Consider the following 576,716-nt stretch of genomic DNA (forward strand, 5'->3'; position numbering starts at 1 on the left):
TGAGTTTTGTGGCACCTGTGGTCTCTACCCACCACATGTCAGTAGCACACAGCCCCTCTCTCCACCCCCAGTGGTGACAACCCAAAATGTCTCCACTTTGCCAAATGTCCTCTAGGGTCAGAACCTCCCCAGATTGAGAACCAGTGGTTTAAGAGGACTGTCTCTTCATGCAAAGATGTTTCTCTAAAAAAATGTTATGAGAAATGTTATCGGCTCAATACGTCTATAAGTTTTTCTCAGAGATTAGAATACAGAACAGATGCCCTCCATTTCTGGAACAGACGTGGTGTTTCTGATATGCTCTTCCTTTCAGATTCGTCACTTTTGTTCACAGTCTTTGGAGGTGCTGTCAGTGTGAGGGCCAGAGTCACAGTGGGCGCTTAAGTGAACCCATGGCCCGCTGGGTCTTAGCGAGCCTCAGGGTGATGAGGGCGCTACAGACACTTGAGGCTTGTCCTGCAAGGGTTTCCAAACTGAGTTCTAGCTCTCAAATTGTTTAGACGTTTCCCCTTAGAATCCTTCCTTCACTTGGCCTTCAAGTGCCACTTTTCCTTATTCCTAGAGGGGCACGGAGAAGCACGTTTTCTGTAACCCAGTCTTGATCATTTGCTGGGAACAAATAACTCTTAGGTGGAAACAGAAGGATGATGGATCTTCGTTAGTTGTAGCCTGACCACCAGACTTGGTTGCTTCACTTAGGCCACTGTGTGTAACACATCTGCTCCACACCCTGATGTGCTTGACCTGCCCACACAACTCAAAACCCTTAAACAAACAAAAAGGTACGCTTGGGGGATGGTCAGAGGCTTGCAGGACATGTGTGTGCGTCGTGGGAGGAGACAGTGCTGACGTGGTTCTTTGTTACGTGGCTCCCAGCTGTCTTCTGAAGCAGAAGACACACAGCATGCCTCCTTCACGCCGTGCATAGTCTGTGCACGCTCCCGTATGCTACACAAGCAAGGGGCGGAGTGACAATAGATACTTTGAGTTTAAAAACTGTTATTTTAGCAGCTTTGAGATTTTTTTACTTTTCCCAAGTATTTTTTTCTTTTTTAAATTGAGGTATAGTTGATTTACAATGTTGTGTTAGTTTCAGGTGTGCAGCAAAGTGATTCATATGTGTATATACATATATTCTTTTTCCGTTTATTTTCCACTATAGGTTATTACAAGATATTGAATATAGTTCTCTGTGCTATACAGTAAGTCCTTGTTTTATCTATTTTATTATTATTTTTCGCTGTGTTGGGTCTTCGTTGCTGCACGCGGGCTTTCTCTAGTTGCGGCGAGCGGGGGCTACTCTTCGTTGCGGTGCGCAGGCTTCTCATTGCCATGGGCTCTCGTTGCGGAGCACGGGCTCTAGGCGTGCGGGCTTCAGTAGTTGTGGCTCACGGGCTCTAAAGCGCAGGCTCAGTAGTTGTGGCGCACGGGCTTAGTTGCTCTTGCCAGACCAGGGCTTGGAATCTGTGTCGCCTGCGTTGGCAGGCGGATTCTTAACCACTGCGCCACCAGGGATGCCCTGTTTTATATATAGTAGTGTGTATCCGTTAACCCCAAACTCCTAACTTACCCCGCCCCCCACTTTACCCTTTGTTAACCATAAGTTTGTTTTCTATGTGAATCTATTTGTTTTGTAAATAAGTTCATTTGTATCACTTTTTTAGATTCCACATATGTGATGTCATATAATTTGTCTGTCTCTGACTTCACTTAGTATGATAATCTCTAGGTCCATCCATGTTGCTGCAAACGGCATTATTTCATTCTTTCTTATTGCTGAGTAATATTCCATTGTATATATGTACCACATCTTCTTTGTATATTCATCTGTTGATGGACACTTACTTCCATATCGTGGCTATTATAAATAGTGCTGCTATGAACATTGGGGTGCATATATCTTTTCGGATTAGTTTTTGTCTTTTTGGATATATGACCAGGAGTGGGATTGCACGATTATATGGCAACCCTGTTTTTATTTAAGGACCCTCCATACTGTTCTCCATAGTGGCTGCACCGATTTACATTCCCACCAACGGTGTAGGAGAGTTCCCTTTTCTCCACACCCTCTCCAGCATTTATTGTTTGTAGATTTTTTGATGATGGCCATTCTGACTGGTGTGAGGTGATACCTCATTGTAGTTTTGATTTGCATTTCTCTAATCATTAGCGATGTTGAGCATCTTTTCATGCATCTGTTGGCCATCTGTATATCTTCTTTGGAGAAATGTCTATTTAGGTCTTCTGCCCATTTTTTGATTGGGTTGTTTTTTTGATATTGAGCTGTATGAGCTGTTTGTATATCTTGGAAATTAAGCTTTTGTTGATCACATTGTTTGTAAATATTTTCTCCCATTTCATAGGTTTTCATTTTTGTTTATGGTTTCCTTTGCTGTGCAAAAGCTTGTAAGTTTGATTAGGTCCCATTTATTTTTGCTTTTATTTCTTTTGCCTTGGAAGACTGACCTAAGAAAACATTGTTACAATTAATGTCAGAGAATGTTTTGCCTATGTTCTCTTCTAGGAATTTTGTGGTGTCATGTCTTATATTTAAGTCTTTAAGCCATTTTTGAGTTTATTTTTGAGTATGGTGTGAGGGAGTGTTCTAACTTCATTGATTTACATGCAGCTGTCCAGCTTTCCCAACACCACTTGCTGAAGAGTCTTTCTTTTCTACGTTATGTGTTTTTGCCTCCTTTGTTGAAGATTAATTGGCCGTAGGTGTGTGGGTTTAATTCTGGGCTCTCTATTCTGTTCCATTGATCCATATGTCTGTTTTTGTGCCAATACGATGCTCTGTTGATTACTGTAGCTTTGTAGTATTGTCTGGAGTCTGGGAGGGTTATGCCTCCAGCTTTGTTCTTTTTCCTTAGTATTGCTTTGGCAATTCTGGGTCTTTTGTGGTTCCATATAAATTTTAGGATTATTCTAGTTCTGTAAAACAATGTCATGGTAATTTGATAGAGATTGCATTAAATCTGTAGATTGCTTTGCGTAGTAAGGCCATTTTAATAATATTCTTCCAGTCTAAGAGCATGGGATGTATTTCCATTTCTTTGAATAATCTTCAGTTTCCTTTATCAGTGTTTTATAGTTCTCAGCATATGTCTTTCACCTCCTTGGTCAGGTTCATTCCTAGGTATTTGTGGGGGTTTTTTTGGACAGAGTTTTAAAAGGAGTTTTTAAAAACTTTCTCTTTCTGATATTTCATTGTTCTCCAAGTATTACCATTAGCCTAAGTCACAACCACTACTATTTCTATGGGGAAAAACATAGACAAAAATCTCCTTCTCTCATATTTGGCCTACTAGGAGATGAAAAAATTGACACCTAGCACAAGAAAATCTGCATGGCCATTTTTAATTAAATATGTTCTATTTAATAATGGAGAAAGTTTATGAATCAAATCATTAAGGTTTTTTTCTGTTGATGTAAAAAAGAATATGAGAATTCATGTTCTCCTTTATTTGGGAAGAAATATCTAAGTGGGAAACTGCATGTAGAATTTTAATTAATATGTGCTGACAGGGAGATCAGCTCAGTGCTTTGTGACCACCTAGAGGGGTGGGATAGGGAGGGTGGGAGGGAGACGCAAGAGGGAGGAGAAATGGGGATATATTTATACGTATAGCTGATTCACTTCGTTATAAAGCAGAAACTAACACACCATTGTAAAGCAGTTATACTCAAAGATGTTAAAAAAAGAAATGTGCTGAAATACAAAGTATTTTAAAGAACTTCTGTAACAAGATGGCAGATAGTAAGATTTATTTTAATTTTTCAATCTGCAAAAAAACCCCCCAAAACAAAAAACCAAACTATACTCATATATACACACACACACACACACACACACACACACACACACACATATGTATATATATATATATAGTGTCAACATTTTCAGAGCACTTACATTAGGAAACATTGTGTTTCTCCTCACCATATGACAATACTGTATATGCCACAGTAAAATTTACAAAACAATCGCATCAGCAATCACACAAACGTCATGATTTTCATGTCAAAACACAAGAAAAAATAGACATCTTCCCGGCACTTTGTTTGCAGCCCCACAGAGAGGTTCCCACAAATGCTGTTAGAAACTTCAGCTTTTAAAACCTAACAGCGGCTATTAGAGAAGTCATATCCTTTCCAGATCAAACTTAATGAGAATTTCGCCCTTTTAAAATAGCAACCAATGGTTTATTAATGGGTACGGTGAAGTTTACCCACCAAAGGATGTGTAAAAAATTGCATGAAAGTAAAAATAAATAAAGCTGTTGTAAATCAGCCTTGTTTACACTATAGTTCAGAACAGAACACTAACACATAAAACCATCATTAAAGTTTTATAAAGTAATTATTTATATTCAAATTACAGCTATTCAACAAATCTAATGAAAACAAACTGATTTGGTAAAGGTTCAGACGTTCACACTCCAGCAGTGTCAGTTCACAAGGACGCTCCAGCTGCGATGGGCAGTAGTGATGACATATCGCTGTTCTGACATAAGGCACTAGATCTCAATATGCCACACACTCGCCTTATGTCATATTACCTGTTAGATACCAGTGAATTCTTTAAAATGAAAAATAATAGAAATTCAGGACACAGTGCACTTTAATGACATACAGCATCTGAAATCTTTCAGACAACGGTCTGAAAAGAGTCTTTTAATGCAAGCTCGCATCTTCAAACACAAAATCTTTCTTTTTTATGCTTAGTTTCAACATCACTGGAAAAAACACCCATCACTAAACCCTGATACACATTCTCAGCCATTGGACTCTGTTCTATCGCAGTCAGTGTTCATGAGGCAAAGCGTGACCCAGCATCTTTGTTCAAGTTCTCCTGCAAGGGCTCCTCCACTCACGGTTGTCATTCGGTTTCTGTCTCCTTCTGCTTGGCACCTATTAGGAGATGGGAAAGGAAAGTTTCAAAGCCATATAAAAATACGTTGCAGCTGTGCACGTCCTATATGAGCGCAGTGGTGGTTCTCTGCCTGGTGGCACCTACCCGCACCTGCAGAGCCTTAGGAGACGTGGGGAATGAGCAGGTGAGCTCCAGGCTCCCCATCCCCACCTGCCATCACTGCAGCATGCTTTTAATCCATTTTGCATATCGTAATTCTAGCACTCTTTTTTTTTTTTTTTTTCCTTCTGGCCATGCCACAAGACTTGAGGGATCTTAGTTCCCGGACCAGAGATTGAACTTGGGCCACGGCAGTGAAAGCACGAAGTCCTAACCACTGGACCATCAGGGAATTCCCTGCATATCATAATTCTAAATATGCAAGGTTTAATTTGGAAAAGAAGAGGGTTCTGCTGCTAAAAGTTTTTAAAAGAAATATGTATTTAAGTTTTAGCGAAGGTGCAAAGTATTTCTGTTGTACATACTTATAAAAATCTAAAAGCATTAAACATGCTTACAGTAACTGCACATAAAACCTATTCTCAGCTTGCCAGGATATTTTGAAATGGGTTGGGAGGGGGAGCTGCCATTTTTTTCATTACAACAGATTCTGTATTTTCTCATCAGACACTAGAAGACACTCAACTTTGAAAGAGATCAACACTCTATAAAAATAAGGGGCTAAAATTGTAGCTACTGCCATCAGGCTGTTTACTCACTAGCTGCACATGTGGACACTTAGGTTTGTCTGGATAGTCTGAATTAAGTTGGACAGTGAACTACTGCTAAAAACTTTTTAAAAAAGAGAAGATGTTATTATATCAAATCAGTATCCTTAATAGGGAATTGTGTCCATTATCTGGTGAAAAGAATAACCACCGGTACCTTTTATTCACATAATAGTAGATTCTTTTAAAAAGCATCTCTTACTGATTATTCCACAAACATCCACTCAGCAGGGCTTGTCCAGGTACGGGGTTTGTCCTGGATATGGGGCTTGTCCCGGGTGTGGGGTCTGACGGCGCACAGCGTTCACACACGGCTGTGGTTTCAATCAGAGTATCTCTGGAGGGCCACTAGGCCCGTGTCAGGCTGCTCATCCTATAGCTGAAGGGAGGGACGGAGGCTGCACAGGTGAGCAGCAAGCTGGCCCACACTCACACAGCTCCGAGGGGACAGCGGGGTTGGGCTGCCCAGGCTGGACCTCTAGTCTGATGCTCGCACCACACGGTCACCCGAGTATGCTAGCATCTGATCTGATGGGGGCGCTCCCTCTCTTCCAAGACAGCGCCGCTCCCGGTGTTCACCGGTAATCCAGTTATTAGGAATACAGGGGATTTTCCTAAATGAACAGCGTTATACACACCGTGCTACAAAGAATTCTAATTCGACTATCCCTGTCTTTACAGTATTTATTTCTGTGGTAACAAACATTCCAAATCCAGCCGTGGAACACGTTTCCTCCTTGCATTTTCATTCATGCTGACTTGCATTAGTAATTTAGAATTTTTGAAATATCAAATTTGGATGGAAATTTAAACTCATCCAGGCGAACATTCTCATTCTTATGGTTTGTGACACCAAGACATAGAGAGGATAAAGAATTGCTTACTCTGAATTGGTAATGCACAAAGAATCTTGGCCACGGGGACAGAAGCGAGTTGACATTTGGCCTGACTCAGCCCAGCAAGCTGTGTGCCTTGGCCCAGGGCCAGCTGACTAGAAAAGGGGCGTCTTTTTCTGAAGGTGCCAAGTTACGTGCCTGTGGGGATGAGCCTGCCTGGAGATGAGTCCTTTTCCTAACATGCACAGAGGAGCTGCACAGCTGACCCTTGAACAACACTGGGGCGCTACCCACAACTTATCCTTTGTATCCACGATTCCCCTCCATATCCGCAGTTCGGTGTCTGTGGATTCAACCAACCATGGACTGTGTAGCACTGCAGTATCTACTATGAAAAAAATTCACGTATAAGTGGACCCATGTTGTTCAAGGGTCAACTGTATATAAATGCAATCACACTCTTTGCATTGGTCCTGCTTCCTTGCTCTGTTTCGTCTGTGGGGTTCATCCACTGTCCGATACAGCTATGTGTGTTCACCATCAATGCATTCCACTAATGGACAGAATGCAGTCTGTCCGTTCTTCTGCTCAAAGATATTTGGGTTATTTCCAGTTTGAGGTTATTACAAGTAATGCTGTGAACAGTCTCACATCTTTTAGTCCTTTTCTCATGACTACAGAGATTATCATGAGCCATAAAAAAAACAAAAATGAAATCGTGCCATTTTTGACAACATGGATGGATCTTTCACTTATTTCTAAGTGAAGTAAATCAAGACAGAGAAAGATAAATACCATATGGTTTCATTCATATGTGGAATCTAAAAAGACCCAAGCCAAAACTGATGAACAAAGACAACAGAAGAACGTGGAGAACACAGCAGTGGTTACCAGAAGGGAAGGGGGTGGGGGTGGCTGCAGTGGGTGAGAGGCTCAGCTGTATGGTGGTGGATGATAGCTGGTCTTGGGGGGTGATCACTCTGTAGTGTGCACACATGTTGAACTCGAACGCTGTACTAAAACTTATGTAATGATTAAAAAGAGGTTACCATGAGTTTCAGGTTCTCACGTATCTGACATTTGAAAATAACTACAACAAGCCCCGTGTCTAGAGTTTCTGACTCAGCAGACATGGGCTGGGCCCCACCTGTGCGTTTCTAACAATGTCCAGCTGCTGCTCCTCTACAGCCTGCTGGGAGTCACCGCCCCCCTACCCCCGGAATCACGCCCCTGTCCTTCTCACTTAATCAGTGCGATCTGTTTCTCGCTGGTGATGGGGATTCCTTTTCAGGTGGGTATCTCCAGGCTATAGGCCAACTGTAAAAACTAGTCTTAGCCAGTGTGATTGATTTCTGAACTAAAGAAAAATCAATACCCTAGTAAAGGCACATGTTAATGTTTAACTTCTAAGAGTTCAAAGGGCACATGGTTTAGTCTCCTGTCTTGGCCTTGATCTGTGAGGCCTGAGGCTGGGTTGTCTGTACTTCGTGTGGGTGGGGAGGGGAAGTGGAGGGCTGGTGGTTTTAGGACCCCTTCAGCCATTAAACGATTAAACTGTGTGACACAGGAGAAACACCAAAGGCCCCTCCCTCCCCCTGCCTCACGGCTCCCTGACTGTGACCTGAGGGTTTGCTTAGAGTTAATCTGGCAGAAAATGAGTTTAGTCACCAATGTTTGGCAGTTAACGTAATTTCCATACACTATTAATGGAAAAAAGTTTGCGTAGGTCAAACTTTTATATACTACTAGTAAGCTTTTTTTTTTCTTTTTGAAGGGTAGATGGTTTCAATACTTAGGTCCCAAAGAATTTCCCCCGATTTCCAGTTAGTAGTCCTAAACATAAAGCAAAACTGAGGAGATCTTCACTTTTTAATGGGCAAGGTTATGACGATCATGGCAACGAATCCTCGATTACTTAAGCACTTCTGGGTGTCGGGATGCTCTTAAGTCAGAATACTTTCTATAAGCTTTTCAAAACCACAAAGAAAATGAAAATGGTTTACAAAGTACTGCACAGAAAGGTGAGGCTGGCAGGTGGGCGAGGGAGGGCTTGCTGCCCCGCATCCCCGCCCCTGCCCCGGCTCCCTGCGCACTTACAGTAAAGGTCAGACACTGGCATTTATACCTGCAGGGGTGAGTATCAGGGCTTGCAGAATATCCGACAGGGAAATAATACCCACGATACTGTCTGTTTCGTTTACTACCACCAGCCGATGGACCTGCAGACAAGAGGAAAGGAGGCCACGTGTGAAAGTTGAAATAAGTAAAGGTTTAAAATGGACGTTAGAAAAAAAGTCTTTCATGTGCTATACAATGAACAGATCCCACAAATGAGAGAAAGTAACAGTGCACAGAGCCATGCAATGGCCTTGGCTCTGTTAAAATGCAATGCTGATTTGCTTGACTACTTTTAAGAAAAATTAGCCAGATATGTCCTGCTGAGTTTTCTATTTTCAAAATATTAATATATGAAAGATAAATTCAAAACATGAAGTATCACAATAGCTGCTTCATGTGGCTCTAATCTCTAAAACGGTTTTTAATTTTTAAAAGTTGTATCTCGGTTTCTATTAACTATCAGATAACTGTTTTTACCTGGGAGAGAAGTCCAAATAAGCAGTGAAACTAAATAAAAGGTCACTGCTCTTAGATTATATTTTCCCTTTTCTCTATGAAGTTCATATATTAAGAATAACAGAGGATGATCAACTATAATCAAGTGAAATAAATTACATTCACATCTTGTTTTCCACTTGAGAGTCTTTTATAAGTGAGTGGACAATGTTCTGAGGTATTACTATAGCAAAGTGTCCTTAAAACAGGAAAGGAGGGAGAGAGCATCACGCTTCTCTGATTTAAAAGCTTTAGAATTTAGGCTTGAGGCAACCACATGCCAGTCGGTTACCCTGGAGATCCTCTTCTCCACACTGAACAGTTAAAACCCACTGGTACAGAATGGGTGGCACAGGAGGGAGATGGGAGGAGTGGGGAAATAATTTTTTTTTTTTTTTTTTTTTTTTTGCGATACGCGGGCCTCCCACTGTGCGGCCTCTCCCGTTGCGGAGCACAGGCTCCGGACGCGCAGGCCCAGCGGCCACGGCTCACGGGCCCAGCCACTCCGCGGCACGTGGGATCCTCCCAGACCGGGGCACGAACCCGCGTCCCCTGCATCGGCAGGCGGACTCCCAACCACTGCGCCACCAGGGAAGCCCGGGAAATCATTTTTATAGTTTGTCTCTAATGATACTGTGCCGACATCATAGCTTGCTTTTAGATTAAAAGAGAAATCACTTTGTCATCTTTCTCATGCTAATCAACATAAATATCTTTCAAAAGCTTCTCTAGAAAAAGTTATGTTCTTCAATCAACCTTGTGATATAACACAATTAATTATCTATTAACTTTAATCATAAGTTGATTTACATCTAGGGCCAGAGAATGCTATATATTCTATACTAGACACATTTTGTTGTTAACATTTAATAATGATAAATAACTATCTTTTGAACTACTAAAGGTCAAGGGGAAACCATTTCACTTAGAATTAGTTCTGCCAGACAGAAATGACCACCAAAAATATTATCATCTGTTGCTGAGTCTAAACTTATGAATGTTTCTTTTCTAAAAGCTAGTGTGATATTTGTCATATAAATAAACCAAATCATCGCTGATACTGTATACCCTTCTCCTAACAAAATATGTTGAAGCTGGGAATTCCCTGGTGGTCCACTGGTTAGGATTCTGTGCTTTCACTGCTGAGGGCCTGGGTTCAGTCCCTGGTTGGGGAACTAAGATCCCACAAGCTGCTCAGTGCAGCCACAAATATACTATATATATATATAAAATATGTGTGTATATGTGTGTGTGTGTATATATATATGTGTGTATATATGTATGTATGTATGTGTATATATGTGTATGTATGCGTATATGTGTATGCATATGTGTATATGTATGTATGTGTGCGTGTATATGTGTGCGTATATGTGTGTGTGTGTGTATATATATATATACATGTTGAAGCTAAAAACTGGTTTGTCCCCCAACAAGGAGTCATACGGTGAAAAAAATTAATGATGAAAAAAGTCAAGGTGGGTAACTTGAGAAAACTTTAATTACACCTGTATTTCCCTCAGTAACCTATTTTCATATTAAAGTTTGTGCTGCTTACCAGATGGACTTCCAGGACAAGCCAATCACTTTCTTCTCCTACCTGACAGTAGCACGCGCTCAAACAGAGGTCTTGGGAACACGAAGGCGTGCTGGCGTTCTCCACAGAAACAGCCGTGTTAATACTGAGGTGCGAGTCTTTCTAGTCTCTTTTCTATGCACGTGCACTTATGTTAACAGGAAGCATCACACTATATATAGTAACTGGTCTTTCTCTTAGCAATATATCATTTTTCCATATCAACAGTATTCTCCTTAAACATGATTTTTAATGGTTATAAAGGATTCCATCAGATGGATGTGGTCCATTGTCCTTAAAATTAGGCAGGAATGTCTTACCTATTTCTGCTTATGATCTTCAAAAGGCATATACAAAAGAACAATAAAAACCTTAGATGTATTCCTAAGTCAGTTAGAACCCTCTGGAAAACTAGTAATGGATGTTAAATTCAAGTAGAAAAGACTTCGTGTTGAGACTAGTGAAACAGGGTAAAAGCCATGGCAGCTGAAGCTTGGGGAGTCAGCTCTGCTAAGGACGGAGCAGGGTGTCTAACTTAAAAAAAAAAGATCAGAATACCTTTTATTGACTGACTTGTTAAGACCACATAATTACACATTTTTAGCTTTAAATTCATCAATACTCTAATGAAACTTAAAGCTCTTGGGACTTCTGTTTTCTCAAGTATGTTTTAAAACCATGAAAGTATCTTTATTTGATTCAGCTATGTCAGGACTTATAAATGAAATTCAATTCAGTGAACATTCACAGATGACCTACTATGTGCCAAGACATGTGCTAGGTTCTGGAGCAGGGAGACTGTGTCACGGGACTGGACTGGAAGGCTGCCTCACGGGCTGGTCCTGTGACTCAGAATTCCTGGGGCACTGTTTCCTAGTTAGGTGCTCATGGCAGACGGGGAGGTGGGGAGGGACCTGGATGCAGCCACTTTACCTCGGCTCTCACTATTCTGTCCACGATGGTCTCCAGTACTTCCAACTTACTGCACTTCACTACGCCTTCGAAATACTGTGACCGGTGCTGCAGGGCCTGGGTCACTGTGATGTCTAGGTTGTTGTATGTTTTTTCAGCAGCAAGGTTCTATAATGAAGTAACAGTGAGTTATATCCTTCATTTCAATTCACATTTAATGACCAAAGTTAGTTCAAAGCAGCCTGTTCCTTAAAAACATTAATGTTTATCATAACTTAGTACCACTGTACCAGCTTATGACATGCCATCAGTACTGTTATTTCATCATCTTATCAATAATCATTTAAAGCTTATAAGGTGTACCTTTATTATGAAGCAACCATTTAAAACGGTTAAATTCTGACTGTATGTCCTACAGAAGATTCCCCTATCCTTACCCTATAGGTTCTTTTTTTTTTTAAATTGAAGTATAGTTGATTTACAATGTAGTGTTAGTTGCTGGTGTACAGCAAAGTGACTTATTTATATATATATATATTTATTATAGGTTACTATAAGATATTGAATATAGTTCCCTGTGCTATACAGTAGGGCCTTGTTGTTTATTTTATATACAGTTTGTATCTGTTAGTCCTAAACTCCTAATTTATCCCCCCACTTTTACCCTATGTTCCCTGAATGAACAGTGTTTTGAGAGGTGGAGTAACACCTGCAAAGGGTAAGAAGTCCCCAGGGCTAGGGAACAAGGCTTTTGCTAGAAAGGCTTTGCGGGGGTGATCACGGAGTGAAGCCCTGCAGATCGGAATGGCTGCTCAAGGTTCTGATTAACCTTACAGGGTCCCACCCAACCAAATTCAAATAAGCCTATTTTTTTGGTGTCTGTTATATTAAACAGAATAAGATGAAACAAAAGGGTCTGAGACAGCTACAAAAGAATACTTAATGCTATGGTCAATATTAAGGCAAAAAAATGGTATGCAGGTTTGGGGCTATCAAAGTTTCAGTTCCCTTTCTTAGAAATGATGTAAAACTCTAAGGAAATGAATTTAAATGAATGGGGGAAAAGTATCGAGTGGAAGGATGTAGGACCAAAATCAATCTAGTAAATTTAAACCAGGGAATAAAAAACAGAACTTTACATAATGCCATTTGCTGTCCTCTTCAGAACAGTTGTTCCCAATTAGCAAGTAGTGGGATGTGGGTGACCAGGAATCCACCTGCGCACTAAGCACATGCCTGTTGGCAGAATGAATCAATGTCTCTGGTATAGAAACATGACTATTTAACACATACACATGCTGTAGTAACGGATAAGTGACTCATGTACTGAAAAGACAAAGAATTATAAAATGCTACTAATATGGAAAGGTACAGTCTCCCAGGACTGAACCAGGAAGAGTCAGAAAATATGAACAGACCAATCACAAGCATTGAAATTGAAACTGTAATTAAAAACCCACAAACAAAAGGCCAGGACCTGATGGCTTCACAGGTGAATTCTATCAGACATTTAGAAAACAGCTAACACCTATCCTTTAGAAACTGTTCCAGAAAATTGCAGAGGAAGGAAAACTCCCAAACTCATTCTATGAGGCCACCATCACCCTAATACCAAAACCAGACAAAGATACCACTAAAAAAGAAAATTACTGGCCAATATCACTGATGAACATAGAAGCAAAATCCTCAACAAAATACTAGCAATTTGAATCCAACAATACATTAAAAGGATCATACACCATGATCAAGGATTTCTCAGAATCCACAAATCAATCAGTGTGATACACCATATCAACAAATTGAAGAATAAAAACCTAAAAGCTTTTGACAAAATTTAACACCGATTTATGATAAAAACTCTCCAGAAAGTGGGCATAGAGGGAACCTACCTCAACATAGTAAAGGCCATATATGACAAACCTACAGCTAGCATCATACTCAAGGGTGAAAAGCTGAAAGCATTTCTTCTAAGATCAGGAACAAGACAAGGATGCCCACTCTCACCACTTTTATTCAACACAGTTTTGGAAGTCCTAGCTATGGAAGAGAAGAAGAAGAAATAAAAGGAATCCAAATCACTGTTTGCAGATGACATGATAGTATACACAGAAAATTCTAAAGACGCTACCAGAAAACTATAGAGCTCATCAATGAATTTGGTAAAGTTGCAGGCTACAAAATTAATACACAGACACCTGCTGCATTTCTACACACTAACAATGAAAGATCAGAAAGAGAAATTCAAGAAACAATCCCATTTACCACTGCATCAAAAAGAATAAAATACCTAGGAATAAACCTACCTAAGGAGACAAAAGACCTGTACTCCAAAAACTATAAGATGCCGATGAAAGAAGCTGGAGAAGACACAAACAGATGGAAAGATATACCATGTTCTTGGAATGGAATAAATATTGTCAAAATGACTATACTACCCAAGGCAGTCTACAGATTCAGTGCAATCCCTATCATATTACCAATGGAATTTTTCACAGAACTGGAACAAAAAAAACCTTAAAATTTGTATGGAGATACAAAAGACCCCAAATAGCCAAAGCAATCTTGAGAAAGAAAAATGGAGCTGGAGAAATCAGGCTCCCTGACTTCAGACTATACTACAAAGCTGTAGTCATCAAAACAGTATGGTAGTGGCACAAAAACAGAACTGTAGATCAATGGAACAGGATAGAAAGCCCAGAAATGAACCCACGCACCTATGGTTAATTAACCTAAGACAAAGGAGGCAAGACTATACAGTGGTGGAAAGGCAGTCTCTTCAACAAATGGTACTGGGAAAACTGGATAGCTACATGTAAAAAAATGAAATTAGATCATTCTTTAACACCATACACAAAAATAAGCTCAAAATGGATTAAAAACCTAAATGTGAGACCAGACACTATAAAACTCTTAGAGGAAAACATAGGCAGAACACTCTCTGACATAAATTGCAGCAATATGTTTTCCCATCCGTCTCCCAGAATAATGGAAATAAAAACAAAAATAAACAAATGGGACCTAATTAAAGTCAAAAGCTTTTGCACAGCAAAGGAAACCATAAAACGAAAAGACAACCCACAGATTGGAAGAAAATGTTTTCAAATGATGAGACCAACAAGGGATTTAGTCTCCAAAATTTACAAACAGCTCATGTGGCTTAATATCAAAACAAACAACCCAATCAAAAAATGGGCATAAGGGGCTTCCCTGGTGACGCAGTGGTTGAGAGTCCACCTGCCGATGCAGGGGACACGGGTTCGTGCCCCGGTCCGGGAAGACCCCACATGCCATGGAGTGGCTGGGCCCATGAGCCATGGCTGCTGAGCCTGCGCGTCCGGAGCCTGTGCTCTGCAACCGGAGAGGCCACAACAGTGAGAGGCCCGCGTACAGCCAAAAAAAAAAAAAAAAAAAAAGCATAAGACCCAAACAGACATTTTTCCAAGGAAGACATACAGATGGGCAAAGAGGCACATGGAAAAGATGGTCACCATCGCTAATGATTAGAGAAATACAAATCAAAACTAAAATGAGGCATCACCTCACACCAGTCAGAATGGCCATCATCAAAAAATCCGCAAACAGTAAATGCTGGAGAGGGTGTGGAGAGAAGGGAACCCTCCTACACTGTTGGTGGGAATGTAAATTGGTGCAGCCACTATGGAGAACAGTATGGAGGGTCCTTAAAAAACTAAAAATAGAGCTACCATACAACCCTGCAATCCCACTCCTGGGCATATATCCGGAGAAAAACATGGTCCAAAAGGATACATGCACCCCAACGTTCATTGCAGCACTGTTTACAATAGCCAAGACATGGAAGCAACCTAAATGTCCATCGACAGAGGAATGGATAAAGAAGACGTGGTACATACATACAATGGAATATTTCTCAGCCATAAAAAAGAATCAAATAATGCCATTGCAGCAACATGGATGGACCTAGAGATTGTCATGCTGAGTGAAGTAAGTCAGAGAAAGAGAAATATCGGATGATACCGCTTATATGGGGAATCTAAAAAGAAATGATACAAATGAATGTATTTTCAAAACAAACGGACTCACAGACTTAGAGAATGAACTTATGGTTACGGGGCAGGGGCAAGGTGGAGGGAAGGGATAGTTAGGGATTTGGGGATTGACAAGTACACACTGTTATATTTGAAAAGGATAACCAACAAGGACCTACTGTATAGCAGAGGGAACTCTGCTCAATGTTATGTGGCAGCCTGGATGGGAGGAGAGTCTGGGGGAGAATGGATACATGTATATGTATGGCCAAGTCACTTTGCTGTGCATCTGAAGCTGTCACAACATTGTTAATCGGCTATATTCCAATATAAAATAAAAAGTTAAAAAAATAAAATGCTACTAATATGTTATTCACTGCTAAACCAATGAATATTAAAAGTACAATTACTGTTGGGGAGTCTATGGAATTCTCTGATAAGGTCCTCATCCTCAAAGAAGCTAGGAATTGTTAAAATAGGAAAAGTCACAAAAAACAGACTAATGAATATGCTTTAAATGCATTCTAGATGACAGGTTTAACAAAATTAAAAATACTTACAATTACATCAAATTTGGAATAAATATCTACAACTTTTCCTAAAAATAAAAATGTATGTTAGAATAATATCTTAGAAACAAAAAACAGCATTTAATATCAATCTTAACTAGATATTTACTAAGAATTAAATATTGCTAAACAAAATAAACCTGACTATTTTAAAAGGGACATGAAATCATATCTTAATGGAAAATGTGAAAATAAGCCAGTATAAAATTCTTATTCTCCTGAGTACTCCTTGGTCTAAGTTTTCATTTCCCCACTTATCTGATATGCCAGGTCATTTAACAGTAGTTTTACCCTAAGGAGATAAACCGTTGTTTCTGTTCAACTGGTATGGCTCAGCACACAGACCTGACTCGTCCACAACAGGCAAGGCTGACACTCGTCTTTCCACGAAGACGTTCAAGGCTTTAATGATGGGAGTGTCTGGGTGTATGAAGGCGATGTTGTGGTAGGTCCCGATTCCGAGTGCACCCAGGTTCTGCTTCATGAAAGCAGGCTTTGGCATATCAGACATCTAGACAGGAAGACGGGCACAGATGCTCTAGAGCCAGAGCAGACCTTTTCAGTGTTCACATGTCCACATTCGATGAAAAACTATGTGCAACAAATTAGTCTTTTCTAACAATCCACCCGGATATCTGAATTAACATGAAAATGTTACATACAAGAACTGTGTCTTTTGTTCAAACCAGCTTATATGTTTATGCTTATTTAACTACTTAGTAAAAATACTGCAAAGCACTAACACTGTAACATTTTCTCCTTCTTTTCACCCACTGGAAAACCGGACAGGAGGGAACGACAGGTCTATTTGGAAATTAAGACCCATCAGCCACCGAGAATCTTCTTAAATTATTCATGTTAAATTCATTGTCCTGCTGTCATCATTAGGTAATGTTTATTAAGAACCCACACATTGCCAAACCCAAAGCGTCTGATGGTGGCTGTCTGAGCTGCTAAGCTAGTTCCCACACCATCCCACCTCTACACCCTGAATTCTCCATTGGAGGACTCCAATTTTTGTCTACTAGGAACAAGAACAAGCCAACTGAACAGAATTAAAAGAACATTTAAAAGTTAACTTTTCTTTTCACGGGCTGTTTTAAAGGAGGAGGGAGAAGTCAGAAGAGAGAAGTCTAGGATCATGTTTGACTAAAACAAAATAAGGTCTATGGTTTCAAAAATCCACCTTTTATAAAGGGTACAGTTGATTCCATCCTCCTGGTGTACCTTATAATTATCAGGAAAAGATGAACAATTAGAAGAAACAAAATGTTCAAGTCAAAGAGTTCATCAATATTCAAATCATGAGAATCCTAGAAATTTAGAGAGAAAAAAAGAAAGACCTATTAGGTCATCTAGCCCATCTCGATGCAGGATAAACCCCTGTTCAGCTGCACACTTAGGCTGACTGTCAAATGTCTCTAAGGGCAACGCTACTTTTTTCTCGGAACATGATCTCAAGGCAGTAAAAATCAGGTTCTGGAGTTTATTTAAAATTCTGCATTTTTATCTGAAAATCCCTAGCTGAATATTCTAACAGCATGATTCTAATTACCATATTGGCCCAAATATAAGGCAGTACTGGCAGAGGCCACCTCCTCTACTTGTTGTAGAGGAGAAGATGCCAAAGGCCTGTCTCAGGCTGTGCCTCCCCGTCGGCAGCGTGGCCACGGAAACGCTAAGGGCCTCTGGGCGCCGTCGGCCCTGTGAGCCAGGCGCCCTGAGCCCGAGGATCTAAGCCGCCTCTGGACACGGACAGACGGAGCAGTTAGAAGGAGGGCTGCTCCACCACCACCACCGGCAACCGTGGCAAAGCTACGCAACCTTGCTGAATGTTATCGCTTCCAAATCAGATGAATAAAAATACCTACCTGAGAGGGTGGTGGCTAGGATTAGCTTTATCATGTGAAGTGCCTGACACAGCGTAATGCTTAACACTGTTTAGCTCCTCTCATGATTAGTACTGTTTTAAAATGGCGACTCTAAGGGGTACGTGGGCTAAGAGCCTGGTACAGCCCCGCCCTGGGTCCTGGGCCCTGGGTCCTGTTAAAGCTCAGTGCCAAGGCGACTGCATGCGTTCAGCCCACGGCAGACAGGAAGTCTGACCAACAATGTCCCCGCCTCCTTAATTCTTCTTCCCTAGACTGCCTCTTTACCAAACTTCATGCTTTTTTGTAAATCACTCTTCTCCTTCCTACATTCTTTCTTAGTGTTTATTTAAACATGATAACTGCTACATTTACACAGACTTAAAATATAGGGCTGGTTTGATGGACAAGGCATTTCTCCCCATCACTTAAACCCTCTGGGCTGCTGTCGGAGCAGCCTGGGCTCCTTCACGCCACACTGGAATGCTGCTTTATTTCCTAATTTGAAGCTGTGGAGAAGACAGGAAAGCTAACTTGACGTAGATTTTTAATGTCTACTAAATTCTTTTAAAAAAATGATTCTTAATATGATCTCTTCTGAACTATGAATGAGGCCCCTTACTGGTTCTAGCTGACCAATTACTTATAACCTCAACTTCAGTGCATGTAATTAAAAGGAAAAAATTGAAGCCCTCCTGTGAACACTCCGGCCCTTCTGAGCCTCTTTTTAATACTGCCGACCGAAGAGGTTCTGAGTTTTGGATGATTAGGAAGCCATCTCATTTCCGATGCAGTTGAGAAAACCTACAGACAATATAGCCCTGATTTGGACCAACATGGTATTATGTTGTCAAAATTTTATTTGCTTTGGGCTTTTCTATCACTGCTGCAGTAAATAATAAGACCATCCTGGGGCCAGGACTTCTGAGCATGTCCCCAACCATGACACCAGTAAAGCATCATAAGGCAGTCTGGCTCAAGCTATCTTGGGTAAGTAGTTCCTTAATCAGACTGACTCGCGAACTGCTTTGCTTCTTCTCATTTTAGGTGATAAAATATTCTCACTTAAATAGAGAATTCCAAGTGTTTTTATTTGCACTGAAAGGTGATTACTTTTTAACTGGAATCAACTTTGAGAATGTACAGTTCAAATAGTAGTGAGTTGAGAAACTGAAGTTTAGAAATGGAGACCTCAAAACTAACGATTTCTTCTATGAGGGTAACAGGAGCCAATTTACTTGAAATAAATTAAAGTAGATGCAGCTATGTCTTTAGAAACACTAAAAACTACTTACAAAAAGCTGGAGGAACTTGAGGATTCTTTTGTGGGTAAGTATATAAAGTGCATTCCCACTGATAGGGTCAATAACTGGCAATCTGTGGATTTTATTTTTGATCAACGAGTGTACAGCATCGAAGAGGCTGCGGGAAAAGCCATTACAGTTGTTAGGAGGCTTTAAAGAAGAATTAGAAAACTTTGGACCACCCCTGCTTTAAACGTACTTTGTGTCTTTAAATTACAATATTAAAAGGTTGACGGACCTAAAACAGCGTTCTAGAAAAGTTTTAAACTGGAGATCTCAGCAAAATTTTCGATTTTCCGTAATCTGTTCATAAGCCTCAAATCCAAGTGTGGGCTACAAAAATCTCTAGGAGAGCAGTTTTTTAGTAGCAGGTTTGATGCTTTTATTTGAGAAATGACAGAAGCTAACCCCTCGGGAAGCTAATGGACGACCCTGGCAACAGAGGGCACTGTGGCCGGGGGCCCCCTGCACTGGCCGCTTCTGTGCTCAGCCTGCCCACTGCTGGCTGCTCCAGCCTCTCCTGTGACTGCCGACGAGGAGGTGTGCTGGGTGGAGCTGTTTTTTAGGACTTGGAAATAAAATAATAAAAATCAATATTCCACTTTTGCTCACTAGTGCACTAGTTTTAAGAATGCTTTTATTTCTGAAAATGTATCCGAGCTGTCCCAGAAGGCTTGGGTCAACACTTGTGGGCAGCCCCATCCTCTGACCACCTCTGGACCAGTGCCTAAGGAGACTGATTTTTCAACTTCAGTGCACGTTGGGACCCCTGGGGGAGTTGTTTTAATGCACATTCCAGGGCACTAAAACCGTCCAAAGACTGACTGGGAGAAGAGCCCAGAAATCTGCAGCTTTAATGAGCTCCCTAGTGGGTTTCTGCTGCAGGTGATCTGGACTTTCAAACTGCTCAGTATGACCATCTTCCTAGTTCATTCTCAGTCCTTTGGACCAACAATGGCTGTGATTTCTACTGTCTCTGAGTTTACTGAATTTAATATTAAGGAGGCTGGCCCCTATCTAGATTAAAACAAAAAAAATCTATCACCCATGGTAACAAAACAGATGAATCTGAATGAATGGAATGTTTTCAAAGGAGAAAAACTTGACAAGTTTACCTTGCATCTGGAGATATATTCACTAAAGGCTTAAACGTTTCTTGTAAATAAAGCTCTGTATTTATAGAAAGAAAATATGTAATTAGTAACGTATTTGCTGTTTGTAATTATTACATAAATTAAAATACCCTTCAATTTACAGGTAATAATTAGAAGGATTAAAAACCCAAATCGAATTAATTTACTGAACACTATTGTGTTACTTATAGTCATGGCTATTATTAAACAACTTCCAAACTGTTTCAGGATGTTGCCTTTGTGGAAAAGTTAAGTATTTAAAAACAGTATTACAATAGATGTTGTAAAAATCAGAAGAAAAGTCAAGAAATCTGATAAAAGAGCAATACCAGCAGAGGTCACTAGAATGTTACCAAGTCACTATCACCCTCAACAAAGGAAGACTATGAAATCCTTTAAAACTAATTTTCACAAGTTAAAAGGTAAAAGTTATAACAAACTTTGTTCTTTAAATGTTATTAAGTTTTATTTTCGACACCAAAGCTTGATCTACTGTATCTGGGGATCTTTCTAGTATGCAGACATTATCTTTGTAAAGATAAACTGTAATTTGCTTTACTGAGGTTTCTACACAGAAGGCATTCAAGAAAATCTCAACATTATTATTATTATTATTATTACTACCAAATACCATGTAATATCAAAATGTAAATACACTTAAACCTTGGTCTGACATTACTTATACAATAGAATTTATTACAAAGTATCTGTCTTGGTGTTAAAATATATATATTCACTGCATGATAGGCAGTGCTAAAATGTGGATCCCATGTTGACTGACTTTGGTCTGACTTGATAAAGCTATCATCAATCAAATACATCGTTCAATGAAACCTCTAAATCATATGGGATTAAAGGAGGCCCAGCTCTCTTTAGAGCATCCTAATGGATGTTCAGATCTCGCAGCCAGTCACAGGGGTGCTTGTCACACCAAGCAGATAACGGGAACACAAAGCTAAACCTCAGGTTTAAATGAAAAAGTTTCCTTGAGTTGAGTTGGCCCCTCAGTGTCTAATGCAGGCTTCTCCCCGAACACCCTACAGAGGCTTCTTCCTCAGGGATCCCCATCACAGGCTCCCATCGAGGATATTCTTACTGGTTGGTCCTTTGCCCCCTCTGTACCAACCCAGCAGGCTGGGTCTCATTAAGACTGAACAATTTCACAATCATGAAATTACAATTTAAAAAGTGGCTCCATTTCAGAAAAGGGTATTGTGATTATAAAGGGTGAATTTCAATACTGCAAACGAAAGCAAGCAATCTTGAAGTTATTTTCGTGTGATTTTATCCAAATCATCTAGTTTAAGTTTCACTTGTTCTACTTGTCTCCATAATTTGTAAAGAAATAATAATAATGTAAAGAAATAATGATTGAATTTAAATAGGAACAGATCCTTGCTTTTGTTAATTTCAGGCATTCCTTTGGTGCATTTTCTATACAAAGGCGAAGATTTGGAAGGTAATACTTAGAGGCGAATGGTGGCTCGACTGGGGGCCAGAGACTCGGGCACTAGTTACTATATCCCATCTATATCCCAGCCTTAGTCTAAAGACTTGTTATAGGTTCTCTATACATGTGTACTAAACAGAGTGGGTAATATTTATAGTAGTATGGCATACTATCAAAATTAATATAGAAAGAAATGTCTTAATGTAGTCAGTTATTAAGCAGAGAGAAGAGGACCTGTGAAATTAAAACATTTTATACATATGTAGAACATGTTTTTCCTCATATTAAAAGGTTTTTAACACTCAACAGTGCTTACCCCTCCATGTTTCAATCTTATGTTCCTCTAATTCATAAATCTGTACCTAGAAATAAGAAAAACTCTTATTTACAAATGTTAACACACACAACATAAGGGAAAAGAAAGAAATTACTATTTCATAACTACTGCTGAGTCCCATAATTCAGCAGATGGAAACAATCAAGATAATTCAGAAATATTAGAATATAAATGAGAGACAAAAAGTGCTCTACCTTTCATTGAAGACAAATGCTTTATAAATTTAAAACATAAGCCAACAATATTTTCATTAATTTAATTTGAAAATTTCGGATACACTTAAATTTTAGAACACCCCCCCCACACACACACACGCACATATACACACATTCCTTCTTTCTGAGGATACGTAAGATTTTTAGCATCTCTAATTTTTTTTTTTTTTTTTTTTTTTGCGGTACGCGGGCCTCTCACTGTCGTGGCCTCTCCCGTTGCGGAGCACAGGCTCCGGACACGCAGGCTCCGAGGCCATGGCTCACAGGCCCAGCCACTCCGCGGCATGTGGGATCTTCCCGGACCGGGGCATGAACCCGTGTCCCCTGCATCGGCAGGCAGACTCTCAACCACTGCGCCACCAGGGAAGCCCAGCATCTCTAATTTTAAAAGGGCAGTTGGTTAAATCATGTGCTAATTAAGTTGCTGGATCAGGTTATGCCTGGACCACATGGGTGTCTTCACAAAGGTAGAGAGGGCGTTGAGTCTGGAGAGCCTGGAGGCTGGGCAGTGGGTACAGCACTTAGTCACCTGGAGTCGTCAAGCACTCACATCACTGCATCTTGGCTGCCGCTTTTGGTCAAAGTACTTAAGGTCTCTGAATCTGTTTCCCTTCCTAAACAGCTGGAGAGAAGGCCCTCCACATTCAGCTTCTGTGAGGACCATGTGTTTGTGAGCCTGAGGCGGAGGGCCTCCCCACCTGCTGCAGCCTCCACTGCGGCTCAGCTTAAGAAAGTCACTCTGCCTCCTGCAGTGTTGCACTGGGACTCCTGGGGGCCCTGCAGTAGGAAAACCTGGCCTCTTCCTGAAGCTTCTTGAAGCTTAAAATCCACTTGGCAACATTAAGACAGTCCGATACTGAAATGCTACCAACAACTGGCAAGAAACCACCAACAAGAAGGCGTACATATCAGAGCATACTCTAAAAGGCTTATTTAGTGCAGGGATGCAGGGAGAGTAGGGATGAGCAGAGGTCAGAGGTCAGGCAAGGAAAACTTCAGGAGGTAGATTTCAGCCAGGCTCTGCATGATGAATGGACTTTACATAAAAGAAGATAAACTCGTAAGGGCCTGGAGAGGAAAAGGACTTCCTCACGTTCCCGAAACACAGAAAGGAGACGGTGCTGGGGGACAGGAGCGAGGAGTCTGGGGACTGATGACCCGAGGTGGGCTCCGTGTCTGGGAGAGAAAGCCAGGCCAGCACTGATGGGTTTAAGCAGTGGGACGACGTGACAGCACCAGAGCCAGACGCAAAACCAAGTGTCAGGACAGTTAGGTCTCGAACGGTGACTGTGGGAGTGTAGGGGCAACTGAAAGGAAGAACCAAAAGGTTTAGAGAATAATAAAACAGGGGAACTAGAGACGAATGACTAAGTGAGAACCCGCGCCCCGCCCCCCCCCCCCCCCCCCCCCATTTTGGTGCCAGGTGACTGAACAACATCCACGACAGAGAAAAAGCCTAACTGAGGAAGACGAGGCTCTGGTTTTCACAGCTGAAAGTAGAACCATCCTGGTCTACGTCTCACTTAGGCGGTTCTGAGGTGATGCCCGTGCTCTGCCTGCACACCCGCCTCGGAGCTTTAGCTACGGTCACCAGCATGGCCATGACTCAGCTAACACGGGGGTCCCTTAGGTACTGGGGGTGGTCGGCGCTGGCAAGATGGGAAGGTGGGGTGTGTGTGTGTGTGCGCTGGCAAGATGGGAAGGTGGGGTGTGGGTGGGTGGGTGGGTGTGTGTGTGTCTGTCGGTCCGGGAAGATCCCACATGCCGCGGAGCGGCTGCGCCCGTGAGCCATGGCCGCTGAGCCTGCGCGTCCGGAGCCTGTGCTCCGCAACGGGAGAGGCCACAACAGTGAGAGGCCCATTTACTGCAAAAAAGAGAAAAAAAAAAAAAAGAAAGAACCTCAGATACCCCCATGACAGCCTTCCTCGACCTTGGCGCTACTGACACTTTAGGCTGGATGCTTCTGATGTAGGGCCGTCCTGGGCACTGTAGGACATTTAGCAGCATCCCTGGCCTCTGCCCGCTAGACGCCAGTAGAACTGCCCCACCCTTCCGCCAGCTATGATAAAAAATGTCTCTAGATGTTGTCAAATGTCCCCTGGGAGGCAACGTCACTCCCAGCTGAGAAACACTGCCCTGCAACTAATCAGAATACAGTATGAAAAGTGCTGTGTGGGTAGTTAATGGGGGCGCTGAAATAGTGACTAATTCTGCTCCAGGGAGATGGCACAGGGCTCTCCATCACTGAGGCAGTTCTCCAGGAGGATTCTGAAAGACCTGAATTTCAACTGCAAGGACCAAGGACCTGAAGGAGAACGTGCACGTGGAGGAAGTGGACTCAGATTTCCAAAGAAGAGAAGCCGCAGGGAGACGAGCAGAGGGGTCAGGAGGGAGAAAAGAGAGAACTGAGTGGGCAGGAGAGGAGAAACAAGACGTGCCACCACGGCAGGCTCTGTAGGTGGCAGGGAAGAAGCAACCACCGCTCAAGCACAGAATTTAATAGTTAAAAAAAAGGTAGGGCTTCCCTGGTGGCGCAGTGGTTGAGAGTCCGCCTGCCGATGCAGGGGACACGGGTTCGGGCCCCGGTCCGGGAAGATCCCACATGCCACGGAGCGGCTGGGCCCGTGAGCCACGGCCGCTGACCTGCGCGTCCGGAGCCTGTGCTCCGCAACGGGAGAGGCCACAGTAGTGAGAGGCCCGCGTACCGCAGAAAAAAAAAAAAAAGAAATCAGGTATGTCATGTGAAATAAATATGGAATACTTATGAAGTCTTTGGTAAAACTTCCTTCTAAGAGTATGTCTTAAGCAGAAGCTTATTTTTCCATTTTGTGTAGGAATTTAATTATTGGGCAATACTGACCATTACATGTAAAAACAGTATTAACTGGATTGCCTTTTACCTATTAGATACCCAAAACAGTACTAGATAAAGAAAGTATACAATTCTGTCCTTCTCCAACCTTGCCAAAAAAAAAAACAAACAAAAAAAACACCAACTCAAAAAAACCAACAAAAACCAAACACCAAACAAGCTGGTAGAATCACAAAAATCACAGTGTTAGATAAAGGCCATGTGTAGTTTTCAAACTATGCTCTTGTAAAACAGTTGGACCAGGAACCAGGGATCTGCCACTAAAATTAGCCAGTAGCAGTCTTTTCTTAAGTGGCAGAAAAATGTCAAAACTGAACTTCTCCAATTTTAATTTTTACTTCTTTAGAAGCACAGAGTCCGTGTATTTCTTTTATAAAATTTCAGGGGTAACTGCATAAGGCCCGGGAGTCAGGCCTGTGTTGTTCTCATCTCCACTGTGGGCTTCACCGGGCACAGCCACCCCTGGTCTGGAAGGGTGCGAGGGGCCTCCTTCATTCACGGGTCCAGGCAGATCTCAACACTACGGCATGCCCATAATGCCGTTAAAGAGCAGAAATATAATGGAACGTATAGACTATCCAGGCAATAAATAAGCACACAGAATCCCACTAACCTGAGGACTCCTGAAAGCTGAAGAAAGAGGCTATTGCCTTTCATACTTCCTGAGACTACCTCCTTAAGCTTCAAATATCAGACTGATTTACACTGAGGTTTCCTGCACATTATACATATTTGGAAAAATCAACCACCAGCACCACCAAGCCGGTACCAAAAAAGAAAAACACAAAATCTTAAAAACACACACACACACACACACACACAGAGCTCTAAACACGTACAGAGAAATATATAGCTCCACTTACTCGACATAAAGATTTCTGGCACTTACCATGGGTGACTTATAGTATCTATGAAGTATATTAATGAAATCTGTAATTGTTAGCATTCCTGGAAGAAAGAATTACATATTAAATGTAAAACTATGAAAACATTAAAGAAAAATTTCAGATGATAAGCAAACCTGGAGTATTTATTTACTAGACAGCCTTAAAGACTACCAGCACAGCTTAATCTATTATTTAAAACTGTTAATCTGTTAATTATCTACACCACGCTAAGATATACAAATTTAGCTGAAATTAAACCTGATAGTAATTAATGGAGTTAATCACAGTAGTTGGCAATTCACCAAGAGAAAACTTTCTGAATGTTATTAAACATCACAAAAGACTTGTGGCTACATGTAAATAATTTAGGATACTTTAAAATAAGATAAAGTATCCCATAAGCTCTAGAAACATGACACTTTTGGTAGCACTTGGATTGTTTTCTGAGAATCCTCCTAAAAACAGTGCCTTTCACAGGCACAATTTACGAAGGGCCCACTGTGTGCCGGACACCAGGACTACAGAGATGAAGGCGTGAACCTCTCCCCTGAGGCAGCTGCAGCCCGAGGGGCGGCGGACACCGAGTGCCATTTCCGAATGATGCGATGCCTCCTAAGAGGGACGACACCCATTGTCCACTGTGATTCATAAGATGAGAAAATTATGGAGCTTAAATACTGTGAGTTACGTGGTATTTTTAATAGCGTAACAATGCTTTAATAGCGTAACAACGCTTTTTACCAATCACGTTTCCATCGTTTCATCTGCTGTGTCAGAAAAGTGCTCACCGGGGAGGGAGCGGGGATGGCCCGCGGCAGGACCGCAAGCGGAGGGACCGATAGGGAGGGGTCGGGCCTCAGCCTGGGACCAGGGGACCGGCAAGGGCACCGAGGAGGCTTCAGAGCCAAAACGGCGCTGAATCCAAAGAAACTCCACACAGGTGCATAAATGTTTTGAATTCACTCGCAGTCCCACCGCACAGGATGTAAAAGCAAGGCTGTCCTTCGATTGGTAACATGTCTACTAGGCTGCACTCCAAACCAGCACTTCTTGAGCTAACTCAGGCTTTCAGATCCCCGGCCCCTGCCACTTACCTACAAAACTTTGTCTTTTACTCTCCCACAGAGGCGCTGCTCGGACACCGTTGGCTACTAGGGCAAAGAAGGCCTTTTTAACCTAAGACCAATGAGAGAGACAGCACGCATTTTTAGTCTATATATATGCAGGGAGAAAAATACCTTCCACTGAAACACTCAACCAAATCTTACCAGTTAAAAATAACTGAATTTATTAACATTAGCAATATGCTTTTGTATTATATTGAAAGGTATATAGAGATTATTTTTTCAAACTGAAACAATGCAATCAGAGAGACTTTATGTAATTAAAACCACACAGAAGAATTAAACTTCAAAGGTTTGTTTTTTTCGGGCCACGCCACACAGCTTGCGGGCTCTTACTTCCCCAACCGGGGACTGAACCCGGGCCCTCGGCAGTGAAAGCGCCGACTCCTAACCACTGGACCTCCAGGGAATTCCCCAAACTTCCGAGTTTGCTCTTTCCTATATGTGGTTATTAGTTCATTCAGAAATACTGAAGTTCTATCAAAGTACTTGAAATGAAAATTTGTTTTTCATATGTTCAATAACAAAACAACAAGCATTCCCCCTTCATTTCCCTGAGGTTGAGAAAGAGAAGGAATGAAAGATGTAATATATTCCTACTTTTGTATCTTCTTGAGACAGACATTCACTGTGTGCCTATTATGGGCTGGGCCCTGTTCAGAGTAGTTCACATACGGTGTCTCCCGGAGCCCTCGGGACAAACACCCTCCGGGACACCGTGACATGCAGCAGGGGTGATGATTTATTAAAAGCCAAAAGCTCAATGCTGAAAATGACCTCTAAATACAGACAGCAAATAACATATGGAAAATGGTTCAATTTTACTGATAATCAAAAAAATGAAAATTAAAGCAAATTTAAAGTACCATTTATGGCTGCTGAATAAGCCAGTATGTTTCCGTTATAGCGCCCGACACAAGTGCAGTTGTAAAACCACTGGTGGCTCCATGAATTGTTAGAATAGTTTTTGAGCCACAGCTCGTATCAAGAATCACAAGAATATTCATACTGTTTGTGTACTAGCTTTTCCTCTGTTGAATTACTTACTCATACAGAAATTTTAGGAGTGGGATTCCTGAATCAGAGATGTTCAATTATGTGGCATTATTTCTAACACTGAAAACTGGAGAAAGATCTGCCTCCAACAAAACTTGCTAAATGTTGGTATACCAGTGAGAAAAAAGCATCAAATAGTATAACTGTGAAGATTACGTTGAAGTAAAAAAAAAAAAAGGTTTACGGCAGTGAAAATGCAGACTATAAAATTATGCATTATATAAAACCTGTATTTACACAGAAAAGATCAAAGAGAAACAAGCAAAAAAATTAAACTTCTATATTATGGAGCTGAGGCAGTGGAAGTGTATCTCTTAAAAATTTTTTTTATTCTGGGGTACAGTTTATCTTTTTTACTAAGAAAGAAAAAGGTTATTTTCTCACCCACTATACTCCGAAACCCCTTGTTAACTTAATAGTGAAAAGAGAGGATTTTAGGAAACTAGAGCTTCAAGTCAGAGTAGAAGTAATAACTCGGCACCTGTTTCTGCCTTTACTGTGACTCATTTTGCCTCTATCTAGAATGACTTATGCAGGTGCCTGGTTCACCTGCACAAGGGCAGAAGGACGGCTGCTGGGTGAGGGGGATTTTCATTAGTCATTTTCCACACTTGTCTTAGCCGAGTCCAGCACTGTCCTGAGTACGGCAGGGACTCCATCAATCTGTTGAACAAACTGGCAGGAAACTAGGAAGAGGAGGTGAGCAGAGCCAACCCAAGGGCACGAGAGCCATACAGTAACTAAATGGCATCCACAAACGGGTAAAATGGTTTCTGAACCACAGCTTGTATCAAGAATCACAAAAATATTCACACTGTTTGTGTAACTAAATGGCATTCAGGGACGGTGTGCCGGTGTGAATGGTCTATTTCTACCTTGACGATGCTCTGGGAATCCTTGACTGTGGGCCTAGAAAATATTATAAAAGAATATGGGGGAAAGTCATGGATGAACGGATTCTGAAACACATTAAATATCTGCTTAGCTTGTTTTTCTAACTGGCTGGAGTAGGCAGGGAGTGGGGGCACTTTTAAAACCACAAACTGCTTACTGTTTCCTCCAAAATAACAGATTTAGCAGAGAAAACCAGTATTAAAATCATTCATCAGGATCATTCACGTAACCCTAAGTGACCACAGCTGTTGAAAAGCCACTCCGGAAAGTTCTGGTTTGGCCATGATGAAGTAGCTGAAAACAACCGCACGAGTTGGACAAAACATACAAATCCCCGTTAGAAAGCACTGGCGGGCAGCACGCAGGCAGGATTCAGGGAACTACAATTCTTGAGAGAAAAGAAAGATATGAACTGAGCTACAAAATTCTGGAATTTTTCCAAAGGCATTTTCCAAATCATGTTCAAATAGGCGACTTTCAATAGAAAATCTGAATCTATCAAAAGCATCAGATAGAACCCAGGCAGGAAAAATACAAAGAAAACCACACCCAGCACATCATAGGTAAGAGGCTAAAAATCAAAAGCAAAGAGAAAACCAGCCAGAGGGAAGAGAGACATTAACTTCCAAAGGAGCAGCAATCAGACTGATGGCAACACAACAGAAGCAGGGCCTAACTTTAACACTCAATGTAATGACTGTTCTTTCAGGAACAGAGAAAATCCTGCTTCCCCACAATAACTTCTCTTACCTGCTACCTACAAGCTCTTAAACAGCCCCTAAATGCTCCAAGTTAGTTACTAAAGGGGCTTCAAGGCCTCTGCACACAAAAACACAAGGAAATGCCCGCACAGCACTGACTCTCTCAGGTACACAAGACGGACAGGCCAGGGACGCAGAGGGTGGGGTGGTGATGTGTGCCGACCTCAGGTCATCCTGAGGATACACTGCTGATGTCACGTGAGGGAAAAACCCAGGGAAGCAGCCGTCCAGCGGCAAAGGGGACATGAAGAGTTCAAGGTGAAAAGTGCCTTCACTTCTGCACAAGAAGGTATTAATAAAACAACCAGATGCTAAGGAAAGTACTTGGAGTGAAGCAAAAAAGCCTCCTAGTGGCTTCAGTGGGCGAAGCTGCAGGACCAACCGGACAGACTGACTTTTCGTCAGCTCAGGTCCTTAACCCTCTCTGAGCCTCAACATTCTTAGCTACAAGATGGGGCTAACAGATAGCGCTTTCCTCACAAGGGCATGTTTTTTTTGTTTTTGTTCTTTTCATTTTTTGGCCACGCCGCACGGCTCGCAGGATCTCAGTTCCCTGACCAGGGGCTGAACCCGGGCGCTCGGCAGTGGAAGTGCTGAATCCTAACCACTAGGCCACCAGGGAACTCCCGCAAGTGCGTGGACTAACCAGACTTGCTATGAAGAGCTGAAAAGAATAAGAGCTTTAATTTTCCACTCTCTACTGGCAGACCAGAAGCAGAGAATGAGTTAGTTTTAATTTCAGCCACACAAACTGTTGACAGGTCCACACGTCATGGAGGGAGTCACAATTCCACCCTCCAGAGACCCGACAGAACTCCCTAAAGTGGACAAGACGTGCTCACAGCACCTTAGCGGGGGACGTCTCAGCGTCCCCAGATCAGCAGCCCTGCCTGCTGCTGTGGTTTGACTGCAGCCTCTGCAGGGACGAAACCTTCTAAACTTGGCTTTCTCAGCACCACGTGCACGGAGTGTTTGAGGGGCAATTTAAAACCCCGCTCAGGAAACTCCTCGATTACAGAAGGCACAGTGTGTCACCAGCGAACCATCAACAGGCTGAAAGAGGACTGGCGCAGTCTACTTCTAAGGGAAAAACTCTAGGGGCCTTGAGTGCCTCTGAAAATTTCTTTCAACTGATAACGCAATTTGCTCAAACTGTTACCAATTAAAAATTTTATATTTTAATAGGATTTTCTTTTTTCTTTTTTTATAAATTTATTTATTTACTTTTGGCTGCACTGGGTCTTTGTTGCTGAGCACGGGCTTTCTCTAGTTGCGGCGAGTGGGGGCTACTCTTCGTTGCGGTGCGTGGGCTTTTCACTGCGGTGGCCTCTCTTGTTGCGGAGCATGGGCTCTAGGTGCACAGGCTTCAGTAGTTGTGGCTCATGGGCTCTAGAGAGCAGGCTCAGTAGTTGTGGCACACGGGCTTAGTTGCTCCACAGCATGTGGGACCTTCCCAGACCAGGGCTCGAACCCATGTCCCCTGCATTGGCAGGCAGATTCCTAACCACTGCACCACCAGGGAAGCCCTTAATAGGATTTTCAAACAACCAAATGTGATAATCAGCTAAGTAGAGAGGAAAATAAAAGTCTAATATAAAAATGATTTTTTTGCGGTACGCGGGCCTCTCACTGTTGTGGCCTCTCCCGTTGCGGAGCACAGGCTCAGGGGCCATGGCTCACGGGCCCAGCTGCTCCGCGGCATGTGGGATCTTCCCGGACCGGGGCCCGAACCCGTGTCCCCTGCATCGGCAGGCGGACTCTCAACCACTGCGCCACCAGGGAAGCCCTATAAAAATGATTTTTGAAAAGGGTAAGCCGGCCCTAGTCGCGCTAAGAGATTCTGGCAATCTAAATGCCAAGTAGCACATCTGTGTTCCCCCAAAATGGGAATCTGATTCCTCTAATGCTTCCCTGCTTTCCATACACAGTTTCACCCTGATTCTCAATAATTAAATTAATTGTGGGGCTTTTAAAATTAATGCTGATGCATAGCTAAAGCTCTTTAAAACTGTTCACTGCAGTTTACTAAGTTTTTACATCAGAGCTCGTCAAATGGATTTCACAACACCTGACGGCGTCTCCCCTGAGCAAGGATGGGCCCAGCTTCTCAGGTTTGGTCTCCAAGACCCTCTGCGATGCAGCCCCAGCCTGACCCCTACGGTCCAGCAGACTCCTCAGTCCGTGAACTTATCTTCCGTTGTTTTGGCTGTGTCACAATGTTCCTTCTACTTCAAATGGACTTACCTTCTGCTCCACCTGTTAAAGCCCAGCTTGCCTGTAACTTCTAAGTCCTCAACACAACCTACCCACGTCATGCGCGGCCGAGTCGGATCCCTCCTCTACTCCCGCAGGACCTCATGTATCTCCTTCCTGGAGTTTCCCTCGTGGCTCCCTAGGTTTAAACGTGGCAGAGAAACATCTCTGGCATCTCTTCCTCTTGAAAAGTTATTCTCAAACTACAGGGAGTATAAACTGGAAGGAGAATGAGCGAGGAGATGCCAGGACGAGAAGCGGGTGGAGCACGGTTCACGCTGACCAAGAGGAGGAACCTCGTGGGGAGGGGCGGGGAGAGGAGCCCACTGATCCCCCCGACCTGGAAGACCCACGACTGGAGGCTCCGATGCTTGGGCGGGGGCAGGGCTGAAAACAAACAGGAAGATTGTTTCAAATCAGGTCATGACCAAAGCCACCCGCCATCACCATCAAAGGATTATTTTCCTGGAGAAACTGCTTCAGAAATGAACTACACAGAGATGAACATTTGGGAGCTTCCAATGAAAAAGACGGTGGCCCAACACTCTTCAGTGAGACCCCCCCAGGCAGAAGCTCCCCTGTGATCACCCCCCAGCTGTCGGTGCTCACTCTTAATTACGAGCCACTCGACACAACCTTGAACGTTGCAGCTGCACAACTTCTAGTTTTGAATACGTCTCACTGGATGGGTTAAGAACAAAGAAGCTTCTAAGAAGTAGAACAGAAAAGTAATGAGAGAAGGAGACAGGATAAGAATATTAAAGGATCAATTCAGGGGGCCCAAGATCTCCGACTGAAGTTCCAGAAGAAAGGAAACAGCAGGAAGAGAATCTCGGAACGAACAGCACAGTGAACACGGACCGAGTGACACGTGTGTCAGGTCCAAAGGCCCATCGGGTGCCTGGCTCACAGTGGAAAAGACCACAACCAGGCGCCCGGCGTGGAAGCACCAGAGATAGAGAGAAAACCCCAAAAGCTTCCGAGGGGGAAAACCGCACATTAAAAAGATGGAGATTAAAGAAGAGAAAAACCACGACAGCTGTCTCTTCAGCGACACTGGCAGCTAAAAGCAATGGGACGCCTTCGAAATTCTCAACCGACCTCAGTAGCTAACTCTCATGCATCTTTTCCTGGGACGTGTACGGACAGCGTTTGCACCCCCCGACCCCCCTGACGTTTGCACCCCCTGATGGAGCTGGAGAGCGTTCGACGAGGCCACAGGGTTGGGATTAGTGTCCGTATGAGAAAGACCAGAGCTCTCGTGCGCTCCAGGCAGCTGTCTGCAAGCCAGGAAGAGAGGCCTCGCCAGGAACTGACGCCACCGGCACTTGGTCTTGGACTCTCAGCCTCCAGGGCTGGGGGAGAAATTCCTGTGAAGCCTGCCAGCCTGCGGGGTTTTGTTATGCAGCCCGAGTGCACTAGGGCCGGAAGCTCCTGGAGAAAGTGCTCCGCCAAAACAGAGAGAATAAAGCAGGAAAGCAGAAAAGCATGTGTTCAAAAATCAGGAGAGGGTGGAGGCAATTCCCACCATGAACCCGTGAAAGTCTCAGGTGACGGTGACGGGCAAGAAGACGCAGAGCCGCAGGCGTGGCTCCAAGTAGGGCTGGAAATGTGTGGGCCAAGTCCGGCTGCACAGGAAATCCTACTGAGAAGTCAGCCGGTGGGAAAAGCCTTAGGTGTTCAAAGAAAATAAAAAACGGAAGAATTCTAAGCTCCAGGAACAACACTGAACTGTACAAATAGGAAATGTAACCACGTAAACCACTGGGCCCAGTGACACAGTCAAATGAATGAAAGCACCCCGGTACTGAGATGGTGACACCGGGTGTGACGGGAGGAAGGAAGCCACACAAGGAACAAAGAACCCAGCTACCGAATTAGGGAGGAAAACGTGTCTAAAACTGACGAATCAAGGTAATGTGGCAGTGAACGCCAGATTTAACAGCTGAACTGTCGGTTCTGGGGAGTATGACGACAAGGGCGTAAGGAACAGGGACTGCTGTTTTCAGGTAAGCTCTTCTCGGGAGTATGACGACAAGGGCGTAAGGAACAGGGACTGCTGTTTTCAGGTAAGCTCTTCTCGTACCACTTTTAAACTGCGTGACGCTTAAAACCACGGCCCGTGCTTCTGGGTTAGCAGTCTGCTGGCTGTCGGCATCAGCAGGTCCCGCCCCGCGTGAGCCTGATGGGGGCGGGGCCGCGTCAGGTCGCCCTCACGCCGCCACAGTTCTGAACCCCCAGCCTTATGCTCTTCTGCGACGCGCTCTAATTCCCACTGCTCTGGGTGGCAGGTACTTTCATTAGGCCTAGGAATAATTCAGCTTACGGAGGACTCTTTCTGGATATGGGTTATTATTCGCTCTCTCTCCTGGTTTCAAGTCATCTGTCGATCAGAGGATGCGGTCAACAAAGTCGGTATTCAAGTCATTGTTCCAGAGGCTGCCGAGCTTAGAGTGAAAGAATCTCAAGGCGCCCCAGCAGTGTCTCACCCAGAAAGCAGAGCCTGGCTCGCACGTGGTTTATTTGAGAACGTGGTCCCGGGGGCAGGAGTGACACAGGCTAGCAGGGGAGCCAGTGTCAGTGTGTGAAGGGTGGTGGAGCTGGCCGCAGGACAGGGGCCTGGCAGGGGCTCCACGGCACTGGGATCGTCCTCCCCGAGCGAGCGTGCGAGGCAGGGGCGTTTCCCCACCTGCTCATCCCCGCTGGTTACCGAAGCGGGGGTGCCGCCCACCACGCCTGCAGGGCTGGCTGCAGTAGCAGGTGGCCCGGCCCGCGAGAGGCGTCCAGTACAGCTAGAGACCTCGCTCCAGGCAGACTGCGATTTCACTGACGTTCCCCTAAGGTCCGTAAGCCAGCAGTTCACTGAGCTGCCAAGATACACTTCTGCATCTTCTCCATCAGGACAGGGCACGAGGCTCTGTCAACCGTCAAGATGAAACCCAGATTCGCCTTTCACGGTATTACCACATCTACGAACAGTCCCAAAAGGAAATCGGGTTCATCTCCCCGACTTTCTGGGGTCGGTTCGTGATAGGTTTCCAGAGATTACTACTTTTATTACTTTATGAATAATTCATTCAAACCCCTTACCTGGGAATGACACCACATTTCCCACCGTTTTCTGAGGACTCTTTTTCCTCTCACCTGGAACCTCAGGCGTCAGGCCTCAGACCTGTTCTCCACCATTCTTCCACTCCCACTGAGAGCCTGCATCCTGGCAGTCTGCATCCTGACTAAACTAGGGATCAGAAAGCAAACAGGCACCTCCTACCGTCCACACCTATCCTGGGCTGTAAGATCTTCTAATCACCATTCACTGTACTTTTTCCGTTTTGAAGATCATTTTCCTTGATAATGAAAAAGCACAAAACGGGCTGAAGAGTTTCCCTTCCTCTTTATCAGCACCTGCAGCATGAATCTTGAGCAACAGAGCGAACCCTTATCTTTCTTGCTTCTAAAGCAGGTGAGCACCTGCTTCCCGCTTGTGGATCTCGAGTCTAACCCCAATTAAGAGGACCCTGGGCAGCCCCCTCCTAGTCATGCCCTTCTTCAACTTACTTATATGCTCGTCTTTCTATATTTTCTACATGTTCTTCTAAACACCCGTGTTTGGCAAACAGCCACTTATTTGGACACTTGCCTGTATTCTCTTTCATTGGCACTATTAAAATCGTATCAATTGGAATGATTTGAACAATAAAACAAAGTAATAGTGGATTATAACCCAATGGAATATATATATATATATATATATATATATATGTATATCTCCATAAACGTATGCCGACACAAATGACTGAATAAATAAGTTAAAGGAAGGAACACATGTCCTTTGCAGAAGAATTCCAACTATCTTGCGTAGCCCTCAACTCCCCACTCCTTACGTGTGGGCGGTGCAGAGTGACCTTCTCCTAAAGAGGACAGTATGGAAAAGAGAAACTTTACAGTAAAGAAGCCTGATAGACATACCGCAGCCAGGTGACTGCGGTTAAGATCGACAGCGGTAAGCAGTAAGCAGGTCTGATATGACGTGAGGAGCACTTTACCTCTGTGGTCTTCCTTCCAAAGCCCATAATCCAAGTCTGGTCATGAGGAAAAAACAGCCAACAAATTCCATTTGGGGGCAGCCTGCAGCACACCTGGCCAGCTCCTCAAAACTGTCAAGGTTCCCAAAAGCCAGGAAGTCTGAGAAACTGTCACAGCAAAGGGGAGCCTAAGGGGACGTGACGACTAAATGTTAACAGTAACCTGGATGGGATCCTCGAGCAGAAAAATGACATCAGGAAAGACACAGGGAAATCTAAACAAACTATGAACTTCAGGCAATAACTACGTATCAATACTGGTTCGTTAACTGTGACAAATGTGACCATACTAACGTAAGATGGCAAGAATGGAGCGAACTGGGTGTGGGGTATATGGGAACGATCTGTACTATCTTCACAACTCTTCTATCAATCTAAAAAAGTTTATTAAAAACGTTGTTAGTAGAATGTTGCTAGAAACGCACATTCCCTCACACTGCCATCGTGAGGGAAGACCCATGATTCCCAGTGCTCCCGTCGCTGCCCAGTCCTGGAAGTGATGATTCCACTGTGCAATTCTATTTACTCTGGAGCCTTCCATACCTCCTGAGAAGTTACCATTTAGAACCTGAAGGCACTAAACCATACCTATCAGTACTATCTGCGCTGCCAGACTTCTTCGGAAGGGATGGTATGTGTTCTCTACTCCGCCATTTACTAAATTACTGTCTCTCAGCCCCAAACCCTCCCTTCTGACTCTGCTTCGTGACACTGGGGCCCTGTGGACCACATCTCAAGTCTGCCATGGGCTCTACTGCAGCCTGACAGGAGGGAGGCCAGTGAGGACTGGAGGGCTGGGCTGAAGACGGGCTGCTTCACCTGACGACCACCTGTACTGGCGCGCGAGGGCGGACACAACAGAGCCCCATGAACTAGGGGCACAAACAACAGAGACTGATCGTCTCACAGTCCTGGAGGCTGGACGTCTGAGATCAGGGTGTCAGCAGGCTTGGTTCCTTTTCTGTGCAGAAAGATCTGTTCTAGGCTTCTCACCTGGCCGCTGGTGGTGTGCAGGCACGCCCTGACTCCCCTGGGCTTGCACACGCGTCACACTGATTTCTGCCTTCATTGTCACCGGTACTCTCCCCGTATGCAGGATTCTGTGTACATATGTCCCCTTTGTATAATGACGCCAATCACGGTGGACTATGGGACCGACGCCTTCGTGACTAATTACCTCTTAGTGGCCCTACGTCCAGGTAAGGTCATGTTCCGCAGCGCCTGGAGGTTAGGACACAGGAGTGTGGGGAGAGGGCCCGGCCCGGCGCACGTCCCTACCTGGGGGCTTCCCGCCTGCCGGCCGCTCCACCTGCTTCCCTCCTGCAGCAGCAGCGGCTGAGTCCCGCCTGAGCGGCCTCCCCACGCTCTCCCCCCACCGCCTGCCGCCAAGGCACAGCCCCAGCCAGAGGCGGCCCCTCGGAAGGCGCCACAGGCTCTTCCTTACCTCCACGATGCCCCAGAGCAGCGGTTTTCGAGCCGCAGAGCGCTAGAACCAGAACTGCTGGAAGGACTCGGTAAGACACGACCACTGGGCCTCACCATGACTTTCGGTTTAGTGGGTCTGAGGTGGCCTGATGGTCTGTCTGTGTGTCCCGGAATTTCCTAGTGATGCTACAGCTGCAGGTCTGAGAACGCTGCCTCAGAGGTCAGTACTTACCCTGTCAGTGACCCAGTTGACTTACGTCCAATTACCACTGGTTTATGTTAGTTTTCTGTTCAACGGCTGCTATGGCTTCTGCGTCCTGACTGGACCCTGACTGATACAGAAGCGCACGCACCAGGCAGGGTTCTGGGGACAGAGGGTTTGGGACCGGGCGCATGTCTTTGGGCCTGAACACAGTGCTGAGCTCTGGGTCAGCGGGGACTCAGATCCCCAGCGACCCCGGGCAGGCAGCGGCATCGAGAGGGAACAAGCATCACCTGTGACCGTGGTGTCCCTGCCCAACTCTGCAGCCGCCAGAGGAGAGCAGGGGCCAGGGGCTGCTGCACTAGCTATCACTGCAGCGAAAGGAACATGGGATCTGGTGTGGGCAGAGTCCTGCCAGAGGATGGGGCTCACACACCGCGGAAAGGACAAGCTCCGACTGGGGACTCTCGGTCACCGAGAACCTGGCAGCCTCTATGGCAGCCCTAAAAAGCCCTTCTCTTGTAGCTACCAGGCTGACCTTTCCCAAATCCAACACAAAATGTAATTCTGCGGGACTCGGAGAGTCACCACCCCGAACTCAGTCTCCCTGGTCTCTGACGTGAAAGCCGGGGCACTGGTTTGGAAGGAGTGCAGGAGGAGCCCTGGAACCCAGCACAGCCACAGGGCTGGACTCGGACGAAGCAGAGATTCCTGAATGCCAGAGCGACTCCGAGCCTCCCTTGGCAGTGGAAACGGCCGGCTGCGTGGTGTCAGAATGGCCTTTCTTTGCCTGGAAGCCCAGCAGCAAGTGTTCCTGGGCAGACGCCTTGCACGGGGTCGCTCGTTCTCCATTCCCCAGACAACCACAGCTGCCTCTGCGGCCCCGAGACCTGTGACTGGGGACAGACTCCAGCCTGACCCCGAGAGGGGGCCTCACACATGGAAACAACGATAAAGCTCCGCTATTTCATATCTGCAGAAACCTGGGAAGTAAGTGTGGGAATAGCTTCTAATAATATTAGACCAAGGAGAGGGAACTGAACACTGAATATGGTAGGGTTTATTGACACAGGTGGATTTACCAGAAATGTGGATTTAATGTTTAGTGCATGCCACTGGGAACGGCTCTGAAGCTTTCTGAGTTGACTGCCTTGAAATGCAGGGCATTGCTGAGTGCATGTTTGAGAAGGCCGAGATGCCAGAACTTCGGAGGCCTAACGAGGAAGAGTGAACCCACAGGCTCAGGGAGATTTCAGCACATGCGGCCTGCACAGCCAGCCCTCAGCTACCTTCCCCCAAAGGGCCCCGAGGTCACAGCCTCCCCAGGTTTCTGAGAAATGTCTGCGTGCGGGGACCCCTACCCCCTGAGAAGCTGCGTGCTGGCTGCGCTCTGCAGGGGGCAGCACCATGACGGCCTCACTGATGCCAGTGTGGTGGCAGGTCCTGAGGGAGCAGGGCAGGCTCGTGGCCAGGGGTGAGAATGTTCTGATTCGCAGACGGTTTGGTCGTGGCTACCCAGTTACAGCATCCCTAGAAGTGAGACAGATGCATGGTCCTCTAAAGTGTTGCCTGATCTACGTAACAAGAGAAATTCTCAGTCCAGGGGCCAAAACCCCAACCTGAGTCACCAACACGGAGTCTTGTCCTCTCACCGTTTGCAGACCTGAGCCGCTCTCAGACCCAGAGCCCCGTTCTGAGGGGCGCGGGGTCCCCCGAGGACAGTGCCCCGCCCAGGACGTGCCGTTCCTCCTGTCCCACTTCCTAGGATGACTGAGCACTGGGGAAAAGGAGACGCAGACTTTCCAGGGTGACCGGATGCTGGCTCTGAGTGGACGCTGATTCCTAGAACCCCAAATGCCACCATGGTCACTGGTCAAAGGCGGGGCTTACGGTCAGTCAGGTGACAGACGGAGTCGCAGCCAAGGTCAAGCACAAGGAGCTCACGGGGCTGCAGGCCACACCGTGGTTACCCGCTCAGTCCTGAGCATGTCATTGGGATCCCTACAGTGGCTCTCAGACCCACGCGGCGAGGGATATCGTGCCGAGGAGGCCCAGGGAGGACGCCCCTGAAGCTACCAGATTGGCAAGCCAAGCACAGCAGAGCATCCCTGGGGAAGTGCGCAGATGGAGAGGCTGGCCGTCACACCCCAGGGAAGCTGCCCGTCTGGCTGGGACCGCATCTCCCAGAGTGACTGGATTCCTGTAACTCCAGACGCAGCATCGCAGGGCCCTGCAGCCGTCAGCCGCGCACGCTTTTTCCCTCTACCAACGTACAAGGACCCCGAGAAGCAGTCTGCCTTGACGTTGCATGGCACGCTCGCATACCCTCACCTCTGGCTCTGTGACTGCACGCAGTCTGCAGAGATGCTGACCACCCCACAGGCCTCACGTCCCACGGTCCCGTGACATCGATGACACAGTGCTGACGGGTCTGATGGGCAGGAAGTGGCAATGCTTCAGACGCCTCGGTGTGACATCAGCCAGCCAGCCAGTGAGGGAGGCCACGGCCTGGAGCGTCGGAGAGACCCCCATGCCACTCAGGCTGCTGCCCGCACCCCTGCCACCCTTGGCAGGTCTCCGCAAGCGGCACACACTGTGTCTGAGCGCTGCTCTGACACGGTCAGAGTGAGTCTTCACAGGGGCCCAGAGCAAGACACAGCTCTGCGGCAGGGCAGGCCCCTCGTCCACCCGGGCCTGGGGCCCCCCGCAAGGCCGAGCTGGGGACGCCGAATGAGGCCCCCATCAGGCACCAGCAGGAGATTCACTGGGTTTTTGGAACAAACAAACAAAAAGCAAAAAGCCATGCCTTCGTCTGCAGGTAATTCTTTTCCTCTTGAGAAACAGTTCCTGGCTGACTACGGGGCCCTGGTCGGGAAGGAACAACTCGGCTGAGATGCCGAGTGACCGTGCAAGCCGAGCGGGCGGCGTCCGCCCCGTCCAGCCTGAGCACCGGGCACCCCGCGACACTGGGTGAGGGAGCCGGTGGGAGTTGGGCATCACCCCCTCCCTCAGTCACACCGCAGTTGGGGCTCCGGACGACCACCGATGCCGAGGGAGAACCAGGCGGGCCAAGGGGGAGGGACGCGACTCTAGGACGTGCACTGGGCTCCGGGGCACCAGGACCAAGGCGCCGTCTCTCACACTGACGCGAGACTGAGCGACAGGACCCTGGGGCGCGTCACAGCCCCGCCTGCGGGAGGCCCACAGGCCTCACAGAGGCCGAGCTAGAGGCTGAGGGCGCGGCCGCCTGGGGCGAGCGGCCCTTCTCTCCCTCTCTTCTCCACTGTCTGCGACCCCGTTTTCAGTCCACCTGTGAACAGCTGACTCTGGTTCCCAGACCAGCTGTGTCTCTGATACTCTGGGCCCTCAGGGTAACTTGGTCAGAATGTAAGTGTTGCTCTGCAACCTGCTTTTTTTTAACTTAAAAATGAATACATTAGGGGATGTCCCCGGTGGCGCAGTGGATAAGAATCCACCTGCCAATGCAGGGGACATGGGTTCGAGCCCTGGTCCAGGAAGACCTCACATGCCGCAGAGCAACTAAGCCTGTGCGCCACAACTACTGAGCCCACGCTCTAGAGCCCGCGAGCCACAACTACTGAGCCCACGTGTCGCAACTACTGAAGTCCACGCGCCTAGAGCCCGTGCTCTGCAGCAAGAGAAGCCACCGCAATGAGAAGCCCGCGCACCACAACGAAGAGTAGCCCCCACTCGCGGCAACTAGAGAAAGCCCGCGCACAGCAACGAAGACCCAACACAGCCAAAAATAAATAAAAAATTAAATCTTCAAAAAAAAACAAACACATTCTCCACAAACGTCTTTTCCGCCCTCCTCGGTGGCTCCATGCTGTCCCATCACACGCGCACACAGGGAGCCGTCTAGGCCACGACCCCACCCAGAGGACGGTCACCTGGTCTCGGGGACGGGCTGTGTCTCCCCTGCTCGCTTCCCTCGTTCTCGAGACACGTCCACGACCACCACTGCTGTCTGTGTCTAGACAACAGTCGAGTCAGCCCTTTCAAACACATCTTTAACTTTGCTGTAACCAGTGCCAACCCCCCCATTTCCATGGTAACCAATTTTAGCTCCTTTAAAGCTTAGAGCCTCAAGGATTCGTGACTTCCAGGAGACAGGCACATGCAGCTTCTACTAATTAGGGAAGTGAGAGTCACTGGATTAGTGACCTCCGATGATCCATAAAGCATCACATTTTTCATGTCTTACTCACTCTGGCTAAATTCTAAATTCAGAAAAGAGTTAATTTTACAACACGGGAAAAGCTGAACAGGAGTGAAAGCAGGTGCAGGGCGTACGCGCTGTCATGTGCTTTTCTGTTGGTGGAAAGCGACGGTCAGGACTTTGGAGGGTGGAGCGAGGGTGAGACGGGCTGGTCTACTTCTTTATTTGGGGAATTCAGAATTCTCGTTACTTTACTATTGAAGTCTGTAGTTACCGTGGTACAGAGTATTTCCTGTAACACTGCACCTGGATGCCTCTCTGTCCTCTTTGTGTCAAAGAATCAGAGTTGTAGAAGGGACCTTGAAGGTTACCTGGTCCGAAGTGAATTTAGCAAAGTCATAGGATTTTAGGCCAATTTATAAAAAAAAAAAAAATTGTAAAATAAAATTAAGAACTAAGCCATGTCTACATTCTTGAGAATCCTGTGCGGCTGAGACCGAATGCAGGCAAAGGAGCTCCCAGAGCCCAGGCGTCCTCAAGGAAGAGCCACAGGGCGGGCCGCTGGGGGCGCCAGCAGAGCAGGCGGGGGAGGCCTGGGGAGAGGGCCCCGAGCGCTGGGACGAGCTGGCAGGGCCAGGGCACACATCTCCCAGGGCAGCCCTGGACGAGGCTGAAAGAGGCCAGGGTGAACTCGCATAGGCACCTTACCCGCTGGGGTTCCCCTGAGGGATCAGCAGAGGCTGCCCTCCCTGGCCTTTGCCCCTTCCCCTTCTCCCCCAGTCCCCCAGGGGCTCCCCTGGCAGGACGCCCAATTAAAGCGCCCACGGCCCATGAATTCCTGGCTCAGCCTCTACTTTTGGGGAACCCAGGTGAACACAATCCTGCTTGGTAAAGATTGATGTGTAAATCTATACACCAAATGCACACACGTATACCTGTGTATGCACACGTATTTTATTACACCGGATGTACTCTGGTCGTCGCATTGAACTGAGTATTTGGGACTTTTCACGTCTGACTGTAAGTCATACTGGTATAAAACGAGTTACAACAAGCATAATTTTCATACCAAAATAATCAGGTTCAAATTTTCTGCTGAAAGAGATCAGCAGAGTTTTCTCTTAGGAGATTACCCACCTGAGCGATGCTTTCTTTTGAACCAGTATTATTTCAACTTCACTGTTCTACTAAATAGCTCAGGCCTTCAGGACGAGCCGAGGGAGGAGGTGCAGCTAGCGGTTAAGGGCTTGGGGCCGGCACGCATCACACAGACCCGAGCGCCAATTCCAGGCCCCGTCACTCACCAGCTCTGTGGGCTGAGTTCTTAAATGCTAGAATGTGAGCAAACTCTAGATAATGAGCTTCCTTATCCGTAAAACAGCACATTCCCCAGAAGGCTGCCATGACGACTGACAACTCAGACAGAACCTCAGCACAGGACCTGACGTGCAGAAAGGACTGGACACTGTCTGCGGGTCCTGCTGGATTTAACTTACCCGACAAAGCAGGCACCAAATAATATACCCCAGATTCAGGGAAACTGGGCACACTCACTTGTAACGTGGTATCAAAGACCACAAGCTTGGAGCTGGTTGGAACGATGTCGTAACACTTGTGTGACCTCATGAATCGCATGTAAACACCACTTTCTGAGTCTTCTGCTAAAAAGGAAAGAAAAAAAAGGCAAACATCAGTAACAGTAAAGAACTTCCTCTATCAGATTAAGAGTATGCAGGGCTTCCCTGGTGGCGCAGTGGTTGGGAGTCCGCCTGCCGATGCAGGGGACGCGGGTTCTAGCTCCGGTCCGGGAGGATCCCACATGCCGCAGAGGCCGCTGAGCCTGCGCTCCGCGGCAGGAGGGGCCACAACAGTGAGAGGCCCGCGTACCGCATAAAAAAATTACAAAAAAAGAGTATGCATGAAAAATCTACTGCTAACAGACAATGGAAAATAAGAAGTGTTTTCCCTGTAAGAGCGAGAAGCTCATGGTGATCAACACTGCTGTCCTCACTAGTACAAGAAGGCAAGAAAAAAAATGAAGGCTACGGATATAAAAGGAAAAAGCAAAACTGTCTTTATTGGCAGACTCTATGATTTTCTACACAGAAAACACCAAAGAATCTACAAAAAAGTTCCCAGATCTAAAAAAAGGGTTTAGCAAGGTCAGAGAATGCAGTTAGCAAAAAACAACAACAAAAAAACATGCCACTGTATTTCTATATACTAGCAAGGAATAACTGGAAATTTAAAAAATCTGAAGGCATCATTTATATAAACATGAAATGGAAATAAGGATCTACACAAGGAGACAAGGAGCCCTGAAAACAGCAACGATGTGAACAAATGCACATAAAGTATCTTTATTATTTAAATTTCTGTAGAAGTTAATTGACAGTTGGCAAAACGAATGACAAGGTACTGTGACCCCAAAGCTGTGCCCGTAGCTGGACAATGGCCCACTGCCCACTGCCCGGGAGGACCTCACTCCTATCTCCTGGTTCACTCAAGGAATATATCTCCAAGAGACCTCTTTGACAATGCCACTAAGCCCACACCCATCTGTTCATTTGGGGAAGATTCAGATTACCTGGGAAATATCCCAGAAGAAAAAAATTACTATATTGTACATACTAATTAGCAAGAGGAGTGTTAAACAGCGTGACGCTAACCAAGTTCCTTGACTGCGGAAAGGACCCCTGTTATTCTATTTCCTACTGTGGTAAACAGGCGGTATATGCTGACTGGTTTGCCAATTTCATGATAAACTATGTGAACCACTCCCAAACCTCTATTTTCATTTCTGACCTCTCTTCAGGGTACTGTAACTCATAGTTCATAATCCCATCACTTCATGGGCTTCTCAGATATCTCCCCTTCTGCTCGTGGAATAAAGTCAGACAACTCAGGCTGGCATTCACGAACCTCCGTGGTCTGGCTTCTCCGTGGCCTCATTTCCCTACTTCCTGTTCTCGGGTCCAGGCACACAGCTCCCTGCTAATAAGCTCCCTACCGTCCTTAATCTCACTTTCTGGCATTTGTTCCTTCTGCTGTAATTTAAACTCCCTTCTCCACTTTTTTCTCGTCCAATTTCAACCCAACCTCAAATGCCATCTTCTCCATAAAAGCAGTGAACATCTGAGCGCTCATTTCTGTGCTGTAACTCCAGGTACTACAGGAAACGACCTCATTTAATTGATGTCACGACCTTGAAGGGTGTGCCTCGATTTCTTTACGTATGAGCTGACTGAGCAACGGGCCTGAAATCAGCAAGTTAGGCAGTGACTGGAGTGGGATTTGAATCCGTGCCCACGACTCCAACCCTCTCCTCATGGAAACTCTGCCGCTTAGTCTCCCCATGAACGCACGGGCCCAACAGACACCTGTGAAGCTACTGTCTGCGGGGCACTGTCCCAGTGTCGAGACACGAGGGGACACAGCAGACACACCTCTGTCCTCCCAGCTCACCGGATGGCAGAACGAGGGCACTGGGATGTGAGCCACGCGACAGGTGAGGTGCTGGATGGCTCAAGGTCACCAGGCAGGAGCCGACCCTGAGTCAGGAGGGTAAGGAGGGAAGTCTGCAGCGACTTCTTCCCCTGAATACGCACGTTCTACCTGTACTTCTCATCAGTCGTCGCTTTATGTCTCATTCATGGGATCTGCACAGCTCTGATAACCTTTTTCCTCCTGGATGATAATTTCTTTGAATGGTCAGGATCTTACTCATTTACTGTGCTTATTAATTTCGTCGATAGATACCGACTTACTGCATACGGTCTCAGTGTGGGTTCTCCCAAAGCTGACCCCGAGACCAGGGGAAGTGAGACGGAAGGAAAGAGTCAAAAAAGGGAGCTCCAGGAAGCAGGTCACAGCTCTGTGCAGAGTGGCAGCTGCTGGGGACCCCGGAGAGGCCGCGCATGGACCTCAGAACTGCCTCCTAGTCAGGAGCACCCCGCCCTCTTTGGTGAGGGGTCACCCTGGGGCATGACCTCTGACATTCCTGCCCTGCGCCCACAAGCCCAGCTGCCAGAGAACACCCTCGGTCGGAGCTGTTCAAATAGGAGAACCTGGATGCAGGCGAGGCGCCCACAGCCATCTGCTCCCAACAGCTTCCACGGTGCTGGAGGCTGGGGGTCCCTGGGGACCCAACACACATGCCGCTGCCTTGCAGGTACTACAAGCCAGTGCGGGGGAGGCATTAACCGTCACTACACCGTCATGAGTGCGACCACAGGACAAGGCCGGGCTTATGAACCAGGTAAGTGGCCGTCGGTGAGCGGACAGATGGACGGATGGAATCTGAGTCAGCGTGCTTCCGTTTCTCTCAAAACGTTCATCTCCCGGAAAATAGGAGTCTTGCACAGGAAAGAACTGGAACGCAGGACGTTCACACGACAGCCACACGCAAAGTCCCGGTCCTTCTCTGCCATCACTGCTCCCGCACTGCCAAGGAGGACGACTACCAGGCTGCTAATGAGTCGTTTCCTCGAAGCCTATTCAGAGGGGATCCGTGCAGACACAAGGCTCAAAGGACCAGTGCAGGCAAGCCCACGCGTAACTAACATTTAACTTACAAAGTGTACAAAGTGCTGGTCAAATCCATTCTCCTAAAATGCAAATGAAGGACATCAAGGGGGAAACTATAATAAAATGTAACACTCCATCTCCCAGAACAGAACCCTTACAAGACAGTTTGTCTGTTAATTAAATCAAGAATTTTCATAGGGAGGGTGGGAGGGAGGGAGACGCAAGAGGGAAGACATATGGGAACATATGTATATGTATAACTGATTCACTTTGTTATAAAGCAGAAACTAACACACCATTGTAAAGCAATTATACCCCAATAAAGATGTTAAAAAAAAAAAGAATTTTCATAAAAGGAGTGCACATTTTATAGATGTTAACATCACAACACGAGTATCTGAAATAAAATCTTAAAATACTATGGAAAGAAATATTCGAACTTTTAGAATTTTTAAAACACTGTAAGCTTTGTGTTAAACATATTTTGGGGTAACATCTTAATTCGTCTGTTAATTTTTAAAAATATCTAAATAAACATTTTATTTTGAATAGCTTTAGATTTATATAGAGAAGCTGTGAAGACACAGCAGTTCCTTATACACCCCATACCGGATTTCCCCTAAAGATAACATCTGACGTTCCTCCGGCACATCTGTCACAACCAACGAACCATCACTGACACATTACTAAAAAGTTCACACTTTAATAGGGTTGCCTTAGTTTTCCCCTAACATCCTTCTTCTGTCCCAGGACCCCATCCAGGACAGCACATTTAGTCATCATGCTCCGTAGCCTGCCCTAGGCAGTGATGGCTTCTCAGACATTCCTTGTGTTTGATGACCTTGAGTACTTGACCTTGAGACCTTGACCAGGAGTACTGGTCAGGCATTCTGTAGAATGGCCCTCATTCCGGATTTGTATGATGTTTTTCTCATGATCTCAGTTTTGGGCTTTGTGTGTTTTAGCAGGAAGACCAGAAGGCGAGGTGCCTTTGCATCCCACTGTACCTAGGGCACCTGCTGTCAACACACCTCATCACCTGGGTCACCTGGCCCAGGCAGGATCTGTCGGGTCTCTCCCCTACAGGGACTCTTCCCCCTCTTCCCACACTGCAGTCTTGGCAGGGAAGTCACGGTCCACCTCCCTGAGGGCAAAGCATCTGCACGAATTACAGTAAATCCCCTACACGTGAACCTTCAAGTTGTGAACTTTCAAAGAGGTGAATGTGCCTTCGCATGTCCAATCACAAAAGTCAGTTCACGTGTCTGGCGTACACTGTCATGAGCGCGCATCTTCGACAAGTGGTTGTGCTCTTGCACACTTTACTGTGCAGGACTGTATAGAGTACAGGAGTACAGCATCTTTATGTCAAGCCCAGGGTGTCCGGAAGCAAGCGTAAAAGCAGTGGTGAGGTAGCCAGTGCCGCTAAGAAGCGCCAAGCGATAACGATGGAAACAAATGTGAAAATAATTGAGAGAGTGGAGTGAGGTGAAAAGATGGTAGACGCCGCTCGTTCTTATAAAATGAGTCGTTCAACCAATGGCACGATTCTGAAGAACAAGGACGAGATCATGGAACATGTAAAGTCTGCTGTGCAGACAGTGATATCGAAGAAGCGTGGAAAATTGGTGGAGGAGATGGAGAAACGTCTCAGTGTGCGGATGCAGGACCAGCATTAGTGTTGAGTCCCGCTCAGCTTAATGCTGATTCAAGAGAAAGCTACAAGCCTTTATGAAGGTTTGAAGAAGAAACACGGCGAAGAATCAGAGGGCGCATCTTTTAATGCCAGCCACGGCTGGCTTCATCGGTTCAAGACTGGAGCCAACTTCACAACGTAAAAGTAAGCGGCAAGGCAGCGAGCGCAGATACGGTAGCTGCCCAGGAATTTCCTGAAACGCTTCAAGAAATTATTGATGAAGGCGCGTATTTACCTGAGCAGGTGTTTAATGTGGACGAGACAGGACTGTACTGGAAAAGGATGCCAGACCAAAGTTACCTCAGCAAGGAGGGAAAGTTGATGCCAGGCTATAGAGCAGCAAAGGACAGGCTAACTCTGTTGTGTGGTGGCAGTGTTTCCGGTGATATGAAGCGAAGCCTCTCTTAGTTTATCATTCAGAGAACCCAAGGGCCCTCAGAAACAGCCAAGGGCTCTCTTCCTATTGTGTGGAAGAGTTACCCCAAGGCCTGGGTTACACAGGCCGTTTTCCAGGACTGGTTTTTCCACCACTTTATCCCGGAGGTAGAGAAGTACTGCTTGGAGAAGAACGTCCCATTCCACGTTCTTTTGTCGCTCTACAATGCTCCGGGCGACCCCCCGTGCATGGATGACTTGCATCCCAACGTCAAAGTAGTGCACCTGCCACCGAATACTACGTCGCTCATCCAACCTATGGGCCAGGGAGTTAGAGCGACTTTCAAGAAATATTGTTTATGTCACACTTTTCGTCAGGGAGTAAAGGCGACTGACAAATCAGGAACAGCCCTGCGACAATCTCTGCGACATCTACAGGCCATAAAAAAAAATTGACTTTGCTTGGCATGAGGTTACGGCCGTCACCGTGAATGGGGTTTGGAAGAACCTTTCCCCACAGTTTGTTCATGATTTTCGTGGATTTGAGAAGGTGGATGAAGAGTCCAAAGAGGTCTTCAGCAACTTAGAGACCCTCAGTGAGAAGCTGGAGCCAGATCTGCAAGAGGACGACATCACTGAACTCCTTGCTGTGCAACGTGAGGAGCCTACGAATGAAGACCTGATGGAACTGCAGGCCCAGAGAAAGGACGAAGAGAGACAAGAGGAAGACGTAACTGAAGAACCAAAGAGATTCACGACGCAGGCAATGGCAAGGGGGTTCTCTGCATTTGAGGAGGCGCTGCTAGTGTTGGAGGCACGGGACCTTAACGTACAACGAACGCTACACGAAGGCTGCAGCAGCCGTTCAGCAATCCAGTGCCACCGTGTCATCTATGATAAGAAAAAAAGAGCTGCTACCCAGACACGGCTGGATCGTGTTTTCAGCTGGGTAGATAGAACTGAATCCAGCAAGGAACTGGACCCTGTGCCGTCAGCGTCGGGCGTGAGTGACATGGCAGCTGGCCCTCCGCCTCCTGTTGCTGACGACCTTTCAGCTCTACCGTCTCCCACCTCCTCCCCCTCCTCCAGTCAGTAACTCTTCTTGCCTGTCACTCGATGCCAGCCCCTGGATGCCAGCTGTTGTCCTGTACTACTGTACTTTTCACGGTACTGTACTGTAAGATTAAAAATGTTCTTTATTTTTTGTGTTTGTTTTTAATGTATTAGTAGTGTGAAAAGTATTCCAAACCTATTACAGTACAGCACTATATAGCCGATTGTGTTAGTTGGGCATCTAGGCTGACTTTGTTGGGCTTAGAACAAATTTAGACTTACGAATGCACTCTTGGAACGGAACTCGTTTGTATGTAGGGAACTTACTGTACTTGGAACATTTCTGTAGAGGAGAGGTGTCTGTCGGTCTGTCTGTCTCAGTATGGACTCACGGTATCTACCCCGTACTCTGAGTCACAATCCGACAACCATGTCAGGATCAGTGCTCCAGCCGGCAGGGTCCACCCGATGACGGGGTGTGTGGGGCACGGCCCACGTTCTCCTGGGTCCGCTGGGGCTGTGACTCCCCGCCAGGCCCCCCAGGACTTCCCTGCTCACACCTGCAGCCCCCAGGCCAGCAGGGCGTGGAGAGCTGGGCCCTCTGTTCCCTCTGGAGCATCACCAGCCCCCAGGTGGTGACATGTGTGCCCTCACCACTAGCGGCTTACATCTGTGTGGTACGTCTGTTACAGTTATTCAATTGCCTTAGTTTCTCTCCCTCCAGGACAGCACCTCACATGCAGCCCTGTCTCCTTGGGCTCCTCTTGGCAGTGACAGCTCTTCACACCTTGGTTTGATGGTCTCGGTAGTTCTGGGGAGCACTGGGCAGATACTCTGGAGGATGCCCTTCGACTGGAATTTGATGTTTTTCCTCATGATTAGCCTGGGGTTCTCAGTTTTGAGGTGGATCTGTAACACTATCTTTTTTTAATGTAAAAAACTTGACCCAGAAAGCAAAATGACACTAAAATGTATTTTGGTTCATGATAAGGCTAGATTATTACTGATGCAATAACATCAATAACGAAAGTGTCAGCATTTAAAGTCAGGAGAATAAAGTAAAATACCATAAAAATGTCATTGCTGGGCTTCCCTGGTGGCACAGTGGTTGAGAGTCCGCCTGCCGATGCAGGGGACGCGGGTTCGTGCCCCGGTCCGGGAAGATCCCACATGCCGTGGAGCAGCTGGGCCCGTGAGCCATGGCCGCTGGGCCTGCACGTCCGGAGCCTGTGCTCCGCAACGGGAGAGGCCACAGCAGTGAGAGGCCCGCGTACCGCAAAAAAAAAAAAAAAAAAGCCATTGCTTCTCTACATTTGGTAAAACTTGTTGATGAGAGCACCATTTGTATTATTTAACTATGATGAAGTCCAAACTGTACCTGAAGGAAGAAACGCATTGAAACAGAAAATAAGAGTATCTGGAGTTAAACCAAAAAGGAAAAACACCCCCAAAAAACCAAAACCATTCAACAATAACAGGTTGTTTGGAATAAGTTATTAAAATTCCTGAGAAGGCAAGTTCAAGCTCTCGTTATTCAAAAGGTAACTGGGGCTCAGAAAGTATCGCCGTGTCCCACTGTTGGGTTATTTTATCCGTCCCCGGGGAGAAGTGTAACTGCAGAGTGTCACGCTGGCACCTGAGCCACTGGTCTATGAAAGCCACCCGCCGTGGAATGACGTTACGCCGTCCAGTCACACGCTAACCCAGCATCAGCCCAGGGAGCTACTGAAGAGTGCTACTGGGAAGGAGAAAGTATACGTTAAAGTGTTTACTCTGTGAAGGTCAACAGAACAACCTGGGAAACGCAACGTCTCAGTTTACGTGCAGACAGCTGTGCGCTCTAACCAGGAAGGCATGGCCGAGTGTTTCTCTCCCTGCAAGCAGATCTGCTCACACACCACCCTTGACAAGTCCTCACCGCAGCACAGCACCTCACACGCCGCGGCCCCGAGGAGTTTCACACCCTGGGATCCCGTGGACACTTCCTTTTCAAAGGCAGCTTCTGAACTCCGGGCCCGTGTCCTCGTGCCTGTCTCTACTGGGCGCACGGCCCAGGTGGCCACTGGACTCCTACCTGCCTTTCTGTGTGGGCTGAATGGTGGCCCCCACAAGATACGTCCACCTGGAACGTCAGAACGCGGCCTTATTTGGAACAAGGGTCTTTGGAGACGAGGTCACCCTGGATTATCAGGTTGGGCCCGAAATCCGATTACCAGTGTCCTTACAGATGAGAGCGGACACAGACACAGGAGAAGTCGATGGAGGCAGAGATCGGAGTGATGCGGCCACGAGCCACGGGACGCCCGGGAGCACGAGCAACCACCGGAAGCCGGGACGGAGGCCTGGGACAGAGTCTCCCTGGAGCCTCCAGACGGGACCCGCCCTGCGGAGCCCCTGAGCTCGGATGTCTGGCCTCCCGAGTGTGGGAGAATAAAGTTCCGCTGTTCCGAGCCACGGGGTTTGTGGCACTTTGTCATGGCGGCCTCAGGAGCCTCCTCCGCCTTCCAAGTTCAGTTCGCGGGCCCCCTGCACCTTCCCTAAAGGCCCTCAAGGCACCCGCACCCCTCCACTGTGAACACCCCCGCGAGTGCTCTGTGAGCGACGCCCTTTCGGAGCCCTGATGTGCCTGTGCCAAAGCTATGGACCTGCTTTAGGCGGAGGCTTCTGAGGCAGCAGACGGCCCCCAGCAAGCTCCTCACGGGCGTCAGGACGAGCTCATGCCTGCCACATTGTACGTCACTGAAGGACGCGGCCATGAAAGGCAGGGGCCATGGTAACGACTCGATCCCCATCTTAGAGAGCTGAGCGTGCAAGGACGAGAGGCGTTCTAAAGCAAAATTTACACATCGCCCAAATGTCACTAAAAACACCCCAACCAAAAAACACTAACTCCTTATTTCCAATCCTGTAATTTTAACTTAACGTAAGACACTTCATTGTAATTCCACAAAGAAAAAGGTTATCAATAGGTTATAGTTATTTTAAAATTTGTCTTTTATGCTTTGTTCTATACTTAGAAACATAAGTTTACTATATTCATATAGTATCTTTTCTATTTAGAAAACCATTTAAAATAGTTAAGCAAGAAATAAGCGAAAAGGGGAATATGGAAGTTAAAAGCATATGGAAAAGATTAAACTCTCATATACATCCGTTTTCTTAAAGTGCTTAGAAACATGAATACTAACAAAGTCAAAGCTTAAATATAATTGTACAGGACTTACAAGGTAGCAGAATAAATGAAGTGCATTAGATTTTTTTCCCTTTCCATGCTTTGTGCATTCGGTTCTGTGTGTGCTGGGGGCAAAAGTGTCCACTGAAGAGGGACATGCCTATGCGCTGCTAGATAAGGGGGCAAACAGTTACTAAGAAAGAAGGAAAAGCGTAGGTAAGTAAAGGCACAAAGCTTCCCCAATTAGATAATAGCTCAAAGTTAGCCGCAATAAATGTCTAAGGAATGTCACAGACCCGACAAGGCTGTGACCTTGAAATGACAGTGAGCCCCATCCATTTTACAATGGCGTTGGGTTTAGTTCTGTGAACCACAGCCAGTGTTGCCTCTTTTTCAGGAAACAGAACCCAATTACTGCACTAAGCCGGAGCAACAGAGAGGACCAAGGTTAACGCACAGGGATCCAGCCCCCAGCGCCAGCAGGCCAGTGGGGTAAGGAACACCTTGATGACAGGGATGCCAGGGACAACACGCGGCCACCCCAGCCCACTTCTTTCTGTAAAATGTTTTCTTTTTTTCCTGTGGTAAAAGTCACATAATGTAAAATGGACTTAAACCAACTACCGTATCTATGGTTACTATGGTGACCACATTTAACAGCACAGTTCAGCGGCACTAAGTACAGTCACATTGTCGTGCAACTCGCACCATCATCCACCTCCCGGATTTTCCACCTTCCTAAACGGAAACTCTGTCCCCGTGAAACACTAACTCCCCATTCCCCCCCCACCTGCCCACCTCCCCGGCCCCTGGCATCTACCAGTGCACTTGCCGACTCTATGATTTGACTATTCTAGGTACCTCGTGTAAGTGGAATCAAACGGTACGCGTCTGCGCCTAATGCTCATTGGAATGCATTTCTAAGGTTAACTTAATACACGTCCTGTGAACAGGCTGTACCTTCTTTCTCCCCCCGTGCTATACAGCAGGCCCTCACCAGCCATCCACCTCATACACAGCAGTGTACAGATGTCAGTCCCCACTTCTGTCCAACACGCTTTCAGCAATTTAAAGGAGTCTCCTTCTCCCTCTAGCTTAATAAGGATTTTGTAAAAGCAACATATGTTGAATTTTATCAGTTGCTATTTCAGTATCTACTTAGATGACCAGAGGTTTCTCTCCTTTAATCTGCTGACATTAACTCCTCGGTGGACTTCTTAACAAACTGCAGCCCTGCATTTCTGGGACAAAACCTTGTTTGGTCACGTGAGACGGCACGGCTCATCCTGCTGACGTTTTTGCAGGAGTCCTGCCCGTATGTTAAATGCCAGGTTCATCATTTGTTTTCTGCTTTGCGCGCTATCCTCTGGTTCTGACGTCAGGATCGAGCGAGCTTCACAGAAGGAGCTGGGAAGCCGCCATCTTTCCCTAAGCCCTAAAGTTAATTCAGATGACCTAGGCCTTAACTGTTTCTTGAAGGTTTTACAGAATCTACCCATCAACAGGCTGAATACCAGGCCTCTAATGCAGGGGCAGAGGAAGGGCGAGGACCTTTCATTACTTAAAAAACCCCCAAAGCCTTTATTGGGATAATTCACATCCACACACTTCACCCATTTAAAGTGTACAGTTCAATTAATTACTTTTTAATTTCTTCTACGGTGACTGATGAAAGGGATAGTTAACCAAGAAAATACGAACTTGTAAAATTTACTCAAAAGTGATTGAAAAGATTTTTAAATATAGATATAGTTTGACATATTCAGATTTCTTTTCAAGTTATTTTCTAAATCTCTGCATTTATAATTAAGAAGCCCCTCTTATTTCTAATACTTTGCGTTTTCACTCATTTTTTTCTTTGAACAGACTTGACACAGGTTTATCCACTGAACTGGTCTTTTCCAAGAATTAAGCTTGTGCTCTTGTGGAGCAAGGCTACTCTCTGATTTGCTGTCATTTCAGTAGCATTTTTGGGGGATGAGAGAGAGATGAACGCATTCAGCAAACCGTGTTGACTCACAACGTGGCAGCCCAGCTCAGTGCACCAGGCAGGTGCACTGAAGGCTGGCTTGTCACTGTGTCCCCACCAGCGTGCTGCAGTTTTGACATCTGGACACCATGCAGTTCGGACGCATCCTGACTCATTGCAGTTACCAGCGCTTAAACAGATGTCCGTAAATGCACGCACATCTTTGGGGTTTAGCAATACAACGGATCTTTCTGCGGTGGGGCCCTGGCTGCCTCTAGTACAGCACACTATCGTTCTTACAACATGGGTAAGTGCTGTTCAAATCAGAATACGAAAGATGATCTGCAGAGTAAGGCACTAACAATATACGATTCCCTGAGAAGCTCACAGGCCTGGGTCCTTTCCTCAGGTACATCAGGGAGCAGGCCAGTCTTCTCCAATGGGGACTCTAGGACTTTGAGGCTCCAGGGGGAGCGAGTGCAGGAGACAGAACAGGGCAGATCTAGACCAAACCTGTACGAGAACTGTCATCACCTTCTGTGTGACGCTGAGCAAATTCCTGCATCCCCTGGGCCTGAATCTCTTCGTTCGTCAGATGGGGATAACACCATCTTTCTTGCAGAGTGATTCTGAGGAATGGGGATAAATAAACTCAAACATTCAATCACAAATGCTGTCCACTGGGTGGTAGGGACGACATTCACACGGGGAAGAGTCCGACGGTGCAGACACCGAAGCCATCACCAGCCAGATGGCTGTCGCTGGATGATGCACTAATGGTGGCTTGATTTTGAAATTTACGCTCAGTTGCCTTTTTGGTCCTTTCTAGGGTCATCATCATAGTTACACCTGTAGAGACTGCACTACACAGCAGGTACTCAAGTGACTGTTACATTCAGGTTACTTAATGCACGTATAATCCTATTAGCTAGGAGCTATTATTGTTTCCTACTCACACTTGAAGAAACTGAAGCTTGAAATAACTTGCCTAAGGTCTCACAGCTATTAAGTAGAAGAAATGGGACTCCAATCTGGGTCTGACTCATGCTCTTAATTACACGACACTAATTATATATGCAGCTTAAGGGGGGACATGCCACACGTGTAAGCCTCAAACCTACAGGAGCCACTGTGAAAAGAGCCCAACAAAGGTAAAAATCACACGTGAGAACGTGGACGCGGACATCCCCGAGGAGGTCTTCATGAAACAACTACGCCTTCCATGGTATGTGGTCTAAAATAACAATTTATTGGTAGCAACTTACTGTTAGAAACAAATGATTGAAGTACGACCTAAGATAAAATAAATCAGGTTATTAACAAAGTTCAGAAACCTCAGTGATGTGACATAAACTCAGATACATAGGAAATAGCTCAAAGTGGGACAGAAGCGACAAAGTAAAAGATTTAAAAGTGACTAAAATTTGACCGAAAGGTTCCCAAATTAGTTTCCTCCCCAAAATGACTCTCCTTTTAGTATCCGAGTTAAGCCGGACTTCATTCCCCCTAATATCAGTGCAAGTGCGATCACAGCCTCAAAAGAAAGATCTAAAAGACTTTCTCCTCAGGCACCAGGTTACGCAAGCAAGTCATCACGTCTCTATCCGCCGTTACTGCCTCTGAGTTGTTCAGCCGCGGGACACAGTCTATTTTGACCTCACGCTTAGGAGGAGAAGCCTCGGTGCATCTGGGAGGTATATGTGGGTCATCTTACAGCTACCTTGTCACTGCTCTTTGATTAGCACGCATAAACTTGGCAAGTGGATTTCCTCTCGTTGCCTTATTTCTTTATAAGAAACAACATTAACCACTGAAGTACACTGAGCCCACGTGCCAGAGTGAAAGGTAAAGCTCCAAAAACTACACGTGTTCACGTATGCGACAAACACTTACTGAAACGAGGTCTCGGTCATCATCATATCTTTGAGACCTGGCAATAGTTAAGTTTTCAGTCCCCATGCTCACAAGAGCTTCCACAATGGCAGAGAAACATGAATAAATGCCTTTCACCTTAACAGCCCCATCAACCATGAGGGATCATGAGATAATATGTGAAGGCCTGTCTGGGGCTTCCAGAAAGGCAATTTTCCCGAGGAAGTGACACGTAGGCTGAAACCTGAAGAAAACTAGCAGGTGGCCAAGAGGACAGGGAAGAACAATCCAGGGAGAGGGAACAGCCTGTGCAAAGTCCAGCAGGCACGGAGGAACGAGGCCAGGAGGAGGGAGGTGCATGGTGAGGTGGGCAGATGGAAGGAGGAGGTAAGTCTGGGCTCCAGCCTAAAGGCAAAGGAAAGTCAGAGCAGGCTTTTAAGCCCGGAAGTGACACGATCAGATACATGTTTTTAAAACTATCTCTAATTGCAGCATGTAAAGTTGATTGGAGGGGGCGAGAGTAGATGCTGGAGAGACTAGGCTGTTTAATAGTCAATAGAAAGGTGACGACGGCGGAGACAGGTAGGTATTCAGGAGGTGAAAGCGAGAGGACCGACCGCTTGGGTGTGGGAGAGTGAGAGAGCCATAGCTCAACGTCATTCTTGTTAAAAAAACAAAACAAAAAAACAGGTGAACGTGGTAGCACTTACTGAATTAGGTTGGGGGGGAAAAAAGAGGCGCGAGGGAGAAGCAGGGGCACAGACCAGAGAGACGGTGCGATGACTCAGGCAGAGACATCCAATAGGCAACCAAATACTCAGAAGGGAGATCTGGCTGCAGATATCTCTTTGGGCATCATCAGTTATTAAAGCATCGTGGTAATTAAACACTGGGCAACAGGCAGGTGGTAACCGAAGCCATGGAAGTGAGGGAGATTGCCTGGGGGAGGGCCCAGGAGGAGAAGACAAGTAGCTTGGGGAAGAGCCAGGGGCGAGCCCCATAGCTAACGTTCAAACGCATGGCTTGTGAATTAGCCCTCACTCCACCTGCTACTACAAAACAAAACAAAACGGAAAGGAAAAAGGGTAAGAGCCTTCAAGGAAACAACGAGCGGGCAGGTTTGAGGAGCGCGCCAGGAGTGCTCCGCGGGAGGAGGGAGCAGAGGCCACCCCTGGTGACGCCTACGAAGAGTGCAAAACGGGAAGACGATTAAGTGTCCACTGGAGTTTGCAAAATGGAGCCGCCAGTGACCAACTCAGGGAATTTGGGTGGAGCGGTGGATATGCGCTGAAGAAGGAATGGGAAGCAAGGAAATGCAAAGAGGGTTTCCAGATAAGGGATTATTTCATGTCAGTCACGAAGACGGGCTCAGAGCCTGGGCTGCAAGTCTAAAGCCTGTGTTTGCAACCTGGCGACCCCACCTTCCCAGATATGTCCTCCCCCGCCCCACGGTCACTTATTTGACCCCTCTTAATCTCCTACTCTATAAACAGAGAAGATAAAAATATTTACCCCTTAAGAGTTGTTTTGAGGATTAGATGGGATAAACGTAAAGGATTTCTAACAGTGCCTCCATATACTTAACATACGCCGGTTACTATAATCATAGAAAAAGGACAAAAATTCTTCCAGTTTCTTCAAATAAATTCCAAATGCTTTGCGGTGGCAAAATTTTCCCACTTTAAAATTCACAGGTAAAATGCAAAGTCACAGGGGTCCTGGCATAACAACTTTGCAAGGGCTCTGCCCACCCCACGCAGAGCTGTAGGGTGGAAACACCCCGGCCATGGAGCAGACAGTCTGACTCGCTGGCCTGGACTCCTGCCAGCCGCCTGCTGGGGCTGCTGAGGGCTCACCAATGAGCAGGCAGAACCAGTCCTGAGTGGGAAGGTCGTGGAGGTCCCTTCATCATCGTGGACATGACTCAGCGCGGCCCTGCTTCCTGATGACTTGAGAAGCCCGGTGGCAGGTCCCACTTACGGATCCTCAAACCCCGCCGCGCACTCCCCTCTTGGTTAAAACAGTCAGGGGTCTTAACGTTTCAGGTAACAAAACCTCCGCAGCCTATAAAACAACTACTCTGTCTTATCAAATCTAAGATACCATCAAATGTGAAGCCTGACTTTAAAATGTGAACCTAAAGTCTGTGAAAATGGCAAACTTTCAAACACGGGGTCAGCCGGAGCAGAAAACGTTTAATTGTAAACATTTCATAAAGCTGTAAGTATGTTTATAAACAAGAAACAATAAACCTCTTCTCTAAGGTAAGTATGCAGGCTCAGCAGGGAAGGAAAGAGTCTGGAAGATAGATTATCAGAGCCTCTAATACTACGAGATGATCGGCCAGCAACCAAGCTGCCATCACAAACCTTGTCACCACTAGAGGTCAGCACCCCTCACAGGACAGTCAATCAGCCAAGTGGACCCAGCTGAGCCTCACTTATCAAAGCTAAGTGATAAGGGGACACTTTAAAAGGTTCCACAAATTCACAGGAAGACATTCTCCCTTAAGTAAGTTAGGGCAGTGTTTCTCAAACTTGTTTTCATTATCCGCCCCCCCCAGCCCTTCTATACATTCCCCCCTCAACTGTCCTACCCCCATGAAACTTTAATACCACAGATACATTGTATATCCATTCGGGGGCCCTTTGGAGAGCCAGAAACCACTGTAATAGCTAAGATTTTTTGTCCCCCAACAAGAACCAATCTTTGCTCACTTCAGGGCAATATCCCCCAGTTGAGAAGGAACAAGTTACAGTGAATGCACGTTTTTGGTTTATTGTAGAGTGGTTGCCGGTCGCTTTAGGTCATATTTTCAAGCTGGAAGGAAAAGTACAAGTTCACCAATGCTGGGCTTTGGTCTACCGAGAAAACCCACAATGACAACAGAACAAGCAAGCAACGCCCCAAGAGAGAAGGATTATTCAAGAATACAGCTACTTCATTACAGAACTGGGCCTACGATTCCAAGATCCTTGACTGAAAAATAATGCTTTCCCCTCGCTTGTACTTCTGCCCCCACTTCTTCCCTATTTTTGATCGTGCAGACTAGCTTGACCAATCTTGCTAGGAAAATAAGTTTGGAGGCAAGTTCTGAAAAGCTTATCCTTTGGGAAATGCCTTGCAGGTGAGGAAGGAACAGCTTGGACAGAAAGGACCGCCTGGACTGAAGGAAGCGGGCAGGTGGTGAGGGGAGAGGGGACAGGTGACTGGGAAGAAGCGACTTGCTGAAAGCCCGAAGAAACCGGAGAGTCTGCGACAGCTGGAATGACAAGAAGGCGGCGATAACGCAGGTGGTTCCCAGGGGCCGTAAAGTTCTTGAGGTAGTGCCAGAATTACAGAGTTATTAATCATGAATAAGTTTCTGAATACTCATCGACTTGAGAAGGCACTCACGGGCTGCGTTTAGGTGCTTAAGAAGGTGCTGGGCCCTGTGGTTAAATAAGTTCAAGACGGTTAATCTTGATAAAAACAAACAGGTGTGGCTGATATAATTAAACACTCGAAACGCAAACACATAAAGTGACTGCTATGGGCTGGCACTGCTCGCATCACTTTGCAGATACCGAATCATTTCATCCTCCCATCGTTCCCACAAAGGAAACATAAACACTGAATGTAGTCACTGAGATACCAAAACGCCACTGAGCACCGACGACGAAGTGCCGCCGTATCGCCTGCTGGGAAGAGAAAGATGGATTATGGAGAAGCACAGAAGGGCTTTAGGGAGCGGCCTGGGAGAGGGTGAGACTTGGGTTGAGCCGTGATGTAGGAAGGTTGGCAGGTGGAAAAAGGGAGCAAGAGAAGGTCTTACCCTCCAAAGGATGTAAACCCTCAGGCACGGAGACCATGAAGGGTCACAGAACAGGGGTCTGGCTAACTCTGCTTGTGGGCCAAACCTGGCCTCTTTCTGTAAATAAAGTTTGACTGGAACGCAGCCCTGCCGCTTGGACCGCGTTGCTGCTTTGCTGCTGCACGGGCAGGCTGAGCAGTCTTGACAGGGACGGAGACCGAGACCATCTGGCCCTCTACAGAAAAAGTTTGCCCGTGCCCGTTCTAGAGCCTCATTATTCAGCGCAGGGTCTGTGAAGCAGCAGCAGCAGCAGCACTTGGGAGCTGAGCAGAAATGCAGACTCCCAGGTTCCACCCCAGACCCACAGAACTAGACTCTGCCTTTTAAAAAGCTCTCTGGCAGGGCTTATGCACAGAAAGCTCTCTGATCATTGGTGTGTACGGCCGGGATGAGGCGGTGAGGCTGCAGATGAAGAGAAGCCTGCACGTATTCTATACACAGACCCAGGAAAGTGGTAAAGATTTTCCCGTAAAGGAGTGGTGCTGTCAATTCACGCTCTGGAAAGGTCCCTCTGTCAGGGTGCGATGGTAGGAAGAAGTGGGTGGGCACTTGGTGTCAGAACCCAGGCAAAGGAGGACCTGGACAACACATGGGAGACAGAGGCACCATTTCTTCTTTCGTCCCAGAAGCAAATGAACGTTTTAAGAGATTACGCCAACTTCACTAATGCCTCTCTAACGAACAGAGTATTTGTTAGAATTTATTAGGAAATAGGCAAAGACTTGGTAACAAAAATATTAGCAATCACGTGTTTCCATGTATACCAACTACATCCCCATCTAAGGAAAGCGTCCAGATCGCAACGCACAAATGATGACACCGAGTGAATAAGAAGGAAGCTGGAAGATTAAATGAGGACCTGTTCAACAGCTAGGTATCAATATTATGTAGGCTGCTAACACATCAGCTCACAGGATACTATTTAAAGGTGTAACGTCCTACTGTTAGGACGCATTGTTCCCCCGAATAAATGTAAGATTCTGCTTGATAGTCAGTTTTTCCGTATTTTGGATGAATAAGCAATCTAAAGTTCAAAAGGAACAAAGCAGCACTTTAGACAACCACGCCAACACTACCCCTTCAGGCTTGGCTAACAGCTTCCAAGCAACTGCTCTTTAACATTGTGCCTCCTTAAGAATCTGGAAAAATCTGACAGGGTCATTTGTGGGATTCAGTACGCTTTAGAGTAACGACAGCAACATCGATAAAAACAGATGGGTGAAAACGGGAAATTCCTTGTCTCAGACGCTTAGGTTTAGTATTTTATACTCATTCCCTTGGCAGAAACAATGCAAAAGAAATAAGGCATAGAGATATTTCTCAAATATCTGCTTTGAGAAATGCAATATAATTGAATTAATAAATCTCAAGTAAGGAAAAAAACTCCATCAAGCCTGCACTGAGAAAAATCTCTATGGACGATTCATTAATAAAAAGCTTAAAAAGTCCACGAGTTCAGTACAATGGTAGATGGCACTTAAACAGTAACAGTAACTAACATGTACTAAGTGCTTACTGTGGATTTACATTGTACTAAATACCATTACATGGATTATCTCATTTAATCCTCAAAACACCCCCGATATTAGCTCCACCTTATGAATGGGAAAACTAAGGCACAGGGAGGTTAAGTAACTTGTCCAAGGTCACACAGCTTAATAAGAAGGTAAGATACGGTCTGAAGCTGGGCCTATGCTCCAAACCATAACTATGGCACCTCTCCAATAGCATCTGCTCTCTACTTTCCTTTGCCCCCCTGTGAATCTGCAAAATGATTAAATGCAATGGAGTCTCATTGTTACTGAAATCAGGGACAAAGAAAACTCTATGATTTAGATATTCAGAGTCTTAACGAAAGGGGGGGCACACCATACTGCCCCGTGGACAGCGCCCCAAGTTTGACCTGCAATATAATAAAATCACGGAATAATGAGGTGGATTCGACTGAACACGCTGGACTATTTGTCAGTAGGACAGAGTGCAAATTAAGCCCTAGTCAAATTCTGCAATGTGTCATGTAACTGCTTGTTAATAATAAATATGGCGGCAGACTTTTAATGATCATTACTATGAACACGTTATCTTCTGGCTAACATGTCTGTGAAATGCGGGAACTCTAAAACATAAAATAAACGTAGGCACCGGCCTGATGCTGTCGGCTTAACGTTCTCACAGTGGTTGCGCTTATTTAAGGAACTGCCTGACTGTAAATAAACAGAAGCATTAAAGTAAAGTTGGCAGAGGGCACAGCATCCACATGGCACATGCTTTGTTCCAGGGGCTTTATTCCATCAATACTCTTGGAAAAAAGAGAACTCACTAAACGAATAACGGAAAAACACAAGATAGTGTGGAGGTCTTTTAAATTCCTCACATTGTCAAGCATCTTATACAAAGTTCTCTTTAGACTTTGAACTCATCATATCTCATTTTCAATACTAATTCTGCCAAAGAACAAGCTCATCCCCTTCAAATTTTAACAGTTTCAACATAAGATCCAGGTGAAAGCTCATCACAGTCCCACGTTAAATATTCATTTTGCCAAAGAACAAACTCATCCCCCCACATTTCAACAGCTTCAAAATAAGATCCAGGTAAGAAGAAGAAAACGGGGCAGGAAAAGGAAAAATACCGAGTGAGCGAAGAGAAGACAGGAACGATGGAATGACAGGATCACCTGAACTCAAAACCAATTCGCTAAGCCGCCACCGCTTTTCCTATTGAACTTTCCCTATCAAGACAAGAAGACACACCCTGCTGGTGGTATTTTCACAAGTACAGATAAGGGAACCACTGTGTGTTATTTAAAGGTACGGACCATAGGCATAATCTGGGGGTTACCCCTACATGTATGGTGGCATTACAAACAATTACTACTGCACGTCACCTTGCTCTCATTCCAGTTCGGCTTGTAAGGACAAAAGGACCGACCATCCGTGTGGATGGCCGGGTTGCGGGCTCCCCTTAGAACCCAGCAAGATTTCGCCACCGAAAGGCACCCGCGGCCACTGCAGACACGCTCTGCCGGCTCCGCGTCTCCACCGCCAGCCCCCGCAGGGCGCGCCGCCCGAAGCCGGACGGGCGGTGGGCGGCTGGGTCCCGCGGCCTCCGGGGCGTGAACCCCGTCTGTCCCCGCGCCCCGGCCCCTCCGGGCCCCCGGCGTAGACACGGAAGCGCGTTCCAGCGGGGGGCACTCACCTTCTTCTTCCAACTCGAATTTCTCCAGCATGCCGGCTTCCGCGGGTCCCGGGGCCGCCGCCAGCGCCGCCTGAGGAGGAGCAGGACAGGGATCAGCATGCGCTCGGCCGCGCTCGTCCCCGGCCGCGCGGGCGGGGGCGCGGGGACGCGGGGGGGTGGCGCGCGGGGGCGGAGGGCGGGGGTGCCGGGGATACTGGGGCGCGGCGCAGGCCGCGGGGGGCCGGAGGGCCGGGGGGGCGGCGGTGGTGCGAACGCGGGGGGCGGGGCCGAGGGGCGAGCGGCCGGGGGGCGGGTGCAGGCCGGCGAGCGGTTGGGGGCGCGGGGGCGGGACGAGGGGGACTGGGGGGAGGCGCAGGGAGGCGGGCGGGGAGCGTGGGGGGGGGCGGGGGCACGGAGGCGGTCTCTGCGGCTCCGCGGAGCGCTCCGGCCTAGCTCCGCGCCGGGTCGCTGGGAGGAGGGGCCTCCCGGGCGGCTGGCGGGGCGGGGGGCGGCGCGGCGCGGCCCGGCCCGCCCGCACTGCACAGAACGGGCGGTGCGGCCCAGCCTCCGGCCCACCCCCGCCCCAAGCCGCAGGTGGCGCGGGCCGCGGCCTAACCTGCCGCCCTCCCCGAGTGGAACGGCCCGCTCCCGGCCTCCCCCTGGCGCCTCGCGCGTTGGTATGGACCGGCGAGATGGAACCGTGGGACTAGGACCCCGAGGAGCCAGGGGCTGGCTCGCTCGAGGGCGGCCGGGGCGCCCTTCTGGCCGCATCCCTCCTTCCCGCCAGGGCCGCCGACCGGCCATTAGCAGAGGCCCGTTTTCTCATCCTTGCCTCGTCCTCCCATCCCACCGCTCACATCCGCTCACCTTCCCCCGCCACCCACGGCAGCGCGTCCCTGCAGGTTTAACCTGCGCAGGTGTGGTCTCGGCCAGCCCGGGGGGTGGGGCACGAGGGGAGCGCTGCCAGGTGGGGGCGGGGTGGGCGGAGCGACGTGCCAGGGAGAGGGGAATGGAGGCTGCAGGACCCCAGGGGGAGAGGACCCCAAAGGCGGGGGTCGGGGTGGAGGGGAGTGGGTGAGGGAGTGATTGCTTGCTTTTCTTTATAAAGTTTAGACTAAATTGCCCATCCCTTTCGCCTAATAAAAATTTTGTTCTGTGGAATATACGTACTGTAGATGCACTGTGTCGCTATCAGTTTTACCCACCATGGAACTCTTTAACGTGCTTCCTCTCTTCATAGCCCATTCTCTTCTTTGGGGAGCCACTGCCAGAAGCACATACAAATCTAAATCTGGCCCTGGCCACTCCTGTCACCCTGGATCTGGGTATCTGAGACTCTCCAATCGCCAACTCAGGTTGGCAGGCAGCGAGGCTGGCAGCCGAGAGCTTCCTGGAAGAGCAGGGTAACCAGAGAGGGGACAGGCACCCCGTTCCGTGAGGCTCTCCTGTGTTACAGGCAATGACTGCCCCAGGTGCAGGGGGCCCTTAGCTCACTGCAGAGTGCAAGGGCCCTGATAAAGAGATTAGCTCCCCAGCGCTGATTAAGGCTGTGAAGTCCCGCCCCCACCAAAGGAACTTGGTTCTGTCACTCTTGCAAGCCTAGCCTGGAGGAGGAAGTACTTAAATTTCCTTTATGCTTTCTTTCTGCTCTGTCATCTCAGTTGGGCCAATACCCAAGTCGTTTTTTTTCAGTCACGCCATGTGGCATGAGGGATCTTAGTTCCCCAACCAGGGGTCAAACCCATGCCCCCTACATTGGGAGCATGGAGTCTTAACCAATGGGTCACCAGGGAAGTCCTGCCAATCCCTAAGTCTTAATCTTTGCCTTAAAAAATGTGGGGGGAGGAAAAGAAGACAGAACTAATTTTGTAAGACATGGTGGTAAAAATGCTCAGCTGTGTCATGCTTAGCAGCAAAAGACTGAATGCTTTCTCTCTTAAGTTCAGGAACAAGGCAAAGATGTGTGCTTTCACACTGTTCGTAATCAACACAGTACTAGAAGTTCTAGCCACTGCAACAAGGGAAGAAAAAAAAATTAAAGGCATACAAATTGCAAAGGAAGAAATAAAACCATCCCTATTTGCAGATGACATGGTTGTCTTCATAGAAAGTCCCAAGGAATCTACTAGATAAACAAACAAACAAATCCCAAAACACCAAAACTAGGACTAATTAGTGCAGCCAAGGTTACAGGATACAAGATCAACACACAAAAATCAATCACGTTCAACACACAAAAATCAATCACATTTGTGCTAACAATGTTCATGCTAACAAGGAACACGTGGAAACTGATATTAAAAACAATATTATTTATGATGACCACAAAGAAAATTAAATACTTAGGTATTCACTTAAGAGAACATGTACAGGGCTTCCCTGGTGGTGCAGTGGTTAAGAATCCACCTGCCAATGCAGGGGACATGGGTTCGAGCCCTGGTCCGGGAAGATCCCACATGCTGCGGAGCAACTAAGCCCGTGTGCCACAACTACTGAACCTGTGCTCTAGAGCCCATGAGCCACAACTACTGAGCCCACGTACCTCAACTGCTGAGGTCTGTGGGGCTGGAGCCTGTGCTCCACAACAGGAGAAGCCACTGCAATGAGAAGCCCGGGCACCGCAGCAAAGAGCAGCCCCTGCTCGCCGCAACTAGAGAAAGCCTGCGTGCAGCAACAAAGACCCAGTGCAGCCAAAAATAAATAAATAAAATAAAAACTCAACAGGAGAAAAAGAAAACAACCCAATCAGAACATGGGCAAAAGATATGGAGGCATTTCACTGAAACAGATAGAAAGACGGCAAAATAAGCGCATGAAAACATGTCCAACATCATTAGCCATTAGGGAAACGCAAATCAAAACCACAATAAGCTATCACTACACCCCTATTAGAATGGCCAAAATAAAAACAGTGACCACACCAAATGCCAGTGAGGATACAGAGAAACAGAATCACTTGTGCATTGCTGTGGGGATGCAAAATCATACCACCGCTCTGGGAAACAATTTTGCAGTTTCTTATGAATCTAAGCTCCCAACTGCCATATGACACATCAGTGGCGCTCTTGGGCACTTATCCCAGGGAAAACGAAACATGTTCACACAAAAACCTATGTATGGGGCTGGTGGGGGGAGACCTTCAACATGGTGGAGGAATAAGACATGGAGATCACCTTCCTCACCACAAATACATCAAAAATACATCTACATGTGGAACAACTCCTAAAGAACACCTACTGAATGCTGGCAGAATACCTCAGACTTCTCAAAAGGCAAGAAACTCCCCACGTACCTGGCCGTGTGGCTGACATGGTCTTGGTGCTCCAGCTGGGTGTCAGGCCTGAGCCTCTGACGTGGGAGAGCCGAGTTTAGGACGCTGGTACACCAGAGAACTCCCGGCCCAACGTAATATCAATCGGTGAAGAGTTCTCCCAGAGATCTCTGTCTCAACGCTAAGACCCAGGTCCACTCAACGACCAGCAAGCACCAGTGCTGGACACCCCATGCCAAGCAACTAGCAAGACAGGAACACAACCCCACCCATTAGCAGAGAGAGGCTGCCTAAAATCATAATAAGTTCACAGACACCCCAAAACACACCACCAGACGCAGTCCTGCCCATCAGAAAGACAAGATCCAGCCTCATCCACCAGACCCCTCCACCAGGAAGCCTACACAGCCCTCTGAACCAACCCTACCCACTGGGGGAAGACACCAAAAACAATGGGAACTACGAACCTGCAGCCTGTGAAAAGGAGACCCCAAACACAGTAAGTTAAGCAAAATGAGAAGACAGAGAAATACACAGCAGGTGAAGGAGCAAGGTAAAAACCCACCACACGAAACAAATGAAGAGGAAATAGGCAGTCTACCTGAAATGGAATTCAGAGTAATGATAGTAAAGATGATCCAAAATCTTGGAAACAGAATGATGAAAATACAAGAAACATTTAACAAGGACCTAGAAGAACTAAAGAGCAAACTAACAATGATGAACAACACAATAAATGAAATTAAAAATTCTCTAAAAGGAATCAATAGCAGAATAACTGAGGCAGAAGAACGGATAAGTGACCTGGAAGATAAAGTAGTGGAAATAATTACTGCAGAGCAGAAAAAAGAAAAAAGAATGAAAAGAATTGAGGACAGCCTCAGAGACCTCTGGGACAACATTAAATGCACCAACATTCGAATTATAGGGGTCCCAGAAGAAGAAGAGAAAAAAAAAGGGACTGAGAAAATATTTGAAGAGATTATAGTTGAAAACTTCCCTAATACGGGAAAGGAAATAGTCAAGTAGTCCAGGAAGCACAGAGAGTCCCATACAGGATAAATCCAAGGAGAAACATGCCAAGACACATATTAATCAAACTATCAAAAATTAAATACAAATAAAAAATATTAAAAGCAGCAAGGAAAAAACAACAAATAACATACAAGGGAATCCCCATAAGGTTAATAGCTGATCTTTCAGCAGAAACTCTGCAAGCCAGAAGGGCGTGGCAGTACATATTTAAAGTGATGAAAGGGAAAAACCTACAACCAAGATTACTCTACCCAGCAAGGATCTCATTCAGATTCTACAGAGAAATTAAAACCTTCACGGACAAGCAAAAGCTAAGAGAATTCAGCACCACCAAACCAGCTTTACAACAAATGATAAAGGAACTTCTCTAGGCAGGAAACACAAGAGAAGGAAAAGACCTACAATAACAAACCCCAAACAATTAAGAAAATGGTAATAGAAACATACATATTGATAATTACCTTAAATATAAATGGATTAAATGCTCCAACCAAAAGACACAGACTGGATGAATGGATACAAAAACAAGACCTGTATATATGCCGTCTACAAGAGACCCACTTCAGAGCTGGGGACACATACAGACTGAAAGTGAGGGGATGGAAAAAGATATTCCATGCAAATGGAAATCAAAAGAAAGCTGGAGTAGCAATACTCATATCAGACAAAATAGACTTTAAAATAAAGACTATTACAAGAGAAAAGAAAGACACTACAGAAGGATCAAGGGATCAATCCAAGAAGAAGATATAAAAATTGTAAATATTTATGCACCCAACATAGGAGCACCTCAATACATAAGGCAAATGCTAACAGCCATAAAAGGGGAAATTGACAATAACACAATAATAGTAGGGGACTTAAACACCCCACTTTCACCAACGGACAGATCATCCAAAATGAAAATAAATAAGGAAACACAAGCTTTAAATGATACACTAAACAAGCTGGACTTAACTGATATTTATAGGACATTCCATCCAAAAATAACAGAATACACTTTCTTCCCAAGTGCTCATAGAACATTATCCAGGATAGATCATATCTTGGGTCATGAGTCAAGCCTTGGTAAATTTAAGAAAACTGAAATCGTATCAAGTATCTTTTCTGACCACAACGCTATGAGACTAGATATGAATTACAGGAAAAAATCTGTAAAAAATATAAACACATGGAGGCTAAACAATACACTACTTAATAACCAAGAGATCACTGAAGAAATCAAAGAGGAAATTAAAAAATACCTAGAAACAAATGACAATGAAAACACGACGACCCAAAGCCTATGGGATGCAGCAAAAGCAGTTCTAAGAGGGAAGTTTATAGCAATACAATCCTACCTTAAGAAACAAGAAACATCTCAAAGTAACAACCTAACCTTACACCTAAAGCAATTAGAGAAAAAAGAACAAAAAACCCCCAAAGTTAGCAGAAGGAAAGAAATCATAAAGATCAGATCAGAAATAAATGAAAAATAAATGAAGGAAATGATAGCAAAGATCAATAAAACTAAAAGCTGGTTCTTTGAGAAGATAAAATTGATAAACCATTAGCCAGACTCATCAAGAAAAAAAGGGAGAAGACTCAAATCAATAGAATTAGAAATGAAAAAAGGGGAAGTAACAACTGTCACTGCAGAAATACAAAGGATCATGAGAGATTATTACAAGCAACTATATGCCAATAAAATGGACAACCTGGAAGAAATGGACAAATTCTTAGAAATGCACAACCTTCCGAGACAGAACCAGGAAGAAACAGAAAATATGAACAGACCAATCACAAGCACTGAAATTGAAACTCTGATTAAAAATCTTCCAACAAACAAAACCCCAGGACCAGATGGCTTCACAGGCGAATTCTATCAAACATTTAGAGAAGGGCTAACACCTATGCTTCTCAAACTCTTCCAAAATATAGCAGAGGGAGGAACACTCCCAAAATCATTCTATGAGGCCACCATCACCCTGATACCAAAACCAGACAAAGATGTCACAAAAAAAGAAAACTACAGACCAATATCACTGATGAACATAGATGCAAAAATCCTCAGCAAAATACTAGCAAACAGAATCCAACAGCACATTAAAAGGATCATACACCATGATCAAGTGGGACTTATCCCAGGAATGCAAGGATTCTTCAATATACGCAAATCAATCAATGTGATACACCATATTAACAAACTGAAGGAGAAAAACCATATGATCATCTCAATAGATACAGAGAAAGCTTTTGATATAGTTCAACACCCATTTATGATAAAAACCCTCCAGAAAGTAGGCATAGAGGGAACTTACCTCAACATAATAAAGGCCATATATGACAAACCCAAAGCCAACATCGTCCTCAAAGGTGAAAAACTGAAACCACTTCCACTAAGATCAGGAACAAGACAAGGTTGACAACTCTCACCACTATTATTCAACATAGTTTTGGAAGTTTTAGCCACAGCAATCAGAGAAGAAAACGAAATAAAAGGAATCCAAATCAGAAAAGAAGAAGTAAAGCTGTCACTGTTTGCAGATGACATGATACTGTAAACTACTAGAGCTAATCAATGAATTTGGTGAAGTATCAGGATACAAAATTAATGCACAGAAATCTCTTGCATTCCTATACACTAATGATGAAAAATCTGAAATAGAAATTAAGGAAACACTCCCATTTACCACTGCAACAAAAAGAATAAAATACCTAGGAATAAAACTACCTAAGGAGACAGAAGACCAGTATGCAGAAAACTATAAGACATTGATGGAAGAAATTAAAGATGATACCAACAGATGGAGAGATATACCACGTTCTTGGATTGGAAGAATCAATATTGTGAAAATGACTATACTACCGAAAGCAATCTACAGATTCAATGCAATCCCTATCAAACTACCAATGGCATTTTTCACAGAACTTGAACAAAAAATTTCACAATTTGTATGGAAACACAAAAGACCCTGAATTGCCAAAGCAATCTTGAGAAACACAAATGGAGCTGGAGGAATCAGGCTCCCTGACTTCAGACTATACTACAAAGCTACAGTAATCAAGACAGTATGGTACTGGCACCAAAACAGAAATATAGATCAATGGAACAGGATAGAAAGCCCAGAGATAAACCCACACAGATATGGTCACCTTATCTTTGGTAAAGGAGGCAAGAATATACAGTGGAGAAAAGACAGCCTCTTCAGTAAGTGGTGCTGGGAAAACTGGACAGCTACATGTAAAAGAATGAAATTAGAACACTTCCTAACACCATACACAAAAATAAACTCAAAATGGATTAAAGACCTAAATGTAAGGCCAGACACTATAAAACTCTTAGAGGAAAACATAGGCAGAACACTCTATGGCATAAATCACAGCATGACCCTTTTTGACCCACCTCCTAGAGAAATGGAAATAAAAACAAAAATAAACAAATGGGCCCTAATGAAACTTAAAAGCTTTTGCACAGCAAAGGAAACCATAAAGAAGACAAAAAGACAACCCTCAGGATGGGAGAAAATATTTGCAAATGAAGCAACTGACAAAGGATTAATCTCCAAAATATACAAGCAGCTCATGCAGCTCAATATCAAAAAAACAAAGAGGACTTCCCTGGTGGAGCAGTGGTTGGGAATCCTCATGTCAGTGTGGGGGACACGGGTTCAAGCTGTGGTCTGGGAAGATCCCACATGCTGCGGGGCGGCTGGGCCCATGCGGCACAGCTACTGAGCCTGCGCTCTGGAGCCCGCTAGCCACAATGACTGAGCCCACATGCCACAACTACTGAAGCCCGTGCACCTAGAGCCTGTGCTCCGCAACAAGAGAAGCCACCGCAGTGAGAAGCCGGCGCACCATAAAGAAAAGAAGCTCCCGCTCGCCACAACTAGAGAAAGCCCACGTGCAGCAACAAAGACCCAACGCAGCCAAAGATAAATAAATGAATTTAAGACAGACAAACAAACAAACAACCCAATCCAAAAATGGGCAGAAGACCTAAACAGACATTTCTACAAAGAAGATATACAGATTGCCAACAAACACATGAAAGGATGCTCAACATCACTAATCATTAGAGAAATGCAAATCAAAACTACAATGAGGTATCACCTCACACCAGTTAGAATGGGCATCATCAGAAAATCTACAAACAAGAAATGCTGGAGAGGGTGTGGAGAAAAGGGAACCCTCTTGCACTGTTGGTGGGAATGTAAATTGATACAGCCACTATGGAGAACAGTATGGAGGGTCCTTAAAAAGCTAAAAATAGAACTACCATACAACCCAGCAATCCCACTACTGGGCATATACCCTGAGAAAACCATAATTCAAAAAGAGTCATGTCCCACAATGTTCATTGCAGCTCTATTTACAATAGCCAGGACATGGAAGCAACCTAAGTGTCCATCGACAGATGACTGGATAAAGAAGATGTAGCACATATATACAATGGAATATTACTCAGCCATAAAAAGAAAAGAAATTGAGTTATTTGTAGTGAGGTGGATGGACCTAGAGTCTGTCATACACAGTGAAGTAAGTCAGAAAGAGAAAAACAAATACCGTATGCTAACACATATATATGGAATCTAACAAAGAAAAAAATGGTTCTGAAGAACCTAGGGGCAGGACAGGAATAGAGACGCAGATGTAGAGAATGGACTTGAGGACACAGGGAGGAGAAAGGGTAGGCTGGGACGAAGTGAGAGAGTGGCATGGATGTATATACACTACCAAACGTAAAACAGATAGCTAGTGGGAAGCAGCCGCATAGCACAGGGAGATCAGCTCGGTGCTTGTGACCACCTAGAGGGGTGGGATAGAGAGGGTGGGAGGGAGACGCAAGAGGTAGGGGATATGGGGATATATGTACACGTACAGCTGATTCACTTTGTTATAGCAGAAACGAACACACCACTGTAAAGCAATTATACTCCAATAAAGATGTTAAAAACAAAAACAAAACCAAAAACCTATGTATGAATGTTCACATCAGCTTCATTTGTAACAGCCCAAACTGGAAATAACAGATGTCATTCAACAAACAATGTTACATCTATACTGTGGAATACTACTCAGCAGTAAAAAGCAACAAGCTATTGATACATACAACCACGTGCATGAATGTCCGGGGAAGTATGCTGAGTGAAAAAAGCCAATCCCTGACGGTTATATACGGTATGATTCCATTTTAGAGAACATTCTTGAAATGAAAAAAATTATAGAAGTGGAGAACAGATTAGTGGATGCTAGGGGTCAGGGATGCGGGTGGGGGAACAGAAGTACCTGTGGCTATAAAAGGGCAACATGAGGGACCCTTGTGGTGATGGATCTGTTCTGTATCTTGACTGTTTCAAAGTCAATACTGTTTGTGTTATCATACTATATTTTCCCCCATGAGTCAAGCCAAGCTGATTTAATTCTGTGGAGGAAACGACAACTGGGGCTCATTTAGAAAAAAAATCTTTATTGAGATACAATTCACATAACATAAAATATGACTTTCAGTATACACACAGGGTTGTGTAACCATCTGTGTTTACAGCATTTTCATTATCCCAAAGACAAGCCCCATACCCATTACCAGTCACTGCCTATTACTCCCTTAACCCCCATGCTCACTCGTAGGCAACCACTAATCTATTTTCTGTCTCTATAGATTTGCCTCTTCTGGACATTTCATATAAATGGAATCATACAGTATGTGGTCTTTCATCTCTGGCTTCTTTCACTCAGCATAATGTATTCAAGGTTCATCCATGTTGTAACATTTATTCGCACTTAATTTCTTTTTCTTGCTGAAAAACATTCCATTGTATGGGTATACCACATTTTATTTATCCATTTATCAGCTGACGGCTGCTTGGGTAATTTTCACTTCGGGGCTATTGTGAATATGAATATTGCTGCTATAAACATTCATGTACAAGGGTTTGTGTGGAAGTACGTTTTCATTTCTGTTAGGTATAGATCCGGGAATGGAATTTCTGGGTCATATGGTAACTCTCTATGTTAAACATTTAGAGAAACCGTCAAACTGTTTTCCACAGTGACTGCACCTTTTTACATTTTCACCAGCGATGTACGAAGGTTCCAATTTCTCCTGTACTGTAGTTTTGCAAGATGTTACCATGGAGGGAACTAGGTGAAGGGCACGCAGGATTGCTGTATTATCTCTAAAAACTTCATGTGAACCCACAATGATCTCGAAATACAAAGTCTAATTAAAAAGAAGTTTGGTAGTACACAGTGGAAGTGTCGATCCTCCTAATGTTGGAAAAGTCTACACTTGAATTTCCTGCAGTAAATTTGGCACACTTTAAAAAAGAAATCCCTCGTTGATATTTATTAGGAGCACCATCTATTCCACTGTAATGCTGATGCGTTGTTTCTTGGGAGGCAGAAACGGGCAGCCAGCGGGAGTATGTATTTCTGGAGGCTGTGAACTCTGCAAAAGTGGTCCTCAGACCAAAATGTCCTGCACCTATTACTGTCCACGCTGGTAGAGAATAGAAATGGAAACAAATTAACGTGATTCTCTTAATTTTACTCACTTGATGATGGGTGTACAGAAGTAGACTAAAATAAAAACGTCTCTAGTGAGACTGAATTTATTTCCACGGGTTGTTTTCACTTCGTAAAACATCTCATGCTTTCTTCCTTAGAAAGGAGCGTAGTCACAGGACACCAGAAAGAGGCAGATGACACTGTTCTATGACACACGAAGTCAACTTCAGGGACCTAAAGCCCTGCGAAGCTTTCCAGACATGCACAGAAATGTCGACAGGCTGAAATGAGTGATGGATTGGTTTGTACCAATAATTTGAAGCTGGTGGCCATCGGTTGCCTTTTCACGGTGATGTTCTCTTCAAGTCTCAACAGACTTACACGCCAGAGTTAATTTTAGCTATTCCAGGCAGGCAGGGAAGCCAGGAGAGGAGGAAAGCAGAGAGGAAGGGCTCAGGCCATGTTCTGCATGCAAAAAGAAGGGGCTTGCACTGCGATGCTACCTCATCTCCCTCGAGAACTAAACTGGCCATATCATGGTAGAGAGCTGCCAGGTTGTCCTTGCTGGACCTTGTGCAGATTCGTGGTATTTCTACCTGTACCCCATCAGCTTCTGCAACCAGTCTGGGATGACCGGACTCCAGGGTGATGGGAGGGAACAGAGTTGAACTTTACTGAAAGAATGCCTGCAATACATGGAGCCATTACAAGTGTGACTTTTTGGTTGGTGAAAAATACTAAATGATTAAGGACTGTCTTACATAATTGTGCCCAGTGTTTTGAATGACTATCAGAAGGGGAAAACATCAGGCTGCGAGCTTAATCATAAAACGACTGCCAGAAAAGCTTTCCTTTATGCAATGAGGTCGGATATGCGTTCACTTTGCCTTTTTTTTGGTTTGTTTTTTTCAATCTTAAATAGCTACTGCAAGAAATCAATCAACCTTAAATACTGGATAAGGAGCTCCTGAATAATTTAGAAGCGTCGATGTTTCCCCCTGCTGTCTTCTGTGAGCTCTGGTTCCATGCAAAGATGTCCTCTGTGCGGTAGCAAAGGTGGGACGGGAAATTCCACCCGTGCGGGCAGGAGATGTGCGTGCACCCTGTCCTACCTCTCGCTCTACTCTCTCTAGCCAGCCTTCACCCCCGTACCTGTGCTGATGGCCTTGAAGCCTCAGCCACAAGCTCAGAGCTCTCCTGCGCTCCAGACTGCTTCCTGCTCATCTCCGTTTGAATTTTCTATGGGCAATTCAAACTCATCCATCGCAAATGGTCCCTGGGTCCTCTTGGTTTATCTCAGTGTCCTTGGACACTGCCCAAGGTGTCTCTGTCTCCACCATACTCCTCAGCTAGGCTTGCTGTTGGAACAGCTCCAGTTTCTCCTGTCTTGCCCTTTTCTAGTCCGTTCCCTACCCTGGAGCCAGAGCTCCTTTTAAACACAGACTTGTTCTTGTTACTCGGTTTAGAACCATCCAGTGACTCTCAGGAACCTTTAGGAATGTCGTGCAAACTCTTCAGCCCCAAGCAGGACCTGATCATTTTATTTCTTCACCTTTGCTTGCTAACCCCCACTGCATCCTCTACACGGGAGCCCTGATGCTTTGTTCCTGGAATATACCCTGCTCACGGCACTAAGAGCTTGAATATTCTGGCCTCCCTTCCTACTTCTGTCACTTGGCTAGGTCCTACTCACTCCTTTAAGATTGAGTCTTTAAGATGAGAAGAAGCAGCGTGGCCAAGAAAAAAGAAAAAAAAAAAAGAAAAATCAGCCCTCACACTCATCAGACGTTTTATCATTTGGTTCTGGTTTTCCCTGGGATCTTAATTTAAGAAAATTTCCATTAAGAATTTTTATTTGAAAAGAGGCGATCTAAAATAAATTCAAGGTTTGCCTGTTAAAAAAAAAAAAAAAAAAGAATGAGTCTTAAAAAGAAGGCTCACCAGGCAGCCTCTCCTGCTTCTTGACCTCTTCTCACAACTTACCTGGTTAATTGCTTCTCTGAACCCACGTGCTTCTCTAAGGCAGTTAACATGGAATTGGGATTTACTCTTCTGTCTCCCCTAAATGCCATAAACTCTTTGAAGCGGCAGAATGACCCTGTTGGATCATCTTTATATTGCCTGTGCCTGACACATAGTAGGTATTGCAGAAATAGTTGAGTGAAATGCATCGTTTGTTATTAGGAAATCAGTTAAAAACATGGTGGGTAAGCAGATAATTTTAACAGCATAAGTGGGTTCAGAGATGATTTCATTCCATTCACTCCTGCTTTTCCTGGACCTCATTTCTATTTAGAAATAATTATACCCACATTCCCTTGAGCGTTGGAGCTGGTATTTTGAAGAAAAAAGGAAGTGACTGTGCTCTTTCAGACTCTCTCTGAGGACTGCAGGCTGTGGACCGCACTTTGCATCCTGGTTTGGACGCTGGCGGAGAGCTTTCCCAGCTCTTGCTGTCACCCTACAATTTTACTTTCTGTTAAGTGAGAACAATGGATCTTTTAAAGTGGTGTCGAAATTTGATAAAAACTCAAAAATATAAGATATTTAACACCACAACTATTAATTCCTCTGATCGATTTTAATCATTATATTTGGGGGAAAGGTTTTGTTCATTTTGATAGTTTTCTACATAACAATTTCAGATAGCATAAAATAAAGCTGGTTCCTTCCTAACATTTATTTATGATTTCCTTTAAAGAGCATTTATTCCACAGGATCTTTTCAGAGAGTATGGCAACCAATTCTACAGTTCAGTGAGTCAGCTGAACTGTTTCAAAGGAGGAGCTCCTGTTTCAAAGGAGGTATCATTAAATAAGAGATGAAGAAAATGGACTTAACCAAAACAAAATTCTTTTTGTCTGGCTTCTGTTAAATTGTCTTCTAAGTTCCAAAAAGTAGACAATGTTAAGATTTTGAAGATAGTCATTCAGCAAATATTTACTATCTGCTATATGCCAGGAACCACAGAAGGTGAGTCATTTAAATATCTGGTGTGATTAGAAATTCACATCAAAGATATGAAGTAGGAACCCTAAACACACAAAGCATTTATTTGTTACTCTTCAAATCCTGGTTCTGTGGAGCTCATCAGTCAGGGTCTAGAATATGTATGTCTCTTGCCTTTCACAAATAAATCCAAATTAGTTTTTATTTTTTGCTAATTGAAATCTTTGATTATCAGGTTTGTGTTTAACACGACTTACTGGGGAGCTAAATACATTTCATTATGTTGACAACTCTTATTATCCCATAATACTGTGCAAATTAAAAAAATAAGTATTGCTCAGCCAGTTCAATTAACTGTTCATAATGACAGTTTAAAGCTGGTTCAATCATGATTTTACACGCTTATTAAGAGTGAAAATAGATGACTATTAAAAATAGCTGAAAAGATAACATGTGTCATAGTGCTTAATGTTTCTGTAACTGTTGCAAAGACCCTGCTACTTCTTCCCCTTGAACGTGAGCTGGACCTAGTGACTTGTTTCTAATAGACAAAACACAGCAAAGGTGATGGGCCATCACTTCCATGATTAGGCTACGTAAGACTGCGGCTTCTCTCATACTAGCAGACTCTCCCCCTTGCTGGCTTTGATGAAGCGAGCTACCATGTTGGAGAGGCCATTTGGCAAGGAACTGAGGCCCTCAGTCCAACAGTCTGCCATCAGCCACATGATCTTGGAAATGGATCCCTCCCCAGTCAGGCCTTCAGATGACATCCCAGCCCTGGCTGATGTCTTGACTGCAGTTTCATAAAAGACCCTGAGGCAGGAGACCCAACTAAGCTGTGCCTGGACGTCTGACCCACAGAAAGTGTGAGATCTTAATACATGCTTTAAGCTGCTAAGTTTGTGGTAATTTGTTACACAGCAATAGATCATACAATGAGTTTTTTTAAATATAGTTAGGATACAAGTTCTTTGTCAGATACATGTATTGTGAACATTTTATCCCATTCTGTGGCTTGTGTTTTCATATTCCTAACCGTATTTTTCAAAGAGCAAAATTTAAAAATTTCAATGAGATCCAGTCCATCCTTTTATGATTCATGCTTTTTGTGTTCTATCTAAGAAACCCTTGCCTCCCCCAAGACTGTGAAGATTTTCTCCAGTGTTTCTTTCTAGAAACTTTATATTTTGACTTTGACATTAGATCTATGATCTGTTTTGGTTTAATTTTTTATAATGTGTGGTAAGGGTTTAGGTTCTCTTTTCCCATGCTGATATCCAGTTGTTCCACAGTGCTTGTTAAAAAGACTTTATTTTCCCCATTGAACTACCTTAGCACCTTCATCTAAAGTCGACTGACCACATCACCATAGCCAAGACGTGGAAACAACCTACATGTGCATCAGCAGATGAATGGATAAAGAAGATGTGGTACATGTATTATAAAATGGAATACTTCTCAGCCATAAAAAAGAATGAAATAATGTCATTTGCAGTAACATGGGTGGACCTAGAGATGATCACACTAAGTGAAGTCAGAGAAAGACAAATATCATACGATATCACTTATATGTGGAGCCTAAAATATGACACAAATAAATTTATCTATGAAACAGAAACAGACTCACAGACATAGAGAACAGACCTGTGGTTGCCAAGGGGGCAGGGAGGGAAGGATTGGGAGTTTGGGATTAGAAGATGCAATCTATTATATATAGGATGGATAAACAACAAGGTCCTACTGTATAGCACAGGGAACTATATATTCAATATCCTGTGACAAACCATAGTGGAAAAGAGTAAGAAAAAGAATATATAAATATAAATAAATATATATATATATATATGTGTATAAACTGAATCGCTTTGCTGTACAGCAGAAATTAACACAACATTGTAAATCAACTATAGTTCAATAAAATAAATAAAAAATAAATCAATTGACCATATATGTGGGGTCTAGGTCTAGACTCTCTATTCTGGTCATTGATCTATTTCTATACTTTCATCATGGCCATCCTGGCTTTTTTTTTTTTTGGCGGTACACGGGCCTCTCGTTGTTGTGGCCTCTCCCGTTGCGGAGCACAGGCTCCGGACGCGCAGGCTCAGCAGCCATGGCTCACGGGCCTAGTCACTCCGCGGCATGTGGGATCTTCCCGGACCGGGGCACGAACCCGCGTCCCCTGCATCGGCAGGCGGACTCTCAACCACTGCGCCACCAGGGAAACCCTCCTGGCTTGATTCTTATAGCTCTGTAGCAAGTCCTGAAATCAGGTAGTGAACATTCTCTAACTTTGTTGTTCATTTAAAAAATTGTTTTGTCTCCTCTAAATCTTTTATTACAGTTTGGGATTTTTTTTTAAAAAAAAAGGCCACTGGAATTTTGGTTGGGATTGTATTTGATCTGTAGGTCAATTTGGGAAGAAGTCACATCTTAACAATATTGAGTCTTCTAGTTCATGATCATATTATATCTTTCTGCTTATTTGTGTCTTTGATTTCTCTCAGCAATCATTTGTAATTTTCAGTGTAGAGGTCTTACATGTCTTTTGTTAAATTTATTCCTAGGTATGTTATGCTTTTTGATGCTCTTGTAAATGAAACTGTTTTTAAAATTTCATTTCCCAATTGTTTGCTGTTAACATAAAGACACAATTGATTTTTGTATATTAACCTTGTATCCTGTGACCTTGATAAATTTACTTGTAAGTTCTAGTGGATGTTTTGCTGATGAGTTAGGATTTTCTACATAAGTAATCATGTGATCTAGTGCCTCTCACTTTTAGTTCTTTACTTTGCAGTTCCCTGATAATGTATAATCTTACCCATATTTAAGTGTTTAGTGTATTATACATACACTCTGATTCTTATCTAAATATATCATTTTATTTGTTTATTCAGAGAAGATGATATTTCTGTTGCTCTGTGTGATATTATGTATGTACCATATATACCCGTATATGTGTAATATTATGTAATGATATGTAATGATCTGTATGAATATATATGGATACATATGTGTATATATTCCCCACCTTAGACTCAATTGTCGGCAGCGTGTAGCCCTCCGTGTGTGGCACGCTGTACTTAACTGTAGTGGATACGATTGGTTGCCTACCTGGCATCCACTCCTCTCCCACCACCTTCCTTTCCAGAATACCCCACTAATTTTGTTGCAGTATATACTGTTTCCTTACACAAGTCGCGATGGTGACAATCTTTCTCAAGCTAGTCCCTTTGGACTGAAGGGAAGGACTTACGGTTGAAGAGGGCCAGCGCCCACGTGCACATGTTCACGTCCCCGCCCGTCCCCTATTCTTGCCACAGACAGCATGTAACCCTGACTGCTGTTGAGGACCAGCCCTCAGAGGAAGCCAGTGCTGAGAGAAAGAGCTTGGGTCCTTGGTGATATCACTGAGCAGGCCTCTATCTCACCTTGCCTGGGGCCTGTCCTACCTCTGGACCTGTAAGATGAGACAACAGATGTCTTTGTCCTTCAACTCGTTTTGAGTTGGGAGTTTTCTGTTACTTCTCAGCCAGAAACATTCTAAGTGATATTTGGTTATTATATTAGATACAGGCCCTGCCGCCAGGAGATGATATTCTAATTCGGTGAAGATTATAGTCTAATTGTGGAAACTGTATTTCTTCATATGTAACTGTAAAAAATTACAAAGTACTTTAAATTAAAAAAACACACAAAACTATAGCAACTGAATCGTGGACACAAATGCTAAGGTACTTGGAGAGAGAGGTCCTACAGAGAAGTACTGAGGCAGATTTTGAAGGAAGCAAGGAAAGGATACAGCATCTCAGAGAATAGCTATGGCAGAGGACAAGCCCTGAAGGTAAAGACGCTTGCAGGACACAGCAGGCAAATGGCATTTAGCTGAGAGTGGAGTGGTTTTTTTTTTTTTTTTTAAATTTTTATTGATATATAGTTGATTTACAATGTTGTGTTACTTTCAGATGCACAGCAAAGTGACTCAGTTATATGTGTGTGTGTGTGTGTGTGTGTGTATGTATTCTTTTTGGATCCTTTTCCATTATAGATTATTACAAGATATGGAGTATAGTTCCTTCTGCTATACAGTAGGTCCTTGTAGAGAGAGGAGTGTCCTGGCAGAGAAGTTAAAGAAAGATTGGTAGAGACCACTGGAAGCTAATGGAATGGAATTAGATTTCAAACGCAGGATATAAGGAGTGAATGTCAATTCCCTCAAACTGTTTCTGGCGATATGAAAAGATTTTAATATCTGTGTAGAGTGGAAAGGGTTGGATATGGGAGGGCCTGGAAGCAGCGAGACTATTTCAGATATCTTTACAACAAATGTAGAAATTAAGCAAGTCTGAGAAGTATCACAGAGGTAAGACTAGTTTGGACTTGGTATTTCAGTGGATTAGGAAATAAACAGAAAGGAGACTGGAATATCAGGGGAAATTGGCAGGATGAGCCTGTTTGAGTTAAGAAGGAGAAATGCCGTGATAAAGCTGTTAGGCCTCAGATGCTGACTGGCTCTCCAAGAAGCGCCTTTCAGGATGTACGTAGGGTAGCTGTGCGTTTGTGGTTCTCGGCAGGAAAGGAGGAGTGGGTGGGCTGACAGAGGTTTTCTGATTCATCAGCTGTGCTTCCCAAACTTCAGTCAGGTGCCATTTTTATGATTTTTGTCACGTCCCCATACAAACTCTACAATTATTGAAATTGACTTAAAAAAAAAAACCTAGGGGCTTCCCTGGTGGGGCAGTGGTTGAGAGTCCGCCTGCCGATGCAGGGGACGTGGGTTCGTGCCCCGATCCGGGAGGATCCCACATGCCGCGGAGCGGCTGGGCCCGTGAGCCATGGCCGCTGAGCCTGCGCGTCCGGAGCCTGTGTTCCGCAACGGGAGAGGCCACAACAGTGAGACGCCCGCGTACCGGAAAAAAGAAAAAAAAGAAAAGAGGGCTTCCCTGGTGGTGCAGTGGTTAAGGATCTGCCTGCCAATGCAGGGCACACGGGTTCGAGCCCTGGTTCGGGAAGATCCCACATGCCGCGGAGCAACTAAGCCCGTGCGCCACAACTACTGAGCCTGTGCGTCTGGAGCCTGTGCTCCGCAACAGGAGAGGCCGTGACAGTGAGAGGCCCGCGCACCGCAATGAAGAGTGGCCCCCGCTCGCCGCAACTGGAGAAAGTCCTCGCACAGAAACGAAGACCTAACACAGCCAAAAATAAATAAATAAATTTAAAAAAAGAACAAAAACTAGTCTTTAGCCAAAATTCCATGAAATCATAGGTTTGGATATTCTTGATATTTTTTTCCTGATTCACAAATATATCGCTGTAAAAATGTTCCTCCTCATACCGCCCTGAAGTCATCTGGCATGCCCCAGTGGCTCACCCTGCACTTTGGGGAAACAGGTCCAGGAGGACAAGAAGAGTCAGCACCAAGAGACAGAGACCCGGGGCTGGAGTTCACAGGGCAAAAGGGGGAGACTCTCAGTGGGAAGACAGGGTCCTCTTATCGAAGCCATAAGGGGAGTCAGCAGGATGAGAGAAACAGCCCCTGGTAACAGCCCCACAAGCACATCTGCTCTACCCGGAACAGGACAAAGTAAGAATGCAAGTCTTTTTTCTTTTTTTCAATTTTACTGAATGTGAGATAAGAATGCAAGTCTAAACCAGCATTTTTAAAACGGTAAACTGTGACCCATTCACGGCTCATGAAAGCAGTTTAATGGGTCAGGACTAACTTAGTTGAAAATGAAATATCATAGAAAAATCACTTTGCATTGCAGGTTGTTGAGGGTAGTTATTGTTTCAAGAAATCCATCTTAATTACATATACGTGTATGTGAGTATGGGGCCAAGATTTTTTATTATAGTTTATGGCCATAGACTAGATAATAAAGAAAGATGTCTATACCTTCTGACACCTCTTGGTTGAAAGATTTAGTCATATGGATGGGACACTAGTTACAGGAAATGTTAAGTTTCTCATTTAACCATGCTCAAATTTCCTTTCACCCGAGAGAAAGTACGCAGTGTCCGGAACTAAGTTTGGCCTGAGGGAAGAATGCTTTCAGCTCATTTATTTTTAAGTTTCAGGTAATACCGTGAAAATGGTATTAGTCTATGCCAAACTGCCTTGACATGTTGGTGGTGATTTTTAAAGGTATATTCAGGTATGTAGATCTGCATATCTGGGAGGAAAATCACAAACACGCACACGTGTGCGTGCACACGCACACACACGGGAGTGGAAAAAAATAATGACGACTTGGTATTTCTACTTTTTTTCCCAAATATCAAAAATTTAAAAGAAAAGTGATAATGGTTTATTATTTTCCTGCTGGGAAGTGGGTGGTTAAGAAAACTTTCCCTCTAGGGGATGGTTTGTGTGTTGAAACTGGGACCAGAAGAGGGGATGAGGTTATGGTCATAACCTTAGGATTCATAACCTTAGGTCATAACCTTAGCATTCCTAAGGATCTGTGGATTATAGCAGAGCCTTACAACAGTCTCAAAGTGTGGTCAGAGGACTCCCGAGGGTCCTGGCCACCTTTTCAGGGAGCCTACAAGATCAAATCATTTCATAGTAACACTAGGGCATCGTCTGATTTTCAGCCACTGCTGCCTGTGCCCCGTACTGTCGGCCCACGGGGAGACCCCAGCATCTGAGCCCACATCAAGACAGTGGCAGACTCAACCAAACTTCTGCTCCTGGGGCAAAAGCCAGCTTCACCTAAGAGTGTCTTTGATGGCGCAGCAAAATGTATTCATTTTATTAAATCTCAACCCTTGAGTACATGTCTTTTTAATATCCTGTGTGATTGAAACAAGAGGTACACATAAAATACTTCTGTTTGCGTGCCAACTTATGACAGTATTCTTGAGCAAAGGCACTTGTGGGACTGAGCTGCCTTTTCAAATAAAACGTTGAAAAATTAAAAAACTGTGGTTGCTCAGACTTGGGTATCTGGCAGATGTTTTTTCCAAACTGAACGAAGTGGATCTGTCACTTCAAGGAAAACAACTGACCGGACTTGTTGCCAATGATAAAATTTGAGTTTTCGAGTTAAAATTAGCATTTTGGAGAAGCTGTACTGCCACAATGAGCGTGACAGCTTCTCAATACTTAGAGACTTCTCCAGGGGAGACGGTAGTGTTATTAATAAATGCAATTTAGCTTTTTGGATATTGTGGAATGACGTGTGCCAACATTTGGACGATCTGCATAAATCATTGACCTGACATTTTCCAGATGACCAATGCAGCATGTTACAAGATCATGCATGGGTTAAAGACCCACTTAAAGTGCAAGACAGAACAGTGGGTTTTCATGTAATAGAATAAACTCTATTAAATAGACTATGAAAATTCATTAATATGGTTTCAGATTCCACGTTGCAACTAACCTTTAAGAAAACACTGCTTGTCAAGAAGACTACCCACAATTTCCTGAAGGGGCTATTAAAACTCTCCTCCCTTTTCCAACTGTGCATCTGTGAGAGGCTGGATCTTCTTCACGTACTTCAACCAAAACGACACATGGTAATAGAACGAATGCAGAAGCAGATATGAGAATCCCACTGTCTTTTAACCCAGACATTAAAAAGATTTGCAATAATGTAAAGCAATGACACTCTTCTCACTACGTTTTGATGAAAAATATATTTATGATACTATGTAATGAGTTTACTATTGATCTTTTGAGATCAATTAAAAACTAAAATTTGCTCAGTCTTAATTTTTAATATGGTAAATAGCCATAGATGAAACCCACAAAATACAAGCCCTTGGGGTCCTCAAGAGTCATGAGCATAAAAGGGTCCTGAGACCAACAAGGCTGAAAACTGCTGAACTGCACGGGAGCAAAGCCCAAAGCTCAGAGACAACTCACAGTCTAGTATGAGTTAAAGGAGCCCCTTCGCCCGCTCCTCTGGGATTAATGACCTGGGATCGTTTGGGTAGGTATTTCTTTCCATGTTTACTGAGAAACACACTTCAATTGTTACAAGAGAAAATCTTAACGATCATCATAGAACCCACCACCGCTACAATCCAAAAATGAAAACACTAATTTGAAAAGATACATGCACCCCAATGTTTATAGCAGCACGATTTACAATAGCCCAGATATGGAAGCAACCTAAGCGTCCATCAACAGACAAATGGATAAAGATGTGGTGCATATATATGTATGTGTGTATACACACACACACACACACACACACACACACACACATATGCAATGGAATACTACTCAGCCATAAAAATAATGAAATTCTGCCATTTACAGCAACATGGATGGACCTGGAGAGTATTATGCTTAGTGAAATAAGTCAGAGAAAGACAAATAGTGTACGATATCACATCTTTATGGAATCGAAAAATAATACAAATGAATGTATATAGCAAAACAGAAACAAACTCACAGATACGGCAAACAAACCAGTGGTTACCGGTGGGGAGAGGGAAGGGGAGAGGGGCAGGCTAGGTGCAGGGGATTAAGAGATACAAACTACTATGTATAAAATGGATAAGCAAGATGAATATATTGTACAGCACAGGAAATTATACCTGTCATCTTGTAACAACTTTTAATGGAGTATAAACCCTAAAAATACTGAATCACAATGCTGTAGAACTGAAACTAACATACTATAGTAAATCAACTGTACTTCAATTAAAAAACGCCCCAAACCCCACACTTATATTACCTTTTATAAGCCAAGAAGTCCTGTACCATTTATCCCAGTCATGTCATAGAAAACTGCCATGAAGTTTGCTTGTTAAAAAAAAAAAGGGGTTTTTGCCTAAATGCTTTTCGACGTATATATAGTTTTAAAGAGCAAGGCATTTTTAGCTATTTCAGTGTTGACTAATACAGCTTGAATCACGTTCAGTCTGAAAACAGGATTAAAATGGTCCTTATAAAATGATAATTAGCAGAACATGCATAATTAGCGGAACATGCATAATTGAATTACTCCCACCTACCAATATGACAAAGCCGCGTAACTTCGGGCTACCAGTATGATCAGACACATCACCTGATCTGTGGGTTTTGTTCTTTTCTTGGAGACATCTTCCCAGGCTCTCCAGGTTCCAGTCAAAATCTGGACCCTCCACACGGTGGTCCCATGGCTACTTCCCTTCCCCATTAGCCTGGGCATCTTTCCTGATGCCCTGGGTCTTACTTTACACCCATGTCATGAAGGACCAGATGCTCCAGTATCTCTCTGAGGAAAAAGTACATGGGGAGGTAATTTTGGGGGAACTTGCATGTCTGATAATGGCTTTCAATTTGATGTCCTGCCAAATTACTAATTTTGCAATCATTTCCCCTCCGTTTTGAAAGCAGCACCTCATTGCCTGCTAGCTTCTGTTGTTCTGAAGTCTGAAGCCGTTCTGACTCACAATTCTTGTTTTTTAAAGTAAACTTTGCTTGCACCTCCTCTCTGGAAGCTTTTAAGATCCTGTCTTTATCCTTGTCGTTTTTTGAAATTTCATGATGCTGTGTCTTGGTGTAGGTCTTCTTTTCTTCTCCCTGTTTTTTCCTTTCTTTTTGTTTTGGTGAACTTTGTACTGGGCATTAGTCTGGAAACTCAGGCCCTTCACTCACGGGCGAGGAGCTTTTTCTCTTCTGATTCTCATCCTGTCTCCCTGGTTCTTCCCCTCTGGGTTCCTAGTATTTAGAGGGTGAACCTCCTGGACGGATGCTCTCATTTTCTTTCTTTCTTTTTAAAATAAATTTTAATGCTTGTCTTTTGTCAACTTTCTGGGAGATGTGCTCAACTTTACCTTCCAGTGCAGGTATGGATGAATATCTATGCAAATCTATTTGCATATTTTTAGTTTCCTAGAATTCTTGGTCATGGAATACTCCCCCCCTCCCTTTTTCTTTTTATAGCACCCTGCTCTTGTTTCATGGCTGTAGTTTCTTTTACTCCCTTGAATTGCTTCCTCCAAGTTTCTTTTTTTCTGTTTGCTTTTGTCTCTGTCTTTCACAACACAGGGTTTCCTCAAATACGTGGTTTTCCTTGGATGCATGTTTAATTGGGATGCCCTCAAGAGCTAGGTCGAGGGGTCTGTGTGCGTGGATGGGAACCATTGACCGATGGGCTTCACTGTAGCGAAATACAAGTGGCAAGCCAAAGTTGCCATTTCTGCAGGTCTTTCCTCTCAAGACAAATCCATTTTCCTACTTGGGTGGGTGGTCATGGGGACAGCCCGGCGCCAACATTCTGGGAGCAAAGCGGGGCAACGGGGACTTGGGGTGGGGTGCTCATCAGTCTGTATATAGGCCTTTACTTAATCTCTGTTTTCAGAACCCGTACCCCCTGTGCAGGTATTCAGAAAGCAGACTTATCGTCTCATGAGGGCGAGAATATGGGGTGTCTGTACGGTAAATCTCAAACAAACTCACACCCTTGCCTTCAGAGGTCCCTGTGTCTTCAAGCCAGAGTCCCCAAGCCCATGTTTCAGTTGAAGGTGAGTTTTTCAAGAAGAGTAATAATTAAAACTAGAAGGATTCATCAGAAGAAGCCTTTCAATACAGCAGTGAAGGCTTTACGGAAGCAAAAGAAAGCCAATAAAGGGAAGTGGACAGGATCACAAAAGCCACACAGTGTGGCTGTACATAGCATTCAGACGCTTCCGGAAGGTATGAGCTTAACTTATCGAAGACCTTTGCCAACACCTTTTAGTGCCTGGGTGGCTTAGGGGGTTAGTCTTAGTATTCTCTTCTGTTTATAACTCTCCTCAAAAGAATACAACTTGAAAATTAAGTTTTGTTTAGTACTGCTCTCCTCCAGTGGTCCTAAATAGTGTTCAAAGATTTTTATTTATATTTTTAAACAATGATTTACGATTTTTTTTTTTTAAAGCTTTATTATCCCCAGCAGCTCAGACCTTTTCTCCCCCTCCTTCCTTCCCTAACCTTTATCAGCAACTCGTCAAAGTATTATGGTGCCTGCTTTCTGGTTGCTGGTGAAGGCTCTTTGCAGACGAGGTGACACAGGCTTGGGAGCGGTCAGGAGGACAGGGCGGCTCAAACATGACTGACACCGAGGACATGAGGACACATGCAGGATCTTAGGTTTACAAACAGAACAACGATCTAGAGCTGAACAAAGAGAAATTTGCTCCCGGCATCTATACTGTGAAGGGCGGCTCGCTGTGCCTTATGGCTTTTTCCCAAACTTTTCCCGTCCTCTGTCTGACGTCTGGGACAGTGGCAGAGACAGAGAATTGAGACAAGGTGGGGTGTGGGGTGTCAGAGAAGCTCAGGCTGTGTCACTGCTGTTGAATTCACTCTTGAAAAGGAAATTCTTCCCACATTTAAACCTCAGGGGAGTTGCCCAAATTATAGGTATTACTCAGGAAATACGTGAACAGGTAATTATATTTTATTTTTCTCCTTATGTGTTGTTTCCTTTGCATTCTTCAGAAAAGAACAGCAATAGTTATATACTCGTAAAGGGCTCAAAATCCGAGGAGTTAGAGGGCCCCATCTCTGGGCAGCCTTGCCCTGCCACTGGGAGGAATCAGACCCACGAGGACGCTGTCAGGCACCGTTCTTTCCATTTTCCTCTTTAAAATAACCCATGAGACACCAGCTGATTCCTCCTGGGAGGCGTCAGCTGTCCATAAGTCATCACTCCCCACGGCTGCGCCCTCATGCTCCACAGCGAACTGCATGTGCGCAGACTGGCTCGGAGGAGAAGAAACCTACATCTCCTGGACCAGAACCTACTCTGAGAGGCGGGCTAGCAAGGGCCAGGAGTGTACATCCTGGAGCAGGCCACCAGGGCCTAAGCTTGGCTCTCGCACTAGAACATGGTTTTAAACTCCAGCATTGGGACTTCCCTGGCGATCCAGTGGTTAACACTTCGCCTTCCAAAGCAGGGGGTGCAGGTTCATTCCCTGGTCAGGGAGCTAATTTCCCACACGCTTCCAGGCCAAAAAACCAAAACATAAAGCAGAAGCAATATTGTAACAAATTCAATAAAGACTTTAAAAATGGTCCACGTCAGGGCTTCCCTGGTGGCGCAGTGTTTGAGAGTCCGCCTGCCGATGCAGGGGATACGGGTTCATGCCCCGGTCCGGGAAGATCCCACGTGCCGCGGAGCGGCTGGGCCTGTGAGCCATGGCCGCTGAGCCTGCGCGTCCGGAGCCTGTGCTCCGCGTTAGGAGAGGCCACAGTGGTGAGAGGCCCGCGTACCGCAAAAAAAATAAATAAATAAATAAAATTTTAAAAAAGGTCCACATCAGAAAAAAAAATCTTTAAAAAAAAACTCCAGCACCGGCTACACTGTTTGCCAGGCCCGGCCCCAAAGAAAAGCAAGGGGCCCCTGGCTCAATAATTAAGAATTTCAAGACTATGACAACAACAGGGCATTAAACCCAGAATGTGTGACTGCATGGGTCCCACAACCATGAATCTGTCTGTGCCTCAGTGTGCTCATCTGTAAAATGGGGATCACAACTGTACCCGCCTTATAGGGTCGTAAGGAACACGTGCGTTAACTACACATAAAGCACCTATACCAGCATTTAGCAAGAGCTCAAAAATTATCACATCCCCGTACAGCCTGTACTTCAAGTCAGACCATCTCAAACACACTACCCAAATGTGATGAAAATACAGCCTGCCAGTTCTCTGTGATACGCTCAGACACATAAACCCAACTTTATAAAAACAGTCTGACAGGTAAACCGAACTTTATAAATCTGGTTAACAGCAATATGCCAAGGATAATGCGCCTTTCAAGCCCTGGGATTTTTTTCAGTGAATAAACTATAATGACTGAAAACTCAGGCTAAACTTAAAATCTTAGTAGTGCTATATTGTGCTTCATTTTTGCGGTTAAGTTTAAAAAATTATAAGTACATCATTGTTTATCATGACCACAGAGAAATATAAATATGTTGTCTGAGGAACCAAGAAAAATTAGAAATAACCAGAAGTTTAAAACAGAGGATACTACAGAATATGCTGCATGACAATGAGAAAAAAAGCTCATTTCATATGCAAGTATCTTTAGTCCAACAATATATTGAGCTAAGCATAAATCTGTGAAGGATCAGATCCACTTATAAGGATCTGAGTGAACGAATGCCAGTATCTTGGACAGAGTCAACGAGGAACATGTGATAAGATGCTTTTTAACTAACCTACAGCCAGCATCACTAAGCATCTAAAACAGTGTGTGTTATAATCATTCCATCAAAGTCCTTTCTGGTGTAGACAAATAAGGAGCTGGTTTATATTATTTCAACAGCTGCCCTTTTGTATCAAAGGACCAAGCTGGAAATAAGGCACTGACTCTCCTAATAACTGCTGCTAACCTTCTAAGTCAATTCAGAATTTAATTCAACAAGACTGGAGGGGAAGAGAGTGCAATAGAATGAACGGTTATAGAGTTTCTGGTTCCATAATGAGCTGCATAAAGGCCCCGCTTGACTCTTTAAGTGGTGAAGGGATTTGGTGACCCAGCAATCACCCAGGGTCCAAACCAACCTGTTATAGCGCTGTTTGAATGGAAATAAAATTTGACCTTATTCTATGCGCTCAACCAAGTATATTTGTTTGTTTATTTATTTATTTTGCGGTACACGGGCCTCTCACTGTTGTGGCCTCTCCCGTTGCGGAGCACAGGCTCCGGACGCGCAGGCTCAGCGGCCATGGCTCACGGGCCCAGCCGCTCCGCGGCACGTGGGATCTTCCCGGACCGGGGCACGAACCCATGTCCCCTGCATCGGCAGGCGGACTCTCAACCATTGCGCCACCAGGGAAGCCCTCAACCAAGTATATTTGTAAATACAACTTGATCTTCTCGCGTTGGTCTTGGTGGTTTTTTTTTTAAAGCAGTCTCTTTATCTCTAATTTTGTTTTGAATAGACCTTCTTTTACTGTCTGTTTATTTTATCCAGGCAATATACTCCCAGCTCTAGTGCTGTCTCTGCCTTCTCTCTGATTCTCAGAAAAATAAATTAAAAATGGCTTTGCTTTGTTCAGGAGAGGGCGTGATGTGCACGCCCTTCCATTTAAGTCAAGCCAGCAAGCTAAATGCTGATGACATGCTACATGCCTGGAGCCGCTGGCTCTAAAAGCCTTTATATTTGCTTTTACCACCTTATAAAAAGGCAATGGTTGAGTATTTATGCTGACTTTAAGGCTTTCCTCTCACATCACACAGATACCTTAACATAGGGGTCCTTGCGTGGACACTGACTAGGTGTTTACAAACCGAATGAACACGGTGAATGCGGTCTACAGTTTACGCCGAGCGGGAAACAGACTTTTTCTTTAATCGCCTGTTTGTAAGATTGAGCAAGTGGACAGGCGGAGTGAAAACACAGCCCCATCTATGGAACCGTGTCCTGACAGCAGGAAGGAGACGGGGTCTTGAACCACTAAGACCAGGCCTCTATTTTGAAGATCATTTCTTTGATTATTTCAGCATGAAGTGCTGCATACAGCCTCGTGGGGGGCATCCTAGGAAAAATCCTGAATGAATTAAGTAGATATTTTCCACTCGCTATGTTCCAACACATCAAACACAGCTAGTGGGAAATTATTTCTGCAATTCATTCTTACATCCTGGAAAAGAATAAACCGTATTGATATTATGACCCAATTCTAGTGTCATGAAGCATGGGTGTGCACATGAATTGGCATTTGGCGACCCCCCAAACCAGTCTTAATTGCCAGACAAAATGAAAGTGGAAGGTCAGATTCAAGTCCAGGAATGAGGACAGACCTTAAGGTAAAACGTGTTCCTTTCACTGCCCTGCTCACCTGACCCCTCAAACTGGCAGCTGAGTCGTGGGCAGGCAAAAGCTCAAGACCCTTCTGACCTCCAGGTACCAAAGTACGGCATATACTCAGTGTCTTAAAAGAATCTGATCGTTAGTGAGTATACCTATCAAAATTGCACTATTTTGTATCCACATATCAACATGGTGTCTATCCAACGGCTTTGGTATGTTATACACATGCTCCAGGCTCTATGTGATATTTGCTGTTTACCGTATTAGACCTGGCAGTGTGCTTTATAGCTTGAATAGTATAAAGTTAATGCTGTGTAACCACCAAGTTTTATGAACAGGAGACTCAAAAATGACATTCTCCTGACAACCAAAATATATAAATTGAAGACAGGGGCCTGGTTATAATATTAAGTGAAAACCTAAGTTGCTAAACAGTTTATTCCATTGTCTACGTTTCTGATATGTCTATTTCTATATCTGTGTATAAAGGAACAACAAAGGCCAAGCAAAGAACGCGACCCCACAATTTAACCCTCTCGAAGTGGTAGAACTACAGGAAGTTTTTATTCTCCTATCATTAGAGGATTTTTTTTAAATTATCCTAATTGTAGCAAATGACACCTAACATAAAATTTCCCTTCATAACCATTTTTGAGCGCACAGTTCGTAGTGTCAAGTACATTTACATTGTTGTGCAACCGACCTCCAGAACTTTTCATCTTAGAGGAATGCTATTTTTGAGAGAGCATGAAATACTTCTCCAGATGTATCTAATTTTTAAAATTAAAGGCAAAGAAAGTAAGTGGAATGGCTTAATCAGGCTAAACCAGGATCACTGAATAGCCTCACCAAGTTGTGAGTGAACACATTATAAGCGAGGGACTTTTAATTTGCTTTTGAGACAGTGTGTAGAGAGGGAAACATTGGCAGAGCTGTAGAAATCATAGTAGAATCTCCTCCCTGTAGTTCCTTAGAGCAGTGGTCCCCAACTTTTTTGGTACCAGGGACCGGTTTCATGGAAGACAATTTTTCCAGGGATGGGGTGGGGGAGGGGCGGTGGTTCAGGCGGTGATGCGAGCGAGCGATGGGAAGCTGCAGATGGAGCTTCCCCCAGTCGCCAGCTGCTCACCTCCTGCTGTGCCGCCCCGTTCCTAACAGGCCTCGGAGCAGTACCGGGGGCTGGGGAGCCCTGCCTTAGCGGGCTTTTTACTGAACTACTTGCTTCAATTTCTCTTTTTCTGAATAAAATATACATCTGCTTTAATCACACTCAAGATGAGCAGATGTCAGTCTTACTCAGGACTCAAAATAACCTTGGTTTAGGGTTCCACGCTAAGCCTCAAAACTAGTGGAGGGACTTCCCTGGTGATCCAGCGGTTAAGACTCCGCGCTTCCACTGCAGGGGGCGCGGGTTCCATCCCTGGTCGGGGAACTAAGATCCCACATGCAGTGCACCCAGGGAGGCCAAAAAAAAAAAAAAAAGAAACATAGTGGAAAAAATGTTACAACACACACCCCCTTGAAACAGGTTTACTCCAGCTCTGCTGCAGAATTGGGGCGTCATTCATTAACAGGGCAGGCACTCCATTCTCAGAGAGATGCCAAGGAAAGCATCTAAACTTTTCCACCACTCCAGCAGCTAATTTCTACTGAGTCATTAAGGGAACACTATTAGTACTGGTGTTACGGCTGTGTCACTGTTGTACCCACGATACTTCACCAGCTAAAGTTAATGCTTTTCTAAGGGCTGCGAGTTAGGGGACAATCCTGGTTCCGAGCTAAAGGAATTCCCATCTAAATGCAAATCAAGACAAACCCATCTTGAATGCATGATCAGGTACAGTAATTTTTCCACTCTTGAACGGTCAGCCCCTAAAATGCATTTTCAGACAACCCTGTTAGTAAAGTGTCCCTTATAAGATGAAACTATGTTTTCTTCCCGGCACCAGCAGTTATACAGGTAAAGCTGTTTAGTCTTGATGTCTTTGATTTAATAAATGGTAAATGAAATGCACAACGAAGATCATTTTTCTAACCTGTGCTTCTCCACTCCAGACTATATATTCAGGCTCTTGATACCTCTATTTGATGTCCCAAAAGAATCAAAGAAAGTGTGCCCCAAAGAGAACTTGTCTTTCATCCCCAGATCTACTTCCCCTTCCTAATTTGATGACAAGGCCATCCATCCTTTCATGCCAGAAACTGGAGAGTCACCCTAGACCCCTCCTTCCACGTGCCACTTATCCGGGCATCACTGAGGCCAGCCTATTCTGCCTCAGATTCTTTTATAATTGACCCCTTCCTCCAAATCTCCGCTCCAGGGGCCATAATTCAGTGCTTTGTCATCTCTCACTGGATTACTGTACGACTTTCTGGTTGGCTTGCTTATCTTCCCTCCGTGAAGTTCAACCTCCAGCTCATCACTGGAGGCGTCCTTCTATTAAAATGCAAGTCGACCAACGCACTCCTCTGAAAACCACTGCCAGGGTAGCCAGGGAAGTTTACGATGCTCCTCTGTGCTACCTGCCTCAAATGTGCATCCTTTCCTAACTCAAGGAGATTAAGGGGAAGAACAAGGGCCCTTCCACCTAAACTCCTATTATTCCAAACGCCCCCAGTCCAGTCCAAAAGCAGACTGCATCCTGTTGTAACACTCTGAGGGGGAGGAGAATGCAAATCCTTCGGTCCTAGCTCTATAGGCCTATTGGCCAGTTTGCCATCTTTTCGGCCATTCTGATTCCTGGGCCTCTTGCCGGGGGGGGACTAGTGACTAACCCACTTGCCCTCCCCAGTGGGATGTGCCCCATGCACTTGGTGGGGGCAAAGCTCTACAGCCTGTTTCTTGCCTTTTTGAGGACTAGTCTCATTCTGCCACTTTGCACAGGATGTCTTAGCAACTAATCGGGAGGTAGTAAAGGGACAGATTAGTCAGAAGCTGGCATTATTATTTTTTTTTCTGAAAAAAGGTCAGGTAGTAAATATTTTAGGCTTTGAAGGCCACCCAGTCTCTGCTGCAACTACTCACGTCTGCTGTTGTAGCATGAAAGCAGCTAAAGAACACGTATAAATGAATAATTGTGGACACATAGTAATAAAACTTTAATGACAAAAACAATGGGCCAGGTTTGGCCCATGGGCCAGAGTGTGCAAAGCCCTGAATTAGGGATACGGGCTAAGATGCTGAGTCAGCGTGCAATGGATAGGCTGAGAGTCTGGGACGTCTCAAGAGGTAGCGAAAAACCAGAGCAAGAGCATGGGTTTTGGAACCCAACTGCCTTGGTTCAATTCAATTCAATTCAATTCAATTCAATTCAAGCCTAGCTCAGGAGCCCTTGGGTAACTTTACACAGATTATTTCATTTGATCCTTATCACTATCCTGTGTAGTAAACACTATCTTCCTTTCAAACAGAGGCACGGGGAGAGAGGCCTCAAAGGTTCAGGAACTTGTAACTCCTTTCGCCAGCATACGCACATGCGTAAGACACACACGTCTTCAAAAGAAATGCCCTTCTGGATCCCCCTCCAGCTACAGCCCTTGCTCACAGCTCGTCTTCAGGCCAAACTTCTTGCTAAAGTTGTCCACGTTCTCTGTCCATCCTCTGTCATCTCACACCCACTCAGCCACCCTCTGCAAGGTGGCTTCTGCCCCTAGCTTAGAGAACTCGGTGATGACTGAGACACTTTTTTCAGCAGAGATACGTTTGTTACTTATTTAGGTGACGTCCTTCACACCAGCCCAAGCGAGAGAAACAGATGATCGTGATGGATTCTGCCTCCCGGGAGAGATACTATTCGTATATCCTCGCTATTAGTTCCGGCATACATCCCAACTCTGCGTGACACCAACATTTTAACCATTGCTTCTGCCAGGTGAAGGCGGGGTTGCTCCTCCGGGGGGGAATTTCAAGATGAATCCTAAGGTGGCCACTGTCGTGATGGCAGATTTAACGCCACCATCCAAGACAGCAAAAGAATCCACCACTGGAGATTCACATTTTTTTACCCCACACTTGTATCTCCGTGATCACAACACTGCCAAGGGCACGGCCGTGGGACCTGTGAGTCTTTCGAAAGCGATCCCCCATCTGTTAGGTTGTGACCCAAGAGGGAAGAGGTGGGAGGTGCTCCTCCAATGCTTTAGCTCAGGGTTCTGATTCTGCGGGACTTACTTCTTGCTGGGAGACTCTTGAGGGCAGGAATCATCTCAGCCACCTTTGAGTACTCAGTGCCAGGCAAACGATAGGGTCTTGGGAAATAACTGTTGAAGGAATGAGTTCCTTCTTGGGTCCTTGGGGAGGTGACAGAAGCAGGGCATTTATCAAGCGTTAAAAAAATGTTGAGGTAAAAAGACCCAACATCCTCTCCTTGGAGCTCAGCTACCCTGGGGAGCAGGAGAATCCCACAGACCCAGACCACAAGTCCCACAAAAAGACCCAGAAAACGGGCCAAGCTCCCAGCTCCCAGTACATCTCTCTTACTTGGGCTCCGCCTCCTTTCCGCTCATGAAGTCAGGACACCAACACTGCAGGAACACGGGAGGGATGCTAGTGCTAATACCTCTTCTGGACAGCTAGGAGAATTCTCTGCCAGCCTCTCCAACACACAGGCAGCACTTGTCTGAGTTCCAGCTCTCATGATAACCAGTCCCATCTTGAATCAGTTCTCTCTGTAGCTCCTACTCCTTGATACAATGTGAATTTTTTTCAAACTATTTTTAAAGTATCTAATCTGTTGTGAGTAATAGATGATGAAACTGCTAGTCTGCCATTTCTGGGCAGATACTCTTAACGTCAAGACCTTATTAGGTTATATAACCTGATATTTTAAATGGTAGACAGAAATATAAAACAAAGTAGTGCACAGAAAATTTTTAACTATTTCTTAATGTCAAGTGATTTGAAATATTTTTAGATGTTTAAAGGGCTTTTCTGGGATTTGCCTGGTGGCGCAGTGGATAAGACTCCACACTCCCAAGGCAGGGGCCCTGGGTTTGATCCCTGGTCAGGGAACTAGATCCCACATGCATGCTATAACTAAGAGCTTGCATGCCACAACTAAGGAGGCTGTGTGCCGCAACTAAGGAGCCCTGGAGCCACAACTAAGGAGCTCACATGCCGCAATGAAGGAGCCCGCGAGCCGCAACTAAGACCTAGCGCTACCAAATAAATAAATAAATATTTTTAAAAAGGGCTTTTCCATCTTAAAAAAGGGGCTAATTATTCCAAATAGCAATCTTGGAAATTGGTTACTGATTTCTTTCCAAATTTTCATACTAGGAAAACTAGGGATCTTAGAGATTGATTCAGGGACAAGATGGTCAGTTTTTTAAAAGAACCCAAAGTTCCTGAGTTTATTATCTATTCTTGACTCCACTGAATTGTTGCTTCCCCACATACGGGATCAAACAAGTATCAGTTATCTTTTGATACACAGCAGATCACCCCAAAGCTCAGGGGCTTAAGACAACAATTAATACTTTATTATCTGTTATGGACTGAATTGTTTCCCCCCAGCCCCCCAAATTCATATGTTGAAGCCCTAACCCTCAATGGGATTGTATTTGGAGATAGGACCTTTAAAGAAGTAATTAAGGGGACTTCCCTGGTGGTGCAGTGGTTAAGAATCTGCCTGCCAATGCAGGGGACACAGGTTCGAGCCCTGGTCTGGGAAGATCCCACATGCCATGGAGCAACTAAGCCTGTGCACCACAACTACTGAGCCTGCGCTCTAGAGCCCATGAACCACAACTACTGAGCCCACATGCCTAGAGCCTGTGCTCCACAATGCAGAGTAGCCCCCATCTGCCACAACTAGAGAAAGCCCTTGCGCAGCAACGAAGACCCAACGCGGCCAAAAATGAAAAAAAAAAAAAGAGAAAGAAGTAATTAAGATCAAATGAAGTCACAAGGGTGGGGCCCTAATCCAATAGAACTGGTGTCTTTGTAAGAGGAGGAAGAGACACCAGGGATGTGTGTGCTTGGAGGAAAGGCCAGGTGAGGACACAGAGAGATGATGGTCACCTGCACCCAAGGAGAGAGCCCTCAGGAGAAACCAAACCTGTCAACACCTTGATCTCGGACTTCTGGCCCCCAGAACTGTGAGAAATAAATTTCTGTTGTTTAAGTCACCCAGTCTGTGACACTTTGTTACGGCAGCCCCAACGGACTAATACATTCTGTCTTAATGGTTTCTGTGGATCAGTGGTTCATGAGCAGCTTGGCGGGTGGTCCTGGTGCAGGATCTCTTGCCAGGTGTCTAGTTGGGTTTGGGCTGGGGCTGTGGTCTCATCTGAAGGCTTGACTGGGGCTGGATGATCCACTTCCGTGGTGGCTCACTCCTACCGCTGGGATGCTGGTGCTGGTTGTTGGCTTGGGGCTTTAGTTCCTCTCCCCCTGGGCCTAATGAAACCTTTTTCATTCAGTCCCAACCAACCATCCTGAACCTTTTTCTTCAGTTCAATTACATATTAACTATATCATAAGGAGAAATATGATAGCCCTTATTTTCACCCACCAGAATCTTGGTATCATAAATTGGAAGAATAGAGAATAAGTCCATGCATCAGAGGCTGTGATGTACAGTTGACCCTTAACAATGTGAGGGTTGGGGTGCTGACCTTTCACACAGTGGAAAACCCAGTGTAACTTAAGTCAGCTCTACATATACATGGTTCCTCTATATCTGTGGTCATGTATCCAAGGATTCAGCTGACCTCAGACTGTGCAGTACTGCAGTACTTACTGTTGACAAAACTCTGCCTAGAAGTGTACCCATGCAGTTCAAACCTGTGGTGTTCAAGGGTCACCTGTACTACTCTGATCCCCTTTCAACAATGAAGGATTTTACTCCAGCTGTTGGGAATCTGCCAGTTGGTGACCCTCAACTATCAGCTAGGATGGCCCTTGGCTGAAGAGAGCTGCCTTGCCCAGGGTCAAGTCCCTTCTAGGACAGCTGTCATCTAATGACTGGTGATGATGGTATAAAGGTCTGGCTCCTTTGGCCCAACTTGGGGCCGCTCTGAGGAGCTCCCTGTGGTCTGCAGAGGACTTCGTGGAGACTGCACCACACCGCAACTTCTCCCTCTGTCCTTCTTCCCTCCTTCCCTCCTCCCACAGGTGTTGATCCTAAGAGCACTTCCTAATAAACATCCTGCACACTAATATCTACCTTAGATTCTCTACTGATTGGGGAACACAAACTGCAGCAGTCTGCTTAACAGGAAGTTACTCTCGGAGAGGTTAGCCGTCTAAATTAGACTCCTTAAATATAGATAAATGAGCCTCTAGACTCGAGCACATTGTGTGTGCAACTGCAGCCCCAGCTGCTGGAATCAAGTGATAAGACAGGAGGTAGATTTCAAAACTGGCCCGCATCCTCCCCATCTCCCTGCGTCCATGCCCTCTGCAATGTGACTGTCACTTCCATTTCGTTCTGTGGGCCAAAGCAAGTCATAAGCCCAACCCAGACCCAAGGGGAGAGGACACAGATTCTACCCAGGATGGAGGAGCTACAGAGGGGCGGTTCTGAGCCCAGCCTCAAGAAGCCTGGTATGGGGCACCCTGTCTCGTGGAGCCCCGTCACGGTCATGAGAACACGTCCAGGCTGGCCGGTTGCAGGAGGAGAGCACATGGAACAGAGACAAGCTGTTCTGGCTGAGGTCACTCTGGTCCAGCCAGTCCCCAAGTGACCTGCTAAGTGACCACAGATGTGAGAGTTAGCACAGCTGAGCCAAGAAGAATGCCCAACCCAAACTGCTGACCCACAGAAGGGAGAGTTAAGTAAAAGGTTGCTGTCCTGAACTGGGGGGAGGTTTGTTATTCAGCAATAGAAAAACGGATACAGTACCCACCCCTGTTGGTTACAGGAATCAAGCTGGCAAGAGAAGAGGAGAATGGAGACTCCAGGCTGCAACAGGTGTCTTAGGTTCCCTGTGACTAGTTTTGGGGACACCAAGTTGCTACAGGGGCTGCTGCTAATGGCCCAAACATGCAACCTCCTTATAGGACAGTCCTTGGGTGACAGGCCCCATCCCAGCTGCAGGTACATCTCCCTCATCCTGGGCATCCCATAGCTAAGGGCGCCGCCATATGAAGACACAAAAGCCCAGTTTCGGGGGCTTCCCTGGTGGCGCAGAGGTTAAGAATCCGCCTGCTAATACGGGGAACACGGGTTCGAGCCCTGGTCCGGGAAGATCCCACATGCCGCGGAGCAACTAAGCCGGTGTGCCACAACTACTGAGCCTGTGCTCTAGAGCCCACGTGCCACAACTACTGAGCCTATATGCCACAACTACTGAGCCTGCGCTCTAGAGCCCACGAGCCACAACTACTGAAGCCAACGCGCCTAGAGCCCGTGCTCCGCAGCAAGAGATGCCACCGCAATGAGAAGCCCGTGCACCGCAACGAAGAGTAGCCCCGCTCACCGCAACTAGAGAAAGTATGGGCTCAGCAACAAAGACCCAATGCAGCCAAAAATAAATTAAAAAAAAAAAGCCCAGTTTCCTTGCCTCGAGGCAGAGCAAATTCTGGTGCAGTTTACACTCCAGAGCTGCCCTGTTAACAGGCTGAGGCTAAACCTCATGTGAAACCACACCTTTGCTTTGTTTCTTCCCTTCCCTTGGTCCTGAGAGCGTTCTTCTGAGAGCACTCCTAATAAATAAACAAACTTGCATCTGAAACCCCGTCTCAGCCTCTGCTTCTAGGTACTCTGATTGAGGACACAGGTCAAGAGTGAAATTACTAGAAGAAAATGAGGGGGAGACGGGCGTGACTGCTGTAGAAAGGAAATGGGATCAGGACGGATCATTTGAATACCTTCACATCAAGTTTTCGACCCCACGGAAGACGATTCTTTCATTGGTTCCAGACAAATACGCTCACCGTGTGCTCCCACCTCCTAAGGAAACTCACCCGTTTCCTTTACAAGCCCAGATGCAATGCTTGCTTTTCCCCTTCTATCTTTAACTGCTCCCTTCCGACTAACTCGTTCCCTGTCAGTGTTTAAATCCTTATGGGAACAAACCATCACCTCCATTCTTCCAGCTACAGCCCCATCTCTTCCCCCTCGAAGTCAGGATTCTGGAAAGAGTCATCTACACTAGAGACCTCCACATCTTCACCTCTTAATCATTCACCCCGCATCACACGGCTTCTGCTCTTGACCGTGCCCTTGAAAGTATTCCTGCCAAGGCTACTGATGACCTCCGTCCTTACGGTCCATGGCCAGGAACGTCACGATCACGCCCTCCAAATGCGTGAAACACAACGAAATACAGTTCTTGTGCTTCTGTGATACCGTGTTTGCCTGGTTTTCTGCCTACTTTCCAGGCAGTTCAGAATCCCCATCCTTTGTTTGTCCTTCAAATGCCCACGTTCTTCTGGCTTTCTCCTCAACTACCGTACATCTCTCCGGATTATTTCATCTACTATCATGGCATAAATTACCTTCGACATTCTGATGATTTAAAAATCTTAATTTCCAGGGGAGTTCCCTGGTGGCCTAGTGGTTAGGATTCCAGGCTTTCACTGCCGTGGCCTGGGTTCAATCCCCGGTTGGGGAACTGAGATGCTGCAAGCCGCGTGGTGCGGTCAAAAAAATAAATATAAACAAACAAACAAATTAATTAAAATCTTAATTTTTAGCTCCAGACTCACAAATCCAGTTGCCCTTTGGACACCTCCACTGAATTATCCCACGGGCACCTGTTGTACCAGCACCAGCCAACACACACGTGTGTCCACTTATACACACCCCCATGTGCTCACATACACACAAGCACACGCACACAGCCTGCTTCTCCTTCTCCTCTGTTCCCTATCCCAGCAAGTGCAACTACCACCCATGCAGTTTCCCAAGGCAAAACCTTCGGAATCGTCCTTGATTCTTCTCTTTTCTGCCCTCAACTAATCAATCACTACATCCCCAGCTCCTTTCAATTCGACGTCTTAAACAGCTCTCTACGTTTTAACACCAGCCCCCGTCTTTCCACTGTCAGCTGCCACCAGGCCCAGATCATTTCACACTGCATCTCATCTGAGCCCCTGCTGTACCCAAATCCAATCTAATTTCCACACCCCACCAGAGGGACCATCCTAAAATGCAGAGCTGATTATTGCTCTCTGCTGCTGCTGCAAAAAATGTCCACTTCCTTCCTCTGGGATTGTGTCTTTTTTAAATTAATTAATTAGTTAATTTTTGGCTGTGCTGGGTCTTCGTTGCTGCGCGTGGGTTTTCTCTAGATGCGTGAGGAGGGGCTGCTCTTCATTGCGCTGCGTGGGCTTCTCATTGCAGTGGCTTCTCCTGTTGTGGAGCACAGGCTTTTGGTGCGCGGGCTTTAGTAGTCGCGGCACGCGGGCTCAGTAGTTGTGGCTCGTGGGCTCCAGAGCGCAGGCATAGTAGTTGTGGCTCATGGGCCCTAGAGTGCAGGCTCAGTAGTTGTGGCGCGTGGGCTCAGTAGCTGTGGCATGCAGGCTCAGTAGTCGTGGCTCGCAGGCTCTAGAGAGCAGGCTCAGTAGTTGTGGCGCACGGGCTTAGTTGCTCCGCGGCGTGTGGGATCTTCCCGGATCGGGGCTCGAACCCACGGCCCCTGCGTTGGCAGGCGGATCCCTAACCTCTGCACCACCCGGGAAGCCCTGGGCCTGGCGTTTGTGCTCACACTAGACTGGAGATTTTCTCCCATGAGAACTACACAGGCTCTATCGAATATTCTATTACGACTATTTCCCTGTTTGTGGCCCCCCAATAGACAGGAGCTCCTTCCTTTGTTCAGTGAGTCCTCAGCTATTTATCGAACCCCTCCCCTGCATAATGTGCTGTTAATAAATGGCGAACAAAATGAACACTGTCCCTGCCTCATAAGAGCCGCTTACGTACTTGTCATCCCATCAGCCTTTCCGAGCACAGTGTCTGACACCCAGCGGTTGCTTCATAAATATTTGCTGAGTAAATAAATGATAAAATGAGTGCTGTCTACTAAAGACTAATTCATTACCCTCATCCCCTTTCCAATTTTAGAATAAAATTCATGGGAACAAAGTTTATAAAAGTGATTATAAAAGTGATTTTATAAAAGTGATCCGCTTTTATAAAAGTCAATGTTTACAGAGAGCATCTTTTTATTCCAAAAGGCAGAGATGAATTACATCTAAGTATTTTCAGGCTGATAGACGTCTTTAAGCAGCTCACATTCCTCTATAAAGATTATGCCAGTAACGGAATGCATGAAATCAGCTAAACGCCTAAGGAACTTAGCACATAAGGACAGTCAGCATAATCCAATTAGAAAGAAACACTTAAATGAACTTGAATCCATCACCAGCCCTGCTGCCAAGGGCTGCTGAAAGCAGAGACCTGGGCCAAACTACAGCTGCAGAGGCTGTGACCAACATGCCGAAGAAGCTCCTGGAGGCCTTGTGTGATAAAACTTACACATGATGAAGACCCCTGTCTAATGTCTGTAGCCAGTGGGAACACTGTCTTCCAATTTTGAAACAGATCATTTCAAAACATAAGTGTTTTGGTTTTGATTTTCTGATTTGATTTTTTTTTTTTTTTTTTTTTTTTTTTGCGGTACGCAGGCCTCTCACTGCTGTGGCCTCTCCCGTTGCGGAGCACAGGCTCCGGACGCACAGGCTCAGCGGCCATGGCTCACGGGCCCAGCCACTCCGCGGCATGTGGGATCTTCTCGGACCGGGGCACGAACCCGTGTCCCCTGCATCGGCAGGCGGACTCTCAACCACTGTGCCACCAGGGAAGCCCTCTGATTTGATTTTGATTCTGATTTGATTGTGATTTTCTGAAGCTCAAACTATATAAACATTGCAGTGTTGACTGGATCATTAACAAAAATGCGGTGAAAGGATACAACCGAAAGTGTCTCTAATTCATAATAATTAAAGGATTGCTCAATCAGCATTAATAGTATGTTAGAATAATCAAATATGTATTATGTGAAGGTATAATGGGCATAATGATATATTTTGAGACTACAGAAATTTACTATCATTAACTGCTGTATACAGATGTGTAGGGTTTTCTAAAATTGTATTTATAACCTATATACAGGTAAAACTAAGTGCATTGATTGTTTTGTACCTATGTGCTGCTAAACGGGTCTTAAAATAAATTTTGAATATAGTTTCTAAAATAGACAGCTACCATCCCCTTGTCACTTATTTTACCAAATTGCCTAGAAGCACCTCTTAATAGACTGTACAAGGTGAACTTTGTAAAATGATCATGGACAATAAGGTATATGGAGTCCAACTAACTGTGGCCTCCTAAATTATGAAAAAAACTGTGGTAAAATACACTTAACATAAAATTCATCATTTTAACCATTTTTAAGAGTACAATTCAGTGGCATCAAGTACATTAATATGGTTGTGCGACCATCGCCACCATCATCTTCAGAACTTTTTTCATCTTCCCAAATTGAAACTCTGTCCCCATTAAACACTGACTCCCCATTTCTCCCCATCCAGACCCTGGTGACCACCATTTTGCTTTCTGTCTCTATGAACCTGACGGCTCTAGGGACCTCCTATAAGTGGAATCATACAACGTCTGTCCTTTTAAGACTGGTGTATTTCACTTAGCACAACGTCCTCAAGGTTCATCCACGTTGTAGCGTCCGTCAGGATTTCTTTTCCTTTTCAAGGCTGAATAATATTCCATTGTATGTTTCCATCATGTTTATCCATCCATGACATCTGCACGTTGTTGAAACTTCACGGTGCTATCAGTTCCCCCAGTCTGTCTGTGGAATCGCAGGCTCTGACCAGGGCACAGGGTCCGTGCCCACCGCTGAGTACGGGATACAGCCGAGGACCCCTCCTCCCTGGCCCCAGAACTGCCTCAGAAAGCCTGGAAGGCCCCAGGCTCCCTGGCTTTCACCAAGAGCTTCGTAGTTGTGCGGTATGAACAGTTAAGAATATCACTTTCTAGTCACAGTCGGGGTGGGGGCAGGGCACAGCAGGCAGACCCAGAACGCCCTCTGGATTCTCTCTCACTTAAACTGGGAGAGGCTGTCCCGAGCACAGAACTTCTGCAATCACGGAAAAACCCTGTGTCTGCGTCCGTACCATCACTTCAAATGATCTAAAGTTGAAATGGCCATCTCCTCGTCCATGCAGTGTCTCTTCTTACACGGGGCTAACCTGTCAGTTATCCCTGGTCCACGAGAAGAAGCCAACATTTTGAGACTTGATGCCTCTCGACCAGTCGCTTCCCTCTTGGCTCCCTCCTCCGGTCTCCTCCCTCCTCCCCCAGGGTTTCTGTCCCAGACCTCCTGGCCCACTGGCCTCTCGGCAGGTTTGGCACAAGGTGGAAGGCAGGAAGCAGTGGAGACGCCAGACTTTCTACCCCTCTGCCTCGCATGGCATCTCTGGCCAGTGGCTGCTTCTCCTCTGCGGTTCCAGCTCCTGCCAGGCAGACACACTGGTTCCACCTCCCATCCGATGGGCTCCCAACACATCCCTCCAGCCCGAGGGGAGTAGTGGCTTCCTGCGTGTGATCGTCTTTGGGTTGCGCATCATTCCTTTTTTGGATATATTTGTTCTATTATCTCTATGACCAAGTCTCTTTGCTAAATGCCCGGGAGAACAGAAACCTCTAGGTCTTTTCTCATTCATACCCAAGAACACGGATGACCTTCCTCCTGGACCCTTAGCGGTAAGCGGCCAAGGCCTGCACCTCTCCACGTCTCTAGTGAGTGGTCCTCTGGTCCCCAATCTCTGCCAGATGCCCACCTCCCAGAGACAGCCCCCCGCCCCCAGCTCCTACCCTATGCTACACGTCACACTCCTTCCCACCCCAAGCCATGGCTAATTTTCTTTTCCAGGAGGCCCTCCCCTCCCCTCTCCCCCTTTTTTTTTTTTTAACATCTTTATTGGAGTATAATTGCTTTACAATGGTATGTTAGTTTCAGCTTCACAACAAAATGAATCAGTTATACATATACATATGTTCCCATATCTCTTCCTGCTTGTGTCTCCCTCCCTCCCACCCTCCCTATCCCACCCCTCCAGGCGGTCACAAAGCACCGAGCTGATCTCCCTGTGCTATGCGGCTGCTTCCCACTAGCTATCTACCTTACGTTTGGTAGTGTATGTATGTCCATGCCTCTCTCTCGCTTTGTCACCGTTTACCCTTCCCCCTCCCCATAGCCTCAAGTCCATTCTCTAGTAAGTCTGTATCTTTATTCCTGTTTCACCCCTATCGTATCCCTCTCCCCTTATTTAGACCCTACAATCTCCCAAGGCTTCCTGGCCCTTATCAGACCACAGTATTTTCCCTTTCCCGTCCCCTGCAGTGTGGACTATTTGTTTCACTCCAGATGCCCACCCAACCTACTTTCCGCTTTTATTTAACTATTTTATCTGAGTGCTATTCTGTTCCCAGTAAGACTGTAAGCCCTAGAAGGCAGAGACAACACCTTGCATTTTATTCCTCAGCACTTAAAACAATACTCTGCTAAGCTTACACCTAATAAAATAATCATCAGACGAACAAGGAGAAGAGTCACAGTAGGTTCTTTGCATGACAAACACATCTTCTTTCTCCCCAAAGGTAGCAACTGTTATGGTTGGATGGTGTCCCCCAAAAAGCTACGCTGAGGTCCTGACCACTGATACCTGTGAATGCGACCTTATTTGGAAATCAGGTCTTTGCAGAGGTCATCAAGAAGCGGTCGTACTGAGTTAGGTTGGGCCCTCATCCAACACGACTAGTGTTCTCATAAGAGTTTAAAACTGGACACAAACAGAGACAGAGGGAAGACAGCCACGTGAAGATGGAGGTGGAGTGACGCTGCCCCAATCCAAGAAAATCCTGGGGCTACAGGAAGCTGGGAGAGGCCAGGAAATATCCTCCCCCCCTCAGAGATTGCAGAGGGAACGTGGTCCTGCCGAAACCTTGATTGCCCCCTTCCAGCCTCCAGAACCGTGAGACAATAGCCTCCTGTTGTTTTAAGCCCCCCAGTTTGTGCCCCTTTGTTACGGCAGCCGCAGGAAGCTAACACCACAGCTGAATAAAATAGTTACATCCATCTGGATAGACTCTACCGATACGGTCCTCGTGTCCTTGCTGGCACAGGAATGATGTTGAGGGTCTGTGGTAGCCAACACGAACTAGGGGGCGGTGATGGTGGTCCCCACACGTAGGGCCCACGGTGTTGAAATGCAGAGTGTTTAAGCGCTGGTGCTCAGCCAGCTTCTTCCATCCATACCCACGAGTCCCAATCCTCCGAAGGATGCAAAGACACCTGTTTCGCCATCCCACTCTGCTTTGAAAGGTTCACCTTTCCAAGGATGCTTCCCAAGTCAAATGATGTCAGACTTTAAATCTTTAAAATCTAGAATAAAATTTCTACAAGAAACCATTTTTTGGCTTTCCCTATGACTTTTTACTTTAGTAACCCAATCAAGATAAATTCAAAGAAAGCTTTTAATGACTGATTTTTAAAAAGAAGCTAAGAGGGCTTCCGTGGTGGCGCAGTGGTTGAGAGTCCGCCTGCCGACGCAGGGGACGCGGGTTCGTGCCCCGGTCCGGGAAGATCCCACATGCCGCGGAGCGGCTGGGCCCGTGAGCCATGGCCGCTGAGCCTGCGCGACCGGAGCCTGTGCTCCGCAACGGGAGAGGCCACAGCAGTGAGAGGCCCGTGTACCGAAAAAAAAAAAAAAAAAAAGAAGCTAAGAGAGCAAAAAGCTTTTTCTGATCATGTTCCAGATGTTACCATTCATTTGGTTTCCGTTTGCCTACTGTGCCCTCGCCATTTTTTTCTCAGTTTGTGATTCATGATAAAATGTACCAAAAATGTCACAGGAGTGCACAGCTTTAGTTTCAGCTGTGTACAGACTCTGCCCTCCCTCCCATAGCTGGCGGCCCGGCCCCCAGGAGAAGGCCCAGACTTACAGATTTGGAGGGAGAATGGTGTGTTGGCGATGCTGACGGAGGCCTGGCTGAACTCTGGAAGGAGGACGGGCAGAACCTCTGGCCTGTGTCCGGAGGGGAAGAGGAGGCATAGATGCGATTTTCCAGTCGCTCAGGCTCATGCTTATAGGATTCGAGAGGAAACGTGTGCTGCTTGACCACTTGGGTGGGTGTTGATGGAGAGGAAGAGAGGCCTGAAGTTGAGGAGGAAACCACACAGGGCCGTTAGAAATCTGGCTGACACAGGGAAAGGGGCTTCCATCTACAAGGGCCAAAAATCTCAAATGGCAGGAATATAAAAGATCAAATTCTGAATACTGGGGACAAGCTAGTAGACAATGACTTCTAATCCCTTAGAATCAGCTGTGCCCAGAAATCCCCTCGTCATCCGACTTGAGTCGCGGGCAGAGCCGCCTTGCTGTGAAGGGACCGCTCCAACAGTTCAGAAGCTGTCGGGGTGAAAGACTTCTTACACACACACTTCGGAGGCTATTTTCTGCCACTGAGTCCAAGACCATTGGATCTCCCCTCCTCCCCTACAGAGCATGGTGCCAAGAGCACGCGGAGGGGAACCATATTACTCGAGAGGAGACATAAGGAAGTTCATGAAGTATACAGCAGAGACAAAGGTCAGGGTTGCAGACGTCACCTGACAACATACACCGGGGACCAGATGAGACACGCTGTTATTGTCAAAATGTGCCACGTGAAGATGGTCACCGTGAGTGTGCAGCAGTGAGAATCACCATGAAGATGCAGGCCGGGGGCGGCTTGGGGAAGGAAGGAGCCTTGCAGAGTGAAGACTCAGATAGACAGGAACCAGGAGGAAGCGGGTGGGGATCGGTGACCAAGGAACTGCAAGGAGGCTGGGGACAGGACTCTGCCAGGGTGACAGGCCGTCCACTTCGACAGGGCTGGTACAATCCTGGGGGCCTTTCTCACTCACACCTAGCTGATTACACCATAAGATCATTGTTGTGAGCTGAATGGCGTTCCCCCACCCCCAGAGAGATATGTTAAAGTCTTAACCTCCGGTACCTATGAATGTGACCTTATTTGGAAATAAGGTCTTTGCAGATGGAATCAAGCTGAGATTATACTGGAGTAGTTTGGGCTCTTAACTCTATGTGTAGTGTCCTTATAAGAGGCGAAGACACACACACACACACACACACTGACACACACACACACACACACACACACACTGACACACACACACACACACACACACACACTGACACACACACACACACACACACACACACACACACAGAGGAGAAGGCCATGTGATGACAGAGGCAGAAATCAGAGTGACGCCTCTATGCGTCAAGGAACACCAAGCGCTGCTGGCGACCATCAGAAGCTAGAAGAGTGGAGGAAGGTGATCAAAGGGTACAGATGACCAGTTATAAGATAAATAAGTACCAGGGATGTCGTGTACAAAATGACGACTATAGTCAACACTGCTGTACGATATACAGGACAGTTGTTACGAAAGTAAATCCTGAGCGCTCGTCACAGGGAGAAAAGTTCTTTTCCTTTTTCTTTTCTTTTTATTGTTTCTATAGAAATGAGGGATGTTAGCCGACCCACTGTGATCATGATTTCACAATACACGCAAATCAAAGTATCGTGCTGTATGCCTTAAACGTATACAGAGATGCGTATCAATTATTTCTCAACAAAACTGGAAGAAGGCAAAAAGAAGCTAGAAGAGGCAAGGAGGGATTCGATCCAGAGTCTCAGAGAGAGCGTGGCCCTGCTGACACCTTGGTTTCAGACTTCCAGCCTCTGGAACCGTGAGAGAAAAAACCTTCTGTCGTTTTATGCCACCCAGTTTGTGGTACTTTGTTATGGCAGCTCTAGGAAATGAATACAATAACGTTGCCTGATATTGATTTGTTTTCTAAGATCAGACTCTGGATTTGAGTCTGATCTCTCACATTTATAGGTAACTGAATAAAATTTTTATTTTAAATTGGTTATTTAAAAATACTTAATCACGCAAGCCAAAGCAAAGACATCAGTAGACATGGTCCAACGGCCATCCTCTCGTTCTTTCTGACCTTGACAAAGACTGGTCAGCCTACGAGCCACCAGCCTGGGGCTCTTTCTCTGTGCTGCTCTGTGCCACGTTCTCTCATGCCATCGCTGTGCACACCCCCCCCAGAGCGGCCGCCTAACTCACCCCATCTCCCTCCTGCTGACTCTGCGGCCCTAGGAGCCTCCCAGCCCTGAACTCAGCACATTTCGTCTGTACCGAGCGCTACCAGAGTGAACAACGAGCTGCTTCACACCAAACCAAATGTAAAGTATGGAATTCTCTCCCCGCTCCCCGCCCCTCCCCCCGGCCCCCAAACGCATCATCGGCCCAGAGCTGTCCTGGGCCAGGGGCAGGTGCTTGGTCAATGCCAGCCCCCAACAGGCAGAGAAAGAGAAGGGGGCAGGGCCAGGGCTCAAGCTCAGTTGGCACCTTCCCTCCCATATTTCCCAGGCAGACGCATTGGGAGAGCAACCAGGTAAAGGAGTGTCATTTTCCAGGGACCCCTTATCCCACGGAACCACGCCAAGTGGGGATCCCTGCCGCCCGGGCCCCAGGCTGACCTGGGAGGAGCTCCAGGTGAAAGCAGGAGGTAGAATGCTGTCACCACGGCTTTGAAGGTCTCCAGACTTATGACGTGAAAGGCCCCTAAGAGCAAAGGCCCCTAAGTTTCCACCCCAAAGGTCTTGAGAAGCAAGGCCCGTTTGGAGATGGGGCTGGGGGAGTGAGGAGGGGAGGAAGGAGACTGGGGACCCTGAGCAGCTGGAGATCTGATGGTCCAGCAGCTCTGCAGGGGGAGATGCAGGTGCTCTGGCAGGCCGGCCAGGCTGTGGGTGATACCCACGGAGCAGGAGTGAGGCCACGGGCCAGGCTGGGGCGGGCCCGAGCCTCTCAGGGGGCTGTGCCGGATGGGAGAAGGAAGCCCTCGGGCTGCTTTGTTTGTGGACGGACACCTCGCGGGCCTCAGGCCCCAGGGGTGGTGGCGTGGCCTTCACTGGCTCCTGTGACAGCCCGCGTAGGCGCCACGGTCCAGCGGGAAACGTCCTGGTCCCTGCTCCCAACTCTCGCCTGGGCCACTGGACACAGGGGCCCTTCCTGTGCTTTCTTTGGGGTGTTCCCTGCATTCGGGGTTTGTGCTGCAGACCGAACAGAGGGGGAAACAGAGCTGGACTGGGGGGGGCGGCTCTTGGGCTAAAAAGGCTGTGCCACTGACCACATCCTGACCACCCGCAGGGACCCCTCAGGCGGAGCCCCTCGGGGGCCTGAGTTCTTCACATAAAGGACAAGCGGCCCCAGTGATCTCCGCGCCCTCAGCCAGCAGCAACAAGCACCAGGGTGGGGTGGACCCTACTCGGTCTCGCAGGGCTCAGTCTAGACCCGTCCCCATCTGGCAGCGACCCCGCTCCAGGCCCGCGGGGGAATTTTCCGAGGCCAGAGGAAGTCAGTGCCTCTGAGGGGTCATTTCGGCAGCATCTCTCACGACTACAAACACAAGTTCTTCCCCAGCCGTTCTGCTACTGGGCATTCGTGCGTCAGACGTATTCGCGTCAGCGCTAACCAGCCAGTGTCTGGGGTCATCCACCTCCCTGGTGCTTCAGAGCAGAGCTTGAGACACAGGTGCTCATCTGCAGGAAGAGGCTACACAACGCACTGCACGTCCACAGCCTTCTTCCCTACGGAACACGGCAAGCCCCGCCGTCCTTCTCATCTGCCAGACAGAGGGGTAAGTGAAGGACGCAAACCGCAGAGCCGTCTGCATAGGGTTTCACATTTAGGGTTTCACATTTAGGGTTTCACAGACGGGGAAGAACCTGTACACCTGCATCCCACTGTCTGCACTCGCCCAGAGTGTCTGGGAGGATCTGGAAACACGGGCTGCATCTGGTGATGGGAACGACCGGCAGGGAAGAGGATCACGGTGGGCCCTTTGCTATTCTTCAACATGATGCATAATACCACATGAATGATGTATTTGTCATTCAGAAAATCGCTTTTTTCAGCCACTGTTCTGCTGTTGAGGCAAGAGGCCGGCTAACACTGTCTGGAAGCGCCCGCACCCTGATCCTGGCGCCCAGACGGCTCCGACCAGACGGAGGACAGGGCCTGCTCCCCCCCAGGCCCACTCTCCCCCTCAACTCTCCCCATTTCCCCTTCTCTCTGTAGGATGCTGTCCCCCTTAGGACAGTCTTCAGGATGAAGCCTAGTGGCCACTGTGGGGGGACTTTCAGAGCTGGTGGAACTCCTGGCTAGTTCTCGGGACAGAATGTTCGTTTCTCAAGTGCGAAGAATTAAAGAGACTGTGACGAAGTAGCTTGCTACCTAAGACGGCTCCTTAAAGCCCCGACGGCAGCTTCTGTGTCCCCCGGGACTCATCCCACACGAGCACCAGGGCGATCCTGACCCGGTCCCCAGAGAGGGCAAAAGGGACGGCTGGATGCAGAGGACACGCCCTAGACACACTCAGCCTCGGGGAGCTGCCCAGGATAAGGAGAAGATGCCGGGCTTTCCAGCCGGTGATGGGAACAGTCTGTTTCTGGTGGAACCAAATGGAACTATACGTCCCTCAGGGAAGCTCCTCTCATGAAAATCTTTCCAAGTTCAAGAGATGCATCCACCTTTCCACCTGGCCTCCTGCTTCCTCTCTCCTCCCTTCCCAGAGCAGGTGATTCCTGCTGGGAAGCAGGACGATACCCTGGACTATGGGGGCGGGTGGGGGTGGAGGAGGGGACAGGCAAAATGCTGTGTGGATTCGGAATGTGTGTAGCTTCGGGTACGGGGAAAGAACTTTCCTAGAACCAAAAACTCGCCCCCTCTTTGCACTGAAACCTGAAACATCTCTAAGAGGGTGGAGTCTTACGATACCATCTTACTGGTTACAAAGTGCTGGGACACACTCCTAGCAGCTCCCACCCCCCCCACCCCGAGAGAGAGGAAGGGGGCAGGTTTATGACCCCACTTCACAGGTGAAGAAACTGGGGCTTAGAAAAATTACGGATCCATTCACTTGAGGGAGTGAATGGCAGAGGTCACAGCCGGATCCAAATTCTAGACTGTTTTTGCCGTGATTAAACTGGAATATCGTCCAGGGAAGGAACACACAGACTTAGAATCACACTTTGGGTGCGCGACTCACCCTTCCAGAGAGCGTGGTTCCACAGGCCAAGAGGAGGGAAGCGTGGGTGCCTGGAGGGATGCTGGTGTTGCTGAAGGACGGGAGGGGACACTGGAGGGACAGGGGGCTCCCCGCGGTGGCGGGGCAGCGTTGGCGGGGCGAGGATGGGTACCTTCAAAGATGTGTTCTCTTCCGTGCCAGCCAGAAAGAGTAGAGACATTTTCACCAGAGAGGGGACTTCTGCTCACACTTATGCCACTTTACCAGTGGGGGGAAAACTGTCTTATGAAAGGAAAGGGGGCCAGGTAACCACGACATACCTAAATCTTTTTTCTTTTTTTGAATATTGGTGTCACAATAAAGGGAAAAATGGGGTAATGCTGACACAATCCTCCATCACTTTTAACCTACTTTTTTTTGGTTGTTATTTATTTATTTATTTATTTTTGGCTGTGTTGGGTCTTCGTTGCTGCACACGGGCTTTCTCTAGTTGCGGCGAGCGGGGGCTACTCTTCGTTGCGGTGCACGGGCTTCTCATTGCGGTGGCTTCTCTTGCTGTGGAGCACAGGCTCTAGGTGCCCTGGCTTCAGTAGTTGTGGCATGCAGGCTTAGTGGTGCACAGGCTTAGTTGCTCCGCAGCATGTGGGATCTTCCTGGACCAGGGCCTGAACCCGTGTCCCCTGCATTGGCAGGTGGATTCTTAACCACTGCGCCACCAGGGAAGTCCCCCCATTCCTTTTACAGAGACCAATTTCTTTCTTTTTGTTTTTGTTTTACTGCTTTTTTTTTTTTGACTTAAAACAACAATAAATGTTTATTAATTCGCACAGTTTCAGTGTGTCAGGAATCTGGGAGCAGCTTAGTTGGATGGTTTGGGGTTGGAGTCTTCCGTGAGGCCGCAGTCAAGGCTCCAGTCCCAATTTATTTCCTAATTGTAGGATAAACTGCCAAACTCAGTCTCTCAGGAGAACCATGTGTCCGATTGGCCAGCTGCTATGGGCCAGGTCAAGATGCAGCAGACAAGTTCCACCTTTCAGTCTGGCTGGAGGAAACGGGACGAAAGGAAAACCAGCACCAACACCAACAGCAGCGCTCAATGAGCACCAAGAGTGAAATGCCTGTAAGGCCAAAACCAGAGGCGCTCGGAGAAATGGCTGGAGGGGCGGGGACGTCCCACGGACACACCCGGAAGAGCTGGGCCTCAACTCCGGAGAATGAAAAGGGTCCACCTCTGATTAAGACAACTTTCCCATGGGCCCAGACAGCATGGAGCTGTGGCAACAAAACCAAGAAGGACACACAGGTTCCCCTGTCTTGTTCTTCCGAGAAGGCTCTCCCTCCTTCCCCAGCTCCTTGAGGCCTTTGTTAGCGCCTCTGTCAGCCTCTGAGAGTGAACAATGCCTTCGAGTCTCCCGAGGCTGCAGCCAGGGCCCGTGAATAGGCTCAGTGAGCGAACAGAAGCGACTCTGGCAGCCACAGCAGACACCAGGCCAGTGGCTCCAGACACCAGGGAGCCACGAGCTGGTGACTTCACAGGGCCAGGCTGTGCTGGCGTGAGCTACGTCTGGAGAGAAGGGGAGAAAGGAGAACGGCGGTGCCACTGGAAGAAAGCGAACAGGGGCCCGCAGAGCGATGCAGAGGACAGGCCTGCACTTCAGGAGCCTGAAGATCCAGGCCTAGTCTCACCACTAACTAGCCAACCCCGTTTTGTAAAAATAAACCAGGTAGACAAGATGGCCGTGTGGTGTGCACCTGCATGTGCTCCCCCCTCCCTCCCCCCTTCCTTAGGCACCAGCCCTTTTCATGCATGTGAGCACTTGGCTAACAAGGCTGGGTCTGAAATACCAAGAAAGAAAAACCAACATGAAAAAATTCATTTTCCAAGCACCTAAACCCAAGAACTGCTGTGTCTTGTAACAGTGGTTTCAACAGAGATGCTAACAGCGAGTGGATCTTGTCGCCTTTGGGGGGCTGCAGCCGTGCCCCTCAAAGTGAATTTGGAGGTTCTACACACTTGGTAGCCAGTACCTGCTGGGACCAGATGCTGTGGCCCCTCGTTCCCCAAGTGCCCCCCTCCTGATACCTGCAGACCGAGGCATGGGCTCCCGGCACCGTGCCCAGGCCCACTCGATCCTGATCGTGAAGGGGGAGGGGATGGCAGCCAGCAAGTGCTGCCGACCAGAAGCCAAGCAGCCCCCCGACTCCAAGGTCCAATTCCCGCTGCCCCGCCGGGCCCTCCGTCGCCGGCACAAGCCACGCTTCACCACCAAGAGGCCCAACGCCTTCTTTTAGATGCAGGGCCGCCCCGTCCCCAGGTCTGCCCAAATAAAACTCACTGGGAAAACCCGGTGCTCAGAAAAAAAAAGAAAAAGAAAAAGAAAAAATTCATTTTGTTCCTGATCTTAAACGTCCTTGCTGACCATTGTGCCAAGAGCACGGAGTGAGAAGAACAAAGTTTCGATTTACACTGGATGCGGGTTTGCTTACATGAGGCCTTAAAAACAACTAACTACGCATCACAGAGATGGGGGGGGTGGGTACCGTTCCTAACTTTGGAGGGATGGTGACGAGGGTCATGGGAGGATGGTGATACAGACAGCGTGTGTCAAACAAAATGCCCCGGCCAGGGAGAGGCAGGGACCCCTGCTGCTAAGGGACCATGCCACAGAGAGGGACCTTAGGAGGGACGGAAGGCCCCGGGCAGTAGAAGAAAGACAAGCAGGGTGTGCACATGCTGGGGTCCGGTCTGCCCTGTGGAGAGCGGTCCTCGTGTGAAGGTGCACCGCTGACGTCCGTCAGACACCGGTGTGTCCCCACCCAGGGCTGACGCCAATGGGACCAAAGGTGCAGACGCAGCTCCCAGAGCTGGTCAGCAGATCCATTCGAGGGTCGCAACAAGCACCCTGAGGCCTCACCAGCCTCGGCCCAAGCATCCGTTACTCAGGCCCGGAGAGGACGGGGCGAGGACAGGCTGGCCTGAGCCAGGCCCTGTCCAGGAGGAAGGTCTGCAACACTCCAGACACGCCATCGCTGTACAGGTGGAGGCGCCCGTGGATGGGCCCCTGTGCCTCTTTGTGAATTCCCAGACCACAGGCTCGCCACTGTGTCCACCAAGCAGGCCGAATGACGCATGATGCCTGATGGGATGAAATTTAGCCTGGAGCTGCCAACTGACTCAGCAGGGCAGGACGGCCAAGGAGGTGGGGGGAGTAACCCGAGGTGGGAACTCTGGAAGGAAAGGAAATCTCCGCCTCGCTCCTCCCTGCGGTGTCTTTCAGAGTAACCTACAGGAGCCTGGGAAATACAAAGGCAGTGTGAGTCCCGTGTCTAAACAGGAAGCTGCATTATCAGGAAATTCGGGCCCGAACCTGAGACCCTGGCGAATCCTGGGCACAGGCTTGACCTGAGGTCTGAGGCTCGCAGGTAGGTTTCTAGGTCCTTCTTGATTTGAAGGAACCACCCATGTCCGGTGGCAGCTGGACTTTCAGGGGCTTGAACTCTACTCGAGGGGAAACCAGACTTCTCCGGCCCCCGTGGGCTGGGGTCTCCCTGGGTGCCAACAGAAGCAGGCACTCTCCTTTGCCCAGGAGGGCGGTTGGACCGCCCACCCCGGGCACGGCTCGCATGTGGCCTGGGTCTGTCCCAGCCCAGTGGTGGTCTGCTCTGAGGCTCTGGGCAGAGTGCCCCTGAAGAGTCCCCATAACTTTTCCACTGAACTTTGGATAACTTTCTGCCTCTGTTTCCCACGGGAAGGCTTGGCTCAAGACCCTTGGTCTGGGCAGTCCCCCGTCTCCATCCCCGGAGTCTGACCCAACATGCTGGGCAGGACGTCTGAGTCACCCGGTCAGCTGAGAGGCTCTCGGCCCACGGTTCTCAAACCCGGGCAGCTCGGAGAATACACAGTCTCAGGTCCTAAGGATTCTGTTGAGTGGGTCTGGGAACCTGCATTTCTGAAGTTCCCCAGGTGATACAGGTGGCCAGACAAGTTTGGAACCATTCATTCCATCCAACCTCCTCATTTTACAGATAAGAGACTTCTGAAGTAACTCTAGTTCCCATTCTTCGTGGCCCGTGGAATGAGGCCTCAGCCCTCTCTCTCTCACAGCTCCCTTCTTTGCGAGCAAATTCTCTTCTTTCTGAGTTCCAAGCCCCCTGCCTGGCCTCTGATGGAAACTATTCTTCCTGCAGCCCAGGCCAGTCTCACGCAGAGACTCCCTTGAATTACGTCTCGTCCCAAGGGCCCCCGCTCCTTTCTAGCTGGCTGCTTTGAAACCTTGCTCCAGACACTCCAGAATCACCCATTTCCTAGAAGATGCTCTCCTGGTGTCCTCTCTACCCCATCCACTCCACCAGGGCCCCTCTCTCAGGGGTAGAGTTTTTGGACTCTTCTCCAGAAATGGGCCTGGATAACTTTATACCCAATGGCTTTGACTCTGGCCATACCTGAGCTTACTCTCAGTTCATATATTAATTTGGAATAAGGTTCGGGGCTGCAAGTTTTGCTTATAGACTCTAAGAGTCTGTTTTACAATCTTCTATAATTGAAACTATCCGGAATCTGTTGGAGACGGAAGTCATTTTGGAGTCCGTCAAAGCACGATGGCAACGTGGTAGGTGAAAAATTCTTTCTTCTAAGAAAACAAACTCTTTTAGGACATTTTCTAAGGTTCTTATTCTCCTCGAAGGAATGCAGGAAACGCTGCAGTTTCACAGGGCTTTGTACACCCAACAGCATTCTGGACCTAGTTATTCAGTAGCTGGCCCCAGCATGTCGATGTTCGCATGGGTAAACCGGCAAAAGAAAACGAAACAGAAACAGTGGTGGGGGGAACGTCGTGGGCATTCACAGGGGTGACTGTGGATCAGTTCCAGCAGTCTGGTCCAGCCTCTGGTGTCTGCCTGCCCTTTAGAAGAGCCGTACCCTTTTCATGCTCCTCTGGAGGCCCGAGTTCTGCTTCGTGGCCCCCAAATGTAACCCTAGCTACTTCACTACAGCAAAAGATAAGAGCATATGTGCCTTTTGATGTGGAACCTCAAAGGCAATCCTTGGCAAATGGACGAGAAAAAAAAAACAACAACAACCCTCAGTGGCTTTGTAAGAGGGAGAGATCCTAGAACAATCGGTTCCCATATAAAGCAGCTTCTAAAAAACAATTTGCTAAGGATTTGACAATGTAAGGGAAATAGCTACGCCAGTGCCCTCTGATGCTGGTCTCCGTGGAATCACAAAGGTAAGAGGCAGCCTCTGGTGCCACACAGGTTAATTCAGCCAAATGTGACAGAGTCAGCCTGGCTCCCACCAAGTGAATCGGAGCGGTGGAAACAGTGGTGGGTCACCTTAGTGGACAAATGTTTCACGACCTCATTTTACAGTGGCGGAAACGCAGGCCCCGGGAGATGGTGTGTCAGGCCCGCGGGCGACAGCTAGGACGGAAGCTGGACCATGCACGGCAATGACACGGGTCTTCAGACACCCAGGCGGGCACCTTCCCTGAGCTCCGAGAGGGTTCAGACTCCGATTCACCAGCATGAGTGTCAGGGCAGGAGACCGTCTGTGTAGGTGAGAGGAAAGAGTGCACGTTCCCATGGGGGCACGGCAGGTGCATGGGCTCAGAGCTGGGAGGGTGGCACTCGGGGTACCCACACCACTGCATGCAGGCTCCTCTCCCTGTGCCCGCCAGCCACCCCAAATACGCCCACAGGCTGCACAGGGTGGAGGGGGTAGTGGCCAGCCCTGACTCAGACATGCTGGGTTTGGGAGAGGGGGAGGGCAGTCTGTCCTCAGTCAGTGTGGTGACTGTCATTTCCTGACAGCACATAAGGGAAGGACAGTAACTCAGCAGGAGGCCATGGAGTTTCATACTCGCTGGCTGGTGCCCAGGTGCCCGGGGGCAGGGGAAAGGCTTTCTGACACTGGCCACAGATGGGGCCCGAATATTTCTGGGCAGGAGCCTTCCTCGTGCCCTGCGCTGCTCAGATGCGCCCTTAGGTCAGGACTAGCTTCTATGCGAGTTCAGACAAGTCTCTCTGGCCTTGATCTCTCTGAGATGCCTGTTTATAAAACAGCATCGTCCAGGCAAACTGTCCTGGCAAAGCCAGGCTGCCGGTACTCGCTGTGGTGTGAATCGCGGGATCTGGTTTGAGGCTACACTTGGAATTGGCCCTGCTGAGACGGGACTACAGTTCTGTACAGGGAGGGGGAAGACCGGGCCTCTCCAAGAGTCAGCAGAGCCTCTGCCTGAAAACGCGTCCGTGCTGACCAGGGGCTCTGAGGCGGGCCTCCCTTCCCTGTGCCTGGGACACCAACGCTCCGTGGCTGTCCCTGCTCTGTCTCCAGCCCCTCTTGGAATTCCTGGTTGTTCACTGCCCATCACCTGTTTACTATTCCAGCTGACGGGGAAACCTGCCACTCGGAAGCTCCCAGGGTGGACTTTTTAAAATCTGAAATTGTACCTTGAGTTATTTCTACACTCTCTGCAATTTGTATGTTGGAACCACTCAGAACCCTTGATGCTAGCTCCCCCGGCGCAGACTGCGGGCGCCCCCGGCTCGTGGAGCGCGGTCCCTCCTGCCGTGCTTGGTGGCCCCCCTCTGGGTGGCTTCTGGGCTGTTTAGCCTCCCCACTTCTCCATGCTGGACTCAGTAAGGGGGAGGATGGGCCATGGGGACCTAGGAAGGGCTCCGAGCCCCGTCCCCTCCCCGAGGTGTGTGCGGTCATTTCCAGATGTGCAGCCCCCAGGGCGTCTGGAACGCACCTCCCTACCAGGACTGATGGCCTGTGGGCCCAGGAGCGGTTTGCAAACCACCACTTTGGAAAGCCTCGTTCTGCCCAGCAGGCAGAGGAGGCTGAGGCCTGGAGCCGGGGAGCCGGCTTGTGGGTGAGTGTGATGCCCGCTCTGGCCTCCCGCTGGGCGCCCAGCAGGCCAGGTGGCTGCCGGCCAGAGCAGGCATCCCTCCCCTCCCCTTCCCTCCCCTCCGCGGGGTGCTGGCGGCGGCCGCTGCCTCGGGACTCCAACGAGGGCTCTCCTATGGCTCTGTTGACTCAACACACCACCTGACACCACCCGCCAGGCCTTCTGGGTGTGAGAAGCCGGTGAGATGGGTGGCGGGTATGTGTGAGACCAGGGTGGCCTCCAGCAGGGCTGGCATCCAGGCCGAGCCTCTGCCACCGGTGCTGTTTCTGTGGGGCTGCTCTGAGCTCCCAGCTCTTCTCATCTGCCTCACGGAGAGAGGGGCTGAGAGCACCCCGCAACCCCCAGGGATGAATGGGTAGACTCTCCTCGGAGGAGGAAGAAGGGGAGGAGAGAAAGCTGCTGACAGAAGGGAACCAAGCGTCTCAGGATGGAAACACACGTCCTGGCTGCGTCCGTCTAAAGATAACCCAGAACCTCAAACAACAACCACACGAGAACAGCTCTGGGAGCTCAGGACCTTCTAAAAGATCACAGCCTCGTTCCTGCACTTGCCCTGCTAACAACTCCACCAGAGGGAACTGGAAAAGGGACCGTCTTTCCGGGGAGCCTAGAATTCCTCACCTTCCCGAGGCCGACCTACGATAACCACCACCATCAGAGCTTGTCTCACGGATGGGGAGAAGGCAGCCCCTATGCGCAGGTGCCCTTCCAAGTACCTCACCTGCTCGATCCATCTCTTTGATGCCCCAGGCTCCCCTTTCTCCAGGTCATTTTTACCTGAAAGGCGCCACCCCTGTGAATCGTGGCCAACCAGCTCAAGGCTGGCGGGAGAGCAGTTACTACACACGCCACGAGAAGGGGGCCACGGAGGGTGCAGGGAAGAGACGCAAGCGCAGGGCCGGGTCCCCGGCCTCAGTGGTACCCAGTTAGCACGCTCTGCCTCCACGTCATCTTCTCTCTGGCTTTCTAGAATCGGTGTGTGAGAACTGAGGTCCCCATGCTACGCTTGGGGAAGCGGGTTTTCCCCCACTGATCATCTGATTCAGTCCACAGCTGCAGCATCTGCTGGCTAGGTTCCTCTTTTGTAAAGCCTTCACTGGTTTCCGGAGTTTTTTATTCTTCCTTTTTGGGTACCGTGCACCTTCTGACATTATAAAGTTACAGTATGCTGTAGTCCCATCTTTACAGACCTCATGTCCTCCACTGACCGTGAGCTTATCTGTCACCGTGCCCCCCGCATGCACGGTGCCTGGCGCGCAGACCCGCCTCAGTAAATATTCGCGGGACTTAACGCGGCACCTCCTTTGTTCAACAAACTGCTCGACAAAAGCACAGTCCATAACAGAACAAATGAATACATCGGATTCAACAACACTTAGAACTTAAGCTCTTTAAAAGATATCGTTAAAGAAAGGAAAAACGACAAGTGACAGGGAGAAAAATACTTGCGAAACCCATATGTGATAAAGGACTTGTATCCGGAATATATAAACAACTCTCAAAACTCCATAATAAGAGAACAAATAATTCAATTAAAAAGAAAAGTGGACAGAAGATTAAATAGATACTTCACCAAAGAGGATATACAGATGAAAGGCACACTAAAAGATACTCAACATCATTGATCACCAGGAATCTGCACATTCAAACTGCAATGAGCTACCCCTACACACCTCTCAGACTAGCTGAGAATGTTCTTAAAAACTGACCGTACTTAGCGCTAGGGAGGATGTGGCGCAACAGGAACTCTCATACGTCGCTGGTGGGAATGCAAAACGGTGCAGCCAGTTTGGGAAGTAGTTTGAGTTTCCTATGAAGTTAAACATACATTTACCGTATAACCTGGCAATCCCACTCATAAGGGAAATGAAAACTTTTATTCACACAAAAGCCTGATGCAAACGTTTATAGTGGCTTTATTCATAGTTTGAAAATGGAAACCACCCAAATGTCCTTCAACTGGTGAATTAATAAACAAACTGGTGCATCCGTACCATGGAACACTACTCGGTAATAACAGGGAGGGAACCACTGATACGTGCAACAACGTGGGCCATTCACAGACGCATTTTGCTAACTGAGAGAAGCCAGCCCCCAAAGCCTATATACTGGAGTTTTTCATTTATATGACATTCTGGGAAAAGCAAAATTATAGGGTAGGGAAAAATTATAGGCTGCCAGGGGTTGAGAATGGAGGAGGGGAGAAGTGGACTGTAAAGGGGCCTGAGGGAACATTTGGGGGTGATGGAATTGTTCCCTGTCTTGATGGTGGTGGTGATTCTATAATTATATATGTTTCTCAAAACTCACAGAGCCGTACACTAAAAAGGGCGAATTTTACTGTGTGTAAACTCTACACCCATAAACCCGATCGTTCATGAAAGTTCTCTAACATGAGTTTGACGGGCTGTCTGTGTGGTCCAGGCTAATGGGGCGGGGGGCACCTGGGACCAACTCCTGTGGGCCTTGAAGGATGAAGGGTGGGCTCTGAGGGATAGTCCTGAGGTTTTCAACAGAAGCACCACCTTGGCCCAAGACCTGCTCGATTAAAAAGAGCAGCTGGAAACCCTTCCCTCTGGCCTGAAGGTCATCTCAGGAGACAGGCTGGAGCCACCCCTGCTGAGCAGGGGAAAGAGTGAGGTGTTGGCTCTGGTGCCCTCCAGGCTGCCGGGAAGGCAGGGCAGTGGGAGAGAACTGGAAGGTCAGAGCCGGCAGGAGAGGCAGGTGTCACATTCCACGCCTCGCCCAGGGCAGCACTGCGGCCCCAACAAGTGACGTCTTCTTCCCGGGGCTCCTGGTAGGACTGAGCTCCCAGAAAAGCCCAGGGCCAGTGCAGGAGGCCCCGGGGCTCTTCTCCTAGGGCCACACGGGGGTTCCAGAGCAAAGACGCAAGGGCGAGGCCCTCGCCAGGTGGCTGCTGGCCCAGAGCAGCTTCTGCAGGACTGAAAACGCCCACCTCTCCTCCCAGGCTCCCGTCTCTCCCGCGAGCCGCCCTTTGCCTGCTCTGTCCACACAGCCCCTCCAGGCCTGCAGAGGGTCCCGTGCATCTGCACACCTTCAGGGCTTACCTTATTATTTCTTTCTGCTTCTAAAAATGGTGGTTTGGTTTTGTTTAGACACCTGTATGCCAAGTACGTGAATACTTATGAACAGCTGACAAATACGTTAGTAGAACTTTCTGAAAAAGATAATTTGTTGATCAGAACGCTCTAACCTTTCTTAAAGTTATTTTTAATTGTGGTAAAATACACAGGACATAAAATCTACCATCTGAACCCTTTTTAAAAGTGTTCAATTCAGTGGCATTAAATACATCCACATTGTTGTGTAACCATCACCACCACCATCCAGGCTCATAACCTTTTTTTTTTCTTTTTTTTTTTTATTGGCTGCACCGAAAGGCATGCGGGACCTTAGTTCCCCGACCACAGATCGAACCTGCGCCCCCTGCAGTGGGAGTGCGGACTCTTAACCACTTTCTCGTCTCCCAGAACTGAAACTCTGTCCCCATGAAACACTGTCTCCCTGCTCCACTCCCCGGGCCTGACACCCACCATCTACTTTCCGTTTCTGTGAATGTGATTCCTCTAGTCCCTCGTACAAGTGGGATCACCTAGCGCTTGTCCTTTCTTGCTGGTTTCTTTCACTGAGCGTAATGCTCTCAGGGTTCTTCCATGTCATCGCAGCGGTCAGAATTTATTCCTTTTTAAGGCTGAATAAGATTCTGGTGCATGGCCAGACCCAGAGTGCTTTCTTTTCAAAGTCCCTCCCAGCTTTGCTATTGCTTTGTTATTGCTCTGTTTCTCCTTCTAGGTCTCAGACGGCCCTTTCCTGTGGTGGCAGCAGCCTCCTTGTAGCCCCATAGCCCGGCTTCCACGCACCCCTCACGCAGGATGCGAAGGGCCCGGAACAGGGGGTCAGGGTGTGTGATGCACACACCATCCCTAAAGACCCTGTGGGGACGTCCCCACTGTCCCTGCTGTCAGAATCTGCCTGTCTTAACCCACGCGAGGGCTGTCCCTTCTTCCAGGCCCTGGGTGCATGTGAGGCCCTGCCATGGTCACAGGACCAGGAATGGGTCATCAGGCTGGCAGTGGGGGGGAGGCCAGGGAGGCGCCAGACGGTCCTGGCCTCCTGCAGCCAAGCTTCCGAGGTGCTAGCTGGGCAGCCCTGCCAAGGTCATGTGACGTTTACATGACACCCGCTGAGGCTGCTGCGGTGACATAACCGGGGGAGGGAGGCTGGGGGGTGTGTCCCCTGGGCACGGAGCCTGCAGCTGCGCCCAGTCCCATGGCTCCGTGCTGTGTAATTAAAGCACTGGTCACCTGTTCTTCCATGTCACGGCTTACCCTGCGCCCTCTGACGTGACCACGGAGTCATGAGGACCGTCCCCTTCGGTGCTCTTCTGCCTTCCTTTCCCCGAGAAAGCCATCTGAGAAAACACCTGCCAGCTTCCTGGGGAGGATAAGGCAGATGCCCCAGTGTGAATTAGTCGAGCGACTCCCAGCGAGGACAAGCCCTTCCCGGCAGGCGTGGGGTACAGGCCCTTCTGTGGGTTCGCGCATGAACGTGTTCACGCGGGGCTCTGAGGGCCAGCATCGAGCTGGACGCTGTGCCGGGGGCTTTGAATGCACTGATGGGAAACACAGCCCCAGCCCTCTTTCAACTCGTTCCGCAAAAGCTTCAGCGCAAGCTCCAGCCCTGTTGCCCGTAAGGCTGCTCCTGTGTAACCTGAGGCTCAGTTTAGCCCTCAGTGGAATGGACGGATCAAACCTGAACTCTTTTTTTTTTTTTTTTTTTTTTGCGGTACGCGAGCCTCCCACGTGTGGCCTCTCCCGTCGCGGAGCACAGGCTCCGGACGCGCAGGCTCAGTGGCCATGGCTCCCGGGCCCAGCCGCTCCGCGGCACGTGGGATCTTCCCGGACCGGGGCACGAACCCGCGTCCCCGGCAACGGCAGGCGGACCCCCAACCACTGCACCACCAGGGAAGCCCCAAACGTGAACTCTCGAATGGGATACCTCCGCTGGGAACAGGCTAGCTTAGCTCCCAAAGCGTGCTGGAAGCTGTTCTCTCCATGGTGGCCGGAGCGGAACCTGCAAGCCTGGGCTCTGGCCTAGCCCTCAGCCCAGCATGCAGACCTTCAGAGCAGACCCACATGGAGGCTTCGGTCCGCTGGACACAGATGGAAACCACAGGCATTGCAGCCACCAGCCTCAACAGAGTCGGGGGTTCATCTGGCGGAGGAGGTGGACCCCACCCTGTGCACACTCGACGCCAGCCCTTCAGGGGCCGGAGGGCGTGGGCTTGATGTCGGCACCAGGGCCCAGCCTGGCCTGCTAGAGTCCCCAGCGCGCCCCTGAAAGCCCAGGAGTCTGGTCTCATATCAAGGTTTCCTCCCAGCCCCTGACAGGACTGCCAGGGGCTCTACAGGCCTTTGTTCTCTTTCAGTCCCCAAATTCCCCCTCCCCCACCCCTCCCCTCCCCCCTCCCCCTCCCCCCTCCCCCCTCCTCCTCTTCCCCTTGCTCTTTACCATTCAGAGTGTGGCTCTGACAAGCCTCAGACACAGCTAATGGTGCTTTCAGAGAAAACTACATCCTGCCTGGGGCCTCCTCAGTGCCACGTGTGGTAACCTGCAGGGTCAGAGAGGCAGCAGGGTCCCCCCGCCGGGCTCTGGGACAGCATGATGCTGTGGGACCTTATGTGGACGTGGCCAAGTGGCTGCTCTGGTGACCTGGGCAGGTGGGGACGCGGGGGGCTTTGGGGGGACAAGGCGAGGCCTTCTTCACTGCCGCGGTCACTGGTCTGCAGGCCGGGCCTCCTGCCGGGCGTCATACAGCTCTGAATGTCATCATTCCTCCTCTGACTCAGAACAAGCATGTCTTTTTCCTGCCTAAGTACTGAAAACCATCACCCCCAGTTACGAAAGGTTACAAAAGGCTTCCCCTCGACCGCCCACCCATCAGCGTCAAACTTTAAAAAAATGCAGGGTCTTAGGTTTTAAACCCCCAGTCGGAAAAGCAGGTTGCAGATCCTGGTGCGGTCAGGGCTGGAAAAAACCTCCCTCTCCTTTCAAGTCAGCGAGAAGTGAACACGGCTGGGAGGAAAGGCTGGGCGAAGGGGCAGCCAAAGGGGAAGGGAAGAGGCAGGAGCAGGCCGCTCCGAGCCAAGCTCGCTAGTCCTCCGGCCGCAGAGGGCCCGAGAGCCGCCCAGCTCGGTGCCCAGCCGTGGAGCGCGGTGAGCGGCCCATCCAGGGCAGCCTTCTTCTCTAGGCCTGCTGGAGCCCCGGCTGGCTGCCCCCTGCAGGCCCAGCCCCTCCCTCTGGGCTCCAGATTCTTGGTGAGAGAGAAGAAAAAGGCACCTGCCCTCGGGGAGCTGCCGGATGCAAGAGGGGCCGTGGGGCAGGCGGTCCATCACATCTGGGTCAGTGGGACCCAAACAAGTCCAGGCACTGCCCCCACCCCCAACATTAGCAAAGCAAGGACCGGACCCAGGGGACAGGCGGGCCAAGGCAGGTGTCGGGTCCTGACGGGTCAGAACCTCAGAGCCACCGAAGTAGCACCAAACTGGACGCCCTCTCTGCCTGGCCTTTCCACCTCCAAGACACAAAGGCCCAGGGGCACCAGGATAGAGAAGGCGGGGTGCAAAGGGAGGCGAACCCAAGCGAATTCCTGTGTCTGAGGGAGAAGGCCTCTGATGTCTGGAGCTTGGCCTCTCCCCTACCTGCCCCGGGCACCCAGAGATGCAGTCTGTGTCCCTGGGAAAACCCACTTCTGTGGAAGGTCCTGTAGCCGGTCACACTCTAGTGCAATGACTACCAAGCTTAAATGGTAGAGTTTCAGTTAGAAGGAAACACCCTCCAAGTCAGCAGCCTTCCCAGCAACCCTGAGCAGTACCCCTAAACACGCTGATGATGTTTGCGGCCACCCCTTTTTCTCTGACCCTGATCCCCTCCTCCCCCTCGGGCCGAACTGTCCCCCCTTGATAGCTGGGGTGTCAGCTGTGAAAAGCTCACCCTCGTTTTAGGAGGAGGCAGCTGAGGAGCCAAATGAACAGTTATCACGAGGGCACAGCTGCAGTGAAGACCTCTGGGCAGAGGTCCTGCCTGGTGACTAGAGAAAATCCCCCACGAAGCTTGCTTTCCTCCCTTGGGCGAGGCTGCTGCTGGAGGAGTCCCAGCAGATCTTAGGGAGACTGGCCTGGGTGCTGACGGTCAAGGTTACGGCCTCAGCCCCCTGCTGAGAAAGAGGAGGTAGGGTTACCACGAGGAACCTGGGGGTGCCTCAGATTCACTGGGGTTGAGGCGGGGGAGAAACATTTCCCTTTCATTGTCCCGGCAGCCTCTAGCATGAAGGAGGCCGGTATGAAGAGCTTCCCCCCTTCCCGCTGCAGATGTTTATTTTTCAGTTAAGACACGGCAAAGGGGCCTTTCAGGGTATTCCTGCTTTGAAATAATCCATCAATGAGATGGTTAAGTACTCACTGGGCACCTACTGCACAGCGAAGTGTCTGGACGGGGATAAAAAGGTGTGAGCCAGAGAGCCTGTGCTTGGGATAATGGGTCGGGCTGCGGAGACAGAAAGAAATGTACAAGCCCATTAAAGCCCCAGGGCAAGAATATGATTAAGTATGCATAAATCCTTTTCGGAAAAAGAAAAGGTATTCATAAATAAATGAAAGTAAGATAAGATAAGGAGGCTGGTACACAGCAGAGCAAACGCAGCAGTGCTGTAGGCGCGGTGAGGGCGTGGCTCTTGGACGAGGCTCTTGGACGAGGCTCTTAGACGAGGCTGGTCTTTGCCAACGATGACGATTAGATAAATTGGGGGAGGTGGGGGGAGGGAAGCAAGAGGGTGGTGAAGGGGGATAGTGGTCGGCTGCCATCATCTGTCACAAAGTACTGCCCGCAAACTGCAAAAACAGGAAGCCCCAGAAGGAGATTGCCATGCCTGCCGATAGTCTGCTGCATCCGAGATGCACAGAAGAGTCCCACTGATACCTTACAATGCAGTTCGGAGCGACGTGGCCTCTGTCTTAATATTTAGTAGGAAAGAGGTCATTGAATAAGTCATTGCAAAATATTTTCTTTCCCCCAAAGGAGAATGGGAGGGGACTTTTAGCAGCCCTCTCTCTGGCACCCCAATCTTTTAAACTGAGTGAATTAAGCATCGTCAAGGGTAGGCTCAGTTCTGGGTGCTGGAGACAATGGGCACAAGAGGAGTGTCCCCGTCCTCGTGGAGCTTGGATTTTGAGACCCTGGCTCGGTATGTGGGTCTGAGGACAGCAGCTGGCATCGCCCCTCAGAGCGCCGGCTCATGGCATCCTCCTCGGTCAGGGATTAGTCAGGCCCCTTCCCCTCTCCCCTCGGGGGCTGCTGCCCAGGGAAGAAGCCTCACTGGAGCCAGCAGGTGACACCTGCTGGAGCGGTCGCTGGGCCAAGGGTGGCTCTGAACCGAAATGCAGAATTATCCAAATTCTCCCTCCAGAGTCTGCAGCTGGGCTGCCCAGGAGCCGGTCACTAGCCACGGGTGGATGTTTACATTTAAAATTAAATAAAGTCAAATGTTCAGTTCCTCATTGCTGCTACGGGTTGAGCTGTGTCCCCCAAAAGGATACGTTGAAGTTCTAAGCCCCCAAAACCTGTGACTGTGACCTTATGGGGACCCTGTGGTCTTTATAGAGATAATCAAGTTAAAATGAGGTCATTAGGCTGGGCCCTAATCCAATATGACTGGTGTCCTTATAGGAAGGGGGAAATCTGGATACAGATACGCAGGGGAGGATGCCACGTGAGGATGGAGGTGGAGATGGGAATGAGGCAGTGCAAGCCAAGGAACACCAACAAGTGCCAGACGTTGGGACACAGGCCTGGAAGATTCTCCCTCAGAGCCCATAAGAGAAGCCGACCTTCTGACACCTTGATTTTAGACTTCCAGCCTCCAGAACCGTGAGAGACAAACTCCCGTTGCTTTAAGCCACCCGGTTTGTGGTGCTTTGTTACGGCAACCCCAGGAACAGGTGCACTGTCCATACTTGTGGCGGCCAGTGGCTACCATACTGGACAGCACAGACACAGAACACTTCATTTTGCACAAAGTTCTACTGGACAGTGTTGTTCTACAACATGCCTTTGTCATAAGAAAGACACAATGATTAACAGTTCAATTTTCAGAAAAAGCCAACTTTTGTTGGGTTAGCCCGATCTCGTCTTCCACATTCCCAACATCCCTGGTCCCTGTCCTTCAAGAGGGAGGGAGACCACTCCCCCTCCCGCACTGTCAAAGGGAAATCCAAAGGCACTCATTGGCTCTCCTCCCTGATGTGAGAAAGTAGACCTTGACATTTCAGCCAGAGTCTTCATCACTGCTGACAGGGGACAGGCTGGGGTGCAGGTCCACCCTGAACCCGAGAACCAGATCCACACAACGAGCCCATTCCTGAAGGCTCGCCAGTTGCGTTCCCATCTGCTCGTCTAACTTATCTCTTACGTAGGTTTGATTTCTCTCCTCATCCGCTAGTAAGCCCATCAAGGGCACGGCATATCCATTCTGTGCACAGACAAATGCAACTCTGAACTTTAACAATCACCTGCTAATAACTTAGTCCTCAGGATGGAGCATTCACAGTCCCAAGAACCCCAAGTTAAAATATCCAAATGATTTGTAAGACAGTAGCATGAATTAATTGTGATCGTGTGAAGGATGAGCGATGTGATTGGGGGGGTGGGATGATGGTAAGCGGGGGAGACCAGAGACCAGAGGTATCCTGGGAGGGCCTCAAGTTCAGGACTGCAGATGAGCCCCCAAGGCCAGAAGCTGGAGGTTACAGCCGGAGAACTGGAACAAAGTAAAGCGGATGTCCAGCTGCCAATGGCACAGTTTTGCCTCCAAGCATCCTTACGCGTCCTTGGCACCGCTCATTTCTCCCTGGATCTGTTTTCTCCCTCCAGTGAAGCATGCACCAGTTTGCCCAAAGAGAAAGGGAACCCTAGGCAGAAAGACCCCCGCCCACCCTGCCCTCCCTTCCAGTCTCTCACAATCGCTGAGAGCAGCTCAACCTTCTTTAATGCCATTTCAAGTTCTTTGACTCACTCATCAGTGGGTACCAGAGGCACAGAAGGGAAAGGGAAAAAGTGGCTCTTCTCTGCCATGATGAATAACCCTCTGCAGCTGCTCTAAGCAAGAAAATCTGTTTGCAGAACTCCCCCGCTGCTTCTCCGGTGTGTTTCCAACTTATTTTACCAATGGGCAAATAAATCAGTGTTCTCAACCCGCTAGCATCTGGACCAGCCTGGACAGCAGCAATTCTGCTCCCAAGCTCCAGCCCCAGGAGTTGACAGCTCCCCCACTCTCCTCCATCTGTATTACTGATGAAATGAACTCGATAGCATTCCTCCTCTCATATCACCTTGCTACTCGTGGTTTTAAAAAACGTTTTTGGGACTTCCCTGGTGGCACAGTGGTTAAGAATCTGCCTGCCAATGCAGGGGACACGGGTTCGAGCCCTGGTCCGGGAAGATCCCACATGCCACGGAGCAACTAAGCCCGTGCGCCACAACTACTGAGCCTGCGTGCCACAACTACTGAAGCCCGCGCACCTAGAGGCTGTGCTCTGGAACAAGAGAAGCCACCACAATGAGAAGCCCACGCACCACAGCGAAGAGTGGCCCCCGCTCGCCACAACTAGAGAAAGCCCACATGCAGCAACGAAGACCCAACGCAGCCAAAACTAACTAACTAACTAACTAACTAACTACGACTGGAAGAATTTGCACAAAGTGAGTGCATCCGTGGAAGCAGCTCTCAGTTAAGGAACAGAATGGCACCAGGTCCCAGAAGCCCCTCAGAGGCACCACCCACCGCTGAAGATAATCATGATTCTAACATCATATACGAGTCTTGCCTGTTTCGTGTTTCATATTCTTTTACGTCAGGCTCCTCTTGCTCGTATTATCTGTGAGGTTTACCATACTTGCTGCACGTGGCTGTAGACTGTTTCTTCACGTTGCTACAGAACGTTCCATCATGTGAGCTCACTGCAGTGTATTTATGATTTCGACTGCTGTGGGCATCTGGGGAGTTTCTCCATTGGGACTATTACAGACGATGCCATCTGAACGTCCATGCACGTGTTCACAAAAGGCAGGCACACTTTCTCTGGAGGGTGCTGCTTGCCTTTATCTGAGGCTTGTATTCAGCAGAAAAATCTCACAGGAGAGGAAAAGAGGGGAGGAGACTAGCACTGGAGCACTTGTGGAACCCCTGCATTATTGTGCTGGGCTACACGTCTCGTCTAAGGGAGCCCAGCAAGGTATTTATCCCTCTGTGGATGCCAAGGCTTGGGGGTGCAGGGAGGGATGTAGGAGTAAGGCTGCGGAGTGGTGGGGACCAGGTTTTGAACCCAAGTCTGACCAACCCCCGAACCTAGGACTCAGCGGACACAGCACGTCCAGTTAGTACTCAACAGTCCTATCCCTGGCAGCCTCAGCAACAGGAAACAAAGAACCCTGAGCTGAACGAGGGTTTTTTTTTTTTTTTTTGAGTATCAGATACTATCTACTGTAAGATACACCACTGAATTGACCAGCCAAATGCCAAACTCATTTCTAATGATGAGCAGGTTAATGAGAATTTCTCAAGGTTCTGATAAAACGTAAAGGCAACTGGGATGTACTTTCAGCTGCCCCGAGCAGAGGCCCCAGGCGTCTGAAATACATGATGAAATGTTCTCTTATCAAGCTGCTGGTATCAGAGTCCAAGCAGGATGTCAGGTTTCCTTCTCATTCCTGCTGATAAGAGAAGGGCCCAAATGATTGCGTTTGTTCCCTTTTCTCAGTCTGGTCATAAAACACACACACACACACACACACACACACACAGATGTACAAGAATCAGAAGTTAATCCTGCTGGTAAAGTTGTTGTCGAGCACTAAGCCCCAAACAGGATTAGTCCAGCAGACTGAACACAGAGCACATCCCCTGCCAACACCGTCCATCACGCAGCGCTGGCCCTGGGGACCGTCGGGTGCGTTCCCGCTGCAGCCGAGCTGTGCCCGACAGACACTCCTTAGGGAGACGGGCGGTGAGGGGGCTGGGTCGGTGCACACGGGTACCTAATACGATGCTATGAATACACGAAAGGTGGTCTGGCGGCTTTATCGCGCTGCGCCGTGACCTCCCTGGCTGAGGCCGTGTCTCTCTGTCCGGCAGGGATGGAGGGGGACGTTGTCCCCGACTCCTAAGCTCGGCCGACCTGGGAGTCTGACTTAGGAGGCACGTGTCCCCGTCAGGCCAGCTCTTGATGTGCCTTCTTACGTAAGGGGACGTGGCACAAGGCTGTGCCCAGCAGCTGAGCAGCTGCAGGCCCAGGAAGGGAAAGCGGGACTTTGCAGAGAGAAGCGGGTGTGAGAGTCAGTGCAGTCAGTGTTTACAAGGGCCCAGAGAGAAACCAATCCTGTGGTCCAAAAGATCAGCTCCCTGAGGCCCTCCGGGGGCTTCTAAGACTTTGGGTGAACGTCCACCTCTGTCTGAGCGCCCAGGCTCTGGGGCCCATCCCGGGTTAAAGCAAGGGCCGCAGGTCTGCCTGCTCTCCTGGGGCATGCTCTAAGTCAGCTTCAGGCCCGCAGGGGTCTCAGGGACGGGGCTGGCCTCCAACGCCACCTCTCCTATTGCCTCTTTACTGGACAGCTGCACACACCAGCTTAGGGCTGTGCCCCCTGACTGCCAGGATCAGGGCCGCTGGAGGGAGGACTTCAGGCTTGGAGTCTGGGTCTCCTGAGCCCTGCCGGTCAGGGTAAAGATGAAACAACGTCTGTGGAACTGCCCTGTCAGGCAGGTCAGAAACAGACGGCATCTTGCCTTGGAGTGGAAGGTGCAATACCAAACTATTTAGCCAGTGTCAGTGTGACCCGGGGCTGCAGCTCCCCATCAGAGGGAAAACCAGCCCAAATGGGTTTGGATCTGACAAGGGGAGCCCTTGCTCACAGGCAGCTTCAACCACCAAGCCGTGTCAAAGGCCCCATTTCTCCAAGCCAATTAAGGCCTTCCCAATGACGCCCAGGGACACAAATGACAGAGCAAACTACAAAGCACTGAAAATGACCTATGCCATCAGTGGGGGACCAGGGACAGGGCGTGACTTAGCCATCTCCCCGGCAGTCACACCCTGGGCCCCCTACCTTCCTGCAGCCCCAGCTGTGACGGCGGGTTGTGACGCCACGGGGTGCCTGGTGCAGCCGGAGTCCTTGGGCTTGTGTGGCGCACTTGCTCTTGCCACAAGGCTGCCAGCTGGCCTGTCCTAGCCGGTGTCCTGGCTGCAGTGTATGAGAGGGGCCCCCCCGGGACGCTGGAGGGAAGCTGTCTGCGGGAGACCCAGGCCAGTGCAGGCTGAGCCTCGGCCACCCACAGTGAGTGTGCGGGGTGGGGGTGGGGGGTTGCTGCCTGGACGGTCAGGGATGCGTGTCCTAGGAAGATGCGATTAGAATGCTTTAGTGGAAGGGCAAGCATCAGTTCCTTTGAAAACTCACGGATGAGGAAGAGCATGTCCCCAGCCCTTGTGTTAAGTGGCTATTCTGTATCAGGCATTGTTTGGGGCGATCTACAAACAGTAGCTGATTGAATCTCACCACACCCCTTGAGGGAGGCTTTGTGGCCCCTGAGAGATGAGGAAGTACCGGGAGATCACATGACTTTCCCGAGGCACCAAGCTGGGGAGAGTCAGAGCTGCGGTGAACTCATGCCGTCTGGCCCCAGAGTCCGGGCTCTGAGCCCCTGGCCTCTCTGCCTCTTGGCCCCGGGGCACCAAAGGAGAAACCAAGGCTTCCTTGTGGGAGGGAATGAGTAGTTAGAGGTGAGGGAGCCGGAAAACCTGTTCACGGCCCTGGACCTGGAAGTCAGGCTCCCCCCTTGCACTGCCTTTATCCAGTGAGATCCTCCAAATATCTCCTTCACTAGCACCCCCAGGCCATGAAACAGGTCCTGAAAGGGTCAGAGCATCGTCCCAGGAGGGACACTGATAAACTGTAAAGGTGGGTCCAGGAGGACACCAAGGGGAAAACGGGGGCCAGAGCGTGTGCAACCGCCAGCGATCTGCTTCGCTCAGATGCACCCTGGAAGGCAAACTGGTTTTATAATGTCATTGGCGGAAGCCTTCCCCACTTGCTTCCAAGATATGCATTCACAAGAAAGATGCAAACCTGCCTGGCGGGAGCGTTAGCTGCGGCAGCGACAGCAGCTCAGGCCGATGTCCCTGCAGGCTGCCTCCAGAACATGCTCTGGCTTTGTTTATACTGCTCAGACCTGACCCTGAGGCCACTGTGGTTCCCCCGGCCGCTGGGCCAGGACCGCAAGGAGAAGGGCGCTTGAATACACACTCCAGAGGTGTCTACCTACAGGGAGGATGCGGCTGTCAGGCCCAACCCTGCCTCTGCCTCAGGATACGCGCGAACAAGGTCCCTGCCACCTGCAGCCGCCCCGGGAGCTCCAGCCCTGCAAGCACTCCGTTTCACCAGGTGAAACTCAGGGAGGGACCAAGAGTTGTTCACTCACCCAGAACGCCGAGCGTCGGTCAGAGGACAGCTCACGCACCTGGGTAAAAACAGGGTCATGTCCCTGGAACCCAGTCCCCCTCTCTCAGACTCTGCCCAGGCAGAGGGGGCTTTGTCCGGGGAGTAACAGCAGTGTCTGCTCGACCCTGATGGGGCCATCCTTGGGGGTCGTCGGTAGGCATCGCGGGGCAGCGTAGCGGGGGTAGTGCCGCTGCCACGTTTCCAGGGTCCTTCATCCTGACCAGCGGCTGGAGAAGCCCTCGCTGCTCTGCGGGACCATTGAGTGACCTTCTGAGAAACTCACTCGTGCTTCCCCTGCTCGCGCGCCAGCCTCCCGAGGATCCCCAAGGCTGGAGGAGGTGGAGGGCTGATGCGGCCGTTGCCTCGGGGGGAGAGCAGCGGAAACACAAAGGCCAAATGCTCTCTTCTCGGTGGGGATGCTGAGAGGTGAACAGCACAGGAGCACCCCACCCAACCCTGCCAGCCTGTGCCCTGGGAGCCCGAGGGCTGGGTCGGGCCCTGGAAGAGGTTCCCGAGCCCCCGCGGTGGGAAATGCAGGGCACACAGAGGACCAAGCACCTGACCAGGAGCCAGGTTAGACAAGGCCAGCCAGTGACCCAGGCCCAGGGCAACACAGGGCTCCAGGCGGGCTGGCCAGGGGGTAATGCAAAGCCCAGGCTCAGGGCAGCAGTGGCCCAAGGGCACAGGAGGCCCCGACAGTGAACGGGGTCATATTAAGCAAGAAAACTCTCACCACACCCTAAACGGGTGGGGAAAGGGCGTGGAGGGAGAATGTACAGAGCGTGGCCTTGGCGAGGCCCCACAGACACCTGGGACGTGACTCCCGCCATCACCCGTCACAGAGCACGGAGCTGCCTCCACTGTAAAGTTGGGATACCACGGTAGGAAGAGATGGAGTTATTCACTCAAGGTCACTGGGCTGAGCTGGACTTGAACCCAGGACTGCCTGGCTCCAGAGCTCAAATTGCTTTTCTCCTCATGCTCTCCATGTAGCCAACTACCGTCCAACATTGTGAAGGGAAAGCAGGATGAATGTTCTTTTTTTTTTTTTAAAGACAGGCCTAATTAATGAGCTCAGAATTCTAGTAACTACTGGCCTCTAGGCTTACCCTCAGCAGAACTGTTCATGAGGTGCTCCGTTACCTCTGTGTCTTCCTACCACAATCTGAGGCTGGCGGGTGGGAGGTGCCCGCTGGCCTGACTCAGGAGATGGTTCCCAGGGCTGCCGGCTGCAGGAGGGGAGCCCGGGGGAAATCAGGCTCCTGTCACCAAAAATGGGACTTGGGTCAACCACACGCTCAGCTGGTGTCCAACTGCCAGCAGAAGGTGTGCCAAGGTTCTCCTACCTCAATCTTTATCTTTTGGGGAGGTTTACACACAGCTTGATGATTCAGAGAAGAAAAATGCTGTACCCTGCAAATCCGCTCCACTTGCGTTTACATTTTCCATCACTCATCTGGGTACAGGGTATTTTCAGCAGATTCCCAAAAGCAAACTGTATTTATGGGCTGCCCTTGTGTTCAGGCCACGGGGGAGGGGGAGCAAGCTGCTTTGGGTGTTCCCTCTACAAACACTCTCCGCCCTGCTGAACAGACCTTCCTCTGGCGCTGAAGAGGTTTCCAATTTCTCCTTTCTGTGGCCGGATATTTAAATCAAGGCAGGATAACAAAATATGTTGAACCTGGAGAAGGAAGACTCAAGTGCAGAAATCCCAGAAGGATTGGGGGTGGGGTGTCAGTGAAGAAAGAGTTCTGAATCTGACATTTCAGAAACCAGATAGGCTAGTTTGCAAATCTACATGCCTTAAACTGTCTTCTGGGAGTGGAGAGAATCGCGGACTTTCTTGCCTTTTGCTCAGATCCCTCCCTTACCAAGGCAGCCTTGATCCTTTAATTCTGGTCTCTCAGGACACATCTCTGGCTTGCAAGCCAGACTGTGAATTAGCAGTTTTTTAAAGGACGCGTTGCCAGGTCTCTTGCATGTGTGCAGTTCAGTTTTTTTTTTACTTTTTGGTATGAAAATTTAAACCCATTGACAAGTAGAACAGAATCATGACATTCCACTTTCCCATCACCCACTGTCAACAACTACCAACTCATGAAGACGGTATGTAAGTGTCGTCACTCCAACACCTGCATTGGAATTACTTAGAAGTCTTGTCAAAAATGCAAACTCCTGGGACTTCCCTGGTGGTGTGGCGGTTAAGAATCCGCCTGCAATGCAGGGGACACGGGTTCGAGCTCTGGTCCGGGAAGATCCCACATGCTGCAGAGCAACTAAGCCCGTGCGCCACAACTACTGAGCCTGAACTCTAGAGCCCGCGTGCCACAACTACGCCACAACTACTGAAGCCCGTGCGCCTAGAGCCCGTGCTCCACAAGAGAAGCCACCACAATGAGAAGCCTGTGCACTGCAAGGACGAGTAGCCCCCTCTCGCTGCAACTAGAGAAAGCCTGAGCGCAGCAACGAAGACACAATGCAGCCCAAAATAAATAAATAAATTTATTTAAAAAAATGCAAACTCCTGGACCCCACCCCAGACCAAGTATATCGCAGTTTAGGGGGTCAAGTTCAAGAATCTGTACTTTTCCCCATCTGTCCCCTAGAGGATTCTCATTGACAGAGAAGGGTTTACCGGGGTGGGTAGAGAATCCTGGCCTTGGGTCCCTGCTCTGCCATTTACTACCCGAGTAACTTGAATAAGTCTCTTTTTTCTCAGTTCGTGTCTCCATCTGAATATAGATATTAGAGTGGCGTTGTGCGGAGTAAAGAAGACAGTGTAAGAAAAGTGCCTGACATACAGTAAATGCTCATTAAACACCCAATGCTGTTATTAACATTCTTCGCTTATGTTTGGCTTCCAAGCGCCAAGGAAAATGGACACCAAGATGGAGATTTTGCAAGGGCTTCCAAGGGAGAGCTTCATCCAAATCCATGAGCCCAGCCATGTCTTGGGGCCAAGGTAGAGCCATATGCATGTCTGTTTAGGGCCACTGACCAACAGAGAAACAAACACCATACAAGCCAGGTTGATATTAACCCCCAGGGGTCAGACGTGACACTAAACCCACGGTTCCCTTGTCCTTTAACTCAGAGATCGCAGGAAGATACGTGTGGAAGCGTTTACTGTTAGACGTTGAGTACGTTTGCCAAGGGAATGGATAGAGACCTTCGTCTGGTAAGAATGCCATGTCATTCCAGCCCCCTTTGTGTGCCAGGGCATTCATTAGAGAAGCAGGGGGCTGGGCAGAGCAAGCCCACCTTGTCCAGATGGGGACTGAACCCACCAGCCCTGGTCTCATCAGCTCAGGGCTCACACCACCAGAGCCCACCAAGCACAACCTGAATGCAGCCCAGTCCTGCACATAACAGGTGCATAATAATCACTTAACAAAGGCAGATGGGGGGGCGTGTTTCCCATTATGCTGATGTGGAAACTGAGGCTTAGGCATCACCAAGACTCTAATGTGGCTCCACAGAAATTCATTTTGCGAGGCACAGAGATTAATAAAATTTTATCAATTAGTTGTATGAATTCCTCTAAGGAAAACAGTTTCTAAACGCTTCAGAACACATGTAGATCTGAGGCAAGCAACTGACTCAAAGATGTGCACTTCTATGGGGCAGGTGAGGGCACATACCGAGCCGGGTGGGGTTCGGGGTGTGGGGAGGGACAGTGGTTACACCTTTAGCCTCTGTAACCTTTTCTAGAAATAAGTGTTGGCAGTAAGCAAGAGCAGCAGTGACTTGCCCCGTAAGAATCTGGGGAAACAAAAGAAGGAACGAGGTTGCCCTGTTGTCACCTGCAGGGAGACAGAAATAAGAGTTTACTCTAATTTAATAAGAAGAACCTTTTTGGAGAAACTCCAAGAGAAGAGAATAGTGGGAAAACGGTCATCCAAGGGCACAGAGCAGGAAGCTACAAACACCGTTCCACACACGGTCTACGGGAAGGGTGGCCGGGCTTCGGCCCCGTTCCAGATCGTCCTCGCAATCCCCCTGCAGCTGTTGGACTGGTTCCCTGTGTCGCCCAGCTGGTAGAGCGCTGGTGTACATATGCTGGTCCACACACGTGCCCATTATCTGTGCCACGGAGGTGAGAAAACCTTAGCTCTGGGTAGTTTTTATGAACCAAGAAATAGATCTGTTCTCGGTGTGCTGAAAATAGTGGGGTGTTTTTTTTAGCCTACAAAGCTAATCACCCATCCTGAGACTTGGTGTCTTACCAAGAAGTATGACCACATGGGCGATGTCTCCTGGCAGCTGGTCCCAACCTTTCTGGAGACCTCCCTCAAGTGCACTGTCCTGATGTTGTGAGGGCTTTGTCAGTTCTCCTGCCCACCCAGCATCTGTCAAATCTTCGCTATGCTTGGGCTCTAGAATGGGAGAGGGGCTCAAAAACTCACTTTCCCAGCCCCCCAGGGGCTGCGATGGCAAGCCCCCATGGGACCTAGACTGCTGGGTGGACGTCCTGGGCCAGACTCAGCACCTGCTGCACAGAAGTAGGTGCAGAGCAGGGTCCCCTGGTTTCCAGAGGTGGGCGGCTGTCTCAGTCTGCTTGGGCTGCCACAACACAGCACCACAGACTGCGTGGAGTAAACAACAGAAATTTATTCTCCCACTTTCCTGAGGCTGGGAAGTCCAAGATCAAGGTACCAACATGGTCAAGTTCTGCTGAGAGAAATCTCTCTCTCTTCCTCTTGTTATAAGGCCACCAATCCTATGGGATTAGGTTTCCCTGCTCGGACCTCATTTAACCTTAATTATCTCCTAAAAGCCTTATCTTCAAATACAGTTACATTAAAGGTTAGAGCTTCAACATATGAAGTTGGAGCGGGGTGGGGGGCACAATTCAGTCCATAGCAGTGCAAAAGTCCTGCTGGCATGTGCAGGGCCTGGCACGGGGTCGTGGTGTCCACGTCCAGCGCTGTGTGGGAGTCCAGTGTCCTTGCTCTGGACTTTGGGCATGTCTTGGGAATCCCCAGCCTGGTTCTGTGCATCCTGGGGGTTCTGTGAGCTCCTCAATACCCTTTAATACATCTTGGGGGGTCCACTTAAACAAGCTAGAACTCATTTCTAGGCCTGTGGCTAGGAGCTCCAACTGACACCAGACCCAGTGGGACCCCCTTCCATGGAGTCCAAGGCTGACTTCCCAGGGGGATTTTCCAGTTCTCGTTCACCAGATCTGAGCGCGGGCTGGCTCAGATCCCCCACCCCTTTCTGTTTAAGAACTCGCGTCCTCTCTCTTTTCCGCATCAGCCTCGTGAGTCTGAAAGGGCTGCCTGTTGCCCTCTGCCTTCGCAGCTCAGAGCTCCGAGCCTGCCAGGTGACCAGGGGTTTCTCAATCACAGCGGATTCCTGCTCTCTCCCTCAACAACTAGTCCCGGAGGCCCTGTTAGGCATAAGGCCCTGAAACTTGGGAAATGCAGGGTACGGAGGGAAGTGCCTGAAATGTCGCCCCTGCCCACCGTTGCCCAGAGACCACGTGTATCTTCTGAGGAGCTGAGCGATGCAAGCAGAGTCAGTGCCAGACGGCAAAGCTCCCCAGGCCGGAGAGAACCCTGCAGCCCGTCCCCAGGCTCGGCCCGGCCCAGCGCCTTGCATGAGCTGCCACGTTGGGCAGGAAGATGCACCGCTCAGGCCTCCTGCTGGAGAGCACACCCCTCGCTCCCCTCCGCCCCGAGGCCGTGCTCCCGGCCACGGCCACGGCCACGACTGGTGTGGAGCGAGGGCAGGCTGATCCTGCGGGAGGGGACATGGCGCTTGAAGCAGCAATGCCTGTCTACCTGGCCGGAGCCTCTTCTGAAATGGGCAGCTGTCTGGGGCTCTCACTACCCATCCTCCCGTCCCCTCGGTCCCCAGTGTCGGAGCTGCGTCCAGCCCAGGGCTGTCCCTGCCCGCCCCTGCTTCCTCCCTTTATCCTTCCTGGGAGGTCACTCAACGCTGAATTCCACCCTGACATCTGCCCCTCACAGCACACCAAGGCTCCACTTCCTACTCGGGTTCTGTTATTGTTCAAGCCTGTCTGAGTTAGGCTTTCTGTCGCTTGTAGCCCACGCGTGTCCTAAGCAGGAGATTCTGTCTAATAGACCGACACCACGGGCCTTCCGGAGTGAGGCGATGGTGCTGGCCGAGGAGTCTGGTCTGCAGGAGCTAAAGCTGTGTGTGTGTGTCCTTTCTGCTATTTGTGGAAAACAATTTTCTTAAAATAGGTAACTCAGAACAGACCTTGACACCCTGAAGTCGCACATTCAGAGTGTCTGCTTTTAAAACAAAGTTCTGTCAAGCTCTAGGAGATGTGCACTGGTAAGAAAGGTCCAGGAACCCGGTCCAGAGAAGAACAAAGGTGACAGAGACCAGCAGAGAAGGGCAGAGGGAGATAGAGGGGGCCCCGGCACTGTCTCTCCTGGTGAGGCAGGGCTTGTGGACCCAGGGCTCACTCCCGAGCCACCTGTGATTCCAGGGCACCTGTAGCAGACAGTCCCCCGTGTGGACAGGGCCCCCCTGAAGCCACCAGTGCCCATCCAGTCCACAGCTGAGCCCAGCCCTGAAGCACAGAGGTGTTAACACCCCCAGGGGTGATCTTCAGCCGGCCTGGACCCACCTGGTAACCTTGGTAATGCACTTATGCGGCCCCTCCCTCTTCCTCCTCCCTCCCTGCTTGCTGGGGTCACCTTCCGAATTAAAAGCCTGCCTCCAGTCTCGGTCCCTGTTTTCCAGAGTAAGAGAAGTGGTATCTGGTTTTTATTGTTCTGGGCATGGGATCCAATCATTAAAGGAACACAACTGGAAACATACCACACCAGGCACGTGAACTGGGTGGAGAACGAACAGCCTACAGAGTGTCTGGAAGATGCCCAGGTCGTTAAAGTGTTCGGGCAGGGGTGGCAGCCTAGGCGGGCATGTGTCCCTGTGTGCCCACAGGACGGGGCCCTCACCACCCCCGGGTCCGCCCATTCCCAGTCCCCTTCCCGGGCTCCCTGTGCCCCCCGCCCCGTCCCTGCTGGGAGCAGTATGGAGCCCTAGACGCTGCCCTGTCCCACCTCACACCCAAGCAGCACCCCTCCTGCAGAGCTGCCATCTCTCGGATTGGCCCGCTCCCCTCTCCACGGCTCAGAAATGCCCCCTTCCTGCCCCCTCCGCCCTCTCATCTCTTTCGGGATCTGCCTTCCATTTAGGACTGAGCTCCAACCGAAGAAAGGGCCGGCACCAGAGGCCAGCGGAGAGACGCTGTGTGGCCATGTGGCTGGGGGTGACCTTGGACCTGTTTCCCGAGAGCACTCCCTTCCGTCCGGGGACCCAGGGTGACCGCCAGCTCCCGCAGGAGCGGTGCTGCCACCATGCTGCACGCTCCACGTCCCGCCGGCTGCTGGCACCATGACCATAGGGGGGCATCCAGAACCTTCTGCCCTGGAGGCCTGGGCACAGCAGGGTGGGCGTCTCTAAGCTCCAAGTACAAGTGGAGTTTGTGTGGGGTGGACAGACATGCAGCATTCACCACCACGGGCCGGTGCCCCCTCACACATCTATAAGCGATGGTGTTTCCTTTCAATTGCTCTCGTAGATGTTGTCCGGCCCAACCTTTCCCCTGTGGCTCCTGTCCCCCTGGTCTCCACGGCAACCCTGTACAAACACCACACATACCTCGGCTCTGAATTCTTCCCCTCCTCTGCCAACCAGCCCTGTGCCCTTCAGGGCCCAGCTCACAGGCCACCTCCCCCTTGCAGCCTCCCCTGACTACTCCTTCCCAGCTGTTGTCCTCACAGAATTCCTCCAGCGCTGGCTGGAGCACTTGGTGGGGAGCTGGCTGCTGTGTCCTGCACGTTAATATTACCTACGTTGCAAAATCCTGGGGGCACATCTCCTACGGTTAGGCCTAGTGCCTGGAGCACAGCAAGCTTTTAATACCTATTTTTATTAGTTGGTTATCTCTTGTGTCCCCCAGATTCTGATATAACCAGTGTGAACTCAGATCTGACCAAGACAGCAGAGCAAAGATGTCTCCCCCTCACTTCGCTGCCGTTTAATACTCTGGTTTCCCTGGCGCCCTTCCTCCTGTGGAGCTAAGTTCAGGGACATTAGCTGGTCATACCCCAACCTTGATCGGTCCCACCCTGTCAGCTGGCCTTGGGGAAAGAATGAAAGGTTTGAAAACCATGATGCTGAGTGAAAGAAGGCAGTCACTAAGGCCACGTAGAGAACGGTTCCCTGAAACGACAAGAACAGGCAAATCCATGGAGACAGAAAAGACATTTGTGGTCGCTCAGGGCTGCGGGAGTGGGTGATGGCTAAGGGGTACAGGGTTTCCTCGTGGGGTGCTGAAAATGTTCTAAGATGGACTGCGGTGCTAGACGCGTGACTGTGAATATAGACAGTCCCCTGCCTTACGATGGTTTGATTGACGATTTTTTGACTTTATGATGGTGTGAAAGCGATACGAATTCAGCAAAAACTGTACTTCAAAGTTTGAATTTTGCTCTTTTCCTGGGCAGTGATACGCGGTCCGATCCTCTGTGGTGATGCAGGGCGGCAGCCGCAGCTCCCAGGCAGCCCCGGGATCACCCGGGGAAACCGTGACAGACAGACAGCCGCTCTGGACCCAGAAGGCCACGCTGCTTTTCACCTTCAGTACAGTGTCCAGTAAATTACACAAGCTAGTCAACACTTTATCATAAGATAGGCTTTGTGTTAGAGGGCTTTGCCCACCTGTAGGCTCATGCGAGCGCCCTGAGGGCATTTAAGGTGGGCTGGGCTAAGCTGCGACGGGCGGTAAGTTAGGGGTATTAAATGCATTTCGACTTTTGATATTTTCAACTTAAGGTGTGTTTATGGAAGAGTCATACACTAAAAACCATTGAATCGTACACTTTAAATGAATGAGTTATGTGGTACGTGAATTATATCTCAAATTATATATATGTGTGTGTGTGTGTACACACACACACACACACACACACACACACACACACACACATACATTTTTTTTAGAGTGGAAACTTTGGGCATCAGGCCCGGTGGGACACGTGAAGGGGAGGCCAGGTGGGGCTGAGTGGCCTGAGGTCTCAGGGGGACACTGAGATGAAGGATGTAACCAGAGGGGCCATGGGATCTCGTTGGTGTACAGTCATATTCCATGGAACAGAGTAGAAATATTGAAACCTCCAGAGTTCCTCAAGTTCCTTGAACCCGAGCTGGAGGACAAAGGATGTGGATCCAGAGCAGGGTGCATTTCCTAGAGCCCTTCATTTATTTCTTCCACAAACGGTTTGCGGGAGGGTCTCAGGGCTGAAGACGTGGAGGCCTTGCAGGCGAGCGGGGGTGGGGGCACAGAGGAGGGCGCTGGTGACGAGGACACCTTACAGTAAACCCTCTTACAGGAGCACCATAGGTGGCCTGGAGGCACGCAAAGGGTGGAGGAGGGGGGCAGGAGGGGTCAGGAGACGTCCCAAGGGGGGTGGAGTGACTCAGGCAGAATCACCTGGGTGCTGCCCACACCCCCGAGCATGTAGACGGGGGCAGAGCAGTGGGGGCGGCCAGCAGCATGGGTTAAAGTACAGTGGACGACGCGGGCGAGGGCTGAGCCAGCCGACTCTGGGTTGTGGAGCTTTCCAGCAGCCCTCGGCTTCCATCGCCTTCGGGAAAATCACAGGGAGCCGTGATAGCAGCTACCGTTGCGAGGATGCCATCAGGCTGCAGTGTGCTTGGCGGTGGGCAGGTGGGCGGCCTCCTGCGCCTGCCCTTGACATTGGCGGCACTGCCTGGGCGCGCTTCAGCTCATGGTGTTTTGGGGACTGTGGTGTTTCCAGTAAAAATCAAGAGACAGAATCCCTGCCCCTACCTCCTTTGTTGGGGGGCACCACGCAGATCTGTGGGGCAACACGTGTGGAAATATTTTAGTAGCCCAAGGAGCTATCACGGGGCAGGGAGGGGCATCTCTGCTGGGATACCCGGAAACTCGTGGATCAAGGAGAGGGGTGGGCTCCGAATCAATGCATGGTGTCCTCACGCCCACACGTTTGCCCCTATTCTAGCACCAAGGTTATCTATCCCGTCGCTCAGTTCTGAAACCACCACACAACAAAGATCAAAAGGCTTTGATCACAGTGTGTGGTGAGATGGCGGGGAACATCCTCTTTTAGAGAGTATACACTGTACAACCTCCGTGGAGGGCGATTCCGCAAAAGCGGTCACACTAGGAATACATGTGCTCTTTGACCTGACGATTTTACTCCTAGGAGTTTCTATCACAGATACATTTACACACATGCACACACAACTATGTACAGCAGTATCTGTTGCAGCATTTTTTTTACAGCAAAGGATGGAGAGCAGCTCCACTGATGGAGGGCTGGCTCGGTACACAGTGGAGCAACGTACAGCCACAGAAAGGAACAGGGCACCTCCCGATGTGCCACCAGGAAGTGACTGCCAGCATGCCAAGGGGTTCAAAACCAAGTTGTAGAACAGGAGGACGGTATGATACAAAAACATAAAAAGCTTGTCAGTGCATAGACTGTCTCTGAACTGTTGCCTCTGCGCAGAGAAACTGGGAGGCTGTGGTCCAGCGGGGGAGAATGCTTACTTTTTACCATTACCTTTTTTATACTTTTTGAATGTTTACACATGCACGCACGAGCATTACCTATTCAACTGCATACGTATTTCAACAAAACAATATTATTCTAGGGATTGACGTTGATCTGGGAACTCCCGGTATATTTAGCTACTTGGTGTTGTGCAAATAATTTGAGCCCCAGGTGCCTCATTTGCAAAACAGGTGCAACGATGCTGCACCCACTTGAGAGCAGGAGGCTGGGATGAGGGCCTTTCAGATTCCTTCTGCTCTGACATCTATAATCCCCTGTGGGTGTAGCACAAAGACTGTGTATCCCGGCCAGGGGCACCCCGCGACTGTCCTTCGCATGAGTCCTCTCGGAGTAAAGCTAAATGCTGCTCCCTACATGTGGCTTGCGGGGCCTGGAAGACCTGCGCTGGGTGGGGCTGCAAAGGTGGTAGGACTGTTTGAAAATTCCTCCTTCTTCTGCTCCACCCTGACCAGTCTTTCCCTCCCCAGACACCAGGGCTCCTTTCCTGCCCTGGGCATCACACCTGCCTAGGACAAGCATCTATTCCCAGTCACTTGTAGCCTCTCCCTGCCGGCGGCCCGGGGGAGGTAGAATTCGTCCGTTCTCCTGAAACCAGCAAGGTTCTGGTGGAGAGGGACAGACGCTCTCGGGGTTCTGTGCTGGCGAGGGTGGGGGACGGAGAGTGGGCACCTTGGGTCCCCCGTCAGCCAGCAGCTCAACACCAGTCCCGGCTCATGCGCTGTCACATCATCCGGCACTTTCTTATTCTGGACGTGCTGCTAACACACACCCAACCCGATTAGATAGACACGGGCTGCAGGTTCTGATTACAGGACATTCCTCACTTCCCCAAATGCCTTTGAACCCTGTAACCAGCTCCCACTTCTCAGCCTCTAACAGCCCTGGCCCCATCTCCTCCCTTCTCCCCCCTCCCCCCCCTCAGGTCTCAGCCTCCAGAAATGGGGAAACTGAGGTCTGCAGACGGGAGACTTTCGCCCTCCACCCAGGGAGCTGGAGAAATTCTCTGCTGGAGTCACCAGCCCCGTCTCCTTCCCTAAGCTCCTGCCGGGACGGGGGCACCGCAGCAACACTCTGGGTCTCCGGAGGTTGGTGTCAGCTCAGAGTCAGTGTACACTCATCTCTGAAGAGTCTAATTATTACCTTTTTGCCAATGCATTCACCCTGGTAAAGGCCACAGGCAGCTTCAGGGAAGGCTGGGAGAAAGGTTAGTAGTGGACAGTTTCGGCAGTATCCTGGGGTCCTTTCTCAAGGCGACCCGCCCTCCCCTTCGTTCGAGGGGCTCTGCGTTTGTAAACTGGCTCAAACCTCGTGATTAACTGAGGGGCCGTGATGCTCTGATTCGAGTTAGGCTTTGGTTCACTTGAACTGGAACTCGTCATTGATTTTCAAGTAAGAATTGAGGCCTCCATCTACCTCACCTCCAGGACCGCCGTGATCAACCAGCCATCGGTCTGCCGGAGTCGGCCCGTTTATACTGCTGCTTTGACACTGCTGTCCCTCGCGGTAACCACGCCCGTCTCGTCTCCGGGGATTAAGTGTTGCCACACGGCCCTGCCGCCCAGGATCCAGCGATCCCCGCTGCGTTTAGGATTCCCAGAGCAGTGGCTGCGGTTCCCACTGTCATCTCTGACCTCGGATGAGAGCGACCACAGAGCTGATCAAGGAGCGTCCCTCACAAACTGTTGGTCACCATCTTGGTGACAGGGGTGTGTCCTCTGGACCATCCCAGGTGTGTGTGTGTGAGAGAGAGAGAGAGAGAGCAGGACTTATATGGGAATCTAGGCCAACTTTCCAATCTCCCTAAGCCTTTGGAGACCTTCCTCTATAGGGTCCATGTTTCAGCCAACCCAACCAAATAAAACTGTTGGCCTTTCTGGCCCCAAAGCCCTTTTTTTTTTTTTTTTTTTTTGCAGTACGCGGGCCTCTCACTGTTGTGGTCTCTCCCGTTGCAGAGCACAGGCTCCGGACGCTCAGGCTCAGCGGCCATGGCTCATGGGCCCAGCCGCTCCGCGGCATGTGGGATCTTCCCGGACCGGGGCACGAACCCGCGTCCCCTGCATCGGCAGGCGGACTCTCAACCACTGCGCCACCAGGAAAGCCCCCAGAGCCCTTCTTAATCATCTTGGCAAGCCCAGGAGGGTCTCCACAGCGAGTCAGCTCTGCCCTGCTCCTGCGGACACTGCACCCGAGCAAGAGGTGACCCCCCCCGTGGGCTGTGCTGTTCGGAGTCCCTGGCCCAGGAAAACCCTCCAGACCCCTCAGGTGGCAGGGCTGGCCCTCACCGACTCGTGAAGAAGGCCAGGCATGTCTCCAAGGCCCGCTGCCTCCTCCTGGAAGCCCTCCCGGCTTCTCTACCATCTCTTCTAAGAACTTCTAAGAGGTCTGGTGCCCTCAGACCACCTCCCCGGCCCAGTATCCAGACACATTTCCTAACCCCAAGTAACTACTCCTCACTCATCACCACTGCTCTGTGTGACAAGCTAACTCCTGCTCAGGTGTTGGTGCTGATTTGCGCAGGCTGAAGAGGCACAGAGGCCTCTGGGAGGGACGATGTAACAGAGCATGATGCCAGGACCTAAAGCTTGAGAAAATCAGACGAGGGCCCTTGGGGGTGCTTGCTGTCCCTCAATCACGCTGCAGGTGTCCTCCTCCACAGACCCCCTCGGGGGGCCGACACCCAGCAGCACCTCAGAGGAGGCCCCTAGACCCTCAGCACCTCTTCATCACACAGCAGGGGAGGCATGAGGCCCTCTCTGTTGTGGGTGCACACACAGCCCCGGGAGGGCCCGGCAGCAGTGGGGCCGCTCATTTCACCCCACGTGAAGCGAGCGCGTGAGTCTGGTCCAGCATGAGAAGAACGGGGCCCATCACTGCCCATGTAGGCGGACAGAGACCAGGGCCACGACAGATGGATGCGTAAGCGAACGCGGCAGCTACGTACCAATGGAATATTATTCAGTCTTAAAACGGAGGGACGTTCTGACACGTGCTACACCAGTCACGAGAGTACAAATACGGTACGATCCGCTTACATGAGCTTATAGAACAGTCAAATGCACAGAGACAGCGTGTAGAATGGTGGGAGCTGGGAGAGGGGGATGGGGAGCTGTGGTGTAACTGGGGACAGAGTCTCAGCTTTACAAGACGAGAAAATTCTGGAGGTGGATGGCGGCGACGGCTGCACAACAACGCGAATGTGCTTAATGTCACTGAACCAGACACTTAAAGATGGTTAAAACGGCACGTTTTATGTTATGGATGTTTTATGACAATAAGAAAAATGAAAAAAACAAAAAAAGGAGTGGGTATATATCACTGACTGCCATCGTGTGTGGCTCCCGGGCAGCGAGAGTTCCACTGGAGCAGAGGGGAGGTCTCCCTAGGAACGGCCACATCCAAGGCTCCCTAATGCCCCTGCCTGCCCTTGGCCGGGGCACAGGAGGCCACTTCCTGCACTATTGGTCCCGACCACTCCATGTTTCAAGCTCATTTCTCATTCTCACCCACATCTGTGTTCTAATCCAGCCAGAATTTCGCAGCCAGGACCTCAGAGAGAGTCTCAGTAAATCTCCCATCCTGTGTTTAAAAACTCACCCTCAGCTGGAACACCCCTGGCGATAACAACCGACACTGCTGAGCGCTGTGTGGGGGGCAGGGTGCTCTGGGTGTCACCCTGAGTCTTCACAGCCGCCTATGAGGATGGCCGCCCCACTAGGTGACAGAGTGGAGCTGGCTTCGGCCCCGCCCTGTCCACACCAGGTACCTCTCCCAGAGCAGTCACCTCCAAAGCCTGAGCATGGTACAGGTACACTAACTAATGCAAAGGTATTCGTGTGCTGTGCGCGCTCGTCGTCATGGGGGCTCTCCCCAGCTTTCAAACATTTTGAAATGCTCTTTTACTCCTTTCATGATTTTAAAAACGCAAGAAAATGCTTTACAAGGAAATGCACGTATTTTCTTGGGGCGAAATATTGCTTTTCCCATGGAGTTGAGTCCCGTGTTCCTGTGGGATGAGAACAAGGAAGTCCGTCTTCACTAGGACAGTCCTTCAAATATCTGCAGACTGTTCCCACCCGTCCCAAGTTCACTCCTGCCCACGCCAACATTTCCAGTTCTTTCAACTCTTTCTCATAGGACAGGATTTCGAGTTCTCATACCAGCCTACTAATTAAGTCCTTGACCTTGAAAAATATTTACAATCCCAGAGAAGAATTAAGATTTAAGATTAAGGAACTGAATAAAGCCTAAGTGAAATGACTTTATAATTAAAGATTAAATTCTGCAGTTCAGCCTATAAAGGAGAAGACAGATGAGGTGAGAGCAGGGGAGATGCCAGCGTCCCAGGAGCCTGGAGGATGCCACTGGGATGGACTTGACACCCACCCCAGCCCTTTCTGCTCTTAGGTGGGCGGTGGAAGAGGCCCCAAGAGCTACATCGCTGGACCTTGAAATCTGTCTGGGGACCCGCAGCTGAGCGGACAGGCCCTCCCCAACTTTGATTTTCTTTGATTTTTCTTCCCAGGGATGAAGAGGATCTATTTTTAGTGGTGTAAGTGAGGAGTTGCTATAGCGACAGCTGGTGGTTACAAACCAGGTCCTGCCACAGTTCCCAGTCATCAATAAACCCCAAACGCTGAGCCCCAGGACGAAAGCAGCCTTAGAGAACAGAACTCCTCCCCAGTCCACTGGGCCCCCACCTGCCCTGTCTTCACCGTGTGCAATTAACAGGCTGAGCCTGAGTCCTTGCTAGTGGGGAAGCGGGGCAGGACATGGGGCCCTGGGCACTACCCTTCAGAGAGGATCCTGGGGGGCCTCCTGGGGAGGCTACGTCTCAATTACCAGGTGAGGAAAAACACCTGCATTTGTGCAGAGCTGGATGTGGGCAGAGAAGTCTGGTCGTGCAGCTCGAGGCACTGGGTTAGGAGCACGGGGAAGGGAAACGAAGCCACGGCTCCTGCTAACAGACTAGCCCGGGAAGCGGGGCACACGCGTTGGCTAACGCTGTCGTATCCACCAAGGCTGCGCGTATGCCTGCCCTTCTACCGCAGACCTAGTGCGTGTCTAACAGAAACGCATGAGGATTCACAAGAACGTTCACAGCAGCACCGAGAACTGTCAGAGCCCCAGACTGGAGACCCGCCAGTGCCTGCCCGCAGGTGGGCGATGGAGGAGGCGTGGTCTATGCAGAGGACAGAGCAACAACCCAGCAGTGAAGTGAATGAACTTCAGCCACAGCACGGGCTGGGTTGCATCTCATAACGTTCAGGTGAAAGAAGCCAGACAGAGACACATTTCGTACGGACCCATCACACAAAGTTCAAAACCAGACAACGCTCATCTTGCGGGGGGAGGGACCGAGGGGACCTGGGAGAGGCTTCTGGGGTGCTGGTGATGTTGTCTCTTAATCTGCACGTTTTACTCGAGTATGTTCAAATCGTGCAAATTTACCTCCTACGATTTGTACGTGTTTCTGTAAGCGTCTGCCGTAGCAACATTTACAGGAACAAGGTTTTACAGGTTAGTACTGCATTGTTAGTCAAGAATCAACAAGGTGGTGTCAAAGGTGCTTGGTGCTGGAGGAATTCGAGGTAGATCTGTGTGTGGTGAGCAGTGACCCTCTGGCAGGAGTGGACCCGCCCGTGTGGCTGCAGTGAGTCCAGAGGCAGAAGCGCCCGGATGGGGGCATCAGGACGGGTGGGTTCCAAGTGCTCTACCCCTGCCACCGGGGCCCCGCTGGGGGTGACCCTGGAGAAGGGAGGCTGGACCCTGCCGTAGCGGGAGACCCCTGAGAAGGGAAACCCTGGAAGGGCTGCGGAGGGGAGGGTAATCCCCCCAGGCTCAGCGTACTCCAGGGTGACTCATCCCCGTGTGCCAGCCGGAAGGCACAGCGCTCTCTCTCTCTGTGGCGCTGTCTGGGCACCTCCTCAGGGTCATGGCCAGAGCTGCTCAGAGGCTGCCTCTAGGCTGGGCCACTTCCGTTGTCCCTTTCGATCAGCTCTCACTATTCTGTGACCAGCTGTGTCACCCAGAAATGAGAAGCAGGGAGGACAGAGGGGACTTCTGACTCACCCTCCCCGAGTCATGGCCAGTGGGGGCAGCAGCGGGTGGGGACAGAGAAGAACGGCAGAGAAGGGGATACTCTGATGTCACTGCAGGAGAGGAGGGGTGCGTAGCGGTCCACCCCACGCACCTTCAGCAGCAGGAGGGCCCGTGACACGAGACCCGCACTGCTTGGAGGTGGCTGAGATGCTAGACGCCCACCTCTTCTTGGGCAGGTTGCCATGGTAACCACCACGTCTCCTGGCCTCTCTGGGTCTCAGCTGCTCACCACCACCTTTTACTCTACCTGCCCTAATAGGATTATTGAACATGAACTGTGAGGAAGCCACACAAGGGACATCATCACGGATAGCTCACAGTGATGTCCCCAGCACCCAGGCCAGGGCCCGGGCACTCCCCGCTTGGCCCTGCTCTCCCCCCCAGACTCCTCTCAGGTCTGGTTCTGCAGGCCAGCGACCCGGGCCCACACCTGGCTGGCACCGGGAGACACCTGCCCGCCAGACATTAGGCTCAGAGCCACAGGGCTGCCCATAGGCGAGTGGGGGGCTGCCTCGGGTCTCGACACGCCTGCAGCCCTGGGGAGGCTGGGGGAGGCTTCAGCTGAGGCCCTGGAGGGCTCTGCTCTCGAAGGACAAGCTCCCCTCTGTGAAGCCTCCAGCTCACCAGTTCCCTCCCTGAACCCCCTCCTAACAGGATGCTCCCCGCTCACACCCCCAGGAGCCCCAGGTCTTGGCTCACCCTCCAGCCTGGCATTCTAGGTCTTCTAAAATCTGGTCCCATCTTCTCTTTCTAGACTTTTCCTTGACTGCCCCGCCCCCGTGTCTCCACCCATCCGGCCTCACCCCTGGGTCCAGAGCAGACGCCACCCCAACTCGCACGGGAGCCCCAGAGCATTCAGCCCCAGCGCCTGTCCTGGGGGCCCCTCTCCAGGTCGGTGTCCCTCACCACAGCCTACACGCAAGCACTGAGGCGCCTCCTGTGTCTTCACATCATTCTCAGCACCAGCCTGGCGCACGTGAAATAAATACACGTATCAGACGGGTGAACCTGCGGGAGTCTGGCTTATCCAAAGATGTGCACCAGAGACAACTTCATAAAAAGGAACGTCAAGGCCCAGGTGGCCCGGGGGGATCATTTAAAAATGCACAGAAAGAGCGAATCACTATTCTGTGTACCAGGAATTAACACAGTATTGTAGGCAATGATACTTCAAAACCAAACAAACAAACACGCTCACAGAAAAAGAGATCAGAGTTTTGGTTACCAGAAGTGGGGCTGGGGAGTGAGAGGGGGGAATTGGATGAAGGTGGTCGAAAGGTACACACTTCCAGTTATAAGATAAATAAGTGCTAGGGATGTGATGTACATATAATTACCACTGCTAGATGTTATACTTGAGAGTTGTTAAGTGAGTGATCCTAAGAGTTTTTAATCACAAGGGAAAATTTTTTTTCCTTTTTCTTTTATTTTGTATCTATATCAGATGATGGGTGTTCATTAAACTTATTGTGGTAATTTCATGACGTCTGGGAGTCAAATCATTATGCTGTCCACCTTGAACTTATAAAGTGCTGTATGTCAATTGTACCTCAATAAAACTGGAAGAAAAAAAGTCTACGATTAACTGTAATATATTTTTTTAAAAGCCCTGTTGGTACAGAGTCCAGATTTCACAGTCTACTCCCAAGCTCTCCACAGTGGCCCCAAAGGATGGGTGTGAAGTTCTCCTTTGCACCTTCAGCTGAAATAACACATCCACCTCTCTCTGCAGTGGGATCGTCTCAAACTAAGTCATATTTTAAAATCCACAGACAAGGACGGGGCAATCCGAAGAAATGACCTGTTTGTATAAGGCATCCACAGACCTAATATTTTTTAGTCTAAATTTAGAATATCAGAGTTTCCTTAAAGAGCGTCTGCTTGCAGTATAGTGAGCACACAGCTCTAGGGAATATGGAGCTGGACAAAGGCCAGTGGGATGACCTCAGAAACAGGGCCGTCATCTCGGTCTGGGCAGCCCTCGCCCGCCTGTGCCTCGGTATCTTTGGTCCGAAGGAGCCACGCCTACACACGGGAGAAGCTCACAGGTCACTTGCTCAGTCCTCAAGTAACTACCGAGTGCCCGGTACGGATCCAGCTGCATGGTAGGCTATATCAGTTGGGGTTAAGTTTGTCCTTATTTAACAGAAAAATCCAAAATAACAGTGGCTTAAGCAAGAAAGAGGTTTATTCTTCTATCACACCAAGGATGTCTGAAAGACAGGCAGTCCAGAGCTACTACGGCAGCTTCACAATGTTAACCCAGGCTCCTGTCTTTATTCTCCACTAACTCATTCTGTGTCTTTCATCCTCAGTGGTCACCTTCTGATCCAAGATGGCTGCTAGGGCTCCAACCATCATATCTACGTTCAAGGCAGGGGAAAGGTAAAAGGAATGAAGGGGGATTCACTGCTCCCCCTTTTAAGAGTCTTTCCCATAAGTGTAAACAACATTCCCACATAGAGCTCACCGAAGAACTTTGTCACATGCCGTATTAAGCCATGTGCATTGCCACAAAATGAAACGGAGGTCCTGTTATTGAGGAACATGGGAAAAAGGAACAAGAGTAACAAGAGATCTGTCACGGAACTTCCCTGGTGGTCCAGTGGCTAAGACTCCGGGCTCCCAATGCAGAGGGCCTGGATTCAATCCCTGGTCAGGGAAGTAGATCTCGTGTGCCGCAACTAAGAGTTCGCGTGCCGCAACTAAAGATCCCACGTGCCATAACGAAGATCCTGTGTGCTGCAACTAAGATCCGGCCAAATAAGCAAATAAATTAAAAAAAAAAAGAGAGAGAGAGAGAGATCTGTCACAAGCAGAGAGAATGAGACAGTCTCCATGCCTGAGGAGTTTAATAAGACAGCCGAGCCAGATTAATTCGGCTCTGTGTTGAGTTACTGTTTTATTCAAACATAAGTGAGACTGAGGCAGGTCTTGGAGAGCCCAGGAAAGATTCCCTAGAGAACATCTCCAGGGCAGTGGACCTAGAGGAGAAGGTGGCAGGAAAAGCAGAGTTGGTGTGATTCGCTTTATCTTCTGAAGACAACCGTGGACCCAGAAGGGCCCTTCTCAGCCACGTGACCCAGAGAAGCCTGGAATGAAGGCAAACTCCTCAAGGGCCGCTGTTAGCTGGGCGCTTGGCGCTCCCAGGAAGCAGAGGTGGATTAGGGGCTGCCAGAGCTGCACGGCAGAAGCTCCAGAAGAGATCCGCTGTGCGTTGTTTGGGAGAAAATCTGCTTTTCTAGGGTGGAACCGTTCCCTTCCCTGTGCTGCCGACAGACCGGCCGCTCATCAGGCAGATCCTGCAAACGTGGACCTGCCTCCGGTGACGGCCACACTGATCTCAGCAGGGGCGGTCCGCTGGGGAGTGATGGCCATCACCTTCCCCGAATGTCTGTGAGGGATGCTGAGCTGCGTGGTACCCACTGAGGATGACCTTCCAGGTGCCAGAGACACCCCTGAATCCCCCCGGGCTCTGGGAACCCCTTTACGTCCCTCCATGTGCCAGGCCCGGCCTGCCCCGGACCTTTGCACACTGCTTCTCCCGTCTGGACCCCTTCTGCTCCCCTCTCCTCCCCTCGCCTCCCCGCTGGGTGCCGATCTCACTTTCTAGAGCCTGCTCTTGTCTGGAGCAGCCTTCCTGCACAGCGAAATCCATCCTTCTGACAGCATCTCGACTTACTCTTTAATATTTCATCGTACATTAATTACTATTTATGCGTATTTGCTCAGCATCTATACAGCTCACCACTGTCCCCTGCAGCTAGACCCACACCCCAAGGTAGGAGCTTAATAGATGTGTTCAGTGAATACGTTAACAGAGAGCCACGGGGATGGAGCAGCAGGTGGGAACCACGAGAATCGTGATGTGCACGTCTGATGCCGAGGCCGGTGCAGAACCAGGAGAAAAGACAGACAGGACAGGGCTGAGGGGCCAGACCCGGGGAAGTCAGGACGGCGAGCGGAGCTCTGCTCCAAGGAAACCCTGACGTGGAGCGACCCGTGCGCCTCCTGAGGGCCCACAGGTGATGCCGTATCCCCAGCGGGCCCTTATGTTGGTCTGGCCACACCTTCCCATCACCTTATTTATCCAGAAATTAAGCCACAATTAGGCAACTCCCAGACTCCATGTAAAAGTGGCTTAAAGCATCCCCGGCCACGTGTGTTTTCAGAACCCACTCCTCACACGTCCACCGGCCACACTAAGAGCGGGCACGTGGTTGGTTCGTGGAATAGGGCTGATGACCAATGGGGTGAAGGCGGCCCCCACGGGCTGGTGTGCCATCACTCACAGGCATTTTCTGAGGCCTGGAGATGGGGTGGAGGACCGGAAGGAGACCCGTCGGGCACAGACAGCCCTTCACCTTGCTCCTCAGATGCCTGAGCTGCTGGGCACGTCAGGCCCAGGAGTCCAGGGCATCTGGATTTGGGGGCACCAGCCCCTCCTCCCCTCTGTGCTGGAGACTGGACTCTCAAGGCAGGCAGATCGCTACCCAGTGGAGTTGCAAACACTTAGAAGTTAAAGCCAACTGCCACGACATGGAAGTAACATAAATGTCCATCAACAGAGGACTGGATAAAGACGATGTGGCGCGCGCACACACACACACACACACACACACACACACTGGAATATTACTCAGACATTAAAAAGAATGAAATAATGCCATTTGCATCAACATGAGTGGACCCAGAGATGATCAAACTGAGTGAAGTAAGTCAGAGCAAGAAAGACAATATCATATGATATCGCTTAATGTGGAATCTAAAAAAGGGTACAAATGAATTTATCTATAAAACAAATAGAGGCACAGATGTAGAAAAACACGGTTACACGGGGGTGGGGGGGGAGGGATAAACTGGAAGATCGGGACTGACACACACACACTACTATATATACAATAGATAACTAATAAGGACTTACTGTAGAGCACAGGGAACTCTACTCAATACTCTGTAATGACCTATATGGGAAAAGAATCTAAAAAGAGTGGATACGTGTATATGTATAACTGATTCACTTTGCTGTCCACCTGAAACTCACACACACTGTAAATCAACTCTATTCCAATTAAAAAAAAAAAAAAGTTACAAAAGTGAGAACCAAGGGAGCAGCATCTTGTATCGACGGCATGTTCTCATTTTCTGTAGTCTTGACGCTCTGGCACGTGGGGCCTCGCTGACTGGGGAGAGCCCGCCATTGCCAGGGTGAGCCGGTGCTCACAGGGAGTGGCCTTTCATCTGCAAACAAACCAGTCCACAGCCCATACTGGGGAGCACCCTGTCAGCTGGTTCTTACAGAGTCCAGAGGTACTATCCCCCTGCCTGACCATCCCAGGGCCAGGTACTAGACAACTAGGGACCCCAGCGCCTGCTGAAATTCAAACTAGCCCATCCTCCACCTGCTTGCTCTGACTGACCTTGCCTTTCCCATGGAGACCACAGTAAAGGTTCCTGGGAGAGGATGAATCCGGAAGTGCTTCACTGAGACTTTCCCGGGAAGCCCCTTGCCTGCTCTCCCCTCTCTCCTTCTGTCCCTGATGGATCCTGGGGCTTCCCTGCGGGGCTGCCGTGCCTGCCAGCGTCCTCTTGGGAACTGGGAGTAACCAGCTGCCTGTTGTGTGGCGTCCTCTCCTGATCTGTCGGCCTCACCTCGCCTGAATAACAATAAAACCTACATTTAAAGATACACTTCCCACTAATATGGATAAAATGGATAACTACTAAGAACCTGCTGTATAAAAAAATAAATTAAATTAAATTAAAAAAAAATACACCTCCCCAACATCTATACCTGGCCTTTTCTTTTTCTTTCTTTGCTCTGTACTGGCAGACATGAAACGCCTTCCCAATATATATACACAGTGGATCATTTGTCAACAGAATTGCTGCAAGGAAAAGCACGCATTTGACTCTAACAGAGGATTTCTCAGAAACCCTCGCAGAAGCGCACACACATCTGAATGATCTCCCAAGGCCTCCCCTCTCCTGAGTGCCGAGCACAGAGGGAGACAAGCGCCCCCAGGCCTGAGGATTCAGCAGTCAGGGTCTCGTCCTCTGCTTCTTTCGGCCTCGGGTCCCCAGCAAAGCTGAACGTCTCTAGGAGGAAAGGTCTTGGCTTTGGTATTCGGATTACAGACGTGAAAGCCACAGGAAGGCTGAATGCAGGCTAGCTGAGCGCCCGCGGTTTGATCACTCATTTGCTGTGCATTTGTGAAATCACGAGTATTAGCTGATTCTCGTTCCCTCTCTCAGCAAAGCATTTTAGTTATATCTGAGTCACCAAAACTCTCCCTGAATCTGCCTTGAGCCACGTCCACCTCTTCATCTCAGCAGCGCCCTTGGCCCTGGAGCCCCAGGTGCGCGCCGCGCCTCCACCCTGGGTTCACTGCAGGCCCACCCACACTGCAGCACGTGGCTCCGGGGTGCCAATCACCCTGGACTCCACAGGCCGTGCACAGGTCTGATTGGGGGCCTCCCTGGGAGGGGACACGCTCCCTCCTGGGGGTTACACCCTGGACCACCGCCACGATCAGGAGTCACCTGCAGAGGCCAGCAGTGCCAGGGCCACGGGCCGCAGCAGTACCCGAAGCATCTTGGCACTCGGGTTCTCCAGAGGATTCGGACCGCGCACATCTTCCTTCTCAATCATTGAAGACAAATTATGACCTGAGGACAGAATGCACCTTCTCCTTAAATGCCCCAGGTTCTCAATCTGGTCTGGACGCTGGAAGCCCCAGCTGATGCCTTCTTGGGTGCCGAGGTCCCTGGGCCCTTAGGCCCACCCTCGTCCAGGTCCTGCTGGGAGGGTCTGGGTGACGAGCGGCAGTGACGACCCCAGCCAGGCTTTCCGGCCCTGAGGCGTCTCCATTACTTTCCAGGGTCACTATGCGAGGTCCACCCCCTCTCACCAATCTTCTTTCTCCCTTATTTCTCTATCATTCCACCAGGCTCTGCGATCGTGTCCTACCGTCTTCAGACACGTTCAGACATCCTCAGTCCTGGTATCACAGACACACCGTGTCCGGGGTCAAGGCTCTCTGTCCGGAACCGGGATCCCCCCAGGGAAAGCAGCTCCCCAAACCACGCTTCCTGCTGGCAGCCCGCGAGCACTCGCTTCACTCACCGTTTCCACCACCATCGGGCCACCTTGTGGCGAGAACGGTCCTCGTCTGTCCTGCTGGGGGCAGGACGGGGAAGAAGGGACCCGAGAGCCACAGCCCGGCTGCCTGGCTGCCTGCCTGCCAGGTGGTGACCGGCTGACTCGCCGGTGATCCAGGGCGTCCTCCGGGAGAGGATGAATCCGGAAGTGCTTAACTGAGACTTTCCCGGGAAGCCCTTGCCTGGGCCCCTCCTTCCACCTGTCATCTACCGGGGGCTGGTCCAGGACCCGCCGCGCAGCGTTTGGTGGCGGCCGCACAGAGGAAAACAGGGCAGAGGAACGATGAGCTCCTCGAGCTCGGCTGAGGACGGGATGGACGCGGGGTGGGGAGCCGGGCCTCATTCGATTTCTAGCCCGGATGACCGCTCCTCCTAGGAGCACCGGTGAACGCTCTGCTCTGACCCCAAGTGCTTCTGCCTCTGACGCTATGGACTCTGAGATCCCCACTCCTTGCAAACGAGGTGCTGCCTCTCCAGAGTTTTCTGCGTGGGCACAGAGAGAATGGGAGCCGGGGTTGGCGGCTCTGGGTAGGCACGGGGCCTGCGGAGGGGGTGGGGCACGGGCTCCAGTCCCAGCGCTGCCCTCGCGATGCTGTGGCCCTGGGCAAGTCTCCAGCCCCCAGAGCCCAGCAGTGCTCTTCTCGAGACCCCCACGGGCTTCATCTCACGCCCTGTGCCCACGAGACGGTGCGTAAACCAGCCTCTGTGCCTGTCCTCCCGCTGAGTGTTTTGCTCTGCTTCCTGGCCAGACACACTGGGCCCTTGGCGCTCCTGGACCACCCCAGGGGTCTCCCTCCGCAGGGCCTGAGCCTCCCATCTGTCTGGAAGGACCTACCACAGAGGTCTGCATGGCCCACCCCTCCTGTCACTCAAGCCCTCCGCCCAGCCGGCCAACCTCTCGTCCCGCCTCTTCCTCACTGGGCTCACCACCGCCCGGCGTCGCAAACGAAAACCCGCTTGGCTGTCGAACAAGCCAGACACAGAGGAGGAATACCGGGTGATTCCACGCGTACGAGGAACCTGGAGCAGTTAGTTGGTCCACAGAGGCAGGAAGTTGGGGGGGCGGGGCTGGGGGGCAGACAGAACGGACAGTTGCTGTTCAACGGGTGCGGAGGTTCGGCTGGGGACGCTGGACAATTCTGGAGATGCAGGTGGTGACGGCTGCTCTGCAGTGTGAATGTACTGCACGCCAGTGAGCTGTACACTTAAAAGTAAGATGGTAAATCTTACGTTCTGCCTATTTCACCACAATTTAGAAAACCACCTCAGTGGTTTGCCCTGGGAGGGCAGACTGGTGTCTGTGCCCGCAGTGCTGGCACAGAGCAGCTCAGACACTGGTGGGACTGGCAGAGTGTTTCTCATTGCTGAGTCTGAAGATGGGTACCATTACTCCATTCTCCCTATTTCTCCGTATGCTTGAAATTTTCCATCATAAAAAGCTAAATACATATATTCAAACGAGTGACTGAATGAATACTGGGATCTCTCAAGTCCACCCCAATCTGGACACCAGGAGCCGGGCAGGCAGGTGGCATCTAGAAGCAGCACGGAGACCATGAAGGGCCGGGCAGGGAGCAGAGGACCCCGGGGTGGGGGACACAGTGCGGTAGGCAGGACGGACAACAGCCTTGCCCGCTGCTTAAGGCAAAGAACGAGCCACGCTTGCCCCAGTGGCACAGCCAACCGAGGGCTCCGCTGGCATCAACAGGGGACAACAGACTGGGACAGGCAGTGCTGGGGTGACGGGTGACGCTGGGCGGGAGGAACTCTGGGGTTTTGCTCCAGAAGTGGTTGTGCATTCATCCCCAGGATGAGGCTCCACGCAAAACAAGATTCGCCACAGGCTCTGGTCTCCAGTGTCACCTGGACCCCGGCAGCTTGGGGAGAGAGCGCCACCGTCCTGACACACCCGCTGGCTTCCCGGCTCTAGCGCCGGCCCTCAGAAGGGATCTCTTAAGACTCCAGGTAGCTTTTGTTTAATTACTCGCCTCCAACTGCAAAGGGCAGAAAAGCTGCTACAGTCAATTCTGTTATCTGATTAGCAAAATCCTTTCCTAATCTTCCTTTTACATTTTTATTACTATTGCCACGTGCTCTCTGTTCACATAATCTGGATCTCTGTTGACCCAAGAGGCTGAAAGGAAAGGCGTAAGTTCAGATCGTCACTGGTCTACCCCACGGCGCACATTCACCTGCGGTGGGACGTGCTTTTCTTAGCTTTGGAGGGGGAGCTGGGCGGGCGCTAAGCTCTGGGGCTGAAAGGGACAAGCTCTTCGTGAATCAGAACTTTCCAGGGCATTTTATCACAAGTGTTCAAGGTTCCAGCCAGAGCCACTACTTCCAAACAAAAATGCCAGCCGCAAGCAAACATAAGTGGGCTCAGTAATTGCCGATCTGCCAGGCCTTGGTTCCCTCTCGTGGAGGTTCTGGCTGCTCAAGTGGCTACAGGGACAGCTGTGTGTGTGTGTGTGCGTGTGCGTGTGCGTGTGCGTGCACATGCGTGAGGAATGGCTCCACCTTGAACTGGAGCAGAGGATACAGGGAGTGGTTCCCGGAAAAAACTGACGGGGCCACAGAAGAGGCCAAAGAGCACGTGGAATCATGCCGACGACCTACGTTCGCTTGTTTTGGGGAAGATGGAGAATGAGTAAAAGACAGACATTCTTACAACCCTCATGGAAGCTTTCTTAGGGGGAAGAAGAGGCCTTCTCTGAAATACTTCTGGCTACAGGAATAACTGCAGGAAGGAGAGAGAGATACTGGAAGGGAATTAGAAAAAAAAAAAACCCAAAAAACTCAAACAATGCTGCTGGAGAACCAGGAATAACCTTGGAGTGACCCCGTTTCAATCCATTCCATAGCCAGCGATTCTGTAGTGAGAGCCTGTGATGCTTGGAGGTGTCGGGGTCAGAAGGACGGATGGAATGCTGCTTTGGGGACATGGTCCCTGTCCTGGTCCCGGAGGTCACCGAATAGGCAATGGGGATGGTTTTAGAGAGGGATGGTTATACGGGTCTTGCCGGTGGGGAAGGTGTAGGTGGCAGGCTGGGACTGGGAGGATGCTCGGTCCACAGTCTCAGGCTTTCTTCACTCGGCGTATCCATGGCCAGCACTGACTGAGGAGCCGGCACCTGCCATCTGCCCCTGCTCTGGACTGCTCTCCCACTGGGATCCCCACAAAAGGAAAATCAGGATACTTGGGCTGCTTCCCAAATCCCAGAGGAAGGTTCTGGAAGCAGCTCTGATTTTTCTGACCCTGCGGTCAGAGCTGGGCATTTGCATGTGAGCACTTGTGAAACCTGGTCGACATGCAAATATTATTTTTGATTTCAGAAGCAGAGGAGACAGGATGACGGTCAGATTTTAAACACAAGGGGAGAAACCACTGGCGAAGAACAGGCTTTTAACGATGGGCCCACCTGTGCCCATCAGCAAAAACAGACTTTCAGTTAAATAACAGGTTTGGATTTAATTCTATAGTAAATGAATGTTTATTACTTTATCATTTAAAAGAGTCTCCTTTTAAAACCACATCTAATTAAGTCCAGGGAGTCCGTCATCCCCCACCCAGTCAGGCCAGCATCGTGTTCCTCCAGAAATTCACCTCTGCACGCAATGCGATTAGATATTACTCTCTAGTTCCTTCACAAGCAAACTCCCTGAATTCCAGGGCTGCTGTCTCCTTTGCTTGTCTTCCCCGGGGTCATCACCATCACACTAGGTCCACTAGAGGCTTCCAGAAGTAATTCCAGAAGTAGTCGGCAAGTTTTATATTTACCTTTTTCTTTTCTTACTACAGGCATTACCTTGGAGATCGTGCACGTTCGGTTTCCAACCCACTGCAATCAAGCGAGTATCGCAAAAAAGGGAACCACGCGAAGTTTTTCAGTTCCCCAGTGCATAGAAGAGTAATGTTTCCACTATAATGTAGCCTACTCAGTGTGCAATAAAATAGCATTATGTCTAAAAAACAATGTACATCCCTTAATTAAAAATACTTTATTGCTAAAAAAATGCTAATCATCATCTGACCACACAGGGTTGCCACAAACCTTCAATTTGTAAAAAAAAAAACGCAATGAAATGAGGTATGCCTGTATTCTAGTTTTCACATACTGCCCAGATGTTTTGTCAAAGCCATTTCCCTACTACACATAACGAGTATTTTTTTGCCAGGTACCATGTCGCATTCTACTCGAGGGACACAATCCACTGCACCCGACAACTTTCCCCATCTTTGCTCCCACCGGGCTGTGTGAGCAGGGCCCTGTTATTCCGTCTTACAACTGAGTGTTTAGGAATATCCCATGTCATACAAGCAGTAGTGTCCAGGGCAGGTGAACTCCGATTCTTAAGGCTTACCACCTCACTTTGGGTGCGCAGGCCCCAGCCAGGCCCCCGGGAAGCTCCGAATGCTTTGGAATCTCCCTGCCTGACTCCAGCCAGGGAAAGGCACCCCCCCCCCCGCCACCGCAAACCCACAGGTCACTGGAAATACTGAGTTGCAGGCGCTTCATCCCACATTCCAGCCACACAGGTCCCAACCCCCTGTACTGGGAGAAGCTGTAGAAGGTCCCAGAAGCCAGGGAGACCACAGAGCAGGCTTCTCTCCCAGGGGATGCAAATCAGGCAGGCGGTCTTCCCCCCCCCAGTTAACCCTTGACCTGCCTGATTACACACCTATGGGGCAAAGGGGGGCAGAGGAACTCCTTCTCCCTGACCCCCAGCACTAGTTTTCTCTATACACGCACATTTCATTCTTAACAGCTGCAAATAACAGTTCCAATCCATTCTTACTTTTCCCCAGGCCTCTGGTTTTGCCTAAATGAATGACAGTCCAATTGATCACTAACCTCATTAGGGCAAGTTAGAGAAAACAGCCTCAGGAAAAGCACCGTTGGGCAGTTCATGAGCAGCAGGGCCGTCCATAAGGACACACTTATCAATCTGTCTCTCTGGCTACTGCCCTGCAATTACATCCTCACGCAGCTGTCACTTAGGAGGCTGTGCGCACGCGCACGCGCGCGCACACGCACGCACACACACACACACACACACACACACACACACGCCCGGGGGACCCGCAGAGAACTGGGCAAAGGGCAGTGTCCTACCAAAAAGGCCATGGGGCTCCGACTGCCGCCGCGCGGTGCTGCGGTTTGGGTCCTTGTGTTTCTTGTTCCCCCTGAGGCTGCCGAACCGCTTCATGAGGATCTGTGGCCACAGGAGCGGGGACAGGTGAGCATGCCAGGACGCGCTGGAGCGGCGTCAGCCTCAGGTGGCCAGGGGCCAGGAGAGGCGCTGCATCAGCCGGCAGGTGTGGGCCCCGAGAGCTCAGAGATGCTGCGCGCGCTCAAGCCCCAGCCCGGGAGGCCAGGCGTCCCGGCCGGGGTCTCCAGCAAACGCAGGAGGGGCCACCCTCGGGGCCAGCAGCCGTGGGACAGGCCAGGCGGTCCCACCGCAGGGCTTCCTCCCCGAGGGACACTCGGCTGTCTTCACCTCTGCACCTCCAGCCCCGCAGCCAGAGCGGCTGCTGCCCTTAAGTAGGCAAGAAGCTCCTGGAAGCACACGCAGGGCCTCACCGTGGGTCTGTTTATGTCATTAAGGTCTGCCACGCACTCAGACGCTCAGGGCTTTTTCCTCCTTAAAATTAAAAAGGGGGGGAAGACGAAATAGGCGAAAGGAGGGCAGGCCTGCCGGTCATGTGCAGGTCTGCAGATGTCTCTTTAAAAAGACTGTAAAAGGAAACTAGCCCGTCCAGACAATTCTTGGCACCAATTGGCCAGAGCACATTCCCATCATGACATGACATCACACAACTATTTTGATTCATGTGTTCCAGGGCTCCCCGGGGTCAGCAGGCTCCGGCTGCTTCTTGCCGGAGAAGCCACAGGTCCCTGGGCTGGAAGTCGCTGGATCGACTTCAGCTCGTGGCTCCTTGAGGTGAAAGACGCAAGACCACCTTTAAGGAGGGGACATGGGGTCCCCTGGAATTCAACGGGAGGATCTTGAGCCCTGGACTTGCTAAGAATTGCAGAATGACAGAACCCAAAGAGATTTTAGAGGGGATCAAATCCAACCCCCTTTCGGTGACAGATGGGGAAACTGAGGCTCAGGAAGGGGGTGTGACTTGCCCAAAGTCTTGTAACTAGTGGCCGAACCAGGACTGGAATTCTAACCTCCTTGAATCCTAAGCCAAACCCCTGATCTAATAAAAGAAAAACCTTCTAGTATGTATGTGTTTTGCAACTAAAAACAAAATTAAAAAAAAAAAAGATACGGGAGAAAAATTTCAATTTCTTTTGCTGATATCTTCACTAGACTAAAGGGAAGTTACGGAAATCCGCTACTAATTGGCTTTGTGACCTTGAGAAAGTTACTCCTGGTCTCCGGCCCCAGTTTCCCCTCTAAACCAAGACGAGACCTGCTCATATTAGGATTTCGTCTCCTTCCAGAAGTCTGAATGCCTAATGGCCATTTGCCATGACTTTTCTTTCTGCTGGGACTGATGGAGATCCAGTGATCAAATCTTTGTAGGCAGGATGCATGAACAAACAAAGGAAATGTGTCATGCCCTCAAGGAATTTGAAAACGACTTGGAAAGAGAAAGATAAACTGCTCTACTAATACTAACTACATAAAATAGCGGTATGTGACCAATGGCCAGTGGCCAGCATGGACAAGTGTCATCAGCACAGGTGGACGGAGAGGCAATCGCATGGTCCTGCTTGGAAAGGAGAGCTTGAGTTGGCCTTGAGTGTTGGCAGGTCCAGAGAAAAGGAGAGAGGCCAGGCCACCACCCACTGAGCCTGTGGATGAACCCAGTTTTCCAAAACAAGTCACAAAACCCACCTCCACTTGGGTCCTCCAGTATACTAGTGGATTATATCTGTGTGACAAGTGGTAGGCCAGGAACTTCCCTGGTGGCGCAGTGGATAAGACTCCGCGCTCCCAAGGCAGGGGGCCCGGGTTCGATCCCTGATCGGGGGAACTAGATCCCACACGCACGCCGCAACTAAGAGTTCACGTGCCATGACTAAGGAGCCGGCATATCACAACTAAGGCCTGGTGAAACCAAAAAAAAAAAAAAAAGGTAGCCCAAATTTCCTGTGATTAAGCTCTGAAAAAGTCTAAGAAGGTAGGTGTTGGACTTTCATATTTAGAATTCCTCTTTTTAAAAAATCAGTTCAGCTCTTAACAGAAATGGAAATATTCTCCTGATTTAAAAATAAAGTAAAACAAAGCAGAACTTCCTTAGGAAACATCGCGAAACAAGGATTCCAGTAAGAAAGGACCATGTTCGATTAAAAGGAAAATGAAAGGCTTTGTCTAAGCCGACGCAAGATTCTTGGACTTTATGATAAAGTAGGAAGAAAGGATAACATTTCAAAGTCCAGCGACTAAAAGAGAATGAGTTTAAATTCGTGTGGGAAATAAACAGCAACTCGGGCATGTCTGATGGTGCTGTACACAGTTTCTACGGCTGTTCACTCATCAAGTACTTATTAAACCTCTACCAAATGTGCAGGAGAGTTGTTGATGGAGGGGATTAGTGCTATGAATAATTCAAAGACATTCTTGTCCTCTAAGAACTATATTGTAATTAGGAAAGTAAGAGATCCCATTTGTGTCGTGCCTACCATATGCCAGGTGAAGTGCTGGTCACCTCACAATTATGATTTTATTTCATCCTTCCCACAAACCTGGGGGGCAGGTATTATTAACACCATTTTATTTAAAGTTGAATAACTCTCTGCGGGGCTGGAGTTCACTGCCGCTGCCCAGCTGTGGGCTCCACACGCTAAGGATTCATTCAACAGGAACATTCAGTGCCTTCGTAGAGGGGAGTAAGGACGTGGCAGCTCAGGCAGGGTGAAGAAAAGAACTACCTAGGTCATTTGGGGTCACTGTTCTGTTACTGAGATGGTAACAGGATATTCTGAAAGGACACGGTGGAGGTGGCCTGATGGAGCAAAACGTCGTTTTGGGCGCAGAGCAGTTCTCTGTCCCACAGGGTGGATCCTGGGAAGATTTGGATGGAAGGAGGTGAGGTTAAGTGCAGCTCTAAGACAAGCTGCGAGACGACATGATGACCTTAACGGTGGACACAAGGCTCCAAAGAGACACCGACGTGTGCTTTTGACCTCACTCAAAATGTTCTTCCCGGGGTCAGCTTCACCCAAGAGCAGAGAAGAAGGCTATAGGTGACAGTGGACTTCAGGAGTGGAGACGCAGCTGCGTGTGGGAAATCCTGAACAGGTACCCCGCTGGGGGGTGGGGCAGGGAGAGGTAGGACTGATTCGTAGGGTCTGCCACTTTCTGTGGTGCAAACACTCCAACCTTGGTCCATTTCAGGGCACCAACGTGGCACAGATGGGCTTGCCAAGTTCCCAGGCATTTTACAATCGGCCCTCTTACCACTGGGTCTCTCTGTTCAATTCACACATGCCTGAAATTCCTTAACTTGGGACAACGCCTTTGTACCACTGAGATGCGTGCAGGTGCACGGGGCAAGGCGACACTCATGTTGCAGGCTGAGTGACTGAGGACACTTCCTTCAGCGCGTCTGACCAACGGGCTGGGGGCAGTGGCCGCTCTCAGGAGGACTAACCACCCCTTCTTCGCGGCTTCTACCAGCTGATGGTCCCAAATGAACAAGAGGTGAAACTCCTTCACACAGCTATGATTCAGCTGGCAGGAATACGTCCTCATGGAATGCTTTCCACACTTGGGGATTTTTTTTTTTTTTTTAAGGGAAGAGCTGAAAAAGAAGGAACTAGTGGCTTCCAAGATGGAGTGGTGTTTTAAAATGTATTTCTGGAGCCTGCTTTACAGATCACTCTCCTGGCGGCCGCTACACCCGGAAGCCTGGAATAGGTAGTGGGGGCAGCAGAAGCCTTTATGTCTTAGCACTTTTCCCCAGGCTGAGGGAACAAGGCTTCCCAGATCACTGCCTCGACACTAGGTCTACAGGATCTGCGGAGGGGCGGAATTTTAGGGAACTCCAATTGCATTTCGTTTTTGTTCTTCTTCTGGGTTTTCAACTATAAGACCACCCTGGAGAACTCGAAAAATGAAATGGTATTGAAGAATACTTCCTGGAGACACTGTATGCTGTGAGCTTGTTTCATTTTGTGTTTCTTTTCTCCCCAGCCAGACGGAAAGCTCCCTGACAGCGGGGACCTGACCTGATGGGAGAAACACAATCAGTACTTTCTGAACGACTCCTTAGAGGTGGTTCACAAGCAGGCAGGTAGGCCAGACGTGGGCCGTGCTCTGCGCTCTCTGGTTACCTTGGGGGCAGCATATCCTGTCCCTGACCGTCCAGGAGCCCAGGAATGCTGTGCTAATGGCTCCCCTGCCCTCCATCAGCCAAAGCTTTGCACTGACCCTACGGGGTATCTTCTGGGCTCAGGCCCACAGCATGACGATGGGGAATAGGTCCAGGTACCCGATCTTTCGGATTTTACCAGGTGTGTTGGCCTCTGCACATCTGGATACTACATCCTGGTCAAGAGCCAGGTGTGGAGGTGATTGTCTATGAGATGGGCCTGCCGGGGGTGCGCGAGGGGGGGGAAGCAGGGGTGCTGAGGGGGCTGCAGACAGGTGTCCGCTCACCGCTGCTTCAGATGCAAGAACGGAACGGCCCACTGCCTCTGGGTGGCGTGCTGCATTTCTCCCTGAGGCCCTGGTGACCCCAGATGCGGGTAAACCAGTTCAACCGTTGGCAGCTGTCGGGTGGTGATCCGGAGGCCTGTTCTCACAGCACGGGGTGGGGGACAGGCACTGAGCCAGGAGGCTATCGCTGGCTTCCTGCTAGACCCCCGGACTTGTCATCTGTCCGTGCGGACATCACAGTTGATGCCCAGCATCTGTTGGTCCCTCTACCCACCCCGCCCCCAGCATGTGCAGCAGGAGGCCCTGATGGCCGAGGACCCAGTGGCCGTGGAGATAGGCCCACTGTCCTCCCATCAGAAGCCCAGGCTGGGCGGCCCACGAAACACCCCAAGGAGCAATCCTCCTTGAAGTCCACCCCATCTCTGGATTTCCAGTTTTCATATAATAATAAAAGTAATAGTAATGAAAAAATGTAAAGGCCCAAACCTCCCTTGTCACGGAAGCCTCTTTGAGTGCTAGGTTATGCGCTGCTGCAAAGAATCTCACCAAGATGGTGACCAGAGGCCTGGATGAGAGAGAAGCGGCTGAGACCCAGTGCAGACCTTCCCCACTTCTCACCCCCGGCTCCAGACACACCCCTCAACTGCGCCCCCGCGTCCAGGGCTGCCGGCCTGAGGAGGCGGAACCAGGCGGCAGAGCAGGGCTGGCGGCAGGAGGGTGCATCCCGGTGGAGACCAGGGCCTTCCGTGTGTACTGAGTTTCCAGGCTCTTCCCAAAGCACTTTCCTTGGTTCATCTCAACCAGGCTGTGAGGTAGGGAGGCCAGCCCTCACTATTCAGTTTAAGAAGCAAAAGCAACGGAGGTTCAGAGAAGCAAAACGATTTGCCCAAGATCCCCCGGGAGCCAGTGGCGGGGCTGCGCTGGCAGCCCGGGTCGGCCGGTCCCCCATCCAGTGGCATTTAGGACCCCAGGCTGCCTCTTCTGGGTTGGGATGTTGGAAAAGGAAATGAAGACACATCCACTGCAAATGCACTCAGTCCCCTTTACAGATCATGTGACGGTACCTGAACAGCACCAGACCCCTGAAAGGCCGCGAGCCAAACAAAACCCCATTATGTAAGAGGCCTGGGGGGCGGTGCTCGGAGCAGAGGGGGGCTGCGCGCCCGCCAGCGCAGATTTGCTGGTGCTCTCCTGCTGGTTGCAAAATACCGTGTTGGATTTCATGGAAAGTTCTAAAGGTCACCGTGGCACTTGACTCTGAGTGAGATCATGTGTCACCTCCTTGGGGCTTCCTTTCCTCTTCCCCAGAGCTGTTTATGAGGCCGTGGCTCTGAGGATGACAGTCCCCAACCGACTCAGGACCCACACCCCTCCTCCACACCAGCGGCCCCCTTCCAGGTCATGCACGCCTCCTGGCTCCCTCGGGAACGCCAGTGACAGGCGCTTTGAGTGACAAGAGGGTGATTTTTTGGGCAAAGATGAACCACCTCGGCTTGAAGAGTTCAACTCATACCGGTGACATCTAAACCCAGTGACAACAGGGGTATCTTAATTTTCAAAATACAGGAAAGTACAGAAAAAGCGAAAACCAATGGCAATAATTATTTCTAGCACGCCAAAGGGCAGCACCCCAAAAGTATGGAATGCCCAGCTATCCCTGAAATCTTCAGGGGCATCACGTGCCCCATGGAAGGACCCAGTGGTAACCTCATTTAATCTCTTCTCGTGGGCCCTGCAGTCCCTGGGGTCTCTCGCCAGGCCAAGGGCTCTGAAGGTGACAAAGACAAGAGCTGATGAGATCTGCTCCCGACTCTAGCTTTCAGGTGGCCCCAGGGGGAACCCCAGACTCAAGGCCACAGAGCAAGGGCTTTCAAACACTAGATTCCAAAGGGTCTAGAGGCTGAGCGTCTGGCTTTTCTGTTTACTTCTCCCTCTAAGTTATGTCTTAGAAAGGCCAGAGGGCCAGATGGATGTGCAAAACCCTTGGCAAGGGTGAAGACCCGTGAACTCACAGACTTGGCGGGAAGCCCGAGTGTGGTCCACTTGGGCCCTCATCTCCCGGGCAACCAAGCACCGTCTCCATTTTCTGGAATCCAGGGCTCCCAGGAGAACCCCAACTACTTTGGCAGTTTCATCATTTGGAAACCACCAGCCTGAGTTGAAAGGTGCCTGTGATCTGTTCCTTTTGAATGGTGAGATATATTCTCCAACAAGATGACGCCCTGAAAGGTTTAAAAGACTTGAGTCGGACACAGCACCTCAAAGCGATATACAGGTTCAGTTATCGGCATGCGATTCTGAGCTATGTCGTTTACTCTTCCACATTTCTCCCATCGAAGAGCTCATAACACAGCCTGAGCCCGTTTTACAGAGGTTTTTGGGAATCAAACAAGATAAATTAGGAAAAATACCCTGTCAGCTGCAGAGCGTCTTACACACAGACGGCATCATCGGGACCTTAAAGCAGCCCGGAGAGGGCCCCGTGTGCCTCAGAGGGCATCACCTGGAGAGCCCAGTTCTGAAGCTGCCTCCCCTCCCCCGGCGGCTGGGGCGGGGCTTTCTGCCTGGGCCCTGCATCGGGCAGAGGGCGGGGCACTTGGACTTGAACTGGGAGAACCGCGTGTTGGCAGCTCCTCTTCCAGGTCTCGACTGAGTCGGAGGTACTGGGACAGAACCCCGCTCTTGAGCCCAAACGCTCAAAGCCCAAGCACTGCATTTCTCGAATGAAGAGCCCAGGGACTTTCCTCCTAACCGTTTACTCTTTTCAACCACACACACAAAGAACCCCGGCATCTTAGCAGCAAACTTTGAGGGAGGAGAGCCTGGGTGCTATTCAAGGCAAAACACTGCTGCAGACCACGCAGCCGGTACTCGGAAGGAGGCTCGCAGTAGGAGAGACCACTCCCAAGTCCTTCCGTCTCTGAGTCTACAAACAATCTTCACATCTCAGCGGTGGCTGGATGCCCATCATAGGGCAATCTGGTAAGGACCCTAGATCGTCTATAAAGAGTGAAATTATACTTAGTATCTCTTGAATAAGAAAACTGCAAAATGTCTGACACACCTAACACTTGAAAAGATGCGTGTTTGGGTGCTTAAAAGCTTACGTTTCTGATATCTGGAAAGTTAACTTCTGTAGCCGGTTCATTTCCTGAGGCTGACGAAACATAATAAAGATATTCTATAATTCAGATCGTTTGCTAATTCAGATTGGCTTTATCCCAAAGGAATCAGCTGTTACCATACTCACTGACATCACTCACCTCAAATTCTGCGTAAGGCACCATTTGCCATGGGGGCGATACTGTCCCTAAGAGGGTGAAAATGGGTTCCTGGGGGCGGGAGGGAACATCTTCTTTTTATATATATAAAGCACAGATACATACGGCACATAAATAGTATGTGGTATTTGTGTTTTGTTAACATTGTAAGGGGGGGATTAAAGAATGCCTAAAAAGACCCTGTAGGAGATGATCAAAAGAAAAGGTTGATGGATTTTTAAAAAAAGGAGAACGGAGGGAAATTGAGGAAGATGTGGGGAGTGAGTACTGTGATAAGACCACATGCAAGGTTTATCCCTGACAAGTTGTACAATAGTTGAAGAGCTACATAATGTAAAGAAGTCCCTTTTGGGTTTTGGAGGAGTGGGGCAGGGACCTTTCAGTACTGGATCGTTTTGTATTGCTTGATTTTTTTTTTTTTAACCACGTGATTGAACTACTTCACTGAAAACCAAAATGTAAAAGGGAGAAAACAAAACACAAACAACAAAAACGCTAGTAAATGGTGATTAGTGTCTACAGTAGAAAAAAATCAGCAAAGCACATTCTCAATTGCTAAACTGCTTTAGCAAATGCTTAAAAAAAAAAGTCGAGGAACACTGTTGGCACTAGCAGCCCCTCCCCCACGCCACCGGCTCTCATTTTATCCCAACCTTCCTTCAGGGACGATCTAAGAGAAGTGGCTGATTCACCAATGTTCTAGAACCCAGCGTCCCGGCCTTTAGGTGACTGGGGGCTGGTCGAGGGTCCTCGGAGGGTCAGAGGGTGAGGAAGAGGGTGAAAGGTTCTCCTCATGGAGAGAGGCCCGTGAGCCAGAAAAGGAGGTCTTTCAGCCGTCTCCTCCGGAGAGAAATGCTGGGAAGACACTAGACTCACTGCAGTCAAGCAGGAGGACTTCCTGAGGGTCAGAAGATGAAACGCAGAAATGGATGTTCCAGTATGGAGGTTCCTTAAAAAACTACAAATAGAACTACCATATGACCCAGCAATCTCACTACTGGGCATATACCCTGATATAGTGTCCATCATCGGATGAATGGATAAAGAAGATGTGGCACATATATACAATGGAATATTACTCAGCCATAAAAAGAAACGAAATTGAGCTATTTGTAATGAGGTGGATAGACCTAGAGTCTGTCATACAGAGTGAAGTAAGTCAGAAAGAGAAAGACGAATACCGTATGCTAACACATATATATGGAATTTAAGAATAAAAAAATGTCATGAAGAACCTAGGGGTAAGACAGGAATAAAGACACAGACCTACTAGAGAATGGACTTGAGGATATGGGGAGGGGGAAGGGTGAGCTGTGACAGGGCGAGAGAGTGGCATGGACATATATACACTACCAAACGTAAAATAGATAGCTAGTGGGAAGCAGCCGCCTAGCACGAGGAGATCAGCTCGGTGCTTTGTGACCACCTAGAGGGGTGGGATAGGGAGGGTGGGAGGGAGGGAGACACAAGAGGGAAGAGAGATGGGGATATATGTATATGTATAACTGATTCACTTTGTTGTAAAGCAGAAACTGACACACCATTGTAAAGCAATTATACTCCAATAAAGATATTAAAAACTCATTCTTTCCCTAAAAAAAAAAAAAAAAAAAAAAAGATGTTCCAGAGAATTTTCTGTCTTTTCTCTCCCCTCCCTAGGGGCTGTTAGACCCTGAGCCAGCCTTTCCTGACGTGGTGGCAGTGAGACAGTCCCCTTGTCCATCGGCCTGTCCTGGTCTCTCATCCTCCCAGGAGAGGTTCATTCCTCGGAACCAGTGACCTGTCCCCATCCTTCATGTCAACAAGTCTGAGTGTCTCCATGGGCCAGGTACTAAGAAGCAGAACATTAAGTATTTGTGGTCATCAAAACCTTGCTGTCATCAAAATTAGACATTTTTGTACATCAAAGGACACTATTAAGGGAGTGAAAAGACAACCCCCAGAAAGAGAGAAAATGTCTGCAAATTATATATCTGATAAGTGCCTAGTATCCAGAATATATAAAGAACTCCTACAACTCAACAACAGAAAAAACAATGCACCTGGGGCTTCCCTGGTGGCGCATTGGTTGAGAGTCCGCCTGCCAATGCAGGGGACACAGGTTCGAGCCCTGGTCTGGGAGGATCCCACATGCCGTGGAGCAACTAGGCCCGTGCACCACAACTACTGAGCCTGCGAGCCACAACTACTGAGCCCGCGCATCTGGAGCCTGTGCTCCGCAACAACAGAGGCCGCGATAGTGAGAGGCCCGCACACCGCGATGAAGAGTGGCCCCCTCTCGCCGCAACTGGAGAAAGCCCTCGCACAGAAACGAAGACCCGACACAGCCGAATAATAAATAAATTAATTAATAAACTCCTACCCCCAACACCTTCTTTAAAAAAAAAAATGCACTTAAAAAACGAATAGACATTTTTCCCGAGAAGACATATATACAAATGGCCGATATGTACATGAAAAGATGCTCAATGTCATTAGGGAACAACAAATCAAAACCATAGTGAGATGCCACGTCACATCCACTAGGATGGCAATAATAATAACAACAACAATGGAAAGTAACAAGTGCTGGAGGGGAGGTGGAGAAATGAAAACCCTCGTACGTTGCTGGTGGGAGGGTAAAATGGCGCATCCACCGTGGAAACCAGTTTCACCATTCCTCATTAAGTTAAACAGAGGATTACCAGATGACCCAGCAATTCCACTCCTAGGTATCTACCCAAAAGAACTGAAGACAGGTGTTCAAACAAAAACCGTGTACACGTGAATGTCCACAGCAGTACTACTTACAGTAGCCAAAAGGTGGAAACAACCCAGATGTCTACCAACAGATGAATGGATAAACAAAACCTGGTCTATCCATGCAATGGACTATTATTCAGCCACAAAACGGAACGAGGTACTGACACATGCTACAACGTGGGTAAATCTTCAAAATGATATGCTGGGTGAGAGAAGTAAGACACAGAAGGCCACGTTTTGTATGATTCCATTTATATGAAAAGTCCAGAACAGGCAAATCTATAGAGACAGAAAGCAGATGAGCCAGGAGCTGGGTGGACAGTGACAGCTACTGGTATGAGGTTTCTGTTTGGGGTGATGAAAACGTTCTGGAACACGAGTTAAATTAAGCCATAACAGATACTAGAGGAAAATATAGGTGAATCCTACAAGCTGGGTTTAGGGACAGGCTGTCTACTGATGCCTAAGTGCTCACTGTACTGTTGAAGGACCATCTCCATGTCTCTTGAGAATTGTCTATTCATGTCTTTTGCCATATATCACCTCAAAGATATCATTTTTTACAGCTAATACTCCACTGTGTGGATACACCTTCTTTATCTAATCCAACTACTCGCCTGTACGTAAGCGTATTTCTAGTACGTCTGCCAAGAAGGCTTAGAAGCCATGACATCTCCGTTGCAATGAGCACACTTTGGATCTTATTTCTAAATACTTTTCACCACTGAAAGTAACAAGGGCTCTTTGGAGAAATGGCTGATTCAGGGACTGTGGCAGGGAAAGCACAAGATGAGGCGGGACGGTTTTGCTGCACCAGAAAATAAGAAGTGCTTACAGCATGCTGGGGGCAGACATGGGACACAGGGGCCAGCCTGAAGGGGCTCCTGCTGGCCAACAGGACAATTGGAGCATCAAAACATGAAAATGACAGACTGAAACCTGCTGAATAAAATATGAACCCATGAGTATGTACCTACGTACATACATAAGGAGAAAAGGAAAATTTCTTCCTTAGTAGAAATTCCAACCAATCAACGTAGAATTAGTGATAATATCAGAAAATCACCTTGGCAACCACCGTTGTAATAATTCAGGAAGAATAAATGACTGATGCTAAAACTAGCAAGTGAAAGCTTGATGAGAAAGAAGGTATTTAAATGATTCTAAATGTAGCTCCCCATGAAATATTTATCGCTTATAAAGGGAAAAGTAATAACTTTCCTAACTGGGACAGACACCTCCCTTAACCAAGCAATCAGTTAGTGTCATCCAGAATGGGTCAGCGTGACATCAAGTGCTCCCCGCTGTGATGCCAGGACAGGACGCCAGACGCACGGCCCTCCTGCCCAACCAGCTGACCTGAATCGAATCCCGAGGAAACGTCAGATGAGCCCAGAGTGAAGGACGGTCTACACAGTAACTGGCCTGTGCAGTCTTGAAAAATGTCACAAAGACAGGATTGAAGGCGGCTCCAGATCAAGAGGGACCGAGGAGAAAGGACCACCAAACACAGCACGTGATGGGGGCTTCCTGTTCCAAAAATGTCACTGAGACACTTTGTGAACCGAGAATAAAGTCTGCAGCTCAGTGAACATGGTTGTGTTAATGTTAATTTCCCGGTTTTGATAATTAAACCGCAGTGAGGAGAATGTCCCTGTTTTTATGAAATGTGCACTGAAGTACTTAGGGGTCAGGGGACATTATGACTGCAACTTCTTCCCGATGGTTCAGATTTCATATAAACACACACAAATGTATGTGTACTGAGAAGGGGGGGTGAACATAAGCAAATGTGGTAACAAAATGTTAACACTGGGGCATCTGGATGAAAGGTATGTGAGAATTCTTTGTACTATCTTTGCAACTTTTATGTAAGTTTGAAATTGTCAAACTGAAATCTTATTTTTAAAGAGGAATTAAGAAGTGGTCCAAGCAAGAATGCAGCGTTTGCTAGGACCTCCTTTTACTGCGTCCTGTGGTAGAATCATCGCCCAAGCAGCCCTTAGAGGACTAGAGAGCTCTACAATTTGCTGAGGGAAAGGAGATGTTTTTCCGCGGCTTCTCCCAAATAATAAGAATAATTGCTGACCCCTGCAGCCCGGCCCAGCCTGGGCCCACATCGGCTCCTTTGGGGGCGTCTGCGCGGTGGCCAGCAGAGGGCACTCTCCCCGGGGACCACACTGGGTGCCAGGCCACATACCTCTGCAATGTGCTGGCTGAACTTTTCAGGAAACTTGGAGGCCACACATACTTTTCCTTTCTTTGCGGGCAGGCAAGATGAGTCACGTTTTTCTGAAGTCTGCGCAGCCCCAGGATTCAGACCTGACCAGCTGCCCGGACGCAGAGGGCTCCGGCCTGGGCTGGGGAGTGCAGGGCCCAGCGCCCTCAGCCTCAGGACCAGGAGGCGGAGCACGGGCAAGGAGGGAGCACCTCCCTCAACCAGGCACAGGGCAGAACGCACACGACTCTGGATCGCATGACATCTGGGGACAGACCCAGGGCCGCTGGTACAAGTGGCCTCGAGCAGCCCCAGCGGCCCGCGTCCTCTCCCACCTCACGGGCTGCCTCACCCCGAGCCCAGAACCCGCCCTCCAGCCCCGAGCACCCGTCCGTCGGTTCAACCACTCTGTCCTGCCTTCCCTCAAACGGCCACTGACCGCGGGACGTCGGGGCGGGAACTGAGGGCAGGGGCAACGCCTGCGCGGCCGCCTGCGACAGGAGTTGGTGCAGCCAGAGGCACGCAGGAGATGGAAACTGGTGGGATGCAATTCAGAGATGCTCTTGGGACCAACATCCACAACCAGGGAAGGGGAAGGAGTCGGCCAGGGGCGAAGGTGAGGGGCCACACAGACCCGGCGAGCGCCCTACAGAAAGCTCGGGAGCGGGGACAGCCCTGGGAGCCGTCGGGAGTGGGGTTAGGGGCCGGTCCTTTACAGCTGCTCACGGACAAGCTGCGGGGCGCAGGCCGGCTCAGGAAGGGCCACGGCACTACGACAGGTGCCTCTGTTAGTGGCACGGTCAGCAGCTCGGGGACCGAGCCCCTCACTCCTGAGGGGCTCTGCAGGCAGCACGGCATCCGTCACTAAGGTGTTCGGAGCAGAGGGCCTGGAGGTGGGGCGAGTTTGGCGTCTTCCAGGACCAGGCGGGCAGGAGGCTGGTGGTCATGAGAGGCTGCGGTCAGAGCCAGCCAAGGGCCAGAGCGTGGAGGCGTGGCGAGACTTCAGATTTTAACTTGAGCATGTTGGGGAGGCACTGAAGGGTCGAAGAGGGGACAAGATGGCCAGATTTGTTCAAACAGAGGCCAATCCTGTGGGCCACCTGTTTGTTTTTTTTTAAAAAAAATATATTTATTTATTTTTGGCTGCGTTGCGTCTTCGTTGCTGCACGTGGGCTTTCTTGTTTTTAGTCGCAGCGAGCGGAGGCTCCTTTTCGTTGCGGTGCACAGGCCTCTCATTAAGGTGGCTTCTCTTGTTCCGGAGCACGGGCTCTAGGCGCGGGGTCTTCAGTAGTTGTGGCACGCAGGCTCAGTAGTTGTGGTGCACGGGCTTAGGTGCTCCGCGGCACGTGGGCTCTTCCCGGACCAGGGCTCGAACCTGTGTCCCCTGCACTGGCAGGTGGATTCTTAACCACTGCGCCACCAGGGAAGCCCCCGGCCACCTGCTTTTATAAATAAAGATTTATTGGAACACAGTTTACATTTGTCTGTGGCTGAGTCGTGGCAGCAGAGACCAGGTGGACCAGAAACCCAAAAACATCTACCACCTGGCCTTCTATAGGAAGAGTTTGTCGACCCTGCTTTAAAAGACCCCTCTCCTTGCATCACCTCCCAGGCAGCACGGTGGCTCCTACGGGGCCCGAGAGCCCTGAGACCTTCCGCAGCTCTCACCTCCACGTTCACAGCATTCAGCTTCTTGGCTGGGTACGCATCTTTTGCACTAGGATAAATGTCTGTGCATCACCTGTATGTGCCCAGAGGCTAGGCCAGGGGGCTTCCAGGCCCCCCAGGCAGGAGCCATAGGCCTCGGGATCCTGCCTGGGTCAGGATTGGCATCCCCATCTCCCCCCATACTGCCCCCCCAAACCTCACACTGGGGTCCCGTGTGAGCCACGCCGTCTCTGCATGTCACTGTGTTCATCAGGGGAGGACAGCCACACAGACCAAGAGTCCCAAAGACACGCTGATTTATAGAAGAAAATGTGCGGAAGGAAAGAAAGTCAGGCCCAGGCCAGAGGACCTGCAAAGGTGGAGAGTGAAAAAGGTGAGCGACATCTGCTGGGGAGAAGCAGGAGGCTGCCTGTCCTAGCACGGGACTGGGCGGGGGGAGAGATTTAGGGGGTTCCCGCGTGTTGTGGGGTGAAACTCCCTGCTGGCCACCCACACGCAGCTTCTAGGAAGCGGTCAGGTCACCTTTTCTCCCCATGCATCTCCTCCACCTCCCCGGCCCCGGGGCCTTCTCTAGAGCACAAGCAGAACGGGCCGTGTGCGGGTATGAAAACGGCACTCAGTGAGCATCGAACACAGGGATCTGCACGTGACAGAATCTGTGGGCTGGGCCGGACGTCAAGGACGTCCTGCTAGAGTCGATTCCTGTAGTGGAGCTGCCCTAAGAGCCTCTGCTTCTGGTGCCCTGAAAGAAGGTTTCCTGTCACCGTGGTGCTGCAGGGGAAGGGGTGCCTGGACGAGTCTGCTCTTGCATCCCAGGCACCAGGGCACATGCATCACCCAGCGGCATTCACGGGGGCTGGCACCTTGCTGTTGGCCCCCATTCCCACGCCTCACCTGCCCCTGCCCTGCTTGGTGCACAGGGGGCTGACTCTGCAGCTGCGGTGCCCGGGCTCCCCTCTCGGCTGGCCTCTGGCTGGGGGGAGGGCCAGGCCTCGCACAGCATCTCTGGCCCCCAATATTGCCAGACAGACAGCTCCCACCGGGACACCCCTGCGTGCCCCCCTCCACCGCCTCCCCCCACCCCCTGCTGCCCTCCTCCTCCTTTCCCACGAGGGACACGGGGGGTCGGCACCAATCCCCGGCTGGCCTCCCACTCTTGCTTGGCTTTTCAGATCCTCCCTCGCCTTTAGAACCGTATCATCACTCAGTTCCATCTGTTTTAAATAGAGTGGCTCCAGCCTGCTGGTCACAGAAACGGCCTCCTTACATGAGAAGACTGGTGTCAGCGTGGAGGTTCTGCAGGGTTACCAGCCTCGAGGTCCAGACCCAAGTGCTGGGGACTAAATCACTGAGTCTGACCTTGCTCTAGACTCCGGGGGACGGGCCCTGTCGAGGCTCACAGGCTGTGCTGTGGCCCCGGTCCGGTTCCGGGGTGAGTAGAGGCAGGAGGTTCTCGCCCCGGGGTTCCCTTGGCATGTGAATTGAAGACTTGGAGGCTCCTAATTAAAATCTTAAAAGCCCAAGTCCATTCCTCCACACACAGTACAAAACCCTTGGCATTTTATGGGAAAGCAGACTTCTATTTGAAAAATAAACTTCAGTTGCTGGGAGAGAAAAGAAGAGCTGTCTGCGATCTAACACAGAGATAGTGTGAAAGGACAGAAGTTTTACAAGTTCAGTAAACCTCGCTGGGAAACTCATTCGCATTTCAAGCAGCTCTCATTACATCCTCTGCTCCAGACCCACAGCCCGGGAGCGGGGGTTTAAAGAACCGAGACGTAAATGACCTAGCCCAGAATCGTAGTCATTCGCGATGGAAGGTTAGTATTTTAATTTAACTACGAACAGAAAATTAAATATACTTGGGGTGTTCAAAGTACACACGACCTCGGTCACGGTTGTGAGTTGGTCTTAGAAACAGTTCAAATGTCTACCGTTCCTCATTCCTCGCGAAGTCCCGACGCCTCTTTCCACCACCCCACTGACTCTCCGTGCCCTGAAGTTCCCAGCCAGACTCTCTCCGCAGGCGTTCCCAGGCCCAACGTGCTGTTTATGACCATCTAGGGTGGTATTTTCCAAAGAGCAGTCACACACCCCACGCCTGCCCCATCGTGCAACCAACTGTGTGGGTCAGATAAAGCGTGCTCTCACAACCAACGAGGGTCGGACTGAAAATAGCACACGTAGGCCAGGGTAAATACTGTTTCATGAGAAATGGCTGGATTACGACATACAATGCATTTCTGACCGTGGGCTGCAGTCAAAGACGTTTCGGGTCACCGCTGCAATGACGCCCCGTGCTGTACGTTGCCCTCGCTGGGCTGCTGCCACTCCCCAGATCCCAGGGTACGTGCAGCACCTTCTCCTCTTGGCCTGTCCTACAGACACCACACGGTCGTGACTGAGAGTAGCCCGTGGTGTCATCATAGTAGGTTGCTGTCCAAGTCAGCGATTTTCAACACTGTTTTTTCCAGTAGGACAAAGATAACGTCCTAGTGCCCAGTGGGGCTGACTTCTGGCAGCTGCTATCACTCGGGGCAGACAGCTGTCCAAGTAGGACAAGATGCCAGTTCTTGCTCAGAGGAGGGTCAGCTAGCAAAATACCACCGTCTCACCCCAGGAGCCAACACCACATGATCCAAAAGAAAGTATCTATCACATCTTTTTTTTTTTTTTTTAGAATCGCTATTAACTTTTACTTTATTTTGGCTGCACCAAGGCATGCGGGATCTTAGCTCCCAGATCAGGGATCGAACCCATGCCCCCTGCAGTGGAAGCTCGGAGTCCTAACCACTGGACCGCCAGGAATTCCCTTGCATCTGGTTTTGATGCTAGAAGCCCCTTCTCATTTATATGCTTATATGCGTCAACTACCCCCAGAGGATGTAGCCCTGAACTTCTATAATGTACATCTTAGTTGGAATACCTTTGCCAGAACCTTCCCTGAGAGTTGGTTTGGGTCTGAGGGTGGCAGGAAAAGGGCACTGCAGCTCTTGGACCAGGAGCCCATGGAGGAAGAGGACAGAAAAAGAAGCTCCAGGGTCCTCGGAATAACCCACCCCTTTCCCACGTGACGCGGGCCAGCCCTTGTCTTGCAGGTGAGGATGGCGTCCATCCTTCATCCAGACCCACGGGCACATCCAGACTCGTTCTCAGCCCAGAGCCGGTGCTCTTCCCAGGCAGGGAGACCATCCAGGGGCCTCGTGCCGCTGAGCTTCTGCCTGGCACTGGGGAGGAAGAGCATGGAGGTCAGCGTGTGAAGAGCCGGACACACGCTTTTCTCAAAGACAGAAGGTGACGGGAGCACGTCACAAGGGGCCACCTACTGGGCAGAAACTTAAAATAAGTTACATCCGAGAGCTCCGGCAGGTCGCTCGAGGCAAGAACAATCAGGCAAGGCTTTCTGGAGAACGCAGGGCCAGAGGAGGTCTCAAAGGAGGTGGGAGACAGACGGTCGTAACTGCTCTCCAGGTCTATTCCAGGGGCGCCGGCTGGTCCCCTACTTCTGTGTCCAGCATCTCTCTCTGTACAGGAGCCAGACTGATCCCTCCCAAGAGCAAGTGATTCCCTCACCAGCACCTTCCGACGGATCACTCAGCGAGACCCTGGGATCCTGTACGCCCCACCCGAGCCCTGTGACCACCCCTCCCTCCCTCTCCCTCCCCACTTGGCTCTAGCCGTGCTAGCTGCTCCCTGAAGGCCTGGAGGCTGCCCGTGCCTCGGGACATCTGCACTGCTCTCCCCTCTGCCGGGCGCGCCCTGCCCCACACCCCTGCCCGGCCACAGCTGGCTCCATCCCGCGCCTGCTCAGATGCCTCCGAAGCAGCTTTCCTGACGGTCCTACGTGAAAGCGCACCCCTCCAACCCTCATCCCTTCGCCTTCGTTTTTCTCGGAGCCGCACAGCGGTTCTGTCTCTCATCGGCTCCCCTCCCCCCCCAGCAGAATGCAGTCCCACAAGGGCAGGGACTCAGCAGTTCGAGGCTGTGTTCCCAGTACCCAGGATCACAGCAGGCTCCCATTAAGCGCCCACTAGACGAATATTCCCCCCTTTAAAAGGCTGCGTCAGGCTGGTCGGGGTGAGGCCCGACCGCCTGCTCCGTAGTCCAGGGCACTGAAGGTGAACATGGAGACCCGGGCAGGGACAGCTGGTCCTGCCTTGCCCCCGGGCAGGCTCAGCACGTGGGGCTATATCGCCCTCTAGTGGTCACTCGGCAGCAAAGCCAGAGAAGCCCCCGGAGTTTCGAGGGGCCTGTTTCCAGGGCCCGGGGGACGCAGAGCTGCGCGCTCACCCGCACACCTTCCTGTGGGAAATCAGATTCAAAGAAACATTCAGAATAGAAGGGTGAAAGGGGGACACATATCAACTCGTCTTGAATGTGGGAGAGATTTAACGCGGACATCCTGCCTCTGCTCTGTGGTTCCCGGTGGACCAGCTGCCCCAGGACTTTGCACAGAGTGGGGACGGCCACCCCTTCAGAGCCTCAAGTCGTCGAAGGCTAGGTGGCAGCTTTTCGAAAGTAAGCAAACAAACAAAAAAGAAACCAGGTGGAAGGAGCCGTACAGAGAAAACACAGAAAAATTGAATTTACAGGAGGCAGGACTCAGACCTAAGACCTCGCCCAAAGGTGGCCTGATAACCTTGCTTATTTACTTGGTCGAGGGAGAACGGGACTGGCATACATCATGAGGCTTTTAGCTCATCTGCACTTTGCATTTCCTCCCCACAGACTCCTCCTCTGGCTCAGTCGTGGTCACTTAACAGAGAAGACTCCCTGGCCGCTGCCCCGCCCCAGACCGCCCTGCCCCCATCTGTCCCTTTACCTGCTCCGTTTCCCCTGATAGCACGGGGGTGAGGGGACTAAAGTCTGTCTGCGCTCCAGTCCTCCCCCCACCCAGCCCTGGGTCTGGAATATTCCAGATTAGTTCTTCCAGTGTTGCCTTAATCGCGCCATCCGAAGGAACTTCACCTCTGTCACCAAGGAGACGTGTAAATTAGTTAGGATGTTTTAGCGGCATTATAACAGAAACAGAAACATATAACTTAAAAGAGACTAAACTACCAGGACGTTTATTACCTAAAATAACGAGCTCCGTGATGCCAGCTCCATGAAGATTACCTTCCCACCTGTCTGCCCCGCCGTCCTCTGTGTTGGCCCCGGTCACAAGATGGACCATGTGGCCTGGAAACCACGGCCTCACACCGCAGACAGAGGAAGGAGGGGGATCAGTCCTCCGGCGGCACCTCTTTTTGTTGAAGGGGAGGCACCTTTTCTCTGATCCCTCGCAGAGCTCCTCTTGTGTTTTGCTGGCTCCCCCTGAGCCCCGTGAAGTGGAAGCCAGGCATGTCCCCAAACGGGGAAGGGGCCTTAGGTCATCTGTAACTCGTGCCCAGGGGCTGGGCCCTGGGTGAAGCCAGGTTCTGTCATGAAGAAAGAGGGGGAGTGGCTGCCGGGCAGCCGTCAGAGCCTCCTGGTGAGGGACAGACTGTGCACACAGATCCGTGTAATGAACTTGGGGAAGGAAAGCCAAGGGACGGGGTTTGGGGGCAGAAGAGGAAAAAGGAGGTCGCTGCACACGGCAGCCGAGGGCCGCACGGCCACCCGGCCACCCGTCTGCCTCTCCTGAGCTGAAGACGACCTTTGCACCCGGCAGGAGACACTCCTAAGGATGGGCCCAGAGGATGCAGGGCTCAGGTACCTGACAGCACTGACACAGCGGAGCACCGCGCTCTAAAACACACACCTATGCGTAGGGACCAGCCAGGCGCAGAAAGATGGTGCTGGTAGCTCCCCAGGGCCCCGCACAGGAGCCACTACTGAGAGCTAACTCAGGGAGGTCAGAGGGCAGGTCAGCTCTTCTCAGGAGCAAACTCCAGGGCGTCCTCGGGAAAGGGGTGAGTCCAGCTTTGCTGAGCACCCACTGCGTTCGGGGCAGAGCAGCTCCCACGTGTCCATTCGCTACTGAGCTCTGGGACGTAGAGCAAGTCCCTCCCTGCCCGGGGACAAACAGCTGCCTTGCGGGGAGGCCGGAGGCCAACGCCGGTTCTGGGCTTGCAGAGCGGACCTGAGCCCCACCTCCGAGCCCCCGGAAACCTGTGGGAGCCGCAGGGAAGGCACGACACCTGGGCTTTACGGCACACAGGAGACTGAGATGCATACGAGTCCCCGAGCCCTCCAGAGAGGCCGGAGGGCTGACTCGGGGGATGGCTGTTCTGGGGGGTTCAGATGGCCTCGTTGGGGCCATGAGGACAGATGGGACGTGTCCCCCCGGAGCAAAACCCCAGCAGTAGAGTGGAGAACAGAAGCCATCACAGAGGTGGACACCAGCTCATGCCCCTGCCCCGTCACACCTGCCCGCGCATCATCTCTGCTCCACCTACAAATGCGCCCAGGTCTCTCCTACCTTGAAGCAACAAGGCAACGCCTTAGCTTCCATTTAGCTCTGTCCACCCGCCTCTGTCGGGATGGGCCCACTTCTGCCACAGTGAGGAACGAGCCTTGGGTCCTCCGTGGTGGGACCTCAACAGGGACTGTGCTCGCAGCACAGCCCCCCCACGCGGAAGGCAGCAGGCCCGGCCGCCTTCCCTACGAGGCCCCAGATCCGGCTGCTGGGCCGGATCTGCACCTGCACCTGCACCACCTCGGCTTTCTCTGCCTCTTGCCTCCAGCCCTCAGCTGCCGACGAAAGACCTCTGATCTGCCCGGAACCGTCTTAGGCAGGAGCCCTGAACTCTCACTGCCTTTGGTGGACACCTCATCACGTGGTCCCAGAGCAGCCTCAGGGAGGGGCTGGGAGAGGCAGGGAGCCCAGGCTGTGGACGAGCTCGGAGGTCCCGCCACACGCTTCTTGCTTCCTTCCCTTCTGCCCAAGCGCTGTGAAAGAAGGCCAGTCTCTCTGACTCCCGCCCGGCCTCCCACTCAGGCCTCAGCCCCTAATTACGGCTTCTTTCCCTTCCCGGCTACCCGACCTGCTCTCTCGAAAATCACCAATGATTTCGAGGTCAAATGTCGAGGAACTGGCAGCAGCTGGACGGCCTCACAGCCGGCCTTCTCTCCCCATCTGGGAAGAGTGGGGGGCATCTGAGCCACACGGCACCCTCCCTCACTGACTGTACTCTTGCGATGGATGACAGATCACAGGCCAAGCTTGCTCCGTGGATCTCAGCCTCCCGTCTGTTAAACGGCATCACTTTCCCATGGAAGGTCCCTGTACCGGTTTCCTGCTGCCTGTACCAGGGCACCACAAACCAGGTACATCAAAAACGGGTTCCCTCACGGTCTGAAATCGAGGTGTTAGCAGGGCCGTGCCCCTTCCTTGCCTCTTCCTGCTTCTGGTGGCTGCTGGCAACCCTTGGGTCGCAGACCCATCACTCCGGTCTCTACCTCTGTCGTCACGTGATGCTCTCCCTGTGTGTCTCTGTGTTCCCATCACCATCTTCTCATAAAGCACCAGTCATAATGGGTTAGGCGCCCACCCTACTCTAGTGTGACTTTATCTTAACTAATTACACCATCGATGAGTTCATTTTCAGATAAGGTCACAATCAGAGATGCTGGGGGGTAGGACTTCAACATATCTTTGTTGAGGGGACACAATTAAACCCATAACAGTTATTAGAAGGATTAAATGAAACTTGTGTCTTTAAAATCCACCTAACGTTGTCTGAAATCAGTTCTTTGTCTTGCTTAGTTCCCCCAACAAGCCCTGGCCTGATAACTTTCCTTGAATTCCTACATGACCCCTGCATTCCTGACCCGCTAACTTGAAGCTGACTACGACCTTGTGGGCTGGGATCAGGTGCCTTCCTAACATTGGAGGACGATTCTTTCCATAATGGTCTGAGTGTCTGATGCGTGCAGAGCCTACGGGCAGCCAATGCACCTGCAGGAACCGTACCGAACGGCAATTTCACACTCAACTTCATCTCCTTCTGTGACGCCACGTGAGTAGCAGTACGACGGCAAACCCAAACGGAGCACCCAGCCTACACCAACATCTTCTGGAAAGAAGAGAGATTCTGTCATCACCTCTCATACAAGCTCAGCGGAGGGTGGGGAAGCGGCGGGCTGAACCCCGGAAGGCTTTGTTCTCGAATATCACTCATGCAAACAACAGCATGTGTCAAAATCCATCTCCTTTTTCTGGGGGTGGGAAGGAGCTCGCAGGAAAGCTCTCGTCAACAGCAGACCTTCTGGAGGAAGTGATGGTGGGTGGGACACTGGGAGGGGGGAGGGGGGAGGGGGGAAGTGAGGCCCACACGAAACACACTTTCCAGAAAACCGTCTCCTCCTCCCAGTGTCAGGAATTTTCACCCTTTGGGTGGTTTGCATTTGATTCTCTTCTAAGCCAGGTCTCTGCGGGTTGTCTGAGGGCAGCGTCGGAGCAGCTGCAGCCCAGATGCTCGCTAACCCCCACCTGTAGCATCCCAGGACCAGGAGCGCAGCCGAGCCTCTGCTGGACACAGACTCTGAGATGAAACAGTCACAGGGGAAGGAGAGGGCCCAGGATTTCCCTGAGAACCTCAGGCTGACCAGAGAGCCGGTGGACTGGCTTAGAATAGCCAGCGTTTGGCCAGTGGTGCCCCAGGGCGGCCGGGCCTGTTAGAGAGATGGAAAAGCTCCTGCATTGGGTGGGTGAGAGCCACGGCCAGAGACCTCCTGCCCCTCCTGAGACGTCCAGCAAGACGGTTACCCTGAAAGGTAACCCACAGGACAAGGTGCCTCTAGTGCTGAAGCCGGGACCTCCCTCTGTCCCCAGGGGTCTGGTGATGGGCCTTATTTTGAGTATCATCAGGTTAGACAGCCACGGAGGAGAAGGGACAGACCTGCGTGGGCACTGACGCCTCAGTGTGTTCTGCAAGTCAGGGGTCAACGGAGCCACACTGGGATGGGCAGGGTGTCCTGCAGTCCTCTGTGGCCTGACTCTAACCACTGGGACGCAGAGGGAGAAAAAGAGGAAGAGGATCTAAGTTGAAAACATATTCTCTATTAAAGTGTTTCGCCCTCCACACTACACTAGGAGTCGAAGCAGAAAAACCACTAAGTGTCTCCAAACCTCACCGTGTGGTTGGCGAGGTCCCGTCGGAAGGACACTGCTTCGGACCGAGGGCAGAGGGAGGTGAGTGAGCCTCTGCGGCCCAAACGGTGAGCTGAGCTGAAGGTGGAGCCCCGATCGGCCTTGGGCACCGTGGTTAAGTCTGTGCCACATCTCCGTCCAGACTCACGGTTGTGCATTTCTACCAACGCGGCTTCATCCTCAACTTCTGACCCCAAACATGACTGGCCCAAAGAGATCTCTTTACAAAGAGAAAATCTGACTTCCAAAGACCAAACCTGCCCGTCACCAAGAGTATTAGAGAATAGATATGGCTGTGAAGGCAGTTCTCAAAGAAGACTTTCAAAACTAAGAGACATTAGTGTTCCTCATCGCGGAAGGAAGAATAAACGGTCCAGAGTTTGCACAGAGATGAGCTTCCTCCCCGTCTTGCCATGCCCGAGGGGCCCAGATTAGGGGGGTCGGGCCCGGTCGTCTTTCGCATCAGCCGTACCCCAGCCCCACTGCACGAATCGCCGCCTGACTGCCTTGTCACGCTTCCAGCGCGCTTCCCGGAAGGAAGCCGCACCCCATACACCTGCAGTCACGCTTCCAGCGCTCTTCCCGGAAGGAAGCCGCACCCCTGCACCTGCGGCTCGTGCGTCCTCGGAGCCCGAGTCACCAGGCTCTCTGATACTCCGCTGCACAGCTAGAAAAGCTTCTTTGGGACTAAGCCAAAACCAGGTCTTCGCTTCCGAGGGTAACGTAAACGCTCCCGAGACAAACATCTCCCTTTGAACAAGATGTGTACCTCTCTGTCCTCCCGAGAGTCTGAACAGCAGCCTGGGAGAGAAAACCGTGACCCTCCCCCGCCCCCCCCGCCCCGGAAGAAGACGGAAATTCTACAAACGTCCGGGAGAAGCTGAAATCTGGGATAAAATGACTAACCTTGAAGGGTTCATCGGGTGAGAGAACTGACGTGTTCTCAATTCCCTGTCGAGCAAGGCTGTACACAGACCCTGTGAACCCTGCCCCGTTCCAGAAGCAGATTCAGGGAAGTCCAAGTTATGTTCTTGAAATGCACAGGCTGCCTCATTGCACAGAGGAAGTAAGGCGCTTTACAAGGAGACACAGGACACACCTGGACGCTCTAGGGTAGCAGCAGACAGAACTGACACCCTGACAGGCCGCCCCTCCGCCATGGGGCACGCGACCTGGGGAGGAGGGTCTCACGTGTACAGACCCCCTGAAACCATCCACCTGGCTGGGCCCACACCCGTGGCCACCCCGTGGCTCCCCTGGCTGCGGCTGGAGGATGATCTGAGCGCTCCCAGGCATTCCTGTGCTGAGTTTATTCCAGGAGACAGCAGGCCCTGCGCCAGCGGAGGCCGGGAGGAAGGTCCCGGGGACCCTGAGCTCAGGGGAGGCCCTCCCGCCTGTGTCCGTGGCTGCTAGAAGGCACTGGGAAAGCACGGACTCCCTGGAAGCACCAAGCAGGACAAGTGCTTGTCTGCCCAGGTACAGGGCTTGTAGGGGCCTGGGCGGGAGGATGGAAGGGGGAATCAGACAGGCCTGTCGGGAGCCACATGGGGTCTGATGCTAACCTTCTCGGGGGGGAAAGGATGAGGCCTGGTGGTGGGCGGATGTCCATGAAAACTAGGAGCAGCTGGAGGGCTGCACGCAGCAGGAATCGGGTGTGAGGTGCGGGCGCCCTCTCGTGTGAAGGTCGGGGGGGGAAACCTCTGCTGGCGGAGCCCCCGACTTTGGCTGGGGAAGGAGCTTTCGTGCCTTTGGTTTTTCTCCTGAGCTTTGCTGCATTGATCCGGCCTGCAGGGATGGGCAATGCCTTGTATTCGGAGCTGGAGGAAGCCTTGCACAGTAGGGCACCGTAGGTAAAAGCGGACACCACGTGGGTTCAAATCCTGGTTCTGCCACTTAGCGGTGCGGCCTTTGCTCAGTGACTTAGCCCCTCTGGGCCTCAGTTTCTGCTCTGATGAAAATGGTCAAAATCTGACGTCATGGAGTTTTTATGCAGATTAAAATAACCATCGATGTTAACACATCAGGGAAACTCCTGTTTTAAGTACAGACTCCTGGAACTCCGGTACGGAGCTCGCCAGTTTAGGCGGCAGGTAACAGGGGGCCTTTTCTTAGTGCTTCCAAGACTTACGCACACAAATGACTTCCCACTCCACCCACTCGGCAGGTGGGTCGCAAAGGAAACGGAATAAACTATTAAGCCGGGACATGAGGGGCCAGGGAAGGTTTGTGGTTACAGGAGGGAAACGAGGTGAAGGACATCTCTTAAGGAAAAGTTAGGAAAGAAGTAGTATGGTGAGAAATAAAGGGCAAAATACGGGTATTTTCAATCACCCCTGGAGCCTCTCTTCTGTTACCATTTCCCTACATCCGGCTCTGATAGAGAGCAGGCAAATACAGGTTATGCAAACAGAGGCAGGGTATCACTGAGCTGGGAGGGATTTGCGCGCCCAGAGAACTGACAAGGATCCTCCTTTCAAATCCTGGAGGACCGGCAGGGGTGGGAGTGGGGAGGTGGTGGGATGGTGGTGTTTGCTGGTAGCTACGCTTTTGCATGAGTCCAAGGAGAGCCTCTGGGCCTGTAGTCTCAACAGAGCGGCTCATCCAGAGAGGCTGTGCTTCCCCGTGGGTGCGTCCCGGCACCCGGAGTAGAAGTCTCCCTGGAGAAAGCGTCCCCCTCACCCACGTGGACCTGCACGGTCACCTTTCTCCTGGAGTCGGTGGCTGCCAGGCTGCAGAACGGCCTCACAGTCGTGCTGAGCCGGACTGGGACGCTGGACGCTGCCGGACGCTGTGCGCAGGCGACGTGATTGTGGCCCGCCTGGCCGTCTCCCAGTTCTGTCTGCAAGGGATGGCCCTCCAGCGCAACCTCCTGGCTTCCTTTGGTTTTGGTTCCAAATTTTATTTCAGCATCTCCTGGAGCTTCATCAACACTCTCACCTTCTGGCCGACCAGCTGGCTTGCTGTCTTCTACCGTGTGAAGGTAGCATCCTTCTCTCACCCCATCTTCTTCTGGCTGAAGTGCAGGATTTCTCGGTCAGTGCCCGGGCTGCTGCTGGGCTCCCTGATCCTGTCTGGTCTGACATCATCAGCAGCCACCGGGAAGTCAATTCTTGTGCAGATGGTTGCCACCCAGGGTTCCCATGGCAACGACACCCTCACGCAATTATCATGCGGTCAGTTCCATTCCTCCTGTTCCTGGTGTCCACCCTCTCGCTCGTGTTCTCGCTGCACCGGCACTTGGGGCAGATGAGGGACCACAGATCCGGCCCGAGTGATCCCAGCACCCGGGCTCACACCGTGGCCCGGAAGTCACTTGCCTTCTTTTTCATCCTATTTCCTGTGCCTGAGAATTGTCCTTGTGAACATCCCAACCCTCCGGAAGCACCGGCACTGGGAAGCGGTGACCTACGCCGGCATCTGTCTGCACGCCAGCATCTTGGTGCACAGCAGCCCCAAGCCGAGAAGGGCCCCAAAGAAGAGGCTTCGGCGAGCCCTGGGCAAGGAGCAGTTTGTATTGAGTTACCGGTATCAATGACCTCTATCACTGGACAAGCCCACGGGTGGCAAGAATGCACAAGGTTTGGGGCTCTGTCCTTCTCTCTCTTCATTTCCTGGTTTTTTGCCTACCCTTCGTACGCCCCCATTAATTCTTTTTCCATCCCTCTCTGTTTCTGCCAACCGTTCCAGTGGTCCTGGTCTCTGGTCTGCGTCCCAAGCCACCTTGGACTAGGATGGTGGTCGCATTTCCTCACAGGCCTTTCTCACTGTCTACACAAGCAGCCCTAATAATATTCTCCCAGCTTCATTTTGGTCCGTTCTCCCTTTACAGAGACCTGTAATGGTTGTCGGCCGTCTCTGTGGTCAACCTAAAGTTTTGTTTCTTTTTAAGTGGTGACGTAGGTTGTCCTCATACCATCACCCCACCATCAACTGGCCTCCTCGTCCCTGCTGCGCTCTCAGAGCCCAGTCTCTCTACTTCAGCTCAGGAAAGCTTCTTTCTGTCTCCCCGCATGCTCTTCCCTGCAGCCTGTGGTCTTTTGGCCCATCTGGAACTTCCTTCTGTCCTCTCTCTGCCGTTCTTTGCCGTCCCCTTCTTTTGCGCCCTGCTTAAGACCAATTCCACCCGTGGAGCCTTTTCAGTTTGGTCCCATGAGAGTCTGAGGGCGTATATGAGTTTTGTGCCGTGACAGGTCCTGTCCTCGATTCTGTGTGTTTGCTGTATGTTGCGTTAAAAGGAATTGTCTGACGTGGAAATGCTTTTAGGTACTGGCCAACAGAAGATGGAGAAAGCAAAAAAAGTAAATTTGCTACAGTTCTCAATTTTGAGAATCTTGCTTTTCCTGTCCGCTCGCCCAGGAAGTGGACCCTGCGTGCGGACACCTAGAGATTGGTCTCCAGGGTAACCTGGGATACAGGTTAGTTAGCAACCCAGAGTGTGTGCAAAAGGGTCCACTGGATGTGGAAAGAGAAGTGTGGCAACTTTAATTTCTCTTTATTTTGATCTCTTCCTTTAAATTAATTTTTTGGGGTGTTTTATGATGTACATAATGTATTCGTAGAGTATTACAAGCACGTAAGTAAAATAAAGGAACGTGCATACGGCAGAGAAAAACAATGCTCGCGTTCGATGCACTTCGAACGTGCATAGCAGACACTGATTATTATCAATGATTAGGGAGCAGAGCTTAGTAACGTGAACTTCAGTCCTTCTTGAGGTCCTGCCTTGCTGACTACGCAAGATTGTTTTTGCTTTTAAAAAGACTTTCATCTTATTATTTGCAGTTCAAGAACATACTGACGTGCACTTCCCTTTCCTCATCTACAAAGGCAAAGTCGTCCTCAATCAAGTTGTAAAAAATCTTGTGGAGATAAGATTTGCTGTTTTCTGGAAGCTTCTACTGCCACATGGTCACGTAAGACTTCTTGGGAACTAGACAAGGTGTAAACATGTTCTGCTTTGTGGGTCACGTGGTCTCGGATAGCTCAACAGCTCAAGTCTGCTGCTACGTGTGAAAACAGCCGCAGGGGAAAGAAACAAGGGCGTGACTGTGTCTCAGTGATTCATGGACACAAATTAATAAAGGATTCAGGCTGGATTTTGTCCCAGGCTGGAGTATGCCGACCACTGTATCAGACGAGGAGGCTGTATAGAAGGTTATTGCTTTGATTGGGGTGGCCGACCCTGATCCCCTAAGGGAATAGGTTTGCTACTAACAGCGGGCCTGGGAGGAGTGTGACGAACACCCCAGAGTCCCCAAGACGTGTCTTGAATCAACACGCCACTGGGCCCGGAGACCAGAGGAAGGCTACAGCCACTCCATACAAGCAGCCCCTCCAAGAGGTAGGGTCCTTCTAGAACAGAGGGCTGGTTTTCCTCCCTGGGCACAGAGCCCCAGCCAGCCTGGGTACTCGCTGGTCCTGGGACCAGACATAGCATCTGGAACTGTAGCCTCCATCCGTATTACCTCTCTTGTTCTTGAAGTGTCTGAAGACTGAATCATCTCCCTTTCCTTTATTTCCCTTTGAAAATGACTGTGCTCAGAATTTCTGTCTTCCCTCTTTCTTTCCCCTCATACTAGAAGGCAGTGTTTACCAAGCTTGAGTGTCACCCGAGGGGTTGGCTGCAGGCGGAACTGATGACAGAACTGACATAGATTCTATGTCATCGTGTAGGCTGAAAGGCACCAGATAGGGACACGGTGCAGACAGTACTGGAGGAGGCATGGGAATTTCATTACTTGAAGATGGAGGACTCCGTCCGTCACGCTGACATCCTTAGTGGTGACGCCTGGACATGATGCTGGGGAAGCAGCAAGGCCTCTAACCCCTGTGTGTAGGGTGACTGGACCGAGTTCAACGAGGGAATCCTCGTAAAAGTGGGAGGCTGTGTCTGCACACACGCTGGGCGGTGGACGAGGAGGGTGTCACGGGCGCCTGCAGAGCTGCCAACTGCGCCTCTTCTCCAGGAACGTCTGCTCGCTTCCCGGGTGGGTTCTTGGTTACTTTGCTTTTGCCGCGTGATCCTGCCTCCCAGCCCCCCAGTAACCAACTGGTTCAGAGATCCCAACTGGGCTAATCAGAGATCCCATAATGAGGAGGCTGGAAAGGTAACTGGAGAGACACGAACACCAGGAATTCTCTGGATGTCCATGAATTCTTGCTGCCAAGCGCCCCAGAACCAGCCTGGCTCCTTCCCTTTCTGAGTCCTGAGCGTTCAGCTCTTCTTTGAATTCTGTAAATACACCCAAATCCTTCCAATAAATTGTCTTCCTTGTTTTAAAAAAAAAGGGGGGGGGGAAGTAAAAGGATGGGGACCAAAAATGGATTCAGAAACCAGGCTAGAAATGTATCCCTTAATGCCCCTCATACACATTTGGTTCTAAGATTTCCAGCAGGCAACGCAGACAGGGAAAATTGGGTCGTTACGTGATCGGTGTCCATCATAGACAAAAACAATCGAGTTGCTCAGAAGCACAGCTATTCTTGGTACCGAGACAGGAAATTTCTCCCAGGGGGCTCGTGTGACAAATGGCGTCTTCACGACATCTTTCCAACGGACACGGCGGGTTTCACAGGCAGCTGCTTACCCAGACCCTCCATACAGGCCGCTGACGTTACCCTCAAGCTCGATCTTGTGAAATCAGCTCTGGGGCAGTGGGAGCAATATGTAGTCTGGGCACGTTGACCCGGGCGTAGATTCAGGCAGGAAAAGCAGATAGACTGTATGCCCTCCACGCCAGCCTCACAGCACGCCCAGTGAAAAAATCAGGTGGCGGCTAGGACCTGAGGGGAGAACCCCGTGGAGTAGAGCACACGCGCCGCCTGGACACAGACTCAGACCTTCCTGCTTCATCAGCGGGCTGGGCAGGGTTGGTTTCCCACGTCCTCGGGGAAGGTCAAGGACCTGGGCTCGGTGATTCAAGGGCAACAGCACGGGCTACTGTCCTGGGTCCAGGACACCCGCTCCCAGACAGCTTCTCTGAAGAAGCCGAGCCCCCGCCCTGACCTAATCAACGCGTCTTTACAAGAAGCCCAGTCACTCCGCTGGTCTTCTTGAGCCCCGCCTACGGCTACCCAGCCAGACAGCAGAGAAGCCTTAACTAGCCACACTTGCTGCACAGCACCTAACAAGACACACCTCTGCAGCTGGGTGCTTTCCAGCACACTGAATGGCCTTTAAAAACACTGACCGGAAAAGGGCAGCACGGACTCCTGCTTCCCGGGAAGCTGAACATCTGGCCCATCTTCAGGACCCAGCATCCCACCTGCTGGCTCCCCCAGACCTCCCAGACCCCATATGTTGGCTGCCCCTTTCTGCCTTCAGAAATGACCCTGGTCCTGGGACTTCCCTGCTGGTCCAGTGGTTAAGACTCTGCGCTTCCACTGCAGGGTGCATGGGTTCCATCCCTGGTCAGGGAACTAAGATCCCGCATGCCGCGCAGCACAGCCAAAAAACCACCAAGAGATGACCCTGGTCTTAACAGAATGACCACCCTACACCCACAAGTCCTGCGCCTCCCCAGCCAGGGACATGAATTGCAGATCTTGGCTTTCAATGTAACCTGGGTCCCCCCCAAAATTCATGTCCTTCCAGGAACCACAGAAAGCGAACTTATTTGGAAATAGGGTCATTGCAGATGTAATTAGTTAGGAGGAGGTCATCCTGAAGTAGCGTGGCCCTCAATCCAAAATGACCGTTGTCTTTAGAAGAGGAGACGCAGAAGCACAAAGACACAGACACAGACAGACACACGGCGGGAGAGGGCCATGTGACAGCGACGGTGACGCAGAGGCTGGCGTGCTGCTTCTACAAGCCAAGGAGCACCCGGGACCGCCAGCAACGCCAGGAGCTAAGAGAAAGGCCTGGAACAGATGCTCCCCTAGACCCTTCGGGGGGACCATGGCCCTGCTGACGTCTTGATTTTGGTTTCTGGCCTCTGGAACTGAGAGAATAAATTTCTGTTGTTCAAGCCACCCAGTTTGGGGTACTTTGTAATGGCTGCCCCAGGAAGTTCATACAACCTAGTTCTGTTGTAAGCGACCCAGGCACAATGCCACCTGTGGGGAAACAGGACACCTGGTGAAGGTCTGGTCTGACATCCCCTCCCCTCTGAGAGGTGGTGTGTGATGGCATATTTGAGAATTGCAGGGTCCCTGTCCAGGAAACTGGGGATGCTCTCTAGGGTGTTGGGATGTCAGTGCTAGGACACACCTCCCTATCTGGCTTCATATCTAAGTTCCTAACTGCACGTCACCCGTACTGTCTGCGTGAGGACCACCTTGTCCTGTGACATTTGTACACTTACACATGAGTTCAGTCATCATGGCGATGCCTTTAGGGGTGCTAGGAACGATACCCCAAACCACCGAAAAAAATGAAAGAAGAAAGCTTCCCACACTTTCCTTACAAGTCACGGAGACTGAAACTGCACTCCGGCTGGCCTTGCAGATAGAGTAATAGCTCCAGCCCACAGGTCCTGCAAATACAACCCGGAAAGAAAGGAGGCGCGATGCCCAAGGGCAAGCTTGTTTTCCAAATCATTGTATTCTTGATAGGAACTTCCTATGTCCTCAGAAAGAGTTGCAAAGAGGAGGGAGATGTACTAAGACACGGGAAAGGTGAAAATAAACTCCATCTACTTTATGGTTTCCCTGGTATATTTCTAGATACGATCAACGGTGCTCAGTGGAGAATGTTTTATCCTTAGATCACAAACACTCGTGAGCCTAAAGAACTCTCTCTGAAACACACATCTGCTTCCCCTGTTTCTGTAGCAAATCAACCCCACCTACCCAGGGCCTGAGACAGAAAAGGTCAGCACGTGCTAGAAACAGGTTCACTCAAATCCCCCAAACGCCAAGCCGTAAGCCCTGGGGGCCGCACACGGCAGATCAGAGAAAGCGCTGGGCCGTCCGGCCCCAGGCGTGGGCCGCTGCTGATTCCCAGAGAAGGCTGGAGGCTAGCGTTCCACGTGGCTGTCCTCACAGCCATACTGCGAGTATCGGGGTATTTACATTAACCCCACAAGCCACGCCATACTGGGTGGATTAGTGCAGGGATAGAGCGACAGGTGGAGACACGTTGCGCTGGAGATAAATCTTTTCCTGGGGGACAGACCAGACGCACACACTCAGCACCATCAGTAACAGCCGCCCGGCCAGCTCTGGTGTCCCTGCAGGTGGCCCCGCGGCCAAGCGGCTGTGAGCAGGCCCCTGGCAGCCCTGCACCCACCTGAACAACAGTCATCAGTGCCTTACTTTTTCTGGAGCGGGAGAAGAACCGGATGCCCCCGGGCGAGGTAGACGGGTTGGAGTTGGGGGAAGATTCTTTGGACGAGGAACGGAAGATTCCGCTGAAGCTCATGCGGCGGGGCGAGCGCGGCGGGGACTCCTGGTAGGAGAACGGGAACACGGTTTTGGGGGAGCCGGGGCTGGTCTTGGGCCTCACGGGAGCAGACACGGGGCTGGAGGGCCGGTGCTGGGGGCCTCTGGAGAAGAAGCCTTTGGAAGGGCTGCCTGAGCCGAAGGGGCTGTCCACCTGCAGACAGACAAGACAGACAGACGGACGGGTGAGGTCACTCAGAGCGTGTCCCCCATGATCCAGCTGCTGCCACGACACCTGGACCGAGAAACAGCCCCACGCTCTTCCCCAGACAGAGGCGGCCCAGGGGAAGGACTGGACCCCGGGACGACCCACCCACAGGCCGGGCCGCAGCATCCAGGAGCCCACTGGCCTCGACCCGGTTCTCTGGAAGGGTCTTCTGGAGGCGGGGGAGGACAGCCATGCAGCCGAGAAGGCTCGAAACACGGCACCTGCCCCCTGCGTCCTATTTGCGGCCCCGTCTCCTGGCCTTCACTCCTGAAGACCTCGTGCCTGTCCTGCTCGAAGTCTGACTACAGATCTGATCTCTCTGATCTGAAAGACAGTGGGCCCAGGGCTCTATCCTGAGGGGACCCTGGCGTGGGAAGTGATGAGGTTTTCACCTCCAAGCAGCTTCGGCGCTGGAGTAACGGGGGTTGCAGGCAGAGGCCGGGAAGAAAGCGAACAAGGCTGCAAAGCTCTGAGGCTCACTTCGGCGACGGCTTGGAACTGTAGTGATGGTTTCAAAACTCACTGGACTCCGTATTTAAGCCAAGGCTCACAGACTCAGGGACTTTCGAACGTGTCCTGCTGGCGGGTGTAGCAGTTGGCGCTCCCACCTGAGTGCCTGGGCCTGACCCGCTCGCCTCTGGGCCACCCTGGAGGTTACGTAGACTCCCTAAGCCTCCGTCTCCTCCTGCGTGAAATGAGGGGCCGTACCTGCCCCTCAGGGCTGTCTGAAGGGGCATCGGGCAGACCTGACGCACAGGAACTGTACTCTGTACATGACCTGCTGCCGTCCCGCGGTTAAGCCTGCAACACAGGAGCCAGAAGGGCCTCGGGGCCCACCCAGCTCTGCAGCAGAAAAGGAAAAAACGACGTGTCCCCTGGGCTCTGGGGCAAGCATGAGACCTGGCAGGGGTCGTGCAGCACACTGAGACCCTGGGCTCCGCACGGCAGGTGACGACCGGTGCACTGCGCACAGGGCAGAGGCAGTCTCCGTGCCTCTATCCACTGGGGTGCCTGCCTGGACCCGGGTCCCCTGTGAGCTCTTCCACCACTAGAGGGAGCCCCCGAGCTGGGCTTGAGGTCCCTTAAAGGAAGTGATGCCCTGTGGGGACCCTCAACCGCACGCCCCCTTCTCCCTGAGACCCTCCACCCTGCGTTAAAGGACCAGTGTGGCCATGGCGGGGAGGGGTGCAGAGGCTAGCCCCGTGCCGGTCCCCTCGCCGAGTGGGAATCTGAGGCAGAGGCCGAGCTTCCCCAGAGCCATATAACTCAGGCTCTCCTCCTTATGGAGAAGTTCAGGGTTTTCTTTTGCTAACCATTTGGTGTGAATAGCATTTAGATTCTCTGCCTCTAGAGTACTGGGTTCAGCCACTACCAACCGGCCTATGGGACTCAGGTCTGCATCCTAAGAGTAATGAACACAGAGCTTTTGGAGCGGTGGGAGGCGTGTGCCTGTGGACGTGGGGGTGGGGCGTAGGGCCAGCAGGCCCAGGGGTGGAGGAAGACCCCACGGCAGGGTGGTACGTGTCAGGGTTCGGGACAAAGATACAGGAGTCTGAATCCCAGCTCAGTTTCCAGCAGTGACAAGTGACCTACGTGTCAGTGTTCTCATGTATCCAATGGGGACACTAGGTCGACTCGCAGGGTCGTCAAGATGACAGGATATACACAAGGGAAGCACCTGCCACACAGGTACACAGCAGGTGTACACAGCAGGTACGTGTACACGATGGTACACAGCAGGTACGTCTGGGAGGTCAGCCCTCACTGTCACGAATTCGCTACAAAGAGACCCTTGGTAGACGTGGAGAGTCGGGGAGGCTGGGCTGATTTACGGAAAGACTCCACGTGGGGTGAGAACCTGACCCTCCTTTGAGGGGGAACCACAGAGCTCTTCAGCACGGGGGCCGGGGGGACACGGTCATTTAGGGCAGACGTTCTAGTGGCCTGTCACCATCACCCTCTGGGTGCCGCTGAGCCCGGAGCTCAGAGAGGGCACTGGCTGGAGGCTGAGGGAAGGCCCCAAAGCTGGTAAGTGGTGGGCGGGACCTCAGGCCCACGGCCTTGACCCTCACACCATTCACCTCCCGAGAAAAGCAGAAACGGCCACGTGAAACGGAAGAGGAGTCAAGGTCAAGCTTGAAGGCAGAGGGAGGGAGTCACAGTAGGAGGCCAGCCCCGCTGCTGCCCCATCCCCTCCACACTGCACAGTGAGCTCTGCCTAGGGAGGAGGGATTGCGGAGCAAAGCTGACGCTCACTGCACGCAGGGAACAAGATGTGGGCAAGGATGGGGTCCCCGCGAGACCCTGGAGAACAGCAGGCAAGACAGGGCTGCCCTGAGAGTGGCCCAGACGGGGAGAGATTTTAGAGGGAGACACTGCCCATCACGGGGCCCTGAAGCAGGGAAGGCGCTGAAAGCCGACGGGCCGTGGACAGGCCGATGGGCAGAGGTGTCCCAGGGTCGGGGGGAGAGAGGAGCTGGAGCCGGGAGGACAGACAGACAGCCACTCACTTGGGCCACCGCGGACGGGTCACCGGGGCAGGTTGAGACAAATGGCAGTCTCGAAGGGCCTGGGTGCCGGTTTGAACCGTACCTGGCGGGCAAGGGGAGCCCTAGGATTCTCCGACTAGGACTGATTCCAATTCCGGGCTCAGAATTGCAGGCCAAAAGGGCCAGGCACTCAGCCATCGGGCTTCAGGAGGGGGCTCCAGAAAGCAGGCCCTCTCCCCACACAGTGGCCAGACAGCGGTGGCTGTGGCCCATCCCGGCCTTGTCCCCCGTGTCTCCCGCCCTGACCCTGGTGAGGGGGTGGTGGCGCTGAGCCCCGGGGTCTGCTTCCTGTAGGTTGGGAGGGGTGGCGTGGGTATCGGCATGATTGCAGCCATTGGGGACAGAGCCCGTGCCTCTTAGCAAGCTGCAGTAAATTGATACCTTGCTAAACGTAAGGGCACGCCTCCCGAGGCGTGAACGTGAACGAAGGGCCCAGAGCCTCCCGAGTGCCTGCCGGCTCTGCAGAGCTACGCGGCGGGCTCTCAGGCCTCCGCAAGCAGAGCTTCCAGGCCCACCTCTGTCTGCCACCGCAGGGAGGGCCGCGGGGGCCAGGGCCAGGCCACCCAGTGCTTGGTCTCAGCCCCGAGGATGCAGGAAAGCGAAGAGGAGGGTTGCACGTGTGAAGGTGAGCGAGGGGTCCGCGGGGCTGGCCTCGACGGTGACTGACAGCTGGGCACAGGGCACCCCTTGGGAGCCTGAGGGAAATGGGTGTGGGCGAAGGGGTTAAAGGTGAAGGGCGCCAGGAAAGGGGGGCCGAGTTGGACAAAACCTCGAGGTGAGGGTCTGTGGAGCCCGACTCAGGCTGGGGAGGTGTGGAGGCTGTGCCTGGGATGCAGGACATGGCCAGTGCCCTCGGGGCCAGTGCGCTAATGGTGTGTGGCTCCGCTCTGAGTCCCTGTGTGCTCCAGACGGAAAGGGGCTGGCGTTCTCAGCAGAGGGAATGGAGGAACAGTGCACACGGCCAGCAGTGGACGAGAGGCCCCGAGCCACGTCTAAGGCCTGGCCTGATGCCACATTCCCGAAGGCTCAGGTAAATGGGTCGTGGGTGCACCCCTTCACGGTGCTCCGAAGTGGGGGGTGTCCTGAGGCCACGCCTGCGTTCCCAGACTGTCCCTGAGCACGTGTCCCGGGCCAGTCACTGCTCTACGTCTGCTCCATCGACGAGCTCACTGTATCCTCATAAGGAAAGGGGAGCACCGCCACGATCCCGGGTTTGCCGATGGGGAGACAGGTTCACAGAGAATATCTTGTCCCGGGTCACACAGAAGGGAAGCTGCCAGGATAAATGAACAAAGGAGCCGGGCTCCCCATCCCAGGATCAAGGGACACAGACAGGAAAACCTGTGGGCATCTGGGCATTCCACAGACTGCCCCAGACCAGGCCATGCTGGCTGACCCAGAGTGACCACAGTGGTGTTGAATGACCCCAGGGACGCTGATGGCACTGACCTACCTCCCAATACTGGCCCGGGAGCTGCACACAGAGCTGTGCAGAGTCAAGGTGACCATGAAGCTCTTGTACCGAGATGTGTTATGTAACAAAGAGCTGCCTCCTCTGGGAACAGGGGAGCCAGGAGAGGGGACAGGTGGGAAGACCAGGCAGCTCCCACATCAACCGATGCTTGGGAAGGCAGGGTTGGCATCGTTGTTGGTTTTTTTTCGGCTGTGCTGCGTGGCTTGTGGGATCTTAGTTCCCCGACCAAGGATCGAATCCGTGCCCTCAGCAGTGAAAGCGCGGAGTCCTAACCACCGGACTGCCAGGGAAGTCCCAGGGTTGGCATCCTTGAGTCCAGAAGACCCATAAAGGGGAGCTCAGCTGTGGCCCCTGCACTGAACTCTGAGTGTACCTAGATGGGAGAGGAGGCCGCCACGTGTCCAGTCCACATTCAGCTTGGCAGTCCCTGAGGATTTTCAGTCCCCTTAGGAGACGGGGGTCTCAGTCACAGGGTACAAAGATGCAGAGATGATCCAGAAAGGGCAGAAAGCCTCCTGTCCGGCCGAGGACACGTCCCTGCATGGCCTGCGCCACTGGCCCCAGGTCAGGGTGTCCAGACGCAGCGCAACGCACACTGGGCTGAGCGCCAAGAAACCCAGACTGAAGCCAGCTCAGTTATTAAGCAGCCCTGTGACTGTGGGAAAGTCTTTCCACCATCCTGAAGTCCAGTTCCTTCATTTAAAACCCAAGTGTAGGTGCTGCATGGGACCCCAGGACCTTTGCACAATCTAGGAAGGAAGTCCCAATAACGTTGGAGATTCCCATTTCCCATCAGCCCGGTGGGATGAGGGACGTGGAGCCTCCAGGGCCAAAGAATTCAGCCTAGCTCTTGTCTCTGCTCTCAGACACTGCCCACGGCAGCCCCTCCCGAAGCCTCAGCCCAGCAGCCGCCCCAGCCGTCTGCCGCACACTCACCGTGACCGCGGGCCACCTGGACCTCCCTTTGCTTGCCACGGCCAACCCACCCACCCCGGGATGCGCACTCCTCGGCTGCCTGCCCTCCACGGCTCCAGCTTCCTCTGGGGGAAAAACTGACCAGCGGGAGAGGGGAGAATGTGGGTTAAAGAGAGGAAAGGGAAAGGGGGAAAGAGGACGAAAGGGAGAGGAACGGGCAGGGAGAAGGGGCTCCCGTCTGCGGGGGAGACAGTTGGTCTCCACATCCCAATTTCACTAACGCTTTCAACCTCCTCTCTTCGCTAATCAGCTCCTCGGGCACTCAGGGTGCTGAGCTCACTATCCATCTTCGGCATCACCTCTGCCCTCTTTGGGGAGTCCCGTGGCCGCGGACGAGCCCAGAGGGAAGAGGAGAGAAGAGAAAGGAGTGAAGCCTGGCAGGTGTGAGGCAGGTGTGAGGCAGCAGCCAGGTGCACGGGTGGGAGCGCAGGTCAGAGCATAGGTGGGAGCACAGGTGGACACGTAGGTGGGAGCACAGGTGGATGTACAGGTGAGAGCACGGAGGGATGTGTCTTGGGCTCGCGCTGAGGGAGTTCTGCCTCAGTGGCACCTCAGGTGAGCCGTGAGAAGCTGTGAGGAAGGTGGCTTACCTTACGAGAAGGATGCTTTTCTGAACTCTCCAGGTCTCCATCCAGGAGCGGCATGGCAAAGGAACTCAGGTCCTAGGACGGAAAGAGAGCACGTGGTCAATGACCTGGACCCTCAGGTGCCCATCTGGCCTCGTCCAGGGCCGCTCCTGGCTCTCCGTGTGTATCACCACCCCCTCCCCGAGACCTCCTCGAATGTCAAGCCCCAGGGAGGACGCGGAGGGCCAACAAGGTGAAAGGAGGGGTGGAGATGTGCTGGCACCCCTCGGAGATCCTGACCCACCTCCAGCTTCCCTTCCCATCCCCCCAGGGGAAGGAGCAGGAAGAAGAGGCTGGGACCGCAGGGCAGAAGGAAGACAGCAAGGGAGGAAAAGCAGAAAAGGGGGAGGGCAGAGCCCACCACAGCGCTCAGGACTTCATTTCATGACGCGAATGTGGCCCAAGAAGTGTGTCCTCCTGGAAAGATGGCAGGGCCGCATGGGAGGGCTGGCCGCTGGGGCAAAGCGGTCAGAAAGGCCTGATGACATCGTGGCCCAGAGAGATGGCCATGGGGGGAGCAGCTCGCCAAAGACTCGTGGTGTCTAAAATGAAGTCATCACGTCACCCTCACCCTGCTCCCCTTTCCTCCTGTGTCTTGCCCGGTGGACACCTCCATGCCTGGGCAGGAACCGCACCTGGGCAGTCCTCCACCGGGAGAAGCTGCCTGCATCCCTAACCTTTTGGTTTTTTTCTTTTTTCCTTTTTTATTGTGGTAAAATACATGTACACAAGATTTACCATCTTAACCATTTTAAGTGTACAGTTCAGTGCAGTTAAGCACGTTCACCCTGTTGGGCAACTAACCTCCAGGGCCCTTCCCTTTGCAAACTGAAACTCCATATGCATTTGACAACCACCCCCCAGACCCCTGCCCCAGCCCCTGGCACCCCTGCCCCCATTCTACTTTCTGTCTCTATGAACGTGACAACTCTAGGGACCTCATGTAAGTGGCATCGTACAGTATTTGTCTTTCTGTGACGGGCTTATTTCACTTAGCATAATGTCCTCAGGTTCATCCGTGTTGTAGCGTGTAACAGGATTTCCTTCCTTTTAAAGGCTGAATAATGTTCCATCGTATGGATAGACCACATTTTGTTTATCTGTTCATCCATCATGGGACACAGGGCGCTTCCACACCCTTTGGCTACTGGGAATAATGCTGTTATGAACACAGGTGTTATGGATTGAACTGCGTACCCCTCAGAACTCATAGGTTTGAAGTTCCCACCCCCATTACCTCAGAATGTGACTGTATTTCACGGCTGAGGGCACGGGTTCAATCCCTGGTTGGGGAACTAAGATCCCACAAGCCAGGCAGCGCAGCCGAAAAAAAACCAACAGCGATGCCAACCACGCGTTCCCAGATAGAGAGGGTCTTTGAAGAGGTAATTACGTTAAAATGAGGTCATACGGATGGGCTCTCTAATAAGACTTCAATCCAGCAGCACTAGTGTCCTTATAAGAAGAGGAGATCAGGAAACAGACACAGAAGGAAGACACATGAAGACACAGAGAGAAGATGGCCATCTATGAGCCAAAGAAGGAGTTTCTCAGAAGAAACTCACCCTGCCGACACCCTGACCTTGGACTTCTAGCCTCTACAATTGTGAGAAAATAAACTGCTGTTGTTTAAGCCACCCAGTCTGTGATACTTTGTTATGGCAGCCCTAGCAAACTAATACAGTGGGTGTACAAACATCTCTGCGACCCTGCTTTCATTTCTTTTGGGTATATACCCAGATGTGGAATTGCTGGATCACATAGTAATTTATTTTTAATACTTTTGAGGAACCCCCATACTTTTTCCGTAGCAGCTGCACCATTTTACATTCCCACCAGTGGTACACAAGGGTGCCAATTTCATCCTCACCAACACTTGTTATTATTTTATTTTAGTTTTTGTTTTTTATGGTGACCATCCTAACGGGTATGAGGCAGTATCTCACTGTGGTTTTGATTTGCATTTCCCCAATGATTAATACTGTTGAGCACCTTTTCTTGTGCTTGTTGGCCATCTGTATATCTTTTCTAGAAAAATGTCTCTTCAAGAAGCCCTTTGACTATTTTTTCACCAGCTTGTTTGCTGCTGAGTTGGTAGGAGTTCGTTATATAATCTGGATATTAACCTTTTATCAGATATATGAATTGCAAGTATTTTTTTCCCATTCTGTAGGTCGCCTTTTCACTCTGTGGATTGTGTCCTGTGGTGCACAGAAGTTTTTAATTTTGATGTGGTCCAATTTATCTGTTGATATTTTTATCAATACTTTGTTGCCTGTGCTTTGGTGTCATACCCAAGAAATCATTGCCAAATCCAACATCATGGAGGTTTTCCCCTGTTTTCTTTAAGTTTTACAGTTTAAGCTCTTATATTTAAGTCTTTGATCCATTTTGAGCTACAGAAGTTCCCCCCCCCACCCATCAGCAGTTTTGCCTTCCAACGTTTCAGGTACTTGAGGTCAACCAGGGTCCAAAAGTATTTAATGGAAAATTCCAGGGAATTCCCTGGTGGTCCAGTGGTTAAGACTCCATGTTCCCAATGCAGGGGGCCCGGGTTCGATCCCTGGTCAGGGAATTAAATCCCACATGCATGCCACAACTAAGAGTCCACATGCCGCAGCTAGAAGACCCCGCGTACCGCAGTGAAGATCCTGCATGCGGCAACTAAGAGCTGATGCAGCCAAATAAATAAATAAATAAGGGAGGAAAAAAAAAAAGAAAATTCCAGGGACTTCCCTGGCAGTCCAGTGGTTAAGACTCCGTGCTTCCACTGCAGGGGGCACGGGTTCGTTTCCCGGTTGGGGAACTAAGATCCCACATGCCTCACAGCGTGGCCAAAATAATAATAATAACATAAAATAAAAATTAAAAAAAATTCCAGAAGTAAACAGTTCAAAATTCCAGAAATAAACAATTCATCACAATTTTGTTTTTTGAATTTCGTGCCATTCTGAGTAACTTGATGAAATCTTGCACTGTCCCGCCCTGTCCTGCCTGGGACGTGAATCATCATCCCTTTGTCCAGCGTATATCCACACAGTACATGTGCTACCCCCTCGCCAGTCACTTAGTAGCCGTCTTGGTTATCTGTTTGACTGGTGCGGTACCACAGTGTTTATGCTCACATGAGCCTTATTTTACTTAATAATGGCCCCAAAGTGCAAGAGGAGGGACACTGGCAATTTGGATATTCTCTTACTGAGCCTACTTCATAAATTAAACTTTATCCTAGGTACGTACGTACAGGAAAAATCATAGTATCCACGGTTCAGTTCCATGGTTTTAGGCATCCACTGGGGGTTTTGGAACATATCGCCTGTGGTTAAGGGGAACTACCGTAATTTTTGTATATTGTATAATAAGGTAAGGGTCCAACTTTATTCTTCCACATGTGGATACCCAATTTTCCCAGCACCAAGTATTGCAAAGACTATCTTTTCCCAGTGAATGGTCTTGGCACTTTTGCTGAAAATCATTTGGCCATATACGTACGGAAGAGTTTCTTTCTGGACTCTTTGTTCTATTTCATTGGTCTATATGTCTGTCTTTATGCCAGTACCACACTGTTTTGATGATTGTAACTCTGTAATAAGTTTTGAGCTCAGGGAGTGTGAGACCTCTAACTTTGTACTTTTTTTTTTTTTCAAGATTGTTTTGGTTACTTGGGGTCCCTTGAGAGATCATACAAATTTTAGGATGGATTTTTCTATATCTGCAAAAAAATGCCATTGGGATTTTGATAGGGATTGCATTGAATCTGTAGATGACTTTGGGTAGTATTACCATCTCAATATTAAGTCTCCAATCCATGCACATGGGAGGTCTCTCCATTTATTTGTGTCTTCTTTAATTTCTTTCAGCAACGTTTTGTAGTTTTCTGTGTACCTAATCTTTCTTTTAACCCCTTCCACCCTCCCAACCCCTTTGCTGTGAGGTCCAGGTCTGCACCCTCCTTCGCCCAGCTCTCTTTTGGGTTTCCTAATGGTTCTCCAAATCTTTCAGCTTAGCCTGTTTCAAGCTATCTGCAAACCTCTGCTAGAACAGTGATTCCTAAAACCGTGGCCCCATTATGCTGGCCTCTGCCCTAAAGCCCCAGGGCCTCCACCATAGCCTAGGCAATGGCTCCCACACCTAGTCCACTGGGACTTGCTGGCAATCTCTTACGTAGGCAGATTCCAGACTCAGCCCCTCTGGTGCCGGTTTATTTCAGCATCCCAGGCTGGTTGCACCTTGGGAGTTGGATCCCACCACAGAGTCGACTGGTCTGCGGTGCCGTGCGGGCGTCACGGTGATTCAGCCGGCAGCCCCGGCGGGGAGCCACCAGCTTCCCGTGGGCGATTCACAGTCAGGAGCTCTCAGCCGGGCCCTGCAGGCTCCAATACAGGCCCCGTGGATGTGCCGACCTCTGCAGCCTTATTTCTGATGTGCTCTGCACCCCGTCTCCTCCTTTCAGCAAGAGCCCAGGCAGGATCTTGATAGCTTTTCAAACACAGCTGTGCGCCTGTGGACACGTTGCCTGGAATGCTGTCTCAGCTCCTCAGTTCAAGGTCACCCTTCGCCCACCGTACAACCCCTTCCTCGGAGAACAGACTTCGCTTCACTTGGGTCCCTGTGGGACGGAGCTGGCCATCTCTCTGAAGCTTGGAGCCCTTTCCTCCTGCCCACTTGCCTCCAGCTCCCAGCCCGGAGATCCTGGCTCACAGGGTGAACTCCTACTGTCACGCAAAGCCCAATTCAGATACGATCCCTCAGGCAGGATTCATTCTTCTCTTATCTGTGCTACCACAGTACCTCAGACTACCTTTATTACAGGACTTATTGTGCGATCTTAATACCATTTATCAGGCTACTTCTCTAACTGAACTGTGAACCGGTCAAGGGTGAGGGGAAATCATTCAACTCGCTATTCTGCGCCACAGGCAGCAGGTGTGCAGAAGTGACTGAATCAACTCCTGGACAAAGCAGCCCCTCCCCCGGCAGCACGTGTAGGGGGTGCGCGCCTGTGCTGATGGGCAGGAGGGGCCGCGAACGGGCAGACCCCGCGAGACTGCAGGTCACTAAGGAAGAGGAGGAAACAGGTGTGGACGCTTAGCTCCTATTTTAATGAGTACGTTCCTCTGCGGTTTCAAACAATCATTACCCTCACTTTTGTTCAGCAGAGCAGTTTCTACACACCAAAGCCCTGTTGCACATACTCGATTATTCCTCATGGAACCATCAGGCTCTAGCGACTGAGGCCCTGGCAGTTAAGTGACTCAGGACAAGGCGGTCTTGAAAGAGCCGAGACCAGGATGCGGGTCTCGCTCTCATCCCAGGCTGCCTGGAGCCCTGGGAGGGCCTGCGGCTGGTCCCCTGATGCTCGTCTCGCCCAGAGCGAGACAAGGAGGGCGCCACACAGGCGACCACGGCAGCGCGCGGTGCGTTGTCCTCGGTCAAGCATCCCCACAGAGAAGTCCCTTGGCACCAGTAGTGGACTTTGCTGGAAGGCTCCCCCATCCCACATTCCACGATTCTAATCTCAGCTCTCACCTCCCCGAGCTCACCGGGAAACAGTGCGCACCGTGGAGGCTGGTGTGGGAAAATCTCCGACTGCAGCGGTGACCACGAGACTATTAGCAGGTGGAGTGACGGGGACCTGGCCTCTCAGCTCGGCTGACCTTCCCGAAGGCCAGGCGCCGGGAGCTCACCCTGCTCACGGGGTTTAAACGCCCACCAGAGCTTTGTGCCTCCCTCACTGCTTTGTCCACATCTGGCCATCCTGAATTCTCCCTCCCCACTGGCAGGCATTCAGACCCTCCCTGGTGCTGGGTGGCCAGTTCACTGGGCCACACTGAGGCACCTAGAGACGCTCTGTCCTCTGGGATGGTCCTCAGCTGCACACACTGTATTTTAGACCCTGACCACGTGCTCCGGAGATAAATAGCAGGGTCTCTGGGGAAAGTGCATTTTCAGGATTTGGGCTGATAAAGTCGCCTGTCAGGAAAGCAACAGGACAAAAGAGAAAAGCCCCAGGTTTGAGAAAATTCCCAAGATGCGAGCCAACCTTAATACTCCACCCCTGCCCCTCTTCAGAATTTCAGGCAAAAGCCAAAAGTCTAACTCAAAGAAGTCAGGTCTCAGAAGCAGAGCTGTCATTAATTTGCCATTAGAATGTCCTTAAAACTTCCATTTGTTGCCTCATTTGGTCCTCAGAGGAGCCCATACAAGTAGGAAAGGCAAGTGGTACCACCCCAGTCTATAGATGAAGATACAGAGGGTCAGAGAGGTTAAGCCACTTGCCCAAGGCCAGACAACCAGACAGTAGCAAGCAGGTCCTATAACCCAGGTCCACCCGCTCCCAGCTCAGAGCTCTTTCTATTGAACCACCCCACCGCCTTGGGATGGCTCAGCTCCAGTGACAAAAAACAACCCGGGAGACTCTTCCCTGGTGGCGCAGTGGTTAAGAATCCGCCTGCCAACGCAGGGGACACGGGTCCGAGACCTGGTCCGGGAAGATCCCACATGCCGCGGAGCAACCAAGCCCGTACATCACAACTACTGAGCCCGCGTGCCTACAGCCCGCACGCAGAGCAGCCACCGCAATGAGAAGCCCGCGCACTGCAATGAAGAGTAGCCCCCGCTCGCAGCAACTAGAGAAAGCCCACGTGCAGCAACGAAGACCCAACGCAGCCAAAAAACTGAAAAAAAAAAAAAAAGACTAAAAAAAGCAACTTGGTATTGGAGGCTGTGAAGATACAGGGTTCTTCTATGCAAAGTGAGTCTCCGTGGCACAGTGAGATCACAGGGGAAGAGAACAGATGGAGGAGGGTCTGTACAGTTCTGTGATTCACTACCAAGGCAGCCTGTGATTCTGTCTCTTTAAGGTCTACTTCTTAATGAAAAGTAATTCACCTAATACAACATTGTAAATCAGCTATACTTCAATAGAACAATTTTAAGAAGTATTTCATGCTGATGTTGCAAAGGACAGACAAGTATCAAGCTTCCCCCCGCCAAATTCGATCACCCACATTTTGTGTAGTTTGGGGTCTTACTGACGGCTCACCCACTCCCCGGCCACTTACCCCAACGTTTCTCTATGCTGTTTACAACCAACTGATGTGTGAATTCTCGAGAAATGAGGGCTCTTTTACTCCCGTCTTAGCCTTGACAGTAGGTGTGTATCGGTCAGATATAGTTCTGCCTTTTCAGCATTTCTGATGCTTTGTCTTACAAAACTCCTTTGTTGATGCAGCTGGGCTACCCCAGGAAGAGCCCTGGTGAAAGTGCACACACAGGACAAACAGAAAGGCTGCCAATGTCAGGGGCCATGGCCTGCACCTAAGGGCCAACCAGGCGTTTTAAACATCAGGGTGACCACAGAACATTCCTGTGCAACTACCAGCCGTTAGACTCCTACCGAGGAGGGAACACTTTGAGGACAGTTTCATGTTCCTCCCCTGCTGAGCACACCTGAGCCCAAAGAGTGTCCATCAGCGGCATCTGGGGCTACCTGGGTGCAGACAGCTGACCCACGGTGCTGTCTGGGCGTCGACGAGCCCGCACCCCTCGGGCACATAAGAACACGACCTGTTCACAGAGATAGAGCCGGAAGGCCGGGTTCCAGCCCAGTTCTGTGGTTTCCTATCTGGGGATCTGGGAGATCTCGGGCACGTCTGAATCCAGTTTTCCATCTGTCAGATGACAGGGTTTAACTAGATAATTTCAGAAGATGCCTGTTAGCTCAGACATTCTCTGTTCTTATCTGTTGGGCTAAACAGCAGGTGGGGTCAGGAGCGGTTTAAGGGAGCACTGCTAGGCTGAGAATAAAATGCTTCTCATCTTCTAGGATTTGTCATCAAAACAATTCTCTTCATCTCTCAAACTACCAAGTACTCTCCACTGTTCTCCCAGCTCAGGGCAGAGTCTGCAGACATGGTGTGGGCTCCACCACGGAGGGATGAGGGGGTGCCCCTTGCTTCCCTGGCGATGCTTCTTAGCTGAGCGGGTCGGGACCCAGACACACATCTGGCTTTTCTATCTTAATGTGTGTCTCAATCTGCTTCTTAAGTACTAACCCTCTAGTTTCTCAGGTGATTTCTAAGGTCCCTCAATTTTAAGCACATGGATCGCTAGTACAAATGCCAGGTGCATCCCAGCTCAGCATGATTCCGGAAAGCCGTGAGTGGTGTCCTCAGACTAAGGGTACCTGGCCCCCTGCCCTGCCTGTCCCCCTGACCCCCGTACTCCCTGTCACCAACGTGGGGGGTTGCTCCCACCATCTAACCTCCTCTGCACCCGAGCTGTTGGAATTGTGGTGAAGGCCTTGGTGAGGCCCTCACGTGGGATACTCAAGGGAGGCGTCTCCAGATGGACTGGCTTTTGCTCAATCCCTCAAAACCACCAAACGGGCAATTCTTGGTACTAATGTTGGGGGTAGTGACCAGAGCCATGGTCACTTGGAGCCTTTGAGAACACTCATGTTACATAACGACTCTCAGAAAAATAAGGAACGAACCCAAAATCACTGGAACTCGGCAACAGGGGAGGGACAGGGGACAAATTAGGGAAAAAAGCCTAAACTGAACTCTTGGAGAAGTTCCAGAATTATTTATTTTCCACAGAAGACATCATGGTTTCTGACTGCACTCTGAGAGGCTTCCTGATATAAAAGAGAAAAAACCCCACTATTTTTCACTCCTGCGGCCACCCTCCCACCTCCCCTCACCTGGTGGTCCCAGGATTGATTCACATAGCTGTTTGGGGGCTCCCTCGCTGCCCTGGCCAACGACCCTGGGTCTTTGTGCCCATGTGATGCCTACTGACCAACCGCGGGAGGGAAAGTGCTTTGGCCCCGTGGTGGGCAGGACTTTCTCCCAAGAAAGAAGCCCTGGGCCGTGCAAAAGGCAGAAATCTGGCAGCCTGACCTTCCTTGGTGTTAAGGGAGTATCCTGCCCCACTGCTGTCCCCAATTCCTCACCCAGTGGCCTCTCCAGCTCCACAGCAGCACCAGACAGTAAACTTTTTTCTCAACAACAAGTAGCTTCAGAAGCCCTAGACCAGAGTGGTCAAGAGACTGCATTCTCCCCTCAGCTCTCCCCTGACTCTGGCATGGAGCAAAGCATTTTAGTCTCCAAGGGCCTCAGTTTTTCAATCTGTAAAATGAGGCTATAGTGCCGTCTGTATCACAGGGCAATGTTGTGAAGACCAGATAGGATGATACAAAAGAAGGTCCTTCCCGAAACTACAATGAGGTATCACCTCACACCAGTCAGAATGGCCATCATCAAAAAATCCACAAACAGTAAATGCTGGAGAGGGTGCGGAGAGAAGGGAACCCTCCTGCACTGTTGGTGGGAACGCAAGTTGGTGCAGCCACTATGGAGAACAGTATGGAGATTCCTTAAAAAACTAAAAATAGAACTACCGCATGACCCAGCAATACCACTCCTGGATATATATCTAGAAAAGATGAAAACTCTAATTTGAAAAGATACGTGCACCCTTATGTTCATAGTAGCACTATTTACAATAGCCAAGACATGGAAGCAACCTAAACATCCATCAACAGAGGAATAACTAAAGAAGATGTGGTACATATATGCAGTGGAATATTACTCAGCCATAAAAAAGAATGAAATAATGCCATTTGCAGCTACATGGTTGGACCTACAGATTATCATACTAAGTGGAGTAAATCAAAGACAAATATCATATGATATCACTTATATGTGGAATCTAAAAAATGATACAAATGAACTTATTTACAAAACAGAAACAGACTCACAGACATAGAAAACAAACTTATGGTTACAAAAGGGGGAAGCAGGGGAGGGATAAATTAGGAGTTTAGAATTAATAGATACACACTACTATATGTAAACTAGATAAACAACAAGGACCTACTGTATAGCACAGGGAACTATATTCAGTGTCTTGTAATAACCTATAATGGAAAAGAATCTGAAAAAGAATATATATATATATCTGAATCACTTTGCCACACACCTGAAACACTGTAAAGCAACCGTACTTCAATTTTTAAAAAAGGTTAAAAAAAAAGACAGCCCTTCCCATAGTGTGAGCTCCCACACGGAACTGGGTTGCATCAGGACCACTGTCCAAGACGCGCTCCGGCCTCACCAATCAAGGCCACAGAGAGGCCAAGGGTGTCACCCGGGGCAACCACCGACCTGGGAAGCCAGGGCAGTCTCCCACGCTCCACTTGGGTCTGAAATCAGGTGAGGAGCTTCTGCAAAGACGCTAGCTGCCCCTCCTATAATTAGAGAGCCATCTTTATCCCTTTCCCAAGCAGAAGACAGGCTGGCTAATAACTGGAGCCCGGCAATCCTGAAGCGGGGTTACACAGTGCAGGCTGCTCCCAGAGGCTCTCTTCCTGCTGAAAGGCCGAGGGGCCAGGCCCTGCCCTGTGGGCAGCCTTTGCTTGACCAGAGGTAAATGGAACCTTGGAAGGACCTGTGGCCTCCTGGCTCTACAGCCAAGGATGCTGTGCAGAGGGGAACAGGGACTTGGGCTGTGGGACGCCTGGGGACCCCAATCCACATTCCCAGGGCCCTCCCTCCACACCTTCCCAGCTCAGGCCCCCAAAGCGACCTCTTAAAGGCAAATGTTCCCAGGCCAGGTTGAGTCCAGACCCTGCTAACCACTAAGGACTAGGCCCCAGCCTCCTGTGTTCTTCCAGCCCGAGCTCCTCCCGATAGAGGCAGTGGGAGGGGCAGGCCGGGTGGAGGACGCAGCGGGTCTGGGTCAGCTCACGGTCAGCAGGGAAGGAGGCAAGTGCCTTGGGGGGCCCAGGAGACACAGGTGTGGAGCTGAGCTGCCTGGTCTGCTGCAGCCCCCCCAGAGCCCATCGCAGGCATCTTTTGCGCTCTTGTCACCAAATGTGGCCGGGGTTGCAGGTGCTGCCTCAATCCAGAACAATCCCAGTCTCCACGGGTGGTGTTTTAGGCCAAGCCAGGTGATGGGAGGAGAGTCGTGTTACAGAGGAGAGGGATTTGGGCTCTGATGACCCAGTGCCATCACAGAGCCTGTGATGGTTAATTTCATGTGTCAACGTGGCCAGACCACAGCGCCCAGTGGTTTAATCAGCACTAAGCTAGATGCTGCTGTGAAGGGATCTGTAGGTGAGGTTAGCATCTATCATCAGCAGAGCTTAAGTAAAGGAGATCACCCTCCACGATGCGGCTGGCCTTCCTCCAGTCAGCTGAAGGCCTCAGAGCAAAAACTGAGGTTTCTGAAAGAAGAAGAAATGCTGCCTCAAGGTCTTAGCATCAACTCCCGCCTGAGTTTCCACCTGCTGGCCCGCCCTGTGGATTCAGGATTTGCCAGTTCCCGCCAACACGAGCCAGTTCCTTAAAACAAATCCCTTGATATGTAATATTTATTATCTTAATACTATAATTATATTTATAATATAAATAACATATATCAGTTAATATCCTATTGTGATATATAATATATAATGATACAGCTTAACATAACATGTGTAATATATGTAATATATACAACTGTTACTATTAGTTAATATTTATATTAAGTATACATTGCATATACTTAATATATTAATATATTAATATGTGATAAATATATATTAAGGATATATACATGTGTGTATACTAACGACATACGTGTAGGATGTATGTATGCATATACAGGGATGTGTATCTCTTACTCCTCTTGATTCTGTCTCCGGAACCCTGACTGATGCAGAAACCTAGACCCCTCCCCCTACCACCCTCGAGCTGGTGGGTGCTGACCTTGAGCGAGTCTGGCCGCAGGAAGGTGGCAGTCTGGAGACAGTCAGCTACCCCTGGGGAGGGGAGTGGGGCCCACTCGGTCAGCAGGGGGTCTCTGTACGCACAGAGCCCTGACTTTGTCAAGGACCGCGAAATAAATCCCCAAGGGAGATCGATGGATGAGAGGAAAAGACAGGTGTGAAAGGTCTTCGCTCCCGCAGGTTCAGTAAAAAAACAGGAGACAGCCCCAATAGTCCTATTTTTTACTGTCATGGAAGATTTACAATGTGTAAAGGAGAACAGCAGGTTGGAAACATCCCGAAATCACATTCTAGCGTCATCTGTGGAATGATGAGAATTGTTCTCGCATCGCTTGCTGGGTAAGTGGTGTGTTTCCACCAGGCGTGTGATGATGCTGTGTGGTACCCACCCGCCGTCTCCCTCCACCCACCACAGTCAGCTGACAGCAGGGAGACGCTTATTCACCCAGGGACGCGCTCCTCCACACTGCCGGACGCACGGGCAGGACTCAAACGGGAGTCTTTCCCCACACAAAACCGACACTGGAAAAGGTGCCAAGAAGCTCATTCACACGGAGACATAAATGACTGATGAAAGCCTAGGGTACAGGAAACACTAAGACCTCATGATCAGAGAAGGATGTGCTAATGGGATCTCTCGGGCCACTTGGCCCATCTGAAAGCAAGGACAAACAGAAGTGGCTGTCTGTCAGAGGACAGCCGGCCCTTAATTTCTAGGGCTGTTTTCAACTCTGACATTTCACGATGTTACTAAGACAAACCTTAAGAGAGGGTCTGCAAAGACCAGCGCTGGGCTTCTGGGGAGGGTTATTTATCCGCAAGTAAAACGCCAAATCACCAGCTGAGACTGTGGTAGCCTTGGTGTTGAACCCTCTGTGGGTACCACCCACTGCCCGGCCAGCTGGGTGACTCTGCTGGTCCTCGGGCCTCCCACATGCTAAGTCCTCTCCATGAAGGAAAAAAGCGACCACGAGGGAAAGTGGAGACGCTGCTGGGTGTGCCCCGCGGACCCAAATGGCCCCCGACAGCTGCCTCTCCACCCGCCTGCCCAGCGCCCCACGGGCAGCGGGGGCACAGGGGGAAAATCACATGCTTTGGGTCTGGGCTTCAAGACGAACCGCAGGACAGAAAACTTGAATGAGAATTAAATTGAGCATCCAGGGAACGTGTTTATAAGGTCACAGCACTGCTGGCGGCTCCGAGACACACCCTCCCCCATGCAGGGGGCTCTTATGCAAGACTCAGGGCTTAGAGACCTACTTTCTGCTCTCAACCACCTACCCAATGTGGCTCTGGGATTTGGCCCAGGAGCCAAAGTCCACACAGTTTTCAGCTCAGAATCTGAAGAATACCCCGTGTCCATATTTATAAAACTGTTTATCAAAAGATTCTTCCTAAACATTTCTGCAGGTGCCCATAGCTTCTTCCATTCCTACCTGTGTGTCACCACCTGCTGTGACCACATGTTACAGACTGAAAAGTACAAGGAGTTCAGGGGAAGCAGCAAACACCAGGGACCTGAATAGAACGCAAGGGCTTCTGCACTAAGTAAGCGTAACGAAGAAGGCGCTTTTATTCGCTCTAACTTTCATCCCAGGCTGAACTGGCGGCTCCAGAAGCATTTAGCTTTTCTCACTAACAGTGCCAACCCATCAGTGGGTCATGAAATCGATTTCGTGGATGATACAACCACCCAAATATAAATTAGAATGAGGATGCATCTCATTGTTTCCTAAAATTGTTTCAATTATTCACACATAGACATGAATGAAATATACATGTTACTGCGTTGTGGACAACGAAGTCTGGACCACTGTGCACCACAGGAGCTTTGAAGCAGTGCGGGTAGATTTCAGAGGGGAGCCGACACCCCCTGTCCTTCCAGATGTCACGACAGTGAACAGGGACGAACACCATCTTTTGTCCTCTGTCCTGGCCGAAGCCCTCTGACCTCCCTTTGTACTTTGTGCCCAGAAATACGCACACAGGATGGAGACAGAGAATCACATCTCGTCACTGTCATGGATGGGAGGTAGGCAACTCCTTACCTTCCCCCCGACCCTTTTTTTTTTTTGGCCGCGCTACATGGCTTGCAGGATCCTAGTTCCCCAACCAGGGATGGAATATTTTTTTTTTTTGGCCACACCCTTGGCAGTGAAAGTGCAGAGTCCTAACCAATGGACCGTCAGGGAATTCCCACCTCCCCTTTCCTCCAACCACATCCATCCCTCCCCTGGCCCTCTGAGCAGTGGGCACTGCTGCTCTGACCCACCGTGGGTCCTGCCAACTCTAGCAGTCTCAGGCGACCCCAGACCCAGAACAGCAGTTACAGCCCTGGGGCAACCACCTACCGAGACCCCTCCAGAGTGGGATCTGTCAGCACCTGTGCCCCTCTGGTCCAGGCCTACCGCAGACTCCCTGGTCTCCTGACACCTAAACCAGGGAAATAACGCAGTCACAGGGTGTCGCCGTTGGAAAATGTCAGAGACCTTCCAAATTGATCCCCTTCCATTACAGGTGGGCTCACAGGTTTCCAGAGAGATTTGAGTGAGGTGCTCAACGCCACGTGGTAGAGCCATGACCGAGCCAGAACCAACTCCTGGTCTTGCAACTTCTAGCCAAGTTCTCTATCACACCGTGCTCTCTCTAGTTGACTCTGACCTTCTAGCGTACGTTTCCATTACGTAAGGTGATAACAGCTGTCCTGCAGAGTCATAGTACAGACGGAGCCCCTAGCACGGACCTGGCTGCCCTGCGCACCCAGGTGTCAGTTATTGTATAATTATTATACAAGGTCAGCCATCATCTAATTTCAGTTCTCTTGGTATCTTTGCGTCCAGCGACAGAGCTCTTGTTCCAAGTTGCCCTTTGTCATCCACTGGCTTTGCGTGAATGTGTTACTTCCTGGGATTGCACCACGCTTGTGGTCATGCCCATTAGGGTGAGCAGCTGCTCCGGGAACTTTCGGGAGGGAGCCACAAAAGCCTCAGCGCCCTCCATCTGATGGAAGGCTGGAGGGCCCTCTGCAGAGAAGGGCTCCAGGTGCTGCGTGTCAAAGCCTAACGCAGCAGGTACGTGGAGATCAGCGGCTCCAGGAGATGCTATCTGCCCACTTCCCCTTCCTTCCAGGGCAGGGCCTGCCCGGAGCCCCTCGGGCACACACCAGGCACACGCAGGGCACATGTCGGGGGGCTCCTCGTGGGAACTCAGAGTTCTCGGGTAGAACAGGGGGCACTGGGGGCACACGGCATCCTCCCTCAGAGCCCAGTGGCCACTGAGGGTTCCAGGCACCCCACCTTGGGCCAGAGTTCCCCACAGGGCAGGTTAATGATGACACTCAAAACAGGCAAGTGGCTAGCTCTTTGCAAAATTTATTTTTTGGTCCTTTTTACTAACTTAGCTCCTATTGTTAAAAAAGAAGCTGAATTGAACCTATGCCCTCTCTGAGGCCTGGATACAGATTTCTGTTCCAACCAGCTGTGCTGACTGGAAACTCACATCCCGTCTCTGGTCCTCGGTTTTCTCACCTGAGATAGGAGGTATCTGGGTCTGAATCCTGGAGCTCCTCCAAAGGCCTTCCAGCCCCCAAATTCTATTCTAGGCCATCCCTCCTCCTGGCACCGAGATGGCAGACTCCCTTCCACATGCCGGGTTGAGCCCCAAGGCCATGATGGGTCACACTGCCCCTGTGACCCACCCACCTGGTGGGTGCACCCTGGGGTCAGGCCCAGAGGCGGCAGGACAAACACCTGTAAGTAGCTTCCAGGGGGTGGGGGAGGGACGAACAGGCAAAGCACTGGGAATGTTTAGGGCAGTGAAACTACTCTGATACTGTAATGGTGTATACACGTCACTATACATTTGTCAAAACCCATAAAATGTACAAAACCAAGAATGAGCCCGATATAAACTCTGACTTTCAGTTAATAATAGTGTATTAATCAAGGCTCATCAGTTGTAACAAATGTACCGCTAATAACAGGGGATGCTGGAAGGGAGGGGAAGGAGGTACAAGGGAGCGCTCTGTACTCTCTGCTCAATTGTTCTGTAAATCTAAAACTTCTCAAAAAAAAGTCTATTAATTAAAAAAAAGTAATAGCAGCAAATAGGCAGAGATGGCCTCAGTTCTGTCGGTCAACTGATCGCCCACCACTCTGGGCCTTGATCACCCACCTCCTGTCATTTCTACAGGAGACAGCAGGGAGCCTGCAGTCTAGCTGAGGGGCTGCCCTGGGCTGCCCCAAGAGGCCTGTGGTCATCAGTCCATGTGGGGACAGGAGCTGGAGTGGTCACTTGGTCCTGCATCCATGGCTCTGAGTCCTTCCGGAACGCAGGGGAGCAGGCGTATTGCACACGCCCAGACTCAGGGCCCTGAGGCCGCGGGGATCTCGGGCAGAGAAGATAAACCTGGAGATGGAAGAGCTAGCTGGGGTCAGGCAGCAGCAGGGCCGGGAGGAAGGTCTGCAAACCCACGTCCCCTCTCGCAGGCCGAGCCGTCCAGTGTAGACCCCGGGGCGAGGGCTCTGGCCTTCACGCTCCAGATGGGAGCAGGTGGCAGCCGGGGTCACCGGGCAGCCTCAGGATGTCTGGAGGGCGGGGGACACAAATCCCAGGGCCCGACTGGAGACCCCATGGGCACAGAGTAACTAGCGGCTCCCAGTCGGGGACTCAAGGCCACAGACCACGGCGCTAACGAAACCAAACAAGGAGTTTGCTGAGGTTTTTGTTTTTGTTTTTGCGGCCAACAAACACATTCTATTCAAGAGGCCAGCTCGTTATATAAGGAGGGGAGGGAAGAGAAATGCCGGGTGTGAGGCCAAAGTCACCATAAGCGCAGAAACTTCTAGATCAGCTGCCACCACGGCAGGGAGTCAGGTACACAGCACAGGGATTGTAGCTTTGCTTTTTCGAGGAAGGGGAAAAAGAGCCTGCTTCTCACATCCTAGGGTAAAAGCCATCATCTCTCAGGAAGACCTGGTCCCTGGAGTGTCCTCGTGTGTACCTTGTGTCCCGAGGCCACCTGGGTCTCCCTTCAGGGTGGGACCGGGCTCGAAACACCTCCCTGTGTAACTCCCACCATTTTTCATCTAGTCCCTGCTGGATGGTTTGGGATCTTTATTTCTCACTGAAAAAAGCACGGAAGATTCTGGGTCAGGTCCTGTGGGGACGTTCCTAAGCCAGAGGACCCCTTGGGATTGTCTGTCCCCTGGTATCACCAGCCCTTTCGTTTTCACTCTTGGTCACTTGGTCCTGGAAGCCTCTGGGTCACATATCTCTGCCGTTGGCACCTACAAGGTCTTGGGGACACCCCTTCTTACTTGCAAAACACGGGGCTCCACGTCCCAGGTCCTGTGTCCAAAGCGAGTGGACTCTGACCTTCCAGGACCGCTGTGGGGAGCCGACGTTTCCAAAAGATCTGTCCTAAACTGATCTAGGAGACCAACGCATCCCCAGGGAGGTCCATGAAGAAGAAAGGGAAATCCCACAGGCAGAAGAGAAACCAGAGATGCCAGGCGGGATTCCAGGGGCTCTGCGTGGTCCCCTCTAGTTTGCACACGGCCCCATTTTCATGGTTCAAAGGACACAGTTAGAAGATCATGTGGTCTGGTCCTCTGTTGCCTGTGTGCCTAGCCTGGGGAACAGGGCAGCACTGAGCAGAGACCCTGTTGGCTGAAACCTTCTGTGGTCCCTCCTGCCTGCGGGAGAAGGTACGGCTCTCCTCGCCTGGTGTCCAGGGCACCCAGGCCACAGCCTGGCCTAACATCTGCTTCCTCTTGGTTATTCTGCTGCCTGCACGCGGCCTGGGACACCTGTATCCCTCCCCACCTCCAGACCGGGGCTCACGACCCCCCACAAGTTCAAGGTTATTATACACAAACCATCTTAAAGGTAGCAGTCAGGAAGCCAGCCCTCCTTTATTGCAACAATTTGCAACTTAAAATACTCTGATGGGCTTCCCTGGTGGTGCAGTGGTTAAGAATCTGCCTGCCAATGCAGGAGACACGGGTTCGAGCCCTGGTCCGGGAAGATCCCACATGCCACGGAGCAACGAAGCCCGTGCGCCACAACTACTGAACCTGCGCTCTAGAGCCCGCGAGCCACAACTACTGAGCCCAAGAGCCACAACTACTGAAGCCCGCGCACCTAGAGCCTGTGCTCCGCAACAAGAGAAGCCCCCACAGTGAGAAGCCCGCGCACCTCAACGAAGAGTAGCCCCTGCTCGCCGCAACTAGAGAGAGCCCACACGCAGCAACGAAGACCCAACGCAGCCAGATAAATAAATTAAATAAATAAGTAAATTTATAAAAAAATAACATACGTCGCTGGAATGTAACTGTAAGCCGGTGGCTCTCACAATGGAGCTTTCAAGGGTCCAGTGTCAAGGCCAGCAGGTCGGCTTGCCTCCTCCATCCTGGGGTTTGAGAGGCGCCGGCCGGCGCCACGCTGTCCGGCTGGGACTGACCCGTCCTCTTCACCCACTCATGTCCTCCTCATCCTTCAGAACTAATGCGGGTCTCGTGGATTCATGATGCCTTTGCTGTCAAGTCCGCTGGAAACGATGTCTCACCCCACTACATTTAAAATCAACCCCCTCCAGCACTGTCCATTTGCCGTTTATGCACAAACTTTCTGTCGAGGTTGTGAGCACTCTGTGAGCAACAGCTATGTCATCCAACTAATTTTTTGTGTGCGGACGGAAAAATAAACTCATAGGATTTGAAAGTCAAAACAAAGGGATGTGCAATTGAAAAGCCGGGCCCTTCCACCCTTGTCCCCATCCATGCCACGCCCCCCCACAAAGGGACCACTTCTAGCTGCACATCCAGTTGGGGCTTCTTTACGTGAGCGCAGACGTCAAGTATTTCCCCCCTTTCTAATACAAAGGGCTCCCTGGTATATATTCTGCTCCATTCCTTGTTTATCACTGTGTATGTCCAGGAGATCTTTCAAAGTCGGCACATAGGGTTTTCTGGAATCTGCGGTGTGTTCTGCATGGAACACAATAGCTCCACCACCCCCCGTCTACGTCACAGGCTGCTGCGGTGAAAACTCTGCATGTTCTTCATGTTTCTAGGACCGTGTGATCGCTGCTCAAAGGGCAACGCGGTCACGGCTTCTGACAGACGTTGCCACCTGCCCTCCTTAGGTCTGGGTCATTCTGCTCTGGTGCAGGACAGCATCTGTTTACGCCACAGCCTCACCAACAGACAACGCTGTCAGACCACCGAACATTGGCCGGATGGGTGAGCAATGGCACCCATGTAACCTACGTTTGTGTCTATTCTATTTAATTTTTGACGTAACCTGGAAGCACAGAATAACTACTTGAGTTAGTGAGACTTCTGAGTTCGGTGATAAGAAGTTTATCCCTGGCTCTCCTGGACTCTTCGCTGGGGAAAAAAAAGCTGCCGTGTTAAAAATTCCACCGCCCTGAGACCACCATGCTCTGGGGAAGCTCAAGCTAGCCACGTGGTGAAGCAGCATGGAGAAAGGGATGTGAAACCAACTCAGGAGCCAGACAGGAGCATGAAGAAACCTTGAGAACTCCAGCCCCAGGGGGTGGTTTGTGATATAGCAACAGATGATCAGAAAACTAGGTAATCTTGTGAAATTTAATTTCTCTGTGCCTCAGTTTCCTAATCTACAAAATGGGAGTCACAGGAGTTCCTGCGAAATTATGAGTTAACATTTAAATATGTAAACACAGAATACATCTGAACTAACATATAAAGAGATTATAATAATGCATGACAATTACTTGGGAAATGTTAGCTATTACTTTAAAAGAAATGACTGATTTTTATGGGTAAGGTGCCGTTATTTAGGGGCAAAATATTATTATTGAGCCCAGTGAGTAGACCATAGCATCTTGTCTCTCAGAGCTGTGATTAGGGGAAAGAGCCATATTCAACGGCACCCTGATCGCTGCAAGATGGGTCCCAAACTTACAGGAGAAAGGGCAGTTCAGCCAGGCAAGGTGAAGGGACTCTGAGCCCTTGGTGATGAATTAGGGACACAGAAAGTCCCTGTAAACTGAGAAAGCCTTTGGGGGTGTTCTCCAGGTGTGCCCCTAAATTGCTCAAGTGCTGACTTCATTTACTACAAAAAAAAAAAAAAATCCAAAACCAAAGAAGGTGAGGGCGACGTAGGTCAGTGATTTCTGGTCTAGGATGGGAGACAACAAAAAATGGCCACGGATGCTCCTGCAGCGTTTCTAGTCTTTTGAAAAGTGGAAAGGGAACTGCACACTTGCCCGGGACAGCACATGCAACAAAGACAGTGAGTCTCTGCTTTTAGCTGGCTCTTCATCAACTCTGGTGACACTGATTATCTAAGGCTGATCAGAAGGCTGAGATCAGGAATGACTGAATGCAGAAATTATTTATTAACGCATGCGTGTTAGACAATCTTTCAGAACCGAGGGTGAATGGGAGGAACCAGAAGACGTCTCATGGGGATTTCAAAAATATGTTAGAACCACTGATGTATTTATCCTTTTAAACATCTGTTAAGTAGCCCCTGTGTGTCTGGGGTGGTGCTGGAAGACATTCATAGGGAAGACACAGAGCCACCCTCAGTCTCAAGAGGGGGATGGGTAGGGGACAGGCTGCAGAGGGACCAGAAGGGCCTTTTGTGGGTGATGGAAACGTTCCGTTATCACCATTGGGCTAGTGGTCACGTGACTGCAAACTGATCACAACCCGCCTAACTGTATACTTAAAACTGGCGAATTTTATTGTATGTAGACTACGGGTCAGTAAAGCTGACCAAAAAGTGACGGGTCAACCACCACCCATCCCTATACCATAGGCGAGAAGAAAACAAAACAAGCAATCCACAGAACCCAGGGAAGATGTCCATGTTCCTAATTCTGGAATACTGAATATGCTTTTTCAAGCAGTGGGAGTAGAATTTCCAGGAAGCAGCTGTGCTGTGTGTTACAGACCGGTTACATACTTTATTTTCTAGCTAAAATCCTCCAGTTTCAACTGCCCTCCTGGTGCCAAAGCACCTTGTTACACACATCAGATAGGGCGCAGCTGTCCCGTCTTCCCTTACCGGGGATATGAAAGGCCAGTGTTTCACTTTCCAGAGCCCAGTTTAGACGCACAGTGGCTACAGATCCAGGAGGAAAGATCTGCTGGACACGAAGAGCCCAATTTCTCCCAAAGGTAAATCCCCAAATATGAGACGTCCCAAAGCTACAAAGGTGCTCACATTTCCTATCCAAAGACCCCTTATTCGGATCAAGGCAGTATTTAAATAACCAGGAGACAGAACTCCTTAAACTAACCCTTTCTCTGAGTTGGCAGGTTATTGGATGAGCTCATCTCAGAAGAGGACTCTGAAGGCCTGAGAGAGAAGAGAGAAAACCCGATGGTGTGGCGACAGACAGAAAAAGTGCTTGGGTGAAGCCAGCTTGGGGAGCCCTGCAGGGGTCCCTAGGAGTGGAGAAGGGGATGCCCAAGGACACTCCGGGGCTGAGGCCATGATTCCCCATCCCCTCTCTATAAACTACACTTTTCCCTCCTGCCAAGTAGGAGGTGTAGGGATCACCGAGCGCCAAGAACATGTGGATATTGAAATGTGATGAGGAACAGTGGCCACAGCCAGCTTATCTCAACCGGACATCTTTAGTTACTGGATTCCAGATTTTGTCAGAGTGGCGGCTGCTGAGGTCCTGAAGTACCTCCAGTGTCAGAGCCCGGGTGACGTCACGTTGGCTTCACTGTTAAGTGCATGTTACTGGGCTCCAGTTTTCTGACAGGTAGGATTCCAGATGAGGCATGGCTGGCATCTCTCAGTCAGGACCCTGGATTAACCAGAGTCCCTAGGCATTTGAGATTATTGAAAATATTCTTTGGATTTTTGGGGGGCAATTGCACAATGAGTTCCTTATCTTTCTCCATGAGTGAAATTAGAAAAAACTGATTTGGGGGGAGAAACTGCTAGACTCGGTGCCAGGTTGGACCTTGGGCAAGGTCTAGAATCTTCTTTTTAGATAAATGAGCAGGAGGGGAAAAGGCTGATTCCAACTCACGCACAGAGATTCCTCTCCTGCAAAGCTGGTCTTCAGGGCACAGAAGATGCTGCCGGGAACCTCCATTCAGTGGGTGGGGTGGGACCGCGGCCCCCAGGAGACCCTGGTGCAGGTCGGGGGCCAGGCTTAGAGAAACACTTGCGACTCTGGCTGAAGTCTTTTCTCCTCCCTTAGGAGACAGTGGGGGAATGGTTCCCATCTAGCCAGCAGGGGTTTGGAAGGGAATAGGGGCTGAAATGAGGAGGAGAAAGAGACCAAGGCAGCAGCTGGGGCCCCCTCCTCTCCCAGGCCCCCTCTCCGAGCCTCTCCCGGGGGCGGAGCTGGCCAGCCCCCAAGCCAGGCCCAGCGCCCCCTGTGCAGGCAGCCAGCCTGGAAGAGGAGTGAGTCCTCCGGGGAGAGCTGCCAGGTGGCTGCTAGTGAGACCTCGAGGGGCAGGCGAGGCTGGGAGGGGCATCCTGACCCTACCCCAGGGGATGGAAGCAAGGGGTTCTCGGCCCCAGGCAAGGCACTCCGAGCCCCCCGACTCTACCCCAGGCCAGACTTGGGCGTGTCCCACCCCCGCCCGGGACCCTCCTTCTTCCCGAGTGCCCCCCCACCCCCGATCTGTGGTGGAAGGCCAACTGGAAAGCTCATTTCAAGGCTCTGTGATTTGAGCAGATTGAGTGTGGGATGACTCAGAGTGAATGGGTGGTGACAGATGCCTGTAGCAGAGCTCAGAGCCAGGCCTGGCCCTTCTGGGTAAACGCCTGGCTTGGGACTTGGCTTAGCGTGAAGGGCAAATCCCACCAGGGGCCGGGGGCTCCGGGAATCTGAGCAGAAAATAGGTTCAAAACGGATGAACCCTCAGCCCTGTCCAGCCCCTCCCTACCCGCACCCACCCCCAGATCCGTGCAGTATCAGGAAGCCCCCGGCACGCCGGGCCAGAGTCAGCCTGGCCTCGCTCAGAAGGAGTGGCTGCTGCCCTGCCCCTCTGTTGGAGGTCTCTCCCCGGCACCTGGGTACCGGAAGTTTCCCTTCCACCTCTGCCTTCCTGGCCTTAAAAGCGTATCAGTCCTGCTCTCTGATGAAATGCAGACACTCCCCCGAGAGCACGTCCAGACGCCCCACCAGCTCGGTCTTGACTCTGAGACAGGAAGGCTCACCTGGCCAGTCAAGTGCTCTATCTGGGGAGGAGTTTCCATCATCCAGAGACTCGCCTTTAAGAACTGCCTGTTTCCTGCCAAAGCTGGGTAGGGAAGGGCTAACGGTAATGGCAGTTAAAAAATTATAGCTGATTTTTGGGTAAGTAGAAATCACCCTTCTGATCCTTACAGGTGAAAATACTTCTAGAAATGTCTTCCCACATCTCCCAGCTTTGAGAAGAAGAACGGGGCGGGCAGGATTTAGCCATCGGGTGTCCACGGTTTGCATAAAGCAAAGGAGCGTCCACCTCAACCCGCGCCAGAACGGTAGCGCCAGGTCCTAGGGCCAGATTCACTCCCGTGCGGGAGGAGCCTCTTTGCCCTGATGCATCATACCTCACGTTTTGTCATCTTTTTTCCTTCCCGAGACAGTCCCACACCCGCTATGGTTCATGGAAGAGTCTGCTTGTTGGTCCTGGTTATTTGGAGGGTCGTGCACCACCCCTACCCTAGGTGAGGAGAACATTCTGTCTGTTTCCTTATGACCCCTCCCCTGAACACAGGCCATCCCGGTTCCCCCTTCCACCACGGACGTCTCAGACCACCCCAAATGCCCACAAGTGTCGGCCCCAATTTTACTTGCAGCCGTGAAAACTCTGCACGTGACTTAGTCAGTGCAGCTCCCCGTCAAGGAGAATGTCTGTTGTTTGGGTTATTATGAGTCTGCTGAGGTGCCTCCTCTTGTCTCTCCTCTGCCCTCGATTCCATGTCTGATTCTCAATCCAAGAAGCCGTGAGACCCGATCCTGGAAGCCCTGGACCCAGAAGAGAAGTAGGCGTGGGCTGGGAGACAACGCTGAACACTGACTTGCAAGCCCTGGGTGGCCCGGACCCCCCAACCCTCCAGGGGTAGATGCGGTGCTGCCTGTAGCCGGCGGGCCTGCTGTGTCCCGGCCACCTTGCCGGCTTCTGTTCTCTTCTTTACTGGGACCTGCACAGCAAGGCTCTAACTGAGGAGCTGGGCCAGGATCACAGGCATGTGGAAGCCACCCTTAAAAGCAGACATGAGACAGTAAAATGTCAGCACGTACGTTGCCCGCAGAGTAAAGTCAAAACGAAACCCAGGTCTAGGTTTGCTTTTCTCCTACTCTCTCCCCACCTCCCACCACGCTGTATCTTAGGATGAACAGGAGACGCAGATGACCCACCCGAGGGCACAACCTGTCCACACAGGACAGGCAGGCCGGGGGGAGGGACTGGATGTGTCCGTCACCAAGGACAGATGGAGAAGTGGCCAGACTGGAGCCGCAGGGGAACTACATGAACCCAACAGAACCCAGAGCCCTCCAGCCTCGATTTCCTGATGAATAACCCAAGTGAACAGACCCAGGGAACTCAGAAAAGCAGGTCACTTCAAGGTCCTGGTTGGAGAGGTTCCGCTGGGCTCAGCGGGGGAACCCCACAACTGACCGCCACCTAAAGGGAGGGCCTGCTGTTCATTGAGCCTCTATTACGTGCCCGGAACTGGCCCTTGGTCAGCTGGTTTCATCCAACCCAGTGGTTACTGAGTTATTGTTATCTCCATTTTTAGAAGAAAAATCGGGTGCAGAAAGATGAAATAATTTGCCTGGGTCCCCAGCTGGTAAAGAGCAGGACATGGATTCAGACTCAAGTCCAACTCCCAAGCCCAGGGCCCAAGGGCTCTGGGGTTAAAGAGGAAATTGATCACACCCCTCTCATAACTGAAATTTTAGTCATCGAGGCGAGAGCTCTGCAGTCTCTCGTTAAACCGCTTTAGGGCTCTAGGACCTTAAGTCATGCTCTGGGAAAGGAGTCTGGTCCAGGCAGACACAAGGGCTGCAGGAGGGGGGGAAGCTAGAGCCTCCAGCAAGCCACCTGCCTGTGGGTCCTGCCCTGCTTTCCTGAAGTCACCACCCATGATGAGAGCTGAGATGCATGCTTTCATGACCAGACATGGGCCACAGGGTCCATACAGTGCCAGGGGTGGGGGGCAACGGACCACAGGGAGTTATCAATTGAATCAATCTACAAGAACTAAATGAACACAACTTAATACAAAATAATGCAAAACCCAAAAAGAATAGGCATTAAATTATATTAGCCCACGGGCAGCATATGAGGAAGTGCTAAAGGGGTTTGGTAGGAGGGGATGGGCGTCTTGGGATAGGAGAGACTGGAATACATTTTTTTTTTTTCCCCGCCACGTGGCATGTGGGATCTTAGTTCCCCAACCAGGGATCGAACACGTGCCCTCTGCATTGGGACCTATTGGACGGCCAGGGAAGTTCCTGGAATACTTTCAAAGGAAGAATAAGGTTTCTGTCATTTGAAGGAGAGCAGTGAGGGGCTGGAAAAATCCAGAAGGATTCCATTAGTCAACAGCTGGGTTGATATAGTTAATAACACAGTACTGCACATTTGAAAGCTGCTAAGAGAGGAGACCGTAAAAGTTCTCATCACAAGAAAAAAATCCTTTTGTAACTATGATGGTGCTGGATGTTAACTATTGTGATGATCATTTCACATTATATACAAATATTGAATCATCATGCTGTACACCTAAAACTAATATAATGTATGTCAATGATAGCTCAATTTTAAAAAACTGTGTTTGGGACTTCCCTGGTGGCACAGTGGTTAATCCGCCTGCCAATGCAGGGGACGCAGGTTCGAGCCCTGGTCCGGGAAGATCCCACATGCCGCGGAGCAACTAAGCCCGTTGCGCCACAACTACTGAGCCCGCGCGCCGCAACTACTGAAGCCTGCGCGCCTAGAGCCCGTGCTCCGCAACAAGAGAAGCCACCGCAATGAGAAGCCCACACACCGCAGCGAAGAGCAGCCCCTGCTTGCCGCAACTAGAGAAAGCCCGCGCGCAGCCACGGAGACCCAATGCAGCCAAAAATAAATAAATAAAATAAAAACTGTGTCTGCTCCCAAAAACCAAAAATCAGAAACAGCGGAGCCGAAATGAGAACCCAAAATTCACACTTCTGGGATCCCTGGCCGTTCAGCACCATTAATTGATGACGTCAAGACCACGTGTCTTTCTCATCCTGGAATGGCCAGCGCCTGGCACGTAGGACTCAAGAGATTGTTTCACTGAAGATCTGATTTCAATACCAACCTGGGGACCAGCCCTGAAGAGGAGCCCACGGCCTGGGATGAGGTTCCCTCCACCCATCCTCAGTCTCCCAGCCCCCTTCCCCCACTCAACTCCTCAGTAAAGAGGGAGTCAGGCCTCAGGATACCTGGCTTCTCTTCCCAATTCAACGCTTGCGACTTTAGGTGAGGCAAGAAGATTAAGAACCTTAAATATCCTAGATTTTCAGTTATTTTCCCTGAATGAATTTAACCTTTTAACCTTCCGTTTCCTCTTCTGTAAAAAGGAGCTTACACCTGTCTCATAGGCTTAATAGTGGGTAAAAACAAAAGCAAAAACAGAACACCCCACCTTAGACTGATTGAGCCCTTGGAAGTTTCCATGCAAACTGGGGAAGCAGCTAGAGAGGTAAGGAGCCCGGTCCTGAGAGGCCGGGTGACGAGGCCTCCCTGGGCTGTTTTCAGGGCGAGGGGTCACCTGGCTGATAGGTCAGCGGAGCCCACGGAGGCTGGCTCAAGCTCACTGCCTGTGTCTCTCCCACTCCCAGGAAGCTTCATGTGCTGACTCTCCACCCCCTGCCCTCGGCTCCGGCAGGCCTCTTACCTCGTCACACCTGAGAGTCCCCCCACCGTTTATGCTTTGGGGTCTCCCCTGCTCTCGCACGTAAGCCTCCGGCAGAACCCTCTGCTGCACCCCATTGCGCCCCAGGCCCAGGGGGCGCCTGCCGAGTCCCAGCTCCTCTGCGCAGCCCTCTCCCACCTGCCCCCGACCAACCCCAAGGACCTGTCTTTCATCACCTAGAGTCTGCCACGATCCAGGGCTTGATTCCCCACAGCCCGCGAGTCTTGAATCGTCTCATAGTCTCTTTTCTCCCCACTGGACTGTAAATTCAGAAGCAAAGGCTCAAGCTTCATTCTACTATAACCCCACTCCATCCCCACCCATCTCTCCCAATCACCAGGACTCAAATACCAGCAATCGGGGACTCTAAGCTCAAGTTCTCGCCACTCATAACTAGTGCAGCCCCTGGCGTATGGGAGGGGACTGTAGGGGGAAGAAACCCCCAGAGGAAAACCGACGTGGCTTGCTCAAAGCAGCGTGCACCGGTGCCGGTGGAGGTCGAGCCTGGGCCGCGTCTCCAGGTCCAACCTGTCCAGCCCGCAGCTCCACTTGTGGCTCTGCAGACCCGTGCGCCAGTTCAGGCTTCCGGTTCTCAGCCTCCATCCTCCTCCTTCCCGCAGACAACAGACCAGCCTTAGCTCAGTCGTGGGTCAGGACATCTCCCATCCTCTCTTCCTCCCCTTCCTGTCTTTCCCCACCCTCCTCCTGTTTTCTGTTTCTTCAATGTATTTCCCAGAAGTTAAAAGCAACAAGTACGCTTTCGACAGCTCACCCTCCAAGGGCAGGAGACCAGCCAGCGCGAATATGTGGTCCAGGGCCTTCCCAGGAACCACGGGGCCATGCCCAGGGGTCCCTGCAGCATCCCGATCCTTTCCGTTTGGGACAGATTCAATCAGTGATGACTCAGGGAAGGGAGAGGAAAAGCAGGGAACGTCAGACTTGAAGATTTCAGCTAGGGAACTTTCAGGCAGGTGGGGGGACTGTGTGGGGAGACCTCGCACTCAGGTGGGTGGGAGGGGGAGGGGGACTGAACTCGTACGGGGAACACAGATGAATGCGCCCACGCACGTACATGCCACCTTCACGAGTGATTCTCCGAACCACCAAGAAAAAGTTACGTAAGGAGAGAACACACAGCACCTAGGTAGGGAAGGAACATTTGGTTCGGCTTGGAGGTGTTTAATTTAACAAGAGGCTCCCGAGGAACAAAGCGAGGATTCAGCATCCGTCTTGCATACGGCGGAGACAAAGCGTCATGAGAGAACAGAGCTCCCCCCTCCACCCCCCGCCCCCCACCCCGAACGTACAATCACCATGCATGCGGAAATCCAGTTCCGGGAGGTCTGCTTACTCAGCCCCAGGTGGTCCTGGAGGTCTCCTCTTCCCGGGTGCTCATCAGAAGTGCAGGGCTGGGAAACGCTGGCTCACAAGTGATGGGGGAGACACAGCGCCCCCGGCTCTGAAAAATCCTGCTGCCTCGCTCGCTCCAAAGGTCCCCGAGAGAGGGAGGGTTTCCCAGCCCCCTCAGCACAGGCGATTTCTAGGGTTCAGCTGCTCTCCGAGCCGCCGCCGCCGCCGCACGTCTGCAACAGATGGGGACCCGGCTGGGTGTGTTCCAGTCCCCAAAGCAGTGCAACAAGCGATGGCAGCAGCATGGGCTGGCCCGAGACGGCGCAGGCGGCAGCCTTGCTGGCCGGAGCTCACGATGCAGGCAGTGCACGGGCAGATCCCCTCATTGACGGGACTGCAGCAAACTGTCATTACCACCGTGTCGGGGGCTGCCGCGGAGGCAACTCCTTACTACACAGGCAAGGGGGCAGGAGGGAGGGCCCAGCAAGGTCTTTTAAAAAGGCAGCAGGACAAATGCAGGCGGGGGAGGCTGATGATGCCACAGTCGATGGCATCTGAGCTCCGAGTCCTCTGCCAGCGCAGCCCCCTGCACGGTCCCCGTCTCCCTTCAGAGGGAAGCAGCACGATGGCTTCAGAGACCTGGACTCCCTGGGGTTCCCCGCTCTTGGAGTACAGAGAATGCCGCTTTCTCTCTGGCAAGAAGGATGGCTGAGGCCCTTCCCAAACGCTCTGCTAATCAAACTCCCATCTGAAACCCCAGACCCTCAACGCTGACCAGACTACCTGCAAACAAACATCTAGAAGGCAACACCGTCCCTGCCTGTATCAACCCTGTCCTATTTCCTGTAATTCTGATGCTCTGACGTCTGAGGCCTCACTGACCCTGGAGGGATGGCCCTCCCAGGGTTCGCCAATCCCTAGAGAGTAAACTGCTCCCCTGGGAGCATACCTTTCTCATGAAAACCAGCAGATGCAGAGCCCACACCCCCTCACCTCTTCCAACCGGCTCTCACCCCTCCATGGACCAGACAACCAGGGGTGGCCCCTGCGCCCACAGCCCCCAGAGCTGAAGTTATTCAAACTCGCCAATCCTATGCCTGCTCAGCTGCCTCGCCTGCTCCTTCCCACAGAAACCACATCTTCCCCCGCTCTTCATGCCTCCTCACCCACCCTGTGCTTCCCCTGCGTGGCGTGGGAGCCTCATAATCAACTTCTTCCTGGTGGCAGTCACCCTGGTGTCACCTGAAAGACCTCTGGGTCCTCTCAGACCTAAACACGAATATTCTGTGACAGCAGCCCAGGTCCATTTCTCTGAACCTCAGTCCTTCCTCTGAGGAAACAGCCGGAGTGAGACAACACTTGCTCTGTACATCTCCCGGGGCTGCTGTTGGGAAAACGTGTGAGCAAAGCATTTGGACAAAAATAAGCATCGGCTTGGGATGTGAGGGATTATTCTGGAACCAGAGGGCAGTGCTAGCGTAAACTCACGGTTTGGCAAAAAGCTGGCGTCACTTCCGGCGCTCTGGAGTCAGCCCTGCAGCTACCCCCTGGGCGCAGGAACGAGGGGTCCACCGGGGACCCAGCCAATCACAATAGTTTCTCCAGCTGGTTCTGGAACTCGCCTTGCTGGGTTAGCGGGGCTTGTTTTGTTTTCTGAGTGCTTTATTCCAAAGCAATACAAACACGCTTGAGGCAAAAAGCCTAATTAGTTTTGCCTGGAATGGCTGGCCGTGCCAGGGCAACGGGCTGCCCCGTCCAAAGTGGTCAAAGGTCTGCTGCCCTTAGAGACAAGCGCCTGCGAATGACTTACGGGGTGGGAGTGACTTTCTGCGGTTCTGACCGCCAGCAAGCCCCGGTCTCAGGTACCTGGTACTATTCATTAGAGACGGAGAAGCACAAACCACTGTGCTCTGGCCACCAAGCTACCACCACGAACACGGTCAACGTCTTCTCCTGCATACGTGTTCTCGCTTCCAAAGTCTCCACTGACCCTTGAAGGCTCACAGCTCCTCTTCAGGCTCGGAGCTTTTTCACCTGCTCTCCTGAGAGGGTGGAGGGTCAGCACTCTTGGAGGTAGGACCAGTGGCCCTACCACTGGTCTCAGGGACATTCCTGCCTGTGGCCCATCCCCCCGATTCACCCGCCCCCAATGGATCCTCCTAAACACTGCTTTCCAAACATGACTCTCAGCACCTTCACCAGATCCAAAATGACAAAGCAAAACCAAACTAAACCAGAAACGAAAACACGACTTCCATATCACCTACAGAACAAACCCCAATTCTTCAGGGTGCCGTACCAGGCCCACAAGAGCCAGGCCCACAGCCGTCCAACCTTCCCACCTCATGGGCTTGTGCTCAACTGTCACCCAGGGCTCCCGTGGGTCCCCCTCCCCTCAACAGGCTTCGCAGGCATCTGTAGGTTACGACCCGGCCTTTCTGGTGGAATTGGTTTCTTGAGTGTATTTTTCGTGCTGGCGTTTACATACGCCATCTCAACCTGCACAGTAGGTAACTGGGTAAGATACTATCTATTGTATGAATAAGGAAATTGTAGTTCAGGGAGGCTAAGTCGCCAGGGTTACAGACAAACCAGTTGCAACGCGGGGACTCAATCACAGGTGCATTTCCCTCCAGTTCTGACAGGGTCACACCCCACCCCGTTTTATCTATTTACTTTTGCTTATTTGTATCTCCTGGGTTTTCTGTGGCACAGGCTTATTACTTGTGTAATTAAAAATAAGAGGAGGGCTTCCCTGGTGGCGCAGTGGTTGAGAGTCCACCTGCCGATGCAGGGGACACGGGTTCGTGCCCCGGTCCGGGAAGATCCCACATGCCGTGAAGCGGCTGGGCCCGTGAGCCATGGCCGCTGAGCCTGCGCGTCCGGAGCCTGTGCTCCACGGTGGGAGAGGCCACAGCAGTGAGAGGCCCGCGTACCGCAAAAAAGAAAAAAAAAAAAAAGAGGAATGTGCTCGCACTCTCAAAGGTGGTAATTCCCCTTTTAGGGGCTTGGCCCTAAAGAAAATCCGAACTGCAAACAAACCTTTCTGCACAAAGAGAGTCTGTGGCAATGAGGAGGCCCAGATGCCACCTGAGTGCGCAAGGAGGGGGGAGGTCTTGTCGGGGATGCTCGGACAGAGCCACACGCTGTGCTGTCAGGAAATCACAGCGGCGACGTCAAAGAATTCCAATGACGTGGGAGGTGTGGCAGGAAAATCGCAAACCATGCACAGTATCACCTCGCTCTGTACGTGACACAGAAGACTAGAAACACAGGTCACACGTGACTAAGGGTGCCCCCACCCGGCCCCTGTGCGACAGACCAGGGTTAGAGTCTCAACGGTCCACGAATCTGGCACAAGCCCTTTGCCAAGTCCCGCACCATCCTCAGCCGCGAGCCCCAAACTCAAACGCTGCGTGCCAAGCTCATTCCTGTGACAAGGCGCCACTGCAGGAGGGTAACCACACCCCTCACGGAGCGTCCAGATCAGCCATGGCACCGGGCCTGCGTGTCACACCCGCGAGGCACGTGCAGACTGACAGCAGCTGCTAAGGAAAGCCTTCGTCCTCCTTCCTTTTGGAGGCGGTCGATCCTGTCCACGTACTCAGTCAGCAATCCTGGGGCCACCGGTTCTGTGCATGGGAAAACCAAACAAGAGGCTCCCCCTGGGCCCAGGGTCTGGCTCCGGCTGCACTAGCTGCACTTGTATTTCACTCGGAAGCTGGGCAGTCCGGGAGAGGGGGCGTGGCCTGGCGTTGGCTTGACCATCCACTGGCAACAGCATCCAAGATGTTCCAGGTCAAGCAGGGATGTGGGTGGCTGTGGCACTTGACTTTGGAATCCCGTTTCTACAAACAGCTTGAGGCCAGCGCGCCTGTATCCACTCACTACACAATATGTTAGGGCAGCAGCAGTTTGGTGGCCTCTATGGTATCCCAGTTGGCCAATCAAAAATGGGCAGAAGACCTAAACAGACATTTCTCCAAAGAAGACACAGAGATGGCCAACAGGCACATGAAAAGATGCTCAACATCGCAAATCATTAGAGAAATGCAAATCAGCACTACAATGAGGTACCACCTCACACTGGTCAGAATGGCCATCATCAAAAAGTCTACAAATAATAAGTTCTGGAGAAGGTGTGGAGAAAAGGGAACCCTCCTACACTGTTGGTGGGAATGTAAATTGGTACAGCCACTATGGAGAACAGTATGGAGGTGCCTTAAAAAACTAAAAATGGAGTTACCATAGGATCCAGCAATCGCAGTCCTGGGCATATATCTGGAGAAAACTCTAATTCGAAAAGATACATGCACCCCTTATGTTCATAGCAGCACTATTTACAATAGCCAAGACATGGAAGCAACCGAAATGTCCATCAACCAATGAATGGATAAAGATGTGGTACAGATATACAACGGAATATTACTCAGCCATAAAAAAGAATGAAATAATGCCATTTGCAGCTACATGGATGGACCTAGAGATTATCATACTAAGTGGAGTAAGTAAGACAAATACCATATGATATCACTTATATGTGGAATCTAAAAAATGATACAAATGAACTTTTTTACAAAACAGAGACAGACTCACAGACATAGAAAACAAACTTATGGTTACCAAAGGGGAAAGTGGAGGAGGGAATAAATTGAGAATTTGGGATTAACAGATACATACTCATATATAAAATAGATAAACAACAATAACCTACTGTATAGCACAGGGAAACGATATTCAGTGTCTTGTAAAAGTCTATAATGGAAAGAACCTGAAGAAGAATATACGTATATAAAATGAATCACTTTATTGTATACCTGAAACATTATAAATCAACTATACTTCAGAAAAATAAATAAATAAAATAAAATAAAATATCCCAGTTGGGAATCAACATGCGGAAGAGGACGACTTGGCACGTGGAACATCCTTATTGAAATCTGTGGCAGAGAACATCTTGATCAGCTCAAGAAACGTTAAAGCTTTTCATTGGCAAAATGAGTTGTGTCGAGGAAGGGCTGGCTCAGGAGGACGGCACAGGCTGCAGCAGCCTGGAAAGAAGCGGTTAGAGAATCCAGCCAGCCTGGCAGCACCCCCTGCGGCCCTCGAGGCCGGGATGCCTTCTGTCCTGCACCCCCCACCTCAGGGGACCTGATGCTGAACTCTGCTGTTAGGTCGGCCCGTCCCGCCCCAAGGATACCTCTGGCTTCTGCTCAGAGAGAACCTGCCAAAGGGCAGCAAGTCTTCCTCTGAGCTACAGCAGGTTGCACCTGCCACCTAAAATCATCCGTAGGGGTTTAGCCAACTCTGTTCTGAGATTTCCTTTCAGTGTAACGTATCACCTGGTACTGCGGTTGTCAGGGTAGGGGAGGTGAGGGGATACACGGCCTCATCCACCTCCAGTACTGGAGGCCTCCGATATTTACCAAAGCACCCAGGTGTTTGCTAACGCGCCCAATGGGCTTAGATTCCTTTGCCACCCGGCCACTCACCGGATACCTCCATCCAGGCAGAACTAGCGGTTCTAGAACTCCTGGACCGCAAAGACTTTTGGAATCAGTGGGACCTCATGCCCTGATTTCAATGGAGAGGAATCAGAAACAAACCACCTCCCACCCCAAAGGGTAACAGTCTCTCCATCTTTCCTAGCCACGTCCCGGACCCTCAAAGGTCTTAAGAGACTTACTCCCTGGGGCCCCACGTGTGGAGACTGTTCCCAGGCCACAAGCGCCCCCGAGCCGTGAATGTCGAGCAGGGTCCTTGAGCTCCTCCAAGGAAGCGCGCTGACCATACACACGTGCGTTAGAGCGTTTGCGTTTGGAGCACGTCACCTGCCCAGTTACGGAATTACCACTGCCAAATAACTGACACATATATGAGCTCTAAATCACAGGCGACCAACTGGGCAGTGACTTGCCCGAGGCCACCTGGCCGGGTGCCGAGAGGACCAGGACCCAGGTGATCTTGATTTTGACACCCCCCCCACCCCGCACCTGACAAGGAGGAACCTAGCCCTGCCTGCTGGAAAGCTGGGTTTGTTCACATGGCCTGCAGTGGCCTTTCCCCAACTTCAGTCCAAACAAGCCCAGCTGTGGAAGGTGCAGAGAACTGGGTAGAAGGGGAAGGATTTGCCATTCCTGCCGGCAGCCGAAAAGATGAGGCACACAGAGGAGCACAGATGGATTGGGGGTAAGTAAGCTACACATGCTCAGGTATTTGCTTCTCAAAGCCGACACGGGTCTCTCCTCCTCATAGGGTCTTCTCTGAACCCACTCCAGCCTCAGCCGGCACAAAGACTCCCTCCTCTTATGTACCATGTACCTGCGGTACAATTATCAAACTAATATAATATTGCATATCAACTATACTTCAATAAAAACAAAGAAAAAGAAAAAAAAAAACCAACAAAGCCTCCCTCCCCCACCGGCATGGGTTCCTCTGGCTTCCATCCCGTTAACTTTTAGGCCCCAGCCCGAGGCTCCGGGGACCCCCGCGATTCTGAACACTGCAAGTCTCTACCTGAATGTCTCATCCAGGGTCAATGCCGACCAAGGAGCAGGGTCCTCAGACCTGGGACGCGGGGGCCCCGTCATCCGGGAGGTCAGGGCGCTCATCTTCACGGGAGCAGGGAGGAACTTGGGAAGCCTCCGTTTTCCTCTTTGACTTTGCAGTTAAACACACAGGATGGCCTTGCCCCTTCACAAGGCCCCCTCGGTCTGTGCAGGGTCTCCACCATCCACCACAGATCCTGCTCTATCTCTTGGAGGTCCCTCTCGTAACAACAAATATCCAGGGGTCCCCCAAACATGTACCAGCCTCATGCTGCATTCCTGGGACCCAAGAGATGTAGAAGACAAGACCCCCAACCTCGTGGACTTCAGTCCTGGCTGGGAGGAAGGTTGTGGAGACAAGGAACAAGCAGGCGGAGGGTCAGTGCAGTACCTCCTGCAGTGTAGACGGCAGCCACCATAGCGGTTGTCGGAAGGACGTGGCTGCTTTGGAAGAAAGTTGTAAAAAAAAAAAAAAAGAGCTTCGTGAAAGGATTAAGGTTGAGACTGAGAGTTTGAGACAGAAGAAGGAACAAGTGAATAAAGAGGCACTGGAGGGTCCTTGCATTTGGTAAGGCTCCCCTCTTGGTCCCTGGACATGCTGCCAAGGCTCTGGAAGGTTCCTGGCAACCAGATCTTCCATTGAAGCTGGAAGCCAGGCTTGGTTCAACGACAGCCGAGTGCTGATGGGCTGAGCTGCTTGGCTAGACTCAGGCAGGTGCTCCGGTTCTGAAAGCCTGTGACCTAAAATCACCTCAAAGGCACCGTGGAACAGAAGGCTCTGGGCTGCCCAGGTGGTGGATGGAAGGCCAGGATGGTGCTTAACAAGCCCTAGTCTTCCTGATTTAACTGAAACCAACACAAATCACACTGGGGCACAAAACAATTTTTTTCTCCAGGCTGCCCTCTATAACAGCGGTCCCCAAGCATGTCCTCTCTTAGACAAGCTGGACTCGTCTTCCGGTGCCTTCTAAGAAGGATGCCTTCCCTCGTCCTTTTAAACTGGATGCTGCTTTCCTACAGGCCCCCCGACCCCGCCCGGGCCCCTGCCTGCAGACGTCTCTGTGAAAGATGCAAGAACAGGCAGGTTGTGTATCCAGATTTGTTGGCTACACAGATTCCCTATCAGTCCATCTTTTACTGAAAATTGAATCAACACTAAAACTTAAGCTGAAACCTATAAAATGTTTAACAACTTTAAAAGAAGTCTCTCAGATAATTGTGTATATTCTTCTTTGCTAGTGCATCAAAATTCGACAAGTAGTAGTTTTATTTTTAAATAATTAATTTATTTATTTATTTTTGGCTGCGTTGGGTCTTCATTGCTGCACATGGGTTTTTCTCTAGTTGTGGCGAGTGGGGGCTACTCTTCATTGCGGTGCATGAGCTTCTCATTGTGGTGGCTTCTCTTTGTTGCAGACCACGGGCTCTAGGCGCACGGGCTTCAGTAGTTGTGGCTCCCGGGCTCTAGAGCGCAGGCTCAGTAGTTGTGGCACACGGACTTTGTTGCTCTGCGGCATGTGGGATCTTCCCAGACCAGGGCTTGAACCTGTGTCCCCTGCATTGGCAGGTGGATTCTTAACCACTGCACCACCAGGGAAGGGAAGCCCTCCGACCAGTAGTAGTTTCTTTTTTTTTTTTTTTTAACGTATTTCTGATGAGAAATATTTCTTAGTCTATTCAGTGTATTAATGACCATTCTACTGAGTCATTTTTTTTTTTAACATCTTTATTGGAGTATAATTGCTTTACAATGGTATGTTAGTTTCAGCTTAGTTTCTTAAAGGTTAGTTGCAACGTGGAGTCTGAAAATATGTCAGTGACCCTTTTGTACTGTTTTGCATTGAACTGCATTGGTCTACTTTGCATTTTGAATTCATCTTTTTTCCATGTATGATTCTGTGATGCAGTGCATTGGTTGTTTGGAAAATACTGTTTCACTGAGCTATGCAGAATTTTCAAATGTTGATACATTTTATTATACAATAATTAAAACAAATCATTAATATTATCACTGATCTAATCACTGAATAGAAATATCCTTTTTTAAAGATAAATTTATTTATTTTTTTTGGTTGCATTGGGTCTTTGTTGCTGCACACGGGCTTTCTCTAGTTGTGGCGCCTAGGCTTCTAATTGCGGTGGCTTCTCTTGTTGCGGAGCACAGGCTCTAGGCACGTGGGCTTCAGTAGTTGTGGCACGCCGGCTCAGTAGTTGTGCCTCACAGGTTCTAGAGCTCAGGTTCAGTAGTTGTGGCACAGGGGCTTAGCTGCTCCACAGCATGTGGGATCTTCCCAGACCAGGGCTCGAACCCGTGTCCCCTGCATTGGCAGGCAGACTCTTAACCACTGCACCACCAGGGAAGCCCTAGAAATATCTTTAACGATTGGGAAAATGTCAAATTCACAGTGGTGGATTATGTGTTTACCAAAATTCTAACTTTCACTTGAAAGATTAAATTTATCATTGGCACCAACAAAAAAATAAATAAAAATGAAAAAAGAAGAATGTAATATATAGGTACTCTATAGGTATGTATTATATAAGTACTCCTCCTTGCTGTTACGGGTTGAATTGTGTCCCCACGCCCCAAAAATGCGTGGGAACCCTAACCCCCAGGACTGCTGAACACGACCCTATTTGGAAATAGGGCCTTTACAGAAGTAATCAAGTTAAGGTGAGGGCATTAGGCTGAGCCCTAGTTTAATATGATGGTGTCCTTATAAAAAGGGGGAATTTGAACACAGATGCAGACACGCAGAGAGAGAGAAGATGACCAGCCATGAACCAAGGAGCGAGGCCTGGAACAGACCCTCCCCAGCACGGCCCTGCCCACACCTTGGTTTTAGACCTTTGACCCCAGATCCGGGGGACAGTAAATGTCTTCTGTTCCAAGGCCCCCAGTTTGTGGTGCTTTGTTATGGTAGCCCCAGGAAACGCACCCACTTGCTTTTTCTTTCTTTTTTTAACAGCTCTATCAAGACAGAATTCACATACCATACAATTAACCCATTTAAAGTGCATTAATGAACTGTTTTAGTAATTCACAGACCTACCGTGTAAGCATCAACACAATTTTAGAGCGTTTTCATCACTCCCAAAAGAAACCCCATGTCTACTAGTGGTCACTTCCCACGCCCCTCTCTTCCCCCACTGATCGACTTTCTATATCTGCGGATTTACCCCTTCTGAACACTTCTTATAAACGGAATCATTCACCATGTGGTATTTTGTGACTGGCTTCCTTATCTTCTCAACCAGAATATAACCTAGTTATTTAAACATGAGTCAGCACTGTACCAGGCAGCTGCAAGGGGTGGGGGGATGGAGGGGAAGGGGGGGGAGGGGAGGGAGGAAGGGGAGGGGGATGGAGGGGAGGGCTGGGGACCCACTGGCTTTAGGATCAGAGTTTGAATCTGTCCCTCACTCTCTGGTTCTGTGACCTAAAGTGAGTTACTTAACCTGGCCCAGAGCCCCTCCCTCTGTAAAAGGACTACTGCAGCCTCAGGGCCCTGCGATGACTCAGTGACCATTCATGCGCAGGCCCGGCATGGCTGGCTTTACGGTTAGTCCTGTCCTCATGCCTGGAAGACGAGCTGCCACTTACTAAAGCTGTCATTTAATACAAAGGTGGTGTTGAAGATAGCAGGGCAAGCAGGTCCTGGGGGGCCCTTCCACTGAATTCCCCAAACTGCTGAGCTCTCCTGAGTCCTGATTCCCTCTCTTATCCCTGGGACAAGGACTCAGATAGGACCTGCTCCCTCAGCCTGGGTTTCCAGAACAAACAGGGCGTCACAGCTGCCCGTGATGGACACACAGAGGAGAGAGAAACACACTTCTGCCACTACTCATGGCTGGGATTGGGGTCATCTCTTACCCCAGGGTAACCTGGCCAACAAACAACTTTTTCGGCGTCTACTCTCTGTCTCTATAAAATCTCAGTACAACTTACTGTGATTTATTTATTTATTTATTATTTGTGGCTGTGTTGGGTCTTCGTTTCTGTGCGAGGGCTTTCTCTAGGTGTGGCAAGCGGGGGCCCCTCTTCATCGCGGTGCACGGGCCTCTCACTGTCGCGGCCTCTCTTGTCGCGGAGCACAGGCTCCAGACGCGCAGGCTCAGTAGTTGTGGCTCACGGGTCTAGTTGCTCCGTGGCATGTGGGATCCTCCCAGACCAGGGCTCGAACCCGTATCCCCTGCATTAGCAGGCGGATTCTCAACCACTGCGCCACCAGGGAAGCCCCCAACTTATTGTGATTTAAAAAGTTGTTTACTTGGCTTCCTCGCCCTGCTCTGCTATCTGAATCGATTTGGGTTGACCCGTCCTCTGAGAGTAAGCCCTGAACCCAAACATAACATGGTGCTTTGCTTTTCTTCAACAAATTCATTCCATATTATTCTCTAAGTGTTAACACCTTGTATGTGTTGCATCCTCAATGATATTTTAAGTAAGGTTATGTCGATCTTTCTGTAAATACCCATAACCCTTAATGTCTATGGCAGACACCCCAACGTGGGCCTCCACTTGGCTGGACTTAACAAAGACGTACTGGACACTTACGTACCAGGCACACAGGCAATAAGGACACGAAGAGGGAGGGCAAAGTCCGCCCTCCAAGCCAGTCCTAGTCTAGGGGGAAGAACAAGTTCGAGACGGGATTTTTGCCCGAAAGGCCCAAGCCTGCTGCCTCGGAGAAGGATGTTCCTGCCCTGCCCTCTCTGTGGGCCTCCTCGGGACCTCAGTGCTTTCACTTTCCACCCTCTCCACTGGGGATTTGTGTGGTGTATCCCTAACTTAGAACAGATGGGTTAAGTAAAAGTATACTCAGAACTACAGACACTGGAGCTTCAAATCCTTGTCACCGGTAGCCAGGCCACACTTCCTGTCCCACCTGGGACTCCTGCCCTGCGCTTTCCTGCCTCCAATTGCCTCCAAACAAAAATGAATAACGAAGCAACTAGGAGGTCCTCAGCCAATAGTTAGGGTGACCAACTAGTCTTGGTTTGCCCAGAACTGTCCTGGTTTTAAAACAGAAAGTACCATGTCTCTAGAAACCCCTCAGTCCCAGGCGATCCGGGACAGCCAGTCACCCTAAAAGGTCGGTGACCTCTCCTGCTGCCCCTGCCCCGGGAGATCGTGTGCACATCTGGGCCTCCACCACCCCGGGCTTAGCCTCCCACGCCCTCTTTCTCTGTCTCTCCCCTCCTTCCAGCTCTGTTAATTTCACCCATTTCCTCTTTCCATTTTCCAGCTCTTGGGTAGCTAAGGAAATCCCCTCCCCGCTTTCCCTTCCTCTCTCTTTGTTTCATTTCTAAGGTAAAAATTTACCCTAATCAAAGAAAGCCAAGGATTTGTGTTTATCACGAAAAAGTAATTACTGTAAGTGAAAACAAAACTTTTAAAGTGAAATTAAACCTAAATACCAGAGTTACCACATTCCCAAACATACTGAGGAGGTCAACAAGGCCCCTTTAGAATTTCTATAACGTTCTCCACGTATCTCTTCTTCTTCCTCTAATCGAACCTGCTTTCCATAAAACACCACTTTGGAGATAAACAAAACCCCACTGCAACGCCAGTTAGCCTCCTGCTTTTTCATTACTGTATTCACTCATCCATTTATTCATTCAACAGAATGTTTTCCTAACATCACAAATGTACATCATGGCAGAGACTGTAGCCAGGCAAGGCTATGGTTAGGCCAAAGGCTACCTTCACTGCCCATCAGCCAACAGAAATCAGGATCCGAAACAACTGAAGATGGAAAACTGAAACCAGAGAAAGCAGGTGTGTTGGAGAAAACTACAGTCAAGTTGGGCATTTGGTTCCAAACTTACTGTAGCCCACTGGCTCTCAACCGCAAATGCACATCACCTGGGGAATTAAAAAACAACAGAGGCTTCCCTGGTGGCGCAGTGGTTGAGAGTTCGCCTGCCGATGCAGGGGACACGGGTTCGTGCCCCGGTCCGGGAGGATCCCACATGCCTTGGAGCGGCTGGGCCTGTGAGCCATGGCCACTGAGCCTGCGCGTCCGGAGCCTGTGCTCCGCAACGGGAGAGGCCACAACAGTGAGAGGCCCGCGTACCGCAAAAAAAGAAAAAAAGCCCCAATGCCTGGTCTCAGAGTTTCTCATGTAATTGATTTAGGGTGCAGCTGGGTCCTGGGAGTCTTAAATGACCCTCAGGTGAGTCTAAGGTGCAGTTGAGAACCACTGCTGTAGACCAAGAAGAATAAACCACAATGGGTTACAGACTGCTCGTTTTACAGAAAGAGAAAATAAACCAGTTCCTGGGTAGAAGCACAGCTTTTCCGAACACGCATTTCAACAGAGATATCTTGAGAGGGTCTTAGGTAGAACCTGGGCTGCTGTAGCCTCTTCTGGCACAGCTGCAAACGCCAGCCCCTGCTCGTCCCTGTGGGCAGCCCCAGGGGACCCCAAGGCAGCCAGGCCGGTGCTACGTTTCCTCAGACGCACCTCGGGCTGTGCTGGGTTCCAGGTGTGCAGCAGATGTGATGGACCTGCCTCACCCTACTTCCCTCTCTTTGCATCCTGCCCAGAAAATGCCAGAGTAACGATCCGGTTCAACGTGAGCCTGGGATTTGAGCTCACCTTGGAACAAAGGAGGAATCCCAAGTGGCTTCCGGGGCTCTGGGCACCGCCAATTCCTTCAGCAAGTAGCCATGAGCACCTCCTACCCAGGAGGAGCCCCGGCCCCGGAATGACTGCGACTCCTGTCCACGGGCCTCCATGCTTTTGTCAGGAAGACCTGCATCTCCTTCCCATGGAGCCGTGAGATGGTCCCGAGGGTCCGAGTGGCAGTGTAGGGGTCTTGAGAGGGTGCTGGGATGGACATCCATCCCAGCCAACAAGTGGGGTGGGGCTCTCCTTGAAAGCGGGGCTGACGTTGGATTCATCTGATCTAGTACAGACCCTGAGTAGATGCTCAGAAAAGACCTGCTGAAAGACAGAACGACTCGTCTAATGCATGAAAAAAGAAAATGACCCCCAAAGCCCATCTCACTGAGACGACAATGCTTGAAAATCTGGGAAAGCAAATACCCCCCTTTAAGGGCTTCTGGCTTCATTAAAATATTAATAAGAAACTACCAACATATGAGTCCACTTGGGGTGTTCTGAGGAGTCTTAGATATGACACCAAAAGCACAGGCAACAAAGGAAAACAACAGAACTGGACTTCATCAAAATTAAAAACTTGCCTGTTTCAAAAGACACCACCAAAAAAGTGAAAAGACAACCTACAGAATGGAAGAAAAGTATTTGCAAATCATATAATATCTAATAAGGGACTTGTATCCAGAATATATAAAGAACTCTTAATAATAAAAAAACAACCCGACTTAAAAACAGGCAAAGATACGAATAGATATTTCTCCAAGGAAGCTTTACAAATGTCTAAAAAGCACATGAAAAGATACTTGACAACGTTAGTCATTAGGGAAGTGCAAATCAAAACCACAGTGAGGGCTTCCCTGGTGGTCCAGTGGTTAAGAATCCGCCTGCCAATGCCGGGGACACAGGTTTGAGCCCTGGTCCGGGAAGATCCCACATGCCGCAGAGCAACTAAGCTCGTGTGCCACAACTACTGAGCCTGTGCTCTAGAGCCCGTGGGCCACAACTACAGAAGCATGCGTGCCACAACTACTGAAGCCCGTGCGCCTAGAGCCCGTGCTCTGCAACAAGAGAAGCCACCGCAATGAGAAGCCTGCACACCTCAATGAAGAGAAGCCCCCGCTTGCCGCAACTAGAGAAAGCCTGTGCATGGCAACTAAGACCCAACGCAGCCAAAAAAAAAAAAAAATCCCACAATGAGATGCCATGTCTCACCCACTAGGATGGTTAGAATGAACAGACAGACAGTAATAAGTGTTGGTGAGGATGTGGAGAAGCTGGAACCCTCTTACACTGACTGTGGGAACGTAAGATGGTTATAGCCCAGAGTTACTACATGAGCACCAATTCCATTCCTGGGTATAAACCCAAGAAATGAAAACATACGTCCACACAGAAACTTATACATGAATGTTTATAGCAGCATTACTCCTAATAGCCAAAAGGCAGAAACAACTCAAATGTCCTTTTTTTTTTTTTTTTTTGCGGTACGCGGGCCTCTCACTGTTGTGGCCTCTCCCGTTGCGGAGCACAGGCTCCGGACGCGCAGGCTCAGTGGCCATGGCTCACGGGTCCAGCTGCTCCGTGGCATGTGGGATCTTCCCGGACCGGGGCACGAACCCGTGTCCCCTGCATCGGCAGGCGGACTCTCAACCACTGGGCCACCAGGGAAGCCCTCAAATGTCCTTTAACTGATGAATGGATAAACAAAATGATGTGTATTCATTCATACACTGTAATAGTGTTTAGCCATAAAAGGAAAGAAATATAGATACATACAGTTGGCCCTCGATATCCCCAGCTGCACATTCACAAATTCAACCAGCGGCGGATTAGAAGTATTCGGGAAAAAAAATTCAAGTTCCAGAAAGCAAAACTTGAATTTGTGCATTCATTTACATAGCATTTACGTTGTATCAGGTATTATAAGTATCATCTCTAGTATATGGGAGGACATGCATACGTTACACGCAAATACTACACCATTCTATATAAGGGACTTGAACATCCAAAGATTTTGGTGTCCGAAGGGGATCCTGGAACCAGTCCCCCTGTGGAAACTGAGGGACGACTGTACTAGAACATGGATGAACCTTGAAAACATTATCACAAGTGAAAGAAGCCAGTCCTAAGGACCACGTGTTGTTATGTGATTCCATTTATGTGAAAGTTCAGAAGAGGAAAATCTATAGAGACAGAGTTGTTTTGTGGTTCCTTAACAGCCTTAGGGCTGGGATAGGGGGACGGGGGGAACAGAGAGGAGACAGTTAAAGGGTAAAGAGTTTCTCTCGGGGGAGATGAAAATATTCTAGAACTGACTGTGATGGTGGTGGCGCAAGTCTGTGAATACACTAAAAACCACGGAACTGTACACTTTAAATGGGTAAATTGTTACGTGAATTACGTGTCAATAAAGATTTTTAAAAAGAAAGAGATATAGAGACAGATGTAAAGAACAAACGTATGGATACCAAGGCGGAAAGGGGGCAGTGGGATGAACTGGGAGATTGGGATTAACATATATATGCGACGGATACTCTGTATAACACAGCTAACCAATGAGAACCTACTGTGTAGCACAGGGAACGCGATGCTCTGCGGTGACCTAAATGAGAAGGAAACCCAAAGAAGAGGGGATATATGTATACATCTAGCTGATTCACTTTGCTGTACAGTAAAACTAACACAACGTTGTAAAGTAACTATACTCCAATAAAAATAAAAAGAGAGAGAGAAGGTGTACTAACGGCAACCAAACTACACCACCAGCAACAATGCTGAGACCATCTCTCACCTACCAGAGAGGCAGAAATGAAGAGGCACGCCCGCACCTCTGTCAGCAGGCGCTCCCGCCCACTGCTGCGGGCCGTGGAAGTGGGTACCACCCTCTTGGAGGGAAACCTGGTGACACCTAACAAAAGCACATTTGTGTGCACCTGAGCACGCTAGAGCCACTGCAGACGGCGCACGTGTCTGCATCGGGGCCTGTGTTACGTGCTCAGGCGCCCCCCTCACCCTGGAAACCGTGCTGTCTGCTCGTGCTAGCCGATAACCACCCCCAGCGGCTGGTTCAGTGAAGCCCGAGAAAAGGGCGGCCCGCATATCACCAACTCAGCTGAGGTCCTGGAACCAATCAAGGAGGCACTGAATGAACACACCAACCACAGCCCTCTTCAGGCAGAGGGCAAACGAAAAACAGGAGACCAAAACACGCTTGAAGGACGAAGGGGTTGGGTTGGGAGATGGGCTGGGACTGTGGGAGAGGCACTGAGAGGGTTTTCCTTCCCTTATGGTCAGCGAGCGGATCTCTTCCTTACTTCATCACGTGGATTCTTGCAGGAATGAGTTTTCCAGCAGGGAGAACTGCAAGTGCAAAGGCCCTGAGGCAGCAGCCGTGGCAGAGCACAGTGGCCTTTGTGGCTGAAGTAGTGGATGAGTTGAAAAGGTAGTGAAACCACACTCTTCTGGACCTGGAAGGGCTAGGACTTCAACCCTGAAAATGACGGGGAGCCACCGGAAGGTTCTAGCAGGGGATGACATGATCCTATATATCTTAACACGATCACTCTGGCCACCCTGTTGAGAGCAGACTGTTGGGGTGAAAGGGTGGAAGCTGGGAGACCAGCAAGGAGGCTACTGCTACAGTCCAAGCAAGAGACGGTGGCGGCTGGGGCCAGGTCGAGGCAGTGGAGCTGGTAAGACATGTCTGCACCGCTCCAGTCCAGTACCTTCCCCTCAGGACAGGAGCCCAAGACGAGAGGGTGAGGACCTTGCTCGGCGTAGCTGGTGTCATCATCGCCCACCTCAGTTCTCAGCTCCCTCCCGGTTCAGTGACCACAAAACCCCGTGCGCGGAACTCAGGAGTTTTCTGGTGCCCCCTCTGTTCCCTACACAAGTTTTGATCCCCCATGACCTTCTGGGGACCTTCCTTGATGATGGTGGGACAGTCCTTGGGGACTCTTGTAGTCTCCAACTCTGGTGAGCTGAGTCGAAAACCTCTCTCTTTTACCAGCATGATTCTACCTAACCCCGACATCATGGATACTTTGCAGAGCAGGTGGACAACTTCCAGGGGGCGAGTGCAGGTTTCTGGGGCGCCCCGCCCATCCCACCAGCCAGTACCCCCAGCTAGGTCACTGTCAGAGCCCCATGAGGCTGCCGTCAGTCAGGCCTCCCACACATTCCTTCCGGTCCGGGACCCGGAGCAGATTGAACTTCCACCTTCCCTTTCCTAGGAGTGGATGCAATGAAGCCTGGAGAGCCTGTCTGTGTCGTGCGGTGTCCACAGACAGGAGGACTTCAGGGACCTTTGTGGCTGAAGTAGTTGATGAGTTGAAAAGGTAGCGAAACCTCACTCCTCTGGACTCTTCTGCACCTGGAAGGGCTAGGGCTTCCTAAGCAGCATGAATGGGGAGCAGCAGTGGAACAAGCATCACCTCTACTTCTGGGAACTCAGACATGAGGGTCGGCAGGGACCCTGGAAAGCTCTCCTGAGGCCCAGAAGCGGCGGAGGGGGCGACCAAGGGTCAGCACCGAACGCAGCAGTCCTGTGATTCCAGTGCAGCCCCTTCCCCACGGCCACGTGTTAGCCTCCTGCGACTGCCGTGGCAAAGCACGGCACCCGGTGGCTTCAAGCAACAGAAACGCAGTGAGTCACAGCTCTAAGGGCCAGAAATCCAGGATCAAGGTGTCGGCAGGGTTGCCTCCTTCTGGGGCTCCGAGGGAGAATCTCGTCCAGGCCGCCTCCTAGCCTCTGGTGTTGGCCTGTGGATGCATCGCCCCATCTCTGCTCCCATCTACACACGGCGTCCCCCTGTCTCCAAATTTCCTCTTTTTATAAGGACACAGTCGTATGGGGTTAGGGGCCTTCCCTGCTCCACTGTGGCCTCATCTTGACTAATTCCATCTGCAAAGAGCCTATTTCCAAATAAGACCAAATTCTGAGGTACCGGGGTCAGCACTTCAACACATCTGATTGTTCAGTTCAACCCCTAACAGGAAGCCCTCAGAAAGTTTGTTTACTTTGCCTTCTCTGTCCCCTTCAGAGGCACTTAATAGTATAACACTCAGGTCTAAGTCTGCAAGCCCAGTAACAGTGCCAAAGTCTTGTCTGTAAGATGTTAGAAATGGCATTTCGCACACGTCCTGAGATCGAGCTGCCCTGACCACAGCAGCAGAAGCCAAAATAGATTTAATTCCAGATCCTTCCGTCGGCAGTGGCAGCAGCCACAAAACCTGATGATTGATTAGGTAGTACTTTCGGTCCAGGAGCTGGAGCCCTTTTAAAAATAAATATGAAATGTCCTCAGACCCCACATCTGAGGGGTGGGTGAGGGGATGCCCCCCATACCTCACAGCCACGCGTATTTCTGCTTCGCGACTGCCCGCTAGATAAGGGACATTTCTATGCAGACAGACACCCAAAGTGAAAGGCAGTGAGTCAGCAGAGAAGACAGATGCTTCTCCCCCCCTGGGGCTGAGGTCACCGGAACAGAGTGTGGGAAGCCTGCGGGGTCCACAGGGATGGAAATAAAAGGAGGGCCTGTCACTTGGGATGGCTGGCTTGCCTGTCCCTGCAGCCCCGGCGGGGGGCCCAGCGGGAGTGTGAATCTCCCAGGCCCCTGCCCAGCCCCTTGGGCTCCGAGCTGGGAGGGCGCTGTGCCCTGGCGGTGGACACATCTCTGGGCAGCTGGGCTGGTTTCAGCTGTCAGGGCCTGGGTCAAGTTCCCTTGGGACTATGGGGAGACTCATGCGTTGAGGTGCTGGAAGCTGGATCGTCCCTCAGTGGAAACCCCGCAGGAAGTGAGAGGAGCAGGTTCTTTGATATGAAAGGGCCCAGCTCAGTCCGTCAGCTAAGAGGCCCCCAGGCAAGGTCACCTTGAAATAAGGGCCACTCCACCCAGCAGCCAGCATCTGAGGCGGCTACTTGTTTGAATTAGACTCAAACGTCCCTCCTTTGAGCCCAGCCCTGCCCTGCGCACCCCTCCAGGGCCAGCTCTCATCTCCCCGCGGGAGCACAGGTTAGACAGACAGACGGTGTGACCTAAGGGTAACATCCACGGCTCCCAGCCAGGGCCGCGTGGGAGGACTTCGGGTCAGCCCCCGCCACCCCTGCCGAGTTACAGGAGAGCGTACACCCCTTAGAACTGGGGCTGAGATACCAACTGTCTTTGAATTAAGGAGAAAGTTGTATTTTTTCAAATACTATCACACATGTTTTCAAGTGGCCTTCAGCTCCCTGATGGAGCCAATTCAGGGGTGATGAGAGGGAAAGGAACAAAGTGGGCAGGAAGATATAATTATGGAAGAAGAAGGCGAGGAAAACAAGGCAGCTCCCAGGGAGCGCGTGGCCGACGGTCCCCGGGATGGTACCCAGACGAGGCTCCTGACTGCGTCTGGCATCTGCACCCCAGCTTCTCAGAGCATCCACAGCGCTTCACAACTGAAGCAGGGAGATGGTTAAGAATCATACAGAAGTAGTCCACGTAGAATTAACATATGCAGAAAGCATTAAATATTTTTTTTAACGATGAGAGCCATTTGGAGAAGGGGAGCAACTGTAAAGATGGGAGGAGGGAAGAGAGAAGAAGAGAGTAAATGCGGCTCTTTCTCCCACTCTGTCGGCCGTGAGCTTTTAAGCACTGACACCTTCATCATTTCCCTTGAAGATGCTGCTGACCTATTAAGCGCTATTTCTAGCTAACTTCTCTTTATCCTCCCGCCTTCAGAAGGCCCCCACTGAGCGGGCCTGAGCAGAGAGGAATCTTTCTTTCTCTGTGGTTTTCTCTGGGCTAGCCGAGAGCGGGCGCGGGGGGGGGGGGGGGCGCTAAAGCTGCAAAGCTGACCCGCATGAGACTTTCCCAGGACCAGAGCCCTTGGCTCCCCCCAACCCGCCCTCCAGCTCCTGCAACGGCGCTTAAGGGGCGCTAATGGTACGTCTCCTGGGAAGAGGGAGACCAGAGAAGAGATGTCCATGAGGGCAGGGCTAGAACGGCAAGTACAGAGGGGCCCTGTGAAGGCTTGGGCTGAACCTCACCTGCCGGTTCTCTCTCCCTCCAGGTGGCTCCCCTACTTCCAGAAGCGACAGTCATGACACGCTGAACGCAGACCCAGAGGAGAAGGCTGGAGGCCAACTCCACCTGCACGGTGTCCCGGGCTGGGGTCAGCGGCGCTGAGGCACCTCCCATCTGCACGGGCACGGCTTCCTGGGCCACAGAGGGCCTGGTGTCCCCTGGACTTGGCCACGGCGGCTCTGCCAGGCCCAGCCCCGTGGGCTCTCACCTGTCCCCACAGTGCCCTGGGCCCGAGCAGCCTCAGCCGTCTCCCTGGTCCCGGCAAGCACAGTCCCTGGACATGTCCCACTGGACTTCATTGGAGGCAAGGTCACCAAGAGAAAGCGTGGGTTCTTCCAGTGCCAAGTCTGTAGATGTGCAGCTGCCAGACACATTAATCATGTCATTTCCTAATCTTCTAGGAGGGGAACACGTCGTGCTCAAGCTCCCACCCAGGGCTCTCTGGACCAAAATCTACCTTAAAACTCTACCAAAAAAACCCCTTTTTTAAAGAATCAAACATGTAAGGACTTTTTTCAGTCATGCACCAATTACAGAGACTGACCAGAGAAAAGAAAGAAAATATAAAGAAGAAATCAAAGGATATTCGTAAAGGCAGGAGGCGTGGCAGCGCCATGGGCGGGGACTTCTCAGTTTGCAGCCAAGGAGGCGCTGTCTGCAGCCCTGGGCACAACTCGTGCCCCAGCTCTTTGGGCCGCAGTCTTCCCACCTAGAAAACGACGCTTGTCCACAAACCTGTTCCTTCTCACGTCTCACTCAAGTCTGGCCGCATACGTGCAGGCTCACGAGCCAATACACCAGCGTTTAAACCCCGGACATACACGGGTGCAAAGGATTTCACGTTCGTGCACACACACAGGTGTCTCTACCTGCATGAACATAAGTGTGCAACACCCTGGGTACTTACCAGTTGTGATGGGAGCCCGTGCACACGCGCACACACACACACACACACACACACACACACAGTGCACAGACAGCACGATGGGCCACCTGTCCAGAACCTAAGACAAACCATCAGGTTGGCACAGAAGAGCCAATGGAACCCAGCAGCAGGGCCGTATTTCATTTGGTCAGTTCTGACACTTAGACACACCAGACACCTCACTCTAGTTCTGGGGTTCCTGAAAGGAACCCGGGGGGTGTCGGCGGGGGGCTGCCGACCCTAAGGACCGTGCCGTGGAAGGGTTGTCAAAGTCAGGCTGAGCGATCCTGAGGCTGAGCTGTTGCTATGTTTTTCAACTGTGTTGCCCTGTTGTCATGTTCCCCAGAGTTCAATAAACTATGTCATCAAAAGAAAAAAATCATTTCTGGAGCAGCGCTGAAGTGATATCTTGCTGGTGCGCTTCCAAAGAGAGTGAACAGATTTTTCCTTCTTCCAGATCTGGGATCACAGAGCCTGTCTCTAGCCACAGTGGGGTGGGGCCTCCCGAGAAAGCTGACACTGAACTTGAAACCACTTATAACCAAACAAACTAAAAAAGTAAATTCACTAGGAGTCAGCAGGCTGAAGGTCAGGAGGATCTGGACCCAGTTCAAACACCTGGACTGAAGCCTGCGGGGTTAAGAGCAGATGGAAATTCACCCCTTCACACCTCCATCTGTTGTTGTTGCTGTTGAGTCATGATCAAAGGCGAGGGTGCTCTCAGGGCCGGGCTGGGGAGCCTGAGGAGGGGACAGGAGACTCGGCCCCAGGCAGGCTCACAGTGGCCATGGAGAGGCAGTGGAGGGGCGGCCGTCACCCACACGAGCACTCTAACCTGCAGCCTTGGCCGCACGTCCGGCACCATGGACACAATCATTGGGAAACTTCTCAACAACTCAGACTGCAAGGCCTGGTCCTGGACCTCCCGACTCTTGCTGGGGGGTGCGGGCAGAGGGAGGTCAGGGAAGACGGAGCCCAGAAATCAACCCTTCCACTTCCCCAGGTCTTTCCTAAGAATTTGGGGGGGTGCTGGTCTTACGCTCTGGAGGATGGACAAGCCCAGGGGTGGAGTGGGGCCCTGCTAAAAGGGCAGGTCTGGGAGTTAAGGCAGCACCTCAGAGACCAGCTACTTTGCCTCCCGGTGACCTCTGGGCCTCAGTTTACTTTTCTGTAAAATGGTGAGATTGCACAAGCCCACCCCCCCCCCCCAAACCTCTCCAGCTCTCAGCGCCTGTCATTCTGTGAAGTCAGTGGGCTGGAAGTCAGAGAGGACCTGGGACCTGAAGGAGGGACAGGATGTGGCCAGAGGGGCAAGGAGACTGAGACTAAGAAGGCCTCCCACCTAGGTGAGGCCACCCGACGGCTCAGCGGCTTTTTGACGCCAGCCCTCTCCATCAGTGGATCATAAAGTTATTTCAAGTGGGCCACCACCACCCCTGCAGTTTTTTAAAAATGAAATAGGACAAAAGAGAAAATGCCCCAGCACCTGGCACAAAGCAAGCACCAAACACGTGTAAGTTATTATTATTGTTGTTACCGCCATTGTAGGTCACAGTCTAAAGTTTGAAATACACTTCCCTTTGCTATTGACTGTTTTTCTGCACTAGAATGTGAGCTCCTGAGTTAGGGATTTCTGACAGTTTTGTTCACTGACGATCGGAGCATCTGAAACAGTGCCTGGCTCCAGCTAAACGCTCAGTAAATACCTGTTGTGGAATTCCCTGGCGGTCCAGCGGTTAGGACTTGGTGCTTTCACTGCTGAGCGCTCGGGCTCAATCCCTGGTCAGGGAACTAAGATTCCCGCAAGATGCGCAATGTGGCCAAAAATTAATTAATTAATTACTTTTTAAAAATAAATAAATTAAAAAAATATATCTGTGGGACAAACAAACCGGTCTCGCTCCATGAAACTTTTGTTTCAAATATATGTACTTCCCTCTTGGGTTATATGGCCTAAGTTGGCGGTCTGGCAGGTGAACCCTGAAGCGTCATCTGAGCTCCCCCATAACACGGGGACAGGCACAGTCCCCCAGGGTGCGGTGAAGGACAGCGGCTGGCACAGGAATTGCTGTGTGGTGACAGCAAGCTGATGTCTCTCCGTGCGGGGCTGTGAGAGGCGTTTGCGCCCTCCCTCCTGTCCCCTGGCTGTAACTGTGTCCTTGCCCCACAATTCTCCTTCCTGGCAGCATCACTGCTCCTAACCCCTCACCTGCTGGGATGAAAATGGACCTCTCCTCCTCTGTGAGCGTCTGCTCTTCATCTGTGCCTGCCTTGGCCAGGCCTCAAATCATTTCCTTCTCAGATGACTAAATCGTTAATGGAGACAATGTGTTCTGGACGAATAAGCCGACCAGAACCAAGAGCTGCAAAAGAACTCCGGCGCCTCTTCAACCCCCAACCCAGGGGTTCTGCAACTGTGGGTTGTGTGCCAGCAGTAACGGCAGCAGCCTGGGAGCCCGCTGGGAGAGCAACTGCTCAGACCCACTCAGACCTACTGGACCCGCACTCGGGGGTGAGCCCAGCCTCCAGGTGATGCTCCTGTTTGGGAAGCACCGCCCTCACCTGCCGAGGAAGGACAAAGGTGCGACGGCCCCACCTGGAAACCTGCACCTTGGAAGAGAGGGTCAGGGTCAACTCATGCTTGGGAGACTCTGGAATATTCAGTTACCGGGGTTTAGCAGAGGTGAGAAGGAAATAAAAAAGGAAAGATGGTGAGGGACATTTCAGACTTCTTCCTGCTTCCCTGGCCTTCCTCACAGATGGAGGAGGGGGCCAGTCACCAATCACCAAGGCGGGGGGGCAGGGGCAGTGGGGAGGCATTTGCCAAAACACTGTGGTGGGACAAAAGGACTCACCTAAGAGGTCAGGCTCCTTCCAAAACCCCAAGGGATCCTGCCCTCAGGATGCCCAAGTTCATCTGCTCCTTGGAACCACAAGCACCCCGGAGTCTCTGCTCAGGGCCCCGTCCCTTCACTCTGGGGGCGGATTCTCCCGAGAGCCACATGTGTGGCCACCAGAGCAAAGAAGAGAGCTGTCCTCCGGCCGGAGGACACTAGGGTCTCTGGAGAGAGGCCCCCCAGCTCAGGCACAAAATAGTGAAGCCCATGAGATGGTTTCAGGTGACACCCTGATGGATACCAGTTACCCAGTGTTTACATATCTGTTTTTACCACGGTGGTTTTCCATTTCTGCTAGTCTTAGGGTCTTTCTTTTGAGAATAGGTTTAGGGACTTCCCTGGTGGCACAGTGGTGAACACTCCGAATTCCCAAAGCAGGGGGCCCAGGTTCGATCCCTGGTCAGGGCACTAGATCCCCCGTGCATGCCGCAACTAAGAGTTCGCGTGCCACAACTAAGGAGCCTGCCTGCCGCAACTAAGACCCAGCGCAACCAAATAAATAAATAAATATTTTAAAAAAATAAAATAGATTTAGGTTTAAAAATAGTACTAAGATGGGATGAAAATTGCGCAGGTGTGAACGGCTGCAGTTTTGGACAAGCCTATCCTGAAATGCTGCCTCTCTTTCCCTGAAGGGTAAGTAACTCAGCACAGTAGAGGGAGACGACACTTCAGCCCGTGTATGGATGCACGTGTGTGTGTATATGTACGTGTGTGTACGTGTGTATGTACGTAGGTGTATACGCGTGTATGCGTAACTGAGCATTCTTCCAGTTATCTTTGTAAAATAAATCCTACCCTTATAATCACCACAGGTATCAATAAACAGCATGTTCTGATCCATTTTACATATTTAGACTTTTCCCTAGGTGTTTCCACGACTCATCCATGAGCCATGGTCATAGAAGGAGGAGGGCCCACTGGAGCCCACGGTTGGGAACGGGAGTCAGTTGTTTTGCAAGGGGCTTCGTGTTTTAATGACACAAATGTGAGTCCCCACCTGCTTATTTAATTGTTCTCACCACATGACTCTATTTCTGTTTTGTAAATTAGGTTTTTTGTACCTTTTTTTTTAGATTCCACACATAAGCGATCTCATATGGTATTTGTCTTTCTCTGTCTGACTTACTTCACTCAGTACGACCCAGCAATCCCACTCCTGGGCATATATCTGGAGAAAATTCTAATTCGAAATGATACATGCACCCCAATGTTCACTGCAGCACTATTTACAATAGCCAGGACATGGAAACAACCAAAATGTCCATCGACAGAGGAATGGATAAAGAAGATGTGGTACATGTATACAGTGGAATATCACTCAGCCATAAAAAGGAACAAAATAATGCCATTTGCAGCAACGTGGATGGACCTAGACATTTGCAAAGCAGAAACAGAGTCACAGATATAGAAAACAAACTTACGGTAACCAGGGAGGGAGCAGGGGGGTGGATAGATAGGTAACCAGGGAATTGGAAGACTGGGATTGACATATACACACTACTATATATAAAATCAATAACTAACAAGGACCTCCTGCATAGCACAGGGAACTCTACTGAATACTCTGTAATGACCTATATGGGAAAAGAATCTAAAAAAGAGTAGGTACCTGTATATGTATAACTGATTCACTTTGCTGTACACCTGAAACTAACACGACGTTGTAAATCAACTCTACTCCAATAAAAATTTAAAAAAAAAAATTGTTCTCAGCAAAATCACCAGGGCGCCTAATAATAAAAGTGGGCATGGGGGTAAAAGGTTGGGGAGGGGATTGCTGTGTGCAGAGCAAGGATGCCTGCAAGGAAGAAAGCGGGTTGAAATCGTTATGGAAGATGAAACCCCTGGGACCTTGCAGGAAGACCGTGGCCCTAAGCTGGCACCCCTGGATGTCTAGCGTCACGCGGGGCACACAGCAGCATCAGATGCACTGGGCGGCAGAGCTGGGGCTGGCAGGGATATGCCTCCTTGGCAAAGCACCCCTGGGAGCCCCGGAGCTGCCGGTGGGCCCCCTCTGGCCGCGGTGAGGTAGGCTAACTGGCTGGGGCGAGGAGGCCTGCCGGTGAACACATGAGCCAGGCGAGTCCATCCTCGGTGACTTTCCCTCCCGCCATCAGCTCTGTTCCTTTTTTCAAGCCACACTCTCACCGGGTGGTGGCCTCTGCGGGAGAAGGAACCGATCCCTTAAGGTCCCCCCCCCCACCCCGTGGAGGGCTGTGCTCAGGCTCTGCCTCCGCTGGACCCTTCCCATCTCCATCCCCTGTCCCCGGCCTGGCTCATCCTCTGAAGACTCAGATCGCTTTTTTTCTCCCAAGGTGAGGAGAAGCTGATCTGGTAAATATAAGGGGCAAAGTGCCGAGTGCTCTCCCGCCCGCAGCACCAGGAGGCTGTTTAAATGGCTCTTCACCCTACCCCCCCACCCCCCTGCCCTGCCACGCAATGCTTCCCTCCAATGGATTCCAGGTCAAGAGAAAAGCAGGTGCAGATCGGCATCGCGGTGAGATCAAGATGGGTTGCAGGGGGAGCACCTACAGCCCAGGTCAGGGCTGCTCTCCTGCAGCCAGTTGCCTGCAGCCCCGCGGCCCTCTGCGGGGCCCCAGCTCTCAGAGCCCAGGCCCAGGGACGCAGCTGTGTGCGCCGACCGCCCAGAAGAAAGCCTGGACAAACACCTTACATGCTTTGATCTAGAAATGAGAAAACAAAACGGAGGAAAATAAATAACTTTAAAGAGTCAGTTCGAATTCAGCCTGCACCCCTCGTCCCGTTTGATCTTCATATCCTGTCACAGGTGAGGGAGGGAGGGGGCCACGTCTGTGCAGAGCTGGTCTGGGCAGGCCCAGGGCCCAGGTTTCCTGCTCCCCGCAGGCCCTCTTCCCAGGGGCTTCTTCGGGGAGTTCTGAACAAAAATTAAGAACTGTGTAGGAAGCTCTTTGTGATCTGCGATGGAGACGGGTGTTGATACTGCGCTGGGTGGGGGCGAGGCACACTCCCCACTTGCTGGCTCTCAGGTCTGGAGACAAGCTGCTTAGGGACAGGGTTTCCTGACGAGGCGTCTTCGGGGAAAGTTTCTGACTGCGCAGACTGCTCTCCCACACTGGGCGCCGTGTTGGCAACTGGCAATGTACCGTTTTCCTTCAACTCGGGCCCTCCCGTCCGCGAGAATCCAAGTGATCTCAAGACTTGAGAAGCCTGGTGGGGGGAGCTCATGGTCCAGGCGTTCCAAGCCTCAGTTTCTCCAGGTCTCTGTCTCGGTCTAGACGACCAGAGAGCAAAAGACGGAGGTGAAAACGGACGTGAAACCTTGTTGTATTCATGGTCCGGGGCTGCCCTAACAAAGCCACAAACAGGGTGGCCTCGAGCAACAGAAACGTGTTCTCTCCCAGCTCTGGAGCTGCGAGTCCACAATCAAGGTGTCGGCAGGGCTCCCCGCAAACCTGGGGGTAGAATCCTCCCTCTCCTCTTCCAGCTTCCAGTACTGCTGGCCATCCTTGGCTTCTGGCCACATCACCCCAATCTCTGCCTCATCCTCACGTGGCTTCCCCTCCGTGTGGGTCTCTCTCCTCTTCTCATAAGGACAACAGTCACCCTGGATCAGGGGCTCCCTCACCTTAACTAATTCCATCTGCAACAACCCTCTTTCCAAATGAGGCCACATTCACAGGGGCAAGGACGGGGACATATTTTGGGGGCGGGCAGGATTCAGCCCCTCCCACCTACTATTGCTGAGTGTGTTCTGGTCCGGGGAACCCACTCCAGGCCCATCCCCCAGCACCCTGCCGCTTCCCACAGGATAGTGTAGCTGTTGTAGAGAGGGGCACCGCTGGGCTGCAGGGCGGTGGGCAGGTCCTGGGTGGGCTGTGCCCGTGAGGCTGAGAACCCACGTCACCACCGGAAGGTCTGTCCTGGAGGAAGGGACCAAATTCGCCTGTTTATTTAACTTGCGAAGAAATGATCAGTGAACACATTACTTCATCTTGGAAAGGGCAGAATGGACAGTAGGCCAAAGGTCACTTGTCCTGTGCTCAGAGTCACCTAAAGTGGGGTTTCCCTCCACCTGGAGGCAAGAAGCTGAGGCTTGGAAGCAATCGGCCTGGTCGGGTGCACCAGCCCAAGTGCGCGCTCAGTAAAGGCATCCTAAGCCTGGACTTGAACTCGGGTGGTCGGATTCCAAGACCGTTAAGATGTCCTGCACTCCTTCACCCCCCCACCATCCTGTGCACCCCCAAAAGCCCCTTTCACACACACCCCATCTATCCACCTCGCCTGGTTATCTGCCAGAGGGATGATCAATTTGAGTCAGTGTCTCCTTTGGTGCCAAGAACAGGGAAGATGCGTGAGGTCTGGCCCCTCCCCTCGCAGCTGCTGACAACCTTACAGAATCCTCGGGGAGCTGTCACCATTCAACCTCAGGCCAGGTTCTCAGCCTCCCAAGGGCATGACTTCCACCTGCTTCCACCCCGAGAAGTGAGGGGGGATCAGATCGACTCCAAGTCCCTCCAGGAACGATAGCCAGGAATTTTGTTAAATACTTTATCTTCTCTGAGCTTTCACGTCTGTATTTGAGACCCTTCCCCCAAGACAACCGTCATCCGACAGGTTTCTAACGGCCTCATAGGGAAATATCGAAAAACAAACACACACAAAGCAAAGAAAAAGAAACTTAGCAAATGCCAGAGTTCAGCCTGTTTATGACAATAAATGGTGCCTCTTCCTGTGAAAGGCCAACCCACAGCTTTCCGGAGCCAGAGTGAGTTTTCCTGCTGTCATAACGCACTTGGGCATTTTGCTAAGAACAAGTTCTCCCCGTTTGAGGCCAATGAGTTGGGGCCTCTGGCAAACGAGTCGCTTCTGCTTTTGCCAAGGAGCTTCCCCTTTTCTGGAAAACACTCGTCCCCCTTGCAGTCTTTGCCTTTGCAACGGCAGCTGCTCCTCTGCCTCTGTCTCGGCCCGGCCGGCCCTGAGATGTGCACCACCACAGCTCAGTCGTGGGCGAGTTGTTTTTTTCTGATGTTGATGTTATGTTTCTCTCCAGAGTCCGCTGCAAATGGAAATTTCCGTATTCCCCTGTTCAGCAAAAATTACAGGCTTTTGGTTTCATCATCACTGTCAAACCATTAACCATTAACCCTTGGCACCCCGTGGAGCCCTAAAGGAGACAGGCCTGGAGCACGTTCCTGGGGCTGCCGACGCTGAGAGGTCTCCTGTACCAGAAGGAGCTGGCGTGGATGCTTCTGGAAAAAGGGATGGGAAGCCCTCCTATCCACTGGTCCTCCTCCACACCTCACACCCACAGGTCTTACTCTGCACGGTTCTCTTTTGTGAACTGAGGGCACCTTCAGTCCGGTCACCTCTAACGCACTCCTTCCTCAGACCCCTCTGACCCCAGGGCCGTGGGTATGAGGGGAGCTGGGGCCATGCCTGCCTCCGCATCCGCCCAGGTCAGGGGCTGGCCTCCCCTCTCCTCAGCTGGAGGAGGGGCAGCAGGCACAGCCGCAAGGCAGCTCAGAGGAGCCTTGCACTGGGCCCTCCGTGGGGCAAGACCGAAAAGGGAGGCCGGGCCTCGCCAGTCTCCTGCACCTCTCCTCCCCTGTGTCTCGAAGAACGCCTCCCTCAAAGCGGCTGTCCACAGTAGGGAGTGGACGGATGGCCCAGACCCCGAGCACCCACACGAAGCCTGCAGACTGCAAGGGGGCCGGATCGGACTGAACTGAGGCTCCTGGACTGGAGCCCCAGCCCCAGGGGCGGGAGTGGCTGGAGCCCCCCTCCTCCACTGCGGCTCCCAGGGCCCAGCCCAGTCCCAGGGTACTTGAGACGCACTGCATCATAGGTTATGGGATGCACTAGGGTCGCTGAGGCTTGGCGTCCCCAGAAGCCAGCTCATGGGATAAAGACTCTGTCCTAGGAGTGGAGATGCTGACCCTGGAGATCTGAGGCTCCTGCAGTCAGGCCATCGCCTTAGAAGTGCTACCCCCCCCATAGGAGTATGGGACCAGGAGGGTAGGCGTTGCTCAGATCTCAACCCCCCTTCCCAGGAAGCCAGGGCCCCGGGCTCTCCCTCGGTCCCATCTCAGGGCCCCAGGGGGCCCCAACTCAGCATCAGTGGCCACCAGGAGGTGAGATGTGACGTGAGAAGGGAGGCCTGGCCGTGGCTCAGCGGGTGCCCCGGGAAGGCAGGGGCTCTGAACCATTTGTGCCAGCTCTGAAGTACATTTAATTTCACCCTCAGAGGGTGGGCGGCTGCCTCAAAGGGCTTCCCGAGCTCGGAGCATCTCCAGAATCGCCCTCGGTCACTCCTTCGTGTCTCCATCGCAGAGCTCGCACCGGGGGGGTGATGACATGACTACTTTTTCTCTTCAACTTTTAAAAAATAGGTGATGACTGCAATGAGGCTGACGAGGGCTCCGGCCTGCCGTGCCCTGTGCCCCGGGCCCCACGTCTGGATGAAGGGGACGCAGAGGGCTGCAGCCGGGTTCCAGAAAGAGTCCAGAAAAAGGAAGAGAAACGCTCTGCTTCAGCAACGGGGGAAAAATCAAAATGACAGGGTTGCCAATAAAATAATTCTCGGTTGGAAACTTAACTGTTTAAAAATGGTTCTTATATACATTTTTCTTTTCTTTTTTCTTTTTTTTTTTTTGCGGTACGCGGGCCTCTCACTGTTGTGGCCTCTCCCATTGCGGAGCACAGGCTCTGGACGCGCAGGCTCAGCGGCCATGGCTCACGGGCCCAGCCACTCCGCGGCATGTGGGATCTTCCTGGACCGGGGCACGAACCTGTGTCCCCTGCATTGGCAGGCAGACTCTCAACCACTGCGCCACCAGGGAAGCCCCTTATATACATTTTTTTAAATTTTATTTTTGGCTGCGTTGGGTCTTTGTTGCTGCGCACGGGCTTTCTCTAGTTGCGGCGAGCAGGGGCTACTCTTCATTGCGGTGCCCGGGCTTCTCACCGCGGTGGCTCCTCTTGTTGCGGACGGAGCACAGCCTCTAGGCGTGTGGGCTCAGTAGTTGTGGCTCGCGGGCTCACGGGTTCAGTAGTTGTGGCTCACGGGCTTAGTTGCTCCGTGGCATGTGGGATCCTCCTGGACCAAGGCTCGAAAAAAATGGTGAAATACTGGCTATTTCCTATGGTTTAACCTAATATTATCAACTGCTTTTACCACAGAGGAAACAGGACACAAAAATGAGAAGGGATGAATGTGACTCAAACCAAGATAGTCCCACTCCAAATCCAGGCTCTTCTGCTAAACCACGACACTTCCGGCCCCCAAACCACAGCAGAATCTGGGCCCAGGCCCCGCGACCTGCCTGAGGACACCTGGGTGATTAGCTGCAAACCCAAAGGCGAATCCACTTATCTTTACCCCAGTTCACGTATCATCCTACGATGCCACGCCCACCTTGGATCATAAAGGAGGGTCCTGTCCCCAGGGTCACTGTCACTTATTCCTCTAAAGATCCTATTACAAATGAACCAACAAGGAGCTTGATTCAAGGTGCAGATTCCAGAAAATTAAACTCGGTTCATTCTCCATGTCCTAGTCTGTACCTGCATGTCTGTGTCTACGTGTCTCTCTCTCCACATGCGCGCACGCGCGCGCGCACACACACACACACACACACACACGCACACACACCCTCCTGTGCTCAAGAAGCATGTGTGCCTGGGTGGCTGGAGCCCCCTCCAGGTGGCTGAGGGGGACACGGTCCTCGACCTCCATCAGCGCCTGGAGAGCCCCTGCTCAAAACACAGGCCCCTGTGAGTGCCTGTGTGCGTCCCACCCCTCACGTCACGGACTTATGGAGGCAGAACCATGTGACAACCCTGCAGCCCCCTCCCTGCAAGGGTCAGGCCAGGGGAATCCGGCCGCTGTCAGGGGAGGAAGGACAACCACCCAATGGCTGAGCCCCAGGGCTTCATGGGATCCACGGCGGTTAGGTGAACCCATCTCAGCTTCGAGCTGGGACTAGACTCACCTCTCTTGGTTCCCAGGGCCCAGAGCACATTCTCCTGCCCTCGGTGCACAAGGACCGTCTGTCCTCCTGTCCCACCTCCTGTGATTGCCAAACCACTGCCTCGAGGGAGAGCCAAGAGCACAGAATCCCACGGAGCCAGGGGACGTGCAGGGCACACTGCAAGAAAGGACAGGGTCCCAGCAGGACACGGTCTCTCCGCCCGGCTCGTGATGGCCGTGGGACTCTGCTCCTCCCAGACTGAGGCTGTGCACTGGGGTTCCAGACACCCCCCGTCCACACGCTACCGCTCACACACCCTACGCTCTACGCTCACAATCCACATCCTACGGTCCACACGCACACTGTCCAGACCCCACTGTCCACACCCCACCACACACAGCGCCACTGTCTACACCCCACCGTCCGCACCCTACCGCACACATACCCACGGTCCACAAACCCCACTTTGGGCGGTGGGACGTACTCGCCAAGGAAACAGCCGGAGGATCAGGTGCGTGTGGGACGTGCCATCAGGGAAGAGGGGTGGGAGCAGAAGGGGGGAAGAAGAAGCGGAAGAAATAAAAAGGACTGTGAACGGGCCCAGTTCCCACGCCCCCCCCCCCCCAAATATGGACCAAGGAGATTTGCTTGTTTGCGTAAATAGAATTTATCGGGTCCCAGTGATACTTATTTACACCTGTCTTCATTACCCAAAGGATGCTGCAATGCAGTAAGATGAAAGATATTATTATGAGAAGGAAAACCAGTAGCTACAGAAAACCCAAGCAGGGTGGGCCTGGCGTGAGCTCTACCCAAAACTCAGCCCTCCCACCCTGCAGGCCCCGCTACACGGTTTGCTCTCTCGGGGCTTCTCCAACATTACAGCCAACAAGTAAAGAGGAGACATTTTATAATTCATTCAAGTTTGCTACATGCCAGGTGCTCTGATGTCAGTTAATTCTCTCACCAGCCTCAGGTGGATATTCTCATTGCTATTCTACAAATGAAGCAACTTAGGTTCGGGGATGCCAAGGACACGGTGGGAAACCCAGGTCCCAAAGCCCAGCTCGTCGGAACAATCTTTACAAGGCCGGGTCCTCGGAGCACACACGGGGCACAGGAACGTCCGTCTGCCAGCGAGCGGCGGGCCTCCTAGAGCCGCCAGCTGCTTACCAGGCATTTCTGCCTTCCAGCCCCCGATCCCCTTAGGACTCGGAGGGGGAGTGAGAAGAAATCTTGCAGGGGAAAGAGCATAAATTTGGGAGACAACCACGCTTGCTTCAAACGCTGGCCTTGCTCTCGCCAACTGCATCCTTTGGGCACATTGCTCAGTCTATCTGAGCCTCAGGTTCCCCAACTGTAAAAATGGGGGCAATAACATGAACCAGGCGGAGCTGATGAAGAGTTAAATGATAGAACATGTGACGGAGGCTGTCGTGGTGCTGGGCATACCTAACATACTGTCTGGTGAGCGTACATGTCACGATTCCACTCAAAGGTGACCTCACAGTCTGAGAAGAAGCAGACGAACCTCGAAGCACCAGGGGCAGTGTCCCCACAGGGACTCGGCTGGTGCCTCTTGGCCGGGGCAGTGACCACAGGCAAGGGAACTGGGTCAGAGAGCAGGTTTTTCAAGCCTGGTGAAATCTAGTTCTGAAGAAACAAAACAAAGGATGAGAAGAAATAGAGGGCAGGGAAACAGGAGGAAACAAGAAGCAAAAAAAGAGATGCAAAGGAGGAGACCAAAAAAAAGGAAAACGGACGACGAGAAGCTGTTTGTTTGCAGCCAAGCGTCTTGGGCATCAGTCTACTTCCTTCAGTTTTCCATGAAAGGTGGTCTCTTAGGGATCCAAAGACACTAACCAGCAGAATTTTTGGAAAGCAACATGAGGAAAAAACCCTAAGACCCACCAAGTTTCCATTAGCCAAGGTCTGATCATTGCTGTGAAAGAACGTCTGCTGCAGATGAAGGGTGGTTGAAAGCAGAGGCTGTGCAGGTGGCTAAGTGGGGGCCTGGCCAGAGCCAGGAGGACCAGGGAAGCACGGTGTCACATGCAAATCAACGTGAGGACTCAGAGGAGGGAGAAGCCACTTCCTTTGGCTGGTGACGTTCAGGACCCGTCTTTGCTTGCTGCTGGCTCCCTGCAGACCAGCGAGGTTCACAGAGCTGCGGGTCCGCCCGTCATGGGGCCGCTGTGCCCAAGGTGGAGCTGCAGATGCAAGACCGCAGACTTATGGTCTGCGATCAGCCTGGAACAACAGCTGGAGGGAAATATCCCGCGCCTTCCGTGCGTGTCCTCAGGGGCCACTTTGCCTGCCCGCACCATCTGGCTGCGGGGCACGGTGGTTCTGCACAGGCACTCAGGTGCCAGGTGGCTCGGGCTTGGGAGCCTGGCCTCTGCTGCAAAGGTTTTCCCACCTGGAGAATGGGCATCACCTCACAGGTGGGGCTCAGGTAAGCCACCGCACACACGTGCTTGGGCGTGCCGGCTCGGTGAATATCAGCTCTTTTTATGAGTCACCGTTCCTCTTTCTTCCCCTTCAAGGCTGACCTTGAGAATCGCAAAGACCAGGTGCCACCTCGGTGGAGCAGTGGAGGTGGACACGACTACCTCTTCCAGCACAACTCGGACCTATGTTTCTCATCACTGGGCAGGAAGGGATGGAGGAGACAAAGGGTAGCAGGTGGCCCCGTTCCATGGAGGGTCCTCTTCAGGGATGAGGGCTTGCTCCCGGCTGCCGGCGGTGCTACAGGAAGACGGCGCCCGCTGCCCCCCTTTCAAGGTTTGCCTCGGCCAAAGGCTGCCACCTCGCCCAAGGCCGGGCCGCCCTCGTGGGATGCGTGACTGACCAACCCAGCACAACCTGGGAGTGTGGACCGAGGCCCTGGCTGGGAGGGCACCGCCACTCAGCCCCTCCCCACCCCCCGCTTCCTCCCCTCCTCCCAGGAGTCGACCCCAAAGCTCCCTTGCGTGTGACCACCACCTCCAGTACACGTCACCATCCCCACCCAAGTCTGCTCTTCCAGCAGCCCAGCACAGGACACCTGGTGAGAAGGAGGTTGAAGGTGACACCTCTTGTAGCTTCAAGAAATAAGGAGATTATTTGACATTTGCGTGTATGTGTGTCTGGGAGCCTCCGGCCGTTTCGGAGTCCAAGTATTTTAATGATACCTTCTCGGGATTGGACTAGGTGGTCCTTGGTGGACATTTAAATACCCACGTCCCTCCCAACTTGGAGATTCTAAAGAACCCCTTCCCCTCCCCTTCTCCCCTCTCCTTCCCTGGGAGTGTGGAATGGAGGGGAGATTTAGGGGCACAGAAGTCCTGCCTCCTTGGTGGTGCTGGACCATGACAACGACCGACGCCATTGCTGCTGCGAGACAAGGTGATGTCGTAACTCACTTTGGCCATTCCTGGGAGTCCTGTGACTCGAGAGTTTTCTAAAGATGAGAAGCTTTGGTCTGACCTGCAAAACCGAAGTCACCTCAGTAGAAGCCACCTCGGTAGTGTTTAGGGAGTGCCTGCTGAGTGGGACACGCTGGCTGCTTTAAGGAAAGGTAACGGAACAGAAATTCCACCTGAGGAGTCCAGGGAGTAGAAGAGGAGCCCCACTTAATGCAAGACCAGGGCACAAACGACAGGTCCAGCCCGTCCCGGCCCCCGCCAGCCCAGGGGAGTTTTCAGCTGCTCTCAGACCACAGAAAGCTCGGAGAACCAGCATCCTCTGAGGAGGGGCTGGACGCCGGCCAGTGTCTCTCATGTCGGTCACAGGACAGGATTCAGGAGAAGCAGGCCCCTGAGGCTTCCAGCAGGGCGAGGACACCGGGTGAGGGGCAGTGTTGCTGCACCACCGGGGATGTTGATCCCACTGGTACCAGTGAACACTCATTTGGGACCCAGCAACAAAGTTGGTCCTGAGCTGCACTGGTGGGGGGATGGAGGACGCAGGACGCTGCCCCCAGCGAGACCAAGACGGACACCATCCCGGGCTCCCAGCCTCTCAGCGGGAAGAGCTGTGTGCGGAGGAGGTGTGAGCCTGCTCGCTCCCCTTGGAAACCTATAGTTCTCTAAACAAAAGAAAACAAGGCAGCAGTAGTCAATCTTGATCTTGACCTTGAAGGCGGAGCCAGGCCCTTCTCCAGGATTTTCACCCACGCACCAAGGGAAGCTGCTGGCAGGGCTGGCAGGGCGAGGTCTGCGGGACGGGGGAACAGGTTGCCCCGGGCACCCAAGCTTCGTGTCCAGAAGGGCCGCCGGCCCAGGGCTGTCCTGGCTCCGTCAGAAGCTGAGGGCTTGTGACACTCTGTGCGTCTCTCCTGCGCCTGCTCAGCTGCTAACCCGCGGAGTGGACTCACCTCCCCTAACCTGCGTCCCCACTTGTTCGGCGACCACGCTGGGCAGGCTGGCTGCGTGGGCCTGTGAGACCTGCCAGCCTCCTGCAGAAGGCAGATTCCTTCTCCGGGTCGTGGGAGAAAGATGCCATCTGGGGAAGGAATCCTCCTGTTTCCTTGGGGTCTGTATGAAATCCTCTAGGCCTTTCAAACCAACGCCATCTGACCCTCTTCTGTTCCAGGTAAGGGCGGTGGCCTAACGTAGTGCACCAGGGGGTGCGGCCCCCTCCCTCACCAGCCCAGGGCTCAGCGTGTTGAACGACGCGCCCACTTAGACAGCAGTCATCTCGTGGCAGCAGACGGGGCTCTGAGCTTTGCCCGAGTCAATGAAGCTGGGGGACGTGGGACTGGGATTACGTCCCTCTGCCATGCAGTCCAAGACTCTTTCTATGGTGGCCCCCAGCCCTGCCTGCCGGGACCGATGGCTGGGAGGGGCAGGCAGTGGGTGGGCACCTGCAGTGTCGGCAGGCATCACAAAATCATGGGATGCTAGACCCGGGAGGGCCCTTCCAACCCCTCATGAGGCTCCATCTCCCCCATCAAAGGCTCTCATCCCTCCCTAAATAAGAACTATTAATTAGCAGCCTGAGAGGCGCCCCCAGGCCAGAGAGGCAGGCAGGGGGTACAAGCCAGCACTGTCAGCAGCTTTGGCGGGTGGGGGGGTGCCTGCGGAGCTGGGAGGGCAAAAACACAGGCCGGAAAGTGTTTCCCCTTCGTTCTTTGGGACAGAGATCACTGGCCCTTGCAGAAACGCACTTTATTCCTCCACTTCCACTCCCTGCCTGCGCACCCTCCTCCGTCCCATCCCCCTTCCGTGGCTCTGTCGCTGGCTCTCCCCCCTTCCGCCCTAGCTGCAGCGTGTTCCAGTCCATCCCTGCGCTGTAGGGGGTGAGAAACAGAAGCACAGACTCTACCCAAGAGTGGACCACGGCGCCCAAGGCCTTGACTGTGGAAGGTGGCGTAGGTCCCACCTCATACTGGAACGAGCTGAGGACACAGAGGCACAAAGGGAGCCCAGACCAGACCCCAGCCCCACAAAAGCCCCAACACTCACTCTCTGGAGTTGAGGTGCAAAATCCCCAGGAGAGCCTAAGTGGCAGCTGCCCAAGGGGGTGAGGACAGACACGCATTAACCCCAGAAGGCTACCTGCTCAGCACCATCTCCTGCGCTGTCACATTCCAACGCAGGGGAGCACATGACCCCCCCAGAGCCAGCGACTTCCCTGGGGTCCTGCAGGCCCGAGGCACATGGCGGGGGAGGTGGGAGAGATTGCGGGAGTCCCCAGGGGTGTGCCGCTCCCAGGTGGAGCTTGCCGGTTTCCATGTGCACACCCACCACTCAACTCTCAGCAGCGCCCCCTCCCAAGACTTGGCCTTCAAGTTCCTGGCAAAGGCCACTTCCAACCACAGTGGTTAAAGGCTCTACCTCTCAACCCCTGGGGCTCACACTGGCTTTCACTCTGGGGTCAAGGCTTTAGCCCTTTGGACTACTTCACTGTGAGTAAGGACATCTGCAGAACAAATCTGTAAACGTATTCAGCCAAAGCGCCACAAGGGATAAAGAGGAATTTACACTGAATTTACAATTAAAGAATCACTTGCACTGAAAGGAATAAAATTCTGCTACTGTGGGACCATCCCAGAAACCCTGGAGTGGTACGGGAGCCACAGCTATATTCTCAGGACGGGCTTCCCCACGGGCCCCTTCGTAGTGGAGAGGAAACCAGCACTCCTAGGGTACCACCCTCTTGCTTTCACCCAGGGATCTTATCTCATTCTCCCCCAAGCCCAGTGGGCAAAGTGGGGACTCTGGTCCACATCTTACAGGTGAGGAAACGGAGGCTTGGGAAGCACCAGTAAACTGCCCAAGTGGACAGAGAAGCAATGATGGCATGAGAATCGCAAACTTGAAGTCTGACACCCAAACTCACCTCCCTCCACCACCCCCCCCTTTTACAGAACAGGTGAAAACCCTCATGTTTTCCCTGCTCCCACAAACGATTCTGTTCTCGAGAACCTAGCACAAATGACAGCTAGGTCCAGACTGTCGCCGCAGTGGGTGGATGCTCCCACCTCCTGTGGTTCGAAGGTCGTGAGGCCAAGGGGCTGGTGCCTGGCCTTGGACCCACCCGCCACCCGCTCCCTCCCTGCCTGCTTGGCATCTTTCAGTCCAGGCGCTAGTCCCGTTTCCAGTCAAAGGATTCCTGTGTCATCTAGAATACCTCCTGGCAGATTTATGATGTTCTAACTAGTCAGTTAGCCTGAGCAAAAAGCCCAAATAACTTTCCCAGGTAGGAGGTGGAGGGGAAAAAACAACTAACACAGTAGCGTTCCTGAAAATGACCCTTTCATCGAACCAACAAAACATGGTTTATCTGAAACTTTTCTCTTTCCGTCTTTGACTCCTGTAAGATTTGTAAACAGCTGATTCACCCAGCTTTTTTGGAATTAGTTCGTAGAGTTAACTAAGCACCTGGATTCTCAAAGATTTTTTTCCTTCCCCGCGGTGTTGTTTGTCTTCTGCACTTTCTCTCCATCATTATTGGCATCAACGTGAGGGCTGCTCACATGGGAGATGGTTTCCCTGGGGTTGGGACAGGAAGATATAGAGGCACACCATCCTCCAAGGAGCACATGTTCCAACTAAGGAGACAAGGGTCCGGCCCCCACTCGCCCCATCTGGCACAACTCTGAAGGGCCACCCCAGTTCCAGGGGGTCAGCTGAGGCCAGTTGTGACCACTCCACCATCCAGCTTCTCCCTCTGCCCCAATGGCTTTCTTTCCTTCCCCCACCACTGAAGGACCAAAGCTAGAGGCACAGAATCATTGGCTAAGAATAATTTTTAGGTGAAGGTAACAAAGATCGTCTCAGAGGCAGATCATCATTAAATGAGGAATATAACCAAATATGTCCATTCGACTTTAAGTCATATTTTATTATGGTCATAAACGCAGTGCCCGCACGCCAAGCCTATGGAGCTGTGCTCTGAACCTTCCCTGAAAACGTCGTCACCACGTCTAGAGAAGGAGGGTGTGGATGGAGTGCGGAAGCCAGTGCAAGCCTGGAGCCTGGGTCCGCGCTGAAAGGACTCCACGATGGCTCACCGCTGCCCACAGCTTTGATTTTGAGCCAGTGCAAAACAGAGCTGCTTTGAAATCATTTTCTGATCTAAGCCGAGGTGCAGAGAGCTCTGCAGAGCGCCACGCGGGCCAGGCAGACTGGGCTCCCCGGAAGCCCTCCTCACCTGCGCCACGAATGCCCGCCTACCAGAAAGGGTCTCCTGTCTTCCCAACATTCCCCCGAGAAGAAAACCTGAGTTTTCCTGCCTGCTTTGCCACTGGCCAGTCACGTGACTCTGGAGGCGGCCTCATCTCTGCTCCCGGAGGCCACCATGCAGGCTCCAGGCCACTTCTGCACCTGGCGGGAAGACTCCCGGCCGGGTTCCTCCCTAAACCCAGTTTGGTACTGTGGCCCAGCATTTCTCTGTGTCTTGGAGCCGAGAATATTCTATTACCTGTGTCCTCAGGTCATTTCAGAAATCTCAGAATACACTTAACGAGCGAAGAAGAGTGGTGAAAAGTTACCTCTCCGTTCCCCTGGCACTGGCCTCTCCCCAAGGGCACAGCGGCTCCCCTGATGCGCATCCACCCTCAGTGATGAAAGGGTGGGGGGCCTACCACATGCCAGCCTCGGGAGGACCTGGGCTTCCCCCCCTCGCTCACAGCCCCTCGACGCCCACCCGACCTTGGGACGAAGCAGTGTCCGTACAATCATGGTGCCTGAGCCGAGTGGAGACCCTAGACTGCAATCTTCTCGCTTACAGATATGACGTAGAAAATTACTATCTAGCAACTACGTGATTAACGATAATATGTTACTAAACATAATATCAATTATACGTCAACCTGTTTAAGGTCTTAATATATTATCTACTAGAAAGTAGTATTTAACAATCATAATTAATATGTTGTAATTGTAATACATAATGTAATATATAACATGTAATATATTACATACAATAATATATATCTGTGTATTATGTTATATATAATTATATATATAATATCTATATAATATCTATATATAATATATAATTATATATAACAATATCACATAATTATAATTATATAGTAACAAGATTAATACACTGATTACTATATAATATTAATATTATTATTATATAGTATATGTATTTGAGAAAGATAAATGGGTTTTTTTTAAGATTTTTTTTTTGACGTGGACCATTTTTAGAGTCTTTGTTGAATTTGTTACAATACTGCTTCTGTTTTATGCTTTGGTTTTTTGGCCGCGAGGCATGTGAGATCTTAGCACCCTGACCACGGATCGAACCTGCACCCCCTGCATTGGAAGGCGAAGTCTTAACCACTGGACCGCCAGGGAAGTCCCAGATGTTTGCCGTTTTAAGTCACTGTTTTGGGGGTGTTTGGTAGCAAAAATGAACCGATGTGGTGACTTGTGCCACGGCTCCCCTGGAGACTCTGAGCCTTGTGAAGGTGGGGGCCGTGCCCCTCCCGGTGGCAGTTTTACTCTCAGCCTTGCCTGGCGCTTGGCACACAAAGAAAGGGCTTTTGGCGAATGTCTGGTAACTCAGTAAGAAGAAGCCCCGCAGTCATGAGGACAGCCCCTTACTGTCCTCATGGGACAGAGGACTCAGCACAAGATTTCTTGATTCCTGGTTTGGTGTTCACTCTAATGCTCAGTTATTTAAAAAACAAAAACTGAGAAAGAGCTAGAGAATAAGACCTATGAATATAAAAGGCAGTTTATTTACCTTTGAGATGAGAAGGGCAAATAACAGCCTGCAATGTCCTTCATGCAAAAGGGAGCAAATAAAGACCTGGTTAAGCCCAAGGGCAAACCCCTGGAAGGCAGCTTGCCAGCCCAGGTATTTCGTTCTCCGTGTGCCCATCACGGGGGTGGTGTCTGTCCTGCCCAGCAGTCTTGCCTCCCACCCCAGGCTGCCTGGACCATTCACAGGCATCCAAACCCTGGGGCTGGGGCAGGGCAGAGCAGGGACATCAAAAACCCAACTAAACACCAGAACTTTCTCGGCAAGTTGGATTACAACAGTTGTGAGCTGTGGACGGCCTGAAGTTCTTTCTCTGTGATAAGGATAATAACACCGATAATGACAATAATAGTATCTCACAGGGTCGTTTTGGAGATAAACGGAGACAGCTTACATAAGCACACACCTGGCACCTGGAGCAAGTGCTCCATCAGTATTAGCTAAATCTGAGGACAACGTGCCGTCCCAGAGAGTATCTGATCGTCAGTAATACGGATCGGTCATAGCCACCATGAACAAAACTACCCGTTGAGCAGCGTCTGAATTGCTAGGGTGCTCATTACACAATATCCTGTGGACAAGAATGTGGCCGGGGAACCGCATCGGGATAATCACAGTCCGCAGCTGTGCTGTGCAGGCAGGGAGCCTGTCGTATGAGGTCCCTGGGGCCCCTGTAACACAGTACCGCAAACAAGCCGTGTGTACTTAAAACTACAGAAATTCTCTCACAGTTCTGGAGGCCAGAGCCTGAAATCAAGGTGCTGGCAGGGCCACACTCCCTTGGAAACCTCCAGGGGAGGGTCCTCCCTTGCTTTTTCCAGTCTCTAGTAGCCCCAGGGTTCCTTGGCTTTCGACAACATCACTCCAGTCTCTCCTCTGTCTTCACGTGATCTTCCTTCTGTGTCTCTGTATCCAAATTTCCCACTTTTTATAAGGACGCCAGTCATACTGGTTTAGGGACCCAGCCTAACCTCATGGTAACCTGATGACATCTGCAAAGACCCTGTTTCCAAATAAGGTCACGTTCACAGGTACCAAAGGTTAGGACTTCACCATAGCTTTGGGGGACACAGTTCAGCCCATGACCCTATGCACCTTTGTATCCTCAACACCTAGCACAGTACCTGGGAAACAGCCATAAATGAGCTGACAGGTTTCCCAGTCCCAGCTCTAAAGGTGCCCAACTGTAAACACGGTCCCAGCAACCTAGCTCTCCATTTCTTTACAAACTGAGTAGTTGGGGCCCCACTTCCTAAAATTCCGGCCCTGTCGTGTCCTTACTCCTGCAACCCCAGCACCAGCGGAGGTCACCCCAGTGCCACCTGCGCCTGGCTCTGCACCGAGTCCCCGCCGGGCCCCCGCAGGAGGCTGGCAGGGCTGCACGGCTCCCACAGCTAGGACCCGGCCTCAGCCGCATGGAAAAAAGGCTGGACTCCTGGGGTGACCAAGAGCAAATTGGTCTTTGTTGTACATTCATCAGCAACTTTGCTGCCAGGTCAGAGGATATCAAAACACAGAGGCCCTGGCATGAGCCCCAGAGCCTGGATGATATCTGATTGGTCTGTGACAAGCCATGAGTTGGCAGAGAAGGGCTTCCTGTCAACAGGAAGGAAAGGATGGGGATCAAATTATTTTCAACGTAGGTAGAAGAACAAAGAGATGAGATTTGGGTTAACCATTCCGATGCAGGGCTAAACCAGTCACACGTGAGAAACCTTCCTCCGCTGGAGGGGAAGCCCGGCTGATTAACCCTCAACCATTTCCTCTGGTTCAGCTGCACACACCCTGCAGTGGGGTCTCTAAGAATTCCCTGTGGTTAACCCTTGGGGGTATAGCTTCACTCCCATGTGGCTCTGCCCATCTGACAGCAAGGTCACGGTCAATTGACCAAGCAAATTAAGGACTATTTCAACTCGGCTGCGCAGCACTTCACCGGCCTTTGTCCCAAATTTTAAAGACACTGACCACATTCTGACATTTGGTTCGCTGTCCTGGGATATCAAGACAGGCTGGTTACTGTCTGGAAAGAACTGGGAGTCACAGGCATTCCCATGTACTCATAATCACTGTTCTGGGTCAGAGGGGGGTGGGTGGAGGAGACTGGGGGAAAAGAGGGCTGGATTCTAACCCAGCTCTTCCAAGGGTCTGTGGCCTGTTCGGTGACCTGAGCAGCCCCATAAAAGTGAAATAGTGCCCAGAAATAGACAGCGCTGGCAGTGAGCTGAATATACCAAGACAGGAAAAGCAGAAGAAATTAGACAAGAAACAGCATCATGTAAGAGCACATTTATTTGTCTGGATGGTTTCAGAGGACACAACTGATGTCGAAGTTAAGTGAAGGAAGTGTGAGCAGGTGAAAAGCCCTTGGCAAGTAAGAAGTGCTTCCAAGTCCTTTCCTGAGTCATACTTTGGTCTAAAGGGAAACCCCTGAGTGCAGATCAGCAACAGAATAGTTTTGCTGGGTTTTATTTCGGAAGGGCAGTTCAAAGAAAACAGGCAGGGAAAGATACTTGTGAAGCACTGAGAACCAGAGTTTATGATGTGTGGAAAGATATAACATTGAATACACACTGTACTGGGCTGCTGCTTCTGCTTCTGGAACCTCAGCTAGCGACGTCCTTTTGGTGCAATAATGATCCCGAATGTAAATGGTCGCATTTATCATTAGGCCACTATGCAGTGTTCAGAGCCTGGTTTACACAAGGATCTTGGACCCTCCACAGACAGGTCCTGGGGGAGAGTGGGAACAGGGCAGCAGAGGCTAGACTTGAATAAAGTGTCACCCAACCACGAAACGGGGAACGTACGTGTTCTCAGCTGGGCCATCTGTAAAGTGGGGACAAGAGGATGAGACGGAATCCAGCCTGCATGTACGCCCAAAGTCACTGGACGTGATTCTGCAAATCCACGTGTTTTGAATGTGCTCTGCTTAGATCACTACGTGAGCTGGTCCGCATTGGTCTGTGCATGGTCTGCAGGTAGAGTCTTCAAGGAAGGGGACCCCTAAATCTGTTCTCTGCCTGCCCATCCCCCCCACAGCCCAGCACTGGACTGTGTTTAACTGGCATTCAGCCAGTGTGCAACGCCCACGCTGCAGGAAGCCCACGCACTGTCAGCCGTGCTCTGCGAGCTGCAGAGAGGCATCCAGGCCTCATTTATAAACCCCGGAGCCACAGGAGAGTTCCGGGGGCTCTACCACTGAGTACCTTGACTCCTGAAGGTCCCAGTATCATACTCTGGGCCCTTCTGCAGATTTCTCCTGTAGATATTCAAATGCCACATCAACTTAGACACCTTTTACTAAGGTATAGGTTCCTATTTTCGAGTTAACATTTATTGAGGGTTAATATTATTAGAAAGAGCTATAGGAAGACCATTTCTGCACCTTCGCAAAACTCTTGAAGATACGTACATATATAAAATCTTTGTTTTTTCGTAGAAGGATTCACACAATCACTTCTTTTAAGAATTTAGCACAAGAGGGCTTTCCTGGTGGCGCAGTGGTTGGGAATCCGCCTGCCAGTGCAGGGGACATGGGTTCGAGCCCTGGTCTGGGAAGATGCTATACGCTGCGCAGCAACTAAGAACCTGTGCTAAGGCACCCAAGATGCACCAAACCACTGAAGGGCTAAGTCAAGAAACACTGCAGTGAGGCCTAACAGGCTGCTTCATATTGGGTTACTCAGGCTGGGGGCCTATCTGGACATTCATCTTTATTTGGGAGCCAGAAATATTCCACCTTTGTTTAACAGCAGCCAAGGATCTCTCTTCTCAATGACAGCTGAAAAAGTGCAGATGAGAGACAGATGGATAGATGGACAGACACACGGATACTTAGATGGGTGGATGGACAGATTGATGGAATAACTCACCGGGGCAGAAGAAGGGATCAGTGTTTCCAACTGAGGAAGTTGGAAATCAATTGTTTTTTAAACCCCTGTAGGCATAGGAGTCACCTGGAGAACTTACCAGAAACAAAGAACCACAGATCCCACTCCCCAGAGACTCTGATTCAGCAGCTCTGGGCCGAGACCTAGGATTTTACATTTTAAACAAACACCGGGTGGTTCTGCTTAAGCTGGTCCACGAACTGCACTTTAAAAAACACTGCCCTGTGCCATGCGGCTGCTTCCCACTAGCTATCTACCGTACTGTGACCGACTGGAGGGGTGGGATAGGGAGGGTGGGAGGGAGGGAGACGCAAGAGGGAAGAGATATGGGAACATATGTATATGTACAACTGATTCACTGTTATAAAGCAGAAACTAACACACCATTGTAAAGCAATTATACTCCAATAAAGACGTAAAAAAAAAAAAAAAAGCCAGACACAAAAGAAAAAAAGAAAACAAACACTACCCTAACCCAGCAAATCTCAAGGTGGTACAAACTGACCAAGGTCAAGGCCAAGGTCAAAACTGACACCCCCACTGTGCCACCCGGCATCCCCTTTCTCTTCACCGAGGCTTCAGTCCAGGGTGTTTCCATGGTGTATTCGGCAGTGAGCACTGCTGTCACTGGGTCCTCCAGTCCCTGGGGGCAGAAAGGCAGCTCTCATCCCCACCCACATCCGGGCGATGGCCCCTCCCCCCATGCACTGCCCTAGCAGAGCAGATCTGGTTGGATGGAGGCTACTGGTCACCGGCCCATCGCCAAGGTGAAGGGCGCTGGGCCTCCAGCAGCGTGAGGCCTCCCTCCGGAGACACCACAAGCAAAGGCATCCCTAGTGGCAGGCCCAAGCCAAGCTGTGTCTCCACAACCTTCTGGGACCGGCCAGCTGCCCCTAGCTCTATTTTTAGGTTGTCTCCAGGGACGGTGAAGGATTTCTGGAGCACCTCTCCCAAGAGGCCTGGGGACTTGTGCGTTCTGCCAGCAGTAAATATCGGGCCACGACCTCGGATCGAGTCTGACCCCCTCCAGCTGCCTCTGTCCCCACGGGCTCCTGTGTGGGTCCTTCTCTCCAAAGCCCTCCCTGCCCCCTTGGTCTCCTGCTCTGTCACTGGCTTGTGAAGAGTTCCAGAGACCAACAATACAGTCAACGACCCAGCCAACAGTCATCAACTAAAATATGTCTAAGATACATGAATTTCAGCATTAATAGCGAAAATAAGTTTTCTCGGACAAAAAGGAGGAAAGAACATGCTTACTCCCAGCAACGGCTTCTCTGGCAAAGTGCTAGCAGATCGCCACACACAGCTAGACTTCTAATGAGGTATTTTCTAAAAGCATTCCCACCACCTTGATTATTATTCCCACTTTACAGTAAAGATGAAGGCTGAGGAAAGAGAACCCAGGCGAGGCGCCAACTCACCAGGACTCTGAACACTACGCCCATCTCACTACTTTTAAAGGCCCAGTGCAACCCCAAAGGAACCTGCACTCAGCCTTTCCTCTTCCTTTTCCTCCCCTCCCCTCCCCTCCCCTCCCCTCCCCTCCCCTCCCCTCCCTCCTCTCCCCTCCCCTCCCCTCTCTCCTCTCCCCTCCCCTCCCCTCCTCTCTCTCCTTCTCTTTCCCCTGACAAGATCCGAGATGGTTTCCCATAAAGGTGATCCAAGCTGAGATTAAAATCAAGCAAGGTTACACCCTCCATTAGGCCCAAGGGCCATTCTCCCTACGATAGAATTCAATGAATAAATTACCTTAGTTAGTAACTCCGGGTCTCCACTACCCGCTGTCACCCAAGTCCCTAGTGTACCCCCTAAAATTGACTCCTCTTTTCTGGTGTCTCATGGCACAGCAGGCGCTATTGGTAGGAAGGCAGAGTGAAGATGGTTAAAGACAATCAGAGCCTAGGATGAAGGTTTGCAACGACTTCCCCCAACATCCTTGGTCATGGTTCTGTTCATGCACCAGATATGGGGGTGGAGACAGAGTCCAATCGTGTCCAAAAAGGACACAATCCAATTCAGTAAAAAGACAAGCGCTTGGACACTGGAGGTCCCAGGAGGCCTCACCACTGTGAGTGGCACTGGAGGCCACCGAATGAGCCCACCCACAGGACCGCCAGGCCACAATGTCCTCCAGGAGTCACTCTCTAGAATCCCGACTGTCCTGGCGCATGCTGCCACCAGGCTAGCGAGTTCTCACAAAGCATTGTTTTCATCACCTTTAATTGCTTCTTAGTTTAAATCACCTGCCCGCCCCCCCCGCCCAAAACAGTGAGACAACAACTTAGATTCAGTCATTTATCCCAGGGAGCAGGGCAAGTGAGGCAGGGAAGTCAGAACAACCAGAAAGGGTGCATTATTGATGATCGGACCACCACTGTGGGCAACGGGGGCTGGGCCCTGCTGCGACCCTCTGAGACATCCTACGGAGCCCATGTCAGAACCATCAACCCCAGGGACAGGGAGGCTGGGGAACAGTCCCACCTGCATCCCTCCCTGCCTGAGGGTTGCCCCTTAGGGCATAATCCCAATGCCAGCATTTCCATCCCAGCCTGTACTCAGGCTGAGCAAACTGCCCCTATTCAGGAGGGTTCCTTCAGGAGCAAGAAAGACACAGTGAGGAACTGTGGTGTGGAGCGGAGCTGTCCAGCAAGGCTGTGGAGAACGCCGGGTGGGCTACGGGCACACGGGGCAGGGCACCAACAGCGTCTACTGCAGCTTCTCAGTGGCTTCAGGGGACATCCTCATGCCCGGGCCTACCTTCCAGGGAGGGCAGCCAGAGAAGATACAGGACGCCAGTTAAACTGGGATTTCAGATAACGATGGGTATTTTTTAGTATAAGTTTATCCCAAATGGTGCCTGGCACATTCATATACTAAGAAGTTGTTCATTGTTTAAAATTCTAATTTAACTGGGCATTTAGTTTAGTTTTGTTTTGTTTTCGGTACGCGGGCCTCTCCCTGCTGTGGCCTCTCCGGTTGCGGAGCACAGGCTCCGGACGCGCAGGCTCAGCGGCCGTGGCTCACAGGCCCAGCCGCTCCGCGGCATGTAGGATCTTCCCGGACCGGGGCACGAACCCACATCCCCTGCATCGGCAGGCGGACTCTCAACCACTGCGCCACCAGGGAAGCCCGCATTTAGTATTTTTATTTGCTAAATCATGCAATCCAACCTCAAGGCTCTCCTTGATCTGGCCTTGATGTATTTCTGATTACTCTGATTCTCGAACGCTTTCTTCCATGAAAAGGGGCTCTTCCCTGGAGTTGGAAGCAGTCCTCCAACTCCCCGACTCCATGGGGGTGCTCAAGCTGGTTCCCTGGCAGGGGTAACCCCTGCCATGTCTCTGTCCTGCCTACCGCCTCTGGGTCTAACGTCCCTCTGCACATGTCCATGTACTGCCACCTCTCCCTTCTCTCCCCTCTGAAAGCAGGTACTGCCTGCACTGGTCACCTTGTGCCCTTGGGTCATCTGCTAACATCTGTCTGAATGCTGTATTTTCCCAGCTAGAGTGTAACTCTCACCCAGCCCAGCACAAGGATCAACAGGTAATTACTAGTTGGTTAGTGAGAAGACCCCCTCAGTCCCCCCCCGCAGCAAACGCAAGCCCTGTGAGAGTGGAGAGCCCCTCTCGTTCCCCCCTGGATCTCACCATCAAGCAGCACAGCACACGTGTCGTGGAATAACTGAGTGAACAGAACCTTGTGTAAGGGCTGCATCACCCCAAGAACGTTGTCTAAATCAGCCAAAGACATCACCAGCAGCAGGAGGGCTGGTCGGAGTACTCTGACTATATCGTGGCTTTTCCGCTTTCACAGCCTGGCCGCGCGCTCCCTTTCCGGGTTCTGGATTCCGTCCTACACCACCTCTGGAGAGCACCCCACACATACTCCTATTTGAGACCCTCACCACACGTAAATACGATATGGCCTGGGCACTGGGCAATGTCATTTTCTTTTCTCTCTCTTTTAAATTAGGTGCTCCGATGTAGATGTAATAGCCATGCATTCATGTAACACTTCGTATTAGCAAGAGCTTTCTCAGGGGTTATTTTATTTCAACATCCCTGAAAGGTACGCAAAGCAGAATTATTATCTGTTTGACAAATGGGAGAAGTTGAGGGGTTAAATGGCTCAGCCAAGCGACGACTGCCGAGGGAGGTCAGGAGTACCTGTGTCTAACTTTTTTTTTTTTTTTTTTTTTGCGGTACGCGGGCCTCTCACTGTTGTGGCCTCTCCCGTTGCGGAGCACAGGCTCCGGACGCGCAGGCTCAGCGGCCATGGCTCACGGGCCCAGCCGCTCCGCGGCACGTGGGATCTTCCCGGACCGGGGCACAAACCCGCGTCCCCTGCATCGGCAGGCAGACTCTCAACCACTGCGCCACCAGGGAAGCCCGTGTCTAACTTTTTATTTACAAACATGGCTTAAAATGTCTCACATTAGCAATGTAAACAGGAATATCTCATTTTCATATAGAATGTTTACTCAAAGGAATGCTTATTCCTGCATATTTGGGTCATCCCCCTGGTGGTCGCACAGCAGGCAGGGGTCCAGTCACCTGCTCCCTGAGCTTTCCCCTGCCAGGGAGGGCTGGCCACCCTTCGCCACTTGGGGCTGCTCCCTAAAGTACCCATCAGGTGTCTGGGGCTCCCGGGGCTCCCTACCCTTCCTGGCCAATGTGTGCACACAGGCCTGGGAAGGAGGAACTGCGGTCAACGAACACAGGAGTGAAGTGCCTAAGGAGGTTCGCAGCAGAAAGTGCGTGACCAGCTGCCCTCCCCCAGGCCCCATGCTGCTGTCAGGAAGGATTAGCTTTAAGGAGGTGTCTTTAACAAGTGTCATCGGAGACAGCCCTGGAGGGTGGGACTCACCGCGCACCCCCAACCTGTGCCCAAGAGCCTCATCCGTGATCAAAATTGCATTTTCCATGGAGCCCTCGTGTGTGTGTGTGTGTGTGTGTGTGTGTGTGTGTGTGTGTGTGTGTCTGTACATTTACTTGGTTGGTGAAGGTTGGGGGGTGTGACCCAGTTGGGGGTTTCCTTCCGGTGCAGGTAAGGGCTGCGCCGCACGTCCCCCCACGGGGAGGCTAGGGAAGGCTTTGGGGGCCACGGGCTACCTGGGCAGGCAAAGCGCAGGGTGGGCGCACGACCCCGCCCGCCGCTCCCTCCAGCTGGACAAAGTCAAGCAGCAGACCGATCGATGTCGCCAAAGTCCGGGCCGGCTGCCGGCGTGGCCAGGGCTGAAGTTCGCGAGGGCCCTGCACGCCTTAGGCAGTCCCGAGCCCCCAAGGGCCTGAAAGGTGCTCCCACGGTCAGGCAAAGGGGCCGGCTGCAGAGGAGTCTCCAGCCTCCGGCCCAGAGTCACCCGAGGGAAACTGGGGAGCAGGGAGTGTCCATTTGAGGGCGCAGCTACACAACCAACGCCCCCCTCCCCCGCTGTCCCCACCCACTGCCCCTCCCCTCAGTCTCGGGCTGCGGTGCGCGGCTCCACCTCTCCGGAGCGCAGTCCACACTGTCCTTTTTCAACAAAACAACGCTACGCACCGCCCCTCCGCCCCCGCCCCAGCGCCCGCACCCGGCGGGATCCCGTGCTGCGCACAGCCCGCCCCGCAGCTCCCGCCCCCGCCGCAGACGGTCGCCGCGCCCCGTTCGCACGCGGGTGGGAAGAGAGATGGAGCCCGGGCACAGCGGCCCAGCTCGGCCCTGCGCCTCCACCCTTCCCCAAGCCGCCCGAAGTGACAGGAGGGGCACGCACGGCGCGCGCGGGGCGTCCCGCGTTAACCGCTTCCGCGCCGGGTCGGAGCGACGCGAGGGTGGGGGGCCGGGGACGGCGGGGTGGGACTCACCGGAATGTGCACTCGCAGCGAACGCCGCTTCTGGCTGCTGTTCTTCTTGCCGCTGCTGCCGCCGGGGCTGGAAACATCCTTCTTCTTCTTGGTGTCCATGGCCGCGCTTCCCATAACTTTAACCAGAAGTTAATTCCGGGTGACTCGTTCCTGGAATTCGGTCCTCTCCTTCCCAGTCCGGCCCCAGCCGTCGGCCGCGAGCCGCACGCGCTGTTTACTGTCCTTGCACCCTGAAGACACCGCGTGGGGACTTCCGCGGGGAGGGAAGGTGGAGCTGGGGTGGCGGTCGGCGGGAGCGCCGAGTTCACGTGTCCTCTTCCTCCTACGGGCTCTTCGGATGCGAAATCAAAGCCAAAGGCTGTCCTGGTTCTGGTCTCTCGCCGGGCTACGCGTGGCAGAGGTCTCCCGCTGGGTGACAAAGTTTTCTTCCTTTTGCAAAGCGAAGCAACATTTTCCACCCTCTCGGCTCCTCCCACAGATTCCCAGAGGTAATCAGAAAGGCAGGTGCAATTAAACACGGCAATTTGGGAAGCAGCCCTCCTATGCCTATGCCTAAGTGGAAAATCTGGCGAGAGCCAGACAGTTTGAATGTTTATATGACCCTCCACCGGAGAATAAACCAGCCCGCAGCCTGGAACTAGGTCCGTCCTCCTTTCTGGGCGAGAGGGAGGGAGGGAGGAGGGGAAGAGGAGGTGCAAGCGCTAACACCCTTCGCAACTGGGCTGAAGCTCGACTGCGAGCACGAGTTCTGGCGGCCGCCCTGCCGGCCGGAGGGCGTGCGGGAGCCCCGCGGGGAGCGGAGGGCAGCCGCCCGTTCCGTGCCGCCGCCTCGCCGCGGCCCGGGGGCCCGAGGGGTCAACGAAGGGCCGGGCCTGGCACCGACGCAGGCTCGCGGGGCGGTGGACGGCGGCGTGCCTCGAACAGGAAGTGCGCGGCGTGCGGCGCGCCCTCCCGCTCCGCCCGCCGACCCCCGCCGCCCCCTGCGGCCGCGGCGGCGCGGGACTCGCTCCGAGATGATTCCTGACTCATGCCGTCCCCCAGTGTCTGTTTATGCCTCACCCCCTGAAACACGCACACGCGCCCTGTGCCCCGCAGACCCGGCCGCGGCGGAAGCGCGGGTTTCTGTGGGATGCGCGCTGACCCGCACGTGCTTCTCGGAAAACCGCGGCGCGGGGCCCTCCCCCGCGGCGTGCGGACCTGAATGCGCAATGAGAGCGGGCGGAGTGCGGGTTTTTACCCCCATCCCGCCGTACCCCACCCCACCCGGCTTTGCTTAGGTTCACCAGGGGATCGGCGGTAAGTGTCGGGCGCGGAGTCAGCAACCCGGCGCCGCCGTGAACGCGGGGTTCCTAAGACTGCGGAAGAAAAGGTGGAGGAGAGGGCGGTAAACCCCGCGCGAGTCCCCCACGTGCTGCCACGGTCTCAGCCACCGCGTTGCCCGTCTGGCACCGCCCGTAGCCAAGGGCCGGTGGGGCGTTCTCCCGGGTGGCGGTGCGCCCCCCCACCCGCCGAGGTGGGCCCCAGGATGGCGCGACCCTCACCCCCCAGCCCCCTGCATGCCTGGCTGGGAGTAAGGTGAGTGCTCGGTCGGGAGTCGCCTCCGCTCCTGCTCTAGGTTCTGAGGATAGAGTGGCCCCCAAAGTCACTCGAACAACCTGAATGCTGACGTCAGCGCTGCTGCTCCCCGGAATCGGTGGGGCGGGGAGGCCACCCGAGAAAGAACGGGACACAGGTCGCTTTGGGAACGCCCTGGGGTCTGTGAGGAGGTGGCCTTTACTCCTGTCCAGGTGCGGAGATATGCACAGTTCTCTCCTGGGGAGAAGGGTGAGCCCGCTTTCAGGGCCGCCCCTTAGGCGGTGCCCCCCACCCAGCCAGGAGGAACCCTGGTTCAGCCATCTTCCCTGTTTCCCTCTCCCGTCCGAGTTCCTGCGGTCTGGGTGGTGCCGCGGTTTAGAGGGGTGGGTTTCTGGTGGGTTTGCCTTCCTCCTCCTCCCGGCTTTCCAGTCCAGAATGGAGCCAGACTGAAGACCCTCCTGGTCCCAGAGTAGTGCTTTCTGGACAGAAGGTCGCAGTGCTCTGGAGGGGACCGCACCTGGCTTCAAAAACCCAGTGGCCATCCCTGCCCCACAGGTGTGGCATTTCTTGCTTTGACCTTTTTCTAACTGGCTGCCTGCAGGAGGATTTCAGGAGACTCAGGGAGACTGACTGCATTATTTCACTAAATGCTAGAAACACTGGTTAGAAGGAGAAAAGGGTGGACCTTCAGCCTATGTGACGTGGTATAAAGCCCACCCTTACTCATTCAAAATGACTCCCCAACCGTCATTTAAATTTCATCTCTTCAGTTTGATGTGTTAATCCCTATCACAATGATTACTTGCCAAGGCAACCAAATCACTCCATTTCCTGAGAACGGGTTTGAAAAGGAGAGATGGAGAACCAGGAGGGCAAGTCCGGGAGCCACTGGGAGGCCCCTCCTGGGACGGATTCAGAATGAGGAAGCCGCTGTTGTTTCGCACACTGAACGCTTTGCCTGAGGCCTGTCATGGTTGAAGGGCCTCGTCTAGCGATTGTTAGAATACGTACTTTTGTCAGTTGATTTGAGTAAATATGCCTGATCATTCATTAATAAGATTCATTTGTTTTCTGAGTTTGTTTTGTTGGAGTGCAGACTTTACTGCCTGGGAATCTTAAATCAAAACATTTTACCATATTGCCTGCATTTCAAGAGCCCTCTCCTTTTTGGGGGTTCCACATGTTAATTTTTTTTTTTTTTAATTTGTGTGTTTCTTATAGATGGGGTCAGAAGAAGTTTACCGGCCATTTTTTTTCCTTCTGAAAAAATATTAATACATTGATCATATATCTTCCAAGCAGTGAAGTCTTAGAATGGAGGGGGCACATTGCGTTGGGATGCCCTCCGAAACCCCTTCTCTCCTTCACCTGGCTGCAGAGTTATTTTTTTTTTTAATATTTACTTATCTATTTATTTGGCTGCGCTGGATCTTAGTTGCAGCACGCGGGATCTTTTAGTTGCAGCATGCAAGCTCTTAGTTGCGGCCTGCAGGATCTTGTTCCCTGACCTGGGATCGAACCCGGGCCCCCTGCATTGGAAGCGTGGAGTCTTAACCGCTGGACCACCAGGGAAGTCCCTGCACAGTTAGCGAGTAGCTAAATGTGGCATGCCCAAGCCACAGCATCTCTGTAATGACCCCTGAGGTCTACTGTTTCTGAATGCCCTGACCTATGACTCCCTTTGCAAAACTAATGCAATCAAATATATGCTGAACAAAATAGAAAAATTTTGAATAAAGACAGCGTTACTGAATTTGCCTTTTGCCTCAGGCTCCAATATTGCTCAGCTTAGCACTGTTACCAATCCCGTCTTTATGTAAAATTATGATTTTTTGGGGGGTATAAAATGAAGTTTATAGATATAATTTTTTCCCCCCAAATCAAGCAGAGGCTCTTAGTGGTCACCAAGTATCTATATGATTGTTTACATTTTCCAGTGCCCTGGCAGTTAGGATAGGAATGTGTAATTAATTCTGGCCAATGAAATGCGAGTAGCATTAGTAGTAGTATTTCTGGGTCAAGCAGTGAAGAGTTAGTATGTCTGCCCCATTTCCCTTTTCTCCTCCCACCATGATCTTGGAGACCACATGATCTTGGAGGTCACGTGTTTCAGGTGGCACCCAGTAAGATGGAGGAGGGCAACTCAACTTGAATTGGACTTGATTGAATTGGGTTAAAGCCACTGAGATTTTGATATTTACTTGTTATCACAGCATAGCCTTGCCTATACAAAATATTGCATTGAAATATTATTTATCTTCATGACTGATTTGGGGGCAACTCCTTAACTTTCACACCCAGGGCAAGGGCCTCATTTTGGCTCACCCTAGTGTGGCCCTGTCCTTCTGATTGATGGAAGGATGAGAAGTAGGGTTTAGCCAGGACCGTGGGCTGTCAGGGAACCAGCTTCCACGTTCCAGGAGAATGAGTTCAGTCCTCTCCCGGCACTGCCGCTGATCTGCGGTGTGGCTGTGAGCAATTTTGCCATCTGTAAGAGGAGTGGGATGGCATTTAGAAGATTTCTAAGGCCTCTTTAATGGGGACATGTGTTTTGTCCCGATTGTATCTTGTACCTCTTTGTGTAATTTTACTGCTCTAGGAATCCCTTTTTTAATTGAACCTTTCAAAAGTATCATTTCGCGATGAACTGAGCATTTAAAACAAACAAGCAAACAAAAGACCCCTGGTCCTTCCCCACAGATGGTTTAAGACAGAGGTTCTCAGGGGAAAGGGGTGTTTTGAAGATGTGTCCATTTGGGGCATCATTTGTCTAGGCTCCTCATAGAGTTACTGATATAGGGCACCTACTAGGTGCCATTGCTGGGGTGTTTCAATACATCTGTGGGAGAGGGTGTTATTAACCCTGTTTTATACCACGCATGTGTTGGTGTAATTGCTATACCACCACTAACACCCCAGACTAACATCCCCTGGACATTGGATGTACCCGCCAGGGCTCCTGGTCATCACACTGGTGCACTGTGATGGTGCCAGCTCTTTCCCAGCCAGGGCAGCACTTCATTCAGAGAAGACCATTTAAAATGCTGCACTGAGGACCTACAATCTGGTAGAGAAGTGAAATACACAGGGTACAACAGTCAACATAAATGAAACCCTGGATTAAGAATTTACAGGATGAATTTCACTTAGCCTAGTTTTCTAGATTAACTAGTCCCTACCCACCCACCCCCTTTTTTTTCCCATTTTGTCTATTAATATCCCATATAAATGAAAATGACTCTGGAAACCATGAGTCATCTTAGTAGAGCATTGACAACTTAGAAAGTCTTAGAATTTGTGCTGCGCTCATAGATTTAAAGTCTGCCCTGTAAACTTGGAATGTTACAGTTAGAAGGAATCTTGGCGAACAAGGGTCTGTAGAGAGACATCTGTGTCTGGTGAATTCCTGTATTCAGTGGTGATATGTTCCACTGTCAGGAAGAAGAAAGGAATTAACTTTTTGATTACCTATTACATACCAGACGTTATATTAGGTAGTTCATATTAATTATCTTACCTAATTTCTATTAAAATCCCCTAAGAAAACTCTCCTAGGCATTTTACAGATGAGGGAAACTGAGACTAGCTGTCAGAGTGCTTTGTAATCCATTTAACTTCTGTCCATTGATCTTAATTTGTTGTGTCCTCTGGAATGACATTTAAAAAATGTGGCCCCTCCTTTTGAAAAGCTTTGCACAAGGCTGACAGCATTATTGAGGAACCTCAGTCAGGGTGACCTTGGACAAATGATTGAACATCTTAGCTGCCTTGGTCTCTGTGCCTGTGACATAGAGTTGAGGGGAAAACAGTGGTCTATGTAGTCAGGACACCAGCGACTCAATTCTGTGCAAGAAAGCAACTCTTGGGACAAGGAAACCATGAGGCTTGGACTCGACTCTGTAAACGCTCTGATAGCTCGTGGGCTATCAAGCGAAGAGGGCGTTATCTAATCATGAAAACCAGACTGAGGGTCACATTCCGGTTTTTATCTCCCTTTAAACTTGGCCACTGATTGTGTAACCTTGTGACAGCTTGTGCTCCCTGGTGCAAATGGAACCATGAATACCCATCCATGGGGGGAAGTGGAGGCAGGTGCTCCGGACCAGCACCTCTCCTGACAGCCCTTTCCTGGGTCCCTTTTGATTTTCTGGGTGGGGGGGGGGACCCACGCAAGCCATTTCTCTCTCTGTGTTCCAGATTGCTCTTCACCCATAACACCAGTTGACCACGAGGCAGTCCCTATCATGGAATCTAAGAAGTACTTTGGATTAAGGTAAAGGTAAGCTCTTGTGGCAATACTCTCCCAAGGGCAGACTTGTCATTCCCATCTTTTCTCTGGAGAGTAGCCTGCTGTCTTGATCAGCTCTGTGTCTGCACGCACACCCCGGCAGTTCTAAAGAATGACAGGTTCAGCAGGCAGGGTCTGTGTGGCCACCCAGCACTGGGCAGGGGGAGGGGTCGGTTTGCTGAATAAAAGGATAGGTAATCCCAGCCGTTATGCTCCCTTCCTTGACTGAGGGTGATCAACACAGAAACAGCATTAGTTGGGAGGAAAGTCCTTGGTTCCACCAATGGCTGCTCTGCATAACCTCCCATCCGGGTAATGGGTTTGGGCTCCCTGGGCTGCAGGATTTGACTAGAGGTCTGTGTCTGTTGGTTCTCAACTTAGTTCTGAGCTTTGAACGTGCCAGAAGCAGACAGAGGAACTCTGGGAAATTTGGAACACGTACCACTGTTATCTGACGATGGCTCATGACTGACTTCCTGACCTCTCACCCGTCTATTTCAGACGTGATTAAATATTGCACATTAATTGTAGTAATTTCCCGACGAATAAAATTACTTTGGTTGTTAGACTGGGCCCAAGTTCATATATTGCCGTTCAAACTGAACGTGAACTTGTACGGGAGGGCGCTTACCAGCACCGTCGTTACCATCCCTCTGTGTGATGTCCAGACCTGGCCTTGAGAATACCAGTTACAGAGACTTCCCTGACGGTCCAGTGATTAAGACTCCACGCTTCCACTGCAGGGGGCATGGGTTCGATCCCTGGTCAGGGAACTAAGATCCCGCATGCTGTGTGGTGTGGCCAAAGGGAAAAAAAAGTGCTGAAAGGTATACTTTAAAAAAAAAGAAAAAAAGAAAAAAAAAAAAAAAGAATGCCAGTTACAGCTTTTCAACAAGATTCCAGAAAAAATATATTTACAGTTCCTAGGGATTGGCCACGTTTGGGGAGCAGAGCACCAGGTCATGTCCTGGATTTGTAGGTGTGTACAGACTTGGATCTGCTGACCTCTGAGCCCCATTGAACATGCACAGTTGTCATCCCGGCTCTCAGAGTGTCCCTCCCACGAGGGCCCAGCCACACCCAGAGTTAAACCCATGCTCGACCTTGCTAGCCTCTATTCCCGTCCTTGTACCTTAGCACTTTATACTGTAATTGATAAGTGCCCATTTGGTGCACAGACAGAGCCCACAAGAGGCTCCGTTCAAGGGCTCTGGACGGACAGGCAGTAGGCTCTCAAGGACATAGTGGTTTTTGACAACCCTCCCTGTGCCATGTGGGTCAGAACAGCACTTTGTAAAATGTTCCTAAATATAACTCCTAAGAATTGCATGAGCTCTTGGGAGAGGATGGGGAGAGAGAGATTTTCTGACTAAAATGCTGTGCATCAGCTCATTTTAGTTCATTGCAACACACGCTCCCAAGAGCATCACAGTGCTGGAGGCCTGGCTTGTTTTTCCTCTCCCCGCTCATTGTGGCTCTTTACCCTCTAGGTCAAAAAATAAGGTGTAATTACAGTGTTCATTGTTCTTTGACCAGCCTGAGAGAACATTTTCCTGCCATTGTAGCGTATTCACCCATGGTCCAGGACTTCCCAGCATCTGGTGGAGGTGGGTGCACCAGCTTCTCCCAAAGCCCTGGCATGCAGTGCAGGCTTGGGGCAGTGCGGGCTCACAGCCAAGACTCCAGGGCACACACGCTGAGGCCGACGCATTGTCTGTGACTCTCGTGGTTAGAAGGCCAGGAGAGCAGCTCTTTGTAGCCGAGCTTCAAGGAGACCCTACATCTCCATAGGACAGGATCGCTGGTTCCAAATCTTTTGTTTACCGTTGCAAGTCTAAGAACGGATACAGCTAGAGCATCGTGTTGTTTAATCACTCCTTCACCAGGGACTGATTTTTCAGCCTGTCTGGAGACTTGCTCTTTCTAGTGGGGGTGCTCTTTGGGGGGTCATTGCCTCTGCTCTCAGATGTTTGTTGTCCTGCCTGCTCTGTGTTGCCAGGAACTGCAGTCCCAGGATCTTTGGCCAACTGGTGTCTGGCCAGGTTTGGCCAGTGGGAGACAGTCGGGGAGATGGGGGTCTGGAGGAGTGGAAGAGGAAGGACCCCAGGGATTTCGTCTTCCCTTGTTTCTCCTGGGGCAGCATCTTGCAGTGTTTCTTTCCCCTGTGGCTCCCACTCCACCAGACAGACCCTCCCTCTGCGGGCCCAGCTTCTGCCAGGCCGCCCCGACTAGGGCTCTGACCCTGAACATTTGAGCAGAAATCTGGCGGCTCTGAGGGGCTGAACGAGGTGCAGAGCTGGGGAGGAGGCTGCTAGGAAGGGTCTGGAGGGCAGTGTGGCCAGAGGTGGCAAGAGGACAGGTGGACTAGTGTTTGGGGACTTTTATCTGAGTGAGATGGGATAATGTCAACTAGAAGAAGGACAAGATTGAGTTTGAGTTTTTAAGGGTCAGCCCGGCCGTCACGTGTACAGGTTGTAGAGTGAAAGTAGGGAGCCGGGCAGCATAGTGCGGAGGTATCGCTGCCATTCAAGCCGGAGACGACTGTGGCTCCGACCACGGCGGGAGCGGCAGGGTGGTGAGTAGTTGCTTCCAAATCTATTTTGAAGACAGAATCCCCAGAATTGCGGATAGATTGGATGTGGGGGTCTGAGAGAAAAGAGTGCCCTGTGTGGCTCTGAGGTTTTGGGCCTGAGCAAGTGGAACGATCCCGTCTCCCGGGAGGGGCTGGGAGGTAGAGAGTCTGCTTTTGGCTGTAGTGAATCTGAGATGCCAGACACCTGAGGGAAAATCCCAGAACGACAGGGGAGACATCTGGCTGGAGATATGCATTTGGAAGTCATCGACCAAAGGCTGGCATTTCAAGCCATGAAACGCGAAGAGAGCCAGGTACGAGTGTAGACAGCAAAGAGAAGGTGTCAGGACTGCACCAGTGCCCCCACCCCAGGTAGAGGTTGGGGAGGTAAGGAGGAGTGAGCAAAGGGTCCACGAAGGAGCAGCCGTGAATTAGGAAGACAGCCAGGAGAGGTGGATCCAGAGACCACCAGACGAGTGTCTGGGGAGGGAAGGAGTAGTAGGTGCTCTGTGAGTGACAAGAGTATTCAGGATGACCGCGGGTGCACACGGCTATATTTAAAGTGGATAACCAACAAGGACCTACTGTCTAGCGCCGGGGACCCTGCCCAATATTCTGTAATAACCTAAATGGGAGAAGAATTTGAAAAAGAATAGATACGTGTATATGTATAGCTGAATCACTTTGCTGTACACCGGAAACTAACATGACATTGTAAATCAACTACGCTTCAATTTTTTTAAAAAGTTAAAAAAAAAAAAAAAAGATGACCGTGGGGTTTGGTGACATGGAGCCGCCGGCAGCCTTGACGTGGGCGAGGAGTGGCCGGGGCAGCAGCCCTGTGGAGCGGGTTCACAAGGGACAGGGCAGTGGACGTGGCACAAAGCGGACGGCTGTTCCCGGGAGCTTCGCTTACAGGGGAGCGGAGAAACAGGGCAGTGCAAGAGAGGCATGTGGGTCGGGAGAGGGCTGTCTCATTTTTAAGGAGGGGGATGTTACAGCATGTTCATCTGCCAGTGTCATGACCCTGTCACCGTCAGGGGAAGGAATCGAGGATGCAGCAAAGAGAAGGAGAAACTTCAGTAGCGAAATCCTGGGGCAGGCCGGAGGGGTGAGGCGTGCCAGTAGAGGACAGCCCATCGTGGGACAGGAGGGGCAGAGGGAGCACGCGGGCCTGCGGGCAGGGAGTGGGGTCTTCCTGACCACTTCAGGTTTCCTCAGGGATAGGAAACGATGCCACCAGCGGATGGAGGGAGAGGTGTGGGGGGTTTGAGGAGAGGGGAAAGGTGTGCAGCCTCCCGCAGGAGAGCGGGAGGGTGGCTCGTGCAGACGTTTCCCCCCACAAGTGGGAGAGCGCCGTGTGTGGCTTCTAATTCGGGGACGCGTCTGGAGGATTGTGCGTATCTGCTGACAGGGAGCTGCGCCATCCTTGGGAACGGCCGCATACTATCCCGTTGTATAAACGTTACACGATCTGTCGTGATTATGATTTATTATTTATTACATTAGGTGTACTTGAGCTGTCCCCTCCTGATGGAAATTTAGGCCGCTTCCAGGGCTGGAATGCTCGCACGTACGTCATTTCCCACGTTTGGCGGGGGTCTGAGGGCACGTGCTCAGATGGGAGCTGCGGGGGCAGAGCGTGTGTACCTGGTTCATTTCCATAGGCCAGAAATTGGTCCTTCTCAGAGGTTGAGTGGTCTTCGCTCCCACCACCAGTGTATGCCCACGCCTGTCTGCCCAGGCCCTCTCCAATACGGTATATTTTCTAACTCTGTGGTGAAAATAGTGTCTCGTTGGAGTTTTACTGTGCCTTTTTCGTGTTATGAATGAGGATGAACACGGCTTTGTACATTCGTATTTCCTTCAGGGTTCCCTTTCTGTGATTATCTGTCTGTGCTCTTTGTCCATTCTCCTGCCTTGTCGGTTTGTAGGAACCCTTCATATATATTGCAAAAATTTGCCCCTTGTCAGTACTGTGGATTGCAAACATTTCTTCCCAGTCTATTTATTGACCTTTTGGCTTCATTTATCTTGCCCTTTTTTCATGCAAGATTGGCTCCTTTTTGTATAGTTTGTTCTATCGATTTGTTTTTCTATGGCTACTAGGGTTTTCGGTCATATTTAGGGAAGGGAGGTGGGAGGAGCACGGCCTCTGGAGTCAGACCTGCCTCTGCCACTCCCTGGTGGAGTATCTGCAGGCAACTTTGTAACCACCTCGAAATGCAGGCATTAGAATGCCTGGGGGAGTGTAAGCCCCATGCATGGGAGATGCAAGAGGGGAAGGGAAAGAGCATCGTATTTCTTTTATGGTAGATAGCATCCTATTTCTTTTATGAAGTACATGTCTGTATTTTCTCATAATCAAAATACTGTTCAGTTTGTTTTTTATAGACAAGAAAAAATATTTTACATAAATTGACTCCACTTGAAAAAGGGATGCTTTAGATTGAACCATTATAGTTTCAGATTCAGTCTTTTCCTCAATAAAAACGTTAAAGCCTCAAAAAAAAAAAAAATGTTCCATTCTTTTCTCCATGTCAGTCCCCAAAGCAGGCACATGGCAGTGGCACGGTCAGTGCTGTTTGCTTTCCTGAATTCCTCTGGAAAATTGCAAAAAGTCCATAATTTCCTGGGCACACGCCCTGTAACCCTCTCGAGTCCATCTGGCCTGCCCTCAGAGGTGACGTCCACCCCAGAGGAGAGCTCATTTCCCAGAAGCACTGTTCCAAAGTTGCCATAGGTCCAGGGGCAGCTGAGGGGGTAGAGGCAGCCCCTCTGACTCAGTGTTCTGGTCCCTGCCCACCTGCTCAGCCAATCATAAGCACCCTCTTGGGGGAGTGGTCCTGGGCAGCCAATCAGAGCCCTTCCCTGGGATTCTAACTGGAGCTGACCCCGATTGAAGGACAGTAGCCTGAGAGATTGAACACAGCACTGAGAGAGAAGTAGGATGGGGAGAACATGGAAGCCTTGGTCCCCATTGTCCCTAAGACCAGTTCCTCCTCCCTCTCCCTGTGTCTTTTCTTAAGATACAGCTGGATTTCTGTCTCTTGCGAGGCAAGAGTCCTCACTGACAGACTTCTCACTTTTAATTAACTTAATCTTGTTGTATTGTTTTGGTCCCCCTGTAGGTTATTCTTTGTAGAGCAAGGTGAGGAGAGGAAAAGAGAGGCAGGAAGGGAGGAGGGGAGCAAAGGAAGGCTGTGTAAGCAGCGTTTGTAACTAATACCAGTACCTGTTACTTAGCTGTCACAGCACAACCTCTCTGCCCCTCGGCCACCCCTGACACGTTCCTCGTTGTGGTCAGGTAGCCCTGGCCCTCATGACCTGGGATCTCTCAGAGGGCCTGCAGCCCCAGGGTATATATCCCCAAGCCCATTCTGAATATCTGCAGGAAGGCAAGTCTCGGCAGTTGTAACACTCCAAACAGTGCTTGTGGGTTGCCAGGGCCATTTTCAGAGGCTCAACTCAAGCAGAGGCATTGGGTATTCTTGTTACTATGGGGGTTCAGATGAGGATCTATGATGGGTGTTTATGGAATTGGAGTGTGTAAATCTTCTGTAGGAGGAGAAGTTTTCCCTTTGTAATTGGAGAAAGCCTGATTAAAGTATACTGATGACTGGGATTATTGATGTCCCTTAGTAATTTTTCAAGTTACCTGAGCAAGAAAAAAGTAGTGATTACAGAAGCTAAGACCCAGCACCATCAAGTGTATGCTGGTCATTTGCTTTGACAGGCATAATTCAGTTCTCTTTATTTTTGGTTAAACTTCCGTGGTACTGTAACCAGATACCTCCAGGCTAGGGGATGGACTGAGTAATGAGAAGAAAACAAGGTTGTTGAGCTGATAGAAATGGTCAGATTGCTAGTTCAGAGAATTTCTAAGATCTGATGCAAAAGAACCTACTTTCCTCTGGTTTACTCACATCCTCATTTTTTTTTTTTAATCCTAATATCTCTTTCTGTTTGTAAATTCAGATTCACAAAATGGCTGGTCCTAGGGCTACATGAGATCACAAAATACCCTGCCTTGTATTCCATCACTATTCCACTCTCCTTGAGAGCGAGGTAACAGACACAAATAATGGTATTATAATAGTCCATTGGGAAGCTCTATATTTAGTCTAATGATTTTCCCATGGCTCAAATATTTGGGAACTATTTTTAAAATTAATTTAGGGCCAGTTTGTGAGGTGCAAAGAGCAAAAAGTCTCAATGTGAGTAAACATGATGGCATATTTGTGAAAGTACCAAGCAAAATCCTTAGTATATAGAAGAGGCACAAAGAATCCAGTGGGAATTTCTGCTGCAGGTCAAAGTGAAATTCCTTTATCACAGTCTCTGTCCACATCTCAGTAGCCTGTGAATTTTGCTCTCCCTGACCCTTATTAATGAAAAACGGGATCAGTCTCAGGCGGCATTACTAGCATCCCAGGGATTACTCAGTTCATCTCTCTCTCTCCCTTTCGTACAAAGAAACGGACAACTTCAGAGGCTCCTGTTTCTGTTGGAATCCTTGGGGAGGTAGATGCCAAGACGGGATTAGACACGCAAGAGGTGTAAGGGGGGAAATGCCTGCGAAGGATACAGGGCAACGAGCAGGGGTGGGCGGGGAGAGCCTCAGACCAGGTGTAGGTCTGACACCTGTGGACGGAGGGTGGGAAGGCAGGTTTGGGTGGGAAAAGCCTCAGGCCACACGGTTCTGGGAAAGTCTGACCAGACCAGCTGGGGAGTCTCCAAGCAAAAGTCAGCAGTCAGAGGAAAACTGACCAGCAGGGACGGGCAGCTCTAGAACCCCACATGTTCTGTCACTCCGTGGGGACAGCCTGGGGAAAGCGTGGCCTCGGGACAAACGCAGTGGAGACCCCGAGGTGGGGGGGTCTGGAGCCGTCCATCAGGGGTGCCTCTGGCCCAGGTCCTTTGGAAGGAGAGTTGGGTGTCACCTCCATGGCCACCGCATCCCGCCTTGTACCGCACAAGCTCACCTCTCTGTGCTTGTTTGGGGAGCAGCTGCCCCGTGGTTCCTTGGGCCTCTTGTCTTAGGGGGATGAAGAAGAGGGAGGGTGGGATGACTGTAAGTGCCCCTTGCTACAGCTGGTCTTGGGCCACAGTGGGTTCTTCTTACGGGCTCTGTGACCATAAGCAGGCTGTGTGGATTGAATTGTGGCCCCAGAGAGACATGTTGGAGCCCTATCGCTCAACCCAGACCCTCACTTATGGGCTGTGCCACGCCCCTTAGCACTTAATGATAAACCCTTGTTGGATGCACTTGTATATCTTACCTTGCTCCATAAAAATAGTTTAGGCAGGGCTTCCCTGGTGGCGCAGTGGTTGAGAGTCCGCCTGCCGATGCAGGGGACACGGGTTCGTGCCCCGGTCCGGGAAGATCCCACATGCTGCGGAATGGCTGGGCCCGTGAGCCATGGCCGCTGAGCCTGCGCGTCCGGAGCCTGTGCTCCGCGACGGGAGAGGCCACAACAGTGAGAGGCCCGCGTACCGCAAAAAAAAAAAAAAGATTTTAGGCAACTGCTGCTTCCTATTGTTTGCCGAAAGGTTTATCTGTTGTATTTTTTCAAGACTGACTTAATTTTTTTGGAGTCAACCTCCAACTTCAGAGTCGAGCACACAGCAGGCCTCAACACGCGGTCTTTAGGGCCTGCCTGGAACGGCAGCCAGACCTCCGGGGTGCAGGCCTCGTACAAAACCAGCTGTCTGGGACCCAACTGCATCCATCTCCCAACTCTAGACGGACAGCAACTTTGCCGCGTTCTGTCGTGAATGTCGGGAGTCTCTCTGTCTCAAAGGCCTTGACCGTCTGTGATTTGACCAGCCAGACTAAAGCAAAAACTACAAGAAGACAGTCAGTTGGGGATTTGAGCAGAATTTATACCCACCCAAGCCTCAAGCTCCCCCAGTCCTTTAGCAGCTCTCAGCAGAAAAAGAAAATTAGATTCCAGACCTTGCCACGTGAAAGTTAATGCAGGGAAAAGAGACAGGGGGGACCCGTTCCACATGTAAATTTGCATCAGACGTTACCACAGCTGCATTTATACCCATAAGCTTCCACTTTAATGAGGGCTCAATGTGGCTCATCTCCAGTTGAGGCCACAGAACTAGCGGCCCTCGTGCCACACTGTGAAACCTGGCAGGTCGCGGGGAGAGCTGTGCCCTCGTGGCGCCTGATGGCTGCACGGTGCCTCCCCGAGAACTCATCCCGACCTGTGACGTGTGAGCTGAGTGTGTAAGAATAATCCTTGTCACAGAATCCCGGGGCGTCAGAACCCCGGGGGACTCGGAGGCCCTCTGCTCTAATCACCCCTTTCCAGTGAGGAAGATGCTGAGCCCGCGAGCCCCGGCCCCCTCCGCTGCCGGCCGGCCGTTGACACACTGCCTCGACCCCTCCCCGCAGCAAGCTGGGTCCTGGATTCGAGGCCCCCTGTCCACCCCCACCCTGCCGGCACCGTGGGCCGCCCCTGCCTCAGCTTCCTCGCCCGGACAGTGGGCGTGTGCCCCACCTGGCCCGTTATTCTGAGACCTGAAGGAGGAAGTACATGTAACAGCAGTTTGTAGGGCCTGAAGCCCTCTACTAATATGAGCATCTTATCATCACTGTTAGGTCCCACGCACAGAGAAGCCCGTGGGAGGAAGGACCCACATTCTTGCACGACGATGTCATGCTTTGCTTCTTTGTGCTGCTGGAATGGACATGTCAGGGGCCCGTGGGCAGCAGCAAAGGCCCACGAGCTGACAGCGTGGGAGCAGGTGGGGGGCTCAGCCCGGGGTCCCTGACCCTCTGATCACAGAATCTGCGGCGGACATCGCATCCTGTTGAATGGTGCCAGGCTGGCCTCTCCCCATACGTCTTTGCGGCTCCTCACCAGGGACAGCCCTACGCTTCAGGCAGACCTGGAAGCTGGCTGGCAGGGCCCCTGATACCTGCCTGACCTTCACCTCCTTCCTACCCTTCAGCAATAGGGTGGTCAGCACCCCTTTCCCATGAGGCCACTGCTTATTAGCCCAGGAATGGGGGCCCCCAGCCGTCTCTGTTTCACCATTAGTGGGCTTTGGGGGCAGAGAGTGAAAGCACCCGGGCTCTTGTGCTGTCACCAGCGACCACCTCCCAGCCCAGAGGAAGCTGTGTCTTAAAGGGCTCTGAAAACGTGCCATTTTCTGAAACACAGAGAGAGAAAAAATATCATTTCAGCCAGATGAAGATACCGCCTGCAGAATCGGGAGTGCTGTCTTCAAACAGGCGCACTTGCTCAACCTCAGGAAGCCCAGCGTGAAGACACGTGGCTCCCCGTGGGGTCTCTGGTCTGTCCCCCGTCAGGTTGTCCAGTCACGTTTCTCATCCTTCTTTTAATGGCCGTGTTATATGTGTGCTTTTGTTGTACGTGATCTGATGTTTTTCTTGTAAGTAGAAGACGTGTGGACCGTGCATTTTCTTTATAACTTTGCAGAGATGATCAGAATCCCAGTAGTTAAATGGGGAGGGTTGTAGAGGAGAGAATACAGGCATACCTCGCTTTCTTGTGCTCTGGAACCCACCCTGCAGTATCTCCGAGGTCTGCCTGGGCTGGGGAAACAGACTGTACCTGCACCTTGCTTTTGCCGTCTTCTTACTTTCAGTGATCTCAGAGCTTATACCGTGACGAATGCTCACGAAGTAGTTAATTTTTCTGCCAAGGGCATTTATTGACCGAGTGATTTCCATGTGGCCGGCACATAACATGTTCTCTGAAGGACACGGAGAAGAAAGCACAGGCCCCACCGTCCAAAGAGGAGATCAGCCAGGCTCTTTGGAGAGGCTGCAGCCCGTCCGGAAGTAATTGGCCATTACAGCAGGAGCTGACGTTTATGACGACGATGTGCCTAAGGGGAACCAGGTGCTTGTAGTGACCTCTCACCTCTAACACATTCCTCGGCGAAAGGTCCTGTCACTATTTCACAGCAAAGGAATGAAGACTGCGGGACATTAAATAAGACGGCCACACAGCACCACGTGGCAGAGCCAGGACTTCAGTCGGGGCTGCTGGCCCCAGAGCAGGTGCCCAGACCGTGGCGCTGCAGGGAGAGGGTCACCAGGCTGAGTGGTCGCACTTTCAGTTACTGACCACAAGCTTAAGAGGCCCTTAAAGGTGCTGCCTGGGACCACGGGACACTTCCCTGGTGCCTTCTCTCTCCTTTCACCCTCCTCGAGCCTCCAACACTCCCCTCCGCTCTCACTCCCCCTGATAACCTCTCACCTCTTTCTCCGAAAAAGGGACACTCAGAAGGGAACTCCCACCATGCTGCCCCCGGCGATGACACCCACAGAGGCACACCAGGCCCACTCCCCCCCGTGAAAGACACTCTCTTCTTTTCACCAGACGCCCCGTCCTCTACTCAAGCAATGACTCCCTCCCTTTCCCACTCAGTCAACGTTTCTAGTGCGTTGTTTCTTAACCTTGGCTACAGGTTGCAATCACCTGACAAGCTTTTGAAAAAAGAACAAGGGGCCCCCAAGAGTCTGACCTCATCGGCCTGGAGTCCTACCCAGGCATCGGGAGACCTGAAGCTCCTGGGAATCTGCAGCCCCGCCAGGAATGTGCTTTCCCGGCCGCTCTCACCACCGCCACCTTCCCACCAGGTCCCCCTCCAGCTGCCCGCTTGTCTAACGCCCTTTCCAACCAAGACCCTCCAAAAAGCTGGCTAGCCTTATTGTCCCCCCTTTTCCCCTGATTTTCCTCTTCAGACCCACCTGCAATTGGCTTTGGAGCCAACACTGCCCTGAAGCTCTGGGCTGCCGTGTTTCTGAATCACCTCGGTCCCCAGCCTCATCTTCTTCAGCTCCCGGCAGCACTGACTGTCTCCCTCTTCCTCAAAACACTTCCTTCCTCTGCTGACATCATGCTGTGGCTTTCCTTCTACCTCCATGGCTATTTTTCCTGGTCTCCGTGACTGTCCCTCCTGATCTACTCATGCTGGTGGCCCAAGGCTCCATCCTGGGACCTCCTCTCCCTTGTGTGCTCATCCCGTCTTGTGGCTTTAGAAATCATCGGTTCCCTAATGAGTCCCATCACGATGCCTCTGGTCTGGACCTCTTTCCGTGAACTCCAGACGCACAGATCCAAACGCCTGCCTGACGTCTCCTCTGTGGGTCTCATAGACGCAGGTCTCAAACTGAACACCCCCGAGCGTAAGTCCCCCTCCCGCTCCCTAAGCTGTTCTTCCTCACCGTCTTCCCTTCTCACCACAGCCTTGCCAGCCTTCCTGTTACTCAAGCCAGAAACCGAGCTGTCTCTGCCTGTTTTCTCCATACACACTTCCGAACCCATCAGCAAATCCAGGTGGTCCTACCGTCAGAGCACAGCCAGAACACCCCCTTCTCACCACCTCCTTAGTGTCAGTCTGCTCCAAACTGGATCATCTGTCACCTGGTAACTGGTTTCTACTTCCACCCCCAGCCCCTGTGATCTATTCTCAAAACATCAGTTAGAGTGACCCTCTGCCCAAAACCCCCAGAGTCTCCAATCTCACACACACAAAAGCCCATGGACCCACAGTGACCTACAAGACCTCCATTCCTGTCTGGCCTCATCTCCCACCACTTACTCCCTCCTGACCTTGGTCCAGCCGGCTGTGCGCCCAGCTGTGCTCAACAGGCCAGATGCCCTTGTGCCTCAGGGCCTTTGCACTGGCTACTGTCTGCCTGCAATGTCATTTTTCTTGAAATCCCAGTGATCTAGTTTCCCCTTTCTTCTGGCTCTCTGCTCAAATGCACTCAGTGAGTGCCTCGTAGGCCACCTTTTTTACATTGAAATCCACTTTCTGGGCATGCCACATCTCCCTTCTTTGCTCATTTTTTTCCTTGGCATATGTTCCCTTCCTAATAGACTGCATAGTTTACTTATGTATTGTGTTTATTGTATGCAAACAGACGTTTATTCTGTTCAGTGTCCAGAACCTAGTACAGTGCCTGGCACTTTGTAGATGGTCAATAAGTGTTTGTTGAATGAGTAAATGTGATACAGACCAAGAGCTCTGGGGGAAAAGGAAGGGAGGAAGAAGACCTGGGTTAGGTTCCACACGTATTATTACTAACTTTTAGTGCTGGGAGTGCTTCCCGAAAATCGGAGCTGAGCCTTGAAGGAAGGGTAATAATAGTAATAATAATGATAGTCTTATCATTAATGATAATAATAGTATGGTTGGGATAAACGATAAGACTTGTGAAATTGTGGGAACTGTTTTTTCAGAGCTGTACTCTCAGGTAGAGTGAGGACAGACCCTGGAGAAGCCAGGCCTGAGATAGCATCAGGAAGTCGGGAGGTGAAGTGGGAATATCAGTGACTGGGATTTGAAATTGAGCCAAGGGGCAGGGGCACGGGCTCCTGGGATGTAAATTGTTAGGCCCCTGTCATAAGCCACCTTTGGTAGCAAATTCTCCCCATTTCTTCCCTTGGCCCCAGCAGAGAAGATAGATTTATGCTGGGGGTTCTGACTCTCGTCAGCCTGAGGTGGTTTCTCATGTATGGACCTGTCTTGAAGGGAAATGTTTTGTGGGGGAAGAAACAAAAGATGTGCAGATCGATGGTCAGTGACTGGGCGGTTATTCCCACTCTCAGTAGCGCGGTGGTAATGATGCGTCGCCGTGACAACGGCTCTGTGCCAGGCTAAGCCCGGTTTAAGCCCATGAGATGCAGGCCTGCTGTGTGCACTTTCCAGCCTCAGCCTGAAATGTTGAAACCACAGGTCTTGGTGTCCTGATCCCAAGTAGAAAGCCACAGCACCCCCTTCAGGAACGGGAGGGCACGGGGGTGTATTCCCACCCCGTCTCAAAAACCTAAATACAGCTTGGATTGCCTCCTGTCATCCCTTGCTTCCACCCTCCTGTCTACTCTCCGTACTCTCGCACGTCCACACCACTTGCTTTTGCCAAACTCGCTTACTCATAATTCTCAAAATGCAGCAGGGAGAACAGTGTGTAGGCAAAAAAACAGGAAGGAAACAGCATGGAATGTTCTGGAAACTGCAACAAGTTTGGTTTGGCCTGGAGCATGTGGAGACCTCAGGGTGCGGGTTGTGGACGAAGGACTTCGGGTCCTGCAGACACTGCTGACGTAACTGTCCCTCCCACCGGCTGAGGTTTGGGGCACGTTTCTTAACCATCTAAGCTTGCTTTCCTCATCTGTACGTAGAGGCAATAAATAAATAAATAATAAATAAATAAATCTGTTCTGGGAACCAAGGAAGGTCGAGTGTGTGCACCTGTCTTGCCCAGAAGCAGACAGCGGGTGCTCCAGACACAGTGGAGACAGGGAGGGGGGCTCCCTGGGCTGCACACCGAGGCATTGGGTTTTGTCTGGAGGTGAGGAGTCAGGGAGATCTGAAGCTGGGGAAGAGTTGGTGCTATTAATCCCGTTTTACAGGTGACAAAACTAAGGCACAGAGAGGTTAAGTAATTTGCCCAAGGCTACACAGTTAGTGGGTGGCAGACCTGGATTTAAACCCAAGCTCTTACCCACTATAGTGGTTATTCTTCCTCTAGCTGAACAGAGAGGAAGAGGAACGGCCTGCAAAGGCGATGTCAGGGACCGTGGAAAAGAATTGATTGACATCCAGAGAAAAACTGGACTTGGCTTTGCTTCCACTGTCGTGGTTAAGCTGCTGGCAAGAAAAACTTAAGGGATCAGCACATCATCAGGACGACTTTTGTAACGAGGAGAGCCCATCGCCTTTTCCAAAGCCCGGGCCGCTCCCTGTGCCAAGCGCTTTGTGAAAAGGCCCATCTAAAGCCTGGCCGGGCACCCGGCAGGCTGCAGAGCTTGGAGGAGGGAGGGTGGGTTCACAGCTGTTGTTCCGAGCCCTCTAGTGTAGAGAAGCGGGTAGATCTGGAAGGGAGCAGTCCTGGTGTTGAGACTCAAGACTGCCTGCCCGCTCACACCTGGATAACAGAGAAGTGTGCACAGAAGCCAACCGCAGAGCTCAGGGACCCAGGCTGGAGGCCGAGAGCTCTCAGGAGCCACACAGACTGGGGTGACCAGCTTAGTCAGGGCCCACTACCCGGGTTTCAGCCAGAGGGAATTTTTTTGTTTTAGGAAGAGCCACTTTATTTTTCATTTTATTTATTTATTTTTGGCCGTGCTGCACGGCATGTGAGATCTCAGTTCCCCAACCAGGGGTCGAACCTGCGCCCCCTGCATTGGAAGCACGGAGTCCTAACCACTGGACCTCCAGGGAAGTCCCTTAGCCAGAGAGAATTTAATATAGAGCATCAAAACCAGCACGGTACCCCGCACACCTGCACAGCCGGAACGCCCGCGAAGCCCACCCTGACTCCCTGACTGCTGCCGCCCTTAGGGCTAGCCTCCAATGGAAGGAGAGGTGGTTTGAGGTGATTCTACCAAAATCCCCCAAACCAGGGCCATCTGACTGTCGCTTGGCCATCAAAGGAGGGCTGTTCAGTGAGAGTGGAGCCAATAAGGCCATGCAGCTTCTTCCAGGGTCACCCCAGGAGGCAGAGAATGAGGAGGAGAAACACTCTGACCTCCCTTTGCCTCTGGCCTCTCCTCCTCCTCCAGGGCCTCCGTTGGCCAGGCCAGTGCAGAGTTAGGGCTCAAGGGAACCTGGGAAATGTGGTCGCCACAACTAGGCTTGCACAGAGAGGGCAGGGACGGGCGTGAGCAGTGGTTGAGGGGCATGCCATTCATCCCACCTGGAATAGTCCAGGGTCACCTGGAATAATCTAATTTACATCCGCTCTCCTATTGATGCCACAAACGGTTGCAATTTCCTGGAAGTTTAAATGTCAGTCCTTCTTATGCACTGATAGGTTTGTCTTTCTGACGCACAGCATTTTGTGTTCCACGTGCTCAATGGGACCTGACACCAAAGTCTGGCTACAGAGTCTTCATCTGAACAAAATCCAGACTAATTCTCGGAATAAAGAAAATCCATAGTAAAACAATAATCAAACGTCGCTTCACTTTTATTATGTTCTTTTCCTTAACATAATAAAACATCCCTAACCAAATCACTGGAACAAGAGAAGGATTCTCATTCAATTCTGAATGAACCGAGCATTATAAATCTTGAAAAGGAGACAGGAATTTGTCTGATGATATAATCAGCAACCGAGAAAACAAATTAAAATCGACTGAAAATGCTTAGAACTAGTAACGGGATCCCATGAAGTGAGTGACTGGAAAATACTCAAAACTTAGTGCTTTTCTTAACATAAGAGGAAACCAGCTGGACAACTAAAGGGAAGGAAGACGTGATTTACAAAAATCAGTGTGCAGCTCCTGCATAAAGGAAAGGACAGAACCTCAGTGAGACTTGAAGACATCTCCAGAGCATGGCGGTCACATCGGTGGAAAGGGAGATGCACTGTCATAAAGCCACTGTCACCTCCCGAAGTCCTATATAAAGTGAATAGAATCTAATCGTCACCCCTCACAGGATTTTCAGAAATTGGAATGAGTCCTTTTAAAGTTCCTCCAGAAGAATAAATACAGGAGAAAAGCCATTAATGTTTTGGGGGGATACAATGTGTAATGAGGGGAGACTTTCCTTAGCAGACAGTAGATAATTACACAGTGTAATAGTAAAAACAATGTACTCATGGGTCAATAGGAAGCAGGCAGGTCAATGGAACCCCAAATAATCATGTAGGAGATGATGATTGTGACATAGTCAATCCTGGATGATGATTTATATAATTTATACAACAACGTGGTTGGCAAGGTGCTCTTGTTAAATGACTTCCACAGGCTAGCTCTGCTTCTCCAGTTCCTTCCAAAGTGAGTTACGGGATTGGGAAGGGAGGAGAGAACAGGAAACCTCCGGATCCCAGGAAGATGAAATAGACATCCTGGTGGGAACCCATGCACTTCTCTTTCATTAAAATTAATCTGTGGAAGGACTGCTGGAAAGTCATTATCAGCTCTGTGGGAACAGGGTTCCTGCCTCCTAGAGGGGTCTGTATTTTAATGAACCTGAACCTGCAATGTGGAGAGTCAGTGTTAAAGGATACAGCACACTTTGCAGGGAGGGTCTCTGCCCCTGTGCTCCAGGCTATCCTCTTTGCTTTGCCGTAGTATTTCGAAGACTGTCTCCCAGGGGTATTCCCAGGCCAGATACTACAAATACTACCACAAGTGATATTATAAATCTGAAAAAAAAAGCAACATTTTCAGAAAGAATTTTAAATACACATTTCTGGTAAATTGCCTTGAATATTTCAGGTCTGCTCCGGGGAAACCTGTTGTGAAAGCTTTGAGTAATGAAGGGCCGTCGTTTAGATGATTGTTGAGTGCTTTGCTACTATGAGCTCACTGGCCTCCACGTTTAGCGCTTTAAAAACTGTGGCACCAGGTCCTTCTCTCTTTCAACAGTCATTGAATATCCAACCTTGGGAATTGGATCAGTTATAAAAGTGGGGCATCTTAGCTTTGAAAAGCCTACAGAGATACGTGATATGCAGGCAAATACCTAAGAATCAGGTAAAAAACAATTTTAAGTAGTTGCTGTCTCGAGGAAGTTGGGAGCATTTTTTTTTTTTTAATGTCTTTGTCCAATGACTTTGTAACCGATTTGACCCTTGAAGTTATATTTGCATATAACTATGGTAAAAATAAAAGCTAAGTAGACAGCCCACAGTGCCTCATTTTTCCACTCTGGCCTCCCACCTCCCAGTTTTCGGTTGCCTTATGGGCACTGTCACCAGAGCAGTCCCTGGCTCTTCGCTCTTCTGTCCTGAATTGCCTCCTGACAACAGTGTCCCAGGGACTGAAGGCTGAAGAAAGAGCTCCAGGCTGTTCATCCAAGGATGGAAGACTGCTCCCTGTTCGGCTACTCCCTGTTCAGCCAGTGGGCTCAGTGAAAAAACTATATTGCATCACTAACATGACGAGTAAAAACGGGAACAGGAAGCAGACCTTTAAAGAATTCTAATGCTGGAGTTCGGCATTAGCCATGTGGGTAGGTGAGGAGGTTTTTTAAAGCTGAGCCTTCTCCAAGCTCCTGCAGGTTCATCACATGGGCAGTGATGGCCCCATTTCCCAACCTGGAGACTGTGTGTAAAGATCGGGCTCCTGGAAATCTCCATCCCGTTTAGCTTCCTGTCTCATATTTAGCCAGTAAGAGCCACCTGGTTGTGAGTCCTGACGACAGCAAATCTACGTCAATACCTAACCTCTGGGACTTCCCTGGCGGTGCAGTGGTTAAGAATCCGCCTGCCAATGCAGGGGACATGGGTTCGAGCCCTGGTCCGGGAAGATCCCACATGCCGCGGAGCAACTAAGCCCGTGTGCCAGAACTACTGAGCCTGCGCTCTAGAGCCCGCAAGCCACAACTACTGAGCCCACGTGCCACAACTACTGAAGCCCACGCGCCTAGAGCCCGTGCTCCGCAACAAGAGAAGCCGTCTCAATGAGAAGCCCGTGCACCGCAAGAAGATGGTAATGAAACGCACAGGCTTTGAAGCCAAACTCCCAGAGCCTGGGCTTGGATCTTAGCTCAACTATTTAACTACTCATATGACCGTGAGCAAGTTTCCTGGTATCTTATTCATAAAGCAGAGATAGTAATAGTGCCTCCCTCATAGGGCTGTGGTGAGGAATGAATGAGTTCATTGATGTAAAGCATTTGCAACAGTATCTGGTAAGCGCCCAAAAATGTTAGTTATGATTATTAGTACTAGTCTGTAGCAGGATGAAAGGAAGAGGTGTGGGGGAGGGGGAAGGAGGCGGGGGAGGGGGAAGGAGGCGGGGAAGGAGGAGGAGGCAGGCTGTACCAGGCATGGCTTCTGTTGCCTAGCAACCCCACCCAGCATCAGTGTGTTCCTGTTCCTGTTTCCACATTTTGGAAAGTCTGGTTGTTGCTTCACCTCCTCTGGGAAGGGCAAGATGGTGAATAGAGAAAATCTAAGACCTACCTTTTACCTGGGCACCTACAGGATGGAGAAGGGAACAGGCTTATTTTGTGGTGTTCCAGGGGTTGAAACAGGCCAGTGGGGGAAATATTTGTTCTCAGCAGGATTACGAACTGTCGTAAGGTTTAAGTTGTTCTTGAGGAATGGTGGGTGGTCCCATTCAGTGCTCCCCCACAGCTGCTCCTACCTGCTGGGAAATCAAGTCCTGGCCTGATCTCGACATTTTCTCCCACTCCTGAGAAACAGAATACAGGAAGCAGGGCAGAGAGAAGCCCATGCTACATATAGCCACCAGACTGTTTTTTGTAAATAACATTTTATAATGTGCATTGACAGTGAACTTGTTCCATGTGGTAGGAGGCACTCTGTGTTATCTGATGGTCACGTCAGCCAGGTGATGCAGGTGCTGTCTGTTAGGGAGGCTCATCTCCTTCTCAAATATGTTACTCTCGTTGTAGAAAGCATCGCTGCTGAAAAAACATATAACTCAGTATTCTTGATAAGTCACTTTGTCTTTTTTGTCTAGATACTCCAGGTCTATTCCTTCTTTTTCCTGGAAGTCTGTAATTTTACTAGAATATGCTTTGGTGTTGATCTTTATGGGTCAGTATTCCCAGGTACATTGTGTTCTCCTTGAATACATAATTTTAAATCTTTCTTTAGAAGCATTTTCTTGAATTATAGTTTTTCGTATTTGTTCTGATCCCTTGCTCTGTTTTTCTTCTTCAGGGACTCCTGTTAGTCATGTGCTGGATCTTCGTTGTCTATCTTCAGTACTGTCACAATCTTGAATCTTTATCCTTTTTCGATTTTTAAGTCTTCCCTCCTTTCCCTTCTGTCTTTATTTTTTTTTCATTGTCTGTTGCCTTTATTTATTCTTGTGTTCCTTCAAGTTTAGTCTTCATTTCTAAGATGTTTTTTTCTTCTATTTCTAGTTCTTTTTTATTTCTGTCAACTCCTTTCTGAGATTTTCCAGTTTTGATTTATGTTGTTTTTCATCTTGTATCATTTTCTTAGCATCTTTTAGCTTTTTTAGAATTACCTTTAAAGCTAGCCCCCAAGAGCCCAGCCACATGGTGTGCATGTCATGTATAATCCCCTTCCCTTGAGTGTGGCAGGACCTGGGACTAGGAAGTGATATAAATCCCCGTGATTAGGTTGCATTCCATGGCAAAGATGAGAGTGTTTTTCAGATATAATTAAGATTCCTCATCAGGTGGCTTTAAGTTAATCAAGAGAGAGTATACTAGGTGGGCCTGACCTAAATCAGGAAACTATTTAAATGAGAATCTAGAGGTCAGAGAAATTCAAAGTGGCAGAGACACTCTCCTATTGGCTTGAGAAAGCAAACCTCCATGTTTTGGAGAGAGCCGTGTAGCTGGGAACAGCAGGCGGGACTCTAGAAGCCAGAGATCTTAGCTTTACAACCACAAGGAATTGAATCCTCCCGACAACAGTGAGCTTGGAGAAGGACCCTGAGCCTCAGATTTCAGACCACAGCCCCAGCCAACACCTTGATTCCAGCCTCAGGAGATGCTGAGCGGAGGACCGGCTGTCCTGTGCTTGGGCTCCTGGCCCATGGAAAATGCAGAGTAACCAATATGTTCTAAGCGGCTCATTGTGTGGTGAGTGGCTCTGCACCAATAGGAAACGAGCACCGTGCATTGCAGCACTGCCCCGTTCCATGAGCACGTTTTTTCCTGTGCACTGTTTGTATGGATGTTACTCTACTCCTCTTCTTTTTCTAAATAGTATCTTTGTATGAGTAGATTTGACCTTGATATTTTTCTGCTGTTAATTTTTATATGAAGTTAGTTTTCCTGAACTTTTATAAGAAGGCTTAGTGCTAATAGCTTCTTTTTTTTTTTTTTAACATAACAGAGATCCTTCTGTTGTTTTCATGGGGCAGCCTGCTGAGGACATGTACTGGCTTGGCTCTCAATTATCTGGACGTTCTCTCTTCTTCACTTCTGTTATCACCGTGCTGCTCTATCTTGATTTTACTCCAAGCTGTTTCTCCTCATCGTGGGACCCTATCTGGGAAAGGAGCCCTGGTGGGCCGGTTTCAAGAGTTCACAGAGTTGGACGGATCCAGCCCTTTGAGGTTTTACTGCACGACCCTCACCTTCTCTATTAAAATGGGCTGAACCTCTCCCAGTTTCAGCCACTGTCTGCAGATCGGTCTGCCGGCTTCTACCTGTTGTTGTTACTTCTCTGCATCCTCCCACGCAGATGCTAATACCGTGCAGGCCTTGTGGCGCTCGTGGTTTGTTGCAGCTGCTTGTATTTTGGAGTTTATGGAGACACCCTGGCACCTAATCAGCTGGTAAATGTCATGCAAAGGGTTTTATTTTTTATATCCTGTTGCTCTGCCTGTTGTTACTTGGGGATTTGGGAAGATCCAAAACTGTATTGAAAAACATGTCTCTCCCGGGAATTTTCCTGCAATCTCCTTCCTATAGCCCGAGAAAACCTAACTCCCAGAGCGGTTAACCAGTTTCCTTAAAGTCCCACAGCTGGTGAGTGGGGAGGCCAGCATGTGAACCTGGTGCTAACTTCAGAGCACTTCTTTCTTTCCACTACATTTTGTTTAAAAACTGCTTTTACTATAGCAGTTCCCAGCTTTAAAACCTAACTTGGTTTCCCAGCACCTAAAGCAACCCGTCTAGAGACCTCCAGCATTTGAGGCTCTGCCCTGCCCGTCCAGCCTCATCACCTCTGCTCCCTGAAGCTCAGCCCCACCTCTGGCCCCCAAAGCCCTCTCTGGGGACACCCACTGGGGTGTCCCCATCCTTCTGTCTCCCTCCATGGCAGGCGCCTGGTCTGAGTACGTGCGCGCCTGAGCCACAGCCCCCAATCCCTGCTCCCTTTGGCTGTCATTTGTGTTTCTGGTTTGAAGCATTGGCGCTTTGTAGAGGCCGGTGTGGCTCTCACGTATCCAGAACCTGTGCCTGCGCCGGTCACCTGAAGGTACACCCACTCATCAAGCAAACCAGTAAGACTTGTAAAAATCACCCTCTGTGTGCAAGACCCATGCTAGGAGCTGCAGGGAATCAAAAGAAGCACTGAACCCAAGACACAGTGTGTTGCCTGGCAGACCACTGTTTTATTTACCGTCGAGAAAGAAATGCCCCTGGCAGTTAAACTAGGACACGTGTCGACTGTCACATGTATCCTGATTTCACAGTTGTTAAAATGCCAAAAGAGATGTGCCTGAGAATCGATGAAATACTGTATAATGCGCCATGTCTCCTTTTAAAGAGCTATAATCTTTCTGGGGGGGAAACACACACACACTCATAACAGGAGGTGCTGCCTGCTTGACTCTCAGAGGAGTTGCAGGTGCTTGAGAGGCGAGAAGTGGTTGTTATTGGCTGGATCTTGAAGTACAAGTTGGACCAGTACCATCTGGGTGGAGTTAAGGAGGGCCATTGAGAAGAGAGGAGAGAGAGAAACATAGGCAGAGCAGGTGCGTAAAGGCAGAAGGCTGTCCAAGATGGAGAAATAGGATAAAGTAGGAAAGGCAATCTCACTTCCAGATAATGGTCATTTGTAAAGAGTCTGGAGTTTATTCTTTAAGTGATGGGGAGCCATAGAAAGTTTTAGAGCAGGGAAGGAGCACACCAAGCAGTATTTTGGGAATATTCATTTGGTGGTAACGGGCAGGATATATAGAAGCAATAGGTTGCATGCAGGGAACCCATTACTTCCATATATCCTGTTTCAGAGACCTCAGACGTCCAGGAATGCAGCAAAGAGAAGAGAATAGCCATATGTGGAATGAAAAGGAAGCGACAAAGGGAGACTCGTACAGAAAAATAAACAAGCAGGGCTTGTTCAGGAAGAGGGATGCATCGTGACTATATCCCCAAATTGGGGTGTGGACGGCTGAAGATGCATTGCCAGAGTAAGGGACTCCTGAGGTCCTATTTACTGCCACCAGCCTTCTTGATCAGTACAAAGCCCTGCACTACCTACCTGCTGACGGGGTGCCCACGGCCACTCCTGCCTGAGATCATATTATGGTTGCCACAGTTTCCTCTCCTATAAAGTGGTTTTGGTGATACTGACATCTTTGGTGATACTATAGGAGAGACTAAAAGTACATCCTGTGATTGTAAATATCTAAGACATTTCAGGAACAGCCTCCTTAGGTTTTGCAACCTCCCTGTAAAGCAAGGGCAAGCTTTACTCCAGGTGCATTGAGAAATCAAGTGACCTTTATAAAAAAAAATCACAAAAGTCAGAAGCCAACCTGGGAATAAATCCAGGTTTCTTGATTCGACGTCTGTATCTAAGTGTGTATGTTTGCTGTAGACCTCGCAGCTGTCCATAAAATGGAACAGAGTACTATGTACACATTGAGAACCCTGTAAATTCCAGGTAGTGACCCAGGAGAGAGAGTTTAATTCATGGAGGAGGAGCCCCCTTGTTGAGAGATTCTACACCCGTCCCTGGCGCTGTGGGCGAGGTGTGGGCTGCACGCGCTGGCCACCAGACGTGGCAGTCATGCCCTTGACTGTGTACAGCTCTGGGTTTTATCTTGTTGGTTTTGGAGGCTCTCAGAGGAAGCACTTCTTCTTGAGGTCAAAGTCCAGGGAAAGCACTGTACAAGCAGAGATTTTTTTCCTTCTGTTCTTCAGATGGAACTATATATTCAGAGATAAGTCTGGTTCCATACTGTCTGTTCATAATGGACTTTATCCATCAGTGAACAAATAAATGTGGAGAACCTTCTATCCAACAGACCCCAGGCCCTGGTCTAGTGGGTGGAGATGCCACAGAAACAAAGCTGAGTCTCTGTCCTTAAGAAGCATCATTCCAGCAGAGGGAGAATGGCTGAAGTAAGTAAACAAGTAAAGATCATTTCAGACGTGCCCAGGGTCTATGAAGACGCCATAGCAACGTGGCATCAAGGGGCAGCTTCAGCTGCTGGGGTCAGGCAGCGTGAAGACACCTGAGCAGTGAGGAGGAAGAAGCCAGCAATGCCCTGGGGGAGCAGAACAGGGACAAATCCCCGGGCCCCGAGGGTGGAATGAGCTTAGGCTAGTCAGCAGACAGAGAAAAGACCAGGGGAGGGCGGGAGGTGGCAGCACGGGGCCTGTGGTCCTTCATAAAGGGTTTGCCTTTTACTGCAAGGGTATTGAGAGTGGCCAAATCTGACTTTCTCTGCAGAACGATCACCCCCACAGCTGTATGGGGATGCCCTGTACATGCAGGGTAAGAGCAGAAGCTGGGACACAGGAAGTGGTCCAGGGGAGGGATGACGGTTCACTTGAGTGAAAATGGTTCACCTGAGGGATAATGGTGGCCTGGATTAAGGTTTTTGCGTTAAAGATGGTAGAGCTAAAGATACAAGAAAACAGTGAGATAGGGCTGAGAAACTGCATGGGTTTCATTTACGAAATAGGGGGACTCTTGGGGAGCAGATTTAGGGGTATTCAGTAATTCTCTTTTAACCATGTTAAGTTTGAGGTGCCTTTTGACATCCAGGAGGCGACTCAAGCAGATGGTCAGGTAATAGTCCTGTATGGGACTCTGATACCAGGTTTGGACTGGAGTTAGATGTTTCAGAATCAGCCGGGCAGAGATGGTGGATGGAGTCACGGGACTGGCTAGGACTGCTGAATTGGTTTCCTGTGGCTGCCATAACCAAGTACCACAAGCTGCACGGCTCAAAGCAACAGAAATGTATTCACGTACAGTTCTGGAAGCCAGAAATCTGAAATCAAGGTGTCAGCACAGCCGTGCTCCCTCTGAAAGCTACAAGGGAGGGCCCTTCCTGGCTCTTCGAGCTCCTGGTCAGTTGTTTGCATCATGGGTGTTCCTTGGCTGGCAGCATCACTCCCAACTCCTGCCCTCTCATCACTGGGCATCCTCCCTTGTGTCTGTGTCCAAATCTCCCTCTCCTTATAGGGAAACTAGTCATTGGGTTAGGGCCACCCTCCTCCAGCGTGACCTCATCTGAACTTGAGGACATCTCCAAAGACCCTATTTCCAAATAAGGCCACGTTCACAGGTTCCGGGAGGATGGGAATTTTTGCGGGGACGCTTTTCAACCCAGGACAGTTACCCAGGGAAAGGGTGCAGACAGAGGAGAAACCTGATGGGTACAGAACTTTGGGTCCTGACGCCGCGAGGACGGAGAGGAGAAGGGGCTGCCTGGTGAGGAGGGCGGAGTAGAGCACGGCCAGGGCTGTCCCACGAGTCAGGGGAGGCTCTGTTCCAGGAAAGGAGTGGAGTGATCAACCCCGCCACGCACTGCTCACAGATGGTGGACCGTTTGGCTTTGGAAACATGGAAATAATGGGCAACTTTAAAAGACTCTTTTCAGTGAAATGGTAGGGCAGAAGCACAATTAGATTGGGTTGAAGGCGGCGTGGGGACGGAGCAAGAAGATGGGAATTCCCTGGCAGTCCAGTGGTTAGGACTCAGCGCTTTCACTGCTGTGGGCCCGGGTTCAGTCCCCGGTTGGGGAACTAAGATCCCCATCCCGAAAGCTGCACAGCATGGCCAAACAAAACAAAACAAAACAAACAAAACAAAAAACAGCAAGTAGAGACATCTTTTTTCTGAGACTTGGAAGTGGGGTGCAGAGATGGCGTCAGGGGAGGCTGAAAGGATGTGTGAGGTTGCGTGCAGATGTTTGCGTGAAGATGTTTGTGTGAAGATGGGGGGCAGCCGGGTTCACCTGAGGGGGGAGTTGGCAACGCAGGAGGGAAGGGGTGCCGTCAGGAGTGGGGTCCGTGAGCTCATGAGGGCCCAGCATCCCGTACACTTGGGGAGGGGGGCTTCAGAGGAGCAGGACGGGCCGATCATTGTGACAGGAGGGACCTTTGGGATGTTTTTGGTGCAGGTGCAGAGGGACCTCATGGGACTGGTGTTGGGAAGATGACAAGTTCCCATCTGATGGCCTGTATTTCATCTATCGATTTTGGTGAGAGTGGGGAAGTGGGGGGAGGATAGGGCAGATTTTAGGAGGCACAGCTGTGAAGTGTGACTTAAGAGAGAGGGAAGTGGACACACCAGCAGCGTCCAGCAGTGAGGGTCAGGCTGGTCCAGGGCCCACTGGCAATCGACGTGGAAGGAGTGTGCTCAGCAGTCCCTCCGGTGATGACAGGCAGCGGATGTAGGTGAGGGGTGGCTGGGTTTGATCCTAGTTGGGCTTCAGCAGAAGGAGAAATGAGCAAGGGGGTTGGGGGTTCCCAAAGGAGCAGTTATGGTGAAATCTAGGCCCCTCGAAGCAGGGAAGTAGGAGGATGGGGGTGCCAGGAAGGGGAGAGAGGAGGGCTGCGGACTAGAGGACTCATCTGGGGGGACAGTTGTTGACACAGGAGTACAGGCGAGTGGGCTGTGATAGAAGGTGGTGGCCAGGGGACTTCCCTGGCGTTCCAGTGGTTAGGATTCCGTGCGTTCACTGCCGAGGGCCCGGGTTCAATCCCTGGTGGGGGAACTAAAATCCCAGATCACGCAAGCCAAAAAAAAAAGGTGATGCTCGGTGTGTGTCTGAGATTGACGTTTCAGAAGCGGTAGTGTTTGGCCGTGTGATGGGGTGGCCGACCTGGGGAGGAGCTGAGGGCCGAAGGAACCCGGAGGCCAGGGCAGCCGGCGGGAATCCAGTGGAATCGCGTGAGTGCAAGAAAAATAGGGCTTCCTTGATCTTATTTCCCCCTAAATGGTAGGAAATAAAAGGCAAAGGAAAGGAAGCCCATTGCCAGGACCTGAGGGGCCGGGAACCCAGAGAAAGGGGGTCTGTAGGGAAGTGAGCCTGACATTCAATTCCGCCTTCCTGGCTTCAGGGCGTTTGTAAATCCTGACTGCCCGGCTAGAGGCCCAGAAACCAAGCAGAGAACAGCTGCACAGGGCCGAGCAGACTTGCAAGCAGCTTCACAGAACTGGGAGAGAAAGCTAGTGTCCTGTGACTGCCCTGCAGGACGGCCAGGAAGCCCCCAGGCTCACTTGGAGGACGGGCCAGCGGAAATAGAACATCTCTCTGAAAGTGTGAAATGCAATTTGAGATGAGAATGAGATTAGCCTTGAAGGAGTCAGACTTTAACAGAAGGGAATGGTTAACAGAAACAAGGGTCCCATAATCCATTAACTGTCCTAATATAACCAGTGAGAATTTGCTCCCAGCTTAAAATTTCGGACGCCGGGCCAGCTCTTAATTTGAAGCTGGGAGCAAATTTTCCCTTGTTTTATCTGATCATGAAGCTTGCAATATGAAAACATGTCACAGGATAAGATCTCCTCAGGTGGACCCAGTTAACGCTGGTAGAGCCTAGCTCTGTGGGAGATCCAGGATACCTCGTTAATCCTCACATCGTTTCATTCAGCCTTCAGAACACCCTGCGGGCTTGTTTTTCTCCTCTCTTTTTAGGAACCAGGCCACAGTCTCAGAGGGTGGGTGTGGTTTGGTCCCATTAGAGCAGCTGGTCGGGGTAGAGCTTGGCAAACCCCAGGTCTTCTGACTCAAAGTCTGATGTGTCATGCAGCCTCCGTCAGGCTGGCGTGTGTTCTGCCCTTCATGGTTTAAAGACCGTGGTCCCTGAAAGGATAGAAGCCAGATAAGACTTCAGCGGCTCTGTGTTTTCATCTGTTACATTTCACCATCTGTCCCAGGCAGGGGGCCTCCCACTCCTTCCTGTTTCTCTGAGCACAACTAAAATCTGTTTTGAAAGTGGACCCAGCATCGGCTGTGAGCCTCAGTGCAGGATGGCCTGAGCTCTCTGGACACTGGTTTAGCCTCCGCCCCTCTCTTCTTAGGTCCTGGGTTACGACCAGCCTGGCAGTCATTGAGAACGTGGGTTTGAAGTTAGGCTGACCTGAGTTTGGAACTTGAATCTTGGCAAGGATACCAGCTGTCACCAGCTGTGAGCACCAGGGACTCCCCTTCTCCACGCTCCAGTCTCCGCCCACCCCCCGTTTTCCACACCCCATGTCGCCCTGCCCGTGCCACACCTGGGCTGCTCCTGTGACTTAGTAGCAGTGATGCTGTGTGTTCCAGCGCTGGGCCGGAGAAGACCTGGGCCTCCTCTCTTGTGCTCCCAGGACCTCTGGGCCATCGTGGGAGAAGTCTGCTGCCCATAAGCAAACCCATGTGAAGAAGCCACGTGGAGAGGCCTAGAGAAGAGCCACCCAGGATCCTGGCTCCGCCCGCCCTCCCGAAGGCCCACCGGCCGCTGCCTTGACGGAGGCCGCGTGGAAGTGGACGCCTGGCCGAGTCTAGTCAACCTGCAGGATCACACCAGCTAATTGAACGGCTGTTGTTTCAAGCCTCTGAGAGTTGGATGGTTTGTACACAGCAAAGATCCTTGAACTACTGTTAACTGGGGCAGTGGGAGGGGACTTATATAAGTCTAGTGTTCTGGGAGCTTCTTGCTGGCTCTGAGCCGCCGGGAAGGCGACCCTCTCTTGTTGGACGGGAAGTCCTTCTGCACGGGACCCTGGGAAGGCACACATGGCCTTACCTGTGCTGGGGGGCTGCGGAGGAGGCTCTGCACTGTTCGGCCTGTCCCTGTGCCTCACAGACATGTCTCCCTGCATCGGGACGTTAATTCTCCCACGTCCTGCAGATCTGGGCAAGGGAGGTGGTGACGGGGATGCCTGATCCAGCTCAGCCGGGGCCACTCGAGGAGCAGGGACAGGAGAAGACTGCCCGCGGCTGCTCTGGGCAGATCCACTCTGGGGGGCTTGTAAACGCCAGATGTCTACTTCTTGCAGCTCTGGAGGCTGTGGTGCCCCAGATTGAGGTGCCGGCAGATTTGGTGTCTGGTGAGAGCCCACTTCCTGGCTCACAGACGGCTGTCTTCTCCCCTTGTCCTCACGTGGCAGAGAGGGAGGGGGAGCTCTCTGGGGTCTCTTTACAAGGGTACTGATCCCATGCCTGAGGCTCCACCCTCATGACCTAGTCACCTCCCAAAGCCCCCCGCCCGCAATATCATCACAGTGGGGATAAAGTTAGTACCAGGCAGTATTGGAATCTCCATCCAAAAAGTGTCTAATTTACTACTGCAAGACTCGGTTTCAGCTTATGAATTTGGGGGGGACACAAATGAAGCAGAGCAGGACCCTAGGGTCCTCCCCTGCTCATGCTGTCCACCTGCTTTTTGTCTGTGGAAAAACCTTAGCCGAGGAACAGGTTTAATCAGAGAAGTGAGAAGATACAGAAGCAAAGGAAAACAAATAGGACAAAACAATAATAGTTTAGTCAGTAAGCAGAGTCAAGGACCTTCAGTTCCTCCTCAAGGGCTACAGATAATATTCTGAGCCCTGTCCTGTGAGCTGTCTTGTAGATACTGAAACCCCCACCAGGTGGAAGAAATTAACGTGATGACCAGCCTGTAGCCATGACATAAGCTGCCACAGTTCCGAGAAAACTGGCCTCAAGGAAATGGGAACAAACCGACCCTGGAACTGAAGATTAAATGTACTTAAAACAATCAAGATGACGCTGATCAGACCACCGCAGGGCCAATTGCAAGATGCCTGTCAGAGCCGCCTGCGCTATTTCTGCCCGCAGCCCCCTCCTTCTGCCTATAAAGGCTCTTGCCCCCTGGTTGTCAGTGGGGGCGCGTCGGCCTTTGGACAGGCGTCTGTCCTCCCTGTCCCTGGGTGCCAGTATCCAAAATTCACTTCCCTTACCACCAACCTTGTCTCTTCATTGGCTTTTGAGCGGCGAGCGGCCGGACCCCACTGTCGGTAACACAGTCTACGGCACACCCCAAGGAGGGCATTGGGGTGCTGTTCTCCACGGGGGGACATTGGATAAGATTTGATTAGAAGCCTGTGTCCTGCCCCTGAAATTGTCCCCCAACACACAGGACTTGGGGTAAATCATATTGTCGGCATCTTAAATTATTTTAGAATTGGTATGCTAAAACTCTTGCCGTGATACTTTGCAGTCGAAAGCCGTTTTCATACGAAAAGGGTCACTTTCTTGACTGATGAATCCACTGAAACTTTGATGCCCATGGTGGAGGGAAGGGCTCCTGAGAAGAGGGCCGCAGGAGTCTTAACGGGTAGATAAAGCTTTGCAGCAAGTGAAGCCCAGTGAGGAGCTGCGTCTCTGAGCAAAACGAGGTTTCCTCTCAGTTTGGATACTTTGACCTGAAGACAAAGCGAACGCAACAGTAAGAAACTTCGAGTTATGGCCAGACCGTTCTTGAACTTACACGAATACTTCACTTCCAGCCTTCGCCGCTTTCCTTCAACAACCTGTGCCCACAATACAACTGTCTTTTTCTTTCTGTGGGCATTAATAACCAGTTTGAGTGATTAGTTCCTGCTCCTGATTCCTACAATATTAAATGAGATACCTCTTGAAGGTACAATTCAATATAGCCTCGTGCTAACTCTATTGTTACATGAGCAACAGTTTTACGGTTTGTAATAACATCCCATTTAAATTCTGCCTGGCAGAATTTGGTTAAATACGAGGTCTGACAATCCTGAACCAGCTCTCAAAGGCTTTCAGTTAATAGTGACATTTTGTGCAGTATACTGATACGAGAAAAGCATCCTCCACATTAGTATTAGAGCCAGAAATACTAAAGCAGATTAAACATTAAACCATACCTAAAGCTGCTTTTTTTTTTTTTTTTGCTATTAAACATTAGAGGTCTGGTTTAGCCAAAGAGCATCGTCCCTCACATCAAATTAACGTGGCTTTATATTGTTCTGAGCTTTAGTTTGTAAAGTTGTTTCTCTAATGGAGAAAGTACAGGAGTTCAAACTTCTGTAAACTTAGAGCCCTTTATGTCTGTGTATTCAAAGTGCTGTTATAATGAAGATCATTTGATTCTGTGCTAGAGGTTCTTGGGTGCCTTTGCCCCTTGAATGGAGGCTGTGCACTTCTGAGCTACAGCACCACGAGGGGGTCGGTGTAGGGAAATGCAGACGGTGATGCCCCAGCCGCATGAGCCTGCACCTCTGAACAGCTCTCTCTTCAAGGGCTGAAGGGAGAATGTTTGTGCCACCCGGGCCCATCAGATGCAGGGAGCCGTTTGGACACCGAGATGCCTGGGATTCTTCTGGACGAGGCTTGGATCCAAAGGTCTGGTTGCTGGGCTTGTTGTAATCACCCTCACATCCTGCAGCGTCCTTCCTCGGACTGGCCTGGGAGCTGGGGAAGCGTGTGTCACACGAGAGGACTCAAAGGAGCAAATCCCGCTGAAATTCAAGGCCCAAAGCACTGCTTTTGCCTAAAGAACAAATACGGGGATAGACAGGAAGAACTGGACCACCTCTCCTATTTCCAGTTCTCCTGGCTACCAGGTGTATCGTGCAGATGTGATGCTCATAACACAATGATCTTTTCTCGGGTTCCTGATCAAAGAATCTAACTCCTTCGGTTCTCATTCGTTCATTGGTTCATTCGGCAAGATTCACTGAGCAGCCAGGCTCTCAGCTCCATGGTCCCTGAGGTGAAGGAACACCAGAGCTTTCCCGGGAAGCCGTGGTCCATCGCGGGGTGGGGGGGGGGGGGGCGGGGGGGACTGACAGGAAAAGGCAAACAGAAGCCCGGGAAGGTAGCTGCTGGTGCAGCAACTACAAAAAACACGCCAGCAGCAACAGAGGCCAGAAAGCAAACTCTGGACGTTGGGGAGGCATTACCAAGAAGTATCATTTGACCTAAATCTCCAAGGAGGCGTCAAGACTGGGGGGCGGTCACGGCAGTGGCTGTTCCTGGTTTCTGGTTGCTTATGTCTTGGGTGGAGACCCTGGACACCGCCCCCCCCCCCCCAGTATGAAGCCCATACTTCCAAAGGCAGCCAGACAGGTCCCCCTCTCTGGGCATGTTTTAGAAAACCTCAGTCTGTCTCCTCTGTCCCACCACACTCGCAGTGCTTCCGACCCCAGACACGTAGGGGTTTTTCCGCCGAGCAATTCTCTGCCACACCAGCTAGGTGTCCTACAGTTTAGCTCAGTTCTGATACTAGCCACCCGGAGATAGCGTCAGATCCCACAGCTTCAGGGCCCGGTCCCACAGGATCGTCCCTACCTCAGACAACAGTCTAGGTTCTCACCTGTGTTGCTGGCCCATCAGGGATTCCTATGACCCCTCCACTTTGGGTGCAATTAACTTGCTAGAGCAGCTCACAGAACTCAGAGAAACATTCTGCTTACCAGGTTACCGATTTATGGTGAAAGGACACAGCTCGGGAACAGCCATATGGAAGAGACGCAAAGGGCAAGGTTTATGGGAAGGGATGCAGGGCTGCTGAGCCCTCCGCCACGTGTTCACCAACCTGCAGGCTCTTCAGATGCCACACTTTGGAGATTTTTATGGAGGCTTCATCCCAGAGGCATGATGCATCATTAACTCCATTTCCAGCCTGCCTGCCCTCTCAGGAGGGTGCTCTCAGGGGAGCAGGGGCTGAATATTCCCAACTTCTAATCACTGCTATCACCCAGGGAATTCCAAGGGTTTTAGGAGCTTTGTGTCGGGAACCCAGGGCAGAGACCAATATATACGCGTATTTTCTCTTACCTCACAGGGCAACAGCCTGACGCGTGGGATAAAAGCCAGCTCTCGGGTCATAGTTATTCCATGATTGTGTAATAAAAACCCTTTCCCAGTGGATTGGGCAGGTGGCCGCCTTTTTCTGAGAATTCTGGAGGACTGTGATTTCTCCCTGTGGTAAACTTCCCTTTGAGGACGCTTTGTTCTGCGTCCTAGAAGCTAGGACCTGGCTCAGGGGCGACATCCAAGTCACGGAAGCATGGGTTGCAGAAGCCAGCTTCTGTCTCTTAAGATGAAGATGTGCTAGGTTTTCACTCTTCCTGCAGATGTTCTTTGTTTCTTTTTCTTGTCTCCTCCCTGTTACCCATTCTTCCTCAGGTGTGACCAGTGATTCTGTGCCGCTGGGAACCTTGCCGGGGAAGGTTTGGGCGGCGGGAAGAAAGTTACAATACGCGCTTCGGCACAAAGGCCTTTCTGTCCTTCCCTCTCTACCCTTCGGGCTGCTTGGCGGTTTCTGGGACCCCGCTCACCTGTGACACTTCAACTCGCGAGGTGGTTTCTTGCATCTCTCCCTTGGTTTCTGCTGGTCTTCTCTCCTCTTGGTGTTCAGCTGAACGCTGACCCCTGGGGGCTGTGTTTGGGGGAAGCAGGACCCGTGTGCTTCACCCTGAGCCAGACTCAGGTTCCTGAGTTTGGGGGGAGGGGTGGGGTGAGAGCTCCAGACCGTCCCCTCCTCCCTCCGGAAGGACCCCCTGAGGAGGCGATACACCCCAAATCACACTGCTTTGCGGATCCCACCATGGGGCCACGATGACCCACTGATCTAGTTTAGAACCACCCAGAGCCTTTCCACCCTAAACAGAGGGAATTTCACCCTCTCCAATGTCCCTTCTATTGCATTAATTTTCTTTCCTTATTTTTTTTAAGTTGTGGTAAAATGTACATAACATGAAATTTACCATTTTAACCATATTTAAGTGTGCAGTTCAGTAGCTTTCGGTATATTCACAAGGTTGTACAACCATCACCATCATCATCTGCAGAACGTTTTCATCTCCCTAAACTGAAATTCTGTCCCCATTAAACACTGACTCCCCATTCCTCCTCCACTTCCCACCCAGGCCTTGACACCCTCCATTCTACTTCCTGTCTCTATGAATTTGATGACTCTAGTATCTCATAGAAGTGGAATGACACAGTATTTGTCTTTTTGTGCCTTGCTTATTTCATGCCCTCAGTTTCATCCATGTTGTAGCAGGTACCAGGAATACCCTCCTTTCGGAGGCTGAAAAATATTCCATTTATGCATAGACCGCATTTTGCTTATCCATCATCTATCGACGGACACTTGGCTATAGATTAATTTAACAAACATGTTTTGAGTGCCAATGATGTAGCAGGCAGAACGTTTGCTGCTGGAGATAAGATTGCTATTGAGGTAACTAGGGAGTCCCTGCCCTCCCGGAGGTGAAGAGGCACTAACTAGTAACGGCTAGAAGTAATGGTTTACCAAGATCCCAGTGAAGAGACTATCAATGTATGTATCCTCCACAATGTTTACTAAAACCCTTGGGCACCTGATTGCAAATGAATAAAGTAAGTAGCAGAAATATTAATGGAAAAAACTGCAAGTCATCATACATAGTTTAAATCTTAAAGGGGGTCCTCATAATGGTAAATTTAAATTACAGCTGTAGGACAGCCATGCTCATCACTAGCTGTATTGTTTCTAGCTGCTGTGGTAGAAACAGGTAGATGAGCAGTTCTCCCGTGTTCCCTGGGTAAGCGGCAGGAGTTTCTGGTTTTCTGTGCTGTTCCAGGGGAGCAGACCCCGAGCACCTGGCCACAGGCTCCAGAGGACACTGTGGGCCCCCACGTTTGCCTGCACTGTTATTCCAGTTTCCTCTTGCTGTCGCGTGCTTTTCGCTCTGCAAACATCTCGTTAAATTGTGTTTTTTAAAAACGCCGTTCGCTTTAGGACCGCATCCTGCAATGTGTCTTCTTTACCATGAGTGGTTGCTCTGCAGATTTCTTTCTTTTTTTTTTTTTTTTTTTTTTTGCGGTACGCGGGCCTCTCACTGTTGCGGCCTCTTCCGTTGCGGAGCACAGGCTCCGGACGCGCAGGCTCAGCGGCCATGGCTCACGGCCCCAGCCGCTCCGCGGCACGTGGGATCTTCCCGGACCAGGGCACGAACCCGCGCCCCCTGCATCGGCAGGCGGACTCTCAACCACTGCGCCACCAGGGAAGCCCTCTGCAGGTTTCTGAATGTGTCTTAGACAGAGCCTCGACAGACCCTGGTTTCCGCGGAGTTCCGGCCACGCTCCCCAAGATGCCAGTTGTCTTTATATACATTTCTACATCTGGTCCCTGAATCGTTCTAGGTCTCCCTCTTGTGGGCCATCAATGAAATAAAACAGCAATTGTTTTTAATAGATATGACGAAGAATCTTACGGATTATAAGGAATCGATTTCTGTGAATCCTATGAGTTGAATAGGACCTCTCACTGGTTTTATTACAAAATATTACAAACTTATAAAAAGTGTATAGAGAATAATATAAAAATACCCACACACTAGCTTTATCAAATCTTACCATTTTGCCCCATATTTACTTTAGATCTTTTAAGAAATAAGGTAGATACAGTTGAGGACCCCTCTGTACATCCCTCTCTACATACACACAGAATAAGGTAACCATTATTCTGAATTTGTATTTATTACTCCTGTACACACTTTTATACTTCTCTGCATTATATGTGTGTCAATACAATACAAACAACCAACAAGGACCTCCTGTATAGCACAGGGGACTATGCTCCATATTTTGTAATAACCTACAAGGGAAAAGAGTCTGAAAAAGAATAGATATATATGTATGTATAACCGAATCACTTTGCCGTATACCTGAAACTAACACAACATTGTACATCCACAATTACCTCCATAAAAAAATGAAATTAACTTAAAAAAATACAATACAAATTATTATTTTACTTTTTTTTAGCTTTATGAGGACGTTATGATGCTGGTGGTTTTCTTTTGCCATCTGCTTTTCTCCTATTACGCTGTTGAAGTTTATCTTTGTGGCCCCAGGTCATTCATTCTCTTCTGTATTCTGTCGCTTGTATGAATACCACCATATGTTTACCAATTCTCTTATTCTGAAGTATTCAGATTGTTTGGCGTTTTCCTCACAGCAAACAGTACTGTACCAGAGAGTCTTATACTTGCCTCCTGTATACGTGTGAACCTCTCTTGGGCGCACTGCTGGCTCGTTGTGTTTGGTTTACTTCAGCTTCTCTGCATGTTGCCAAATCGTTCACAAAAGGATTGTACTACTTTTTCTTTTTACCTTTAAAAAAATTTTTTATTGAAATATAAATATATATATATATTCCTTTCAGATTCTTTTCCATTATAGGCTATTACAAGATATTGAATATAGTTCCCTGTGCTATACAGTAGGTCCTTGTTGGTTATCTATTTTATATATAGCAATGTGTGTATTTTAATCCCAAACTTCTAATTTATGCCTCCCCCTCCTCTTCCCCTTTGGTAACCGTTAAGTTGGTTTTCTATGTCTATGAGTCTGTTTCTGTTTTGTAAATAAGTTCATTTGTATCATTTTTTTAGATTCCACCTGTAAGCGATATCATATGTTTGTCTTTCTCTGTCTGACTTACTTCACTTAGTATGATGATCTGTAGGTCCAACCATGTTACTGCAAATGGCATTTTTTCATTCTTTCTTCTTTATCCACTCATCTGTCGATGGACACATTTAGGTTGCTTCCATGTCTTAGCTATTGTAAATAGTGCTGCAGTGAACATTGGGGTGCATGTATCTTTTCGAATTAGAGTTTTTGTGTTTTCTGGATATATGCCCAGGAATGGGACTGCTGGATCATATGGTAGCTCTGTTTTTAGTTTTTTAAGGAACCTCTATACTATTCTCCATAATGGTTGTACCAGTTTACATTCCCACCAACAACGTAGGAGGGTTCGTTTTTCCCGTGCTATAGATTTCAATAATGATGTTCAAGATGCCAGGTAGCCCTCTTCCGCGTTTTGATTCCCAACTGGGATTTCTTTTTTAAATTGAAGTATGGTTGATTCATAATGTTTCAGGTGTACAGCAAAGTGATTCAGTTATATATATATACTGAATATATATATTCTGTTATATATATATATTCAGTTATATATATAATATATATATTATATATATTCAGTTATATATATATATACATACATACACACATATATGTATGTGAAAGTCAACATACATACGAAAGAGTCTATTTACATTAAGGGATAAATAGGGAAAAACAATAAAATGAACAGGTAGTAAGAAGGGAGTGAGAAAAACAAAAATGAAAGGCATCTAGATCCCTAAGACTTCACTGTTAGAAGATGGTATTGGAAAACTTTATTTTTAAAATCACGTATTAGTTTTCCTTTCAATTACTAGGAACCAGTGATCATTTTAGGTCATTGCAGAAAGCCATCTCTGTCTCACCCTCCTCCTGGAGCAGCTGACCTGCATGTCAGTGCGAGAAGGTGGTGCCTGTATCTGACTGGAACCAAGAGAATATAAGGGTCGGGTGGAAGAAAAGAGGAAGGAGGAAACGTATTCTACAGCTCTTCTCTGTTCAGCCCCCAAAGGAGCGATGAATTGCTTCTGTGCTCCCGTGGAGCTGTGTGCACCCTGTAGGTTTGACCTAGTCCTTTGGGGCACATGGCTCTGTGTATTTTCTAATAAAACTTCCCCCTTTTATTCTTAAGTGAGAGAGGGAGTAAAGTAATCCAAAAATCACCAGAGCCTGACATATCTCATACTGGACATCTACTTGAATTAAAGGGAAACAAGTGCTAGGGTGTTTTCTTGCTTTTGTTTTTACTAAGTCAAAAATATGGATTAGAGTGGTTAATGTTTACTTAAAAAGAAAATGACATCCAAAATAGAGCAGTCAAAGCAAACCCGAAGTGAAAGTTAACAAGTGTTACAGGACGTCGACAGGAAGCAGAAAGTGCGGTGTGGAAATGAAACCGCTTTTTAAAAAGCACACGAGGAGCACAGTGGATGAGGGTGATGTTTTCTTAGCAGGAGTCAAAGGATATCAATCACCTTAAGGTACTTTTTCTCCTCAATTTTATTTGTGGTAAAATGCACATAAAAATTTTCCTCTTAGCCGCTTTTAAGTATACAGTTCAGGGGTATAAAATACCATTAGCGTGTGGTACCACCATCAGCACGTCCATCTCTATAACTCTTGTCATCTTGTAAAACTCAACAATTCATTTCCCACTCCCCTCCTCCTTCCCCAGCCCCTGGCAAGCATTCTGCTTTCTCTCTCTATGATTTTGACTATGATTTTGACTATGATTTTGACTCTCTCTATGATATTGATTTTGACTATGATTTTGACTCTCTCTATGATTTTGACTCTCTCTATGATATTGACAGAATGTCCTTCCTTTTCAAGGCTGAATAATATTCCATTGGATGGACATGTCACATTTTGCTTATCCCCTTATCCATCGATGGGCACTTGGGTTACTTCCATGTTTTAGCTATTGTGAATAATGCTGTTTAAAAGTTTATTATTTGGCACGTGAACCAAGCTACCAACATCAAAAGGCTTCAAATAGACTGTTTCTATTAAATAATCAATATTTTGAATAATTGACCTAAGGCCCTAGAGTTTATGTAATTCTCATTTTTAGAGCATCTTTGTCAGGCAGATGTTTTGGGCATCCCAGAACCAAAGTTTTATGTTTTTTGAGTAATTGAAGACAAAACTGATCATTTCACCAAGAGGCCAATGATTAACGTCTACCAAAAGCAATTTTGGTATTACTTATCCAGGGGAACTAGCTTCATTTGGCTAGAGTTGATTTACAGGATTATGTTCATTTCTGCTGTACAGCAGTGTTTTAAATTAATTTTTTCTATTGAAGTAGAGTTGATTTACAGGGTTATGTTAATTCCTGGTGTACAGCAATTTTTAAATTTATTTTTTCCATTGAAGTAGGGTTGATTTACAGGGTTGTGTTAATTTCTGCTCTACAGCGGTTTTTTAATTTATTTTTTCTATTGAAGTAGAGTTGATTCACAGTGTTTTACACCTTGGATTCTTTTTTTATTTTTATAAATTTATTTATATTTATTTTTGGCCACGTCGGGTCTTTGTTGCCGCACGCAGGCTTTCTCTAGTTGCGGCGAGTGAGGGCTACTTTGTTGCGGTGCACGGGCTGCTCATTGTGGTCGCTTCTCTTCTTGCAGAGCACGGGCTCTAGGCACACGGCCTTCAGTATTTGTGGCACTTGGGCTCAGTAGTTGTGGCTCACGAACTCTAGAGCGCAGGCTCAGTAGTTGTGGCGCACAGGCTTAGTTGCTCCGTGACATGCGGGATCTTCCTGGACCAGGGCTCAAACCCATGTCCCCTGCATCAGCAGGTGGATTCTTAACCACCACACCACCAGGGAAGTCCTGCACCTTGGCTTCTTTAGCATCCTTTCCCTGCAGGTGTAGAAGTGGGCGCCCTCCACTTCACATCACACTGCTGTTTCCCAGATTCAGGGCAGGATTCCCAGCTGTGTGCTGGAGTCCAAGATTAATAAGAAATAACCTCTCCACTCCTGGAGCTCACAGGCTGGTAGGAAAGCACCATCGGCAGCTACTACTGGTTTTGCAATAAATGGACAGCAAGCATCCCCGTGATAATAGCTCAACCAAACTTTATGTCAGACCTTTACCCAGTTTCCCTGGAAAGACCGTCCTTCAGTGTTATTACACGGCCCTTCCCTGATTGTTCGCCGGTTCCCCTCTTGTGGATTTTCTTCTAATTACAATGTGCCTAAAAACTCCTCTAGATACTTCACCTACACAGACACCCTGGGCGCTCAACACTACTCTCCCCGCTTAGAGATCAGACAGCTGAGGCTCAGAGAGGTTATATTGGCATTTTTCAAACTGAACGGAATCTCCCGTTGCAGAGCAACAGGCTCCGGACGCGCAGGCTCAGCGGCCATGGCTCACGGGCCCAGCCGCTCCGCGGCATGTGGGATCTTCCCGGACCGGGGCACGAACCCGTGTCCCCTGCATCGGCAGGCGGACTCTCAACCACTGCACCACCAGGGAAGCCCCGGAATCATGTAATTGTTCACTGGCTCTGCAGAGGGCTTCTTAGATGAGGAATTTTTTTTTTCCCTCAAATGAAGCCTTAAGTGGAAGCTAATCAGATAAAGGCAGAGATGTTCTGGTTGAAGGAGGAATACTTTCCAGCCTATGACTCACACCCACTCCGAGGATCCAGAAGCACCCAGGAGAAGCCCCGAGGGACCTAGAGGAGGTCAGAATGTAACCGCTAGCTGGGTGGCCATGGGCTAAGCAAAGACTATTATAGCTTAGAAGTTTCATTTTAATTGGATTTGTTAAGTTTGAGATGCTTAGACAGTGGATAAATATTAGGACTCGGTGGAGAGGTAGGACATGGGGGTATGAATTGGGGTGTCAGTGCACACAAATGGTATTTTCCTCTCTAAGGATCACTGAGGTCATCTGGGACAAAGTGCAAATCAATGGTAATAGAGGATCCAGGACTGAACCCCACAGCGCTCCGATTTTAGAGGCTGAGAAAAAGAAGAAACTCCAGCGAAGAAGAACCAAAGGAGAGTATGCTCAGGCAAGCCAAGTTTAGAGACTGTTTCAAAAAGGAGGAAGTGACCAACCCTGCGGTATCTGCTGAGAGGCCAGTAGATGAGGACATAACAGTGACTACTGGATTTGGCCGGTGTTCGTTGGTGACTTGGATGAGAGTGTTCTAACGAAGTGGTAGGGATAGGAGACTGAGCAGGTCGATTTGGAGAGTGTATAGTTAAGAGTATTATTAGATTAGGCAGGGATAACAGAGCACCCTTGAAGTCTCAGGGGCTTAACCCAAATGTTCATATGTTGCTTAAATTAGGCCTCCTGTGCATCCGGTATCTTGTAACTATACCTTGTGGTATCTACACCCTCCATCTTGTAGCTATGCCATCTAGCAGACTTCAAAGGTCGCTCTTCAGGAAAAGAGCTGGTGGGGGGGGACCTCTTACTTACTCTTAAATCCCCTGGACCACAGCCATCTGGCCAGAACAAGGAGCATGGCCCCTCTAAACTGCTAAGGGCTGTAAGTCTTCCTGCTTGCCCAGGAATGAGAGGAGAGCCAGCCTGGAGACCTCATGTAACTTTTACTGCAGGGAGTAATGGATGTGAGGGATGGAGACAGTGACCATGGAGACCTCTTCCAAGATTTTCCAAGAGAACAGTGGCTGGAAGGGGACAAAGGGTCAAGGAAGGGTATTTGTAAGTTAAAAAAATAAAATTTATACACTTTTAAAGGTTATTCTTCATTTACAGTTATTACAAAATATTGGCTCTAATACCCATGTTGTACAATACATCCTTGAACCTATCTTATTACACCCAGTAGTTTGTACCTCCCACTCCCCCACCCCTATATTGCCCCTCCCACCCCCCACTGGTTACCACTAGTTTGTTCTCTATATCTGTGAGTCTGCTTCTTTTTGGTTATATTCACTAGTTTGCTGTATTTTTTAGATTCCACATATAAGTGATTTCATACAGTATTTGTCTTTCCCCGTATGACTTGTTTCACTTAGCGTAATGCCCTCCAAGTCCATCCATGTTGCTACAAATGGCAATATTGCATTCTTTTTTATGGCTGAGTAGTATTCCATTGTGTGTGTGTGTGTGTGTGTGTGTGTGTGTGTGTGTGTGTGTGTACACACCCATATACCACATCTTCTTTATCCGTTCATCTGTCAATGGACACTTAGGTTGCTTCCAAGTCTTGGCAGTTGTAAATGATGCTGCCGTGAACATTGGGGTGCATGTGTCTTTTTGCATTTCCCACCAACAGCACATAAAGGTCCCCTTTTCTCCACATCCTCACCAACATTTGTTATTTGTGTTCTTTTTGGTGACAGTCTAAAAGATTCAGTGGAGAGGGAGAAACTGGTGATGCAGGAAGATGAGACAAACGTAAGTCTGAGGTCAGCCCTTGAGAAGGCAAGAGGATGGGATTCTGAGCATAACAGTGGGTTTGCCTCCAGGGAGAGCAGGGACATTTTTCCTTTTCTAACAGAGAAAAGGCAGAGAGTATATATACAAATATTGGTGGTTGGTGGAATAGGTGGTAGGGAAAGAAAATGAGGTGTTGAGTTAGCCAAAAAATTCTTTTGGTTTTTCTGTAACATCTTACGGAAAAACCATGAACTTTTTGGCCAACCCAATAGTTCTCATCTGAGTGCTTCTCTGTTCTCTGCCATCACCAGCTGAGAGTGAGGGTAGGAGGGAGGGGAGGCTGGAGGTTTGAGAAGAAAAGTGAAGGTTGGCTTGCTCATTTCTGCCTACTCCCGGTTTATGTGACACAATTCCTAACAGCTCCTGTATGGGGCGCCTCTTCTGCCTCATTCCTTATACTCTTGCCCTCACCACTGTGGAGGTGACTGGTTCTGTGATGATGCCCGACTGATTCATGCTGGTGCACGTGGAAGAGCTCATCTTTGGTCCCTTTTGTCCCCCTTGTCCCCTTAGTGCTGTGAATACCCAACTCAGAATCATGGCAGAGCGAACAAACCTTCACCCACTAGAAACAGGAGGTGGTGGAGAAATACGTCCCCTTTTTCTACTCCTATGGACAATCCTGATGTATGGTTTATAGGTGTTTATTTAATATTTTCTCTCATTCTGTGGGTTGCATTTTCACTCTTAATTGTGTCCTTTGGTACATAAGTTTTTAATTTTGAGGTAGTTCGATTTATCTTTCTTTCATTGCCTGTACTTTGGTGTCATATCCAAGAAATTATCACCAAATCCAATGTCATGAAGCTTTTACCCTGTTCTAAGAGTTTCTATAGTTTTATCTCTCTCTCTCTTTTTTTTTTTTTTGGCCATACCGTGTGCCATGTGGGATCTTAGTTCCCCGACAGGGATCGAACCCGTGGCCCCCTGCAGTGGAAGCGCAACATCTTGACCACTGGACCGCCAGGGAAGTCCTATAGTTTTATCTCTTAACACTTAGGTCTTTGATCCATTCTGAGTGGAAACAACCCAGATGTTTATCAACTGATGACTGGATAAACAAAATGTGGTATTTTCATACAATGGATTATTATTTGAGCATAAAAAGGAATGGAGTACTGACATGTGCTGCAGTGTGGGCGAACCTTGAAAATACGATGCTCAGTGAAAGAAGCCAGATGCGAGAACCACGTGCTGTGTGATTCTGTTTATATGAAAGGTCCAGGATAAGTAAATTCTCAGAGACAGAAAGTAGATAGGTGGTTGATGGAGGATGGAGAGAAGGGGAAATGGGTGTGACTGCCAGGTGTTATGGGGTTTCTTTGAGCTGAGGAAAATGTTCTGAAATTAAATAGTGGTGATGGTCCCACACCTTTGTGAACATACTAAAAAACCTCTGAACTGTTATATTTTAAAAGGGTGAATTCTGTGTTATGTGAATTATATCTTAATAAAAAATAAAAATAAAATAAAATTCTAACTATTGTATGTGCACCTTTCTCAGAAGGAAAGATTTGACTTTATTACAACAAACCAACCAGGCAATGCTTGCAAAACTCCTGTGATAAATTTGTCCAAAACTGGGGCCAACTCACTTTTTTTTCCTTCAGGCTGTGAGGCTATAACATGCACACAGTGGAGGGCACAATGTTCAGTGAACAGCCCAGTGACTGCATATGTAGGCTCTGTGAGGCTTTCACTCAGATCAAGAAGATACGGCGTGTCCGGCCCTATAAAAGGCTCACCCTGGGCCTCTCTCAGAAGCAGGCATTCCCACCCCCTCCCAGAGGTAATCACCACTCTGACCACCATCACTCTGGATTACTTTTCTAGAGCCTCATAGAATTAGGGTTATAGGCTGTGTCTGGCTTCTATCAGTGTCACGTCTGGGCGTTCATCCTGTTGTGTGGCTCTGTGGCTCAGTCATTTCAGTGCTGCTTTGCGTTCTGTTACCTGTAGAAGCACAATTTATCCATTCTCCTGTTGATGGCATTAGGGTTGTTTCCAGTTGGGGGCTACTATGAATAAAAACTTACCTTTTAATATTATTATAAAAGTACAAAAAAGCACCTTCCCTTAGAGCCTGTCTGAAGGAGATTGGAAGTCATGCTTGGAGGTTTATAACTGGCTGTCGTATCTGCCCCAGGAGAGGTGTCAAAACCGCAGCCCACTCCCTTCCTCTCACATACCAGCAGATGGCTGGTCCCAGGCAAAACACTGAGTCAGCCCCCTTCATGGGGGGAGGGTCGGATCTGCTCAGACACGTTAAGAAAGAAGAAATTTTGCGAGCCTTTGGCTGAATTCAGGTACTAATATCTAAAGTTGAGTAATACAGGGTAAGAAATAAAAAGGCAGCCAGTAACTCTTTGGCTTATCTCTGTCTCTTGAGGTATTCTGAAAACTTCTTTGTTTTCTTAAGTTTATTTCAGAAGAGGCAAAAACAAGGCTTGCCCTAGAGAAGGCTAGGATTTTGACTTGCCCAATGCTAGGTTTTTCCTATTTCCTCAGCTGAGGAGAGAGAATTCTAAGACTTTCTGGAAAGACCCTTTGAACTTTGGAATTCCTGGATCCTGCCCGCTGATTGGAGCTCCCGGGCAGGGGCCTCTGGGGCTGGTGAGGAGCTGTGTGATGTCACAGGGCTTTGTGAGTTAGCCTGGGGCCGCCTGTGTTTTGAGCCCTGCCATGCGGGGCAGGGTACCCAGCACAGTCAAGTTATTTGCTCAGAACGCATTCAGGAAGAAATTCCATCTTCCAGATCATTCAGTGTAGACTCCTGCCTAATTCCGCCTATGACTCAGCTTGGAGAATACAACTAGAGAGCAGCCAGTGGTTTTCTCAGTGGTACGTGGCTGGACTCAGTCTGCTGAAAAGTGGGAACAAAGATGGGGGTGCTGTCCTCCCACCTAGAATCAGTGGGAGCAGCGCATCAAATCACGGAACCTTGAATGGGATGCTGGCTCTGGGGATTAGGATTAAGAAGATCAGATTTTTCGGGCTGGGTTCTGCCACCTTAGAGGCTTACTGGGCATCGTAATAACTTTAGTTCTTGAAAATCAGGGCCAATTCTCAGTGTATACCACAAACATACACCCTTTGTACTTCTTAGGATTTATACAAAGAGAACGTATTACTTATTCAAAAAGCAAAATAGAAAAAAAAACTCTTGGTAGTATCATTAAGTCAGAGATCCTGTATGGAGATCGGTATTAAGATTGTTCTTGGAAAGCAAGGGATTACAAATACTGATTATTTGCAGAAAAATTAGTTGTGACATTATCTACAGCGTGGTCATGTTTTCCTGGCTCTAAAAACGAACACTTTAAAACTCAGTGACCGTAAATCCAGATTTATCTTAGGGCTTTGGTTTCTCGGTGTGCGTGTGCACGTGTGTCAGTGACTACCGGCAGCGTTCTTCTTTGCTTTACTGGATTCTTTTCATTAACTCTCAGGTTTTTTTTTTTTTTTGAATGCATTTAAAATTTTGTCTGCTATACATACAAATCATCACTGAAATATTTTTTAACAACTTAATTCTGTATTTTTCTAGCCTATGAGTTTTAGTGAAGGAAATGATTGAACATGGTTTCCTTCTGAGAATACAGAGTCGAAGAGCCAATCACAGAGCTGCGGGATCTATCTCTGGGTAGGAGAAGTTTTCTGCGTTTTGTGGGAGTGTGGGGAGGGTGTTGGGGGCGGGAGGGGGAGAGATGAGGTGCATATTCCAGAGAACTAATGGGAGCTCTGCTTTAAGAAAATGCAAAATAAGACAACTGATATTAGTAAAATAAGAAATTTGGGGGGGAGGGATATTTTTATAAGTGTTCATATCTAAAGAAAATTTTCCCCCAATTTTCTTTTTTTTTTAATTGGTAAGAAAATTTTTATTTTATAATGGAGTAGAGTTGATTTACGGTGTTGTATTAGTTTCAGGTGTGCAGCAAAGTGATTCAGTTAGACATATGCATGTATCTATTCTTTCCCAAATTTTCTTAGTATGGTAGAATCTTTCTAGAGTATGGATTTATTTTATTTTTCAGTAATAATTCTATCATACGAATTCATGTGTATGTTTTGTATAGTAAACTTGGTGGCCTCCCCTCACCTATTTTCTTCTTTCACTAGTTTCTAATTGCTTTTGGGTTTTGGAGAAAATCAAAACAGATGTCTCTCAAAATTTAGACACTAATAGGAAGATGTGGTGGTAATATGTTAAAACAGCTTCATTCTCTTTTCAGTTCTTTTACTCCATCCATTTCCCCTAGTTAGAACTTATCTTCTTCTCTTACACATTCGATACATTTTCTTTGCATAATTAAATATTTCATTTTTAGAGTGTTATTCATTCAGTCAATGAGCCTTTATCGTGCAACCAGGATCTTTGTCAGGACGTTAGATCCTGTGTCCTAGGGGAATGCTCCCATACTGATAAATTCTCCCGAATCCAGCTTTATGTCCCCTCCCTTTACCCAGCATCCTCAGGACTCAGCCCAGGCACAGGCCCCTGACTCCAGTGGGTGGTGATGCCTGGGCCCTGCAGTTCTGGGAGAACAGAGGGGGCCTCACACATTCCCGGCCAAGCTATGTTATGACTTTGTCCTCGTTACTGACCTGGTGGCCAGGAGTGGACTTGAGAGGTGACCCTGAGGGAGGGCAGGTGTTGCCTTTTGAAATGGAGGCCGCTGTGTTATTTTCAAGGAGAGGAGGAGAGCTAGCCTTTCGTGGAGAGGAGGGGCCATTGCTGTGGGTCCAGAGTGTCCGGTGGGTCTGGGGTTTCCGGCGTGTCTCCACCCATACACTCCCATCCCGAAGCTCGGTCTCCCTCCTTTCCTGGGTTGAACACTAGCCAAGGTGAGAATCAACCTTCCCTTCCCTGCAGCTCAGCTGCCCTCATCAAGCCCTGCTTTCTTGCCCTTTGGTTGTAGGGATGAGTCTTTTTATACCCTGCTAAGGAGGCCCTCGGACTCAGATATTTTGCCTTAAATGGGGGACGAATAACCCTCAGCTTTCCATTACTTTTCTCAGTTGCGTCCACAGCCTCAACTACAACCATTCTGATTCCGTGGGACTTGTGGTGACCACTCCCTGCCCTCATCTCTCAAATGTGCCAACCAGAACACTCCTTTCCGCCAGGATTCCACCCCAGGCCACCACGGCAAAGTTTTAGTGAGGAAACTGCTTCATTAAGGGGCTATCAGAATGCTGCCTTTCCACCAGCAGTGGGTCCTCAGGGAAGTCAGCTAAGGGTGACCCAGCCCCTAAACCCCATTTTAGACCATTTCCCAGGACCACTCCTACTACCAACTCTTGTAGTTCGAGTTCCCCAGAAAACGGACTCTGAGGTTTGCATGGAAGCACTTTATTGACGTGGGTTTGGCTTTCCAAAGTGAGGGAAATGGGTCAAGCAGAGGAAGAGGTTGGAGTGTGATGTGGTTGAGGGGCCCCTGCCAGTCCCGTGGGCAACTCTGGGCCGGAGGGGCCTTCAGAGTCATCCCAAAGTGAGACAAGAGGCTTCCACCCATCGACCAGTCTTTAAGCGTGAGTTCCCTCAGGGAGGGGGAACCTTGGGCAAAGCAGCTTGCCTCAGCCAGAGGTCATTCTGGGGCATGGACTTGGCTGTGAGCCTTTGGCAGTAGGGGGAACAGGTGCCCACCACTGCCTAAGGCATTGTATCCAGGTGTGTTCAGGTCTCTTTCTGGTGGTTTGAGGCCGTGGAGCCGTTATGGCCACTGGGTTCTGTTGAGCAGTATGAGTTTCCTACATGAACAAGAGCAGTAAGAACCACAGTGGATATGCAAGCTTGTTCCTACGGAAGGGCCAAGGTCAAAACTGTAGAAGCCAAATTCTTCCCTCGAGTCCGAGAAAGGGTAAAAGTGGGAGATGATGCTAAATGTTCGAGTGCCAGGAAGTCACTTGGGAAGAATTGGAGCATGAGAAGGAAAACCCATGCCAGAGGGACCTGGACCCAGGAGGGACCTGGAGAGCACGAGGCTCGTTTCATTGATTACTTTTCCCAGGAGTCAGGACATCAGGGGACTTAAAGGGACAGGGATGGGAGCATCTATGTTCACGTGTTTGCCAGTATTGATGCTGTTTGATTTATTTTCACATTTTGTTTTCATTTTCAGTCTTTTTTTTAAAATCTTTGCTTCAAAAACGTTTATCAAAGTAATACATACGTATAAAAAATAAAATAAAAACAAAATCTTAAAAGAAAGTCAGCAGGCCCTTCCCAATTCCCACACTGACCCCCACCCCAGTTCAACTCCCTAAAAGCAAGAGACTCTTTAATCTGTTTCTTATGACGGTTACCTTCACATTTTAAATAATATTCTCAGACTTCTCTTTCTTGGTTTATCTATATTATACACCGACTTCATTTTTCTTACATGGCTTCTATGTTTTTTAGCTTATTTTCCAATAAATCTATGTGACTTTTTTTTTTTTTGGTTAATACAGTTATCAGTGTTTACATCTTCATCACTCTATCAATATCGTTCCTTAGTTTTTACCATCATAGAGATCATCTACCTGCACTTCCCCACCCCCAAATAATTCATCAAATCTGACATCCTTTGGACCCATCTCCTTTGTGGGGTAGGGGTGCAGCGCCCGGAGCTCAACACCAGCTTCTGTTCCAATCTCTGCTGGTTGCACCCTAAGCCCACTTCACACCTGCCCTCCGAGACTGCTCTGCGTCTCTCCTGGGTTGAATCCACTACCCTGGGTCCTTGTGCTCTTTGTTTATTCTTTGTCTTGTGGGCACTTACAATCCACACATAGTTTCCCAAAAAGGAAGGCAAGGAGTGTAATTTGTTTTTGAAAACATCTTTATTCTACTCTCAAGCTTTATTAAATTTTGACTAGATATAGAAATCTAGCTGGAATATCATTTAACAGAATTTTGAAGCCATTTCTCTGCAGTTTTTCAGAACCCAACAGTGCTGTTGAGAAATTTGATCTCATTCTGCTTCTCCTTCTTGTATATGTCACCTGTTTCTCCTGCCTCTGGAAGCTTTTAGGATCTTTTTGCATCGATCGCATTGGCCATCCTGTGGGCCCTTTTAGTTCTGGGGGAAATGTTTGTATTATTTATTTGATGCTTTTCTCCTCTTTTCTCTGATCACCTTTTGGAACCCTTTGCACTAGTTGGATGTTATATCGATACTTTGTAGAATGAAATATCACATCTCTCATTTGTTTCCCCTCTCTCTCATTTATTTGTGCTTCCAGAGTATTCCTTTCATGCTATTTAACAACCTTCTGATGATTTTTAATTTTAGCGATCATGCTTTAAGTTTCAGCAGCCTCTTTGTTCTCTAAGTGTTCCTTTTTCAAGCCTGCTTCTCTGGTTTCATAAATGTAATGTCTTCTTAGCTCTCTCTGAACAATCAAAATCAGTGTTTTGATGTTTCGAAAGCTCTCATTTGCTGTTCCCCTTTTCTGGTTCAGTTTGTATTTTCTTTCTTTCTGAAGGCTTCCCTCAAGCACCTCAGCCAGTCCTTGGCGTCTGTACTAGTTTACTAGGGCAACCGCAACGAAGTCCCTTAGACTGGGTGGCTTGAACGATAGACGTTTATTTTCTCACAATTCTGGAACCCAGAAGTATGAGGTCAAGGTGTCAGCAGGGTTGGTGTCTTTTGAAAACTCTCTCCTTGGCTTGCAGACGGCCAGCTTCTCACTGTGTCCTCAAATGGCCTTTCCTCTGTGCCTGCACCCTTGGTGTTTCTTCCCCTTCTTATAAGGACACCAGTCCTATTGGATCAGGGCCCACCCTAATGACCTCATTTAAACTTCATTACTAAAGACCCCGTCTCCAAATACCGTCACGGTGGGAGTTAGGACTTCAACACATGAATTTAGGGAGACACAATTCAGTCCATAACAGCATTCCGTTCCAGCGGAAAAGTGAGACTGTAACACGCTGTCGGGAACCTCTGGGTGTTGGGCTCACCCCCTCCCACAGGTGTCCTGTCTTCACAGTGACACGTGGGGGGTCGGCTGCTTTCTTGGGCACCCCATACGCTTCACTGTGTGGGGGGCTTTTCTCTGGGGCCTGTCTTCTCGTCACAGAATAATTCTCCCCTCTCCTACCTCAGGTTGAGCAGCCTGGCTGCTGGGATCCTGTGCGTGAAGCGGGAAAGAGAGCCAGGTGACTCCCCTGACCTCAGCCTCAAGCTTCCTTCTGTGGAGGCTGAGCCTCTACAGTCCCATTTCTCCAGAGAAGAAATTGCCAGGCTCTTGTCTGACTTTTCTGTGCAGGGAGGGGTGTCCAGAGCCGACTGTTCTGCATGGAAGCATGTGACCTTTTCCAAAGCCTCCCCTCGTGCCCCCGGACAAGCCTGGGCCTCCAAACCCTGAGCTGCCCTGGGGTCTGCTAGGCGTATCTGTCTCAGAGTCCTCGCTCCGCCCACCTGGAGTTGTGACTCCCTCTGTCCTTCCAAGTCATGGTCACACGGCCCATAGTGTGTCTTCCAAACCTGTACTGACATCACCGTGCATTTTCCTCTCTACCACTCTTTTCCCAGGAGAGCTTTCAGCTTCATTTTTGTTCACAGTTGAGTCAGGAGGGAGAGGACACAGACACACGTATTCAATCTATCAACTTTAAAGGAAGCCTCTCAAGACTTTCTTTTTGGATAAATTATGAAATATTTCAAACATAGGAGAAATACAGAGAGGAAGGTCAGGAACACTCTGTGTGCACGTCATCAAGCTTTATCAAACCTCCTCATTTTGCCATGTTTGCTTCAGAACTTTTAAAAAGTAAGCATTAAGGGGAATTCCCTGGCGGTCCAGTGGTTACTACTCCTCACTTTCACTGCCGAGGGCCCAGGTTCAATCCCTGGTCGGGGAACTAAGATCCCACAACCCACGACCAAAATAAAAAGCATTAAGGACACAGTCCGAGCTCTTTATCCTCCTCCTGACGCCCTCCCACACAGAGGTTATCACTATCCTGTATTTTTCCTATATTTGTATAGACCGTGCACACGCATGGTATTTTCCCCTAACATTTGCTACCCTCAAGCGTACGCATAAACAATTGCGCTGCTTTTCGTGTTTTCCAAATTTATATAGGTAACATCATACCCTACTTGTTTTTTGTGCAACATTATGTTTTTTAGATTTTACGATATTAATCCGTGTTGCTCCAGTAGGTTCATTTCCAACGCTGAATGAACAGCCTCAGTTTATCAGTTCTTCTGTTGAGGCAAACTAGAGTTGTATCTACTTTCTACCACAAACATGACTCCAGTAAATGTTCTTGTACGTGTCTCCTGGCGAGAGTCTCTTTGGGGTGTATTTCTAGGGATGGAACTACTTCCACATTCCCTATGTATAGATTCAACCTGCAGAGATTGCAGAGTGGCTGTACCATTTCACAGTCCCATCAGGGGGGTCTGCACTTCTCACTGCCCACTTTCTTTCCACCATGGGATAGTGCATGTTTTTACATTTCTAACATTAGTGTCAAATCAGCGTTTTAAAACAGAGACCTATGCCATCACTCCTAGATGCGTCGAGAAGGTGGAAGGGATGAGAAACCCTTCTTTCACATTGTTTGCTTTAGTTTGATCTCAGGAGTCTGGGTCAATGACTTTAAATGATAGTGTGTGTTTTATAAGCACGTTATACATTTTCATGTTAAGAAATCTGATGAATATCAGTTTTAAGAGTTTTTTTAAAGGATACACTTTCTCGTATCAAAGTATATGATAAGCGCTGATATCAAAATAATCCTGTTTTTAAAACACTGTAAATTGAATTTAAGCCAAGTCGATGATCTCTAAACCATCAAAATAGCTAATACAGCTTCTCTTAAATCCTTCTGGTTTAGGAAATGTTAAAATGGACCTTCAAAAATGCTAGGTTTACAATGAGGAATGTTATAATTCAATGTTTATTCTATGGATCCTTGATACTTGGGATCTGGACAGCCATCTTTAGTATTTATTTTCACCATAATCCTGTGAAGAACCAGGAGAAGAAGATCCAGGAGAAAGGAAATCCATTAATTTGGTCCCTTGGGAAGAAATTGCAAACTAAACATGGCTCAGTGCAAATACCAAGACCTTACCTAAGAGTCAACAGGCCTAATGAAGATGAAACTACAGAACAGAAGTCATTTTTAAAATTAGGTAAGTATTTTGATTTCCTCTGTTATCCATTTTAAGGGGAAAATATACCATAAATTTAATAACTGGGAAGAGTGAGAGAATGTCCCTTTTTAGAGCAATTCAATTTTAAATTATGAAATATTTCTCATATATATTCATATATATCCATACACACACACACACACACACACACACACACACACACACACACAGAGAGAGAGAGAAAATAATAAAACAGGCTCGTATGTATTTACCACCTAAATTTAACAGTTTTTATGTAGTTTGCTGTATCTGTCTCAGATAGCTTCCTGTGTTTCAAAGAAATAAATTTAATAGGTACAGTAAAAACTTCACCCCAATTCTTCCTCCTCCTTAGATATCTTCCTCATTTCTTTTATGTATTTTCTTTAAGAAAAATACAGTATGTCTTTTTAAACATAAATTCATTTATTTATTTATTTAGGCTGCGTTGGGTCTTTGTCGCCTGTTTATGTGCTTCAGCTTTCTCTAGTTGTGGCGAGCGGGGGCTACTCTTCATTGTGGTGCGCAGGCTTCTCATTGCGGTGGCTTCTCTTGTTGCAGAGCACGAGCTCTAGGCACGCGGGCTTCGGTAGTTGTGCCACGTGGGCTCAGTAGCTGTGGCACGTGGGCTGCAGTAGTTGTGGCTCATGGGCTCTAGAGTGCAGGCTCAGTAGTTGTGGCACACGGGCTTAGTTGCTCTGCGGCATGTGGGATCTTCCCGGACCAGGGCTTGAACCCGTGTCCCCTGCATTGGCAGGTAGATTCTTAACCACTGCGCCACCAGGGAAGAGCCATAGTATGTATTTTTAATATATTTGTAGCTATTCTGGAATGAATTGCAATGCCACTATGGGTATTAACATGTAAGTCTTTGTATAAGCATATTTTGTTTCTCTCAGGTAAATACCTAGGTATGGGATGGATGGGTCATATGGTAGCTGTATGCTTAACGGTAAAGAAAATGACAAACCGGTTTCCAAAGGAAGGCTGCCATTTTATATTTCCTTCAGCAGTGGATGAGAATTCCATTTTCTCCAGGTTTGGCCAACACTTGACATGGTCAGATTTTTAGATTTTAACCATTCTAATGGGTGAGTAATGGTATCATTGTGGCCTTAATTTGCATTTCCCCACAACTAAGGATTTTGAACACGTTTTCATGTGCTTAATGGCCCCACGTACATCTCCTTTTGTTAAGTGTCTCTCCAAGTCTTCTGTCCCTTTTTAAATTGGGATGTCTGTCTTCTGATTTCTAAGACTTTTAAAATATATTCTGGTATCAAATCCTTTGATTTGTGAGTTGCAAATATTTTGCACAAGTCCGTGCCTTGTCTTTTCATTCTCTCTTTTTTTTAATTGAGATATAATTGATATATATCATTGTATTCATTTTAGGTGTACAACACAATGATTTTTATATATGTATATATTGCAAAATGGTTACCACAATAAATTTAATTAACATACGTTATCACACATAGTTACCATTTTTTTTCTTGTGATGATAACTTTTTTCTTTTCTTTTTTTACTGTTAATATACAATTTATTCTTATATTCCAAGAGGAGAATGTTTTCTAATTTCTACAGTTGAAAACAAGATTATTTATAATCACATAATTCACCATTATTATTCATTATATTTTCTTTGGAAAGGATAAAAGTTATCTCAGTACTTCAAGAGATAACTTAAGATATACTCTCTTAGCAACTTGCAAGTATATAAAACAGTGTGCTGACTAGAGTCACCATGCTGGGCATCTTCATTCTCCTCTGAGTGGTTTCATTCAAGAAGCAAGATTTTAAATTTCTGTGGTCAATTTATCACATTTTCTTGTGTGATTTATGTTTTTTATGTTTTATCTAAGAAATCTTTGCCTACCTCAAGTTCACAAATATTTCCTTCTATCGTTTTCTTTTATAGAAATTTTTAAATTTTAGGTTTTACATTAACTCCGTTTTGAATTAATTTCTGTGATGCTGTGAGGTAAGGATCATGGTTCATTTTTCCATATGGATCCAACACCATTTGTTGAAAAACTTTCCTTTTGCCATCTTGGTCGCTTTATCAAAAATCAATTGGCCAGGGCTTCCCTGGTGGCACACTGGTTAAGAATCCGCCTGCCAGTGCAGGGGACATACATTCGAACCCTGGTCCGGGAAGATCCCACATGCTGTGGAGTAATTAAGCCATGTGCCACGGCTACTGCGCCTGCACTCTAGAGCCCGTGAGCCACAACTACTGCGCCTGCGTGCCACAACTACTGAAGCCCGTGCGCCTAGAGCCCATGCTCCGCAAAAAGAGAAGCCACTGCAGTGAGAAGTCCGCGCACCGCAACCAAGAGTAGCACCCGCTCGCCGCAACTAGAGAAAGCCCACGCACAGCAAAGAAGACCCAATGCAGCCTAAAATAAATAAACTTATTTTTAAAAAATCAATTGGCCATTTTTGTTGGATCTGTTTCTGAACTCTATTCTCATTCTTTTTAGAAATTGTTTTGGTTACTCTAGGTCTTTTGCTTGTCCGTATATATTTTAGAAACAGCTTGTCAATTTCTACAAAAAAGCCTGCTGGTATTTTGAATGGAATTGAATTGAGTCTATAGATCAGTCTGGGGAGAATTAATATCTTAATAATATTGCTTTACCTGCATCCCACATATTTTAATATGTTGAATTTTCATTTTCATTCCATTCTATGTATTTTTATATTCCCTTTGAGACTTTCTTCTTGGATTATTTGGAAATAGATTGTTTAATTTCCAAGTGTTTTGAATAATGTTCTGTCTTTCTATAATTGACATCCAGTTTGATTCCGCCGTAGTCACAAAATATACGCTATGATTTCGATTCTTTTAGGGTTTTTTTGAGGTTTGTTTTATGATCCAGGATATGGCCTATCTTGGTGAATGCTCCATGGATACTTTGAAAAAAAATGTGTATTCCAGTATTGTTAGGGGAAGTGTTTTATGTATATGTAATCTCAGTCATATCCGGTTGGTTGATTGCATTGTTCAATTCTTATGTGTCTTTGCTGAGTTTTTGGCTAGTAGTTCTGACAACTGCTAAGAGTGGGTGTTGAAGAGCTCATTTATAATCATGGGTCTGTCTGTTTCTCCTTTCAACCCTATGCGTTTTTGTTTCATGTATTTTGAGACTGTTTTTTGGTATGTTTCTATTTAGGATCATCATATATTACTGGTAGGCTGATCTTTTATCAGTATATACTGTCTCTCTTTGTCTCTAGTAATTTTCTTTGTTCTAAAGTCTATTTTATCTGATATTAATGTAGTTAGTCCTGCTTTTAAAATTATTTGCAAGATGTATCTTTTTCTATCCTTTTACTTTCAATCCACCTACATCACATCAAGGGGAGTTTCTTGTAGACAGCATATTGTTAGAACATTTTTTTTTTTTTTTTTTTTTTTTTTTTTTTGCGGTACACGGGCCTCTCACTGTTGTGGCCTCTCCGGTTGTGGAGCACAGGCTCCGGACACGCAGGCTCAGCGGCCATGGCTCACGGGCCCAGCCGCTCCACGGCATGTGGGATCTTCCCAGACCGGGGCACGAACCCGTGTCCCCCGCATTGGCAGGGGGACTCTCAACCACTGCGCCACCAGCGAAGCCCAGAGCATATTTTTTAATGCACTCTGACAGTCTATGTCTTTAACTGATATATTTAGATCATTTGCATTTAATATAATTTTTCATACGTTAAGGTTTAAGTCAGCCATTTTATTATTTTTTTTGTTTGCTTCTTCCATTTCTCATTCTTCTGTTCTCTTTTCTTACCTTATTGTGAGTTACCTGAACATGTTTCAGAATCCCATCTTGATTTACTTCCAGTATTCTTTTAATGTATTGCTTCGTGTAACTCTGTTCGTGGTTGCTCTAGGTATTAACATGATATGTATGTAACTCACTGAGGTCTCCTTGAATCAATGTTTTGCCACTTCCAGTAAAGCGTAAAAAGCAAAGTCCATCAGCATCCTCCATTTTAAAATACGATTGTCTTCAGCATTTCCTCCGTGTACATGGAGCACCACATCAGATGGTGTTGTAGTGTCTGCTCCAATCACTGAATGAGACTTAAGAAACTCACGAGCACAGGCTAGTATATTTTTTACCCTTTTGGATGTTCTTTTTTCTTTTCTGAGGTTGCAACCCTTCATCTGCTATGATTTTCCTTTTTTGATTTACAGAACTTTCTTTTTCGATTCTTTGCGGGTGGGTTTGCTAGTCACAAATTCTTAGTGTTTCTTCATCTGAACGTATCTTTATTTTTCTCATGATTCCCGAAGGATATTTTTGCTGACCTAGGCTTTGCTGATGATAGTTCTTTCTGTTCAGCACTCGAAAATGTTTTCTCACTTCCTTCTGTCCTCCCTGATTCAGACGAGAAATCCACAGACATTCAGATCTCTCCTCTGTGAGTACTGCCTCCTTTCCGTCTGCAGCTTTTGAGGGTTTTCTTTTGTCTGGAGTTTTCAGAAGCTTAATTATGATGTGGCATGGATTTCTTTGGTGTCTCCTACTTGGGAGTTTCCTCAGCCTCTTGAAGCTGTAGATGTCCATCTTTCACCAAATTCGTGAACTTTTCTACTATTATTTTTTAAGAGTACTTTTTCATTCCTCACTCTCCTATCCTTCTGAGACTCCAATAATACGAATATTAGCTCTTTTGTTGTTAGTTCACAGGTCCCTGAGACTCTCTTCACTTTTTTTTTTAGTCTATTTTCTCCATTGCTCAGAGTAGGTGGATTCTGTTATCACTATTCTACTTAATATTAAGCCCATCTAGCGAGTTTTTATTAGATTATTTTTAGTTCTACAATTTCCATTTGGTTCTTTTTTATAACTTCTATTTCTTTGCTGAGATTTCCCCTTTTTCTGTTTCTGAGCATTTTTATGATGGCTGCTTTAGGATCTGAGATCATTCTGACCTCTGATTCATCTTGGTATTGACATCTGTCAATTGTCTTTTCCTATTCAATTTGAGATCTCCCTGGTTCTTTGTACGACAGATTTTTGATTGTATTCTGGGCATTTTGGAGATTATGAAACTCTGGGTCCTGTTTAAGCTTCTTTGTTAGGCCGACCTCTGTTAAGATGCAGCACAAGGACCAGGTGGGTGGGTGTGTTTGCTTCCTTCTGGGCCTGCCGACTCCACCCTGGCAACTGTGGAGCGTGGGCACTGCCATGCTGTGGATGGTGGAGGGGACGTTCAGCAGCCCCGTTGGGGAAATGGGGCGCTGACTTGCATGACATTGTTGTCTCTGAGTTCAGCTCCCCAGTGGGCCTCCCTGATGCCAGGGTCAGGAGATGGGGTAAGCAGAGTATCAACTATCCTGCTTTGCACAACCTGCTGCCATTGAGGGTGGAGGTTCAGCTCTCCCTGGACCCCCATGGATATGAAGGGCAGTGGGTACATGGCGTAGTGACTAGCCTCACCTTGCACCACGTCGTTAAGCCTTGCTGCTGCCAGGTGGGACTGGAGGCTCAGCACGCCACTGACAAGACACTACCTTAGGGAGAATCAGAGCACCACCTGCTTCTACCAGGCAGGCTTCTGGAAGACCAGCTCCCTGCTCAGCCCACCCACACCAGCCAGACAGGTAATCAGAACACTGCCTTCTTCCGCCAGGAAGGGGGATGGAAGGCTAGGTTATGCTCAGGGGAGAGGAGCACGGCCCCTTGCTCCCTTGGAGTAGAGGTGGATGCGCTCCTTGCTCTCCCCATTGGAGCCAACAGGGGGCGGTGTGGTTCTCCCGTTGGTGCTTGATTGGACTAGAGTGGGTGCTGCCAGAGGGTTTCTGTGGTTAGTTGTCCTTCTTCCTGGCCCTGTGGCTGGAGGAACAGGATTATCCTGGCTCTTGTTTTGTCTGTGCCCATTAGTGGTTCCACCTGCAGCCTTCGACAGCCCCCTGTCGGGGATTTACGGGAGGCAACAAAGAAATCAGGAGCCCACCGTGTCCTTGCCCCTGTCCTGGGGCTCCCAGGCAACCTGCCTCCTTACACTCGCCTTTCAGAGCCAAGGAATTTTTAGGTATAAGAAAGAAGACCGAGGGGAAATGGGGTCACTTTTTGATGGGAATCCTCTTTATATCCAGTATAGAACTTATACCAGTTTTGGAAAACACCCTTTGGGCATTGGAAAAGAAAGATTATTCTCTCAAAAACAAAGCACAACATAAAATCTACTAAGGAAACAACTAATCACGTTATTCAAGTTTCTAACATTTTGTCTGATTCAGAGTTGTTCTGAAAAACTTCCATTACCGTTCGTTTGTGGCAACATATATTGATATTTCGAACAATTTTTAAGTATTTTGTTGCAGCGTTATTTGATGTCTACAAGCTCATTACTATTAAACCTTTACTGTGACTTATTGTGAGTATAAAATGACCTTCTGGATTGTCCTTCCCGTGAATTCTATGCTTTAAAAATGATTTTTGACTCCTGTAGTCTTTGACCGTTCTCTCGCTTTTAACCATGTTAGTTCATCTTATTTATCGTTTATGGTTACATTTCGTTTTTTATTACCATCTAAGAGTTTTTATCTTTTAACGGGAAATCTATGCCAACTTCATTTATTGCTATGACTGATAGGTTTGGGTTGTCCTCTGTCATCTTGTATTATTCTCTCAAACAGAGTTTTGGGAGAGGGGCTTCAGCTCCCATTCTCCCACCTTCCCTAGATCCCTCAGTTAATATAATTTCACAGGACAGTTGCAAATCATGATGGGACCAAGGAAGCTGAGCACTTCCTTCTCTGGAGAAACTGAATGACTCTAGAGTAGCTTGTTGTTCATACTTTGCTAAGGAATCTGCTTTGATTTCTGTGAATACTTTGATTTTAACCTTGTCATCTGGGAGTAGTTTCGGTTCCAGGGAAACTACTCTGACATGTTATAAAAGGAGTGAATTCAGGATATGGTTGTTATTGTCCTTTATCAACGTGATGGTAGTAAACCTATACTTATGTGACTAATACCTTTTCTTGCAGGTAAGGATTTTAAGTATTTGGACCCAGAACTTATTCATGGATATTCAAAATATGGATTTAATTCCATTATCAGTAAAAACTTGGGCAACTACAGAGATGTGCCAGACACCAGGAATAAAATGTATGTTCCTCCTGATATATTTTTTTACATATTACATAGTTTCAGATATACAACATAATGATTTGATATTTGTATATGTTGCAAAATGATCATTACAGTAAGTCTAGTTAACATTGGTCCCTATACATAGATACAAAAAAGATTTTTTTCTTGTGATGAGAACTTTTAAGATCTTTCTTAGTAACTTTCAAATATGCAATACAGTATTATTAACTACAGTCACCATGCTATACATTACATCCCTGTGACATTTATTTTATAGCTGGAAGTTTGTACATTTTGACCTCCTTCACCCATTTCACCCACCCCCTGCCTCTGGTGACCACCAATCTGTTCTCTGTATCTTGAACTTGTTTTTTTTTGGGGGGGGGGCGGATTGTGTTTTGTTTGTTTGAGATTCTACATGTGAGAGCATATGGTATTTGTCTTTCTCTGACTTGTTTCACTAGCGTAATGCCCTCAAGATCCATTCATGTTATTGCAAATGGCAAGATTTCCTCCTTTTTTATGGCTGAATTATATATATAGATATAGATGTAGATATATAACATACAGTATAGCTATATAGATATATATTACCTTTTCTTTATTCATCCACCCATGGACACTTAGGTTGCTCCCATGTTTTGGCTTGTAAATAATGCTGTAATGAACATGGGAGTGCATGTATCTTTTTGAGTTAGTGCTTTTGTTTTCTTCAGGTAAATACCCAGAATTGGAATTGCTGGGTCATATGGCAGTTCTATTTTTAATTTTTTGAGGAACTTCCATACTGGTTTTCCATAGTGGCTGCACCAATTTACATTCCTACCAAAGGCGCACAAGGGTTCCCTTTTCTCCACATCCTCACCAACTCTTGTTACTTCTTGTCTTTTTGATAAGAGCCGTTCAAACTGGTGTGAATTGATATCTTATTGTGGTTTTGATTTGCATTTCCCTGATGATTAGTGATGCTGAGCATCTTTTCATGTGCCTGTTGCCCATCTGTATGTCTTCTTCGGAAGAAAATGTCTATTCAGATCCTCTGCCCATTTTTTAATCAGATTGGTTTGTTTTTTTCAATATTGAGTTGTATGAGTTCTTTACATATGTTAGGTATTAACCCCTTATCAGATATATGATTTGCAAATATTTTCTCCCATTCAGTAGGTTGCCTTTTCATTTTGTTGAAGGTTTCCTTTGCTGTGCAGAAGCTTTATAGTTTGATGTAGTCCCACTTATTTATTTTTGCTTTTGTTGCCTTTGCTTTTGGTGTCAGATCCAAATAAATCAAGACTGTTGTTAAGGAGCTTACTGCCTATCTTTTCTTCCAGGAGTTTTATGGTTTTAGGTCTTATATTTGTTTAATTCATTTCTAGTTAAGTTGAGGGTATGGTGTAAGATAGAGGTCCAGTTTCATTTTTTTGCATGCAGCTGTTCAGTTTTTCCAACACCATTTATTAAAGAGACTGTTATTTCCCCATCATATATTCTTGGCTCCTGTGTCGTAAATTAATTGACCATATATGTGTGGGTTTATTTCTGGGCTTTCTACTCTGCTCCATTGATCTATGTGTCTTTTTATGCCAGTACCATACTGTTTTTATTACAATAGCTTTGTAATATAGTTTGAAATCAGAGAGCGTGAGTCCTCCAGCTTTGTTCTTCTTTCTCAAGATTGCTTTGGCTATTTGGGGTCTTTTGTAATTCCACACAAATTCTAGGATTGTTTGTTCTATTTCTGTGAAAAATGCCATTGTAATTTTGATAGGGATTGCATTGAACCTATAGATTGCTTTAGGAAATATGGACTTTTTTTTTTTTTTGTGGTACACGGGCCTCTCACTGTTGTGGCCTCTCCCGTTGCGGAGCACAGGCTCCGGATGTGCAGGCTCAGCGGCCATGGCTCACGGGCCCAGCTGCTCCGCGGCATGTGGGATCCTCCCAGACTGGGGCATGAACCTGTGCGCCTTGCATCGGCAGGCAGACTCTCAACCACTGCGTCACCAGGGAAGCCCTCCATTTCAGCTTTGCCTTACTTTAAAATTCATATTATTATTTTCACTGAACTAGAGAAATACTTGATACAAATCTTTGAAGAATAGATTTTTTGTTGATTGGTTTTCCAATTACATTTATTTCTCAACTTTTAAATTTTGAAATAATTTCAGACTTACAAAATTGTTGCAAAAATATTTCATAGAATTCCTGCCTAGCATTTTCTTAGATTCCCCAAATGTTAACATCGTCCATACCCTCAGAACCAGAACAATAAACAAAACCAGCAAATTAACAATACAATACCATTAGCGAATGTACAGACGGTATTCAAGTTTTTACACTTAACCCACTAGCGTCCTCTTTCTGGAAGGATCTAACCCAGGACTACAGACTGTGTGCAGGGTTCCTGTCCCCTGCGTTTCCTTTCATCTGAAACTCTTCCTAAGTCTTTATCTTCCACGACTGTTGTAGAGATCTAACCATTTATTTTGTAGAATGCTCCTCAATTTGAGTTTGATGTTTCCTTGTGATCAAATCCGGGTCATGCATTTTTGATAGGAATACCATGGAAGGAATGTCATATCCTTCTCAGCACATTGTATTGAAAGGCACACGATGTCTCTTTGTCCCATTACTGGTGAAGTGACTTGTGGTGAAGTTAATTTGATCACTTGATTAAAACGACTGTCAGATTTTCTGCACAGTAAAATTACCATTTATCCTCTTGTAATTAATAAAGGTGCAGATTTCTTTGAAATGTTAATTGTGAAAAACCTGGAAAATATAAAAAAGCATAAAAAGGGAAACTAAAAACACACATGATCCCAGGGATTTTTCTTCTGTCTTAATGCATAAGGTGTCACCTAACTATTTTCCCCCCACTTGACACAGAGAGATCATCACTGTCAGGATATTAGTGTATATCCTTCCAGAATTTATAGACACATACACATATTTATAAGTAGACAGTAAGCATACAATATAATCATATCATTTTAATGAAAATGGGCTTTACTTTTTATATTTTATAATGTGTTTTTTTTTAACTTAACAACATATCGTGGAGAACTTTTTCAAAGCATTACACATAAAATTTGCCTCATTCATTTTAACACTTGAGAGCAGTTATCCATTGTATAAATATACAGTTTCCCCATTAATAGACATCCTGGTTGTTTTTAATTTTTCAACTTCTCAAAAATGATGTAATAAACACTCTTGTACACATATTTTTAGCCCTCATGTTAGTATATATGGAGTAAAGATTTCTGGAATGAGGTTGCTCAGCCATAGGCTCATTTTTCTTCTCTAGAATTTTATACAAATAAAATTTACGCAGCATAATTATTTTGAAATGTAGCCATGTTGTCGCAAGGAGCTCCTTTTATTGCTGAGTAGCGCTCTACTGTACGGATGTGGTACAATTTGTTTATCCATTCATCTGTTGATAGGACAGATTGTTTCCGGTTTTTGTCTATTACAAATAAAGTTGGTATGAATATTCTTAAGACAAGTTTTGCATAACAGATGTTCTTTTTTCTCTTATGTAAATATTTTGCAAGTGGAATGGCTAGATCTTAGGGTGTATGTTTAATTTTTAAAGAAACCGCCGTTTCCCTAAAGTAGTTGTACTATCTTACATTCCCATCAGCAATGAATGAGATTTCCAATTCCTCCACATCTTTGCCAACACTTGGTATGGCCAGTATTTTGAATTTTAGCCATTCTAATAGATGTGTAGTCGGATCTCATTGTGGTTTAATTGGCATTTTCGTGATGTCTAATGATGTTGAGATCTATTTATGTGTTTATTTGCTATCTGTGTATCTTCTTTATTGAAGTTAAATTTTGCCCATTTTAAAATTGGATTGTTTTCTTATTACTGAGTTTTGAGAATTTTTTAGTATATTTTGGTATAAGATCTTTATCATATTGATGATTACATGTATTTTTTCCTAGTCTATGGCTTGTTTTTTCATTCTTTTAACAGTGCCTTTGGAAAAGCAGAAGTTTTTAATTTTGATAGAGTTCAATTGTTTAATTTTATTCTTTTTTTTTTTTTGCGGTACGTGGGCCTCTCACTGCTGTGGCCTCTCCCGTTGCGGAGCACAGGCTCTGGACGCGCAGGCTCAGCGGCCATGGCTCACGGGCCCAGCCGCTCTGTGGTATGTGGGATCTTCCAGGACCGGGGCCCGAACCCGTGTCCCCTGCATCGGCAGGCGGACTCTCAACCACTGCGCCACCAGGGAAGCCCTATTCTATTTTTAAATTTACTTTTGCCTAGCCCAAGATCACAAAGATTTCTCCGTTGGATTTTCTATGTAGATGGGCATGACCTATGCACTTTTACTTCTTCCTTTCTAGTCTGCGTGCTTTTCTTTTTCTTATTGCACTGGCTAAAACCTCTAATATAACGTTGAACAGAAGAGGTGAAATTGGGCAGCCTTGCTGTGCTCTTGCTCTTAACACTCAGCTTTTCATCAGTGAGTATGATGTTATCTTTAGGCTTTTCATAGATGTTCTTTTTCAGGTTTAGGAAGTTCCCTTCTATTCCTAGTTTGCTGAGAATTGTTTCACCAGGCGGCTGTTGAATTGTGTCACATCCTTTTCTGTGTATTGAGATGTGTGTATCTTTAGTTTGTGAAGATGGTAAATTATGTTGATTTTCTAGTGTTAAACAGAGGTTATATTTATGGGCTATTCCCCACTTGGTCATGATGCATTATCCTTTTTATATATTATTGAATTTGATTTGCTGAAATTTTGTTTGGAATTTTATATCAGTGTTCGTGAGGGCTATGAATTTGTATTTGTCCTGACTGTCCTTGTCTGGTTTTGTTTTAGAGTAATGTTGGCCTCGTAGAATGAATTGTGAATTATTCTTTTAGCATTTAATTTTTTTTATTTTTGGCTTCATTGGGTCTTCGTTGCTGCACGTGGGCTTTCTCTAGTTGCGGTGAGCAGGGGCTACTCTTTGTTGTGGTGCGCAGGCTTCTCATTGCTGTGGCTTCTTTTGTTGCGGAGCACGGGCTCTAGGTGCGCGGGCTTCAGTAGTTGTGGCCCGCGGGCTCAGTAGTTGTGGCTCACAGGCTCTAGAGCACAGGCTTGGTAGTTGTGGCGTGCGGGCTTAGTTGCTCTGCGGCATGTGGGATCTTCCCGGACCAGGGCTTGAGCCCATGTCCCCTGCATTGGCAGGCAGATTCTCAACAACTGTGCCACCAGGGAAGCCCCTATCAATTAATTTTAGAGAAACCCATACACATGAGGCTTCTCTTAGGGGTGTAACCACGTCTGACGTGGTTTCAGCCTCCTTCAATATCATTGTCCCGTTCTTCCGAAGGGACTCAGTTTATAGCTTTCTGAAAATGATATACCCAGGACTGAATGTAATCCTAGAGATTGATCTGAGTAGCCTGAGTTCACCCTGGACCACCGTCTCTCTCTAGTTGGAGGCATCCTCTCTCTCTCTGTGTCTCATCTACTTGCTCTTTGGTCACACAGTGATCCTACTGGAATGCAAGCCTTTTAATCCTATCTGTTTCTGTGAGGCGACATTTTCCCACCTGACGTTTTAGGTCACGGGCAGCCCACAGCACTCGCCCCCTTTTCCCATCCTCTCAGGTCTTTTCTTGGTTCTGTCATCTCATATTCTCATTCCTTGAAGCACGAGTCCATTTCCACCCGGTAAGCATGCCTTCTATATCTTCATCTACTCTTGGATAAAAATGTTAACCAGCACAAGGTCTTCTTCTTCCAAGGTGACATCAATCCATAAATATCCTGAAAGTCTGTCCAGGATCCCTGTGGGACTGCCTGCCCAGCACGTCCTTGCCTGGGGTTTCCTACCCACTGCCCCCTTTTCACACGGCGGCAGTGCGTGGAGTGACTTTCTATTTTGACCCCACTATCTGGCCGTGATGGGCACCTAAGCCAAACTGAGCCAGTGAATCCTGTCCTGTGAATTTTGGGGAAGGGGGAAGTCTTAGCAGTTTCTCCTTGGATGCTGGACTGTAGGACACACTGGCGTCAGCCACATTTCCCACTCTGGAGTAAAGGAGGGAAAACAAGCCAGGTTGCAGAGAGAGAATAAGAGTCATGTAATGAGCCTTGTAGAATACTGACTGCAAGGCACTGACCTGAGCATTTTACATATATTAATTCATTGAAACTTCGCAACCTATGAGGTAGGTTGATGTAGTTATTGTTATCATTATAATTATTCCCAGATGTAAAGACAAGAACAGAAATGGAGCATGTCCAGGTGGCTTTCAAGCCTCTGGTTAGAATTGCTCTTGGAGGCTCCAGGTTCCTGTCTGTTGGCTAGGTCCTGTGGGACATTTGGGTCCTTTTACAGTGAATCTCTTTCTTACGCTTAAGCTAGTTCCAGTGGGTTTGTCATTTACAACCAAAATATTTCAAAACACAACCAAATAATATAGCAATCCAAACAATACTTAACAGCTAAAAACGAATATTACTAGAATTCAGGGTCTATTCTTCTCTCAAGTGCACAAAAAAATAGTAAAACATTTTTTGTCAAAGCCTTGGAAGAAATCTAATTACACCATATCCGTTACATTTCTTTGTTGTAATAGACTACACAAATGTAAGAACAGCACATAGGTTTTCTTTGAAGATAGAACAGTAAAGTTAATTTGAAACTTTCAGTGCGTATAAGCTTATTAATTCGTTTTTATGATAGAAACCAAAATATAGGAATAATTTGTGTTTATACTATGTTCAAAACAGAACTAATATTATCAAAGCAGAGTCTCAGGAAAAAGCAATTATTACTGGCATTAAGAAGGGAGGAATGATTTAGAAAATATTAGAACAACATAAAAAGTTTAAAGAAATTTTTGTATCTTAATTTTTGTATTTTAAATGTACTGTCACCTTACTATCATAATCATTGATTAAAGGAATAAAGAGGAAAAAATATGAATAAAGAAAGGTGTTTGAATGAGTCCTCAAAACATCTAAGGCTTTTAGATGAATCGTTTTCTTCCTCTTGCTTATGCCTGCAGGTGTCATAAAAAATGGTACCCATCCAACCTACCTACTGCCAGCATTGTCATTTGTTTCCACAATGAAGAATTTAATGCCTTGTTTCGGACAGTGTCCAGTGTCATGACTCTCACTCCACAGCATATCCTTGAAGAAATTATTTTGGTAGATGACATGAGTGAATTTGGTAAGACAGGACGCTAATCATCTATCTAACCTACTTTGAAGGCAGCGCTATCTCTGTGGCACTTGAGTTATTTTATACAAAGAACATTTTCCGGTGGGTTCTGAGGCAGGCATTTTGGTGCACTCATGGCGATGTGAGAGCCGGCCCCGGTCCTTATGGAGTTGGGCTAATGGAATGGTTAGTGCTTCCATGAGACAAATGTAGGGGCAAGCTGGTCTTTAAAGGTCACGCATGACGTTCAAGAAGTGATATCTAGCAAACTATTACATATAGGATAGATAAACAACAAGGTCCTACTGTATAGCACAGAAAACTATGTTCAATATCCTGTGATAAATCCTAATGGAAAAGAATATGTATACGTATAACTGAATCACTTTGCTGTACAGTAGAAATTAACACAACATTGTAAATCAACTATACTTCAATAAAGTAATTTTTTTTAAAAAAGTGCTCTCTGAACTGAGGCCTGAAGGCTGAGTTGGGCTTATATCGATGGAGAGGAAGGAAAAAGTATTTTAGGCAGAGGAAATGGCATTATAAAGGCCCAGAGGCAAGAGAAAACATAGTGAGTTTGGAATAGTTGTGTATTTGATGTAGATTATGTGTGAGTATAGTGTTAGGAGGGAGGGGGTAGGCCTGAAACCAGAAACGTAAAAAGGCAGCCCCTCTTGAAGGCATTGTTTGAATTTTATTTGGAGAAAATGGGGAACGATTCCAAGGCTTAATGCAGGGAAATGACACAGTCCAGGTACTTTACATGAAAGAATTCTAATCACGCCAACTACACTTAATGGCTTATTCCTCCATGTTCACTGGTTTTAAGGAACTGTGACACTAGAACATTTAGCATCTGAGATTTGCTGTCTATTTTACAACTTAGTTACAAACCTCAGGCAAGCCAGGAGGGCCCAGATTAAGGATAAGCTCTTTGAAGTCTGCAGGTTCCCTGTGAGGTGCATTTCTCATGGAAGCAATGTATCTGTATTGGATAAGTTTTCTACTTAACAGTTTACCTAATCCACCATGAATCTGACCCACTATGGGCCGGGACAGAAAAAGAGGAGGAGAAACAGGAGGAAGAGGAACAGGCAGAGGAAGGAAAGAAGGTGTCCCGGGAGGTTTACCTCGGAGAAATAACTGTAGATGCGTCAACTCAAAAGTGAAAGGGAACTCAAGCTAATGTCAGCTACATTTAGGAGTTCCACTCATTGGCCAGGCACTGTCACGTATGACATTATTTGTGTGAGAGCCACGCAGATCAGAGGGGTCCAGTACTGTTTATTTCTGGTCTTGTGCCTAGGAGGGGATGTGGAGGGACGGCCAGCTTCCTTATCTGACCGGTACCCTGAGCAACACATCTGGCCACGTGTGGGGCAGGAAGGCCCCAGTAAAGCCATGAGCAGGGAGCCGGGTGGGATCTTTGCTGGACTGTGGAGTTCTAACTTCTCACCCAGAAGGACAAGGATCCTGCCATGGAGATGCAATTCCAGGATGACTAGGGAACCTCCCACAGCCTTTCAGATCTATGCCAGGAGTTCAGAGACATACCTGTTTCCTCAGATGTTCTTTAGGCATCAGAGGACTCACTGCTGATGGCTGAGGGATGGTTGGACTGCTGGACCAGACACTCTGCTTCTCCTCCTGGATCCACGGTCACCTGGTTGGTGGTCATTTCACCCACCCCACCAAGGAGCTTAGTCTTGGACCCACACAGACCCTCAAACAGGAAATGGGGTGTTCTGTGTCCTGATGAAGCTCAGGATTGATGTACCCCTGCTTTAATCCACAACGATTTCATGTGGGCCTTAGGAGAACTTTCTTCAACTGTAGCTAGTCTTTTCTAGCTCATAGCAGTTGGTACTGCTGATGGAGTTCCTCAGCTTGGGATAGCAGGGGTCAGGGGCCCAGACACCTGCCCCCATTGAGTTACACGAGAGGCATGTCCAGAGCTGACCTGCTACTGTCCACCTTTCTCATAGTCCTGGTACCTCTCGACTACAAGCCAATGACATGACCATCTTCTGAAGGACCCAAACCCTCCACTTCATGTCAGCAATGACCACTGCAGAACGGCCTTATTTACTCCTAGGTCTGCCGCACAGAGTTCCTCTGGGTCCCGGATGTTGGGAGGGGTTTGCAGACATCTGAGCTGAGACACTGCCCCTACCCTGCAAGCAAAGCTGTGCGGCCTGCAGTCTGCCTCTGAGCAGGGCCCTGGCACTCTTCTTAAAGACAAGGAAAGAGATCCCTCCTTCTGACGAGACTGCAGTGAACCTGCTTCTGTTGCACCCCAGCCTCCTGATCCAGATTCCTAGGACTTAGGAGTTTAAACCTCTGAGGCATCTGTATCCATCTCACCAGAGACTTCATATTAACCTCCAAGTATTGAGTGACCGTTAGGTACCAGGCTCTGTGCTCGGTCGTGGATTTCTTCCTCTCACTGCAGACCTGCAAGGAATATGGTACGTCTGCCTTCTCACAGATGAGGAAACTGAGACTCGAGTGGTGTGATAACCTCCCTGGGAATTATTACAGAGTTAAGAGCACGATTGTTAATAATAAAGTCAAATTGCCCCAAAGAGTCATAACTCATGCTTTTTCTATTAAAATTTTAATAGTGATTTATTAAAATAGAGGTATTTCACTAGAAACACAGAAGGATGTCTGCAGTTGATTTCAATGCTGAATCCCTTTTTGTTCACGTTTTGTTCACATTTTATACATGTTCGTCTGATAAAATTTTCTTTTAAGGTTGGAACATTTATGGAATAGCATAGTTTTTAGGAATCAATCAAAATTGTGGGAAATTGGTTTAATTTCTGTACTTATAGTTTACAATTGTCAAGTGTTGACTTTTTTTCCAGATGATTTGAAAGAGAAACTGGACTATCACCTGGAAATTTTTCGGGGAAAGATTAAATTAATAAGAAACAAAAAGAGAGAGGGACTGATTCGAGCAAGGCTGATTGGAGCATCACGTGCTTCAGGTATGAACATGTCGTTGGGAACATGACCCTGTGTCTGCATCACAGAGATCTTCCTGTCTGTATGGAAATCATCCTCGTGGAGACCCTCCACGTCTCCATATATTTCAGCCATATGAGTCTTTAATCTTCTTTTGACTCTGAAAAGATTCTGCTTCAAAACGTTAATTCGTTATTTCAAATAGAGGATATTCTTTTGCAGGGGTCATAATGTCAGCCTCCTGTCGCAGGATGAGTTCCCCCAGGTACAAACTCTGGGATGGAGTTTTAAATACATGCAGGGAACCCACTGGGGCGCTCTTGGGAACCACATAAGGGGAGCGGAAAGCAAGACTTTATGGGGAGAGTGGGGCTGTGATGCAGCTGCCGACCTATGGGGAACTCTGAAGCTAGGAGGGTGTCAGTTCAGGGCCTCTGGCAGGCAGAGGCCAAGACGAAATGGGAGGCGTGTTTACGGAGAAATGTCTGTGAAGGATAAAGGGGAGAGGGAAAAGCGTGGACCAGAAGCTTCTGGCCTGACACCTGTGGAAAGAGGCAGGGAAAGAAAGGAAGGTTGCAAGCCCTTCAGTCTGCTGCGTGGCTCCCAGAAAGGCTCCCAGGGGCTGGTGGGGAGCCCCAGGGCAAAGACCGCCCATTGGAGGAGTCCTGCATGGGTGCCCCAGTGGCCCAGCTCTTGTTCATCCCCCGCCTGCCCCCCACCCCCGCAGTGTGCTTAGTGATTGGTTGGGAGCCCTGGGAGGGCAGGCCTTGGTGTGTATACTGCAGAAGATCCCAAAGCCTTGGAAGCTGTCAGCCCCACTCCCCCTGGCAGGTTCTCTTGAAGGGAGGTCTGAGCAGCACACTCAGGAGCGGTGCAGAGAGGTCCCACCTGGCCCAGGTAAGGGGACCAGACAGGGACGAGGACACCCTCTGCCCCTCAGGGAGGGGGCATCGCTTTGGACCAGGCAGCCACATCCTCGCCAAGGGCAGTTCCTGGGGAGTGGACTGAGTCCCGAGGGGAATCCGAGCATTCTGACTTTCAAGCTTCCTGGAAACCCAAGTGATCAGAGGGTTGTTTGCAGAATATTAAACTAGGACAAAAGGCGATGGGTAATGTTGAAGGGTCTTTCCTCAGGCCACGTGGCGGTCTGAGGAAATGTCTCTGTTCTTTAGCAAGGCTATTTCCTTATTGAGTAGAAGGCCAAATAAAGGCAAGATCTGATTCTTTTTTTCTGTGTTGGCCTGATTGAGACCTTCTCTCATTTAACTACACAGATAATACGTATTAATTGTCCAAAACGCAACATAAACCACTAAAACTGCATGGCGTGTGTCTTTTCAGAACTTTGGTTTTATGCATTAATATACATATGTGTGTATGTATGTACACACGTGCACACATACACACATGCACACATAGATGTGAGGATTTTTAAATATATGGAATCGTCCTATCTCTCTTGTTCTGAGACTTACTCTTTTAATTTCAATTTAATGTTTTGGAACTTTTCCCATGACGATACTTGAGACTTACCTCAATTTTTCTTTTACTGCATTGTACGGTATTCCATATGGATTCCATAACGGATTGCCATAATTTGTTTAGCCATTTGTCATTTGGTGATCTTTACTTTTTACTATTGCTCAAAAGAAAAGTTGTACGGGCAATTCTTGTACATATACCTTTGTGGGAATGAATGCTTATGCCTCTGGGATAAATTGCTAAAAGTGGAACTGCTGGGCAAAAGGGAATTCTTACTTTATTTTTTTTATTTTTTTATTTTTATTTTTTTATTTTCTTTGCGATACGCGGGCCTCTCACCGCTGCGGCCTCTCCCGTTGCGGAGCACAGGCTCCGGACGCGCAGGCTCAGCGGCCATGGCTCACGGGCCCAGCCGCTCCGCGGCATGTGGGATCTTCCCGGACCGGGACACGAACCCGCGTACCCCGCATCGGCAGGCGGACTCGCAACCACTGCGCCACCAGGGAAGCCTGGAATTCTTACTTTAAATTCTGATGGATGCTGCCAAATTGTCCTTCAGAAGACGGTACCAGTTCACAGTTCCATCCCAGGGTGTAAGAGGGCCCTCTCCCTGAGCCGAGCCGACACTGGATTATTTGTTACCAATCATTCTAGTGTTTGCCAAATTTGGTCAAAAAACGGTATCCTTTATTTTCTTGGCATTTCCTCGATTACTAGCAGCGTGGAGTGTTCTTTCATATTTTTGTAGATTTTTTTATAGATTTTTCTGTGAATTTGGTCTGTTCCTATCCTTTGTCAATTGTTCGACTGGGTTGTCCGTTTGTTACGGATTCGGAGGTGCCTTTATGATAACGAATCCTGTATTATATACACTGAGAATATCACTCCCCAGTCTGTGGCTGACCTTCCCATCTTTGTGGATAGTGTCTTATGTTGAACGGAAGTTCACCAAAAAACCCACTTCCTCTTGGAGAACACAGAGCTACCCTGGGCTTTCCTGACTTCCTTTCAGTAGGAATGGCCTTGTGACTATATTTCAACCACATTTCCTGACCAAGGCTTGTAGGAAGTTGGTTTATCTGCCTCCACACTTTATTCCCCCTTCTGGCTGACTAGGGTGGAGCTGACTGCAGTGACTTTGAAGGGCATGGGTTGAAGATGGAAGAGATCCCATCAGCTTGTGTTCCTGAGTGACCCCGTGGAGGAGAGCTTCCCCTCAATCAGGAACCTGCCTTGGACTACTAAATGAGTAGAAATAAACTTTGACTGCATTTGAGCCATTACAAATTTTGGAGTTTTATTATACTAGCAACTAGCTTTGACTTAATAAAACAATCAGGACTTCCCTGGTGGCACAGTGGTTAAGAATCCGCCTGCCAATGCAGCGAACACAGGTTCGAGCCCTGGTCCAGGAAGATCCCACATTCCACGGAGCAACTAAGCCCATGCGCCACAACTACTGAAGCCCACGTGCCTAGAGCCCGTGCTCCACAACAAGAGAAGGCACTGCAGTGAGAAGCCCGGACACCTCAACGAAGAGTAGCCCCCGCTCGCCGCAACTAGAGAAAGCCCTCGTGCAGCAACGAAGACACAATGCAGGCAAAAAAAAAAATCAGATTTATCAATATTTTTCTTTATGATTTTTGTGTCTTGTTTAAGAGATTCTTCCTTATTCCATGATCATGACGATATTCTACATTTTTTTAAATTTTGCTTTTTTACGTTATATTATTAATCTACCTAGAATTGATTGTTCTGGGAATGGCGTAAGGTAAGAATCTAACGTCATTTATCCTTTATGGCTAACCAGTTATCTCCATGCCATTCATTAAATAGTGCAGTCTTTCTTCATAGATTACAGTGCTACTTCTATCACTTACATCTGTATATTCCTGCATTTAATTCTGGCTTCTCTCTTCTCTCTATTATTGTATTTGTGTATTTCTAAGGCTAATCACACCCTCTCTTGATTAGGATAGCTTGATAAGACGTTTTTATAACTTGCAGGTCAAATATTTCCATGTCATTCTGCAAAATCGTCTTAACTTAGGATCATCCCATTAAGTTCCACAAAAAATCTATTGAGATTTTCACTGGAATTGCATGGAGTTTACAGATTAAAATGGGAGAGAATTTATATCTTTTTGATGATGTCTTCCCATTCATGGACATTTATTCAGATCTACTTTTACATTCTTTCAATAATGTTTTGTCATTTTCTCCATAGATACCATGTGCAAAGATTTATTCCTGTTTATCTTGGTTTCTTGTGTTTTTTAAATTGTGATTTGGGATCTTCCTGTTGCATTTTCTAATTACTGGTATATAGGAAGGAGATACTTAAAAAAAATTTTTTTTTTAATATTTGGCTGCAATGGGTCTTCGTTGCTGCACGCAGGCTTTCTCTAGCTGCAGCGAGCGGGGGCTATTCTTCATTGCGGTGCGCAGGCTTCTCATCGCGGTGGCTTCTCTTGTTCCAGAGCACGGCCTCTAGGTGTGCGGGCTTCAGTAGTTGTGGCACGCAGGCTCAGTAGTTGTGGCACACGGGCTTAGTTGCTCCTCGGCATGTGGGATCTTCCTGGACCAGGGCTCAAACCCGTGTCCCCTGCATTGGCAGGTGGATTCTTAACCACTGCACCACCAGGGAAGTCCCTCTCTTGAATTTTCTGTCAACTGAAAATAGACAATTTTCCCTCTTCCTCTCTAACATTGAATTGAAGTGGAGATAGTAGGTCATCCTTTCCTTATTCCTAACTTTAATGGGAACAATTCTAAATTTTCACTTAAATATTGTATTTACCAATATTAGTTTCCTGGGGCTGCCATAACAAAGTACCACAAACCAGCTGGTTTAAAATAAGAGAAATTTACTGCCTCGCAATTCTTGAGGCCAGAAGTCCAAAATCAAGGTGTCAGCAGGGCCGTGGTCTCTCTGAAAGCTGTAGGGGAGGGTCCTTCCTTGTTTCTCCCAGCTTTCGGTGGTGGCCGTCAGTCGCTGGCTTGCAGCAGCATCCCTCCAGTCCCTGTCCCCTTGGCCACATGGCCCTTCTCCCTGTGTGACCAAGGACACCAGTCATACTGGATTAAGCACCCACCCTACTCTAGTAGTACCTCATCTTAACTAATTACATCTGCAACCCCCTATTTCTAAATAAAATCACATTCTGAGACACTAGGGGTTCAGACTTGAATATGTCTTTTGGGGAGGACATAATTCAACCCGTAACACTGCCATAGAGTTGTGTTTTTTTAAGGAGAAGAAGTCTTATTAATTTTTTAGTTTAGAAATTTTCAAACCCACAGAGCACTTCTATACCCTCATCTAGATTCATTAGATGTTAATATCTTACAACACCCACTCCTTTTATACATAATCTCACTTCCTCTCCATCCCTTCCCCCACACACACACACAGCATCTATGTTCAAAATTAAGAGAGGCTTAGAATTTTCTTTTTTTTTTGGTACTGTTTTCTTACATTGATACTTTGCTTTATTAGACTCATAGAATGAACTGTATGGTTTTTCCTCTTTTTCCTTTTTCTGAATATCTACATAAGACAGATTATGTAGATATTTGGAAAATTACATAAAATTGGCCTATAAACTATCCAGGCACTGGTATCATTTTTGGTTTCCTCTGTAATCCAGGTATTTTTTTAAGTGAATTTTAAAGTTTCCAAACGTAAGGGATTTTTAAAAAAACATTTATTTTATTTATTTGTTTATTTGGCTGCATCGGGTCTTAGTTGCAGCACGCAGGATCTTCGTTGTGCATGTGGGGTTGTTAGTTGCGGCATGTGGGATCTCTTTTAGTTGCAGCATGTGGGAACTAGTTCCCTGACCAGGGGTCAAACCCGGGCCCCCTGCATTGGGAGCGCAGAGTCTTAGCCACTGGACTACGAGGAAGTCCCCAAACATAAGGGATTTTTCTAAATTGTCTTTTAATTGCTGATTACTAGCTTAAGTGTATCATGGTTAGAATTTCTGGTCTGTTGTTTTGTTGCGATCTCCTTTGTGTCTTAAAGCTGGGTCAGAGTTTCAAAACATCTATGTGTATTTGAAAAGAATAAATTTTCTCTTTTTGGCTGTAGGTTTTATATATATCTAATTTTGTTGGTCAGATACACTGTATTCTTATTCATCTAATTTGACTTGACATAAATAGTAATTTTGTCAGTGCTTGCTATATCTATCAGTCTATATTTGCTGCCCCCCACCCCCTGCCCTGTGATGTAGGCTGCCTAGGCTAGGCTTTGCGCCCGGATTAGAAACTGTGCGATCCTGGGATGTGGGCAGGTCAGGCAAGAGCTGGTGACCCGTCATTAATTATTCATGTATGCACTCCTCCAATCAAGGATTTATCTAGCGCCTCCTATGTGCTGTCCATGAACATTTATTCCTTTTTAAAAATTTTTATCAACTCTATTGAGATACAATTTACATAAAATAAAGTGTACCCATTGAACATGGGTAATCGGTTTTCATACGATGCTAACGTGTACTTGCAGGTTTAGAGTTGTGTTAGCTTCCCGAGGAGCTGATAGTCGCATTCTCATGACGTCACTCTATCTCTTGTAGAGGCTTCAGATTCGTTCCCCGCTATTGCTCTGACCTCATCACTTATTCACCTCCCCTTCGCTCTACCCCAGCGGCACTGACCTTCTTGCTGCTCCTCAAACATACCGACTATACTTCTATCTCAGAGGCTTTGCATGTGATTCTCCCCCGCTGGAATGTTGTTCTTCCAGACACCTGCTTGACCTGTTACTTCACTTCGTTCAGTTCTCTGTAAACACATGTCGCCTTATCAGAGAGGCCTTGAGAAATCACCCTGTACAAAACAGCAAGCCCCGGGCTTCCCTGGTGGCGCAGTGGTTGAGAGTCCGCCTGCCGACCCAGGGGACGCGGGTTCGTGCCCCGGTCCGGGAAGATCCCACATGCCACGGAGCGGCTGGGCCCATGAGCCATGGCTGCTGAGCCTGCGTGTCCGGAGCGTGTGCTCCGCAACGGGAGAGGCCACAACAGTGAGAGGCCTGCGTACCGCAAAAAAATATATATATATATATAGCAAGCCCCTATTCCTCTCTGTCATCCTTCCTCTGATGGATTTTTTTTTTTGTAATATTCATGGCTACGTGTCTACTCAACTGTGTGGGTGCTGCTGCCCACGTGATGACTGAAGTTGCCCTTAAATTGCAGTAGCTGAGACTTCCCTGGCGGTCCAGTGGTTAAGACTCCACGCTTCCACTGCAAGGGGCATGGGTTTGATCCCTGGTCGGGGAACTAAGATCCCACAAGCCATGGGGCAGCATAAACAAATAAGTAAATAAATAAATTGCAGTAGCTGAGACAGCTGTGATGAGCCGTGTGCTGTGCCCTCGGGCAGGAAGGAAAATGACAGCAACTGGGGGCATCATTCCATCAGGGAGAATTAGAAGGTGAGGGTTTTGCAAAGTGGAGACAAGGTGAGAAAGAGAATCTATAATCAGATGGCCTGAATCTAAAGGAAAGGGGACTTTGTTTTTTTGCGTGGGAGCAGAAATGTTATGGTTCAGAGGCAGCCATAAGTAGCTGGGAAATGCCGATGTTGCCCTGGACCCAAGGATTCATGCAGTCAGGGAGGAAAAGGAGGAACTTTCTATTAGGAATGTTGCTGGGGAAATAGCATCTTCTAGGGAGAGTCCGGGCTTACATAAGGCAGGAAGGTCCGTAGGAGAATTTTGTGGGAAAAAAAAATTAGTGTAGGGCAATTCACTTTAAATAAGAGAACTGTGGAAAGGGTAAAAGGGTAGTCCACAGTGGAAGAAGAAGTTTGGGGGAATAAATACAGGGCAATCTGGGGGTGAGAATGGAGTATCTTCTACTGAATTGGCCTGGATGGTCAGCCAAGATGGCAGAGCTGGGGTGTAGATTTCAACTGCGGTCCTGAAAGCAAAAGGTTAACAAAATCTAACACGCCGTTGAGAGCTTGCATTGTTGCTTGACATTCACACAGAATGAGATGATTTTGTTGCCTAAATACGGTAGACGGAATAATGCCCTTCCCCAAAGAAGGCGTCCTAATCCCGCAAACCTGTTAATATGTTACCTTATGTGATTAAAGTTAAGGGCCTTGGGATGGGGAATGAGCCTGGATCATCCAGGTGGGCTCACTCTAATCACATGAGCTCTTAAGACTGGAAGACCCTCCAGGCTGTGGGCAGAGGGTCAGAGAGATGTGCGTGATGACTCCATCCACTGTAGTTGGCTTTGAAGATGGATGAAGGGGACCAAGGAATGTGCGTAGTTTCTAGAAGCTGGAAAAGGCTTCTCCCCTAGAGCCTCCGGAAAGGAGGCCAACCCCTTGATTTTTTAGCCCAGGGAGACCTATGTTGGATACCTGACCTACAGAACTGTAAGAGAATATATTTTTGTTGTTTTATGCCACTAAGTTTATGTAAAGAACACTAATATATCTAGAAAGAGACCCCTCTGCAGGTGCTTGACCTTGAGTTGGAGGGTGGTAGTTATCTGACTTCCTGACAGTTCAGCTGCTTCTGGAATTGCAGCTGCTCAGGCTGACCGGGAAGCTTTGCAGGTGGGAGCAGAGGGGCCACATGGTTTTGGGTAGAGGGGCCCTTGAGCAGCTTCTCCAAAGGCAGCCGTGCAGAGGGCAGTGTCTGACTCTCCGCCACAAACATCCAAGGGAGGTGACACAGAGCAATACAAAGAGCACTGGTTTTCGAACCAGAGCCATGGTTTCAAGTTCGGTAGGTGCCAGTTACCAGCTACGGGATCTTGGGCAAGCCACTTCTCCGAGCCTCAGCTTTCCAATCCATGATATGGGAACAAAGATATCTAACTAATGTAATTGTTGGAATGATTGAATGAGGTAATTATGAACACTTTTTTTTTAAGCATTAAACAAATGCTTATTAGAAAGTGATCAGTATAAATAATTAAAACATAAATATTTAATTTACATGCTTCAAAATGGTAAAATACATAAAATAAAACTAGGAGAAATACAGAGCAAAAGTAATGAAAATACAGATCATTCCCAGTGGAAAGTCTCTTGGAGATTTTAGAACTCACCAGCCTTATTTCCCAGTTAGAGAAGCTAATCTCCCTAACAGATCAGAGACTTGTCCCAGGTTACGTAATTCAGGACTCAAGCCCACAAATTCTGGTTTCCATTGCAGTAAACAGTATCATCACACTACCGGGTCATGGAAACATAGCAAGCAAGCAAAAAAAAAAGAGAAATTCAAATAGCCTAGTCACTTAATTGCTTTTAACAAAATCCAAATGGCTATGTTTAACAGATTTATAGTGTGAATGAAATGGAAATGTTTGGATATTGTACAAAAACTGATCAAACACTTAAGCACAAAGAGATTCTCTGTAAATTCCCCCAAACTAGATTTTGCACACCACATTCTTAAACATCAATACAAAAAAAACAAGAGAGAGCAGTAACATAATATGTAGGTTAATAAAAGTGAAAATATGTAAGACCTTAAAAATGATTGCTTTAGAGACCAAACTGAGAATATTTAAAATAAATATAATGAGTTATGTTTAAATGTAAAAATGTAGAAACTAAAGAAAAGCAGAAAATAAAATGAAATAAGAGGAGAAAAAGACCGAAAATATTGAGCAAGATTGATACAGCATTTGTTGTTTTTTAAAAATATGGTAACAAACCTTGCAAAACCACAATCCCTAGAGAAATTGTGCAAATAGATTGCTACAGGAAAGCAGAAAGGAAGCTTCCACTCAGGGAAAGATGAAGAATATATCTCCCAACTTTTAACTTCAGTGAGTAATTCAGTTTTGAACATTCCACAAATATTTTTTTGGAAGGAAGTATGGGAAAGTTCCTTTATCAGGCAGATTGAACCTCATGCCCTTCAGTTATTTCAGATCCTAAGGAGAGAAGTTGGTTTAATCTGGGAAGACAGGGTTTTAGATAAGATACAGATGATTGTATGTAGGTTCTCTCTATAAACAATAAATAGAGCAATCCTTTCTATAACTCCGGAGGCCAACAGAAGTCAAACAACTGCTCCACTTCCTGGCAATAAACTTAAATAAATATTTTGACATTCCCACAAAATATTCTTGTAAGTGTGGGAAGCAGCCAGGAGGGACCCCAGTACCCCTTTGCTCTCATTAAAGCGTGTAAGTTTCCCCCAGAAAATGCCTTAGGATGAGTGAAAAATAATCAAGTTTCATTGAAATGTAGGGGCTAGGTAGCTTGTTCCCACATGCTTTGTAATTTAATTAGTACTCAGAAAAACTCAATATTACTTTACATGTAGTATAATTTTTAATTATTTTGCAATTTATAATACTATATTTGTGGTCTTCCTGGGTCATTCAAATTGTCAAAGTTGAAAATATTTAAATCTTTAAATGCCAAGTGTATGTACGCTATATATGATAAAGAGGACACCGCAAGTTAGTATGGGAGAAAGGCATTTTTGGGGGTTTTGTTGTGGTTCTTTTTTAATGGCCCTCAAACAATTAGTTATTTGAGAAAAATTTTCATCTTCATTTTATACGAGACACCAAATGAATTCTAGCTGGATTAATAATTTTATTTTTAAAAGTCAAACCATTAAGTTGTTATAAGAGAAATTTTTAAACAGAAAAAGAAAACAGATTAATACTTACCCGTTCTACAAAGAAGAAATTTCAAAGCTTAAAACGAATGGACTTGGGGCTTCCCTGGTGGCGCAGTGGTTGAGAGTCCATCTGCCAATGCAGGGGACGCGGGTTCATGCCCCGGTCCGGGAAGATCCCACATGCCGCGGAGCAGCTAGGCCCGTGAGCCATGGCTGCTGAGCCTGCGTGTCCAGAGCCTGTGCTCCGCAACGGGAGTGGCCACAACAGTGAGAGGCCCGCGTAAAGCAAACAAACAAACAAAACCCAATGGACTTACAAGTTCTCATCACAAGAAAAAAAAATTTTTTGTAACTATATATAGTGACAGATTTTAACTAGACTTACTGTGGTGATCATTTTGAAATATATATACAAGTATCAAATCATTACATTGTACAACTGAAATTAATATGTCAATTATACCTTTAAAAAAAAAGGTAAAAACAGCTTACTACACAAAATGAAAAACTGTAAAAAATGATAAAATTAAATAACAATAGGCTGGGGAAATAGTATAACTAAGACAGATAAAAAGTTAATATTCTTACAATGTAAGATGTACATACCAAACCATTAAAAAAAAAACAAACCATGACTCCCATACCTAAATGGTCAAAAGATATAAACATTTCATTTGCAAATGGCTAATCACCTGAAAAAAAGTTCAACCTCACCAGTAAATTTTTAAAAATTAACCAGATATTATTTGTTTATTGAGGTGAGATATATACTTAACATAAGATTGAAATGAACGATTCAGGGATGTTTAGCATAGTCACAATGTTGTCCAACCAGCACCCCATGCAGTTCTGTAATAGTTTCATCACCCCAGAAGGAAACCCCACACCCATTAAGCAGTTTCTTCCCATTTCCCCATATCCCAGCCCCTGGCAACCCACAATCTGCATCCTGCCTCTGGGTTTACTTTTCTGGATATTTCATATTAATGGAATCGTACCTTTTATGTCTGGCTCTTTCACTAGCATAATGTTTTTGAGATTCATCTACATGCGTCAGCACTTCATTTTTTTATGTCTGGATAATATTCCATTGTATGCATAGATACAGTTTGTTTCTCCATTCATCTGTTGGTAGACATTTGGGCTGTTTCCTTCTTTGGGCTATTGTAAGGAGTACTGCTGTGGACATGCATATACATGTATACATTTCAATTCTTTCTATTTTTATTTTATTTATTTAGTTTTTGGCTGCGTTGGGTCTTTGTTGCTGCGCATGGGCTTTCTCTAGTTGCGGCGAGTGGGGGCAACTTTTTTTTTTTAACGTTTTTATTGGAGTATCATTGCTTTACAATTGTGTGTTAGTTTCTGCTTTATAAGAAAGTGAATCAGTTATACATATACATATGTCCCCATATCTCTTCCCTCTTGCGACTACCTCCCTCCCACTGTCCCTATCCCACCCTTCTAGCTGGTCACAAAGCACAGAGCTGATCTCCCTGTGCTATGTGACTGCTTCCCACTAGCTATCTATTTTACATTTGGTAGTGTTTATATGTCCATATATACACTACCACTCTCTCACTTTGAACCAGCTTACCCTTCCCCCTCCCCACGTCCTCAGGTCTATTCTCTGATAGGTCTGCATTGTTATTCCCGTCTTGCCCCTAGGTTCTTCATGATCATTTTTTTTTTTTTTAAGATTCCATATATATGTGTTAGCATACGGTATTTGTTTTTCTCTTTTTGACTTACTTCACTCTGTATGACAGACTCTAGGTCCACCTACCTCACTACAAATAACCCAATTGCGTTTCTTTTTATGGCTGAGTAATATTCCATTGTATATATGTGCCACATCTTCTTTATCCATTCATCTGTCGATGGACACTTAGGATGCTTCCATCTCCTGGCTATTGTAAATAGAGCTGCAGTGAACATTGTGGTACATGACTCTTTTTTTTTTTTTTTTTTTTTTTGTGGTACGCGGGCCTCTCACTGCTGTGGCCTCTCCTGTCGTGGAGCAACAGGCTCCAGACGCACAGGCTCAGTGGCCATGGCCCACGGGCGCAGCCGCTCCGCAGCATGTGGGATCTTCCCGGACCGGGGCACAAACCCGTGCCCCCTGCATCGGCAGGCGGACTCCCAACCCCTGCGCACCAGGGAAACCCTGCGCCACCAGGGAAGCCCTCTTTTTGAATTATGGTTTTCTCAGGGTATATGCCAGTAGTGGGATTGCTGGGTCATATGGTAGTTCTATTTTTAGTTTTTTAAGGAACTTCCATAATGTTCTCCATAGTGGCTGTATCAATTTACATTCCCACCAACAGTGCAAGAGGGTTCCCTTTTCTCCACATCCTCTACAGCATTTATTGTTTGTAGATTTTTTTTTTTTTTTTTTTTTTTGCAGTATGCAGGCCTCTCACTGTTGTGGCCTCTCCCGTTGCGGAGCACAGGCTCCGGACGCGCAGGCTCAGTGGCCATGGCTCACGGGCCCAGCCACTCCGCGGAATGTGGGATCTTCCCAGACCGGGGAAAAAACCCGTGTCCCCTGCGTCAGCAGGCGGACTCTCAACCACTGCGCCACCAGGGAAACCCATGTTTGTAGATTTTTTGATGATGGCCATTCTGACTGGTGTGAGATGATACCGCATTGTAGTTTTGATTTGCATTTCTATAATGATTAATGATGTTGAGCATTCTTTCATGTGTTTGTTGGCAATCTGTATATCTTCTTTGGAGAAATGTCTATTTAGGTCTTCTGCCCATTTTTGGGTTGGGTTGTTTGTTTTTTTGATATTGTGCTCCATGAGCTGCTAGTAAATTTTGGAGATTCATCCTTTGTCAGTTGCTTCATTTGCAAATATTTTCTCCCATTCTGAGGGTTGTCTTTTCATCTTGTTTATGGTTTCCTTTTCTGTGCAAAAGCTTTGAAGTTTCATTAGGTCCCATTTGTTTATTTTCGTTTTTATTTCCATTTCTCTAGGAGGTGGGTCAAAAAGGATCTTGCTGTGATTTCTGGCATAGAGTGTTCTGCGTATGTTTTGATAGTGTCTGGCCTTACGTTTAGGTCTTTAATCCATTTTGAGTTTATTTTTGTGTATGGTGTTAGGAAGTGTTCTAATTTCATTCTTTTACATGTAGCTATCCAGTTTTCCCAGCACCACTTATTGAAGAGGCTGTCCTTTCTCCACTGTATATTCTTGTCTCCTTTATCAAAGATAAGGTGACCATAGGTGTTTGGGGTTATCTCTGGACTTTCTATCCTGATCCATTGATCTATATTTCTGTTTTTGTGCCAGTACCATACTGTCTTGATTACTGTAGCTTTGTAGTATAGTCTGAAATCTGAGAGCCTGATTCCTCCAGCTCCATTTTTCGTTCTCAAGATTGCTTTGGCTATTCGGGGTCTTTTGTGTTTCCATACAAATTGTGAAATTTTTCGTTCTAGTTCTGTGAAAAATGCCATTGGTAGTTTGATAGGGATTGCATTGAATCTGTAGGTTGCTTTGGGTAGTAGAGTCATTTTCACAATGTTGATTCTTCCAATCCAAGAACATGGTGTATCTCTCCATCTATTTGTATCATCTTTAATTTCTTTCATCAGTGTTCTATAGTTTTCTGCATACAGGTCTTTTGTCTTCCTAGGTAGGTTTATTCCTAGATATTTTATTCTTTTTGTTGCAATGGTAAATGGGAGTGTTTTCTTAATTTCACTTTCAGGTTTTTCATCATTAGTGTATAGGAATGCAAGAGATTTCTGTGCATTAATTTTGTATCCTGCTACTTTATCAAATTAATTGATTAGCTCTAGTAGTTTTCTGGTAGCATCTTTAAGTTTCTCTATGTATAGTATCATGTCATCCGCAAACAATGACAGTTTTACTTCTTCTTTTCCAATTTGGATTCCTTTTATTTCCTTTTCTTCTCTGATGGCTGTGGCTAAAACTTCCAAAACTGTGTTGAATAATAGTAGTGAGAGTGGGCAACCTTGTCTTGCTCCTGATCTTAGTGGAAATGCTTTCAGTTTTTCACCATTGAGAATAATGTTGGCTGTGGGTTTGTCATATATGGCCTTTATTATGTTGAGGTAAGTTCCCTCTATGCCTACTTTCTGGAGGGTTTTTATCATAAATCGGTGTTGAACTTTGTCGAAAGCTTTCTCTGCATCTATTGAGATGATCATATGGTTTTTCTCCTTCAATTTGTTAATATGGTGTATCACATTGATTGACTTGCGTATATTGAAGAATCCTTGCATTCCTGGGATAAACTCCACTTAACCATGGTGTGTGATCCTTTTAATGTGCTGCTGGATTCTGTTTGCTAGTCTTTTGTTGAGGATTTTTGCATCTATGTTCATCAGTGATATTGGTCTGTAGTTTTCTTTTTTTCTGATATCTTTGTCTGGTTTTGGTATCAGGGTGATGGTGGCCTCGTAGAATGAGTTTGGGAGTGTTCCTCCCTCTGCTATATTTTGGAAGAGTTTGAGAAGGATAGGTGTTAGCTCTTCTCTAAATGTTTGATAGAATTCGCCTGTGAAGCCATCTGGTCCTGGGCTTTTGTTTGTTGGAAGATTTTTAATCAGAGTTTCAATTTCAGTGCTTGTGATTGGTCTGTTCATATTTTCTATTTCTTCCTGGTTCCGTCTTGGAGGGTTATGCATTTCTAAGAATTTTTCCATTTCTTCCAGGGTGTTCATTTTATTGGCATATAGTTGCTTGTAGTAATCTCTCATGATCCTTTGTATTTCTGCAGTGTCAGTTGTTACTTCCCCTTTTTCATTTCTAATTCTATTGATTTGAGTCTTCTCCCTTTTTTTCTTGATGAGTCTGGCTAATGGTTTATCAATTTTGTTTATCTTCTCAAAGAACCAGCTTTTAGTTTTATTGATCTTTACTATCATTTCCTTCATTTCTTTTTCATTTATTTCTGATCTGATCTTTATGATTTCTTTCCTTCTTCTAACTTTGGGTTGTTTTTGTTCTTCTTTCTCTATTTGCTTTAGGTGTAGGGTTAGGTTGTTTCTTTGAGATGTTTCTTCTTTCTTAAGGTAGGATTGTATTGCTATAAACTTCCCTCTTAGAACTGCTTTTGCTGCATCCTATAGGTTTTGGGTCGTCGTGTTATCATTGTCATTTGTTTCTAGGTATTTTTTGATTTCCTCTTTGATTTCTTCAGTGATCTCTTGGTTATTAAGTAGTGTATTGTTTAGCTTCCATGTGTTTGTATTTTTCACAGATTTTTTTCCTGCAATTGATATCTAGTCTCATAGCCTTGTGGTCAGAAAAGATACTTGATACGATTTCAATTTTCTTAAATTTACCAAGGCTTGACTTGTGACCCAAGATATGATCTATCCTGGAGAATGTTCCATGAGCACTTGAGAAGAAAATGTATTCTGTTGTTTTTGGATGGAATGTCCTATAAATATCAATTAAGTCCATCTTGTTTAATGTATCATTTAAAGCTTGCGTTTCCTTATTTATTTTCATTTTGGATGATCTGTCCGTTGGTTAAAGTGGGGTGTTAAAGTCCCCCACTATGACTGTGTTACTGTCGATTTCCCCTTTTATGGCTGTTAGCATTTGCCTTATGTATTGAGATGCTCCTATGTTGGGTTCGTAAATATTTACAATTGTTATGTCTTCTTCCTGGATTGTTCCCTTGATCATTCTGTAATGTCCTTCTTTGTCTCTTATAATAGTCTTTATTTTAAAGTCTATTTTATCTGATATGAGAATTGCTACTCCAGCTTTCTTTTGAGTTCTATTTGCATGGAATATCTTTTTCCATCTCTTCACTTTCAGTCTGTATGTGTCCCTAGGTCTGAAGTGGGTCTCTTGTAGACAGCATATATACAGGTCTTGTTTATGTATCCATCCAGCCAGTCTATGTCTTTTGGTTGGAGCACTTAATCCATTTACATTTAAGGGAATTATCAATATGTATGTTCCTATTACCATTTTCTTAATTGTTTTCGGTTTGTTATTGTAGGTCTTTTCCTTCTCTTGTGTTTCCTGCCTAGAGAAGTTCCTTTAGCATTTGTTGTAAAGCTGGTTTGGTGGTGCTGAATTCTCTTAGCTTTTGATTGTCTGTAAAGCTTTTAATTTCTCTGTCAAATCTGAATGAGATCCTTGCTGGGTAGAGTAATCTTGGTTGTAGGTTTTTCTCTTTCATCACTTTAAATATGTCCTGCCACTCCCTTCTGGCTTGCAGAGTTTCTGCTGAAAGATCAGCTGTTAACCTTATGGGGATTCCCTTTTATGTTACTTGTTGTTTTTCCCTTGCTGCTTTTAATATTTTTTCTGTGTATTTAATTTTTGATAGTTTCATTAATATGTGTCTCGGCGTATTTCTCCTTGGTTTTATCCTGTATGGGACTCTCTGTGCTTCCGGGACTTGATTAACTATTTCCTTACTCATATTAGGGAAGTTTTCAACTATAATCTCTTCAAATATTTTCTCAGTCCCTCTGTTTTTCTCCTCTTCTTCTGGGACCCCTATAATTTGAATGGTGGTTCAGCATTTAATATTGTCCCAGAGGTCTCTAAGACTGTCCTCAATTCTTTTCATTCTTTTTTCTTTATTCTGCTCTGCAGTAGTCATTTCTACTATTTTATCTTCCAGGTCACTTATCCATTTTTCTGCCTCAGTTATTCTGCTATTGATTCCTTCTAGAGAATTTTTAATTTCATTTATTGTGTTGTTCATCATTGTTTGTTTGCTCTTTAGTTCTTCTAGGTCCTTGTTAAATGTTTCTTGCATTTTCTCTATTCTATTTCCAAGATTTTGGATCACCTTTACTATCATTATTCTGAATTGTTTTTCCAGTAGACTGCCTATTTCCTCTTCATTTGTTAGGTCTGGTGGTTTTTACCTTGTTCCTTCATCTGCTGTGTGTTTCTTTGTCTTCTCATTTTGCTTAACTTACTGTGTTTGGGGTCTCTTTTTCACAGCCTGCAGGTTCGTATTTTCCGTTGTTTTTGGTGTCTGCCCCCAGTGGCTAAGGTTGGTTCAGTGGCTTGTGTAGGCTTCCTGGTGGAGGGGACTAGTGCCTGTGTTCTGGTGGATGAGGCTGGAAATTGTCTTTCTGGTGGGCAGGTCCACGTCTGGTGGTGTGTTTTGGGGTGTCTGTGAACTTATTATGATTTTAGGCAGCCTCTCTGCTAATGGGTGGGGTTGTGTTCCTGTCTTGCTAGTTGTTTGGCATAGGGTGTCCAGCACTATAGCTTGCTGGTCTTGGCATTGAGATGGAGTGGAGCTGGGTCTTGGCATTGAGATGGAGATCTCTGGGAGATTTTTGCCGTTTGATATTACGTGGAGCTGGGAGGTCTCTGGTGAACCAATGTCCTGAACTTGGCTCTCCCACCTCAGAGGCACAGCTCTGACGCCTGGTTGGAGCACCAAGAGCCTTTCATCCACACGGCTCAGAATAAAAGGGAGAACAAAAGAAAGAAAGAAAAAGATTTTTTTTTAAAAAAAAGTTATTAAAATAAAAAACAAAAAATAATTAGTAAAAAATTTTTTTCAAGTAATTAAAAAGAAAGAAAGAAAAACCAAACCAAAAAACAAATCCACCAATGACAACAAGCGCTGAAAACTATACTAAAAAAAGAAAACGGACAGACAGAACCCTAGGACAAATGGTAAAAGCAAAGCTATACAGACAAAATCTCACACAGAAGCATACACATACACACTCACAAAAAGAGGAAAAGGGGAAAAAATAATATTTCTTGCTCCCAAAGTCCACCCCCTCAATTTGGGATGATTCGTTGTCTATTCATGTATTCCACAGATGCAGGTACATCAAGTTGATTGTGGAGCTTTAATCCGCCGCTTCTGAGGCTGCTGGGAGAGATTTCCCTTTCTCTTCTTTGTTCTCACAGCTCCCGGGGCTCAGCTTTGGATTTGGCCCCGCCTCTGCGTGTAGGTCGCTGGAGGGCGTCTGTTCTTCGCTCAGACAGGACGGGGTTAAAGGAGCCGCTGATTCGGGGGCTCTGGCTCACTCGCGGGCGGGGGCGCGGGGGGTGGTAGGGGCATGGAGTGCGGGGCGGGCCTGCGGCGGCAGAGGCCGGCGTGACGTTGCACCAGCCTGAGACGCGCCGTGCGTTCTCCCGGGGAACTTGTCCCTGGATCCCGGGACCCTGGCAGTGGCGGGCTGCACAGGCTCCCCGGAAGAGGGGTGTGGAGAGTGACCTGTGCTCGCACACAGGCTTCTTGGTGGCGGCAGCAGCAGCCTTAGCGTCTCATGCCCGCGTCTGGGGTCCGCGCTTTTAGCCGCGGCTCGCGCCCGTCTCTGGAGCTCCTTTAAGTAGTGCTCTTACTCCCCTCTCCTCGCGCACCAGGAAACAAAGAAGGAAGATAAAGTCTCTTGCCTCTTCGGCAGGTCCAGACCTTTCCCCGGACTCCCTCCGGGCTAGCCGTGGTGCACCAACCCCCCGCAGGCCGCATTCACGCCGCCAACCCCAGCCCTTTCCCTGGGATCCGACAGAAGCCGGCACCTGAGCAGACAAGCCTCTCGGGCTGGTGAGTGCTGGTCGGCACCGATCCTCTGTGCGGGAATCTCTCCGCTTTGCCCTCTGCACCCCTGTCGCTACACTCTCCTCTGTGGCTCCGAACCTTACGCGGGGGCTACTCTTCATTGTGGTGCGTGGGCTTCTCATTGTGGTGGCTTCTTTTGTTGCGGAGCGCAGGCTCTAGGCACGCGGGCTGCGGGCTCAGTAGTTGTGGCGCATAGGCTTAGTTGCTCTGTGGCATGTGTGATCTTCCTGGACCAGGGCTCAAACCCGTGTCCCCTGCATTGTCAGGCGGATTCTTAACCACTGTTCCACCAGGGAAGTCCCTGAATTCTTTTTAATATGTTCCTATTAGTGGAATTTCTGTGTCACATGGTACTTCTTCTTAACTTTTTGAGGAGCTGCCAAACTGTTTTCCGCAGCAGCTGAACCATTTACATTCCCACCAGCAACGTATGAGAGTTCCAATTTTTCCACATCCTCACCAACACTTGTTATTTTCTGTCTTTTTTGTCTTGTTTTAATTCTAGCCATCCTGGTAGATATGAAGTGGTACCTCACTGTGTTTTTAATTTGCATTTCCTTAATGACCAATGATGTTGAGCATCTTTTCTTGTGCTTGTTGGCCATTTATATATCTTCTTTGGAGACACAGATGGTATTTTTCACCTATCAAATTAGCCGACATGATTTTAAAATGTTTGTGTTATGTAATATTATAGAAGCTATTTTAAGTGAAAAATGCAAAGTGTTAATTGAACAGTGTGTGTGCTGCCAACAGTAAAAAAAAAAAAAAACTATATATGTTTAAAAATGGGGCTCTTTTTAGCTCAGTTTTGATTGAGGCATGAAGACAACAGATGTTATATTCCAAAGTGAGTTGTCGGACACAGTACCATAAAGAAATTTCAAAATAGATATCTGAGAAGCAAACTCAGCTACACTGAATCAGATCGTTAGAGTTAGAGATGATTTTTAGAGAAAGCTGCTTGCTAAATCCTGGTGAGAGGAACTTGATGTGAATTTCCTGTGTTGGGGGCTCAGCACATTCTCAGACATCAGTACAACAAAACCAGAAACCTGTTGGGGGTGAAGAGAAATGAATGGTTGTTGGCTTCTCACCTGAGAATCAAAAGGGCAGAAGAAGGGCTGTGGCTAGCTACGGAACCAAGGACATTTGCTTCAGTGTTAGTATCTGTTCTGATGGCAGAGTTTGCTCAGGCAATGGATGTTTGGGTAAGAGAGCAATAAAGGTCATCTTAGATCATGTGCAATGGGGCTATCTAGAAGGATGGACAGATCTCAGCAGAGGAGAAGCTAGAGGTCGAACACAGGACCCTAAGTTGCTGAGGTGGGAGTCTAGACCACCTGGATAGAATGCATTTGCCCAGTTTATGGGAACTGCAGATAAGAGACTACCAAGGATGGGAAGGGGGGTGGTCCTCAAAATCACCGTGCAGCCACACCGTAATAGAAGGAGTCAGCTCAGAGCACCCTGCTCTCTCACCAAGAAAGAACTTCCCTGCCCCATTCACTTGTCTCTTACCCTCCTTTGGCTTTAGTGAGGTCTGAAACCACAGAGGGTAAGCTGGGGAAGGAGACCAGTAAGGAAGAGCTAAGAAGATTTAATGCAAAGGCAAGTGACCCTCCCGCAGGGCCACCTGGTTGGGGGGTGGGTTCTGCATGCAGGCAGGGAAGCTTCGATTGTAACAGGGGCCTGAAAATTCTAATTGCTGAATTGAGACTGTTTTCAACTTCTGCTGTCTAATAAGACTTCTAATTAACCTAAGAGAGCAGAGAAGTCTTGGGGCCTGCTCTGTTTTGTAACCAATGGCAGGGAATGGACCAGTCCTCCCTATAGATTTATTTATTTACTTACTTATTTATTTATGGCTGAGTTGGGTCTTCGTTGCTGTGCGTGGGCTTTTTTCTAGTTGTGGCAAGTGGGGGCTACTCTTCGTTGCGGTGCGCAGGCTTCTCATTGCAGTGGCTTCTCGTTGCGGAGCGCAGGCTCTAGGCATGCGGGCTTCAGTAGTTGTGGCTCGTGGGCTCTAGAGCTCAGGCTCAGTAGTTGTGGCACACTGGCTTAGGTGCTCCACGGCATGTGGGATCTTCCCGGACCGGGGCACAAACCCGTGTCCCCTACATCGGCAGGCGGACTCTCAACCACTGCGCCACCAGGGAAGCCCTTCATGGTATCTATTTAACCACAAAAGTTTTTAGTTTTGATGAAGTCCAGTTTACCTGTTTGTTTGTTTTTTCTTCTGTGGCTTGTATTTTTGGTGTCATACCTAAGAAACCATTACCTAACTCAAGGGTCGTAAAATGTATGCCTGTTTTCTTCTAAGAGTTTTATAGTTTTAGCTCTTACCTTTTGAGGTCTGTTATCCATTTGACTTAATATTTGTGTTTGGTATGAGTTAGGGGGTCCAACTTCATTCTTTTCATGCAGATATCCAGTTGTCTCAGGATATTTATTGAAAAAAATGATTCTTTCCCAATTGAGTTGTCTTGGTACCCTTTTCAGAAATCAATTGACAATAGATGCTTCATTTATTTCGGCACCATTAATTCTATACCTTTGGTCTATAAGTATCTTATGCCAATATTGTTTTGATTATTGTAGCCTTTTAGTAAGTTTTGACAGCAGGAAATCATTCAACTTTGTTCTTCTTTATCAAGATTGTTTTAGCTAATTTGGATCCCTTGCCTTTCCATATGAATTTTAGGATCAATTTCTGTAAAAAGAACCAGTGGGATTTTGATAAGGATTGAATTGCATCTGTAGATTGATTTGGGAGATTATAAAACATTTTAATAATACTAAGTCTTCTGATCTAAACATAGGATGTTTTCATACATTCCTATGATTTTATGTTGGCTACAAGAAAAAGTCTAACCTCTGCCCCTGAGTTTTGAGGTCCCTTCCAATTTGAGACCACCTAATATATTTTAACACACATATTCTTTATTTTGGCCATGCCAGGTTTTCCCATGTTCTCAAAGCAAAATAGACCCTCACTAAAGCTTGAATTCAAGAGGAAAAGTAATTATGCATCTTTGCATCTCAAGCACCAAACTAAGTACCAAGGAAGGTTTCCTTGCAGTAAACATTTGCGACATTGGGTTGATCAATCTAGGCTGAGATAAAATGACATTTTAAAATTGAAGGTCAGCTCAGTTCCATCTGCTTCTTTAGAATCTTCCCCAGACTCCTCTCTAACCCACAGTTCACCAGCTTCTTCTGAGTATCTGTGACACATGATGTCCTGCATTTTTGATATAATATAAAATATGTGTTTCTTGTCTCCTGCCAGTGAAGCTGAAAGCACCTTAATAGCCAAACACATAGTAAATGCTGGACAAATGCTTGTCGCCTTGATTCGGGCTGTCAGGTGTTTCCTACACATGCACTAACACTCGCCTGTTCTTGCCTCCCCAGGGGATGTTCTGGTGTTCCTGGATAGCCACTGCGAAGTGAATAAAGTATGGCTGGAGCCCTTGCTGAATGCCATTGCCAAGGACCCCCGAATGGTGGTGTGTCCACTGATAGATGTCATTGATTATGTGACCCTGGAATACCAGCCCTCTCCTGTTGTCAGGGGAGCTTTCAACTGGTATCTGCAATTTAAATGGGATCATGTTTTCTCTTATGAGATGGATGGACCAGAAGGGCCAACTAGACCTATCCGGTGAGATTTCTTCTGGTAATGGAAAAATAGCACGTAGGTATTGGGAGCAGGGGGAAGCTTTCAGAGATTATGACTTTGATTTCATGAGCTTAATGAAGAGAAATATCTTATTATTTATCTTGTTTCTAAAAGTCTGTAATAATAGAATGTGGTAGGTTTTGTTTCTTTAAGTTTCACTCACTGGGAATGAGCATCTCACCCCAGTTCGGAATACCACCATGGTTAGTATCCCTTTGATTTCAGAGGTCCAGCTTTAAAATGTGGACTTGGTTCTCAGGAACAAGTTACATGTTTATCAATGATCAAAATACTAGCACTGGGCTTCCCTGGTGGTGCAGTGGTTGAGAGTCCGCCTGCCGATGCAGGGGACACGGGTTCGTGCCCCGGTCGGGGAGGATCCCACATGCCGCGGAGCGGCTGGGCCCGTGAGGCTATGGCCCCTGAGCCTGCGCGTCCGGAGCCTGTGCTCCGCAACGGGAGAGGCCACAACAGTGAGAGGCCCGCGTACCGCAAAAAAAGAAAAAAAAAAAACAAAACTAGCACTGTGGATAGCCCAGAAAAAGTCGATGTCTTTGCCAAATTCATGTATAAAATATTTATCCAAGTGCTTCCATCTGTAATTTTATAGGTTGAGATGAATGTGATTTTCCTGGAATATCAGTCTTGGAAAATATATTTCTAAATGTGAGAATAATTTGAATGTTATGACTTCTAACTGCACTTATGAGGTTATTTCTCAAGAGACTTCCTCCAGATCACTCCCCACATTTACTGATAACTTTGACACCAGGCTCACTTCTCCTTTAATGTTAACCTCTTTGTTTTACAAACCACATGAGTCAATTTTCTAACACCATAGCCTAGCAAGTCCTTGATCTTTGCCTCTATTTTAATTTAGCTAGAGCTGTGTGATCTTGAATGAGTTACTTAACCTCTCTGCACCTTATTTCTTTATCTGTAAGTCTGGAGAATAACAGTACTTCACAGGGCTCTTATGAGAATTAAATGACATACATCAAAGCTTAGAACAGTATCTGTCCATAATAAGTACTGTATAAATGTTAGATATTTAATATTATTCCTACAGCCATACACTGGATCTTCACCTTCTAAATTACCACTTATCCCTCTCCTTGGCCACAACCCAGGACCCTCCTGGCTTTTTCCTGCTCTGTTCCCCCCACGCCCACCCTTGGACATCATCAAGATGTCCAGTTCTTTGATTTCTCTTTTTACCCCTCACAGTTTTCTTTCTGCTTCTGTGGTCTAGACTTTCTGATCTATAAATTCTCTTCTCTTCTGCCACATCCCACTGCACTTCTGCCACGATAGCCCTGCAAAGCTCCAACCCTGGTTCAATTCCACCATCTATTTCCGTTGTTCCTTTAAGAGATGTGAATTGATTCTTCTGCACATTGATGGTCTCCAGCCCCATGCTGCCTTGCAATCCTTTTATCCACTCATTCCCAGAAGTGGGTATTCCCATTCCACTTTAGTACTTCCCTTAATCCCAAGAGCTGCCCCTGCCCTGAACCCCTACTCTTAGTAAGCAAACTGACCTCTTAAATCAAGGATGAAATAAAGACTATCTAAGAATTGGGAGGAATGATTGGGAAATCATATAGTATCAATACTTTATGCCAGAACTGTAATGGATTATGCAGCCATTAAGCATGACCACATATGAACACTGTATAGCCATCTTCCAGATCTCCCATTGCCTTCTCTCATCCAGTGATTAACCAGCTCCAGGAGACCCATCCTTTGTGATGATTCTCATATCACATCTGTCCATCTCTCTGACAGTCCTCATGGCCCAAGCCATCACTGCTCTAGGCTTAGACTCTACACCCTAAGGGACAGTCTGGCCTACAGCTCCTCCTCTTCATTCCAGTCTCTCTGTTGCTATGTTAATTTTCTTAAAACCCCACTTTGCACATGTCACCCATCTTGCTTATTGTCTTTCCACTGCCTTTAGGATAACATGCAGATTCCTTCGTATAAGTTCGAATGACTCTTCGTATGACTCATAACTTTGTATGACTCTGATATTCCTCTGCCCCAGCCATCACTTGTTAGATGTTTAGGGCTGCCATGTACAGCTGCACAGGCTGTGCACTGCATATTTCCAGAAGGCACTGTTCACAAAGACTATAGGTAATCAGCATCCCTGGAGTTGTGCATTAAGGCAGCCGTTAGGGGACTTCCCTGGTGGTCCAGTGGTTAAGATGCCGCGCTTCCACTGCAGGGGGCACAGGTTTGATTCCTGGTCGGGGAACTAAGATCCCAGATGCCACATGGTGCGGCCAAAAAAAAAAGAAAAAAAAAGGCAGCGCTTAGCTGGGCCAGTTACCTCTCTCAGCTTCAGTATCTTCATCTGTAAAATGATGATGATAATAATAATACCTACCTCTCTGGATTACTGAGGGCCTTAAATGAGCCAATACTTGTAAAGCACATAACTAAAGGCCTGACACAGAGGAAGGGATCAGTATAAATGGTAGCTATTGTTAATGTTACAGACTTCAGGATGAAAAAGAACAAAGTTATACTTCATTTAAATAAAACTTAATATGTAAAAATCATGATTTACTAAAAAATAAAGCATCAATCTTTTGAGTTCATCTCAAAGTAATCTAAAATGAAGTTACTTTTAGTAAGAAGTAGCTGAAATATTCCACTTACCAAAAAATTGACTTATAATTTTTGTAATATTTCTGTATCTCACATTTTAAGTATTTTTTATGCTGTAAAAATTCAATATGGAAATTGGATTTCTAATAGTCAATTAGAAAAGTAACATTTTGGAACTCTAATACACTGTTAGTATATATACATTTGTAAATGCTTTTTGAAAATTTGGCAATATAAATTAAAAATTTTATAAATATTCTTATTCTTTAATGCAATAATTCTACTTCTTACAATTTATCTTCAAGGAGTTGAGAGATAGGTCCAGAAATATATATTGTATCAATATTTATTTTAGTAAGAAAATCAAAACAACATAAATGTTCAATATTGAAATGGTTAAAAAAGTATATTCATATTTTGTAGAATATTATAGAGTTAAAATTTTTGAAGGCTAGTTAACTAAAAAGGAAAATTCTCACAATATGTTAAATTTTAAAAAATCAGGCCATAAAAAACTTACATCAGTATAATGTGGAATCTAAAATATGATACAAATGAACTTATTTACAAAACAGAAACAGACTCACAGACATAGAAAACAAACTTATGGTTACCAAAGGGGAAAAGTGGGAGAGGAATAAATTAGGAGTTTGGGATTAACATATATACACTACCTTATATAAAACAAATAATCAACAAGGACCTACTGTATAGCACAGGGAACTATATTCAGTATCTTGTAATAACCTATAATGGAAAAGAATTTGAAAAATAATATATATATGTCTATTTGAATCACTTTGCGATACACCAGAAACTAACACAAAATTGTAAATCAACTATACTTCAATTAAAAAAAAATCAGTATAATACCAATTGTGTGATTATATATGTATATATTACATATGGAATATATATTATACATATGATATGTTGTAATACAATTATAATGTATAATAATATATGTAAGAAAAAAATAGGTTGTTTTAAAGAGTTAAAGGAAAAAAATTAATTTTAGGTATTAGCCATGAATTAGCATTCATATCTGAAGATATATTTTTCCCCTACTTACAATAGTTCTAATGACAAAAATAAAAGGTGGGTGAAACTTAGAACAAGCAAGGAAAATCGTGGCCTTAAGCTTCTACCAACGACACTCGTGGCCCCTAGGGAGGGGGACATGCAGGGACCAGCTTCGTCCAGTTACCAGATAGGATGACTCCTAGCAGACTACAGGCATGCTGTTCTCTCTCACATTAAAAAAATAAAATGATTTTATTTTATCAGCCATTTCCCCTTTCCTTTTCTCTCCTTTGTATTAAACCACCTAGAAAGAGTCGTCGGTATCACTCTCTCCAGTTCTGTTAAACTGTTCACTCGACTTTAAGCTCACTGCAGTCAGGCTTGCCCTCCCCACTAGCTTCACACTGTCATGTCCAGTCCTCAGTCCTAGTCTTACGTGACCTGTCAGCCGTGTCCATGCTGCTGGCCTCTCCCTCCTCTTTGACGGGCACTCTTCCCATGGCCTCCAGACCACCAGAGGCCCCAGCTCTCGCTCCTACTTCACCGCTGGTTTATTCCATGCCCTTTGCTGATTCCTCCTCTTCTCCCCGACCTCTCACTGCTGAAGTGCCCAGGGCTCTGTCCTCTTCACCTCCCCTCGCTCACCCATTGCTTCTCATCCACCTTGTTCTGGTGACTCTCAGGCTCCGACCTCTCTCAGAACACCAGACTCCCCTATCCAGCTGCCTACTGGCATCTCCACTTTCATGCTGAACAGACACCTCAGATATGTCCAAAACTGAATCTTCCCACCAAAAACTTCGTTCCACCGTAGCATTCCCCGTCTCAGTGCATGGTAACTCTAGGGGCTTCCCTGGCGGTCCAGCGGTTAGGACTCCACGCTTCCACTGTAGGGGGCACGGGTTCCATCCCTGGTTGGGGAACTAAGATCCCACATGCTGCAGCGCGGTCAAAACAGACAAACAAACAAACAAATCAGTGCCTGGTAACACTATCTTCCAGGTTATCCAGGCCAAACTTCCTCCAACCCTGCACATCCCACCCATAGCAAGTCTGCTGGCTCCATCTTCAAAACCTATACAGAATTCAGCCACATCTCATCTCCTTCATTGCTATACCCTTATCCAAGATGCCATCATCTTCCCCTGGGACCATCACAACAACCTCTAACTAGTCTCCCTACTTCCACCTTTGCTTGTTGATTAACTAATTTATCCCTAACACATCACAGTGGCTTTACATAGACTTTTTGGAACAATGAATGAATGGATCTGTAATTATTTTCAAACTACATAGTTTGGTATTATTGGGCTCTGCTGTTGGCCCACCAAAAAAGATGCTATGTAACATTATGGTTTTCTCAGAAGTAAATAGGACAATTCACTCAATGCCTTTAGAGAGGGAGATCTCTAAATTCCCACTACCCAATTCAATCATCATCGCTGTGGGAAGCTCACGTACTAAAGAAAATTTTCCCCGTCACCAGGACAACGTTTCAGAATAGATTGCTTACAAAATTTGACGAGAGCTAAGTTAAAGCTATTGTTGCCTATTTTGTGGTAGTTGTGACTTTACCTTAGTAATTTTACATGCTTCAATGTATATTAAGATAATTTTGGTGTTAGTTAGTATGGGTGTTTTCTAGTTTTTAACTGTTATCACTAATATTTAATATGGTTTTGGCCAAAATCCATAATGACTGAATTTATGGAATAAATTTAATATTTGTGTGTCCTTTTTAGGTCACCTGCAATGGCTGGAGGAATTTTTGCTATAAATAGGCATTATTTTAATGAAATCGGACAGTACGACAAGGGCATGAATCTCTGGGGAGGAGAAAATTTGGAACTTTCACTAAGGGTAATTAAGACTTTTTGTTTTAAATAGTCACCTTTGTACATAGAAAGTAAAATCTAACTTCAAGTCCTGTAATATGCTGTGGCCACGACACCCTGTTTGCCTGCACAAGCATCTGGCGCCATTCAGGTGTCGCGTGAAGTAAATGATTTACGAGATTCCTCACAGAAATGGAAAACCTTTAACAAGATACCAGATTTTCTTACCTATGCTTTCTCTAATATATGGTATGTCAGAGTAATGTGATATTTTTATGTTTGTGGAATCTCTTTTTTATTATTCTGATTGTCTTGGTATTAGTAGTGTGTTGAAAAAACACAGGATTAGGAGGTAGGGGACTTGGGTGTCACTGAATTTATGGGGTATGTTAAGTCTCAGTTTCTCCATCTGTAAAGTGAGAGGATTTGGTAGAAGATGTCTAATAAGTTTTCTCCTAACTCTTAAATCCTGAGATACCTGCTACAACAGGGATGAAACTTGAAAACACGGTAAGTAAAAGAAGCCAGACATAAAAGACCATATATTTATGAGTCCATTTGTGTGAAATGCCCAGACGAAGCAAATCCATAGAAATAGAAAATAAATTAGTGGTTGCCAGGGGCTGGGGGAGGAGAGTGACTATACTGAAAATCACCGAGTTGTAGCCTTTGAAACGTGGATTCCTGGTGGTGTATAAATTATGTCTCAATAAAAATAATAGATTTAATTTTTTAAAAAATCCTATGATATTGAAACACTAGACCTTAGGGTGAGTCTCAGCCCTACCACTCACTTGCTATATGATCCTTGGCAGGTCATTCATTTTTCTAGTTCTCGGTTTCCTCATCTGTTAAACAGCAATAAGTAAAAATGCCATTCTCAGAATTTTATAAAGATTTAATGTGGGAATTCCCTGGTGATCCAGTGGTAAGGACTCCCTGCTTTCACAGCTGAGGGCCCGGGTTCAGTCCCTGCTAGGGGAACTAAGATCCCGCAAGCCGCATGGTGTGGCCAAAAAAAAAAGAAATTTAATGAAATAATGGGGGTGGAGAATAAGGTACAAAGTAGATATTCCTGGAGAGTCTGAAGAAAATACTAAGCTATTCAAACGTTTATCATATGTTAATCATAGGTAATTTTTTGTATTTGACTGAATTCTAATAGATTTTTATAATGATCATTTTGAACTGTGCATAGAAGTCTGGGCCGTGAGCTCGCCATCATTGCCCTTCACATCCTTTTCTCCCTTTTCTCTGCTTTGTCTCTTTTCCCAACAGAGACAACTGGATGTCGAGAAAACAGCTTCATTTACGGCTAATTTCCTATTCTCTCTGAGCTTTGGTTTCCTTACAAGTAAAATGAAGAAAAAAATTCTCTCTATTACAGGGTTGTTGTAAAGATAAGAGTTTATCGGAGCTGATAAATAAGTGGCAGCCATTATTGTTCCACTTTAATTTTGCTAACTGCTCTTTATACTCTCTGAAATCATCTGCAGCGATTATACTTTGAACTGCGTTTCTCTTAGCATGTATTAAGATGTTCACCAGATTTGCTTTTTGTGTTTTTCCAATTTTTTTCTGCTTTGGATTTTGTCTCCCTCTTCCTTCTTTTGGCTGGCTACTTTCTACATTTTTTTAAGGTTAGTTTAAGCACAGTCTTCTCTCGTAATGCTTCAGATACCTTACTTTGAATATATGACTATCTAGAGCAATATATTTTTCCTTCAAGTCCCTATTTGGCAGTATCCTGTAAGTTTGTTATTTTCATTGCTTTTTTTTTCCCTACTCATTTGTTCCCTTCTGATCCAGGCATTATTTTTATTTATTTATTTATTTATTTTAAAACATTTTTATTATAAAAGTAATACAAATAGAGAAAAACTAAAATATTGAAGAAAGACAAAGTCATGCATTTCCTGCCCTGCCATCCTGTTATAACCAGTTAGTAATTTATTTTGTCATCTTTTTATTATATACTTGGTGTGTTATTTATAGCCATAATCATATGCATTCATACACTTTTGTATCTTGCTTTTTGTTACTAAATATTTTCTCATGTTTTTCAGTATATTCATTATTAATTTTTAATGGATACATAACATACCGTTCATTAGCTATATATGTTTATTGACTATTTCCCCCGACCAGGGATTGGCAAACTATGGCCCTGCATTTGCAAATAAGTTTTATTGGAATACAGCCATATCCATTCATTTACATACTGTCTGTGGTTATTTTTGTCCTACAAACAGCAGAGCTGAGAAGTTGTGAGAAAGCCTATATGACCTGAAAAGCCTAAAATATTTCCTTTCTGACCCTTTCCAGAAAAATTTTGCTCAGCCTTGCCTTAAACTTTTATGTCATTTATAATTTGGACTATTATATGCCCCAAAGTGTCACTTGAAACATCTTTTCCATATAATTGTTTATACTTTAGGCAACTTACTTGGGAGGTATTAACAAAGGTGGAAAACCTGGGTCTACTTAAGAAAGATGTTTTTAAGGTTAACACTGTCCCCTACTATCTCTCTTGTAATATTCTAGCTATGATACAGTACAGGTGGTGGTAATAAGAATGGAAAAAAAGACCCAGTACTCGTGTAGGCAGCAATTCTCTGGTCCCTATTAATCTAGACATTGAATTTTACACTCTGGAGAAGGATATTTTTAGTTTTGATTTAAAGTCAACCAAAGAGGGAAGTAACAGTAATTGCAACATGAAAAAAAGCAGTTGAAAGTATACTTTCTATTGGGGATGAAAAAGCAGACAAAGGAAACTCTCCGGGTGTCAAAGTGTGCGTGAAATGCCACTCCAGGCTAGCTGTCGTGACCCAAAGGCACTGAGAGGGTTGAGTAATGGAAAGAGGTAGCAGCCTCAGCAATGTTCTACCCTTCTGAGCACACCCTAGGCATAAACTTGTGTACAACTATAATTAAACTGTCTCCAGATGAGAAAGTTCTAGAGCAACTGGCCTATATTTTTCAATAAAATTAATTCCTCTATCTGGGAAAGTTTTATTCTTGAAAAGAAAACTTATGGAATGGGCCCAGCTAAGTCAACCCTGACTAGGTCTGAGATGAAAGATGAATCAGGCTGAGGGGTCTCAATCCAATCTTGTGTGAATAGAGCAAGCATCGGGAAGTATAGGTGTCATCTTCTAAGGGAAATATTCTGAGGATCTGGCAGCATAAATCCATCAGTAGGTTTGTAATAGACTATTGTGGAGTCAGACTCCACTATGGTGGAAGTAAAAGACATCGGCAAATCTGGATCACCTTGCAATTTTCGAGATGCCTTCGAGATCTCCCTTATCCTGTTATGGCTGAGGGAAGCACTGACGGGTGTAGGCACCACTGTCTGTAACCCTTGTCCTTCTCAGCACCAAGAAGGCAGATGAGCTGGAGATCTGATAATCCCACACAGTTTACTTCATGTGCCAACTTTTACTCTCCATGAGGTCCAGGTAAACCAATATGCTATATAAACTTGGGTGGCATCTCCTATATCTAATTCCATCATTTCTAAATACTTAGAGTGTGTGCCCATCCAGGCGTCCTTGGGGGCCCATGAGGGGGCGCCGCATGAGGGGGCGCCGCAGCTGTGATCATCGCCCGGGCGCACATCGCTGCAGCCCGCGGTCAGCTGGGACTCACCGCACTCCTCCATACCCTGCCGTCCCAGGCATTATTTTTGTAACAGCCATGCCTCTGGTGCTTTTTATTGATCGGTTGATTATTTCTCATTTTATTGCATTGCTCTCTGAGAATGAAGCATATGAAATAGTCCCCCTTCAGGACCTCGTAATTTAATAAGCACATTCTTGTGTCTGAGAATAGAATCGATTTTGTGAATGATACATATTTAAAAAGTGAGTGTAGAAACGTACACAAGCCTCTTAGATAGCCTCATCCACCAGAGGGCAGACAGCAGAAGCAAGAAGAACTACAATCCTGCAGCCTGTGGAACAAAAACCACATTCACAGAAAGACAGACAAGATGAAAAGGCAGAGGGCTATGTACCAGATGAAGGAACAAGATAAAACCCCAGAAAAACAACTAAATGAAGTGGAGATAGGCAACCTTCCAGAAAAAGAATTCAGAATAATGATAGTGAAGATGATCCGGGACCTTGGAAAAACAATGGAGGCAAAGATCAAGAAGATGCAAGAAATGTTTAACAAAGACCTAGAAGAATTAAAGAACAAACAAACGGAGATGAACAATACAATAACTGAAATGAAAACTACACTAGAAGAAATCAATAGCAGAATAACTGAGGCAGAAGAACGGATAAGTGACCTGAAAGACAGAATGGAATTCACTGCTGCAGAACAGAATAAAGAAAAAAGAATGAAAAGAAATGAAGACAGCCTATGAGACCTCTGGGACAACATTAAACGCAATAACATTCACATTATAGGGGTCCCAGAAGGAGAAGAGAGAGAGAAAGGACCAGAGAAAATATTTGAAGAGATTATAGTCGAAAACTTCCCTAACATGGGAGAGGAAATAGCCACCCAAGTCCAGGAGGCGCAGCGAGTCCCATACAGGATAAACCCAAGGAGAAACATGCCGAGACACATAGTAATCAAACTGGCAAAAATTAAAGGCAAAGAAAAATTATTGAAAGCAGCAAGGGAAAAACAACAAGTAACATACAAGGGAACTCCCATAAGGTTAACAGCTGATTTCTCAGCAGAAACTCTACAAGCCAGAAGGGAGGGGCGTGATATACTTAAAGTGATGAAAGGGAAGAACCTACAACCAAGATTACTCTACCTGGCAAGGGTCTCATTCAGATTTGATGAAGAAATCAAAAGCTTTACAGACAAGCAAAAGCTAAGAGAATTCAGCGCCACCAAACCAGCTCTACAACAAATGCTAAAGGAACTTCTCTAAGTGGGAAACACAAGAGAAAGAAAGGACCTACAAAAACAAACCCAAAACAATTAAGAAAATGGTCAAAGGAGCATACATATCTATAATTACCTTAAACGTGAATGGATTAAATGCTCCAACCAAAAGACACAGGCTTGCTGAATGGATACAAAAACAAGACCCATACATATGCTGTCTACAAGAGACCCACTTCAGACCTAGGGACACATACAGACTGAAAGTGAGGGGATGGAAAAAGATACTCCATGCAAATGGGAATCAAAAGAAAGCTGGAGAGCAATACTCATATCAGATAAAATAGACTTTAATATAAAGAATGTTACAAGAGACAAGGAAGGACACCACATAATGATCAAGGGATCAATCCAAGAAGAAGATATAACAAGTATAAATATATATGCACCCAACATAGGAGCACCTTAATACATAAGGCAACTGCTAACAGCTATAAAAGAGGAAATCGACAGTAACACAATAATAGTGGGGGCCTTTAACACCTCACTTACACCAATGGACAGATCATCCAAAATGAAAAGAAATAAGGAGACAGAAGCTTTAAATGACACAATAGGAAAGATAGATTTAATTGATATTTATAGGACATTCCATCCAAAAACAGCAGATTACACTCTCTTCTCAAGTGTGCATGGAACATTCTCCAGGATAGATCACATCTTGGGTCACAAATCAAGCCTCAGTAAATTTAAGAAAATTGAAATCATATCAAGCATCTTTTCTGACCACAGTGCTATGAGAGTAGAAATCAATTACAGGGAAAAAACCATAAAAAACACAAACACATGGAGGCTAAACAATACGTTACTAAATAACCAAGAGATCACTGAAGAAATCAAAGAGGAAATCAAAAAATACCTAGAGACAAATGACAAAGAAAACACGAGGATCCAAAACCTATGGGATGCAGCAAAAGCAGTTCTAAGAGGGAAGTTTATAGCTATACAAGCCTACCTCAAGAAACAAGAAAAATCTCAAATAAACAATCTAACCTTACACCTAAAGGAACTAGAGAAAGAAGAACAAACAAACCCAAAGTTAGCAGAAGGAAAGAAATCATAAAGATCAGAGCAGAAATAAATGAAATAGAAACAAAGAAAACAATAGCAAAGATCAATAAAACTAAAAGCTGGTTCTTTGAGACGATAAACAAAATTGATAAACCATTAGCCAGACTCATCAAGAAAAAGAGGGAGAGGATTCAAATCAATAAAATTAGAAATGAAAAAGGAGAAGTTACAACAGACACCGCAGAAATACAAAGCATCCTAAGAGACTACTACAAGGAACTCTATGCCAATAAAATGGACAACCTGGAAGAAATGGACAAATTCTTAGAAAGGTATAACCTTCCAAGACTGAACCAGGAAGAAACAGAAAATATGAACAGACCAATCACAAGTAATGAAATTGAAAACGTGATTAAAAATCTTCCAACAAACAAAAGTCCAGGACTGGATGGCTTCACAGGTGAATTCCATCAAACATTTACAGAAGAGCTAACACCCATCCTTCTCAAACTCTTCCAAAAAATTGCAGAGGAAGGAACACTCCCAAACTCATTCTATGGAGGCCACCATCACCCTGATACCAAAACCAGACAAAGATACTACAAAAAAAGAAAATTACAGACCAATATCACTGATGAACATAGATTCAAAAATCCTCAACAAGGGCTTCCCTGGTGGCGCAGTCGTTGAGAGTCCACCTGCTGATGCAGGGGACATGGGTTCGTGCCCCAGTCTGGGAAGATCCCACATGCCACGGAGCAGCTGGGCCTGTGAGCCATGGCCGCTGAGCCTGCGTGTCCAGAGCCTGTGCCCACAACGGGAGAGGCCACAACAGTGAGAGGCCCACATACCGCAAAAAAAAAGAAATCCTCAACAAAATACTAGCAAACACAATCCAACAATACATTAAAAGGATCATACACCATGATCAAGTGGGATTTATTCCAGGGATGCAAGGATTCTTCAATATACACAAATCAATCAATGTGATACACCATATTAACAAACTGAAGAATAAAAACCATATGATCATCTCAATAGATGTAGAAAAAGCTTTTGACAAAATTCAACACCCATTTATGATAAAAACTCTCCAGAAAGTGGGCATGGAGGGAACCTACCTCAACATAATAAAGGCCATATATGACAAACCCACAGCAAACATCATTCTCAATGGTGAAAAACTGAAAGCATTCCCTCTAAGATCAGGAGCAAGACAAGGATGTCCACGCTTACCAATGTTATTCAACATAGTTTTGGAAGTCCCAGCAATGGCAATCAGAGAAGAAAAAGAAATAAAAGGAATACAAGTTGGAAAAGAAGAAGTAAAACTGTCACTGTTTGCAGATGACATGATACTATACATAGAGAATCCTAAAAATGCCACCAGAAAACTACAAGAGCTAATCAATGAATTTGCTAAAGTTGCAGGATACAAAATTAATGCACAGAAATCTCTTGCATTCCTATACACTAATGATGAAAAATCTGAAAGAGAAATTAAGGAAACACTCCCATTCACCATTGCAACAAAAATAAATACCTAGGAATAAACCTATCTAGGGAGACCAAAGACCTGTATGCAGAAAACTATAAGACACTGATGAAAGAAATTAAAGATGATACAAATAGATGGAGAGATATACCATGTTCTTGGATTGGAAGAATCAATATTGTGAAAATGACTCTACTACCCAAAGCAATCTACAGATTCAATGCAATCCCTATCAAATTACCAATGGCATTTATTACGGAACTAGAACAAAAAATCTTAAAATTTGTATGGAGACACAAAAGACCTCAAATAGCCAAAGCAGTCTTGAGGGAAAAAAACGGAGCTGTAGGAATCAGACTCCCTAACTTCAGACTATACTACAAGGCTACAGTAATCAAGACAATATGGTACTGGCACAAAAACAGAAACATAGATCAATGGAACAAGATAGAAAGCCCAGAGATAAACCCACGCACCTATGGTCAACTAATCTATGACAAAGGAGGCAAGGATATACAATGGAGAAAAGACAGCCTCTTCAATAAGTGGTGCTGGGAAAACTAGACAGCTACATGTAAAAGAATGAAATTAGAACACTCCCTAACACCATACACAAAAATAAACTCAAAATGGATTCGAGACCTAAATGTAAGACCAGACACTATAAAACCCTTAGAGGAAAACATAGGAAGAACACTCTTTGACATAAATCACAGCAAGATCTTTTTTGATCCACCTCCTAGAGTAATGGAAATAAAAACAAAAAGAAACAAACAGGACCTAATGAAACTTCAACGCTTTTGCACAGCAAAGGAAACTACAAACAAGACCAAAAGACAACCCTCACAATGGGAATATTTGCAAATAAATCAATGGACAAAGGATTAATCTCCAGAATATATAAACAGCTCATGCAGGTCAATATTAAAGAAACAAACAACCCAATCCAAAAATATGCAGAAGACCTAAATAGACATTTCTCCAAAGAAGACATACAGATGGCCAAGAGGCACATGAAAAGCTGCTCAACATCACTAATTATTAGAGAAATGCAAATCAAAACTACAATGAGGTATCACCTCACACCAGTTAGAATGGGCATCATCAGAAAATCTACAAACAGCAAATGCTGGAGAGGGTGTGGAGAAAAGGGAACCTTCATGCACTGTTGGTGGGAATGTAAATTGATACAGTCACTCTGGAAAACAGTATGGAGGTTCCTTAAAAAACAAAAATTACCATATGATCCAGCAATCTCACTACTGGGCATATACCTAGAGAAAACCACAATTCAAAAAGACACATGCACCCCAATGTTCTTTGCAGCACTATTTACAATAGCCAGGTCATGGAAGCAACCTAAATGCCCATCAACAGACGAGTGGATAAAGAAGATGTGGCACATATATACAATGGAATATTACTCAGCCATAAAAAGGAACGAAATTGGGTCATTTGTTGAGACGTGGATGGATCTAGAGACTGTCATAGAGAGTGAAATAAGTCAGAAAAAGAAAAACAACTATCGTATATTAACGCATATATGTGGAACCTAGAAAAATGGTACAGATGAACTGGTTTGCAGGGCAGAAGTTGAGAGAACAAACGTATGGACACCAAAGGGGGAAAGCTGCGGGGGGTGGGGGTGGGGGTGGGATGAATTGGGGGATTGGGATTGACATGTATACACTGATGTGTATGAAATGGATGACTAATAGGAACCTGCTGTATAAAAAAATAAATAAAATTAAATTTAAAAATTAAATAAAATTAAAAAAAAGAAAATACTAGGTGAATAAACAAAACCAGAAATGCTGAAGTGACACTATTAACATAAAATTGGCATTTAAGATTAAAAGCAATAAACAGAAAATAGATATTATATAATGGTAAAAGGCTAAATACTAAAAGCTTTTAAACAAGTAAAATATTTGCTTTAAGTTTGCTTTTTAACATTTATAATTCTCAAATCCAATCATTTTTCATATAATTTTTTTCTAATAGTTTTATGACATCATTGTTTATATTTAATTCTCTACTACATTTAGACTTTGGTGCATGATAGGAGTTAAAGTTCTGCATTTTTTTCAAGTTGTTAATCAAGTGACAATTATGAAGAGAAAGAAACGGGCATGACACATTTAACAAATTAAATTATCATATATACTTAGGTCTTTCTGTGTTCAACTGATCCATTTGCCAGTTATTGAGCCAATCACGTGCATTGATATTTTCTGTAGCTTTACGATAAAGTCTATGAATTGGTAGAGTGAGTCCCTTGTTCCTCTTCATTTTCAGAATTTTCTAAGTGTAATTTGTTCTTCTCAATCACTTGCAGCAATTTTCAAAATCAATCCCTAAGGTTTTGAATGGTGTTGCATTATATACATAAATGAATTTTAAGACTTTTAAAGGAAATACTAATGAACAATAAATATTTCAGAAAAATACTGACTTCTAATCAAAGAAACAAAATCTTGAGAATTCAAAATTCCACCATTAAAAAAAAATTTTTTTTAATTGAAGTATAGTTGATTGACAATATTTTATTAGTTTGGGGGGTAGAGCATAGTGATTCAGTTTTTCTTTTTCAGATTATATTCCGTTATAGGTTACTACAAGGTATTTGATATAACTCCTTGTGCTATACAGTAAATCCTTGTTGCTTATCTATTTTATATATAGTATAATAGTTCGCATATGTTAGTCGCACACTCCTAATCTGTCCCTCCCCCACTCCTTCTCTCCTTTGGTAACCATAAGTTTGTTTTCTGTCTGTGAATCTGTTTCTGTTTTGCATATACATTCATTTGTATTATTGTTTAGATTCCACATTACAAGTGATATCATACAGTAAAAAAAAAAAAGAAAAAAAAAAGTGAGTGTATTCCTTATCTTGGCTTTACCTTCCCTCCAGACAGCAAATAACAGCAAACTTATTACTCAAGTGCACTCATTATCTTTGCTTCAATATTTTCAGTTACTTGATTCCAAATGGCCCCTTCATATGTTTTAAGTATGCTTGGCTCTCTCTTTTCATAAACAAACATGTAAATTAATAAATAGCTAGGTACTCTCTTGACACCAGCAGCCCTCTCTACCCAAGTAACCTGGTTTTTCCTAAGGGAAGATCAGCTACACCTGCATCTACTTCATTTCTCACTCTTCGTTCCAGTAAATCAGATCCTGGAGGCCCTCAGCATCCTTCCTCTGACATCATTTACGGCACTGTCATCAGTTTCATATTCGTGTCCCTAATGGATGGCTTTTGGTCTTCCGTGTGCTTGAGGTTACTGTAGCATTTGACATGGTACACCAGTCTTTTCCAGAAGTTTTCTTGGGTTTTAGGGCAAAATCCAAGAAAAGCCCCTTGTATCGCTCAGCTGTTCTCAATCTCCTTTACAGGAATTTCTCCTGTGTGTCTCTTAAACATGGGTGCTCCCAAGACTGCTTCCCTTGTCAACCCTCTCTTCTTACCCCACGTGCTCTTCAGGGCTCAGGGCTGACATGTAGCCGCTCTGCACCTGTGAAGCCATGCTTGTTGTTAACTTAGTGCACTCTTTCCTTATCTGATGGGAAAGAACCTCTACTCTGAGCCAGCCGAATACCTCCCACCTGCCGCCCATCACGCCTCCCTTCTCCGCATCTCAGCCTTCCCATGGCCCAGAAACAAAAGTGGTAGCACCCGGCAGGGCAGGGCCACCAGGACCTGTGGCGGCTCCTCTATTCTCTTCGGCCAGCGTCTGTGCTGTCCCCTCGTTAATACTTTTCATAATATACCTACATCAACTCCCATGGCTGTGACTAACACCTGTGTGGTGGTCAGACCCAAATCTCGTTTCAGTTTAGGGCTCTCTTGAGTGTTCTAGTTAAGTTCAGTGTTCAACACAGCCATCGTTTAAGGAGTACCTCCTGCATCAGGCTGTGCCACATGCTGGGCATTCAGAAGACACAGTCTTCATTCATTCATTCATTCACTCCTTCAGCAGTATTTATTGAGAACCTGTCACATGCCAAGCACCGTGATGGGTGCTAAAATACAGTAGCACTCAAGGCAAAAGTGGTTTCGAATGACATAAAGCTTCCATTCTGTCAATATCTGAGGTAGAGTGAGATGAGTAGTTATTTAGTTTTATTTCTGATAAATGCAATGAAGGGGAAATACAGAATACTGTGAGATCATATAAAAGGTGAACCTAGCCTTGTCTTAGGGGAGGTGTGTGTCTGCCTCGGCAGAAATGGCATTTAAGTTGAGATGTAAAGGATAAAAATGTATTTCATTTTCAAGTTCTTATTATGTGTGACATGCACTGCTCTGAAATATTACAGATGTTAGCTCATTTAATCCTCATAATAAACCTGTGAGGTAGGTACCAGCATCATCTCCTGTTTATAACGGGGAAACCGAGGCACAGAGAGGTGTGACTTGTCCAGACTCACAGCAATCATAAGTAGTGTGCTGCAAACCTATCGCTTCCTGCCTTGTATGATCTACTGAACTTCAGATCTTAAGCCCCCCCCCCGCCCCCCAGCTCGGGTTTACCCTGTTTCTAAGTCACTTCTCTCTAAGGCTGGCCATATATCGGAAGCCTCCAATGCCCTGAATTTGTTTTAGTTGACCTGAGCTCAGTGTTACCATTGCTCGTGGAAAATGATGACTCGCTGGGTGCCCACGGAGCTGCAGCTTCACTCCCAACCTCGGAATAGGCCTCATAACCAGGCTCCAGATTAGCATTTCTGTTTCCCTGAGAAAGCAGACAACCTGCGCTGTGTCTGGCCACACTGCCCCAGGGTTCCATCCTGGTGTCCCCCAAGGGGCAAGATACACTCCTGCAGGAACCGGGACCCTGCCCTACCTCACCCTCCAGACTGAGCCTCTTAGACACGGGTGCCAGCTCAGATTCGGCCCAAAGTTGCTGCATCCCTTGGATGCTGGGATTTGAGAGCAAACCACACGCCTGCAGTAGAGAAAGGCTGAAGGCAATTGTCCTGTGTTGACACAGTAGAGGATTCGGCAAGTTGCTCAGCACCCAGCCCCCTGCTCGGACCGTGGCTCCCCACTGCCTCACTGGGTTACTTTTCTTGGCCCATCTGCACAGAATTTCCACCCCTAAGGGGTTTCCCCAAGCCCCTCTTTCTCTGTTCTCTCCACCTTCTCCATAACCTCACCCACATCACATTCCCATGATTAACGGATGCTGATGACGCCAATTCTCGCTCCTTCCCAGTTCCTTCTCCTGAGTCATAAGCTCGGGTGGTCGCAGGGGTGTCCCACAGGTATGCTAGACCCAAATTCCTCCTCCCACGTTCCCTCTATGAGTGGATGACATGCTACCTCTCCCCCACCCCACCAGTTATCTGCACACACGTCCCCCATGGAGAGCCTCCCTGGACTCCACACTCCCTCTCCTGCCCCACGTTGACCTCACCTTATCTGGGCAGTTCTACCTCTAAATCGTCACCTGCCTCTGTTCACTTTCCTCTTTCCCCACCGCCGTAATCCACAGCTACAGCTTTGATGTAATTTCTTCGGGAAGACTTTCTTGACCTTATCTTCCTTACCTGCCCCCCGCACATAGACACACACACCCAAGTCTGGGATCTGTTCCCCTCCTATGCATGCTTCCCCCATGACAGCACTTATTGTGCTGTATCACAGTTGTCTCCTGTCTGTGTGTGCAGGGCAGGCTGTGTAGACAGGCAGCCCGGGTGGTGGCACATGGTACCATGTTTAGAAGAACCCCACACTTGGCTTAAGGCTCTGCTGTTGCCATCTTGAAACTTTTAATAATTTTTGAACCTGAGACCCCATTTTTATTCTGTGCCGGGCCCTGCCAGTTGTGTGTTCCCACCAGCTGTAAGCTCCATGAGGGCAGGGAAAGATCTGACTTGTTCAACATGCGTTCTCAGCACCTGGTACTTTGACTATGTAAAAAGTGGTTGAGAAATATTTGCTGAGTAGTTGAACCACTCAAGAGTCTGAAAGGCCCCACGTGTAAACGATCAGAATAACAGACACCTTGCAGTGGTACCGTGTGCATTCACCGCAGCGACGGGCATAAGGCATCTAACACAGCCTCTGCCACCTAAAGTGCTCCCAGCCAATGTTCGTTCCTCTCTTTTTATGCTACAGCTCTCCCAGAGTTCTAATTTAAAATGGTATCTGGGCAGCAGCCTCTCCTAACTTTCTACTAAGATATGTATTGAGACTGGAAAAGATGAGATCCCCCTAGAAATTAAAATGAATAGTCAGCCTGAATCTGGGAGGCACCCCCATAACTGTGAGGCCAGCAAGACTGACTGAGAAACTCGTACCCTGGCTTTGTTGCATGATGCACCCCTGCTTCCCCTCACAAATGCAGATTACAGACAAAGAGTAAGAAGAGACTCAGTAATGCCCCAGTTTCTGCCCACTGACTTGGAAAGCGGACAGCCTTCCAACCCATATGTGTCAGTGGAGAAGGCCAGTGAGGCTGGACCAGAATGAGTGAGGAGAGAACAGCAAGATGAAGCTGGAGAGGGAGGCAGGGGCAGGACTCAGCAGGACCCTGTAAGGATTTAGATGTGTCTTACGTGCAATGAAATGCCACTGGTATGTTTTAAGCAGGGCAGGGACAGTGGCTGTGGAGGCTGACATAGTGGAGGAATAGCAGGCAGACCAGGAGGTTCTTAAAATAACCTGGACAAAGGGTGACAATGGATGGAACCAGAGCAGTCGCAACGGCAACAGAAAGAACTGGACAGATTCCAGGCATATATACAAGTAGAATGGACAGAACCCAGAGACTGACCAGCTACGTGGTTATCGAGAGAAAGGGGTGTCATGGACAACCCAATGATCAGTCAGCTAATGCCACGATGATGCTTGTTACAAGCGAGCTCAAAACTGGTTGGCTTAGAGCAAGAAGCATCTGCTTTTTTCTTTCCTATGTCTCTGTGTTGGCCAGCATGGCTCTGCCTCGGAATTTACACTGGCAGGGCTGGGCTCTGGGCTCTGAGTTTGGTCAGCTCTGCTCATCATTCTAGTAGCAACTCTGGGCATATTCTTCTCATGTTGATAAGCAAGAATGCAAAAGTCAAGCCAAACCACACAGCGTATTTAAAGCCTCCACAGGCATCGTGTCTGCTCACATTCCATGGGTCAAAGCATGTCAAATGGACAAGCCCAAAGTCAGTGTGTCAGAGAAATATACTCCACCCCTTAGTGAGGGGTGGAGAGTGAGATAATATTGCTGAACAGTATTTCCATCTATCACACCAAGTTTCTGGAATGAGCAACTCAGTGGATGGAGGTCCTATTTACTTAATGAGTAAAACTGGTTAAGAGAAATATGTTCCCTCATGTATCAGTTAGCTTTTGCTGTATAACAAACTGTCCCAAAATACAGTGGCTTAAAACAACAATCAGTCGTAAGTCCTCAAAATTCATTGTATTGCTAAAGTGGTTATTTTGGTCATAGCCAGGATGGCTGGTTTCTACTGGTATTGCTTACACATCTCTGCTCATCGGGAGGCTCAGCTGGTGCTGGCTCATAGGGGATGGCCTCATTTACATATGTGGACGTTGGCCCAATAATAGGTGGAACAGTGGCCATGACCAGGTCATTTGTCTCTCATTGTCAGGCAGGCTGGTGAGGCTCATTCACAGTGAAGTGGTCACAAGGTTCCCAAGAGCAGCAAGAGAAGGCAAGTCCCAAAGCGCTACAAACACTTTTCAGGCATTTGTTCGCATCACGTTTGTTCATGTCCTGTTGACCAATGCAAATCATGAGACCAAGGCCGGATTCAAGAGATGGAGAAATAAACCTCACTTCTTGATGGAATGAAGTACAGTTACATTGCAATTAAGTATGCATGTAAGAATGAAAAGCATTTGTGACCACACTTGCAGTCTACCACACTTCACTGCAACAGAGATACACTCTCATTTACAAAACACGAACTCTAAGCACTCTACAAGTATCAGATTTTCTAATGCTCATAACAATCCCATGACGCAGGTACTGTTATTATTCTCATTTTACAGGTGAGGAAACTGAGACACAAATAGGTTGAGTAACTTCAGTAACTTGCCCCAGATCACACAGCTCATAGGGGATTTGAACCACACTGAGTGGCCCTAGAGTTTGTGCTGTGCACCACTACACTATACTAACTCTTAATGGGATACTCTGCCTTCTTGTCATCCTCTTCCTCCTCCAATAATAATAATAATAATGGAAACTGGGAGCTGGACAGACTACTTCCAGCAGTATATCTGAGAAAGAAAGCTGACCATCACCTAAAGAACAGAGCAAAAGGCACGTCCAGATGGATCATGTTTCCCTTTGAGAATGAATCAAGAAGAAAAGAACAACTTTGTGGGTGCTATGAACACTGGGCTACATTGCAATAGCTTCCCTCAATTTGATTTTTGAGAAAGGTTTTAAATACATTTTTTACTTATATTCCTCCTTTATCACTTTGGTTACTTGACTTTTGTTTTCTATTCTATACTCATAGCCAGATTTCTTTTTTTAATACAGAAACATTTCAAACATGTAAGAATGTACCAATAATAATAGATACTTCTGTATCCATTCTAATTATTAAACAGATATTAATGATTTTCCAAATTTCTTTAAGTTCTCACTTTAAAAAAAGAGAATAAGACATTATAGGTGGCTAGTATCAGCTTTTGCTGCATAACAAAGCACCCCCAAGTGGTAGCTTAAATGAGCAACTATTTAGTTCTCAATTCCAGATGAAAATGAGAGTCAGAGAGGATACGTCTGATCATAAGCATGTGGCAGAGATGATAAAAGAACCTAATTCTTTGGACTTTTGGTCTCAGGGTTTTTCTGCTGAGCCATCCATTTTAGAGAAGGAATTCAATGGATATTTTTCTAGACATTCTGTGGGGACGTTTCTGGGTATTTCTAAAGAACTCTAGAGGTTGGCTGCACCAGTCAGTAGGTCTCATGTTATGTCAGAAGTTCTGCTTTTCCATTTTCTTTAACATAATCCTTTCTGACTATCTGAGTGATATATTTCACCATAATACTTCTGAGTATTGTTTTCAGTGAGTCTTATTCTCCTACTACTGTTCCCTAAATGATTAGGTGAATCCACCTAAGAAAATATCTATAAAACTGGGATATATTACCTTGATCAATTAGAACAGTGGTTCTCAAACTTTAGTGTGCATCAGAATCACCTAAAGAGCTGGTTAAAATACAGATTACTGTGCCCCCAGACCCAGACTTCCTAGTTCTGTAGGTCTGGGTGGGCCCAAGGATCTGCATTTCTAAGTTCCTTAGTGATGCTGATGCTGCTGGTCTGGAGACCATGCAAGAATCACTGAATTAAAGTAAAGAGAAGAGTCATGCAAGTGTACTATACATAAGATTTATGTTACAAGCACATTTTTTGTGGTATTGGTCTTGATCAATAATAATGGTCTTGATCTATAATAATAAAAATCAAAGACTACCAAAATGTCCAACAATACAAGACTTTTAAAGTAACTTCACATAATATCAAATGAAGAAAAGCAGGTTATCTTAATGTTGTGTATCTTTGTATGTACACACACATACTTGGATTAACATTGACTGACAAAGTGTTAAAACAAAAAGTTATTTTTACCTTTTTCTGTGTGCTTTTCTACATTTCTTAGTTTTTCAATGGTCATATTTTGCTTTTGTGTAATAAAAAGTTATTAAAAATAAGCGTTTTAAAGTGTTTTAAGTACAAAAAAGATGAATAACTGAATTCAGCCATGATTGCTATTTCTCTTATCACTTGCTTATATCCAGCAATACTTAATCACCTCAGAAAATGTTACTCTCAGAATATTGTTTGAGAATATCCTAAGATAAAATATCTTGTCAGTCTTCATACATAATCAGTATCAGAACTGGTCATGTATAAGCGAGGCAGGATCACTTGGTATTCGGCGCACTGACTCTAGGGCCAGATTTCCTGAGTTTGAACCTTGTGCTCTGCCACTATATCACTGGGCAAGCTTCTTAACCAATGTATGTGTTAGTTTCTTCATCTGTAAAATAGGGATGATCACAGTACCTACACGATAGGGTTGTCGTGAGGATCAAATGAAATAAGAAACTTAATAAATGTTAGCTACTGTTATTTTTGTTTTAGTTCAGCAGTTGCCTATTACTAGCAAACACTCATTAATCATTAATATGTTTTCTATTTTTCTTATGTCTAGATCTGGATGTGTGGAGGCCAACTCTTTATACTCCCCTGCTCTCGAGTAGGACATATTGATAAGCAACACGTTGCAAACCACACTGGAATTGCAAAAGCCTTGGCGTATAATAATCTCAGACTGGTGCACGTTTGGCTAGATGAATACAAGGTGAAGGATGTGTCCCTGGTTTGGAAAGATGAGTGAGAGTACAGAGAGGGACTGGCTCTAAAGAAGCCTTCTGCTGCTTTCTAGATACCAATTTTTGTACTTTTCCTTAAATTAGGGCAACCTTTCAGCTGTTCACCCACCCATTTTCAGATGCTATTCTTAATTTGTTCATTTTAAGCTGCTACACTTGCACCTTACTCTTTTTTTTTTTAAATCTCTAAGGAAACTCAAGTTTCTCAGAAGTAAATCAACCAACACGAGAAGGCTTTTTTCCCCCCTAGATCTATTTTCCTACCCCAAAGATTGCCCATCTGCGGCAAATACCTCTCTCTGCCCCCATTCCCATGGGCAAATTTTGGATTCTCTTCCTCCACTACCAAGCTCCCAAGTGATGCGGCTGCAGCTGGTCTGGGGACCACACAAGAACCTCTGCTCCTTTTTTCTCTTAACAGTCAAAGATTTTTTTTTTTGCAGTACGCGGGCCTCTCAATGCTGTGGCCTCTCCCGTTGCAGAGCACAGGCTCCGGCCTCCCGGACTGGGGCACGAACCCGTGTCCCCTGCATCGGCAGGCGGACTCTCAACCACCGCGCCACCAGGGAAGCCCACAGTCAAAGATTTTTACATCAAAGCCAGGCCCCTTCATTTGTGCATCTCCCCATGGTTTAAGCCCCTTGCCGGGACCTTTAGAATGCACATACAGAGAACATATAGATGCAGCTTCATTTTAATTTGAAAGTTCAAACAAATTTGGACAGTGACAACAAGACCTCCTTTCAGATACATGGGTAGAAATATGTAAGAATCTCTCTGTGATATTATATGTCCTGGTCTTGATCTAATATTTCTTTATTATTTTAAATTATAAAAGTAATAATACTCAATTTCTTGAGTAATCAGGGCAATATGAATTAAAACCTCAATGAGATATTTCTACATACATGGCAAAACATTTTTAAAGTCTGATAGGACAAGCACAGGAAGTCTCAGACACTGGGTGGGAGTGTTAATTGTTACAAACTCACTTTGGAAAACAGTTTGGCAATATCAAGTAATAAAAGACATGAATATCCCATGATCCAGCACTTCCATCCTGTATATACACTACAGAAAGCATGCTTTTGTGCACCAGAACACATGAACAAGAATGTTTATAAACAGCATTGTTTGTGTTAGCCAAAACTGAATACAACCCAAATATTCATCAGAGATGGAATGAATAAATATGATACGTTTAATGATATAATTCTATATAGCAATGAAAATTAATCAACTTTAAGTATACATACAACAGTATAGGTAAATCTTAAAGATATAATGGTGGACAAAAGCAGCCAAACACAATAGAATATATACTGTATTTTTCCATTTCTATAAAGTTAAAAACAGGTAAAAATCAAACCGTGTAATCTATGTGTGGATAATTAGATATCGATACAAGAAAGAAAAGCAAAGAAATGAAAACATAATCAGGATAGCACTTCAAACTAAGAGAAAGGGGCTTCCCTGGTGGCGCTAGTGATTGAGAGTCCGCCTGCCGATGCAGGGGACACGGGTTCGTGCCCCGGTCCGGGAGGATCCCACATGCCGCGGAGCGGCTGGGCCCGTGAGCCATGGCCGCTGAGCCTGCGCGTCCGGAGCCTGTGCTCCGCGACGGGAGAGACCACAACAGTGAGGCCCGCGTACCGCAAAAAAAAAAACAAAACAAAAACTAAGAGAAAGGATTATGATCAGGAAAGGAAAGGCAAGGGCCTCTGAGATGCTGATTATGTTCTATTTCTTGACTTAGGGTTTCTGGGGTTGATTTTTCAACAATTCACTAAGGTGCACATTTATATTCTATGTGCTTTTTTCGGTATGTTTATTATATTTCCTGATTTTTAAAAAAATATTTTTAAAAAGGTAACGCATACACATTTTTGTCTTACAGTATTGAAAAGCATGAAGTGAAAAGTAAGCTTTCTAAGCCCGTAGTTTCACCCCTCAGAAGCCACCACTAAATTACTGTCTATAGTTTCCTGTTAACATGCACATACACACGAGTATATAACCTTTTCTTTTACCTAACTCGACTTGAGCAGCAATATTTTGTTGTAATTTTTCCATTTATTAGTATAATTTAAAAACATACTTTCAAAGTCTTTTAAAATCAGAGCAGATAAACATGTCATCCTTTTAAATATTTCCTTTGGATGGATCTCTTAAAATTGATTCCATTCATAAATAGCCCCCAGAGATAAACATTCTGATCATCTTGGCTTTTTGTTACTCCTCAATGGTGCCAAAATGAACATCCTTTACATGTATCTCTTTGCACATTTGTGCAGCTATATCTTGAATAAATCTGAAGACATGAACTTGTGGACCATGAGTTAGTGCATCTTAAATCTTGATGAATAATGTCCAAATGGTCCTAAACTATTCCACCCCTAGTTTTAATTAAACTTTGTATTTCTTCTAATCTGATAGGTTAAAAATGATATCTCATTGTTTAAAATTGTATTTCTTTAGTTATGAGAGATTTTAAGCTTTTTTTTTTTTTTTTTTCTGTGACCAGAGGTCACATTTAAATGGTTGACTTGAACACAGTTAGGACTGAGTAGTTTACTGAATTTCATGGGGGATATAGTTACCAAAAGTTCCATCTAATATAAAAAGCATGTAACGTTTGGCATAAAATCAATGGATTGTATGACACAGCATGTTGGGAAGTTGAGTGAATGTCATTAGGCAAAACAGGCTTTGGACAGGGAGATGTTGGCTAAGGTCTTCTCTGCCTTCACTCCAAAACGAGGACACCCTCCCTCAGGTCCATTCTCTGCACCAATCCCCCCTGGGGAACTAGGGGTGGCAAGACATGATGGCAAAGACCTAAAGATCCCTGGGGAGAACCCAACATGGCATGCCCATACTATGCTAATTTGGGTAAGCAAGTTCCTCTCATTCAACAATATTACTATGCTATATACCGGGCACTGGGAATACACAGATGAAAATACAAAGGTTCTGCTTTCAAGGAGGCTTTGGTCTACTTAGAATACCTCTTTTAACATGGCAGAGCTTGAGTCCATTAGACACTCATACTTGGTGCTTCCTTAAATCAAGAACGCAGAAAAGACTAACCAGGTGTGGTGATAATAATGGCCGACACTGACATGACACCTACTATGTGCCAGCCTTAGTCTCCTAAGAGCTTTGCACGTATGAAAGTGTTCAGTCCTCACCACAGTCTCATGAGGGTAGCAGCCAAGGTCACATAGCTAATAAATAGCAGAGCCAGAAATTGAAGCCAGGTTGTCTTCCTCCAGAGTCAATTTGCCCTTAGCCGTCACCAACCCCCATTTCTGAAACCATGGAAGTGTTGATAGGGATTGGGGAGTGAGGGCTTTTGTCCTTGAGTATCATTGAGAGAGTAGGAGAAAGGGGAAACACTACAATAGGCGGCTATGATTCTAGAACTCTTGAGAAGCAGGACTTAGACTTGCTGAGTCCCTCTACGCTACTTTCATCGTGGTCTGTCACAGCACATCCGGTGAATATATGTGGGGTGAGTGAGTCCCAGCTCCTATGTGTGTCTCTGCCCTCCCCATACAGAGGGAAGGTTTTCTGTTGTTGTTTTGTTTTGTTTTAGTTCAGATGAAAATACATACTGCTATGTTAGATATCATGATTTGATTACCAAAGATTTGTCTGGTTTAATGACTCTCTCTTTCCATTTAGGAGCAGGTATTTTTACGAAGACCTAATCTGAAATATCTTGCCTATGGAGATATTAGTGAGCGTGTTGAATTAAGGAAACGATTGGGTTGCAAGTCATTTCAGTGGTATTTGGATACTGTCTTCCCGGAACTGGAGACCTCTTAAGAGAGTCTCATGAAAGGAAAACCAATCATTTTCATGAATAAAGCGTTAAAAATTCCCCTAGTCCTTCAACATGGAGAAGAGAACATGTTTGGAACATCATGAAATTATGTGAACTACAGTAAGAAGTACAACCAGAATGGTCTACAACAGAAGTGCCTTTTCTGCTACTAAATTTCTGGGGTGGCAAGACCTTAAATTAAGCATTAGAAATGCATGTTGTCACACCCTTAAGGCTGTCATAAAATCGATTGAGATAAAGTGTGTTATCTCCAGTTATTTGCCAAGCTCACTTTGTCCTGGTAGACCGTAAGGACTGCTCAACTCTTGGTCAACTCAATTCCTACTCCAGATAGGTGACCTGGGCTGGTGACCTCCCCAGAAAGACATTCTCAGAGAGCCTTGGTTGGTCCATTCAACTGTATTGAGCTCCTTTCTTGCTGCCATTGTGGATTCTGGCCTTGACACATTGCTTGGTTGGGTTCCTGAGTTTCTGATGTCCAGTCACTTGCCTGGGTGTCCTGGTCCAGCTCTCCAGGCCAGCCTCCCTGTTTGTTTCTGTTGGCCCTTCAGTTAACTGGAGACATTCCCTCTTCCCTACTTCTGGTTTTGCCTTTTTCACGTGTGTTCCCTCCTATGGCTCTGGCCTTCAGCTCTCCTGACACTTCTTGGCTTGTGTGCCTTGTTGATAATCTGTGTTCGACATGACTCAAGAAAACTGTTTAGCTGGGATTGGGGAAGAGGTAACTAGGTTCAATATCCATCCTGTGTGGACACACTCCCAGGTGTCTAAAGTACTTCTATCAGGTTAGAGGGATGGCTGTTGCATTCACCCTGGTGAAGGCAGCTAGAAAAGTGAAAAATATATTTAATTCACAAAACGAAGAGAATGAGAAAATGAGGGAAGGAATACATTGAAAGGAGTAAAAAGGAGGAGGCTTAGGATAGAATCACTAAATCATAGCTTCTGCTGGAGAAAATATAAACTAGTTTTTTACAGCAGAAAACGACTTGACTCATCTATTATGCTCATTTAATCAACAACTGAATGGTCATCTCAGGCCAGGTGTCCTTCTAGGTGCTGGGATGCAGCTGACAATGGGGCAGGTAAACATCCCTCCCTTCATGGAGCTTGTGTTCTTTGAAATAATATATACAATGTAAAGAAAAAAGAACCAGTTTATAATGTCATTATACCCATGTATTTGGCAAAGTACTCTATAAAATCTGTTGCTGGAAAGAGATGGGAAAAACCTGTGCCCAAATATTACAGATGGCCAGGGTAACTTGATTGAGCTTTTAAAAGGTCAATCTGGCAGCACAAAGTAATTGCCACGTGATTAGTATATTCTGGGCCCATGTTTATACCTTAGCTGCTCTAGAAAGTAATAAAAAATTGATTGTAATAAACCTATGAATCCATTAAAATTAGAGTAAAATACAAAATAAAATTTCTGCAGCCGAAGGAAAAAAGAGAATTGCAGTATAAATTCAGAGAATCTTCTTGTTTGGTAAGCATAAAGAAGGATGTAAATATCAGCTTTGCCAAAAGAAAAATGTTCTTTTTCTTAGAGCCATGGGCCTAATATTCAGTCTTAGTTTTTTAATGTAATTTAGTTCAGGTCCTAGATAGCATGAGTAAGTCTTAGAAGCGATGTAGAATGTTGCTTAAACAATCTCCTCTAGAATATTGTTTCAGCTGACTCTGGAATAGAAAACAAATCAGAATCAACATCCAAGTACTTGGTGTGATTGAAAGGAAACCCATACTTGCCCGTAGGTGGCAATTACGGTTTTGTATAGAAATTTTAAAATCTGATTTGTATCCTGGAGCTATTTGAGAAAGTATCTGCTCACCTGCTCAAGGCTTTTCACACAACAGTTTTGGGTATGACCAAACACTTGGACAAGCCTTACATTAGCCAGAGAATTCTTTAAGGAAAGCATACTTTCAGGAATTTATCCTAAGACACACCGAGATGAAATAAAAATAAGAGCTAACAATTACTGAGCTCTCACTATGTTTCATACCCCCTGGTAGGTACTCTGCATAGATGATCTCATCTCATCCACACAACTTTACAAGATAGTTCCTATTGTTATTACCATATCATAAAACAGAAAACTAAGTTTAAAACTTGTCCAGGGTTAGCGTTGCCAGATTTAGCAAATAAAAGTACAGCATGCCCTGGTAAACTTGAAGTTTGGATAAACAATAATATCTTGGTAAAGTATATTCCACATATTCTATGGGACATGCTAGTGAATTTTTTTTTATCTGAAATTCAAATTTTAAGCCCCCTATTATTTCCTCTGGCAACTGTATCTAGGGATAGATGAACACAGCCCATAGACTAGCCTATGCCCAGCCTCAAAGACCCCGGGTTTAGGTGCTACACTGCAAAAAGCATATTCATGTCATTCTTTCTAATGGTAAAAAATTGGAGCTAACCCAAAGCTTCAATTTCTGGAATGGTACGACTGTACATTAATTTGGTGGGACAGTATGAACCCATTTAAAATAACAGCTAGAAACAGATCTCCACACCCATCAGAATGGCAAATAAAATGTCTGACACCGTCAAGGGTCGGGTGAAGGTGGAGCAATGGCCGGTCTCCTGCACTGACTGCACCTTAGGACACTGATTTCAGACTTTGATGTGTACATAAATCACCTGGCCACGCGGCAAAACGCATATTTTGATTACTTAAGTACGTCTGGCATGGGGCCTGCCGACTGAAAAAAAATGCATAACCTAAACGTTGAGAATTATGTTTTATTTGTCAGGCAAAACCGAGGACTCAAGCCTGGGACGCAGCCTCTTAGGTAGCTCTGCGGGACTGCTCTGAAGAGGTAAGGTGGGGGAGACAGGATAGATAGGAGTTTTTGCAGCGAAGATCAGATAGTCTGAACATCAAAGGTTACTGTTAAAGAAAATCAATCAAACGCAAGTTAAGGAATTTAGTGCTTTCCTATACATGGGAATTGCAAGAGCCAGGGCGTACTGAGATCATTTCTTTGCTATGCACCCTAACCAACCAGAGCCAGGATCCTGTTCTTCCCCATCCTGAGTGCACCATTTGGGGGTGGCCACAGTGGCTGGGGGCTTGGCAGCGGACAGCCCGTTTCCACCCTGAGTTACCTCCGGGCGGGCGGGCGGGGGCTGTAATGGTGATGGCCCGATGGCTGCAACATCCTTTGCTTACTGATAGGGGGCTGAAGAGTCAAGATTTCTAGCAAGCCCCCCGTGACCCCATGTGCCTTCCTGCGGCTGCTCTGCGGGCGCGCTGTACTTTCCCACCCTTACCACCAACCCGTGAGGTTTTATCACAGTTTCTGCCAAGCCTTGACATTTTAACCTACAGTTCTTTTATCATAAGCGGGGTCGCACATCTTTCAATATGTTTAAGGCATTTGTCTTCAATGAGCCCATTTATGTAAGAGTTAAAAACGCGAAGGCCGCCCGCGACCGACCCCCGAGCCCACCCGCAGGCGCTGGGCCTCAGGAACGTGTGGAGCCCGGGGGCCGCTACGCGCCCGCAGCGGCGGTGACGTCACGCGCGGGGCCGGGGCCGCCCGTCACGTGGCCCCGGCGGGCGCGCGCTCGGGCCGAGGCCGCGGCGCGGGCACTGGGCAAGCGCTGGGGACGCTGGTGTGCCCGCTGCTGCGTTTGCTTGCCGGCAGCTCCGCCCGCTGCGGCGAATGCGGCTCGGACCCGGGCCGTGGCGGGAGCGAAGATGCCACAGCCCGAGTCCCGAAAGGCCGGGGTCCTGCGCTGCCGGCGTCGGGGTGAGTAGCGGATGGCCTGGCGGCGGCGGCGTGTGAGCCTGCGCGGCCTCCGTCCGTCCCCGCAGCGCCTCCGGCGAGCGGCCGCGGCCCGAGCGCCCGGAGAGTCGGAGGCTTCGCCCCGGGCCGCCGCCCTCAGCGGGGTCTCTGGCCGCTGGCCCGGCGTCCGGGAGTGTGTGGGGCGTTGGCAGAGCCGACGCGGCCCTGGAGGCCGGGGGTGGGCCGTGGAGGCGCCTGGCTCGCGGGGGGCGGCCGCGGGCGGCGTGAGAAAGACCCGCTCCCGCGCCCCACGGCGCTTTTTGCTAAAATGCCCCAGAAAATGGTTGCAGAAATTTTCAAAACGTATAGAAACTAGAGCGAATTGAGTAACCCTTCGCTGGTACCCTGCCCTCCGTTTCCACGGTATTCGGGCAGTGTTCACATTTCCTTAAGGGAATTTTTTTTAATTGTTCTTTTAGTGGTTGGTTTGTGCCGCTCAGGATTTGAGCGGGTCCTTGCGTGGCGTTCGGTGGATGAGCATCTTCAGTTTCCCTTTTCTTTGCAAGGTATTTGTTGAAGAAATTGGGTTATTTGTCCTGCACAATTTCCCAGCCTCTTGAAGTACGTGCCGTTTGGATAAATATAAAAATATCAAGTCTCCACCCTCCAATACTGGTAGATTTCACCGTTTGAGTGATATTAATATGCCCATGATGGAAGAGCTGTGTGTGTTTTTATCATCGAAGAGGATTTGGTCCAGCATTCCTTTTTACTTCGTGCTAGGAAAGTGGTTGGTTGGTTGGTTGGTTTTCCAAATGTAAGATGAAATTATAACTTTGAAATGCTTCTCATACTGCTGTGCGCCAATAAAATATTGTGATGCTACTCTCGTCCCCCAAGTAAGAGTTTTAGGCCAGACTTTTTTTTTTTTTAACGACACTCAATTCTTAGCTGTTACCTAGATATCCTAGATATATACCGTATGTTAAGGTCTACTCTGCCTTGAGAAAGATCTAAACCAGAAAACCTCTCTCTACCCTTAATGTTATCAGTAGGGCTTTTCAAATTAAACGTCATGAAACAGTAGTCCACACCGCTCCTGCCTCCTCTTGACAATTTCTGTGCTGTTCTTTGCAATTTGAGTTCTATCTTCACTTTTTTTTTTTTACTCTTTTATTATGGTGGTAAAATACACATACCGTGAAGTTGATTGTTCTAAGCATTTTTAAGTGTACAGCTCAGAGGTACTAAGTACATTCACAGTATTGTGTCACCGTCACCGCTATTTCCAAAAGTTTCTCCCTTACCCTAAACACAAACTCTGAAGCCATTAAGCGTTAACTCCCCATTTCCCCTCCTCCCAGCCCTTTCTGTCTCTGAATTTGCTTATTCTAGAGGCCTCACAGAATTGGAATCGTACAGTATTTGCCCTTTTGTGTTTGGCTTATTTCATCTCATGTGTTCAAGGTTCATCCATGCCGTAGTGTCTCTCAGACTTCATTCTTGGGTATGGCTGGCTAATACTCTGCCGAGTGGCTGTAGCACAGTTTGTTTATCCATTCATCCGTTGATGGACACTAGGTTGTTGCTGTGTTTTGGCTGCTGTGAATAACACTGCTGTGAACATGTGTTTACATGTGTCTGGGTGAGTCTAACTGGCCTCCCTGGCTCTAGATTTTTTTTTTTTTTTTTCCCTCTGTCCCAAACCATTTTACACACTGTTCCTAGAATTTTCTTCCTAAGGTGTATTTGCTTAAAGACATGAGTTAGCTTCCTTTTGCATGCAGAACAAGTTAATTCTCATCCTCAGGGTCACAGCCCCAGCCTGTCCTCATAGAATTAATCACCTTCCACTAGCCTTAACCAGCTGTGTGTATTCATTATAGCCAACCTTCCTACTTGGTATTCCGTTTGGAAAACTAAAAACAAATGTTGCAGTTTCTCAGGACTTCAGCTTTCCGCTTGAGATATTTCAGTTTTTGGCCATTGAAGTCTTAAAGTCAAACTTAAATCTTAACTTCTATAAGGCATTTCCTTCAAGTTTTTCATATAAAATTAATTTGGCCTTTGTACTTATTTGTATATACTGTGGTTTATTTATATCTTTATTATGGAATTTTTTAGAGTTTGCTTTAGGATATACCCAGTTTTTCACTTGATTTATTATTTCTTTAGGATTTTTATTCTTAGAGAAAGTGGGATTACTGACCAAAGTGTATAAAGGTTTTTAAGGCTCCTATGCCATTGTTAAACTGCTTTTTAAAAAGGCCCTGCAATTTATAACTTTCATCACAGATAACTGTATCATTTAACTACATGTACTTCAGTGAGTACTGAAAATGTTGCTAATTTGAGTTAGAAAATAGTACCTTATTTTTATTTGCATGTCTTTACTAATTATTGAGACTGAAGACTTTTTCCTGTGTATTTCCAAGTTCATCCAGGTTGTTTCATTGATCCATACAGCTGACCTCGAACAGCACAGATTTGAACTGCACAGGTCCATTTATACGCAGATTTTTTGGTCAACAGTAAATACTACGGTACAACAAGATCTGTGATTGGTCAGATCCTCTGATATGGAAGGCCTACTGTATAAGCAGATTTTCAACTTCGTGGAGGGTTGTTCTTCCTCCCTGCCGTATTGTTCAAGGGTCAGCTGTAGTTGGAAAAATGCTATATGTAGAGTCCCAGCCCCAGCATTACAGAACAGAACAGAGTTTCTCAAACTTGGCATTGTTGACATTTTGAGCCAGATAATTCTTCATTGCTGGGGACTGTCCTCTGCATTGTAGGATGTTTAGCAGCATCCCTGGCCTCTACCCACCACATGTTAGTAGGATCCCCCAATCTGTGACAACCAAAAATATTTCTGGACATTCCCAAAAGACCCCGGTGGTGTCCCGGCTTTCCCAGACATTGCCAAATATCTCAGGCTCTAGCTGAGAGCCGCTGGAGTATAGAGAGTGGACTTAGAGCTAGGAGACTAACTTCACTGGTACAATTCACCCTTCTGATACTCTGCATCTATACACAGCCTACAACGTGCATTTCCATGTGAACATTCTGTTATCTACAGACTAAATTTTTAAGTTGATCTATGAATCTTCTGTTAAATAATAAAGAGGAAGCAGAAGTGAGGAGAAAATACTTAATATATACAAATACACACAAAACTCATAAGGATAGACTACTAGAATCTGTGTCCATGGACCAAAATTAGTGGAGAACTTAGTCGTGTAAGCACATTATAACCCCTAGAAACCAACATACATACAGAACCCAAAACGGTAGTGTAAAGGTCAAAGGAGCGTTTGTTTGTTGGGTTACATCTACACACACACACATATACATATATACACACACATCCATTTATATATAAACACATTTATATATATACACTTATTTTATATATATTTAAAAGGTTTACTATGGAAAATTTCAGACATGAAGAAAATTAGTAGATTTTAAATAACCTATTAATGCTCAATCCTTTTCCATCTGTAATCCCTGTCACTATGAACTCATGGATATTTATCTTATACTTTGGGTTATAATGCAATACCACTTTATTTTTTGCTCAAATTGTTTTAGCTATGGCCATTGTAAGCTCTTTCAGTTGATTCCACCTGTTCCTTTGACATACCCCCATCATTGTGGGTTTCTTCTTTTTTTTTTTTCTGGTACTTCCTTACTTTCTGGCACTACAAGGTACTTCAGGCTCATCTGGTATATTTCCTTTTCCCGTCCTAGAGTCAGTCATTTCTTCAAGGAGCTTTGGTTCTTTTTATTGGGGAATGCTGTTAGAAACCAAGATTTGGGGGACATCACTGGTGGTGCAGTGATTAAGAATCCGCCTGCCAATTCAGGGGACATGGGTTCGAGCCCTGGTCCAGGAAGATCCCACATGCCGTGGAGCAGCTAAGCCCATGTGCCACAACTACTGAGCCTACACTCTAGGGCCGGCGAGCCACAACTACTGAGCCCACATGCCACAACTACCAAAGCCTGTGCACCTAGAGCCCATGCTCTGCAACAAGAGAAGCCACTGTGATGAGAAGCCCGTGCACCACAAAGAAGAGTAAACCCTGCTCGCTGCAACTAAAGAAAGCCCACACCCAGCAACAAAGACCCAACACAGCCAAAAATAAATAAATAAATAAAATTTATTAAAAAATACCCCAAGATTTGGGCACTAGGTATGCTTGTTGTCACTTAGGGTGTCATTCTTCTAGGCCCTCTCATCTGACAAGCAAGGCAATATATATGTACATATATGGAAATATATGTGTAACCATCTGTATCTAGAGCTAACATGTTAAGCTAAACATGGGTTCATACTCATGTCTTGAACTCGAATCCATTTTAATGCTATAAATTTCCTTCTAATCACTACTTTTGCTGCATCCCACAAATTTTAATAAGCTGTATTTTCATTTTCATTTAGTTCAAAATATTTTAAAATTTCTCTTGAGACTTTAATTTCCAGATATCTGGGTTTTTTTTTTTTTTTTTTAACCTTTCTGTTACTGATTTCTAGTTTAATTCCACTGTGTCTAAGAACATACTTTGTATGGTTTCTGTTCCTTTAAATCTGTTAAAGTGTGTTTTATGGCCCAGAATATGGTCTACATTGGTGAATGTGGGCTAGAGAAGAATATGTTTTCAGCTGTTGTTGGATGGAGTTTTCTTTAAACGTCAGATCAAGTTGATTGATGTGCTGCTCAGGTCATCTATTTCCTTACTGATTTTCTGTCTGCTCGATCTGTCAGTTACTGACAGTGTTGTTGAAGTCTTTAACTATAATAGTGGATTTATCTCCTCTTTTCATTTTTCTCAGGTTTTGCTTCATGTGTTTTGATACCCTCTCATTCGTTAGGTGTAAACAAGTACAAGATTGTTATGTCTTCTTGGAGAATTGCCCTCTTTATTATCACATAATGACCCTCTTTATCCCTAATTACCCAACAAAGTCTGCTTTGTCTGAAGTTAATATAGTTACTTCAGCTTTCTTTTGGTTAGTGTTAGCATGGTGTAGCTTTCCATCCTTTACTTTTAACATATATAAATTTTTATATTTAAAGTTTGTTGCTTGTAGACAACTTATAGTTGGATCTTGTTTTGTCCACTGTGACTCTCTCTCTTTTGATATTGTATTTTTTAGACCATTCACATTTGAAGTGATTATTGATATAGTTGAGTAAATATCTTCCATGTTTGTAACTATTTTGTATTCATTGCTTTTTCCTGTTTCCTTTTAATTGGGCATTCTATATGATTCAACGCTATCTCCTCTCTTAGAATGTATTAGTTTTCTGTTGCTGCTGTAACAAAAGAACACAAACTCAGTGGTGTAAAACAACAATTTCTTTTACAGTTCTGTAGGTCAGAGGTTTGAAATGGGTCTCAGTGGGCTAAGCTCAAGGTGTGGGCAAGGCTATGTTACTTTCTGGAGGCTCTAAGGGAGAATCAATTTCCTTGCCCTTTTAAATTTCTAGAAGCCACCCACAGTCCTTGACTCGAGGCCTTCTTCCTCTATCTTTGAAGCCAGCAGTAGTGGGCCCAGTAGATTGCATCATTCTTATCTCCTCTTTTGTCTCCCTCTTCCATACTTAAGGACTCTGTGATTACCTCCGGCCCACCCGCATAATCCCGAATAATCTCTGTATTTTAAGGTCAGGTGATTAGCAGCCTTATTCTGTCTGCTGCCTTAATCTGCGGATTAGAATGTGGATATTCCTGGGGGGCTACTATTCTGCCTACCACATAGCATATCAATTATACGTACTTAAAAATTTTTTTGGTGATTGCCCTGGAGTTTACAGTATGCATTTTAAATTAGCCTGAATCTGCCTAAAAGTAACACCATATTGCTTGATGTGTCATATAGATGCCTTGTTAATAGCATAATCCCAATTTGTGCTTCCCACCGCTGCGACCTTGCTGTCACTCATTCACTTACCAGTGTGCCATGATCATCTAATACATTGTTACTATTATGACTTTAAACAAATGGTTGTTTTTTAGGTCAGTTAAGAATGAAAAAATGAAGGACTTTATCTTCATTTTATTTATTCCTTCTCTGATGCTCTTCTTTATGTAGATCCAGGTTTCTGACCTGTATCATTTTCCTTCTGCTTGAAGAATTTTTTTTTTCAACATTTCTTGCAGGACAGGTCTACTGGCGATGAATTCCTCAGTTTTTTTGGTCTGAAAAAGCCTTCATTTCTCCTTCACGTTTGAGTTATAATATCGAGGGATATGGAATTCTAAAGTGGTGGTGGGGTTTCTTCCTTACTTCAAATATTTCATTCTGCTCTCTTCTTGCTTGCATGATTTCTGATGAGAAGTCCACTGTAATTCTTACTCTTTCCTCTGTAGTTAAGGTGTTTTTCACTCTCTGTAACTTCTTTGAAGATTTTTTGTCTTGATTTTCTGAATATGGTATACCTACATGAGGGTTTTTGAGGGTATTTAATCTGTTTGGTGTTCTCTCAGCTTCCTGGGGTCTGTCATTAATTTTGGAAAGTTCTTGGCCATTATTTAAAATATTTCTTCTATTTCCTTTTCTTTTTCTTCTCCTTCTGATATTCTAATAATGGGTATATGTTATACTTTCTGGAATTGTCCCACAGTTTTTGGATGTCCTGTTTTTTCCATTCTTTTTCCTCTTTGCATTTCAGTTTGCAGAGTGTCTGTTGACCTATATTCAAGCTCACTGCTTCTTTCTTTGGCTGTATGGAGTTTCTGATGAGCCCGTGGAAAGGGCTTTTACAATGCTCTTGGTTTTTAGCATTTCCTTTTGATTGTTTCTTACAGTTTCCATCTGTTTACATTATCCTTCTGAAAGCGTGCACCTCAGATTGGGACTGGAACCCACATGCTGGGACTCGAATCCAGACTGGGACTTGAACCCACGTGGCCGGGACTCAAACCCAGCCAAAACCCACAGTCTTCCAACTGAGATCACACACCTGGTTTCAGGACTTAATGAAACTGAGGTTATTGATGTCTCATCGCAGAAAGAATTCAGTGAGAGACAAAGTGATAAGTAAGAAGTGGGTTTATTTAGAGAGAAACACACTCCACAGAGTGTGGGCCATCTCAGAAGGTGAGAAAGGCACCAGGGTATGGGAGTGGGTAATTTCATAGGCTAATGAGGGGGAGGAGCATTCCAGCTATTTTAGGAAGAGGTGGGGATTTCCAGGAACTGGGCCACTGCCCACTTTTTGATCCTTATGGTCAGTCTTGGAACTGTCATGGCGCCTGTGGGTGTGTCATTTAGCTTGCTGATGTGAGCATATACTGAGGCTCAAGGTCTAGTGGAAAAAGTCGACTTGTTTGCCATCTTGGACCCATTTGGTTCTAATCAGTTTATGTCATGTCCTTAGGTTATGTCATTCTTTCAGAGGTTGTGCCCTGCCTCCTTCCTGCCTGTTTCACTTCTGTTCTTTGCATGTTGTCTTTTTCCATTAGAGCCCTTAACATATTAATTACAGATATTTCAAAATCTGTCTGATAATCCCCAAATCTGTGTCATCTGCGTCTGGTTCTAATGATTGCTTTGTCTTGTCAGACTGTTTTTTATTATGCCTTGCAGTTTTTAGTTGTTTTTGCTTTTGAAAGACTGACATGTATCAGGTAATAGGAACTAATAGGGGTTTGGCAGTGTTCAATGTTTGCTGTAGCTACAGGTGCCAGAGGCTTCAAATTCTTCTAGTGCCCTTGTTTATATCTGCCCTCTTGACTTTGGGGTTTTCTAAGCACTGTTCCCCAGAGAGAGTCTGTGTCTTGCATCTCTTTCAGCTGTAACCCACCGGTATTTGGAGCCCTGCTGGTGTGATGGTAAAAAGTGTCAGGGAGGGTAAGAGTTCTGCAATCTTCCAATTAAATCTCAGCCTATGTCTGTGACCTTCACAAGTGTTCTCCATTGTTGTAGCTTTTTTCCTCCCTGTAACGTACTCCCTTCCGTAGCTGCAGAGTTCCCAGTCTATTTTCTGGAAGCCTTCACCATTGTTGACTACGTTTCCCCCCTTAGGTTTGGCTGGAAGGCTTGGAGGGGCTGGAGTGGGAGGAATGCTCTTTCCTTCTTTCTTTTTTTTTTTTATAACCAGGTTCTTTATTTTGAATTTCAAAGGTTTAATATTCCATTTATACCCCATTTCTCTTTAATTTCCTTAACTTGCCACACGCCCTTTCCCGTTTTGACATTCTAAATAATTCAAGCTATTTTGTAGAATATGAATAGCACATCTCAAATGCCTTTGATTGGAAGACGTTCAGTTCAGCCAACACTTACTCATCACCTGGGTGCCAAGCCCTGTGTGAGGCACCTGGTCTGCATAGTTCTTCCCTTTATTTTCAGTTGTCAAAGGAGTCACTTCATCTGTGGTGCTTCGATAGGCTAAAGTCAGCATTTGAGGGAAACAGGCAAAGATCAGAGTTTCAAGTCCTTTGAATGAAGTTGTGAGCAGCTGCCATGTAGCAAGTGCTGGCTAGATGCAGAATCTTCCCTCCAGGAACTTCATTCAACTGCCACTTAAAGCACCTTTAACTTTTCAGAGTAAAATGCTGAGGCATGCCTTTTCTTAATCTGGAGAACGCTCTGGCAGTCTTTTCCCCTGGAGCATATGATTTTGTTAGGAAGGAAACTCTGGGCTTGTTTCATGTTTTGCAGTGATTACTCTTCCCCTCCCTGCTGTGGTCACGAGGTCTTCACCTTCACAGTGCAGACATGGTGGGATTCCTGGAGGTAAAGCCCACAAAAGTGTGGACCCCCCCCGCCACCAAAAAAAAAACCCAAAACCAATCTGCATCCCTACAGTTTTTCACTTTCACGCCAGTTCGCTCCTAGTCTCCAGCACCAGTTTACAGCTCCTGCAGCTTCTGCTCCAGGTAAGCAGATCTCAGCTGTGTCTCCAGGTTTTGGTTGGTAGTTTGTCCCCTAACCTTAGTTCTCTGATGGGTTCAAAAGTGTCATTGATTTTCAGTTTGTTCTTGTAAGGATGGAAGTGATGCCTTCTAAGCCCTTTTCATGCTGGAGCTGAAAGCGTGCTTTTTAACTTAGACTTTATGACTTGTTATCATCTTGAGTGAACTACATACATACGTAGGTTCAGGACAGCTGGTGTTGTATCTAGAGTTGATTACGTAGGCTAAATCTGATCCTTCGTATTTATCAGCTGATTAACAATGATTTCAAGCTACACTTCCTGATAGCTTTTGATTTCCTTAGAAAAGCTTATCACTTTGAAATGTCCTTTTTTTGCAAGTATAAAAATATCTTGCAACTCTTCAGAGAAGCTTTTTGTATGCATTATTTTGTACTTTATAGTCAACAAAAGCTATAGAAGCTCAGTCTTTATTAAATTTTCTATTTAGAAATAAAAAATTAGTACATGTAAGAATTTGGCAAATTGTCCCTTATCTGCAGAAACCTGATTCTGTTAGTTTGAGTTCCTCCTGAAGCAAATCCTGAGATATAAATTCAAATCCAAATTGTTTGTGAGTAATCCCAGGACACACCAGTATGGGAATGAGGAAGCAAGAGGGAGGAAAGTCAGCCAGTAAAGGGCATGTTTTTAAACCAGTTTCCGCTGTGGGCAGTTAAAGCTTAATCATGCTGGGGGAACACTGGGAGCTCATGTAGAATTGCAGGTGGAGAGTTACCTGATGGGGAGAGTGGGAAGGAGCTGGCCTATATTACCAGTCCGCTGTTGAGGGCTGCCCTTTGGGAGGGACACATTGCCCCATGTTTGTGGGCCCACCCTGCAGGCGGGCAGATGGGCTCCAGAGGCCGGAGCTGCAGGTGCTGGTAGTTGGAAGTCAGACCTACCTGTGCAGGTTGGTAAGGCTCGAGAGGATGGGCAAATGACTTTGTCTGCTGTACTGATTTCCTACAGCGTGATTCAACAGGATGAGCTAGGGTGGAAATTGATTGTTTGCCAGTTAGAGTTAGCCTTCTAAACCTCTTGAGGTGGTAGATTGCATTCAGAAATGAGTTTTCTGAAAAAGGCCGAAGATTCTGTCACATTATGATTTACTGAGGGTCTCTTTTTGGTAGTACCTAGCCTGTTCACTTTGAAATACAAAAGCAGGGAATTCCCTGGGAGGTCCATTGGTTAGGACTCCATGCTTTCACTGCTGAGGGCCCGGGTTCAGTTGCTGGTTGGGGAACTAAGATCCCATAAGCTGCGTGGTGTGGCCAAAAGAAAATAATTGAAAAAAAATTGAAAAAAACCCCAAAAGCAACAGTTTAGAACATAACCCTTGTGCTTGTGCTTCTGGTAATGGCAGACTGGGTAACTTCATTCAAGCTAGTTGATGCTCCTGAAAAGTCTGAGAATTTACAAAATAGTAAAGAATTACTGGGCTAAGATTTTAGGAGATGATAGAAATCCAGAGAGGTGAACTTCTTGCTTGGGAGGAGAATTACTGATATCTTGAGTCATGTGGGAAACATAAATTTATGTTAAAAAAATCACTGGATGATACATTTTTTAAAGAGTGGCAAATAGGAAATCACTGGTCTGTTCCTTGCCAGGTGGTATTACAAAGTGATTAAGGACACAGGGCAGACATCAGAGCACCGGGATTCAAATCCAGTTTCTCCCCTTAACTAGCTCTGTATGCTTAAAGCACGTTACTTACTTTCTCTAAAATCAAGAGGGGAAAAGATAAGCGTTGTTCTTTCCCTATCTGTTATATTTTACACCGTGGACTAGTATTTTGCTCTATTTTTGTTAGTCTTAATTTGCATATTTGACTAATGTACATAAACCACTTTGTTGGCACTGTATACCCCAAGAGGCTCGTGACGTGCCAGCAGAATAAAACACTCAATAGCCATGGTTGAAGGATAGTCAGCTCCGCTAGTATGTCTTTGGACCCTAGGACAAAGCTGGCTGTAGGAGGCCATGTTGACCATGGATGTATGTTTGCTGTCTGTATTGTGTGTGTTTGGATATTTCAGAACACTTATTTTAGCAACATTTTTTTTTCCTGTTCATTTATTTCATCTTTATCTGATGTACTTTTGGTTTAATCCCCCTTTTTATGGGCAGAAAGGGAACAAGAAATAACAGTTTTATAGTTTGGGGGATTGTGTTTATGTACTCTTCATTTTATGCGCCTCTGTCAGAAGTTGCAGTCTGGAGGCTGGTCAACAGCTTTTGCAGTTCTTGAGTTTGAATTGCTTCAGGTGGGGGACATGCCCCGCCACTTGCCACCACGCTTATGTTTTTTCTCTCTTGCTTCTTTTATCTACTTGGCTTCTGACTACAGATGTACATGTTTTTGCGCAGGCCCTTATGAGGCTGTGGTCACTTTCTCCTTATTTTCTTCCACAGGTCTTAACCAGGGAGAGCTGCTACTTTCTACTTATAGTCAGCCTCTACCAGCCCATATTCACTGACCAAACAGGTGTCCTGAGTTTGGGTATTTTAAGTACTTTGTCATATTGTCTATCCTTTTAGTTTTCTTTTCTTTAGTGTTTAATTAAATTTGCTTCTACCTCCAGTCAGCATTACCATGTGGTTTTCATCTGCATTTGAGGTATAATATATAGACAGTTACATGTATTTATGCTTCTTGATTTTCTTATAGAGAGGAGATTCATAAATATCAGAGGTCAAAGGATTGTTCTCAGGGAGCATATGATGTCTGGAATTTGCTCTGAACCTTTCCTAATTCAGTAATCGCCTTATTTATAATTATGAACTATATTTCCTTCTAGTCTTCAGAGTAGATAAGGAATGAGAAAGAATCATGTGTACTTTTGTGTTGTCATCACCTGGTAATTTCACAGGGTATGTAGGAAGGGCAGTGTTGTAAATCAGTATTTGTCCTTACATGACTACAGCTGAGTTAAAATATCAACGTGTCTCTCTCAAGGAGAAAGCTAACAAATGTTTGCTGTTTGACCCTTTGGAATATAGAGTATACTGATCAGAAAGTAGCTAGAAACTACTGAAAGGTAAATACTTCACATTTAAAGAGAGACATTTTAAACTTCATTAAATGTTATGAAAATTATTTTGTACGGAAGGAAAATGGGGGCTGTCCCGTTCAGTTAAACAGAATTGTCTCATTAGCCTTGTAGTAAAAAAAAAAAAAAAGATGGATATTCAAAGAGGCATGCTAATTTCAGACTAGATAATGTTTTATAGAGAAAAACCAGTTTTTCAAATCATGCTTTTAGAATATTTGTTTAGTGTCCAAATTTTATTCTCAAATTTTTGACAAATTAATGGAATTAAAATATTTCTTTCTTTAAGTATGCTAAAATCCCTTTGCTTCTGAGGTTAAAAGAAAAGGCCATATGTTTCATTTGAAGCCTTCTACTATTTAATCCTCTCCAAATTTGTTCTTATATTTTTAAGTTAGGAAAGGCAATTTTTTCCTAAGAAAATTTTTACCCTGATTATTAAAAAAATACATATTCTTTGTATTTCTTTTTAAATGAAGAAAAATAGAACATTATCCATAATGCTGCTAATCATAATCTATGAAATTTATTTTTCAGTAACTGCAAATAGCAGTATAACATTTTATGGCTAGTGTAGAAAGATTAAAAACAGCTAGTAGAATTTACAGCAAAACAATAGTGGTGAGATTTCAGGGTTTTTTTAATTTTTAACTTTTGGCTCATCTGCACTGTGATGAGAAAAACAACTTTTGAGGAAAACAACTTGTTTTTCTGAGTTGCTGCGTAGGCATTTTACACTATGATAACTCTACTCACACCCGGAGTTTAGACATTCAGATCAGGGCTTGAGTTTAGGGTGCCTGTCCTAAGTTCCCACTTTGCCTTTCCCCAGGGCATCTTTTTATTTTTTTTTGGCTGCGTTGGGTCTTCGTTGCTGTGCACTGGCTTCTCCTTATGCTGGCTTCTCTTGTTGTGGAGCACGGGCTCTAGGCGTGCGGGCTTCAGTAGTTGTGGCACACAGGCTTAGTTGCTCCGTGGCATGTGGGATCTTCCCGGACCAGGGCTCGAACCCGTGCATTGGCAGGCAGATTGTTAACCACTGCGCCACCAGGGAGGTCCCCTCACTCAGCATTTTTAATTCAATACACCAGCTCCGGCTTCTCAACACATGTATTTTCTGATTTTTTAGCATAATAGCAGAACTTAAAGTGTCAATCCCCGGCACCTTACATGGTGTCTGGCATGTAAAGCTCCTACTGTGTTCCCAGTGTTAACCTTTTCTTTAGGATTATTTAATGATTTTCAGAAGAAAAATGTTGGATCATTTAGTACATTTAATAGGCTGTGATTGGAAAATTAATGGAATGATTTTAAGTATCTGTAGAGTGACACTGTAAAATAGGCATTGTCTTAGTGAACTGTTCATAATCTAACCACTTTGTGGAGCGTAACTGAGTAGTCGTGGGTACGCACTGTGTTCTTTGTTACTAGAAGATGACTGTGAAAAGCATCTCAAAATGGGTCTTCTTAGCTTCAACTATTGTGCTATTGAGAAACACCCTTCACTCTGATCTGATAATGATGCAGGAATTTAACTTCAGTGAGATCTCATGAGATTTTAGACCTTTGTGACCTAATGGTTTGCCACAGAGCATTTTTTGTGTAACAGTAGATGCTGATGGTAGCAAAAAAAGCCTTGGTTTTTGAACAGCCACTATGGAAAACAGTGTGGAGGTTCCTCAAAAAATTAAAAATAGAGCCACCATACGATCCAGCAGATCCACTCCTGGGTATTTTTCTGAAGAAAACATAAAACACTAATTTGAAAAGATGTATGCACCCCTGTGTTCATTGCAACATTATTTATAATAGCCAAGAAATGGAAGCAACCTATGTATCCACTGATAGATAAATCGATAAAGAAGATGTGAGATACACACACACACACACACACACACACGCACACACACACACACAATGGAATATTATTCAGCTATTAAAAAACAATGGAACCTTGCTGTTTGTGACAACATGGATGGACCTAGAGGGTATTATGCTAAGTGAAATAAGTCAAAGAAAGATTTCACTTATATGTGGAATCTAAAAAAGAAAACAGGGCTTCCCTGGTGGCGCAGTGGTTGAGAGTCCACCTGCCGATGCAGGGGACGCGGGTTCGTGCCCCGGTCCGGGAAGATCCCACATGCCGCGGAGCGGCTGGGCCCGTGAGCCATGGCCGCTGAGCCTGCGCGTCCGGAGCCTGTGCTCTGCAACGGGAGAGGCCACAACAGTGAGAGGCCAGTATACCGCAAAAAAAAAAAAAAAAAAAAGAAAAAAAAAGAAAACAAACAGACATAAAACAGAAACAGACTCATAGATACAGAAAAACTGGTAATTGCCAGAGAGGATGGGGGGTGGGGGAATGCATGAAATAAGGAAATTAAGAGGTACAGACTTCCAGTTATAAAGTAAATAAGTCACAGGGATGCAATGTACAGCATAAGAAATATAGTCAATAGTGTTGTAATAACTTTGTGATGACAGATGATAACTTATCGTGGTGATCATTTTGTAAGGTATAAAAATACCGAATCACTCTGTTGTATACCTGAGACTAATATAATATTATAAGTCAGTTATAGTTCAGTAAAAAAAAATGACAATGAAACTGTCTGTAAACTGCTTAGCTGTCTTCCTCCTCTCCTCCTCTTCCTTCAGAGTAAACATTGATTTCCCAGGATGTGCTCTGCTTACATATTATACTCTTGTCTAAGATTTCTTGTTGCACAGAATCTAAACAGTGTCCTGTAACTTCTTTTGGAACAGAAATACACCTTAAAAATTATATAGTTATTTGTTAATTGTTAACACTAGATACTGTGCTAAACATAATGGGTTTGGAAAGATGGGAATGATCCTGTCCTTAAGGGGGTTTGCTTATAGTAAGTATAACAATGCTTGTACTATAGGCAAATTGTTCATTGGTATATCTCCAGTCCGCGTATCTGGAAAGGATTCTTCTGTCGTTAACTGTACCTCTCCAGAATCTGAGTGTTGGCGTCTCATTTTCCAACCACAACATTCAGTCTTTCCAGGTCACTCTCTTTGGTAACATAACTCCAGCAATCATTCAGCCACACCGGAATCTGATCATTGGCCCATCCACATTTTTTCATCCTGCTTCATTCTTCCTTATCCTCTCATTTCTCCTTGTCTGGCTTAAATCTGTGGTTTGTCATTCTAATCAGCACATTGCATATACCTTTCCGCATTCTTCTTCTCCTGGACCTCCCTGGCAAAACCCTGACTCTTAGCTTACAAGGCACCTGTTCCTGAGCAGCTCCCAGACCATGGCTAGAGAAAACATGAAACCATACCATCTTGTCTCACTGCAAATTCATGTAAACAGGTGGTTAGTCTTTTAATCATTTGAGTTTTAAAAAATATATTACATTGATATCTAACTGCTGAAGTTTTCGCTTTATTAACTATTTAAGTTTATGATTGAAAGTGTTTGGTTACTAGTTGTTTTGTATTAACTAACCTTAAATATTTGCTTTGACCCTCCTTTTAAAGGTTTTCATGTCTTGGATGTTGAAGCCATGGGTATATAGAAAGAATGGCAAACAGTACGAAGCAAAAAGACTTTATTGTGTAGATGCTGGATTCATTATTTGTTAGCATAGATTAGATTAAATTTTCAGCCTTTTGATTTTTGTTTGGATGTTTTAATTTCTTAAGCAGTTAGGGACCTGTTACTTTATTATATAACAGGCATCTGATTGGTTTCCACTTTTTTTATATTTGGTTGTTAACTTCTTGACCTGTGTCTAAAGGACTTCTGAAGTCTTTTGCTTCTGAAGATTTATGATTAATTATATTTAAAAAATGACCTGATTTTGTAAATTCCTCTCATTTTTATAGGTTCCTTAATTTAGTATAATGATTCACTACATAAAACAATTTCTCTAAAAAAATTACCATAATATGGCTTAAAAAAATAATAATTTTTACCTGATAGAATTGTTGAAAGTTAATACATTTTACAGTTCAGGACAAGGACTCTTGATGTTGAGCTGTTGTGGAGAGGATGAGCTGGGGGTGTTCCGTGAAGAATCTGGACAGAGTTGGCCAAATCTTATGGGTGAGGTCTTCAGGATAAAACTCTTTCATTTTGCCCGTAAGTGCTGGCAGTCAAGAGGTAGCCTAACATCATGCAGTGAACAAAATAGAAAGTAGCCTCCTGTTTTATCACAAAGAGCTTTATTTAATTTGTGAAATTGGACAGTGAGAGCCTGTTGTTTTTTGTACCTTTTCTAATAATAATTATGGCTATTGTCCTGCCCAGTTGTCATACTGTTGTTGACATAAAGTAGTCATGATCTCCACGTGTAGCATTAAGGTATTGCTTGGCTCAAACAGGATAGTAAACATTTGTTTTGAAATCCCGTATTTTACAAGCATATTGATAACCATATTACAGTAATCTTTTCTTTAATTTCAATAAATATTTATTAAATGTTTACTATGTGCCAGATTTTGTTATAAGTTCAGGGGATACTGTAGGAAATAAAACAGACAAAAAACTTGCTCTGATGAAGCCTACATTCTAGCGGGGGGAGATAGATAATAAATAATAAATGTAATGAACAAGGAGTTAATGTAGTATGTAAGAAGGTGGTAAGCTGCATGGAGTAGGGAAGATGGGAAGTGCTGGTGTTTGGCAGTTGAGTTGCAGTTTTAAATATGGTAGTCTAGATGGAACTTTGTTGAGAAGGTAATATTTGAGTAAAGATTCAATAGAGGTGAACTTAGCTGGGGTGAAAAGTATTCTAGGCAGAGGGAAGAACCAACGCATAATCCCTAATACATTTAGCGACGTATAAGGAGACCAGTTTCTAGGATGAAATAAATGAGGAGGGAAGTAGTCGGAGATATAGTCAGACTATTAGGGACTTGTAGGTCATTGTAAGGAACAGATGGTCACAAATACGTTTAATATTATATTTTAAATTTAGACCTAATGAGGAAAAAGTTAACATGTGTTGAATTTGTCCTATATTCTTTCATTCTGTAGATATTTTCCAGCATCTTCTATGTGCCATTTATTGTGGCACTATGCTAAGTGAAGGGAGTACAGTGAGCAAAGAAACAGCCACAAAAGGTAGCCACAGTTTTTATGGAGATTATCTTGGTCCCGTGCAAATCAGTGTTTGTGTGCTAACCATTGTGCCTGATGCTTTACAAATATTATCTTACATAATTCTAAGTATTTCATTTAATTCTAAGTATCTAGTAAGATAGACAGTATTGTTAACTTGGAATACAGTTGATGAAAATGAGGCTAAGAAAACTTGGTAATTTTTCCAAAGTTGCATAGCCAGTATGTGACAGAATGGGATTAGAACTTAATCTTGTCTTTTCATTATCTGTTGTTTGGTTCCCAATCTGTCTCTGCGTCATAGGTAACCTATTAACTGTGGAAGCTTGTTAAAGCTGTAGACCGCTTAGTGCTACCTCCGCAAATTCTTGTTTAGTGCATCTGGCACAGAGCCCCGGGAATCTGCATTTGTAATAAACACTCTAGGGACTCCTGTATTTTGGAACTGTTGCCTTCAATATTATATTTATGGTGGGCATCCTAATCTTGTCCCTGTTTTTAAAGAAAATGACTTCATCATTTCACCATTGAGTATCATTTTTGCTGTAAGATATTTAGAGATGCTCTTGGTCAGATTAAGGATTTCCCTATTCCTAGTTGCTAAGAATTGAGTGTTGAATTTTAATAAGCTCTTTATAACCTCCACTGACCAAATCATATGCATTTTTTCCTTTAATTTTTTTTAAGGTAGATAATAATAGGTTTTCAAATATTGAACCAGCCTGGTATTCCTGAAGTAAATATAACTTGTTCATATGTATTCATTTTTTAAAACATTATTTGTTTCAGTTTTAGTGTTCTCTTTAAGATTTTCATAATCTGTCAGAGATTGTCTTTAATATTCCTTCCTCATACTGTCCCTGTCTTGTTACCAGGATGATAATAGCCTCAGAAAGTGAGACAAGAGCACATTTCCTCTTTTTCTGTTCTTTGGAGGCAGTCGTATGAGACTATTCATCTGTTCCTCAAATGTCTTGATAGAACTCACTTGTAAAACTGTCTAGAAATTTTTTATCTAGAAATGGTTTAATATTCAAAAGGACTAGTACAGCCATCCCAGTTTCCTGATTTTCCAGTCTTAGTTGTGCATTTACATTTTTCTAGGAATTTATCCATTCCACTTAAATTTATGAACAATGCTTTTATTTTTAATCCACATCTATATTTATGCTCTCTTTTTCATTTTTGGTATTATTTATTCCTGCTTTCTCTTTATCTTTTTTTCCTCTCTTTTTTTCTTGATTAGTATTGCCAGTGCTTTGTTAATTTTATTGATCTTTTAAAGAACCAACTTTTGGCTTTGTTATTACCTTGTCTCATTTTCATTTCCTGTTAATTCCTGATGTAACTGTTTTTGTTTCCTTCTTTTACTTTTGTTGGGCTTGTTCTGTTTTTCTGAATTCATTGTTTGTGGTCTGTATTTTCTAACATTAGCATCCCAGGCTATAAATTTAGCTTTTGCTGTATCTCACAAGTTTCAAAAAGTAGCATTTTCAACTATTTAGTTCTAAATAGCTTCTAATTTCCATTTAGACATTTTTTGAGTTTTCTGGTTATCTTTTTGTCAGTGATTGGTTTTCAGCTTAGTTGTCTTGTGATCACAGCATGTGGTCTATAGGATGCAAACTGACCCCAGTTCTTGAGGGCATTTGCTTTTGCTCTACAGCTCTTCCCCAGGTATTTGCAGTACTCACTACTTTATTTCCTTCAGGCCTTGTCTAAATATCACCTTCTCGGTAAGGCCTTCCCTAACCATCTACCTAAAATTTCACATACCCTTTTCTACTTCATATCACTCTTCCCTGCTTTATTTTTTCTCCTTAGCACTTACCACTTTCTAATATTATCCAACATCGTGTTCAAAACTGGGTAGGGAAGGAAGTAAAGTCCTTAAGGGATATGTGGCTGGGGACAGAAACAAAGTATAAGCTTTGAGAGAAGGGAAAGGTTGAGTGCCTGCAGTGAGATTGAAGAGTAACTAATAATAGTAGTGCAGGTGACCCTTGAACAACAGGGGTTTAAAGTGCTTGGGTCCACTTATACGTGGAGTTTTTTCAATAAATAATACAGTTTGCCCTCCGTATTTCACAGGTTTTGAATCTGTGGATTCAGCCAACCGCGGACAGAAATTGCCATCTGTGGTTGGTTGAATCCCTGGGTGTGAAAGCCGTGGATAAAGAGGGCCAGTAAGGGACTTGAGCGTCTGTGGGTTTTGGTATACACGGGGGCTCTGGAAGCCAACCAGGCGGATACCAGGGGACAGATGCTAGTGTGGGTAAGAACAACACAGCTGGGGAGTCAGGACTGTGCTCAGAGAGTGAGGTTTTCATTTAATATTTAAGAGGTTCGTCGATCAGTTGTGGATGATGATAAAATCAAGAGTAGGGGCAGGGTCCCTTAAGTAGAATGTGGGTGAAGGTTGTAGGAGGGACATGAATCAAGACATTTGGAAACTAGGGTTTTGAAGGATTCTGGACATCACCCAACATGGTGGTGGGATTTGGGATAAAGAAGAAGGATGTGAACGAAATGTCAGTGTCCACCTGTCTTCCAGAGCTGCTTGACGGAATAGCCCTTGAATAGCATCGTCTGGCTTCTTGTGATTGGAGAAGGGATTGGCTGACTTTCTCTCTTGGTCCATTCTGCGTTCAGGGTCAAGGAGGCCAGGTTGAACTGGGAAGGCCTGGAGTGGTTTGAGGAAAACAATCTAAATATAAATCTTAGATAGTTGAAGAAGCGATTGGCTCCTCAGATGCACAGTTCTTTATGCCATCAGTGCAGCCTGTGCAGGTAGTCTTGAACTAAAGAATTTCATGGCCTTTTGAGGAATTAGTGCTTTCGTTTTCGATGTTGTTTGTTTGCTTATTTTTTTCCTATCCCCAAGCAAATATTTTAGGAAGTTATAATGCCTGTTTTAGTTGAAATCTAATGTTTCACCTAAATGTTTCTAGTCTGTATTTCTGCAACATTTCTATCGCAAAGTTGCAACTTTTGATTTTTCATTTGTTTTGAATCCTCCATTCAACATTTTCTTCTACTTCCAAGTAAAGTTCTTTTTCTGTGCCTGTCTTTAATTTTAAAAGTGCTAACAGCTGACATGACAGTACTTTCATTGTTACCTGACTTTCCTTTTGTACTGTAGTCATTTCCCTTTGGTATTACTGTAGTGGGAGTTTTTGTTTGTTTGGATGGTGGTGGTGGTGTTTTCTTTCTTTTTTCAGCTTTTGAATTGACAGGTAGTGAAATATATAATAGTTCTTGGTTGGCAGATCGTTAAGAAATTGAGCTATTTACTGTCTTCTGGGCTTACAGCATAACTGTACAAACAAAACAGCTTAATTTTTTTTTAACTTTTATTTTGTTGTTATTAATTTTGTTTATTTATTTTGGCTGCGTTGGGTCTTTGTTGCTGCGCGCAGGCTTTCTCTAGTTGCAGCGGGCGGGGGCTACTCTTCATTGTGGTACCTGGGCTTCTCATTGCGGTGGCTTCTCTTTGTTGCAGAACACGGGTTTTAGGCACACGGGCTTCAGTAGTTGTGGCTCGCGGGCTCTAGAGCACAGGCTCAGTAGTTGTGGCGCACGGGCTTAGTTGCTCCGCAGCATGTGGGATCTTCCCGGACCAGGGCTCAAACCCACGTCCCCTGCATTGGCAGGCAGATTCTTAACCACTGTGCCACCAGGGAAGCCCAAAACAGCTTAATTTTTGAATTGGAGCTTACTGATGTTGATTTGCTTTGTCCTGATTTGGGAGGCATGATAATATTATTTTTTAAATTATTTCATACTATAGAAATAAGAAGTAATGGATAAGTAGTATTGCTTTGTAGATTTCTTCTGTATATACATTACTTAAATAGGGTTTCTCTGCCCTCGTGTTCAGTGAAACTATTTTATATGTGCATTGGGCTCTTTACAAAGAATTCCTCAGGAGGTTGTGTGAGGCCTCCATGAAGACCAGATATTATCAGAAAGCTTAGGAAAAAACTGCTGTTCGATGCCATATTGTTTATAAGACATCATAAGGAGAGGGAAAATATAATTATTTGAACTCTTTCAGTTATAAATTTGAAATGTAACTGTTGAATCTAGAGTGGACGTTAGGGCAGGTTTAATCTTTGGTTGGAAAGTGAATCTATTTTTTCAAGTTGCTTATTTTTAATAACAGATTTTAATATCCTTGGATTAAAAGATTTAGTCTTATAATTTTACAGTTAGAAGGGACCTTAGATGTACTATCATGATGCATGTAGTACTTGTATTTTCCTTATGAAAAGTTAGAACCTGAAAAAAAATTAGCATACTGAAAGCAATCCAGAACAAAGGTGAAGAAGTATCCATTAACATGGGCAAATGAGTAAGTCAGCTATCTTGCTGCCGTTAGTTTTCTGAGTACTAACACGTTGGCTTGTGGTTTTAATTGTTGAATCCCTTTATTTTTTTATTCAGTGCTATCCATATATATATCTTCTTATATTTGGCTGTTGGTTAATGGTATGCATAGGGGTCCTAAGTAAATTGTTTAGAAGTGCTATTTGGTAGGTTGGAAAACTGAACATAAACTTGGTAGTTGATTTAGAAGTGTCTTGTTGTGTCTAACATACTTATCTTTCTCTTTTAGGAAACTGAAAATGGCCCTTCAGCTATGCTAGGTCTATAATGGGAAGTGTCACAGTTCGATATTTCTGTTATGGATGCCTTTTTACATCTGCAGCCTGGACGGTTTTGCTTTTTGTTTATTTCAACTTCAGTGAAGTGACTCAGCCACTTAAGAATGTGCCCATCAAGGGGTCTGGGCCCCATGGACCATTCCCCAAAAAATTTTATCCCCGTTTCACTCGAGGTCCAAGTCAAGTGTTAGAATCACAGTTCAAAGCAAACAAAATTGATGATCTGATAGAGAATCATATTGAAGATCCAGAAAGAGGCAACATGAAATTCTCTTCTGAACTGGGTAAGTGTATTTGATTTTTGCTAGCAGCATGTCAAAGTATTTTCTCATTGGAAGTTTAACTGTTCTTTAAATCATGTATTGTTCAGAGAATTAGAAATGTGACATTTTTTCTGCACTGATTTATTTCATTCATGAACTAGCTGAGGTCGTATGATTTTTGCAGACTCAGTAGGGAGTTATATTCTGTTTTGTCCAGTTCTGACGTCAATATTTTATGAGGACTTGGGAGAAACTAATGAGGTCCAGAATAGGAAAAAAAGAAAAGAAAAGAAAGAATGAAAAATTAAGTGGCTAGAGAGAAAATGGAACCTATGGGGAAGGATTATAATTGCTAGCATTATTTAATAAGGGAAAGTAATGGTTCAAAAGTGACTGTATTTAACATATTTTGAAAGGCAGAGTTAATTAAAACAGAACATAAACCTTTGAGTTTGGAAATAAGTTGAGATTACTTATATCTAATAAGATTTCTACTTATAAGAATTATTCAGGTGCCGGAATATATTTATTAAATACAGGAGTTTATAAAATAGAAACTTTTTTATTCTTCAGAAATTATATTCTGTTCAATTTGGAAGCAAGACTGAATACTGTAATTTTAGAGTCCTGGTTTCAGCAAATTTTATTTTAAGGGGCAAATGAGCCCTTTAAAACTTTGTCTTTAAAACTTAAAAAAGAACTTTGATCTTCATTGACACATCAAATAATAAGTAATTTAAGAGTAAAAGCATATAGTAAGAGATTCTGAGAGATTGAAAGATCCACAGAATATAAAGGAAATGTTAAAACAGATTTCTTTTCACTTCATAGTTTCAAAGAATAAAATCAGTTCCTAGGATTTAATCACTTCCTAATACAGGAGGTTGAACATATTTAAAATTATATGAGGAAATGGAGGCTAATACTTACTTTAGTTTTCATAAAATATACCTTCTAATCTTTTTCAAACAGCCATTTGGACATTTTAAAAGCATTAATGGGAAAATTTCTAGTTTTTTTGTTTATAGTAATTTTTGTAAAACTTTTATAGAGAAGTAACATTGGGTTTACCTTTTTTTTTTTTTTTTTTTTTTTTGGTGGTACGCGGGCCTCTCACTGTTGTGGCCTCTCCCGTTGCGGAGCACAGGCCCCGGACGCACAGGCTCAGCGGCCATGGCTCACGGGCCCAGCCACTCCGCGGCATGTGGGATCTTCCCGGACCAGGGCACGAACCCGTGTCCCCTGCATTGGCAGGCGGACTCTCAACCACTGCGCCACCAGGGAAGCCCTGGGTTTACCATTTTGAATGGACTTTGTTTGCCTGTGAAAGAAGTAGTGAGAGAATTGTAGATATTTGAAGTGACAAACCCAAATTACCTACCTGAAAAACTAAATTCTTTATTAAAGATCACAAAAAATATTATAGCGAATAAATGAATTCAGCAAAGTTACAGGGTACAAGATCAACACACCAAAACCAGTTGTATTTCTGGACACTAGCAATAAACAGTCCAAAAGTAAAATTAAGGGAACAATCCCATTTACAATGGAATCAGAAAGAATAAAGTACTTAAGAATAATATAGCCAAGGAGGTCTAAGATTTGTACACTGAAAACTACACAGCACTATTGAAAGAAATAAAAATAGACCTAAATAAATGGAAAGAGGTTCATGGATGGAATGCTAAATACTGTTAAGATGTCAGTACCACCCAAAGCAACCCACAGATTGAATGTAAATCTTATCAAAATCCCAATGGCCTTTGTTGAAAAGATGGAAAATCTGATTCTACAATTGATAAGGACTTGCAAGGGGCTCTGAATAGCCGGAACAGTCTTGAGCAAGACCAAAGCTGGAGAACACACACTTCTCTATTTCAAAACGTCCTGACAGTGTGATACTGCATAAGAATAGATATGCATCAGTAGATCAAAGGATAGACTGAGAGTCTGAAAATACACTCTGTGACATCTGTGGTCAAGTAGCGTCTATGGCCAGTAATACCTGAGAACAAGTAACGTCTGTGGTCAGTTGATTTTCAGAAAGGGTGCCAAGAGCAGTTAATGTGGGAAGAATGGTCTTTTCAACCAGTGGTGCGGGGACAGGTAGATACCCCCATGCAAAGGAATGAAGTTGAACCCTTACCTCATGTCATATTAAATTAACTCAGAATGGATCAAAGACTGTAAAACCCTAAGAAGAAATCATAGGGATAAATAAGATAATTGGGGAAGCACTGCATTCTGTATTTCATCCCCTCATATCTGGGAATCCATAAAACAATATTCTTTAAAAAAAAAAAGAAACCTGCTCAACTCGAACCTGGGCCCCCGGCAGTGAAAGTGCTGAGCCCTAACCACTGGACCACCAGGGAATTCCCTTACTTGACTTTTAAAATCCAATCTTTTCCTGAATTATTTGACTGTGAAATCTTTTTTTTCTTTTTAACGTCTATTAATGTCCAGTGGAATTAGTTTTCCATGACCAGATTTTCAGAAATGCTGTTACAAGGGAGTCATTCTGCGAGGAGAGGCTAAAGGTTGTATGTGGGAAAGAGGAAGCAAGAGGCGGCTTTATTGTTCCTGGTGAAGGTGAGGTTTCTGGCAATGTTAGAGCAAAGGTGTTAAATTATAATGATCTTGATCAGATCTGTGGAGGACTTTCCTGACAAGAGACTTTATAGAAAGGTTTGTCAGTAGTATAATTTTTTTAGGGGAGGAGTTCATATAAAAACTTGCTGTTAAAAAAAAAAAAATTTTTTTTTTTAGACAAAAATTAACAAAACCAAAAACAACCTTGCATTAATTGGGGCCTGTTGAGGTCCATATGGGTTTCTATAGTCTATTGCTTTTATGGAAAAATCATCATTAAGTCTCTTTTTTTCTTGGTCATAGGTAAGTTTTTCTCTTGAAAGTATTCTTAAGATTATGGCTAGTGAGCAGGTGTCATTTATGGTTAAGGTACACTTGCTTTTTGAGCTAAACTGATAAAAATTTGACCTTAAACCTCAATTTACTTTTTTGAAAATGGAGACAAACTAGATTTGAGAAACATGGCTATTACCTGGTTATAAGAAGTTAAGATCATAATATAACAGTAACTGTAGCATTCCTTTCCAGATTTAATGTACTGACTGTGACGTCACTCTTTTGCAGGTATGATTTTTAATGAACGTGATCAGGAGTTGAGAGACTTGGGGTATCAGAAACATGCCTTCAATATGCTTATTAGTAACCGCTTGGGCTACCATAGAGATGTGCCAGATACAAGGAATGCAGCGTATGTTCCTTATTGGTTTCTGCTAATCACTCTAATAACACAGTGTTTTTAGTGCCAGCATAATAAGCCATGGGGGTGGTGTTAATATTTTGCAATTAGGCCTATTATTCAGGATACTAGAAAACCTAAGACAGATTTTCACTCATACTATGCTTGAAGCCACATGGTCTGAGATTGTACTGACAAAGTTCTAGAGCTTGCTGTGTTTCTTTTGAAATTTAAAATCATGTGGGAAAAAGGAGGGAGGTGCTACCTGCATATAATTAAATAACCTTCCAAGCATAAGTTTATTTTAAATGTTTGTTTATTGGATTCATGGCGAAAAGGAATTAATATCAGTGAAGAATTCTACTCATCATCTCACTTTTCTGTTTTCATTATTTTTGTTTCTTCAAAGGCTTTTCATTCATATGGTCAATCAGTCATTCATTCCACAGATCTGTTTCAGCACCTTTTGTGTTTGCTGGACTCTCTATTAGGCCCTGGAAATAAACAAAATAAGACACAGTCTCTTGGTTCACAGGGCTTAGAGTCTAGCAGGGGAGGTAGATAAAGAAGTGAGTAATTGCAGTTACACAAGAATGAGGGCTGTGATAGGAGTTGGTGAAATGGGGTCCTCTAAACCAGAATGACCAGGGAAGGCTTCATAGAGGGTGATGACTGAGCAGTGATGTAAGGGAAGGTTTTCCCCTATATAGGGAACAGATCGAGGCATAAAATTATACTATTTGTCAAAGGGACTGAAACAGTTCACTTTGCCTGTAGTGGAGGAATGGCAAGAAACTGGAGGTGGGCAGGGCCCAGACGTTGGAAGGCTTTGTATGCCATGCGAAAGAGCATGGAATACCAGATTTTATTGTTTAAGTTAGTGGGGTTTTTTCTTGTGGCTGCTTAAAGCCACTTAATCCTTTTTATCAAATAGTTGCTTACATGGAAGCTCTTCCATTATCCTGATATATATCATAGTTTACTCAAATCTTTTTCTGTTATTGGGCAAAAAATAAAATTTTCAAATACAGAATTTCACATTTCCATTATTTCCTTTTGAAACCTCTTTGAGGAGAAGAAACTGAACATCAGCTTATGAGTACTGCATTAAAAACTCGCAGTGATTTTAGTAAAAACATTTTTATGTACCAAAAAAGAAAAAAAAATTCAAGTTTTTAAAACGACCTAAAAATAAGCAGAGTTGCAGGTACTGGAGGGAGAAATCATTAACAAATGTAAAACTCTTGAATAAGAAAACACATTGTGATGGGGAGGGGGAAGGGTAAGCTGTGACAAAGCGAGAGAGTGGCATGGACATACATACACTACCAAACGTAAAATAGATAGCTAGTGGGAAGCAGCCGCATAGCACAGGGAGATCAGCTCGGTGCTTTGTGACCGGGTGGGATAGGGAAGGTGGGAGGGAAGGAGACGCAAGAGGGAGGAGATATGGGAACATATGTATATGTATAACTGATTCACTTTGTTATAAAGCAGAAACTAGCACACCATTGTAAAGCAATTATACTCCAATAAAGATATAAAAAAAAAAAAGAAAACACGTTATCTTAAATGCTTTTTAAAAACTTGTTAATAATGTAAGGAAGAGGCCGAACAAGGGGACAGTTAATGTTTAGTGAATAATAACCTAAAACATTTGAGCTTTTAAAATGTCAGAATTTTCCCATATTCGTCTTCACAGATGTAAAGACAGGTCTTACCCGACGGATCTGCCAGTCGCTAGTGTTGTTATTTGTTTCTACAACGAAGCCTTTTCTGCCTTGCTCCGGACCGTGCACAGCGTCCTAGACCGCACGCCAGCCCGGCTTCTTCACGAAATTATCCTCGTGGATGATGACAGTGACTTCGGTAAGGACTATTGTAATTGGCAATGTGGGATCTATGCAGTTGTTCACTGTCGTGCTGACCACATCAGCAGAGCTGACCGTTCAGTATTTAGTGGATAGGAGGACCCTCATGCACGCAATTGCAACAGAGCCAACCACAATTAAATGCCTGATTATAGGGTAATTTCAAAGAAACTGCACTGTCTTTGTAATCTGTTTTCAAACTGTGCTACCGAAATTTGGCCCTTGAAATTTTTCCCTTGGCTTACCTTTTTAAAAGAGTATTTTTATTTTGAAATAACTATAGATAGACAGTAAGTTACGAAGAGGTCCTGTGTACCCCTTCACCCAGTTTCCTCCATTGGTTACATCTTACATCATTATAGTACAATATCAAAACCCAGAATTTAACATTGGTATAATATGTGTGTACAGTTATTTGTCATTTTATCCCATGAGTAGATTTCTGTAACCACCACTGCTGTCAAGGTACAGACTGCACTGCTCCATCACCCCTTCAAGGTTGTTATATAAACAGAATCATACAGTATGTGATGTTTTGAGATTGGCTTTTTTAACTAGACATAATGCTTTGGCTTACGTTTATCTCGTCAGTCTGTTATATCAGCCGTCTCTAGATAAGGTGGATTGCATTCTGATAGCTCTTAGATGATCTCTGAAGGCCAGTATTTTATGATTCAGTACATACTTCAGACCCTTATTTAATTCAACATAGACTCTTCCTAAAAGTGATTTCATGTACACACAGCAGGATGGAGGGCTGTCCTCAACCTTGTGAGAGAGGTTGTATCCCCATTTTACAGAGGAGGAAATATTAAGTAATTTGCTCAAGATCCTGTAGCTGTTAAGTGGTAGAGTTGAAATTAGACCCCTGGTCTACATAACTCCAAGCCTTCTGCTATTTTCATTACAGTAACCTGCAGAGATACACTGATAAATTGTATGTCAATTACATATTTTTTCACAACTCGAGGGTTTATTAAGCATCTCTTATATATCAACAACAGAATTGGTATGCAAGTATACTTAAGTATACAAAATGAGGAAATGTACACTGAGACCAATGGGTGCAAAATTCTCAAACCCTGGTAACTATTGAAATCTCATAGGAGAAATAGAAAAAAATTGAATTTCAAAAATGAATGATTAAAAAAACCAAGAATTTGAGTCTGGAGCAAGTAGAAGATTGGCTAAGTAGTATAATTCTAGAATTTATGGTGTTGAATTTTTTTTTTTAAGTAAACCTGTATTTTTCATTTTGTTGGTATTTTTTCTAAAAGGGAAAATTCATGATCATTTACAATGGTTTATATACTAACTATAGAAAGAATTATTTAATTATCTTATATGATCTTTGAAGTTATTATGAAATCTAAAGGTAAATGAGCTAGAATTTAAAAAATATTTAGTGCCCATGGAAGGTGCTAAATTAATAAAAGAATGTATTTACTGCTGCTGTTGTATAATTCTTGGTAGGGAAATAGAAGTTGTTTCTCAACTATTCTGAAATGGAGTAGGACTTAATAAATCACTTAGAAACAAAAGATATTTACATATTTACATATCATTTTGTTTTAAATATGATTTATATGCAGTCAGCCAAACATTCATTCACTCAAGATACTCATTTCAAACATTCTTTATGCAAAGCGTTGTGTTAGTTGCTATGGAAATACAGATAAGTCTATAACTTAAGTAACTATTCCTTTAGGCTAGTGTTCCAACTCTTAACCCTCATTTTTTTCCTTCCAAGATAAGCTATGATCTTCTTTTAAAATGAAGCAGAAGAAGATTCTATATTTGCCTAAAAATTTGTTGTCGCAAGTGCCAGCCACGACTCTAGAGAATCTGCAAAATGTCTGTGCATATGTCTCGTGTGGTTTGAACAGTTGTGCGACTCTTCATTTTCAGACGATGTGAAAGGAGAACTAGATGAATACATCCAAAAATACCTCCCTGGAAAGATTAAAGTAATAAGAAATACAAAACGTGAGGGATTGATTCGAGGAAGAATGATTGGAGCAGCCCACGCAACAGGTAGAACTTCCCGCTGGCCTTTCTTGGTGGGTGTTGAGTGATGAGGGCTCTGAGTCTCCGGCCCTCCTGATCCTGCGTCAGTCTCTGAAAAATGGTGTCTTTAGGGGGCACTGCCAGCAGGAAAGGTGAGGCTTGTTCAGTTTGGGAAAGGCCTTTCCATAACTGCAACCCGGTTGTCCCAAAGCACAGGCTCCAAGGAGGTGAACTCTGGAGTCCTCAGTGGTCTGCCTTTCTGGTTTTTCTTCAGTTACATTATATTGATTCAAATGTATTTCTTTTTACGGTTACCTCTATGGAAGGTTGGTGATCCTAATTTTCATTTATGATCTTGATAAAAATTTTTCCTTTTAAAATACATTTATTTCAGTTAAAACAAATGAATTTGTTTAAAAATATTAGGTATCTAATACTGCAGGTGATGCCTGGATATGGGAAAAATAATCAAGATAATTTTAAAATTTTGGGGGGGCGTTCCCCAGTAGTGAAAAAAATCTCCTACCTTCCCATATACTGCTCTCCTCAAGATAACCAGTCACTGGGGTTTAAGTGGTTGGCACTGCTTCCTGCCACCACCCCTCCTTGTACACCCACTGTCCCATTCGCTGGGTTTAGCTGTGACTTCATTTTTAGAATCTTTCTTCTTCCCTCCTTTCTCTTAAACCTGCAGTGAACAGGAGCAATTAACAAAAAATGAGAAGTAGCTCCCCTCCATCCAGTCTGCAGTCATATGCAGATTGAGTTCAAGGCGAGATTTCTTCTTTAGAGTCTATTTTGACGTATTGAAGGCACGAGATAGAAAATTGTGGGGTATTTGTAGGGAATGGCAAGATTATGTCACAGAACATCGTACTGTTATAGTATATTATTACTGAGAGTTTATTGTTTTTCAGGTAACAATAGTCATTTAGTTTTTGTTTTTGTTTTTGTTTTTTTTTTGTGGTACGCGGGCCTCCCACTGCCGCGGCCCCTCCCGTTGCGCAGCACAGGCTCCGGACACGCGGGCCCAGCGGCCATGGCTCACGGGCCTAGCTGCTCTGCGGCATGCGGGATCTTCCCGGACTGGGGCACGAACCCGCGTCCCCCGCATCGGCAGGCGGAGTCTCAACCACTGCGCCACCAGGGAAGCCCAGTCATGTAGTTTTTTTCTTTATGATCTGTTGGTCCTTGTTCAAATATAGTTTAGGATCTGTCAAAAAATAAGCCAGTTTTTGGGAAATCAATCTCAGGTTCGATGTGACTGTTATTATCTTACTTCATTTAGTTAAATTGTCTTTAATTGAAAAAGTAACATTTTTCGAATTAAAAAAAGCTATTATACATTTCCTCCTCAGAGGAAACTTGATTGAATTGACCTCACTTCACTTGAATAGTGTACAGGTTGAACATTCTGCCTTTCTGTATTAAATGACATCTGGTGAGCTGTATGCTCTTTACATCCTCATAAAGTCCTTCACAGGAGGCCTTGAAGGACATGACTAAGTCACTGTCATCCTGGAGGACTTTCTTGCTGGAGGTATTTCTGCTACTGTTAATTGGAATAGGATGCATCCGGTGCTTTATGAAATTCACGTAAAATCTGTATCAATACATTTCATGGATAAACGTTTGGAAAAATAATAATGCTGTCTGATGATGAGATTCTAAGTTTCTCAGCTGCTCAGAATAACCATTAAGTTATCGAAGAAGTTTGGGATTATCAAAGAAACCCTCACTCACATTTATCAGGAGGAGTTAAAAATGCGTGATAAAGTCTTTACGATTTTAATTTCATTGACTAGAAGAAAAGAGCATCCCGTGGCCGATGAGACTGGGGGGATTAGAAAGGAAGGGTGGGAAATGGAAGAAAAAGAAATGAGTGCGTGGCAGTCAAGTGGTGAATCCAAGGAGAAGGGAGCTGTGTTGCTGACGTGATGAGAGGGCTGCACGCTTCTCTCACTCCTGAGAATCGCTGTGTTGTAGCCAGAATCGATAACTGGGGTCATGTGTCCGAGTCACCAGCGAGAATGAGTTACGTTCTCTAATCTCTGTTTACTAAGGCAGGGAAATACAGACTAAACATAAATATTTCCATTACAATAATTGTACTAAAAGTACGCACAGCTGACCACTGTCATTGCACCACACTCCATACCTGGCTGTCCAGAGAACTGAATTGTTCCTGTGAGATTTTGAATCTTTTTACTGAGAAGAATATGTAAATTTTTTCACAGGTTGTGCATATTGTTTGCATATGTTCTTCAATCATAGCAGTACACTTCAGACAGAATTCCTGGCTAACAGACTTCTGAGTACCGGTTTAATAGTTTGGGCTGGAAGGGTGGCAGTTACCTTTCACGCCTGTAAATGCATCAGCACTTGAACTGGTGGCCATACCTAACTTGAGTGCGGTGCAGCTCTCAGGGCCCCTATTGTTTGCCTCCCCAGGAGAAGTCCTGGTGTTCCTGGACAGCCACTGTGAGGTGAATGTGATGTGGCTGCAGCCCCTGCTGGCTGCCATCCGGGAGGACCGGCAAATGGTGGTGTGCCCGGTGATCGACATCATCAGCGCTGACACGCTGGCCTACAGCTCGTCCCCTGTGGTGCGGGGAGGATTCAACTGGGGGCTGCACTTCAAATGGGACCTCGTTCCCCTTTCTGAGCTCGGAGGAACAGACGGAGCTACTGCACCAATAAAGTAAGATTTCTCCTGTATGTGTGAAAAATTCCCAAAAGAGGAAACATACTCAAAGATAATTCCTTTTTCTTTGCAGGAAGCAAAAGTGTTGGCTTAACTTGTTTGTCCGTTAAAAATTTTTGAGTGCTTACCGCATTTGACGTACTCTGCCAAGTCCCAAGGAAAGATTTATGAATAAGAAATTGTCCAGGCCCTCAAGGATTTATATCTTAGTGAGAAAAGCAGAAGTCAACAATATCCTGGGATAATTGTTGCATAGGATAGCCTGGGAGGACCCCCTGTGCTGTGTTGTTTATATCACATACCATGGTTATTGCATTGGTCGTTAACACATCTTCAGTTCTTTGCTGGTGTGAGTGGTACTGTGAAGAACATTTAATACATAAGCCTTTTCTATAATTAGGATTTTAGGATGGATTCCCACTCGTACAATTACTGAGTCATTGTATGTGAATTATTTTCAATTTTCATCCATATTCTCTCATATTATAAATCTCTTATATGTTATTTCTCCTTATTTTTGTTTTCTTTTAAATTTCTCATGTAGATTTCAGAGACGTTTGTCTGTATTTGTACTTTTTAAAGTTCTTAGACCTACTCTTTCTTTTAAACTTTTTTTTAATACAGCTTTTAAAAAATATTTATTTATTTGGCTGCATTGGGTCTTAGTTGCGGCACGCGGGGTCTTTTCGTTGTGGCGTGCGGGCTCCAGAGCATGTGGGCTCAGTAGTTGCAGCACGCAGGCTCTCTAGTTGTGGCACACAGGCTCCAGAGCGCATGGGCTCAATAGTTGAGGCATGCAGGCTCTCTAGTTGTGGCGCACCGGCTCTAGAGCATGCAGGCTCAGTAGTTGTGGTGTGCGGGCTTAGTTGTCCCATGGCATGTGGGATCTTAGTTCCCCAATCAGGGATCAAACCCACATCCCCTGCACTGGAAGGTGGATTCTTAACCACTGGACTACCAGGGAAGTCCCTTTTTAAAACTTTTTTACTGTAAAAAAATAGCATAGGTAAAAAGTTTATATGTATACATGCATACGATTTAATAAATGATTATAGTGTGAACACTGAAAGTACCACCAAGTCAAGAAATAGCACCCACATGCCCCCTGTATACCCCTCCCTGGTCACAGCCCCTGCCCTTGTCCTTAGAGGTGTCATTACCCTGACCCACTCATCATTTCCCTGCTCTCCTGGAGAGTTGTACCCCCCATGTATGATTTCTAAATGATGTAATGTAGTCCAGTTCCCTGTTCTTGGACTTCATGTAAAGGAAGCCATGGGACTCATCACTGTCTTCTTTTAGTCAGTATTGCTTTAAAAGCCTCTGTGCTGCATTGTATAGTTGATTCATTTTTATTGCTGTATAATATTCTGTTATACTCATGTATCATAACATTTATCCGGTTTACTGTGGGCAGGGCATTTGGGTTGTTTTCAGTCGTTTTTCCACCTTACAAGTAGTGCTGTTGTCAGCATTCTTACTCATGGCTTCTAGCTTACAGGAGTGAAACTGCCCAGTCATAGGCATGCCTGTCTTCACCTTTAGTTGATAACGTTTTCCCCACACCTCAGGCGACTAGAACGCCATTGGCTCCTCAGCTAGCCTTTGGGTGCTTGCCAGCTTCCTTTCATCCGAACCAGACTTGGAGGGGAGGCTGATAGAGAGCTGGGCCAGCTCAGGTGGCTGAGGTGCTCTCCTGGCAGGGTGGGGTTGTCTCCTGTTCTCAGGCTTTGTGAGAGAACCTGTTGCAGTTCTTTGTGAAGTCCGTGAAAAAAGCACACCCAGCTCTCAGTTTTCTTCTAGTCTTCACGTGCTTGTAACCCTTCTTCCTACCAGGGCTTTCCGTGCGGGTCTCTACCCTCTGCTCCCCAGCCTTGCAGGTGGGAGTTAGATGCTGGAGCACATCTCTCAGGAGAGCAGGGCTGCACCTGGGGACTGTCGCTCTATGTTTCTGGGCTCCACGACTTCACGTACTGTGATTGGAGGCAGACAGGAGCACTGACCCCATTTTCAGCTTCCCTTTGCCAGTGCAAGAGAAAGTTCCTTGGACTGTTGCTACATGTGTTCTCATTCGTAGTTACACGGCAGTGGCCAGTTTTTGCCTATTTCATCATCTTCATGGGTATTTGTTTTTCATTGTTTAATTTTTAATATTTTTAATCAAAAACATATATTCACAGTAATAAGTCAAACAGTATAGAACAACTTAGGATGAGAAGTGGCTGGCTCTAACCCTCCCTCCCCATTCTCAGTCCTTCTCCCCAGAGGCAAATTCTTTTAACCACTTTTAGTTTTGGTCTTCCATTTCTTACTTCCTGAACTCTAAATTATATGCATAGTCCTCTTTTCAACATAAAACCAACTATAGGCCTCTCTGTTGGAAAAATGAAGATTTAGCTCATTTACATCACTCCCATGTTCCCTTTATTGTTGTAGGATGAGTTTTTAGTTACTGTATTGGTTACTTTTGATACTTAAAAAAAAAAATCTGTTTCTTGTTCTGACTTTTTTTTTTTTTGTCTGCGTTGGGTCTTTGTTGCTGCACGTGGGCTCTCTCCAGCTGCAACGAGCGGGGGCCACTCCTCGCTGCGGTGCACGGGCTTCTCATTGCGGTGGCTTCTCTTGTTGCAGAGCACGGCCTCTAGGTGCACGGGCTTCAGTAGTTGTGGCATGCAGGCTCAGTAGTTGTGGCACACAGGCTCAGCAGTTGTGGCTTGCAGGCTCCAGAGTAGCAGGCTCAGTAGTTGTGGCGCACGGGCTTAGTTGCTCCGCGTCATGTGGGATCTTCCCGGACCAGGGCTCGAACCCATGTCCCCTGCATTGGCAGGCGGATTCCCAACCACTGCGCCACCAGGGAAGCCCCGTTCTGTTGACTTTCGACGGCATCTTTTGACATTCTTCCTTGAACAGTGAGGCTATGAGCACCGCTTTCTCCTTTTTTTCCACTTTTTCTCCCCTTTCCGCTGTAAGCTGTTTCACTTCTATTATATCAAGGTTGCTAACTTCTTGAGTTGGATATTTAGATTTTTAAAATTTTTAGCCTTTTTTCTTTTCTAATACATGTATTTAAGATGATAAATTTTCTTCTGATCATGGCTTTAGCTGCATCCCACAAACTGTGATATATCATTTTTTATTGTCATTTTTTTTAACATCTTTATTGGGGTATAATTGCTTTACAGTGGTGTGTTAGCTTCTGCTTTATAACAAAGTGAATCAGTTATACATACACATATGTTCCCATAGCTCTTCCCTCCTGCGTCTCCCTCCCTCCCACCCTCCCTATCCCACCCCTCCAGGCGGTCACAAAGCACCGAGCTGATATCCCTGTGCTATGCGGCTGCTTCCCACTAGCCATCTACCTTACGTTTGGTAGTGTATATATGTCCCTGCCTCTCTCTCGCTTTGTCACAGCTCGCCCTTCCCCCTCCCCACATCCTCAAGTCCGTTCTCCGGTAGGTCTGTGTCGTTATTCCTGTCTTACCCCTAGGTTCTTCATGACATTTTTTTTTTCTTAAATTCCATATATATGTGTTAGCATACGGTATTTGTCTTTCTCTTTCTGACTTACTTCACTCTGTATGACAGACTCTAGGTCTATCCACCTCAATACAGATAGCTCAATTTCGTTTCTTTTTATGGCTGAGTAATATTCCATTGTATATATGTGCCACATCTTCTTTATCCATTCATCCGATGGTGGGCACTTAGGTTGTTTCTATCTCCGGGCTATTGTAAATAGAGCTGCAATAAACATTTTGGTACATGACTCTTTTTGAATTATGGTTTTCTCAGGGTATATGCCCAGTAGTGGGATTGCTGGGTCATATGGTAGTTCTATTTGTAGTTTTCTAAGGAACCTTCATACTGTTCTCCATAGTGGCTGTACCAGTTCACAGTCCCACCAGCAGTGCAAGAGTGTTCCCTTTTCTCCACACCCTCTCCAGCATTTATTGTTTCTAGATTCTTTGATGATGGCCATTCTGACTGGTGTGAGATGATATCTCATTGTAGTTTTGATTTGCATTTCCCTAATGATTAATGATGTTGAGCATTCTTTCATGTGTTTGTTGGCAGTCTGTATATCTTTGGAGAAATGTCTATTTAGGTCTTCTGCCCATTTTTGGATTGGGTTGTTTGTTTTTTTGTTATTGAGCTGCATGAGCTGCTTATAAATTTTGGAAATTAATTCTTTGTCAGTTGCTTCATTTGCAAATATTTTCTCCCATTCTGAGGGTTGTCTTTTGGTCTTGTTTATGGTTTCCTTTGCTGTGCAAAAGCTTTGAAGTTTCATTAGGTCCCATTTGTTTATTTTTGTTTTTATTTCCATTTCTCTAGGGGGAGGGTCAAAAAGGATCTTGCTGTGATTTATGTCATAGAGTGTTCTGCCTATGTTTTCCTCTAAGAGTTTGATAGTTTCTGGCCTTACATTTAGGTCTTTAATCCATTTTGAGCTTTTTTTTGTGTATGGTGTTAGGGAGTGATCTAATCCCATACTTTTACATGTACCTGTCCAGTTTTCCCAGCACCACTTATTGAAGAGGCTGTCCTTTCGCCACTGTACATTCCTCCCTCCTTTATCAAAGATAAGGTGACCATATGTGTGTGGGTTTATCTCTGGGCTTTCTATCCTGTTCCATTGATCTTTCTGTTTTTGTGCCAGTACCATACTGTCTTGATTACTGTAGCTTTGTAGTATAGTCTGAAGTCAGGGAGCCTGATTCCTCCAGCTCCGTTTTTCGTTCTCAAGATTGCTTTGGCTATTCGGGGTCTTTTGTGTTTCCATACAAATTGTGAAATTTTTTGTTCTAGTTCTGTGAAAAATGCCATTGGTAGTTTTATAGGGATTGCATTGAATCTGTAGATTGCTTTGGGTAGTAGAGTCATTTTCACAATGTTGATTCTTCCAATCCAAGAACATGGTATATCTCACCATCTATTTGTATCACCTTTAATTTCTTTCATCAATGTCTTATAATTTTCTGCCTACAGGTCTTTTGTCTCCTTTGGTAGGTTTATTCCTAGATATTTTATTCTTTTTGTTGCAGTGGTAAATGGGAGTGTTTTCTTGATTTCACTTTCAGATTTTTCATCATTAGTGTATAGGAATGCCAGAGATTTCTGTGCATTAATTTTGTATCCTGCTACTTTGCCAAATTCATTGATTAGCTCTAGTAGTTTTCTGGAAGCATCTTTAGGATCCTCTGTGTATAGTATCATGTCATCTGCAAACAGTGACAGCTTTACTTCTTCTTTTCCAATTTGGATTCCTTTTATTTCCTTTTCTTCTCTGATTGCTATGGCTAAAACTTCCAAAACTATGTTGAATAAGAGTGGTGGGAGTGGGCAACCTTGTCTTGTTCCTGATCTTAGTGGAAATGCTTTCAGTTTTTCACCATTGAGGACGATGTTGGCTGTGGGTTTGTCATATATGACCTTTATTATGTTGAGGAAAGTTCCCTCTATGCCTACTTTCTGGAGAGTTTTTATCATAAATGGGTGTTGAATTTTGTCGAAAGCTTTCTCTGCATCTATTGAGATGATCATATGGTTTTTATCCTCCAATATGTTAATATGGTGTATCACATTGATTGATTTGCATATATTGAAGAATCCTTGCATTCCTGGAATAAACCCCACTTGATCATGGTGTATGATCCTTTTAATGTGCTGTTGGATTCTGTTTGCTAGTCTTTTGTTGAGGATTTTTGCTTCTATGTTCATCAGTGATATTGGCCTGAGTTTTCTTTCTTTGTGACATCCTTGTCTGGTTTTGGTATCAAGGTGATGGTGGCCTCATAGAATGAATTTGGGAGTGTTCCTCCCTCTGCTATATTTTGGAAGAGTTTGAGAAGGATAGGTGTTAGCTCTTCTCTAAATGTTTGATAGAATTCGCCTGTGAAGCCATCTGGTCCTGGGCTTTTGTTTATTGGAAGATTTTTAATCAGAGTTTCAATTTCAGTGCTTGTGATTGGTCTGTTCATATTTTCTATTTCTTCCTGATTCAGTCTTGGCACGTTGTGCATTTCTAAGAATTTGTCCATTTCTTCCAGGTTGTCCATTTTATTGGCATAGAGTTGCTTGTAGTAATCTCTCATGATCCTTTGTATTTCTGCAGTGTCAGTTGTTACTTCTCCTTTTTCATTTCTAATTCTGTTGATTTGAGTCTTCTCCCTTTTTTTCTTGATGAGTCTGGCTAATGGTTTATCTATTTTGTTTATCTTCTTAAAGAACCAGCTTTTAGTTTTATTGATCTTTGCTATCGTTTCCTTCATTTCTTTTTCATTTTTTTCTGATCTGATTTTTATGATTTCTTTCCTTCTGCTAACTTTGGGGTTTTTTTGTTCTTCTTTCTCTAATTGCTTTAGGTGCAAGGTTAGGTTGTTTATTTGAGGTGTTTCCTGTTTCTTAAGGTGGGCTTGTATTGCTATAAACTTCCCTCTTAGAGCTGCTTTTGCTGCATCCCATAGGTTTTGGGTCGTCGTGTCTCCATTGTCATTTGTTTCTAGGTATTTTTTAATTTCCTCTTTGATTTCTTCAGTGATCACTTCATTATTAAGTAGTGTATTGTTTAGCCTCCATGTGTATTTTTTACAGATCTTTTCCTGTAATTAATATCTAGTCTCATGGTGTTATGGTCAGAAAAGATACTTGATACAATTTCAATTTTCTTAAATTTACCAAGGCTTGATTTGTGACCCAAGATATGATCTATCCTGGAGAATGTTCCATGAACACTTTAGAAAAATGTGTATTCTGTTGTTTTTGGATGGAGTGTCCTATAAATATCAATTAAGTCCATCTTGTTTAATGTATCATTTAAAGCTTGTGTTTCCTTATTTATTTTCATTTTGGATGATCTGTCCATTGGTGAAAGTGGGGTGTTAAAGTCCCCTACTATGAATGTGTTACTGTCGATTTCCCCTTTTATGGCTGTTAGTATTTGCCTTATGTATTGAGGTGCTCCTATGTTGGGTGCATAAATATTTACAGTTGTTATATCTTCTTCTTGGATTGATCCCTTGATCATTATGTAGTGTCCTTCTTTGTCTCTTCTAATAGTCTTTATTTTAAAGTCTATTTTGTCTGATATGAGAATTGCTACTCCAGCTTTCTTTTGGCTTCCATTTGCATGGAATATCTTTTTCCATCCCCTTACTTTCAATCTGTATGTGTCTCTAGGTCTGAAGTGGGTCTCTTGTAGACAGCATATATATGGGTCTTGTTTTTGTATCCATTCAGCCAATCTGTGTCTTTTGGTGGGAGCATTTAGTCCATTTACATTTAAGGTAATTATCGATATGTATGTTCCTATTCCCATTTTCTAAATTGTTTTGTGTTCATTATTGTAGGTCTTTTCCTTCTCTTGTGTTTCTTGCCTAGAGAAGATCCTTGAGCATTTGTTGTAAAGCTGGTTTGGTGGTGCTGAACTCTCTCAGCTTTTGCTTGTCTGTAAAGGTTTTAATTTCTCCATCAAATCTGAATGAGATCCCTTGCTGGGTAGAGTAATCCTGGTTGCAGGTTTTTCTCCTTCATCACTTTCAGTATGTCCTGCCACTCCCTTCTGGCTTGCAGAGTTTCTGCTGAGAGATCAGCTGTTAACCTTATGGGGATTCCCTTGTGTGTTATTTGTTGTTTTTCCCTTGCTGCTTTTAATATGCTTTCTTTCTATTTAATTTTTGACAGTTTGATTAATATGTGTCTTGGTGTATTTCTCCTTGGATTTATCCTGTATGGGACTCTCTGTGCTTCCTGGACTTGATTAACTATTTCCTTTCCCATATTAGGGAAGTTTTCAACTATAATCTCTTCAAATATTTTCTCAGTCCCTTTCTTTTTCTCTTCTTCCTCTGGAACCCCTATAATTCGAATGTTGGTGTGTTTAATGTTGTCCCAGAGGTCCCTGAGACTGTCCTCAGTTCTTTTCATTCTTTTTTCTTTATTCTGCTCTGCAGTAGTTATTTCCACTATTTTATCTTCCAGGTCAGTTATCGGTTCTTCTGCCTCAGTTATTCTGCTATTGATCCCATCTAGAGTATTTTTCATTTCATTTATTGTGTTGTTTATCATTGTTTGTTTCATCTTTAGTTCTTCTAGGTCCTTGTTAAATGTTTCTTGCATTTTGTCTATTGTATTTCCAAGATTTTGGATCATTTTTACTATCATTATTCTGAATTCTTTTTCAGGTAAACTGCCTATTTCCTCTTCATTTGTTAGGTCTGGTGCATTTTTATCTTGCTCCTTCATCTGCTGTGTGTTTTTCTGTCTTCTCATTTTGCTCATCTTACTGTGTTTGGGGTCTCCTTTTTGCAGGCTGCCGGTTCGTAGTTCCGGTTGTTTTTGATGTCTGTCCCCAGTGACTAAGGTTGGTTCAGTGGCTTGTGTAGGCTTCCTGTTGGAGGGGACTAGTGCCTGTGTTCTGGTGGATGAGGCTGGATCTTGTCTTTCTGGTGGGCAGGTCCACGTCTGGTGGTGTGTTTTGGGGTGTCTGTGGACTTATTATGATTTTATGCAGCCTCTCTGCTAATGGGTGGGGTTGTGTTCCTGTTTTGCTAGTTGTTTGGCATAAGGTGTCCAGCACTGTAGCTTGCTGGTCGTTGAGTGAAGCTGGGTGCTGGTGTTGAGATGGAGATCTCTGGGAGATTTTCACCGTTTGATATTATGTGGAGCTGGGAGGTCTCTTGTTGACCAGTGTCCTGAAGTTGGCTCTCCCACCTCAGAGGCACAGCACTGACTCCTGGCTGCAGTACCAAGAGCCTTTCATCCACACAGCTCAGAATAAAAGGGAGAAAAAGTAGAGAGAAAGAATTAGTAGAAGTAAGAAAGAAAAAAGAAAGAAAGAAAGGAAGGAAGGAAGGAAAGGAGGGAAGGAAGAAAGAAAGAAAGAAGAAAAGGAAACAAGGAAAGAAAGGAGGGAGGGAGGAGGGAAGGAAGGAAAAAAGAAAGAAAGAAAGAAGATAAAGTAAAATAAAAAAGTAAAATAAAATAAAGTTATTAAATTAAAAATAATTATTAAAAAAAACGGACGGATAGAACCTTAGGACAAATGGTGGAAGCAAAGCTATACAGACAAAATCTCACACAGAAGCATACACATACACACTCACACAAAGAGGAAAAGGGGAAAAAATCATAAATCTTGCTCTCAAAGCCCACCTCCTCAATTTGGGATAATTTGTTGTCTAAAGGAGGGAGGGAAGGAAGGAAGGAAGGAAAGAGAAAGAAAGGAAAGAAAGGAAGAAAGAAAGAAAGGGAAAGAAAGAAAGGGGATAAAGTAAAATAAAGTTATTAAAATTAATTATTAAGAAAAAAATTTTTTAAAAAAACGAAAACTGACGGATAGAACCCTAGGACAAATGGTGGAAGCAAAACTATACAGACAAGATCTCACACAGAAGCATACACATACACACTCCCGAAAAGGGGAAAAGGGGAAAAAAATCACAAATCTTGCTCTCAAAGTCCACCTCCTTAATTTGGGATGATTGGTTGTCTATTCATGTATTCCACAGATGCAGGTACATCAAGTTGATTGTGGAGCTTTAATCCGCTGCCCCTGAGGCTGCTGGGAGAGATTTCCTTTTCTCTTCTTTGTTCTCACAGCTCCCGGGGCTCAGCTTTGGATTTGGCCCCGCCTCTGCGTGTAGGTCGCTGGAGGGCGCCTGTTTTTTGCTCAGACAGGACGGGGTTAAAGGAGCCGCTGATTCGGGGGCTCTGGCTCACTTAGGCCGGTGGGAGGGAGGGGCACGGAGTGCAGGGCGAGCCTGTGGTAGCAGAGGCCAGTGTGACATTTGTTGCACCAGCCTGAGGCGCGCCGTGCGTTCTCTCGGGGAAGTTGTCCCTGGATCCCGGGAACCTGGCAGTGGCGGGCTGCACAGGCTCCCCGGAAGAGGGGTGTGGAGAGTGACCTGTGCTCGCACACAGGCCCCTTGGTGGCGGCGGCAGCAGCCTTAGCGTCTCCCACCCGTCTCTGGGCTCCGCGCTTTTAGCCACGGCTCGTGCCCATCTCTGGAGCTCCTTTAAGCAGCGCTCTTACTCCCCTCTCCTCGCGCACCAGGAAACAGAGGGAAGAAAAAGTCTCCTGCCTTTTCGGCAGCTCCAGACCTTTTCCTGGACTCCCTCCCGGCCAGCCGTGGCGCACTAACCCTCTGCAGGCTGTGTTCACGCCGCCAACCCCAGTCCTCTCCCTGTGCTCCGACCGAAGCCCGAGCCTCGGCTCCCAGCCCTGCCCGGCCCGGCGGGTGAGCAGACAAGCCTCTCGGGCTGGTGAGTGCTGGTCCACACCAATCCTCTGTGCGGGAATCTCCCCGCTTTGCCCCCCGCGCCCCTGTTGCTGTGCTCTCCTTCGCGGCCCGAAGCTCCCTCCTCCACCACCCGCAGTCTCCGCCCGCGAAGGGGCTTCCTAGTGTGTGGGAACCTTTCCTCCTTCACAGCTCCCTCCCACTGGTGCAGGTGCCGTCCCTATTCTTTCGTCTCTGTTTTTTCTTGTTTTTTCTTTCTTTTGCCCTACCCAGGGACGTGGGGGGTTTCTTGCCTTTTGGGAGGTCTGAGGTCCTCTGCCAGCGTTCAGTGGGTGCTCTGCAGGAGTTGCTCCACGTGTAGGTGTATTTCTGGTGTATTGTATAGCACAGAGGACTCTGCTCAGTACTCTGTAATAACCTCCAAACTCGGAACTCCACACTGCAGAGGCCCTCCTTTCAACGTGCTGCCTCTCCCCTTCTCCGCAGGTCACAAACAGAGGCCCAGGTCACAAGCAGAGGCCTACTGTCATTTATTTCAAAATATTTTCATTGTTATGTCTTCTCTGACCTGTAGGTTATTTAGCAGTGCATTTATTATTTTACAGGCATACGGAAACTTTATAGTCGTTATTTAATCCTAGCTTATACTGTGGTCAGAATTTCTATTTTCTGCAGTTTTTAAGGATGAGATGCTGTATTTGTTGGGTCGTTTATTGTGTTGTTCAAATATTCTATATTTTTATTAATTTTTAATTCACGTGTTGTCAGTTATTGAAAACGGTATATTAATTTCCCACTACAATTGTGTGTCTGTTTCTCCTTGTAGTTCTTTATATATTTTCTTCATATATTTTGAGGCTCTGTTAATAGATGCATGACAGTTTAGAATTATTAAATCTTCTGGTGATGAAACCATTTATCATTATGAATTGTATTTAATTCTGTACTTCTAGAATAGTGTCCCTTTTGCTGTCAGTCTTCCTGTGGTCACATATTTATACGTGTCCCTGTAAGCAGCATGTAGTTGCTTTTGTTTTGTTTTGAAGCCTGTGTGGAAAACTTTGTCTTTTAATTAGGGCTTAGTTGATTACTTACATGTTTGTGTCTATGGTTACAGTGGTACTGTTTGCTTTCTGTCTGTTCTAAGTTCTGTTTTCTCTGCTTTTACGTGCTTTTGGCCTGAATTCCAATTATTCTGTTCCCAGCTGCCACCCATTATTAGACATTATAGTTTCTTACCTACTGTTCTGTTAGTGGTTACCTTAGAAAGTACAGCCTTCATACTTGACCTATCAAAGTGTAATATAAATTGGTATTTTCTCCAAACAATGCAAGGATATCAGAATGTTCATATTCCAGTTATCCCCCTTCAAGTTATATTGCTGAAATGTACACGTGTTTGGGGGTGGTGGTGTGGTGTGTGTTTTTGTACTTTTGGGCCATGCCGCACAGCTTGCAGGATCTTAGTTCCCTACCCAGGGATCCATCCCGGGCCCCCTGCAGTGGAAGCTTGGAGTCCTAACCATTGGACTGCCAGGGAAGTCCCACGTGTGTATTTTTTTTAACCCTACAAGACTTTTTTATGTAACCATTATTCATTTACGTTTACCCACATATTTCCCCTTTTATGTTACTTTTTATCCTTTCTGCATCTGCAAGCTTCCATCTAGGATTTATTTTCATTTTGACTAAAGAACACATTTTAGTATTTCTTTTGGTTGGACCTTCAGGTGATTATTCCTCTCTTTCTGAAAATGTCTTTGTTTCACGCTTTGTGTGTGTGTGTGTGTGTGTGTGTGCGTGCATGCGTGCAGAAGGATTCACATTTATTGGTTCAACTACAGTACCTAACGTTTGCTAAACATGTATTTCACATTAATTGGTCACATTTCCATAGGTTGTCAGTTCACAGAAAAGGGCCCATCCCTTGCCAGATGGCAGGGTAGGAGGTACAGAGGGCCTGGGTAGCAGAGCCCGCCAGCTATCACTTGGTCATGCAGGATTGATGGAGCCAGGTTGGCGGGCAGCCCTTGGCCGGCCCTTTGGGGACAGGGGCTCAGAGATATCCTGTTTACTCCTATACAGGACTGTGGGTAGAGGTGGGCCCCAGGTAGGTAGCCCAGGGGTAGGCTCATGGATGCATGCGCCACCACAGCTCCTGAAGGTGGGGTCATGGGAGGTGGTGTTCTCTGTGCCTTGGATCATCGGAAGGAAATGGAGGCCTCTTCAAGGGGTTGTAGCCCCTGGCTGGACAGGTGGGAAGGACTCCCCAGACATGATACAGACATTACAGCGCAGACGCAAGCCCCTACCGCAGGCTGGGATGGCAACACAGACAGAAACACCAACACCCCAGGGCAGGTGGCGTTTCTTTCCCAACAGAAACGTGGAGACAGAGCAGAAGCAACAGTATTCTTTTCCCACAAGATTCCTCAGAGAGGAACAGACCAGGACGTCACTCAAGAGGTAGTTTTTTTTTTTCCTTTTCATGGAAATTTGAGTCAGCGACATTATCACCTATTGTAAGATATTTCAGAGAAAGAAAACAGTGGTCACCAAAGGGCAAAAATGACCCCTGGCTGGCAGGGCTGGCTCCAGGATTTGGAAGGCCAGCCTCCACCAGTAAGACAGCTTTTTTCTTGGGCTTGAAGCAAGCTCTGGCCTGATTCACAGGCTGCCACTGATTCCTGAGTGGCAGGGGGGCTCAGGGGGGACTGGATTAGGCAGAGGGACCAGGCACCTTGTGAGCTGGTAGAGCCGGGGTCGCTGTGGCTCATGTTGCAGGACAGCCAGAAGTCTTCACGTCTCAAGGGAGCCCAGCTGTGGCCAAAGAGGGAGCCCCAGCGTGTTCTCTGGGGCCCCTGCCTCTGAGGTAACAGTCCAGGTCTGGCTCCCAAGACCAGAAAAGAAGCCGTTGCTTGTGGTAGCCAGGAGAGGGGTTTCTGGGGACCCTGTAATTAAATACACATCCCTGAGTTGTGGCCCTAGAAACCCTTGCCTCAAGGCTAATCAGTTTCCAGCACCTGGTGGAATGATTGCCGTTTCTTATCCTGAGACACAGATAAAACATCATTTCACAGACACTGGACATAGATGCTTCAAGCTGAGGGAAAAGGGAGGAACGATCAACTGCAAAGGCAGAGAGGGGAGGGCAGGGGGACTCTCATGGATCAAGTTGGGGAAAGAGTGGTGGGTTTGTTTACTTTTTTGTTTGATTCACCATTATTTTGAAGACTAATTTTACTTGATGTTCAGTTCTAGACTGGCAGGTATATTCTTTCAGGACTTTGAAGGTATCATTCAAGAACCTTCTGGCTTCCACTGTTTCTGGTGAGAAGCCAACAACTAACTTTTTTTCTTTTGAAGGTAGTAATCTCCCATTGGCTGCTGACTTTTTTTTCTGTCTTTGTCAGAAATGTCCTTCAGATGCATGAATGTGGTTTGTGTATTGATGGCATCTAATTATCCGCCAAATTCTCAGTCTTGTCTCCTATGCTCCAACATATTGAACAGTTAAAGTCTCTGCCTGGTAACTCTGTTATCTGAAACCCCTGCACATCTGTTTCTGTTGTAGATTGTTTCTCTTATTTTTTTCTTTCATGTGATTTATCTTCCTGATTGCCTGGTTATTTGTTAGTCTGCTTGTTTATTTTTGTTTAATGCTGGACATTGTATATGAAAAATTATGGAGGTACGTTCATCCTGGGGCGGTGTTTTCTCCTGCAGAGACTGGCTTCTCTTCTAGGAGGCCGCTCAGAACACTAGACGCCACGCCCCCGGTGCGGTTCGGCCAGTGAGGTCATTGGAAGCCACCTCAGGCTCTGGGGAGCCCGTCCACGTCAGTTTTCAGGAACACAGGGGTTCTCGACTGTGGCAGGACTGGCCTTTAGGGCCAGAGAGCTCTCCGTTGCGGGTGCTGCCCTGTGCGTTGCAGGGTGTTCAGCATATCTGGCCTCTACCCTTCAGATGCCAGTGGCACCCCTCCACCACAGCTGTGACAGCTAAAAATGTCTCGGGGAACCACTGGTCTAACACATGTTTGAGTCCAATTCAAAGTGAGACGTTTGTCTGCTCTCTCCTTGGCAGGCCCTGGAGCCCAGTTTTTAATCCCCGTGGCTCTATGAGACTGTCGAAGGAATTAAATAATTCAGGTGGATTTCTGTCAACAGTAGTTATAATCAATTTTTAAAAGTACTTGTGATACTTAGAAAAGTAGCCTTCATTTGCCTGGGACTGCGATCTAGAAAATTAAGTTATGGGGCCCAGCTCATTCCCTCATAAATCAGACAAAATGTTTCATAATAGTTAATCTAGTTTCTATTAGTAATGTTCTAAAGCTGCTCTGAGTTTTTTAAAACAAGAACGTAGATAATTGACTACAGAATTGATACGATAATTGTTTTCCTTTTCTAGGTCACCTACAATGGCTGGAGGATTGTTTGCCATGAACAGAAACTATTTCAGTGAACTTGGACAGTATGACAGTGGCATGGATATCTGGGGAGGAGAAAATTTAGAAATATCATTTCGGGTAAATTTTTTTTTGCATGCTTGATTATTAACTGTGTGCAAGGAATATAATTTTCATTCATGATCCCATATTTTCTGTAAATTCTCTTTGCCTGTCTTTATTAACAAATTGTCCTTAATGAATACTACTTTACCACAATCTATAATGTGGATAATACCCATTCAAAATATCAAAAGCCTATAAGAAGCCTTGCATTTATTTTGTAAGAATTTAAAAGTGATAGTTGTAATGAATAGTTGGGTATGTATTAAGAAGTCTTCATGTGCATTTAATCTAGAGTTTTGTTCTTTCTTTGTCCATTTGTTAATCTTATTTGATAACCCTAGATATATATAGTTGGGGTCATCAGATTTTCCTGACTGCGCGAGACCATCCTGGTTCATACCTGATCTCCTGGAGAGATTATTAATAGCTCCTCATTTCACTTTCAGGAGTAGCCCAGCTGATAAGATAAATGATATCAACACCTGCGTATAGGTTACTGAACCCTTTATATATACCGTTCCCTCCAGGGGCTAAGGTTGGGCAGATGACAGCTGTGGGTGGGGTCTGTGGCTCAGCTGTGGTGGTAAGACGGTCTTTGGAAAAGGCAGAAAGAGGGCAAGGAAACAATTCAGATTTCTCTCTCTCAGCAGAGGGCCCCACTCCCCGCCTCCCATCTCCCGGTCTGCCTAACAGATCCCCCCCCGTTCAGATACCCTAATACCTTGTGCATATGCCATTTCGTATTTTTGCAAATGTATTTTCCTACTTAATCTTTAGAATTTGAAAGTTGCAAGGTATAATAGATATTATTAGTTCAATCTTTGTAGATAAGGTAATTGAGTCTCATAAAAATTGAAATAACGATATAAAGTAGCTCAGTCAAGGGCAAAATTTAGACCAGAACTAAGATCTGAATCTTAATCTAGAGTTATTCTGTATATTTTATAAAAAAATTTTTTTTTCTAAAAAATGGTGTGTGTATGTTTGTATGTGTTTCATGAGAAAGTACCTGTAGAACTGAGATTAGAGGATTGATGAGTAAGCATTCTTTGTCCCTAAGTCCTGAAGGTCAACTTCCTTGATGTGTTAAAACGACACGTATGGTAAGTACAATTTTAGACACAGGGTAGTAAAAGAATATTGCAATGTTTTAGAGTTTTGTTTCTTTTTAATCGTAAAGACAGATAATTTTTTTAAAATACACACTTTGACTTTATTCTATTTGAATAGTTATATCTAATAAGATAAAACCTCTTGCAAGGTTTCACAAACACCTGTTTCATGAAAATTCGTGCATCAATTTCACAGCACTGTGAGGAACCATTAACACATATTCTGCTTCTGACCAGATCTGGATGTGTGGAGGTAAGCTCTTCATCATCCCTTGCTCTAGAGTTGGACACGTTTTCCGGAAAAGGAGACCATATGGCTCTCCAGAGGGCCAGGACACCATGACACACAACTCCCTGCGGCTGGCACATGTCTGGTTGGATGAGTATAAGGTGAGATTAAATCTCTCACCGAGAAGGATGGATGATAAGGCCAGTAACTCCGTTGGCTTTGGTTGCTTTTCTCTCTTCTCTTCACCCAGTCTTTCACTCATTTTTGTTGAGACTGCTTTTTAAATTTCCCAAGCATCTAGTCTGTGAGAGGTAATATAGTCGCCAGCACCAGAAGAAACTGTGCTTCTCCTCAGTTTCTTTGTCCTCCTGTCCCCTCCTGTGACTCCCACAGAGCCTGGCTCCTCTGCTCACTGGGCTTTGCTCTGACCCAGTCCCCCTGCTTCCCCTGTCAAGACCCTGTGCACATTGTATTCCTTCCCACCTCCTCTTCTGCCATATGCAGCTCTCAGTATTTTCTTTGTAATGGCTTTTTTGAGGTGTGATTCATTTAAACAAAAAAATCTATTATTTTTCATTTTTAAATTCAGGAGCAGTATTTTTCCTTAAGACCTGATCTGAGAACCAGAAGCTATGGAAATATCAGTGAGCGCGTTGAGTTGAGGAAGAAGTTGAATTGTAAATCATTTAAATGGTATTTGGATAATATTTACCCAGAGATGCAGATATCTGGGTCCAATGCCAAACCCCAGCAACCCATTTTTATCAATAGAGGGCCAAAACGCCCCAAAGTCCTCCAACGTGGAAGGGTAAGAAAGTGATCCTAGCAAAATGTTTCATTAAATGTTGTGTGATATAGTAAATGACATTGTAGACGTAAAATATTTAAGGATAGCCCCTGGCTTGCCTTCCATTATGTTCCTTTTAGGAGAACTTCCTCTACTCAGGTGTAAGACCTTAGAAATTTTGATATCTTTCCTGTTTATATTAAGATCCTTTACCTGCCAGTGTTAAAGGGAACATGGCTTCTCTAAGTTATGTGCTGGCTTCCAAGAGGATAGCTATAAATGTGAATATACAAATAAAGGCAATGTGAGTGAGTGTAAAAGTCACTTGTTAGAGACCAGGCCAAAAAGGAAAACAAAGGAGAAATGGGGCAGCTGTATCCTGCTGGCCTCAGCTCTGGAACTGAGTGCAGACAGGAAGGGAAAAAGGGTGGTCAGGGTCTAAGTGGTGGTACCAAGTCAGGTTTTACATCCGACGTCCTGAGCAGTCATCCGAGCTTAGCAGAAACCCATTGATCAACCGCAATTCTTCAGATATTCCCTTTTTGGTTCTTATAAAATTTCTTCAGTTTTATAATAACACTTCAATTTTAGATGTCTAGCCATAAAATCATACCTTTTTCTTGAATCATTTCTTAGAATTTGCTTCCTGAAAGTGTAGATATTTGTAATTGTTGCCCGAATTTCCCTTTTGTTATAAAGAAGGCATCCCTCTCCTGGTTCTTTCACAATGCCAGCAATTCTTAAGTGGCTAGAATTAAGCCTAGAGCCTTCTCCTATCTTGTTGTTCTATCTTATAAAAGTCATCAAGGTGTTTCTTATTATTAGGTGTTTTCTCTTTAAGTAAAAATAGGTACCAGTGTATGTCCATACAGTTGAAATCCCTTACCATTATTATTTTTGCCTTGCATATCTAATCACATTTAATATTTAAACTAATCATTTTACTTAGACTAGATACTCTTTGCTTCTTTTATGTATCTCACCTCTGGCATTCCTATGGCATTTTTAATGTTTGTCTCCAGTTAGGTATGTGTATTTAATTACGTACTGTCTGTCTGTGCCTTTTGTTCTTATTTCCTGAGTTTCATTTTAAGGTATTTTAGTGGAGCGATGGTATTTAATTTCCTTCCTCCCCTATAGTAGATTAGTAAACTTGTATCTTTAGGTAGAATTTCTACTTGACACTGCCTGCATATATTGTTAAAATTGCCTATAACCTTGAAGTCTCTATTGTGATACTCCTATGTGCTAAAGCTAGAATTCAGTAATAAAAAATGCTTATCTTTTTATGACCTTTAGAATCCATACCTCTGGAATAATATTTTCATATTTCCTCTAAAACCTCCTTTTCTAGCATTCTAAGGCATCTTCTGACATTGGTCTTTCTATACCTACCAGCTTGTCAAGAGCAATCTCTTCTTTTACAGCTCTATCACCTCCAGACCCACAAATGTCTGGCAGCCCAGGGCCGCCCAAGTCAGAAAGGAGGCCTAGTAGTGCTTAAGGCATGTGACTACAGTGACCCAAATCAGGTGAGTCAGGCCTCTGGGCTCTCAGCCAGTCCATGGACAGTGTCCTTCAGTGAAGGAAAGGGAAGCTGCTGGCAGTCAGCCTTGAGGAGGGAGGGGCAGACATCAAGATTTTAATCTGACTTTTTAAAAACTATATTGTTTTGGGGTTTTTTGTTTGCTTTTTAAAATTTATTTTAATGAGGCATAGTTGATTTACAATGTTGTGTTAATTTCTACTGTACAGCAAAGTGATTCAGTTATACATATACTTTTCCATTATGGTTTATCACAGGGTATTGAATATAGTTCCCTGTGCTATACAGTATGACCTTGTTGTTTATCCATTCTCTATATAATAGTTTGCATCTGCTAATCCCAAACTCCCAATCTATCCCTCTCCCAACTCCCCTCCCCCTTGGCAGCCGCAAGTCTGTTCTGTGTCTGTTTTGTAGGTACGTTCATTTGTATCATTTTTTTTTAGATACCACAAATAAGTGATACCATATGATATCTGTCTTTCTCTTTCTGACTTCACTTAGTATGATAATCTCTAGGTCCATCCATGTTGCTACAAATGGCATTATTTCATTCTTTTTTATGACTGAGTAGTATCCCATTATATATATGTGCCACATCTTCTTTATCCATTCATTTGTTGATGGACATTTAGGTTGTTTCCATGTCTTGGCTATTGTGAATAGTGCTACTATGAACATTGGGGTGCAACGTATCTTTTCAAATTATGGTTTTCTCCAGATATATGCCCAGGAGTGGGATTGCTGGATCATATGGCAGCTCTATTTTAGTTTTTTGAGGAACTTCCGTACTGTTTTCCATAGTGGTTGCACCAGCTTACATTCCCACCAGCAATGTAGGAGGGTTCCCCTTTTCTCCACACCCTCTCCAGCATTTGTTATTTGTAGACTTTTTAATGATGGCAGTTCTGACCAGTGTGAGGTGGTACCTCATTGTAGTTTTGATGTGCATTTCTCTTATAAGTAGCAACGTTGAGCATCTTTTCATGTGCTTGTTGGCCATCTGTATGTCTTCTTTGGAGAAATGTCTGTTTAGGCCTTGTGCCCATTTTTCGATTGGGTTGTTTCTTTTTGTTGTTGTTGAGTTGTATAAGCTGTTTGTATATTTTGGAAATTAAGCCCTTGTCAGTCACATCATTTGCAAATATTTTCTCCCAGTCTGTAGGCTGTCTTTTCGTTGCTTACAGTTTCCTTTGCTATACAGAAAGCTTGTAAGTTTGATTAGGTCCCATTGTTTATTTTTGCTTTTTTTTTTTTTTTTACCTTGGGAGACTGACCTAAGAAAACATTGGTACAATTAATGTCAGAGAATGTTTTGCCTTTGCCTGTGTTCTCTTTTAGGAGTTTTATGGTATCGTGTCTTGTATTTAAGTCTTGTGTATGGTGTGAAGGTGTGTTCTAACTTCACTGATTTACGTGCGGCTGTCCAGCTTTCCCAGCACCACTTGCTGAAGTTAAGTTGTTTACGCTGGGAATGATTTTAGAGATCATCTATCTAATACTGTTGTGGTCTCCTTTGTACATTTTCCCTACCTCTGGTCATTGTTTGTCATAGTAATATTTTGTTTGTTTAGAGCATTATTTGTACTTTGCAGTTACACAGAATGAATTTGAGTTATATAGAATTAATTGAAAGCTATATGAATTTGTTAGAAATGGCAAAGGACATGCATCTTCTTTCTGGCCCAGAACATTAAATCTGCATTGGATGAATCAGAATATCTTTTGTAGAGTTTTCTGTGAAATTGAGTTTTCCTAACTGATTTTTAGTAGTTCATCAGAGGAAACAGCACAATTTCAATTCATGTCATTCAAATAATTTATTCTCAACTTATGTGTCCTTTCAGCGATATTAAGTGAACCTAAAAATAAGCAGAAAACTTATTGCAAACTGCTTTGTATCTGATAAAATAGCCTAACCTAACATTGGTCTAATCTCCTAGTTGTAGTGCCTCAAGACTGTAATGCTCAGAACATGTCGTAAGTAAGCAAGCTTCATTTACTTACGTTTCCATCTGAGTGGTGGACGGGGTCATTCAAGAATGAAAAGAACACTTGGGCCCTTTTTGGATAGAGTGTGTCCTTTGAAATTTCATAGATCACATCTTATTTCTAGGAGAGTTCATGCACGCTATCTAAGGTGTTAACATACTGGAAAACATGGTTTAAAGAGGGTTTTGTGCCACGTCTGGGTGCGAGAGGTGTCAGTGTTGTAGACATGGAAGTGTTAAATTGTAGTGAGGTTTTGGTGGTTTAGTTTGTGGTAGGATGAGATTGGTGAAATTTGTTCCAGAAACTGCAAGAGGTTTGAGGAGATGGAGTTACACTCTCCTGCCTGTACTATGTTGTGACTGCACAGAATTGCACTTACACCCTAGCCACATGTGGCTGTTGGATTGGTAATTTTTTTTCATTTCCTCAGTCACACGTGGCGCACTCCCAGCGCTCGGAGCCGCGTGTGGAGATTATAAAGCACCAGCGTCTGTGTTTGCTGGGGCTGTCATGGCGCCGATGGGGAGCCTTCTCTTCGTACCAAGAGGCAGCACACATACGTCTTGGGCCTGTAGGTAGAAGCAGTAATGAATAAAATAATTGAGAGGATAGGAGAAAATGTTTTCCTTTTCAATTTAGTGATGGTGCATGTTGGAAAATAAATTTATTCATTGCACTTGGCCATTTCAGCCAGTTTCAGGCCTTTGTTCTTGAAAATAATCTGAGACACCATAAAGACAACTATCCTCAAAGATCATTTGCACGTCTAAGGAGAATCCTGCTTTGGGGCCATCAACGAAATTGTAATCTCAGTGCAAATGTTATTATGAGCACAGTCATCACTGCCCAACACATGAGGGAAATATGAAAATCATAGCCTCATGTGTTTTCTTTGTACAGAAGGCAAACCAGCCCCCTCACTGGGCTCCTTCAGTTCTACACAGTGTGAGAATTAAAAGCGTTGTGTAATTGCGAAATCCTGGAATTGGGGAAGATCTACAATCTTGTGCTCAAATACAGTCAATTAAGTTAATTCAACCACTGCTCACATTTCTTCCTGGAATTGCACCTCACTTTCTCCTGTGTTAATTCACTCCATTTTCAGATAACTAAGCTGGTCTGTTCCTGCTGCAAGAGACCATACAAAATAAATCCCTTCTTCCACAAATGTGTGAAGTGTCGTGCCGTCTGCTTCTCAGAATCTGAAGCAAAACTTGAGGTTTTGATCTTTCATTTTCTTCCTTAGATTTGGATTTATAATGAAGAGCACGAATTGGTTTTAAACAATCTCCTTTGCCTGGATATGTCAGAGACTCGCTCGTCAGACCCCCCACGACTCATGAAATGCCACGGGTCAGGAGGATCCCAGCAGTGGACCTTTGGGGTGAGGAGACAGACAAGGCTGAGGGAGGGAGCACGGCAGAGGGGCTCATGTCCTGCTTACCTTGTAGAAGGTTGTTCTGAGTTTGTAGCATCCCGCAAATAAGTAAGTAATGTGAAATGTTCCACGTCTCTTCTAGATTACTGTCTCTTCTTTACCATATTCTGGCAATAAGTTTTTTAACTTAAAGCAAGTAACTGGTGGTATTTTTTTCTTGCCACCACTTTATTTTCAGAGGAATAATCGGCTGTACCAGGTGTCAGTTGGACAGTGCCTGAGAGCGGTCGATCCACTGAGTCGCAGAGGCTTTGTCGCCATGGCCATCTGTGATGGCTCCTCGTCACAGCAGTGGCATTTGGAAGGTTAGGGTGGACGCTGTGGCTGCAACGGTGATTTGTCATGCTCGTCCTCAACACGGAGACGCCTGGGACCCTAGCAGAGGTGAGACAGCAGCCACAGTAGAGGTCACGGCCCCGAGTGACCATCGGGAGGTGAAGAAGTATGGTTCACCAAGAGGTTCAGGTCATTTCTCAGCTGCTGTTAAGGAATTTCTTACTTACGGTAGGAAACCAGAATGCAGTATTAACTCTCTAAAGAGTCAGGTTTGTATAGAAGGATAAAGCCCAGGAAATTGACATGTCTATTCAAATTTATTTATGCTTCCTTTTAATCCCCTTAAATAATGGAGTGGCGTTTATCTGATCAGGAACTTGTCATGATTTCCTTTCTTAGAAGATTTTGTAGATGACAGTTAATTTTTTTTTAAAATTTCTAATACCATGTTCTAAATAGTTTTAAATAAACTGACTGAATCCACATTACGTTTAACTTCAGAAGGCATCATTTATAAGATTATATTTAAGAGAGTTAACTATTATAAATTATTTTGATGAATTATGGTACTATATACATTTACAATAAAGGATCCTTTTAATTATCTAGGATTTCTTGTCTTCTCTTTCATTTTGTATTGGGGTCTCTGGTCTGAGTTATCCTGTGTATGTGATACATGGTAAGAGAGGCACAGGGATTCGGCTGATGAACCAATAACAGGTAGGTGGCAGCCCTAACCTTAGGGATGTTTCAGTTTCTTAGCTTGAACTGTGTGAGAGTCTGAAGCTGAACGTATGTGAATTTGAATACTTTAAAGTTACCTGTGAAACACCCAGGTAGAGTTGTTAAATAGGTGTTAAAAGTTATTTGGATATAGAGGTCAGGATTTCAGAAGATATATTTCAGTTAGAGATATAAATTTAGGAATCATCTGTATATACTGTAAATGTCCTAATATAAAGTGAGTTTTTTCCCACCAAAATTACATCTCAGAGGAGACATAGTCTCATAGGGTATTTTTTCAGTTATTTTATCTGGACACACAAAGCAGTTTAAGTACCAATTTGAAACATGCTGGAGAATAATATATTCGTATTTATACTAAACATTTTGTCTGTCATTTAACTTTAAAGACCAGATGGTGGTACATATAGGATACAAAAAGCAAGATGATTAAATACAAGAAAATCACATTAAATGTAATTTGATTAAATGTGAATGGGTCCAGTTGACCCCGGCTTGTGTCCGCACGGCCTCACCAAGTGTTGTCAGACGACCTGCGTGAGGGCCCTCAACTCTTGGAAACGAAGTCCAGCCCCCGTGGCACCTTGGAAGCTCCTAAGTTAGGTGGAGATTGGCCAGGATGGCGAAGTAGAAAGACCCTGAACTCACCTGCTCTAATGGGCACACCAAAATTACAACTATTTGCAGAACAACCATTGATGATAAAGACCAGAACCTACCAACCAGAAAAGAGCTACTACAACCAAACAACGAGACAGGTAGGAGGGATGGAGTCGCCACTGCAGTCAAGTCCCATACCCTGGGTGCGTGACCCACAAATGGGAGAATAACTAACTACAATTGTAAAGGTCCTACGAAAGGAGTGTGAAGGGTCCAAACCCCACGTTGAGCTCCCCAGCCCGGGGGTCTCACACTGGGAAGACAAGCTCCAAGAGAGTAGTTGGCTTAAAGGCCAGGGGGCTTGCTTTCAGGAGTCACAGAGGGCTGAGGGAGGTACAGCCGTCACCCTTAAAGGATGCACGCAAAATCTCACATGCTCCGGGAACCCAGGGCAGAAGCAGTAATTTGGAAGGAGCCTGGGTCAGACCTACCTGCTGATCTTGCAGAGTCTCTGGGAGAGGCAGGAGGCAACTGGAGCTCCCCCTGGGGACACAGATGCTGGTGGCAGCCATTTCTGGCAGCTAGTTCTATCGTGGGGACACTGGTGCTGGTAAGCACCATTTTGGAATCCTCCCTCTAGCCTATTAGCCTCAGGACCCAGCCGTGCTCTGGCCCAACAGCCTGCAGGCACTAGTGCTGGCACACTTCAGGCCAAGCAGCTAAGTCTGGGCACAGGCACAGCCCCACTCACCGACAGACAGGCTGCCTTAAGACCCCCTGAGCTGGCTGCCCCTGGACATGGCCCTGCCCACCAGAGGGCCCAGGACTTGGCCCCAACACCAGTGTGCAGGCACAAGACCCAGGAACCTCCAGTCAAAGACCTTGGGCCCCCGTGCCTCCCGTCAACAGGCCTCCTCTAGCCTCAGAACCAGCCTCATCCACCAGCCAAAAGAAAACCAAAGCCCTGCAGCCTGCGGCCCCAGTCCACCTACTAGCAGGTTAGATCCTGACCTGGGACTAGCTGGGCCCTGGCCCTGCAGCCAACTGTCAGGAACTGGCCCTACCCATCAGCAATCTGATACCAGCTGTGGGACTCCTGGGCCCTGGAACCAGACTGCAGGACCTTGCTCCGTCCACCAGTAGGCTGGCACTAACCCCAGGGCCTGGCTTCACCCACCTGTGGGCAGGGAGCAGCCCCAGGGGGTCTGCAGCCGGACACCTCGCGACTCAGCCCTGTCAACCAGCAGCCTCTGCACAAGGCAGGGCCAAGCCTACTAGACTGCCCACAGTAGTCAGCCCACCACAACAGAAGGACCCACACAGCCCTCATAGGGGGAAACCCCAGGGCATACAGCTCTGGTGAGGAGAGGGGAGTGTGCTGCTCACATGGGTATCTCCTACAAAAGGCTCCTTCACCAAGATTGGGAGATGCAACCAACCCACAAGACACATACAAATAGGACATTAGGCAAAAGGAGGTGACAGGGGAACATGTTCCCAACAGAGGACCAAGAAGAACTAAGTGACGTGGAGACAGGCGACCTACCCAAAAAGAGCTGAGGGTAGTGGTCGTAAAGATGATGAAGGAGCTTGGAGAAGAATGGGTGCACAGAGCAAGAAGCTAGAAGCTTTTAACAAAGAGGAAATATAAAGAACAACCTAACATGAGGAATTCAATAACTGAAATGCAAAGTACACTAGAAGGAATTAATAGTAGACTAAATGGGGCTTCCCTGGTGGCGCAGTGGTTGAGAGTCCGCCTGCCAATGCAGGGGACACGGGTTCGTGCCCTGGTCCAGGAAGATCCCACATGCCGCAGAGTGGCTGGGCCCGTGAGCCATGGCCGCTGAGCCTGTGCGTCCGGAGCCTGTGCTCCATAATGGGAGAGGCCACAACGGTGAGAGGCCCGTGTACCGCAAAAACAAAAACAAAAAACAACAACAAAAAAAACAGTAGACTAACTGATACAGAGGAACAATGAGCTGGAAGACAGTGGTGGAAATCACTGGTGCTGAACAGAAAAAAAGAATGAAAAGAAATGAGGACAGTTTGAGAGACCTCTTGGGCATCAACAAATGCACTAATATTCACATTATAGGGGTTCCAGAAGGAGAAAAAAGAGAGAGGCGCTGAGAACATATTTGAAGACACAATAGCCAAAAACTTCCCTAACTTGGGAAAGGAAACAGATATCTCAGTCCAGGAAGCACAGAGAACCCCATACAGGATTAACCCAAGGAGGAATACACCAAGACACATTGTAATTGAGATGGCAGAAATTAAAGAGAAAATATTTAAAGGAGCAAGGGAAAAGCAACAAGTTACTTACAAGGGAGCTCCCATAATATCAGCTGAATTTTCAGCAGAAACACTGCAGGCCAGAAGGGAGAGGCATGGTATATTTAAAGTGATAAAAGGGGAAAACCTACAACCAAGAATACTCTACCCAACAAGGCTCTCATTCAGATTTGATGGAGAAATCAGAAAGTTTTACAGAGAAGCAGAAGCTGAAAGAGTTCAAAAACCAGCTTTACAAGAAATGTTAAAGGAACTTTTCTAAGCGGAAAAGGAAAAGCCACAGCTAGAAACATGAAAATTACGAAACGAAACAGCTCATCAGTGAAGGCAAAGATAAAGGTAGGAAATCATCCATGTACAAAGTTAGGGTTAAAAGACAAAGTTGTAAAATCATTTATATCCACAATAAGCAGTTAAAGAATACACAAAATAATTAGGTGCAGAATACGAAGTCAGAAACAGTAATCATGAGGGGAGGGGAGTACAAATGCAGGATTGTTAACATGCATTTGAAATCGAGAGATCAGTAACTGAAAACATACATACATACATACATACTCATATATACACACATCTCATGGTAGCAACAAACCAGAAGTCTATAATAGATACACAAAAAGGGAAAAGGAATCCAAGCATAACACTAAAGATAGCCATTAAATCACAAGAGACAAAAACAAAAGAAGGAACAAAAAAGACCTACAAAAACAGTATGACAATAAGAATGTACATATTAATGATTACTTTAAATGTAAATGGACTAAATGTTTCAATCAAAAGACACAGAGTGGTTGAATGGATACAAAAACAAGACCTCTACATATGCTGCCTACCAGAGACTAAGTTCAGATCTAAGGACACTCACAGACTGAAAGTGAGGGAATGGAAAAACGTATTCCATGCAAACGGAAGTCAAAGACAGAGTAGCACTACTTACATCAGACAAAATAGACTTTAAAACAAAGACTGTTACAAGAGACAAAGAAGGACATTACATAATGATCAAGGGCTCAGTTCAAGATGATTTAACAATTGTAAACATATATGCACCCAACATAGGAGCACCTAAATACATAATAGCAAATATTAACAGATGTAAAGGGGAAAATCAACAGTAACACAACAATAGTAGGGGACTTTTAACACCCCACTTATATCAATATACAGATAATCCAAACAAAATCAATAAGGAAACATTGGCCTTAAATGACAGATCAGATGGACTTAACAGATTTATATAGAACATTCCATCCAGAAGCAGCAGAATACACATTCATTCTTTCAAGTGCATGGGGAACTTTCTCCGGGATAGATCACATGCTAGGCCACAAACCAAGCCTTGGCAAATTTAAGAATGAAATCATGTCAGGCATCTTTTCCAACCACAACAGTATGAGACTAGAAATCAACTACAAGAAAAGAACCCTGCAAAAACCACAAACACGTGGAGGCTAAATAATAAACTACTAAATAACCACTGGATCTATGGAAAAAACAAAGAGGAAATAAAAAAAAAAATACCCAGAGGCAAATGAAAACCCAATGATCCAAAATCTATGGGATGCAGCAAAAGCAGTTCTAAGAAGGAAGTTTACAGCAATAGGAGCTTACCTCAGGAAACGAGAAAAATCTCAAACAACCTAACCTTACACTTAAAGGAACTAGAAAAAGAATAACAAAACTCAACATTAGTAGAAGGAAAGAAAGATCAGAGCAGAAATAAATGAAGTAGAGACTAAAAAAAAAAACATAGGAAAGATCAATGAAACTAAGGTTGGTTCTTTGAAAAGGTAACAAAACTGATAAACCTTTAGCCAGACTCATCAAGAAAAACACATGGACTTCCCTGGTGGTGCAGTGGTTAAGAATCCGCCTGCCAATCCAGGGGACATGGGTTCAAGCCCTGGTCCGGGAAGATCCCACATGCCACGGAGCAACTAAGCCCGTGCGCCACAACTACTGAGCCTGCGCTCTAGAGCCCGCGAGCCACAACTGAGCCTGCGCTCTAGAGCCCGTGAGCCACAACTACTGAAGCCCTTGCACCTAGAGCCCGTGCTCTGCAACAAGAGAAGCCACCGCAATGAGAAGCTCACGCACCGCAACGAAGAGCAGCCCCCGCTCACCGCAACTAGAGAAAGCCCGCGTGCAGCAACGAAGACCCAATGCAGCCATAAATAAATTAATTAATTAATTAATTTAAAAAATAACAGTATACTAAGAGGATCAAACACCATGATGAAGTGGGATCTATCTCAAGGATGCAAGGATTTTTCGGTATTTACAAATCAAAGCAAAAGCTTCATCTGCCGCTCCCCATCGCCTGCATTACCGCCTGGACCATCCCCCCACCTGCCATCCATGGAAAAATTATCTTCCATGAAACCAGTCCCTGGTGCCAAAAAGGTTGGGGACCACTGCTGTTGGTAAGGACACAAATTGGTGCAGCCACTATGGTAAACAGGATGGATCTTTCCCAAAAAACTAAAAACAGAGTTGCCGTATGATCCAGCAGTCCCACTCCTGGGCATGTATCTGAAGAAGAAAAGACACTAATTCGAAAAAATACATGCACCCCAGTGTTCATAGCAGCATTATATACCATAGTCAAGATATGCACACAACCTAAGTGTCCACCAGCAGGTGAATGGATAAAGATGTGTGTACACACACACAGCCACACACCCACAATGGAATACTGCTCAGCCACAAAAAAGAATGAAATTGTGCCATTGGTAACAATATGGATGTACTTGGAGGGTATTATGCTAAATGAAGTAAGTTGGAGAAAGACAAATACTCTGATATCACTTACATGTGGAATCTAAAAAATAAAACAAACTAGGAATATAACAAAGAAGAAACCGACTCACAGACACAGAGAACAAACTAGTGGTTACCAGTGGGGAGAGGGAAGGGGGTGGGGGGGGCAAGACAGGGTTAGGGGGTTAAGAGGTACAAACTACTATGTATAAAATAAGCTACAAGGATATATTGTACAGCACATGGAATATAGCCAATATTTTATAATCGTAAATGGAGTATAACCTTTAAAAACTGTGAATCACTATGTTGTACACCTGAACCTTTATAACACTGTACATCAACTATACCTCAATAAAAAATAATTTTTTTTTTGTAACTGGGTCTAAGTGCCCCCAGTTAGATTGGATAAAAATGCAAGATCCAACTATATGCTGCCTATCAGAAACTCACTCTGAAGATGACGACACAAGTGAATTAAAAAGGAAAGGACGGGAGAATATGTATATGCCTGTTGAACACCAACTGGAAGACACCTAGAGTGGCTATATTAATATTAGACAAAGGAGATTTCGGAGCAAAGAATATTCCTAGGGATAGAGAGCGTTGTTTCATAATGATAAAGGTGTCAATTCATTAAGAGGAAATAATGTCTAGCATTTATATACGTAATAACACAACTTCAAAATATCAACATACATCATCAAACAACTGGATGAAACAGTAGGATATGGAAAACTTGAACAGTACTATTAACCAACTTGACACAGAGTACTCATTCTTTTCGAGTACACATGAAATATTTACCAACAGAGATCATATTCCACGACACTAAAGAAATCTCCGTAAACTTTCTATACAGACTTATACAAATTCACCTCATGCAAATTACATTAGCAATCAATAACAAGAATAACAGTAATAGAAATCAATAATAAAAAGATACCTGGGGGAATTCTCTGGTGGTCCAGTGGTTAGGACTCTGCGCTTTCACTGCTGAGGGCCTGGGTTCAATCCCTGGTTGGGGAACTGAGATCCCGCAAGCGGCAATCAATCAATCAGCCAATAAAAAATACCTGGAAAATCTTCAGATACTTGAAAATCAACCAAGAACATACTTCCCAATACTCTGTAGGTCAAAGGAGAAATCAAAGGGCTATTTTCAGCTGCCTGAAGATGAAAACACAACCTACCAAAGACTGTAGGATGTAGCTAACTCAGTACTTGGAAACTTTACAAACTAGGCTGTATTAGAAAAGAATAAAAGTTTAAAATCAATGACAAGCTTCCACTTTAAAGTAGGAAAAGAAGAGCAAGTTAGAAGAGCAGAGGAGCAGAGGAAATATTAAATATTAGGATGGAAATGAATGAAAGAGAAAATAAAAAATTAATGAAACCAAAAGCTGGATCAAGAATATTAATCAAACTGTTAAAACCCTAGTCCAAAAGAAAGAGAAATTACCAGCATCAGTCGTGAGAGTGGCAACTTCACTAGAGATTCCACAGATGTTAAAAAAGATAAGCAACAGGAGCTCTCATTCACCGCTTGTGGGAACACAAAAGGGGGCAGCCTCTTTGGAAGATAGTTCGGCAGTCTTGCAAAACCAAATATACTCTTATCCTACGATCAAAACCCTGCACACACATGTCTACAGCAGCTTTATCTGTCATTGCCAGAACTTGGAAGCAACTCAGATGTCCTTCAGTAGGTGAACGGATAAATAAACTGGTACACCTAGACAATGGAATATTTAGTGCTGAAAAGAAGTGAGCTATCCAGCCACAGAAAAAAACATGGACAAATCTTAAATGTGTTATTACACAGAAAGAAGCCGCCTGTAAAACCTACGTACTGTATTTTTCCAACCCTGTGACATTCTGGAAAAAGGAAAACCATGGAGACAGTAAAGTATCACTCGCTGCCAGCGGTGGGGCGGGGGGAGGAAGATGAACAGGCAGAGCACAGAGGATTCCTCAGGCAGTGAATCTCCTGCATATGCTACCGTAATGGTAGTTAAAACCCACAGAAGGCACCAAACCAAGAGTGAACTGTGACGTCAGCTATGGGCTTCGGGTGACAGTGATGTGTCAGGGCAGGTTAACGAGCTCTAACGAAGACCCCGCTCTGGCGCAGGGGTGTTGGTGGGGAAGCTGTGTGCTCTATGGTTCCTTCTCGATTCTGCCGTGAACCTAAGATTGCTGTAAAAAATAAACTGTATTTTATAAATGAGTAAGGGCTTATTAGGAACCACATTTCTGCCAATAAATTTGATATCTTAAGTGAAATGAATTCCTTGAAAGAAACAATTTCTTTGAAGAAGAAATAGATACCCTGACTGTCCCTACACCTGTTAAATAAATTGAATTTGTAGTTTAAAAACCTTTCCTCAAAGAAAACTGCAGGCACAGATGGTTTCACTGATGAATTTTATCAAACACTGGAGGAAAAAACTGTGTCAGTAATACACAACCTTTTCTGGGAAACTTCTATGAAATTTTGACGTTATGAGCAAGCCTTAACTATTCATCTTAAAAGCAGTACACCAGGAAATCATAGGCCAGTGTCCTCCATGAATATAGAATTAAAATTCCCTTACAAAATATTGGCAAATCACATCCAGTATACGTAAGAAGGATGGTACATTATGAACAAGTGGGTTTTATCCCAGGAATGCAAAGCTGCTTTAAGATTACAGAATTAGTGTTAATTATGATTTAATAATACAAGAGAAAAGGCTTAGGATCTTGCAGGAAAATCAGAATTCAATACCCATTAACAGGAAAAAACTCAGCAAACTAGAACAGAAGGAAAATTCCTCAACCTGATAAAGGGCATCTATGGAGAACTATAGGTAGAGTATCATTAAAAACAAACAAATAAAAAACTGGTTTAGTAACAAGGTAAGGATGCCGTACTTACTACTTACATTCAACATTTGTAGTGAAAGCCTTAGCCACTGCTGTAGGCAAGAAAAAGCAATAAAAGGCATGTACATTGGAAAGGAAGACATAAAACTGTCGATCTGCAGACTATGACCAAGTGTGTAGAAAATCACAGGGGTTTTCAAAAATACTACTAGATAGAGTAAAGGACTCTATCAGGATCACAAGATAAAAGGTCAACATAAAAATGAATTGTGGGAATGCCCTGGTGGTCCAGTGGTTGGGACTCTCTCACTGCCAAGGGCCCGGGTTCGATTCCTGATCGGGGAACTGAGATTCTCACAAGCCATGCGGCCAAAAAAATAAAAAGACCCCACAAACTTATTAAAAGAAATAATAAAAACGAACTATACCTCTATATAGTACCAACGAACAGTTCAAAATAAAAAATAGTGGGATTGTAACTGCAATTTACAATAGCATCAAAAATATGAAAACTTAATTTTAAGATTTGTGCGATAAGAAATACAAAACATTGCTGAGAGAAATTAAAACCTAAAGAGATGGAGAACTATGCTACATTCATGCATTAGAAAACAATATTGTTAGGATGTTAATTCTCTACAATTTGACCTACAGATTTAATACTATACTCCATCAAAATCCCAGCAGACTTTCTGTAGAAGGTGACAATCCAATTTTCAAATTTAGATTTATATGCAAACGCACAGGACTAAGAGTGGCCAAAGCAATTTTGTAAAGACTAAAGTTGGAGCACGTGCACCAATTCAAGACGGACCGTGATAATGACTCACAGATAAAGAATTGATTGGTGGAACAAAAATAGACCCACACATACATGGGCAATTGATTTTCAGCAAAGGAACCAAAACCCGGTGGGGAAAAACAATCTTTACAACAAATGGTGCTGGAAGAATTTTATATCCCTATGGACAGAAATGAACCTTGACCCCTACCTTATACCACACACAAAAATTACTTCAAGGTGGTCATAGATCTAAATAGAAAAAAAACTATACAGCTTTTAGAGGAAAACGAAGAATACCTTCATAACTTTAGGGGAGGCAAAGATTACTCACTGGAAGAAGTAGTCGTCAAAGATGAATGAATTGGACTTCATCAAAATTAAAAGCTTCTGCTCAAGACACCACTGAGAAAACAAAAAGGTAAACCACAGACTAGTACCCAGAGTGTATAAAGTGCTTAAAATTCAATTAATTTAAACCAATTTAAAAAATGGACAAAATACTTGAATAGACGCTTCACCAAAGATGTAGAAAATGGCTCAGCCTGTGAAAAGGTGTTAAATGTCACAGTTATCAGGGAAATGCAAAGTAAAGCCACAGTCAGATACCACTTCACACCCATTAAAATGGCTAAAAGACTGATGTGGGTTCTGAGATGGCAGAGAAGCCGTTGCAGCACAGCTTTCAGATGTTCCCCCAGTCGATCCCCACGTACAGTCAGAGCAGCTACACGGCCAAACCGAAGACCCGAGGATAACGTTTTCAAACTAACGAGGTGACAAGGTAGCCTCACCGTCTCTAAAATAAAGTGGGTAGGGAAACAAACTAACAGCTGTAAGCCCTGTGTTATTGCCACGCACATGACAGACAGAAAGCAAAAGGAAGCAGCAACAGAGCACCTGGTGGATCCCAGCACGAAAGAGACCGAAATCGGGAACAGGTATCAGCTGGAAACACGGTGGTGAGTCTGAGCGCAGCAGCTAAGCCGGGAGCAGCGCAGGCGGCCCACGCGCCCCAGTGCCTCTGAACTCTGGAAACTTCCCGCCACGGCTTCTTTCCAGGTCAGGGCCCCAGACTGGGGAGAAACCGCTGGGAGTAGAATAAAAATTGTGCAGGAGCGGTCCAACGGAGAAAAAGGACAGCTCAAACGTGGCTGCGGAGGCGGCGGCCAGGCACTCCCGGCAGCCGCTACCACGCTGTTCACGCACGCAACGGAAGACACCTTTGTCGTTCTCATCATCCACGTTATTCCAAGGCTTTCAGGAGATGTCTGCCAGAAATGGGGACAGAGACCAAAAATGCATCGATTACAAATCGCAGTAGCGCAGTTTACCCCCCGGTCTTCGAGCGTGGATCCCCAGTAGCCAAACCACCACAGAAGCCGAAAGGCATGGCACGTTACTGGACCACTCAGTCCTTAGCAACCATCCAGTCCGTCGTCATATCGTATGAGAATCTCCCAGGGTGAGGCCACCCGGGTTTGCAGGCTTCTATTCAGTCCAGTCAGGTTCCAAAAGCAGGAGTGGTCCCAGCCATATATGGCTTCCCCCTTTGAGGCATCTGGTACCATCTCTCAAGGTGCTAATGAAATATTAGATTCCCATCACATAACCCTTTATTCACTCCTTTACCCTCGGCTACTGTTTTCCCTTGTTTTCATTTATACCCAAACTTTTCCCACCTTTAGAAGGGACGGACATTCAGTTCGGTCACTGTGCTGGTCTACACTGCAGGAAGCAATACTAGTCTGGGAAGTCCTTGCCCCTCAGTCCACTCCCATTCAGAGAGGGTCCGGTTACCCAGTGTGCAGAACGAGCGGGCTGGCTTCAGCACCAGGCAATAAAGCTGGATTCACTGTTAGCCCCCGTCTTGCCACATGGGGGTGAGGGCACATCCTGTCCCTTCAGGCCCTTAGGAATTCTGACATAAAGGATACAACAGAAACAAAGACAAAAAGCATAGTTAGAAAACATCCCTGTCGACAGTCTTTGTACTTGCAGCCCCGGTCCTACGACCACTGCATCAAGTAGGGGAAAAAGCTGAGGTGACGTGGGGAAGAAAGAATGAAAGCACACCAGGAAGACAGGCTCCCAGAATCCATCAAAACTGTAACACTCGTTCAAAACAAACTAGAAGACGTAAGTCGTGTGAAATGACAACATAAAGCAGAATTTGAAAACCCACAGATGACAGAACTCAAGCAAAATTCTGAAATTAAAAGAAATTTCAGAAATGAAAAAAAGGAACACAGCAGGGGTAAAGAAATATGGTAAATAATGCCTTTAAAGAAAACAGAATTTGATGAGAAGGAAAAAATTTGATCAGAAAGAAATGAGAAAATTACTACATCTGTGGGGTCTGGGCTTGTCCTCCTGGGGTAAACAACTAGAAAAGTAGGAAAAGATACAGAATACGACTCTTTTCAAACACGGGATCACAGGACTGCAGGACAGTGTCCAGGGAACAAGGTGAGCCTCGCCTCACCCCAGCTTTCCACCCTGAACTGAGACGGAGAACAGCTCGGGGAGGCCAACGGGGCCAGAATTTGCAGCACAGAATGTAGGGCCGGAGGGAGCACACAGAGAAAGGGTCTCTGCTTGAGTCCGGCCACATCACTGTTCACAGGTCATCGTGACCCCACGAGGCTGAGCTGAGAACACGTTCCAAGGAGAGAACGAGTCCTGGGAAGCTATGAACTGAACCACTTCCAGAGATCACCGCAGCCAAGACACGGTGCTGAGTAACAGGGGCATCCGTATGTTCCCCCAAAGGGCCAGGCCTCAGCAGTGAGGCCTAGTTAAGGCTCATCCTAAGGACGCTTGGAGAGCAGCTTCAAAAGGAGGGACCAACGCTGAAGCAGCTTAGCTGCTGCCAGAATGAGAACACAACACCATGCAGCCTTCAGCGTGGAAGCGCAGACTCTGGAATCCAGCAAAAATCACTAGACGTGGAAAAGGCAAGAAAACGCGACCTGTGTCAGCAGGAGAAAAAAGAACAATCAGTTAACTAGAGACCCAGAAATGAAAGAGATGACAGAATTAGCATTCAACGGTTATTAAAAATAGCTCTTATAAAAACGTGCTGAAAGTTTTAAAGGAAAACGTGAACATGATGAGGAATGAAACAGTCAAATCAGAACTGTCAAGGTCATGAAAAGCAAGGCCAACCTGAGACACTGTCACCAGAGGGGACCAAAGAGACACGGTGACCGAATGCAGTGTGGTGGCCTGGATGGGGTCCTGGAACAGAAAAAGGACGTGACTGAAAACACTGGTGAAATCTGAACAACGTATGTAGTTTACTTAATAGGAACGCACCAAGGTTAATCTCTTCATTTCGACCAAAAGAATGTTCTATAAAATGTTAACATTAGGGGAGACGGGACAAGGGGTATTTGGGAACCCTCCGTATTATCTTTGCAACTTTTCTGTAAATCTAAAATTATCCCCAAATAAAACATTTATTTAAAAGTCCAGTAAATTGCTATAATGCAGTTTACTTGAGGTACATACCTGTAGATGTCCATCACAGCATTATTCATGAGGAAAAATTGTCAACGACCTAAACATCTTCTAGTTTTGTTGTTTTGGTTGTTGTACCCCTCCCTCCTTTTGTTTTTAAGGATAAACATGGACATTTTATACATGTGTGTGTGTCTGTGGGTGAATGTGCTTGAATGCACATAAAATATTTCTGGACGGATCTGCAGGAAAACAGTAGCAGTGGTTTCCAGTGGGTGGGGAAACTGGCTGAGAGACACGGCATAGAGGAGACCTAGCTTTTACTATGTGCTTTCTGGTACATTTTGAATTTTCACCACGTGCAAATACTACTTAGAATAAAGATCTAAGTAATTTTGTAAACGTTCTGTTGCTTAAAAATATTGAAAACCACTGAGCTACACGATCTCTAGGTCTGACCTCTAGTGATTCCATTATCCCAACACAAACATTTTTAATTAAATAAAAATAAGGGTATTTTAATTACAAAACGTCAAATATTTTTACACAGGTATTAATCTACACCGTCAAGAGTAATGTATCACTTTGTTTCAGAAATTGACCATCTCTGCTCCTCTGTCAGCTGGGTTCCAGGAGCTGGAAGCCCCCCTCTGGGATGGAGGGGCTGCTGGGGGCAGGGGGTCAGCGAGCACGCTGCGCCTGTGCCGGGGGGAGGAGGGGGTCAGCTGGGCCCCAGTGGAAGCCGGGGGTGGGGAGGGAGAGGTGAGGAACCCACACACCTGCTCTTCTTTCTCCTCCTTCGGGCTGAAAGTGCCAGTCCCTGCCCTCAAAGAGTGATCTCAGCTGGCGAGACTGTCAAGTAAAAACTAAAGCTCGGCGCTCACGGGGGCGGGGAGGGCTTTCTGGGGGAGCGGTCTAGGCGGACCGCACAGAGGCCTGAACACACGTGTCCGGGGCAGGAGGTGGCAGGTTGCTTTTTCCTGCAGGTGAGGCCCCAGAGGACAGCTAGATGGTTGGTGCCTATTGGTGCCACCACCTCCAGGGTTAGGAAATCTTGGCGGACCAGCTCTGGGGAAGAAGCAGCTAAACACCGAGTCTTGGAAGTGTAGCTTTTCTGGTCACAGAAGCTGCTGTAATAGTGACAGGGCTGCCGACCGTCCCTGGCTTTGGAGCGAAGGAGGCAGATGCTTGGGAAGTTGTCACCGCGTGGAGGAGGGGGAGGTTTGGATGGGGCTGCAGAGGGCAAGCCGGCTGACGACAGAGGCCTGGGAGCGCCGCGCGGCCAGCGGCGGTGGGATGGGGGTGGGGGAGCAGAGGGCCAGCGGGTGCCGCGCCTGCTGGGACTTTCATGGAGCAAAGCAGGTGACGGTCGTAGCCAAAGAAACACAGGGGAGACACTTCCCACCTCAGTGGCTGCGGTAAGAACCGGGTTAAAAGAACTTCTGGGCCATAAGGAAGTCTTCAAATACGCGAACCCTGACCTGCAGTGAGAGAACGTCAGAAGCCCAGTCGGGAGCCTGCCCGGGGCGGGGGGTCTGGGCCGCAGCGAAGAGCCATGAACCTGACCCCGGAGGCCTCGGCTGCATCGGCGCGGCAAACGCCACACCCTCCTGGGAGAGAGAGACGCAGCCCAGCGAGACCCCCGCCGCCTCCGGCAGCTCGGGTGCACACGCCAGGGGGACAGGGATCCCAGAGAACCGGGAGTGGGGGACACGACGACAGCGAGAAGGGGCCTCTTCCCCCTTCCTACCAAGGAGACCGTGGGCTCAGTCCAGAGATCACGAAAGTTTCGAGAACCCTGAGGAACCACGGGTGAGGCGTGTGCCGGTCCAGCCACCGTGGCAGGAACAGGACGGGTCCCGCCAGCCCTGAGTCCTCGCTGCTCAGGGCGGCCTCTCCTGGCCCCCACCCACCTCCCTCCTCCATCGCCAGCTCAAGAACCACCTGTCTTTGTCTGTGTCCCCATCGGGTTACAAGCTCAGTGACGCAGGGACCCGTGTCACGTTCTGGTCCTTCCAGGCACCGAGTAGGTGAGTTGAGTGTGTGGTCAAAGAACAAGGGAACGGCGGCAGCCGACAGCTGGGGCCACGGGGCCGCTCCTGCCCCAGTGTCACCGCAGGGCCCACTGCAAGGGGCGCCTGGGGTCTGAGGCACAGGCTGGCCCTACGGAGACAGCCACCTGTCACCAGGCTTTGGTGCGATGCCGCTTCCTCCTGCAGACTCGCGAGCTCCGCTTCTCCTCGGCCCCAGGCCCGCGCCCCTCTCCCTGGGAGGCCGGATCCATCCAGGTCGGCAGAGCTGACGGCCGGAAGCACCCGCTTGCCCGTCTGAGCCTTGGCGCGGCGACGCCTTGAAGCTTCCTTCCTCGTGTGTCGGACGGTGAGAAATCGAGCGAGAGGTCCAAGGAAAGGCCGCCCCGAGCAAGAGCTTCACGGCCCGGCACAGACGTGACCGTGTCCAGCCGCGTCCAGATGGACAACTTCACAGACGGGAGGCGTTTCAGACGGGCATTTAAAAGCAGTGGTCAGATGATGGGGCTTGGAGACCTTCTGTAAGTCACGCAGTGCAGAAGCTGTTTTAGGCTCTTCATGAAGCACAAGCTGTTGTAGGAAACTGTGTGGGATTCTGAGCAGTTTCAATTCTTAGCAGCCCCCTTAGAACTTACATCTAAACTCTTCATCTGAAAAGGGAGAGAACCAAGTTTATCACGTCCACACACCAGTCACTCTGAAAGGTTGGGCCAGGCTGTCGGTGAAGTTCAAGTGCTCGTCAGCTTCCAAGCTGTGATCAGAGCGCCAACAGAGAGACTCAGGCAGCATTTTGTAGATGTAAAATATTTTATTTGTAAATGGTGATCTTCTAAATCTGTGTCCACAAATTCCAAAACCCATAACACTCTGTATACTTCAAAAAATTCAATTTTTGCCAACATTAGATACTATTATACAGAACAGAAAACAAAACGAAAACCCGGTAGGACAAATACTGGTAGGATGTCAGAATATTGTACAAGAGAAGAAAAATATTCAAGAAACAAATTTCATACAGCTATTTATCAAGAGAAAAATATATACAATTGATTTATTCTGTAAGATAAAAATACACCATGCCATATACATTACAAGTTCAGAACTGCGTCACTGAATATACCAACAGCTTACAGTCCACTGGAGTTGTGCACACAAAAACTTCATTTTATACTTAGCCTGTGAAGTGTCAGTACCAGAATTTTAAGTACAAAATAAAAAGCTAACCTGGTTCAAAATGCTGATTAAGTTTCTACAAGCAAACACAAAACAGTGTGTTTTTTTATTAAAGAAATGTAAACAAACTGTTCATACAAACACAGTTGAAAATTACATCTTCCAAAACCCTACTGCCGGGGTCCTGCAGCTGCAAGCATGGTCACATCTCTCCTTTTTTTTTTTTCCTTTTTCAAATTTTTGTGTTAAATAGAAGACTAGAGAGTTAGATTAGAGTTCCTGCTACATGATCCTAGTATGTTTACATGATTCTTTGTGGCTTGAAACAAAGTTCTAATCAAAACTACTTCTGCTGAAGAAAAATTCAGCCTCCATTGGGGGTATTTTTAAGCAGTTATTCACAGTTATCACAAATTGTAAGCACAAAAAAACCTGACTGAAGAAGTAGGGATGCAACAATATAATATGAAAAAATCAGTTTAAATTACCAAAATGGCTATAAAAGTTGTAGTCATAGCATACACTCTGTTCTATGAGAAGTAAGGTGTATAAAACAATTAAGTACTAACAGACCGTAGTTTCCAAAAAACCCCAAACACTCTAGGTTGAAATTTTGGTTATTACATAATTATAATGGCATATTTAATAACAAAATTATATTGTAACATCCCTATGAACATTTTATAAGCACCCGAGCTGCTGCAGAGCCTGGTAGCATTTGGTCAATAACTATTTTTATACTGTATTTTTTCTCAAAATATTTACACATTTGTACAAAGTAACAGGGTTTGTTAGTTTTGCAGGTAACAGCAGCAGCTTGGCTTTCTTCTAACTTTTATTTAAAAATAGCTTCATTCACTTATTCAATAATAAATACAAAAAGTTTCTCTTATTTTACAGAAATCAAAAACTACAATAAACTGACTCATGGAATCAAGTATTTAAATGTATTTTAGTGCAAGTTATTATCCCTTAGCTCTATCCCTAAGGAAGTCATTCAGTACATTCCTTGTTCAGTGGTGTCTACTTTATTTAAAAACTTTTAAATTAGAGGGCCTGCCCCTTTTTCAGATAAGGCGGTGGCCAGCACTTTGGACGTCTCCCTTTCGCTGGTGATTTCAGTCTTACATTCACAGGAAGGCCCTCTGCCCTGGGGCGGGGCAGGGCGGCCATCGGCTCTTGCCCCAGTAAAAGTTTCTCCTTAGTGAGACTAAAGAAGCATAACGAAACAAAACCCACCCTCAAAAAGAAAAAAGAAAGAAAAGAAAAAGAAAAAAAAAGTGCTGGACCATTCTGTAATTCTTTAACCTCAGCAACTTCGGGAAAGTTGCTTCGGCCGGCTTTCTCCGGTGCTCCTCTAACCTAAAGCACGGAGGAAATCAGGACTCCCAGAAGCTAGTTTCCACAAAGCCACGAAACAGAAAACAAAAACCTCTTTCCGTCTGCGAAATTCAAATGCTGTGTTGAATCGCTCCTTCCTAGGGACGAGCCGCCCTCTGAGACAGCGGGGAACGCATCAGTTCATCCACTTCCGGCAGTTCACGGCGCCACAGTGACAGGGGATCTTGTGCTGGTCGTCCTCAAAGTCAAACTTATAGTCATAGCAAAGCTGCCCACAGCAAAGACACAGTGTGAGAAAGGCCTCCCTCTGCCTGCTGCGCACAGCCAGCCCACAGACGGACGGAATTAAAGGAAGCCCTGACGCGTCGAGGGGCCGTGGGACTCAGGTGGGGAGGTGGGGGAACCTCAAGAGGAAGTCGCGGAGCTCGCTGGCTGTGCTCTTCCGGGGGATCCCGCGGGGCCCGAGGCAAGCGGGAGGCACTATTCTGGGGCCAAGCCGGAGGCGGCGAGGGCAGCCGGTGTGTCTCCAACACTGCGCGCCGCGGTGCCGGGCCCGCTGCCCTGGGTGGGACAAGCCCCCCATCCCCCGCCCCTTTCTTGCCGGACGGGGCAACGAGATGGGCAGGGATGAATCGCTCTTGCCTGAGAACATCCTTCTCCTCCATCTTTCTTCACGTACAAGAATATTTAAAAGACGTTGCTCTATTTAGGCGCAACCGCATTATCGTTAATATCTCAGATCAACCCTGCCGTCAGGGTGGACGGGGGTCTGCGTGATTCCCACGGTGTAAGCCTCACCCCGGGACCCCGACCCCTGAGAAACCTGACACGGCCAAGGTCCCTCTGAATCAAACACCCTAGGACACTATTTGCAAAGACTTCCCTTCTACACCGGAAGGGAACACACCGGTATTTACTGAGTTCTTACAGGAACTCCATGAGGAATTGTTTCTCCTTGTGCGTAAGGCGAAGTACAGGCTGGAGGGCTTACGCGGCCCACCCGGAGGGGCGCGAGCTGGGCGTGGGACTGCCGAGCCTCCATCTGTCCCCACGCAGTGACACCACCCTGGGGTCCTCACATCCTTTCTCTAATTCACTCAAGTTGGTGAGATGTGCAAAATAGGCCTCGGGTCAATTCTTGATTTAAAAAAAGCACATTCCAAAAAGAGGACCAAAAAATACAAGTATAATCTCACAGCTCTGTTCACGTAGGGCTGGGGGCTCAAACCCAGAAAAGAGCCTCAGGCGCCTCCCTCCCTGAACAGGGGAGGTTCCCCACGGAACCCACACCACGTGGCAGCCGCTTCCCAGGACACCCCGATTCCAGGCACGGAGCGTACGGCGAAACGTGTGCTCGTCACAATTGTGACGAAGTCAGGAAACGTAAACAAGGCGATCAAGACTAATAACAACCCTAACAGGCGACGTGCTGGGCCAAAGTGATCCGTGGGGCAAGAGAAAGAACACCTAACGAGACCGCCAAACTGTCTAAGAAGCTGTTGGTAGGAAAGCCTGTAAGCCTGTACTGGCCCTGAGTGTGAGAGCAGCCACGGGGACCCCCAGATTTGCCGCCTACAGCCTCAGGGTGACCTCACGTGAGCCACGATGACCCCGGGGACCACGAGGCACCAATCCCGTGATATTCTCGGCCATGAGCTCGACGACGGGCATCATTTTAAAGAGAGGGTCACCGAGCCGAACGGACAGCACGGGGGTCAAGAGGAGCCCGTTCACACGAGCGACGTGGGGATGCGGAATCTGCAGGGCAAAGACTGTAGGACCGTGATGTGCGGGGCGGCCGAGGCTGGCCTTCCAGGAGGAGGGCCTTGCTAGCAGCGAAGGACTGCAAACCGCTGAGCGGATTACGTGCACAGAGGAGTCGAGTGCTGCCCGCGGGGAGGGGCCGCACGGTGCGGCCCTGTGCTTACCTCTTCTCCCTTCTGGATCCTCCGGCTGGAGCTGATGATGATCTTGTGTCCTCGCTCGAAAGTCACCACCTCGGCCACACAGTTCGGCGCGCACGAGTGGTTGATGTACCTGCAAGCCGCCGTTCCAGAAACGACTTACTATAAGGCTTTGGAAGAAGCTTTTAAAAAAAAACCTTTCAGCTCACAGGGAAAACTTTTTCTAATTACGTTTCTATCTGTCCATTAATAGAATATACACATTTTATTGTTGTTGTTGGCTGCACGGCTTGTGGGATCTTAGTTCCCCGACCAGGGTCTGAACCTGGGGCCCTGGCAGTGACAGCGGAGAGTCTTAACCACTGGACCGCCAGGGAAGTCCCACACATACAATTTTAAATAAAACTTCTCTCCATGACTGAAAGGCCCCAGTGAGCGCACTGACCCTTCGCACCTCCCGCTCAGACCCCCCTCACCTTGCAGGCCCTCCCGTGAGCGTGGCATCGATCACGTGGTCATTGTCCATGCGGAACATGTACACGCCTCGGTTCTGAAAGAGAAAGAGGTCAGAACCCCCTCTGCGTTCCCGTCCATGTGAGGGGGCGAAGCCGGACTTTTGCCGACACGCACCCTGGTCACACTTGCGGGGACAACACGCCAGCCCGTCAGGTGACGTCTACAAGCTGTGAACGGAACCAACACGTTGGCAGGTGGCCTGTGAAGCCAGGCGCATCAATCCAGCCACATCCTCGCTGACAGTAAGGCCGACGGAAAAAACAGGAAGAAAATACAAAAATCCAGACGTGGCTCTGTTCGACACTGCTCTCCCACCAGCGTGACGGTCCGATCCGGGCCTGCGCCACAGCTGTCGGACGGCACAGGAGGGGTGCACGCTCACCTGGGACTCGTAAAGCTTCTCCTTTCTGTTGGCGACTTCGTTCCGGATGATGGTCCCGATATACTCGATGACCATGGTGTGCTTCTCGATGTCCCGAGCGGCGTACAGGCCCAGCCCCTGAGGAAACGCACGTGTACACACCTCAGAACCACTTGGCTTCCAGGGGCAACTGGCCTGCAGCCTCTCTCGCACAAAGCCAAGCCACACTGAAGACCCCACCTGAACTCACCTGACCTTCTCACTGACCACACTCTCACCTGAACCCTGAACACTGGACAATCTTCTCACCTACTTGTCTTTGTATCTTTTCGACACTAAACTCTTAGGGCATTTTTCAGAGTGGTGCTGCTGACTGGCTGGGCACTGCTCCTAACTGGCTCTCCTATCTTGTGTGCAGTATCACTCCCAGATCCCACCAACTCAACAGGCTAATGGCTTCTGCTGTTTTTTTTATCCCACCATTTCTAAAAGGACCTGACATAACAATAAGCTTACAGAACAGAAACAGGGCTAACTATAAGGGATTATTATAATTTGAGTTTCTGCATTCTCAGCTAAAACTGACCAGATCCCCACCAGACTCGGTCCTCACCAAGCACCACCTGGGAGCACACAGTACAGGGTGTGCTGTTGTTAGAAATTTTGGTATGTGAATTGAATTAACTTCTGAAAAAAACCACTTATGCAATTTATCTCTTCAATTCCAGATAAGACTCAGAGCTGAACAAACTAAAACACACAGAAAGAATCTGTATGGAGATGAATACAGTTTGGTATAAGAGACAAGAAGATGATCAGTGGAAATGAACAGAGAATCCAAACAGACCCAGGCACACGTGAAAACTTAACGTACAGTAGTTTGGTGGCACTAAAACTCAGTTTAAGACGGACGGGTTACATACATTATTAGGTCGGCCAACAAGTGCATTTGGGTTTTTCCACGACTCTTACAGAAAAACCCCAATGGACTTTTTGGCCAACCCAATACTAAATGGTGCTTCCACAACTGGTTATTCAATGGAAAAAAAATAAATTTGTCTTAAATATAAAGAATAAAATTCCTGAAAGAAAAAAAATCTAAGAAAGTACATATGCAACCTACAGTCTTAACCAAGAACAGAAGCTACTGAAAATTATACGTTTGACTATATAAAAATTAAAACTCTTATAGGAAAGAACACACCATACTTTCTGGTAGGTATCTTCCCCTACAAAACATCCTTTGCCTAATAGTACAAGTTCTTATCAACTGCACAACGGACAAAGGTAGTTCACAGAAGAGCAGACCCAAGTGGCAAACACGAAAAGTTGCAACCAAAGTGACACTGTGGGTCTGCGCGGAACAGGCTGCAAAAACACAGAAGGGTGGTAACACTACCAACGGGAAATCAAGTCTCATACACTGCAGGAAGAAGTGGGCAATTACAGCCTTTTTAGAAAACAGGCAATGTCTGCTAAAATGAAAGTACATGTACTTCTAACACAGAAATCTCACTTTGGGGCCTACGCACCACTGAAGTGAAGTTACCAATACATGGGGATATTCGTACAAGATATTGATGGCAACACTGTTGTGGGAAAGGACTGTAAACAAAATACAGGCGCATCAGCAGGGGGATGGCTTCATTAATTACAGTTCGTCAACATCATGGAGCATCACAGAGACACTCAAGAGGATGAATGGCGGCTACCTCAGTTGTTCCACAGGGGTGTAAATATTAGTGAGAAAAGGAAGACGCAGAAAAGCGTAGGTAAGACAATCCCACTCTTCCATACGCACACAGATGTGTAGGTAGTGTTAAGAGAAGAGCAGGGAAAAGACACAGCACACTTACTGGGTCGTTAACATGATTACCCGGGAGGTGGATGGAAGGGAGGTGGACAGGATGGAGGAAGAAAAAAGTGACCAAACATCAGAAACTCTCAAAAACGCTTCGGGTTAAAGATGACAGACTGAACGCAGGTAGTTAAGAAACCCTTAACATGACGTAAGGGAGCAAAACCAAGACTGAAGATCAGGGATGGTCAGGTTGAACGAGCTGTTTGGGAACATTTTAAACGGGGAAGGAACTGAGCGGAGGAGGAAGACACCACTGCCTCAAGTGGAATCTTTTGAGGCTCCATTTCTGAGGCAACAACAAAAAGACCAGGAAGACCCTGCGTTCGTAATATGAAAGCAAAGGTATCAGATAAAAAGATCAAGAGCAGACAGCAGATAAGGCAGAAGCAGCTCAGGACGAGGACAAGGAACCAGAAACAAGGCCACAGCAGGAGGGCAGACCCGAGACAGAAGCCTTCCCCGGCGGCACCAGAACCGCTGTGGGCCCCACCTCAGGGGCCAGGTTCAGTAAGGCTGGGGACCCCAAACCCGCAAACCCCCAGCTGATGCCGGTGCTGACGGTCTGGGGTCCACCCTGTGAGATCCCGGGTCTCAGGGATCTAATATTTGTGTACGGAGAGAAACAGAGGTAGGACTCTGCAAAAGAATTAACACAAAAACATTTCTCAGACTGATGGCCACACTGCTTCAGGCTGAAAGGGCTCACCAGTGGGGAAAGCAATAAATAAAAATGACCCTAACCCAGGCCCATTTTGGTAAAAATTCGAAATATCAAGAAGCAAGAGTAGATCCTGAAAGTTTCTACAGAAAGAAGAACGTCAATGAATACAGACAATGTGTAAGTCAGGTTTCTATGTGAAGGGACCGCCCTGGCTTCTGAGGGGACTGCACGGGAGGGGACAGGCAGGCCTGCAGCAGTGCCTGCAGGTGAGACGGGAGGTTAGAACAGGCAGCAGAGCGGGGAGTGGATTTGGGGAAACTCTTCCGGGAGGAAAAAAGGCAGCAGAAACTGATGATGCTTTGGGGTCTGGGGTAGTGAGGCCAGCACGCTCAGTTAGGAGATGGTGACACTGCTCAGCGATATGAAGAGCCTGGAGGGTGACCAGCCTTTGAGACGAAGGACGCTGGCAGTGTGAGAGCTCGTAACTCCATCTTGGGCCTCCAAGGGGAGATGCCACATAGACATTTGTTTCTTCAGGAAGTGTGCTTAGCCTAGAGATGGCTTTACCTGTAAGGTGTTCCACCATCTATCCATCAGAAACTACACGATGATTTCATGAAGAGAAGCTTCTGAAACTGGGCACCTTTTGAAACTATTTTCGTTTGTATTTTTCACAAGTGCCTTGAAAGAGCCCTGGTGAGCGCACCGCGGGTCCCACGTGTGGAAGATGCAGCGCTCCCCGCGCCCCGTGAGCCCTCATCAAGCGGTACACAGAGGACGTCCAGAAGCCGCCCTTCCACGCGGGGGAGTAAAGCAGCCATCCGCCCTCCAAGACCACGGACGGAGCGGCCGGCGCCCCGGGCTGGCGGGGTTTCTCTCCCTGCGGCCCGCGGACTCCTGTCTCATGTGCCGGATGCCAGCACCCTCCGAGCCCACCTCCCCTCCTCCCAGAAGCCAAGCCCCACTCACCTGAATCCGAGACCGGGCCAGGTACACGTTGGACTTCCACTCGGTTTTCATCTTGCGGTACTGCGACGACTTGGAGTGGACGAACTGCTTGCTGTAAGGTGCACTCAGCTCCCCGGTGACTGTGCTCTGGAACGACTTGGAGGCACTGGTGCTGTTCAGGGTGTGAGGCCTGTGGGGCGACGGCGTGCCGACGGGGACACAAAGGGAGAGCGGAGACACCTCTGAGGGGCCCGGCTGGTTCACGTTCTCACTGACAGCACACACAGGGAAAGCCGCCTAGCTGGCGCGGCCGCACAGACACAGCCAGAGGCAGCGGGTTTGTAAGCAGCAGACAGACCAGGCACAGAAAACCCCTGAGAGGCCTGGAACCCCCGGGCTGTACTATGTGAAGTCAAAACAAAATACCTTAACACAAACCTCTTGACGTGGGCACTCATTTTAGGTTCAGAACGGGCACAACCTGTGGGGTTGACGGCCAGGGGCAGCTCCATGAGAGGGTTCCGGCCGTATCGGAAGGTGTAGTTTTCACACGCCTCAACCCCAGGGAGCTGGAAAGAAGCAAAATAAACGAAAAATTAACTCACCTGATCAAGAGCACAGGCAATCTTGAGCCGGCCAAAGGATAGTCCAACTTGAATTCCATGAAAACAACTTGTCAACATTTTCAAAATGTTGGTAACAAGGGGCTCTTTCAAGCCACGTTGACAGCAGCAGCCTGTGCTCAGATCCTGACTGTGTGCGATGCGCTTACCACCCTCGGGGGCCTGGGAGCACAGCTGTAACTTCAGGTTAACTCCTAAAACCATTCGTGCTGAAGGTCTTTTCTAGAATACGTTTCTTGTGGACACTGTCCTCTGGAGACATGACAGATGCATGTCGTTTAGGCAGGGCTCCACCAAAGAAAGCAACTGGGTACAGTACTCAGTGGCTTTCAGGGTGTCCACTGCTTCTCTGAAGAAAACCCACCAGTGACTTTTTTCTTGAGAACAATACCTTATAATCATGCAGTTTTCCAAAAGCGCTGTGTGTAGACTCACTGGCACACGTGCTTGTAACAAGCAGGCATCAGACAGTAAGGGCTCGTGAAATCCAACTGCGCTCTGGTGACCAGCCCTGGGCCCCGGGCAGGAAAGTGGCCATTAACACTGGGTGGTGAGCTGCCTCAGCAAGTGAGCACGGAGACGCCTACGACTCACCGATGCCTCGTTTTCTTTCAGAGCGACAGGAGTTCACCCCCGACAAAACCACTACCTTGAAGTGTTGTGAGAGTGACAGCCCCGTGTTAAGTAAGGTGCGTCGTGTGACAGGGGGTGGCTCTCCGGCCTCGGCCCCGGCACTCACTGATTCCGCGATCCGCGCCACCGCAGAGACGGTCAAGCCGAAGAGATCCTCCCCTTTTAAGTAGGCTGGGAAGAGCTGCAGCATTTCCGACTCTTTTCTCACACATGCCACAGGCTCCAAAATCTTATCCCAAACACCTATGTATGGACAAAAAGATATTTTTTTTAATGACAAACTTGCTCTTAGCTAAACAGAGAGGAAAACAGGATACAGTATAAAAACAAGAACGAAACGACCAACCGCTCACGGAGACTCACCAGATCCAAGTTAAAGCCCATGGGCAGTGATCTAACAAGCCTGGTATATTACCTGCTTATTGGATGGCAGTAGTTTTAAAGACTTTATGAAGTTTGGGGGAAAAGAATATGTTACATTAAGGAAATTAAACAGGAGAAGTGGAAAAGAAAGTTAAATGTAACTGAAATTCATACAAGTAGTTAACTCACTTTCATGCTGGCCAAGCAGCATATTAGATTTTCAAATGATTAATCCAATTAAGTAGTATCTGTAGATATATCCTTTTCTCTCAGAGTTAAAATATGAAATTGATATTTTCATTGGAATTATCTTTAGAGCATTTTCATACTTTTTAAAAGAAAACTGCTAAACTTGAAAAAAAAAAAGCAGTTCTGCAGCACTAAAAATGACAATCTAGGCTTAACCCTAGAGGCCGAAATTAAGTCTCATTTCTGGCTCTAAATCTGTTTAATATCTGATGCTCCTGAGGTAAGACAATATGGCTTTAAATACGGTTCCCACCTTCTAGGTGACATTAACAAGAGGGTCCCCAATGTAAGTGACAGGCAACCTTTATCTGCAAATCATTCTCCTATTTATTTTATAAACTCTGTTGGAATAATATATATTCTGATTTAGAGTAATTCTAGCAAGTGTTTAGAAAAAGACAGCAAGGTTTGACAATACAAAGAAGTTAAGACTTGCATTTGTAAATGAAGAATCCACACCTGCTGTGACAGAATATGAAACAGACGTGACGAAAACCATGGAAATACTGACATAAAACATTCATTAGCCTAACCCTGGAGTGACGGGCTCGGCGGAGCCTACAGACGGGGCCTCACCTTTGGGTGAGGTGTCACTTAAGACGAGATCTTCGTGGCCTTGCTCCACGATTCTGATGACGAACAGGGGGCGCCCATCCTTCTCCTCGATGGAGCACAGGTAGCGACAGCGGCGGTTGGCATAGCGCGTGCTCCAATACAGCCGGCTGGCTTCGTAGCCCACGGGGAAGAGTGCTTTGGGAGAGTGGAACGCTTGCATCTGCTGTGGAAGTAGCTGGCCGATCGTGTGGAAGATGAGGCTGCCCACACGGAAGGTGTGGTCCCGCTCTCCCCGCTGCACGATGCTGGCGATCTGTCGTACCTCATCACGCTGCACGTAGACCCTCCTGAAGACGGCAAAGTAACTTAGTTCCTGCTCGTGAATGCCCTTCGGCTTGTGCATGGGGCAAAGCACAGTTTTATCTTTAAAAAACATGCATTGTGCTTTAATGGCGCAAGTAAAGTGATAAATGTTGGTGCATCGAAATCTGTGACACCCGCTGGTGGCCCCCATCTTATGGCAGAAGACACATTTCATCTGCAGGCCTCTCCTCAGGGCTAGCTCCACGTTTATTAAGGCACCAGCCTGGGTCTCGTACACCTCCGTGGACCACAGGGCACAATTCAAATGGACCCACAGGTCCAAGTCAAGGTTGAGCAGCCTCGCCGGTCCGTCTGTCAACCCATCGCCTTCTTCGTGACAGAAGCAACACTTCCGGTAGTCTTTGGGCACGGGATCGGGTTTCAGGGAAGTGCCCAGGTTCTTCAGAAATTCGTCGATTTCATCTTCACAGGGGGGTCTGAAGGTCCCCTTGGGGATCACGATGTGGACGCTCCACTTCTTCCACTTCATCCCCCTCCACTTTTTAGTGATCGGCCGACAGTCTTCAAACCCACCGTGGACAGCTCTTAGCCGAGGCTTTAGCTTGACCGTCACCTTCAGCTCATCTGGCTTTGCCTCCACTTTGGCTGCTTCAAAAGCAGGAGGGAAAGTGATGGGCGGTGACGCTGGGGGCGAAGCTTTTTCCTGGAGCTGCGGCAGACAGTGCACATCTAAAGTGGAGATGTTGTTACTGTACTGATGAAATGCTCTGGAAGGCGTCTCTTTTATAGGAGAGTGTGGCAATGAAGGAACGGATTCCTGCACAAAAAAAAAGAAACACGAGAAAGAGTTAATTCCAAAGCCCCCAAGGCAATTCTTGCTACAACAAGAAGCCAAGCAGCAGGGTTCCATCAGCAGGGTGTTTGGCTCTGGGTCTGGAAGTAAGAGGACTGACGCACGGCGGAGGTCAGTGCTGCGTGCCCGTGGTGCTCGCGTCTCGACAGAGAGAGAGTGTGTTCTCTGCAAAGCCCTAACTCTGGAGGGTATTCTGCTCTTAAAACTTCTCATGTCACGGGAGCTAATTTAATTTACAAGACGGAACAGCTTCTTGTTAAACCAAATAAGAACTCCGGCTCATAATTTTCTATGAGCTCGTCCCACCCACTGAAATTCCTGTTTGTTAATCTTAGGCTTAATTAATTGGCATAAGTGTGAAAGATGGGGAAGAAGTCCCCTGTCAACAAACAAATCATATTTAACTTTTCTCAGAGGTTGCCCGGTTCCCATCCAACTGCTGAAAGGGCTGAGCTGAGACAGAAGTTCCATTAGTTTCTTTTAAGATACAAAGTGTCGTCATAAGCAAATCAACAGCGAACCCACCTTCTCATGCACCCCACCCTACACAGCTCTGAAAAAAGACGCGCCTCACAGGAAATCCAGAAGCAGGCAGACACTGCACACGGACTCACGAGATTATGTGGTGGGAAAAAAAATTCCTTCTCTCATCTAGGCGGATATATTTTAAAGTATAAATTTATTTGGCAAGTAGCTTGAATTTTATTACACTGGGCGCTACTGCCTTTTTTAAAAAATAAGAATCTCCAGAACATTCTTCTGAGAAAGACGCAAGAGCGATGATGTGGAGGGAGGAGAGACTATCACAGCATGGGAAAAACTTCCTTCAGCGCAAACGGTTAAAAACGTATCGTCCACATCAGCTACACACCCAAAGATACACTTAAATCACACAAAAAACAAACAGACCTTTTCCAACCTGGTACAAGACAGATACTTTCGCCCCAAAATACATGAATAGACCTGAATTGTGGTTGTGAACAGGTTTTCCCATTGGGACAAGATCACTAAAGCAATACTTTACAGTTGTGATTAAATTAAGGTATTTGTAATTAAATAAGTAAAATTACAGATTTTAATAGTAGTGTTTTATTCACTTCTGACCTGTTAAGACATAGTTCAAATCTGCCCACTCTTGCTGAATAAGCTCAAGTTACTTAGTTTGCAGTAACGGCCTGGACCAAGCACTCCTTCCCAACCCGGGGAGCATCTGCTCGGACTCCCCGGGGGGAGCTCTGGGTGGGGGAAGCGGACACACCCCCAAAACACAGGCGCCACTCAACGCAGACTGCTGACTGAAACTGTCCCCATCTTACCTTGCTTTCTGAGGTTTTTGCTTGTGCAGCTGATGAATAGAGAATAAAGCAGTTGTTACTACAGAAGACAATGTCCTTCTCCGCTCTGCTGGAGCTGTCTCGGGAGCCCTGAAAAGCAAAGAGAAAGGTGTGGGGAGCTCGACAAGTCGGGATCTAATAAGAACAAGATCTGCACGGGGCTGGGTCTGTTCTGTTCAAAGTGAAAGCAGCAATCCTAAAAGCAGTAAAAAGGTAACTACGAGCCAGTATTTAGCATATAATAATTTAGCCACAGAGAAACTACATTTGCAGAAATAAACTGTACTTTCCATATTTCACCGTTTAAAAATAACGCGGCTCTCATCGGACCCCTGAACAGGCTGCTGTAGCTACTTGGTTTTAAGCTCAAGCACATGAAACATATGCTGATAGCGACCGCTGGGGGAGGCGTCTGTGGAGCCCCAGAAGTGACTCCTCCTGATGCAGGAGCAGGCGCTGCCCAGGCACGGCGGGGGCAGGCGGGGACCCGGGGGTCAGGGGAGGGACGTGCGAGTACCTTGCTCACAAAGGCCGGGTCTCTGGCTGGCTTCCTCACGCCGTGGCCCAGAACGACGACATGACAGTGGCAGCACCACTGTGGCCTGAGAGCCGCACTTTCTGTGACACCGTGACTAGTGCCCGCGCACCCAGAAAGGCCTAGAGACAAAAGGCGTTCATTAGCGACGAAAGCCGACCGCTAACAACAGGGGTCCGGGGTGCAAAGCTGTATGCACCGACTGACTGCAATACGGCTCATTTAATTTACCACACGTTAGTCTTTAGTAATTGATAAAAATCTTATTTTCTAAGCAGTGGTTACGGGGCATCTATGACGTGCATGACACTGGGGTACAAAGAAAGGAAGCTATCCTCACACGGCTGGGACAACACATTGGGCTGTGAGAAGTGCGGAGGGAAACCGGGACGCGCGGAGGGTCGTCTCCGGTCTCAGTGCAGAGTGAGTAGGGGGAGAGAGAATACTTTTGCTCCAGGGTGAAGAGGGTACGAAATCTCTTATGAAAGATGAAGAGGTATGTGAACGAGAGTCTTCAATGAGCGTGATTTGGAAAGTCGAAGAGGGATGAAGGAGTTCGGGGCCAAAATACAAATGCGAGCAAGGACACAGACTGGAAAGCGCGCGGCGATCTCAGAGCACATCGCTCGCGTGGCCACGAAGGCAGAAGGGAGAAGCAGGGAGAAAGCAAGGGTGGCAGAGCAGCCAGAGGCTGAGAGTTCAAACCCAACACGAGCAACTGTCAGCGTGGCCCAAGGGCGAGACGTGGGGAGAGGCTGGGCTCTAAGAGCAGGTGAGGACGGAAACAAGACGGCCAAGAAACTGGGGAGCGAAGAGGCGGGGAGAGCGGGGTGAGGGGGAGGCCAGACGGGAAGATGGGGAGGGAAGGGACGCCACACAGGTGCGAGGAACGGGCCCACCTTTCAGTGACGGGGAAGGTGTGAGCGCACCTACAGAAGAGAGGGGCCCCAGAGATGCCGCAGAAGGAAAGGGACCAGGAACCCGGGCAGAGATGGCAGCCTCGTCTGCACAGTGTGACACAGCACTAAGTGGGAGGTAAGTGGGAGGGGAGGCTCGGGCCGCAGGAGAGCAAATGCGGCTCAAGGGTAAGCAGAGCGCTGACAAGAGGGTGTGACGTAGGCCCCAGGCACTAAAGGTCCAGTCACGCCTCAGAAGACAGCACCCGGGTGGGGGGGTGGTTAAGTCACCAAGGACTGCGTGCCAACACGTGACCTGTTACTCCCCTAAAATCAAAGCGAGATCTTTGAATCAAGAACGAATCTGGGGTCAACAAACTGTAAACCAGCTCACCATTGCTTGCTGGAGGGAAGGGCACAGTAGGCTGCTTCAGGTGGTAAGAGCTGGCTAGTCTGGGAGGGTTTGCAGATCCTGGTGGAGGCCCACGAAGAAATAAACGCTGTCGATACTCCAAACCTGGGTTTACTCTGTGGCTACTGACCAAACCCACGGATGGAACATCTGGAGCATTACTAACCTCGTAGCTGTTAGGGATCCGAACGTGGAGGAGGTCGGAGAACGCAGCCACAACACTGCTAATGTTCTAAAACAAAACGGCAAATGCTGCATTACCCGCCCAGAGGCCACAGAGAACCACTGAAGAACGACTCACGTCAGGATAAATGCTACCCGCACGGTGCACGGTGCACACGCCTCACGCAAATCCAACCATTTTTATTTAGACTTAAGAGCCTCGGTGGGTAAGAAGGGTTTTAATGGGCCAATAGCCAAACAAAGCTTCCACATACAGAAATCCTCACACAGGGATTCCAATTAATGTTAAATATTTGAGAGAATGTTAAACTATCTTAGACATTTTAATTCAAGGAATGAGCTAAACCTTGTCATGGTTTTTACAGCTGGTCAGAAGCTTCCTTCAAGTGGACACCCCCCCGCTCTGGGCAGAAGTCTGACTCAGTCCACAAGAACACACCACTGCTATGTTCTGCTGATGACCAAAACGCCCTGTCAACAGGCTATGAGTATGGTTGCCAACGAAACATCATCAAGAATTAAGAGTTTGAAAAAACCCTCAGCCGTGTACTAGGGTTTGATATGAGCAGCTGCTTCCTGAACATAGTGCTTCTGGAAAACTTTCACGTTGACAAAGCTCTTCACTGCTTAATTTTCTACGTGTAAATAGTTATCAACTCTCTGAAGAGTTCTTACCATTATACATTCTTTAGTAAAACAATGAGATCTGACTTCAATTTGCCCTTTCTGTCTTGACTGAGGCCGAGATCAATTTCCAGTACTCACAGCAGCGTAGACGTCTGAAGGGACTGCTAAGTCAAGCCCTAACTTTAACCTTTATCCGCGATGACCCAGCTGTACGTGTCACTGTGAGCCACCTGACACCCCTTTAGGAACGGGTAATATTCTAGAACGTCCAACAGCCAGTCCATCTTTACCTCAGCAGCTGTAGGATGCAGAGTGATTGCCACAGATATGAGACCCGATCGGGGACCATTTTGGGATGCACCAAAAGGTGACGTGAAAAACAAAGTGCCCGGCTCAGTTTTGATGTCATTCCTTCTAGATTCCAGCCCTTAAAAAAGGAAGGATGAGTTGAGTGTTAACAGCTTTTCTAAACATTCCTTTCAGCCAGCCCCCCGCACTGCACTGCGCCCCCTACCTTTCCCGGTGCCGCTCGGGAGGATCGGAATGATGGGGGATGGCACGGGCTCCGGAGGCTCCTCTTTGACCAGGGACAGGTCTGGGTATCTGCTCACTTCCATGCCGACCACACTCTCAGGAGAGGACGAGGGCACAACACTGTCAGGGGTGTCCCGGTCACCCCCATGGTCCTGTGTCCTGGGAGCAGAATAAATACACATCAGCAGGCGCAAGGCCGCCACTGGGGGCTTCCCGCACCAGCCCAGCCCTGTCTACGTGTGTGACCTTTGGACAGTGACAATAACCTGAGAAGCCAAAGATTCAGTTCAGGGCCAAACAGGAAATCTCTTGGGAAAAAAAATAAGAAATATGTTTAACTATAAAGTAATTTAAATGGTATGTTTCCTTCTGACTAAAGCTTTAGCATCCAAGTTTAAAGACCTGCCAAAGGAGGAAGACGTTCAGATTATAACACAGCATAGAAAGAATGGATACTCACACCTTTGCAAAGCTCCAGATCACTGAGACTAGGGAACACTCCTGTGGCTGAAAAAGGAAAGAGCAGTCCACCACACACCCAGGCACGCGTGCACAGACTCTCCTGTGGCTGCTGTTTACTTACAGCGGCAAGACGGAAAAAAACTGGCCATTATGGCTTCACAGGCCTTCATTTTTCCTAACTGACAAAGTGAAGTGAAAAAAGGAAGAGACTGGTCTAGTCCAAGAAGCTAAAGGTTACAAAGGCAAATGGGGCTGTAGGGCGAGGGTGGTCTTGGGCTAAACGTTGCACGGCAGCTCGAGAACCTGGGGTCTCACACCCCCCCACCCCAGAGGAGACGCCGTCAGGCTGAAGGAAGGCTGTGAGAAGCAGCATTAACAGGAGACCCGAGAGAGGCTTCCAAGGGGTCCCTGTGAGACCCCGGAGCGGGCGGCCCCGACACGCACACCCGGGAGGCCGCCTCCCGCAGCTGCCCCCGAGTGACAACTCCGGCACGAATCTAGCGGTAAGGTCCAGGAGAAACAAAGAGCTGGGTTCTAACTTTGGACAAGTCACTTCCCCGTGGTCCGCAGTCTTCTCATTTATACAGTAAAGGGTCTTAGTCCAATGGCGTCTTATCAAAGAGAGGGTGGTTAGCAGATTTTCCAAGAAGAGAGAATAATTTGATGAGCTATATATATAAGAACCTCCCCTGGATCTAACTGGCTGGGTTGTGACCATCTACTAGGAGAAGCTGATTTTCCCTCAACAGAATCCTGGGGCTAAAGAACTGACAAAGGAGTTACAAACTGTGGACAGGACAGCCCTTAAATTCTCTTCCACAAAAGCATGCTCTGCTCTGTGACTGCTGCTCTTTTATCCTGACATCTGCAAACATCAATAAACCCAGTAAATCACATTAACAGCTTATAAAGGGCAATGATCTTTGAAATATTTTGCATGGAGAGTCCCAATGCCTTAATGTCTATTCGATTATTATTACTTGTTGAACCTCCTATATCATATGAGATTTCTAAAGTGCACAAGTGAATTCTTTTTAATAGTAAGAATGTTTTATAAACTTTAAATTCTGAAGAAAATTATTCACCAAATTTCACCTTTTAAGTGTTTTTACATGCTTTTCCTACAGACATTATGCTATATACAAACACATAAGACGTTTTTAAATAAATGAAATAACTAAAGAAATACTTGAGAAAAAGGAACTTCTACCTTAATTCCTCCTGGTTATTATGAGGCGGTGTTGGGAGTGAAGCAGGAACGTCCACTGTCTTTGGGCCTTGAGCAATCGCTCTGGCCAACAAGTCATCGTGTGGTCTGAACGGCAGGTGAAATGGTTTAGGTCCTAGGCTTTTGGTAACTGGAAGAGCAAAAACACAAAACCATAAATCAGTCAAAACTGGTAACGGGTAAACTTTACAATCCGACTGCCACTTCACCACGCACAGCCAGCAAACTCCTCAAAGGTACAAGACTTGGAAGCTTGGCATCCTACCTTCATGGCTCACTAATACTCCAGCTTTTCCAGCAAGTTCTTCAGTTGTTGCAAAACCATTTGCCATCTTCGGACAAGCCATAGGAGGTGGTGTAGGAGGAAGAGAGGCAGGGGGTGTTGGAGGATTACTTAAATTATTCTGCTGCAGGAGACCAAAAAATTTTAAATTATATGCTACTGAGCAAATATGCCATGACCTTGCTAAAACTTAGTTCTGTGAATTTTCAGCACAGGGAGGCAAGGTACAGAAATGTAATCAGAGGCACCTTCATTCCTAAAATGCACACCAAGAAGAAAAAGAAATGTACAGGCCAGGAGGCATTTCAGTGGAACAAATACCCATCATCCTCTGCACATACCACCCACTGGCTCACTTTCCCCAGCTTGAGTACTTAGCTTTGAAATTAAGAAGCAAATTTATACTGTGCCTGATTTGATTCTATACAACTCTTTTCAAGTTTCACTGTTAAAGCCAGTGAAGGACAGCTTTAAAATTCGACCAATAAATTGTAGAGAGTTCTCAAAAAACTCCTTTATTAAATTAAGATATGCCCCAGTTCTATCAAAAACTTGAGAATTTAAGACCCTAATCCATAACTGCAGCTTGTATCTTAGACATTAGAATCTGGATTGTCTAAAATCTCAGAAAGAAGCAAAAGGAGTAGCAATAACGACTAAATGGACTGAACTTTAACAAATGTAGTTCCCCCCAAACATCTCTCCCTGCTTAACATCTGTCACCAATTTGTCATTGATTCATTGACTAGTCTCTCAGGGACTGTTGGAATCTACCAATAATTCCATGCAAATCAAGTGCAAGGTAAAATTACAAATCTTGCAAAGATCTAGGATTTCTGAAGATGATGAAGTTGCGTGGAGAACAGCTTGCATCAGAAGAGAAGGCATTTACAAGACTTGGGAGAGGTTCTAACTGAAGAGAAAAGCCAACAACGATAATAAATGGAATGTCACAAGAGAATGATTTTAATACTAAAGAAGAGAAGCCCTCAGAAAAAATGATGATACTCTCAAATATTTTTGCAAAAAAGATCACTTAACACAAGTCAGATGTGAAGTAAAGAGTATCTAATGAGCCTATCATAAAACTTTGTTAAAAAAATATTACCAAAAGATAAACTTGGTTCAGTTTGATATTATTTTTGTAGCCTAAGAACTAATGCACAGGTGCAATTAGTACCTAAATTATTAGACAAAGTAAGTTTTTAGGTTTTTTCATTGTATTTTTCAGGGTAAATTCCTAACTACATTTTTTACTCTATTTACTCTGAATTTGGAGTCATCTTAAGAGTTAATAAAGATTATAAGAAAATACGTATTTACCTACCGCAGAAATATACAATGGATGTTTTTCACAATTTGTATTCTGACCTATACAAACATTTCAAATGTTCATATTGGAAACACTTTACCTGGTAAAATTTTAACCTTTTAGTTGAACTAGAGTGTAAATGGAACTTGGAAGATTAGATAGATGTAAACTAGATGGAAAAACAAGACAAGCTCTACCAATTCTGATATGGCATCCAAAGAGGAAGCAAGGTAACACCTTGGCAAAGAAACATACCTTGTAGATCAACTGAGAATAGTAATCCGAAACCCCTTCAAGGGTAGCACTGCCAAAAGTTCCTAGAAGTCGATTCCCACTATTAAACTGGCCACTGCCGTAAGGAAGAAAGTGGGCAAAGTTCACTCCAATGACTGGTTCCATTAGAGGGAGCAGAGAGAGCTGCTATTGAAAAACACATTTAAGAGTAATGTACACGATAAACAAAACAAGTGTCTCTCAATTTTTCTAAGACCCAAGGCAACTTAGTCAAATAAGGCTTGAGAAAAATAAGACTTAAAAAATTCAAGTATCAAAATGCTGGAATAAGTGAGAGAGACTACGGAATCTTTGAGATATACTTAAAAATGAGCCTTATTCTCAACTGTCTTAAAGGGATGCTGCCAGGCTTCTAACAAGAAAAACACCTTCCTTATCTTCGCTCAGCAAGAATCAGGGCTGAACTGAGGCTACGTGCCCCCAACGGCACTCTTCAGCAGCTGTCTCCCACCTTCTGTAACAGCCACAAAGGTGTAAGAATGCACTCTACTAGGGGGAGAGACCAACGCCTGTGTTTCTTTGCATCCGGAGTCACAAGTAACGTGGACGGAATTTTTCTTGGTGCTGAGGCTGCTCCCTTTGAATATAAGTAAATCTTGACCAGCGCCAACCAATCCATCTATTTTACTAAAATTTTGGGGTGCCAGTAGGATAAGGTGCAAGTTTGCTCGCACATAGGAAACCTATTAGGTTGCTTGTTGAGATGTCTTTTACCCCTTAACTCTCTACTTTTGGGAAAATTTCACTTTAACAGGGTTGAAAAAGCTTCTGATGTCTCACTTCCTTGAATTTTTAAAGGGGCTGCTCCGAAAGACTCACCTGCTTCAGGTGGGTAAAGGTGTCGGTGGTAGAGAACATCGCTTGTTTCTCCTCTTCTTCCTTTTTCCTTTTCTTCGACCGAGGTGCTGCCTTCTCTCCGGTCCTCTGAGTCCTTTTGCTTCGCTGTTTCTTGGTTTCACTTCCTCCATCTGTTTTTGGCAACTGGCTGTTGCCACATCCAAAACCACCTTGCACTTGAGCCCCCAAAGTTTGCTAATGTAATTGGAAAGGTTAAGAAATAAGTGAACTATCCACACGCTTGAATTCCAGCTCCTGCTCGTCCAGTCCCATCCTAAGACACAATGTTCCTAGCATGGGCGCCCGAAGTGACGGAGGGAAAATGGGCGGCACCAGATGGCCTGTTTTCTGAAAACAGCATCTCAAGTATGGAAATCAGTAAGCTGCAAAGCTTGAGGAGAGAGCAGAACTCTTAAGTGTGGCTCTTCTCCCTTTCAGAGGAAGCATTACTCCTCAGGCCTGCCCATACTCGTGCCAGTGACAGCCCGGAGCTCCTTACTCCTGCCCACTGGCAACTGTGGAGGAAGGGGTGCTCTTAGCCAGATGGCTGTGGCGGTCTCTGCATGGTGGTCTTGGGGCCTTATCTGGGCTCCCCTTAGGAATGGGTGAAATACAAGGTATGCGGGCACCACTGCTAAGCTCCAGAAAAGTTTCACAGCCTATGCATCTCAGTTGAGAGGAACAGCTAGCCTCAGAGATCACTAAAAACAAACAACATTGTTCATTCAGATTCGTTCACGGTCATACATCTGACTGAATAATAACTGCTACATACTTAAAGTCAATGAAAGAAGACCTATATGATAGCAAATAAGCCTATTCTTTGCTTTTGTCTCTATGGCTAAGAACAAACCAGTCCTTGAAGAGGTTTTTAAGGGTAGTACTATCAATACTTAAAAATATGGGACTATTTTTAGGGGCCATTATTTCTAAACTTGACAGCTATACTTTGCTATAGGCAACCATAGTTGCTAAACTTATTTTAACGTGCTCTGCATTGACTCTTTGAGGGTTTGCAGATCATAGTTTCCATTTATATATATCTAAATGACTTAGAGCATGGATGGCAAAACTGTTCTGTAAAAGGCCAAAGAGTAAATACAGCTACCCAATTCTCTGCCCTGGTACAGCAAAATCAACCACAGACAAGTCATAATAAACTAATGAGCTAGGCTATGGTCTAATAAGATGTTTTAAATTCATGGACACTGAACCTTGAATTTCATATAATTTTCACATGTTGTGAAACACTACTCTGTTTCAGATTTTCTTCTACCATTAAAAAGTGTAGAAACCATTCCTGGCTCATACAAAAAAGAGGGGATATGGAAGCAGGAACACAGTGCCCATCCCAGGGCTAGATCGATGGTTCTCAAAGGGTGGTCCCCAGAGCGGCAGAATGAGCACCACCTAGGATGGTTAGAAATGCACATTCTCTGGTCCCACCCCAGACCTACTGAATCCAAACCTTTAACAAGCCCTCCAGGTGATTCTGACACATTAAAGTTCAGAGAACCCTGGCCTAGAGCTGTGCCTCTCATGTCCATATGAATGCGAATCACCTGCGATCTTGTTAAAAAGCACCTTCTGACTGGTACGCCTGTGCTGGGGGCACAATATCCTGCTTCCTGAAAAGCTCCCAGGTAAGGCCGATGCCGCCAGTCCTCAAGGACTGCAGTGTGAGTAGCACAGAGCAAGGCCCAAGCACGTCTTACCAGCTTATAAGAGAAGAACAATGCAACCGCTTCTTAGGTGTGCAGCTGGGTCAGGCACTGTAAGTGCTGAACAGACTTCTCCAATCCTCACAACTTCCCTAAAAAGCAGCTATTACTACAGTTCGAAGAATACTTTCAATTACAGAAGAACACAAAAGATTAAAAATCATCCAAAAGTTTGCCCGAGACAGGAATAGTTCACATTTTAATGTATTTGTTTTCGATCTTTTATCTATGCCTACATGTATTTTGCTAAACACACAATGAATCACACTCAGTATTCTTTTATTCTGGTGGTTGCCTTTTAAACTTGACGTGGTTTGTTCCCCGTGACATTAAACTTTCATACGTAACAAATTTTAATGGCTGCAAAAAATCTGTATATTCAGATATATACAGAAACAATAATCCAATCAATAACTACACTAGTGGATTTAGGTTGTTTTCTCTCATTTTTATCTATTAGTAAAGATAAAGTCATTCATTAGCTATTCATGTGGTCACACCTTTGCACATATTAGAATTTTACGTTCCTCTTGCCAGATTCCTAGATATGTCACTGGTAGTCATGGGTATGCACCACCTTTTATTAATATCACAAGCACAAGGTGTACCCTAATTCCTTTAATCCCTGTGGCAACCCAGTAACAGGGAGCATTATTAATCCTGTTTTACAGATGAGGAAACTGAGGCTCAGAAAGCCTGCCCTGCCCAGGCTGCACGCTGGAAAGAGACGGAACGTGGATTTGACGCAAGCTGAGCGATGCGAGCTCTCAAAGCCTCCCAAGGCTTTACCCCTACACTACAACTAATGCCAGCTTATGTGTGAGAAAACACATGTCCTCAGCACGGAGGACAAACTGGGCCTGTCCAGCCACTGCCACAACAATTCTGCCTTAAGTGTGACTAGAAAGTAAATGAATTTCATCATTTGTAAAACGGGAATAATAATTGTGCCTGCCATACCCCAGGGCAAGCGCTGAGCACAGCGTAACCCCTAGAATGTGGTTAAGAAGGCATCACCCCTAGTAATCCAGGGCCTCCGCCCCTTGCTGCCCTCCCAGATGGATATGAGAACATGTGACATAGTCCAAACATTTATACATATACTAATTGATCTCATCCCTTTTTCTATCATAACACCCAATATAAATATTTTTTTATATATAATCACTAGTATTAGGACCTAACTTCACTCCACCGAGTACCAACTATGTGGTATTGAGATAGAAAAGGCATAGAGACAGAAAGGTGCTCAGGACGCCGTCTACACCCTTCAAGGAGCCGTCTATGCTCAGTGGTACTAGAGAAACTGCTATGTAAGCACACGGGCATCCACTTATTTGAGACTGGCTGAGCTGAGTAAGGTATCTGGCGAAGACGATTCCAGAAGTGAGTCTTAAAAGATACAGATATTGGCCAGATATAAAAAAAAAACAAAAAAGGGCAGAAACAGCAGCATATGGCCATATATGGAAGGGTAAAATCAGAAAGACACTCAGGGACTGCAAGTAGCCTGGTATTCCTAGGGGCAGAGGATGCAATGGACAAAGTAGCTAGAGATCAGGCCTATTTGCTGATGACAAATATGACTGAAAAAGTTACCACCACCAAAATTTACAAAAATTACATGACTCTATGGGGTTACCACTCAACCTCTACCGAATCAGACAAATAAGAGAAAACAAAGAGTAAACCAATACTTGCTAAACAAATGGCTTCACTAACAATCTTAAAACTGCAAATTTGGACAACTAAATATAGCACTCCACCTCATTCAATTAAAAAAATGAAAAATTTAAAATCTAATTTGAGAAGCACTATAGGGAAAGCTTTATGAACACAATAGCCAAGGTAGTGTAGCATTTGAAAGATAAAACAAGTTAACCAATTCCTACAACCTAGAAAACTTCAGTTTGGGAAATATGTCAAGGAAGTTCACTGAAATGCAGGGGATCGAATCTTGTAAAGGTATATTTACAACAAAGTTCTTCATCAAATGAAAAAACAAAAGCAAATCCAATGTTCTATAACTTAAAAAGGGGACTTCCCTGGTGGCACAGTGGTTGAGAATCCGCCTGCCAATGCAGGGGACACGGGTTCGATCCCTGGTCCTAGAAGATCCCACGTGCTGCAGAGCAACTAAGCCCGCGCGCCACAACTACTGAGCCCGCATGCCACAACTACTGAAGCCTGTGCGCCTAGAGCCCGTGCTCCGCAACAGGAGAGGCCCGCGCACTGCAACGAAGAGTGGCCCCCGCTCGCTGCAACTAGAGAAAGCCCGCGTGCAGCGGCGAAGACCCAACGCAGCCAAAAAAAAAAAAAGAAGTCTAACACTTAAAAACTTAAAAAGGGCAAAATATCGACACATGGAAAACCACAAAGATAAAATAGCATCTACCTGTAAAACTGTGTTTCTATAAAGTATTAATACTTTGCAACAGAATAGATTCCCAATATGGGTTATTCCTGAGAGTCCCCAAGGGTATTAACAGGGTGCGTGAGCTATTTTCTATATTTCAAAGAGGTTAATGGAAACTGCACTCTATTTGCAGTTAGGACATGTAGATGTTTACTTCTTTGTTTTAGTTAGATCAACTCAATGTGGTGATAATCAGCTGACAGGAATATGTTACGTATGAAACGCATGACCCTACAGCTCTCTGATTTTTGAAAGATACAGTAAACAAATTATTACCTGATATAGTTTACAGGTATAAACCAAAACATGAGGTCTGCGGCTTTTTACTCCAGAGTAAAAAGGTTATAAAAGATAGCGTTGAAATCAATACAGCAGTTGGCACTAATCTGTTGTAACCATAATTTAAAATAAAAGGGGAAAAAAGCAAGTTGTTCTCCTGAGCCACACTTACCACGTCGGCTGGATTCTGCCTCTCAACCAGTTTGTTATCCTTCGTACCGTCGTCTTCTGAACAAAAACTCCCTTCCGGTTTTTGATTTAAAAGGGAAGATGCTTTTTTATTTTTCAGCAGGTGCTTCAGAAGCTCATTGCCTGAATCTCCCTTGGCAGCAGGAGCGCCGGCAGGTCGGGGAGGACTCTGCCCCGGGCAGGCAGCGCCGGCCACAGCACTTTCTTTGGCCCGATCCCCAGGGCGCTCCTCCAGTTCAGGCCCATCTGGGCCTGGGCGCTGCTCCGGCTCAGCTGACTCCAGTTTCATCTCCCCAGTGGGGGCAGGCGCGTCGATGGGGCGCTTATCCACCTCTGAACTCGCACAGGTCTGTTGACCTGGGGTCCCTCGTGCGAAGTCACCGCTGGGCAGTTCGTTCTCTGGCTCTGTGCGCAGCGGGCCCGCTGCCGGGTCAGGAGGTGATAGGCCGCCCGGTTCCGCCGCCTCGGGTTCTCCTTGCTGAGGGAGCTCGCCGGGTGTGTTCACTGCGGGAGCAGAGGCAGCTTCCGAGACACCCGGGGTTGGTGGAGCAGTTACATCCGAATGGGGAGTAGAAGGTGCCTTGGTAGATTCCGCATCGTCGTCTTTCTTCTTCTTTCTTGTTCTCTTCTTTTTACCTTTCTCTTCCGGGATTATGTCAGAATACAGCTGAATGAGAGATGGGGCTGATCCTGGGTAACTCTGTCCACGGCTTACAGCCGGGTCTTGGCCACAGGGGAGACTGCTATTAGCCACTGGAGGTGCCACAGGTAAAGCGGGTGTAAAAGGAGGCCTCACCGGGGACTGCTGGAAGCTGGCCCCAGGAACACCTCCATGTACCGGCTTCACAGAATGGAAATTTGGGCTTCCACCAGGAATTGACGGTGAGTCAGGAACAAACGAGGGAGGTCCCATGTGCCTTCGCTCACTGGTTTGCATGAAATTCGGGGTGGGCGGTGAATTAATAGACCCTTGCTGTAGGTTCTGCTGCTGTAAAACCGGCCCCGCCTGCTGCTGCGGCTGCGGAGGCTGCTGAAGGGGTCTTGGGGGTTGCGTAAAATCACAAGGCAGGTCAGAAGCGTAGAATGGAATCTGGGACACAGGTGTCCTGCTGCTTAGCTCTGAGCCCATCATGCCGTGCTGCTCCATTTCCATCCTCTGCTGCAAAGCTCTCTGTCTATCTACTTCTTGCATGAGCTGGATTCGTTGTCTCTCCTGCTGTTCTCGTAAACGTTCCTTACGTTCCCGTTCTTGAAAACTTTCACTGAAGGGGTTGTTGTCATCGAATTCCACCCGTGGCGGCGGCCCACTCTGTGGATTTGCATTTGACACTGCCCCTGGGGCTGGGGGGCAAGTTTTTATTGGTAACTGGGCCACTGGAGGCTGAATCCTAGGAGGGTTGAGGGTGGGGCGGGAAGGAGCACCGGGAGGCTGCCACCCAGGGAAACTGGGCAAACTGGGCGTTCCCGCAGGGCTCGTGTGGCCGGGAATGACCGCGGTGTGCTGCTGGTGCTGTAGCTGCAGTGGCGCCAGGGGGAAGCTGGGCTGGCTCATGGGGGGCGGGGCGGCACCTGGCACCAGGGGCAGTGGGGGCTGGACACCTGGCATCACGGTGGGCGGGGCCATGGCGCACTGCTGCTGCTGCTGCTGCTGCTTGATCCGGTAATCTTCAATCAACTCGGCATGCTCTTTCTGTTGTTTACGAATCTGGAAGAGCAAAATTAAATCTTACTCGTTTATATGTGCTACGGGTATCAAATAAAAACACTGGCTGACGATTATGGTGGAGGTTATAGAGAACGCAGTTAGATCAGGCAGAGGCAAAAATATCTTGCTTAGGCAATGGCAGAAATCACCAAGGGGAAAAAAAAAGAAAGGAAGGACTGATCAACTAAAACTGCCAAGCTTTTCAATAATAGCATGTTTCTAAATATGAAATACCAAAAACAAATTTGAAAAACATTTTTCTGAAATAAATATTTAAGAAAATCTTTCTCTGAGTCATAAACTAAGCTACATATAAAAATAAAACCATAAACAAAGGCTACACAGGAATCGCTAATTGTTAACTTCTTTAGAAGTTACATTAATATATAAGGTTAGACTAACCGTGAGATTTAACTCAAACTTTAACCATTTAAACGTGTTAAGATTTCATTTCTTAAGTATACAAAAGTGTACAACATGTTAAGACAAGATGAATTACCTGTACATATACCACACCCTCCCCTCCAGGTTAAAAAGACTAGATTGGTAATAAAACTCCTTGAATTTAAGGGGTAACGTATTCAAATTATAATTTCTGAAATATGTAAAGGCTCTGAGGTAATGTTTTGAACAGTTCCTAAGAGGCTCCTAATATAATGACTGACTTACGTCAGTTAATTAATCCCCGAAAGTCTTTGTACCCCCATGGGCAGACACTACAGACCAACCTCAATGAAGACACAACCTGTGTCCTAAGGACACACCAGCTCACTTAGGGAGCTGGGAGAAAGGGGTGCAAGATGATGTACATACCCTCCAAAAGCACTCAATTTTTGTGTACTGTACTAGCACACTGAGCCAGTTCTGATAGGTTTTCAACTTATTTTCAACAGTTTCCCAGGCAGACTAGCATATTCTCTACACATAATGGTTCTGGTCTCTTTTCCTGTAGCTGTGGCAACTCCTACTTCTTTTCTTCTTTTTCCTGACTGGCTTACTACCTAGAACTGAGGAATTACCATCGGACTGGCGAATGAGTATGAACACACATAAGGCACCAGAACACTAACTGGAATACAGAATGTGGTGATCCACGCCTTTGCCGTGACATTTTAAAATTCTCTTAAAAACGTTGTCATGAATTGCTTGTCTTAATAAGATTACACTGGACTGCTGGCAACTATGTTGTAGCAGATGATGTGTCCTATTTTCCAAGTATAGTATTACCTTCTAAATAGGATTTGATCCATGGATATGCAAAAAAGCTAGGCCCTCGTCATAAAAAATTTATATAAAAATACCAGAAGGCAATAAAAAGGCTAAAAATAAGTTATAAAGAAACCCTTAAAAGCATTTCTACTTGAAATAAACACGGTCCCAGAAAGTAAATTTAAAGAGAAAGGACACATCTCATTCCTGGTTTTAAACAATGGAAATCATACTGTAATCAGCTTATTGCTGGGACATTATTGTGGTAGCTATAGCTTGGAGATAAAACGCCACAGTTGAAATCCCTACTCCAATGATCAGTTATGTCACCTACCTCCACAATGACTCAGCAGATTCCTCATGTGTACCATGGTGATAATACTACCTTGTTCATAAGGTTATAGAGAACGTCAGGTAAGACGGGGCATGTAACTGTGTTCACTACACAGAAAGCACTTCTGTGATTTTTACTGATTCAATCTGCTCTGAATTCCTCCCTTTCCACTATTAACATTGGGAGTAAGATTTAAATTGACAATCAAAAGCAAGATTGACCTTTTTTGGTGTACAATTCTATGAACTTTAACATGGGTAGAGATTAGTGTGGCCATCACCACAGTCAAGATACTGAAGGACAGTCCAGGGGTTCCCAGTTTTTGGTGAGTGTGTTAGAGATGCAGTCAATATTTGTGTACAGGTTTGTGTGTGAACCTAAGTTTTTAATTCATTGAGTAACTAGGAGTGGCCACTTAACACATTTTGAACACTAAATAAAAATTTTAAATTTTACTTCTTCTTGAGTATAACTGATATTTCAGTATGTGCATTTTCAAAAACATCAGGCTCATAATGGAAGGTAACAGCAAAATGACCTCATTTTTCAGGAATGAGTCCTTTACATAAGATACACCAATGTACTTTAAGACCAAAATGATATTGAGAAGGAATATTAATAAAAACATACTATGGGGAAAAAAAACAAGAAAACCCCAACAGAATGATTCAAATGCTCTATCTGAAATTCCATTACAAACTAAGGAACCAAAGGACATGGCAAAGCAAAGGTCAACTCCAAGCAGAAAGCCTAGGATCTCCCCATGAGCTGTCCTCAGGAAAGCTAAGACTCTGCACAGTGACTTCTCAGAACAGGGAACGTAACTGAATTTCCCCAGCTGCATTAGCTATACCAGCATGAAAACAGTTTATGAGAACTTATCTCATCAGTGGCGCTTACTCAAAGTACGTGCTGTGTGACCACGACTCTGGGGCAAGGACAGGGGTTATTTCTTCAGTTAGTAAGAGGTCTCAGAGCTGTCGCTTTGACAGTGCACTTCTGTGTGCCATTTAACACCAATCGAAATCCTTTACAATTAATCATGACAGACCAAAACATTCTATGCATTAACAACTGCTTCTATTTTGCAAACCTATTTGTTACCTGTTCTAGCTGCTTCTGAACCATGCTTTGCTGTTCAGTGACGTGCTTGAGCTGCTCTGCATCCTCTTCTGGAAACTCACGCCCAGCTTTCTTGGCGGTACGTTGTTTAGCTGAAAGGGCCTTTTTGGATTTCCTGTGTGCACCGATTTGTTCTTCAAGATATTTCTGCTGCATCTGAAGAAGCTGTTGGGTCTCCTGAAGCCATTCTTCATACTGTTTACGTTGTGAATCATCTGAGGAAAAAAATTAAAATTCACCTGTGTTAATTTTCTAAAGAGTCCAATATAAGTTACACAAATCCATTTTGTAAGGAAACATTTTCATCATGACCTTGTAATAGATATTTTGAAAACATAATAGTAAATAACTATATAAAGTATAAGATTTTAGAAAAATATATAAGAAAACCAAAGAATGCATGTTCTTAGGACACAGGCTAACTTCATACTTATAAATATTATAAACCCAATCTTTGAAAAGCAAAAGACTTATCTAATGGAACACTATTTACCTACTAAACTATCAAATTCTCTAACCCATAAGCCAAACTATATATTGAACTATATTTGTATTTGATTAATTCAACTTTACAGATTTTGAAGAGACAAAGTAAGACGTAACCTATTAAGGTCCAGAGCATGGATTAGGTATCATTTCCCATGCTAATTTCCCTAAGTTTATGGGTTTCCCCTATTTCTAAATGGTGAAAGTATGTCCTAAACTATGAGGGAGGGAACCTAGAAAGCTTTAGAAAGGACCAAAATGAAGTCTGTTTTATAGAGGAAATCCGTAAGTTAAAAACATTGGTAATTTTTATGAATTTCGTCATTTATACGTCTATAAATAAGCCATTAATCAAGTAAAATCTTCTCTACTTGTATGACTGTCATTAATATCTCCCCAAATAGTTGTATCTCTTCATCTTGTAGCAATATTCCTTCTTAATTCTTTAAGGGCACTTTACTTCACTGATGCCAAGTTCAAAAAAAAAAAAAAAGTCACCTTATGGTTGTGAAATTCAGAATATACCTTTTTGACTCACTTTAAGACAAAGAAATAAATAAATACAATTCCAAGAAGGACATTAGCTGAAAAATTACATCAATGATAACAGAATATTGTCATACAATAAGAATCCAACCAAAGCCAATGGGCACAATAAAGCCAGAAAAAGCCAGTTGGTTACAGTTGTTTACTTGTTTTTAATGCGAATATGTATGCAAATTATAATAATTAGTGCAGGGGTAATTTCAAAAGGTCAGACTTTGGGTTTGTTCTTAAACCCAGAAGTTCCAGTACATGTATGAACTTGAAATCTAGTCTACCAAATTTGAAGGGCATTTTTCAGAACAGGCTTTTTCACAAGATTTCAGAAGTTCTGCTTCTGGTAGAATGAGACCTACCGCAAGGAAAGCCTTTCTGGTTTCTGGAACCAGGAGAGCAGAGGTGAGCAAAATGAAAAATAATGGTGAAAAAAAAGTTAGCTAAACAGTCTGAAGATTTCAGAAAGGTTCAGTTTGGGGAGAACTTTAAACACTATCCTGAACCACCTTGGGACCCCTGAAAGTAACTAGAAAGGGTCAATGGCATCCTGCAGCCCTGACTTCACACCATGCTGCTAACCCAGCTTATCTCCCTTTGTTGTTCCCATTTAGTGTCCTTGTCACTTAGGCAGACAGTCATTAGAAAAGAAGTGGTTTAAATCTACAGATTGTAAAGTGTCCAATCTATATACAAAAAATAGCAGCAACACTGAAGAGAACGGGGAAGATGATCTTTCTGTATTAAAATATTTATCTCTAACCATAATTATTCATGCACAGAAAAAAAGGAATGAAATACATGCCTTGAGGAAAAGATGCCGAATAGGGCAGTGATGTTTAATAGAAGACAGGGCACTTCGGCTTAAAATAACATACCTAAACTAACTCCAAGATTTTAAAAGAACACAAATACAGTGCAAACAAGCAATCCCCAGAGAACAGGTAACTAATTAGATTTATACTTACTGACAAAGCCTGGACCAAAATTTGGAGGATTAGGCCTAGAAATCTGATGTGTTATACTGCCATCCTAAAATAAGTAAAATTTACAAATAGGTTTATTCCACATTTCAGTTCAAGGGGGAAAAAAGGTTTAAAAAATGAAATAGAAAAAAAGAAATGGAGAGGGAAAAGAACTTTAACTTCTTATGACATCTTTAAAACTTTCATTTTTATAAAAAGTAGAATGAATTTTGTGGTGACAACCTAATTTCTGAACATTTTAAACTATCTCTGAACTGCTATATTTGCTAGATTTCAGTTGAAAAACAAATATGTCTGAAGGGGTTATTCATCAGAGATATAATAGGGCAAATCAAATAGTGTTAGTATTATACTTAGCTAAAGATCCGTGTAGAACCCCACTTTTTGATGAAATCTACCTGGTTTCTTCTGCAACTAAGACTGAAACATGGGCTCCAGATTTACTGAATTCCACTCCACAACACAAAGTTATTTATGAACAAAAACCAATATCTCTAACAGACACAAATAATAAAACAAATATATACTAATTAAAAATGTTACTCTTATTTTCTCATTAAATGTCTTATATCTTCCAGGGAGACCAAATAGTTATCATCTCACAATTCCCTGGCAACAGCCTGATAAACAGAATTAACTTTGAAAAAGCCTTTACTGAGTTGTCACAAATTCTGTTAGGTATGAGCTGTATATAAGGTAATGTCTAAAAATGATACCAGCACCCAGAATACACTACATGTAAACCATATAATACTGCAAAGCAGGTGGTGTAACATTTAACAGATCAGGAAACAGAAGTTAAAAAATATGCCCAAAGTTGCACAATAAACTCATAGTGGAACTCAGATTATTTTAAAACTCCGCTATGAAGCCTATGCTTTTCCATTGTGTCAGATGGTCTCTCTTTTTTAATCAAAAGAATACAATTATCAGCATAATAAACCTGAAGCGTTAACCGGCAGGGTAAAGAAGAAAGTGCCAGAAAGACATAAAGAAAATAGGCAGCTTCTCTCTTTCCTCCCCCCACCCTGGCAGATACTTGAAAAAAAAAAGAAGAAAACACAATATGAAATGAGCAGTTCTACTTTCCTGGATATTGCTTGACACTAAATATTTACACTTTTTAAAGCTGATTATTGTGAACAGTAAATATTTCAAAAACTAAATTATTCCAAGGAATAAACTGTAGAACATGACTATCTGTATCTAAATAAAATGATTATAATCATTATTTTCTACATTTTATAGCAGTTTTACATTTAAATGTAATGAATGAATTCTAAAATGCAGGACATGAAAATATCTCTGTGGGGTTGAAAGTAAATAAAAGCAAACCCCCAAACCCTAAGCATTTGGCTTCTCTCCAAGTGACCTTCTACCCTTACAAATGTAGATCCTTTTCAGAAATTGTCAATTTTTAAACTTTGCCTTTCCCTTAAAAAATAATAAAATGTCTTTATTTCTGCTGAGCTGATAATATTGGTACATCCTGGCTGTGTTCTAGGACTTCTACTATTTTTTGGAAGAGGCCTCACCATAAAGAATAGCGAGAGACACAGGAAAACGTGCATTCTTAAGTGACTAGTTACAAGCAGCGGTACCTGAGTAACTGCCTGTGGAAGGAGAGTCTGGCCATCACCAGTCTGTGTTCCAGTCACGGACTGGCCCATAAAGGGGAACCTGTGAAAAGGAAGTACTAAGCATCAAATGAGAAGCATTTGGAACTAACATTATTTTTAAGTGCTTAACAATTTTCTCTTCCAGGGAAGAAGAGTAATGGCAGTGTCTTCCTCATCAAAAACATTTACTAAAGCCCTGTTTTTTGTGTCCCAACCTCACTACACAATTCTGTGAAGTGTGGATTCTTACTACCCTCATTTTAGTTTTGATGAAAAGGAAGATTCAGAGAGATTAAGTAACTTTCCCCACAGTGATGAGTGGGGCAGCGATGTCAATGAGGCTGTTCCAGAGGTTCCACGCTGTTATATGTCTCATTATACCTTAAAATTAACTCAAGCCTTTTAGATGAAAAATATAATGAAGACAATTTTCTTAGAATTTATGTACTAAAACTATTTATTCCAATCTTTATTTAAAAATAGTTGGGGGCTTCCCTGGTGGCGTAGTGGTTGAGAGTCTGCCTGCCGATGCAGGGGACACGGGTTCGTGCCCTGGTCCGGGAAGATCCCACATGCCGCGGAGCGGCTGGGACCGTGAGCCATGGCCGCTGAGCCTGCGCTCCGCAAAAACTTTTTGCATCCTAAAACAAAAGATGTATCTTAATTAAGAAGTTTCATACATTTTTTTAAACATCTTTATTGGAGTATAATTGCTTTACAATGGTGTGTTAGTTTCTGCTTTATAACAAAGTGAATCAGTTATACATATACATATGTTCCCATATCTCTTCCCTCTTGCATCACCCTCCCTCTCACCCTCCCTATCCCACCCCTCTAGGTGGTCACAAAGCACCGAGCTGATCTCCCTGTGCTACGAGGCTGCTTCCCCCTAGCTATCTATTTTACGTTTGGTAGTGTATATATGTCCATGCCACTCTCTCGCTTTGTCACAGCTTACCCTTCCCCCTCGCCATATCCTCAAGTCCATTCTCTAGTAGGTCTGTGTCTTTATTCCCGTCTTACCCCTAGGTTCTTCATGACCTTTTATTTTTTTTCTTAGATTCCATATATATGTGTTAGCATACGGTATTTGTTTTTCTCTTTCTGACTGAATTCACTCTGTATGACAGACTCTAGGTCCATCCACCTCACTACAAATAACTCAATTTCATTTCTTTTTATGGCTGAATACTATTCCATTGTATATATGTGCCGCATCTTCTTTATCCATTCATCTGTTGATGGACACTTAGGTTGCTTCCATGTCCTGGCTACTGTAAATAGAGCTGAAATGAACATTTTGGTACATGACTCTTTTTGAATTATGGTTTTCTCAGGGTATGTGCCTGAGTAGTGGGATTGCTGGGTCGTATGGTAGTTCTATTTATAGTTTTTTAAGGAACCTCCATACTGTTCTCCACAGTGGCTGTATCAATTTACATTCCCACCAACAGTGCAAGAGGGTTCCGTTTTCTCCACACCTTCTCCAGCATTTATTGATTCTAGATTTTTTGATGATGGCCATTCTGACTTCATACATTTTTTTAAATGGATGGCTAGTGGGAAGCTGCTGCACAGCACAGGGAGATCAGCTTGGTGATTTGTGACCACCTAGAGGGGTGGGATAGGGAGGGTGGGAGGGAGGCTCAAGAGGGAGGAGACATGGGGATATATGTATGCATATGGCTGATTCACTTTGTTGTACAGCAGAAACTAATACAACATTGTAAATAAAGCATTTATACTCCAATAAAGATGTGAAAAAAATAAATAAAAAGAAAAAAAAGTTTCATACATTTTTATATCTAAATGTTAAAGCAAAGCAACACCTGGTCACTGACCAAGAGAAAGTCTATATGGTTCAAAATATCTGGCAAAACGTTACTTACTCTAATTAAATACTTCACAGAAACGTTACTGCTTTGATGAAAACACTGCCCCTAGAATTACCAAATGCATCAACATAACAAGATTATATTTTGCAAATTATTTATCAAACACTGTACCTTAATATCTGAGTACTACCATCATTTGGAACATATGCTTTTTAATTTTTTACTCAGCTTTTGATTCGTCTGTTACCCCCTGGCTCCACTACAGCCCTGGTGTGGAATAATCTCATAATCCCAAAAGCACTCACTGGCTGTCACCCTCAGTCAACTTATGACACCGCCTGAAGGAAGGACCATCACCTCTACTTCTTCAAAGTGCTCAGCAGAAGGGCTAACAACACACCTGATGACTAACAGATCAGTGTACCTGAGTGATATACACATGATGCTGAAGGAGCAGGGGTTCCGAGTCTCAGGTGCATATTTTAAAGTACGTACAGAATTAAATTTAGCATTCCCTTCTATTTTGACTATGCTCAGCAAACTACAATATTATCAGCACTACTGTGACTTTGCACCAATAGAACTCGCATTATTTTCATAGCAAAAGTTGTTGCACATACCTAATAGGTCATTTAAGTTCATCACTATTTTGAAATTATGGTAGTTATTAGACTTACTGCCAAATTTATTAATGCATTAGAGAAGCACCATATGCTGTAACTTTTATATTTAAGTTAACTATATTTCAAATATAATTGATTTCCTCTGTAAAACCAATGTTTTTGGTTTTGCATTAAAATATTCTGAGGAGTTCAGGCTTCACTGGGATGTCAAAAAAGTTCAAGACATAAAAAAGTTAAGAAGCCCCGTGACACAGAAATAGTGTTAACAGACATTGTGCAATAGTGAAAATCAGGACTTCCCTCGTGGCGCAGTGGTTGAGAATCCACCTGCCAGTGCACGGGACACAGGTTCAAGCCCTGGTCCAGGAAGATCTCACATGCCGCGGAGCAACTAAGCCTCTGTGCCACAACTACTGAGTCTGCGCTCTAGAGCCCACAAGCCAAAACTACTGAAGCCCGCACGCCTAGAGCCTATGCTCTGCAACAAGAGAAGCCACCGCAATGAGAAGCCCGTGCACTGCAACCAAGAGTAGCCCCCGCTCACCACAACTAGAGAAAGCCCGTGTGCAGCAACGAAGACCCAATGCAGCCAAAACTAAATAATAAATAATTTTTTTAAAAAAACTGAGGAGCCTTCTAGAATAAGCTCTCACTGCCAAGAATGGTCAATTTGAACATCGCTAAGGTTAACAGCTGCAACAGACTAAGAAACACATCAAATGTATTTAAAAAAAAATAATAAAATAATGAAAATCACTAGAAACTACAATCTCTTCTTTGATCTCAACAATGCTTCTTGGAATTCCCTGGTGATGCAGTGGTTAAGAATCCTCCTGCCAATGCAGGGGACACGGGTTCCATCCCTGGTCCGGGAAGATCCCACATGTTGCAGAGCAGCTAAGCCCGTGCGCCACAACTACTGAGCCTGCGCTCTAGGGCCCGCGAGCCACAACTATTGAGCCCGCGTGCCTAGAGCCCGTGCTCCGCAACAAGAGAAGCCACCGCAATGAGAAGCCTGCGCACCGCAACGAAGAGTAGCCCCCGCTCATCGCAACTAGAGAAAGCCCGTGCGCAGCAACAAAGACCTGACGCAGACATAAATAAATAAATTAATTTAAAAAACAAACAAACAAAATGCTTCTTAACCATTTCCAAAGTATCTCAACAAAGCACCTTTAAGGATTCCCAATTTATTTGAAAGATCATGTTGATCATAAATTCATGTAGATTTCATATTCAATTCCATAATCATCCACATTCAACAAGATAATTAAGCTAAATTGAGGCTCTATGCCTACTCTATTGAAAGAGGTTCTCAAACAGCAATGTGCGTAAGAATTGCCCATGGCGCTCACTAAAACTACAGACATACAGGCACCATTTCCAGATATTCTGATTCAGTAGGTTTGTGGTTGAGTAAATGAACCTGCATTTTTTAAAAAAACTACCACATAATTCTGATGATGGTCCATGAGCAAAACTTAAGAAACACTACCTGTGGTTATTTAATACCCCTTAGGGGGTGTAAATACCTAATTTCAGAAATCCAGATACTCAAATAACTCATAATCTTCTCTAATGTATAATTTTCCATTTTTTCTGCTAATAGTGGAAAGGCTTACAAAGTTTCCAAATGCTAACTTTCAAATGTCCTCTGATGGAATAAAAAATAGTCCCAGGCTGAAATAAACTACCTTTTGTTCTCAGCACAGAACAGTTTACTTTCTGTTTTCCTGCCTATCCTTCCATCCTCACCTATTCAGGATGAAGCAACTCTGTCCCATGCAGCTTCTGGGTAGCATTAACTATTCTAAAGGTATGCAAACAGGCATACACTTCAATACTTTGGATTTCCTGCTTAATCAAGTCAATCTTTCAAACCATTCTATGATGTTTTATTATGTTTACCCTGAAACGAATGGAAACTTAACCTTTACATTTGTACAGCATTTTGCATTTGATCATATTCAGCTGACATCACAACCAACTGAAATATTTATTGTTCATATTCCTAGAATACAAGTTTTGAGTTACTATACGCTCCTTCTAGTAACCAGTAATAATTGCATGCACTTCGTGATGCACAGTAAGAATGAGAAACATCTTCACCTACCTGTTCATAACCATTGGTGGCATGCCCATATTGTTTTGTGCCATTACTTTATTTATGCCTTTAAGGGCCACCATTTTGGCTTTCATTATAGGATCTGTAATTGCATCAAAATCTAAAGGAGAAATATATTTTAAAGTTACTTATTTCATAGTATTTGGTTCAAGTGACACTAAAAGGTAACATAACTATCACAAACATTACGTAACTTACAGACTCTTATTCCTTATTATTTAATAATCACTCTTATAGGTCCTATACCAGGTAAGGAAGGAATTATGAGATGGCAAGAACCTCATCCTGAATTTAATCCCACCTAAGTGATCCACACTTTTAATACGTTAGTACTGCAAGAATCAAAACAAGGTGCTTGTCAAATGTAAGAGAGATTATACCAGTAATCTAAAGCAATGCAATTCCTTTCACCCAAACTTTCACAATTCTAAGCAGAATTGCTTCTTTAGTAATGTTCCATCATGAATGAGAATTTGCAGTTATTACCAATACTAAGGAATTCCACTAAATTGGTTATTGCTCTTTATGAGAAAAATGTATCAATTTCTTACAAGAAACATAGGCTACTGACAAAAGACCTCTTTGCATATAAATAAAAAAGAAATGGACCAATATGATGGAATTGGTAATGTACGAAGGACAGAAGGTCAGTTTTACTGTTTAGAAGAAAGCATTCCTTGGACGTGTGTCCTTTGATTGCTAATTCTTTCTCTTAGAGGCACTCAGGTATTTTTTACTGCATTGCTGTTCTATTGGGGGGGGGCGTTCCCCAAATTAGTAAGCTATTGGAAGTTAAAGAGCTTCATATAACAAAAAAAAAAATGCCAAGCATTCATTGTGCATAATAGGACAGTAAGAAGTTTACTCCTAGCAGAGTTGCTTTAAATTCACCTTTCAGTGACTCTGAAAATACATGGTAATAATGGTTAGAAGTCAGGAACTAAAAAAGATTTATTTCTATTAAACAATCCCATAAAAGACAGACTTGAGAAAGTCTGAAACTCAGAGTTTTGAATCTCTTGATGTACCTGGGAGGAATCTAAAACTCTTAATCACGTTCATTTCAAAGCTGAAGGAGGAACAGAAATACAACCCTCAGTGCTCTAGTCCACATGTAATTTAATACACAAATCTTGTAAGCACTGCATCCCACCCCATGCCCACAGTAGTTATTTCTGAAACTCCGAGGAATTCCTACCGATATTAGGGAAGAACGGTTCAGACCGCTGACGGATCATGGCTTGCATCTGTCTTTGCTGTTGCTGTTCTTGTCTCTCTTGATCCAAAAGGTCCTGCAGAAGTAGAGGCTGCTCCTCCAGAAGGAGGGGCCTCTCTCTATTCTGCTGGGCGGCCGTCTGAGGGACCATCAGCTGCTGGGGCCCAGACATGCCACTGGCAGCAGACTGACTTGTCAGAGGTACAGTCTGATTCACAGGCTTTCCTGTTCCAAAACTGCGATGCACTGTTGGCTGACCCTGAATGAATCCTGGACTCACCTGCACACCCTGAGGGAAAGTATGGTTTAATCTAGGGACTACTGTCACATTAGAATTCAAGGTATTATCCAAAGCATGACCAGGCGGTGTCATTAGAGGGGGAGGCAAACTTGACACATGACTGGACGGTGAGGCCGGCAAAGTTGGTGGTGGAGACCCCAATGGCCTAACGTCTGAATTATCAGATTTTTCATTAGCAAGTAGACTTGAGAGAACTGGAGTTGACCCAGGTATGCTGCAAGAGTTTATCACACCTTCAGCAGGCAGCTGCGTGGACCCACGAACACTTGTGCTGGAGCCAGCCGTTTCTCGATTAGTTCTTTTCTCAAGTAGATCTGCATCACAGGACTGCAAAGAAGCTTGTTCCCCATCATTCGCGTCTGTCTGAGCAGGGGCCTGTGGGCAGGGAGCGTCAACAGCATCTTTACCCTCGTCACTTTTCTCACTTTCACATTTGGTTTCCCCTTTAGAATCTGGAGACAGTACTTCTGTTTTAATCTCACTGCTGACAGCGGATTTTTTCCAAGGAGAATGTTTATCAGCAGGAACCATACTTTTGTCATCCTGCTCCTTTTTTGGGGGTTCAACAGGTACACACTGATTATCTAACTTATCATCAATTGGAACATTAAGATCCAGTTCCTCGTTAAACATGCTTTTCTTGTCTCCCAGGTCAAGTTCTGGATCTGTATATGCAATGATATCAAATTCTCCTGACCTTAAGAGGTCATCCAGGTTGGGATCATTAGTTTCCAAATTACCTAAAGTATCCAATTCATCTCCCTTGCCATCCTCTGTATCGAGATTTAAATTTTCAAGATCTTCATCATCTAAGTCTTTGACTTCAACCCCCTCGAGGTCTTTAACATCTAGTTCTTTGACAGATGGGTCATCAGAATCAAGCTTTTCTTCGAGACCACCAGAAGACTGGGTGGTTATCTGCAAATTATCAGATGTTGTTTCAGCTGGTGTAGATGTTGACAAAGGGGCCTCTGAAAACTCACCACCTAAGGGGTGGCTCAGAGACCTCATGACCACAGAAGATGAATGGACAGGGTGGCTCTGCTCTTGCTGAGATGGCGGCACTTGTTCCAAATCTGGATGCACAGGCAGCTGATGAGGGAGACCTTGGGAAGGTCGTCTCATGGGGTCTGTGTGCCTAGGGCCTGGAAAGTCTGGCCGGGGAATGAAGTTTCCATGTCTTGGATGAGAAGGTGCCTCTATAACATTGCCAGGAGAAGCAGGGAAGGGCATCCGAGGCCTTCCATCAGGGGTCCTGTGCCTCAATTCAATAAATGCTTGGCCCAGTATGTTGTGCTGCTGAACTGACAGGCTCTGTGGCGAAAAATGTGGAGGAAGTCCGCCTGGATTATTCGTTTGTGAGTTATTTAAAGGCCTGGGCATATCTACAGACATAGATCTTCTCAGCTGTGGAGGAACTCCAGATCCTTGTATTTGCTGAGGAGGTACAAGGAAGCGTTCCTGACTTGACAAGGTACCGTGACTACCTCCTGGAAATCCAAATCTAAAAGAAGACATTAAAAAAGCATATCGTCAATATAAAGTATTATTCTGAATTGAGTTAGGTTGATAAAAAGGAAAAGTTTTAGATTAAACGCAGATACAAAATTAATGTTGCCAAATACAATGACGTAGCAAAAAGAAAATAATCGCCATTAGCAGCTACTTATAAAGTATCTATACGCAAGTAAATATTTGCCAAGTACCCTATAATAAATACCATATCCGAGCTCTAAAGGCATATGATCTAACAGATAACACAGACAAAGACAAAGCAAAGCCACCAAGCAGATGGAATCAGGTGCTTAGAAATCAGCAGATACGACTGGAGTTGCAAAGGAGTCCATTTCTTTCTTCTATATCTAGGGAGGCTATGATACGGAGGAAGCTGATTTGGGGGGATGCTTGAATGAAGGCAGGACGTCTAATGAAGTGTACTAGAGAGACTTTATAGGCCTCTGCAGATGAGAAGACAAAGGCATGATGCCTGGACAGGTTAACCTATTATTTGCTAAAAAGGAATGAGGACTGGGGGCAGTAAGACAAAGAATGATAGGCATTATCTGCAAAGATTCAGTAAATGAATAAATTATACAAATACTTTTATTTATATTGTACCTCATTCTAGAAAAAACTAAAGGCAATTTACAAATAAATACAAAACAGAGCAACAGAGAAAAACCTGCAAGCAAGATTACTCTACCCAGCAAGGATCTCATTCAGATTTGATGGAGAAATTAGAACCTTTACAGACAAGCAAAAGCTAAAAGAGTTCAGCACCACCAAACCAGCTTTACAACAAATGCTCAAGGAACGTCCCTAGGCAAGAAACACAAGAGAAGGAAAAGATCTAAAATAATAAACCCAAAACAATTAAGAAAATGGGAATAGGAACATAGATATCGATAATTACCTTAAATGTTAATGGACTAAATGCTCCCACCAAAAGACACAGATTGGCTGAATGGATACAAAAACAAGACCCATATATATGCTGTCTACAAGAGACCCACTTCAGACCTAGAGACACAACAGACTGAAAGTAAGGGGATGGAAAAAGATATTCCATGCAAATGGAAGCCAAAAGAAAGCTGGAGTAGCAATTCTCATATCAGACAAAATAGACTTTAAAATAAAGACTATTAGAAGAGACAAAGAAGGACACTACATAATGATCAAGGGATCAACCCAAGAAGAAGATATAACAATTGTAAATATTTATGCACCCAACATAGGAGCACCTCAATACATAAGGCAAATACTAACAGCTATAAAAGGGGAAATCGACAGTAACACAATCATAGTAGGGGACTTTAACACCCCACTTTCACCAATGGACAGATCATCCAAAATGAAAATAAATAAGGAAACACAAGCTTTAAATGATACATTAAACAAGATGGACTTAATTGATATTTATAGGACATTCCATCCAAAAACAACAGAATACACATTTTTCTCAAGTGCTCATGGAACATTCTCCAGGATAGATCATATGTTAGGTCACAAATCAAGTCTTGGTAAATTTAAGAAAATTGAATCAAGTACCTTTTCTGACCACAACGCTATGAGACTAGATATCAATTACAGGAAAAGATCTGTAAAAAATACAAACACATGGAGGCTAAACAATACATTACTTAACAATGAAGTGATCACTGAAGAAATTAAAAAATACCTAGAAACAAATGACAATGGAGACACGACGACCCAAAACCTATGGGATGCAGCAAAAACAGTTCTAAGAGGGAAGTTTATAGCAATACAAGCCCACCTTAAGAAACAGGAAACACCTCGAATAAACAACTTAAACTTGCACCTAAAGCAATTAGAGAAGGAAGAACAAAAAAACCCCAAAGTTAGCAGAAGGAAAGAAATCATAAAGATCAGATCAGAAATAAATGAAAAAGAAATGAAGGAAACGATAGCAAAGATCAATAAAACTAAAAGCTGATTCTTTGAGAAGATAAACAAAATTGATAAACCATTAGCCAGACTCATCAAGAAAAAAAGGGAGAAGACTCAAATCAATAGAATTAGAAATGAAAAAGGAGAAGTAACAACTGACACTGCAGAAATACAAAAGATCATGAGAGATTACCACAAGCAACTCTATGCCAATAAAATGGACAACCTGGAAGAAATGGACAAATTCTTAGAAATGCACAACCTGCCAAGACTGAATCAGGAAGAAATAGAAAATATGAACAGACCAATCACAAGCACTGAAATTGAAACTCTGATTAAAAATCTTCCAGTAAACAAAAGCCCAGGACCAGATGGCTTCACAGGCGAATTCTATCAAACATTTAGAGAAGAGCTAACACCTATCCTTCTCAAACTCTTCCAAAATATAGCAGAGGGAGGAACACTCCCAAATTCATTCTATGAGGCCACCATCACCTTGATACCAAAACCAGACAAGGATGTCACAAAGAAAGAAAACTACAGGCCAATATCACTGATGAACATAGATGCAAAAATTCTCAACAAAATACTAGCAAACAGAATCCAACAGCACATTAAAAGGATCATACACCATGATCAAGTGGGGTTTATCCCAGGAATGCAAGGATTCTTCAATATACGCAAATCAACGTGATACACCATATTAACAAATTGAAGAAGAAAAACCATATGATCATCTCAATAGATGCAGAGAAAGCTTTCGACAAAATTCAACACCCATTTATGATAAAAACCCTCCAGAAAGCAGGCATAGAGGGAACTTTCCTCAACATAATAAAGGCCATATATGACAAACCCACAGCCAACATTATTCTCAATGGTGAAAAACTGAAACCATTTCCACTAAGATCAGGAACAAGACAAGGTTGCCCACTCCCACCACTCTTATTCAACATAGTTTTGGAAGTTTTAGCCACAGCAATCAGAGAAGAAAAGGAAATAAAAGGAATCCAAATCAGAAAAGAAGAAATAAAGCTGTCACTGTTTGTAGATGACATGATACTATACACAGAGGATCCTAAAGATGCTACCAGAAAACTACTAGAGCTAATCAATGAATTTGGTAAAGTAGCAGGATACAAAATTAATGCACAGAAATCTCTGGCATTCCTATACACTAATGATGAAAAACCTGAAAGTGAAATCAAGAAAACACTCCCATTTACCATTGCAACAAAAAGAATAAAGTATCTAGGAATAAACCTACCGAAGGAGACAAAAGACCTGTATGCAGAAAATTATAAGACACTGATGAAAGAAATTAAAGATGATACAAATAGATGGTGAGATATACCATGTTCTTGGATTGGAAGAATCAACATTGTGAAAATGACTCTACTACCCAAAGCAATCTACAGATTCAATGCAATCCCTATCAAACTACTACTGGCATTTTTCACAGAACTAGAACAAAAAATTTCACAATTTGTATGGAAACACAGAAGACCCCGAATAGCCAAAGCAATCTTGAGAACGAAAAACGGAGCTGGAGGAATCAGGCTCCCTGACTTCAGACTGTACTACAAAGCTACAGTAATCAAGACAGTATGGCACTGGCACAAAAACAGAAAGATAGATCAATGGAACAGGATAGAAAGCACAGGGATGAACCCACGCACATATGGTCACCTTATCTTTGATAAAGGAGGCAGAAATGTACAGTGGCGAAAGGACAGCCTCTTCAATAAGTGGTGCTGGGAAAACTGGACAGGTACATGTAAAAGTATGAGATTAGATCACTCCCCAACACCACACACAAAAATAAGCTCAAAATGGATTAAAGACATAAATGTAAGGCCAGAAACTATCAAACTCTTAGAGGAAAACATAGGCAGAACACTCTATGACATAAATCACAGCAAGATCCTTTTTGACCCACCTCCTAGAGAAATGGAAATAAAAACAAAAATAAACAAATGGGACCTAATGAAACTTCAAAGCTTTTGCACAGCAAAGGAAACCATAAACAAGACCAAAAGACAACCCTCAGAATGGGAGAAAATATTTGCGAATGAAGCAACGGACAAAGGATTAATTTCCAAAATTTATAAGCAGCTCATGCAGCTCAATAACAAAAATACAAACAACCCAATCCATAAATGGGCAGAAGACCTAAACAGACATTTCTCCAAAGAAGATATACAGACTGCCAACAAACACATGAAAGGATGCTCAACATCATTAATCATTAGAGAAATGCAAATCAAAACTACAATGAGATATCATCTCACACCAGTCAGAATGGCCATCATCAAAAAATCTACAAACAATAAATGCTGGAGAGGGTGTGGAGAAAAGGGAACACTCTTGCACTGCTGGTGGGAATGTGAATTGGTACAGCCACTATGGAGAACAGTATGGAGGTTCCTTAAAAAACTAAAAATGACCCAGTAAATGACCCAGTAATCCCACTACTAGGCATATACCCTGAGAAAACCATAATTCAAAGAGTCATGTACCAAAATGTTCATTGCAGCTCTATTTACAGTAGCCAGGACATGGAAGCAAGCTAAGTGTCCAACATCGGATGAATGGATAAAGAAGGTGTGGCACATATATACAATGGAATATTACTCAGCCATAAAAAAATGAAATTGATCTATCTGTAATGAGGTGGATAGACCTATAATCTGTCATACAGAGTGAAGTAAGGCAGAAAGAGAAAGACAAATACCATATGCTAACACATATATATGGAATTTAAGGAAAAAAAAATGTCATGAAGAACCCAGGGGTAAGACAGGAATAAAGACACAGACCTACTAGAGAATGGACTTGAGTATATGGGGAGGGGGAAGGGTAAGCTGTGACAAAGCGAGAGAGTGGCATGGACATATATGCACTACCAAAGGTAAGGTAGATAGCTAGTGGGAAGCAGCCGCATAGCACAGGGATATCAGCTAGGTGCTTTGTGACCGCCTGGAGAGGTGGGATAGGGAGGGTGGGAGGGAGGGAGATGCAAGAGGGAAGAGATATGGGAACATATGTATATGTATAACTGATTCATTTTGTTATAAAGCAGAAACAAAGAAACAAAAAAAAGATAGCAGACTGCGTATGTCTGACAATCTTTAAAAATCCTACCAGGATTACCACAAAAAATCTGAAGATTGACTCCAAAATTCCAACCTTTTTGTTTCTAAAAGTATTTCCTTTGGAATTTAATTTGCTTACAATAATAAAATTGTAATGTAATTTTTTCCAAAAAAAAAACCAAAAAAAAAATAGCAACAGGCAAAAGGAGAAAGAGAAAAGGAAAACAAGGGTAAACCTTTAACATGGAGGTAGGTATTAGACTAAAAACTATACCTGATAAAATGAAAAGCATATGTTAAAGAAATATTATTATGTTATAATATAATCCTTATTATAACTCAGGCCTACATTTGGCTTTGATTGTTCTACTAGCCACTTCAAAGATGGAAACCACTCATCACAAAAAATTCCTACAGGAAAACATCCTTTCAATTTTGAAATTTCCACAAATATTTACCATGTAAATTAAAATTAAAAATCTAAGGAGAGAATAATTCTCACTCATCACATCACAGTAGGCTTTGAAGGAATAGGGCAGTTACATTTTAAAGGTTTGACTGGTAGGATAAACTCCATCGCTGTGGCTGTGACGTAAGGCTAGTACAGTCAGTATTTAATAACAAACGGAGTGCTTTTACACTCTGTTGGGTACTGAGGGGTTTAAAGAAAAACCCACGACCTCTCATTAGTGAAAAATAATGTTGATCATATCTCAAAGGGATCAAAAAGTAAAAAACAGCATAAACTTCTTGATTAAGAGTAATTTCAAAGAATATATATACATATGTATATATATACACACATATATATATGAGACACTGAATCCCTTTGCTGTACACGTGAAACTAACACAACATTGTTAATTAACTATACAATTAAAAAATGGTCCCAAACAAAATAATTTCAGTCATGCATATTCCCTTCTATTAGCTATTTAAATGTGAAGAAACTAAACGCATTACCTAAATCCATGAGGTCTCATCCCCATACCAGTAACATCAGGAGTACAGGGTCCACGCGGGTCTTTTGGGAAAGCAGCATATCTAGGTCCTAGAGGAGGGCCAATGGAGGACCCGATGCTCCCAGGATAGGGCGGGGGAGGCCTAGTAAAAGCCTGGCTGGCACTCTCCGGCTGCCAGTGCTGCAGGGGCCCCGGATGAGGCACTGCTCCTGGGGCCTGTGACCCTTTCTCCTGTCGACCTGCCAGCTTCTTCTGCTGTTGCTGCTGGAGGATGATTTCACGTAACTTCTGTCGCTGAACGGAAAGAAACAAAAAATGACCTGGACTTTTTAAAAAGTAATAGCTTTTTAAGTCTCAATGCTTCGGATTCTTGACTATGGTAATGTTTAAAATACCATAATATTTCAAAGTATGATAAAACACTAGCTACGCTTAAATATTCAATCGGTTATAAAAAATAAAGTGATGATTTGGGTCCTTTTCCTTGCCATACAACTATCACAAAACTGAACCTTTCATATTTAAGAATTCCTCTACCAACTCATGAAAACTGAAATTAGATAAAAGAATAAGCCCAATTCATCAGTGTTGATTTTACCAATTTCATTTTTCTTCTTCGCAGTATGACCAATTCTACAGAAAAGATTGACTTTAACAGCTGTACATAAATTACTCAATTTGATAAGATGAACAGCATTCTCAAATAACACACTTAAAACATCTGAGAACATTCAACCTGTTTACCTGTCTCAGTTTCTCTGTATCTGCTTGAGACATGTTTGCAGTGCTCTGTGTATCGGTGACTCCTGAGGTCGGTACAGGTCCGGGAAGCTGGGACACACCGGAGAACTGCTGGCCTTGAGAATTCATGGGTGAGCTGGAAGGTGCACTGAAGCTCCCCTCTGATCTAGGCCGTGGCTGATCAGCGACATCGTGGGCAACCTGACTTGTTCCGAAAGAGTCAGACTGAGATCTCGGAGTCATGGGAGTCTGATCATAGGGGTCACGAGGGGCAGATGGGGAGACACGGCTAAAAGTGTCTGAAAGACCAGGTCCAGGTGGCCTGGGTGTTTGGGAACACGCATCAGGTGGCCTTACCAAAGGGCCAGGTAAGGCTGCTCCTCGATTTTGTGCTGCCTGCAGGAAAGGATCCTGATTTGGCATGAGGACCGGTCTTGTCATTGAGGACCTAATAAAACCCTCTGAAATCCTTGGCCTCGGTATTGCTGGTGGTTGAGAGTAAGGAACAGAAATTCCAGGTCTCGGTGTTCCAGGAGGGTGAGCACGTGGGTCAGAACGTCTCTGATTAGCTACAGATGTAACAAATAAGTCTGCTTGTGCAGACGGCCTTGGGGCTGGTGGCTGCTGACTATACGGACCGATGGTGGTGGGCCGGGGAGTTCCAGGAGGTTGAGAATAGGGGTCTGGATTGGAGCGAGATGTTCCTGGGGGCTGGGAATAGGAATCTACAATAGGACGTGGAGTTCCTGGAGGTTGGGAATATGGGTCCTGAGATGTTGGCCTTGATATGGTTCCAGGCTGGGGAAAAGCCCTTGAAGGATGAGCAAAGGATTCATTCATTGCTGGATGTGGGGTGACGGGAGGCTGGCTATATGGATCACTTGACTGGTTATGAGAAAAGTTATCTACAGGTCGTGGTGTCAAAGCAGGCCTTTCATAAGGGTCAACAGACAATCGCCTCGGTGCCTGTGACACTGACCCATAAGGGTCCTGGGAGGATGGGGGCGGCTGCATTGGAGCTTTAAAAGGTCCGGGACCACTATCAAGAGGTGCAGGTGTCAACAAGGGTCGAGCATATGGATCAGGTATCCGTTGTCTTTGAAACGCATCTGCCCTAGGCGACGGTTTAGTAAAGTGGTCATTGGTTCCAGACGCTAGAGGACCTTTTGCAGTTTGTTCCGAAACTACAGGAGACCGGGGCAGGCCTAAGGGTTTGGGAAACGGATCTGTCATCACAGGCCTAGGTGTGTCTGGAGGCTTTGCATAGGGGTCACTACTTGCTGTGGAGGAAGAACATAGATCTCTGACTGGGGATGGCCTACTTGCTGTTGTCTCGCTCATCTGAGTGGGCCTAGATACGGACGGTAAAGGTGCACAGTTTTCCACCAGTGCAGAATTTCTTCTGGAAAAACCATGGCCCCCAGCAGATGGTCTTGGGGTACCAACCATTTTCGCATAAGGATCCGCTGGAGATGGCGGCCGGGAGTTAGAAGATCCAGGGGAAAACATCTGTGGGGAAGGCGGCTGAGAAGCCTGAGCCTGTGACAGACTCTCTGGGATGGAGATCCGGGACGGCGCCGGAGGAGGGGGTGGAGCTTGCGGTTTTACAAACACGTCATCTGATGGCGCGGAAGTGGGGGTGCCAGGCAGCTGCTTTGCAAACAGGTCTTTATGGAAGGGCTGTGCAGGAGACGTATTTCCATTGCCAGGCTGCGGGGTCATGGGGCTCTGGATGCCGCCACTCGGCGTGTCCGAGCCAGACTGCCCCAGAAGAGGCTGAGGGCCCAGCTGCTGCTGCTGCTGCTGCTGCTGCTGCTGCTGCTGCTGCTGCTGCTGCTGCTGCTGCTGCTGTTGCTGCTCGTTCTTCACCTGCTCCAGCTTCTGGGTGGCTTCAATCTTAGCCTGCTGCTTACTTTTCTGCCGCATTTGCTGTTGGAATAGGAAAGAAAAAAACAATCATACGGCTAAGGAAGAATATAGCTGTCACGGGGCAGGGGGGAACAGCAACAGAAAATTTATTCGTTTGATGTCGTCAGTTTCCAGATTGCTCCCCTATTGTAAATTCCTCAAGAGGAGAGACTATTATTCATCACAGTATACCGAATGTCTACGGCAGCATATCGTTTATAATATTTATTAAAACTTCCCAAAATCAACTTAAATATATTTTACTGAGAAAGGAAAGTCTATTTTAAATCAAATTTTTATATTGTAGTAAGAACTATAGCTGAAACTATATCATAAACAGCTCTTTTCTCAAAAAGCAAATTCTTCTAAATTAATTAATTTATTTATCTTTTTATTTTTGGCCGCGTTGGGTCTTCGTTGCTGGGTGGGCTTTCTCTGGTTGCGGCGAGCGGGGGGCTACTCTTCATTGCGGTGCGCGGGCTTCTCATCGCGGTGGCTTCTCTTGTTGTGGAGCACGGGCTCTAGGCAGGCGGGCTCAGTAGTTGTGGCTCGTGGGCTCTAGAGCGCAGTCTCAGTAGTTGTGGCACATGGGCTTAGTTGCTCCATGGTATGTGGAATCTTCCTGGACCAGGGCTCGAACCCATGTCCCCTGCATTGGCAGGCGGATTCTTAACCACTGCACCACTAGGGAAGTCCTAAAAAGCCAATTCTTAAAGAAACGGAAACACACACCTGTCTGAATTTCCATTCCTGTTCATGTTCCGATTCTCTTTGCTTTAGTGGATCTTTAAAAAGATCTGAATCAATACGAGAGCTGGGATCGATGCTATCTTGCTGCTGCTGCCTTTTCATGGAATCATTTGACATCTGTACTTTATTAATGCGTAAAGCAGCTCTGTTATCTCTGGCTTTTTGCTTTGAAAAAAGGAGAAGAAAATTATCTCCCAGTATATGTTAAAATTAAATAAAACTATGGCAAATTTTATCATACAAAAGCAAGAAAAAGTTGGGTTAAATAGTTGTAAACAGTTGAAATATTAATCTTGAGAACTTACAGCCTCTTGTGTGAAAAGATCTGGACACTACCCCACTTTTCCCTTTTATAAGGCATGTTTCAACTGAAGACATATTTCCATCTCTCTATTTGAACCAGGCTAGAGAACCCAGGTGTAATCTAATATTTTCAATCCTAATTTTTGTAACAGACTCTTCAAAAATGGAACGATTAATATCTCTCTCAATTTAGAGAAAAGGAAAATACCAAATCAATCCTCCAAATCTAAAATCTGGAACCTGAAGCTTAACGTTAAAAAAAGAAAAATCATTGAGAAATATTAAAAATATCCTGCCATTACCTCTGCCAGTCAAGGTAAAACAAAGCAAAGCATCATCAACACATCCCCCCACCAAAATTTTCTGCTTGATCCAAGCAGTCATTATCACTGACAGTATGTCTGCTGAAGATCAAAGTAGAAAATAAGTACATGTATTTTTCAAAACGGTAATGCAGATATCATATGCTTTCAAATGAAAGCAAGGATTTGGATCCAGTTGACAATCTTAATTTGGCTCTTTGGGAGAAAATAAGTCACCATCTGAACTGTGAATCTTATAAAATACCCTAATAATTCCTGGCCAAGTCCATGTTTCAAAAGCTCCTTAAAGGTGTCCAGGTATACCTCTTTCAAAATCCTCTACTAAACCTAATACAAAAAGAGCTTATTGTGGAAGAAACTGAGGCACATTAATGTGGCTGCAAAATGTAGTACTCTTTCGAAGAGATAAAACAATTTAAAAGTGAAATGAGTTAAACACGCTCCTAGGATAAGTGATTTCAATCTTCAACATACTGGTTCTATTAACCAGCTTATGAAAATGTCACCCTCTATATTAAGACATCATGAGTTAGGAAAACACTATAAAACAAAGCTGTTTATTAGTTGTACAAGTATTTAACATATGTTTTTTGGAATGGGAAATCTTTTTATGAACCTAAGACGATAATAATAAGATTCACGTATTGTATCTGAAGGCATGATACATGTGAGTTTTTTTAAATACCACGTATGGTGCTCTTTCCTGTGAGCTTGCTTTTCTCCACAGCTTGGCAATTTGCTTCACTCTAGTAGTCCAGTCTGCAACAAAAGAACACAGTAGACACATTCACAGAACCACGGTAATGATGCGTCTTAATCAAAAGGTTGATAAACTGCTAACAGTTAAACTTATTCTGCCCATATTTTCATAAATGATAGTCCTGTATTTAGTTCTTTGTATGGTATAAAGTTCCTGGCACACAGCAGACCAAACATATTTCTGAATGGAGTGCTGCCTCATTAACAATCTCACCGGTGGAGCTGGGAAGTTTTTAAATCAAAGTTCTAAGCAGCCAAGATAAAGTTAAGCCAAACATAATAACTTCCCTCAACCATGTAAGATGCTACCAGGACCAAAGCTAAACGTTTTGGAAAACATCTGTACTCAAGAGAATTCTATCAAGTTGACCAAAAGGAAGTAATCATTATTAAAAATAAGCATCTCATCAGCACTTGTGCACAACAAAGATACGGAAAAGCAATGATTTCAAGCCCCTTCTATGAACTCAGTGTCAGGACAGTACACAAAATGAAATGTGGGTGAGATCAACAGTTAGCAATAAATGTAGAAATGCTTTTGTCCATATTCATAAACAGAAAGCTTTGAAATAGCCAGTGAAAATGGAAATAGCTGCAGACCAACAGCCTTAACATGGTATTTCATGAGGTTCTAGAATCACACAGTACATCTATTAAAGAAAATTACTTTAAAAAAAAGGAAACCTACAGCTCCAATCTAAGGACAATTTTTACACTGACACTAAGTGACTTAATAGAACCAGATATACTCATCTCTAAGCAGCAAATAAAACTGTGGTTAAAAAAAACACACACACACACAAAAAACCCTTGAAGAATGTGTATACTGCTTTAACAGACAGCCCTGCATTAAACCACTGACTTTTCTTGTTAGATAAGGTAGCATTTATTTCTATGAATAATATATAAAGTACTACAAGGTGGCCAAACCAAAAAAGACAGGGGTCATCCATAAAAAATCCACTTTTAAGTACTCCTCTAGTAATTTAAAAGAGCTATATGACAGCTGGGAAACTATTGCAAGACAAAGCTTAAGTGACCTTTTCAAATCCTAGTTTGTCTTGCAACATGAACTCAAGATACTAAATGAGCATTTGCTTACAAATATTCTGTAAGTAACATTATTCCAAATGTTTCATCCTCTTGCTAATGAGAATTTTCAAAAATGGTACCACTGTACCATCTGCTTTTTTCAAATGGGCTAGACAGTTGGGAAGAAGGGGAAATAATTCCGAGTTAGTTTCAATGTGAACAATACTTAGAATGGAGTCTGATTTAGCCTAACTTAATACTTCTGATTAAATGATAAGCTTTTTATTCTAGGAATTTTCTTGTACAATTACACATATAACACAACACTGACTTCCATGTATTTAAAAAGACTGCTAGGAGCTGGAATCACTTCATTAATTGAAATTAACTTCTGGAAAATATGCAAATCGGTACCGGGCTTAGGACTAAGAAAATGCAAGATGTTTCTAGATATCTAGGGAATCTTCACATTGTGCAGAGTCACACTAGATAAAAATTAATGGTGATACACAGGCTCTCTGTTATAGTGAGACAAGAACAAAAAAAGCCTGTGCCGTGTGGGAAAGCTGGTCACATGTAAGCAGTGATATATCCGTGACTTACCTGGGAATTCTTCCTTTAGGTTGGGGAAATTAATATTTGTGTAGAGAACTGGTGCTACTGTTGCCATTTCACCCAGGGCCTCCTCTTTCTCCCACTTGAGTGTGCTTCTCTGGGCATTTGACATTGTATCATTTTCTCCTTCCATAGTGGGAGCTGATGATGTCCAAGAGCCGTTAGGGTCACTTGCCATTGGATTAAATGCTGGATTTTTATCCCTGGCAAATAATAAACAACTTTACTTCATAAACATAAAATAACTTTCTAAGTACTATGGTCAAGTACAGTTTCATTAAACCTATTATTACAAAATAGCTAAAATGTTTGATGATTTTTCGCAAAGATCACAATGAGTGCAACACACTAACACTGTGCACGATCACTCAGACCAATAACCATTCATATAACAAAAAAGATTTACGTTTCCGTAGAACGTGGAGGCTTTTAAATACCTGGCATCAGTGTAGGGGGGCTGCGCTACAGCAGGGAAGGTTCCCAGTCCACTTCCAGGAGGCAAAGAATTATGTGCGAGATGAGGACTAGGTCCGATAAGGCCATTCACGAGTGGCATCCGTGAAAAAACATCTTAAAAGAAGAAAGCAGCAATTTTTGCATATTATTAAAAAATAATTAAAAAGCGGCGGAAATATTTTTAAATAAAAATTCGTAACACTACTTAAAAGTAGGATTTTCCCCCCAATATTATACTGTAAAATATCACTTAAAGAGTGACTAGGTTATAAAATTTTGAAATATGGACTCTGTAATTCTGTTTACTTCATTATGGTATAATGGAAGTAGCATGTGTTTTGGAGTCTGACGGCCCTGAGCTTGAATCTTAATTCTGCTACTTGTTATAAGCAGAATCAATCACTGTTTCTATAAAATGAAGGTATTCTATAATGTAACTGGCATACTGTATGTGCAGTTTTCAGCACAGTGCCTGCTATGCAGTAAGTATGCAGTACATATGAGCTCTAAAAAAAGAATCAGGGCTTCCCTGGTGGCACAGTGTTTGGGAGTCCGCCTGCCGATGCAGGGGACATGGGTTCGTGCCCCGATCCAGGAAGATCCCACATGCCGCGGAGCGGCTGGGCCCGTGAGCCATGGCCGCTGAGCCTGCGCGTCTGGAGCCTGTGCTCCGCAACGGGAGAGGCCACAGCAGTGAGAGGCCCGCGTACCACAAAAAAATAAAAATAAATAAAAAAAGAATCAATCTCAACAAATGCTAGTGAGTTGTATCAAACATTCTTTTTCACTCAAAATTTACAAACAGATGTCCCTTATATGAAAAATACACCTATTACTCTCAAATTGACACTTTCTCTAAAGTAGTTTGGAACAACAAGCAATATTTCATCTACCATTATAAATTGGATGACTACTGTAAAAATAAATAATTTCTGGTTTTGACCTAATTTTCATTACTTGCAGTTTCAGCCCCCAAATGTATTTTAATTCTCATTCCAGTACCTTCACATCTTCTTTCTAAATAGACATTAGGCAAACCATAATAAGACCACCTTGTGTTTCTCCAAACTCTCCACAAGCATATAACTCCAACCCCTATTGCGATCATCTATTTTCCTAAACGATTTGGAAATAAGCCAACTGTCCTTAACCAAGCAGTTTTCCAGCAAAAAAAACAAACGAACAAAAAACCCACCTTTTTTTGGTGTACCTTCAAAAACCCCTTCCATAAACTTACAGTGGTAATCATTTCACGACGTATGTCAAATCACTATGCTGTACACCCTAAACTATGCAGTGCTGTATGTCAACTATATCTCAATAAAACTGGAAGGTGGGGAGAAAACCCTTCCAATTTAAAGACATAATAAATACACGGCCTCTACTTACGTCGTAACACTCAGAACAACACTAGGAGATCCACATCACCAGTTAATTATACAAATGAAAATCAGTTACAAAGTTGGTTAATACTGGGCACACCTGGTATAGTGACACAGAACTCCTAACCCAACCACTTGCCAAGCTATTAGAAAAAATAACGAAGTGTCCTGCCCACATAATGTTCTACACTACATAATGTCCTTTCAGCCAAACCAGACCCTCCGTTACGACCCTCAAGCTCGTCTGAGGACACTGGGGCTGACTGCCCGCAGCTTTTCAGGCTTTGTCTCAAGGACGGTGGTCCTGGAATCATCTGACTTCCAGGTTAGGGCTTCTCCTGCAGAACGGCAGAGCTGGGCCCACTGGATCTGGACTCCACAACAAGTGTCTCAGGACACTTAAGCTCACTCCAAGGATCGGATTAAGAAGCAAGATTTCTGCACTTATTCCAAGTAGAATGCTACTTCTATTTTTTAACTTTAGAGAAAAGTAGGTTCCACTAAGGAATATGATATTTTATTGAAAAATATTAAATGCCTTTCATGTAGTTAGGATAAAGAAAAGCTCCCTTCCTGGTAGTGAGAATGTGATCTATCCTGGAGCTATCAGCACTGACTACTGTACCTGCAATACGACTAGACTGAAACCTTACATAACAATAGCTATTACTCATTAGCAATTTAGTATATGCCTGGCACTGTTCCAAAACCTTTACATGTGTTAATTAACTCTTTGGTCCTCACAACCAGGCCATGAAATGGGTTATTACGTGTAGCTCCATTTATGCAAAAAGACCCAGAGAAATTAAATAACTTAAGTACACATAAATAGATGCAAAGCATTTTCCCTTTGTTATTATTTTAACTAGGAGGTGGTCTTTTTCCCATTCTCTCAAGTCTACCATACCTGGTCACACTAGCATCTTTTTCAAGGCATAAACCATGGTAAGAATTGCAAAGTCACTTCATGGAACTTTCACCTAAAGTGATTTCAGGTTACTGTCTCAATCTTCTTGAAATTTCCCTTCTCCGCTTTCTGACCTTCTGTAAAAGTGTCAACACATCACACTCTGCCCTTCTCCTCATCGCTCCTACTAAGTTGTTCCACTGAAGATCACAGCAATCTCACCATCCAGTGAAACAGTGCCTTTCACCCCACCCGACCCTACAGCCTGATGACGGCCACTGCGAAGATCCTATACGTCTCACTCAGTGTCTCCATCTCTCAGCTTTTTTCACTTCCACCTAATGCTTCAAAAGGGGAAAGGAGTGTATAATATAAATCAGTTGACTTAAGCATGTAACTCATTATTTAATTAAAAAGAGTTCTTCAAGATTCTGTACTCTACTGGCAGTATATTCTTAAGAAACCTCACCCTTCCAACCACTAAACAGACAATTCCTAAATTTTCATCTATAGCCTTGAACAACTGCAACTGCCTGTAAGTCAGAACAATGTGTATGTCCCATTTCTAACTAAAAATGGCCTAAAACTAAATTCATTACATCTCCACTACCCTCCCCCCACAACACACACACACACACACGCTTCTTTGTTCCCCTACAACACACACACACATGCACACATGCACACACTCGTGCGTGCACGCTTCTTTGTTCCATGTTTCCAGTTTACAGCATGACTGGTTGTCCTCTAGGCAAGCCTGGCTTATATATAGTCTAGTTCAATTTATTTCCTTTTTTCTCACATCTTACATCCATTTGGTAGCACTATCCTACTTATTCTAACATCACTGTCTCTCAAATCCATTTCCTCCTTTCAATTAGCACTGCAGATATATTTAAATGGAGCCCAAATTCTAACTCAGTCCCAACTGCAATAAACTCATTAGTACAACTCTTCTTGTGTCAAACCCATTTCCAATACTGACATCAGAGCTACTCTGCCGAAATGTGTAACTCATCAGGTCATTTCACTGGTGTGAGGTCTCCAGTGCCTCTCAGAAACCTGGAGAAAAAAAGGCCAACTGCCAATGCCTAGCTGTGTAGACACAATTCAGTCCCACGTGTACTTTTTGTTCTGCCTTCTTAAACACTGACCACTTACCTCTCTTCCTTTGCCCTGGAAAATGTTAGAGTTGCCATTCTTGAATATCTGTGTGGTCTCCCTGCATGTGACCTGATCATGCTTTATCCTTAAATTATTATTCTTTCAAACATGAATGCTGAAATCTTAGCGACTCCTACGCAAAAAAAAAGATCAACCCCACCTTTCCGATGGTGATGACCTCCCCACGAGAACATGCCTCTCGCAAAGGATCTCCTTCATCCCTCTCCAGAAGAGAAGAGGAAACACAAGAAGAAGCGCCTGGTGCAGAGACCCAGTTCCTATTTCATGGATGTGAAATGCCCAGGATGCTATATAATCACCACCGTCTCTAGCCATGCACACACAGTAGTTTTGTGTGTTGGCTGCTCTACTGTCCTCTGCCAGCCTACAGGAGGAAAAGCAAGGCTTACAGAAGGATGCTCCTGCAGACGGAAGCAGCACTAAAAGCTGCCGGAATCAAGATGAATGGGAAACCATCCCAATAAACACATTTTGGGTAAAAAAAAATAAATCAACTGCCCCCAACCTTCAAAACCTTATTAAAAATGAGACAGCACAGTGAAATGATTTAAACAATGATCATAAAACCTTTTATAAAGGAATACATCTTTAAATGATTTGATTTCTGAAATACATACTTTTAGTTTCAGAAAACATGGAGATAGTTTTTTTTATATGTTGAGAAGAGAAATATTGAAGAGTTCTTAATCATTAAGACAGCATATGGGAACAATTAAGGCAAGAAGCACTTATGATGTCTGTTTTATCCAAATGTAAATCACATGTTTAGTCTAGCAAAAATCAAGGTAAATTTATGTTTAGAGGCTAAACTGGTAGAAACTAAAATATTTCAATTATGTGCGTTATAGAATTTTTCATGTATACACAAAATTGGTAGTAAAGATAACATTAAATTATTTGTACATTTCAGCACTTACACAAAAACAGTGTATGAGCTTATAAAAGTATCATTACAAATTATTCAATTCAGTATATAATCATGAAGCAGTGCAACAGGATATAGAGAAATGACCCATTATTCAAATCATCAAGAACACACACCACCACCTCCCTTCTATAGGGGATTCCCAGACTGGCAGCACTACCACCTTACCTACCTACTCCCACAAAGTTTACTTCTAGCCTATCAGATTTTAGCTGTCCAGGCAGAGGGAGAAAGGAGAGCCTTAAACTTGTTCTGCAAGTAGTTACAAATAGGCAGAAGAAAGTGGATTAAACAAAATAGGCAAATTTCCACAGAATTAGGAATTTCATAGTCGACAGTGGTAGAAAGGCCACTGATTTACTCTGAAAGTATGTACTAAGGACATACTCTGTGGCAAGGTATACAGTGGTGAAGACAGATGTGACCCAAGCCTTCAAGGAGCTCACAATCTAAAGGGAAAACCATAATTACCCAAACAGTCATTTACATCTGCACCACATGCTACCAATGAAAAGCATGGGGGAGGTGTGCAGGTGGTGATTTGCTAACCACTGAGGAAATGACAGTGAAACTGAGACCAGATGGATGAGTCTAAGGCAGTCAGGTGAGGGGGGAGCAGTTCTCCAAACATCTTTGCAGGAAGGACTGAGTAAAAGTGAGCTGGGACTGGGACTGGGGGACGGGAAGAAGGCAGGCACTGTTAATAGTGGCACCGCAGATCAAGTGAGCAGAAGAATTCTGGCCATGAAGAGAATCGCCGATTTCCAGAGGATGTCAGGGAGGTAGGTGTGTAACTGAGGGAAACTCAGAGATTGGTACTCTTCCATGGCACAAAAGAGGGCTTTCTGCCATCAGTCTGTGTGCGTGGTTCCTGAGGGACACACACCGCAGAGCCATGCTTACAACACTTTTCGAGAGGCGACATACCCTGAGCGTGCGCGGGCAGCAGCGGAGGCGCCGGAGGCTGTGGTACGGAAGCTGGCTGCGTGGCTGCAGGACTGAGCACAGCGGTAAACAAGTCCTCCACATCCTTTCCTCCAAGCTCTAGGAGACACAGTTCCAATGACAGTACGATTAAAGGGCTACAGAGCCAAAGCACAGGGAATTCCATTCTTATAAACTAAAAATCAAAACACAAATACCTGGTATTTTATATAACTTCCCAAGAATTGCTCCTAGGATAAAATAAAGAGGTGGAAATATTAACAACCATCATTTCAATATACTGATACAAAACAGCATTTGACATAAAATTATCAGAAGAGAAGTTAAATTGTAAATAAGCATGCAGAAGTCTTTGAAAATCATATTTACTCATGTCTTTTAGAAAGCCTAGATGTAGGGCAAATATTTTACCATCTGTGACCATTTTGTCTAGTTCAGGGCTGAGGATGCCATCGAGCTGCTCTTCACTTAACGGTCGTGAACTCTGATTGACACTTGGCTGAGGCAAAGAGGAAGGATCATCAACGCCGGCACCAAGGTCTATTCCAGCTGAGGAGCAAGGTATGCGTATTAAAAAGTGAACTCTGAACACTCACACAGAATGCACTACACTATTTCCCTGCATTAAAACACAACCATATGATTAACACAGAGCGATGAGAAGCCTGTAATTCTGAATTAATCTGGATTCCTAAATCAATCTGGAGAGTCAATCAGTAAAAATTAGGCACAATGTATCTATAAACTTGGGTGCTGCTTAAAGGTATGGTTTAATCAATGCAAACACATTCCCTGAGAAACCAAAGAACACATCTGGTTCTAAAGTGCTAATTTCCACAAAAAAATAAGCAGCATATTATTAAGACAGGACTCTCTAAGAAGAATCAATATACAATGTTTAATATACAATTAACTGCTTAAACTTAGAAGACAGTGTTTCAAATGTATGGTTCAACTTATCATATGCAGTTTGTGAAACAAGTTTCACACAAATTAATGACAAGCTCTAAAATTTTTAATGCCTTGTAAAAATTATCCTTTTGTGAATAATTTCAACTACAGATCATATTTTTGAAATATTCTGTAGTCAAAAACAATATACAGATTACGTTTATTACATGCTTTATCTCATATAAATTGGTTTTTAAGCAATAGTCACATTTAAAACTGGTTTATCTACTTTATCATGCTTCCTCCTCAATATTACTGCTATCAAAAAGTAAAATTTCATCTGCTCTTATCTGGAACTTATCTGCTCTTATAGGAACTAACTCTATAATATTTGGGTAATATTATAAATTACATACTAACATGAATAAAACCATTCATTTAAAAAAAAAAGAACACTACAGAGAAAGTCATCCAAAACACAGTACAGTTGTACCATGCTTCAGCTGCACGCACAAAGGGAAAAGCAAAGTTGGATTAGTGACAAATTAGCACTATAACAAATACACATGCACCTACAGGTTGTTTCAGCTGAAATCACTATTTAAAAAAAAAAAGACTACTTCTAGTCAGCCGTCATCCATTGCTCAGTTTCTTACCAAATGGACAAGATGAGCTCTCAACCTGGAAAGTGCATAAATCAAGACCTACAAGACCCAAACCAAATAAAATGGATGATTACCACGGGAGCTGGGGGACGGTGCAAACAAAAGAAGAAACAGGTACAGCAGGACTCTAAGGCAACAGGCCTTAAATCTGATGCAATTAGACAGGCAACAGAAATTAACTAACTTGCTATTTCCCCTCTTAAAGCAGGAAAGCCAAGGCAGATCAAATAAAATGATGAGTTCTTTGACAAAGGAAGGGGAGGGGAGGGGAGGGGAGGGAGGGAGGGAGGGAGGGAGGGAGGGAGGAAGGAAGGAAGGAAGAAAAAGAAAGAAAAAAATTTTTTTTTCAGTTTCAGAGAAAAGACTAAGCTTGTTTCACACACATACCTCTCACTCACATCATAAAATAGACACTGGGCAAACAGTACTCATATATACCTGAATGATCAACTGATTTTGCAAGGTCGTCTGAAATTATTCCAAGAATGTCATCATCTGTGTTTAAGACTTCGGAAATATCGGCTAAGGGATCATCAGCAGTGCCTAAGCGCAGTAAGTATGTTTGTAAAGTGTCAGTATTTTCCTAGACATTAAATTCTAAAACTCACTCATTCAACCATTTACTAAATATCTAGAATACAGCAGATACTGAGGTAAGTACTAGAGTCATAAAAAGTTTATTACTTCTAAAGTAAGGAATTTTTCATAGAAAAGGCACTCCAACATTTTCAGTAACAAAACATTAAAAATTAAGACTTTTGTTTTTGTGACTACTGTATATTAACAATAAAATAAAATTTAAAATAAAACCCACAGGCAATAAAAGTGAAACAAAGCAAAAAATTAAGAAAGTGGCATCACTAAAAATGACATCTGGAAAACGCTCCAGAAGATAAATAAAATATTAAAGGCAAACCTACTGTTTAGAAGTTCCTTGTAAAGTATAAACCAGATACCATCTAGTTAAATGCCTACTTCCAGCTTTACCCTTAACACTGATTAATTCACTTATTTATTCAAGAAAGTGTTTGAGCACCCACAGAATTATGTCTATGGATTATGTTAACAGGCACTGGTCCAGCCACTGGGAATACAGAAGTGACTAAAACAAAGTGCATGGCCTCCAGAGCTTACTTTCGCAGAGGGAGTCTGACAGTAAATAAATGACAGCAGTGTAAGTGCTATAAAGATAAGCAATAAGGAAAGAAGGATCCAGAATAAGATGTGGAAATACTGTTAGATAAAGTGGTCAGGGAAGGCCTTTTAAAGGTGGTTACCAAGCACAAATCTAATAAACAAGCTACGGGAGCATATGCCCTAAAATGGAGAGAGTACCTCAGGCAAAGGGAAAAGCAGATGCAAAGACCAGAGCAGGAAGAGTTTTGTCAAGACAAGGGGCCAGTGCTTGCGGTAAGAAAGGGAAAGAGTGGTAAGAGATTGAAAAGGCAGTTAAGCAAGATTATGGATGGTTTTACAAGTCAAGGCGAAGACTGAGCTTTATTCTGAAGTATAAAGTACAGCTGACCCTTGAACAACATGGGGGTGAGGGGCACCGACCCTCCACACAGTCAAAAATCCGAATATGACTTGTGGTCGGCCCTCCCTATATCCTCATTTCCACCTCTGCAGATTCAGGCAGCCAGGGATGGTAGGACTCCTGTACGTATCAGTGGAAAAAATCCTCATATAAGTGGACCCTCGCAGTTCAAACCCCTGTTGTTCAGGGGTCAACTGTATAATGGGAAGTTGCTGGAAGACTGCCAGAGGAGGGTGTGACTGACATCTTACAGGGAAACGCTGGTTGCCAGGCGCAGAACCGACGGGGGTGGAGGAGGGGGTAAGGCATGTTGGCAAGAGGGGAGATGGATCAGTCAGCAGGCCTTGGACGGGTCTAAGTGAGAGGTGGTACCAGCCCACAAGACTGTGGTGGGAGGGTGAGGTATCATTTGAAGGCAGAGGCAAACTTGCGGAGATATCAGATGTGGAATATGAGATAATGAAGAGTCAAGGAGAACTACCAGGGTTTCTGGCCTAATCAAGCAGGAAAATATTTAGGCTACCTTTAGAAACTTTATTAGTCATTTAAGTTAAGGGATATCTGAATATTTTTATCCATTTGGACTATACTTTTACTTAAGAAAAAAAAAGGATTCATATTTAGAATGGATAAACAACAAGGTCCTACTGTATAGCAGAGAGAACTATATTCAATATCCTATGATAAACCATAATGGAAAAGAATATTTTAAAAGTATATATGTGCATAGCTGAGTCACTCTGCTGTAAGGCAGACATTGGCACAGCATTGTAAATCAACTATACTTCAATTAAAAATTTTAAAAAAAAAAAGGAGAGGAGGGGAGGACATAAAATACTCCAGATTCTAGATCAAATATTTCTATGAAAATAGTCTTGTCCCATTAAACGTATACTTCTCAAATAGAATTCAGACATACATAAAAATATAATTTTTTAAATTGAGCTAAAGTAAATTCTGTATGCCCAAATATTTGTAAAGTTTTTAAGAAATCAAATTATTTCAATAATGTATTCTCTAGAAAACAGTACACTTGAAAGAAAAAAAATTGGGGGATAATTGTTCCAGGGTTAAGGTTTGCGGGCTTGTTTGTTTTAAACCAATGGAATTCTACTAAACAAATTACAACCAGCGTTTTTTAAAGGACCATGTTTTAAAAGTTCTCCTCTACCTGAAGAAATTTTGTATCTTATCAACAAATTATTAAAACTGATGTAATGGACTACATTGAATAAAGTATTTTTAAAAAGGAAGCCATTACTTTTGAATTTCCATCATAGTGGCAAGAGAGTGGTTCGACTGCACAGGACATTATATTTAACCTAGGTTTTGAAATGTGTATTACTCTAGTCCTCTACATTTTGGCTTTATCATTAAAGTATTCTCTCTTCAGGAGTTCTGTGGAAAAAACAACTTCAAATAAAGGAAACAGGAATAAAAATAGTGTACAGCAATGTCTTTCCAGTCACAATATGTCTCCTTCCAACCTCAGTTCTTTTCCTTATAAAAACTCAAGGGCAATTTCCTTCTATGTAAGTCTTTAAATGGCTAGTCAAGACTTTTATAAGATAATCCTTCAGAGTAAGACATCCTTTGAAGGGCCGACAAGTCTTTCACTATGCATTATTTTAACAACATATTAACATGGGATCAGAGCAGGTAAGTACTCAAAACAACAACTAAAGTAAAATGATCTGCTAACATTAAACAAAGAGCATGGCCTTTACTCCCATGCTGGGTGCATTCAAATAACAAGGGGATAAGATTGCTTCTAATTATTTCAAGAAGTTAAAATAAAAAATAAAAGCCTGTATTTCCATCCAGGATAGTGGTAAGTTAATGAAGCTGTAACTACTTAATATATTAAAAGTCATCTTTCAGTGGAAGGCTGCTGCCTTAAGATTGTTTTCCAAACTGAGTTTATAAGATTAAAGGAGTAATAAATGTAATTCAATGGCAAAAGGAAGCCTGTCAGAAGAACATTAAATTTCTAATTGAAAGCGAGATAAAAAATACAGAAGTGGAGGAAAAACTTTGTGATACCTAACTAGTTAAACCTCTGAGAGCCTTGCTGACGTTAATATTAATAAACATTAAGCTCTCATACCTTTCTCTGATTCTAGGTAGTCCCCATATTCACTATAGCTAGGGCAGTGGGTCTCAATAGGGGACAGTTTTGCAGAGACATTTGGCAATATCTGGAGACATTTTTGATCATCATGACATCATAAGGACAGAGATGCTGCTAAATATCAGGACAGCCTCCCTCCTCCAACAAAGGTTTATCTGGCCCAAACCCTCAGTAGTGAGAAACTGATCTGAAATATATTTCACTTTGTTATCACAGTGGAACAGCCAGTTCCCAGCTACAGCACTCTTTTCCTCTTCTGAATTTCTTGGGGCTATGTAATTAACAAAAATCTACCTAAGTTGAAGACTATTATATTTATAACTCACCAACTATGGCCTAATTACACTCCCTTACATTACCCTCAGCAAACTGTAAACCAAACATTTTCCTTCGCCACTCACAGGAGTTGATTTAGTGGTTGTTACACAGATAAACTTATTTGATAAATCTTATAGACCTGGTACTTCAATAAAGTTAATTTTTAAAATGCGTATGAGGCCAAACTAAAGCATTTCAAAGGTTTGATTAAAAGGAAGATGAATGTAATGCGATAAAGAAAAGTTTGTCACTGATTCCACATACCGTGAGTTCCAGGTTTTGCTGGAGTTGAGGATGAACTAAGTAGTGGATCTAAGGAAGGATCCAAGAAATTTGTGTTCATGTTTGTTTTGTAAGAAAGCTGAGCTGTATCTTCTGATAGATTATCTAAACTTAGTCTGTTTTGTCTAGTTGTATCTAGAAGATCTTTTCCAAAGAAAGCTTCCTAGATAAAGATAAGCACATATGAGAACAATTGACTTAGTTATAAAATTCTAAACTGAGAACAGATAATTCTGTCATCATTTTGATAAGAAGGCAGAAATAACAGAAAAGCTTAGTATTTAACAATATAAAAATTGAATATAGAAATATATAAATAATTATAGAGATAGCCTGTCAATTCTTTTATATAAAGAATTGACCGGAATTTTAAAAATAAGGTTTTTTGGGTTTTTTTTTTTACAAGAATCAAATAAAATTATGCAAATAAAACCACACAATTCTGTCACATATGTTTCTACCAACTGCAGTATAATAATTCCATACTCCCAGATTAGATTACAATTAAATTTAAAAATGGATAAATTTGTAACAGTGTGGCACCTTAATTCATATTATAAGAAAAACTAAAACTTCATGAATATTATTAATATTTATAGATTATCTACAGAGCACAGCACAAGGGTTTGATCTACAGCTTTAATATTTATATACTTCAGATAGATTTAGTATTCTCATACTCATGCATACAACCATATTAAAGACTTCACATGCTATAAATCTGAAAGAGGGTTTTTATAGTCATTTTAAACAAACTATGTGTACAAAATGTATGGCTATTAAAGGCTATGGCTTTTTATCCATTTACTCATATTAACTTTTCTCCATTTCAATATACTTGCTCTACTGTAGAGACCACTCTTTCAAGCTGGGCTCCTTACAGCTCTATATCTCCCCCAAACTTCTCAAGCATCAATAAAGAGAACAAAAGGAAGCACTGGGGACCCCCTTCACTTACTTCAACCCCAAAACTCTATTGTCTACAATGTGGTCTGCCTGGAAAGGGGATTCTTGGTGGAGGGCAATTTTGCAGTAACTACCAACATTTAATACACTCTTGCCAAAGACACATACACAAAAAAGGTTCACTGCAGCATTTTTTAGTAATACCAAAAAGAGAAAACAGACTCAATGTCTGTCAAAAAGCATATGACTAAATAAATTATAGATATCCATACTATAAAATACATCAATTTTTAAAAAGGATGTAGAATTATGCAGTCAAAAAAAAAGAAGCTCTAAGATACAGTATTAAAAGAAAGCAAGTTGAGTGATATGTCCAGCAAAACATAAAATACAAACCAAGACTATACAAAAATAAATTATTTTAAAAGTTCTGAAAGGATAAACACCAAGCTGTTAACTTTTGAAAAGGGACAGGGGAGGAGGTATGTGAAGTCTGGTAGAGGCGATGAATATTTGATTTGAAATTTTCACTTTTTTTAAATGAAGAAGTTATTTCACTATGAAAAAGAAATTTGAAAACCCACAAATATAGAGCACTGGGCAGGAGATGATTTGTTTCTTATACTGGCAATGCTTTTATCATTAGGAAAGCATCTTAGAACTTTATAGATCATTTATTTAATGCCTTCAGTATAAATCTGAGAAATCTGAGACCACCATTAGCAAGAATTTTTTCCTAATATAACCCATGATGAATTTAGTGGTATTTATCAAAAACTGTTACGTTCTTACTACTTTGGCAGCTTTTTGTTTCCTGCAGTTAACGTAAGGGAGTGGCTCCACCTGGTTTGTGACTTAATAGTGTTCAGTGATGACCAGAACCTGGGGACTTCAGATCTACTACAGGGGTTCCTATGGCCATGTGGTACCACCAGCTCTTAATAGGCCAGGTAACTATTTCTACTGGGTGGATTATACAATTATTTATAGTTTATCTTGACACTGTTGTGATTAATAAAGAAAAGCTAGAAAAACACTGTTACTGAATTCCTGGCGGGTTTTCATCACTATATATTATGTATGCCCCACCCCACCCCTGAACAATGGCGAAAAAAAATACAATTGCTATCACAAGATGTCCAAGAAATAGTACTATCACAAAAGGTTCCTGCACATCAAAAAAGCTATATATTACTGATGGACAACAGGGGAATTACACCTGTACACCAAAAGAAACAATCCCGATCAACAGATTTAGATCACAGCAGTAATCAGGAAATCAGATCCACTATTTTTAAAGGCTCTTTTGCAAAAGTATGAAATGGTCAGTTTTCATATCAATACTTCCATTAAAAAGCTAAAGAAAGCTTCCTAAATGTACATTACACTTTACAGAAGGGTCAACAGGAGGAGGGGGGCATGCCATCTACTCAATACTCCCAGGAAGGACTATTAAGATGGGAGGTGAAGGGCACAGGAGACAACACAAAGGGTGCAATTAAATATAATCTAAACAATAAATGGTTCTATTTCCTGAACAATAAAATTACTGTTACATATTTTTTAAAGGTACAAAGCTAGAATGAATAGGTATGTGAAGGGAATAAGGGGAAAATAAAACATTTATTAAAGATAGATAAAATGTAAGGTGCAGAGTTAAGCACTTTACATCCACAATTCTTATTTCATCTCTCAACATTTCTGTACAGTAGGTATTACCACAATTTTATAGATGAGAAAACTGGGGCACAGAGTTGTTAAATAAAACAAAATCACATAGCTAACTGGTAGCAATAGTGGCATTCAAACCCAGGGCTCTGACTTTAAAGACTGCACTCTTTAAAATGGACACTGCCCTTATGATGTTAGTTGTCTAACAAAAATTCACTCATAAATATTATTATATACTTAAGGTACTTATGCTTTAAAGTCTTATTTGATAAATATAGAAGACATTTTAGTCAAATGAATATTTGAATTTTACACTTCTAATTACTAAAAAAATTGAGGAAGCTGTAGGTTAATTGAAAGGAAATGCCTTTAAAACCAATTAAATTAGTAATAGCTAATTGGAAAATTAAGGTTAAAAAAAAACATTACAACTCAAGCAATGAAGAGCTATCTATGTTCGCCATAGCTGCGTGGGAGGGACAGATCAGATGGACACTCAATGACAGTCTGATCCAATTCAATTTCTACACATGAAGGAAGAGAGGCCAAGGAAGGATGAATTACATGCTCAAGAATCTAGAATGAGCTATGGCTGAGCCAGCCTTTACAGCTCAGTCCTATTTCTGATGTAGGGTTCTTTCCAATGTACCACATGGCCTTGAACGCTTCTGAGACTTAAATGTTTACAAGATGAACTAGAAGGATTTCTATTTACATCTATCAAACAATTTCTTCATATTGAGGGATATTTTCCTGATGTATATTTTAGAAAACAAAAACAGTTCAGCCTAAACCTTTGGTTCACTAGGCCTGTAAAAGTGGTAAATATTATGAAAGCTGCAATTCTGGCAGCTAAAAACCCATCATCATTCAGTGAACATAATTACTGTAACCCGTACTAGCAAAGGAAGCTGTCCACCAGACTTGCGTTTGCAGAGCACACAGGTATAACTGGTTTGGAAGAATGAGCTTTTCCCAGCCAAAGAGTTCTTGTGTTTCTTATGAAATTTATAAATGAAAAACTGGGATTAAAAAAAGAACTTTGTAAAAAGTATCAAAGCACAAAGAAGATAAATGTAATGTTTAAGAGGCTCTGGAAGATAAAAAATGGCATTTATGATGACTGATTAAAACATGTACAAAAACAACAAAACTCTTTTTCAAAACTCGATACATCACTTTACGTTTCTTTCATTAACAAATAAATAATATAAAGCAAAATATTACTTGTAAATAGGCAGGGAAAATTTCTTCAAGCTTATTTTTCCTTTTTCGGTATCTCTTCTTTATTTTTTCAGTGTTTTCAGTAACAGAAACAGATTCATCAACTAGAGTATCTGGTAACTGCTCACTCCAGCCTGAAACAATAGTCACATTTATAAATATGTGGTATTTAAAATTTTCAGATAAGCCCACCAAAAGTAATTTTATAACTTACCAACATACAGTTCCACATAAACAAGCTTTTTCCTTTTTCTTTCAGTTTTATTGAGATATAGCTGACATACAACTAAGTTTAAGGTACACAGCATAATGACTTGACAAATTACCTTTTTCATAAAAAGGCCTCAAAGTAAGTTTATTAATTTTTAAGTATCATAAAAAATTCATTTCATGCCTACTTATTATCAGCATGCTTCCCATTGTTTCTTAATGAGTATTTTCTTCTTCACAAAGTAGAAACTTGATTTTTTTAATGTTGACATTTTGTTAAAGATTAAAAGAAGGAAAATACATACTCAATGCTAATGAGTATGGATAAATGGCTACTCGAACACTACTAAAGGGAATTTAGTGGGTACAACCTTTTGCTAGAGTTTATTGGGACTATCTAACAAAAGTCTTTTAAAAAATGTGTGTCCTTCAATCCAGCAATTCAAGTTCAGGGATTTACTGCAAATTAGGTATCTGGAGTACATACATATTGTGATAATATATGACTATCTATGAATATGATAATAAATATGCTATGAATGCTCAAATTTAAAATCAAAGAAATGCGAAAATCCAAAATGTTGGACTATGAACTTAGCAATAAAACAAGTACACCACTTAAAGCAGGTAAGCAAGCAATCAAATGATACCCTCACATACTTTAGGCAAAAGGCACATGCCTTCTGAAAATCAGTGTGGGCACTTTTGTTGCCAGACTACATAGGTGGACTGAAAACAACTAAACATAGTGGATAAACATTTTCTGAACATTTTTTAAAAAATACAGCAGTAGTGCTTCCCTGGTGGCGCAGTGGTTGGGAGTCCGCCTGCCAATGCAGGGGACACGGGTTCGTGCCCCGGTCCGGGAAGATCCCACATGCCGCGGAGCGGCTGGGCCCGTGAGCCATGGCCGCTGAGCCTGCGCGTCCGGAGCCTGTGCTCCGCAACGGGAGAGGCCACAGCAGTGAGGGGCCCGCGTACCGCAAAAAAAAAAAAAAAAAAAATACAGCAGTAATCGAAACAGAAAATAAAGAATTCTCCAAGACCAAAAATTAAGGTAAAATAGGAATCACAGAAATAAGCAAAGAACTAAATAAAGCTCTCTGAAATTTTGCTAAAATCTAGTGACCTTGAACTCCAGTTTTCAGAGCCTTATGAGGAATGGGGAATAGAAGACAAAGCCTACAGCTTCTTCCCAAGGTGTAGAGATTAACCAGAAGCTGTCTGTATAAAGGGGGGACCCTGAAGGACTCCACACCAGGGCTGGTTTAACAAGAAACACACCCTCCCGTTCCCCTGGTCCTCCACACATCACTCACCACCACCACCACCACCCCCGCCAACCTGACAGCAAAGAAAACTGCTTGTCATCTCGTCACTGAATAAGGTGCTGGGTAGAAAGGCAAAAAAATGAAAATCTTCCCGGAGAGTTCATAAACTCAGTACAGCCCTGATATGTAAGAAATCTGAATTTATATAACATAGGTGGACCAAAAAACTTCAAGCTAAGAATTTAGCTTAAAGGAGTCCTAGGGGAATAGCACCTCATGTTCCTGGCAACAAATATTCTCTGAAGTAACCAACCTTCACTTCAGTCCTCAAGAAGTTCAGAGAATGTTCTAAAGAATATGAGCTCACAGTTTAAAAAAAATTTTGTTGCTGTTTAATGTATATGTATCTATCTCACACCATAAACACAACGAAATGAGGCACTAGGAGACAGGGCCAGGAGATACAGAGCAGAATCAGATATGCAAAGGTTTTAGAAATGTTATATTCTAAATCAACTAAAACTGGGAGGAATAAGCTGTAAAAAGAAGCTACAAAGTGTTAAAATATCAAAAAAAGTAGTTTAGAAAAGGAAAAATGCATAATAAATTAAAAACTCAGTGGATGACATTGGATGACACAAACGAAAAATACTGAACTAAATGATAAAAATAAAATTATATAGAAGACAAAATAGAGACGAAGATGAAAACAAAAAAATTGTTTCATTGAACATATCACATTTCTTAACTGGGGCTTATTACAGCCATGTTAAGTCATATTAGAAACTTCTTTAAAACTATTATGGTGCTTCCTTTTAAAAATGTGCAGCAATTTTTCTGAAATTCATTCACAGGCCAAAACCCTATCACATAGTAATAAAAGAACTCTATTCAAAGAATATGACAAAAACATCTTTTTTCTTCAGATTCTATATAAAATATTTAAAATACAGAAAGTGTACAGATCATGACCATACTGATTGCAAAGTCTTCATTAGGACCAATTCTTCAGCTATGACTTAAGCAATGATTTAGCTTTCTTTGAAACTCTAAGTAACAATGACAGACTAATAATTGGAAGATATATTTCTAAAACACTATACACCTTTGTTATAAATTATTGGGATACGCTGTCACTTTCAACTATATAGTCTAAAAAGTTTCCAATTTTATGCCAAGTAGCTAATGCAGGCAAAGAAAGGCCTTTTGTGAGATGGCCAGAAAGTACCAGACATAACTATGTGATTCAATCCCTATTCAGTCCCGCATATTCTCAGTCCCTTCTTAAAGTAATCTCAAAGCAATATAATTGATTGGATTTAAATAATTTTCTTATCAAACCTAATTTCTATATTGCAGATATGAACTTTACAGGCACTCAAATCCTTCCATCACTAAGAAGCAATAAGGTTGTCGTTGTAACATTATTTAGGATAGTTCTTTTCAATGGGGATATCAAGATAAGAGGGTTAAATCAAACAAAATCAGTACCATACCATCATCTCTGCTAGGTAACTGCTCAGAAATGGAGCCTGAGGAATCTTTTCTGATCACAGATCTTTTGGTTTTTCCTTGCCCAGTTCGACTTCTTTGTCGTACCATAAATCCACCAATACCTATCCAAAACAGAAATTAGGTAATCTTGTAAATAACTACTAATTTCTCCCTGTAATTCCACAGTAAGTAGGGTGCAATTGCTTAGTCTTAAACAGTGAGGCTTTTCCCAAATTCAATATGGGTTAACTTAAATCAATAATCTCATTTTAATGCAAAATACAAGAGTTTGGAAATAAGCAAATAAAAGAGATCAAAGTTATTGTTACCTCATTCATAACCAAATAGGAATACAAATTCATTAAAGTACAGAAGACTGCATGTATTTCTTCTCCTAAACGATGTCAGGGTAAACATTATAGTAAATTATGCTTGTTTCCTTAATGCTAGTAGCTCATAGATCATCATTCAAATTATTTGTATGTTAGCTGAGGGAGAACAGATACAAGATACAAACTAAACTAGATGATCCAAGCAAAAATCAACATGACTTCTGGGGTAATGTGTCTAGTTATTCCTAAAGTTCTTAGACGAGTCAAACTGTGTAATTCTGGTTACTACTAGACTTTGGGCAGGTTATTTAACTTTTCATTGCTTCAGTTACCTCACTGGTAAAAAAAGGGATAATGTATAGTATCTCCTATACACATACGATAAACACTAAATAAATAGATGTAAGTGCTGAGAACAGTGCCTGACACATAGTAACACTAACAGCTTCTGTCATATGATAGTTGTCTAGCAATATACTTTGTGATCTAATGGGCCCCTCAAATGGGTCCCTTACATGGATAACTTCCATGTAAGGCAGAAAAAGAAAAAACAAAAAAACCCTAACATTTAACTGTAAGTTCCTGGAAGGAATTTGGCAGTGTCTAAAAAAGTAGGTGCACTTATAAGCCTCATAATTACGAAGAAATGAAATCATTTTCATACAGTGATTTGGACGAAGCTAATCTAGGCCCTTGTTATAAACGTGGCTCATCTGTAAGGAAGGTTACCTTTTAAGGTCTAGCAGAAAACACACACAGAGTTTTTCCTTACACATCAGAAGGTATTTCGATCACTCTTACCAATAAAATATAAGCAATCAGAAGAATAAAGATTGAACTGATTCAATAAACTACCTCATTCACTGGTAAACAGACATTAATAACTGCCTAAAAAACCTACAAGTTCTGGGGACTTCCCGAGCAGTCCAGTGGTTAAGACCCTGCGCTCCCAATGCAGCAGGGCCCAGGTTTGATCCCTGGTTGGGGAACTGAGATCCGCAGGCCGCACGGCGCAGCCTAAAAAACTCTCTAAGTTTCAGCTTAGAGAGTTCTTAAGAAGTTATATTTCATCCTGTTTATTTCATTATATTTGAAGCCCTCAATATCATATTTTTCTTAAATTAACTAAGTTCTGATTATATTAAGATGTCTAGCTCAGGCACTATACCTGGTCTGTATGGTTTCCTTTTTCTCTTTTTGACACCCTCTGTTCCTTCTACTCCCTTAGTTTCATCATCCACAGCTTCCCGTTCAGGACTAGATTCCGATTTTCCATCACAATCCATAAGTTCTCCTTCTGGAAAAAAGTAAACGTACAGATAAAACTGAAAAAGTTATCAAATACACAATTCCTATGTAACAGGAAATACAAAGCAAAGTGGCTGCGGAGCCATTCTAATCATGCATCCCGGTTGACAGGGAAAGTATAGAGACAGAAAAGGCCCCCTAAGGGATACAGAACTCATGCTAATTAGTGCAATGTTCTCAGGAAATGAAACATAAGAATAAGAGAAGGGGAAACACATAGAGAATGCTCCCAAAGACAATTATAAATCAATCTGCACTTAACCTATCATTCCCTTGCTTTTAATTATGTCTTCAGGTCCAGGACCCCAAGGCTGTCTCTCTAGCCTACAACTCTCTTGAGCTCCAACTAATCTGTAATTAGATATTACCCAGTTACTGAAAACTTTATATACAAAATTGAACTACTAATTTAAGATGAACCTTCTCCCTTTCCCAGGGTTTACCTATCATCATTAAAAGACATGGAAACGTACCATGCAGGAGGCAGATTCCTAGGAGACAGCCTTGACAATTCCTAATTTCTTTTCTCGTTCAATCAGGACTCCTCAGTATCTCCCAAGGACATTCTATTTCCCTCAACTACCACCTGAGTCCAATCTTGACTTACTGCATTCCCTCCCCGCCTGTTCTGCCTTGCCTCCATGCTTACCCTCCTCTCCAATCAGTTCTTTAAATTGCAGCCTAAATGATGTTTCTATAAATATCAATTTATCAATGGAAAAGTATCAATTTTCTGCTTAAAAATCCTTTAATGTCTTCCTAGTGGCCTCAAAATGAAATCCAAATTGTAAGGCCCATTATAACAGTGTCCTGTGAACTCTCCAGCTTCATCTCACTCCCACTATGCAAGCTACGCTCAGCTCCCTGAGCACATCAAGCTCCCTTTCCACCTCTGCCACCTTCCACCTACCCATCTTTCAGGATTTTTTTTTTTGGGGGGGGCTTCGTTGGGTCTTTGTTGCTGCACGCGGGCTTTCTCTAGCTGTGGCGAGTAGGGGCTACTCTTTGTTGTGGTGCGCGGGCTTCTCATTGCAGTGGCTTCTCTTGTTGTGGAGCACGGGCTCTAGGCGTGCAGGCTTCAGTAGTTGTGGTGCAAGGGCTCAGTAGTTGTGGCTCACGGGCTTAGGTGCTCCGTGGCATGTGGGATCTTCCCAGACCAGGGCTCGAACCCGTGTCCCCTGCATTGGCAGGTGGATTCTTAACCACTGTGCCACCAGGGAACCCTCAGGATTTTATAACCATCACTTTCTTAGAGAATTCCCACAGTTATACATGCTCCTGTACGTTAACATTATGCTTTATTTGAATTGGTTCTTTTAATGTCTGTTTCCTTGCTAGACTATATTCTCCTTATCTAAGACTCTTATTAACAGCTGCATCCTTAGCACGGTACGTAATAGGTGTTCAACAAATTTTTCACCAAATGTAAGTAAACAATGAAACTAAGCAATGCATACAAAAGCTCAGTTCCTAGAGAGGAATGCTGTTTTAAAATCATGGTAATCAAAACTTTTCAAGCTGTATATGCTTTACGCTGTGCTTTAGGAGAAAAAAAAGTTATCAAATACATTTAACAATAAATTGTTAACACTTTTCTTCAATATTCTAAGTATTATGCATACTTCTGTAATACCATGAGTAGTGTATTTGTTTTCAATAATATTAGGTCAGTGTTTAAGGTCAATTCTATAACAATCTGATAACTGCTTTCTACAGCTAAGATTAAACCATGAAAATTTTATCTATTTATTTATTTACTGAAACTTAGCAAACACCAAAGGTAACAAGCTAGCAATTATTTACCTTAAAATAAACCCACTGAAATATATGAGAGGGAATTTACGTTTAAGATGGTAGACTAAATTCATGTATCTAATTTCACTCTCCCAAAACCCTATGTACAGTAAAGCAATCTATTTTTAAAAGATAAACCAACAAAGACAGAAAAAACAGGAAAGAAGAAAAGCCACAAATTTGGAAAGAGAAAGAGAGATGAAAACTGACTCAGGAAATACAAATTCTCAGTTGAAAGTGGAAGGAACCAAGAAAAAAATCCAACCTTATCACAATCCTCAAAAGGTTGAAGAACTGGCAGAGCCAGGTACCTTTGGAAATGGGTGGGAGGCAGCTAAAGCAAAGAGAGTTTTATATCAATATTAACTACAGAAGCCATAATCCCTATGACCTTCCCAACTTCACACACTGTGAGGCTGCCATTCACACTCACAGTGCCATTCACACTCACTCAAGACACTCAAACTCAACACTGGAGTCATGGACTGAAAACAGGATTAAGTGACTACAGGCATGTTAAATACTGACCCTCTCTCCCCTGGGGCCTTTCCCCACTAAACTCCCAGAAAGCCAGCAGCTAAACCTCTACTGTCCAAGCAGGAGACAGGAAGATTCTTCTGGGAAACCTGACCAGTCCAAGAGAAATGTCTAAAGGTACTGACACTAGGGGATTTTCCAAATAGTGAGCACAGATCACAAAAGCTTAGCCAACAAATACCCCCCACACACTTGAAGATTTTCATCATTTTTAATCACTCATTCCTTATTTTTTTAAAAAATTATTAATTTATTTTTCCAATCACCACTTTTAGTCCTCACTTTTAATCACACACGGACAACCAAGGATTATCTATCACATGAGAAAGCTAGAGACCTGAGACCACAAAATGCAACTGGGAATTGAAAGACTAGGCAGGAAAAAGAAAACATTAGAAAAAATTTTTCAATCCTCCAACAGGTAAGATAAAACATTCATGAGGCAAGAATAGGATGCTATGAAAAGGAACATGCAAAGGAAGGAAAGAAAGCTCTTGGAAATTAATCCATGATATTTGAAAACAAAACAAAAATGAAAATCAGTAGAGGGATAGAAAAATAAAATAAAAAATTTACTTTAGAGTAAAATGCAAAGGCCTGAGCTGGAAAGGAGGAGAGAAAAGACAGGGAGAATGGGCTGAGTGGGTCTCACATCTGAATAGCAGGGTCAAGAAAAAGAAGACGGGGCACCGAGGGGGAGAATCAATCGTTTCAAGAACACTTCCTAACGCTGAGGGGTGTGAGATGGCAGACAAAAGGGACCACTCAGTGCCTGACAAAAGAAAGGAAAAACATCCCTAACAGAGTGAAACAGACATATCTTCACCAAATTTCAGAACACTGCAAACGAAGAATTTCCTAAAATCCCAAGAGCTTCCAGAGAGAACACGGACCATATAAAAAGTATCAAGTTCCCTATATACCAGGAACTAAAAGACACTGGATCGATGACTTCAAAACGCTGAAGGGAAAATTGAATTCCAACCTGGAAAAGATCAGTCAGGTGGGAGGGTACACTTTCAAAAGTACATAACCTCTCAAATTTACCTTCCATGCATTCTCTCTCAAGAAACAAAAGAAGGTATGCCCACCAAAAATGAGGGAGAGAAACAAGGAGGAATACATGAAATCTCAGGAAACACACAATAAAAGACTGAAAAAACAAACAAACAAAACCCCTAAAGGTCTTATCAGTTTGGGAACTGAGTTACTTACATCCATACAAAGGAATATGAAAAATGAGGCCATGAAAAATGAAGAATAACATAAAAGCAAGAACAGTAAGACAAAAGAACACAAAATATATATCCATGTGCTTGTACATGAACAAAACACCTCTGGAAGGACACAAAGAATGGCTGCGTCTGGAGAAGTGAACTGGCAGGACAGGGAAGAGAGAAACACCCTTATTCTTGTGCAGTTTAAAACATGTGAATATATTACTTGCCCCAAAACAAAATTTAAAGCATTGAGAAAATGACCGATAACAAATTGCAGGAGGTGATAACCGACCCACCCGGCTGCTCCCTCTCCTCTCAATCGGCCCCACACCATGCCTGCCACAGCCTGGGCGCGGTCTCACTCCCCACCTCCTGATGTCCCCACCATGCTGTGAGGGTCCACGGGGGGCAGCAACTGAGAGGGAAGCACTGTGCTCCCACTCATCTTTTTTTTTTTTTTAATAAATTTATGTATTTATTTTTGTGGGCATTGGGTCTTCGTTGCTGCGCACGGGCTTTCTCTAGTTGCAGCGAGTGGGGGCTACTCTTGGTTGCAGTGCACGGGCTTCTCATTGCGATGGCTTCTCTTGTTGTGGAGCACGGGCTTCTCATTGCGATGGCTTCTCTTGTTGCGGAGCACGGGCTCTAGGTGCGCGGGCTTCAGTAGTTTCGGCACGTAGGCTCAGCAGCTGTGGCTCACAGGCTCTAGAGCGCAGGCTCAGTAGGTGTGTTGCACGGGCCTACTTGCTCCGCGGCATGTGAGATATTCCCGGAGGAGGGATAGAACCCGTGTCCCCTGAACTGGCAGGTGGATTCTGAACCACTGCACCACCTGGGAAGTCCCCGTGTTCCCACTGTTTTCCCCCCACCCCCGGCGCTCCCACTCTTGAGACACAGACAGCAGTTTTATTTTCTTTAGATTTGGTTTTTTTTTTGCACTAACAGGCTATCCAGACCCCAGGAGCCTGCTTTTATCGCACAAGTTTGTTTCTGATATGCTAAGGTGATAGTTTATGACTTATTTTCCTTAAGAAACGTTTATCAGAAGAGTTTAAAAATGAACAAAAACAACCCCCAAAAAGGTGAGTATTGCTGCAATATTTCAGGAGCATCACAAGTTCATGTGGACTTCGTCGACTCCTGTGGAATCTAAAATTACATATGTATTATGTGTATAATATGATGGACAGTATTACTTCTATGGGGATCTCCCTGCTGGCAGCCTCAATTTGGAAACTGTACAGCTGCAGAAATATCTACCATTTCTCACAGTGTCGTTTTACAGAACGGTAGTCATAGGGAAAACCTTCTCGGGTCTTTCTATTGATGTTTTGTTTGTAAACAAACATCAACAAACATTTCTTCCCTCTATAATTTCATACTTTGGGAATTAGTGTGTACTACCAAGAAACCTTTCAAATTTTGTGAAATGCAGCATTTCTCAGGTTTAAGGGAAAACCATTCTTCAGGCATTTTCTGACACCCTCAGAAACTGCAATTCTTCACTGGACTTTGGCTGACGGTAAAATCAGGTCAATTCCTCCCAGATACACAGCCTACTTCTTCACAAGCCTCAAATCACTGAAAACTTCAAAATGAACTTCTGTTCAACAGTACTTGAAAATGAGTTATACGTAAGCATCAGAAAGCTTTTCTCCAACCACACAGACCCAAAAACACACTACTGCAAAAGAAATGTGAGGATTAGTTGATAAATAGGAGCACGCACAGACCCATGCTAAGCCACCATCAACTCTCACCTGGACGGCTGCAAGAGCCTCCTGCCTGAACTGCTTGCTACAACTCTTGGGCTTAAAAGTCTGTTTACATCACAGCAGTGTTCCTTTTAAACTGTAAGTAAGACTTCGCCACTGTTCTCATCAGATACCTCCAAACAACCTCCCATTCCACTTACAGTAAATGCCTTAAGCATCACCTTTACGGTCCTACAGGACCTACTGAGTCACCCCACCTCTCCTCACAACTCTGATCTCATCACAGGCCTTTATCCCTTTGCTCACTGTGCTGGACACACTGTTCTCCACAACGTTCAGCAAATGTTATAGGCACATCCCACTCAGGGTCTTTCCCGTTGTCTCTTCCCTCAGATAATCGAGGGGCTCACTCAACTCTTTAAAGTCGGTGCTTAAATATGGCTTCCAGTTCATCTGGGCCCTCAGCCCACTGTCTGTGCTCCCAAGTCCTCTCAACAGCACTTGCCAAACACATCTTTATTAACTTATTACGTTATGTCTTTTTAATGATCTTTTCTCCTAACATTAAAATGTTAGTTCCATGAGCAGAGAATTTTATCTGCTTTGCTCACTGACATGACTTCCAACATCTGGCACACAGCAGGCATTCAATAAATACTGGTAAATGATAAGATGTGATGGAACAAAAACAACTATTACTTTATTTTTGAATCAATTGAAAAGAAATAACCACCCTAAAAACAAACAAGCCTATGGCAATCTTCTTCAGAGAAAAGCAAAAATAAAACTCATGTTGAATTTAATGCCACTAAAATTATTTTTTCATCTCAAGAAAATTCAGCCAGGAAAACCTGATCAAGAAACTGTTTATAAACAGATGGTTTATGATGAGTATCTGTGCATATAAGCTTATATTTGAACATTAATGATGGTCTTTCATTTCTAGATTGCATGGAGTTCTACTTTAACTTAACCATGGAATCCAAGTTCACAGCATCTGAAGAGGTTTATGCAGCTATCTGGCAAACCCCGAAAAGATCTGAAAAGATCTGTGACCTTCAAAGATATGGTGCTCCTGGAAATTTCTGTAATATAGGTCTGTTCTAGGATACATGAAACGAAGAGAACCTGAAAAGGCAAGGTCTCGGAAGACCACTGACGCAGGACAGTGTCACACCAAGGGTTACCTTCTAAGTCAGCAGGATCTACCCTTAGATAAATCAAATAATTTTAAAAGCTCTTTTATATTCTTTATTTTGGCAAACATATTCCATGGAAAATATGTAAGTATTACCTCGACTATCATCCATTTCACCATCCCTCGAATGCTCTGATTGGATGTCTGGAGGGGTCTGAAGGACGGCCACGCTATTCTGATTTATGATCTTCAACTTCAACTTTGGTTTTGACCGTTTTCTTCTTGGAACAGTAACTGTGAGGCTCTGTAACTGAGTCATCCCTGATTCAGTCAAACATACACCATCCTGGGTGTAGGTCTTGGGTGGATCTAAAATTACAATATCCCAAGGATACAAATTAAAACTTTCATTTTAATTTTGATTGATAAGTTGATTATTGTTCCATAAGGACCGTGTCAAGGGAATGTGACTTCTATAAACCAATTACCTATGAAATGCACAAATAATTAACAGTACTCAGTTAAAAGTAAGCATAGCTGGTCAAACCTCCTTGAATTATAGAGAGAAAGGTTGTAAGTTTTTTTTTAAATGGTCTTCCTGGCATTTCTATTTTCATGTATCAATACAGGGATTTAAAAAGAAAGCACGGAAGCTAAAAGCAATGCTTCAGTCACTCGACTATGAGCCTTTTCCTAGAGTGTCCTTTCAGACTAAAAGGTGAGGATCAATTTACAGAAGAGGAAGAAAAATACTCCATAAGCCCATTTGGAAATCAAAGCATCAGTATAATCACTTACAAGGAGAGGTAGTAAATAAGCAGAAATTCTGCAAAAATTTAAGTGTACAAAATTGCTCTTCATTAGAAAAATTTCTGTACGATCCAAATGTTTTTGTATCAGATGATATCAAATAGAAGTAGGCAAAAGACTGAGGGTTTAATAAGAATATCATGTTAGTCACTATTCTAGGCTGATCTATTCCAGAAAAAAATAGTAAGAGAATGAATTCTGAAGAAATCTCTTTGTTAACTAGGCCTTATTGTCTAGTCTAACTGACAACTAAACACAATAATGTATCAATGAAACCAAAACAAGTATGTAGTTAACGGTTATTTCAAAACTGGTTATTTTCACTGCCAATTTGGTGAGATCTGTAGGAATACTGTCCCTCTAAAGCTGGGAAAGACAGACATTTTGTATGTAATTACAGAAATGATTACCAACATTAGGAAATTTACACTGAACACCCACATGAGTAAGGCAGGATTCATGTAACGTGTCACAATTCAGTTATATAAAAGCATTTCTTTGCTTTTTGTAAAGAACAGTCAAGGAAAGCATTTCAGATTTTACCTAGCTCTTTCACTTTTGTGACAATTTGTGCTACAAGTGAAGATTCACAGCAGTCTGAGGAAGGCACTGAAATGGAAAAAAAACAAAAACAAAAACAAAAACTCGTGATTTTTTCACAAAAGGTAAGGTGTATTTAAAGATTTACATATGATTAAAGTTTCTACTACTGTACCCATTTTACTAAAATAAATGCTTGAAAACTAAACAGAATTAAATTAAATAGAATTAAAAGCTGCCTTTAAAACAACAAAGAGAAATGGTGGAGGAAATACACAACATCATGGAAGAAAAACTGGTAAAGATAAAGAACCAATGTACTGGATTCCTATGTATTGCTAATAACTACAAGATTATGAGTCTTTTTTAAAATAAATTTATTTATTTTATTTATTTTTCAATAAGTGGTGCTAGGAAAACTGGACAGCTACATGTAAAAGAATGAAATTAGAACACTCCCTAACACCATACACAAACATAAACTCAAAATGGATTAAAGACCTAAATGTAAGGCCAGACACTATAAAATTCTTAGAGGAAAACACAGGAGAACACTCTATGACATAAATCACAGCAAGATACTTTTTGACCCTCCTCCTAGAGAAATGGAAATAAAAACAAAAGTAAACAAATGGGACCTAGTGAAACTTAAAAGCTTTTGCACAGCAAAGGAAACCATAAACAAGATGAAAAGATAACCCTCAGAATGGGAAAAAATATTTGCAAACAAAGCAACTGACAAAGGATTAATCTCCAAAATATACAAGCAGCTCATGTAGCTCAGTATCAAAAAAACCAAACAACCAAATCCAAAAATGGGCAGAAGAACTAAATAGACATTTCTCCAAAGAAGACATACAGATGGCCAACAAACACATGAAAAGGTGTTCAACATTACTAATCATTAGAGAAATGCAAATCAAAACTACACTGAGGTATCTCCTCACACCAGTCAGAATGGCCACCATCAAAAAATCTACAAACAATAAATGCTGGAGAGGGTGTGGAGAAAAGGGAACCCTGTTGCACTGTAGGTGGGAATGTAAATTGATACAGCCACTCTGGAGAACAGTATGGAGGTTCCTTAAAAAACTAAAAATAGAACTACCATATGACCCCAGCAATCCCGCTACTGGGCATATACCCTGAGAAAACCATAATTCATAAAGAGTCATGTACCACAATGTTCATTGCAGCACTATTTACAATAGCCAGGACACGGAAGCAACCTAAGTGTCCATCGAAAGATGAATGGATAAAGAAGATGTGGCACATATATACAATGGAATATTACTCAGCCAAAACAGAAACGAAATTGAGTTACTTGTAGTGAGGTGGATAGACCTAGAGTCTGTCATACAGAGTGAAGTAAGTCAAAAAGAGAAAGACAAATACCGTATGTTAACACATATATGGAATCTAAAAAAAAAAAAGTTCTGAATAACCTAGGGGCAGGATGGAATAAAGATATAGACGTAGAGAATGGACTTGATATGGGGAGGGGGAAGGGTAAGCTGGGACGAAGTGAGAGAGTAGCTCTGACATATATACACTACCAAATGTAAAATAGATAGCAGCCACATAGCACAGGGAGATCAGATCGGTGGTTTGTGACCACCTAGAGGGGTGGGATAAGGAGGGTGGGAGGGAGATGCAAGAGGGAGGGGATATATGTATACGTATACCTGATTCACTTTGTTATACAGCAGAAACTAAAACAACAGTGTAAAGCAATTATACTGCAATAAAGATGTTAAAAATCTTTTTTTAAAAGGGACACCTAAAAAAAATTAAAATAAATTTATTTATTTATTTATTTTTGGCTGCATTGGGTCTTCGTTGCTGTGCGCAGCAATTCTCTAGTTGCGGTGAGCGGGGGCTACTCTTCGTTGCAGTGCACGGGCTTCTCATTGTGGTGCCTTCTCTTGTTGAGGAACACGGGCTCTAAGGTCGCGGGCTTCAGTAGTTGTGGCATGCAGGCTCAGTAGTTGTGGCTCACGGGCTCTAGAGCGCAGGCTCAGTAGTTGTGGCGCTCAGGCTTAGTTGTTCCGAGGCATGTGGGATCTTTCTAGACCAGGGATTGAACCTATGTCCCCTGCACTGGCAGGCAGATTCTTAACGACTGCACCACCAGTGAAGTCCCCAACATTATGATTCTTGAAAGCAAAAATTACACCTTATAGCTAAAATATATTCTTAATTTACTTCCTTTATGTAAGTAGATTGTTTTAACATATTATTGGGATAATGAGAGTTAATTAAAAATGAAAAGTAACTTATTTTTCATAAAATACTTGTCCAAATAATAGTTTCACAAAAAGAGAAAAAGAAGTACAGTTAAGCCCACTCACTGATTAAGGACAGCAGGCACAAGTGAGTTGTATCAATCCAAGAGCACAGACGCACCATTTAAATCATTTGCTTACCATCTGATGTAGGCATATAGGGTCTGCACATGCTACAATCAAAACCAATGTCTGCTACATTTTCCACTTCCTCTTCAGTATTTAAGTTTTGACAAACTGCATGCATCCATCTAGAAAGACCATATTCATACATTAAAAAAAAAAGAAGAAATATACTGAGGATGGCTTCCTTTTAAAAACTGCAACAGGAGCTGACAGCCTCCAACCTTAAAGCCCCCAAGTCTCACGTGCTCCTCCCACCTAGCCCATGTCACCCCTCTCTAACCATTCCTATCGACCCCAAAAAACTGTCAGAGCTGAGAAGAAGAAAAAAGCAATGAGAACAAGTACTATGAACGAAGCAAAAGCACATTATATGAGGATGGGATAATTGCTTTATGACAAAATACTGAGTATTTCAGAGACAGCACGGAAGCTAGTTAGGGTGAGTAGAAAGGAATTCACATAACGGAGTGGTGCAGCACGTACGTGCCCCAGGTGACGCACCTACTGTGGAGTAGACAGAGCTTGTGTAAGTGATAATGAACGGTCACTGGGAAATAAAAGTTACCCTGCCTTAGAACAAAGAATTGGTAGGCAGAATCCTGAGAATCCCGTACTACTGATGAAATAATATGATCACTAATATTACATGTATGTTGCTAACAGAGCACAATAATATACCACTGAAATCAAAGACCTCAACCCTCAGAAAGCCCCAAGTGAAAACTGTTTAGCCTAGAACTGAGAATATGAAACAGAAAACTTCTGTTAAGCTTCTAGCTGACTAAAAATCTGGAAAGGAAAACTCTTACTTCTTACCGTTAAGATAGAAGAAAGTTATTTTTCAATTTCCTTTTGCTATATTTAAGAGAGAAAAGCTTACAAAAGATGAAGAAAAACAGCACAATACCTATCACATTGTCTACACTGCAGAATAAGGTCTTCTTCTCTATAGTTTCGGTAGCAGACGGGGCAGGAGGACAGGCTTGCACACGGAGCGCACTGTGTGTAGTTGTTCTGCCATTCACATCTCAGACCTGCAGATGTCGCTCCGCAGTGTCTGCACCACACACACCTGAAACCCAACACCGCACAAGTCTCAATTTTATTTACTCAGTTATTTAGTTACTGAAATTCAAGAAGCTACACAAGAACAGAACAGGGGGAAAGTATTTAATGCACATTTGAAAAATTTTCTGGTTAGTGGTATCGATCATTGTAAACATGTACCACGCAATTAAGCAGTTGTTGCTAATTTGTGAAAACTAAAGTATTGTGGGAAAGTTCTGAACTTAAAAAGTCTAACAAGGGAAACATAAGTCCTAGGGTACCATTTGCACTTCCAGCCTCCTTTGGGAACTGTCTGCAGTGGCGGGTCCAAGCAGTAGGTGTGATAACTTATGTCACAATCGTCGCACAGCAGGAGTCTTCCTGGGTCTGTCGCCTTCCCACAGGCCTCACACACAGTGCATTCCAGACACCTCCAACCCTTGCTCAGAACCACTTTCGTGATCTGCAAAAGAAACAACCAAGCCATGTGATTCATACGTTAACCTACCCCTCATGCAAACATGATCAAATACGCCATATCTGATCAAGCGCCAAATGAACTCGGTGCTTACATACCTAGGAGCAGAAAAGAGGCAAAAGCAACTAACATTACTGAGCACCAACAGTGGCCCAATTCCGGGGTGACCACGTTCATGTACTTTTCGGAGTCTCCTACTGGACAGAATAATATAAAGGGATCCATATTTTAATGCCCTTTTCAGTTTATGTAACTACCTTGTGCTCTGGATTTTATGTCCACTTGATAGGTGTGGTAACTGGTTTTTAAAGAAAACAAGTAAATGACCCCATTATTGTTAACACAGGACTTGAAAATGTATTGATAAAGTTTTAATCTATGACATTTCATGAATTCATGATCCTGAAACTTGTGTACATCACGTAAGGACTTGTATATTAAAATCAATATTAAAAATGCAAAGAAAATTAAGGTACAGCATGAGTTCCCAAAGCCATTTTATGGTCTTGCAGGATTTTAGGCTAAGAAGCTAGGACTTCTTAAGTTCATATTCAGCCCTCTGCTTATTCTCCTTTGCCTCAAGGGTCTAACTTAAGTGGAAAAATTTGAGAATCTCTATGCTTCTAATAAATTCCAGAAAACAGCCACATCATGGAGTATTAAAAATTTGGAACAAACTAAGAGATCTCAAAAGACTAGAGTCTACAGGTAAAAAGGACCGCAAAGAACCTGTGTTATAACAAAATAGCAAACAATCAAGATACAGAATAAAAATTAAGATCATGAAGAATAAGGTCTTAAAACTACTTGAGGGCTTCCCTGGTGGCGCAGTGGTTGAGAGTCCGCCTGCCGATGCAGGGGACACGGGTTCATGCCCCGGTCCGGGAGGATCCCACATGCCGCGGAGCAGCTGGGCCCGTGAGCCATGGCCACTGAGCCTGCGCGTCCGGAGCCTGTGCTCCATAACGGGATAGGCCACAACAGTGAGAGGCCCGCATACTGAAAAAAAAAAAAAACTACACAAGAGTTAAATAAATGAACAACTATCAAAGTAGCATCAAACTTTCCAACTCTGGATGCTAAAAGAGTGTAACAGTTTCCAATTCTACAGGTAAATACTTCTCAAGGTACAATCCTTAATCTAACTAAACAAGCAATTAAGTGTTAAAGTGGAATGCCTTTCAGACAAAGACTCAAAATTCAGCTTCCAAGTACCCTTTCTAATGAAGTTACTTAAGAGATATGAGGAACAAAGTGAGGGTGTATACCAAGAAAAAGGAAGACGTGGGATCTAGAAAGCAATGAACCCAAAAGAGGATGTCATCCCAGAGATGTTTGAGGATGAGAACTGAGTAACAGACCTAGAAGTTACCAGCCCAGCTCAGAACAGGGAAAAAGCAGAGTGTGGAAGGGGGTAAGCCTTTCCCAGAAAAACAGTTACTTGCTGAAATAATCTGATATGATCATGCTTCTACAGTAGGTAAAAACAAATAAAAACTAATGGAGAATCATGAATCATTATTTTCTTCTTGCTATTGAAAACTCCATGAAAAACAAAATAAAGTCATAGTACACTATTTAGATCTCCAGTGAACATTTATGGAGTCATAGCCAACATTGTTTATTAACTAAATATAGTAAAACAACTATACTGGGACGATGCTGGGAGAAGGCAGGAGGTGTATTTTAAGAGCTCAATCAGCATTTATTTATTTATTTATAGAGGCAAGTCAACAAAATCTAACACACATAAAGGAGTAACACGAGTATATTATTTAGCGCTGTACAGTTAACTACAAAAAGAAGGACCTGAACGAACCCAAAGGGGTTGCATTGTGGGGAAGAGGACTCAGATGTGAAGGTAGAGGAAGACGGGTCGGTCGGTTACCATAAGGCTCGTAAAGACATTTGCTTCTTAAGCGTGTATATTTATTACTTTGATTAGCCTACTGATATGTTTAACTTAGTCTTAGATTATCAGATTATATTATTTACCCAAATGGAAGAAACAGCCTAGGGTAGGAAGAGCAGGGGAGCATAGAGCAGTAGCCAGCAAACTTTTTCTGTAAAGGACAGGGTAATAAATATTCTAGACTTCGCTGGCCAGGCAGTATGTTAAACTACATAATTGTGCCACTGTAGTGTGAAGCTCACTACAGACATATGTAAACAAAAGAGCATGGCTGTGTTCCAATAAAACTTCACTTACAAAAATAGGCAGTGGGCAAGATTTGGCCTGTGTGGCAGTTTACCAATCCCTGGCTTAGAAGAAAGGTAAGATGAAGATAAAGTAGTAGAGTTTTTTTTAATGATGTATCTTCATTCCCACTAAGTTTTCCTGTTTCACAGTCTGTGGTCCGTTACAGCCGAATTCTCAAGTCCCTCAGTTTAAAGTGACTCTTCAACACACTACAGTCTGGTCGCTCTGCCCACCACCAGTGAAACTGCTCAAGTCAGTCAGTCAAGACCTTACTGCCAAATCTAGATGACGTACTAGTGTTTATCATTTGAACTCTCTGCGGTATTTCAACATTTGAACAATACCCCCCCCCCTTTGAAACTCCCTCTTAGTGCAGATTTCAGGGCTCTACTATCCACTCTTTTTTGTCTCATATTGAACTGGTTTTATCTTCATTTTTAAGAGCTCTTTGAACCAAGATATTATCCAGGGTCCCCATCCATGTATCATGTCTAAGGTGTGAGAGATGTGTTTTATAGTCTAACGGATATTTGCTTCAACTACGTTGGAGTAACTGAAACGAGACCTGTCTCCCATCAGAAAACACTAGGAAACTGGGCAAAATTTATGAAACACTTGTTTTCAGATACCGGACAAAAGGCAGTGTAAGACTTTTTCTGAGAGGAGGGAAACAAGCAAGGAGAGTCCTATGATATTCTTCCGCCTATAGCCATTTTTCCAGAATGATCCCCAGGGAAGGACGAGCCCAGGCAAGTACAATGGGCTCACTGAGTTTAGGACACACTGCTGGAGTTCAGGGGGCTGAGGCAGTTGGAATGTGCAGGACAGAGCACTGGAAAGAAGGGAGCAGTAAGAAAGAACTCCAAAAAAAAAAAAAGAAAGAACTCCAGGAATCGACACAGTATTTCCCTTTAGTCTTCGACTGAACACCAAGCTGCACATCCAGGAGGTCACACAAGGACCCAAAACCAGGGTAAAGAAGAGCTGCTGGGAATCTGTAATAAATATCAGAGTGCACACAGTGCTGGAAGACATCTGAATCTCAACCAAGTCAGACTGAAAAGACACTGGTGAATAGGGGCCTGTAGGGATCAGAAAGGGGAAGGTTTAGGGAGAATTCAACAGAGACCTCATAAAGGCCATGCCTCAAGTATTAAACTGGTGCTAGAACAGCAGTTAGGAAAGTGTGATCTAAACTATTCACTTTAATTCACTCTGTGATGTTTTGTAGACGCTACATGATGTATAAAACATCATTATATTGGCATTATACAAGGTGTGTCTGCATACTTTTGTGTTTTAAAATATTCTCAGTTGTAATTTTTAAAACAGTAAATATTCAATCATTATTATCTTCATAGACAAAATCTCCTTGGGGTCCTCAATACTTTTTTAAGAGTGCTAAGGGTTCTAAGACCAAAAAGTTTGAGAATAGCCACCTCAGAGTGAAGGCTCTGTGGACTCACCTCAAAGCTTGACACAAAGAAGTGTCAAAAGGTTCAAACTTATCCACAAATAACTGCCTGCCACAACAAAATCTCACTGCGTTTTAAAGGAACAAAATCTAGACTCTCAACAATACACCATCACAATGCACAATGTCCACATTCAATCAAAACTTACTAGATGTTAAAAAGAAAGCTGTAAAACATTTACAAAATGAAAAATTAGTTAATACAAAATGAAAAATGTCAGGGATGATAGAAGTAGCAGACTATTATAAACTTTTCAAGGACTTGAAACAAAAAGCATAATGAAGAAAAAATTTAAAACCACAAGATAAGTATAAGCTATAGAATGGAACTGAGATTAAAAAACAGAATTATCTGGGTAAAAAATCCATTGGATGAGGGCTTCCCTGGTGGCACAGTGGTTGAGAGTCCACCTGCCAATGCAGGGGACACGGGTTCGTGCCCCGGTCCGGGAAGATCCCACATGCCGCGGAGCAGCTAGGCCCGTGAGCCGTGGCCGCTGAGCCTGCGCGTCCGGAGCCTGTGCTCCGCAAGGAGAGAGGCCACAACAGTGAGAGGCCCGCGTACAGCCAAAAAAAAAACCCCACTGGATGGCCTTAAAAATAGGCTGGATACTGCATAATAATAGTGCATTCTGGGAATGTAATAGAACTATACAAACTAAAGCACAGAAAGAAAAACAATTGGGGGAAAAAACCCAACAAGGTGTTAGTGATCTGAGGACAATATCACACAATTTTGCACACAACTGAGATTCCAAAAAGGCAGTGAAGGAGCAGGGGGGTGGGGGGGTGAAGTGGAGGGTGTACTTTAATATTTCAAGTACTTAAATATTGTCACATATGTATAATAATCCTAACAAGCAATAACTGATTAATTATAAGAACTGGAAGCAGCATGATACTAATCAAATCAATACATTTTTGTTAACCTGAAGCATATTTGCATTAATAATTAAATCTAAGTGTACTCACCTTAATACTGACGCAGTATGGATGGTAACACTGACCACACTGAGAACAGGCAAGTAATCTTCCCTCTGCTCCTTGGCCAAAACTGCCACAAACTACACACATATCCTGAAATTAAGAACACATTAACGTATTTTAAATTCCACACCAAACTAAGACTATACCAATATACTAATTTTATAATTTTTATAAAGCACCTTCTTAGTTGGTATAGCTCTAGAGCTAAATATTAAATGACTGCAGTACATACGGGATAAAGTAGAAATGGGCAAGGAGGAGTTCAAAAGTGGAAGACAGGGCTTCCCTGGTGGCACAGTGGTTAAGAATCCTCCTGCAAATGCAGGGGACAAAGGTTCGAGCCCTGGTCTGGGAAGATCCCACATGCCGCGGAGCAACTAAGACTGTGTGCCACAGCTACTGAGCCTGCGATCTAGAGCCCACGAGCCACAACTACTGAAGCCCGCATGCCTAGAGCCCGTGCTCCACAACAAGAGAAGCCACCGCAATGAGAAGCCCGCGTACCACATGGAAGACTAGCCCTCGTTCGCTGCAACTAGAGAAAGCCCACACCCAGCAACAAAGACCCAACTCAGCCATTAATTAATAAAGTAATTAATTTTTTAAAAAGTGCAAGACAAATAATTTAGTTCAAACCTGATGCAAAGTGAACTTGTCACTGCTAGAAAACAACACAACTGTATTGTGCATAGAGTTTTCTTCTTCATCCTTATTTGATGAAATATCTGCAGCAGACACCTATGAAAAGCAAAACACACGAAATGTGAAGTTATATTTTTCACCTGTATTATACCTGACTGAAAAGCTTAAGAAGATTCATGTTTAAAGTACAACTTTTTTGCCAGAGACTATACTAACAATTCCCAATTAGATTATTATTACCAAGATACTACTATAAAGTATAAATTATGGCATTTTTTAAATTCACTTGTCTCTTCAGAGTTACAAGCCCCATAGATCAGGAAGTGAGAAAACATAAATATGTCTTTAGTAAGACTGATTAACCAGAAATTCTAATCAAGAAACAAACAAAAACATTGTATGTGTGTATACTTATATATGGATGTACACACACACACACACAGATACACACACATATATCATTCCATTTTAGTGACTCTTAAAACCTGCAATGGGGGTACAGCAAAATGAGATGTATAAAGCTATAAGTATAAAATACACACCAGATATTAAAGACCTAGTATCAAACAAAAAAGAACATAAATATAGGTCAAATAATTCTGTGTAGTTTATAAATTACATGTTGAAATGATACTATTTTGGATATACTGGGTCAAACAGTATATATTAAAATTAAATTTCACCTACTCCTCTCTCTTTTTTTAATGTAGCTACTAGGAAGTTTTTTTGTTTGTTTTAATTTGTTTATTTTTTGGCTGTGCCACATGGCCTGCAGGCTGTTAGTTCCCCAACCAGGAATCAAACCCTGGCCCTTGGTAGTGAGAGCACGGAGTCCTAACCACTGGACCATCAGGGAATTCCCTAGGAAGTTTTAAATTGCATATATGGTTCACATATTTCTTTGGGGGCAGCAGTGTTTTAGAATATAATTATTTTGAATAACTTATCATAATTTCAGTCTTAGCCAAAGAATTATCAACCATAGCCGTTCAATTCTGGACTTGTTAAATTTGACCAAATCAACTAAGTACACACTGGCTTATTAGTAATTATTTCCAGAGTGCTTATCATGAAAAAAGCTCTGAATGAGATGCTAAAAAAGAGAATGGGGAAGCCAATGCCAGAACTATAAACTCTCTTTGCTTTAAAAGCTTACAACATAGCTTGGAAGAACTGAGCTGAAACACAACAGGTTAGGGTCAAAATGAAAAGTAATAGAAATTACTGTTCTTGAGGAATAACTGAAAGAAGACTAACTATCAATAAATAGAAGGAGTATATTACAGTAATAAAATTTTTCAGTGCAAAAGACTTTAAATGCAGTTTTAATGAACAGTTCTATGGTTTTACGACAGTAATCGATAAAAGCAATTTATAGTCACAAAGGCCTAAAGACAACATGGGAAAAGTGTAAGCAACCTAACTGGTCAGCACTAGGGAATGACTAAAACTAGGAACAATCCAAACTATGAAAAATTATGCAGCATTTAAAAAACAGCAAGGCAGAAATCTGTACGGATTTCCATGAAGAAAATCACATGCTACACTGTTGAGGTGAAAAACAAGCTGCAGAGTAATACATGAGCCAGGGCACTACGGTATAAAAACACACAAAACAATTACGTGTCTGCCTTATGGCCATGTATCATAGGCTGAAGCATAAGAAATTGCTGTTCAAAGGTCAAAGGGGGTTGAATGTTGGCAATTTCATATGGATCAACCTAAAATGTAAATGCCCAAAACTGGTGACAGGGAGAAAATCAGGACTCAACTAGTAGACAAAACTTCCATCTATCTAAAAAATATTAATTTTTTAAACTGAGGAAATGTATCCATATGTTATATGCATATCCCAAAATTACCTTTTAGTCAAACACGATGATTCATAAAAGTAGAATAATCATTCCATCAGTAATAAATTAAGTGCCTACCAGAGTGGATGGAGTAATCTCAGTAATTCAAACACAGGACTAATGATACATTGAGAACATCATTAAAATACATAACTGAAACAGCTAGAATATAGGTAACAAAAGTATTCAATATATTGAAATAAGTATCCATTTCTACCTCCCCATCTCCAACATGGGAACACAAAACAGGTCTTACAACTGGGTAACACGTAGTAAGTAGCTCACAAATTGTAGAAGTGTTATTCTTATTTTCAAAGGAAAATTTACCCAGAGAATGCTTTTGTTAAACTGAAAAACAAGGATGGAACACAGTATTCCCCGTATCAACCAGAAACAAAGTCTGCAGTAGAAAGCTGCAGTATCCCCTAAATCAAGCAGGGGGACAAGAACGTGCTAAAAAAAAAAAAAAAAAAAAAAAATCAAGATTTTTTTAAAATAGCAATTCATACATGTAAGAAAGAAAACTCTATCATCTAGCTTAGTGACACATTGTTTTCATTTCATACTTTATTTCATGATCTTGAAACTGTCAGAAAAATAAAATCTACCTCAAAGGCAATCTCTGACAAAGTATGCACTATTGTTCCCTGCACAGATAACAGTCTGATCTGTTCTGAAGGTTACAAAAGTTTTATTTTCCTGAACCACAGATATAAGCCGAAGAAAAGAGAAAACTCTAGCCTAAACCTCAAAAGTTGGGCATTTCCAAGCAGGGACACAAAAAAGAAAACCAAAAAACGGAAGAGCAAATTAAACTCAAAGTGAGAGAAAAGGAAATGATAAAGATCAGAGTGGAAATCAATGGAATAGAAAGTAGGAAAAAATACAGAAAAACGAATGAAAGCAAAGGCTGGCTCAAAAAAGGTCAATAAAATTGATAAACCTCGGGCTTCCCTGGTGGCGCAGTGGTTGACGGTCCGCCTGCCGATGCAGGGGACACGGGTTCGTGCCCCGGTCCGGGAGGATCCCACATGCCGCAGAGCGGCTGGGCCCGTGAGCCATGGCCGCTGAGCCTGCGCGTCCGGAGCCTGTGCTCCGCAACGGGAGAGGCCACAGCAGTGAGAGGCCCGCGTACCGCAAAAAAAAATTGATAAACCTCAAGCAAGACTGATCAGGAAAATGGAGAAAACACACAAATTACCAACAACAGGAACGAGGAACATCACTACCAATTCAAAAGGACAGTAAAGGAACACTATTATCCATTCTAGAAGAACAGATTTGTCAACCTACATGAAACAAATTCCTTAAAAGACAAATTCATGCAAGAAAAAACAGATAACCTAAATAGCCCTATACCTATGAAAGACATTGAATTTGTAGTTGAAAATCTTCCAATAAAGAAAACTCCTGGCCAAAATGGCTCCACTAATGATTCTATCTATAAATAATATAAGAAAGAAATTCCCAACACTACACAACTTTTCTAGAAAACTGAAGAGCAAACTATATTTCCCAATCATTCTATGAAGCCAGAATTATGCCGATATGAAAACCAAAGACATGATAAGAAAATAAGACTATAGACCAATATCCCTCATGAACATAGATATAAAAAGTCTAAAGCTTTTAGCAAACTGAATCCAACATCACGACCAAGTAGAGTTTAACCCAGGAATGCAAGATTGCTTTAGCACACACACATGAAGATGTAACTCACATATCAACAAACAAGCTACATGATCACCTCTACAAATGCAAAAAAAAGCACATTTGACAGAATCTACTTCTGACATCTACTCCTAATTAAAAAAAAAAAATCTCAGCAGACTATTAATAGAAAGGAAATTCCTCACACTGATTTAGGATGTCTATTAAAACAAAACTAAGGCTAACACCATACTTAATTATGAAAAACTATATGCTTTCTCCTCATGGTCAAAAACAAGGTTATCTGAGCTCTTCACTTCTGTTCGACACTATACTGAAGGCTATAGCAAATGCAAAAAAGAATAGACACGAAAGGACTCCAGATTAAAAAGAAACACGTAAAACTTTATCTGCAGACAACGTGATCGTTTATGTAGAAAACCCAATGGATTCTACAAACAAGCAATTAGAATAACAGATACACAAAAAGGAGTAGTATTTCTGGATACTAGCAACTGACAAACACAATTTGAAATTAAGACAACACTACCATTAACAATAGCATAAAAAATATGGAAGATGGAGATAAATCTGATTAACAGTATCTGTTCAACCTGTCTGTTGAAAACTAAAGAACATCGCTGAAAGAAATTAAGGAAGACCTAAAGAAATGGAGAGATACAGGTGCTGATGGGTTCAAAAACTCAATATGGTTAAAATGTCAATCTTCCCCAAATTAATCTATAGTTTGAATGCAAACACAATCAAGATCCTAGCAGGCTTATCTATAGATATTGACAAGCTAATACAAAAATTCATATGGAAGTACAAAGGATTTAGAATAGTCAAAACAATTTTGAAAAGTAGAAAATCAGAACACTACCAGTGTTCGATTTCAAGAGCAGCTGTAAAGTAGAAGTAATCAAAATAGTGGAGTATTGGCCTAAAGAAATGGAGCAATCGTACAGCATGAGATTCCAAAAATAGATCCACATATATGATAACTAATTTTCAAGAATGATGAAAGGCAATTCAGAGAAACAGTGCTAAAACAACCAGCTACTCAGTATGTAAAAAAATGAACTTCCATCTTTATTCATACCATACATTTAAAAAACTCAAATCCCATTATAGATCTAAATGAAATACCTTTCTAGAAGAAAACACAGAATATCTTTGTGACCTTGGGTGACACAAGTATTTCTCAGCACCAAAAAGCACAATCCACAGAAGAAGAAAAAAATTAATAAACTGGACTCCATCAAAATTAAATCAACTGCTCTGTGAAAGACACAGTTAAGAAAATGCAAAGACAAACCCCAAAATGCAAGAAAATATTTGCAAATCATATATATGATGAAGAGCTTGTGTCCAGAATACATAAAGAAATCTCAAAACTCAGTTAATTAAAAAACTACTCAATTTTGGGCTTCCCTGGTGGTGCAGTGTTTAAGAATCCACCTGCCAATGCAAGGGACAGGGGTTTGAGCCCTGGTTCAGGAAGATCCCACATGCTGCAGAGCAACTAAGCCCGTGCGCCACAACTACTGAGCCTGCGCTCTAGAGCCCACGAGCCACAACTACTGAAGCCCGCGTGCCTGGAGCCCGTGCTACGCAACAAGAGAAGCCACTGCAATGAGAAGCCTCTGTACCGCAAGGAAGAGTAGCCCCGCTCGCCGCAACTAGAGAAAGCCCATGCGCAGCAACAAAGACCCAACGCAGCCAAAAATAAAAACAAATAAATTTAAAAAAAAATACTCGATTTTGGAAAATGTATTAAAGATCTGAAGAGTGACTTTATCAAAGAAGATATACAGATAGCAAATAAGCACCTAAAAAAGCTGATCAATATCACAAGTTATTAGAGAAATGCAAGTCAGATACTCTTAACACACCTGTTACAATGGCTAAAATTAAGAAGACTGGCCATACCAAATGTGGGTGAGTATGTGGAGGAAATGGAACCTTACATATTCTTGCAAATATAAAATGTCACACCCAACTTGAAAACCAACCTTTTCTTAAACAGCTAAGCATATACCTACCATACATCCAGCCATTCCATTTCTATATGTTTACCCATGAGAAAAGAAAACATATCCACAGGTGAACTTATATGTAAAAGTTTGGAGCAGTTTTATTTCTAATAGCCAAACAATGGAAGCAAACATAATGTCCTTCAATAGGTGAACAGATACACAAACTGTGGCACATCCATGCTATGGAACGCTCTTCAACAAAAAGGAACTGTTAACACACACAAGAGCATGAATTAATATCAAAATAATTATGTTGAGTGAAATAAATCATATCAAAAAGAGTATATTCAGCATGATTCCACTTACACAGACTCCAGAAAATGCAAACCAATCGACAGAAATGGAAATCAGATCAGTCATTGCCTGGGGGTAAGGCAGGAAGGCAGGCAAAGGGATTTCAGAGAGGCACAAAGAAACTTTGAGGGCCGAATATGTTCTTAACTGTAGTGTGGTTTTCAAGGGTGTACACATGTGTCAAAACCTATGAGACTGTACACTTCAAATATTTGTACCTTATTTTGTATCAATTTTACCTCAATAGGCCTATTAATTCGGGGAGTGGGGAGGGAGGGAGGGACTTGCTTTAAAAAAAAACCACCAGAATCCAAGTTTCCTTACTCCTTTAGCAGCAAACTGAACAATCCCACCTGCATCCTGGACTTAATATGACAATTAGAATCTGAAAAACAGTAGGAAATTGAACAATCCCACCTGTATCCTGAACTTAACATGACAATTAGAATCTGAAAAACAGGGTATCGGTAAAATAGTAAAGTTATTGCAGGAAATATCTGCTATTATTTTTTGCCAAATGCAGTTTTTTCAATACACATTTAAACAAAGCCTCATAATGTGCCAATGACCATACAGTTATCAATCTTAAATTCAAATAAGTCAAAGACAGTCATAAAATCTTCAACATTTTTAGACTCCATACTAATCTACAACATTTCTAATTTTTTCTGTAAACCATATTACATATTACTGAGAGCAACTACAATCAAAAATTTAAAACACCAACATAATTAAATTCTTCAAATAAACTCAAGAATATAACAGAAGTTTTGTTTTAATAGAAGAGCAAATATACTGCATATTGGATTTTGGAGAAGAAAGATCAGAGTCAAAGAGGAATGTAAGAAAAAAGGAATGAAAAAGTAGAAAATATAGAAGAAAACCTCACCAGAGGTTTAAAAAGAAATGCAGATGGAGATAAAATTTTAGCCTGTTTATGTGACTCTTAGAATCTAAGTAATTTGGTACAAATGAGCTGATCATCGTCGGCCGACACATTAAGGACTGTAGCAAATGTAAAGTGAGCGGGCCTTACCCCGGGCAACACAACTGCCCCGATTCCACTTTTCAACTTTGATCTGCCTCTGCCGCCTCGTCCTGACAGTCCTGCACCACGAGGTCTCCGCTTTCCTGGAAATCCTGACCCCCGGCCCTACACGACAGATACGGAAAAGTCAGCATTCTGTAAAAGCCCAAAAGAATTTTAAATCCAAAATGTGAGATAAACCGTCTTATTAAAT

The 576,716-nt window shown here is 46.3% G+C and overlaps 5 protein-coding genes, 1 non-coding gene and 1 pseudogene across 28 annotated transcripts in view; 4 read left to right on the top strand and 3 right to left on the bottom strand.

Annotated features, from left to right (window-relative positions):
- Positions 1–4,184: 4,184 nt before the first annotated feature.
- Positions 4,185–282,128, bottom strand: PRKAG2 (protein kinase AMP-activated non-catalytic subunit gamma 2). 4 transcript variants are annotated; one of them, XM_060021147.1, is made up of 16 exons: positions 281,645–282,128; positions 202,615–202,686; positions 196,693–196,972; positions 108,315–108,526; positions 63,918–63,987; positions 43,757–43,860; positions 27,317–27,398; positions 26,225–26,283; positions 22,228–22,273; positions 20,444–20,498; positions 19,320–19,446; positions 16,502–16,667; positions 16,148–16,185; positions 11,602–11,748; positions 8,605–8,698; positions 4,185–4,914 (listed from the first exon to the last, which is right to left on the bottom strand). In XM_060021147.1, exons 1-16 carry the CDS (start codon positions 281,756–281,758, stop codon positions 4,883–4,885), a joined length of 1,698 nt encoding a protein of 565 aa, XP_059877130.1. In that variant the 5' UTR covers positions 281,759–282,128; the 3' UTR covers positions 4,185–4,882. The 4 variants fall into 4 exon arrangements, with proteins under 4 accessions (XP_059877130.1, XP_059877129.1, XP_059877131.1 ...); XM_060021146.1 differs by having other exon boundaries at positions 43,757–43,863; XM_060021148.1 differs by lacking the exon at positions 281,645–282,128 and adding an exon at positions 230,638–231,218 and having other exon boundaries at positions 43,757–43,863.
- On the top strand, positions 115,367–115,499 carry LOC132431448 (small nucleolar RNA SNORA68). Its single transcript, XR_009520750.1, has one exon. It is a non-coding gene; the product is annotated as a small nucleolar RNA SNORA68 (small nucleolar RNA).
- Positions 282,129–282,557: 429 nt separating the features above from the next.
- On the top strand, positions 282,558–405,645 carry GALNTL5 (polypeptide N-acetylgalactosaminyltransferase like 5). Its single transcript, XM_060021151.1, has 11 exons — positions 282,558–282,940; positions 287,417–287,498; positions 332,100–332,195; positions 338,391–338,691; positions 345,696–345,816; positions 352,824–352,990; positions 355,858–355,980; positions 378,012–378,261; positions 383,661–383,778; positions 401,387–401,536; positions 405,255–405,645. Exons 4-11 carry the CDS (start codon positions 338,394–338,396, stop codon positions 405,396–405,398), a joined length of 1,371 nt encoding a protein of 456 aa, XP_059877134.1. The 5' UTR covers positions 282,558–282,940; positions 287,417–287,498; positions 332,100–332,195; positions 338,391–338,393; the 3' UTR covers positions 405,399–405,645.
- LOC132430828 (tRNA-splicing endonuclease subunit Sen15 pseudogene) lies at positions 386,860–387,420 on the bottom strand (annotated as a pseudogene).
- A 3,370-nt stretch (positions 405,646–409,015) lies between the features above and the next one.
- Positions 409,016–463,773, top strand: GALNT11 (polypeptide N-acetylgalactosaminyltransferase 11). Of its 6 annotated transcripts, XM_060021156.1 has the most exons (13): positions 409,016–409,185; positions 430,864–431,196; positions 433,642–433,767; positions 434,332–434,455; positions 436,146–436,312; positions 438,223–438,348; positions 440,773–441,022; positions 455,680–455,797; positions 457,132–457,284; positions 457,713–457,931; positions 459,338–459,442; positions 462,695–462,832; positions 463,065–463,773. In XM_060021156.1, exons 2-13 carry the CDS (start codon positions 430,902–430,904, stop codon positions 463,194–463,196), a joined length of 1,953 nt encoding a protein of 650 aa, XP_059877139.1. In that variant the 5' UTR covers positions 409,016–409,185; positions 430,864–430,901; the 3' UTR covers positions 463,197–463,773. The 6 variants fall into 6 exon arrangements, 5 of the variants coding, with proteins under 5 accessions (XP_059877139.1, XP_059877135.1, XP_059877136.1 ...); XM_060021152.1 differs by lacking the exon at positions 433,642–433,767; XM_060021153.1 differs by lacking the exons at positions 433,642–433,767; positions 457,713–457,931.
- Positions 463,774–478,622: 14,849 nt separating this feature from the next.
- The window catches only part of KMT2C (lysine methyltransferase 2C), a 294,475-nt gene continuing 196,381 nt past the window's right edge, over positions 478,623–576,716 (bottom strand). For 7 of the 15 annotated variants that reach the window (XM_060021158.1, XM_060021157.1, XM_060021164.1 and 4 more), the window contains 45 exons: positions 576,512–576,628; positions 569,634–569,735; positions 568,983–569,087; positions 564,140–564,321; positions 563,719–563,883; positions 562,827–562,936; positions 560,404–560,469; positions 559,207–559,419; positions 552,507–552,635; positions 551,009–551,128; positions 548,035–548,165; positions 544,213–544,393; positions 540,401–540,505; positions 538,818–538,955; positions 538,604–538,636; positions 538,389–538,505; positions 533,044–533,176; positions 532,595–532,809; positions 530,886–530,959; positions 529,557–529,739; positions 526,920–528,845; positions 526,177–526,469; positions 518,392–520,214; positions 517,182–517,293; positions 512,593–512,671; positions 510,974–511,037; positions 508,965–509,197; positions 504,596–506,317; positions 499,990–500,202; positions 499,132–499,296; positions 497,547–497,688; positions 497,264–497,411; positions 495,572–495,750; positions 495,348–495,484; positions 494,230–494,479; positions 492,922–493,061; positions 492,387–492,494; positions 489,915–491,034; positions 488,833–488,969; positions 487,897–488,039; positions 487,492–487,660; positions 484,022–484,138; positions 483,600–483,673; positions 483,148–483,256; positions 478,623–481,487 (listed from right to left, as the gene is read on the bottom strand). In XM_060021158.1, coding sequence (XP_059877141.1) covers positions 481,395–481,487; positions 483,148–483,256; positions 483,600–483,673; positions 484,022–484,138; positions 487,492–487,660; positions 487,897–488,039; positions 488,833–488,969; positions 489,915–491,034; positions 492,387–492,494; positions 492,922–493,061; positions 494,230–494,479; positions 495,348–495,484; positions 495,572–495,750; positions 497,264–497,411; positions 497,547–497,688; positions 499,132–499,296; positions 499,990–500,202; positions 504,596–506,317; positions 508,965–509,197; positions 510,974–511,037; positions 512,593–512,671; positions 517,182–517,293; positions 518,392–520,214; positions 526,177–526,469; positions 526,920–528,845; positions 529,557–529,739; positions 530,886–530,959; positions 532,595–532,809; positions 533,044–533,176; positions 538,389–538,505; positions 538,604–538,636; positions 538,818–538,955; positions 540,401–540,505; positions 544,213–544,393; positions 548,035–548,165; positions 551,009–551,128; positions 552,507–552,635; positions 559,207–559,419; positions 560,404–560,469; positions 562,827–562,936; positions 563,719–563,883; positions 564,140–564,321; positions 568,983–569,087; positions 569,634–569,735; positions 576,512–576,628 — 12,315 coding nt within the window. In that variant the 3' untranslated portion in view covers positions 478,623–481,394. Of the gene's footprint in view, positions 481,488–483,147; positions 483,257–483,599; positions 483,674–484,021; positions 484,139–487,491; positions 487,661–487,896; positions 488,040–488,832; positions 488,970–489,914; positions 491,035–492,386; positions 492,495–492,921; positions 493,062–494,229; positions 494,480–495,347; positions 495,485–495,571; positions 495,751–497,263; positions 497,412–497,546; positions 497,689–499,131; positions 499,297–499,989; positions 500,203–504,595; positions 506,318–508,964; positions 509,198–510,973; positions 511,038–512,592; positions 512,672–517,181; positions 517,294–518,391; positions 520,215–526,176; positions 526,470–526,919; positions 528,846–529,556; positions 529,740–530,885; positions 530,960–532,594; positions 532,810–533,043; positions 533,177–538,388; positions 538,506–538,603; positions 538,637–538,817; positions 538,956–540,400; positions 540,506–544,212; positions 544,394–548,034; positions 548,166–551,008; positions 551,129–552,506; positions 552,636–559,206; positions 559,420–560,403; positions 560,470–562,826; positions 562,937–563,718; positions 563,884–564,139; positions 564,322–568,982; positions 569,088–569,633; positions 569,736–576,511; positions 576,629–576,716 lie in introns of those variants that run through there. The other 8 variants (XM_060021170.1, XM_060021162.1, XM_060021167.1 and 5 more) reach the window with 8 other exon arrangements.
- Positions 536,708–537,368, top strand: LOC132430829 (small ribosomal subunit protein eS27-like). The gene has a single exon (XM_060020078.1). The coding sequence runs from the start codon at positions 536,708–536,710 to the stop codon at positions 536,957–536,959; it is 252 nt and encodes an 83-aa protein (XP_059876061.1). The 3' UTR covers positions 536,960–537,368.

This window comes from Delphinus delphis, chromosome 9 (genome assembly GCF_949987515.2).
Source record: "Delphinus delphis chromosome 9, mDelDel1.2, whole genome shotgun sequence".
NCBI lineage: Eukaryota > Metazoa > Chordata > Mammalia > Artiodactyla > Delphinidae > Delphinus > Delphinus delphis.

Bases quoted from the DNA above. Each gene is read 5' to 3' on its own strand.
- PRKAG2 (XM_060021146.1), bottom strand. From the start codon at position 281,758: ATGGGAAGCGCGGCCATGGACACCAAGAAGAAGAAGGATGTTTCCAGC. The intron at 108,527-196,692 runs GTAAGGCACTGA...CCTCAACTTCAG, and splicing joins CTTCTCCCGCTCCAGAAAAA to GCCTCTCTTCCTCTCCATCA. The intron at 8,699-11,601 runs GTAAAGTGGCTG...TCTTGTCTGCAG, and splicing joins ACAGAATAGTGAGAGCCGAG to GTCCATCGGCTGGTGGTAGT.
- GALNTL5 (XM_060021151.1), top strand. From the start codon at position 338,394: ATGTTAAAATGGACCTTCAAAAATGCTAGGTTTACAATGAGGAATGTT. The intron at 345,817-352,823 runs GTATGTTCCTCC...TTATGCCTGCAG, and splicing joins CCAGACACCAGGAATAAAAT to GTGTCATAAAAAATGGTACC. The intron at 378,262-383,660 runs GTGAGATTTCTT...TGTCCTTTTTAG, and splicing joins GGGCCAACTAGACCTATCCG to GTCACCTGCAATGGCTGGAG.
- GALNT11 (XM_060021156.1), top strand. From the start codon at position 430,902: ATGGGAAGTGTCACAGTTCGATATTTCTGTTATGGATGCCTTTTTACA. The intron at 436,313-438,222 runs GTAAGGACTATT...CTTCATTTTCAG, and splicing joins GGATGATGACAGTGACTTCG to ACGATGTGAAAGGAGAACTA. The intron at 462,833-463,064 runs GTGAGGAGACAG...CTTTATTTTCAG, and splicing joins CCCAGCAGTGGACCTTTGGG to AGGAATAATCGGCTGTACCA.
- LOC132430829 (XM_060020078.1), top strand. From the start codon at position 536,708: ATGCCTCTCGCAAAGGATCTCCTTCATCCCTCTCCAGAAGAGAAGAGG.